At 42.9% G+C, this 528615-nt stretch overlaps 20 protein-coding genes and 1 long non-coding RNA gene across 28 annotated transcripts in view; 12 read left to right on the forward strand and 9 right to left on the reverse strand.

Annotated features, from left to right (window-relative positions):
- Positions 1–65208: 65208 nt before the first annotated feature.
- Positions 65209–72123, forward strand: LOC308125317 (neutral cholesterol ester hydrolase 1-like). Its single transcript, XM_080488970.1, has 5 exons — positions 65209–65424; positions 68153–68375; positions 69055–69124; positions 70024–70195; positions 70405–72123. The coding sequence occupies exons 1-5, from the start codon at positions 65287–65289 to the stop codon at positions 71026–71028; spliced, it is 1227 nt and encodes a 408-aa protein (XP_080345096.1). The 5' UTR covers positions 65209–65286; the 3' UTR covers positions 71029–72123.
- A 16984-nt stretch (positions 72124–89107) lies between these two features.
- Positions 89108–99045, forward strand: tnfsf10 (TNF superfamily member 10). Its single transcript, XM_080489435.1, has 6 exons — positions 89108–89321; positions 90216–90341; positions 95120–95165; positions 96206–96322; positions 97149–97399; positions 98270–99045. Exons 1-6 carry the CDS (start codon positions 89214–89216, stop codon positions 98477–98479), a joined length of 858 nt encoding a protein of 285 aa, XP_080345561.1. The 5' UTR covers positions 89108–89213; the 3' UTR covers positions 98480–99045.
- A 4763-nt stretch (positions 99046–103808) lies between these two features.
- On the reverse strand, positions 103809–114971 carry msl2b (MSL complex subunit 2b). Its single transcript, XM_080489797.1, has 3 exons — positions 113705–114971; positions 108275–109635; positions 103809–106548 (listed from the first exon to the last, which is right to left on the reverse strand). The coding sequence occupies exons 1-3, from the start codon at positions 113844–113846 to the stop codon at positions 106249–106251; spliced, it is 1803 nt and encodes a 600-aa protein (XP_080345923.1). The 5' UTR covers positions 113847–114971; the 3' UTR covers positions 103809–106248.
- A 2819-nt stretch (positions 114972–117790) lies between these two features.
- LOC308125696 (uncharacterized protein) lies at positions 117791–121051 on the forward strand. Its single transcript, XM_080489631.1, has 4 exons — positions 117791–117925; positions 118484–118607; positions 119953–120025; positions 120945–121051. The coding sequence occupies exons 1-4, from the start codon at positions 117841–117843 to the stop codon at positions 121020–121022; spliced, it is 360 nt and encodes a 119-aa protein (XP_080345757.1). The 5' UTR covers positions 117791–117840; the 3' UTR covers positions 121023–121051.
- A 1105-nt stretch (positions 121052–122156) lies between these two features.
- LOC308125299 lies at positions 122157–123975 on the forward strand. The gene is made up of 4 exons (XR_013936366.1): positions 122157–122334; positions 122621–122738; positions 122883–122955; positions 123363–123975. It is a non-coding gene; the product is annotated as an uncharacterized lncRNA (long non-coding RNA).
- Positions 123976–135420: 11445 nt separating this feature from the next.
- On the forward strand, positions 135421–137623 carry LOC308125398 (uncharacterized protein). Its single transcript, XM_080489094.1, has 4 exons — positions 135421–135923; positions 136021–136129; positions 136781–136855; positions 136961–137623. Exons 1-4 carry the CDS (start codon positions 135845–135847, stop codon positions 137262–137264), a joined length of 567 nt encoding a protein of 188 aa, XP_080345220.1. The 5' UTR covers positions 135421–135844; the 3' UTR covers positions 137265–137623.
- A 12609-nt stretch (positions 137624–150232) lies between these two features.
- On the reverse strand, positions 150233–176500 carry LOC308125521 (vasoactive intestinal polypeptide receptor 2-like). Its single transcript, XM_080489354.1, has 13 exons — positions 176091–176500; positions 173044–173149; positions 171635–171742; positions 170397–170494; positions 160982–161079; positions 160516–160654; positions 157890–158040; positions 156801–156861; positions 156250–156319; positions 153575–153666; positions 152495–152633; positions 151117–151158; positions 150233–151037 (listed from the first exon to the last, which is right to left on the reverse strand). Exons 1-13 carry the CDS (start codon positions 176148–176150, stop codon positions 150867–150869), a joined length of 1335 nt encoding a protein of 444 aa, XP_080345480.1. The 5' UTR covers positions 176151–176500; the 3' UTR covers positions 150233–150866.
- A 6183-nt stretch (positions 176501–182683) lies between these two features.
- LOC308125520 (disco-interacting protein 2 homolog C-like) lies at positions 182684–237405 on the reverse strand. Its single transcript, XM_080489353.1, has 38 exons — positions 237251–237405; positions 221609–221680; positions 220848–220952; positions 219548–219673; positions 216387–216671; positions 214924–215046; positions 214262–214408; positions 213326–213445; positions 212346–212543; positions 211603–211694; positions 210659–210769; positions 208085–208208; positions 206209–206318; positions 204868–204970; positions 204650–204714; positions 203356–203449; positions 202986–203105; positions 201520–201634; positions 201115–201254; positions 199081–199217; positions 197392–197600; positions 195336–195450; positions 194213–194414; positions 193930–194030; positions 191646–191726; positions 191279–191402; positions 191071–191192; positions 190340–190451; positions 189542–189651; positions 189273–189403; positions 188710–188878; positions 187255–187425; positions 186887–186948; positions 186485–186542; positions 184972–185046; positions 184438–184612; positions 184239–184362; positions 182684–183381 (listed from the first exon to the last, which is right to left on the reverse strand). Exons 1-38 carry the CDS (start codon positions 237327–237329, stop codon positions 183129–183131), a joined length of 4860 nt encoding a protein of 1619 aa, XP_080345479.1. The 5' UTR covers positions 237330–237405; the 3' UTR covers positions 182684–183128.
- Positions 237406–255212: 17807 nt separating this feature from the next.
- On the reverse strand, positions 255213–278370 carry LOC308125948 (gamma-aminobutyric acid receptor subunit rho-3-like). The gene is made up of 10 exons (XM_080489991.1): positions 277794–278370; positions 272593–272705; positions 263837–263904; positions 262028–262251; positions 260671–260753; positions 259849–259986; positions 258050–258202; positions 257652–257713; positions 257350–257481; positions 255213–257032 (listed from the first exon to the last, which is right to left on the reverse strand). Exons 1-10 carry the CDS (start codon positions 277934–277936, stop codon positions 256730–256732), a joined length of 1419 nt encoding a protein of 472 aa, XP_080346117.1. The 5' UTR covers positions 277937–278370; the 3' UTR covers positions 255213–256729.
- A 1772-nt stretch (positions 278371–280142) lies between these two features.
- hhla2b.1 (HERV-H LTR-associating 2b, tandem duplicate 1) lies at positions 280143–300468 on the forward strand. Of its 2 annotated transcripts, none has more exons than XM_080489869.1 (8): positions 280143–280340; positions 283709–283928; positions 293302–293637; positions 295057–295341; positions 296291–296617; positions 297858–297968; positions 299115–299174; positions 299640–300468. In XM_080489869.1, the coding sequence occupies exons 2-8, from the start codon at positions 283859–283861 to the stop codon at positions 299735–299737; spliced, it is 1287 nt and encodes a 428-aa protein (XP_080345995.1). In that variant the 5' UTR covers positions 280143–280340; positions 283709–283858; the 3' UTR covers positions 299738–300468. The 2 variants fall into 2 exon arrangements, with proteins under 2 accessions (XP_080345995.1, XP_080345996.1); XM_080489870.1 differs by lacking the exon at positions 280143–280340 and adding an exon at positions 280374–280583.
- Positions 300469–325171: 24703 nt separating this feature from the next.
- Positions 325172–337214, forward strand: LOC308125898 (uncharacterized protein). Its single transcript, XM_080489938.1, has 9 exons — positions 325172–326615; positions 327835–327920; positions 328018–328118; positions 331143–331252; positions 333419–333739; positions 334500–334763; positions 335210–335521; positions 335602–335704; positions 336769–337214. Exons 1-9 carry the CDS (start codon positions 325868–325870, stop codon positions 336845–336847), a joined length of 2124 nt encoding a protein of 707 aa, XP_080346064.1. The 5' UTR covers positions 325172–325867; the 3' UTR covers positions 336848–337214.
- Positions 337215–337915: 701 nt separating this feature from the next.
- Positions 337916–350761, forward strand: chrnd (cholinergic receptor, nicotinic, delta (muscle)). Its single transcript, XM_080489529.1, has 16 exons — positions 337916–338011; positions 339426–339596; positions 339683–339716; positions 340738–340871; positions 342213–342362; positions 344654–344799; positions 345659–345703; positions 345790–345899; positions 346125–346280; positions 346360–346469; positions 347142–347342; positions 347499–347610; positions 347819–347933; positions 348524–348734; positions 349252–349370; positions 350384–350761. The coding sequence occupies exons 5-16, from the start codon at positions 342305–342307 to the stop codon at positions 350564–350566; spliced, it is 1566 nt and encodes a 521-aa protein (XP_080345655.1). The 5' UTR covers positions 337916–338011; positions 339426–339596; positions 339683–339716; positions 340738–340871; positions 342213–342304; the 3' UTR covers positions 350567–350761.
- Positions 350762–351290: 529 nt separating this feature from the next.
- On the reverse strand, positions 351291–357909 carry LOC308125700 (protein NLRC3-like). The gene is made up of 13 exons (XM_080489636.1): positions 357826–357909; positions 357460–357609; positions 357029–357133; positions 356812–356922; positions 356597–356707; positions 356251–356462; positions 354367–356155; positions 354096–354269; positions 353804–353980; positions 353480–353653; positions 352756–352929; positions 352134–352300; positions 351291–351986 (listed from the first exon to the last, which is right to left on the reverse strand). The coding sequence occupies exons 2-12, from the start codon at positions 357570–357572 to the stop codon at positions 352144–352146; spliced, it is 3297 nt and encodes a 1098-aa protein (XP_080345762.1). The 5' UTR covers positions 357573–357609; positions 357826–357909; the 3' UTR covers positions 351291–351986; positions 352134–352143.
- Positions 357910–359457: 1548 nt separating this feature from the next.
- Positions 359458–368959, forward strand: LOC308125689 (NACHT, LRR and PYD domains-containing protein 3-like). 3 transcript variants are annotated; one of them, XM_080489619.1, is made up of 11 exons: positions 359458–359510; positions 360083–360229; positions 360611–360748; positions 361556–361687; positions 362643–364574; positions 365387–365560; positions 365753–365926; positions 366138–366308; positions 367281–367457; positions 367791–367964; positions 368698–368959. In XM_080489619.1, exons 2-11 carry the CDS (start codon positions 360099–360101, stop codon positions 368720–368722), a joined length of 3228 nt encoding a protein of 1075 aa, XP_080345745.1. In that variant the 5' UTR covers positions 359458–359510; positions 360083–360098; the 3' UTR covers positions 368723–368959. The 3 variants fall into 3 exon arrangements, with proteins under 3 accessions (XP_080345745.1, XP_080345744.1, XP_080345746.1); XM_080489618.1 differs by having other exon boundaries at positions 359459–359505; XM_080489620.1 differs by having other exon boundaries at positions 359463–359505; positions 367817–367964.
- Positions 368960–371458: 2499 nt separating this feature from the next.
- Positions 371459–434900, forward strand: LOC308125899 (dynein axonemal heavy chain 5-like; the record flags this gene model as incomplete). Its single annotated transcript, XM_080489939.1, is given in 99 exon segments — positions 371459–371567; positions 371908–372011; positions 372258–372446; positions 372691–372765; positions 372905–372994; positions 374595–374666; positions 374768–374869; positions 375020–375206; positions 375429–375594; positions 375989–376082; positions 376664–376762; positions 376842–377023; positions 377109–377228; positions 377326–377431; positions 377889–377984; positions 378207–378302; positions 378709–378882; positions 378996–379085; positions 379173–379328; positions 379824–379963; positions 380037–380188; positions 380296–380432; positions 380435–380449; positions 396792–396847; positions 397560–397647; positions 398080–398203; positions 398708–398886; positions 399380–399472; positions 399548–399651; positions 399896–399992; positions 400069–400149; positions 400499–400753; positions 400832–400981; positions 401070–401188; positions 401672–401808; positions 401944–402106; positions 402418–402529; positions 402633–402761; positions 403298–403497; positions 403688–403841; positions 403924–404034; positions 404264–404419; positions 404629–404757; positions 404941–405156; positions 405253–405399; positions 405947–406119; positions 406192–406262; positions 406339–406446; positions 406605–406792; positions 407074–407268; positions 407384–407518; positions 407946–408003; positions 408195–408326; positions 408474–408691; positions 409138–409272; positions 409737–409913; positions 410650–410739; positions 411322–411453; positions 411604–411705; positions 411785–411952; positions 412302–412508; positions 413071–413163; positions 413396–413632; positions 414438–414503; positions 415289–415429; positions 415677–415808; positions 415958–416068; positions 419078–419232; positions 419754–419875; positions 419985–420214; positions 420310–420468; positions 420623–420779; positions 421275–421420; positions 421754–421975; positions 422185–422286; positions 422840–422953; positions 424665–424832; positions 425054–425158; positions 425865–425978; positions 426049–426225; positions 426354–426548; positions 426658–426813; positions 426907–427089; positions 427336–427506; positions 428309–428560; positions 428641–428767; positions 429120–429241; positions 429312–429461; positions 429664–429828; positions 429909–430126; positions 430532–430587; positions 430821–430942; positions 431028–431178; positions 432092–432291; positions 432373–432561; positions 433047–433179; positions 433303–433511; positions 433593–433814; positions 434670–434900. Coding segments are annotated over 99 exon segments (14043 nt in total).
- An 822-nt stretch (positions 434901–435722) lies between these two features.
- Positions 435723–445610, reverse strand: cavin4b (caveolae associated protein 4b). Its single transcript, XM_080489018.1, has 2 exons — positions 444773–445610; positions 435723–438292 (listed from the first exon to the last, which is right to left on the reverse strand). Exons 1-2 carry the CDS (start codon positions 445133–445135, stop codon positions 437720–437722), a joined length of 936 nt encoding a protein of 311 aa, XP_080345144.1. The 5' UTR covers positions 445136–445610; the 3' UTR covers positions 435723–437719.
- Positions 445611–448135: 2525 nt separating this feature from the next.
- On the reverse strand, positions 448136–460681 carry LOC308125375 (tomoregulin-1-like; the record flags this gene model as incomplete). The annotated part of the gene is made up of 10 exons (XM_080489059.1): positions 448136–450301; positions 450788–450949; positions 451227–451347; positions 451456–451503; positions 452509–452657; positions 452950–453040; positions 453600–453626; positions 453775–453904; positions 454655–454764; positions 460561–460681. 10 exons carry the CDS (start codon positions 460679–460681, stop codon positions 450217–450219), a joined length of 1044 nt encoding a protein of 347 aa, XP_080345185.1. The 3' UTR covers positions 448136–450216.
- A 6837-nt stretch (positions 460682–467518) lies between these two features.
- Positions 467519–508835, forward strand: LOC308125614 (melanoma receptor tyrosine-protein kinase-like). Its single transcript, XM_080489500.1, has 27 exons — positions 467519–467761; positions 489116–489267; positions 492141–492348; positions 493733–493867; positions 493947–494015; positions 494170–494288; positions 494650–494791; positions 494958–495071; positions 495836–495962; positions 496124–496197; positions 496856–496946; positions 497394–497593; positions 497693–497822; positions 498290–498380; positions 499802–499959; positions 500196–500228; positions 501028–501172; positions 501291–501413; positions 501571–501669; positions 502180–502365; positions 503211–503366; positions 503542–503617; positions 504374–504520; positions 504631–504728; positions 506056–506199; positions 506607–506700; positions 507024–508835. The coding sequence occupies exons 1-27, from the start codon at positions 467668–467670 to the stop codon at positions 507329–507331; spliced, it is 3513 nt and encodes a 1170-aa protein (XP_080345626.1). The 5' UTR covers positions 467519–467667; the 3' UTR covers positions 507332–508835.
- On the reverse strand, positions 508736–514249 carry LOC308125615 (sialic acid-binding Ig-like lectin 13). Of its 3 annotated transcripts, XM_080489501.1 has the most exons (9): positions 514014–514184; positions 513384–513490; positions 512889–512970; positions 512271–512648; positions 511590–511904; positions 511246–511509; positions 510801–510888; positions 510690–510726; positions 508737–509384 (listed from the first exon to the last, which is right to left on the reverse strand). In XM_080489501.1, the coding sequence occupies exons 3-9, from the start codon at positions 512968–512970 to the stop codon at positions 509331–509333; spliced, it is 1218 nt and encodes a 405-aa protein (XP_080345627.1). In that variant the 5' UTR covers positions 513384–513490; positions 514014–514184; the 3' UTR covers positions 508737–509330. The 3 variants fall into 3 exon arrangements, with proteins under 3 accessions (XP_080345629.1, XP_080345627.1, XP_080345628.1); XM_080489503.1 differs by lacking the exon at positions 513384–513490 and having other exon boundaries at positions 508736–509384; positions 514014–514249; XM_080489502.1 differs by lacking the exons at positions 513384–513490; positions 514014–514184 and having other exon boundaries at positions 512889–513043.
- A 2838-nt stretch (positions 514250–517087) lies between these two features.
- Positions 517088–522770, forward strand: LOC308125968 (sialoadhesin-like). Of its 2 annotated transcripts, none has more exons than XM_080490028.1 (8): positions 517088–517216; positions 517316–517379; positions 517553–517936; positions 519905–520219; positions 520300–520563; positions 521457–521544; positions 521625–521661; positions 522389–522770. In XM_080490028.1, exons 2-8 carry the CDS (start codon positions 517331–517333, stop codon positions 522440–522442), a joined length of 1191 nt encoding a protein of 396 aa, XP_080346154.1. In that variant the 5' UTR covers positions 517088–517216; positions 517316–517330; the 3' UTR covers positions 522443–522770. The 2 variants fall into 2 exon arrangements, with proteins under 2 accessions (XP_080346154.1, XP_080346155.1); XM_080490029.1 differs by having other exon boundaries at positions 517088–517149.
- Positions 522771–524669: 1899 nt separating this feature from the next.
- The window catches only part of LOC308125962 (sialoadhesin-like), a 5766-nt gene continuing 1820 nt past the window's right edge, over positions 524670–528615 (reverse strand). For both annotated transcript variants that reach the window (XM_080490018.1, XM_080490019.1), the window contains exons 4-8: positions 527094–527408; positions 526750–527013; positions 526181–526262; positions 525967–526006; positions 524670–525849 (exon numbers count right to left, since the gene is read on the reverse strand). In XM_080490018.1, coding sequence (XP_080346144.1) covers positions 525601–525849; positions 525967–526006; positions 526181–526262; positions 526750–527013; positions 527094–527408 — 950 coding nt within the window. In that variant the 3' untranslated portion in view covers positions 524670–525600. The remainder of the gene's footprint in view (positions 525850–525966; positions 526007–526180; positions 526263–526749; positions 527014–527093; positions 527409–528615) is intronic.

The raw sequence follows: 528615 nt of genomic DNA on the forward strand, positions 1-528615 counted from the left end.
AAACTGGTTTCAGTAGTCTTTATGTTGAATTGAGCTCAGACTGAAGTTAACCATGGAGTTCCACAAAGTCCTTTGGACAGATGCTTTACACATTATACATGTTTCTTACAGGAAGCACTCCATTAAAACCCATTTTTAAAGCAGATTATACACAAATCTATGGAACCTGGCAATACTGTTCAAACTAAAAGCCTGTCTTAAAGACAACCTTGAATCAACTGTAATTTTCTTCTCCTGAAATTAAGGTTATATTTAGCCCAAAACATCCAAGAGGCAAATTATCTGAACAAATAGTAGCACTGGATGAATAACTGCTTGTCTTTAATTCAAAATGCTGCAAGTGTACTGACAGGTAACAACTCCAATAATGGATTCTCTTAATTTATTTCCGGTGATTTCTAAAACAGATTATAAAATTATTTTACTTATAAAGCTCTTAACCAGGTTCCATATCTTGAGGAGCCATGAGTCCCATGTTACCTCAACATAACAGAATGCTCAGTTCTCAAAGGTAGAATGGGAGGCTGAATTTTCAGCCATCAGGCTCCTCATTTGGAACCAGCTCCAGGCCACCTTGAAACATTTTCTAGTTCAACTGCAGATGGACCTTTTCTGCACTCTTTCCTCTCCAACACTAGGGATTCACCAACCTTCTCGCAGGCGCCGACAGTAGAAATGGAAGTTTATGGTCTGAGCCCCCCCTGCTACAATCACCTCTTTAGACTGAATTTGTGACATTTGTTGGCTTTTGCTCCAGCCTCTTCTCCCCTAACCGCAGAAAAGTCACCTTCCAGCCAGGTTCTGCAAAGAGTTTTTCCTTTCCATTATCCAAGCGTGTAGATTTAGAATCGTTTTTCCTCTGTACAAATACTGAAGAGTGTTCGGCACTATAAAAATATTTGGTGGCAGCAATGCATTAGTTGTCCAGCACTTTTTGGTCATTTAAAGGTATCAAAAATATCTATACATTTTCAATATAGCCTTTAACATTGGCGGCATTTAAATGCCAGAAAAACACAGATAATTGACCTTCAAAAGTTCATCCAGGGGGACACCAAATCAAAAAAGTTAGCATTAAGACTTCCTGTGTGAAAATTCCAGAATTTCCATGCTCTATAATTGGAAATGCACGGTAAAGTTAAGCACCCTTTTATGAGCAGATGAACGTATTCTTTGTATGAAAATGGTAGTAAGTTTCAATGTATCATACCAACAAATAAGCTGGAGTGACGAGTTACGATATGCTGGTTCACTGTGTAGTGCGACCCGACCTTGTGTAAAGTTTTGAAAATAAACCAAGTATTGATATGACAGCAGATTTATTATGATAAAGTTCAGCACAGTACTTTAATATCAATCGGCCAGGTATCTTCAATGCAGCAGTGCCTAGAACAAACAGATTGTTAATGTCACATATACATTGGAAAAAACCTGCAACTTGTATCAATTTAAGCACCTTACCTCTTCAAATTTTTAAAAACCCGGAGAATGCTGAACCCACTCAGAGAACAGAAGGTGCTGGGGCTGTTGCCATATTAGCTGTGAGCAACTGTGGCCTTTGGACTGGCTTGGGCTGGTAGCGTGTCTCACGAAGAGATGCTGGCTTTTTGACCGGGTTATGGAACAGCTGTGGACGCTGCCTTGGGAAGCCAGACACCTGTGAACGCTGCCTTGGGAAGCCGGACACCCGTATTAGTGAACGCTGAGGGAGTGGACGTTTCTGCACCCTCTTACGAGGTTGCTGTGCAAATCTGGCTGGATAGGTCGACACCCTGCGCTGCTGGAATGGGTAGCTTGATCTACGATGATACAGAGACCACGGAAGTCTTTTAACAGGTTCGCGCCGGTAGATGTTAAACCTGGGTTTCTGGGAGCTGCTGGGCCTCATAATGGGAACTTGTGAATTCTGAGGCGGTAGTGTGGGTGCCTGAGGCCGTGGCCATGTGGCAGAGGGAATCGGTGCATGCTGGGGCAGTGAAGGGGCAAAGCGGGGAGGCTCAGGACCCTGACCAGGTGTGACAGGAAGAGAGTGGGGACCCTGAATGGAAGGAAAGTGAGACGGCTGATGACCCTCACTGGATATAAAGTGGGGAGGCTTGGGGCCCTGACTTGAGGGAAAGTGGGAAGGCTTGGGAGGCCAGGGACCCTGGGGGTCCTGGCCGGAAGGAAAGCGGGGAGGCCGAGAACCCTCACGGGAAATAAAGTCAGGAGTCTTAAGACCCTGGGGATCCTGACTGGAGGGAAAGCGGGGAGGCCTAGGATCCTGACTGGAAATAAAGCGGGGAGGCCATGGACCCTGGGGATTCTGACTGGAGGGAAAGCGGGGAGGCTTCGGACCCTGGGGATCCTGACTGGAAGGAACGTGGGGAGGCTTAAGACTCTGGGGAGGCCAGGGACCCTGGGGATTTTGACTGGAGGGAAAGCGGGGAGGCTTCGGACCCTGGGGTCCCTTACTGGAGGGAAAGCGAGGAGGCTTCGGACCCTGGGGTCCCTGACTGGAGGGAAAGCGAGGAGGCTTCGGACCCTGGGGTCCCTGACTGGAGGGAAAGCGGGGAGGCTTCGGACCCTGGGGAGGCCACGGACCCTGGGGTCCCTGACTGGAGGGAAAGCGGGGAGGCTTTGGACCCTGGGGTCCCGGACTGGAAGGAACGTGAGGAGGTTTAAGACCCTGGGGATCCTGACTGGAAGGAACGTGGAGAGGCTTAAGACCCTGGGGATCCTGACTGGAAGGAACGTGGAGAGGCTTAAGACCCTGGGGATCCTGACTGGAAGGAACGTGGAGAGGCTTAAGACCCTGGGGATCCTGACTGGAAGGAACGTGGAGAGGCTTAAGACCCTGGGGATCCTGACTGGAAGGAACGTGGGGAGGCTTAAGACCCTGGGGATCCTGACTGGAAGGAACGTGGGGAGGCTTAAGACCCTGGGGATCCTGACTGGAAGGAACGTGGGGAGGCTTAAGACCCTGGGGATCCTGACTGGAAGGAACGTGGGGAGGCTTAAGACCCTGGGGATCCTGACTGGAAGGAACGTGGGGAGGCTTAAGACCCTGGGGATCCTGACTGGAGGGAACGTGGGGAGGCTTAAGACCCTGGGGATCCTGACTGGAGGGAACGTGGGGAGGCTTAAGACCCTGGGGAGGCCAGGGACCCTGGGGATCCTGACTGGAGGGAAAGCGGGGAGGCTTAAGACCCTGGGGAGGCCAGGGACCCTGGGGATCCTGACTGGAAGGAATATGGGGAGGCCAGGGACCCTGGGGATCCTGACTGGAGGGAAAGCGGGGAGGCTTAAGACCCTGGGGAGGCCAGGGACCCTGGGGATCCTGACTGGAGGGAAAGCGGGGAAGCTTTGGACCCTGGGGAGGCCAGGGACCCTGGGGATCCTGACTGGAAGGACCGTGGGGAGGCTTAAGACCCTGGGGAGGCCAGGGACCCTGAGGATCCTGACTGGAAGGAATATGGGGAGGCTTAAGACCCTGGGGAGGCCAGGGACCCTGGGGATCCTGACTGGAAGGAATGTGGGGAGGCTTAAGACCCTGGGGATGCCAGGGACCCTGGGGATCCTGACTGGAAGGAATGTGGGGAGGCTTAAGACCCTGGGGAGGCCAGGGACCCTGGGGATCCTGACTGGAAGGAATGTGGGGAGGCTTAAGACCCTGGGGAGGCCAGGGACCCTGGGGATCCGGACTGGAGGGAACGCGAGGAGGCCAGGGACCCTGAAGAGCCTGACTGGAGGGAACGCGAGGAGGTTTAGGACCCTGAGGCTTGAGACCCTGACCGGAAGTAAAGTGGCGAGACTGGGGACTGAGACCCTGACTGAAAGGGGGACCCTGAGGCTGGGGACCCTGACCAGGCTCTAGAGGGAGAGGCCAAGGACTGCGAGCAGGTGCTAGGAGACGCTGTGTACCCTTGAGCAGACCAGGGGTGGACTGGGGATGCTGTGTCCATGGACCCTGGGGCAGACCAAGAGGAAACTTGAGAGACTGATGACCCTGCAGCCATGGACCTTGAGGCAGCTGGGCCGGAAGCCGGGGCTCCTCGAGTGTGTTGTTTAGGATCTGTGGCACCTGCAGTGACTGCGACAAGAATTCTTCAGTTTGGGACATGCGAGGCTTCTGAAGTGAGGAACCAGGTAGCTGGGGCTTTTGTGGCCATTTGAGCCAATTAACAGGCTGCTGTGGCATCTGTGCTTGGGGTGAGGCCCTCGACAGCTGATTTGCCTTCTGTGAAAAGTAGTAGGAATTAGATACATTTTTACAACAGTTTCTGAATTGTAACCAACAGTGACTTGCCTCATTTGCATTGAAGTTTGAATCATCACTTCCAAATGGTCCCATATTCCACAAAGATTTATCTCCAGTGTGAAAGCTACGCAGCTTTGATTGATCGCTCGCAACGGCCACACCTTCTTCTCCATGCTTCCCAGCGGATCCAATTCTGAAGGCTATTTACACATTTTAGTTCATGCAGATAAACAATGACTCCTTGGTTTTGATCAAGCTCACCATTTGCATGATGTCTTCCAACTGCTAGTAAGGACAACAGCAGCCACCTAGGATACAGACACCTGAGTTAATGCATGCGTCACTTCCAACTTGAAAATGCTTAGTTAATTACCGTAACACCATGGCTGCAACCTCAGTCACTGCAACCTCAGTGGGGAGAGAAAAAATGCTGCTGCTCTGTTGCAGACCCTTTATGTGCTTTTCTTTGTTAAGTAATAAGACTCAGGTGTGAGTAGTTAAAAGTAGGTGTGGCTAAGTGTTGGGTATGCAGGGGAAGTCCACTGCATTGCAGGAACTTGAAGATTAAGTTGGAATGACATGTTTGAAAAACTTTATGACAAACATTTCCTTTCACTTATTTTTAACAAACTCGTCCTGTGCCTGTTAGTAATTACTGACTACCCCCCTGGTGGATTTTAACTCACGCTTATAATTTGTAACTTAACGTACTCTATAAAGCAGGATCATCTAAGCCAATAACATGTTGAAAGTATTTCTATATTTTTAAATATGTTAATATTATTATTAGGTTTGTAAAAGATTGGATATTTTCACGTCTTTATATTCCAGTAAGTAGACAATACTGTCTCACATTGAAACTGCTTTGCCATTTTATTTTTCAAAGCCACCATCCCCCAATGAGCAAAAGTGTCACTTGAAAACTGATTGCACAATTAAAAAATAAAGCACCTTGAAATGAGTCAGTGTGGAGGGATTGTTTTTAACCAGGTGTTGGGTTGAAGGTCTAATAATTATTGTATGGACGGATACGTGTTGGGTTTCATATTGACCTTTATGGGCTTGGGTCAGTACGGGTTTGCAAAACTGGACCTTTGCACGACTCTGCTGTGTTTCGGTTCACAGAGATCGAGAGCAGAGGGAATTATTATGTGACAGAGAGACGTAAAGTCACAATGAACATAACCAGAGCTGTTATATACCTGCATGTGCGTACATCTCCAAAGAGCTTAACATCCCTGATACAGAGATTGAAGACGTATGTGGTGTATTGGGCTCACTTTATGGAGAAAAGCAACTGTTGTCCCGACTGAACTCAGGGAAGCTGCTGTTTTTCATCATTATGTCATCAGCCTGAGGAAATACACCCAGACCCCCTGAATGAGAGGAAAAACCACCCAGACCCCCTGAATCAAAGAGGAAGTGGCCATCAAATGCAGGTTGATGTTTTTTTTTTTGACATGTCAACATCCGTCAGTGTAAACAAAACAGGCAAATCAGTGATAGTACAGTCCAGTGTCCTGCTGCATGTCTCACTGAAATCTCATTCACTTGTCCCACAGACTCACTCAATATGGCATGTACCTCAATATCCACAACTTCCCTTTTTTCCATTCATTACTATACACCTGGTATGTGGGATAGCGACAGTTTGGCAGCGCTCACAAACACAGTAAAGATGGCTAAAGGTGCCCACAAGCCCAAACTTTTTACACAGAAATAAAATCCTTATAATAGCAAATCTCATCTTTTGCATGCATCACGCACAGCCAATACCATTATTTATTATTTTTCATTAATCTCCAGAGAGATGATCACAGACAACCGAAGGGCCTAGGTCTGGGTCATTTGCAGACTTTAAAATGCCAGTAGATGTAAATGTGTGGTTGTGCTTCTTTGTGCCGTCTCGTTAATGGACTCGCTGGATTGGCTCTTCATCTGTCGGGAGCTTTTCAAATCATGAGAGTTATTGTAAAACAATAATGCCAGCTCGAGTATCATTCTCCTTTCCTGCAAAACCTCTACTATGTTCTGGGAAGTTGGATAAAGTTGGCATAGGATGGTTACACAGCAGTCTCTTGAAATGCTTGGAAAAAACAACATACATTCCTCACCAAAAAAGCATTGGAAATTTTGATTTAAACCATCCTATTGAAATTCTTACAGCTCCGGCTGCATGTTCAAGCTCAAGATGCACCTCCGCTCTGGTCTCAAGTCTTTCGCTTGTTGTCTTTTGATTGTCCGATCTTCAACTCCATCCATCTTCCCATCATCTTTGGCATCAGCTTACCTGGCTCTGCTGAAAAGTGGCCTCCCACAGCATGATGTTTCCTCCACCCAGCTTCAAGGTGAGCATGGTGTGTTCAGGGTGATGTATAGTGGTAGTAATCCTCCACACAGAGCATTCCGACCAAAAACTTTGTTTGGCTTCATCTGACCAGAAATCCTTTAATACATTTGGTGTGTCCTCCATAGGATTTGTGGAAAACTGCAACTGGGCTTTAAGTTGAGGTGGACACCGATATCTTAGTAGCTTTGTAGCTGTGACATATCCCATAAATTTTCAAATGATCAATTGATAAGTGCTCTGTGGGGTTTCTATTTTTTCATATCTATATATATATATCACAGCTATCAACTTTTTGATAACTTTACCCCTGAACTGTTTTTATTTTGCTCATTGTTTAGCCGTGTTCTCTAACCCCTGAGGCTTTCACAGAACACCTGTATCCATAATGAATATAATTTAGACTGTACTGTTTAGGTGACTTGTGAAGACAATAGGTTGCATTGAATTTCATTTAGAGAATGAGTACAGTAATATTTATTGATTAAACCACCTTTTGCTTTTCACTTTATAAATATCCTCCACTTTGTGTTTGTCCATCACATGATATGAAAATTGTTTATGGGTATAATGTGAAAATGTAAAAAGGTTCAAGGTGTATAAAGGCATCCCCCAGAGGTAAATATTTTGTAATATCAAATAATCCTCCAAAGTTACAGCCAACAGGTTTTTGTCAGACCCACATGGGTACCAAGAGGTCACAGGCTGAAAAAGTTTATTCGAGAACCACTTGGGTCAACTAAGGTTCCCCCTCCAGTCATTATTTTGAAACAAATGCACAGGTCAAGATTGGAGAAGTGGATCTTATGAGGGAGCACAATCAGTACCCTAAAGGTTCATTACATGGGTTCATGAAGGTAGAGAACGATGCAAGACTCTAACGCCCTCTGGTGGGCTCCAATAGTCACAGCTCCTGACCCTACTCCTGCAGCTGGGCCATCTTTCAGTTTCATTTATTCTGCCACAGCTTTTGGGCTAAGAGGGGGAAATCTTACAGGCCTTCCAAACCTCAACCACATGTGTTAAAAAAAAAAAAAATGACTGGGCATTCTTGAAATCAAATATTCACAATTGATTTGTATTACAACTGCAGGATCTCAAGGTATACATTACACAACTCAAATTAAATGTGGCACAAATTCAAATTTCTAGGCCATGTTTGGTAGTAATACCATTTACTCTTAAACCAGAACTGTGAGCATGAAAACTTTAACACAATTGCTTTTTGTCAAACCCCCCCCCCCCAATTACTAACATTTTTCTTCTGAAAACAAGCTAGTCCTACACATGTTTAAGACAACACAGGAACCGATTCAAGTTCAGATTATACCAGATCAAAACTGACTACATTTTACTCAAATATTTTTATAGTTACATAGACCATGTTGTGAAGAATCATGCCAAAGTTGAAGCACTTCAAAAAAAAAAATATATAGGATGCCAAGCAAGTCCAGAATAAGTTATTTTAATAGGTCAGCGAAGATTCTGCATCCTTTGTGTGCCTAAGACAAAGCACAAGGATTAAACTATGAACAGTGAGAATTTGAATTATATTGAATTAAAGTACATACCCTGCCCATTGCTGCTCACGACTGTTTTTACACACCCCTGATTCTGCATTCACCGGAACAAACAAATCGTTAAAAAAAAAAAAAAAAAAGGTTTTATCTGTTCAGTGATGCGTTAATAAAAACTTACCAATCTGTAGTTTGGGTGTGGATTATCTTCAAATCGGGTTGTAAAAAAAAAAAAAAAAAAAGAAAAAAAGTCAAAAATCATTTAAGTGACTGATCTGCTGGCGCTGCTTGGCCCGGTAGCGTAGTGTTTAGGGCAGCTAACTTGGCCTAACGATCTGATAGCCGGGAAGCTGGTGTCGGTTGGGGTAGCCATGCTGCTTGGGCCAGTGGATTGAGTAGCTAGGAGGCTTGGGCCGTTTGGACCGCCTGTAAAGGGGAGTGTGCGGCTGCCGCCATTTGGAAGGATGAACATAATGCTGGGGTCGCTTGGATGTGAACACATAATATGGCTGTCGCTTGGGGGGGTAGCTGGGCCGTTTCGGTTGGCAGAGAGGGTGGTCAGGCGAACACAGAGGTTTCCGGGTCACTTTCAGCCGATTAGGTTGCTTCAGCAGGCAGGTGTGCAGATGTGGTGGGCAGACATGTGGCTGAGACACTTTAGGCTCACAGGATGCCAACCCAGGTGGGCAGCTGTGCGATTCGGCGACCAGATTCTTGTTGGGATCACAATTTGGCAGGTCAGGTGAGAAACTGCGCGGTTCACCTACCGGCAGTTTCTCTGGATCACAATTCGGCAGGTCCGGTGGGCAGCCGCGTGTTTCAGCGACTGGCATTGTCTCAGGATCACAGTTTGGCAGATCTGGTGGGCAGCCGCGTAGGTTCATCTCTTGGAGCTGCCGGGGGCTGCAGATTGGCAGTTTGAATGGACACTTGTCTAGTTTAGTTGATGGGGATTTGCATGGGGGGCACCTTGGCTGTGGGCGATGTTCCTGCTGCTGAGATTTGCAACCTTCTTCCTGTGGCTGAGAAAAAGAAAAAGACACACCCCATCAGCTTCAGTCCCCTTTGCTTTTTACTGCTGCCTGGTGGCAGTCTGAATCCAGTAAGACAGCTACTTACCTCATTCTCATCCAAAGGTGACTCGCCACTACCATAAATCTCCATGTTCCATGAGGATTCATTTTTGGCATCAAAGCTAAGTGGTTCCGTTTGATTGCCCGTGACTGGCACTTTCTCATCCTCGAGTTCCTCAGCAGCAGATCGAATACTGAACGCTGTTGAAGAGACACGTTAGTCACTGTACATGACCAATAATTGTTTTGCCATTTGATCAAGCTTACCATTTGCTTGTTGTCTTCCAACAGCTAGCAAGGACAACAGCAACCATCTAGACGGCACACCCACCCAAGTTAGTTAGTATATGTTACTGTGTTTCACTGAACATCAACTTCCCTCATTACAGGACTTACCTTAAGAGAAACCCCATGGCTTTTGCCACGGTAAGCAGGGAAATCTGGCAGAAAACAGTCCTCCACTAGACCAACTCTTTATAAGCTTTCTGCTCTTACCTTTCTCATTAAATGAATGCAGGTGTGAATGGGTGGAGGTGGGTGTGGCTAAGTATTCCGGAGGTGTGGTTCAAGGCATTACAAAGACCAGAGAATGGTGTTGAAGGGTTGTGTGACTAGAGGAAAAATGTACCAATAACATTCTTGCCTCAGTTCATACAAAAAAAAATAACCAAACAAACAAAAAAAAAAACAGACCCGTGCTTACTTCATCATGATCAGATTACAGTCCGACAACCTTGCCCACAGTCACGTTGATGTAAAGTAAATGTAGAAAATCATGATGATTTCATTGAAGTGGTTTGTTCACGCCTAGGCTCACATGACCGCACTGTGTTCAGGTTCATGTCAGCTCCACCAAAGACATTCAGGCAAAATGTATTGCATTAATAAATATTCTCTCTATTCTTGCACACAAATGCTTTATTGTGACTTCGTGTTGAAGTTTGTTGCTCAGAAAAGACGAAAAATGAAAAATAAATAAACAATGACGATAAGCCATCATAAAGCTGACTTCTTAGAATAGTGAACAACAGGACATTTCACAGTAAGAAAGATGATCTATTACAAATATAACAAATATAATGTCTTGCAATTGAGGTTGAACAATTGACAGAGTTCTCAGACGAGCCTAAACACATTTTTAGAACGCAAACCATCATGAGGGGGGCGGGACACTGGAGCTGGTTCCAGCGGACATTGTGCGAAGGCAGGTGAGACCCTGGACAGGATGCAAGTCCATCACTGTACAAACACAGATAGACTCACAGTTGCACAAACATTCACATCTACAGGAAATTTAGAGTCCTAAATTTATCTCAATTGCAGGTTTTTGACTGTGGGCGGACTGTACCAGAGAAAACCCACGCATGCACAGGAAAACCTGCAAAGTCAGCCCGGAGTCGTACTTGGATTTTTGTTCAGGTGAGTTGACAGTGCTAGAACAGCCAAAAAACTGAAAATGCTCCTTTTCTATTTTAGTCTGTTCAAAACAGTATATGCAGACATATGGGATTTTATTTTATTCCAACACTATCCACAAGAGACTCATGTTCAGTTGGTGGAGCTTTTGCTTTCCATATTTTTACTTGTCATGTGGGATTAGAGAATAAATGACAGGAGACAATTTATATAGTAAATGTTTAGTATGGTAAAAAGGATGCTCTCTGCCAGGCCTCAATCCCTATTTGAACGTACCACCTGATGGGCCCCTGTTGTGGGATTTGATTTATTCCCCCCACACCTCTAAAAGTCATTTTCTAGTCCAAGTGTACCAGCCTGGTCACATTTAACTATGCCTTTTTAATGAAAAGAGCTTCAGGTACCTACTATACAGTGTATCCAGACATGATAAACTAGCAGCACATGGACCTTACATGTGCCCTTTGGAGGAACAAATATTTTGTGAAATTGTCATTTTAAGAACACTTCAACCAGGATTCAGTTACATCTAAATTACTGCATCACTGAAATATCTCAAGGTAAAAAATATAAAACTGTCATTTCTCAGAATTCGTCACATTAAGATTTGAATGTAGAATCCTAGGCTTAGAATGACTTACTGGATCTTTTCACCTGTAGTCTAACAATTTGGCAGAATACACATCGAAAAACGACACCAATTACTGTGCAATATTACTTTAGCCAAAGAATGTAAAAGAGCAGATATTTCAGGCAGAGAAAAGAGATCTCTGCAGAACTATAAATACATTTACAGTAAAACCAACCATGTTTGAGAAGCAGTGCTTAAATGTGAATTCTAGGGATGCTTCGTCAGGCTGCAGGACTGAAGCTACTTTGAAAGACAGGCAGGGAGTCAAACCACCATTGATAGTTTTTATTGGAGTCAGTACAATAGTTCAGCAGGTGGAGGGTCTCTGGTTTTTGTTCCCGAGAAAACAATTTGTTAGTCACCAACTTACAAACAAGGGCAACAAATACTTGAGAAACCAATAGGCTGCTGAAAGTGTGAACATGCTAAAAATTCAATGTTCTGCCAAGTGCGTGGCTTAGCCGCGGTTCAGTTCAGGCCACTCCAACCTTTGGAGCTGGTGGCGCCGCGCTTCAGGCCAGTGGGGTTGTCGGTGAGGAGGACGACCGTGCGGCCCAGCCGGGTAGCGCCTGCCGTCGCCGTGCTCGTGCGGCCCAGCCGGGTAGCGCCTGCCGTCGCCGTGCTCGTGCGGCCCAGCCGGGTAGCGCCTGCCGTCGCCGTGCTCGTGCGGCCCAGCCGGGTAGCGCCTGCCGTCGCCGTGCTCGTGCGGCCCAGCCGGGTAGCGCCTGCCGTCGCCGTGCTCGTGCGGCCCAGCCGGGTAGCGCCTGCCGTCGCCGTGCTCGTGCGGCCCAGCCGGGTAGCGCCTGCCGTCGCCGTGCTCGTGCGGCCCAGCCGGGTAGCGCCTGCCGTCGCCGTGCTCGTGCGGCCCAGCCGGGTAGCGCCTGCCGTCGCCGTGCTCGTGCGGCCCAGCCGGGTAGCGCCTGCCGTCGCCGTGCTCGTGCGGCCCAGCCGGGTAGCGCCTGCCGTCGCCGTGCTCGTGCGGCCCAGCCGGGTAGCGCCTGCCGTCGCCGTGCTGGTCGTGGCCATGATAGTGGGGCTCCTTATCATTTGACAAGAGCACAAAGTGGTGGTGGTAGAGATTAGGCCCCCAGTATGGTTGATTACAGTAAGGTCGATCACGTGGGCAGGGAAGCTTCTTTGTAGTGGTGGAGGGGCCGTCGGGCTTTGGAGTTGTGGTTTTGCAGAAGGGCTGATCGGGTGGGCAAGTTGGCATCATTGCCCTTGGCATCCACGCACCAGTTGCTGCTCCTAGTGGCTGATCAGAGAAACAAAACTGCACATCAGGCTCAGGTCTCATGTTACCTTGATTCAGGCTCTTAGTTGATGGCGTCTTGCAGTTACTTGCCTGGTTTACATTCATGCTTGAGTCACTTCCAGGGAGCCCGGTCCTCGATGAGGCGACACTAGCAATATAGCTACGTGGAGCTGGTGGATAACGTGCAAACTCGACTCCTTCACCTTCATGAAGGTCAGCAGGTCCAAAAGTGAAGGCTGTGAATCAAATGTTTAAGTTACAAGTTCATACAGCCACTAGAGTAAAGACATTTTTACAACCTTACCTTCTGCTTGAGGTCTCCAAACTGCCAGCAAGGACAACAGCATCCATCTGGACAAGAAGGACAAGTTACCAACAATAGAATTAAATCCAACTTTATTAGGCTGCTTCTTGACCACATACCTTACACAACACTCCATGACTTCCACCACCGTGAGCAGCAATCTCAGTCAGAACTCCAAAACAACCTGAGGTGGCGCCTTTTAAAAGCTGTCACAGTTTGCCTTGTTGATTGCACTCAGGTGGGACTAGTTAACAGCAGGTGTGGCTGAGGAGCCAACAGGAGTTGCTCAGTGTAGAAACTGGGGCCTGTACCATGAACCGTGATAAACATATCCAGGATGTCTCTTTGTTTTCTTGGTTGACTTATCCAGACGCGCAATCCAGATTAACAGTAAAACGAAGCAGGATATCAACTTGCTAGTTCAACCCAGTGTTTTTCCTTCAGAATCCGTGCATGTTCATATGAAAGGGGCGGAGATTGCAGCATCTGATCAATCACACACGTAGAATCCCTGCAGCGCAGTCTAAAGATGACTGAAAATTATTCTCTGAGAATAAAAAGGAATTAAAAACATCCACCAGGCTAAAAGAAACCCTGTTGCCGCGTCCACAGCGAGCCCATTCCTGATTTGTTAATGTGAGACTTTGTGAGATTATACGTTTTGAATTCTTCGGACATTAGAAACAGACGGCACGGCACTGTGATCACTCAATTTCACTTTATTACAGAAGAAACGTTTCAGGCAGAACTTCCTCACTGCTCTTCTTTTAGTTTATATTTTCCATCCAGTGGTTTTGAGGCTGAGTTTCCCCCGTGTGAGAGTGTTTTGTGTTGGAATGGTGATTCATCACCGCGACGACATGAGTAGATGTGCGCTCCATTAAATCATGTTTCTGAAGTTCTGTCAAGTGTGACCATTATTATTGACCTGATTATTCCAGATCATCCCTTGTGAAGCTAAACAGACTTGGAAGTCAATAACAAAAACATCCTTCAAAGACTCAGTGACAAGGGTTTAGTTTATTTAGGGTTAGTTGTTTTCACTTGAATCTTGTCTCGATTAAGAAATTATTTAAAATACTTATTTCCTGCTGTAGTATCGAGCCACCATACAGCAAACAAGAGTGCCGGCAGTGACCACTATACGTGAAGAAGTCCACTATGCAGGATCAAAACTTTGCAGAACCAAGTGCAGCTATTGTAAATGAGTGTATGAATAATCACCAAATGTATACATTTATGTCAGCGGTGGCCTATCGGCTGAGGAAGCAGACCTATGATTGGTTTTAACAACAACAAAAAAAATATATATAAATACGATTTTCTGTGACACTCGCAACACTCCATGCCATGCCACTTTCACTGGTGGACACACCTTTCTTCAACTACCCACACCTGCATCCAATTAAGTTCTAAAGAGAGAAGAGCTTACAAAAGATACCTCAGTGTCTGAGCGACATTGTTGTTGACTGCAGCCGACATTATGGGGTTGCAATTGAGGTACATTTTCACAGACGTTAAGTAATTTATGTCTGACATATAATGATCACAACCTGAAGTAATTTGTATGTTTTGTCCAGATGGTTGCTGTTATCCTTGTTAGCTGTTGGAGGACATCAAAGAAATGGTAAAGATAACTGAAAACTGTTTATTGGCTAATTCAATGAATTTGTGGGTTAAAATATTTTACTGTTTCAGTCTCCAGAATTGAAAATGTTGAAAAATACCGAGCTGTGCCAGATACAAGTAGCATGGATGCTGCCAATGATGCTTCATCTGGACCTGGTCATCTCTTTTATTATCAAGGTGTTGTTGAGGCAAGTAGCTACAAAATACTTCTGCACTTTCTCCTGTTACAAGTGTATTCTCAAGCCCAATGGCAATTGTTTGAGACCCTGCTTTATTCTTCGCAGCTAAGGATGCACCAGAATGTAACCGTACCCCAGCATGTCCCGCCAAATCACCAATATCAGCACCTCTACCATGGGCTGTCCGACAAGCATGTGCACCTTGGGCCGCAGCACCCCCACAATGGGCTTCCCGACAAGCATGTGCACCTTGGGCCCCAGCACCCCTACGATGGTCTTCCCGACAAGCATGTGCACCTTGGGCCCCAGCACCCCTACGATGGTCTTCCCGACAAGCATGTGCACCCTGGGCCCAAGTACCCCTACGATGGGCTTCCCGACAAGCATGTGCACCCTGGGCCCAAGTACCCCTACGATGGGCTTCCCGACAAGCATGTGCACCCTGGGCCCAAGTACCCCTACGATGGGCTTCCCGACAAGCATGTGCACCCTGGGCCCAAGTACCCCTACGATGGGCTTCCCGACAAGCATGTGCACCCTGGGCCCAAGTACCCCTACGATGGGCTTCCCGACAAGCATGTGCACCCTGGGCCCAAGTACCCCTACGATGGGCTTCCCGACAAGCATGTGCACCATGGGTCGCAGCACCCCTACGATGGGCTTCCCGAAAAGCATGTGCACCATGGGTCGCAGCACCCCTACGATGGGCTTCCCGAACAGCATGTGCACCATGGGTCGCAGCACCCCTACGATGGGCTTCCCGAACAGCATGTGCACCATGGGTCGCAGCACCCCTACGATGGGCTTCCCGAACAGCATGTGCACCATGGGTCGCAGCACCCCTACGATGGGCTTCCCGAACAGCATGTGCACCATGGGTCGCAGCACCCCTACGATGGCCCGTCCGACAAGCATGTGCACCATGGGTCGCAGCACCCCTACGATGGGCTTCCCGACAAGCATGTGCACCATGGGTCGCAGCACCCCTACGATGGGCTTCCCGACAAGCATGTGCACCATGGGTCGCAGCACCCCTACGATGGGCTTCCCGACAAGCATGTGCACCATGGGTCGCAGCACCCCTACGATGGGCTTCCCGACAAGCATGTGCACCATGGGTCGCAGCACCCCTACGATGGGCTTCCCGACAAGCATGTGCACCATGGGTCGCAGCACCCCTACGATGGGCTTCCCGACAAGCATGTGCACCATGGGTCGCAGCACCCCTACGATGGGCTTCCCGACAAGCATGTGCACCATGGGTCGCAGCACCCCTACGATGGGCTTCCCGACAAGCATGTGCACCATGGGTCGCAGCACCCCTACGATGGGCTTCCCGACAAGCATGTGCACCATGGGTCGCAGCACCCCTACGATGGGCTTCCCGACAAGCATGTGCACCATGGGTCGCAGCACCCCTACGATGGGCTTCCCGACAAGCATGTGCACCATGGGTCGCAGCACCCCTACGATGGGCTTCCCGACAAGCATGTGCACCATGGGTCGCAGCACCCCTACGATGGGCTTCCCGACAAGCATGTGCACCATGGGTCGCAGCACCCCTACGATGGGCTTCCCGACAAGCATGTGCACCATGGGTCGCAGCACCCCTACGATGGGCTTCCCGAAAAGCATGTGCACCATGGGCCGCAGCACCCCTACGCCGGCCCGTCCGACAAGCATGTGCACCATGGGCCGCAGCACCCCTACGCCGGCCCGTCCGACAAGCATGCGCACCATGGGCCGCAGCACCCCTACGATGGGCTTCCCGACAAGCATGCGCACCATGGGCCGCAGCACCCCTACGATGGGCTTCCCGACAAGCATGCGCACCATGGGCCACAGCACCCCTACGATGGGCTTCCCGACAAGCATGTGCAACCTGGAGTTCTGCAGCCACACCACAATGAGCTGCCTTACAAGTATGTGCATCCTAGACCTCAGCACTCCTCACACCATGGGCTGCCCCACAGCTTGTTCCATCACATGCCAGCTGAGCATAAGTACCTTGGACCCCAGTTGCCCAAGCTGCCGCCCCAGTTGCCCAAGCTGCCGCCCCAGTTGCTCAAGCTGCCTGAAATGCCGCTGCAGTTGCCCCAGCCTCTGCCGCGGGGACCTCGGTTGCTCAAGCAGTTGCCCAAGCTGCCAAAGATCATTGTCGACCGCTTCCAGCATCCAATTTTCGAGCCCAAGACTTTGCAGCTCCATGTCAAACATTCAGTTCTTCAGGCCAAGCAGCCAGTCTACTGGCAACGCATCCATCCTAGGAATCCTTGGCAGACAAAACAGTTGATTGGCTAACATCTTTTGGCGTGACACAATCTTAACATTCTTGAGATCGGTTCGGGTTAATAAGATGGGTAAGTTATTGGCACATTCTTCTAGGTGGATCGTCTGAACAGTAACAAACCTTTTCTTCAGTTGTAGCGTTTCTCGTCAAGACAAGCAATGAATAAGGTATGTACACAAAATGTGCTGCTATTTCAAATGGAATACTGAGTTGTAACTTTGAATTTTTTTTGTTTTTTGGTGCCAGATCACTGAAGAAACTGAACCTGCTGAGGAAATGTATTGACTTTTGAAATAAAATATATAATTTTGTGTTGCATGTTTTCACTTGAATCTTGTCTTGATTAAGAAGTTTTTTTTAAAAGTACTAAGTTGGCATTTGTAGGGCAAAGTTAAATCATTCTTTTCAAAGTTGCCAATTCCATTAAATATAGTGTTTTAAATCCTGTTACAACAAACACCTTAAATGATTTCTAGCTTGAAGAGCCTGTAAACTAAGGAAAGACAAATACTTGGACGTCTAAAATTAGTTCAGCTGTTTCAGCATCGACCACAATCGGTATCATTAAAGGATTCAGAGAAATCGTGGAACGTAGAGAGCAAAGGCTGAAAATCAACTGTGGCTGTGACCTTTGACACCTCAGCTGGAAGTGCTTTAAAAACCCACATTGTATAAAACCTTTCAGAAAATAGATCATCAAATAGTTCAATTCGACTTTATATAGCTGTCAATCTAAGGCACTTTTCCAGAGAAAAATCCAACAACACCACATGAGCAGGCAAAAGCGACGGAAAGGAAAAACACCCTTTTAAAAGGAAGAAACCTGCAGAACCAGAGTCGGAGGTTGCAGGTGTTCGAGGATAGTCAAAAGAGCTCGGCCTTTATTCATCAGTATCACAACCCTCCCCAAAAAGTCTTCAACAGTGGTCAAACTAAAAAGTGATGCAGAGCTTCAAATGTGATAATTGGGAACCTCATTACCAAATGTAAGTCAAATCCGATCATCTGCAGTATTATGACAATTCAATGTCCGAGAAGAGACGTTATTGTGAACTGTTAAAGGCGTTTGAAGTTCAATGCATGTATATTTCCTTTTTTGAGTCTTCATGCAAAATGAGATGCGATCAGTATTGATAAACCACAAATATTCAATCATGATCAATCAATTAAATTTGAAATTAATTTAGTCTGAATTATTTTACCACCAGCGCTTGAACCGGTGTCTTTTCACCCACTTTTTAAAGTGTGTTTACTAGAATGGAAGTTCCTGTTTCACTTTGATAACTGCAAAATTAACAAACTATAGAAACACTTAAAAAAAAAAAACGATCAAAAGATATAACATTGTTCATAAATTGAGCTGAAACTTCTGGAATAGTCTGATTTTTGCCATCTTGTGTAAAATTATAAAATCTTGTCGCTGGTGAAGAACATTTTAATGTTTTGCACATCTGCTCATGCATTTATGGTCTCTGATTTTATATAAGCAATAATATCAGATGTTAGTCCCACTGTGTGAGCCAAGTTAGAGTTAAAACACAATGTTTTCATGGAGAGTTCACACATATTCAGTAACTCCATCTATTAGGCCCCATTTCCGAATCAATGTCGCTGCTGTTTCTCAGCTCAGGAACTCATTGTACCAAGTAGCTTGAGCAACACAGCTCATTCACATATCTGAAAGATACAGTAAGTTTTTTATAGCACTTCAGGTTATTTAATGACTTGTCCTCTGTGCTTCCAGTGGAACAACGCACCAGTCAGCCAATGCTCGCCCAACATGGTGTCCAACCTGGTACTTGCTGGAATACTGAGAGTATATCGAACCCATGTGAACGCTGCTCGTTAGTTTTTCTATCTTCAAACATGGATTTAAATGTGTGCGTATGAATGGAGAGCCCGTGTACGTTTTGGTCCCTGCTTCGCCTCAAGTTCACACCGTCTCCAATTCAAAGTGAGTTCGCTTCATCCGGTTTTGGCATTGATGTGCTTTCCTCCACGCTGACTTGTGCTCGGTCTGAATCGAAGAGGTGTCTGCTTACTCAAAATGTTATGCGATGTACACTGTTTTTCTGATGTGTCTTCGGATGAAGAGAGAGGGTCAGCAACAGCAGGATGACGACCAGCCGTGCATCAAGAAACCTCTCAATGCCTACATAATCTACCTGAGGAAACACATCGTGGGAACCAACAAGGCCACGGTCCACAAAGTCCTGGGAGACGGGGTAAGAGTTGCTTCTCCTCCGAGTCACAAGTCCACCAAAATTGGTTACCAGTTTTGTGTGCTGACAGTGTTGTCATGATTCCACAGTGGGAGCAACTGTCTGACGAGCAGCAGGACAAATATTTTGTTCAGGCCCAAAGAGAGGCGAGGCTCCAGCCTCAGGGACACCCAGAGCGGTCCGCCGGTGTCGACTCTGCATGGACATTCTGCCAGAATGCAGCTCATGCATGTTCACACAGCAACAGCACAAATGATCAAACAATCTCTGCTCACGCAGTTCATGACTTTTTAGAGTTTCATCTGTTCTTGTTCAGGGCACATACGGAAAAACAAAGAAGAGGATGACACCTGGGCTCCCGGAGTCTGCAGGGGTGACCCCCGGCCTCCCAGCCTCTCCGTTCGAGGCTCTCTGCCTACCAGCCTCTCCATTTGAAACCCTCGGCCTACCAGACTCTATTCGAGGCTGTCGGCTTCCTATACTTTTCAGTTGAGGCCCCCTAACCTTCCTTGTTATGACAGCTTATTTTTGTGAGGTTTAATCCAACAAAACAGAATAAAAAACGTTTTCAAAGTTTTATACAGATGTCAGCAGGTTATATGAGTATATGAGATAGCGTGCGTGTATTCAAAAGAGGGTCATATATGTGTAATCTCACACATTCTAGTTCTTCCCGCATATTCTCCATTTTCACCCCAGAGTCCGACGGAATGTACTGTGAAGCGGTGTCTCTAAATTTGCCGAAGATGAGTTGAGTGAGTGTGCGTTTCTCAATGTAAGTCACAGAAGAGGGATTAAAGATAGACGGAGTTAATAAGAGACCAGAATATAAATCATAACGGGGATCGACATTATCCTTCAGATGAGCCCACAATAATGTTTTGGAAAGAAACAGTTCATTCGTCTTGCTTTAAACATACATATTATTGCAAGAAAGATGCAGGATGCCCCGCTCATGTTCATTTCATTGAATTTGTTGCCACCTAGTGAGGAAATGTAGTAATTACATGAGAACTAATGAAAGCAGTAGTTAATGTAAAAGTGTCTGCTAACAAATGTTTTTTCAACCTAAAGTATCAATGTAATTCCGATCTTACTCTTTTAAATCGAATTATACTTTTTATTGTACTTTTGTACATTGTAAAAGTTGGTTCCCTTTGAACCTTTTGAAGCAATTTTCTCAAAGCATTTGAGTTTATTAACCTAATAAGTCTGAAAATAATCATTGTGTGAATGCTGAAGGCAGTCACAAATTAGTGATCCAAATGTTAATTTTTTTGACTTTGTTGCCCCCGCGCTCTGTCTCCTGCAATCTTAAACCGATTTGAACCGTATAAATATCAGAAGGCGTGTGTGACCATGTAAAGCCTTTTGAAACTGCTGAAGCAGTCAAAATGTGCTATAAGTTAAGATGCATATAAATTGACGATGTAATCAAACATTTTTTATTGTTTATGGTTTCACCTCAAACTGGTGTCAGTAAAAACAGCAGATTGAATAATTTGGTCTTTTTTCTGGAATTGTGAGAGGTGGAAGGAAGCGGTCCGAGAGGCTCACAGCAATTATGTTCCTGGTCCGAGTCCATTTGTTGATGAGGCCTGCATTTTATCCTCAAGGTTTTCTGTCTTATGTTCCTTTAGCGCAAGTTAGCCCCTTTAATTTTATAACTGAATGTAATGAAGGTCAACATTTAAAATTGAACTGTTCTGAACCAGAAGTGCAAAAGGTATGATACTTAAATTTAAATTTGAACCTGCTTAGTTGTGCGTGGTTTAGCCACCGATCCTCCACAGCCAGTCATCTTCGCTCAAACCAGTGGGGATGTTGCTCCTTCACTGGGCTGGTGGAAGTTAAGTCATGTATTGTTCAAACCAGAGTTGCTTAAACAGCAAAACTAGTAAGGTTTAACAGTTGACAGACCTGTTCTGAAACCTGAAGCCTGGCGATTTCTTCTTGGGTGAATGAGACTGAGGCCTGGAGTCAAAGCATAACAGAATACGGTTTTATTTTGAGTCAGTACAATTATTCAGCAAGTGGCAAGTCTCTGGTGTTTTCGTGCCTGAGAAAACAATTGGTTAGTCACCAACTTACAAGACTCCTCTAAAATGAGGGCAACGAATACTTCAGAAACCGAGAGGCTGCAGAAAGTCTCAACCCAATTTATAAAAAGAAAGTGTTCTACAAAGTGCTTGGTTTAGCCACGATTCAGTTTAGGCCACTCCGACCTTTGGAGCTGGTGACGATGCACTTTGGGCCAGTGGGGTTGTTCGTGATGATGACCATGTGGCCCAGTCGGGTAGCGCCTGCCGTCGCCGTGCTCCTGCGGCCGTTGGGCTTTAGAGTTGTGGTTTTGCAGAAGGGCTGATCGGGTGGGCAAGTCGGCATCATTGCCCTCGGCATCCACGCACCAGGTGCTGCTCCTAGTGGCTGATCAGAGAAACAAAACTGCACATCAGGCTCAGGTCTCATGTTACCTTGATTCAGGCTCTTAGTTGATGGCGTCTTGCAGCTACTTGCCTGGTTTACATTCATGCTTGAGTCACTTCCAGGGAGCCCGGTCCTCAATGAGGCGACACTAGCAATATAGCTTCGGGGAGCTAGTGGATAAAGTACAAATGCAACTCCTTCACCTTCATGGTCAGCAGGTCCAAAAGTGAAGGCTGTGAATCAAATGTTTAAGTTACAAGTTCATACAGCCAATGGAGTAAAGACATTTTAACAACCTTACCTTCTTGGATTTTTGTTCAGGTGAGTTGACAGTGCTAGAACAGTCAAAAAACTGAAAATGCTCATTTTCTATTTTAGTCTGTTCAAAACAGTATATGCAGACATATGGGATTTTACATTTTATTCCACCACTATATCCACAAGAGACCCATGTTCAGTTGGTGCAGATTTTGCTTTCCATATTTTTACTTGTCATGTGGGATTAGCGAATAAATGTCAGGAGACAATTTATATAGTAAAAAGGATGCTCTGCCAGGCCTTGTTCCCTATTTGAATGTACCAGCTGATAGGCCCCTGTTGTGGGATTTGTTTTATTCCCCCCACACCTCTAAAAGTCATTTTCTAGTTGAAGTGTACCAGCCTGGTCACATTTGTGGTGCATACTATACCTTTTGATGAAATGGGCTTCAGGTACCTACTATACAGTGTATCCGGACATGATAAACTAGCAGCACATGGACCTTACATGTGCCCTTTGGAGCAACAACTATTTTGTGAAATTGTCATTTTAAGAACACTTCAACCAGGATTCAGTTACATCTAAATTACTGCATCACCGAAATATCTCAAGGTAAAAAATATAAAACTGTCATTTCTCAGAATTCGTCACATTAAGATTTGAATGACTTACTGGATCTTTTCACCTCTAGTCTATATAATGACGTAAAAACAATTTGGCAGGATACACATTGAAAAAACGACACCAATTAGTGTGCAATGTTACTTTAGCCAAAGAATGTAAAAGAGCAGATATTTCAGGCAGAGAAAAGAGATCTCTGCAGAACTATAAATACATTTACAGTAAAACCCAACCATGTTTGAGAAGCAGTGCTTAAATGTGAATTCTAGTGATGCTTCGTCGGGCTGCATGACTGAAAAGCTACTTTGAAAGACAGGCAGGGAGTCAAACCACCATTGATAGTTTTTATTGGAGTCAGTACAATAGTTCAGCAGGTGGAGGGTCTCTGGTTTTTGTTCCCGAGACAATTTGTTAGTCACCAACTTACAAACAAGGGCAACAAATACTTGAGAAACCAATAGGCTGCTGAAAGTGTGAACATGCTAAAAATTCAATGTTCTGCCAAGTGCGTGGCTTAGCCGCGGTTCAGTTCAGGCCACTCCAACCTTTGGAGCTGGTGGCGCCGCGCTTCAGGCCAGTGGGGTTGTCGGTGAGGAGGACGACCGTGCGGCCCAGCCGGGTAGCGCCTGCCGTCGCCGTGCTCGTGCGGCCCAGCCGGGTAGCGCCTGCCGTCGCCGTGCTCGTGCGGCCCAGCCGGGTAGCGCCTGCCGTCGCCGTGCTCGTGCGGCCCAGCCGGGTAGCGCCTGCCGTCGCCGTGCTCGTGCGGCCCAGCCGGGTAGCGCCTGCCGTCGCCGTGCTCGTGCGGCCCAGCCGGGTAGCGCCTGCCGTCGCCGTGCTCGTGCGGCCCAGCCGGGTAGCGCCTGCCGTCGCCGTGCTCGTGCGGCCCAGCCGGGTAGCGCCTGCCGTCGCCGTGCTCGTGCGGCCCAGCCGGGTAGCGCCTGCCGTCGCCGTGCTGGTCGTGGCCATGATAGTGGGGCTCCTTATCATTTGACAAGAGCACAAAGTGGTGGTGGTAGAGATTAGGCCCCCAGTATGGTTGATTACAGTAAGGTCGATCACGTGGGCAGGGAAGCTTCCTTGTAGTGGTAGAGGGGCCGTCGGGCTTTGGAGTTGTGGTTTTGCAGAAGGGCTGATCGGGTGGGCAAGTTGGCATCATTGCCCTCGGCATCCACGCACCAGTTGCTGCTCCTAGTGGCTGATCAGAGAAACAAAACTGCACATCAGGCTCAGGTCTCATGTTACCTTGATTCAGGCTCTTAGTTGATGGCGTCTTGCAGTTACTTGCCTGGTTTGCAGTCATGCTTGGGTCACTTCCAGGGAGCCCGGTCCTCGATGAGGCGACACTAGCAATAAATCTACGTGGAGCTGGTGGATAACGTGCAAACTCGACTCCTTCACCTTCATGAAGGTCAGCAGGTCCAAAAGTGAAGGCTGTGAATCAAATGTTTAAGTTACAAGTTCATACAGCCACTAGAGTAAAGACATTTTTACAACCTTACCTTCTGCTTGAGGTCTCCAAACTGCCAGCAAGGACAACAGCATCCATCTGGACAAGAAGGTCAAGTTACCAACAATAGAATTAAATCCAACTTTATTAGGCTGCTTGACCACATACCTTACACAACACTCCATGACTTCCACCACCGTGAGCAGCAATCTCAGTCAGAACTCCAAAACAACCTGAGGTGGCACCTTTTAAAAGCTGTCACAGTTTGCCTTGTTGATTGCACTCAGGTGGGACTAGTTAACAGCAGGTGTGGCTGAGGAGCCAACAGGAGTTGCTCAGTGTAGAAACTGGGGCCTGTACCATGAACCGTGATAAACATATCCAGGATGTCTCTTTGTGTTCTTGGTTGACTTATCCAGACGCGCAATCCAGATTAACAGTAAAACGAAGCAGGATATCAACTTGCTAGTTCAACCCAGTGTTTTTCCTTCAGAATCCGTGCATGTTCATATGAAAGGGGCGGAGATTGCAGCATCTGATCAATCACACACGTAGAATCCCTGCAGCGCAGTCTACAGATGACTGAAAATTATTCTCTGAGAATAAAAAAGAATTAAAAACATCCACCAGGCTAAAAGAAACCCTGTTGCCGCGTCCACAGCTAGACCAATCCTGACTTGTTAATGTGAGACTTTGTGAGATTATACAATTTGAATTCATCGGACATTATAAACAGACGGCACGGCACTGTGATCACTCAATTTCACTTTATTACAGAAGAAACGTTTCAGGCAGAACTTCCTCACATCTCTTCTTTTAGTTTATATTTTCCATCCAGTGGTTCGGAAGCTGAGGAAGCAGACCTATGATTGGTTTTAACAACAACAACAAAAAATATATATAAATACGATTTTCTGTGACACTCGCAACACTCAATGCCATGCCACTTTCACTGGTGGACACACCTTTCTTCAACTACCCACACCTGCATCCAATTAAGTTCTAAAGAGAGGAGCGCTTACAAAAGATACCTCAGTGTCTGATCGACATTGTTGTTGACTGCAGCCGACATTATGGGGTTGCAATTGAGGTACATTTTCACAGACGTTAAGTAATTTATGTCTGACATATAATGATCACAACCTGAAGTAATTTGTATGTTTTGTCCAGATGGTTGCTGTTATCCTTGTTAGCTGTTGGAGGACATCAAAGAAATGGTAAAGATAACTGAAAACTGTTTATTGGCTAATTCAATGAATTTGTGGGTTAAAATATTTTACTGTTTCAGTCTCCAGAATTGAAAATGTTGAAACATACCGAGCTGTGCCAGATACAAGTAGCATGGATGCTGCCGATGATGCTTCATCTGGACCTGGTCATCTCTTTTATTATCAAGGTGTTGTTAAGGCAAGTAGCTACAAAATACTTCTGCACTTTCTCCTGTTACAAGTGTATTCTCAAGCCCAATGGCAATTGTTTGAGACCCTGCTTTATTCTTCGCAGCCAAGGATGCACCAGAATGTAACCGTACTCCAGCATGTCCCGCCAAATCACCAATATCAGCACCTCTACCATGGGCTGTCCGACAAGCATGTTTATCTTGGGCCGCAGCACCCCTACGATGGTCTTCCCGACAAGCATGTGCACCCTGGGCCCAAGTATCCCTACGATGGGCTTCCCGACAAGCATGTGCACCATGGGTCGCAGCACCCCTACGATGGGCTTCCCGAACAGCATGTGCACCATAGGTCGCAGCACCCCTACGATGGGCTTCCCGACAAGCATGTGCACCATGGGTCGCAGCACCCCCACGATGGGCTTCCCGACAAGCATGTGCACCATGGGTCGCAGCACCCCTACGATGGGCTTCCCGACAAGCATGTGCACCATGGGTCACAGCACCCCTACGATGGGCTTCCCGACAAGCATGTGCACCATGGGTCGCAGCACCCCTACGATGGGCTTCCCGACAAGCATGTGCACCATGGGTCGCAGCACCCCTACGATGGGCTTCCCGACAAGCATGTGCACCATGGGTCGCAGCACCCCTACGATGGGCTTCCCGACAAGCATGTGCACCATGGGTCGCAGCACCCCTACGATGGGCTTCCCGACAAGCATGTGCACCATGGGTCGCAGCACCCCTACGATGGGCTTCCCGACAAGCATGTGCACCATGGGTCGCAGCACCCCTACGATGGGCTTCCCGACAAGCATGTGCACCATGGGTCGCAGCACCCCTACGATGGGCTTCCCGACAAGCATGTGCACCATGGCCCGCAGCACCCCTACGATGGGCTTCCCGACAAGCATGTGCACCATGGCCCGCAGCACCCCTACGATGGGCTTCCCGACAAGCATGTGCACCATGGCCCGCAGCACCCCTACGATGGGCTTCCCGACAAGCATGTGCACCATGGCCCGCAGCACCCCTACGATGGGCTTCCCGACAAGCATGTGCACCCTGGCCCGCAGCACCCCTACGATGGGCTTCCCGACAAGCATGTGCACCCTGGCCCGCAGCACCCCTACGATGGGCTTCCCGACAAGCATGTGCACCCTGGCCCGCAGCACCCCTACGATGGGCTTCCCGACAAGTATGTGCACCCTGGCCCGCAGCACCCCTACGATGGGCTTCCCGACAAGCATGTGCACCCTGGCCCGCAGCACCCCTACGATGGCCCGTCCGACAAGCATGTGCACCCTGGCCCGCAGCACCCCTACGATGGCCCGTCCGACAAGCATGTGCACCATGGGCCCCAGCACCCCTACGATGGCCCGTCCGACAAGCATGTGCACCATGGGCCCCAGCACCCCTACGATGGCCCGTCCGACAAGCATGTGCACCATGGGCCCCAGCACCATTATAATGGGCTTCCAGACAAGCATGTGCACCCTGGGTCGCAGCACCCCTACGATGGCCCGTCCGACAAGCATGTGCACCCTGGGTCGCAGCACCCCTACGATGGGCTTCCCGACAAGCATGTGCACCCTGGGTCGCAGCACCCCTACGATGGGCTTCCCGACAAGCATGTGCACCCTGGGTCGCAGCACCCCTACGATGGCCCGTCCGACAAGCATGCGCACCATGGGCCGCAGCACCCCTACGATGGCCCGTCCGACAAGCATGCGCACCATGGGCCGCAGCACCCCTACGATGGCCCGTCCGACAAGCATGCGCACCATGGGCCGCAGCACCCCTACGATGGCCCGTCCGACAAGCATGCGCACCATGGGCCGCAGCACCCCTACGATGGCCCGTCCGACAAGCATGCGCACCATGGGCCGCAGCACCCCTACGATGGCCCGTCCGACAAGCATGCACGCCATGGGCCGCAGCACCCCTACGATGGGCTTCCCGACAAGCATGTGCACCCTGGACTTCTGCAGCCACCACACAATGAGCTGCCTTACAAGTATGTGCATCCTAGACCTCAGCACTCCTCACACCATGGGCTGCCCCACAGCTTGTACCATTACATGCCAGCTGAGCATAAGTACCTTGGGCCCCAGTTGCCCAAGCTGTCGCCCCAGTTGCCTGAAATGCCGCTGCAGTTGCCCCAGCTGCTGCCGCGGGGACCCCGGTTGCTCAAACAGTTGCCGAAGCGGCCCAAGATCATTGTCGACCGCTTCCAGCATCCAATTTTCAAGCCCAAGACTTTGCAGCTCCATGTCAAACATTCAGTTCTTCAGGCCAAGCAGCCAGTCTACTGGCAACGCATCCATCCTAGGAATCCTTGGCAGACAAAACGGTTCATTGGCTAACATCTTTTGGAGTGACACAATCTTGACATTCTTGAGATTGGTTCGGGTTAATAAGATGGGTAAGTTATTGGCACATTCTTCTAGGTGGAATGTCTGAACAGTAACAAACCTTTTCTTCAGTTGTAGTGTTTCTCGTCAAGACAAGAGCAATGAATAAGGTATGTACACAAAATGTGCTGTTATTTCAAATGGAATACTGAGTTGTAATTTTGAATTTTTTTTTTTTTGGTGCCAGATCATTGAAGAAACTGAACCTGCTGAGGGAATGTCTTGACTTTTGAAATAAAATATATAATTTTGTATTTGTGTTGCATGGTGTTTTCACTTTAATCTTGTTTCGATAAGTTTTTTTTTTTAAAAGTACTTGTATCCTGCTGTCGTATCAAGGCACCTTAAAGCAAACAAGCGCCGCAATTTCTCCCACGAAACGGGAAGAAGTCATCTTCGCCAGTCGACAGGAGGTGTGCATTTCTTGACACTATACCGGAAACTTTACATGACATAAAGTAGCTGGATTTTAAGACTTGTATTTTTATTGCATGGTTGCGGTGGATTAGAAAGCAATTTTATACTTCTATAGTTTAATTGACTGACTTAATGACACTGCACCATATGTAAAACTGAGTTGACATTTGCAGGGCAAAGTTAAATCATTCTTTTCAAAGTTGCCAATTCCATTAAATATAGTGTTTTAAATCCTGTTACAACAAACCCATTAAATGATATCTAGCTTGAAAAGCCTGTAAACTAAGGAAAGACAAACACTTAGACATCCTCTAAAATTAGTTCAGCTGTTTCAGCATCGACAACACTCTGTATCATTAAAGGATTCAGAGAAATCGCGGAACGTAGAGAGCAAGGCTGAAAATCAACTGTGTGGCTGTGACCTTTGACACCTCAGCCAGAAGTGCTTTAAAAACCCACATTGTATAAAACACTTTGGAAAATAGATCAGCAAATTTTAGTTCGCTTTGATTTTTATATCGCTGTCAATCTAAGGCACTTTAACAGAGAAATCCAACAAAACCACATGAGCAGCCACAAGTGACGGAAAGGGAAAAACACCCTTTTATTAGGAAGAAACCTGCAGAACCAGAGTTGGAGGTTGCAGGTGTTCGAGGATAGTCAAAAGAGCTCGGCCTTTATTCAACAGTATCACAACTCTCCCCAAAAAGTCTTCAACAGTGGTCAAACTAAAAAGTGATACAGAGCTTTGAATGTGATAATTAGGAACCTCATTACCAAATGAAAGTCAAATCTGATCATCTGCAGTATTATGACAAAAATTCAATGTCAGAGACAAGAGAGATTGTGAACTGTGAAAGGTGTTTGAAGTTCAATGCATGTATATTTCCTTTTTTGAGTCTTTGTTCATGCAAAATGAGATGCGATAAGTATTGATAAACCACAAATATTCAATCATGATCAGTTGAAATTAATTTAGTTTGAATTATTTTACCACCAGTGCTTGAACTGGTGTCTTTTCACCCACCTTTTAAAGTGTATTTACTAGAATGGAAGTTCCTGTTTCACTTTAACTGCAAAATTAACAAACTATAGAAACGCTAAAAAAACAAACGATCAAAGGATATAACATTGTTTATAAATTGAGCTCAAACTTCTGGAATAGTCTGATTTTTGTCATCTTGTGTAAAATTATAAAATCTTGTCGCTGGTGAAGAACATTTTAATGTTTTGCACATCTGCTCATGCATTTATGGTCTCTGATTTTATATCAGCAATAATATGAGATGTTAGTCCCACTGTGGGAGCCAAGTTAGAGTTAAAACACAATGTTTTCATGGAGAGTTCACACATATTCAGTAACTCTCCATCTATTAGGTCCCATTTCCGAATCAAAGTCGCTGCTGTTTCTCAGCTCGGTACCAGTCAGCCAATGCTCGCCCAACATGGTGTCCAACCTGGTACTTGCTGGAATACTGAGCATATCGAACCCATGTGAACACAGCTCGTTAGTTTCTCTATCTTCAAACATGGATTTAAATGTGTGCGTATGAATGGAGAGCCCGTGTACGTTTTGGTCCCTGCTTCGCCTCAAGTTCACACCGTCTCCAATTCAAAGTGAGTTCGCTTCATCCGGTTGTGCTCGGTCTGAATGGAAGAGGTGTCTGCTTACTCAAAATGTGATGCGATGTACGCTGTTTTTCTGATGTGTCTTAGGAGGAAGAGAGAGGGTCAGCAACAGCAGGATGACCCTGCAAGAGACTCATGTTCAGTTGGCGCAGATTTTGCTTTCCATATTTTTACTTGTCATGTGGGATTAGCAAATAAATGGCAGGAGACAATTTATATAGTAAATGATTAGTATGGTGAAAAGGATGCTCTCTGCGAGGCCTCACTCCCTATTTCAATGTACCAGCTGATGGGCCCCTGTTGTGGGATTTGTTTTATTCCCCCCACACCTCTAAAAGTCATTTTCTAGTTGAAGTGTACCAGCCTGGTCACATTTGTGGTGCATACTATACCTTTTGATGAAATGGGCTTCAGGTACCTACTATACAGTGTATCCAGACATGATAAACTAGCAGCACATGGACCCCACATGTGCCCTTTGGAGGAACAAATATTTAGTGAAATTGTCATTTTAAGCACACTTCAACCAGGACTGGTTAACCACTGAAATATGTCAAGGTAAAAATATAAATCAGCTGCCATTTCTCACAATTCCTCACATTAGGATTTGAATGTAGAATGACTTACTGGATCTATTCACCTCTAGTCTATACAACAACAATTTGGCAGAATACACAACATTGAAAAACACCAATTACTGTGCAATGTTACTTTAGCCAAAGAATGTAAAAGATCAGATATTTCAAGCAGAGAAAAGAGATCTCTGCAGAACTATGAATACATTTACAGTAAAACCGACCATGTTTGAGAAGCAGTGCTTGAATGTGAATTCTAGTGATGCTTCGTCGGGCTGCATGACTGAAAAGCTACTTTGAAAGACAGGCAGGGAGTCAAACCACCATTGATAGTTTTTATTGGAGTCAGTACAATAGTTCAGCAGGTGGAGGGTCTCTGGTTTTTGTTCCCGAGAAAACAATTTGTTAGTCACCAACTTACAAACAAGGGCAACTACTACTTGAGAAACCAATAGGCTGCTGAAAGTGTGAACATGCTAAAAATTCAATGTTCTGCCAAGTGCGTGGCTTAGCCGCGGTTCAGTTCAGGCCACTCCAACCTTTGGAGCTGGTGGCGCTGCGCTTCAGGCCAGTGGGGTTGTCGGTGAGGACGACCATGTGGCCCAGTCCGGTAGCGCCTGCCGTCGCCGTGCTCGTGCGGCCCAGCCGGGTAGCGCCTGCCGTCGCCGTGCGGCCCAGTCGGGTAGCCGTGCTCCTGCGGCCCAGCCGGGTAGCGCCTGCCGTCGCTGTGCGGCCCAGTCGGGTAGCCGCGCTCCTGCGGCCCAGCCGGGTAGCGCCTGCCGTCGCCGTGCGGCCCAGTCGGGTAGCCGTGCTCGTGCGGCCCAGTCGGGTAGCCGTGCTCGTGCGGCCCAGCCGGGTAGCGCCTGCCGTCGCCGTGATGGTCGTGGCCACGATAGTGGGGCTCCTTATCATTTGACAAGAGCACAAAGTGGTGGTGGTAGAGATTAGGCCCCCAGTATGGTTGATTACAGTAAGGTCGATCACGTGGGCAGGGAAGCTTCTTTGTAGTGGTGGAGGGGCCGTCGGGCTTTGGAGTTGTGGTTTTGCAGAAGGGCTGATCGGGTGGGCAAGTTGGCATCATTGCCCTCGGCATCCACGCACCAGGTGCTGCTCCTAGTGGCTGATCAGAGAAACAAAACTGCACATCAGGCTCAGGTCTCATGTTAACTTGATTCAGGCTCTTAGTTGATGGTGTCTTGCAGCTACTTGCCTGGTTTACATTCATGCTTGAGTCACTTCCAGGGAGCCCCGTCCTCGATGAGGCGACACTAGCAATAAATCTACGTGGAGCTGGTGGATAACGTGCAAACTCGACTCCTTCACCTTCATGAAGGTCAACAGGTCCAAAAGTGAAGGCTGTGAATCAAATGTTTAAGTTACAAGTTCATACAGCCACTAGAGTAAAGACATTTTAACAACCTTACCTTCTGCTTGAGGTCTCCAAACTGCCAGCAAGGACAACAGCATCCATCTGGACAAGAAGGTCAAGTTACCAACAATAGAATTAAATCCAACTTTATTAGGCTGCTTCTTGACCACATACCTTACACAAACCTCCATGACTTCCACCACCGTGAGCAGCAATCTCAGTCAGAACTCCAAAACAACCTGAGGTGGCGCCTTTTAAAAGCTGTCACAGTTTGCCTTGTTGATTGCACTCAGGTGGGACTAGTTAACAGCAGGTGTGGCTGAGGAGCCAACAGGAGTTGCTCAATGTAGAAACTGGGGCCTGTACCATGAACCGTGATAAACATATCCAGGATGTCTCTTTGTTTTCTTGGTTGACTTATCCAGACGCGCAATCCAGATTAACAGTAATACGAAGCAGGATATCAACTTGCTAGTTCAACCCAGTGTTTTTCCTTCAGAATCCGTGCATGTTCATATGAAAGGGGCGGAGATTGCAGCATCTGATCAATCACACACGTAGAATCCCTGCAGCGCAGTCTACAGATGACTGAAAATTATTCTCTGAGAATAAAAAAGAATTAAAAACATCCACCAGGCTAAAAGAAACCCTGTTGCCGCGTCCACAGCTAGACCAATCCTGACTTGTTAATGTGAGACTTTGTGAGATTATACAATTTGAATTCATCGGACATTATAAACAGACGGCACGGCACTGTGATCACTCAATTTCACTTTATTACAGAAGAAACGTTTCAGGCAGAACTTCCTCACATCTCTTCTTTTAGTTTATATTTTCCATCCAGTGGTTCGGAAGCTGAGGAAGCAGACCTATGATTGGTTTTAACAACAACAACAAAAAATATATATAAATACGATTTTCTGTGACACTCGCAACACTCAATGCCATGCCACTTTCACTGGTGGACACACCTTTCTTCAACTACCCACACCTGCATCCAATTAAGTTCTAAAGAGAGGGGCGCTTACAAAAGATACCTCAGTGTCTGATCGACATTGTTGTTGACTGCAGCCGACATTATGGGGTTGCAATTGAGGTACATTTTCACAGACGTTAAGTAATTTGTGTCTGACATATAATGATCACAACCTGAAGTAATTTGTATGTTTTGTCCAGATGGTTGCTGTTATCCTTGTTAGCTGTTGGAGGACATCAAAGAAATGGTAAAGATAACTGAAAACTGTTTATTGGCTAATTCAATGAATTTGTGGGCTAAAATATTTTACTGTTTCAGTCTCCAGAATTGAAAATGTTGAAAAATACCGAGCTGTGCCAGATACAAGTAGCATGGATGCTGCCAATGATGCTTCATCTGGACCTGGTCATCTCTTTTATTATCAAGGTGTTGTTAAGGCAAGTAGCTACAAAATACTTCTGCACTTTCTGCACTTTTTCCTGTTACAAGTGTATTCTAAAGCCCAATGGCAACTGTTTGAGACCCTGCTTTATTCTTCGCAGCCAAGGATGCACCAGAATGTAACCGTACCCCAGCATGTCCCGTCAAATCACCAATATCAGCACCTCTACCATGGGCTTCCCGACAAGCATGTGCACCTTGGGCCGCAGCACCCCCACGATGGGCTTCCCGACAAGCATGTGCACCTTGGGCCGCCGCACCCCCACAATGGGCTTCCCGACAAGCATGTGCACCTTGGGCCGCAGCACCCCTACGATGGGCTTCCCGACAAGCATGTGCACCCTGGGCCCAAGTACCCCTACGATGGGCTTCCCGACAAGCATGTGCACCATGGGTCGCAGCACCCCCACGATGGGCTTCCCGACAAGCATGTGCACCATGGGTCGCAGCACCCCCACGATGGGCTTCCCGACAAGCATGTGCACCATGGGTCGCAGCACCCCCACGATGGGCTTCCCGACAAGCATGTGCACCATGGGTCGCAGCACCCCCACGATGGGCTTCCCGACAAGCATGTGCACCATGGGTCGCAGCACCCCCACGATGGGCTTCCCGACAAGCATGTGCACCCTGGGTCGCAGCACCCCCACGATGGGCTTCCCGACAAGCATGTGCACCCTGGGTCGCAGCACCCCCACGATGGGCTTCCCGACAAGCATGTGCACCCTGGGTCGCAGCACCCCCACGATGGGCTTCCCGACAAGCATGTGCACCCTGGGTCGCAGCACCCCCACGATGGGCTTCCCGACAAGCATGTGCACCCTGGGTCGCAGCACTCCCACGATGGGCTTCCCGACAAGCATGTGCACCCTGGGTCGCAGCACCCCTACGATGGCCCGTCCGACAAGTATGTGCACCATGGGCCGCAGCACCCCTACGATGGCCCGTCCGACAAGTATGTGCACCATGGGCCGCAGCACCCCTACGATGGCCCGTCCGACAAGTATGTGCACCATGGGCCGCAGCACCCCTACGATGGCCCGTCCGACAAGTATGTGCACCATGGGCCGCAGCACCCCTACGATGGCCCGTCCGACAAGTATGTGCACCATGGGCCGCAGCACCCCTACGATGGCCCGTCCGACAAGTATGTGCACCATGGGCCGCAGCACCCCTACGATGGCCCGTCCGACAAGTATGTGCACCATGGGCCGCAGCACCCCTACGATGGCCCGTCCGACAAGTATGTGCACCATGGGCCGCAGCACCCCTACGATGGCCCGTCCGACAAGTATGTGCACCATGGGCCGCAGCACCCCTACGATGGCCCGTCCGACAAGTATGTGCACCATGGGCCGCAGCACCCCTACGATGGCCCGTCCGACAAGTATGTGCACCATGGGCCGCAGCACCCCTACGATGGCCCGTCCGACAAGTATGTGCACCATGGGCCGCAGCACCCCTACGATGGGCTTCCCGACAAGCATGTGCACCCTGGAGTTCTGCAGCCACCCCACAATGAGCTGCCTTACAAGTATGTACATCCTAGACCGCAGCACTCCTCACACCATGGGCTGCCCCACAGCCTGTACCATCACATGCCAGCTGAGCATAAGTACCTTGGACCCCAGTTGCCCAAACTGCCGCCCCAGTTGCCCAAACTGCCGCCCCAGTTGCCCAAACTGCCGCCCCAGTTGCCCAAACTGCCGCCCCAGTTGCTCAAGCTGCCTGAAATGCCGCTGCAGTTGCCCCAGCTGCTGCCGCGGGGACCCCGGTTGCTCAAACAGTTGCCGAAGCGGCCCAAGATCATTGTCGACCGATTTCAGCATCCAATTTTCAAGCCCAAGACTTTGCAGCTCCATGTCAAACATTCAGTTCTTCAGGCCAAGCAGCCAGTCTACTGGCAACGCATCCATCCTAGGAATCCTTGGCAGACAAAACAGTTGATTGGCTAACATCTTTTGGAGTGACACAATCTTGACATTCTTGAGATTGGTTCGGGTTAATAAGATGGGTAAGTTATCGGCACATTCTTCTAGGTGGAATGTCTGAACAGTAACAAACCTTTTCTTCAGTTGTAGTGTTTCTCGTCAAGACAAGAGCAATGAATAAGGTATGTACACAAAATGTGCTGTTATTTCAAATGGAATACTGAGTTGTAATTTTGAAATTATTTTTTTTTTGGTGCCAGATCACTGAAGAAACTGAATCTGCTGAGGAAATGTATTGACTTTTGAAATAAAATATATAATTTTGTATTTGTGTTGCATGGTGTTTTCACTTGAATCTTGTTTCGATAATTTTATTTATTTTTTTTAAAAGTACTTATATCCTGCTGTTGTATCGAGGCACCTTAAAGCAACCAAGCGCCGCAATTTCTCCCACGAAACGGGAAGAAGTAATCTTCGCCTGTACACAGGAGGTGTGCATTTCCTGACACTATACTGGAAACTTTACATGACATAAAGTAGCTGGATTTTAAGAGTTGTATTTTTATTGCATGGTTGTGGTGGATTAGATAGCAATTTTATACTGCTATAGTTTAATTGACTGACTTGATGACTTTGCACCACATGTTAAACTGAGTTGGCATTTGTAGGACAAAATTAAATCATTCTTTTCAAAGTTGCCAATTCCTTTAAATATAGTGTTTTAAATCCTGTTGCAACAAACCCATTAAGTGATATCTAGCTTGAAGAACCTGTAAACTAATGAAAGACAAACACTTAGACATCCTCTAAAATTGGTTAACCTGTTTCCGCATCTACAACACTTGGTATCATTAAAGGATTCAGAGAAATCTCGGAACAGAGAGCAAGGCTGAAAGCCAACTGTGTGGCTGTGACACCTCTGCCGGAAGTGCTTTAAAAACCCACATTGTATAAAACACTTTGTAAAAAAGATCATCAAATATTAGTTAAATTTAACTTTATATAGCAGCCAATCTAAGGCACTTTTATAGAAAAAAAAAACCAACACCACACGAGCAGGCAAAAGTGATGGAAAGGGGAAAAACAACCCTCCCCAAAAAGTCTCCTACAGTGGTCAAACTAAAAAGTGATACAGAGCTTTGAATGTGACAATTGGGAACCTCATTACCAAATGTAAGTCAAATCTGATCATCTGCAATATTCTGAAAAAAATTCAATGTCAGAGAGAAAGATGTTATTGTGAACTGTTAAAGGCGTTTGAAGTTCAATGCATGTATATTTCCTTTTTTGAGTCTTTGTTCATGCAAAATTCAATTCAATTTTTTATTTGTAAAGCGCTAAATCACATCAACAAACATCTCAAAGCGCTCTTACAATGATAGAGTACAACAGGACCCAACTAAACCCTTCCAAAGCAAGCAGGTGTAACAAGCAACAGTGGCCAGGAAAAACTCCCTCGCATGGAGAGAAGTTCATAAGAACTCCCTCTTCAGGAAGAAACCGTGGGGCGGACCCTAGACTCTGGAAGGACGGCCATCCGCCTTGACCGGTTGGGGGGAGAAGTACATGGGATAGGACAGGGAGAGAGAGGAATAGAAGAGGGAGAGAGAGAGTGGCAGACAGGCCAGATAAGTACAAATACTAAGAAAAGTCTATGATGAGCGTTGGTCTGATGATGAACCAATCTCAGTCTGGAGTTTAAGGGCCGTGCCGTTGCGGTGGGGTCCCGGTGCTGTGGTGGGGTCGGGTAGTAGGACCGTCGCAACTCCACTCTGTGAGTCTTGGGTCTGATCCCCTGGATCCTGCTCTCCTCCTGTCAGGGAGAAAAAAAGACGGCGGCAGTATCTGGTGGCTACAGTAATGTTGTTACACAGAGAGAAAGAAAGACAAGAAACAGAACCTCCAAATGTAGAGTTACTCCCTTTAACGGGAGAGAAAAAATCCCCTCAGCAGTCTAGGCCTATAGCAGCTCAACTTAGTGCTCCTATTTTATTCCTAAGGAGAAGCTTTATCAAAGAGAAAGGTTTTTAGTCTACTCTTAAATAAACTAATGGTGTCGGCCTTTCGGACCGAGGCTGGTAGTTGATTCCAGAGTAAAGGAGCCATATGGCTGAAACTCCTGCCTCCTGTTTTACTTTTATGGACTTTAGGGATTACCAACAGTCCTGCATCCTCAGAGCGAAGGGCTCGTGGAGGGTGATACACTTCTAGAAGTTTCTCGATATAGGACGGAGCCTTCTGATGAAGAGTTTTATATGTGATCAGAAGGATCTTGAATTCTATTCTAGATTTAATTGGAAGCCAGTGTAAGGATGCTAAGACTGGAGAGATGTGCTCTCTTCTTCCAGTTCTGGTTAGTAATCCTGCAGCAGCGTTCTGCACTAGCTGTAAGGTCCTAACAGAGGAGTTTGGGCATCCTGACATTAGGGAGTTACAATAATCTAATCTTGAAGTCACAAAGGCATGAATAATTTTTTCTGCATCTTTGAAGGACAAGAACTTTCTAATTTTTGCAATATTCCTTAGATGGAAGAAGGCTGTCCTGGAGACATGTTTAACATGGGAAATAAAGGACAGATCCTGATAAATGAGATGCGATCAGTATTGATAAACCACAAATATTCAATCGTGATCAGTTGAAATTAAATTAGTTTGAATTATTTTACCACCAGCGCTTGAACCGGTGTCTTTTCACCCACCTTTTAAAGTGTATTTACTAGAATGGAAGTTCCTGTTTCACTTTGATAACTGCAAAATAAACAAACTATAGAAACACTAAAAAAACAAACGATCATCAAAGGATATAACATTGTTTATAAATTGAGCTCAAACTTCTGGAATAGTCTGATTTTTGTCATCTTGTGTAAAATTATAAAATCTTGTCGCTGGTGAAGAACATTTTAATGTTTTGCACATCTGCTCATGCATTTATGGTCTCTGATTTTATATCAGCAATAATATCAGATGTTAGTCCCACTGTGTGAGCCAAGTTAGAGTTAAAACACAATGTTTTCATGGAGAGTTCACACATATTCAGTAACTCTCCATCTATTAGGCCCCATTTCCGAATCAAAGTCGCTGCTGTTTCTCAGCTCAGGAACTCATTGTACCAAGCAGCTTGAGCAACACAGCTCATTCACATATCTGAAAGATACAGTAAGTTTTTTTATAGCACTTCAGGTTATTTAATGACTTGTCCTCTGTGCTTCCAGTGGAACAACGCACCAGCCAGCCAATGCTCGCCCAACATGGTGTCCAACCTGGTACTTGCTGGAATACTGAGAGTATATCGAACCCATGTGAACGCAGCTCGTTAGTTTTTCTATCTTCCAACATGGATTTAAATGTGTGCGTATGAATGGAGAGCCCGTGTACGTTTTGGTCCCTGCTTCGCCTCAAGTTCACACCGTCTCCAATTCAAAGTGAGTTCGCTTCATCCGGTTTTGGCATTGATGTGCTTTCCTCCACGCTGACTTGTGCTCGGTCTGAATCGAAGAGGTGTCTGCTTACTCAAAATGTTCTGCGATGTACACTGTTTTTCTGATGTGTCTTAGGAGGAAGAGAGAGTGTCAGCAACAGCAGGATGACGACCAGCCGCGCATCAAGAAACCTCTCAATGCCTACATAATCTACCTGAGGAAACACATCGTGGGAACCAACAGCGCCACGGTCCACAAAGTCCTGGGAGACAGGGTAAGAGTCGCTTCTCCTCCGAGTCACAAGGTCATCAAAATTGGTTACCAGTTTTGTGTGCTGACAGTGTTGTCATGATTCCACAGTGGGAGCAACTGTCTGACGAGCAGCAGGACAAATATTTTGTTCAGGCCCAAAGAGAGGCGAGGCTCCAGCCTCAGGGACACCCAGAGCGGTCCGCCGGTGTCGACTCTGCATGGACATTCTACCAGAATGCAGCTCATGCATGTTCACACAGCAACAGTACAAGTGATCAAACCATCACTGCTCACGCAGTTCATGACTTTTTAAAGTTTCATCTGTTCTTGTTCAGGGCACATACGGAAAAACAAAGAAGAGGACGACACCTGGGCTCCCGGAGTCTGCAGGAGTGCCTCCCAGCCTCTCCGTTCGAGGCTCTCTGCCTACCAGCCTCTCCATTTGAAACCCTCGGCCTACCAGACTCTATTCGAGGCTGTCGGCTTCCTATACTTTTCAGTTGAGGCCCCCTAACCTTCCTTGTTATGACAGCTTATTTTTGTGAGGTTTAATCCAACAAAACAGAATAAAAAACGTTTTCAAAGTTTTATACAGACGTCAGCAGGTTATATGAGTATATGAGATAGCGTGCGTGTATTCAAAAGAGGGTCATATATGTGTAATCTCACACATTCCAGTTCACCCGCATATTCTCCATTTTCACCCCAGAGTCCGACGGAATGTACTGTGAAGTGGTGTCTCTAAATTTGCCAAAGATGAGTTGAGTGAGTGTGCGTTTCTCAACGTAAGTCACAGAAGAGGGATTAAAGATAGACGGAGTTAAGAGACCAGAATATAAATCATAACGGGGATCGACATTATCCTTCAGATGAGCCCACAATAATGTTTTGGAAAGAAACAGTTCATTCGTCTTGCTTTAAACATACATATTATTGCAAGAAAGATGCAGGATGCCCCGCTCATGTTCATTTCATTGAATTTGTTGCCACCTAGTGAGGAAATGTAGTATTTACATGAGAACTAATGAAAGCAGTTAATGTAAAAGTGTCTAACAAATGTTTTTTCAACCTAAAGTATCAATGCAAGTCCAATCTTACTCCTTTAAATCAAATTATACTTTTGTACATTGTAAAAGTTGGTTCTCTTTGAACCTTTTGAAGCAATTTCCTCAAAGCATTTGAGTTTATTAACCTAGTAAGTCTGAAAATAAATCAGTGTGAATGCTGAAGGCATTAGTGATTAGTGGATCACACATTAGTGATCCAAATGTAAATTTTTTTGACTTTGTTGCCCCCGCACTCTGTCTCCTGCAATCTTAAACCGATTTGAACCGTATAAATATCAGAAGGCGTGTGTGACCATGTAAAGCCTTTTGAAACTGCTGAAGCAGTCAAAATGTGCTATAAGTTAAGATGCATATAAATGGAATGGAAGTTAAGTCATGTATTGTTCAAACCCGAGTTGCTTAAACAGCAAAACTAGTAAGGTTCAACAGTTGACAGACCTGTTCTGAAACCTGAAGCCTGGCAATTTCTTCTTGGGTGAATGAGACTGAGGCATGGAGTCAAAGCATAACAGAATACAGTTTTATTTTGAGTCAGTACAATTAGTCAGCAAGTGGCAAGTCTCTGGTGTTTTCGTGCCTGAGAAAACAATTGGTTAGTCACCAACTTACAAGACTCATCTAAAATGAGGGCAACGAATACTTCAGAAACCGAGAGGCTGCTGAAAGTCTCAACCCAATTTATAAAAAGAAAGTGTTCTACAAAGTGCTTGGTTTAGCCACGATTCAGTTTAGGCCACTCCGACCTTTGGAGCTGGTGACGATGCACTTTGGGCCATTGGGGTTGTTCGTGATGATGACCATGTGGCCCAGTCAGGTAGCTCCTGCCGTCGCCGTGCTCCTGCGGCCCAGTCGGGTAGCGCTCCTGCGGCCCAGTCGGGTAGCGCTCCTGCGGCCCAGTCGGGTAGCGCTCCTGCGGCCCAGTCGGGTAGCGCTCCTGCGGCCCAGTCGGGTAGCGCTCCTGCGGCCCAGTCGGGTAGCGCTCCTGCGGCCCAGTCGGGTAGCGCTCCTGCGGCCCTGTCGGGTAGCGCTCCTGCGGCCCTGTCGGGTAGCGCTCCTGCGGCCCTGTCGGGTAGCGCCTGCCGTCGCCGTGACCATGATAGTGGGGCTCCTTATCATTTGACAAGAGCACAAAGTGGTGGTGGTAGAGATTAGGCCCCCAGTATGGTTGATTACAGTAAGGTCGATCACGTGGGCAGGGAAGCTTCTTTGTAATGGTAGAGGGGCCGTCGGGCTTTGGAGTTGTGGTTTTGCAGAAGGGCTGATCGGGTGGGCAAGTTGGCATCATTGCCCTCGGCATCCACGCACCACGTGCTGCTCCTAGTGGCTGATCAGAGAAACAAAACTGCACATCAGGCTCAGGTCTCATGTTAACTTGATTCAGGCTCTTAGTTGATGGCGTCTTGCAGTTACTTGCCCGGTTTACATTCATGCGTGAGTCACTTCTAGGGAGCCCGGTCCTCGATGAGGCGACACTAGCACTATAGCTACGTGGAGCTAGTGGATAACGTACAAATGCAACTCCTTCACCTTCATGGTCAGCAGGTCCAAAAGTGAAGGCTGTGAATCAAATGTTTAAGTTACAAGTTCATACAGCCACTAGAGTAAAGACATTTTTACAACCTTACCTTCTGCTTGAGGTCTCCAAACTGCCAGCAAGGACAATAGCATCCATCTGGACAAGAAGGTCAAGTTACCAACAATAGAATTAAATCCAACATTATTAGGCTGCTTCTTGACCACATACCTTACACAACACTCCATGACTTCCACCACCGTGAGCAGCAATCTCAGTCAGAACTCCAAAACAACCTGAGGTGGCGCCTTTTAAAAGCTGTCACAGTTTGCCTTGTTGATTGCACTCAGGTGGGACTAGTTAACAGCAGGTGTGGCAGAGGAGCCAACAGGAGTTGCTCAGTGTAGAAACTGATGTATTATATTTTGGTTGCATTTGAGCAACAGTAAACCAATCATTTTCTCAGTTTTGCTCATGCCCTGCACTTTTTAGGTGTTGCCGTGTTTCATCACACCTGATTGTGAATAGTGGCTTGTTATCAGGCTTTACTGAGAGCGTCGTGACACATTTATCAGATTCAGGTTTGTTAGAGCAGAGTGTTGGAAAGAAATGTGGGAAAAGGGTCCACCAGGACCACGACTACCACCACTACTGTCAAGGAATCTGACCTGTGCAGAAGCAAAACACAATGAACACGTATTCACAGTAACTTTCCTTTGACCATTGGCATCTGCGTTTGGAAAATGGATGGATAATATAGATATGATCTTTTCTTGTTGGGAAATCAGGCAACCTGGTGTGCGAGAAGATATATATATATATACCTGTATGTATATATATATATATATATATATATATATATATATATATATATATATATATATTTAAAAACAATTATTTAGAATTGTTGTGAGAGATGGGTGGACTAGTAGTCGTGAGGCTCACAGCTTGCAGATGGGGCCTCTGTTTGGAGTTTGCATCTGCAGGTCTTCAGGCCTCTTTTCAGGATTCAAACACATGGTTGTTAAATTAAGGGGTGACTCTAAATTTTCCACAAGTGAAAGAGTACCAATCTGTCTGGGGTGTACCTGCCACTTTAACCTGTGTTTACTGAGTGAGCTGCAGGATTGTGTATGAATAAACAAAAGTGTGAATAAACGATGAGACAAAACACACAAAAAAACCCTACATGGACAAGATCAGTTTTAATGAATTATCTAGTTTAAATGGAAAAGAATGGTGTTATCACCCACCACAGGTCCATCTCTTTCATAAACTCCAATGCACTTTGGACAAGATCATTTATTTCAAACACACTGCTCCCAACACAGTTCAAATATCCACATTTGTATTTGTGTCGTATTCCCTTTTCAAACATGAGCCTTCATTAAAAACATTTCATGTATGCAAGATCATTCATCTAAATTCAGCTTTCGCTTTCTAGCATCTGTCATTTCTTGTCATTTTTCCACAGCAAAACAAAGACATGGAGTCTCCATTTTATTAAAAGATACAATTTTAGAACAAAATATAAAGAAGGCCAAAATAAACTAGCAACCTAAAGTAAACTATTGCAAAACATAAATGTAACGGGTATTACAGTTGCAGGACTTGGAAGCATTGTTTGCCTTTGAAAGTATAAGTGAAGTGGGTAGGTTAAGTCCTTCACTTATACTTTCAAGGGTAAAACCTTTGTCCAACGCTTCTGCCGCTTGAGCCTCATCATGGTGAATTCCACAACCAGAATTTGCGTGTGTGAGATTGAATGCCGTGTCGTATTCATGAGGAAGTTGAATACTCGGTTTTACTGGAATTTCATCATTGATGCAGTTCTTGCTAAATGTGCTTGGGAGACCTACATTGAGCTTGTTTCCTTTCTCATTCTCCAATTTCACAATTACATGCTAGCAACATTTTGTGTCCCCCGCCTACAGACATACAAGCCCTGGTCACGAAACAGGACTGAAAAGTGACATAAGGACTGTGACAGTAAACCATTTTACACCCCGCATAAGCAGTTTGTCTGCATTGATAAGTTTGTCCTCTTATGTTTTCACTGTTTAAGTCAAATTTTTTTATTCCTATATTATATTCTAGCCTGTATATTTCAGCTTGAGCAATTTCTATCGTTTTTTTAAATGTCGTGTGAGGTTAATGCCATTTTGGTTCTCTATTATATGAAAATGTGGAGCAGAACTGACAGAGACTTTGACTAATCCATGCCCTCTCTCTCTTTCTTCATTCCTGCAGGATATCCGATTCAACTGGAGGCTGCCCCTACTCTGAACCCGCTAAAATATTGGATGATCTGCTGATTGCTCATCTTAATGGCAGGTTTCCACAGTTGAGGCCACCCGACAGGAATTCCACCTCCTCAGGGCCCATGCCCACACTGGTAGTAAAGCCACAGCAACCAATCACTTCACAGGTGTCGTCAGATGGAAACAAACTGAACTGTCAGATTTGCGTTCTTGCTTGAGAATAATGGTTAACAAAAAATAAAAGTTGCAACGGGCAGCTTGGCTTCGTTAAGATGCACCTTTGAAACATGTTAAACTTAGGAAGTTGTGACACTTTTTTATAAAGCCTATTTACCGTTACATGGGAGTCAAACTCCGGTTACATCAGTGACTCTATAAACCCATTTACATCTCAAATACACTGGACCAGTAAGATCAAAAGAAAACCTATGAATAACACCCGTTGTGCATTCTGTGTACACAAGGATGTAGCGTCATGTAAATCTTGAAGTTGCAGTATTGAGAACAACCCACTTTCAAAGTTAATTCAATGACATTGGGGCAACTCCAACAATACCCATTGGATACAGATACCATCAAGTCAAATTCTAAAATATATATGGAGTTTGACTTCAGCCAAGGTGTCATGATTATAGCAGACCTAAGCCCATCAGATCTAGTTGGGACTACCATATGTTGGGGATTTAATAGCTTGCTCACAGAGAGGGACATTTAAAAACACATCAAGAGTGTCACAGCACACTCATCAAACCAGATATGACCCAGTAGTGAGATTATAATTAGGCTGTTAAGACTTGTTCAATACTGCTTGAGCATGCAAGCTGAAGCTTTGCAAATTGGTCCCCATGATGACACACAACTCTTAATGTGTTTGCAAGGTTACTTGGTCCATTATAGCCAAGCCTAAGTAGATTTACAATATGGTAAATTCAAGCTTTTAAAAATTACTCATCGTCATACCCCTCACCCCCACCCTATGATGAAGAGACATTAAATTAGTGGTCTTAAGGTTTATTTAAATTGTTTGACAGGTTTCAGAGTCTTCAATGGCTTAAAGCAACACAAGTTGAAAAAGTCAAGTAATCTCATTCCAGTGAGATTACCTACTCTTCACACTGGAGACGTCTTGTCCCTGAAAGAAACAGGTAAGCAAGAACACAGAAAAGACCTGATAAATAGTGGATGATCTGCAAAGTGCTAGCGACGACGATGCCACTTGTCTCCCTGAGGCCTCTCGAACCATTGGGGCCTGGGATGAGGCGGCCCCTCGGGTCGTTGGTTATTGAAGGCGTACTGCACAGGTTGGTCATCTTGACCAGGAAGCTGAGGCCAGTCAGGCTCCTCACGGTTCAATATATGGACGAAGTGATGGTGAGGAACCCAGTATGGATTATAGTAGTGGGGTTTGCAGTGAGGTTGATCAGGTGGGCAGACGGGCTTCTTTGTAGTTGTGGTTTTGCAGAAGGGCAGCTTGGGTGGGCAAATGGGCTTCTTTGCCCTCGGCATCCATGCAGCAGGAAATGCGCGTTGTGGCTGATGAACAGAAAACTACACGTCAGGCCTCATAATAACTTGGTTCAGAGTCATAACGTGTCACATCGTGTTTTGCATTACTTGCATGACTGAGTCACTCTCAGGGAGCTTGGTCCTTGGGGCAGCATCAGGAATAAAGCTATGGAGACCGGGGAAATAACCGTCAGGCTCCACACCCTCATCTTCGTCAGGCTCCACACCCTCATCTCCGTCAGGCTCCACACCCTCATCTCCGTCAGGCTCCACACCCTCATCTCCGTCAGGCTCCACACCCTCATCTCCATCAGTGTCATCCGTTCCAAAAGTGAAGGCTGCAAAGAAAAATAAACTTTAAAAGCACACAACTGTACACAGCGAATGAATGAAAATTATTTTAACAAGCTTACCATCTACTTGACACCACCAAACAGCTAACAAGGACAACAGGATCCATCTAGATCAGAACCCCAACTTAGTACATCAGCATAATAGAAACTGAAATTCATCATGAAGCAGCCACTTTGTCACATACCTTGTGGACAAAGCCATGACTCCAAGCCACTGTGATCAGTAAACCCAACTAGAACACACGGTAACTCTTTTTTAAAGGAGTCCCAGTTTGCCTTGTTAATTGGACTCAGGTGTGACTAGTTAATGGCAGAAGAGACGCAGGACCGTCATTGGACATCACTCAATCCTATCGTTCATCTTTCTTTTTAACACATTTGAGAAACTTTCAAGAAACATAGAATGGATAAGACACAGTTTTTCTAAGACCACGTTTACATGTTCCCGAGTATTTAACAAACATGCTATTTCTCTACAATTGGGCAGCGCATTTACAATTCCTGAAAACTTTAGTAGATTTATCAACAGTTTGAATTAAATCTGTAGATTTCTCAACTCACAGGTGAATATTTCAGTTGCAGATCTTCTGCCAAGCTGTCGGACTGATATCAGGGGGATTTCAGCCAAATATCAACAAGATATCAGCTTTTAGATTTAGATTTTCAGCCTTTTCTGATATTAATCTATTGTAATAATGTCCTTTTAAAACCTGATAATCTTTCTTATAACAGACTACTGCTCGTACTTTGGGTAATCTGTTGTGTTTCATGGGTTCACTGAGGTGACGTAATGATCAGAGTTTCATGGGAAATGTAATATTCAGGAGTTTGTTTTAGCTCGTTTTGTCTTGATCTTCCTTAAAGCACAGAGAAGAAACTAAATGAGGGTGTTGATGTATTTGTGGGTCATAATCTTTACAGAGGGCATGAGAGGAGCCTGATCGCTGAAAGCTCTGCCTCTCTTTCTCTTTTTAGAAAAACCTAGGAACCTCCATTAAGGTAATTGTTTCATCCTGCCCCAAAAGAGTATGAAGGCATGTGACCTCCTCAACTGACCACTGTGCTGGATCTTCCTCCTGTCGAATCGTCTCCATGCTTTCCATTTCACGATGTGACAAAATGTGCTGGTTGATGATGTCAGAGACGCAGTGTTAAGAAAATCTGATCAGCTTGGTTACACATTGTTACATATCTAACTTATTTCCACATATGAATGAGGCCAATATCTGATTTCAAAATATCTGAATGCATGCATCTTTGTCCTGCTTATTTTGTCCAAAAGCATATCAGATCTGTTCCACCTAAGAGCAAAAAATGTGAATTGGGTCACATTACACTGACAGTGTCAAATGAGACAATGAATATAAGCTACGATGTCACTTGACAGGAGAATTATAGCAAACCTAAGCACATCAATCATATCTAGTCTATACAACAGCTACCATAACATTGGGATTTAAGGGCTTGCTCAGGGAAGGGTACAGTTCAATATGAAAACATTAACAACCGTTGCTACGACAGTATTTGTTTAACTGAGTGGTTACATGTAGTGATTAGGCTTTTCTAGATTTGTTAATGTCACGCTGGACTCTAAAAACCACGATTATTGGCAAGGTTATTTACACCCGTTTGTAGAAAACCCCGGATAGTATTACTGTGTGGTATCAAGCCGAGCTTTTAATCACTGCCCAACTGAATGGTGTTCTTTCCCTCCAGCCCCACTCATGGACAAAGACAGATAAAATGAGCGGCCACAAGGTTTTATTAAATATGGCGTCGCAGGTTGAACGTCTTCAGTGTTGCAGTGCCTGAAAGCAAGAAACGGGAAATTAAAAACATGATCATAGTTTTGTAATCTCATTCCACAGAGTACCTACCATTAGCACTGGTTGACAACAATGGAGAAGCACCAAGTCTTGTACCTGAAATGAAAGAAACAGAAGTCAATTATTACTCATGTCATACAACCACAAGAGAAAACACTGGATTAGCCTGATCTGAACATGTTACATATTGAATAATCTGCTAGCGACGTCGATGCCACAGTTGCTGCCGCTCTGCCCTCTGAGGCTTGTGGAACCACTGGGGCCTCCGGCGATGCCATGTATGCCACTGGGGTTGTTGGTGATGGAAGGCGTACTGCACATGTTGAGGATCTTGATCGGGAAGCTGCGGCCAGCCAGACTCCTCATTGTTAACGACATGGAAGAAATGGAAGTGGTGATGTGGAACCCAAAACTTATTATAGTGCTTGGGTTCAGATTGAGGTTTATCAGGTGGGCAGAGAGGTTTCATTGTTGGGGTGGAGGTGCTTTGGGGCTTCATAGTGGTGGAGGTGCTTTGGGGCTTCATAGTGGTGGAGGTGCCTTGGGGCTTCATAGTGGTGGAGGTGCCTTGGGGCTTCATGGTGGTGGAGGTGCCTTGGGGCTTCATGGTGGTGGAGGGGCCATCGGGCTTCTTTGTAGTGTTGGGATGACTGCGGGGCCTCTTTGTAGTGGTGGGATGACCGTGGCGCTTCTTCGCCCTTGGCATGACTATAACAGGCACGTCTCCTTGTGGCTGAGGAGAGGAACAGAAAACTGCACATCAGGCTCAGGTCGCATGTTGGGTCAGGCTCATAGTTCACAGGATCTTGCAGCTACTTGCCTGCTTTACTTCTCCGATTGAGTTGCTCTCACTTTGCCCAGTCTCTGATGAGCCAGCATCAGAGACAGAGCTACGTGGTGCTGAAAAATAGCTTTCAACCTCCACGCCATCTTCTTCAGTGTCAGTTCCAAAATTGGAGGCTGCAAAGCAAATATTTTAAAGCAAAAAAACTGCGCACAATGAAACAAAATCATTTTAACAAGCTTACCGTCTGCTTGACACCTCCAAACAGCTAATAAGGACAACAGGATCCATCTAGGTCAGAACCCAAAGTTAGTACATCAGAAAAATACCAACTGAAATTCATTATCAAACAGCTACTTTGTCACATACCTCATGTACAAAGCCATGACTCCAATCCACTGTCACCAGCAAACTCAGTCAGAATACAACTTCTAACTGAGGCAGCTCCTTTTTAAAGCGGTCCCAGTTTGCCTCCTTATATTGGACTCAGGCGTGACTAGTTAATGGCAGAAGAGACGCAAGACCATCATTGGACACCACTATCTTAGACAAACCACTGCCATGAAGCATTAATCACTCGGTAGATGGCATTACATTTGAGATAACGAACACAGCAAAGACAAGTTTTCAAACATGAATTGGAAGAATTAGACATTGGTAAATTGACTTCACTTATATAGCACCTTTCAGCTTCGTGAGCAGCACCAAAGCACTTTCCATTGTTCATCACATTCACCCATTCACACCAGTGGAGGCTGCGACCATGCAAGGTGCTGTCACTCCAATGGGAGCAGTTTGGGGTTTTAGTGTCTTGCCTAAGGACACGTCAGCATGCGGACAGGTGGAGATGAGAATCGAAAATGCAACCTTCTGATTGGCAGATGACCGCCCTACCAACAAAACCATACCGCGGCAACATTAACAAAATTGCTTCAAGAGAACTCAGGGAATGATTCAATCCAGGCATTCAGACCTTTCTGGGCAGTGTTGACATATTCTGTGGACAAGTGTGAGTTTTCTGTGGTTTTCCTCCCACTTTCCAAACACATGCATTTGACCGAGGTGTGAATGTGAATTTGTGTGACTGTCTCTCTCTGTTTGTCCCGTTATGGATAGTTGAATTATTGAGCGTGTACCTTGGCTTCACCCACAGTCAACTGAAATCTGCTTTATCCTCCCGCAACCATCATTTTCATCATCTTGTATATAAGACCCTATCCTTCATCCTTCTTTAAAGAGGTTCAATAAAAAGTAAGAGTAAAACAACCGCTCCGAATAGACCCCCAACCTATCCCCCCCCCCCCCATCGCTTGAGTCAACCCAGTTTACGTAAACAGCCACCAGAATAACATCTGCAGTTTGTCAGATCAGAGTTTATGACTCCTCTTAACCTCATCCAATGTCAGAGCACTGTGATCGTTCCACTCTGTGTAAAGGAACTTGAATTATAAACAATTGAAGTCACTATAATAATACATTAGAATTTTAACAATAATATAACATACTGTCAGAGACAGGAACATCAGATAAACGTTAAATCACTTTTCATTCTTGTCACATTTCAGTCCATCAACATCAATATAGAATGAACACCTCCAAGTGCATCATTGTTTTTCAATCACAGTTCTAAATGGGATTTTTTTCCCTGTGTTAATTTTGAATTTTGCCTTTTTTTGTGAATTTATCAATGAACATGAAGCATACATTTCGGGACATCTTTGGCACTTTTATGTTTAGCAATTTGCTTAATTTTAACAACAAATTCCAATCAAAATAATTATTTTAATCCAGTCAAACTCTCTCACAGGTAAGGCACTACTGCCTCAGCTAAATACAAACAAGCAAGCAATTGCACTTACCTCGTATATGTTGTATTTAGATCCCGGATGAGCCCACAAACTGTTGTGGAATTTTGTGAGACAGAGCCAAAGATGAGGCGTCAGGGTTCCAACGCTGCTCAGGAGGTTTTATTTAGAATTGCAAAGGATACAAACACAAGTCAGCTGACTGAGAGCAAGGCCGTCTCTCCAAACAGAACTCCGACCGAGCTCTGCCGTTGTCTCAGTCAACCCAGTTTGCAGAGACAATAGCCGCCAGGATAACATCTGTTGTTATTCAGATCAGAGTTTATGGCTCCTCTCAACCTCATCCAATGTCAGAGCAGTGTGACCTTTCCACGGTGTCTCAAGGAGCTCGAAGTCTAAATATATTATTGAAGTCAAAATATATTGAAGTCAAACTATTCTATATCAGTGTATTGGACTATAATTCATCCGTCTTTTATACAAGTTGGATGAACTGAACAGCTGGTGTTGTGCCACTTTGTTTTATTAAGTCCAAATCCAATGTCACCACCATCAGGAAATTTGAGAGCAGCAGGATGGAGATACCCATTTTGTTTTTCAGCAGGACTTAGCAGATACCCCTTTTTTTTTTTTTTACATTAAAATTCTTTTTTTTCCTGTCTCATGTAAAGTTCTAATTTTCTGAGAAACTGGATTGGGAGTTTCCATTTGCTATAAGCCAAAATTATCAAGATTTAAGACAATAAATGCCTGAAATATATTACCATGTGTGGAACGAATCTATGCATTGAATTGAGTCACTGAAATAAATACATACCTGTACATGATCTGTTGCTTTTACATTAACACACTGATGGTGACGGCTGTCATGCAATGTGCTTACACACCCCTGAGGGCAAGCTGCGTTTCAGTGTCCACATGTCCACGGAATATGTAAACACTGCATGGAAAGTTTTGCATGCCTGGATTGAAACGGGATTAGCGAGAGTGCTGAAAACTACTGCGCTGGCCATCATGAGTGGTTCCAATCTGTCCTCGAGTTCGCTTGAAGCTATTTTGTTTATGTCTAATGATATAATGTGCCTTTTCCAATATATGCTTGAAAACTTGTCTTTTGCTGTGTTCGTTACTGAGCTCAGTCCCCCAGTGACTGCATGGGAGTGGTTTGTCTAAGATAGTGGTGTCCAATGATGTTCCTGCGCCTCTTCTGCCATTAACTAGTCACACCTGAATCCAATATATTGAGGCAAACTGGGACTGCTTTAAGATGAATCTGCCTCAGTTAGAATTTGTATTCTGACTGGGTTTAGTGATCACAGTTAATTGAATCATGGCTTTGTACACGAGGTATGTGACGAAGTAGCTGCTTGATAACGAAGTTCAGTTTCTATTATGCTGAAGTACTAACTTGGGGTTCTGATCTAGATGGATACTGTTGTCCTTGTTAGCTGTTTGGAGGTGTCAAGCAGATGGTAAGCTTGTGGAAATGATTCTCATTCATTCGCTGTGTGCAGTTGTGTGCTTTTAAAGTTTGTTTTTTTTTTTGTTTTTTTTTTCTTCGCAGCCTTCACTTTTGGAACGGATTACACTGACGGAGATGAGGGAGTGGACGTTGAAAGCTATTTTCCAGCTCCGCGGAGCTTTGTCTCTGAGACTGGGCAAAGTGAGAGCGACTCAAGCGTACATGGAAACCAGGCAAGTCGCTGCAAGACACTTGTTATGAGCCTGAACCAAGTTGACATGAGGCCTGAGCCTGATGTGCAGTTTTCTGCTCCTCTCTTCAGCTACAAGACGTGCCTCTTGATGTCATGCCAAGGGCAAAGAAGCCAATTTCCCCTTCCAAGCCGCCCTTCTGCATAACCACCACTATGAAGCCCAGTGACCAAGCCACCACTACAGAGAAGCCTGACGGCTCCTCCACCACTCAAAAGCCTGACGGAGACTGCACGACTACGAGGAAGCCTCTGTGCCCACCTGATCGACCTCGCTGTAAACCCCGCTACTATCGTCCATACTGGATTCCTCACCATCACTTCGTCTATATATTGAACCATGAGGAGCCTGACTGGCCCCAGCTTCCTGGTCAAGATGACCCAGATGTGCAGTATGGTTACCACCACAAACGACCCCAGTGGCATACGGGGCCTCACCCCAGGCCCCAGTGGTTCCACAGGCCTCAGGGGGCTGAGTGACAACGACCATGGCGTCGGCACTGTTGAGGTCTGTCCAGTGTTTTCCCTCAGTTCAGTTGTATGACATCCATAATTGAATTTTCTTTCAGGTACATATCTAGTAACCAGTGCTAATATGTACCCACTGTGGAATGAGATTACTGAACTTGCCATACGTACCATGTTCATTTATGCATTTATTTTCTTTCAGGCACTGCAACACTGAAGATGCTTGACCTGTGAAAACATTTTAATAAAATTTTATGACCACTCTTTATTAGACCTTGTTGTCCCTGAGTGTGGGTGAAGGCCGTGAACAATGTTCAGTTTACTTGTGGTTTAACTTGAATATCATTGACCATAAAGTAATGCTGTCTTGGGGTTGCTATGAAAATAACCTTGGCATTACTCATGGCTTGGTTCACTGTGATAATGTAGCTTTAGCCTAAATCAGGGGTGTCCAAACTCAATCCCGGAGGGCTGGTGTCCCCCACCCAGTCACACACAAACCCCACCTCACCTGCCTGCACAACCCCAACTGCCCAACTCAAAATACAAAGAACTGATGTAACAATGGCAGGGAACTGACGAGCCAGGAGAGAAAATGCCATCCTAAGGGGCCCACCACATCGAGAGGTGCTACAGCTATGGGGGGGCCCCGCCACAGAGGATCGCCCCGACCCAGTCAGTCAGGAGAACACACCATGGTCAGTGAACCACAGTGCAGAGCTCCCACCACCGTGGCCAGGACAACGCCCCTCAAAGGCAGACCGGACAATACTCCCAATGCGGAGAGTCCCTATGAGGAGACACTGGGGGAAAATAAGAGCTTATAAAATAAACTGAGCTAAAAAAGTGGCTACATCAGAAAGATAAGGGAAAAAAAGTAAAATTGAAAATAAATCAGCTCGTAAAATGAAATTGAGCTAAGTCAGTGGCTACATTAGAAAAATAAGTGGTAAGTAAAATAATCAACTAAATAGAGGTTTAATTAAAAAGGTGGGTCTTGAACCTGCTTTTAAAAACCCCAACAGTCTCTGCTGCCATGAAGCAGGTTGCTACACAAATGCGGGTCGTAGTGACAGAATGAGGTCTCACCATAGGTCCTGGTCCTGACACTATTGGAACCACCGTAATAAAAGTGGTCATACGGAAATGAATGAAAACTCTAAGATGCTCTCAATAGCTGTGTCTTCAGATCACCAGGGTCATGTGTCGAGACCTTCACTGATAAACTCAGAACTGTTGAACAGGAGTCATAACAAGTAAATGTTTTTATGTGAGGACTTTAACGTTGATCTTAAAAATCCAGGTGGACTGAAAGCAACTGAATCCTTCAGTGCAATGTACAGTCTGAGTCTGTTTCCAACAAAATCTAAACCAGCATGAATCTCATCACACAGTGCCACAGTAATTGACATCTTCACAAATGCAATGGAAAGAAAAAAAGAGTGATATTTTGGTGACTCACATAAATGATCACTTAACCTTTTTTCTTTTTAATCGTGTCATAGTTATCAGTGTAATATAAAGGAACTTGCCTCAGACATAAATAAGCGATAGAATTACAAAAGCCAAGAAAAACACTACTGACAAACCCTGAATGACTAAAGGATCACCAAAAGCCTGCTAGAAATTATTTATATAGATGTTTCTTCAAATCAAGGACAAAGGAGACAAAAACAAGTATAAGAAATCTAAAAATAAATTAATATGGCTACTAAGGCAGCAAAAGATAGAATACTATTATGATCTACTGAGCAAAAACAGGTTGTTTATGAGAGAGATGTGCCTATATGCACAGTGGAGCAGTGGTTAGCACTCACCACAAAAAAGGCCCTGGTTCAAATCCAGCCAGTGTAGAGTTTGCTGCCACAGTCCCTACAGACATGCACCATGGCTCCCTGAGCAAGATCCTCAGTCCCAACCATCTCCCCCCTGAGCTCTGCTGTGTGTGGCTGCCACCGATGGGCCATTTGCTCAAAATTGCCCCAAGGGGATCAATACAGTTTATAAAAAAAAGAATACTGTGAAAAGCAGATAAAATGGCATTAACACTGTGTGAGCTTGTGGCGCCAAATCATCTGATGGTGTTGATCTACTTTCAAGTTGAAATGGCAGTTACACAGTGCAGCACTCAGTTGGGGGCCGAGGGTCTTGAATGAAACCCACGCAGCCACGGGAAAAACATGCAAACTCCCAACAGAAAGACTCCGGCCCTATATAGCTAAGGCTAGACAGTATTTTGCAGTCAAAGAAATTCAAGTCGAGTTTTTAACAACTGCTCAGCTGAACATTGTCCATGCCCACCACCCCCACCCAGGGACAAAGAGACTAATTAAAGAGTGGTCATACGGTTTTATTAAAAAATGTTCACAGGTTGTGTGTCTTCAGTGTTGCTGCAGTGCCTGAAAGCAAGAAAACAGAAGTTAAAAACATGATCCTAGTTCAGTAATCTCATTCTGCAGTGAAAATACATACCGTTAGCACTGGTGCCAGATTTGGAGAAGCACCAAGTCATGTACCTGAAAGAAACACGAATCACTTATGATCGATGTCACACAATTAAACCGTGAGCTGAAACACTGGAGAGACCTGATCTGAACCTGTTAAACACGGGATGATCTGCAGAGTGCTAGCGACGGCGACGGCACGGGTCTTGCCACTCGGCCCCCCGATGCTTCTCGAACCATCGGGGCCACTGACGATGCCATGTAGGCCACTCTGGTCGGTGATGGGAACTGTGCGGCCCATATTGGTGATCTAAACCAGAATTCTGGTGCCAGCCAGGGTTGTCATGTTTAGCGAAATGGTGGAAATGATGGGAGTGGTGATGGGGAACCCAATATGGATGATACTTCTTGGGTTTACAGTGAGGTTGATGAGGTGGGCAGGGAGGCTTCTCTGTAGTCGTGGAGGGGCCGTGGGGCTTTGGAGTTGTGGTTTTGCAAAAGGGCAGCTTCGGTGGGCAAATTGGCTTCTTTGTCCTTGGCATCCATTCACCAGACGCTGCTGCTAGTAGCTGAGGAGAAGAACAGAAAACTGCACATCAGGATCAGGTCTCACGTTAACTCCATCCAGACTAATAACTAATCTTGCAGCTTCTTGCCTGGTTTACGTTCATGTTTGAGTCACTCCCATGGAGGTCTGTCCTCGATGAGGCAGCACCAAAGAAGCTCCGCGGAGCCACTGGAAAGCGTTCACGCTTCAATCCCTCACCTCCTCGATGGCCAACAGATGCAAAATTGAAGGCTGTGAAGGAAATATTTGATTACATGCAAGTGCACACAGTCAATAATTTAAAGTGATCTTAACAAACTTACCATCTGCTTGATATCTCCCAACAGCGAGCAAGGACAACAGGAGCAACCTTGACAAGAAGGTCAAGGTACTTTATACATCAATATAACTACAACCAAATAAAATAGGAAAACATACTTCCTTCCCACGTACCTCATCTGAGACCCCATGACAGCAGCCACTGTGAGCCGCAAGCTCGGCCAGAAATCACAAAAACAACTGAGACTGCTCATTTTTAAAGCGATCCCCGAGTGAGGAAGGTGTGGCTAAGGATCCAAAGATGAAAGCTAAACCAAATAATTTTTGTGTGACTGCTCGCAATTCACCAGTAAGCCAATAAAAGAAGTTGATTGTGGCAGACACCAAGAAAATGTAAGAGTAGACAATAACTGATAGAGCTGTGTATATATATAGGTTAAATTGAAATAGAAAATGAATCACTGCTAAATAAAAATATCTATGTCTATACTTCAAACATCATCCGCCTGTAGTTTTCATGTTGGGACACCAGCAGGTGCTGTTTGTCTTGTGATGAAACCACACATACATGTGCACAGAGAACAGTAAGATATAAACATCAACAATTGTATAGACGGACGGCAAATTTGGATTGCTATTACGGGTGGCTGTCAACCATAAAACTAATAAGTCCCAGGAGACTATGGACTGAGAGTCATGACACTCTGGCAGCAAACATTGTTGTTATTGTCCCTCTACTCATGCATGTGCAGAAGTGCAGTAGCGTTTCAGAAGAGTATTTCCCCCTGATTACACCTTGGAAGCCGTTTTCAAAAAGCTGAGTGTTCTGTGGTCCCGAGCACCGCTATGGTGTAAATGGACACCCAAAACACAACAAACGTGTTCCGTTTTCAGTTGACATCACTTGAAATCTTTGCCTCAATGCATTTTGGTGACAATGTTTGGGACTGCAGGCATCTTTTCAAAGCAGGTGGACTCTGCTTAAAGAAAGCGGAGGCGAAGCTCGTCAGTTCCAACATGTGCTACTTATCTGGTCATGTTGCCAAGAACAAGAAACATCACCCCTGGATCGAGACAAAACAAAATGTGCCAGAGACCTCCATTAGCAAGTATTATATCTCCCACTTCAGCTCCAACCTGATAAAAAGTAGACACTGGAAGAGGATCTTCAAGCACCACCCATTTCACCCTCCATCCTTCAGAATGGCAACACTGAGTTTTAGGTCAGTACACCATGCTCATGCACTCTTGGGACCTTTTCTCTGCCACAAGTAGTTCAAGCTGAACAGACGTTTTGACACCATAGAAGAAACTCAGTGTCTCTTTCATAGAGCTTGATACACTTGGAACAAGCAGTCAAACTTAAACCTGTAACATTTTTCTTTAAAGTTGCACTCCTGGATGTTTGTGATTTCACATGAACACCCAGGTACTTGTAGTTCTCCACTATGGAAACATATTCTTCCACATTTCTCAGTGTGTGAAGACACAGTTTTCCTTCACCATCTTCATGTTTTTGGCCACAGTTTTAGTCATCCAGTCCACGATACAGACAAGTCCTGTACTCCTCCCCATCCTTTACACACCCAACCACTACAATTTCCTGAAAACTTCTGCAAACTGAACATCCATCTACTCTCTCTGTATACAATGCATATGAAAATACCAAAATATACCTATTGTAAACTGCTAATGTCTTTTAAAAGTGTTGATATGTTCAAATGTTCTAGCTCAAAGATATATACACAGACAAAACTGTTCCGGAAAAATCTCCACATTATGTTCAAAGGATGGATCTGTGTAAATAATCAAAAAAAGAGTGGGGGGATAAAGCTAGATTAACCTCTATTGGACATATGAATTTGGCACAAATAGGGAAATTCAACTTTACTATAACACTTTAAAAGCAACTGAAACCAAAACAAAGGTCTCCACACAAATCAAAATAGGAATGAAGAAACAATGACAGAAATGTAAAGCAATTTCTTACAGGTTTAAAACCCAAAGAGTGAAAATGAGTGCAAGAGCAGTTTTAACAGTGATGCAGCCTGTCAATCGTGTAAAGGCAAGTCATTACATAGTTTGTCAAAATGATGAAAAAGGAAAAGGTCTGAGCCCTCTGAACTTTTTACACGCTCATACCTCAAGGAGCAGCAACATATAGAAGCAGTTCAGAGAAGTAAGATGGTACATACGTTAAGGATCAAATGCACTCTTATGTGCCCAGCCAGCCAGTATAGAAACAATGTCTTATGTGTTCAAGCTGAAAGATGAGCAGCCGCATGAAGACCAGCTGAATTTAAAATACATTGTGTTACAGTAATCCAGCAAAGATGGGATGAAGGCATAGATTCTAGTCTCAATATGTGCATTTGCCCATTTTTGGACTGTGGGATGAAACTCTAAGTACATGTTTAGTTCTTTGCACACAATAACCAAGCTAGGAATGGCAGCCTCTAGTGGAAGAATGTTGCCATGTCCCAACCCAACAGTTAATCTTAAGTGAACAGTTTTGCAAAATAGGTAACATTTCAGGAGATTTTCAGGTCAACTGTTGCAGATTTTTTGATGCCAAAATTTGTACAAAAGCCACAACAGCAAGACATCTCAGAATAAGTTATTTTATTTTTCACAATACAAGTCTTCAGTAGGTTGCAGCACCTAAGACAGGAGAACATGATTAAAACACTTCTTGAATTTGACATAGACTTGAGGGGAGTAGTACCTACCATGCTCATTGCTCCCTTGATGAAGGTCAAATGTAAATTCTTCAAATGGGAGAAATGCAAGGTTTTAGTTCAAAAGCTTGTCTCATCTGAAGAAATGTATGAATTATAGCTTACCTATGCAGAGCAAAAGTTACATTTTTAAAAATAGGGCTGCTTGAAAAAAAGAAAAACTACTGAAAAGGTTAGCGACTGAACTGCTTAAGGTTCTTGGAATGGTGGCTCTGCCAGTTGGCTGGTGCCTTGACCTGGGCCTGTGGAACCTTTGACTTGAAGACAGGACGCTGTATTTTGGAAACTGAAATCCAAGGCATTTCTGGTAGGTGGTCATGCTCCTGTGCCAGCTGAGGAGGCATCTCGTGAGACCGCGGCACCATGTTGGGAAGCTGGGGGGGCCTCTCGTAAGACCGGGGAGCCATGTTGGGAAGCTGGGGGGGCCTCTCGTAAGACCGGGGAGCCATGTTGGGAAGCTGGGGGGGCCTCTCGTAAGACCGGGGAGCCATGTTGGGAAGCTGAGGGGGCCCCTCATTAGACCGGGGCGCCATGTTGGGAAGCTGAGGGGGCCTCTCATTAGATCGGGGCGCCATGTTGGGAAGCTGAGGGGGCCTCTCATTAGACCGGGGTGCCATGTTGGGAAGCTGAGGGGGCCTCTCATTAGACCGCGGTGCCATGTTGGGAAGCTGAGAGGGCCTCTCTTGAGACCTGGGCATCATCTTGGAAGACTGAGGAGGCGCCTTTGGAAACTGATGCGTCGGTCTGAGGACTTGGCGAAACTGTGGATGCAACTTGGGCAACTGTGGGAATTGGGGAAAGTGCGGGAACATCTCAGATGGACAGTCAGGGTGTTGGGGAAACATAACACAGACAAGATGTTGGTGATGTGGAAAGTGCTCATGGTCAACTGGCATGAGGTTGTGTGGTAGCCCTTGGTATGGAGGTCCATGGGGATCACCTACATGTTGAGTTGGCAACATATATTGTTTGGGAGGTCCAGAATTATCTCCCACATGCTTATGTGGCAGCACAGGTTGGCGGTGGTGGTATGGTCCATGGTCATCTCCAACATGCTTATGTGGTGGCACAGTTTGGTGCTGGTATGGTTCATGGTCATCTCCCACATGCTGATGTGGCGGCACACGGTGGTGTTGGTTGTGGTGCTGGTATAGTTCATGGTCATCTTCCACATGCTTATGTGGCGGCATATGTTGGTGGTGGTGCTGGTGGGGTCCATGGTCATGTCCCACACGGTGATGCTGGTATTGATCATGTGGTGCCACCTGCATTTGGTAGCGGTGTGGTGGCATATGCTGATGCATCGTTGCATTCTGGTGCAGCACTGGCCCATGCTGGTGTGTCCATGGCTGTGGAGGGGGAGAATTATTACAGAATCCAAGAACGACCTCACAGGGATTTTAAATGTACTTACCTTACTTGCACCTTGGGATGAATAAACCAGGTGACCAGGTCCAGATGGCACACCATCAGAATCAGCGCTACTTGCATATGGCACATCTCCATATTTATCCGCAGATCTCATTCTGAGGACTAAAACATTATTTTTAGCACATGCACATTAAATAGCCAGTAAGCTGGTCTCAGTACAACATTTACCATTTGTTTGATGTCCTCCAACAGCTAGCAAAGATAACAGCAGCCACCTGGACAATGGGACAAATTACCAGTGTCCTATGTTGCCTTATTTTAAAAAAAATTTTTTTTGCAATGCCACTCATTTACAAGTTTTTCTAAACACTCACCTTAAAGAAAACCCCATGGCTTCAGCTGAAATGGTGTCAGTCGGACAGTGACTCAGACCCTCACGTTCCTTTTTGAACCTCCTCTCATCTAGTTAAGTAGACACAGGTGCAATTACTTGAAGGCAGGTGTGACTCAGTATGCAACAGAAAGGGTTTAACCCTCTGTGGTAGGAATTACAATTTCCTACCACAAGGTGTTGTGAAAGGACAATTTTATACTTTTTCACTTGCGATAAAATTCCATTTGTGACTTTATAAATGCAGCACCTAAAACCAAAATCACACTTAACAAAATCACATATATTCAACGGATATATTTGTCCAGGGATTTTGGTAAAATGAGATACAATCCCTTGCATTACTGAGCTCTAATATCCCACAATATGTGTTTTTTGAAAATCTTTGTAGACAACTAATGCATAGAAATGGACATACTGTTTCTTTATGTGTACATTGCATTTTCAGAAACGGCGTCACAGTTTTTCCTGATGTTGATGCCATGTTGCACTTGATCATGGTGGTGATATGCCACATATTCATGTGGGGCATGATCAACTACATGGTGATGTGGTGGCAGCTTCTCATGGTGGTGGTGTGGTAGTGCATCATACCAGTTGTTTGGTGGTCAGCTTCCTCACTCACAGCAGCATTATCTGGGCTTGGGAGCTTTTCTGTGTTGAGTTTGCATGTTTATTGTTTTTCTCCCCAAAGTTTTTAGCCCCTTTGACTTTTTCATTAAGTCATGTGCCTTTTTCCAAGTCATCAACTTGTCACGTTGAATAAAAATACAGCTTTGGTTTCCTCTCACAGTCCATAATATGAGGGTAATTGTTCATAAATGTCCCATAGGTGTGAACTTGTCATGTAATGAACTGGTGACCTGTCCAGGGTCTAACGTTCCTCCAAATGAAATATTCTTTATTAATCCCCTGTTGGAAATTGTCTCTGTGTTTAACCCACTTTAATCATATAACCTCAACTGCACATGCTGCCTGATCATGGAAGAAAAAAAATTACAAAAGGGAATGAATCAGTAATTGACATTCAAAGTTTAAGTGATGAAATTAATGTTTTGCAGTAAAAGTAAAAATTCATTCAATGCATATAAAACAAGAGCATTAGGTTTGAACTCTTTTTGATGTCATTTATCATGTGGAATTTGGATGAGCATATATCTTAACTTTTGATTACAGAATTTCCACCGGCAAATCTCATTAGACATTTAATACATGCTCAATTTTATCTTGTAGGCAAAAACACGACAACTACATTAAATATTGTGGGCTTGCACAGAGCTTCATGTGTCATAGAAGGCTGAATTAGTAAGCAAGTTCTTTTGCTAAGCTTTAAAAATACATTTATATTGCTTATATGTCTATATCTTTACCTATGCAATTTCCCTCCACTCAAGGACTGAGGCCTCATTCACACTGTAGGGAAATGCGACCCAATTCGGGTGGCCCATATCTGACCTGTTTTGTGGCCGTGTGAAAGCTCCAACTCTGATTTTTTTCACACCAGACCAGGCGGCCTGGGTCTGGTGTGAAAAAGGCTTGGAAAAAAAAAAAAAAAAACTGAAAAAAACCACTCATGATTGAGGCCTGGGTGTCTTTCTGCCTTTTTGCTGAGGAAAATTACAAAATAGTGTAACATCTATGCATGTTTGCTGAACCACTGAAGTGAGCTGACTCGAGCAAGAGCACTGAACATCTTTTGAGCTCAAGGAGCCGGTAGCAGCTATTAGCACTAGCGTGATGCTACTAGCACAGATAGCTGCTTTTAGCAGTAGCAGCAGAACTGCTTTTATCACAGGGCGATGAAAGTGGTTTCTGTGATATACAGTATTTATAAAAGGTACAGTTAGAGTAGCAGCAGCACAACAGTGACATTTGTTTTCCTCTCTGCAGCTGGATGGCTGTAGGAAGAATGACTCAATGAGCAAGTTAATGAAAGTGATTACTTGAGTCATTCAGTAAAGTGACTTGTGGGTTTTGAACGAGTCGCTCAAACTCGCACATTAGTGTGTGCCTGTCTGGTTGGAGAATTAAGGAGTGGCCCAGTTCTGTTCAGTAATAAAGCAGTTTTCCAGACAAGAAACTCATCCTGCTGGACACAATTGTAACACACAGTGACTGAGAAGTAACTTTAATCTAATTACTGGTTTGGAAATATTGCATTAGATAAGTCATTGAAAAAAAGTAGTCAGAGTGTAATGCATGATCAGCGTCACTGTTTGTACCACATAAGTGGGTTTGGGCCCCCCCAAAAGAAATATTTTATTGTACTGCAGTGTGAACGAGGACAAAGATCAAACCAAACACTGCACGAGTTCAGCTGGAGCAATTCTCATTCATTTAAAACACTTTTGCACTCAATAGCATCTGACCAACTTTTGCACGATGAGGCCATTGTGTAGTGTAAAGTTCCTCAGCAGGAAATAAGTATTTTAAATAACTTCTTAATCAGGACAAGATTCAAGTGAAAACACAATTTGACACATCAAATACAAAAGGACACATTTTATTTCCAAAGTAAATGCATTTCATCAGCAGGTTCCGTTTCTTCAGTGATGTAGCACCTACAACAAAAAGAAAATGCACAAAATGTTTCAGTTACTGTTCAGATGTTGTACCTGAAAGAATGTGCCAATAACTTACCCACCTTATTAACCTGAACCAATCCCACAAAAGTTAAAATTAGGTCAGGCCAAAGCATTAGCCAATTAACTGCTTTGTCTGCCGCGGATTCTTATGATGGAAGCGCCGCCAGTAGAGTGGCCGCTTGACCTGAAAAACTGGACGTTTGATATGGCGCTGCAGAGTCTTAGGCTTGAAAATTGGACGATGGAAGCGGTCAACAACGATCTTTGGTATCTTGGGCAAGTGCTTGAGCAACTGGGGCCCCTGTGGGGGCAGCTTGGGAAACTGGGGTCCAAGGTACTTCTCAACTGGCATGCGATGGTACAAACCTTGGGGCAGCCCATGATGGGAGGGGTGCTGAGGTTTAGGATGCACATAGTCATCGGGCAACTCATTGGACATCTGCGGAGCTCCAGGATGCATATAGTTGTGGGGCTGTGGAAGTCCAGGGTGCACATGCTTGTGGGGCAGACCGTGGTAGGGGGGCTGTGGAAGTCCAGGGTGCAAATGCTTTTCAGGCAGCCCGTGGTAGGGGTGCTGCGGCCCATGGTGCACATGCTTGTCGGACGGGCCATCGTAGGGGTGCTGCGGCCCATGGTGCACATGCTTGTCGGACGGGCCATCGTAGGGGTGCTGCGGCCCATGGTGCACATGCTTGTCGGACGGGCCATCGTAGGGGTGCTGCGGCCCATGGTGCACAGGCTTGTCGGACGGGCCATCGTAGGGGTGCTGCGGCCCATGGTGCACAGGCTTGTCGGACGGGCCATCGTAGGGGTGCTGCGGCCCATGGTGCACAGGCTTGTCGGACGGGCCATCGTAGGGGTGCTGCGGCCCATGGTGGACATGCTCGTCGGACGGGTCATCGTAGGGGTGCTGCGGCCCATGGTGGACATGCTCGTCGGACGGGCCATCGTAGGGGTGCTGCGGCCCATGGTGCACATGCTCGTCGGACGGGCCATCGTAGGGGTGCTGCGGCCCATAGTGCACATGCTCGTCGGACGGGCCATCGTAGGGGTGCTGCGGCCCATAGTGCACATGCTCGTCGGACGGGCCATCGTAGGGGTGCTGCGGCCCATAGTGCACATGCTCGTCGGACGGGCCATCGTAGGGGTGCTGCGGCCCATAGTGCACATGCTCGTCGGACGGGCCATCGTAGGGGTGCTGCGGCCCATAGTGCACATGCTCGTCGGACGGGCCATCGTAGGGGTGCTGCGGCCCATAGTGCACATGCTCGTCGGACGGGCCATCGTAGGGGTGCTGCGGCCCATAGTGCACATGCTCGTCGGACGGGCCATCGTAGGGGTGCTGCGGCCCATAGTGCACATGCTCGTCGGACGGGCCATCGTAGGGGTGCTGCGGCCCATAGTGCACATGCTCGTCGGACGGGCCATCGTAGGGGTGCTGCGGCCCATCGTGCACATGCTCGTCGGACGAGCCATCGTAGGGGTGCTGCGGCCCATAGTGCACATGCTTGTCGGACGGGCCATCGTAGGGGTGCTGCGGCCCATGGTGCACATGCTTGTCCGACAGCCCATGGTAGAGGTGCTGCAGCCCATCTTGCTCATACTGATGATTTGGCGGGACATGCTGGGGTACGGTTACATTCTGGTGCATCCTTGGCTGCGAAGAATAAAGCAGGGTCTCAACAATTGCCATTGGGCTTTAGAATACACTTGTAACAGGAGAAAGTGCAGAAGTATTTTGTAGCTACTTGCCTTAACAACACCTCGATAAGAATAAAAGATATGAACAGGTCCAGATGAAGCATCATCTGCAGCATCCATGCTACTTGTATCTGGCACAGCTCGGTATTTTTCAACATTTTCAATTCTGGAGACTGAAAGTGAGATATTTTAGCCCACATTCATTTAATTAGCCAATAAACAGTTTTCAGTAGATATTTACCATTTCTTTGATGTCCTCCAACAGCTAACAAGGATAACAGCAACCATCTGGACAAAACATACAAATTACATCAGGTTGTGATCATTATATGTCATTGGCATTAATTACTTAAGTTCTCTGAAGTTGTACCTCAATTGCAACCCCATAATGTCAGCTGCAGTCAACAACAAAGTCAGTCGGACAGAGACCCAGCCACTGAGGTGTCTTTTGTATGGTCCCCGCTCTTTAGGACTTAATTGGATGCAGGTGTGGGTAGTTGAAGAAAGGTGTGTCCAGTGAAAGTTCAACCACTTGTGGGGTGTGGCACTGAGTGTTGTGGCAGAAGATTTCACAACCATTTCCTTTTTGTTAATGTCAAAATTTTTATCAATGTTTTTTCAAAACCAATCATAGGTCTGCTGATACCGCTGCCATAAATCCATACATTTGGTGTTTTTTCATGCACTCATTTGCTGCACTTACATTTGCAAAGCTTTCAATCTGCTAAAAGGGAGATATCCTTTCAAATGTTGCTTATGCTCTGTAAAAGGGCCTGAAATGATTGTATCATATTTGATGCTATAGAAATAAAACTGAAATGTATTTTGGGAGGACAAGAAGTTAGCAGAAATGTGTCAGTAATGGCTTTTGTAGTCAGACAAAATAAACCAATTAGAGAAAGACTGTTTTTAGTTGTCATAACACACCTTTAAAATGTATGTATTTAAAGTAATAACATTTAATTGTCAATAAAATCTGGTTAGTGAAGAATTTCAAAACGGTAACTGGCGCTTTACTTAAAGACTACATTTCCCATGAGCGGTAAGATCGTGCAACTTTAAGCCCTTCAAAATTAGGCGAAAACACTTCCTGTCTCATCAAAAGTGCGTCACAAACGTCGCCAGTGAGTTTTATTTTGAAGTCGGAGTCCCTCCTCCGTGTCCCGGCGCTTCCTGTCGGAGACACCGACAGCTGGTGACCTGTGGCGGCGGAGCCTCATGTTGACGTTTTCCTCCGACAGGTACACTCCGCCGCGATGAGGCTCCGACTGGCCGGGGCTGCACTGCTGGCGGCGGCCGCCGCCTACTACATCTACCTGCCGCTGCCGAACGGCGTGTGCGAGCCGTGGAAGCTGATGCTGCTGGACGCGGTGTTCCGACCCACCTTGTTGGCGGTGAGAGCCGGGGGATGAGCTGATAGGGAGCCGGGGATGAATTGACAATACTCTTAATATTTATTTAATTTTGTAATATTTTTTTTTAAGTTACCAATTTTTTTCAACTAATTCAATTTACCTGTATAAGATATTAATTTTCAAGCCACATTGATATTTAAAATGTACAGCATTTACACAAAGAATGAACTAAATAGCTGGGGGAAAAAAAGGCTTGAATGATAATTAATATTCAGTCAGTATTTTAATATATACTGTATTGTGATAAAAGTTCTCAATATAACATGAGAATTGAACTTTGTCATTCAAGGTTGATTTACATTTTTTGACTTGATAGTCTTAAAGGACAACGTCATCTTATAATTGAATAATGTTTCCCATTTTATGTGATAAGATATCACCATGATATATATTTCATCATCATATAGTAATTTAATACGTTGCACATCTTTCACATTGTCATATCTAAATAATAATTTTTAGTTTTTTGATCAAATTTCTCAATATAACATGACATTTTTACTTCACAACATCACATTTGTTGTCAAATGTAACTCTTGAACATAATATTTTATTAAGTGATAAGATAAGTTTGATATGTGTAACTTATACCATGAACAAGTTTACGCTGGGAGATTTTATGTAACCGTCATAAAGCTCAAACATGATGAAATGTAATCAAATTGTCTGTTATGATAAAAAAAAGTCCTGATATACAAAAACAAATCTACTTTATATTGAGACATTTTTTCATATAGGTAATAACATTCGACTTTATATCCCAAAATGATAATTTCTTCTCATCTTATAGTGTAATAAAGTTTGATTTATTATTCATTATGAGTCAATATCACACATAACTTTCGCATGAATGCATTACATGCACATATTAACCATAACATTATGACCACCTGAGTAATAACCTTTAAAAGTGGAAACAACAGCTAAAAAGGTAATATAACATATATCTAAATTGTACCTGCGTCACTTCATAAGTCCAACCTGATATTTTGTATGTATGGCAATTTTTTGGGACGTTTTCTTTATTTCAGATAACGAGCATGTTTTTCAGCTCCAGACACATTTTATTTGATGAAACATCGGGGAAACGGCTCTTTTGATTATCTCGGTTGCAGACCCCTGATATAGATGACGGGACCCATGGTTTTCCAGCAGAATGTTATAAATCATCACACTGCTGAACTGACTCACCTGCTTCCCATAATGCACCCTGGTTTGCATGTGTTGACCCGGTTCATCCACCCGATTCATCACACCAGACCACCGTCTTCCAAGCAGCATGAACAGCTACAGCTTGTCTATATGATTGGACTACACAGGCCAACCTTTCACCACACGTCTGCATCACTGAGCCGCCTGGTCCGCCTCTTTTCCATGACCTCTGCAAACCAATAGCGCCTCACAAGAGCTGCAGGGTTCGAGTTTGAACTTCTCGAGCAAAATGATGACTTCCTGCCAGATGTATCCCTCCCACTAACTGACACCAAGCGAATCAGTGTCTCTCACTTCACCTGACAGTCGTCGGGATGTTATGGAGGTCATGTTATGTTATGGAGGTCATGCAGGAGGTCATGTTATGTTATGGAGGTCATGCAGGGGGTTATGTTGTGTTATGGAGGTCATGCAGGAGGTCATGTTGTGTTATGGAGGTCATGCAGGAGGTCATGTTATGTTATGGAGGTCATGCAGGAGGTCATGTTGTGTTATGGTGGTCATGCAGGAGGTCATGTTGTGTTATGGTGGTCATGCAGGAGGTCATGTTGTGTTATGGAGGTCATGCAGGAGGTCATGTTGTGTTATGGTGGTCATGCAGGAGGTCATGTTGTGTTATGGTGGTCATGCAGGAGGTCATGCAGAAGGTCATGTTATGTTATGGAGGTCATGCAGAAGGTCATGTAGTGTTATGGAGGTCATGCAGAAGGTCATGTTGTGTTATGGTGGTCATGCAGGAGGTCATGTTGTGTTATGGAGGTCATGCAGGAGGTCATGTTGTGTTATGGTGGTCATGCAGGAGGTCATGCAGAAGGTCATGTTGTGTTATGGTGGTCATGCAGGAGGTCATGTTGTGTTATGGTGGTCATGCAGGAGGTCATGCAGAAGGTCATGTTGTGTTATGGTGGTCATGCAGGAGGTCATGTTGTGTTATGGAGGTCATGCAGGAGGTCATGTTGTGTTATGGAGGTCATGCAGGAGGTCATGTTGTGTTATGGTGGTCATGCAGGAGGTCATGCAGAAGGTCATGTTGTGTTATGGAGGTCATGCAGGAGGTCATGTTGTGTTATGGAGGTCATGCAGGAGGTCATGCAGGAGGTCATGTTGTGTTATGGAGGTCATGCAGGAGACCCTCTCGTGAACTCACAGAAGCTCCAAGAGAAAACTTGTGAGAACATTTGAACCTCAAGCATGACTTTTTGTTTTTTTTAGTAGGTGTATGTGTGCAGGAGGTGAAACTGTTGTTGTCTTTTTAGACTCTCACACCTTCCTCTCATGTGTCAGTACAGTTCAACAGGTTCAGACACACACACACACACACACCCTGCTCACTTTGACACAAAAGAAGGTTGCTTGCATGTAGCGATAACAGGTTTTAAGTAACTTTTAAGTACAAAGAGACGTCTTGTCTTCTACCTCAGGGTTTGGGCTCGTGACCTTTCACCTGTAGGTTGACTCCCCGCCCTGCTTACAGTCACATGTTCTGTTCCTCCAGTGTGAAATTGCTCATCAGCTGGGCCTGTGCCACCGGATCCACGTGTTGAACCGGCTCGTGTACATGGTGGAAGACGTCGACGCCCGCTCCTGCGCCGCCGTGCAGGTGACCGACACCCTGCTGGGCGGCATCCCAACCCGAGTCTTTCACCCCAAGGGCGGGGGGGAGCTGAAGAGAGCGGTGCTTTATTACCACGGGGGAGGATGGGCTCTCGGCAGCATGCGTGAGTTTCACTCACCTGTTAACTTCTGCAATGTCGTTTATTTTCACTTTGATATGTGTCGAAAATTGAGAGCTGGAAAAGTGAGGCGATCTTAATAAAACTTTGAGGTTGTTTGCATCTTGTTTTTGTTTGTATTTCAGAAATCGTCCCAACCTTTTTTTTGGAATTATTTGGATTTGGGCCCTTTAAGACCTGCATTACACAGCCTGTACTTTTATGTATCACATACAATTTGTTAACATCACACAAAGCTGGAGGTTTTTGGTAGTTTGTGCTTTTCTTACCAATCGAGCTTTTCAGGTTAATTTCGGTTACATTTACTGACGGCAAAAGAAAAAAGTGGGGACAATGTGTAAAATGCAAACAGGATGCAAAAATCTATAAACCTTATTAAGTACATATGTTATTCAAAAGACTACCACTTAATTTGAAGCGTTGTCTCATTTAAAAATAGTTGGATCAGAGGCAACAAACAAGAAAATGAATTTTTATGTTTTTGGACCGACATGACAGTTTTACAAATAAAATCTAATTGTATGATTTTGTGACTTTAGCCCAGAAGTTTTCATATATTTTTATATAATGATTACTTCAAAAAAAGGAAATACTGTGTACATTTGACTGCAGAAAAATAGATTATCATTTCCCTGTTTTGACACCGAGTCTCTCCTCCTCACAGGGATGACCTCTTTCGACTACGTCTGTCGGACAATGGCTGAAGATCTGGACGCCGTCGTCATGTCCGTCAAGTACGTTTCAGATTTAAGAAAATAGCTTTCCTCAGTTTTAAACTGCACGTAATCGATGCTTACGATTGTACCAAGTTTAAAAGCAAAGGGCCGGCAGCAGTAGGCTGGTGGGGACGTTTCCTGACAGGATAATTCATTCATTGTCGGAGGAATCTTTTGAGGTCACAGTCTGTGAAATCGGCAGAATTGACCTTGGATTTGCTTCATATTTTGAGACAATGATGTCCATGCAGCGGATACTGCCCTGTAAACTTTCTGAGGTTTTTAAAACACTTACTTGTAGCAGCTTTTTAACCTTCAGTGGAGCACATGTGTTTCCCTTTCCACAAATGTAGACAGAAGAATCAGTCTGCAAGTACGTGTTCAGACTGAACAAAAAGAACAACATGTACAAGTAATGTGTCTCATGATCCTTCTAAAACAGCAGTTCATTTGTTTTATTTTGGGATGCGGCAAATTTCATACAACCAAGATGGATTTTAATTCAAGAACGTGGCTTTCGAGGCGTTTAGCATCAGGAGACATTGTTAAAATGTTTTTATTTTTTTCAAGTTTCCTAAAAATATTGAAGAATTTACTTATTTTGATTGAAGTTATCGAGCGTGTGACATTTGAACATTAGGTGGCAGCAGTGAGTCACAGCAGATCTCAGTTAATCTTCAGTGCAGCTCGTTTGAAGCTTTTTACAGTTTGATTTATGGTAATAAATATCAAAAGCTCCATCCTGTGTGAGGTTTCCTCTTCAATCTGACCCGTTTGTGCCTGGACTGAACGCAGACTGGACCAGGGCCGTCAAACATGAGGCTCGTGGACCAAAAGCACATTGAGGCAGCTGAAGCTTTGAAAAGCTGCTTCTGATTTAAAAACTGACGCTCTTGCAAACGTCTCGGCGGCTACAGTTACCGTCTGGTTCCAGAGGCGGTGTTTCCAGATCAGTACGAGGACGCGATGGCGGCGGCGAGGGCCTTCCTGTCCCAGGAGGCGTTTGAGCGCTACGGCATCGACCCGGAGAGGACGTGTGTGTCTGGGGACAGCGCGGGGGGAAACCTGGCTGCTGCCGTGTCTCAAGGGGTAAACACACACACACACACACACACACATTTAGGTCTAACACGGTGGTAACCAGATGACTGGCTGAGGCGAGGGAGGGCAATGCAGTAGGATTAAAATAATCCCATATCTGTTCAGAAACGGGCCGGATTACTGAGCGTGAGAACTCAGCATTCTTTGAGAAGTTGGGCTTTAAGCTCTGGATTGAAGCTTTGTGATTTTGTGCGCAGCTCGCCGTAGACGACACCCAGCAGGTGAAGTTCAAGATCCAGGCTCTGATCTACCCGGTGCTGCAGACGCTCGACTTCCACACGTCGTCCTACCAGCAGAACCACGGCGTGCCCATCCTCTACCGCCACATCATGATCCGCTTCTGGCTGCAGTACCTGGGCGGAGACTCCTCCCTGGAGCCCGTGCTGCTCGCCAACAACCACAGCTCCCTGGACGAGCCGGCCGTCACCGCCGCCATGCGCTCCAGGGTCAACTGGACCGCCCTGCTGCCGCCCACCGAGCGGGCGAAGCCCTTCAAGCCGCTGGTCAGAAAAACAGGGACGCCGGGCGTGGTGGGCAGGCTGCCCGCGCTCACAGACGTGAGGGCAGCGCCGCTGCTGGCGGAGTCGGAGGTCCTGAGCAGGACCCCCAAGGCGTACGTGTTGACCTGCGAGTTCGACGTGCTGAGGGACGACGGGCTGATGTACGTCAGACGCCTGCAGGACGCCGGTGTGGACGTGACCAACGACCACCTCGTGGACGGCTTCCACGGCTGCATGGTGTACTCCCGCCTGCCCATGTTGTCGAGCGTCGGCTGGAGGAGCTTGAAAAGCTACATCCGCTGGCTGGACCAGAACCTGTAGACGAGCGCGTCTGCTTGGAGCCACCAAAGAAGAAGAGCAGCCGAGGTCCAAGACCTTCGAGCTGAATGTGCAGGGAAAACCAGAAAACGTAGCTTTAACTCAGAAGATCACAGGTTTGATCCCCTGTGTGGGCGCTGCTTTGGACTGTCCAATCCTGATCCTGGAGATCCTGAAAATCTTGGTGGCCCTCCATGTTTTCCTCCTCCAACACCCCTGAATCTGATGGTGGATGTGTCTTTATGAAGCTCTGCAGAAAGTCTATTAAGAAGCTGATCAGTAGATCAGGTGTGTTGGTGCATGGCCTCGTCTGGTGGTGCGTTCAAGGAGCTGGGAAATCAGAAACTCATGATTTTTTTCCTTAATCTACAAAAATAGCATCATCGTCATCATCATCAAAAAAAAAAAAGCCCAAAACTTCCCTTTCTGTAGGAAACTTTACTTCCCGCAGCCAGCTCGTGAACGCGCCGCGAACATGACTCTCCTGGACCTGGATTGGACGTCTCTGCTTTAGAGAACCGAGATCGAAATGCACTGGATCTGTAGATCTGTGCTCCAGCTGACAGAAGATAATCTGACAGAATCATATAGTCAGTTTTTAGTCTTTTAAAGATAAAATTCACTGATTCCAGATCAGTAAATATGAACATTTGATAGTAGGTGGGATCATTCTCAGAATAGAATAATATGGGGGGAAAAAATACAATTTTATTTTTAAAATAGATAAAAATCATATTCTGTTAATTCCACAGGGTTCCCACATGTTGCCTGTTAAATTATCAGATTTTCCCAAAATATTTTCATCATATTTTGACCCCCTATTTCCAGGATTTGTTCAGCACAACACAAATTGGCCTATTTTAACACTTGGAAGCAAATAAAATCCTTTGTGTAAATATTTCACCCTAAAATCAGATTCGGTTTTATAACAAGATGACGAATACACAAAAATTCAATATTTAAAAATGTCAAACTTTTGGACATGTGCTACAAACGTCTTTCTTGAAGCTGTTCCAGTTTCACTAGTGTGAGTAAAATCAAGGAAAATTGTGTTTTCTTGTTTGATAATGTAAAACTTGCCGAACGTTTGATAGCTGTAAAACTAAAAAAAAAAACAAAATACATATGCTTGTTTTCTACGACGTTCGGAATTTTTCAATTTATCAATGTCAGACTGGCTTGTTATTCATTTTAAATCTGTATTTTACCTGCAACGTCCTGTGAAAGCATGAACACTATAAATCAAGTCAGTTTATCATAACAAACCCTTTTAGGGTTTTTTTTTTTTTTTTATAAACACAAAACTCTAAACATAACAAAATGGTTTTTTTTTTCGGTGATTATTTCCAGGCCTGGAAATTTTAAATGTTTTCCAGGATGTCACTGATTGTGGGAACCCTGCTTGTGACAAAAGTATATTTGTGTAATTCAATGCAAAGCTTTCAGACGGAGGTCGTCTGCGAACGACTTATTGTTTAATCCTTATGAACCAGCCGCTGAAAATACTGCAAATTCTATTACAGCTGCAGAGTTATCAGCTCGCTAAGTCCTATAAAAAACACTTTCAAAGAGAAATGTATAGCAGATGACCTCAAATCTGTCAGAACACTGTGAATAAACTCCACTTGACAGTACCGGAGGGATTTTTGGACGTTCTCACTGCGAAAAGAAACCTGAACCGCTGACTTTTGGCTGCAGTAAAGTACAATAATTCAGAGAGACGTCCAAGGAAGAAATGCCACAGAGCTCCGTCTGCTATTTTCATTCACTGGGACCTGCTTTTAACCGCGTACTTGGCTTCGTTTGATCATCATCTCTGGATCATTTGTCTTCAACACTATGGCACCAGAATCCCAAAATACTGGACATTAATAACGACCTCGGAGCGCAAACTGACCCACCTTTACATTATGTTACTGAAATTTCTGCTTATTGGCGCCTCAATTTTAAACTCGTACTTATATCACTAATATAACTGTTACTGTAAGTTTGGAATATAAGTTGGCCAAAGAATGCTTCATAAACTTCCCTGGTGGTAGTGTAACGGTGTTCTGTTGTCATACAGTGACATCTAGTGGCCGTAGGTGTTATTTATTGTATATTTTGATTTATAGGCGCTGAAAAAAAAAAGTGCAACTTGTATTCCGTAAAATGCGGCGAAAAGTAAGCTTTTGTGCCGTTATCTCCCGTAAAAAGCAAGTCTGTTACTATTTCACTAAACTCCTGTTTACTGGTGGAAGTAGAGAAGCTTTGCGAAGCGTGTCGCTTGTTATTAATTTATACAAGTCGTAGAGCTGTTAACTGATTTAGCATCAGTTCCAAATTTTTGAGAATTTGGGTGTATTTTTCCTTGCGTTCTCTTCTATTTTTTTTTTTTTTTTAACTTGTTTTAACTAAACTCTAAAAGAAACTTCACTAGTATTAGAATTGAAAATGTGTGTGTAGTTACATAAATGAAGTGTTGCACTTTTTGGCAGGTTTTCGAAGGGAAACGCTCCAAACCTCTTTTTATGCATCTGCAGACACTTTGGAATCTAAGTATGTGATGGACACACGTTATTTTGGTCTTTTTGAGGCATCTGTGCACACTTTCTACATAAAACGGTGGATTTATGTCCGTGTCTCCCACTGCACACGAGGAATGCGATTCCTAACCGTCATGCCACGCAGAACACTGGAAGCATTTTTTTCATTCAGCTTCTCGTCGGGTTTCTGGAAAGAATCCTTGTAGGAGTGTGTGTACTTCATGTATTGCAGCTTTGTGAAGACGCTGGCAAGAGCAGTGTCTGTCATGCTGCCTCCAGTCTGAGTTTTCTCTCTTTTTAATAATGCACTGGAACTGTGATGACACAGTGTCGATTGTGTGTCGTTGGAGAAAGTGTGCCAGAGTTCACATAATTGTGGACTATGTGTTTGAGCGTGTCCCCTCGGCCCCCCGACCTGCTGCACCGACGACCACGAGAGCTGTGAAACTCATGCGAGAATTACTGTATCACCACCGGAGTGGAGATCCCCAGTGGACTATCGGGTTCCCCCGCCTCATCCACCCCACCCCCTCCTCCGCCCTCGTGTTGGCTCACAGAGTTTAAAATGAGCTGTCAGACGGTTTTGGCTCAGAAACGCTTGAGCAGTGTGGTCACTTCATGACTTTCAAGCCCAGAAATGTTAACACTGAGATTTTCCTCTAGAATCCTACAAGTCCAGATTTGATTGCTTCAAAAGTACAATAACGTCTCGTGTAATGTGACTTTTGTGCACTGGGTGGCAGCAGTGAGTCACTGTTCCTCAGCTTTTCAGCCCTTTACCATTAGTTTTTGTGGAGAGCTTCAAATTTCTCATTCTCTTGTCAGAAACGGAAATCACTAAGAAACAAAATCACTAAGAAGCAGATGGATTAATAGTAAACAGTGATAGTTTTGCTTTGTGTCCGTATAAAGCTAACAATTCCAAGTAAAAAAATTATGATCTGGCGGGACAAATGTGCCTACAGATGCAGTATTTTCTTTTATATCTGTTCTTCTGTGATAAATAGTGATTCTATTGTATGAATAAGTGTGATAGCTCCTGTAGGGTGTATAAATACTATAAAGACCATGTTTTATTGTCTGCTGGGAAAACTTTAGTGCTTTATGAGGAGCAGTGTGTTGGTATTTTATTAGTGCTGTATTGTATTTAAATCATAAACTGGATTTTTCATTATTACTACCACATTCCAAAACGCTTTACTGTGAATGTAAGGAGCTTTTTTTTTTTTTTTTTCTTCATTGTGAGAGTTCTGTTGTGACGCTTATCTCATTCCATCCAAAGAAAGTCTGAATGCTGCTCCTTACGACGTCCGTCTGAATGTGTTCTGATCTGATTATTTAAGAGAAATGACAATAAAAGTTGGTTTAAAAAATATAAGGGTATTTCTTTCTCCAGTAAAATCTTTACTTCGTGCTTGCTTTTGCTGTTGTGTTGCGGCTTTTGCTGTTGTGTTGCGGCTTTTGCTGTTGTGTTGTGCCATTGGGCCGTCTGGGCCTTCGTACATTTGCCTGTGATGTTGTGGTAAATAGGTGTTAGGATTTTATCTATTGAGTTTCTGTACAACTTATTTATTATTATCGCTAAAATTTCTAAATATCACATCATGGAAGCCTCAGGAAGGCGCTTCTGAAAACGATAACTTTGTGTGGAATTTACCAAAATAAAAGCTAAACTAACCAATACGTGAGTAGATTCCTCTAAATAACTGAATACCCTGAATTTACTCAAATGAAGTAAATCGCTTGTCCTGGACTTGGTCGTGTGTTTTAGAAGACGTTTCTATGCTTTTAGAAATGTTTTCTACCTGAATATGAGATCATGCACAAAATAATACGACTTTAAACTTATTACGTGGAATTTGTAGAATTTAACAATGTCGGGAATTTTCCTACATTTTTTCCCATCTAAATACTTTTGATAATTTTGACTGTGTTAAAGCTTTTAAAATGATTTTTTTGCTAGAAGTTTTATTTTTAGGAACATTTTGAAATGAAGTGTCTTGATCTCGTCAATCATACACATTTTTTTTTTGATGCATTTGAAGCCAAAACATTTTCCAAACTTAAAACAAAGACGACAATGAGCGTGAAGGGGAAAAAAGAAAACTAAATAATCTAATTTCCTATGAAAGTTTCAGGAAATAATAAACTAACTGTAAATACTTTCAGACCGATATTCCGAACACTGACATCATTAACTTAATAACATACGTACACATAAATACAGTAAAATATGAAGAGAAGAAAGAGAATCTACTATATAAAAAAGTGGAAAAAAAGACCGATCTTAATGCTCGTGTGTGTAAAGCATTGCCTGGGACATAAATACAAAACTAGCCTTTTTTGAATTTCCCAAATTGTTTTATTTACTCGTTTATTCCTACATTTGTCATTTCACATCCTCCGTAGATACGTGTCCTTGTTTTATTTTCCTGGTATTTAATGAGATTGTCTTGGCTCTCACAATAAAAGTGTGACTCAGAAGGTGGCGCCAGATCTCAGCTCAGAAGCATCTGTACATCAGCTGTGAGAAATCTGCAGGGATCAAGTGTTTCTTTTATTCATGTTTTATCTCAGAGTTTTATGAACATTGTAAAGTTTTATGGGCTCTCTCTGATGTATTAACTACGGTGGCCCAGAAGGGCCAACAACACAACACAACAACAAAAAGTCGCAACACAACAACAAAAGTTCTAAAAAGTTCTCCGACTGCTGCGTTTAGCTTTTGTTATTGTGTTGTGGCTTTTATTGTTGTATTGCGACTCTTTGCGTTGTGTTGCAGCTTTTGTTGTTGTGTTGCGGCTTTTGGTGTTGTGTTGTGGCTTTTGTTGTTGTGTTGCTGCTTTTGTTGTTGTGTTGCGGCTTTTGGTGTTGTGTTGCAGCTTTTGTTGTTGTGTTGTGGCTTTTGGTGTTGTGTTGTGGCTTTTGTTGTTGTGTTGCGGCTTTTGGTGTTGTGTTGCTGCTTTTGTTGTTGTGTTGCGACTCTTTGTTGTTGTGTTGTTGCTTTTGTTGGTGTGTTGTGTTGTTGGCCCGTCCGGGCCCCCGTAATTAACACCTCTGAGATGTTTTCCAGTGTTTTTCTTCTCCTTTACGATTCTGACCTGAGCTTTTTAAATGAGCAGTCATACAAACAAATAAATCCCAATAAAAACACACAAAGTCTGTCATCCTGGTGAAGATGAGAAGGGTGATTTCTTCTCCGCACCGTAAAATCCCGATGGATTACTGGTTTCATCCTTCACTTCCTTCGTTTCTCTTGTTCATCAAGTCAAAACCTGCAGAGAGAAAAAAAAAAAAAAAAACCCCGCCAGACACCAGCAACATGCCTGCAAGGTCATGTGATCCACAGGTGAACAGACCTGACAAATGTGTGTGTGTGTGTGTGTGTGTGTGTGTGTGTGTGTGTGTGTGTGTGTGTGTGTGTGTGTGTGTGTGTGTGTGTGTGTGTGTGCACTCATTATGGAGCCTGGATGTTCACTCTGCCGTTGTTTTCCCACAACCATGTAATCCCGCCTCAGAAGGGTCGATGTCGAGCGCCAAAGTCCTCATTTCAACCTCACCGGTGATCCTCACATCTGAAGGAGGTAATGTGGCGACGAGACCAAAGAAAATCAACCACATCTGATATAGAAACGTTTGCAGCCTCTGCGTCCAGTTGGTTCGAACTGAATCAGACCAACTGAGTGGCTGTTGTCCTCTAAAGAATGGGGGAGGGGCCCAAAAACACAAAATACAACATCAACATAACTCAACATAACTGGTTTAATATTAGTCTGAGTTTATCTCTGTTGGTCTGAGCTCTGATCTGATTCTGATCAAAGCTGTTCTATGGTTGTTTAAGACGCTGCTCGAGGCTGGTCTATCCAGTCCATGATGATTTAATGCTGGTTTGGTGTTGGTCTACATCAGTCTACGTTGGTGTATGGTTGTTTATTATGTTTGTTTAAGATAATCTGTACTGTCTATGGTGGTCCATTCGGCTCCTTGTTGGTTGGATATGGTTTATAACAGGGGTGTCAGTTAGAGTTTCGAGGACACACACATCCCAATTTCATCTTGAGTGGACCGGACTGGTAAAGTAGTACCATGATAACCTTCAGATTTATAGTTACACATTTTTCTTTGTTGTAGTGCAGAGTGCATGTGATGAAAATGTCAAAAATTAGTAGTACAATCTCAACATGACGCCAGTTTTTAAGGACACTTTACTTTGATGGTTTGGCCGGATTGGACCCTCTTGCAGTCCAGTTTGGGCCCACAATCCTTATGTTGGACACTCCAGCTCTATGATGCTTTCTGCTGGTTTGTCAATGGCGGTCCATTCTGATCTCCATGCCTGCTGCTGGTCTATGCTGATTCACTGCTGGTTTAAGAGGGTTTTCTAAGTGAAATGCTGGTTTCTGCTGGTCTGATGCTTGTGGCGTTTCTTTTTTTAATGGTGATTTAAGATTCTGGTTCATGCAGGCCTCTTTTAATCTTTGCTGGTCTGTGTTGGTTTGTACCAGTCTATGTTCATCTGTGCTCGTCAACAACAACAAAAAGAGTTGCATGACAGGTTTTCTAAAATATCCTAATTAAAAGAATCCTTTGTTGACAGATTTGGGGCTCTACAGGCAGGTTGATTTAAATACTGTTTGTAGTTATATGTCACAACTATTTTACTGTCACACATAAGTTTTGTACAATATCATATTTTATCATTTAAATTTGTATTATCCACATGGACAATAACTAAGTTCTTTTCAAATAAAAAATTGTGTTTTCTCCTCAGGATATTGGATTTTCTCGCGATTTCTTCAGCTTTGAAGCTGTCGTCTGGAGGAACAAAGCGTTTTCAATGATGGATGACATGGACCATCGCCTCCACCACACTCTGGGCAGCCAGCGGGGAAGTTTTCCCAACAGCTCTGCTGCTATAAGAACAGGTACCGGAGATCACTCTGCACAATTCACTCTGCATTCACACCAACACTCATGCTGCTGCACACACTCAAGTTGTTGTTACACGTTGCACGGTTGCATGATTTGAGTTTTGTGTTGTGAATTTGAGGTTGTTTACTTCTGCCAGGATGAAAATGTTGTTAACAAGATACTTCAAAAACCCGAAGATGGATTTTGATGAAAAGAAAACTGGCAGACGAACATATAATGGGATCAGAAAGAAGTGATTCAATATCTGGTGAGATCATTTTCTGGATCCAGAAGAAAGCATTTGTCTTTAAATTTGTAGAGAAGTTGTGAATAGATTTCAATGTTTAATAATAATTACGTGCAGAAGGGGAAATGATTGCATTTTGTGAGAGATCTGGAGAACATTTTGGATAATAGATCCAGAACTAAGTTTATATGATCCAGATGTATCAGTGTGCTTGTGTACGATGGGGAGGGGGCTGAGGCTTCTTCTTGTTTTATTCACTTACATCACCCTCGATTTGTATCGTTATATAAGCCACTTGTATTATCATTTTATCGTTTTAACATGCTCCAAAATAAGACTCAATGTAACTATCCATCTTTATTAAAAAATTGTTGTATGAAGACAGGTCAGCCCTTCACTGTCGACCTGAACATGTCAACTATAATTAAATACCCATAAACGAACTCAGGTGACCCTTGATTTCTCAACGTTTCAACAGCATTCAGGACGCAGCTGTATCGTCCACACTTGATGGCTGCTTAAAAGTGACCTGATGTATCGCGAGCGGGAAGGAGCTGGGGGTCTGAAAGGGGTCCGACAGTCTCACAGTTTGCCCCCAGGGCCTAATTGTAGCCGAATCCATCCCGGCCTCGGGGGCCTAATTTGTAGACCTTTCCATGCAGCTCACAGAGGATAAAAACAGACATACGGTGCTCTACACTGGATGAAGGTGTGTGTGTGTGTGTGTGGGTGTGTGCGACCCTGCAGAGGCCTGAACCCCCCACCCCCATCCCCCACCCCCACCCCGCCGCCCCCTGGTGCTGCTCGTTAATCACCGGGTGCCGAGATGATCATTTCTAAGAAAAACAGAGCCGCCGGGAGCGAAAACAAACCGGTGAGAATGTGAAAGGAAAGCCGGAGCGGCGGGGAATTCATGAGGGAGAATGTTATCGCGGCGACTAAAGGTCATATTGTTCACTTCTTCCTGACAGAGAGAGAGAGAGGGAGAGAGAGGAGGGAGTGTGAGGCAATTTGGAGGGAGGAGGGTGAGTCTGCAGAAAAAGAGAGGGAAGGAGGACAGAGAAAGATTAGTAGGGAGGAAGAGAAAACCACAACGTGGGCCTCAAACTGCACCAGGACACATTTAACAAGTGGAGCCAAAAGCATTTGGACGTCTAAAAACCCTACATACTTATATTTTGAGCCGCATCAGCCTCCATTCCTCTGAAGAGATTACTGAGCGAGAAGATTCAGGCCCACAAAAGGTCAGATATCCTCTAAGATACCCACAAAGAGAGAGACAAATGGAACAAATGGGCGTGAAAAGATGTGAAATGATTGTTAACTGATGCAAAATGACCACAGCAAGACAAAGAAAATGAGCATTGCATGAAAAAAGAGACGACAAAGTCACGAAAATGCTTAAATAAACCAAATAAATCAAACACAATCTAACCCCAAAGAAAGTAAAACAAAAAGAAAAAATAGCTTTTGTGAAAACTTATTCAGAGAACAAAGAATTTTTTTTTACTTGGCAATTTACATAAAATGTCACTTAAAAAGTCATAAATCTACAAGGAAGATGTAAATAGATAGATAGATAGATAGATAGATAGATAGATAGATAGATAGATAGATAGATAGAAAAAAAGATGAAAAAATCCCCACAAAGAATCAACAACATGATGAGAATCACTACAAAGAGTTTAATAACGAAGGCAAAAACAACCACACAAAAAGTTCAAAAATATAATGAGAACAAAATTGTCTTAAAATATCACAAAAGAAACACAATATTTGTGTAAGAGAATAAATGAACTTGAACCATTTTGCAAAAAATTCCCACAGCTGAAGGCAAAATGACCGCAAGATGTGAGAAACAGCATCAATCATGAGAAATGAACACCAGGGCAAAAACAATTGTGCAGAAGATCTGAAAAAAAAAACTCCTTCCTGGTATAAAACGAGTGCTAATAGGTTCACAGCCACCAAACACACACATGAAATGCCCAGGGAGAGTTGTTAAAAACACAACAATGGAGTTCAGAATAAGCTTGAAGGTGAATAAAACAACTTGTAAAACTGAGAATGGGCAAAATTGGTACAAAAACAAACGGTTACAGACCTAAATAAATAAATAAACTAATTAACAAGAATACTACAGACACACAGTCGATCTGTATTTTGTTCAGTTCAGCGTTTCTTGTGGTCCTCCTGCTCCTGTTTCTAAACGTTTCAGGGGTTGTCAGGCTCGTTTGATTCCTTCTTCTTGTGTTGTTGTTTCTCAGTGGTTGTTGTTTCATACTTTTGTGGTCATTTTGCATCCGTCCAGGGTTCTGTTGTGTCTCTTATTGCACATTGACATCTTATGTGATTTGTTTTGCTCATTTGTTTCATACTTTGTGGTCTTTCTGCAGCTGTTGTTTATGTATACTGCAACCTGTTCTTTTTCATGGTGAATATGCAGTACTCACTCTTTCTGGACTTGAGTTTGTGAGTATTGATATTGCACATCTTTTTACAAGATTCTGATAATGTATAAAAGATTTATGTACTCGGTCAACTTCTCCTCCATGTTTATGTTTTGCTGTTATGACCTCTGAGATCTCCGTCATTATCATGTCAGCCACTTTATTAATGACCTGGAAAACCTTCAGAGTTTCTCCTTCATGAGAGCAGGGCAGGGCAGGGCAGGGCAGGGCAGGGTTTGAAGTTTACTTGTAATGACTCAGAGTGAAACGACAAGACAAACAAGACTCTGGCATAAATAAGAAATCAACTCTCCGGCTGGTTTTCTTTATAAATGTGCAAGAAATAAGCCTGTAAGATCGAACAGCCTCATTCGGTCTCATCCAGCTTCATGCAGTCTCATCCAGCTTCATGCAGTCTCACGCAGCTTCATGCAGTCTCATCCAGCTTCATGCAGCCTCGTGCAGCTTCATGCAGCCTCGTGCAGCTTCATGCAGTCTCATCCAGCTTCATGCAGCCTCGTGCAGCTTCATGCAGTCTCATCCAGCTTCATGCGGTCTCATCCAGCTTCATGCAGCCTCGTGCAGCTTCATGCAGTCTCATCCAGCTTCATGCAGTCTCATCCAGCTTCATGCAGCCTCGTGCAGCTTCATGCAGCCTCGTGCACCCTCATACAGTCTAATGGAGCCTCATGTAGTGTCATGCAGCTTAATGTAATGTCATGCAGCTTAATGCAGTCTCATGCAGCTGTCAGTCAGTCTCATGCAGCCTTGTGCAGTCTCATGCAGCCTCATGCAGTCTCATGCAACTTCATGCAGTCTCATGCAACTTCATGCAGTCTCATGCACCTTTATGCAGCCTCGTGCAATAAGGTTCTTTTATAGACACATTTTTTGTTGTGCTGTTCAGCTTTTTTGTTTCTAACTGTGGTTATATCTCTTGAATCAGAATATAGTTATAATGTACTGTGCATTAACAATGATAAATGTTGCAATATTATTAAAAGTTCATATTTGACATGTTGCTGACAGAAATAATTAGATTTAAATGCACAATTTGATCAGTTAGTTTTAGAATTAGAAAGAAACTGTACGTGAGCGATTAGTAACTTTATCTGAGTTTTCTATTTGTCAAACCACAAGTGAAAAAACCCTTTCATATATAGGGTGTTGAATATATAAGAAAAATGTGACGTTACTGCCACTGCTTTTTACACGAATTACTTATTAACCGATCACTGTTGTGAAATCAGTAGCTGGGTCACAGTTTAGCATCAGCAGTTATCGTGAGGACTAAAGTCAAAGTGTCTTTTTCCACATTCAAACAACAAATTTACTTATTTGCATGATGGCAAATGCACCTCAGCGGACTAATGTCTTACTGTAATGTCACTGCTTTTGGCAGTGGTTGGATTATTCTCATTAGTAATTCAGTTGCAGGTACAAGTTTTCCAATTGGCAACGTCCAACTACATCCATATTACTCAGCATCTTCCTCCAACTATAATTTTCAGCTGAACTTGAACTACTTGTTTATTTACTTACTGTTTGTGTTATCTAGGTTTATGATAGTTTATGAGAATGTGATTCATTGAAAAAAAAAAAAAACAACCCCACAGGATGCAACCCTACTGGAGAGGGTGCAGGATTCAATAAGCTTCCTACTCCTACTCATTAACTTGTTTTTAACTAATGTTCGAAATCAACTAAAGTGAACAAATGCATGAATGTGTCACAGCAACACTTCAATCATACAGCTATACGACCGTCATTAGGTCCAACTTTTAAAAGTATTTCTCCTACTTCTTGAAGAAATGATAAGTTAGTTGCACACTAATCATGTGTGTTCCTATTGTGACAATAACAGACGTGGTCAGCGTTGTGGTGCTATTTTTGGTTTGGACACAAAGACGAGGAGCTTTCTCATAACAGCAATAATTATATAGTACATTACTAAGCGTACGTGTCTTTTCAGAGGGAACAAAAGAATTGAGTCAACCACCAGCTCCATTGGTTAAAGTCTTTCTTCTCATATTGCCTTCTTACTTCGCCGCTGTCATAAATACTACAAATACCAGAGGCTGTTGGTGCAGTTTGATGTTACTGTTCCAGATCTGTTGAGTTGATAATGACAGAGAATGGACATTCAAACTGGAAAAGGACACAAAAATTAAAAAAAAAAAATAATGTTTTTTGAACTGTTATCATGTATTTATGTTGCAGCAAGTGAAATCTTTTCAGACAGGAAAATTAGGAAGGATCAGACGAAGGTGTGGAGGTTATCAGCGAGCTTCGGCTCCACAGGGTTCTGCAGGAAATGAATGGAAGTCAATGGAACAACCTGCAAAAGCGACTAAAGCTAATATGTGAGGGTGTGAATTTAAGTCCAGTGTTTGTGGGAAAAGATTATGAATAAAAACATTCACCTAATTTATGAAAACAATAGTGTGAACACTGATATGTTCTGAGGCTGGCTCCTTGTTTCTCTGGAGCGCAGGCCAAGAAAAACACACACACACACACACACACGCACAACCATGCCATCAAAAGAAAACAGGACCCAGAGCTGAACAATATCACTGATATCTGACACACACACACACACACACACACACACACACACACACACACACACACACACACACACACACACACACACACACACACACACACACACACACATGCCTCTAGAAGAGAAAGGAGGTGGGACAGCGAAGACCACCACTGCTCATGCTGGAAACCCGAGAAGTGACCAATGAGCAAACAGGAAAGTTTTGGGGACTTTCCAAAGTCTCCTAAAAATCCTTTTTTGGCTCATTTGGTCATGAATCTGTTTCTGTACATGTGTGTAGCTGTTCTGGTTTTTTTTCTCTCTTTCTCTCTCTTTTTTTTTTTTACGTGTGTGCATGTGTGTGTGTGCGTGCGTGTGTCCGCTTATTCCCTGCTTCATTTCATTTCAGGAATCAGCGTCCAGAAGGAAGCTGGAGATTGAGTAGGGTACCTCTCCCTGGAGAGGAAGAGTGAGACCCACACACACACACACACACACACACACACACACACACTGGATTCACCTGTTTTGAGGATAACAAGCTTGTCCCCATCATGCAAATGTACTTGTTATTGTAGTATTTGGTTTCACAACGGGGGTAAAAGTCTGTTTGTATCAGTTATCGTGGGGTTAAAATAAATCTCACAAAAAATGAATCTAAGTCAATGTGATGCCTTCTGAAGTGACGTGACGCACACATGTTATTATGTCCACAGGGTTTACATGCCTGTGCATGCTTCTTCAGTGTGTGAGTGTGTGTGTGTGTGTGTGCGCGCTACACAGCCAACACAAAGGGCTTCACAATGTTTTCTCTCAACAGTCTCATACTCCCGTCCTATAATAATCTATTTGCAGCTTTCCTCAGTACAAGTTTCAAAAATCGCAAGTAACATCAAGTTTTAAACAAAATGAGTTCCTCTGGGTTTTATCTTAAGGCTCGATTCATTTTTCCTCTTTAGAAATTAATCTAATAAAGTCGTTGGCTCAACATACACCTCTATGCTGATGATGTAGTCATGTATATATCTGTTCGAGTGGTAGACAGTGTTTGCAGACTTCCATTAAAGGATTTCGTGATAGTTCAAGCCAAGTGTCTAACTTATATTTGATATAGTTTTTAAAACCTCATAGCAAGTCAAGACAAGGGGCCCAAGTGTCTCCACTTGAAATTATTTACATTTTGGAGGAGCCAAGTTACCCTACTAGCAATGTTGGAGTTCTTTCTGCTCCTGATAGCTCTAGAACACATAAATCATTGACTTAGCTTCATGTCTCAGATGTTATTGTCCTGTGTTTTATTGTTGTATACATGTTTTGGTGTTGGTAGGAGAAAGTTACCGAAATATCAGATTCTTTTCTGCCCCTGATACCTGTAGAGCAGCTGTGCACCCTCAAACTTCTAATCTAACCTTGTGTGTTTGATGATCTATTACTGCATTTTATTGTGGAGGTAGGGGGAGTTTGAGGTTAAGTAAAGGTGAATTCTAAATGGCGAGTTGGGGGAATTCATAGATATGTTTTATGCAAAAAAAAATTCCAACAGTCGTTGTTGGACACATTTTTTCAAGTTTCAGTCATCTAATGAAGACAATACACTAACTTTAGGAGGAGGGGACCAAAAAATACCGACTTCTTCACAGATTTTAAGACTCAATCCTGCAGCAGAAACAACTGATTAAGTCATTTTTGAATCATGGGAGGACTTCCTGTACCAATGGCCATTAACAATAAGGTCAAAGTGTTTCAGATGGCATAGCTGGAGACAATGGAGGAAAGATGGAAGAGGAAAGACAAAGAGAGCGGGGGAGAGGAAAAACCAGGGCAAGACGGGAGTGAGAGACAAAACTCTGGAAGGCGACTGAGGCAGGAGGGAGTCGCCTTTGCGGGGGAGTCGGTTAGCTCTCCCCTTGGTTTGATTAGCAGAACTTGGCTGCCAGTCAGAAACTCACTCAGACTGCGTGTTTCAGCCTGTATCAGCCGCAAACAGGGGCTGAAACGTTGGCGCAGGCACGCCGTGTTTGACCCCTGCAGGCTCATTTCGCAGGTTGTTTTGCTCCGGGTTCAGGTCGGATAACGACTTGGAGTCGACGCCGCGTCCTCCGGATTGCTTGCGAAGCTTTTCTCCATCGCACACCGAGAGGCTGCGTTACCCCCAGCAGGCCCTGAAGGCGTAGCTGAGTGAAACCTAAGCGGCGAGCGCGTCCCCGGGGGACGGCGGGGCGTAGGAACCAGATTGAGGCCAGATGTTGCAGATGCAGGAACGAGCCAACGGGACCGAGGTCCATTTATAGGCTCAGCCCGGCGCTCTGTGCAGCAAGGTATCGATAGTAACGCCGGTCACCACTGAGGCTTTATGTGAAGTCAACGTCTCCTCAGTGCCCGGGGTTTTGAGCCTCTTCACCAACGCTTTGGAAATGCCAACGTCGATAAATAAGAGTGTTTCGCCAAAGTGGTTCAAAGTTTTTAAGCCAAGAAGGGAATTATGATTTGTTTGTTTTTTTGTTTTTTTGTGAGAAAAGCATTTGAGTCAAACTAAATCCTTATTTGAATTTGACTGGACATTATTCAAACACAGCAAAATAGTTGAAACTGATTTAAATCAGTACTTGTTTAAAAAGTAGAGGATCTATGGGAGGAAACTAGTTACGTAGGAAAGTATCATTAGTCAACAGCAACGTTTCCTGTCTAAATAAGATGCAAATAATTGTTGAGTTACTTTACCAGTTGGTCGTTAGTTGCAGTTACATCAGTTAATGGTGGAAGATGCTCTATAAACTGGATTATAGCAAGATAACATATTTTATAGATTTCTTCAGTTTTTGTTTCATTGTAGATTGAAAAACCTTTTCTTTAGCCCTTTCATCGATTGGTTTTGTCTGTTGTGATGGTAAAGTAGCTTTAATCAGTGTGAAGGGGGAATTCTAACGCCCACCCTCCTGTGTCACTGCTGGTCAGAAGCAGGTAGAAACAACAAGCTGACCTCCTCATGGTTCCTCTTTAGTGTTTATATGTTTGAATTTCAAAAATGTAATAAACTTCACAGAAAACCGATGGCGGCGACTCAGTTTTGTCTTCAAAACATGAACACAGAGTGAAAACTGAGAAACATGCAAATCCACAATGAAAAACTCTAACTGTGAATGAAAGAGCCCAGAAGCCGGCGAAGCCATTAAATCATAGCTTAGTCCCTTTTTTTTTTTTTTTCTCCCCTTGGTAGGTATTCTGCAAGATTTTTTATTTTTTTTTCAAGAAAGGTTGAAAGACACATCTGTAGACAATAAAACAACCTTAGAAAGCCTGTTAGAAACATAGAGCAGGGCTCAAATGAAGGCCACAACAGATTGTGTAAAAGTAACCAACCCAAATACTTCATTCTCACTATACTTTTTCTCGCCCTTGAGTTAGAAAATTGGACACAAATGACCAAACTCTCTCTTCTTGGAGCAAATATGTCGTGATGTTTGCAGAACATAGAATTTGTTCCAAGGTAAACAGCAGAGGCTGTGATTGGCCTTACTTTATATAAACAGCATGTGTGCAACACAATCAGACTGCTGCATTAAATCTCGGTGATAAACTGATAAAGTAACACAATCTTTGGACTCTTTATACTTCTGGCTTTGTTGTCTTTACTACATTTACACTACATCCAGTCACTTAATATATATTTTAGGGTAATAACATTGCTCATTTTAAAGTTACTCTACCAGAATGCACACAGGAAAAATGACAAATGTCGGACCCAGTTTTAGTTGTTGGGGTACATCTCTTGTACATTGTCAACACCCCGACTGCAGTAAATAGTTATTCTGCACATGTGTGAGTAGATGGACAATAACAACAATGGCAGCCTCCAGAGGGTCATGACTTCCAGTCCATATTCTCTGTGGACTTGCTAGTTTTCGAGGTGAGAGTAACTGTAATAGCAATCCAACTCGGTCGTCTGTCCACTAGAATGTCCGTGTACTCGCCATTGTTAATGTTTATAGCGTATTGTTCCCTACGTGTATGTGTGTGTGGTTTTATTACAAAAACAAACAACAGCACCCACTCGTGGCCCAATGTGAAAACAACATCATTTTCTACATTTCTGCTGTTTCCATGAAAACAGACGTCACTTTCAAAATGTTCTGTGTAAATGTGAAACGGAATAAAGACGCCAAGGTGATGCATTTTCTCTTGGAATGTCTTTGTGTAAGCTGGCCGTCGATAACAGTCTCCGAACTGGATTCTTTTGTATGAAGCTAAAAGGAAAACGCAGTGATGCGATTTGGATCAACAGTTGTGTTTCTTTCACTTTATTTAGTTAGTTAGTTAGTATTTGTTCTATTTTTACTCCTCTTCTTGTGCCTTTGTCCATTGCTGTCATCATGATAACTACAGCCTCTAGAGGTCTATATCGCTTATTCTGGCTTCAGTGGGAGCACTTTGGTCCTAATCCCCTTTTCCAATTGGCCCTGTACTCAATAAAGTTGATTAAAAATCACAAGATGATGTTTTTTCGAACAATGTACAGTCTCCAATCGTGATTTTTCCTTCACTGTTGTATGACATTAAAAAGTCGTTTCTGTGAAATAGTAAAAAAAAAAAAAAAAAACTGGCCTCCAGCTGTGTTTCTTTCATGCAGGCTTCATAGCACCTCATCACTGCACCTCAAATGTCTTCACTGACTTACTTCATCCTCCTGCGGGGCGGCAGCCGTGACCTGAACAGAACGTCACGGCTCTGTTATGCAGTCTAATAAAAGATGGGGGAATTCATCAGGATGTGAGGGAAGAATCATTAGAAAATATCTAAAGAAGAAGTTTTCATACCTGCAATCGCAGTTATAAACGAACAACTACCTGGTTGTTTCAAAAACCTCTGGAGCTCTACAGTAAATGATAATCAAACAGAGGTTAGAGACGCCTGCACCATCTGTTAGACATGTTTTATTTAAACAGCCTGACATCGTTGAAGGGTTGAAACAAGCTTCAAACGAAAGTTTATTTATGCTTTCACCCCAAAAAGACTTCGCTTATGCAACTGTGGCCACAAATCCTGAATCCACTGACGTGAAGTGCTTATTTCTGTCAAAAAGATTCAAAATGACCAGGTTGAGTTTGATGAATTCTATGTTCTCCATGTCAAAATGCGGCTGCTACATCAGAACCTCTGGTGTGGTCAGATATGTTTTTCTCACACTACAACAACGCAGTAGAGATCTGCAGCAGAGATATGGCCGCTCACAATAAACTATAGAAGTCTATATCTGTGTTTTCACAGCGCACGAATGAAACAATAATCTCTCCAGGAGAAATTCAAACACTGGAAAACTCTTGTTCTTCAGAATCTGCCCCGCCTCCTCCTCCTCCTCCTCTTCCTCCTCCTCCTGCTACTGCTCCTGCCTGCTGGGGACTGGGGAGGGTAGAAGTGAAGGAGTCCGCTCTCTGCCATTGTTCTTGCTCTGGAAGTCTGGGGCCGGGCCGGGACGGCGCTGGTCGGGTACCGGACGGCGGTCTGTCGTTATGACGGACTCCGGTCCGAAGCTGGGGGTCCTGCTGCTGGTGGCGGTGCTGCTGCAGACTCTGGTGGTCACCATCACGGTGCTGCACTTCACGACAGCTCTCAACTCGGTAAGAAAAACTCTGGAGAGGTTCGGACCGACGAACCGGAGACGCGCAGAGGGGTTTTTACGCACCGCCATGCGTTACGCACAGCGCGGTGGGAGCGAACCCTAAGGAGGATTGGGGGGGGCTTCCTGCAGCCGTGCAGTGGTTAAACTTGCTTGTTGACCTTGAACATCCCGCAGGAAATTCCCACTAAGTTGGTAGCCTGATGTACTGATGACTGATTTTGTTTTCATGCGCTTTTCTCCTGGTGCGCGTCAAGGCGCAAATAGTCCACTTCTGTCTTCTCATTATATATTTTTTTTGGCATTTTGCATTTTGCAATAAAAATTGCACATTGTATTGTTATGCAAACTCATGCATTTGTGTTTGCCTTGTTGTTGTTGTTGCGTGCTTGCACGAACAGAAACTACAGAAGACAAGGAAGTAAAGAAGAGCTCACTTTTATGATAGCTGTGATTATCTGGAAGTTTTACTGTAAGTGTGTGTGCGCGTGCGTGTGTGTTGGACTCGCTCTGCTTGTTTCTCTCACCTGGATTCAGTCCAGCACATCTCTCTCTCTCTCTCTCCCTCTCTCTCTCTCTCTCTGGCTGTTTACAGTCATTAATCATTAACCCAGATGAGATGCTTCAAGGATATGTGGGAAATGAAACCTAAACAGAAGAAGAGCAGAGAGAAGGGCTCTTCTGGCAGAGAATTCTGTTGAGTCAGGGTTTTGGAATAAACCTGACACAGTTGTTGTGGCTGTAGGCTATATATTTCAGTCTTGATAGACATTTTAAAATGCTGGCGATAAATGAAGAACTTGCCTGTTCTGACAGCAAAACAAATCATGACACTCAACAAGACAAGTGAATCTGACGGTGACAAATTTCCCCCTGGCTTTCTCCACGTCCACAGATGAAGGAGACGTTTGCCAGGAGCAGTGTTTCGTGTCTGACGGGCGCCGACCTGCAGAGCGTCACGGCTGTGAGAGGAGATCCGTGCTGGCAGGTCACCCAGCAGCTCCACCTGCTCATCGAGAAGGTACCAGAGGAGGAGGGCTTACTCACAAACACACAGAAAATACTGATCAGAGTACAGAAGTGTCGTCAAGTTTATTCATAATAAAAGTTGTTTCTTTTGGGTCGTACCTTTCCAGGGGTCACGCAGGAAATCATTGCTCCATGCACTACGAACCAGGTCCCTCAACACCTGGGGTGTCAAACACACTTTAGTTCAGGGGCCACAATTTCATATTGAGTGGGGTGGATTTGTGAAACGGAGCCATAATACAGACTTTAAAGGTTTTCTTTGTTGTGGCGCAGAGTATATACGTGATGAAAATGTCTCGCAAAACCAAACAATTACAGTCGAAAATCACTACAATCTCCACATAAAGACAATTTTAATGAAACCTTCTGGTACGAAATTCAGTGAAATGTCCAAGAATCTTCAATTATGGCAGTTGCATGATGCAGGTTTTTACAAACTCGTGACAACAAGGCTTTGAGGTCAGTGCTGGTTTCGGATGATCTCAGGATCTCAGTGTTTTGTTGTGTCCATTAGAAGATTTGTTAAAATAAAATCAGTGCTTCAGGAACACATTTCCTCCAGGATTCTTACATCTGTTACACATATTTTAATAGTAATTCTTGGTTAAATGTCATATTTCCTTATGTTTTTCATATTTATTGTTAACCGCTGTTGAGATCCATTAGAAATAAATATCTATTTTTGTGTTTGTTAGATGTCTTTAATTGGATATTTTTGGTAAGAATTTATAAATCGTCTGCAACTTGTGTTTTTTTTTATCATTTATCTTGATCTTTTTTACACCTACAATAAATTCCCATTCATGAGTATGTGTTTTAATATATTGATTAATAGATTTAAACTTCTCTAATTCATTTTTATTGACTTTTTTTTCTTTAATATTGTATATTTAAACTGATGTAAGGAAAAGGCATCCCCCTGACCCCAATTATTTCCCGATGCTCAGTGGTGCCCCCTTGTGGAAGCCCACTTTGAACACACTGATAAAATCCTTTGACACTTTTTGGACTTTTGTTCATGGTGGAGGATTGTTTGCTTTTATAATGTGTCGTTTCCGTTGAAATTGACATGCAGTGGTGCAATAAAATACTACATATCTCTCAAATAGAAGTAAAAATTTAATTTACGAGTTAAAATGTAGTGTTAAGAGGTCAAAAGTGGTCAGAAATATATAAAAAAAAAAAATTAGTTAATGATACCACACACAGACAGGACCCTTGTGGAAACCTTCTGTCTGTAATTATAAAGCATGACTTCACTGCACTGCGTCATAAAAGATCCTATCAGTGTTGTTGATCTCCGCTAATGACGGATTATTTGGCTCAGACGCTGAGATTTCTAAACTTACAGGTTTTCCCCGGCTTGGTCCGCATTAAAACTCCAGACTGCAGCAATATTCGAGCCGCGAAGAAAAACAAAACACATGTTAAAAAAGCTTCGATTTCAGTTTTATTTGAGTTTCTTTGTTAAAGTTTTGCAGCTGCGCCGTAAAAGAGGATTCAGAGTTTTGGTTTCCTCGTCTCATCGTTCTCAAATTAACTAAACTGCGAAGTGGATTCCAGTTAACTGTATCCAAAATCTATAAAATAACACAAGATTGGTTTTATTTATTCATCGTTAGTCACACACGTGTTATAATGAACTGAATGTGTAGAAAACTCCCCGCACAGCCGATCGTAGTCATTTGTTCTGTTCTGGGCTCACTGTGAATGTAGGTTGATTATAATTGAGGGGAACCCTTTAGTGGCCACAAAAACTTTCCAGAATGAAAACAGTCACCGGTGGTAAATCCAAAAACTTGTCGAGTCCGAGGTTTCTGATCAATTTTGACAGATAAAAACACACCCAATGTGAAAACGTGGTAGGTCTTACTGTGGCGGCCACACATTTTTAAATAAGAATAAACTCTGAGCGGTTTTGTCTTTTCTGCGACCACTCTAATAACGTGTTTAGAATCCGTTCAACAGTATCGTACATAACTAAGGAGTTCACAGCTTTGTTGTTGTTTTGGATCAACCCTTAAATAGCTGTTGAATTCTGATCATTCTTAAATGAAAGAACCAATGAGGGGTCTTGATCCAGAGCGTCAATATTGTTATTGATGATAATAGAGAAACAAAGAAAAACATTTGTCAAGAGAAGAAGAATAAAAACTAGACAAGGGACATTGTTTGAAATGTCTTCTGCTGTTTGGGAGGAGTCACACGATCTAAAACCTCCGTCCAACAGAGCTCCATTGTTACACACAAAAAAAAAAAAAAGCCTAATAACATCAGGGGAGTCACTGACAGTAATAAAAATGAAGCATAATGCCAACTTTATCCTTTAAACTAGACACACGGGGGGCTCGAGGTAATCATCATTATCAATATCAGGGGCTTCCTGTGAATATTAGGGAAAAAAAAAAAATGCAGAAATGATCCAAATCGCTGTCTGCAGACACACAATGAACTCCTTCATAGCCGGAGATGTGATGTGATCCTGCAAGGTTTAATCAGCACAGGAATGCATTCACCTGCACGCACGCACACACGCACACGCACACACACACACACACACACACGCCATTCATTTTTCCAAGCTATTTGCGCATATTGTTTGTTTTCCTTCCCCTGGTCCTCCTCCCATGACTTTGCTGCTTTTTAAATCCCTCCAGTCGGGCCGTTTCTGACTCTGATTAAATTTAGTCCAGAACATAAACATAATGCCGGGACAGTTTGAGCTGGAACATCGCTTCGGTGCGGTTCAGGTCCAGGTCATCCACACGTCCGTAAAATCGCTAGCATCTCCGTCTATATTCACACGTTTGAAGATGAAGGGATGTTGTAGGGTCATTTGGTCACATGTTGATTCCCAGTAGTGGAGGCTTATCGTGGCCATGAGACTTAAAGGAGGAGCTTCTCTAGTTGGTGTTTTCTGTTCTGTAAATGTATTTTGATTCTTAGCGGAGAATAACTATGATGAAGTAAAATCCACAAATATAGTCCAAGATTTTTATTTCTTCTTTCGGTTTCATTCATGTTGAACGTAAAGAGGAGGCAAACATTCTCAGTAATGCTTAGTTTCACTGGATTAGTTAGTAATGAACACATAAATGTTGAGTATTGATGTCTTGGAGTTGAAGTTGTATAAAGATGGATGATCTGGGAGGACTCTCAGTTGTGTTGATTCGTAGCAGACAGAACCCAAAGCGGACATGAAACTTAAAGGAAAAAAAAAAATAAATTAATAAAAGAAACTTAAAGGAAGGGCTTCCCGTTTGGTTTCTAGGCTCATTTTTAAAACGCATATCATCCTAGTTTTAGATTATTCTTACAAATAGTGACAACCCTGTTCTAGATTCACTCTAAAATGTATTGAGAACCAATGATGGCCATGAAATTTAAAATAAAAATAAAAAAAAGATCTCTCTGGGCTGCTGTTTGCTGCCTGTTTTCTTTCCCCTCTTGCCTCCCAGCTAAAGGTCTTTTAAATATATTCACATATTCCACATATCATTGACCTCTACAGCCTCTGCTGGCGGCCGGTGAGAAGTGCAGCCGCTCCTGGTATCCACCGCTCTTAAGATAAAACTACAGAACAGATGTTTCTCTGTGCTTTCAAATACATCTTCTGTATCTCTCTTCTCAGATGTTCTTTAAAAAAAAACAAAAAAAAAAAACCCTGTTGGTTTTCTTTTAATCTACAGTATAACTCTCAGCAGTCAAATTAAACTCGATCCAGACCTCAGTGGAGACGAGTTTCTTGGGTCGGCTGGCCGATGCCAGTTATTTGTGCGGAGGAACGGGAAACAGGTTTTTCTTTATTCACAAACTCCAACGATCACGTCAGCACCTTTTCAGGGTCGAAGTGGAAAAGCAGAGCATGTGGCAGCGCTGATAGGGATGTTTAGTCTCTTCACGGCTTTCCGCAAAGCTTTTATTTAGTCTCACGCTTGCATCCTTGGGCGAATCCACCGCTCTCGAAATCATCACAGAGCACACACACACACACACACACACACACACACACACACACACACACACACACACACACACACACACACACACACACACACACACACACACACACACACACACACACACACACACACACACACACACACACACTTGACAATTACCTTCAATTTGCTTGTTTTTGAATTGATAGAAGAAACTAGAGAAAACACCGATACGCACAGGGAAAACATGCAAACCTCCAAAAAACGAAGGTTTAAGTCGGGTCTTCCTCACTTTAAGGCAAAAGTGTGAACTGAACTCATTGAAATCTGCTCAATGTCACTTATTCATTAGTGTTTCGTTGAAGTTTTGTTCATAAAGAAACTTTTTACGGTAAAATGTAACTAAAGTAACACAGTAATATTGACATGCAGGCCCATCTCCACACGTATACCATATGTATGTATGTGTCTACACAGACATTTTCCAATCAAACATGGATAGGGTCAGTAAAAATATACTTTTATGTATTTCTAAAATACACACACACACACGTCCCCCTTGATAGTGACTGTGTGTGTCCAGGGTTTGACAGGAAGGCAATAAAAAGTATTTTGAAGGTGAGTAAATATAGTAAACTGGTCAAATCTAGAAAAGAAAAAAACCAAGATGTACACAATTAGAATAATCCGTAATTAAAATTAAAGAGCAATAGTATAAAACGACTTTTACACACATCCAGCCATCCACAAAACTTTGCGCTTTAACTTTCCGTGTGTTAAGTGCATTTAAATCTCCATTGTGACCGTTTTTCCACTGTTTCCCTTGCAGTCTTTGTCTCAGCGTTACCAGAGGCAGATTTCATCAGCAGTGAGAGGTAGGAACTCCACCGCACCGCACACACGCATATTTAAGGAAATAATGATAATAATCTATGTACAGGAAATTGATAGATTTGTCAGTTTTCTCCCACTGAAATATGTCGTTACAGACACATTTCCTGCCCCCCCCCCCCCGAATAAAATCTCCAAATAAAATACTCCCTGAGCCAAGGTGGCTTTTCTCCAGCTGAAAGTACCGTTGAATCATCTCGTCTTACTCTGTGGCTTTACTGTGGAGGTTTCAACGTTACACCGAGTCAGAGACTGACGTCTTCACAGATTTACTCATGAGAGGAAGAAATTAGATGCTATTAGAGTCTCTCGTCTGAGACGTCCGAGTCAGAATCATGGAATCATTGGACGCAAAGACAGAAAAATAAAATGTCTCTTCTCTCTTCTCTCTACACTTTAAACTGAAAGTCGACTGAAAGTTAAAACCAAAAGCATCCCGGTGTAACATTTTAGCCTCTTGATATTATCTCCGCTCTCGACCAGTAAGCAAAACGACAAGTAATAAAAGACATTTAGCTCACAATTAAAACAATCAAAAACAAAACGTCATCTATGATTGAAAAACAGAACAAACGAAGAAGAAAAATGTGAAGTATAAAGATGTTTGCACTGTCCGTCATAAACTAAAGTGTGTACTTCATTATTCGGTTTAATATGAATAAAAGATATGTGCTGTTACATAATTGGCCAGTAGAGAGCGCCAGTTTATCTGTTTATTGAAACGTTTCAATTCAGGACAAATAAGAAAGAAATAGATCATCACCTTTTCGTTGCGGTCTTATTATTGTAAATTACTTTAAAGGGTGCAAAATAAGCTGTAATGGCGCCACCTGGTGTTATAATGATGCTTAAAACGTACAGAATTTTTGAAATATGTGACTATTTCATGTGTTTATGAGGATATATTTCAGTAGAAGATATTGGATGCGTCAGTAAAAAAAGCTGTTGTGTCTTGTATTATTTAATTATGTCTCGTGTGCTGGTGAATATGATTTATTGTCTTTTTTCTTCTTCTCTGCATTAGATGAGGTTTCTCGGGTGCTGCCCTCACTTGTGATGGAGGACAGGGCTTCACCTCGCCCCAAAGTGGCGGCTCACGTAACTGGCAGCTTCGTGCCCCAAGTGGAGCGAGTGGAGGGAGGTGAGTCCCGTTCCACCCGACTGTGACGTGGGAACAGGGTTTAAAAACAGCTGAGAGGGATCAACAGGCCAAAAGGATATACTTTTTTACTGTTTTAATAAAAATTGTTTTAGCGCACCGACTTTCACCAGAAATTACTGGAATAAGATTTTTTAAATCGAACGTTTTCTCAAGTGAATACAGAAAATGTTGGTTACATTTTGGGTGTTCGGAGCCACTGAAAGCGCGACTTTTTGAAAATAGCTCCCAAGGTGGAACTTTTTGAAAATGACCCGTCTGCGTGGAAACGTGAGGAAACTGAACCTCTTTGTCTGTCCGTACGATTCTCTGGATAGCCGCCATTGTTAATGTTCATTGCGTATTGTTCTCTGTGCACGTGTGTGTGTGGGTTCATTACAAAGGCAAACAGCACCCACTAGTGGTCCTACAGGCAAACTACATCGTTTTCAGCGTTTCAGTCAGTTCCGTATAAATGGACATCGTTTTCGAAAATGTTGACACGTAAACGCAAAACTTCCTCTGAAATGAAAAATGTGTTTTCACCAGAAACGGTGTCGGGTAAACCCGGGCCTTAAACAGAAATAAATGACACATACATAAACATAAATTATACTTTCATTATATGTGTGACAAAGTAAAGCCTTTTTTCTTTTAGCTGGACCCTGATAATCGTCACACGGTCCTTTTTTTTTTGTTACTTGCAGTTACGTTTTCCAAAGTATTTGCATGCCTCCGTCACATTAATGGAGCTCGTTCGTGTGTCGTCGCGTCTTCAGTGAGACTTTGAGATCCAGTTGTACTCGGCTCACGTTTTCCCGCGCTGCAGCTCCGGCCTCGGCGAGCCGCCGCGTCCAGGGCCAGAAGATCTCCTGGTGGGAGGGGCAGAAGGGCCTGGCCTTCCTGCAGGACGTCCAGTTGGTGGACGGCGAGCTGGTGGTGCCGCGGCCGGGCCTCTACTACGTCTACGCCCAGACCTACTTCAGACACAGCCACTCGCTGGAGGAGGAGGAGGAGGAGGAAGAGGGGGAGGGGGCGGGGGAGCGGGGGAGGCCCCTGCTGCAGTACGTTTATAAAAAGGTGAGTTTTCTTTGTCTGCATCGTTTGGTTTGACCCCCTCAGCTGCTGCTCTGCGGCGGGTTCACACATTAATGAATATTTAGACTTCGGCTGGACCCGGGATCTTTTTATTGACCGCAGGCCGATGAGCCACAGGATGAGTCGGAATATTAAAACCTGATGTGAGGCCAGACAGTCAGCACATGGTGCATCAGATATATCTTTCTGCTGAGAATGAGAAAATCTGAATGGCTTAACCAGATAAAACCTCTCAAATAAATGGATAATAAAGTTCTAATTAAAAGGTTCTGAACCATTTTATTGTATTAAGCAGAAAAATCCAACTTTATATGCTTTGTTATTCTCATTTAACGATGGAAAGTAGCAAGAAAGACCTAAATCTTAGACCAAAATGTGAACCAATTCACAACCTAAGTAATCTGTATAAAGAAAATAACTGGAGTAAATGTTTAATTACTTTTAACATGGCACTAATAGTGGGAAATAGTAATTAATTGCTCAGATAAGATAACGACAAGAGGAACAGGGAAGATGTTCATTCCAGTTTTCTACAACAATAAACTATAATTCAAAGATTAATTATTAATTATGTTGAGTTAAGTACTGTAGGTCTTCAGCCATACAAGAAACCAAAAATATATGGAGAAAAAATGCAGAGGAAAATGTACAGTATAAAAGATAAATGCATAAATATATATCTATATATGTCTATCTATCTATCTATCTATCTATCTATCTATCTATCTATCTATCTATCTATCTATCTATCTATCTATCTATATCTATATGAAAGTAAATTACTCACGTTTGAGTCCGTAGACGTTAATTCGAAGCTGAAGTTTGACGCTGAAGCTGTGACTCCTCCTCCAGGTGGGCTCCTACCCGGTTCCCATCCTGCTGATGAAGACCAGCCGGACCTCCTGCTGGTCCCGCGGCTCCCAGTTCTCCCTGCACTCCGCCCACCAGGGGGGGCTCTTCCCGCTCAGCTCTGGCGACCGCCTCTTCGTCACCGTCACCAACGCCTCCGCCGTGGACATGGACGAGAAGAGCAGCTTCTTCGGGGCGTTCCTCATCAGCTAGAGGAGGAAAAACCTCCGGCTGATGTTCTCCGATAGTTTGAAAAACTACAAACCGCGGGGGAAGTCGGACAAAGAGTTTTCACATGGCGGCTCTCCGGGGCAGATTTCATCAAACTCCAGAACTTTTTTTGTGAAAGTGAGCGCCTCTTCAGATCCGACTGAGGAGAGATGACCTGCAAACATTTTTAAAAAATCCAGACGTTCCCACCTTGAAAGATGGCATAATTGTGTAATTCCAGTTTTGTGCACTGGGTGGCAGTAATGAATCACAGTTGGCACTTACCGGTTATCGAAACTCTTTTTTTGTGCTGAATGCAGGAAAAGAGGCGAAATTACTTTAAAGTCCAGTTCCAAATAACTTGAAGTAATAAAAAATGAATCACCTGAATTTTACAAAAAAACACCTCAGAAGCTAACAAGTCTTAATACCAATTTGTACCACAAGATGGAGTAGCTGAGTAGTTTTTTTTTTTCTCCTTATAATCAGATTTTTTTTCCCTCTTCAATTTGGGTTATTTACGGGAGAGCATTAGGGCCACTGAAGAAAAAAAAAAAAATCGGAGCATTAAAAAAAAAAAAAAAACCTTGCGCTTCAGAAAAAGTCGAAAATCAAAGTCTTGATTTTTTTCTTTCCACGGTGGAAAAATACGTTTTTTTACAAAGTCTGTCCATTAACATGCCAGCGCGTGTGACCGCATCCTCAAAATGTATATCAGGCGGTTTAATGAAGTGATGAAAAGACGCTTCAGGACAGAATCTGGCTCATAAACACGGTGCAGTTATCATCAGAAGAGAAGAGACAGAGCAGCCTGCTGCCTTGTTCCGTTGCGGAAGTTCGTCGAGTACGAAGGACAAAGACACGGATCCCGGCTACTTATTTAAATGTTCTTATTAATCAAGGAAATTCTGTGTAAAATCACACGTCCATAAGCAGTAAGCAACCCGATATAGTCAGAATTACGTGATTTAATGTGATTTTACATCCAAGAGCAAATGTTGAGGGATGGACAGACGTCTCTCCGTGAAAAAAAAGAAATCTCGACTTTGATTTTCGACTTTTTCTGAAGTGCCTGAAGGTTTTTTTGTTTTTTTTTAGCCTCCGAATTAATTTTTTTTCTTCAGTGGCCCTAAAACTCTTAGTTAGTTATTTGTTTATTTCTACTTTGCTCATATAATTTATTTTTGCTTATTTTCTTGCAATATATTCCGCTCAATTTATTTCTAAATATTCTTTGTTTATTTCACTAATTTGACATTTATTTAAAAAAATTCCTATGTTATGATTTTTTTGTTTAATCTTACTTTAGTTTTTTTTCCAAGGTTTATTTTAATTGATCATTATTTAATATTTTGTTGGTTTTTTTACTCATATTTTCAATTAAGATTTTTTTCTTTAGAATTGAGAATTTTCTTTCTTTTTTTTCTATTTCATCTAATCTTTCTAATTAAATATTCTCACCCAACCTTCATTATTCACTCCAAACGGAAATATTATTTTTTCCTGCTTCCCTGCAGTTCAGATATGTGCCACTAGTGGGAGCTGTTTGACCATCACTGCCACCTGCAGAAAACAAAATGTGATTATATTTTTATGACTTTTCTTCACAAAGAGCCTTTAAGAAACATTTATGTGAATCTCGCCAGTCTGGTAAATGTGAGATGAATTTCTTCAGTTTCTTTAAAGATGTAAATATTGTGCTATATTTTGTGTTCTTTATGTTTTTATACCAAAGTCTAAGACTTTTCTTTGTTGATTAAAAAAAAACATTTCCAGTCTGGCTGATTAAAGCTGTAACTTCACCAGTTTTTCTTTCTTTTCTTTTTTTTTTTTTCTTTTTTCCCGGGAGTTTGCCTCCTGCGTTGGCTCGACCCGCTGACTGTAAAAGTCTCACCGGCGCTTCGGTTTCATGTTGTGATGGATTAAGTGCAGATGTTTCTGGAAAGCTCCAGGCTGCATCCTGACAGCAGGGGAGAAAAAAAAAAAAAAAAAAAAGAAGCTCTGTGTGCTCGTCTTGTATTTCCGTGTAACCTCGTGAACTCCAGCAGATGGAAAAAAGAAGTTTTAAATGTGTCTCTTTAGTCATTTTACTGACTTTTCTGGGAGTAAAATCTCTATTTATGACTGTTTTGTGTCTTTTTGAGTTCATGTTTTTGTTGCCTTTTTTGTGCTTATTTGTAGCCATTTAGTTTCTTTTTCTGGTAGTTTAACATGTTTATGTTGTTATTTTGTTTTCTTTCTTTTTGATACATTTTGTGTCTTTTGCAGTCGTTTAACATGTTTATGTTGTTGTTTTGTTTTCTTTCTTTTTGATACATTTTGTGTCTTTTGCAGTAGTTTAACATGTTTATGTTGTTATTTTGTTTTCTTTCTTTTTGAAACATTTTGTGACTTTTGCAGTCGTTTCACCTGTTTCATTTCTCAATTTGTGCTTCTTCATGGACATTTTGCCTTCATGGCAGACAGTCTTAAATCTTTGTAGTTAGTTTTCTTCTCTGTACTTTCTTTTTGTGGTCGTTTTGTATGTTTTATCATCGTTTTGTGTCTCATTGTGGACATTTTGTGTCTTTTCTGTTCTTGTTTAATGTCTTTTCTGATACTTTTACCTGGTTTTGCAGTGAGTTTGTGTCTTTTTCTGTCAATTTTACATAATTTATAGCTGTTTTGTTGTGTCTTTGTGAACATTTAGTTTTATTTGTATTGGCCTTGCATGTTTTGGTTAATCAGTCTGCAAATTTGTAGTTTACCATTTTAGGTATTTAACTGTTCCTCTTCTCATTTGTGCTTCATTGTTGTCATTTCAAATGTATTTAGAGTCTCGTCTTTGGAGTTTGTAGTTCATTTCAACTCTCTGTAGTCATTTGGTTTCTTTTTCGGGTAGTTTAACAGGTTTTTCTGTTGTTATTTTCTTTCTTTTTCAGTTGTTTCATCTGGATTTTGTTTCTGTTCTGTTGTCATTTAATGTCTTTGTGGTCACCACACGTTTTTATATAGTTATTTTTTTCCCCCTCTTTTTGGTTATTTTATGTTTTTGTGTTAGTTTTTCTTGTTGTTTTGTCATTTTTTGTAGTTTTGTATCCTTGTCAAGGAGTATTATGTCCTTTCGTTGCTCTTTTCTGTCTTTTCATTGTCTTAGATGGTCTTCTTGTCATTTTTCTTTTCTCTTTGTGGTAGGTTCACATGTTTTATTGTCATTATTTTGTGAGGGTTTTTAATGGCAACATCACCTTAAAAACTTGCATTGATTCCACAAAAAGATCTAAATCGACAATATTTTTGTAGAAAATGTAAAGGGGAAAAAAAAAATCAGCTTTTTCTAACAGTACCTGAAGGCATCATTCCTCCATCTATCCTGTGTGAATATAACTGCTTTTCTATCAATGTCAAAACTTATTTTTTCCTGTGAGTCCAAACAAGATGTAAAACATCATAATGGAGGCTTTTTTGTTTGTTTGTTTGTTTGTTTTTTGAGGTGTATTGAACCAGGTTTGGTTTCATCCTCACATTCAGAATCACACAAGAAACACAAAACCTATTTCATCTGCAGTTTCAGCCACTGGAGCCTAAAAAATTGAGGAAAAAAACTACATTAATAAATATTGTTTTTTTGTTGTTTTTTAACAAAATGTTTGCCGGGAAGATTTAAACTAAATGTGAATGTAAATAATATGTTTTTAGATGTAAATATGTGCAATAAAGACATTGTAGTTTCAGTAATTGGTGGTTTCTGATTACTTGACTTGATGGTGTTTTTTATGTTGAAAGGTTGAAATCTGTCTTTCAGAAGGCTTTGCTGATAGAATGTAAATGTGTTTTCTCTCAAATAAGGAAATAATGTTTCGTTGTTTTGGGACCAAAATACAAACAATTTACAGGAAATCCACTAAAGACTCATTATGAAGGCTTGAAGTGGAGGATTTAGCTCTTTCTGTTGGAATTTTCACTTTTTCTTAGAAGATGTAGACATTTTTTTATTAATGTTACATGCAGGAAAAATAAAATATATGAAGCTTGGCAGAAAAGCTTGTGGTGTTTTTTTGTTTTTTGCAGGTTGCTGATGAAAAACAGAGTGGATGGGCTAGTCATCATTCATACACTGTACTTCTAACTACTTCTGTATTTATATATAGGAACATTTTCCCTATTTTGAGGTCTCACCTCCATGTTTTATTGATATACATAATTTACTCAAGTTTAACTGTTCAGAGGTCTTCCCTCCAAATGTTATTGATGTATATTATTTCCGCAAATTTTCACTATTCAGAGGTCTTCCCTCCATACATGATTTTCAATATCTTTTGCTGACGCAACATAATTCCCTCAATTTGTTTGCTGGTGTAACTTGTTTCACCTCCATCTTTTATTGACGTACTGTACTTCATTTTTCCAATCTTCACTATCAGTAGGTTTTATATATTGTATATATAAAGCCAATAATGTAATACATTTCCAATAGTCTAATACAATATGAGCTATTGTCGTGACAGCATTTAGCCAATAACGTGAAAAGTTATCACATTGTGAGTAGCGTTTTGAGAAATCCTTTCATAATGTAATAACTGTTGGCAAAATTTTTATAATATTTAAATAGGGCAGCATTTCTTGGAAATAAATGTGCTTTTATTTTTAGGTCTTGTGCGGTTTGCTCATGAAAAAATAAGTATAGTGGATGGAATTGTCATCGTAGACATTCATTTAGGATACAAACTCTCTTAAAAAAATTTTATTCAACCAGTAATGCTGTAGTAATTGTATGTAGTAAAACTAAATAATTTTACAACCATGAATCAGAGTGCTGCGTTTATGGACGTTTATGAAGACCATCCACTTTAACTATTTTTGATCAGAAAACCACACAAAGGCCTGCAAAAAAAATAATATAATCATATAGAAAATATTAAAGAAATTGCAAAACATTATGACAAGGACTCATTTCCCATTAGACTAGAGGCAAATTGTGACGTTTTTGGATTTATTACATTTAAAATGGCCAAAATTGTTCATTATTGGTTGCTCATATAGATGTGTGTATGTTGGTGTGTTAAGACTCTGCAGCTATGATCTATTATTCAATCTGAATCATGATTTTCCGTTTTAAATTCAATGCTTGAAGGATTTGATGCTGTTTTCAAAGTGTGCTCTGCCCCCTGCTGGTCAGTTGATAACACTGCAGCATGAAGTCCAAACACACCGTCTAGTGGGAACTTTTAGCAGAGCATGCAGGGAGGGTCTGAACGATGAAAAAAATAATGAAATGACAGAAAAATAAATGGAAAACAGAAGAATCACAGGAGGCACAATAGATTTTTTGATTTTGTTTCTTTTTGTGGAAATATGTTACAGTTATATTACAGGTATTTAAATGCCCAGAAGGAGAACAGAAACAAGTTCGGAGACACCAGAGAACCAACGCGAAGAAGAGTGACGGCAACTTGAAAACTCGGGAGACAGACGAAACCGCGTAGAGCCGAGCTGACGGCGCCGGCACGCGGCCCCACGGCGGGAGACGTCCAATAAATACTGCAACAAAAAGATGGACATAAAAAAAAAAAAAAAAAAAAAAACAAGACAGAAAAACACAAGGAAAAGAGGTGTGCTCTCCTTTTTCTGAGTCCTTTGTCGTAATTAGCAGCATGTGAAGCCTCCGGAAACCAAACCTGTGGAAAACAGCGTGCGCAGCCTGCCATCAACCAGAGATTTCAACACGAGCACGATGACATCATCACGACCGCTACAGACACCAAAACAAAAACGTTCATCAGCAGGTTATTGTTTCTGTTTGCCAGAAATATTAAAATAAGCTCTAATTGAAAGTACACTATGTAGGATTGTTGTAATACCGTTTTCTGTACACTTGGTGGCAGCGGTGAGTCAAAGTTCCTCAGGGTTTCAGCACTGTAAACGTTTGACACTTGTTTTGAGTCTGATAACTTTTGGCTTTTTTTTTGTTCGTATTTATTTTATACATTTGAAAGACATTTCTAAATCAATTTGTGCTCATTCTAGATCTGTTTTTATGGTAGTTTCATTAGTTTTTAAAAGTATCTTTGTGGTCATTTTGTGGAAACCCTGCAGGCTTTATAGACGGTTTCAGTTTCTGGAGTTTTTCTGTTACACATTCCTTCCTAACATGTTGTAGTATTGCAGATTTATTTTTTATGTCATTTCGTATATTAACTTTGTTGGTTTTATACCTAAATTCTGAGTCATTGTGTTTTTACTGTAATTTCAGATGTTATAGTTATTCTGTAGTTATTGCTATCTTTGTGGTTATTCTTTACCTCTGATTGCTTTCATGGATCTTTAAGTTGTTTTCCACAGTTTGAAGTTGTTTTGGATAATTTTGAGGTATTTCTTGTCATTGTATTGTCGAGGTGTAAATATTTTATGCAACATTTTTAGGTAATTTTTTGCCTTTTGAGCTTGTTTATTGCTTTCACAGTGGTTGATTGTGTCATTGCATTATTATAAATCCGTTTATTCCATTTGCGGTAATTGCACGCTTTATTGTGTCACTATATTTGTGTTAATATTGTGCACAGTTCCAGTTTTGCAGATTATGTGTTTGACTCTGGTACATTTTGTAACTTTCAGTGATTTGTTTTTTCTGCTCGTTTTTAAATATCCCGTCTTGAGGTGGAGTGACTCACGGCACCATCGTGTGGCAGAAAATGGTATTACAGGTCAGGCTGAGGCTAGCTTTGGTGGATTCCTTTGCAACATTGTGATGCGCTTACATAGTTTTTAGCTTGAAATATCCCAGCGTGGACCTTTAAAGTACATTGAAGTGAAATGTGAAGGTGGCTCAGAGGATAAACATCAAACAGGAGAATGGAGCTGGTGGTGTTAAGATTCACTTCCTGGTTAAATAGTGGTGAGATTTGTTTTATTTCTGGTGAATCGGGGGCCACATGCGACCCTCAACGACACACTGAAGACTTCAACCATTTCATAAATATTGTATTACAAATGGTATTTTTTAAGAAAACACTCAAATGTATGAACTTAAGCTTACTTGAGACGAACACAGTTATTCGTTACATTTGCTCTTAATATATTGTTCTGGTCGAGGTACTCGGTCCACCGCGGTCAACATCTCCCCGCCGCTCTGTTACCAGTGTGAAAATACTCTGGTTGAGAGCAGAAGTGCTCCCTCTCGCTCCGGCTTCCATCGGTTTTTTTATGTAACTTAAAAAACATATGATAAAACGTCTTCTTAAATGGAAACCGTTAAGTCCATGTACAAAAAAGGTCTTTTTTTATTTTTATATAAATTACACCAGTCTCTGATGATGATGATGATGATGTCATCTCCGTGCCTGCTGTTAAGTGCCGTCTCCGAAACAAACCCCTCGCTCTCGCACTCACATTCACATGCACACGCATACGCTCAACACTCCGGCGGGAGCTACACAACACGCTCTACACGTTACCTCATAGTAGAGAGAGAGAATGATTAAAAAAAACAAAACAAAAAAAAACATCTCTACCCCGACTGAAATGAAACCTCTGCACCAACAGTAACGCTACATCTCCTCTTCCTGCTTCTTCTTCTCCTCTGAATGCACGACCACGAGACGGTGCAGTTCCTGGCGCTCTCGCCGCTCACTGTAGCTGCCTTGTTCCGGCTCCGCCGCTGCAGATCTCTGCTGACTCGGCCCGGCGGACCACGCCCAGTGGGTGGAGCTGAAGGGGGGGCGGGGCTTTTGGTGGGGGAATGTGCGTGACGACTCACCAGGAGGAGGAGGACGACGAGGGGTTCGTGGGAGACCTCAACAGTCAAATCGCATCTCCAGCGAGTCGTCGAAGCCCCTATTGTCATGCCCCGCCCCCGACAGGAAGGTGGCCGTGACGGGCGCGCCCGTCGCCGTGGTGACGTTGAGGAGGGTGTTGCCGGGCGAGCTGGTGGCCGGCGTGCGGAGGGCCGCCGCTGTGATACTGGTGAGGTTGATGCCCAGAGTGAGCCGCGTCTGCTCCAGCGCTTTCTCCGGCACGGCGAAGGCCTCCAGCTTCTTCTCGCCGTTGGCCATGTACGAGTTCTGGCAGCCGCGGCAGATACAGTCCAGACAAGCCTGAACAGGGAGGAACCGGCAGAAACAAACCAAGAGCCGATCAGACTGATGTGGACAAATATCAACTACACTTTAACTCCATTTATTATCATGTGGGAAACTAGAAAAGGTGCAAATCGTGGATTCTCCAGCAGAGGGAGCTCCAGCAGCACTTCAAAAAAACTGAAACTAATAAAAAATCATAAAACTGGAAAAAAAATATTCCTCAAGAGAAATAACTGAAGAAATTAATAATTGCTACTTTTAAAATTAAAATAAAACATTTGAAAAAAAAATTATAAATCAAGTGTGACTATTATTTCCTCTGGGAAAATAATTTTTTTTTATAATTTTCTGAAATACTGAAATATTTTGAGGTTAATTTTCAGTACTTAGATATAATTATAAGGAATATATCAAAAATGATAAGAGGTTCCAATTCAATTATGGTAAAATTTTACTCTATTGAAATGTTTTGAGATGAACGTCACTGAGAAGTTTTTAAGTTTCCACTTAAAAAATTACGATTTAAAGCAACTTTTTATTGGGATGATTTTACCTTTTAGTTAAAAAGTAGGACAAACATCAGATTTTTTGGGGGGGAATCAGTTGAATATTTTGAAATTTTGTGTTCTTGATTTTCAGAAAAAAACTAAAATTAAATGAATATTCAAATATTTATTTTATTTTTTATCAACCCTATATAAGGGTCACTGTTTTGAATAAATGATAAAAAACGGAACTTTCATGTTATGTTCAATTTAGATATGTGAATCTACAAAAAAATATATATTACCATTTTTATATTTATTTATTTCCAAACATGTACAAAAAATAAAACACGAAACGAGAAACCAACAGAATTAAAAAAAATAAAAAAAATAATAACAACAATAATAATAATAATAATAATAATTGTTTAGTAAAAGTGAACTCTGGTTTATTTCAAGACTGGTAATTTTAATATTGCAGAAAATGTGTCAAAATAAAATTTTTCTTTACCATTATTCATGTTTTGCTGTTCTATTTTTTTCACTCTGTATAAAGTCTTTGAGCTTGGTTCAAAGTGCTCTATAAATACAATATAGCACAATAACTATCTGTATTATACTACTAATATTAAACTACACAGCCTATACAACAAGCATATCTTAACCCCAGTGAGTATTACAATAATAACAATACTAAACAATGTAAAAAAAAAACCTGAAAATGCACTGAAAGCGACAGCAGATCCAGGAGTCACTACACTCAAAGTGAAAAAGGATCATTTGTGAAACACCTTTGTTCAGGACAACCAATAAATCCGCATGCTGAGTCAGCTTTTCTCCAGACATAAAATGCCTCATAAAAGGAGTCTTTTGGCTAAATAAAGACATTGTTGAGGTACAAATCAGCTTTAAAGTCCTGGAGTTTTCAAATGCAGCCTTCCTGCAACATGAACTTAAAATGAACTTATATTATTTAATGAATTTGTCAAATTCCCATGTTTGAAATTTCCACTTTAATATGCAGACTGATGTTGTTGCTTCAGGTTTTCAACAGTGAGTGGCAATAAAATCAGCCGTAAATTATATATAACCATCAAATACTGCATTTTGTCTCTGAGGTTTCTTGTTTGTTTAAAGATGTTTGCGAGTTGAGGACTGAAAGCTTTTCAATGACTTTGTCAACACAAGCACAGTTCAAACAAACAGGTGGGTAAATAAGAGCAGTGTGTGTGTGTGTGTGTGTGTGTGTGTCTCACCTTCCGATTGGAGTAACAGGGGCAGCGCTGCCCCCTGCAGGTCAGCACCGACGGGTTCTGCGTGGCTCGGCCACACTTGCAGCCCTTCTTCTCGACGGGCTTCTTGTACAGTTTGGAGGAGTTGGACCGGTGACCGTGCGGGTGTGCGGGGACGCGGTCGCGGCCCTGTGTGCCGGGCTTGGGGGCCTTGGTGTACGCCCTCTTGGCGGCCCCATGCTGCTCCAGAGTCTTTTTCAGCGCCTTGTTGGAGATGATCACCGTCTTGCCCACCTTGGGGGGGCCGCCGTTAGGCACCGGGGCGAGGTGGGGGTGGGGGTGTGGGTGGGGGATGGGCGTGGGCACGGGGAACTTGGGCTCCGGCTTGGCGGTGGCGCAGGGGTTTGGTATGTGGGGGGAGCTGTTGGCACCGACGGGGGGCCCTCGCAGGAAGCTGGAGATGGGGAGGGGCTGCACCTTCTCGCTGTCGCTTTCTGAGCGAGAGCGTTTCCGGTGAAAGCGGAGTGGGACATGGGGGACGACCGTGGGGGGCTGCAGGGAGGGCTGGAGGGAGCGGGGGCTGTTCTCCGGGGGCAGGGCGGGGATGAGGCGGGAGGAGTCTGGGCCGGACGGGCAGTGCGGACCGTTGAGGTCCGACTGAGGAACAGAGGAGCGACGGTCCGACAGAGGGGTGGGCTCAGGTGTCGAGTCGGCGTCGGTCTCCAGAGTTCTGAGCACCTCCTCCACGCTCAGCAACAAAGGCCCCCCGCCGTGTTTCAGCTCGTCACCGAAAGCGGTGATGTCACAAAGTCCCGCCTCCTCGGTGCCCGTCACGCAAATGGGAACTGCCTCGGTGTAGCCCTCCTGCTTCCCGGCCCCTCCCCCCGTCTCCACGGCGATGGGCTGCAACGTGTCTGAGCTGACCAGGCCGTTACAGTCATGCAGTCCGTTAACGCTCACAGGGCTGGGCCCCTCCCCCGTGGGCTCCCTGGTGGGCGGGGCTTCATCGGGCTGACTCACCTCAGAGGTGGACGCCGCCTGTGACGGGGCCAGTGAGTCCGAGATGTCCTCCGCCTCCGCCTCCACCTCCACCTCCGGCTCGCTCTCGGCGAGGGTGAGGCCCTCGTTGAGGATGGCCTGGAGGTCTGGGGAGTCGGTGGCGGCGCTGGCTATGTGGGGGGCGAGCGGCGACTGCGTGATGTAGAGACAGAGCTTCTTGTAACAGTTGACGAGCAGCGACAGCTGCTTGTTCTCCTCGAAGCAGGAGTAGTCCTTGCACCAACTACAGGACGGCTTCAGCTGCATCCTCTGGCCTTTACAGCCTCGACAGACGTAGTGCTGACATGAGGAGTTGGTGGGAGCGATGGGGTCCTGCAGCAGGTTACCTGGACACAGGACAGAACAGGAGGCGGTCACCAACGGCAACGGCTTTATTGTAGTGGGTCATATAAGGGCAACTAATGCTGATGCTGTTCATCACTTGATCTTTTAAACAGTAAACATGAGATGTGCTGCAATAATAATATGATTCATGATGAATACAAGCAGTTTATTTTTTATTTTTTTTATTTTTTTAACTCCACATGTGTCCAGTTTTCACTGCATAGTACTTTGTTGACTTTTCTGTTCTTGGTCATTTTTCTATGATTTATGTCCTTCGGAGTTCTTCTGTGCGCACCAAGTTTATAATAAGTTAGTGCTGCCTTTTTGTTCTAAATTAGATAATTGTATAATTTTTTGTGAATTATCAGAATTAATTGCAGAATAAAACAACACAAACTCCAGTTTAATGTGTAAGAAACTGCATAAGGGGGAGACAACTACACAACATTAGACATTATACTATGGCTGATTCACGTGGGTATTTGTCATGGTTACCATTAAAGATGCACATTTTTGGGCTGAATCCCTGTCGACGTGCAGTTTGAAGCGTTTCGTGCTGTAAAGTGTGCGCACTTTGAGTTTTATTGTTCTGCGCTGGACTGTTTCTATGGAGCTGCAGGAATTTTCTTACAGGACCACGTTTGATCTTTTAGCGACTTAAAGTTCCCCATCAACCCGACGGCACTGCCAACACAGATGGTATAAATGGAGATAAGCAGAAAAGAGGAAGTAATGTCAACACAGCATATATATATCGCAAACGATTCATAGAAACTGTGGACAAACGGAAAGGAGTCCACACCCTCCATGCTCCTCTGTAATCTCCACTTATGCGCGTCACACATATCACAGGAACACGCAGCAGAACAACCTCACACTGGTGATTAACGGACAGAACTTCACAGGATCCACAAAAAGAAACTCTGTGCAACATCAACACAGGCTTGTCAGTAATAAAAAAAAAAAGAAAAACAGAGGGAAAGAAAACATGGATCCAGCGTGAAGCACCCAAGTTATGGCACAATTTACAGACGTCTGGTTCTTCCTAAGCCGATATGTTAAACCTGAGCGCTGCTTGGCAACCCGCCACATTCAATGACAGCCGCTCTTTGAGAGGAGCTTCCTTAGCAACGCCGGGCGCTACCGAGCGCAGCTGCAGGAAAAGAAAAAAAAAAGAAAAAAGAGGATGAAGGTCCATTCATAAGAAACAACCACGGCTACTCACTGTGTGCTGCCTGTCCGATCCTCCCCCGCGACTGAAGAAAGTCTATATTTAACACCACGTATGGACGGATTTCATCGATTATTTATGGAGATAGAAGTTATGTTTCAGGATGATAAATAAAACTCTCCCGATGAGTCATAAATAATCCAGAAATCCATCCACGTATGGAGAATCTGCCGACAGCAGAGCTTTTTTTCTTTTGTGTGACAGCATTTGTTATTTCTCGGTCCTCGTATATATATATAAAGATTATGTTACTTCATCTGGCGGTCCGGGGGAGTCCTTTTGTCGGTGTGATTTTCAGTAAAAATTGTAAGAAAAAAACTAAACAATTGTGACTATATATTTCATTAAAACACACAGTGTGATGGAAACTAATTGGAATAACAAAATCAGCCTCAGTACAAAACTACAAGTGTAAGAGATACAGATCAGTTGTGTCAATTTCAGTTCAGGGTCACATTCAGCCAGGTTGTATCTCGACGGGGGCCTGACCCTTAAAATAGAGCCATCGCGACCTTTGAATATAAACTAAGGTTTTTAAAAACAATTTCTTTGTTGTGGTGAGAGTATACGTGTTGAAAATGTCTGGATTTTCACAAAACTAAATAATGACTACAATCTGAACATAAAGAAAAGTTCAATACCTTCTGTGGTAAAATACAGTGAAATAAAGTAAAACTGCTAAAAATGTTTCATGATAGTTGTTTTTACAAACTCAACCTGACAACGTGGTTTTGAGGCTCGTTTGCTCGTGACGAGAGCCATCTTTCACGGCAGCGTCACAAATATCTCAGCTCAGGTCTCAGTGTTGGATGAACGCGCATGAATCCATCTATACGTGCATTTTATAATAACGAGAATAGAAGAGAAACGTTGATCTTTTCCCTAATTTAAGCTTTTAATAGAGAAATTGTTTTGATTTATTTTCACAGCTTGAAATGCGACTGCAGGAAACACTAACAGACGTTGTTTAGCAAAATATTGGAAAATGTAATCAAATCAGAAGTTGTTGTTTTTTTTTTCCCACCGAAAGAATTCTTGCTTATATGGTATAAGTGCAGATATTAGAGATAAAACAGCAATCACAAGCATTTTTTCCAATACATAGCTTCTCCAATATTTGGCTCAAATACTATAAAACAGCTTGTTTCCCTGAATTTATCCACCCTTCTTTTATTGTGACGTTTTATTTGCAACCGTGTGTCGATGAGGAAAAGGGTGAGAAATACCAGATCAGGTGCTTCAGTGTGTGTGTGTGTGTGTGTGTGTGTGTGTGTGTGTGTTTACGGCACACAGACGGGGGTGTGTCAGGAGGGGAGTAGTTCTGAGCTGAGGTGCGTTCAAGGCGCTTCGGAAATTGGAGCATTACATCTTGCAAACGCAGGTGTAACTTGAGAAAGAAAAGATACTGCTCAATGGAAAACTACTCAAAACCAGATTATATTTTGTATTAAAACTCGAAGACTAAAATTGCATGGACGAATGAAGGAGAACAGACTTTTTTTCTATATAGCATGTATCTTCTTTTATTTGTTAGCAGTTTCTTTTAATTGATTGATAACTGAACAGCTTTATGTAGGAATAGTCATCATCATATTCATCAAGTGCAAATACAAATTTGAGCAAAAACCAGTGATAACATTAATTAAGAGTTATCCTGGAGTGTTTATTAATTGATATAGGCCTCAATATTTTCTGTCCCTCGTTCATGTGCTATCACACTTACTTTTAAATGAATGGGTTTAATTTCAGCTGTGCCCCAAAAACACTTTCAAACAAATTAAACTTTAAAATTATACAACAAGTTCACCATGAGAGAGATAATCAACAATTGTGTTAACAATTAATTAATAACTTAATTTCAACTTTCGTAATCTAGATATTTTCCGGTTCATTCAATCCTTCATGGCAATAAGCTGAATATAGTTTCTTTTCATACTTGTGGCATCAACAAAAAATTCTAACTTTCAAACAGTTTTTAAATATTTTCAATAGTACAAAGCCTGAACATTTATCAACCCATTAAAATGTCTTATTTCCAACATGAGTGGACATTATGAGTGATCTTATATTTCACCCGTGTTCTAATTTTTATTCATGAAATCACAGCCTTGATTATTACAAGCGCTGAGAAAAATGTTGAAGTACTTGGAGGGAATGGAGTGATTAGTGACTCAACAGAAAATAACTTGAAAAATCAATGCATAATTCAAAGTAAAAAGCTCTGATTTAAACTCATTCTACATTTAAATATTTGGTGACCGGGATGAAATACAATATTTAGTATAGATCTCAGACTATGGGGAACACCAGTGAACTTTTATTTTTTTATGTATTTACCAACTTTAGAAAGGTAAAACACCCCATCAAGTTAATTCACAGGAAAATTTATTATGGAAATCATCCTCTATTATGTTTATGATGAGGAGTTTAGGTGGGGGCAATAAAGAAATGTAATATTAACTTTTTTACAAGCCAAAAATGGAAAAAAATAAGTTGACTTTAAAAATAGCTGTGATCCAGCCCTCTGGACAAATACATACCTCAGATGTTTTCCCACGATAATGTTAAACTGCATACCCAACAAAATCGTGAGCAAATTCAAAAGTATTTAGTATTTTTTCCATAAAATACAGAAAGAGAGGTGGTTTAAGGATCCCACTAGGTGCGATGTTGATATTTCCCACGGTACCTGAAGGCAACATTATTTAAAGGCTCGCTCCCGCTGCGTGGACAGCTGACAACCAGGCACGTTACCGAAACCTTCCCACGAAACACGCTGGTTACATACAGCCTTATTATCACACTGAATTATAGACATAAACAAAAACACCCGCACATACCGCAGACGAGGCAGGACAGGGACTGGCGGAAGAACGGCAGCAGCTTGCAGAGCTCCGCCAGGGCCCGGGGGTCTCGAGGGTCGCACTGCAGCACCGAGCGGCTCGCGGACACGTAGAGAGAGGTCGCATTCACCGGGTTCATCTCAGCTGCCTGGCCCGGGGCTCCAGGCCGGTCCGGTCCGCTAGAAGGTGCACTGACACGTCAGGAAGGGAGAGAGTCACACGGTGACACGCACGAGCCGAGATCCGCGAGGTGAAGCCGCCGCGTTTTAACAGGGGGGTCCGGCGGCTTTAAGGAGGGCATAGAGGGACACAAACGGCTTCAGATGCCCGTCGGTAAATCCCACATGTAAAGCAGTCTGTGTACGGCGGGATCCACGCTACACATCCCCGTGTCACTGCCAATCCATCCTCGGTGTGCGGTCCCAGCTGGGGCAGCAGCGCGGCGCTCGGGGAGCCTTCACTGTCCGCTCATCCGCGCCGGTTCGGCTCGTTTACACACCGTGTGCGGGTTCCGATGGGACCGAGCATCCTGCGGGGCTCCTCTCCTCCTCCGGCGGCCCTGAATGAGTGTGAAGTCCAGTCGGGCTAGCTCGCAGCGACAGCTGCCAAATTCAAATTCAAACCGGGGCTCTGGTGACAAAGTGATGCTCGACGCGATGGCGTTGCACACAGAGATCCATAGTCCACAAGCATGCTCGTCCCGGGGTTCTCACGTCCGTGCGGGGCTGGCACCGCACCGTGCGCTCCGCATCCCGCACCGGGGCTCGTGTGTCAGGCGGCTGTGCAGCCCCAGCAGGCTCGTTACGGCTGTGTTATTGTTCGCAGAGATTCATGGCGGCTCGAAAACAAAACAGGCCGCCCCGGCTCCGAACGCTCCTCCGAGGCGAGAGCAGCCGACAGTCGCACGGAGACGCGAGGGCGGGCGGGTGGAGGAGAGGCGGCGGCGGTCCAAACTGAAATTATTTCGACGCCGCGACGCTTTTGTCGGCGGGAGGAGAAATTATCCAGCGGAAGCCCCGGGCTCTGGTGACAGCGCTCGCCGCCACAGGTGCACCGAGAAGCCGGCTACAAAAGCAGGCCGCGTCCCTCTTCCCGGGATTAGCGGGGGTCTGTCGGCTCGCTGTTCGCCTCGGAGGGAAAAAGGCGGTAGACGGAGGGTTTAGTGAAAATGGTGTCGTCCTGCTGGTTTCGTTGGACCCCCGGGGTGTCTGCGGAGAGCGAAAGTGAATTATTTCCCTATTTGTGTACGTTGCTATCGTTAGCCTCCGAGCATTCCTCCGACCTGCCGTCGCTTTTTCACACACAAACAAGGGGGCGCTGTTACCGACATCTCGCGAGAAGTCAAGCGACGCGGCTCTTTCAAAATTACGTGGAGTGTCGAGAATCTTCACGAGACACACGAGCTTTGCTCGAGTAAAGACAGTGCAAGATACCTGTGTAACAATCATGAACCACAAATACTGATTATTATTATTTACTTCAGCTTTCTTTCATATTTAGATTATAATATTCTCATGTTTATGCAGTGTACTACTATATATATATATATATATATATATATATATATATATATATATATATTTCCTCTTGAAAAAATGTTTCACATATGGCCGTTTCCTCATTTTTGTATCCCATCAAATGCTGAGTGCCCCCCCCCCCCATTAAAGCCTTCATTTTGTAATTTTGACTCCAGGCCCTGAAGTACTGCCTCAAGCTGTCCATGTATCGATTATTATTATTATTATTATTAATCAGTAAACAAAAATGATTTATTAGACTGTCTCCTCTTTTCGTGGTTTAATAAGCATCACATTTTAAGTCACTGCTACATAAAAAAGATCATTAGGTATGAAAAAAATTCAGGAATGCGTGTTAAAGTGACGCTCGTCTGTCATTTGTCATGTATCTCTCATGTACAAATGTGTACCTCACATGTGAGTAATTCCTCTTTTTAGATTTAAAAGTGTCTCATGCCACTCTGACTGTTTTTGTCAGGCTAAAAATACAGAGCCGGTCAGTCAGTGGGGCTTATTCTTAGTGTGTCTCTGAGCAGGACCGTGAGTCAGGGTGGTTCCCCTCTTTGTTTGTCACACATGGTCCTCCGAAGAGGGTGGAGTTGTTCCTCATCCTGTTTAATGTAATTATCACTTGTCTTAATCAGGATTATGAAGCATGAAGAAACATTTTTACTGGGTTTTAATTGCTTGGGAGCATTAAGGTGACGCTCAAGTTGTGGTCTGAGGACAAACTAAAACATATTTCGCACAAAATAAACTGAGATCGGCTCCGTTTACAATGTTTCAAGTGAAAACGCATCATCGGTGTGCTTCCGTTCCAGAACCGGTTTGCGTTCACACGGCAAGGTTTTGAAAACAATGTCAATTTACACAGAAATGGCAGAAACTCTGAACACGATGTAGTTTTCCTGTCGGATCGCAAATGGGTGCCGTTGGTTGTTTTTGTAATGAAACCACATCCACACTGCATTTTCTGCACCACTATCGTAGAACTTATTTATCTATCTATCTATCTATCTATCTATCTATCTATCTATCCCCATTCTTTCTTACATAAGACTCCGCCCAAGCTTTAATCAAATAAATATCCAATATGCTATAAACCTTAACAATGGTGAGTACACAGACATTTGTATGGACATACGAGGTATATTTTTCTCACTGTGACTCTCGAGTCCTAGGAGAATCTGTACAGGGAGTCATGATACTCTGGAGCCAAACGTTGTTACTGTGTCCATGTACTCGTGCATGTGCAGAACAACTATTTACTGTGGCTGTGCTGCGCATCACCTGGAACAAGTAAGTGCTCGATGAATTAATCTTCTCTACAGTGACTTTCTCCTCGCTGGTGCAGGACTCGGCAGCTCGGCTCCTCGCAGGTTTGGACAGACGTCATCAATCTGAGCTTCTCTGCATCGGCTCCCTGTTCAATTTTTTTAGAAACTGATTTTAAAACGTCTGAGTCTCCATCTACATCACTGAGATGCTGAGCCCAGTATGAGCCACTGTGCAGCCTTACATCCTCGAACAGCACACTTCTGACCGCCCCAAAGTTTAAAACCAAGATTACCTTGTCCATCACAACCATTGTCTGTGGCGATAAGGCTGCATCTTTTTAACTGGCCGCGTCTTTCAAATCCCCACCGTACGCATCCTGATATTATGTATGAATTTCTACTTCTCATTTTTCTCTGTAAATGCACATTATCAAACACAGTTTCTAAGAAATGCTCTATAAATAAAGTTGATAGTTGAGCTGAACTCAATGAGTGAACCAGGCATTACACCGACACGGTGCTGACGGCTCAGCTGTTGTGTCACAGAAACATTACAATAACACAGCTTTTTGACCTTTTCCAAGACGTGAGACACCGAGCGAGACTTTCCCAAGTAACTCGTTATTTCTCAATTCCAGCAACCAGTGACGTTACTCCACTACTTTTCAAAAAAGCGGTTGCCACACTGCTTTCAACAGTGGGCATAGCTTTAGGTCAGATAAGGCAAACATAAGGTGTGAAGAGTATATTTTAAAACTTGAAACATTTTTCAAGCACAAAGAAACATTATGCTGCATCACCACCACTCCGAGCGTGTAATTAGATTCCTTTCATATGCTAAAAAAATTCAATTTTTCATAATTTACAAAGAAACTGAAAATCTTCTGTGAATGTCTTTGTCTGGAGTGTCCTTTTGTGGTTTTTTTTTTCATAGTCATGCGTGAGCTGTGTAGTTAATGTGACATTAATTGTGCATAATTCCGTGCCGTTATCTCACAGTCGGACAAATCTACCCAATAAATGATGTAATGAACCCGTTCAGTTTGCAACAGTGTGAGACAGTATTCACAGAAAACGATGAACTCCATCCATCTAAAACAGCCCTGGACATATATGGACATGATCCGTCACCTGCTGACGGTGTGTGAGTCTTTGTCCGCTGGTGCACGATTGTTTCCATTCTGGAAACGCTACATGACAACAAGAGTTCCTCTTTTTGCTTTTTTCTTGTGAGGCTGCAGGATAAAAGCTCGTCCCCTCCGTGGTTCATTCAGAATTTCAGCCTTGCAGCTTGTGACTGAACACTGAAGCCGTCCTGCAGCTGAAACACACAAACACGATGAAGATGAGGACGATGCCTTCAGTCACACGCTGGATTTTCCTGCTCGGCCTGGCTGTTGTGGTGCTGCTCTCAGTCTCAGAAGGTAAATTCAAAGTCACGATCGAATGGTGTTTTTTGTTTTTATGAGAAATGTGTGCATTCTTTTGTCCATTTTAATATAAATTCTGCCCCAAAAAATTTCCAAGATTTGCTTTTTTACAGTCTGAAATTTGCTTTACAGAACAGAAAAATGCAATCTAACGAGGTGGAATAAGTAATATTGTATGCATATATTTTTGTTTGTTTTTTTTAAATAAAAAGCACTTTATCTAATGTCAGGCAAAGGTCATGACAATCTGTTGCCTCAAGATCTTGCATTAAGATTTTGCACCACAAGATGGTGTATTGAGTAATCTCACAAGTAACTGAAATCACAGCATTTGTAGATTTTTCAACCAAAATATTCAAAAGAAAAGCTTTTGTAGGCCTTCAAAATACATAATTGTCCAGTTTTGTGCCATTTGCATCAGATATGTGCATTTTGTTCTGCCTTAAAGTTGCAATCAGTAATAACGTTAAGAAAAGTCTAATTCTGTCCTGTATATTGACATCTTTTCTTTTCTCTTTCGCCCTTCGCGTGTGCGATGGTCTGACGGTGCAGCAGAGTCGTACGTCCCATACGTAGGCTTGCCCTGCTGTCTCGGCGTCAGCGCGAGGAAAATAGTGCGAGTCAAAGATTGCTACGAACAGAAGCCGCGCAGAGGCTGCAACCACCACGCCTTCCTGTGAGTACCAATCACACAAAGTCTGTTATTCTCTAAACTCTTCTTCTCTGGAGGGATATTTTATCATTGTGACACCGTCTGCACCTGAGCTTTGTCCACTAAATATATTATACTGCTTGTTTTTCAAAAATAATTCACTGAAACAATGGGAAACCTCTTCATAACTTTTGTAAAGGCAAAATTTACAAGGCCTTACAATGCTTCTTGAATGATACTTGAGGTTCACTTAAGCGACAACAAAGTACTGTAATATTTATGGGCAAAGATGCAGAGAATTTGAATACATGCTTGAACCCTAGTTTATATGGCAACCATTAAGATACTTGAAAATAAAGAATTTCAGGTTTTGTCAAAGAATATTTAATGGAATAACTTTTGATTTAGTCTGGAAAATCACATATAATTTTTATTTATATGGAATAAAAAAAAAACATAAGTGTAAAACTGATAAAAATTACACATTTCTTAACTTATGGTTAAAAAAGAAAAACTCTAAAAAAGCAATACATATTCAAAAAAAACTTTCAGAATCACGTTTTCTGATCCTAATTACTGCTTGGTGCTAGTGTCCAGGAAAACAATGGAAAATGGAAATTTTTGAAGATATATTTGAAACAAACCCGGACGACCCAGACGGGACATGAAAAGAGGACGTTGTCTGGGCAAAAGAGGATGTTTGGTCTTTCTAGTTGTCGAAGTGTCACACCGCGCGCAGCCATCTTGAAAACAAAACTCTGGATCGGGTGTCTGCAACCTGAATGACCAAAAGAGCTCTTTTATGTGACTTTCCACCTTATCAAATTTAAAACACATTTCACTTTTAAAGTGAGACGGACACAGCTTGTGAAGTTTCATAGCTACAATAGTGCTGAAACACAAACAAAAAACTGTATCTTAGGTTGGATTTATGAAGCTTCATTTATGATTCAGGATTTCATTTCACCTGATTTTATAACAGACTTAAGCAGTTTCATCCTTCTTTTCAGCATTTCTTTTTTTTTGTAGGCAATTTTGACATCTTAGCTGTTTTGGCTCTTTTTAAGCTGTTTTGGTTATTTTCCACAATTTTTGATGTATTTGTTTTTTAGATATTCTCGTCATCTTTTTTTTTTTTTAAGCCATTTTATCACTGTTTTCCAATTTCTTGTAATTTTAGCTATTTTTCCCCCCATTCTAATTGTACACTTTTAAAACTCTCTTTTTAGTAAAGAGTTAAGAGTCCTTTTCAACGATGCCCCTGTGTCCCACAAATACACGAACAAGCAGGAGGAATTTAAAGTATGATGTGTTTCTCGTGCGGCGCTTGTTTGATTGAAAGGGGAACCAAACTACGTTGTGCTTTCAGGGTTACCAGCAGACGGGGTAAACAGTGGTGCATCGATCCCACTGCACAGTGGCTCAAAGACAAAATTGAGAAGGTAAGTTTTCTTTCAACAAAATGAGGTCTAGTTTAATAAATTATTGAAGTAGGATTTAAAAAAAAAATCTATTGAAAATGTAATAACTGCAACCATTTAATGTAATAATACATACATTGGGATGTATTTCTTGTAAATAACAGCTGGTTCAATTTGGTTATGAAAAGTAGGTATTGTGGAGGGGATAGTCATCATATTCATTCGAGGATACAAACTCTTTTCCTATTTTATTTCACTATTTAAGAGTTTCTTACATCGTCTGTTTTTTTCCATTCAGAATGACCTGAATTATTACATGATGGGCAGTTATTCGGTTATTGCTGGGTATAATGTCAGTAATCACCTAAATCTTTGCGCTTCATAATGCAAATCCAGCAAAGATCCAGCATATTGTTGCTGTTTACTTCTTCTCCTCAACATTTCACGTCACTTGTGCTTCTATAATTATCTGGCTGCTCCAGTCACATGCTGCATGACAGATTTACAGCGACACCAACCAGAACATGTGATTCAATGTTAAGATCCAATAGATTTCACAAAGTATTCAGATTAACGATGTGTTAATTAAAAACCTTCAGTGAGTTCAATTCATTCAGATAATTCAATTATTGTTCATAAGTGAGGATTATGTTTTGAATACTGTTTTACTCAACATTTAAGAAAGGATTAACACAGCTGGGAATTTCCACAATGCCACCAGATGTGTGGGTGTTTTGTTTTTTTATTATTTAATTAAAATTTCGACATAAATTGAGATTATCCAGAGACATTGTGCATTAAGAAAAACAGCTTTTATCACTACAGTGAAGGGAAAACAGCATTTTAAAGCTACATTAAGAAAATCAACCGTTTATTACAGTCCTCATAGGACAAAGGTGTTTCCTGTTCTGATTTTAAAATGCCTCTCCTCCATTCGCAGGGACTGTTGGACTGTCCCCCTGATCTGTCTTTAACAAACCACATCCACGCAGAGGACACCACCATACGCAGCCACTGAGAATGCTTTCTGCTGACTTTTAATTTATTATTTATTACAGAAATACATACTATATTTAAAATGTGAGCTATTTTTTTACAGGTTTGTTTTTCCTTCCTTCTTTTTTTTTTTTTTTTTTTTTTTAACCATTTCCGTGGCATTATTTCAATATATTTTCTGTTTTTGTCAAACTGCAGTTCGAGAAGTTGTACTTTTTGGACTTTACTTTGAAAATAAATTAAGTTTATCGGATTAAAGATTGGGCGGAGTCTTATGTATGAAAGAATGGGAAAGGATGGATGGATGGATGGATGGATGGATGGATGGATGGATGGAAGCATGGATGGATGGATGGATGGATGATAACATCATGATTTATATGATCTATAGTTGTTTCTTTCTACAACTGCAAATTCCTAAATATAACTAAACAACCTCGGTTCGTAATTATTCCCAAGTATTGAAGTTACTCAGTCCAAAGAGTGATTCACTCATTAGGTTCAGGTAAAGTCACATCAGTTAGTGAGAGGAAGATGCTCTATAATCTGGATGCTAATGCAATTTTGTTTTCATGTACTTTCTTTCAACAACAATACTATTACTTGTATTTGAATAAAGTTCACATTTACATTTTACGAGCACCCACATTTCTGTATTTAAGTTGTATTATTTTAGTATGGTGAGTCCCTCCATGTACTTTGTTGACTGTTCCTAAAATCACACATCACTTCTGCGTATTTCAATTCACATTAAAATATTTTATATATCCTGATACATACTCACTTTTATGTCCAAAAACTGATTAGCACAGTGTAATTTATAAACACCCATTGTCAAGTCTGGCAATTGAAAGCAGAGAGAAAGTAGTTTGTAATTGTATTTGACAACAATACTTTTATTTGTAATTGAATATAGTTGAAGTTTGAATTTCTGCACGTCCTCCACCTCTAGTAATCGCTTGCCAACACGCTGGTGTTACAGTTACATGTTACCTCATCATTTCCTCACCATGATGCTTGATTTTCAGCAGTTGTGTAGATCTACCGGCTTGGAATTTGAGTGAACTGTGACTTTTCTAACGTTTCTTTAAAGCGACTGTTGCTTCATCACTACAGATCGAGGCTGATAAGAGACTCACTGGTGACTGAGGCAAGCATCTTTAGATGGATACACCCTCTGTAATCACACGGGTTCCTCTTTCATCGTGACACTGCAGGGTGCTGGTCTCAAACAGCTTCGGTCTACAGTTTGAAGATGAGGATGAATCTCGCTGTCGGGTGTTGGCTCTTCCTCCAAACTCTGGTTGTTGTGGCATTTTTATCTGGATCAGAAGGTACAGTTCATTTAATATAAGTGTTTTATTTCATGGCATGGTTCGCAGTAAAGCATTTAAAATAATAAGTGGAGGAAAGCTGTTACTATCCTGCTGAAGATGTTTCAAAGAATGTGAATTCTTCATCTATAGTGAATAAAACTACGGCATATGATAAAACATATGTCGTCTAAGCTTTCATCTTCTCCTGAGGTCAGCTGCAGATTGCTTCTCCCTTGAAATTAAAATACAAAACTGACAAAACAGTGATGGGAATAACCTCAGCATGGCTGTGTGGCTCGTGCAGCCTGTCACCAGGTATCCTCCACCTGCTGCACTGAGGACAAGCTTCAGGAAGCCCGGAGAAGAATCACCCGCTGCTATGAACAGAGGAAACACTGCGGCTGCAACGTGCGCGCTTATTTGTAAGTGCAGCAGCTTGAAACAAACAGTGTTTGGTTCTCGGGTATTTGGTGGAAAACCTCATTTATGATCTTGAACGAGTTGACTCAGTCACGTGACGTGGAAAGTGCCTCTTTGTTTGGTTGAATCACTTTTCGTCTGTCTAGTGTCAAGACAAAAATGGGCGTCTGGATTTGTGTCAGACCGGCTGCCCGGTGGCTCTCCAATCTCCTGGAAGAGGTGAAAAGCAGCTCATTCACACAGTTTGGAAATCAGTTAGATAGCAAAAGAATTGTAGTAAAGCTATTGGTAGATGTTATCTATGTCCTCCGTATCTTCCATCTTCCATCAATCTATCTATCTTTTCATATCTAGTTTGCACATATTTTTTACGATTGTCTTTTTTTCAATTTTTCCCGTTGACAAATGTAAACATTTTGCGCAAACTTGACCAACATGCTGTGCGAGGAAATTATTATTAAGACCTGCAAAAATGCAGGATCGCCCGTCTGTGTTTGATCTCTCAGCTTCGTCACAGCTCACAAGGAACAACCAGCACAGTTTTATGAGTCAAGCCGCTCACTACATCGAAGTCACACTGTTTCAGAATCTAACTACTGATCCACTTTTCTCTCCCCTCCCCACAGAATAAAATCCAGTGTCCACCTGCGACCATCTCAAAGAGGTTCAGACTGAAGCTCCTGGTTGAAGACAGAGTTGAATAAAGGAAGGAAATGCATCTGCTGATAAACCGCATTTCTACGCTCCATGTTGTATTAGTTTTTCTGCGTTATTTGGCTCCACTTCATGGATTTATTTTTTTTCATTCTGGGAATAAAATCATATTAAACTGATATGAAAACGCAACAGTGGTTCCCGACCTTGGACCTGGGATCACCTTGAGGGGGCGCCAGAGATGACAACAGGCTCAGGCATTGAAATTATAATCAGATTCACACGTTGAAGAAACCAAGAATAATCCATACATGGTACAAGATATGGCATAAAGCATGCAAAATTGTACAACCCATGCTATTGTGTGAATTTTGCAGGTCATTTGCTAAACAAAACACGACAGGATCAAAACATGATTTAAGATCGACGCCGTCTGCATAAAAGTGGATATTAATCCCTTTATTTCTTTTGATTTTGTAGCTGAAAAACTCTTTACAATGTGTCCTTCATGGATTATACAGATAGTCTGTCCTTTTTGTCCTGCTTCGCTGGTGTTCAAATAAATAAGAAAAGTTGTCAAACTGCAAACCGTCTGAGAGTTTGACTGCTTCTCCAGGCTCAGACATAAGATGTTACGGGGAGTGAAACGTCCTCATACGGCGAGGCGTACACAGATGTTCCTCATGTATCATGTTACACAGATATAATCTGTGGCTGTGGCAGTGCCAGGTACGACTCCCTCAGAATACAGTAAGACATCTGTGAGGAGGCAGGTAAGTTTCCAACGTTTAGAGGCAGTGGAGGATGAGTGTGACCGCCAAGGTTTGGCTTCACCGGGACATTGGGACACGTCAGAGATCTTAGAAATGGTCCATAACCTTTCTTAGCGGTGATCTTGGTGTGCTGCAAGTTGAAAAGTTTGTGAGAAGCCGGTAAACAGGCAGAAGTGTATTATTTGCGACACCACGTCATGGTGGACCAGAGAGCGGGTCCACGGAGAAGAAAATCAGGGGGAAACTAGCGTTTATTTAACGGCATAAAACACTTAACTTGAGCTCTCAGCCTGACAATAAAACAAGAACTTCCTAATAAATCTTTATTTCACAAACAGGCTGCAGGTTTTATTTTCTCCCACATGATGGTGACAAAGCCATGAAAAACCGTCGACTCTCACCTGAGCTGAAATGTTGTTTCCCTCATGCTAAATACTATACTTCTGTTTTTTATCCGGTTTCTGTGGTGAGTTTCACTGCGTCTGAGGCTTGGAGCACTACTTCACATTAAACTTTGATTGATTTAGACCTGGAGGCTGTGAACAAAGCACTCATGTGTGTCATGAATCCCTCTTATTCCACATGTAGTTGTAGTTTGGTTGTAGTTTTTCCTCAGTTAACAAAAGATCAATTGTGCATCTTTTATATGTGTGAACTTGTAGTTACACTGGGTAAAAATGTGTAATATTTCTATTTCGTTACATCACAAATGGGAATTCAAAACGATTCTTAATTTGACTTTACGTAATGATCCTGCGCAAAATACTCCAAACTGCCGAAGAGAATTATTTTAAAAAAGTGTTATAAATACTTCTCAAAAAATAAAAACAGCGTTGAGCCCTCTTTGCCATTGAGCTCCAGCTATAAACTTCCCACACAACCCACTGTAATGAAACGTCATTCTCAGCTATATGGAGGGTGTGATATATATCTTCTTGAGAGAGACTTTTGTGGATGAGCAACTTTGATTACTGCGAGCCCCCCCCCCCAAAAAAAACGTTCACCTCCTGTAAAAGTATTCGGGAGCTAAACACTTTTAAATAAAGATATATTTAACTTACAGCCACATCTTCGACCACACAGTAATTTCAATAAGTCTCTGGCACTTGAGTGATTTGTAAGTAGCCATGATTTAAATGTTCACACATTTCCAATAACAACGTGCATAAACAGTCTTGAGGAATTACCCTCCATATATTAATAATAATTCATGTAAAATGTGACTATTCGTGCACATAACCAATGTAAATATGTCACAGTGATTCAACTGAGGATATTTATCTTGTAAAGTTCCTGTTGAGTCAATTTCAATGCCTAAAATAGTCAATATCTCATCTCGCCTAATCTTTTCTTATCTCATCTCATCTTGTCTTGTCCTGCCAAAGTATTTAAAAACAAAAACCCACAGATTTATTATGATTTGTATCATCTAGTAACAGCTTTTCATAGATCTAAATGTGTCCGAGCATCTAAATGACTCTGCAAAGGGGTAGAATTAAATAAGTCTGCACTTTTTCCTACCCCCTTTCGAACATGTATAGCTCGTGCCAAAAATTAAGAAATGTAGTGTGCTATCATTAAAGACATTTTTTTATTATCTTGTTTTATTCATTTGGATGTTTTTCTTTTTTCCTTGTTTGTTTCTTTTTCTGTTTTTCTTTTTTACATGTTCGAAATAATCATTCATCCATTCATATCTATGGCGGCCACAAAACTGATGTGATTTTATACAATTGGATTTCATTCATGAGACTCAGGGTGCATTGTATTACATGTAGGGGCAACCATTTGTAAGTTTAAAGAATGCAACTAAATTACTACAGTTTTGCTTCGTGTATAACGGCAATAAAACACTTCAAAAAAGGCAAACCCTCCATCCTCAAACTGTGTTGTGTAAAATTGCAGCCAAACAAACAGTTTCACTTCCTTTAAAGGATGTATCGTGGCGATACAAAACCCATGACAAACTGTAAGATACAGTTTCACTGCGTGATAACACTACAGACTGGAAGCAGAATTAGATCATTATAAATTCCTAACTCCTTCAAAGTGTGTACAAGTACCTATGGTTTCCGCAAAACTCCCAGAAAAGCTGTAAAACTCACTCTCTGATCTGACGTTAGGGACTTTGTTCTTAACCAAACATCTAAGTCTCAAAGTACAACGTGTAAGAGTACAAACAGCAACCAAATTAAACACAAAACCGGCCACAAAATTAACAAAGAAACTTCAGAGCTCCATAAATAAACCGTTTATCTTTGTGTAACATTTGGTAAGATCTGATGTCTCATCCCTACCATGGAAGTGTGTTAGAGAACCTATGGTGGATTAAATGGATTAAAAGCAAATCTGTAAAACTGTAAAGTTTAGTCACATAAAGTGGTGAGACTGCTGATTGCTATCAGATAAATACAGTTTATTTCATCAACGTATGGAAGAGAGCACACTGTATGGCTGCCTTGAAGCTCCTGGTTTAATATAAAGCTCTAATGTGAGAAAACACAAGAAATCCTTAAGATTCACATTAAAATGCACAAACAGCTTCACTATGTTGCTGACAATCACAGCCTAAAAAAGGCAATGAAACACAATTAGTCTCTATTAAATGCTACGTAAAGGACAAAACCAGCGCCTAAGATCGGAATGAAATGACCACTGAGAGGAAGCTGAAACGGTTTCTTTCTGCGTATTGACATTTGTCAACTCGTTAGAAGAAAAAAAAGAGAAAAGCAGCGGCAAATGTGAGAACATTAGTGCAACTTCAGCCCAATAAAAACACGAGACATAAAACTCAAACTTTACAGAAGCTTATTAAACATAATCTTGATTAGAACTTTAACTATTTGCATTTCAACTAGTTTCATCCTGAATTTGCCTTATTTACAGACTTGACAAAAATATAGGAAAACAACCTTATAAAAACAAGATGTCATAAAACTCATCGGTCAAACATTAAGAAACAGTGAATTACATTTAAAACTTACAAAGGCACTATGCTTTTCTGAGTAAAGATTGCAAAGTGACCAAGAATTGTGTCAGGTATGAAGGAATAGCTATAATTAAAGATAAAGAGAAACAAATGAAATCATCCTCTGTGCTTGGTCTGACACAACGCTGGTTATTCAGAAGTTAACGTTGACTAAGATGACAACGTATTCAATTTCCATGACATACGATAAACAAAAGGACTAAACTTCTAGTGAATCACATGACACACAGAAAGCAGGGAAGCTGAACTTGACTGCTTCTTGATTGTTTCAGGTTGCCATGTTTATGCAACATAAGTATAATGAAATTGTAAGCAATATGAACTGAAATTTAGATGATATGGAATATAGTTGATTCTACAAATGTATTTCTAAGATTAGTTTTAGGTAATTTCTTCTATTTGTGTCCATTTGAAATGAACAAGTGAACAAGTTTTCAGTTTCAGTAATAGAGACCAACACAGTCTCTACTTTTAAAATCAGCCTTGTTACCTTCCATTTTAATAAAGCTCACAATTGGTGCTGATTCAAGCCGCCTTACACACATTTTCTATGAAATCTGCTGTAGATTTAGACTGGAGGGAGTCCGACACAGAGCTTATCTCCTTTTCTCACCGTTCATCGTCACATTTCACCGCTGCATGCCACTAACTTTGTGTCTCTCCTGTAGTCTGTGCTTCTCTCTTCTCTGTCTGCACCTTCCTGCAGGATCTATGGCTGTGGAACAGAAAGTGAGATTTAACTGATATTAAAAGTGCTTTTTAAATAAATGTTCAAATTATTATTTTTTTAAATCTAGGGTTTTATATAGAATAAAAGCATTTGGTTCCACACTGAATTGAATGAGTAAAAATCTCAAAATTGACGCCTGAAGCGCCGTAGAACCTGTTAGTCCTGACCACATGCAGATATCTCAGATATCAGAATGTCACAGACAGTTTGCCTCACGACTTTGTAAGAAAGCCACAATCATTTCAACACATCCTGCCAATGCACTGATCATGAACATGTCTCTTCATGTCTGAAATAAAGGCTGTCGCTCTGAAGGAATTACTAAGACACCGAATGCCATCTCAACATTAATATCTGTGACACAGAGGCATGATTAGTTGAGGCACATGACCCAGTCATTCTTCTGAAACGCTGCTATTTGACAGTATTACTTCTCCTTTTCACCACCTCCAGCGGATGCTGAACTGGGGGGGGGAAGGAAGTTTTTAAGAAGTCTAAAGGAAGTACTGTCTAGTGAGTGGAAACCCTGACATCACACAATTTACTCCACATTAACATATTTTTAGTTCCTCAAATATTCAGAACAAATGAATACATTACAGTAAACGGATGATGGAGCACATGAAATGGCTGAAGCTATGGCAGAGCTACAGTAGTAAAGAAGAGCAGACATACAGCAGGTGGCAACTGCCAGGGTTTAATGCCCCTCTTTTTACTGGGGTCAGTTTCTGTCACTCCGTCCCGTCTGCTTTCCCCCAACAACCAACTACAAATATGAGTACTCTGTGCAGTATCGGACCCGATACCGGTATCGCTGCATCCGTCGTTAATAACCCCAATGTTGACTTGAAGATGGCGCCAATGAGGACAGGAATTGTAAAGACTCTTTATCCTAATGTGAAAATGGAGCTGCACTTTTAGTAGAACAAACCCGATCAGATGAAATTGGTTTTCCATAAATCACTGAGCATCCAATGACAACGATTTATCTGAATTATCTCAGGGCAAAGGATCATTTAGGCCCAGTCAGATTATCGTATTGTCAACTTTTACCAGAAGTCACGAGAGGTCTGGTGAACACAGGAAGAGATTTCACAACACAGAAGTCTCTTCAAGAGAATCCCTCTTTTTTTTATTTTTTTTTTTTAGTTTCGAGTTTGACCAGTTTCCTGTGTGGCCTTCGTCATCACAAGATCATGCATTTACTACAACAGCCATCACTGTATGTGAAATCACAGATCATCGTTTCTTTACTTCCTGATTGGAAGACATCCTTTCTGAGTGTCGGACTTCTCACCGCCACTCAAACGTTTACACACTTTTCTTTACATTAACTCACCATGTTTGTGTTCGACCACGTGGCGAAGTCCTGCTCAACGTGATGCATGTACTGCTTTTGTTCAGTACATGCAATACAACCCATTTTTTACCCACGAAAAAAGTATTTTCTCCCCTCTTAGATCTCGGATTCCCTGATTTAACCGATATAATTTAAGTTGAATTAAGTCCTCAATATGTTTAAATTAGATATATTTTGGTTTAGGACTGCAGGTTGAGACACAAAATGGTATTCTAGGCAGAATAGTTCTCTTTTATGACACTTTGAGGGCCAGATTACTGAATGAGAAATGATCATATGAATCATCAGAAGCAGCATCCCTATTGCAGTTCCTCATGTAGTGTTACACTCCATTACATTACGCTAGACTTCATTATGTTTCATTATGTTAAATTCCTTTTTCCTCCATGAAATACTACATTATGTACACAATAACTTAACAAGCGCACAAGAAAGCAAAATGTACACACATGATATATTAGTAAGACCTACTTTTTGTACTTCGAGGCTGTTCTGGTTCAGTTTTCACTTGTGTGTATTCAGATTAATGAATAAATCAAATTAAAGATACAAGATGAGTCTGCTTGACTAGAAATTAATAATTAGTTGTTAACTTTTAACTTGCATGTGATATGTTCATAAATCTGTAATAAGAAGTGGTTTTTTTTTCCAGAAATAAACATTGAAAAAAACAAAAAAAACAACAACCATACAGTCGACCTGTTCTCTCCAAGTCTTACAAAGGATTAAACATACAATAATTAATGTCAGACTCATGACTCATACTGTGTAAATATGTCTAAATAGATCCATTTCTACGATGAGGCTAGTCTTGGCTCAGGCGAACAGCAAACAAGCATCAAATTGTTTGTTTACGTTTTCTCTTTTCAGCCTGTTGTCAGTGACCTTCTCATTCCTAATGCATCACTCAGGAGTTAAAACTAAGTCACATGAAAGCTTTTCTCTGAGGCTCCTCGTGTAAAACAAGTCATTTACTGGTCAAAGATAAAGTTAAAATAACACGATTGTCACTGATGAGGACATTATTTTAAAATACACTGTAAAAAATGCAAACACTGTCCTCCACCAGCGTCTTGCTTGTGCAACAAAAAGTTTTTCTAAAAGAGACATGCTTTCTGGAAAAAAAAACCATTTTCCTTCCAAAATATCTTTTATTAGAGACAGGAATTCTCAGAATTTTGGCAAAATGAATTGAGAAAGTCCATTCTGTCTTTGAAGCCGAGTGAAAAATATCTTGCGTGTTGCAACAGAGAGTCAGACCTCAGCTTTAAGGAAGGAAGACTGATGTATTATTTTTAAACTTCGGCCTCAGTTCATAAATTTCCCATCATGGTATAGTCACACGCTACAGTCCATTCACTGCTCAGAGCCGTAGGTTCCCAACTTGGGGTCTATGTTCATCTTCGGGGGTCACCAGAGGTCACAGCTCACTGCGCTGAGGTTGTCATAACAAGATTTACATGAATCAATTTAACACCAGATATAATGGCAGGGTCTGAGGCTTTGCCTGCTCAATAATAAAAAAAAAAAAAGATTTTCTCGTCAGCGGGATTGATTAACATCCTGCCTGAAAGTGTGATAAATTGGACGCTCACGCATACAGAACACCGTCAGTGAAATTGCATGCAAACAGGTTATATTCAAATGAGGGCTGCGCATAAATTAGGCCGTTAATACAAGAACAATCTGCTGGACTGATTGGACGCGGTGCTGAGACCCCACAAGAACAAAAATGTGGACTTGGAAAGTTATTAAATATACCAGAGTCGCATAGGGGACTTTAATGCTTTAATACTAACATACAGTCACGAAGGACAATTTAGATGCATGCATGCTTTAGAATTGTTCCTCGAGGAGCTGGAGAAGAAATTCTTCATCTGAAGGTCAGAGGTTGAACTAAGGTCGTCTCACTACTACAGCAGCAGTGTTGTAATACAATCAGACACACAAGCAGAGAGCACTGGAGACATTCGAGTTCCTTTGGGGTGTTTTTGTTTGCCGTCTTTGTTTAGCTGCGCTGAGTAGGTAAAAAAAAATGTGTCTCCATGTATGTAGATGATGCTGCAGTAAACGTTGGTAAATGTACACTCTGTTGGAGAAGTGTTATTAAAAAGAAAATAGTGTGAAGAAACAAACTGCAGTGTTATTATCGCTGAGCTCCTCATGGGGCGAGAAGCTATGACCACAATGAGGATGTGCAATGCTCATCGTTTCAGAGGAGCTGCAGCCTTTAGGCTGTTTTCATATGTCAAGTGACAAAGTCGTGTAAACGAGACCTGAACGTCACAGGTCGCTGAATCGATCTTAGCTGGCAATGAGATACAGAAAACCACAAACACTCATGCAGGGACATTTACAGTCACCGATCAGCCAAACATAAACCCAACCGTCGGGGGAAACAAGAGTACTAAGAAAAACAACATGTACACACCGGCAGAGCATGCAAAGAAACAGAAAACTATGAAGCGTGAGTGCTTACCACTGTGTGTCCTGTAATATCCCCATACTGGAATATAACAATACATCAGTTCAATTGTTTCCTCTTGTTCTGCCGAGAAAACATTGTTCTTCTGTGAACTGTCTTTATTTATAACTGAAACAGAGTTTTCACTATTCACACTTGTTAGAGTGAAGCATTCTGTTATGTACTGAACGGAATGAGCAAAACCTCCAAATTAAATATGAAAGCTCGGCAGTATGTCTGGCACTAATAATCTGTATTCACTCTAATAAGAACATGACGGAAGCTTAAAAAGGCTGTTCTGAAGGCATGAATGACAGTTTACAGTTACAGAACAGTGGCGAGCCTCGGATTTATAACCAATAAAGAGCAGGATCAGTCAAAAGGACAACAAATAGGAGAACAAGTGAAAGTAATGTAAAGACATTTAGTAATGTAATTGCATTGACCCAGACAAGGGAGCCAGGTTCTCGTCACCGTGGGAGGAGAGAGTGTTAACCACTTCCACAGCTTTGACTGAACATGAGGTCTGGTGTCTACAAGTCTGCTTCTTACTTCTGCTTCTTACTTGTATTTGGTTTTTCCCAGAATTAATTTTTCATTTTTTCCTTTAAGACCACGCAGTCCCTCCACAGTCCGTCACCTGAGCCGAAATTTGGCGCAAAGACGTTAAAAACTCAAAACCTGCAAACACGTTCATTGCCTTTGTTTCGTTTGTGTCCCCAGGAGAGGCGATAACCACGACGCGACACCAGGCACTTCTCAGAAAGCTGCATGCAGACAGACTTCACACCTCCCGCAGAGGTGATGACAAAGACGATTTCAGTAACTTTACAGTAATACCTGGAACTGAAAAGAAATGCAGCTGCAAATTATTCACCGGCTGGCTCACAGTCTGAGCAGCCAATCCTGTTTACCCCGATCAGCATTATTAGGAGGACCAGATGGATCGGTGTTGGCTGTGGCCGTCGGGGATTTCTCCCATGTACTTTTACTTTTATTTCCCCTGAAGAGCCTGAGACATCTTAGGTTTTGTGTTTAGAACATTAAACTGAAAGTGTGCTCAGTGTGGAGCTGTTCTGCTTTTAAACTGATGCAATCCCATGTCACTTCCTGTCATTACTCTTTCCACAACGGCTGCGTGACCAACATTTCCTCCTTCCCTCTTGTGTCCAATGTTTCAGGACATGTCGACCAGCGCTTTGTTTACACGGCTGGGCACGCACATCAAAGGGGTTTAAAGAATTCAGCAACTACTTCCTAGTTATTGATTTGCCTTTCTAGTTCCTGAAATTGGGGTAACTCGTCGCTTAGAAAAGAGGCTTGTGGGTTTGTTTTTATTCCTCAGTGTGTCCGGCCTGGACAGTTGTTGTGTTGCTGTGACACATTAGTTTTTCTAGAGGTATGAAGAGGAGAAAAAAGGGTGTGCAACTCGAGTAATTTAACCTCTGTGCTGTTTGCACTCGTTTAACAGACTGCGTGAAGTGGATTTATTCAAGAGTATTTTAATACGTTTACTTTTCCAGATTCAGTTTCCAAACTGGGCGAGTCAAAGAAAAGGCCCATGGGCTTAAAACTGGCCCCTAAGAGGCTGTAATCTGGCCCCTAAGAGGCTGTAATATGGCCCCAAAGAGGCTGTAATCTGGCCCTGAAGTGGCTGTAATCTGGCCCTGGAGAGGCTGTAATCTGGCCCTGGAGAGGCTGTAATCTGGCCCTGGAGAGGCTGTAATCTGGCCCCAAAGAGGGTGTAATCTGGCCCCTAAGAGGCTGTAATCTGGTCCTGAAGAGGCTGTAATCGGGCACTTTAGAGGCTGTAATATGGCCCCTAAAAGGCTGTAATCTGGCCTGCCAAACCCACATGCAAATTGCAAAAATTTTTAATAAAATTTGTTTTAACAAATATCTAAAGAGTAGTGGACAGAAGACCACACTGAGACCTGAGATGAGATATTGGGAGGTGCTACCTCGTCGCTAGAAAACGAGAAAAAGTCTTAAAGTCATGCTGTCAGGGTGAGATTGAAAAAAATAAATAAAAGCATGCATAATATAACAGCTATAAGAGAAGTTTTATTTTTTTGTTTTTACATTTTATTGTATTTTGCACCAGAAGGATTATTTGAAAATGGATTTATGTTGAGATTGTCGTCATTTTCAGTGGTAATTGTTTGGTTTTGCGAGAATATCGACATTTTCATCACGTATATTTCGAGCCACAAATAAAGATAATTTTAACATTTAAATTTTAAAGGTTTTTGTTATGGCATATTTTAATCAGTCCAGCCCACTCAACATGACATTAGAATGTATGTGGCCCCTGAAATAAATTATGAGAGAGTTAAAGGAAACTTCATATTTCTCTAAAGATATAAAGCTGATGGGCTTCAGAAGATGCATTCAAGGCTCCATCCATCCATCCATCCATCCATCCATCCAGGAACATGCAAACTCCATGCTGAAAAGCCGCCAACTGGACTCATAACGTCCCTGTGATGGCGGGAGCACTAAATAAAAAACTAAATAAATAAATATCAAGACCCATACAACCAGACGTATTCATTGAAAAAAATAAATCATTGAAATGGTTCATCTAAAAGTGTCGCTTCACATCAGGACTGACACACTGGCTCTCCTGACTACAAACCTCTGGGCCTGTTGCCTGAAAATTACAGCTAAATCAGTTCAGAGTAACGTTGGAGCCTCGATATTTTCTAAATGAAAGAGAAAATGAATAACTTCTTCTCTCAACATCAGGTTCTTTTCATCCGATTCATTCCTGAACCTTTCTAATTTTGAATGTCTGTTATCAGATGACTGTAGAGCTCTGTGTGATGTTGCTGCTATATTACTAAACCTGGTCGATTCTGATCAATGACCCGAGGCAAGGAGTTTTAAAGCAACATGCTAAAAAATTTAAAAAAGAAAAGAAAACTCTAATGGTTTCTTATATTACATTTTTAGAAGTGCTGGATACTTTGAAATGCTCGTGTTTTTGTGCAGTATATGTAAGTAACAGGTTTCCACTATCAGGTCAACCAGTTGCTGCCTTCATTCTTTGACTCATGAGCTGTGATCAAGCTACAGATTTTTCAAAGAATTTAAAACATTTCATGTATTTATATCAAAGTTCATCAAAAGGCAGAAGCGTGAACTTCCAGGTTTTCTGGTGATTCAGAGGCATTGCGTCATCGTGTTTTCTTGAAATATTGATCATATTTCCACGAGTACTATCGCACTTTAATGGTCACTGGGATTTATTTATTTTGAAAAGACAGAACTTTGATTTTTCAGGTTTTCTGATCTCAATAATACTTGGATGTGGTACAAGTCTTACCGTAAGACATTTTACTTATTCTCACACACATTTGATGCTCCTGCTCATCTTCTACTCATGTTTTTCTTTAAACTTTATTTATAGAACATTATGGACAGATAAGTGTGAAATATTACAGTGTGAGAAAAAGAAACTTGAAGAAAACATAGTCACATCTGAATGTCAACAACCTAGCCACAAACTCACCCGCCACCCACTGCCAGGCCACACACACACACACACACACACACACACACACACACACAAAATAATTTTTTTTTAAAAAGGCGGGGGGGGGGGGGGGGGGGGGGGTGCCAAGTAGTATGAAATGATTTCACTGAGTCTCTTGGTGTAAATCAAAGTCTTTGGAGTTTGACGTTATAAAGCACCCCGTGAACCCGGTGAGAATGTGAAGGGGGAACCGTCTCAGCTGTGACATGAGCACGACCTCCGACCTCGAAGGGAGTCCCGTCGCCCACTCATACGGATACTGTAGGAAGAATATCGTGACCCAACTTTCCAATCGAAGTGGCGATAACGGCGATGATGAAAGTGTTTCCTGTTGGTTAACTCTTCGGTCACTTTGCAGAATTCCCCCTGACTCAGCGTTTCCTTCGTTAACGTGTCGTCACGAGAGAGAGGAGGAGAAACCGTTCTGAGGAGGTTGACTAACCGGAGGCGTCGCTTCTGCTTTTTCAGAACTTAAGTAGCCGAAGCCTCTGGCAGTTCTGACAGTTCACTTGCTCTCCAGACAAGCCAGGGCGAGACACACCAGCAGAGATTAAACTCCTCACGTCCAGTCGAGTCTCAAATTAATCACCGGTGTTCAAAATGGAAAACTGTGGAGGCCTCCTGAAGACTGCGCTGGTCGCCATCGTCCTGGTGGTTGTGGCTGCATCCGGATCGTCAGGTGAGACTTAAATTCATGTAGAAGAGGTGAAGCTGCCGAAGGACGCGTCATCCAATCAGTTTGAAATTAAATCATTTCTGTTTCTGTTCGTGTTCAGTGGAGAAAGCGGCGCCTTGCTGCACAGCCGTCGACAGAAACGAGATAACCGAGCCGATCGTGAAGTATTGGATCCAGAAAGCGAACGCTCCCTGTGTCAATGCCGTCATGTAAGTACAAACACTTAAACCCTCCAGAGAGCATCAAAACACGGCAAAAATAAACATTTAATCCTTTTTTTTTTTTACATTCTATTTGCATTCAACCCTGTTAAAAAAAAGGTTAAAACTGTTGTGTGTAATTTGTTTTCTTTACTAAAGAGGTCAAACAAATGATTTTCCAAAACTGAGGAGCAAAACACATTGTGTTAAAAAGTATATAAGAAGCTTCAAGCAAAAGATTTGTCATTATTTACATCAGCAGCATCTACAAATGTTTTGTTTGTTTTTTTGCCACAGTTTCCTCATTAATTTGAATTAACAGGAAGAAATTTGTAAATTAAAATAAAAAAAAAACAACTGGTTGAACTCCCTGACCTCAAACCGGTGTGTCTCAAAGACCATCTATAAAAGTACAATTATGAGGTTTATTTTCCCAAAGTTCAATCAACACAGAGTAACTTCCATTCGTGTGCATAATCAAGTTTGAGTTCTTTCATTCTCCAAACTTTTGGCTGATAAGTCCAGAAAATCCTGTGTCTTTGTCCATCTTTTTTGTTTTTTTCAAACCACAGGCCATAATTAAAACAAACGCTTTTTATTTTGTCTCCACATCACAGCAGTTCATGTTTAATATAAATGTTCTATTTGTGTTTTCTGCAGCTTTCAGACTGAGACCGAGCTCCTCTGCAAGTACCTGAAAGCTCCGTGGGTTCTCAGAAAGATTATGGAGTTCAGGTACGTTCAATGTCACTCTGCATTTACCGCGATGCTCGATTCCCTCTGTGCTTCAGTGCCTGAGAGTCTCCCCCGGACTTATTGTCTTAATGTTTTTACCCACAGGAAGGCCAAGGGTCGCACCACCACAGCGTCTCCCTCCTCCCTCCTCTCCGTCATTACATCCACCACCTACCCCTCGTCCTCCTCTTCATCCTCCTCCACCTTCACATCCTCCCCCTCTTCATCCTCCACCGTCGCCTCCCCTTCCTCATCGTCCACATTCTCCTCCTCCCCTCTTCTCTCCTCCTCCCCCTCATCATCCTCCACCCCTCTTCTCTCCTCCTCCCCCTCATCATCCTCCACCCCTCTTCTCTCCTCCTCCACCTCTGAGACTGGCGAGAGTTTCTCAGAAAGCCCGAGCGAATGAGGCAACGTCTTCCCCACCAGATCAGAGCAGCGACAAGTTTACTTAGATATATTTAAAAGATTTTCAACTTGAATATTTAGGGTTTTTTTTTAAATACATTTAGAAGTAAGTTATTTATTAGAAGCATCTTATTGACCCGTGTTGATACCAGATGAGAATATATATTTATTGTCAGGTGTATTTATCAATGTTTACACATCACCAAAGAGTGCAACGTTTCACTACATGTGCGTTTATACTGGTAAATTTTCTGAGGTGATATTTTGAGTAATGTATTTATTTTATTTTAAAGTTTTATTAGAGCCAATTTGTGCAACGTTTGAAGTATTAGTCGGAAATAAATTTTATTTTGAAATGTGATTTTGCCTGTTTTCTGGAATATTTGTCAATTTCTTATTATGGATGGATGGAGGGAGGGAGGGAGGGATGGATGGATGGGTGGGTGGGTGTAAATGTTTTCATCACTTAAGATAAAAACTCATTTGAGAGAGTTCTGGCCAGGAGGCACAAACAGAAAAGAAAGTAGAAAGTAAAAATAAAAGAAAATACAATTACAAAAACATAAAAACAAATTCACGGGAAAAAGAAAACACTGTCGTTTCCAGCAGGTTATTCTAGTGGATAACTAGTTATTCTAGTTATTCCACCCACTGTATTGGAAAGCAACCTGGTGAATGTGTGCATTTATGTAGCCGCTTGTTTCAGTCTGATTTAACTTGATCGCTCTTAAATTCACGGCCTCCTGCAACTTCAGTTTGTTTGAAGTATGTAAAGAAAAAAACACTCAAGAAAAGTACAAATGCCTGATAAAGCTTAAGTACAGTAATGAAAGTAGAAATACTTTGCTACTCACCTCCGCTGCCGTGGTTGGATTGAGCCTGAAAAATAAACACAAAATTAAATGATTCAAAATAATTCAAACAAAAATAAATGAAGGACTTGCTGAGGGTGTTAATCTATTAAATTGTTTAGCAGCTATTCTGAACAGGACCAAACCAAGATGTGATGTGAACATTTGGAAATCAAAATGGTCACAAATACATCATAATATAATTGTGGAGATGATATTAAGCTCCAAAAAAACACAAACACATTGTAGAAAAAAGACTTGATACACTTAAATTGAAAATCAAAACATATTTAAAATTCTAAATTTGTCCTCATTATATGACTAATATCATCTTTACTTGAAACAATATAATCTTCCTCAAATGGAAAGTTTTAAACTATGTGAGAGGTTCACTGATTCAAAGTTGTTTGAGGAAATCTTCCTTTAAATGTGTTTTGTTTGCAAACTAAAACAAATAAATGAACGAAAAGTACGTACGAAACACGATCTGAAGATCAGAATGTGTTTTAAGAATCTCTTTCCAAACATTTTTAGGGTTAAATACTGAACCCCTTTTATTTGCACAAGTATTTAGTGACATCTAGTGGTTAGAAGTAGCAAGACAAGACCGTGAGGCTGAAAATAATCTTTACAGGCGCATTTCAAAGAAATGTGAATACAATGGAGACAATAGTTGAAAGTTATTTCGACGTAAAATTAAGACTATAATTGATGTATTGTATAATAATAAATAATATACTTGAAAACTTGATATATATCGGATCCTATGAAATACTTTTATATTTAAACCTAATGTATGTTCCCTTCTTCAGCCCTGTCATCAAAAAGCACAGTTGCTTTAAAAGCATCAATATAAACACGTCGCTGACAGCTTGGTGGGAATTTCTTAAAATAAATGGATCTTCACTCATTCCCTGCAAACTCACACCCATCTGGAACAATCCCGACATCCTGCAAAGAAAGAAACCAATAAACTTCCCAAGATGGCAAAATAAAGGAATAAGACACTTAGAACAACTTATCTCCAATAACTCTTTTATTCCATTTAATGAGCTAATAGAAACATATGGCATCAGTCAAAACAACTATCTGGAATATCTTCAGTTTAAGTCAATAATACAAACTAAGTTCAAACTAGAACAGATTAACCTGAACTTACCTCAGACAGTGACAAATCTCCTGAAGATCTCAGCACCTAAACCTCTTTCTAAAAGTATCTCAATCCTGTCAGGTTCAAATATCTCAATATCCCTTCCCACCTTCAAATGGGAAGAAGATCTCCACATCAACAGAGACCCAACGTTTTGGTCAGAAATCTGTACAAATACATTCAAAATGAGCAAAAACCCCAATATACAGCTCATACAATACAAGCTCCTTCACAGAGTTCATTACACAGGACAAAGGATGTTCAAGATGGGGCTCACTCCCACTAACATATGTTCAAACTGCACAGGTGATCTCCCCGATACCTATTTACACGCACTTTGGCTGTGTACGCCAGTCCAAACCTTCTGGCAAAAGATTTGTGAAGATCTATCGTTATGCCTGGGCCACCCTATTCCAGTCTCACCTTCACTTTGCTTGTTAGGAGATCTCACAGAAATTAAAAGAGGAAAACATGAGTCCTGCATGCTCCTGGTTTCCCTAAGCGTCGCAAAAAAGGCGATCCTCATGAACTGGAAATCCAAAAGTAATCTGAATATAAAGTTATTTAAAAACTTACTTCTAGACCACATCACATTGGAGAGAATGTCTGCTTGTAGGAAAAATCATTTGACACAATTTGAGTCCACATGGTCTCCAATAATTAAATGGGGGGGGGGGGGGGTTGGGGGCGGGTCGTCCGGGCCCTGGGGGTGCGGGGCCTCCCCCTTTCCGGCGGGGGTGCCCGCTGCGGCGCTGGGGGTGGGTCCTCCCCCCTAAATTAGGCTGCTTGTTCAGTATGCAACTTTATCCATACAACGAATGGTTATATTTTGTGGAGATCAAATCTCCTATACCCTCTAAACCAGTGGTCCCCAACCTTTTTATCACCACGGACCGGTCAACGCTTGATCATTTTACCGCGGCCCCGGGGGGGTTGCCAGTTTGAACCGTCAGCCGAACACTCGCTGGCTCTGGTCGCTATGTTAACGTTTCCAAATCTGATACAGATACACCACAAAAACGAACATAGAGTGAAAGAAAATTTTAACTCACCATAACGCCAAATCTCGAGCAGTGGATCATCGCACAAAGAACGAGTGGGAGAAGCGTTTCGACGGTCACCATTCGACTAAAAGCAGTAACGGTAGCAGAAGAAATGAAAATTGAACATTTCCGCTGGACATCGGTGTGAACCGGCCGTTCAAAGTAAAGTTAAACTTTGGCGCTCAAGTGACTGAGACGTAACTGAGAGAATCCGGTCATTTTTCAAAATAAAAGATCGTTTAGACGCAGATGATACGTAAAACGGAAGTACTTATTTATTTCTTGTGCGGCCCGGTACCAATTGATCCACGGACCGGTACCGGTCCGCGGCCCGGGGGTTGGGGACCACTGCTCTAAACGCATCACAACAGTAACTGCATTACGAACCTCTGACGGAACCTGGACGTTGCTATTGGCTTAAAATGTTGAGTGACAGTATCATCAGCCAATCACATTTTGATGTGTTATTGACGGAACGCCCGAGGGCAAGCGGAGTTTCTCGTGCTGTTCTTGGCGTGTCATTGAAATGAGCTTGACTGATTGGCCCATGAGCAGGTGCGTGATGACGCAGTCATTATCCGCTATTCTGGACGTGATGGCGGCTAATTTAACAGCAAAATCGGATGATACGATAGTTGGCCTGCTTTGTGCAGCATTTTACAGCGGGAAACTACCAACAGTAGGACTGTCTGACAGCTAGCTGGGAGCACAACAAGCTGTTCTGCCGGCCATGTCGACTCTTCAGTTCATCTCCGGAACATGGAATAGCAGTGGTTTTAGCAGCCTCATAGAGCGAGTCATCAAAAAGGATCGCAGGACGGATTTCATCTACAAGTGATGGGTGAGTGCTAGTTTTTTTCTATCTTTCTGTCTCTGGATTGAATTGGCGTTGCTGTTGGCAGTTGGTGCCGTTTTTGATTGTAAAGTGTTGTTTCCCATACTATCCTGGCGGCTGTCAAGATTAAATAAAAAAAATAAAAAAGGTTTGGCTCTGTTCACGCATCTCCACATAGCCTCTTTCTCCGTTATTGTCATTCACACAAGCGCACATGCATGACAGTAGTGCTCGAGACTCGCATGGTCCGAACCCCCGGTCACACTTTACTCTTCACCCCTCGGGTGGAGTTATTTGAAGATACAGAGAATTTCAAAAGGGGTGTTGTGTCGATTTATTTTTTTCTCTCAATAATCAAACACCGATCATCAAACATGTGAAAACTACAGAAGAAAAACAAAATGCCTTTCTGTAGTTCCACAAACAATACACTAATAATTGTTACACATGTTACATGTACATATACACAACTAAATGATATTCTTAAATAAAATGGATAAATCAATTAAAAAAAATCCAGCTGTAGCCGTTACCACGGCAACATCAACTGTTAGGCTCACTATTTACATAATCACTGTTCACTCCTTTGATGTTAATATATCAGGAACCAGTCATCATAGTCAACGATGTCACAAAGCAGAGTCTGCATATAAAACTGCTTGAACGAGCTCCATCTGTTTATAGCGCTCCAGATTGTCTCACGGTCTGAACAGGAGTTACTTATAAACAAACCCTTTCAATTACCTTGGACAAGATATGGAGAGCACAAACGAACCAACTCGGCGCAAGCGCACCAGAGTGAGGAGACGGCGAAAGACTCACAATCCTTGTCCTGACATTGGTGAAGGGCAAGCTGTGAAAATGTCAGAGGTCCATCTGCCCCACACCAGTATGGGTGAGAAAAACAAGATGCTGGTGAATGAGAGGGAGGATTTAATGAGCCAGGTCAGAGCTCTGGAGCTCCAGACAGAACAACTGAACTCAGAGCTCCGACAGAAGGACCAGCGGCTGAGGGCCAAGGAGGTAGAGGTCCAGGCGCTTGAAAAACGTCTCCAGGAACAACAAGCAGACGCTGACAGCAAGTCGCGGGAGACGACCAACGAAATCCGTGAGCTGCAGCAGGTCTGGAGAAAACGTTGTGAAGAGTTCGAGGAGCGAGTTGCCGACTATGAGGCCAACAACAGCCTCCTCCGTGTCAATGTGAGGGACCTCACCAACGCTCTGGGCCTAAAGGAGGCAGAGACTGCAGGTCTCAAGATTGAACTCCAGGAAGTCTGTGTAGAGGCAACAACCCTCATGACTCACCTGCAGACTTCTAAGGCCGACCTGGAGAACGTGTTGGAGGAGGCATCCCATGAGAAAGCTGCCATGCAAAAACAGAACAAGCAGAGTCTCAGCCTGCTGGGTTCAGAGATCGCCACCCTAAAACAGGCTCTGCAGACCAGGGAGGCTGAGGTCAAACAACTCGAGACCCAGGCTGCTGATGAAAACAAAGTCCTTGGTGAGACTTTCACTTTTTCCCCCAAGTACATGTCCAGCAAAGTATCTGTACTTTTTACTCAAATATGACTTTCAACTACGACTAAACTGCTCCCATTGGAGAGATGGTGCCTCGCATGGCTGCAGCCTCCATTAGTGTATGAAAATGTGTGTGGGTGAATGTGATGAACCATGTAAGGCGCTATATAAGTGAAGTCCATTGACCATTTACTATTTACCTTTTCCAGTGCTAGAATGCAGCGCTCTGAAAGAGCAGCTGGAGAGCGAGACCATTGCAAAGGAGACCGCAGAGGAGCTTCTCACAAAGTCCCGACGGTCGGAGGAGGCCTGGATCGCACATGTGGGCAAATGGATGGAGGACAGGCACAAGGCAAACTTGGACATCCAGCTACTTCTGGGGAGGATCAACACATTGGGCAGGGTCGCCTCCATGACCGACAAAGAAAAGGCCAAGATCAAGAAAGTGGAGAAGAAAGCCCGAAAGGAGGAGAAAAAGAGGGAGAGACAGAAAAAGTAATACACACAGAAAGAGGTGGAAGAGCGTCAAAGTGGAAATATGGACAGAGATGGAGCTCATGGGAAAAAAAAACAAATCCCCCCATTTCTTATACTTTGAGACTTTAGTTTTCGAGTCCAGTATATGACCCTCGATCCATGTCCATATCCAGGTTTCCCATTTCCACATGAGCCTATGAATGCAGCGCAGTATTGCAGAGTACAGTGGCGTCCTGGCCAGCCAACCAGCTGGCGCCATTGTACTCAGCAATACTGCGCTGCTTTCATAGGCTTATGTGGAAATGGGAAACATGGTTTCTTTAAGTATGGATGTTAATTTTAACATCCATCTTTAAAGAAGCCATGTTTTCCATTTCCACATGAGCCTATGAATGCAGCGCAGTATTGCAGAGTACAGTGGCGTCCTGGCCAGCCAACCAGCTGGCGCCATTGTACTCGGCAATACTGCGCTGCATTCTCAGTCTTATGTGGAAATGGGAAACATGGCTTCTTTAAGCATGGATGTTAGAATTAACAATCTGTAATTTTTAACTGTTTTTCATATATTGACGCTTTTTCATTTCAAGTGTGTCAATAAAATGAACTTAAAGACCCAAAACTGAATGTTTGTGTGACTCAAGTGTTGTTGAGAACTTATTGGTAAGGTATATCCTTGAGACACACACACACACACACACACACACACACACACACACACACACACACACTCCACTCTCAGCCAATCACAGGCCCACTCACTCTTCCGGTGAGGTTCCAGTAACAGAAAAGAACAGCAACCAACAGAACATTATTTAACCTAAACACTGAAACATGAAGGAATTCAAGCAATCATGACCGATGATGGAAGCAGCGGTGTGGTGGATCAATAACCTTGTAATCCACTGGTTTCCATGGTGACAAATGTGACGTTGGTGAAAATGTTGCTCCCTAGAAGAAGTTTCTAAAAAGTTCAGCGAGCATGAAGGAGTCTTTTGTCTGCATCTGAGGAAATTTCAGACCGTTTTCAACAACATCTTGCATTTGGCAGTTTTAACACCAATCCAATAAAAAGTAAAACGACTGAGATGATTGAAATATTTTCAGGAACGGGTTCAAACAAGTATGTTAATGGAATAGTTTTGAATATAAATAAATGTGAGTTCATGACAAATGCAAATCATTGCAGACCAACCGTTTAATGAAAATACATATTTTATTTGATAGTTCTACTACTTATAATACGTGGATCTTTTTTCCAGATAAATAAATACTGTTGGTAAAATGCAGTCCTTTCAATAAATCCCCAGATAAACAACAAACATTAAAAATTTTAGGAGATTGAGAGTTCCGACATGCGCAGTGAGTAATTCGAGTGTGACGTCATCGAGTGCAATCCAACATGGCGGCACCCTGCTTGTAGTACAAACTTTTCCGTCAGACGGAAGGAAAAAACAAAACAAAACAAAATAACAAAAGGAAAAAATTAAGATCACCCACAACGCTGGAAGAAGAAACCATCGAAGATCTTCAAGCTTACTTGGACGAGTGCTACGACCGTCTCGTCATGCCGAAGACACCTCAAGCTGCGTCATCTAAAAGAAGCCGTCCGGAGAGTTCTCCACCCATGAGTTCCTCGCCGTCCAAGCAGTTCGAGGACATCCTGGACAGCATTAACACCAAGCTGTCCGGCTTCGATGCCCGGCTCGCCCTGGTCGAGGTGCTCCACCGCGAGTTTCAGGCTCTCCGGGACTCGCTGGAATTCAGCCAGCGGCAGGTGGTGGAACTGACCACTGAGAACCAGGGACTTCGGGGCGAGGTGAAGTCACTTAATAAAGGACTGACCAGGCTGACGCAGGACAACAAGAAGATGAAGGAGTCCATCCTCGATCTCCAGAGTCGGAGCATGCGGGACAACCTCGTCTTCCCGGGACTGCCTGAGCGGGCGGAAGAGGACGCCGAGACGTCGCTGCGGGACTTCATGCAGGTGAGCCTGAAGCTGCCAGCCGACACCGTGAGCAAGATGCCCTTCGCCCGCGTCCACCGCCTGGGAGCAAGACGACAGGACAACCAGCGCCCGCGGCCCATCGTCGCCAAGTTTGACCATTTGAAACAAAAAGAGCTGGTGAAGAGTCGCGGCAGGGAACTACGAGGGACGGACTACAGCGTCAACGACCAGTTCCCGAAGGAGATCCTGGACCGCCGCCGCCTGCTTTTTCCGGTAAGAAAGAAGTTAATCGCTGAGGGATCCCGAGCCGTCATCACCGTGGACAGGCTCTATGTCAACGGCCAGCTGTCCCGAGACCCCGCCGTCACTCCCTGGCTGTACTGATGGTCCTCACAAGCTGAGTATAACCACTCTAACACACACACTTCACAGGTTTACTCAGGTCCAGGTAAGTGTTTAACAGTAACTTCAGTGAACATCATGAACAACGTATATTAAAGCGAAGCTAATTAATATTACATCATTAATGTACATGATGTTTGCTATATTGCTGTAGTAATAATTATTATGGACTTGCACTGTCAGCACTGGGATATAAAAAAAAAAAAAAAAAAAAAAAAAGGCACTGCGATATTATTAAAAAAAAAAAGAAAAAGAAAAAAAGCACTCGTTACGTCACCGCTAAATGGGTTTGAATTGGTTCTTTTTCTGTTTTTGGTTTCTCACTTTTCTTTTCTATTTCCACACCCCCTCCCTTGTTTTGATAACAATACATTTCCACTGTTTTCACCACATTAAAACCTCAACATCACAATCCAACTGTCACGATATCACACACTCATATACTGACAGACACACACTCCTATGTTTGAATAGCCAGTCAGACTTAGGGATCCTAAGTACACACGCACAGATATATGCATCCACACGCACTCACACACACACACATGCGGACAGACACATACAAAGATGCACGCATGCACACAAACGCATGCACATAGTCGCGCACACATGCGGACACATATACACGCATGCACACACACACACACACACACATGCGGACACACACATACAAACACACCCGTACACGCACGCACGCACGCGGACACACACACATACAGCATTAGAGAACCCACCTAGAAGATGAGTGTAGCAAGGAACACGCTCAGGTTTGTCAACTGGAATGTACGAGGAATGGGCACGCAAATAAAAAGACAAAAAGTTTTTGAATACTTAAACAAACTACAGGCAGACATTGTCTTGTTACAAGAGACACACACACCTGCAACAGGACATCACAAATTGATATCACCACAATTCCCTCACACATACTCAGCTTGTTTTAACTCCAAGCAGAGAGGCGTAGCTATATTAATCAACAATAAAATACAATTCTCTTGTAAAGACACAATCACAGATCCAGAGGGAAGATTTATAATTCTTCACATCTCTCTGCAGAACATAGAGATGTGTATCGCAAACATCTATGGCCCAAATGTTGATGACCCCTCCTTCTATCATAATTTCTTCACCACCATCTCAACACACTCTGATAAAACACTGATAGTGGGAGGAGACCTCAACATCACCCTCAATCCACAAGTAGACATAGTTAGTAAAGCAACAAACACCCGACACTGGGAATCTACAGACATAGTCCAGCAGTACATGAGTGACTATGGTCTTTGCGACGCCTGGCGCACCTCTCATCCCACCCTTAAAGAGTACACCTTCTACTCAGCAGTGCACCAATCCTATTTGCGCTTAGATTACTTTCTGGTGAGTAAATCAGTGATTAAAGACATCCTGGACACACAGATTCACCCCATTACTATCAGTGACCATGCACCTGTCACTATGACAGTTACTAATAGAACAATCACCCCTCCTATTAGACAGTGGAGATTTAACACGTCACTGCTTAAGGATCCAGACTTCCGCACATTCTTTAAAAAACAATGGTCAATCTTTTTAGAAACAAATGACCTGCCTGGTGTCTCTCCCTGCGTCCTCTGGGAGACGGCTAAAGTTGTCATGAGAGGTAAAATCATTTCTTATTCCTCATACAAGACCAAAAGGGAAAAAATAAAGGAGAAAGAACTGGAAGATAAAATCAAATCCATGGAGACAGCTCATGCTGCCTGCAAAGACGACAGCCTATTACTGGAACTAAGAAAATTGAAAATAGAGTTAAACAAAATAATTGAACATAAAACACAATTTCAACTGCAGAGACTACGCTGGGAGAACTTTGAACATGGTAATAAATCCAGCAAACTTTTAGCCAATCAGTTAAAACGAAATAAAGAAAAATGTACGATCCCCTCAGTCCAAACTCAAAATGGTAAAATCATCTTTAACCCACAAGAAATAAACAATACCTTCAGAGAATTCTACAAAAAACTTTACTCTTCACAAATTGATCCTTCACAATCTGAAATAGAGAGCTTTCTGAGCACAGTTGACCTACCAAAATTAAAAGAAGAACAGATCCAAGGACGAGAAGCTTCCATCTCAGTTGAAGAACTGCAGGAAGCTCTCCAGCACATGCCTGATGGTAAAGCTCCAGGACCTGATGGATACCCCACTGAATTTTACAAAGAATTATGGTCTTTACTCTCACCTATTTTTTTCAGAATAATTGAGGAAATTAAAGAATCTTCAACTCTCCCCCAACATATGAACTGTGCAAATATCAGTCTTCTTCTAAAACCGGATAAAGATCCCACACTACCATCTAGCTATCGGCCGATATCACTAATCAATGTAGATCTTAAAATAATGAGTAAAACATTAGCAAGCAGACTGGAAAAAATCACACCCCACATCATACACCCAGATCAAACTGGGTTTATTAAAGGACGACACTCCACTAACAATACACGTAGATTAATTAATCTTGTAGACCACTGCCACCACAATAAACAAAAAGCCATTATCACCTCCTTAGATGCAGAAAAAGCCTTTGATAGGGTAAATTGGAAATTTCTACTTGCTACACTACGGAAATTTGGATTTAGAGAAAATTACCTCTCCTGGATAAAAATACTGTATACCTCACCCAGTGCCTGTGTTAAAACCAATGACCAAATGTCCTCAAGGTTCAATCTTGAGAGAGGCACCCGACAGGGGTGTCCACTCTCACCATCTCTCTTTGCAATCTTTATCGAACCACTAGCAGCCGGGGTTGGGGGGGCTCTCGGCCCGGGGGCCCTGCTCCGGCCTTTTCTCGGCTTGGCGGCTTGGGTCGGGGCCTGGGGCCCTGTGCCCTTTATCCTTCTCTTGTGGGCCCCTCTTGCCTGGGTGGGATTCCTCTCTGCATTCTCCGTCGGGTGCTTTTTGGGCGGGGGCGTGGCTCTCTGGGGTGGTTCGCTGGGGTCTCCCCGGGCCTGGGGGGCTTCCGTCTGCCGGGGTGGCGGTATCCGGGCCCGATGGCCTCGGACCCCGGGGTGTCGCCACGGGTCCCCCCACAGCAGTTCCGGTCCCACCCAGTGGACAAACCACACACACACACACACACACACACACACACACACACACACACACACACACACACACACACACACACACACACACACACACACACACACACACACACACACACACACACACACTTCCACTCCTCACGAAAGGTGCTTCTGAAGTTGCTTGTTCTCTGTCATCATTTGCTCAAACTTTAAAAATCATGTTCCTCTTTTGTTGTCGCCTCTTTGTTAATTCATGTTCCTGCTTCACGTTACTGTCTAGATAGAGCTGCTCAGGCTGGTTAATCTAAGAAATCATTTTACTGTCTAGATAGAGCTGCTCAGGCTGGTTTAATCCAAAAACAGTTGGAAAGTATTTGGATCAGTGTGATAACTGCAAATAATATATGTAGCACAACAAGGATATTGTATGTTATCCCCCTCCCCCCTCCCCCCTCAACCTTTTTCTCTCTTTTCTCTTCTCTCTCTCTTTGTGCGTTCCCCCCCGGTCGTGTGCGGCAGCCATGCCAACTTCTGACGGAGAAGGCAACAGGAGGAGACTCCAGGTCTCTCCCTGTTGCAAGACCAAAAACTGTTCTGACTCCGAAGGCTCTCAATCACATCATATTGTTGGCCCAAGCTGCCGAACAGGACAAGGGCAAAAATAAGGAAAAAAGAAACCTAATGTATGTTTGATATTCATTGTTTATACTTTGTACTCTAGATTCTCCGATAATAATAATAATAATAATAATAATAATAATAATAATAATAATAATAATAATAATAACAAATTACATAAAGTGCAAGTAACAAATATGCAGATGTTCTGGAAAATCCATTCCACTGTTGTTGTTTTTTTAAAACAAAGATATGGACACTAAAGTATAGAGCGATAAAGTCCCAGTTGAACGTCCAGTGTTACGGATTAACTGGCTTCCCCGTTAACTAGTGACCGACTTCCTGTAGCGCCCCCTGCTGCTGAGAAAAGCAGATGACTAAAAACTCGTCAGGAATCCGTAGCTGTCCTGGAGAACGACGTTTAACCGCATTTATAGTGAAGTTTTAAAATGTCGTACCGTTAGTGAGTCTGTGTCTCTGTTTGATGAGCACGTGTCAGAACGTGACTGTCACTCAGCCGCAGCTGCACGCCCTCAGGTAACGTCGGGGTCCTGTTACGTCACAGAAAGAGGCGGACAGGTGATTACCGCTGCACTGGAGCTGGAATCAGCCTGTGACCAGTCAGTCAGCTGCAGTTTGCAAGGCAAGCTTTATTAAAGTACAATAAAACGAGGTCAGACGGAGAGGGCATCAAAGAAAACAGAGAGTTTAAAAAAGAAACCAAAAGAAAGTCGGTTTATACAGTTCAATATACCTGCTAATTCACTCAAGACTTATTGGCTCATGATAGTTTTGTCTTTTATAAAATAGTGAATAGAATACATTCAGAATACATAAAACCTGAAGGATCGTTTATTGATGTTAAAGACATTTAGAAATTCAATTTGGGTGTAAATATTTATTAGGTTTTTATTTATGGTTGTTTGGGTGGAGAGAGAGAGAGAGAGAGAGACAGAGATCTAAATATATATAGTCAAATAGATCCAGAGAGATGGGAAGACAGGTAGATCTCAATAAATAGATCAAGATGCATATACCATAGATAGCTAGATAGAAACATTACCTCGTAGCTAAATATCTTTTATTTCCATGAAATTGATTTACAGAGCCAGTAAAAACTAAAAGAATCATCTGTAGATCTTGAGTCTAATCTCAATCTTCCTATCCTGCCACCACTTTTAACCGTAACTCCTGGACTGGTAATGAGATCTAAGAAATCCAAAGACTTCCAGGAAGCAGAGAAATATAAGTTTGTGTTCAGATATTAGTAATTTTGTCTGCCCTCCCCCCCCCCCCCCCCCCCCCCATCCCACCCCCACCCCCAACGTATAAGACAGGATTCATGAGCATCTCACACTTTCGTAACATGAGCTTCTCAGTACCAAGAAAAAAAATACACAGTAATACAGAGGAACTGTCCGATATTGAAGGGTGGAGTTATCTTGTAAAAAAAGCAAACAGATTTTTTTTGACATTTCTACAGACATAAAATCACAATCAAAGTAAATCCAGGTCACAAAAGGGTTCAAACTGCCGAGATGTCGGAACACATTCAGCAGTGGGGTCGACAAAAATCTCCAGAAGTCCTTCAGGCTGCAGCATGAAACCCCCCCCCAAAAAAACCCCAAGACGATCAATGTCTTTAAAGTCCCTCACGTCTCTCCCAAGTCTTTAATGTGTGCAGAGCATCCCAGTGCGGTCAGAGCACGGTGGTCTCGGTCTGCAGGATGGACTGGGCTCTGGAGTTCCTGGGCAACTGAGAGTTCTCCGCGCCGTTGCGGCTCATCGACATGGCGTGGGGCCTGTAGTCCCGTCCCACGTAGCGCTTCAGTGATAAACGCCTCCACATCCTCCTCAGCTCACCCTGAACCTTTTGGTTCCACACAACACAAAGCAGAGGTCAGCCGCGACGAAGACGACCCAAAGCAACTCTGGATGAGAAGGCTCACCTCGCTGTTGAGGAAACAGTAGAGGATCGCCACGATAAAACCCTGAAACACACAGAAACACAATATAAGTTTATTTGTCTCCATCGGGAGACGTCTGCTTGGGAAGAAGAGGTCAAACAATACAACTATACCTGTTGGACAGCAGGCGATCCCAGGATCTTGCCTGCTGTTTTCACCAGGCTGAAGGTTTTAAGTTAAAATTTGACTCTTATGGTATTGAAGCATTGCAACGCTGCATTTTAAAATACAGTATATTTCTCTAAATGGAGGGAAAATGCTGCAGATTTTAAATTAATATAAATTTTTTTTACAAAAAGATGTGTAAATAAACATTCTCATCTGTCTATGCATGTTCTCACTTGTCCAGGGAGGAGGTATCTCAACGTAAATGAATCAAGTCAACTGGACTTGGTTATAACCTAAGCAAAAGTTTACATTACTATTTAAAGCAAACTTTACAAACTGTTTTACCTATGTTTCAAAAAGATAAACACGTTTTGCAAAAACTTTTTTTTTGAACACATAACTTCTAATATACTGTGCACGACCACTAGAGGTCAGCAGTAATCTGACGTCTGGCTCCAGTGGGTGTAATTGTGCTCCATTAATCAATATACACACTACTCACAGAGGTGAGGCACGTTTGGCTTTCAGTTGAGATTTCTGGAAAACGCGGAAAGTTCAGTGATTTTGTATCGTGAAAGTGAAGCTATGAGCTATGAGCCTCTACATGGAGACTCATGGCGGTCCCAGAAGGTTTTCTCAGGGATTCAGGTCTTGTGAACAGCATTATGAGGAGGACGCGTTAAATACCATTTCCACTTGAACCAGGGGAGTTCTTGGTCGACACACGGATCAAACAGCTGCTGTGAATTTTGCTGTTAAAGTCAAGTTGCGCAAAAAAAGCAGTGAAACACTGAACAGTTGGACATTCGCTTTCAAAGTTTTAGAGAAGGTCACATTAAGTTCAAGTTAAAAAAAGTATGCGTGGTGTATTAATAACAGAAATGAGGAAGGTGAGTCACCATGAAGTCAGCAAACTTGACTGTGAAATTTACATTTGGCAAAACAAATACAGCAAGAGAATAACACGTTTGTTGTCGCAAACCAAATCTGCAGTCCTGCACATGAACAGTGACACACGTTGTTTTTTCTGATCTACCGTTTCCACGGTAACAGTGAATCCGTCACCTACTAAAAAGTCTATTTTCGATAAGTGATTAAACCTGTTTCAAGTATTTTTAAAGTGAACATGAGTCTAAAAATGGAACAAGCAAGCACAGCATTTTTTTTTTTTTTTTAATACATTCTTCATAAAATTGGATGAAAGCAGCGAGTGAAGAAAGTGTGGGCACGACTCCGTGGTTGAAAGCCATACCTGGAAGGACCCGAGGCCGAGGTCAAAGAAGATCTTGATTTTCTTCACGTTTTTATCAGCCGACTCCATCAGGTAGAAAAACACCACATAGTTCACCCCGAACAGCGGGATCAGCAGGAGGGTGGACTTCGCCAGACGCCTGGACCACACGCAACTTAATTACACACAGTCAAAGACATACGGCGCGTAAAAAAATGTTCGGCGTTAACAATAACAAAACGTCTATTGTGTTCGCTATTCGGTGTGCGAGATGCTGCCCGCCCGTGAGCTTCAGTAGCTACGCCACGACACGTAGACAACCAATGGAATGACACAACAGCCGCATTCAAAAAAAGACCTTAAGATAATCAACAAAAATGACTTTAATGTATAATTGAACTTCTTGCTTAGTGAACATCAGACTTTAAAATTTCATCGATAATGTCCGAAAATTAAACTGACTCAATGCTGCCACCAACTGCACAAAAGTGGCATTGCATTATTAACAGACTGTACCTTTAAATGTAGGCTCACCATTACCTGAATAACCACGACAAACCAGTGCCGGTTATAACGGCTTTATGAAATTATATTTATTCCTCATTTGTATTTTTTTTTTTCAAACGTGACGCGGCGTGTGTGTTGTTAAAGTGTAACCAGAGATTTTTATTGGTTGCAGAATAAAGACACGCCCCCCAAGTGCTGAGAGAAAGTGAAGAATTGGCAAAACATATTTATTTCCTACAGCTACATTTGAATTGATCTATTTCACTCCAGCGTTAGGAAAAATAAATCAAACGAACGTGTGAAAACAATGCTCTATATCCTTTCTCACGTTGCATGACATAATCTGCACCATCTTTTCTAACAGCAAATAAAAAACGTTTACAATCTAACTAAGCACACTGAGAGGCAGCGATTACATCTTACAGCTCGTGTGAGCCGGTGAAGTTAAAACACGTCCGGCTCATGGCGCTTTAATGTAGCCGGGACATAAGATATGCCTGCAGCAACGTATTGGAAAGCCATGTTAAATGTACAGAAATCTAATTATGATGCAGCCAGCAGGGTAAAACACGATCCCTCATTTCCTCAGTGTACCTGTACTGTGATTGGTCGTTCCCTCCGACATCAGTGCAGCGCAGCTTCTGGATCAGGATACGAATGATGCTCATGAAGAGAATGAAGTTGGTCTTATCGGAAAAAAAACAACAATAAAGTGAAAAGGCCACGTTAATGACATCAGAAATACTCATTCAAATCTGTCATGTGTATTTATGTCACATCTGTGGAGAGACTTGAATGAGCTGCGTACTGGACTGGCTCTACTCCCCCTTCAACATTGAATGGAGTTCCTCAGTGGTTTGTACCGGGACCTCTTTCATTGTCAACATATCGCCTCATCGTCATTCTATAAAATTATATTTCTAGTTGGAAAAAAAAAATCATTCAGAAGATTTGATTGACCCGCTAAAAATGTATTGCAGAAATGAAGGCAAATGCATTTTTAGGGTCTGAGCTCTGAAAGGGCGAGAACCCTATCGGAATGCAAGGAATTATTCTTATTCTACTTTCTTTTACTACGAGAACTGCTGCATTTCTCACAGACTATAAGTACGCAAACTCTCCTGAAAATTTGAACTCAGACGTCAAAGGGGCGTGGCCACGGCGCTCCACTGAAAATCTGATGGTTTACCATGAAGCAGGAAGTGTAACTCTCCTCTACTTGAAACTGAAACGTCACGTTTGATCACAGTCCGGCCTTGAACATCCATATGCCAAATGTCAATTCACAGTCATAGTCACAGATTTTTAGATGGGCTGAGGTTGTAAATTAAGCATCAATTCCTTCCAAATCTTATAATTTCACACAATATGCATGTTTAATTTAGAAAGACTTTTTTTTTTTTTTTTTAAATCAGTCTTCTAAATCCTGCATAGCAACATGCAAACAAAGAGTAAATATGCTGCTGCAACTGACCAAACACAGATCGAAGTAAAGTTCAAGATGACGGAAGAGTCTGATTAATAACCTGCTGACCAACATGTTTCGAAATGCACTTTGTCTGAAGCTTATCTTGTCTGGGAAATTTCCCAATTAGACTCTTTATCAGATGGTAGAAATAATGGAGATCCGAGGGTGAGGAAGTGCTGATAACCGAGCAGCAATAACACAACATGAAAAAGTTCTGTTCTAAATAAAACAACTGCAGCCAGGTGTCTGTACTTCTTTACTGCATCTGAGTACAATTCTTTTAGGTATGCATACTTTCGGTACTTTTACTTTTTCTTGCCTTCATTAAAAGACAAATATCTGTACTTTCTCCTCTTCCACATTCTTCAATCTTTCTCCTTCCTTGTTTTAACTCAAGTCAGAGTGAAAGGATCCAAGGATGCAGGACTCCGAGTCTCAAAGATAAATTTAATGTTTTGAACAGATTTCTGTTAAAACAATATGATATAAGTTGAATGATGATTGAACTACTGTATAACACAAAAAGTATTAACAAGTGTTACTAAGTGTTTGCTTGTGTATGTAAATATACTGTATGTGTATGTGAACCATGTGAAAAAAACCCAAACCAAGTTAATGTTTAACTTTACCTACATCTTTTTTGAATTTCTGTCCGTAAGTACATTTCAGAGCCTGTACTTTTGTTTTTTCTTATTCTTAAGTAAAGAAGCTGAAGTACCTTTTATATAAGTATACAAATGCTACTAGGCACCGTTTATATGACATTTCAAGTGAATAAGCGTTTTCATTTCAGAAAAGTTTCTGCAAAGTTTTCAAAACGACGTCCGTTTACATGAAAATGGCAGAACTGCTGAAAGCCGTGTAGTTCTCCTGTAGGGCCACTAGTGGGTGCTGTTTGTTGTTTTTATACTGAAACCACATACACATGCACAGAGAGCAATACTCTATAAACATTACGAATGGCGAGTACACGGACATTCGTATGGACAGACGACCAAGTTGAATTGTTATCAAGGCGACTGTCAAAATAAAACTACCGGGAGACCATGGACTGGGAGTCATGGCACTCTAGGGACAAACACTGTTCATATTCACGTTTGTGTGGAAGAACTATTTACTGTGGCCGTGGGGCGCAAGCGCAGCAGCAGCGTTTCAGGAAAGTTGCTTTTTCCAATATTTCAGCGGAGAAGGAGTCAGAATGTTGTGGTGTGAACGGGGCATTTATACTGAAAACGACATTTTCACTGATGCATTCTCGTGTTTTCATCCTTTCGTTTCAAGCCTAAGTTAGACAAACTGCTCCAGCGAGTATTATGAGATAAATTTCATATTCCGGTGAACTTTTCTTTTCTTTTCTTCATACGTTTTGCGTGCTGCCGCTGTTTTTCTCCTCGTCTTATTCAAAACTTGGATAAACCAAAGTGTCCTCTCAGTTCGTTCAATTTAATTGCATCGTGTTTACAGTTTTATGTCCATAAACTCTTCAAAAGTCAGTGAGTCGAAGCAGCCTGGCTTCACTGTTTGTTTCAAGCTGCAGCACGCGCACATAAAAACGCCCGTCATCCAAACCCTTTATTAGAAGTCTGACGCTGAGAAGCTTTTAGGAACATAAAACATTTGCTAAACTACAGTTTCTGTGAATTTTTATGTGATCTCATTTCCTAAAGTGATGTCATAAGAAACAGCTTGTTATTTTCTTGAGTCAACCTCCTCCCGAAATAGTTTCGGCACTTCGCTGAGAGGAGACCTGCCTCCCACTGGTTTTAATCTTCTGCCGTGAAAGATTCAAATTAAAACTCACTATGATGGAGGCCATGATGGGCCAGTTGATCAGCCGGTCGGGGACGGGGTTGTCGTTCACCTCCCAACACCTGGACAAGAGAAAATAATGACTGTGTGAACATATGAATGACTGTAAACACCTGGAATACAAATACTCTTAATGCACAGGATTAATTAAAAAAAAAAGAAAAGTTTTTAAACTGGTCTTGTACTGGAGGAAGAATATTGCAGCACTAACAATGTGTTATTTTTATTTCTCTTTTATCTAACCAGGTGAGTCATTATGAACAGATTCTTTTTGACAATGATGATCTAAAAGGAGATGGAGGAAGGGAATAATTCTATTAAGATTATCAACAGATTATAGGTACAGCTATGGAATAATAGTAAAATCAGACAAAATAGAAGAAATCCAGTCGCAGGAAGTTGTTCGGAAGCAGTAACATGCGTCAGTGAGAATTGTAGACATGTTGAATTCTGACATGGAGATTAAATTGTTCAGTTTACACACATAATTTAATCTCAATCTAAAATGTGCGCTTTCTGTTTCCTGGCACAGCAGAGACTTACCCTGTGTTCTCCAGGTGAATCCGACATATGATCCACGCCACCATGAACACAAACGGGATTCCTGAAAGTCAATGGGGGGGGGGGGGGGGGGGGGGAGTCTGTGTTTAGACTCTCCGTCAACCAGACGCTGGACATCTTCACGAGGTGCCACACAGGAAACGTGACCCCCGCATGTACATTAACCAGCTGCGGCTGCAGGGTGATGCATGGAGGGAGGAAGCGTTGGTGAAGGGCTGATGGATGGTAGAAAGGGGGGGGGGGGGTTGCATGGCAGCGGGACGAGACAGAAGGAAACATAGCGGCCGGGACGCTGTTTACTGGATGACCTTTCTCTGAAGACAGCAGTCCACTTCACCAACGTGACGCACGGCCTGCCGGTGCGTCTGAGTTTTGTGAGGAACTGAAGTGCCACCGAGCAGCGGGGGTAATTTGAAGCTGTAACTACTCACTTTAAAGTATATTTACTTCTTGTACTGTTTATTCATGGAAGAAGACAACCTCTTATTCATCATTTCTCTGAACTGTGAAGGCCGAATGTTTCCATTAGTTTAACTCTAATTGATTTCATATTGACAAATGGCTTTACGAGCATAAAGTAGTTTGCCAATAATAATAATAATATCTGCTTAGTTATAATCCTTTGCTAAGCACTTTTTGTGATGATAGGTGAGTTTCCACCGGACGTGACTCCTCTGACACATGTGCATGCACTTACAGTGACAGGAATGTTAGGTAAACAGCAACTCATTTCATTCAGTTGAAATTTCAGCCTCTTTGTACTTTGTTTTCTGGAGTAACAGTTTCTCTTGCCCCCAATTTACACCATCATGAATTAATCACATCATTTTTGTTAGTTGATCACCATAAATCACACTTTTCTTTCATAAAAACAGTGCACAGGAACAGCTCAGGCTTGCAATATGTATAAAGTGCAATAAATAATAAATGTGATATACTGAGCAGTAACATATATATTCTGTCTTTATACACTTTATCCAACTCGGGACGCACGCACACACACACACAACCTGAGATGGAACCATGAACCAGTACAGCACCACGCCACCTGAAGCACGTCCCTCCACTCACCCCAGCCGATGAGCATGTAGACGGGCAGGCGGACGGAGTAGGTGGGGATGACGAGCAGCAGCATGTGCAGGTAAAGACCTTCAACCAGCAGCCAGAAGAAGTTGGCCATGATGAAGTAGTGGAAGAAGACCAGGCTGGTCTTACAGCCCACCTGCAATGAAAAACACCAAACAGCCTGATAACACGTCTCACTTTCACCATCTGATGATAAATGATGGTTTGAAGACATTTGTACATTATTGCATCCTCTTTTCAAACCACTGAAGGTCTCCAACATAGTTCATAACTTCCTCCACAACCAATTCGACTTATCTTTTGAGGGCTCATCGTTCCAACCACTCCGTGCAATTAAACATAGAAGCATTAATGCTTCCAGCAGATCTTTCTCATGTCAACGGTCTAATACACACAAAATCATGGGTGTTATTCTCTCTAAATCGGACGCAAAACACCTGCAGATTAAAAGCTCAATCATTTAAGTGAGCATGTAATTTAGCACGTATGCAGGATCTCAGTAAATCAGACCCAGAGCTACTTGTCACACATCATCCCAACATGTGTAGAAGTAGGATCTTATGTAGAATTTATTTATATCACTCATTATTTAGGGTCCTATGCATTGACAGTGAAAAACCGTATTGAAACCGAAGGGATTTTTTATTTTTTTTTACTATCACAGTGGATTTATTCTGAGCCTATAGATCTAAAATAAAATAAAAATAAAACAAATACAATCAGTATGTTTCTGCCTGATTTCAAAAAGATAATTCAACCCTCAGATATCTGGCAACTCTTCGGTATGAGTGTGTGTTTTTTAATGTTACTCAAAAGTTCAAGTTAAAAATGTACACAAGCTGATTGGACGGTCGTACTGCTTAATGGGGGAATTTTCTAGATGTCATGAACAGATCCAAGAGGGATTGTTGTGAAGTCTAATAAACAGACGATGCAGATATTGACAGAACATAATGACAGTAACATAAGCACTGAGTTTTCGTCCACTATAACTGTTCGATGAAGGCACAGATACCAAAAATCAGACTGGGTGAGACGCCTGCTGCTCGTGTGAATTCTTGCTGGACTGACGGGACCGTGCACCAGCTTTAAGTACTTCACAATGTTTAAATTCTTACTGAGGAGACGGAGGGTTTCTGCCAATTTATTTCTGCCGATGACAACAAGCCTAAAACATCCAGCTGGACTAACCACAAAAGGAGGAACGGGTCCTGCTGCAGGCTGTGGAGGTTCCTCACAGAGGTGATTTTTCACAAAAGAGGTCAGGGAGGGGAACAAGTGTGATGTTATGATGGATAATCGTATGGATTGTACAAACGGATAATATCCGGGGTGTCATTTGCTGAGGGGGATGGTCTAACTCTATATATACCAATCTGTTTAATTACATCAAATGCAAAGGGGTATAAAATGTACCTGCTTCATAAAGATGAACATCACCAGCAGACCCGATGAAACACGTCAAATCCCCACAAGTTGGTGCTGCTGGTTGTTTCCCAACCAATTTGAATTGCTATTCTGGGTGACTCAACTTTAAAACTACCAAGTCCCAGTAGAATATGGACTGGGAGTGATGACGCTCTGGAGGCAAACGTTTTTGTTATTGTCCTTCAACTCGCACATGCGCAGAAGAACTTCTGGGCCCGGGTGGTTTACATGCACAGCAGGATCGTTTTCACTGAGTCCACAGAGACGGGGCCGAGGTGTTTTCAAAAAGTTGCGTTTTCAGTATCTCCGATCAGCGTTGTTGTGTAAACCGACACCCAAAATGCAACGGAAGTTGCTGGACGAAAAATATATATAGATATATTTTTTTTAATTTGTTTGGCAGTTTATAATAAGCAACTTATATATCTAAATATGGCGGTACATACCATCTGGGCCCACTAGATGTCCCTGTATGATGACAGAATGCTGCTGCAGTGCAATGAAAGGCACTGAAGGGCAACTAATATAGAAATGGTAAATGGTAAATGGATTTCACTTATATAGCGCCTTACAGCTGCATGAGCAGCCCCAAAGTGCTTTACATGGTTCATCACATTCACACACACATTCACACACCAATGGAGGCTGCAGCCATGCAGAACCTTCTCCAATGGGAGTAGATTGGGGTTCAGTGTCGTATCTGAAGACAGATAAAAAGCCACACTGCAGAATTTTAAGTTAAAAATATCAAATGTGCGTCAGAAAACAGAAACAGAGGCTCAGAAAAAGTTCAGAGTGAGAGAAACCTGTGATGGACTGGAGAAAAGCAGAGCAACCGCTAATGTGATGTAGAAAAGAGAGAATCGTGGACTGAACGCACAACGGCCTGAGTAGAGGAACGATTTCGCAGAAGCTGCTGGATTAGATCAGTCCAGAAGGAAGCAGTTACATGAAAAGTTTGACTTTCCTACATTATTCTCCTCTGAGTGAAGCCTCTTTACAGTCCAGGAAACCCGGGAGCTTCGCCGGCCTTCACATCACAATAAAATTATATTTGCTGCACATAAACTGTCATATTCACTCTATTTTTTTTTTATGATCATCGGTCTTTCACTTTCCCCTGCCTCCCCTGACGGATCCATCATCACTGTAAAGTAAACATAAGCGGGTGTGTTTGGGTCACCAGTGACGGTTGCGTGCTGCAGTCGGCGGCCTTGTCGTCGGGGAAGAGCAGGGCGTCTTTGATCAGCACGGCGGCGGCCCGCAGCATGAAGGAGGCAAACAAGTTGAGATGGATGTAGTTCCTCGTGCAGTGGAGCTTCCTGCGCACGCAGACACACCAACATGTGGAGAAGTGTGTTTACAGGAGGTGTCAGGGTGTGAATCCGCTGAGGGACGATGTATCTAAACACAACGGCGGCAGTCCGGCCAGCGGCTGGAGCCGGTCCAGCCCGGGGCCTCACACATTTTTATACAACAAAGCGTTATCATCCCAAGTACCCGAGTGTTTTAACAACATATAAATAGACCTGAAGACAGAGTTCATGTATCCAATTAATTTGAGGGGTTTGTCGACTCTGAAGGTTAAAAAAAAACAAAAAAGCTTTAGCCTAAAAGTACCAGAGCCCCTCGTGTGTTTGTGTGTTTACCTGAACAAACAGATGATGACAGTGCTGGTGAGCAGAGTGACCAGTGACAGGCTGTGACCCAGAGTGGACAGGACCTGCACCACCTTGTAGAAAACCAGCTGGAGACAAAACAGAGAATCATTTATTGTTGATCGAATCGGGAACAATGAGAACATCCATCAAATCCGATGATCGAATGACGTGAAGCACAGCTGCTGCTGCTGCTGCCCTCCTTGAATTATATTCCATCACCGCACGCTACAAAAACCTCTCATAGGTCTAAAGCCCCTTTTAATGGAAATCTTTATGCTTGATTCAATTCCCACTGATTGTTTGTTGATGCCGTACCAATGCACACATACAATATATTTCAATATCCTATGCACGAGTGTCACTTCATAATGCTTTATTGTCTCGTCACGTCATTATTTATTGTTCACACCTTCAGCGGGGAAACTAAGCAGCAGCCTGAAGATGGTGAGGATCCGAGCCTCATGAGGGCCAACGAGGAGCCGATCAGAAGCAGCAGATTGTTTCATCACTTGAGTGGTATTGCAACCGCACTCTCGAATGAGTTGATGTGTGATGTACAAAATCATCATACAAGGGATAAGCTTTTAATTTCAATTGTTGTGATACATGAGATATTGCAGACGGACATGCTGTTAAATGCAAAATAACTTTCCACACTGAACACCAATCAGCCACAGTTCATTTTTGCGGATGTCCTCCTCTCTGCTCCACCGACACATGAACAGTAATAGACCTCTGAAGGTCTGCTGTGCTACCCGCACCAAGACGGAAGCTGTGAAGTAGAGCTCATGGGCAAAGTCAACACCTCAAGCTGGTTGTTGTGTTCCTCAAACTATCCCCGAACCACTTCACTACTCTCACAAACTCACCGAACCAATCTTTTATCATCCCCTCTCTGGTGACCGGCGTTCTTGCAAGACAGAAGAAGTCAAAGATTTCCTGCTGCCAGCCAGGAGGACGAAGAAGAACAAGGACAACGTGAAGTTCAAGGTGCTCTGCAGAAGTTACGAAGCTGCACCAGTCCCTGCCGCCAGGTCTGGCCGTGAAGGAGCTCGAGTAAGTTTGTAGTTTGTGATGTGGAGAAAATTGTAAGAAAAATGGTAAAAAAAAAAAAAAATGAAACAAAAAAAAAACTGGTTCAGTATATGTCCAAAAGTAGTATAAGTCCATAATGAGACTGGATTGTTTGAAAACCCAAGTTACATCTTTTTTCTTTGGCAAACAACACAAAGAATAAATAAATAATCACAGAAACATTGATCCCGAAGCCAATTCCCGCTAACAGTGGGCGAAGACACATCATAAAGCTAAATGGAAGCGCCGTCTATAAGTGATCATAAAAACACACCAAAAAAACAACCCAATAAAAGATAATAAAAACAATAAAACATGAAAATCCAGAGCAAAGTCTCATGCTGGGTCAAACGCCAGGGAGTAAACATGACTTTTGAGAGCAGTTTTAAGAAAACATTGAAGCAGCGAGTGTAACGTGTAGAGTAGAGTCACTGTTGGTTTGTCAGCAGCAGCAGAAAGGGTTTGATGCCCTCTGACCTTCCTCTCAGACCTCAGTAATGTGATTACCAATGTAAAGCACGTCTGGGACTGCAAAAGCAGTTTTAAAAGCACTTTAAGATAATTTGATTTACCATTTTGTATACAGTGCCCGGGGGCACGGATCGACTGAGCGGGGTTCACAGAAGGCAATGAGACCAACATGACTTTTGTTTTCTTTTCATTATAATTTAAAAAGTTTAAATCCATCCAGGCTTTAAAGTCATTCTTCTTCAGTGGTACATATAAGTGATAGTCGTTAGCAGCAGAGGAAGGTAATAAAAAGGAAATAAAGGATGGGCCCTAGGATAGAGCCCTGTGGAACTCCATATACCAAAGAAGCAGAGGTGAATTCAGAGGAGGAGCGAACATACAAGGCAACTTAAGAGAATAATCGGTACTGAAAATTGTGCCTGTTGAATTCAGCTAAGCTCATCTCCGCCGATCCCTAATAAAAAACAATCAAATCAATACCTAATCAATACCTGAAATCTGCGTTTGAGTCAGATCTGTCTTCAAAATTGTTAACAAAATAACATTGTCAAGCTGATTCTGTGGTTTAGTTTGAAAACCAGACAGAAAAACCTCCAGGATATCATGTTCATCCAGAAAAAGACTGAACCGAACAGATCATGAACAACTTCCTCCAGAATCATATTTGTCACTAAATATGTCCAAATCTATTCAATAACTAGTCTCAAATAAGCAATACCAACTCTAAAATCTGACCAAAAACAATCTAAAACCCGTCTTAAACACGAGCAAACTAGTTTAAAATGCAGAAATCTGTCTTTCACTTGTTCAGAATTGATGTGAAATGATCCCCAGACGAAGTTGGTTAAAAGTCCCAAACTCGTCTAAGTTATAAAACGTCCATAATGAGCAAAAAAACCCTTTAACTTGTAAGAACCCGAGCCCAGAAACCCGTTTTATAACCACGGGTCTAGAATATGCTGAAACCTCACATCCCAAAGTGAGCGTCCATATTGCCCTGTCCACTCATCACTGCTCGTAACGAGGCCGAGACACAGAGAGCAGCTCGTCTGCAGCAGCTTGTTCCCACAGCGGTGATGATTCTGTGGTGAGATGATGAAGAACAGGCGCTGTGGAGCCGCCTGGTTCTCCTCTGCGGAGCTGAGAGATTCTTTCACTAGAAGATCGCGGGGTCAGGGTGAGAATGTGTCTGGTCCATCTCAAAACAGTGTGTGTGTGTGTGTGTGTGTGTGTGTGTGTGTGTGTGTGTGTGTGTGTGTGTGTGTGTGTGTGTGTGTGTGTGTGTGTGTGTGTGAAAACATCTGGGTTTTGTTTGATTTGTGTGTGTGTGTGTGTACATCTGGGTTTTATCTAATTGTGTAGGTGTCTCTGTGTGGGTGTATGAGTTTGTGTGTGTTTGTTGTGTGTCTTCGGACATTATTGTCTCCGTGTGTCTTTGTCAGTTTCTGTGTATGTTAATTTGTTTGTGTCTTTATGTGCATGTGTGAGTGTCTCTGCGGGGCGTGTGCGTTTGTAGCAAATTTGTGTGTGTGTGTGTCTGTGTATGTATGTATGTGTTTATGTGTGTGCGCCTGCCGTCCATCGCTCACGGGTCATCTGTAAACAACATTCCCCACCTCTGACGCGACAGCTGGCAATTAACGTACACACTCACACAGCTCGCGTGTACGTTAACACATGTACATTTCAAACAAAACACGTGAACACACATCACACTCACCGTCGGGCTCAAACTGAACATTAAACACACACACACACACACACATGCACACACACTCACACACGCACACACACACACACACACACACACACACACACACAAACACACACACGCAGCTGCTACTCTCGATTAAGAGACGCATGTATTTCACTTAAAGATTTCCATTTTTGGAGGCTTTTATCACATCTGCCCAGCAACGTTCCTTTAATCATTCTACTGAAAGTCCAACAGCCGAAGGTCAGTTGACACACGATTTTATAATTTCAGACGGTATTTTTGCTGGATTGAAACCAGCAGCGTTCACAAGGTTTCACTGAATCTGCATTTTAAAGAGGCCTTTTACTTTTTTCACCTCAACAATCAAACACAAAGAGGTTGTAGTGGAAAAGTTACTTAAAGCAGAAAGCAACCGAGTAACGAGCGTTTCTGATTTGCTCTTTATGAGTTAGTGGGAGGAAGATGCTCTACAACGAAAGCGCCCCTCTGTAGTGGCTCCATGAAGCTTTCACAAAATTCTTTGTCAATAAACTGTTTTTTTAATGTGCATCCCAAAAACGCTGTAATCTCGAGGCTAAAAACAGCTGGGATGAGTAAAAACTAGTGCTGTCAATCGATATATATATTTTTTTTCTTTAGTTATTATATTTTTATTTATCTTGTTTTGGTTCTTTTGAAAAACTGATTTAAAGTTTTTTCAAACAATATTATCATACCTGTTGCGTGTGTCTGTTTGAGCAGAGGTGTTATTGTTGGAATAGTGAAATAAAAGTGTATTTAACAACCTTGTGAGGTATTGACAGTTTATCTAACTGCACAGTGGACATGTATCGAAGAAATGCAAGTGAAAACTATGTATTCATAAAAATGCATTTATTGATTGTACTTAAAATGATTGTAGGGTTGATTCACTTTTAGTAGTTCTGTGTTTCCCACTGTGCCGCTAATAAACAAATATTTATTGGTCAAATGAAGAATTATTAGTAGCGACTATTCGCAGAACGATGTGAATGGAACTGGAATGAAAGACGACCAAGGACAATGAAATAGAAGATCGTTGAGAAAATTCTAAAACGTTGCTGCAAAAAGTTGCCTTGAAATTCTAAGTTAAGATAAGTTAAGATAAGATAAGATATCCCTTTATTTATCTCGCATGTGTAGAAATTTGCAGTGGTACAACAGGATAGTAAAGAGAAAGAAGCACACATAGCAGGAACTAAAAAAAAGCAGATAAAAATACAATATAATCGAAAAATATGCACACGGTGCCTATAAGTGTGGACATGTTCAGAATATGGGGGTGGATGTATTTTACATAGTAAATACGTTCTTATAGATTATTATAGTTTTCTCAACTGTTCTCTTTTAACAGTGTTGTCGTTGTCCGGAACAGAAAAACAAAAGAAACTCCTCAATGAGCATATTGCATGGAGGATTGCATTGGGTTTATTTATGCACTTAGGTATAGTTACAAAGTACAAATACTTAGTTACTTTCCACTCCATAACAGTGAGTCAAGAGCACGAAAGCTTCTTTAATAGATTTACCGATTTCGGTGTCTGAACACAGTGAAATGAATCAACACGTTTGGAGAAACGTCGTCCGTCCACACGCGCTCGCAGGCCAGATTCATAATGTCTGAAGGAAATTGTGACGACAGATTTACAGGCTGTTGTTAATGAAGTCGAACCAAACGAGAGATGCACAATCCAAACGTTCATCTGTCATGAGTCTAGTGATGAATATCCGTTCTTAAATGTTTTTATGAAGAAATGTTGTGGACTTGCCAGCGAAACACTGGCGGAGTGCAGCTGTCACCCCACCGACTAATCATCTACTGGAATAAAAATGTGTTTCAGGTTCCTTCAAGAAGCGCCAACATCCAGATTATAGAGCGACACTACAATAATAGTTATAGTAACTATAGATATATATATATATAGTAAACTATCATTGACACACGGGGGAGGCTGGACTTATTACTATTTTGTAACTATAATCAAATGGCAGTTTTCAGCAGCTTGTCCTACACTGGCCCCGCCCCTTCCTGCCACTTCCTGCCCCCCAGCGGCCCCGAGTGCAGGTTCTCACGGACACACAGCTGGACGGTGACCCCCTGCAGGGCCCTCAGGTGTGGGATTCCCACAGCGCCACGCTCAGCGGAGCTTCTCGCTCGTTTCCTGCTGAAGAGACGCAGTTTTTTTTTGTTTTTGTTTTTTTTTGTCCATCTGGAAAAGATTGTGCAGAGAACTGAGGTCAACTGTTGGCCCCTCAGCCCACATCGACCCTCCGACTCGACAACCTGCACTGGGTTGATGGGTGAAGCACTCAGATCCATCCATCCATCCATCCATCCATCCATCCATCCATCCATCCATCCATCCATCCCCATATAGGCGTGTGCAGTTTTTACACAGGATTCCTTCCTGCAGCAGGGATTCAAACGCGGTTCTTTACACTCCGGGTCAAGACAGATAAATAACTCCAATAAAAAAGTGAAGCTCTTTCGAAAACTGTCCCCAGTGACTGATATTAGCGTGTTCATGTATTTTGTTGTCGTATTTAATATACAAACAGACCAGCAGTCCTCAGCGGCGGGGTCAGGCCCCTCCCAGCCGTCACCACAGATGCAGAGCAGATGAACTAAACTTCACAAATCCTTGTTAATATGGTTTTTTTTGTTTTTTTTCCCACCATATAATCCATGAATTTCATTGCATACTGGATCATTTTGACCTTAGAACACGGAGGCCAAGGACAACATTTCCATGCTTTTCTTCAATAAAATAGTTACGACAACTCATAGTTAGTGGAAAAAGTTAAACAGTAAAATGTGCACTAAATTCACTGAATTACTTTCAGTACACAGCCTTCAGCATTAACATTTCTGAGCAACACAACTGAACTACAGTAGGTTATTTCTTTATTTTAACAACGTTTCTTAGCAATAACTCGTATATCATCACAGAGTCTGATTACATCCCTTTTAATGGTGCAATAGGAACATGCATTTGTGGGACGTGGAGCAGAGAATGTGGGTTTCGACCATCTCGTCTCTGCCAATGTTTAAGAGCTTCTTGTGCATAATCCACATTAAAAATCCCCAACATGTATCATGTGGCTACTTCATAAAATCGATCAATTGTGGTTTTTTTGTCTCCAAATATGTGAGTTTAAGTAGATTATGTCTGCAAATGCTTCCATGCTTCACAATGTCTCCTACTTGGACCCCCATACTAACCCTGGAGACGAAGACCGACTTTGTTCCTCCTTAAAATATCTTTTTTGCACACGAGAAGACTCCAACAACAATCTTAAGTTACGCTTGCATTGCCGTCGGGTATATCAGTCGTATCAGTCGCTCAGTGTGACACACGATGTCGATCAGGCACGTTCATCGGAGTTATCGCTGCTCTCACGACCCAAAACTGAAACACAAACTTGTTATCTAATCTGATGCGAATGTAGAGGATCGTCGTGAAAAGCGAGATTACAACGTCCACACGTCCGGTTCCTCTGGCTACAGAGGACGTTTCTGCGAAAACTGTGATCAAATGATGCAGGTGTCAAACGACCGCGTACAAAGCAAAAGATAAACAGTTCAGAGACGAGGAATAAAAAAAAAAAAGTGTTTAATGCTTTGAGATTAGTTCCTCCAAATAACAGTGCTTTGCCTTATTCAGTTAAGCGTTTATGTAGTTATTAATTAGTCATTAATCATATTTTCTAAATTAATTGCAAGTTATGGAATTTTTCTTTTCTGAATCATTCTTCTCTCAGGATGAATTTGCAGAGCTTGAATGCAGCGTATAAACTTAATAAATCACATTTCAGTCAGTGTCAGTTCATGTTGACGATGACGAACGATTGGTAGGAACCATTGTGTGTGTGTGTGTGTTGTTGTTGTCGGGGGAAGACAATGAGTGGAAAAACCACATAGTTAGAAGGAAATGAGGTTACAGGTCCAGCAGGAGTCTCTCAGCCACACAAGATGACGGTAATATATTTCTATATTTCTTCTTCAGCCTTCCATTCATCCACAGGGAGAACATGGCGACTCCAAACACACCAGAAACAACACTGATGTGAGCGCGAGTATAAAACAGAACGAACCTAAACCTCGTCAACGCCACATCTGTCACCATGGAAACCAATAGATCACAAGGTTATTTGATGCACCACTCCACACTGATCAGTGCCTCTTGTGAAGAATCGGAGGATGAGTGTGTGCGGCACGGTTCAACAGTTTAATGTTTCCGGATATTCCCCCGACCCTGGGTGATTCTCGCTTGTTCAGAGCTCAGTGCAAAACAGAGGATCCAGGAATGCAGCGGCCATCAGAGGCAATAACGGAGAAGACTCCGGGAGGCAACGCGGCGGTTCAAACACGAGCAGGCGGCGGCGGCGGCGGCGAGAGTCGACCACCTGCAACATCCACCGGGTCAAATCCTCAAAAATCCCACAGCTGGACGAGGAGATCCGGGGAGTTTTTTGCCTTCATCTGCTGGAGCACATCTGGGAGAGTCACAAGACCGCCGGCTGAACTCGTCCAGCTTAAGCCCGCGTCTCGCCACCGCAGACGGTCGACTTGAAGGTGGAAATATACCCTTACTGATGGCTTTTCACTTTCACTCCCCATATTTGAAGGCAAATGTCGGTACTTTCTCCTCTTTTTAACCATTAAAGCAGTCAGGAGAAGAACCGACTATATATTTTTCTGATGACTTTCACTCTCTGTATCTATACTTTCTCTTCTGTCCATCCTGATATATTGACTTTTAAAGTGGCTCCATGAACTCTTTAAATTCAACCAGTTTCTTTCTTTATCCTATTTTTTGCTTTATGAACAGAACTGATTTAAAAAATAAGTAAATAAATAAATAAAATTCACATAAAACTCTGTACTGAACTTCTATTTAGCCTGATTCATTTAACCTCACGTCTATATCTTATCTCTACCACAACCAGAGTTGCTTGCTTCAGTCTCACACCGACCCGAAATTACAAAAGAGGGAGTTTTCGTCGCACACAAAACACCCTGTGGTTTCTTTTTTGCATCTGATCAGCCGACTGTCTGGTTTGTTTGCAGCTCGCAGTGAGAAATGTGCTGAACGTGAAGCTCGTCATCCTGCACTGCATGCAGGAAGGAAACTGTCGCGGTGAAGAGATCTGCGATAGCTGTAGATTTATATTGTGGAATGACCTTAAACTATGAACATTAGAAGACTTTAGCTCATCTCGAGTGAATCAAACAAAATAAAAGTACCTTTTTAAGGGAAATTTTTCTTAATTAAAACACTTTTTTAAGAAATTTGTATAGATTTTTACAGATTTGTAATTGTTACACCCCCGAAAAAGGGACTAAATAATCACATATAAGATGTGAATGATGTTTAGACATTAATTTATTACGCTGGAACAATAACACAAAAAAAAAATTAGCTTGTAACTTAGATATCATATAAGAAAACACGCAACTCAAACGGTGAAATTACGAAAAACCACAGGAAATCAGCGGAACGTTGTTATCTCTTAAAAGACATTACATTTTTTGACTTAAGTATTAATCAAAGCTTTAGTTGTGATCCGGTGCTTTTTAAGTGTGTCTCTGTTACAGACGTCTGTTTCAATGTATAATATCGGTGTTATCTTTAAAGACGTCTTCGTTAAAATGACTTCTTTCACGTTACATTAGAAAACCGTAACTGTCCTTTAGACAACTTCAGAGCATCAGTATGTTGCATTGTTTTAGAGATTTATTTAAAAAAGGCTGAGATTTATCTTGTTTAATTTACAAAAACGTTGAAAGTCTGTAGAGCTGAAACAGTGAACGTCACACAGAAGGTAATAAGAAGTCGGGGTCGCGACCATGACGTTGGTAAACAAGCGAGATAAACCACCACTGGTTATTTTGCGTCGATATGAACTGGTGCATTCTGGGAGTTTATCACTCAGGAGAGGAAGCTTGAAGGTTTAATCTGTGATGATGTGAATCAGAAAAATGCTTAATCAACCATCAGATATGAGAAAAGTTTTAGTCCCTTTAACGTCCTAATTAGAATCAAACATCATGCACACACACACACACGCACACACAGAGTGAAAAACCTTCACCTGTGTGAGTCGCCACTCTGAGCTCACCTCTGAGGGCTCGTCTGTGTTGTCTGACCAGCAGACGGCGGTGACGTCGGGGTAAACACTGGACCAGCCGTTCTCCGTACAGTTCCTGTTGAGGTTACCTGAAACCCACAGCGAGACAAACACTTCAAACCAGGTCACCAGTAAAACTCCTGTCCCATTTAGATGTGAGTTTTATTAGCAATTTTAGCACATATATATATATATTTTTTAATTTATTGCACATTTATCCCAGGAAATGAACAGGTGTGGATGATCCACTGCTGTTTGTTCTCTTTAACCTGTAATGTTTCGTCATTGCATAGTGGCATAGATAATATAGAGCAGAAATAAAAAAGTGTTATTAGATCTTCTAAATCTCCTCTGGAACTTTCTAGATAATCAAATATGACGTGCAGTCACTATATTTTGTTATTGTTTACTTTCTGCTGGTTTTAATGGGCGTTGATCTGTGATTGGCTGCACGATCCTGTTCGTGCTTCTTTTGTTCTTTAGTCATTTCTGTTCAGTTGTGAAGCTTTTATGTGTTTTAAAATGTTGATTTTACATTCATGATATGTGTTTTTTTTTTATTTTTGGTGAGTGTGTGGCTGTTTGAGCCGTTTTGTATCGTGTTGGTTTTATCTTGTTTGGGCTTGAAACTGTCAGACCTGGCAACCTCTGATCAGTCTCAGAGCAGAGCTGTTTTAGAATAGAATAGAACACTCACACGTCACAGCAGCTCAAAGGTCAAGAAACATAAAACCAGAGTGGAAAATACAAAAAGTTTTCAAAATAAAAGCAGGGTTGTCGAGACTCGTTACATTTTATACACTAACACTGTTTATGTGTGATGAGTTCTTTACAGTAGGATAGAAAAGTGGTGCGCAGTCACTTCTATGAAGTCATGAGACAAAGGAGCAGAGACGAGTTCGGACATGAAAGCAGGAGTGAAAGTGAGACTGATGGCAGGAGGAAGCAGAGGAGACGTGAGAGAAGTGTGAGCGACGAGCAGCGATCAGCAGGATGGATGAAGCACCGACACCGAGACGAGAGTTCGGGGAGTCAGCCGGGAGGAAGGACGCCGGCCGTCAAACGTGGACACCAAACACAGAGGAGACGCTTCGATGTGATGAGATTCCAACCTCGAGATAGAAAACGCGTCACAATAAAATGCGTCCCCAACTGTGTTCATGTGTCACGATGAGGAAGGAGGCGATGGGAGGTGAAGGTGCAGGAGGAAGAGGAGCTGTACGTCTCACCGTGCTTTCCAAACAGCAGCAGGAAGGAGGCGGGGCAGGGGAGGGTCAGCACCTCGCCAGCCACCGCGCTGCGCCAGCACGAGACATTGTCCCACTCCCCGGGACATCCTGAGGACGGACACACACACACACACACACACACACACACACACACACACACACACACACACACACACACACACACACACACACACACACACACACACACACACACACAAAGCCTGAGTTCAACCGAACACGACTTCCTGTTTCTCACTGGTCTTGTGATAATTTAGGACATGAACCATAAATAAGAAACAACAACAGCTGAAGTTCCATCAGTCAGAGAGGAAGATGCTCTATCAGCTGGACGTCAGCGCTTCTTGAAAGAAACACATTTGTTGAATGACGACAACAAGAAGGAGTAAAAAGGAGTTTGGAGGAATAGTAACTGTTAATGCTCATGGTGAGCAGTGTGAGACAGCAGCTCTGCCGCACGACAGCCTGGAATAACAGGTAATCTCATTACTACCACAAGTAGTATAGTTACTCTAGATCAAGTTATTCGCTTAGTGATGATGAGGTATAGTATAGTATAGTATGGTATGGTATGGTATGGTACAGTACGGTACAGTTAGAGTACAGTATGGTATAGTATGGAATGGTACAGTGACAATACAGTACAGCACAGTACAGTATAGTAGAATATAGTATGGTACAGTACAGTATAGTACAGTACAGTACAGTACAGCATAGTATATAGTAGCACGGTACATTAGTGTGGTACGGTAGAGTACAGTACTGTACAGTACAGTACGGTATGGTACAGTTACAATACAGTACAGTAGAATATAGTATGGTACCGTACAGTACTGTACAGTACAGTTACAATACAGTACCATAGAATATAGTATGGTACAGTTACAGTACAGTACAGTAGAATATAGTATGGTACCATACAGTACTGTACAGTACAGTTACAATACAGTACCGTAGAATATAGTATGGTACAGTTACAGTACGGTACAGTATGGTACGGTACAGTTACAATACAGTACAGTAGTCTATAGTATGGTACAGTTACAGTACAGTATAGTTACAGTACAGTACAGTATAGTTGCACCCTTTACAGTTTTTGACTCTTCATTATGGTTGAAAACTGTTCCTCGGTCCTCTATGAAATAGAAGCATGAAATATTCTCATGAGGATTTTTTTTATTAAGATATATTTGTGATTCAATCATGAATAATGAATTACAGAAATTTGAAGAACTCGATTATCATTAATGAAACTACCAGAGCACTGACTTCAAGTACGATGTCCTCTAAAGTGATGGAAAAACTGTGTGTGTGTGTGTGTGTGTGTGTGTGTGTGTGTGTGTGTGTGTGTGTGTGTGTGTGTGTGTGTGTGTGTGTGTGTGTGTGTGTACCTGCGGCGGGGGCCTCCTGGGTGTGCAGCAGCAGCTCCCTCTGACAGTCCCTGTGAGCTCTCTGCATCTCCCAGTGCAGCTGGCAGTGAGGAAACCCTCCGTTAACCTGTCGGAGCCGCACGTATCAGCGTCACTATCTCCACCGCCGACAGGTGAACAATCCCTCCTGCTGCAGTCAAAAGTTCACCTGTACGCGCACTGTTTGACAAACGTGCCTCGGCCCTGCTGGACTAAAGTTCACGCCTCTGCTGTCGACTCTTTCGTGAAGCGCTCCCTTGAGTTGTGCTCAGTTTGAGGCTGCACATGTATCCTTGTGCTGTGTGAACGTTTCTAGTGGTTAATGGCTATAACATCTGAATACCAGAACAATGACTTTTCTAAGCTTTAATATTGAGTTTGGAGGAAGTCTGCAGGGAAATACATGTGTGTGTGTGTGTGTGTGTGTGTGTGTGTGTGTGTGTGTGTGTGTGTGTGTGTGTGTGTGTGTGTGTGTGTGTGTGTGTGTGTGTGTGTGTGTGTGTGTGTGTGTGTGTGTGTGTGTGTGTGTGTGTGTGTGTGTGTGTGCCTCAGTGTTGCAGACCTGTCAGCATGTTTCTACCTCGCGCCGAACCGTCCGCTTACCTTCCTCCAGCTGAGAACCTCACGACTGTTTCCTGCCCCCCCCCCCGAAAAAAAACAATCTGACCGACGAATCAAAGCAAACGGCCAATCAGAGGACAGGAATACAGAAAGCACTTGTCACATGCAAAGTGAAAGGTCGACCTGCAGCTGAGGATGAAACCATGAGAGTGATGATAAACCATGATATCATGATATGATGATCATTTTTGAGAGAAACTATGGTGCATTACTGCGAAATATGTGTTTGTATGTATTTTTATAAGCATTTTATATATCGATTTCTATTTTTGTCAAGAAGAAAAAAATAAAAAATTCAAATCCACTCATTTAAAAACAAATATTCAGTAACTTGCCTGCTTTAAATCATTCATTGTCTGTTCATTTAACATCTGAATATAAATTATTTTTCATATTACATTTTCTTGATGAACATCGTCGCCGTTTTATTTCTATTTATCATTTTTATTTTTCAATTTTATTCTTTTCTCATTTATTGTTCAATAAAGGTAAGTTCAGGTACATTAAGTTATTTCTAATATTTTCTAGTGTATTCCTAGGAATGTGTCTTGATCTGTTAAAGTGAACCCTACTTGTTGGTATTTAGATTTTCTATGTGTTGAATTAAAGAAATAAACTATTCATTCATTCATTCAATTAAATTTGATATAATTTGAGACTGAACTGCAGAGTCGGCATATTTCTGCTTCTTTTGCACCAGTTTGTCTCCACTGCTGCAGACTCTGCGGAAAACTGAACACACGAGGAAAACTTCCAGATGTACCCGAGTTTTGTTTATTTTTTTCTATATATATATAAAAAAACATCAATATTAATACCTGTTGAAAGATTTGCTCTCGTGGTTTTATCTCCACTGCCTTCAAACGAAGAAAGAAATGAGTTTGTTGGGATGTTTCTGCAGCAGGTCTCAGCACAGATCAACAGGAAGAGCAGAAATATATATTAATATATAATAAATACTGCACACGCAGGTTTTTTCTTTCCGTGGTTGCGAAAGACAAACGTTGTGAAATTCATCTTTCACATTACAAACTATGATCCTGACGCCTGCTCAGGATTTAAACTCCGGTGTTTGTCAGTCCCACGGAATAAAAATACTTTTGAATACATGATAGTATTCTAGGGAATGAACTATATACTGTCCAGACCACCATCGTAGCATCAGATTTTTTATTTTCGCTCGCGACTAAAGCAGAGACGAGCGACTGATGGCCCCGCCCCCTGATTTCAGGAAAGATTGCAGTTTTGGTGTTGGATGTGATATTATAGTATATAATATTAATAGTACTTATTAAAAGCAGAGAGATTTTCTGGGTGACGTCCAGAACCGACCGCTTCCAAGAGTTCCAGTGACCGGCGCCTCGGTCGGAGCGATTTAAGTGCTCCACCCCTGACGGTGTCTTAACAGTTTCACCAAACTCCTCGAGTAGTTTAGTAGTAGTAGTAGTAGTAGTAGTAGTAGTAGTAGTACTTTCCCTTTATAAAAACTGTTGGCGTGTTGGTGGGTCATCTCAGCTGATCACTTTATAAATCTGGTTTATTCTAGAGCATCTTCCTCCCGCTGATACCACTTTACTGTGGGTTTAAATAACTTCAGTGAGTGATTATTCACTAACTTTTAGTGAATATAATCTCTCCTTAATGTTTTTTTTTCCACCTCACGCGTGTAAAACTGCTTCTTTCACCACGTTGCACCCCAGACGGGACTTTGGGTCTCCAACCAGTCCCTGTTTCCCCCGCTTCAGAGGGTTTGTCGACCGATGACGCCACATGTCCTGCATCCAGACTGAGGATTTTTCAGTCAAATATCCACAGGAGTGTGTGCAGATGCGCTCCCATCACACACACACGCACACGCACGCGCACACACACTGTAAGACTAAGGAGGCGATGTGAAGCTGAAGATTCTATATATAGACCCAAGGAAAGAGTAAATTTAGAGGTGAACTTTAAAAATGTACCAGCGTCCCGGAACCCGGATCAATAATTCACGTTTCAGTTAAACAATGAGAAGCTTCAGCGGCGTTTGGTCGCGCAGTGGTAATCTGGTCCCAGTCTGAGATGATTTACAGCGACGGGGAGTCCAAATGGTGTCGAATAAACAACAACCGGTGGAAGGTTTACGCACGCAACAAAACGATGCGTAAATCCATTTTAAAAACATGCGCAGGAGCCCCGGAGGGGAAATAACGATACATCAACGTGGACGTGGTGATCGAGCGGGAACCTTGGGATTATTGTGATTTCTAATCCCGTGAAAAGTACGTAAAGCAGAGGAGGAGCATGTAAAGTGGACGCAAAGACACCAATCATAAAATCAAACGTTGCGAAAGAATTACAGTATGTGAACACCTTTATTATTAATAATAATAATAATAATAATAATAATAATAATAACAAAAACTGACCGTGAGGATGAGCGTGAAGCGGAGGAAGAGCAGCGCGAGCCGGTGCGTCAAGCGGGACATGGTCGCATGTCCCCCGCTGGAGGGGTTTTGACGCCACCCGGCAGGGGCTCACCTGTGCGTCATCCAGGTAACACGTGCGGCCAAAACCACGCAGGACCGCACGCGCTGAAGTCCGTGATTCCAGCGCGTAAAAAATGAAAAAACAAAACTCAAGTGTCGTTTCACGAAGTTTGTTACTAAGAAAAGTGATTTTATATTGTTGAAAAGGAGGAGGAGGAGGAGGAGGAGGAGGAGGAGGGGAAATCCTCCAGGCGCTGCGGCAACATGAAGAAGTTAAAAGTTTAGGAGGAACAGAAGGAGGTGCGCCGAGGAGTTGGTCCACTCCGTTCACCCGTTCACCGTCTGAGCGCGTCCGCGTGACCTCCTCCCGGGATATGCGCGCTCCCGTAGGCATGCGCTCTCAACAAGCGCTCAGATTAACCAAACAACAGCGACCTCATGTGGACATTAAGCTCCGTTGCAGAGTGGTGAAACATTAACACGTGGTTTCCAGTTTGTCATGATCTTGTTGATGACAACCTGATAAAAACACAAAACTTTAAAACTTTTCAAAATAAGTTTCCTGTTTTTAATCAGATGAGACGAAAATAGAGCTTTTTTTTTTTAGTATAAACTCCAAAAAGTAGGATGAGTACAATTGATAACACAGAATTATGTTTTTCTTTTCTATGAAATACTTATTTCATGCAACAAAAACAAAATTATTAAAAAGTTACACCATCTGATTCTCTTGATTCTTTTATTTTTTTTTAAGATTCAGCCTCTCACATTTGAATTGTACCTATGATAAAAAATTCCAGACCTCTCCATTCTTCAGTGGAAAAAAAGAACAACTAAAAGTGTTCAAACCACCAGGGAACGCACAGCAACTATAAATAGTTATAGTGGCTAAAATATCCAATATGCATAAAACAACTTAAGTGGGAAAATCCATGAAAAAGAAGGAAGAATCAGAAAAAAACCCTCTGAAAATGGCTTTAAAAGATGTAATATAGTATATCTAAATTTTAGCGTCACTTTATGAATTCAACCTGCAAACCTTTTTTTCTTCATTCCAGATAATTACTTTTTTAGTTTTATTTCCGGCCCCAGAAAATTCATATTTGGTGGAAAATTGCGAAGCCAACCCTTTTGGTCAAAAAGGGTTGCAGACTCCTTCTCTCTATTGTTCATCTTTATTATATTCTATTTTAAAAATCAGTGTTTTCTTTGAAATGAACTGCGCTTATATTGGACATCTCAGGGTCTCGTACTGATTTCTGCTGGATTAACCCGTTGACACAGAAACAAAACTAGAACCGGCGCTCGGTAGAGCGCAGACCTTCGCCAAAGTCACATTTGTCACCATGGAAACCAATAGATCACAAGGTTATTCGATCCACCACTCCACTCCCTCCATCATTTCTCATGGTCGTTTGAATTGCTTCATGTTATCACTGATGCACGCTTATTTTACAATAAGCCCGACCTTTGACCCCGAACCGGTAACCAATGGTGATGACGTCACTGCATCATGTGACGTATCAGAGGATAGAGAATTGAAAACTGAACATGATGGCGTTGGTTCCACATCAATCGGATTAAAACCGACCGCATTATGACGGAAATACCTTTAACTGTGACCCAATCGCTTCAAACCTTGACGACACCGTCCTTAGATAAAGACAAATCGTCCCTGAATATTAAATGTAATTTGGGTAAACAATTTTTGCAAACAGTTGGTAAAATACATGCATACAAACCAACAAATAAATAAATACACGCAGCCAAAAACCAAGACAGGAACCGTCGCTTCAACTTTGGCGGTCGAAGGTAAAAAAACCAGCCTGAGTTTTAGCCAATCAAAGCACTTTATTGCACTGTATAGTGTGACGGTGAGCCAATAGCAGGCTCTTATAAAAGTGTCATTTAATCTTTTTTATCATGTGTACAAAACAAGTCACACACACTTGTACCGTACAAAATCAACACTATTTACACACACGCACGCACACACACACACACTGCAGCCTCTCTCCAACACACAGACCAATCCTTCAGGTTTCTGATGGGATTTCCTTCATTATATCGACCTCCACCTCACTCACGCTCACACACACACACACACACACTCACACTCACACTCACACTCACACTCACACACACACACACACACAGGGACTGAAACGTGACTTCTACGCTGCTACCAACGAACCAAAACAAGCGCAAAGCAACTTCCGATATGCATAAAGTTGTTTTTTTTCTTGTAAAAATGAAGAAACGGAAAGAGAAATGAGATGCTGACACACGTGATTCACCCTCTACATGTAAACAAACCCTCTTTTTTTTTTTTCTTTCATTTTTTTTTTTTTTTTTAAAATGAGTTTCTCTGAATAGGACGTTTTCCTGCGACTCGTAGAGACTCAAACGTTTCACAGTTCACCTCGAGTCCCGGGATAAAACTTTTCATATACTTTCTTTACTCTCTACTTTAAAATCTGATATACGTTCGGGACAGTGCACATAAGCTGGTAGCTGTTGTACCAAAACCCACAGGATGTTCTTCACTGCAGATTCCAGAGGAAAACAGATAAGATGTTGGGGTTTTATATGAACATATATCAACAGATTAAAAATGCTCAGTTTGACGTGAGTGCTGTTTGGACACGATGACATCGGCTCGCCGCGGATCTCCATATATGGTCATCTGTCAGGCTGATGTCAAATTACAAGCGACGTCTGTTTACATTCATTTAGTGAGCGTTTGACAAGAGCAAGCATTCAGTCGTGTGCTCATGGGATCAGATTGTAACCGGCACACAGTGCTGAGGCTGGTGTCAAATTACAACACTCACAGCTGTATCTTGTATTTTTTTTTTGACGATTATTTTTTTTAAAGCTTCCTCACTTCACAACTCCCCGGATGTCGACAACGACAAACCGACCCGCCGTGTCCTGTGGGATGAAGCGATGAGGCTGGTGTCAAACTACGAGCACTCAATGTATTTGGATCTGTGTTTTCGGTGAAAGCAGGAAACAGCTGAAGCGATGTTACGACGATCATAAATAGAGACATTATCCATCGTGTTGGATGAAACAAGGAGGCTGGTGCCAAACTACACGCAGTCAACACTTTAGCCTGGATGTTAAGGTTTACTTTTAAATGTACCTGGATGTTGACAATGAGATAAATCTTTTTTTTTTTTTTTTTTATATATATATTAAAAGAACAGATTGGCACTTAAATAATAAAGTCATTAGAGGAGGAAGAGTTCTGATATTCCGTCTCTGCAGTGAAGAAGCGTCCCTGTGGGGATTATTGCTACAGAAGGAGCTTCTCTTTACGTAAACTTCACGTTGGGAGTTCCCGTTTCCTCCCGACGGCCTCCAGGCGGCGCTGCAGCTCACCCCACGTTTACTGGACTGGACCGCCTGCAGCTGAACTGAAGCCGAGTCGCTCTGGTTTCTGCTCTGAATTGGACCCGAGGAAGACGGTTCTCATTGTGCAGCCTCTTTGTCAACCGACAAAAGGACAAAGTTCAAGTAAAAGTCGCGAGACTGCAGCGACGCCGTCACGCTCGCCGTCTTAAATATATTTCTGCTTTATTCACACAGTGGCACGCCGCTGCTTCAGGGTCTCACCGAGAATCAAAACCTCCAGAATTCTGTTTTCTAAGTGTTGCTTTAAATCAAGGGTGTCAAACAGGATCCGACCCTGCGGTCATGTGGTGCTGATGGAGGAGCGTCGGCGTCAGAGTTTGTGAAATTGTGCCGAAAGCGTCTTTAAAAGCTCCAGGTTTTTTCATAAAATCTGTAAAAAAAAGTGCATCAAATCGCCGTCGTCGGTGTTTCGGGCTCGTTTGACGCCAGTGATTTAAAATCAACCTGAAAAACGTGTTAAAGCCACTTTAAGTAACGTCTGAAACAGAAAACCTGTTTTTAAAATCGCAATGTGAAGTTTAGAATTTTAAATTCGCCGTCAAGCAGGATGCCGCAGCGAACGTCACACTGATGAGGCTGGTGTCAAATTACAAGGAGAAAAACACCAGTTTAAGTAGCAATTCAAGACTTGAGATTAATAAACTATTATAATTCTTCAACTTTGAAGATTATCTTCAAATCTTTGAACTTTATACCGTAATATACAGTGGGGCAAAAAAGTATTTAGTCAGCCACCGATTGTGCAAGTTCTCCCACTTAAGATGATGACAGAGGTCTGTAATTTTCATCATAGGTACACTTCAACTGTGAGAGACAGAATGTGAAAAAAAAATCCAGGAATTCACATTGTAGGATTTGTAAGTAATTTATTCGTAAATTATGGTGGAAAATAAGTATTTGGTCAATAACAAAAATTCAACTCAATACTTTGGAATATAACCTTTGTTGGCAATAACAGAGGTCAAACGATTACTATAGGTCTTTACCAGGTTTGCACACAGTAGCTGGTATTTTGGCCCATTCCTCCATGCAGATCTTCTCGAGAGCAGTGATGTTTTGGGGCTGCCGCCGAGCAACACAGACTTTCAACTCCCTCCACAGATTTTCTATGGGGTTGAGGTCTGGAGACTGGCTAGGCCACTCCAGGACTTTCAAATGCTTCTTACGGAGCCACTCCTTCGTTGCCCGGGCGGTGTGTTTGGGATCATTGTCATGCTGGAAGACCCAGCCACGTTTCATCTTCAAAGCTCTCACTGATGGAAGGAGGTTTTGGCTCAAAATCTCACGATACATGGCCCCATTCATTCTTTCCTTAACACGGATCAGTCGTCCTGTCCCCTTAGCAGAAAAACAGCCCCAAAGCATGATGTTTCCACCCCCTTGCTTTACAGTAGGTATGGTGTTCTTGGGATGCAACTCAGTATTCTTCTTCCTCCAAACACGACGAGTTGTGTTTATACCAAAAAGTTCTATTTTGGTTTCATCTGACCACATGACATTCTCCCAATCCTCTGCTGTATCATCCATGTGCTCTCTGGCAAACTTCAGACGGGCCTGGACATGCACTGGCTTAAGCAGGGGGACACGTCTGGCACTGCAGGATGTGAGTCCCTGGCGGCGTAGTGTGTTACTGATGGTAACCTTTGTTACTTTGGTCCCAGCTCTCTGCAGGTCATTCACCAGGTCCCCCCGTGTGGTTCTGGGATTTTTGCTCACCGTTCTCATGATCATTTTGACCCCACGGGATGAGATCTTGCGTGGAGCCCCAGATCGAGGGAGATTATCAGTGGTCTTGTATGTCTTCCATTTTCTGATAATTGCTCCCACAGTTGATTTTTTCACACCAAGCTGCTTGCCTATTGTAGATTCACTCTTCCAAGTCTGGTGCAGGTCTACAATTCTTTTCCTGGTGTCCTTCGACAGCTCTTTGGTCGTGGCCATAGTGGAGTTTGGAGTCTGACTGTTTGAGGTTGTGGACAGGTGTCTTTTATACAGATAACGAGTTCAAAGAGGTGCCATTAATACAGGTAACGAGTGGAGGACAGAAGAGCTTCTTAAAGAAGAAGTTACAGGTCTGTGAGAGCCAGAGATCTTTCTTGTTTGAAGTGACCAAATACTTATTTTCCACCATAATTTACAAATAAATTCCTTAAAATTCCTACAATGTGAATTCCTGGATTTTTTTTTCACATTCTGTCTCTCACAGTTGAAGTGTACCTATGATGAAAATTACAGACCTCTGTCATCATTTTAAGTGGGAGAACTTGCACAATCGGTGGCTGACTAAATACTTTTTTGCCCCACTGTATCAACTCTCCTCTCGTGATTTCAATGTTATTCTCACTATTTTGTCGAACAACAATCTTATTCTTGACATTTTGATTTTGTTTCCTGAACTCTTTTGACCGTGTTCTGGAATATTTCAACTTCACACGCACCACTTCCACCACAATCTTTAACTTTTAAATATATTTTCTTTTAAACACATTTTCTTTTTGTCTTCTTCACTCATCGTGGCTCTGACACACCAACATCTGCCTGCATTGCTTTTTAAATTAGTTGATTCTTTGCGTTTCCTCCAGGAAAGATCACAATAAAGTTTCCAAACCTGTCCCCCCCCCCCCCCCCCCCAAAAAAGGAGCATTTGTACCTTTATTGTTTTACTTTGGATCCTGAAATTACACAAACGTTTGATCTTTCTCTGATATTTTCAGTTTAAAAGAGTTTAAACTCTCCAGATTAATGAATACAAAAATGCTTCTTCTTTGATCGTCTCGGGGTTAAAATCTGCTGGAAAATCGGCCTTCGATTCACAATGAAACTATAGAAAATGTCCCTGTCGCACTTTAACAGACTGATGGACACACACACACACACACACACACACACACACACACACACACACACACACACACACACACACACACACACACACAGGGTGCGGGTGGAGAGAGCTGCATATAGGGGCTACTACACCTCATTGTGTTTTAGTTACCTCTCCATATAGATTATTATGTCTATGTACAGTATTTATATTTTTACAAGAATCTGGCTGCCCCTGTTCTCGTCGAAAGAAAATCACAAATTTGGCTTTTTTTTTTTTTTTTTTTTTTGATTCGACCAGTAAAACATGATGACAGACTACAGTCTCTAGTTTTTAGTTTTTTTTTGTATTTTGTATTTTTTTTTTTGCCTCTCTCTCTTTGTTTACCTGCTAAAGCCTCTGAACGACGACACGCCGCCTCGTACACAGTGTTCCCCCGAAGGGATCTCCCAGTAACGGTCACGAGATGGAGCGAGATGATCAGAACACCAGCGAGCGGATCACGCACTCCAATCAGCCAATCAGCCGGCACGACACGACTTCAAAGAAAACGGACGAGATAAGAACACACCGCACGCAGGTTCAAAAATACAGTACATCTGGATTCTGGGGGGGAAAGAAAGGAACAACAACGGCAATATGCACAGCATACAAACGCATGCTCGCTCCCACACACACGCAGACACACACACACACACACACACACACACACACACACACACTCAGGCAGCAGGCTACATGTTGTAGGCCACGTAGATGGGGTCGAGCTGGTCTTGTAGGAAGCCGTCGCGGAGGTGCATGCGCTGTTTCTCGCCGCGGGAGTTGATGGGGATGACGCCGATGTCCGTCACCACGACCACGCCCACGATCAGGTAGTGCTCCTCCAGCACCGCCTTGGTCACCATGGGAACCAGGTCCAGGGCCTCCTGCTCCGAGCCCTCCAGCTCCACCACCACCACCAGCAGGTTGGTCCAGGGGAAGACCGCGCTGATGGCCACAGACCGGAGGAAACGTCAGTCATTAAGACAAGAAAAGCATTGAAAAATACCAGGAGGAAAAATGAAATCATTGCAATGCTATGATTGAATAAGTTAGAACAAAACAATAATAAAAAATTTTAAAAATACCATAAAGGACATAATCACTGTAATGATAGGATCAAATAAGTAATATATATTATAGTACTACTAATAATAATATCAGAAAAAATACCAAGAATAAATTATAGAACATAAGAAAAAATTACAGAAATGATAACAATGAATAAGTTAGAGCAAAATACTATTAGTATTTATTTTTTATAGAGTAATAATAATATTATTAATAGAATAATAAAAAAATCCCAAGAAGAAATTATGAAACATAAAAAAATTTAATAAAATCATGGTAATAATAATATTGAATAAGTTTAGAGCAAAAATTTATTTCAAAAACAAAATACCAAGATAAATGATAAAATGTCAAAAAAAAAGATTAAAAAAGTAATAACAATAATTACAAGATAATAAAAAATATAAAAAAATAAAACAAGAAGAAAGTAAGAAAAGGGAAGAAAATTACCGAAAAAATATGAAAACAAATATATGAATAAAAAGTTAAAGAATATAGTGAAAATGTTTATGAATTAAAATGTCTTCATTACATCTTTAAAAACAAAAAACTGTTATTATTAGCAGTAGTTTTATTAAAATATTTATTTGAAAGTAGCAAAATCAAACAAAAAAATCCAATGCCGAGTTATTCATCCATTTTCCATAGTGCTTATATTCCGTTCAGGGTTCATATAAATCATATTTAATTATTTCTAAATATAGATGGTGTTTCTCCTGGACGAGTGCACGTACCACTCCATGATGCTCTTGTGTGCGCGGATGACGGAGGTCTCGATGTCGATGGGGTGGTACCTCATCCCCCGCAGCTCCATGGCCTCCTCCAGAGCTCCCACCACGAACAGAGCGTCGTGCCTCTCTGTGGCAGCACACAAGAGTCAGAACCCTCTGCACCGGACCGGACCTCGGCGACGGCCCGGGGGACGCCACTTACCTCCGTTGGCGTCGGTGAGCTCGGTGCGGCGGAGGAAGCCCAGGTATCCCGTCCGGGCCCAGACCGTCTGCGTGTCCCCGAAGCTGAGCCGGGAGTTGAAGTGGTCCGACTGCAAAACCTCCTCCCCGTACCCGCTGTAGTACCCGCTGCCGTTATGAGCGCTGTGCACCCAGATCTGCAGGAGGACGAATATTGAGAAGGTGAAGGGAAAGTATTGAACATTTATTTAACATTTACAATCAAAAAATGTTTAAACTAAAATAATGAGCACTGAACAAACCACAGCCCAATCACTGTTGTAATACCACTTTGTACCACAAGGGGGTGCAGTGAGCCACTTTACATGTCTGCCTGCATTCAGTCCAAGAAAGAAGAAGCAGCTCATGAAGCAAATAAGAAATCTGACAACCATGAATGAACCTGCTGACTCACTGCTGCCACCCAGTGTGTAAAAGAAGTATTACTAACATCTGAAATACTCCAATACAAATGTTTGATTTTTAATCCCAATGGGATCACTGTGTGTGTGCTGACCTCTCCCAGATGTGAGTCTCCAAGCGGACCTTTCGTCTCGGGATTGGCGATGATGATACGAACTCCAGGCAGAATCTAGATGAAAATAAGACGTTGTCATAGTTACTGCATCAGAGTGTTTTTTCTTCCTGTGAGGATAAATGACTGTATTTAACACACATTTACACCTCAAACTCGCAGAGAAAGAGATTTTGTTCACTACAACCACAGTTGGTAGACTTAGCAGGTAAACCATTTTACACCACTGATCCTTGGATTAACTGATAATTGATCTTCATCAATACATAATTTCAGGAACATAAATAACTTTATATTAAAGGACTTAATGATAGAAACTGCCAAATACACAAGTACACAAATTGTTTCATTTGTAACTTAAATAAACAAAAACAAAGAACACCTTCCCCCTTTCCATCTGCCCTCTTCAGTTTGACATTAGACCAGTTTTATGCTACTTTTGGACTTTGACCTTTTTCACATGGTGGTTGAATCTTAAGGTGTTTGATGAATTTCAGAGGCAGTTTGGTTTGAAATATTTCCACGTTGTGCCGCGGCACTGCAGGTTTGGTGTTCTTTTTCCCCCTCGTCAATGAAACAGAATTTCCGCTCTGCAGCACGACAAACACAACAAGACGCACTGACCAGAGAGATATAAAAAGAAGTGACTGGGGAAACAAGAGTTTTCTTGTCTCTGATTCGTCCTCCCACATGCAGTGAGTCAGAACCAGCCGGGTTTCTGATCTGAAACGTGATGTTTTCTCTTTTTGTGTCGATGTGGGAGAAGAAGATGACGAATGAACAACTCATCCAGCACCAAGAAAAGATCCGGCAGTTCCATCTTCCACTTGTTTTTTTTTTTATTTATCATTATTTACTTCTCGGATTAGATGATTTAATCTGTTTAACATTTATTAACTCAACACAAATCAAACTCAACCAGCTTTAATCCAACGCAATTCAAACCAACTACTCAACAAAGAACTAGTCAGTCAAGCTTAAACCTACCAACTCAAACATATCAATGTGATTTAAAGGCAGAAAACAAACGCTTTTTGTAAATCACATTTATCTCCTATTAGAATCTCAGTTTTAAACGTGTTTGTTCTGAACAGATTTTCCCGTCCGGACTGGACTGAATGTGGGAGAGTTGGTTTCTGCAGGTGAAGATATTTTCCTCCTCTGCCGGCCTTCACAAGCAAATCACTTCTTTATCAAGACATTAAAATACATTTGATTGTGTGGGAAAGGAATCACTTCCCTGTGAAAACATCATTAATTGTGAGTATTGTTTCTTTTAGTGAGATAATAAAGCCAGCGTGGTTATTGTGATTCTGTGCGGACGGTTTCTTGGCTTCGTTTAGTTTGTCTGAAAACGTTTGTACACTTTTCAGAATGAAATCTATTGAAATTCCATTTTTTTATATGTTATTGACTCTTGCTTAATTTACTGATTCTGTGCTGTATTCTGCATATCTCAACACAGATTGTGTAGTTTAATGGGAGATCATCTCACCTTGCCGGACTCCATTAAGGGCAGACTGTGAGGAGAGCCTCTCTCTACTAACCGAACCCTGGAAGACACAAACACACACAGAAAACATTAATACTCACATTTTTATTACACTGTCAATCAAAGGCGTTTGATTCGAACCCAATTCTAATCAAATGTAAAAAAAAGTACACGATGATAAACAAACGTAGAAACCAAGTATGAATGTTCCTTGTTAAATAACGTGAAACGGTTTGAACATTCATATTGTGGACGTCGACGCTCAAATAAACCGAAATACAATAATGTATTCTTCACTTCAGATTTTAAAAGAAGTCTGCAGCGTGTAAATTACATTAAACTAAAATTACATAACAACAATGAACACAAATAAGTTGAAGTACTAAAATGAAAGCGTGGTGGTACCTGTCGTGTCGCAGCGCTCTCATGTCCACGTACACGGTGGTTGGATCCGGTCCTGACGTGCCCTGCAGCCAATCACAGAGCAGTGAACAAGTCTGCAGTGCAAACACACACACTCACACTTCACAGTCAACAATTAACCTTCATCACTTGTTTCTGGAGCCAAACTCGGGATTCGAACAAGGAATTTTCTGGTGGGACCGTTTACATGCTAAATAATAAGATTCATTCCCAAAAAATAACTGCGAGAGCAAAGAAATAATCCACCAAACACAAATCTGTTCTCTCAAAATGTAAACTGTGATTCAGTGTGTGTATAGCACTGAAATAGTATTACTACAAAGAGTGTGTGCGGTCTCAGCGTGTTTTACCTGCAGGCAGATGGCCAGGTTGACCCTGCAGCCGAAGGCGGTGCTGACGGAGCGCGGGTGGAGGCCAAGGTCTTTGAAGAGCTTGGAGAAGGAGTGTGTGAGAGACATCCGGGGCCGCTCCTCCGCCACCACCACACAGGCTCGCACCCGGGACAGATCCAGACCCCGAGCCTGCGACACCAACAGGAGAGAGGGGAGGTACTTTAATCTGATAGAAATTATATCAGATTGAAAGAAAAAAAAAGACACATATTCCAGCATTTGACAGACTGTGATGAGGATCACATGATGAGTACCATCATCCAACAATCTAGTGAATTATAAAGAAAAAAATGCACTTTTCACAATATATCTGATGTCTGCTGTCACTTTTAAGTGCATTGAGAAGAAAAATTGAAAATCCAATCGAAACTCGAATCCTTCTTTAAAAAAATCATAGATTTTTTTTTATTTTTTAGGCCAAATCACCCAGCCTGAGTAATATTCAGTGGACAGTTTTAAACTGAAACACATTTTTTCTTTACATTTCTTCGTATTTTTTTTAAGATGAAAACATCAAACAGGAGCCAAATGAGCCCAAAACAGAAATATTCATGCTGCGAGCTATTTCCTTGGTTAGTTCACGTTCCAGTGTTGAGAGTTGGATTATAAAAAAAGTATTTTTTTCCAGTGTTTCATGAGGAAAAGGCCACTAAAGTGAATCTCATTTCACTCTGCATTCGACCGTCCGTCTCCATGGAAATGTAAAAGACAGATAATCACTAAAATTAACTCGACAGTTTCTACCGGTGACCAATCAGAGCGAGCAGCAGCACTCAGACGTGTCCTCCAGGTCATTACAGACGAGCTGGAGGACGAACGCCTCCCGAAAGACGACAAGTGAAGCCGGTTAAAATAACAGACTCAGACTTCCACTGAGCTCAGAGGCTGTTTTTTTCACATTCAGGATGCAGGAGTTCACTTGTACCAAGAAGGAATATGTGCGCTTAATGTTTGTAGATCAGGGTTTTGTTTTGTTCAGTTGTAAAACAAGTTCAAATGGAGGTTAAAACTGGTTCAAAATATCTTGAAACGAGAAAAAAAAAAAACTGCTTTTCAATCAGTAAAGAACTTTGCTTCAAAGCAGTTTAAAAACTGAAAACTACAAACACAGAACTGAGTTTTAGACTTGTCTAAATGCCATCATAAAACCAGACAAACAAACAGTCAAATCAACTCAAAACCGGCTTCATTAAACCCGATTAGAACCAGTTCAAAATGACCTTGAAACCAATACAAACATCAACTTCATGCCAGTTTAAAAACAGCCGCAAAACTGAGCTGCTGACTAAAAACAACCTGAACATTGGTCCAAAACAGGGTGTGTGTGTGTGTGTGTGTGTGTGTGTGTGTGTGTGTGTGTGTGTGTGTGTGTGTGTGTGTGTGTGTGTGTGTGTGTGTGTGTGTGTGTGTGACCTTGAGCGCCTCGGTCTGCAGGCCCAGTCCTTTGGTGCACAGCTCCATGACGCTGTAGGAGCAGAAGGTGTCTCGCACCCTCAGCTGGCTGACGGCCAGCAGCCACAGCGCCGGGTTCGACTCCAGCTCCACCGGGGGGATCAGGATGGACTGGTGGCCCGAGTACACACTGCACCACCGCGACACACACACACACACACACACACACACACACACACACACACACACACACACACACACACACACACACACACACACACACACACACACACACACACACACACACACACACACACACACACACACACACACACACACACACACACACACACACACACACAGACAGACAGACAGCAGGACAAACAAGATCAATTTCACGGTGCTGATCATCTGCTGGGTGTGAACACGAGGATTACAGGCCGTAAAAGAAGCGTTCATACAACCATGAACAAACAGAAACACGCGTCATTGCTGCTTTGAAGTCACAAACCTTTTACCTCCTTTCCCTTTAAGTTTCACACCTGCAAGCAGGTTTCTTAAAGATATTTCTGAGTGGCACCGACCTGCAGAGACACCAGAGGACGAAGCCGAGGCCGCAGTACGGATCCAGACAGATGGCCACTTCCCTGGACGGGTACAGCTCGCACTGCAGCTTCACCGACCGGCAGAAGGCCCCCACTGCATTGTGGGACATCTGGAGGGAGCCGGGAGGGGAGACGGTTTATGTAATGCACACGAGAGACGTTTTTCATCATATTCCAGTAAGAAAACTTGTGTTTGACGAGATGAAGGAGCAGTGAGCCCGGGAGACGAGGCTGAAGTCTGAGCTGACCTGAACCCCGGCCAGCATGCCCGTGGTGGACACGCTGAAGTCCAGATAAGCCAGGCCGTCCGGGTTGGTGGGCTTATAGAGAGCTGGAGGCTTCTTCTTTGGCAGGTCGTCTGCAACACAAACGCACAAATATTTCCTTGATTATACTCCAGGGGAGCGTCTGCAGGGTCAGACCCGACCTCCAGTTCAAAGACTTTTCATCCAAACATCCTTCCATTCAACTGAACAACAAACTCTGACTTCACCAGTCTGAGACGTTTTCTTGGAGCTTCAGTGTGAAAATGGACAGTAAGTCTGATTGCTCAACTTTATTCTGCTGGTACCTTCAGGAATAATTAAAAGAAGCTAACAGAGTGTGGAGCTCCTGTTCTCATCATGTTAATATGAAAAATATTTGCACAGAGAGAAATTAATGAAATGATCCTCCTTTTTTTTTTACACATGGGTGTATTTTCAATGCTTAAGATTGCTTCATAGTCGACACAGTGGCAGTAATGATTGAATAAACACAACCGTGACAGCAACCGTCTGAAAGCCCCACACATCGTCTGACTGAGAACCAAAGATTTCAAATCCAACAGAGGAAAAGAGAAGGACTGTTAGTGGTATCATTGTTTGTGGTTATTCTTTGTTCAGTTTCTGACTTCTTCTTAAATGAACTCTCCAGACAGGGAAAGAGAACGTTCCAACTTGTGTATTTCCAAGTTTGAACGCATGATGAAATCTATCATATATCAGCTCATATCTCCTTGTTGCTGTTCAGGAGTATAATGTAAGAATCACAGAGGTGACCAGTACCAGTGTCCAGGACAGGGGGCCAGTTCCTGATGTCCACGGTGGCCATGGCCTCCTTGGAGCGCAGCAGCTTACAGATGACGGCTGTGGTCATCACGCAGGCCGAGTGGCTGACCTGCAGAGGAAGGAGGAGGAGGAGGAGGAGGAGGACGGTCACATCTCCTGCTGCCTGTTACTGCAGGTCTGGTACCTGTGAGTACCTGCCATCTGCTGGTCAGTTCTGGGTTTTCTATGTCGAGTTTTGTTGGCTTTTCTTAGTGAAACAGTCCACGCTGTCATTTTTAACACTTTTGGATTGAACTGTCATCCCGTGAGCCAAACTGAAGTTGCTGGCGGCCATTTGTTTTGACGAGCTTTACAGGGTCATCAGTTTAGTTCTTCGATTGATAGAAACAACTTTAAAAATGAGAGTTTAACTACAAAAGGTTCATCACAATGCAAAAGCCAAAAATCCAAAAGCAAAAACTACATGAGAACTGTACTTTGTGTATTTGTTTTGTTTGTATTAGTGATGTAACTTTTGCATTAGTGTTGTAGCTTCTGTATTTGTTTTGTAACTTTTGTATCAACATAGCTTTTTAATTGTGCCGTGACATTTATATTCATGCTTTAACTTTTGTATTTTAGCTTTTTTATTTGTATTGCAGCTTCTGTATTGTGCTGTAACTTGTGTGCTGGTGTTGTAACTTTTGTATTTTCGCTGTAGCTTGTGCCGACGGAATCAGGTGTCAGACCTCGACGATCATCTTGACGGTGGGCAGCGTGGTGGAGATGTTCTGGGGATGAGGCGGTCGCACCGTGATGGGCACACAGCCGGCGTACAAGCAGCCGTAAAACGCAGCGATCAGGTCGATTCCTGCGCGACAAACACACACCGACAGTTGAACAAACTCCTCCGGTCGCAGAGAGAATCTCAGACTTCAGCTGTGCAGCAGGTCTGACCTGGTGGGTAGACCAGAGCCACGTGGTCTCCCTCCTGCAGACCGCCGCGCTCCATCAACAAAGCCGCCACTCGCTCCGCCCTCTTATGCAGCTGCAGGCAGGTGAGGGAGTTGGACACCGCCCCCTGCAGGAGACAAAAGATATGACATGCTAAAACCATGTGAGCTGCGGTTTAATGTCCGTACTTGAGGATGAAACACACATTGACACGATGATTCTTAATGTGTGCATAAACAGAAGCAAAGTCAGTGAAATGTTAATGTTTTTTAGCAGAAATGTATGCAAAAATCACATCTGTGATGAAACCAGAGAATTTTGGTGTAGTGTATTCGTGGTGGAAGGTGTGTGGTTGTGTGTGTTTTGTTACCCGGGAGCTGAGCAGTGTGTACAGGACGTGGTCCGGGGTGGTCTGAGCTCTCCACTGCAAAACTTCAGACAGGAACAGGAACTGCAAAAACACACAAAAAAACATGTTCATTGAATTTTAACTATTTAAAATGACATTTTCTTCATATTTGCTAACGACCACAGTTCTTTCTGTTGCTTCCAGCTCACAATAGCACAGTGATGACAGTCAGAGAATGTATGATTAAATAGTCGTGAATAACACTGACATGTGGAAAGTAATGGAATGTAAGCATTGCTGTGTTTTGGCTTTTCTTAATTTCCGTCAGTGACGCTGAATGATGCTTTTACATATGACCTGTGAGCTAAAAACCTGCTGTGAGAAGACCAAAGTGTAAAAAATGATGAAGAGAACAGCCAAATTTACTGTCTGAGTAAAAGTAACTGCTGTTTCTCATGCATTTACTGCGGGCGTAGAGTTTCAGTCAATTGTCTGGTTAATTTACAACCTGTTCAGGTTTTTGCCAAAATTAAGACTTTTCCAAAACATGAGGCATTTTAACAAAAGAAAAAGTTGAAATAGGATTTGTCAAAATAAACTTTCATTCAAAGGTTATTAAACACAAATTTAAAAACCATATATATAGAAATATAAGTCATGTTTCATGTGAAGTCTTTGCAAATAACTCACGACAATGTAGCCCAGTAGTAATAAACAATGTGTAGGATGTGGTAAAATATAAATTAGAACATTGTGCAATAATCTTGTAAGAATTGTGGGCTGCTTTAATAATATTAAAGCAAGAAATTGTAAAATAATGTGTGATTTTAATCTCCAAGTATTTCACTGGTGTCTCATAAAGCGTTAAAGATCACGTTCTCTGCTCTACTGTGCTTTCTGGGGACGCTTCACGGTGAAAATCCTGTTGAAATGCGTCATTTTACACGTCCTGCTATTCAATCACTCAAACATCAGCATTTAATCTAAAAGTGCAGCACAGACAGAAGACATAAAAATCTCATACGGCCAGACTGCGGCGCGTGTGTGAGTACGTCTGCAGCTCCTCTCCGCGCTAACTCACTGCTCGCTGCTGATGGTGCACGATTGTTTTTTTTTTTTTTTTTTACTGCAGAGAGCATTGAAGCAGCACAATCGATAGCACAGACGGTGAAACTTCAGAGCAGGTGAAATGAAAGCGGCTGATCTTATTAAACTACACGCTTACCAGATGCTTTCACAGAAACGTGTGATTCCTCACGACTCAAACTATGATTTAATTTGCACACTGTGATGGCCAATCAATACACGTTTCTCAAAAAGATCTTTTCTATCAGCCGATTAGGAAAATAGCTTTTCGTCATCAGTATGTCGTGATGAAGTGTGGAATGAAGAGACAAAGGGTTAAAATGATAGGATGAAAAGATCGATATTTGTGAGACTGAGATTAGAATTTTTAAACATAGAATTAAAAAGGATAAATGGTCAAAATGATTCTATGAAAAATGAAAATGCTGAGAATGAAAGTGGAAATGAGAAAAAAGATGAGAGTAAAAGGAGACATGTAACAAACAAGGGTCAAAATGTTCCGATTTCGGTTTGAATTGTTGAGAAAGTTTGACTCATAAAGTGAAAACGTTGACAATTTAGTTCACAATGTTGACATTTTAACTTGAATTTTTGAAAATCGATGTTAATTTTATTTTGACTTTTTTTTTTTAAATGTTTAAAATTAATGTACAATCAAAGATCAAAATAATCACGATAGAGGCAGAAATTCTGAGAGTAAAACTCAAAACATTCACATTTGATGTGGAAACATTGAAAATGAGAATTGAAATGTTGACACATCGGTTTACAGTAGAGCCAAGGTTAAAATGAGGAGATTGTAAAAGGATTTAAAACATCTAAATCCACAGAATAATTGTTCAAATATCAAGAAAAATGTCAAAGAAATATTTGATTAAAGGAGAAATCTTGAAAATATATGTTGAGAATAAAGTAAAAAGATACCGTAAGCCTAACATTGTCAAATAATGCCAATAAATGAGAAGATTTGTCAGCGTGTTGAGAATCAAAACCAAAATGTTGAGAATAAAATCTTATATGTTGACATTATAACTTGAAATACTAAAGTTGGAAATACTGAAGATAAAGCAGGATAAAGGTGTAAAACCTGCTGAAACAGCTGAAATGATGAGAATAAAATATGAAGAAAGACAATTTAAAGGTGAAATATGGAGATTTTAAACAAGAATATAGGATATAAAGTTGAGAGTATAATGAGAAGGTTTTTTTTATTTTTTACCTGGTCGTTGTCGTCGGTCTGTCCCAGGTCTCTGCCGCTGGCCTGAGCGATCCTCTTCCCTGACACCAGATTCCCCACCATCACAGAGGCAGGTCCAATCTCTGCAGCACAGAGCAGCGCGTCAGCAACACACACACACACACACACACACACACACACACACACACACACACACACACACACACACACACACACACACACACACACACACACACACACACACACACACACACACACACACACACACACACACACACACACACACACACACACACACACACACCTGGCTGTTTCTGCCGGGGTTTGGGCAGGTTGGTGACGCAGGTGTGGGGGCACATGAGCACGTTGCAGGGGTGCAGCCCCCCCTCCAGGTACAGCTGCTTGATCTCTGACAGGTGGATTCCCCCCAGGGGGGTCTTGGGGAGGGTGTTGGCCGGGACCAGAGCCAGGCAGAAGACCCCCACCCCGTGGATGCTGTCGATGGCCTGAGAGGAGAGGTGACAGAGGAGGTCAGAGGCGTCTCTTCTTCTTCGCTTTCTCTCCATCGGGGGCTCAAAAGGAGCAAAAGTGAACATGACGTCTCCTTTGTTGTATTCTGAAGCAGCAGCAGGTTACAAACAAGTTACCAGCGAGTGTTGCCATGGAAACCTGCTGCAGAGTCTGCAGAGCACAAAACATGACGCAACACATCGGGACGAGGAGGCAACTTACAGCACAAGAGCAAGAGGAACAGGAGGAAGAGGAGGAGGAGAAACTGGAGGAGGAGCAGGGACGGAAAGAGCAGGGGAAACAGTAGGAGGAGAAAAAGGAGGTGGAGAATGAGGAGGGGAGAAGAGCAGCAGGAGGAGGAGGAGAAAAAGGCGCAAGATGAGTAGAAGCAAAGCAATCATGGGGAGTAGAAGGAGGAGAAAAATCAGCAGGACTATTAGAGGGAGGAGGAGGATCAGGTTTAGCAGCAAGATGAGGAAGAAGATGAAAATAATGATGAAGGGGAGGGCAAGGAGGACCAATAAGAGGAGGAAGAGGAGCAGGACTAAATGGGGAGGAATTGGAGAAGGACCACAACAAATAAGACAAACAGGAAGAGGAGGAAAAAACATTTAGAAAGTCAGAGAAGAAAAAGGGGAGGAGCAAGAGGAAGAGCAAGATTGACATCAGAAGAGGAGGAAGAGGAAGAGGAGAGGAGGAAGAGGAGGACAATGCAGATGGGTCGAGGGGTAAGAGAGGCAATGGGAGGAGGATCAGGGGTGAAACAAGATGAGTTAGATGATGAGGTGAATGAAGAGGAGGAGGAGCAGGACAAACAGGAGGAGGAGGAGGAGGAGGAGGAGCAGGACAAACAGGAGGAGGATGAGGAGGAGGAGGACGAGGATGAGGACGAGAACGAGGACGAGGAGGAGCACTACCTGCAGCACGCGGCTCATCCACTGGAAGCTGTCTTCCTCGGTGGAGTCTGGTCTCTGCTCGGCCACCACCACGATCCTCTCGTCCCTCAGCACAGTCACTGAGAACACAGCTATCCTGCAGGAGGAGGAGGAGGAGGAGGAGGAGGAGGAGGAGGAAGAGGAAGAGGAAGAGGAAGAGGAGGAGGACACAATGTTCAGAGCCAATCAGGTGTTGATCCGAAAATGTAAAGTGGAATAATTTCGAAATTAATCTCTCTTTATCATTCCTCCTGTACCACCAGTTTGATCACAAATGGGTCCAAACGTCTCCAAAACCTGCTCTTCTGGTCTGTTCCTGCTCTGCGGGAGGTCAAGCTCCGTCACTCACTCACACACTCACACACTCACTCACTCACTCACTCACTCACTCACTCACTCACTCACTCACTCACTCACTCACACACTCACACACAAATGAATGACGGAGTCTCAGTGACACTCCAGTCACACTGCCCGTTGGGGCAAAAGCAGCGCCACATGACAGCCAAACAGCAGCAGAAGATCAGCAGCCAGAGGAGCGGTGAACCTGCAGCTAAAGCTTCATGTCACGGTCATTTTTCTTCTTCCTACAGCTGCCTGCTCTTTAAAGTGGAACTTGAATAGCTCCTGAAAAAAAAATCAAAAAATGTCACTGGAGCCTGTCGAGTAAAAGATGAATTTCCTCCTCAGCGGCCGTGGACACAATTAAACTTCAGCGTGCTACTGTTCCTGGATTCACCCACTGTTGCTCTACTTTATTAGATTTATTATGTGCTGCGGAGGCGCTCGTTTATCAGCGGGGCGGTGGACGTGCCAGAGCGGGACGTACGGCTGAGTTTCAACTGCTCTCTGGGAATGATGCGAGAAACGATTCATTTGACTCCCAGCGTGGCCTCAGCCGGCTCCCCTGGGTGGGCTCGTCCACTCCTGACTTTCATATCACTGTGGGTTTTTCCTTTCCTGCTACCTCACAAAAGTATCCGAGTATCGGGGCAAAGCTATTTTGCTGAATATTCATCTCCAGAGATAACAACGGATCTGAACTTCTACTTCTGAAACTAGATCACCAGTGGGAGTCCTGGACCTCAGGTGAGGATTCACTCTTCCAAATGACCCTTACAGAGCATAGGGGGATATTTCGGGTCATCCTTCTCTTGAAGCAAAGGTTATGACCCATTAGGGTAAGGTTTGTATGGCAAATCTGGCAACATCAGTGGAAACAAAGAGGCACATTAGGGCTAAACTGGCAACACACTTCTGGTATAAACTGCCAGCTGGAGCCTCTTTTGGGCAAAAATTGACCAAGTAAATCTGGAAAATCCAGAGGAGAACAGGTGCCACATCAGAGACAAACTGCCCCGACATTGGGGCAAAACCAACTTCATTTTAATGCAAATCTACTACCACTTCAGGGCAAAACAGGCACCACATTAGGGAAAAACTGGTGCCTCATGAGAGCAATTACACAAACTACTTTCGGGGAAAACTTTATGGCAACACAGGGACACTCTGCCTCAAAGTTTGCCCGACTTCCGGGTAAAACTGAGGCCTCTTTGGGGAAAAAGAGAACCCTTTGGGGCAAAACTGTGGCACTTTTGGGGCAAAACTGGCATACGTCAGTGATAAACAGGCAATATTTAAGGGCAAAACAAATCAGTTCAGGGTGGATCTGCAACTGCAGGCAAGACAGCTGCCGCGTCAGGGCAAAAGTGGTGTCAGTTTAGAGCAAACGTTTGAATTGAGGGTAAAACAGCAATTCATAAATGAACTAAGTTTCCTTTTTCAAAATATCCTTGCTGTTGGTGTTAATACCCCAAAGGGTAAACCTTTAAATACTTCATAATGCCCCCGATAGAGAAACATCCGACATTCACTTTGCTCTTAACTGTGGACACAACAGATCAGTAGCTTAAATATGGCGTAAAATGTGTTATTGCTCTGATGTCGTTCAAGGATTATAGCTTCAGGACGAAAGTTTATATTTCATATTCTGTAAAGACTAAAAGTATTTGTATTTCAAAGCATTGTGGTCACTCACCTGCCCCTGTACACAAACTTCATGGGCTCCACCGCCAGCGCCGTGGCCACGATATCGTCGGCGTTGTGCCTCCGCCCGCTCACCATGATGAGGCCGTCCATCTTGCCGGTGATGAAGACGAGGCCGCCGGGCCCGATAAAGCCCAGCAGGCCGGTCCGCACGAAGGCGTACTCGCTGATCAGACCTCCGCTGGCGCTCACCGGGTAAACCTGCAGCCGCAAAGACACAGAAGCGGGCGCCGCATCGGCCAAATGTCACGGAACCTTCAGGCCTGGACTTTGATATGGATAATGTCACTGCCGCAGGGTTTAATCAAGCACATGTGATGTTAAAGGAGAACATGCAGTGCCCCCCCACGGTTGGTTTAATGAAGAGTTACGCAATAGTTGCACAACTTCAAACAAGATAAGCGCATTTATTTTTCACACAAATCTAAAAATAAAGGTCAGAAAAAAGTGTCTGTAGCCGATTAGATATCATCTTGGACCCGATTTCATTCTTTCAACTAACAAAAGGTCACTTTTCTTCAAAGAAATATGAGCTGCTGAATCAAGCAAAAAATATTTTAAAAGACAAATGAGAAGTTTTCAGTAAGTTACTGGGAATGAGTAATTGTTTTTTGTTTTTTTAATTCAGAGGTACCTTAATATATACAGTAACTAGTTACTCTTCTGTATCATTGTACTGTTGCTAATTTACAGATTAAGTCCCATTAATCCATTTATCTGTTTGTCTTTCTTCTCTGCTCTTGTTTCCAGACATGGAATACCATACATACCCTGACATCTATAATTTCGTCTTTCTGTCCCACCCTGTCATCTTATTTCCTTCTTTATCTTTTTCGCTCCTGAATTGTCTAACGTTACGAATGTCTTGTCTTAGTTTTATTCAGCCCGTCTTATTTTTATTATTTCTTTATCTTGTTTGATCTTATTTCCCCTTAACTTGTCTTGTCATGTCTTTTCTTGTTTGTCTTTTTTGATATGATCTTGCCCTGTAACAACTTGTCTACCCATGTCTTGTTTAACAACATCTTCTCTGATCTTATTTTGTTGTATCCTATATTATCTTGTTCTGTTCTACTTTATCTTCTCTTTTCATACTTTATATTTGTATGACCCACCTTTGTCGTACCTCATCGTCTGTTTCCTGACCTAAACTTGTCATATCTTAATTTGTCGTCTTTTCACTCCTCTTGACTTACTTTAGCATGCCCTACCTTGTTTTTCTTTTTTAATATTCTCCTCTCCTAACTTGTCTGTAGAAGTGGGAATCGAAAACGATTTCCGATTTAAACCCGGTTGCCATTGTTACCATCCAAACATCTCGGGTGTTCATCGATTCCTCGAGCGATTGTTCGCGCTCGTTCAGACTGTTTTCAGCGTCGCACGATGTGACATCACAAGCTGAAACTCACACTCCACAGCAACAAGAAGCATTGTGGAATAAACGTCATCAAAGATAAGGCTGCAATTTGATTGTTCCGTTTGTAATCAGTGTAAAGTCATTACACATTGTATAGAAGTTCTCAGTGCCTGAACATTTAGACTCTCGAAAACTACTTCTTTTTTTTTTCCACTGTCTTGTCTTAATTTATGTTTCCTGATGTTATTGTATTAGTTTGTATGAACACGTATTGGATAATCTGTGCCCGGGTTTGTGTATTTGTGCATTTTCCAGCCGTCTCACCTCGAATGTGTTCTTGGTCATGCCCGTCAGGCCGTAGTAGGACGTGCCGGTGGCGATGGAGCAGACGCAGAATTCCCCGATCTCATCCGTCTGACAGAGCTGAGGGACGCCCTCCGGTTTCACCACACACACCAGGCCTGAGTGGACCACACACACACACACACACACAAACACACGGAAATCAAGATCCACTCCTTAATTCTGCTTGCACAAGTCACTCAGTGTTGCATCATTAGAAATATCTTCAAGAGGAGGAACCGATGAGTCCAACAGCAACGTTATCCAAATTCACTTGCTTATCTAACGTTGTCATTAGAGCATGAAGTCGGTTGTTTTGACCCAAATGTAATGTAACTGGGTTAAAAACATTTAAAGGAGGAGAAAGGCTTCATTACACCCCTAACTACTATAAAACTGTGAACGAAGTGGAACATATAAATAAGCACTTGCAGGGGTTTAAAGGGCGTTTTGCAGTGATTCACCAAACAAATCACATCACCTCTGTATTCCTCGATTTTATGTCTCACCTTGAAGCTTTTCAATAAAAAATTCAGGCGGATACTAAAGATAATTCCCCAGGTTCAAATGCACCCGGATGGAGCTGACAGATTAATTATGCTGCTCAGTAATTGAGTTTTCTTGGCAGTGGTGGAGCAGCAGGGTGCAGTTCCGGCTGTGAACACTAGGTGGTGTGAGTTGACAGCAGCAGGAGAGCTCTGGCTGTGTGATGGTGATGTTTGATTAACTGCTGCAGCACCTGCAGAGTCCTCACTGCCTTCTTCATGGATTAAAAAACCAGACGTGTCTCAATCTCAACAAGCGCATGATGGATCAAATATATTTCTTCAGCAGAAAAATAAAAATACACCGTCTTATTCAACGTGTTTACCTTCATAAATATGGGATATTGGGCATGTTTAATAGATTGTTGAAAATACTGGAGCACTTTATGCTCAAAGATTAATATGAATCGTGTAATGTCATTTACTGCCTCAAAAAACATTTGCATTGTTTATTCATTGTTTATGTATCAGCCTTCAGAAGGGATGTTGCTGCTCTTCAGCTGGCTTCCCATGTCTTCATTAAAAGATATTTTCTGTGTTGTACCCCTTCTTATGGCTCGTCATCTTTTCTGAATCTCTGCTGTTGATCTCGTTTTTCCTACAGCTTCGACTTTGTCACCGACTATCTCCCATGTTGCATTTTTCTTCTCTTTTTCTTGCCAAATTCAGAATTATTTGCAGATGATTCCAACTCCATGCCGTCACGTTTAATTTTGTACTTGAGGAGGCTCAGCGCTCCGTCCAATCACTGGAAGGCAATGTCAAGCAAAAAATGCTTACAAAAACACGAATGCACCTCAATCAGTCATGCTCTGAAATATGGACGTTAGCTGTGGTGACATGAGTTAGTGGGAGGAAGATGCTCCATAATGTGGACGTGGATCTGGATAACACTAACGCTAACTGCAGCCTCAGTCAGCAGGACAGCGGTAGGCAGCAGCTTAACATGACAAATCTATTGATTGATTATCTGAACAGCTGCAGTTGGATGAATGATGAGAAACGTGTAGAGACGCGCAGTGTAATAAATCCAAAGTAACCACAGTTCGCGAGCACGCTGACAAGCGCCGAGCCGGGTCTCTGTGAAACTATGTGAAGCTGCAGATGCAGCTGATGCCTCACAGTGTGTTCATCACCCTGTCACAGCGCCACGCTGTTTTCACACTGTCGTTCAGAACATCATCGCACAAATATGGTGCACAGCTGCTTTAGTTTGAATACACACATCGGAACACATCCAGCACAGAATCACGAGGGATTTCAAGGCTCAGAGAGAGAATTTTAGATTTGCACATTAAAAAAAAACAATCAGAAACTTTGTAGAATCTGGATCAGACAGGGACACTGCGCAGTGTGTCGGACATTCACTTTGAATGAATATTTAAACATCCGTTACCTCCTTTGTCTGTCCCTTCTCATTGCAAAATATTGAAATGAAGGTTGCCGTTACTATTTTACAACTCAGACTTACCTCCAGGTGTGACGGTGCCCACGTCCTGCACGGTGAGCACCGACAGCCGCTCCTCCGTGTCCACTCGGACCACCCCATACGTCAGACCCTGCATGGACAGGACGCCTCGGCCCGGGGGCTGGCTGCTGTCCTCCACCGGCCTGTACACACACACACACACACACACACACACACACACACACACACACACACACACACACACACACACACACACACACACACACACACACACACACACACACACACACACCTCTGTCACGTAAAAAATCTTTATTTTCCAGGTGAAACTGTAAATTTGCTCTTTATTTACACCACTTTAATCTTCTGATATTTTCTACACGTTAAACAAGGAAGTTAATAAATTCTCCTCCTCGTGTGTGTGTGTGTGTGTGTGTGTGTTTTCACCTCCTAATGGCCACCGTCAGAGCCTCGGGGGAGCTGGCGCAGGGGCAGATGACCTCGGCTCGCAGGCCTTTGGTCTGAAAGACGTTGAGGAAGGCGTCGCAGGAGGAGATGGACCCTGGAGATCATGAGACATTGTATGACAGAAGCATTTCAACAATCATGATGGAGTGTCAAGTGAGAACAAAAGCAGTCAAAGGGAAAAATTTACTCTAGTATGCGACCACAAATCTAAAAAAAAAAGTCTGAATGGTGTGTTTGAATGCAATCATTTTCAAATCTCAGAAAGATAAACAAAAAAACCAAACAAAAAAACACAATCGCAAGAAAAATTTGATGCATTTTGATTTTGGTGGCAGTGACACATTTCAAAAAGGTTTCCTTTTACAATAAAATATACAAAAAAAACAGGAAAACAGAGACTCATTATGAAAATATCAATGATCAAGTTGGAGTCAACGACACTGAATAGAAATATGATGTTAACTTGTTCAAACGTGTGTCCACGGGGGCGGAATTGACCGACTCAGGCTTCCAATCTGCCCTGTTGGATGTTTTCAATATTAGCAACTGCTTTTTCTCATACAGCCTTTGGATTAGCAGATACAATAACACCCTGATCCAGAACTGCAGCAGGGAAAGCTAACTCGGTTTCTGGTTGTTATATTACATTAATGTTAAATCCATACTTGGATGCTGAAAGCCCCCAGCAGAAGTCGTGCAGCCTGAGAAATGAAAGTCTTAAAGGAAACAGGAAGCATTCAGACTCAGTTTCTTAAAAAGAAACATGGTGCTGTTCAGATAGTTTCAATAAAAAAAGCTTTAAATGTCATCATTTAGAGAATTTGCACTACAACTTAAGAGTTGTTGGCATTTAAAAGTTATTATATCGTCATATTTTAGGCTTCTTACTTAGTTTAACACTGCTGCTTTAAAACATATTCAAACTGATTGCTCTCTGAAATGCTGTAATATGTAAAACCTCTGGCTGTATTGAGAATAAAATTAAACAAAAGAACACAATACTGAGATACAGCAGCAACATTATTTTCTATATATGAATTCAACGAGTGACAAATTACTTTTGATGTGAGACTCTATGATCACAAGGTTGTTGTTTTTTTAAAGTTGTTTGATGCAGAAACAAAAACTTGTGTTTGTTTTGGATCAAACAACGAGCAGCATGAAGCTAATGAGCTAAAACATGCAGAGCATCAGTCTGGAAGAGGAAATTAAGTCTTCCCGTCATATTTGACTCTCGTTTCCACTCCAGCGAGGCTGAAAAACCATTTATTGGACTAAATGTGCAGCCGGACACGTCCTGCTCTATTCTTGTGAAGTGACCCACTTTCCTGAGATCCCCGGAGACTTTTATCTGTTTCCCAACGCGCCTCATCTCAAACACACCCCGCCAAAACCCCCCGTTTGGCTAAACGCCACGTTCGCCGAGGGGACGGGCGTGACCTTACAGGGGTTCGATCCGTCGGCCACCAGCAGCATGCGCAGCGAGCTCAGGTTGATGTCCTTCTGGTCTTTGTGGGCCACCAGAGCCCAGTGCATGTCTCTGGACTTCACGCAGGCCACCTTGGCTGCGCACACACACACACACACACACACACACACACACACACACACACACACACACACACACACACACACACACACACACACACACACACACACACACACACACACACACACACACACACACACACACACACACACACACACACACACACACACACACACACACACACACACACAGAGGGAGGAGATGTGTATTTAATGGGTCCTGGCGGACGGGTGTGAGCGGACAGGCCGGTGCAGCGTGTGTCTGACCTTTGTACTGGCAGACTTTCTGGATCCACGACAGAGGGTTGACCTTCATCAGCGAGTAGGGCACGCTGATCACATGCATCATGTTCATCACACTCTGCACACGCACACACACACACGAGGAGAAGACGTGACAATCAGTGTGATTATGATAGTAACTTACAAGCAGCTGGGAACCAGAATTTTAAAGTTCACTACATCCTGTTGCTGTAAAAATGTTTCAGGTGACAAAACACTTCCTTTCATTTCTTTCATCATATTTACATTACTGTCTGAATAATGTAACTTCATACAGTGAAGTATAATAGTATAATATAGTGTTGTATGTTGAATAAATTTACAATCTCAGAGCTGCTTTTTAACTTCCCCAAAACGTCCCACAATCCTCTGCTAAAACAGATTTGTACTGTATATATTACATAACAGCTGTTTCAGATACATTAGTCCTAAAATCTCCAAAATCCAAACCATTCGCTGGTATTCACACTAATATTACTGCATATACTGCTATCGAGCAATTTTAGATTGCAGCAGCCCAAAATTCTCCCATGATCCTTTGCTATTTACATTTATACGCAACATATATCAATATAGAGATGTACTGTAATAAAAGTAATGTCCCATAATCCTTTACTATTCATGGATTATATAATGTATACAGTACGATAAAATTTAAAATGTCCCACAATTCTTTGCTGTTGTCAGTACACTAGATGGCAGCCATTACATTCTACAGGTGCTGTCATTTATATTTATAGTACTGTACACACTGTAGAGCTATTCTCTACTGTAATACTCTGTGATGTTCCTTTTTTTTTATTTTGCTAATAGCCCAACAAATTCCCACAGTTAACCCTCAATATAGCAGCTTTCCACTGTAATAGCCTCAAGTTCTCCCATGATCCTTTGCTACTTTCCACAATGTATAATTCTGTAACGTGGTTCAGTACTGGTGTAGTTAAAAAAACTTCCCATCATTCTTTGCTCCATTATTAGACCAGCTTTTTCACTGCAGGATTACACAATGTTCCCTTAATCCTCTGCTATTTCAGACTAATAATTTGTAAAGACTAAATCAGATCAGATTTCTACTGTAGTAACTACATGACATCTATCATCTACTAACATTTACAGTAATATACTGTGTACACTACAGTGGAGCTGCTACCTCCCGCTGTATTTCAAAACTTTCCCATAGGTCATTTGCTACATGGAATAAAATACTGAATATAGTCAGTATGTTTTGTAGTAGAAGTAATGATGAGAACAAATAAAGGTCATGACCTCCAGCACTCACCGTCAGGATGCCGTGCCACAGCCCCACGTCCTTCTTAAAGTCCAAGACGTTCACAATGGTCTCAGCTGCAGGGGAAGAAATGAACTCACAGAATGAGCTGTGTGTGTGTGTGTGTGTGTGTGTGTGTGTGTGTGTGTGTGTGTGTGTGTGTGTGTGTGTGTGTGTGTGTGTGTGTGTGTGTGTGTGTGTGTGTGTGTGTGTGTGTGTGCTGTACCTACCCTCGGTGTAGCTGCAGGACTGGGTGAGGGCCTGGCAGTGTGTGAGCAGAGCGATCCTGGTCACAGTGACTCCCAGCACGCTGCCGTCCTTACAGGTTTTGTACTGCGAGGAAAACAACAGATGGGAGGTTGAACTCAGAGGAGAGGCAGACTTCCACTGAGATTCTCACTCTTTTTTTTTTTTTTTTTTTTTAATACCTGTCAGTCAACAGGAGACACAGGAGTGTCTGTCAACAGGAGAGCTCTGTTGTTGAGTGTCTCCTGCTAAATCTGACAGTTTATCTAACACTATTGTCATTTTTGTTGATAAATTAGCAGATTTTATAATTACATACCTGCAGAATTGAATCTGTGCCTGCACCTTACAGTGTGTATCACCAATGTGACTGAAGCTACCACGTGTTTTCACACAATTTATAACAAGAGAAATGGCAATAACCACAAAAAAAAAAAAAAAAAAAAACCCACATCAACCACGTTGTAAAAGGACCAAATGTTTTGATTTGAGGTACGACAGTAAAATGTTTCTAGTTTAATCATTTTAATTAATGAGTCACAAGCAGATTTTGTTTAGACTGCTGACTAAAATGATACGATAATAACACATAAATACCAATAAACAAAAGTTTCCCCCAAAATGTAGAGCGGCAAAATCCAATCACGTTCACAAAACGTTAAAAGATTTCTTTGCAGCCTCAACATTCATGTATTCATGTTTTTACCAATACACCCTCGCAGCATGACTAACGGTAATGCTACGTAAATAGCAATAAGTAGCATCAGCGCGCCTCGGATCTCCTGGTTCAGGTCTCTGTGTCGTGTTCTGTACACTACTCTGACTAGAACAGTGTGATCGCTCATACGTGAATTTAGAAACAGGAGTTACTTCCATTGAAAAGCTAAAGTTGTCTGTAATCTGTTTGAACTGGAACCTCTTGCGGGCCGGCTTTGGGTCACGAAGCACACGTTTGACACCACTAGTCTAGTCTGTTAAATAATCCACATAAATCTTATTTTTGATGTTCGCTTTCTAATTCAATAAACATTTCAGAACATGTTTGCTTGAACAAAATCCAAAGACTGTAACCAAAGTTACAAGCCAAAGTTGGGCTGTTATAACATTTTAATTTAGGTAATTTTACAGCCTTGTTTATACGTCTGTTTATTTTAAACAAGTGGAATTATTTAATCATTCTAATTTGACAAAAAGGTAAATTGTGTGTGTGTGTGTGTGTGTGTGTGTGTGTGTGTGTGTGTGTATGTGTGTGTGTGTGTGTGTGTGTGTGTGTGTGTGTGTGTGTGTGTGTGTGTGTGTGTGTGTGTGTGTGTGTGTTGGCTCACCTCGATGTACGCAGTGTCATTGTTGGCGTCTTTGATGTGGGGGAACCAGTCTCTGGGAGGTTTGGAGAGGTGCTTTGACTCGGTAACAAACCACAGCAGTTTGGGCCAACCTGCAGGGAGACGGGGTGGAGGACAGAGCAGAGACATGACGGGACTCATACCTGCCGAAATTCACATTTCAACATAAGCCGTCCTTATTCCTCAACTCCAAAGCTTTAAACGAGAATCTGTACCGGCGCTTAAACATTTCAAACACAAACCTGATCTCGCCCTCACAGACAGAAGTGAAAGAATTTCATTATTACGGCACGTTTTTTTTTTTTTTTTTAAACAAAAATAGAAAATCAAGCTGGTTAAAGCCTCCAGACTTCAGATTTACTTTATAAACAGGTTGCTTCTAATCACAGATGATGATTTCATAAGGTTATTGAATGCAAAAAAAGTAAAAGAATCCAATAGCTGTACAACACAAACAAATTTGCTTTGTTAATGACTAATTTCACCAATTTTTAAGGCAAACATTTTTCAAATATTTGCCCCAATATGGTAAATTACGGGTTTTCTTTGACTTTGTGAATAGAAGCTGAGCTGCTAAATTATGTGAATATGTAAAATAAAACTGCATTTCACTGAAGTTAATCAGGAAAAAAACAACAACTGCTTTTTGAGTTATTAAAACAGGCAAACAACTTGTTGCTCACCTGAGTTGAGGATTTTTCCTGAATAGCAGTCCACTAACTTCAAACTCAGAAAGTTGTAATAAATTCAGTAGTTTTAAAGCAAAAAAAAGCTAAGTTAACTAACACGCTTTAGATATTTCAGGTGAAATATTTTAGACTTTTAGCCTAAAAACACAACCACACTTGTGATTTCATTTTAAACCGTAAATATTAAACACCTCATAATTTAATATTTAATGAAAACACATGTTTTTGCACAAAACATAACAAACACAGAAAGATTCAGTTGATTCATCTCGATAAAAAGGATGAAATTTAAGTTTCAGCACCTAAAAATAGATAAAATGTGTTTTTCAAAGCAGCCAACTGATCATTTCAGCACATTTTTGTACAATAAAAATAATAATATGTAAGTTCTATTCTTTAAACACATTAAAACATGATTCTCAGACATATATATTTAATTTAAAAAAAAAAGCATTTATCAGCAAAGCTTTTAAGAACATGCAAAAGTATTTTAAAATGTAATACATTGAGGTGATCTTTAAGCGCGGCAAAAAATGAAAATGTTTTATAATTGGCTTTGCAATCTGGTGTGTGAGAATTTCAGCAATTGTTTTTTCAGATATATTTGAAAACAAAACCAAAACATAACCACAATTGTTCCTTGAAGCATTTTTTTTTTGAGAAGTATTTAAAAAAAAACACAAAAAAAAACGGATTTTCACCTCCAAACACACACAGAAGTAACTTTACAGCAACAATGTGAAACTTGCACTTGTTTTTGAAGCACTAAAAAGGAGGATAATGCTCCTTTTAGTGCCAACAAAATAGTTTTCAAAGCAGATATGAAATAATTGCAGGAGGTTTTTAAGCAAGAAAATAAATAAATATATGAAACAAGGTTCTAAACAAAGATATAAAAAGTATCTGATGGTTTTAGGAGTTTTTTGTGCAAAAAAGAAGGTAAACAAAAAACAATTGATCCATTTGAGTCCGTTTTCAATCAGAAAATAGAAATATTCACATTTCAGCCACCACAATAACACAATCTGCACATGTTTGTTGGATTTCTGCCACAGTGAAAGTCAATTTGATGGTGGATGCAGTCGTTTTGAATGAAAAGCGTCCCCTGGTCTGCAGAGCAGCCCTTCCCCCCCCTACGTCAGACCATGACTGATGACGTTCCCGCTCACCTTTGAACTGTGGGATCTCCCCTGTTGCGCTCTTGGGAAGACCCTTATGGCAGGCATCACTGGTCAGCGCCACGGTAACGCCACAGCTGCCCAGCAGAAAGCCGATCTGCTGGCTGCCGGCATCCTAAAAAAAAAAATAAAAATGGAGAAAGGCAATTTGAGAAGGGGAGTTTTTGTCGTTTGCAGCCCTGGTGATGTTTGCTGCACCGCTGCTGCACACAGCTCAAACTCAAATTTTATGGAAAATCCTGCAGCAGGAATGCAGAGCAGGAGGAGCAGGAGGAGCAGGAGGAGGAGGAGGGAAGGGGTTCAAGGAAAGCAACCGACGTGCAGCAAAAGGCATTTTCTGCGGCAGCGAGTAATCACCGTGTAGCCGTGCCAAGCCTACAGCGACCTCAGTGCTGCACTGAGAAAGCAGCTGTGTCTGCATGAGGGTCCACACACAGGCCGCTCAGACAACAACACGGATTACTGCTGCAGCACAAACCTCCACACCGAGGACAGCACGACTCCGTGCCTTCATGTTTTCTTACAAACACTTGTTGACATCACCAGAGTGCCACTCACATATAAACCCAACTCATCTCTATCGGGCCACAGCGGTGAAATAATAAGACAATGACTTAGAAATAACGTATTTTGTTTCAATGCAGTAGAGTTTTAGTACATCCTTAAAATGTTTTCTGCACAAAATCGAACGGTGCAACCTGAAATCCTCACTGTTTTCAGATTTACTGCTTTTTCAGTCTTTTCCTGCAGCCTTCAATGTGCACCCTCGCAGTATGGGCCGATCTAATTCTGCTGTGATCAGTTCATTTCCAGATCATTATTTTAGGTGATACAATAAAGAAAACACTTTCTGAGAGCAGTTTTTGATGGGTTATAAGTCAGTTTTCTCATTGTATATCCAGAACCACCCTCTGCTCTTGTTGTCTGGTTTTAACGAATCTTGGTCATTTAAACACTACATGAAGGTTATCGTCTGGGTTTTGGTTGTGGGTTCAAGTCCAGTCCTGCAGTGTGGAGTTTTGCATGATCTCCCGGTGTGTGAGTGGGGTTTTTTTCTCCAAGCATTTTGGTTTCCTCGACCATTTAAAAACATATTTGAGGTTAACTTGTGGCTCGAAATGTCCTGGATCTGTCAAAAAAAAAAACAAAAAAAAAAAAAACCTGCAAATGACCAATTTCCCATTATGAACTAATCAACCATTTAAAGAATTGTAGTTAGGTTACTAGGAAGAGGAGAAATAAATAGCTGGCCAAAAAAAACCATGAGTCACAGCTGTATTTTAATGGAAATGTATGGATTTTGCTTTGCTGATTGTTAGAACTGTAGTAAGGACGCACGCAGCATCGTTGTTTTCGCAGATGTAAAATCTTTAAGCATGACTACATTTGTGATCAATGGCATCTGCAAGCACACTTGCACCCAACTGAACTACCTTCTGTGTGCAGAGCTGGTGAAGCAGTGCAGGCTGGCTTACCTGTGTATCTGCATACACAGAATCAGAGATTCGAAATCGCAAAATTCCTTTAATCTTTGACGATTTAAATCATAGTTTTCTGCATTCTAACGAATGCTGTCTCAAGATCGATCGGAGCCGACTGAATCAATGGACGGTTTAACTTCCCTCTGCCTTAAACATTGATTGACATGAGAAGTGCTCCAGTGATGTCGAACTGTTGCTGAGAGATTTAAAGGAGGAGATGAGACGGCGAGGTGTCTTTAAAGAGTCGTGGATCACCAGGTGAAACACAGCCGTGTTGCACTGAGGGAGGATTAACGTGACCAAAGAAACACTGGACAAAATTAAGCTGCCTGACCTGCAGGACACAAACTAATCCTGTGGCTTCAGGGTCACATTTACAGAGAAATAACAGACTTTACAGGTGCAGATAAAAAAAATTTTAAAAAGCAATTCTTCATTTATAACGCAGAATAAATAAAGAAAAAGCTGGACTGAAAAAAATGTAATTTGTTGTTATGAGATATCAGACTGGATGCTTTCTTATTTATGTGTCAGCTTTGATTATCAAAACTGTATTAGTGAAATAACATGTTAACAAGCCGGTAAAATAAATAAAAGCTGTACAAAAAACAACATATTATATTACTTATAGGTAAAAAAAAAAAAAAAAAAAAAAAGCAGATTATTGTGACTTTTTGTATTTGTTCATCCATAAATCAGGTTGACAGCGCTGGAGAAAACCCAGACATGCTTAGAGAGACCATGCAAACTCCACACAGTCACTTGATTGAATCCACTCAAAATACACATTTTCATTTAGTTCACTGGGAATATTTTCGTCTGAAAAGCATGAGTTAAATGCGCAGACTGCGAGGAAGCAGCACTAACGTCAGTGTATCGCTCAGATTGATTCCAACTTCCTAGTTTCCTCTGACACTTTTCTGTTTTGGTCAATTTCTTTCACTTCTTTTCTGTTGTCTTAGTATCTTTATTCTTGAGTGTTTGTCAGAGGGAAATCTTCCGATTAAAATGATGAGGCGCCATCATCCGAGTCGTGCGTCCAGTGTACGGCTCTGCACATATTAACGTCATGCGGAGCGGGTACCTTGCGGCTCAGCGGCACCTCGATGGGAACGGGGACCACCTCGGCCAGCAGACAGCCGTAGAAGGCCACCATGAAGGCCACGGGGTCATTGTTGGGGAACACCAAGGCCACCTAAAGGACAGAGAGAGAATGATTAAAAATAAAAAATAGTTGTTTTTTTCAGTGGTTTCGTTTGTTTGGCCAAGTAATTTGTAATGAGTCAGAAGAAAGGTGCTGACTCATCAGTTGGAGAAAGAAAACACTGGTAGAGATTTGCGGCACTGCAGCATTTATTTACAACTGCAGTTGAAACATGTTCCGTCTCTGTACTGTTGAAACCACCACGTGCTCACTCTCTTGAAAAGAAACATTTTAATTAAAAAAAGCTGCACGACTCTTAGACCTCACTCTTTATATCTCTAGAACAGCTGCGAACACTTCAGTCTCTCGCCCTGTTAGTTTAGCATAAGATTGAAGCTTCCTAACCCTTTAACATTATTTGTGTCGATATTTGGATGCTCTGTGGTGCAACGTGTCTGTAAAGGTAAGTACTACATTAAGTGAGCCTTCAGTGGTAGCTTCAGTCAGTCATTACACTGACTCAATACACCATCTGGTGGTACGAAGAGGTACTGCAAGGCCGGATTAAGTGGTGATGGCTGTTCGTTCGATAGCGTTGGAGGTTATTTCTTCTGGACAATTCATGAATTTCTTCACATTCTGTTGATTATTTGGAGCGAAATAGTCGTAATAGCTAATTTGATGTAAAATAGTCGATTTATGTGAATCAAATTCTTACTGATACAAAAATCTACACAAACATGCAGTTTTCAGGTCTAACACATGAAAGTCTTGCTGAATCATCACAGACCACCAGCCCACACAAACAAAGCAGCCGGAGTGAAAGGAGCTAAAATAAAGACGGTGAAAAGATGCAGTGCGATGCATGTGGGAGGGTGACTCACCCGATCGCCCGGTCGCACCATGGGCTCCTGTTTGCTGCCCAGTTTGTGGAGGATGTTGTAGGCAAGCTTGATGCTGCGAGACCACAGCTTCCCTGCAGGGAGCGGGACACAGGATACGAGGGTGAGAGAGAGTGAGAGAGTGAGAGAGAGAGCGAGAGAGAGAGAGGCTGAGATCATACTGAGGGTATGAGTGAGTGCGTGTGTTCTTGGGATTTCTATTTCGAGGACATAAAGTCAATAAATGAGAAAAAAAAAAACGAGGAAAAAAAAAAAAAACGGTCTAAAGTGGTGACATTTAAGGGTTTTCAGCCGTCAGGAGAGGCAGTGATCGACGTCTGGAGAGTAGATGGATTATACTTAAAAGCAAGCGCGGCCTAATGCACAGTTGGTGGACAGGTGCAAAGGCGAGAAGAGGTATGAAACCAAGGAGTGGGGATTAGATTCCTGCACTCAGAGTTTATTGAAAACACACAAGGTTCTGGCGTCAAGACCGGTGATGAAAACCTGCTGTCTGAAACAAAGCGCTGACGGCATTGAAGTTTTACATGATTTAATCTCCCATCAACACTTCATCTGATGAAGAATCATCCAGAATCCTTTACAGGGACATTTTAATCCAAAGGTTTTGTTTTTCTATGCTTCAAGACCTTGAAGTTTATTTTTCATAGTTATGCAATGAACATGGTCAAATTTCTGCCCTCGAGCAGTGGTGTGAAATCGGTACTTTTCAGTGAGCGGAGTACCGTATGTGAGCACGTAGAGGGGCTTCCCCGCCGTGTCCAAGCTGGTGAGGCAGGGGGCTTTGGGTGAGATTGTTCCCCAGCGTTGGAGCGCCGCCTCCAGGGACGGGGGCCAGTTGGTGACCACGCCGAGCGCCTCTCCTCGCACGGGCATCATCTCCGCACCCTCCGGCCGCGGCTGGTTCGGATCTGGCTGCTGGACTGGAGACGGAAAGACTCATTACTCATTAACATCAGCAGCGTGCGAAAAGAAAAAAAACAAAAAAAAACTGTTTGCTTGTTTGGAAACATTGAGCCAAAAAAAAGGTGTGGCAGCTGAGGAGAAGCCGTAATCACACTTCAAATGCGCCAGAATTAATTAGGAATACCTGTTAATAACAGAGATGCACTGAGGGGAAGAGTGCAAAAACTACATTAGTAGCTTTGGAATGATGTTCGCGCTGCACAAACCGTGAAACTGTCAGAAAACAGGAATCCAGACAAGGGATGCACAATAAAAGTTTTAGTCATATGAATATTGACGCGATACTAGTAACTGATATCTTCCTGCTTTTCATCACAGATACTGTGACTGAGAACGATAACGTGCAGCTTCTTCAGACCGATACCATTAACTTCTTGCTCCCAATACAGATACAGATAACGGTGACTTCCTGCTTTTTGTGCCCAACACCAATTTCTCATTACCCAATCAGCTAATCATAATTGACAACTTCCTGCTTCTCATGACTGATACAGATAACGATAAGTTCCTTTTCTCTCCTGACCGATAGTTACTGATAACCAATGCCTTCCTGCTACTTAGGACCGACACTGTAACTGATAATTGATAACCTCTTGTTTTTCATCGCCAATATATGGATAATAAGTAACTTCCTGTTTCTCCTGGCCGATACGGACAACTTCCTGTTTGGATGTTTTCACTCGTTCTGAGTTGAATTGCTGATGCGGATCATTTGAAAGCAGAGAGGTTGGTTTCTAACCCTCGAGAAGCTCGTCGAAGTCGTCCACGAAGAACTCTCGAAGTGGAGGTCTGCGCGGCTGCTTCAGCGTGTTCACCAGCTGCTGGATCTTCGCCGACACGCGGCTGCTGACGGGGACGCCTGAAAGACAAGAGAGAGACGGACAGTCGGTCAAAACCTCAGAAGTCACAGATATGAGATGAGATTAGGGCGGTACGGTGAAGACGTGGTGAGAACCGATTATCATTGCAGTTTCTACAATTTACCTTATTTGGATAGAACTTTTCAAAAACAGTAACAAAGAAATTTACAGACTATAAACACCAAAAAGTAAGAATTCTTTAAAAAGATATCTTCAATGTCATTTATTTTGTTATTTATTCTCCTCAATCGGTCATCCATATCTAGATATTTCCTTTATTTTTACGCTTCTCATTTTAATTTCGATTCCTACTCTTAAGAGATTTATGTTTGACACCCCTGCCCTAGACATTTTGGCTAAAACTTTTTACATTTTTTTCCTTCATATTTCATCTTTATCGTCACCACTTAGATCTTCACTCTACACATCCGGGATTCATTTTCAATAATTTATCTTTTCCATCCAGAGATTTAAAAGCAACAATTCACTTAAATGATGAAAAAGAAAGATATTTTGTTTTCCAATAAGTCAACCCACTCTATTTTCTAAATTGTACAGTGTTATTTGGGAGTATGGTTCTCATTTCTGTGTTTCTATCAGTGTGAGTGTGAGATGTGCAGAAAAAGCTGCTCTGTCAGCGAACTTTAAGTCATAAAAAGAAGAGTCGGTGTATCCAGGGGACTGACATCAACACAAACGGTGTAATTGGCCAGCTCTCCGAGGCGCTGGTCCAATTTGAGCGCACTTTCTGATTAAAGAGACGCTATTTTTACTCTGCCGGTCTCCGGTGGAGGCGACGGTGACTGCGCTCTTACCGTCGCCGGTCTCCATGCGCTCCGCGTTGCCATACTTCTGCGTGTTCCTGGCGATGGTTCCCATGTTGGCCATGTGGTGGCGCTCCGTGTGGGAGTGGGACGAGTCCGACGAGTATCCCGTCACGTCCGGAGGCGCCGAGTGGTTCTCTGAGGAGGAGGAGGAGGCGGGATGGCGGAGGTCAGGGGTCAAGTTTAAGACGCGTTTCGGCGGTCAAAAAGAATAAATGAAAAATCGAACATGAAACCTGCATTTTCAAACCTAAATTTTTAGTCTGATATTTTGAACTTATTATTATTTGATTTTTTCCCCCCATTCATTTAAAGTTGATATTCAAAGTCACTAAAAACTTTTTATATTTCAATAAGGACATTCAATATAATTCAGATTTATCATCACAGCAGAAACATATTCACTTTTACAGATAAAATTAAAAAGTTCAAAGAAGAAATGAACAGCCATTTTGGGGGATTTTTGGAAACAAAAATCAAAACTACTTTGTCTTAATTCGCTTTACTTGACATATCCTACTGAAATGTACTGTTATAAACACATGAAATAGTTTTTTCTTTAATGCATCCAACATTACGATGAAACGTGGCTTTTATCGCACTGTGGAAAAGTGACTTTGCCGCTTCACTTCTGAGGTAAAACTTGGACTTACCGTCGGACTCCAGCGGAGGAGGCCACAGCATGTCGGAGCCAAACTCGCAGGACCGTCGCAGAGATCCGCCGTTCTCCGCCACGCTCAGCGCTCCCTTCCTCTTCAGAGAGAGGTGTCCGATACCTGGAGGCGATGACACACGGCAGCCTTAACATAATCAGGAGTCGTAACTGCGAATGTTTGAGTAATACAAGAAAAATACTGAAAACAACACATCAGTTTGTGAGATCCTGCGGAGAACGTTCTAGGCATCAGACACAAAACAAAGTACATGAATAGTATTCAGTGTGACAACCTGTCAGTTCTTGAACAGTTTGTGAACTCAAGCTGACTCCTTGACACTGAGATCATTTCTCTGTGTGGGACATACCATCATATCCATGACTCCTATTTCTCCTGTATATCCTAAAATAGGACTTAATAACACTGGTGGTATGACTGCCATCATTGTACTCTGCTGCAGAGTGAATCTGGAACCAATCAAGAGCTTTCTTGTCGAAATTTCAACATGAGTTAGATCTTGTTGATATTTCATGAATAGTATCTTTTCTTCCAGACAGACCGAAAAACTTTGCATAATACTGCATATTTCATATATTATCATAATACATCAAAGGGAGAAGAAAAAGTGTGCATGCAGTTGCTCCCTTTAACTGGGGTCGCAACTTGCACTGTACACTTCACTGCATTTTCAGACTTAACATCAGAATAACTCACAAGTGTTATGAATAACTAAATCATAATAAATTATCCACAGATTATATTCAATCTTACTAATATATTTTTCATGAAATAATAAGATTAATTGTGGCTTCGATTTATCCTACTTTGACTAAAGAAAACAAGAAGAGCGTTTAATAAATTAATAAATGTGTCTTATGTTTTTTATAATTAGCACACACAAACTACAGGAGGATAATACAATAGATTAGGCCAAAAAAAATGAATGGCTACATATTGAAATAATAATAATAATAAAAAATTATATTACCGTACCCAACATTTTTTCCTTTAGTTGGACTTTTCTGCAAGTCCCACTATAATTTCTTTTATTTTCTATCAAACCTGAATGCAGTTTCTTTAAATATAAATTATTGAAGAATGGAATATCTTTTAAATCTATATTTTTAGTTTGAAATATTATTGTTTTTATTATAAAAACTATTATGATTTTTTTCTTTAACTGCTCCTAGAATATCTTGAATATAAAAAAATGTCACTTTGATTTTTTTTAAACCAATTGTCACACTTAAAGGAGGAAATTTGTTTTTTAAAGATTTGCAATGTATTTTAAGGTTTGTTATATTTTACAAAACTACCAGACCAAACTTAATAACTGTAATTGAGAAGAAATAAACTTTGGCTCCAGTGAAAATAAAGATTTTTTTTCTTCTTTTCTTTAAGGTTTAAAATGAGTCCTGGTGATCGGACTTATAAATCCACGCCGCTGTACGCCAACTCACCGTGGTGCGACTGCGACAGGTGGTGCGACTGGCCCAGGTGTGTGTGTGCCAGGTGTGTGTGCGCCAGGTGTGAGATGTGCGTGTGCGCCAGGGAGTCGGCCAGCCGCCCGGCGTTCCCACTGCCGCCGCTCTGCGTGGACGAGGACGAGGAGGAGGTGGAGCCCAGGTGGGCGGGGCCTAGCTGCGGGGGGCGACTCATCCAGTGCTCCATGCCCGACATGTCGTCGCCCGGCCCCGCCTCCTCCTCTGAGCCCGACGAGGAGTCTGAGCACAGGGGGGACAGGCCTGGTGAGAGTCAGTGGCCGCCATTATTCGTCAATACAAAGCATTGAAGACAACAGAGTTTGTTTGTTGACAGATTAAAAAAACAACATTCATCACCAGCTTCATTTAAAAATCATTTAACACACATTTGTCTCTGGATGTACAATATTAGATTAGAACATGCGATGTGTGATGATTTACCATAAATACAAACACTGAAGGAGATTGTGTTCATGTATTTGCGCTTCCTAACAACAGTGCTCTTTCTCTTGTCCCTAATTTACATTCCAATCACATGTGCAGTTTCCACCAGCAGCCTTTCAGGAGAGGGGCAGTTTGCTGCCTTCGCCATTTTTTATTTTCCCTTGAGTTTTCCAAAATTTGGAATTTGCTTAATTTTGCGAATTTATGACATTTCAGTCTTTTGTAATGGAACTTTTCTTGCATGTGGATTATTGTTTTACATCCCGTTATACTGAGTAGCTGTAATGTTCAGGGTAAGCGGTTCCTGTGTTGTTTACATTCTGTTGTATTTGTAAATGTTGTTTCTCTTTCTTTTTGTAGTTGGTGTGACGAGCCGCAGGTGAGAAACAGGAAAACATTTTCCCTCTCCGAGAGGGGATTTGTATCTTGCTCCTATGTTTCAGGACTAGAGGCACTGAGCAGTTCCCCTCTGGCTCGACTTTCCCAGTTTTATCAGCACCTTCGGGATGAAGTGGGAATCCGACTGTGTGAGACAGACCGTCACTGACTTCACTGTTGGACCTCATTAAGAATGGTGTGGCTGAATGTGATGAGATTCCTGCCTCCAGTTTCTAAAGCCTTCCTCTGAGAGCTTGTGTGGGAGTTTCCATTCAGGAAGGTTTATGGTGTATGAGATTGTTATAGCAGCACTATGTCTGGTGCAGGCACGTGTATATTAGTCTGTGTATAATGATAGTTGTGTTTTCTACAATAACCAAAAATTTTATTGTTTTTTACCGCAGTGCCAGATAGATTGATCTTAATCAGATTTTCTTTTTCAGGGTGGATTTTAGTCTCCTGCCATAACGGTGGGATTTTGTTGCCCATGGTTTAGACTGACAGGCGGAGTTTTGGCCTGTACTTAGCTTTAAAGCAAGGGTTTCAAACCTGTGGCCAACTGGAGAGTCCAGATCGGCCCACAAGACGAGTATATTTAATAGACCACTGGGGACGCATTGGGATATAGTTTATCTTCTTCCCATTTTAGTTTGAATTATGTGGTGAATCAGTTCAGGTGATTACTATTCTTTAGAAATGAATCTACATTAAAGATCATTTCTAGTTATTCTGACCATAATATGAACTAGCCGACTATGTTTTTGAGTTCCAGCTACATGTGGCCGAATGTTTCATGCCTATGAAGATGTCAACTGTATAATTAAAACCAACTGTGATCTCTAATGTGTAAAGCACATGGTGAACTGAGCCGTAATATTGTTGAAGTTGCAGTTCTTTTATTAAAATTTCCGGTTTGTCATGTGTTGTAAAAGGATAGTTCATTAAATGTGAACTTCTTAATGATATATTAATGGATTATTGCACTAAAATAGAAACAGAGCTTTTGAGTTCTAGTTGTCGTTTATATATTATAATAATATAATGTATTGGTCCTGCACACTTGAGATCAAATTACGCTGGATGTGGCCCCTGAAGTAAAATGAGCCTTCAAGTTAGGCATCAGAGAGGACAAAAGTGAGCCTGCGAGTCAAGGCTGAGGGCAAAACAGTTACGACATATGCACAGATCTCTGAAGAAAAACAACAAAAAAACTGTGTAACTCTAAGTACACACATATGTTAATATTCACACACGCGGAACTCTGTAAGTCATTGTGCTTTGACAATAGGCTCATGTTAGTGCTCATGCACGATCCCTCCTCAGAGGTTCAATACGAGCCAGGGTCCACATCTGATTATCACTAACAGATGTGAGGTTTTCAGTTCAATTCAAGTCTGTAACACAATATTTCAAAGAAAGCCCTGCGAGCATGACTCAGCCTTTTCTCCGCTGAAGTTTCATGACCTTTGAGAGGCTGAGGCAACAAGCAAACCGGAGCTTCACAGACAAAAATGTCAATAATTAGTCAGCTCACGTAGTAACAGAAACAAGAAGCAATTTAGTTAGAGCTGGCTTCAGGCTGCACTTCGCAGAAGAGACTGAATTTACCCCTTTTGAACGAGTTAATCATGTAAAACCTGGAGGATCGGGGCACGCTAAACTCCAGCGTGACGAGAAAGCTTCCATTTCAGGAGCAACACCAGCGTCTCAGGATTCGGTGAGACGGCAGGTTTTCTCAAAGGTCAAAAGGCAAATTACAGGCGCGAAAACCTATTACATTTCCTTCATTAAAATTCAATCAGCATCCAAAATTATGCCATCAACTCTGATTACGTTCAATCTGACGGGCTCAGATTCGAGTTAAAGGTCAAAGCCGTGTTCCTGTTTCAGCCATGCTCGTGTCATTTTTCAGACTGTGTAAGAAAATACTGAAAAACCTGCAAAGATTCCGCATTTCTTCAATAATCTTTGATTGTACAGTAGCCGTGCGGGACTGACTTTCACTGTAAGTCAGTCAGTGGGTTTGCACGCCTCAGAAATGTGCAAAATGTGCAGTTTGGGGGGGGTGGGGGGGATTTTATTGCGTTTTTTTTGGTGAGATGAGCAGTTTCCGTCAGACAGACTTGGCATGGCCATATAATCCTGTCTGGGCACATGCGGACTCCCCTGAGGTCATATTTTAAGCTTAGTGGTACCCAGCTCAGATGAGATAACCATGAGTGTGTGTGTATGTGTGTGTATGTGTGTGTGTGTGTGTGTGTGTGTGTGTGTGTGTGTGTGTGTGTGTGTGTGTGTGTGTGTGTGTGTGTCATCACCTGGAGGCGTGTATGCATCCATGGAGGTCTGCACCACCAGGGAGCGTCTTTTGGAGGGCATGGGCACCGCCACCTTCCTCTCAACATGCCGCGCCAACACGGCCTGCACCGCCTCGGTGTGGACGTCTGAGGACAGCGGGGAGGGAGGGGAGACGTGAAGGAGGGAAAAGAAGTGCTCACTTTCAAGGTTGCAGAGTGTCTCGTCAGTTTGGGTGTGTTTGTGAGGCCGTCACTGTTTTACCTTCAAGGCTGTACAGAATTAAAAAACAGTCAGCGTTTATCCCCCTTATGTCTTTGTATATTCTCCATAAATTAGATTTTGTTCAACATCACATTTGGATTTTATCATTAAGAATTAAAAATTTTTTTTATGAATTCCCCCAAAAAGTTTAATTTAAAGATTTTTTCAAATATATTTGGAGAGACTTTAATCATTTTTTTAAACAAAATCTAAATTTATTGCCCTAATGTTTTATTATTATTATTTATATGCATTTCTAGTCTTTAATTTTTTTTTATAAAATTATAGACACTTTTCTTGAAAACATAATTCCTCGAAGTTTTTTATTTTTTTTGACTCAATTCTGGATTGCAGTCTCAGAAATATTGTTTATTTATTCTGTCTAACATAATTATTATCATTATTAGGATAATTTCTCTCTATTTCTTAGGACTTGCAAAAGAGAGATGAGTATTCTGTCAGATTTCTTTTTATTTTATTTTAAATAGCAAGTCATTTCCTCAAATAAGTTACCACCTAATCATTTTACAAAGATGCTATGAATAGATACATTTTTTATGCATGTTTATTCTGAAATAAAATGTTTTTCCTTAACTATACAAGATTTATTGTCAAAAATGTTAATTCTTTTTATTTTCTCACTTTTTACTTAGTCGCAATATTTTATTATAAAGGTTCAGCTGATTTAATTCCAGACTTCATTATTACATATTGTTTTGTTTGCATTCTCTCTGTGTTTATGTGTAAGTGTGCTTGAATAGCTATATTCATGGGGGATTTAAGCTGTATAGCCATTTAGTGGGGACCACAATTGAAGAAATACGTTTTAAATTATGCTGGAAGTCATTATAAAGATATATTTTTAAGCTTATCTTCTAAATATGGACAGTACCCGCCCCTGCATCATCAATACCGCCCTTTTTTGTCAAATAAATAACCTTGTATTTTTCAAAACCTGTAGATGTTTTAGAAAGTAAAGTCCCGACAAACACCATCGACCTGTGTGTGTGTGTGTGTGTGTGTGTGTGTGTGTGTGTGTGTGTGTGTGTGTGTGGTTACCTGATCGGTAGCGTTCGTCTCTGGTGCCGGACGTCCTCCGCCGGTGGAAACGGGCCGCAGAGGGCGGACCGAGTGGGGCCCTGTGGGACATAGGCCCCTCCATACCTAAAGAGGCGAGCAGACAAGCAGGCGGACACACACACAGATATATATATATATATATATAAACACACACACGCACACACAAACACACATTTGCACGTATGCGTTTGACAGAAGCCGTAGATGTAGCGCCAAGAAAAGGGAACACAAACATGGAGATGATTGGATTCGGCAGAAAAATCAGATTTTTCTGGTTTAATAAACACAAAATAACAGGAAAGTAAGAGGAAATAAAATCATAAAATGTGGTAACTGTATCTCTTCTATCCGACAGAACATCTCTCAGCATCCTGTGACCCATTACTGCTAAAGCCTGTAATAAACGATGAGGATAAACCGGATTGTGTGATGGATGTTTGCAGCAAGGAAGCCTGTAGGGCCCTGTGCGTATATATATATATATGTGTGTATGTGTGTGTGTGTAGGCAGTGGCTGTAACGCGCTCAGATACAGAGGAGCAGGCCCAAGCTGAGCTCTGGGGAGCCCTAACCTACATTCACTAATGGCGGCGGTGGCGGCTAAGCACTGAATCGATGGCATGGAGTTCAGTATCATCGCCGCTGTATCTGCTATGACGCCCGATCGATGCTCAGGTAGTGCTGCGGGAGTAACTGAACTGACTCGAGGTGTGTGGAGGGGGTCAGAGGCTGCTAAATTACCTCCAGCATGTGGCACATATGCCCTGATCAGCTTGGATCTCTTCTTCTCATAACCCTTCTGAGTGATGTCCCCTGTGAACAAATAGAGATGGATAAGAGAGTGAGAGAGCCAGTGACGGGCTGTCTGGGCCGATCTATCTTATTTAATTTTTGGGGGGGTAATTTATTCATAAAACTCATTTACGAGTAAAGTTTTTGGTTTTTTTTTTGGTCTCTTTAAGATAGATCGTGGCCTTGTGTCGCCCAGCCTCTTCATGTCTCTCCCAGTCTTTTAATATCCGTGTTGGACTGTTAATTAAAGATAAGAATGTAAAACATAAATAAAACAACACAACATGAATAATGGGATGAATAATGAAGGAAAAGGAGAGTGAAAACAACAAGAAAATGTGGGACGAAGCTGAGCCAGATGTTTCCACTAGCTTTTCAAGGTCGGATTGTGTGTGTGTGTGGTGTGTGTGTTTGTGTTGCTTGTTGTTTGCTGCGGCATTAGTTGTGTTTTCAAGTTTTTGTACGACACGTTACAGCAGACCTGGGCATTGTTCAGCCGCATGCAGCCCTCTGGTCGTCTCTGACCGGCCCGCGAGAGGTCAGTGAGATTTTAGAAAGAAAAAAAAAAAAGATACCGTGTGTGGTGAAATAAACACAACTGTTGTGATTCTGCAGGTTGTAGCTTTTTATCTCTCGATGTAGGAATCATGCTTGTGAGCGTACTTTAACCCAGCTCCACTGCTCTGACCAGCAGCTGTTACCTCCCACAGATGAGGGCTCACAGTACATGAAGCAAAACCATTTAACATAATGCTCATTTCTTTAGAATTGACTTCATCTGATGGTTCGGCTCTAAACAGCAGTCCTCGTGTATCATGTGGCTCCTTTAATTTCCCACCTCTGCTTTACAGATGACACCATTTTCTACAAAAACCCAAAGTCTTCCATATTCTTTTTTAACATTGACAGAAAAAAAGAAGCTCTTTAATTCACCCTGACAACACAACCAGCGAGCAAATCATCCAAAAAGCTCCCAAACCACCTACAAGATCGATGCAGCCTCTGTTAGAATGTTTTATGGTGTTTCTACGTACTGTACTTTAAGGACTACAAGTTTCACCTGAGTATAAGTCAACTTCTACTCTGGGAAATACGGTAAAAACACCACTCATCCATTGTACAATATCGAGCCACGCAAGCTTTTACCCCTCAGGAAACACCAGTTCATGTCACGGAAAGCAAAACATGCCTAGAAATCTGATGCCATCACGCAAAAATCTGCTGGTAAATGTTTAATCGTGGTAACGGGAGTACTGAATGTTGGAGTTTTCCATCAAGCAGGAGGTGACGTTACCTGTGGGAAATGCCGGGATGACACTTGGGTGAGTCCATGCTGGAGGAAAGTGCCGGCACAAACTTAAGCATGCATGAAATTCTTCTCTCAGCTCCTTGCCTAGAGAACCGGTAGCGGTGGCGTGAGGCAGCACTTTGCTTTCAAGGTGAATGTCAATTGGCTCCATTATGTATTTACAAAAGCCACTTCTGAAGTACATGAACCAGAAAATGAAAGAATTCAAAGAATACGCGTGGCTCCTTTGGTCCAGTTGCAGAACGGTTGTGAGATGGGCTTACAAAGACCATCAGCAGCTTTCTGATGCCAATATCGCATTTTTAAAAGATATAAAGGAGTCAAGTTTTGAAATCATACCCTGAAAAATCACCCATAGAACGGACGTTTTAAAACCAATACACTCCACACAGAGGAGGCTCAAACTCTTGTTCTGCTTAAAACCAGTGAAAAAACAAGAAGATGTCACTGTGTGACGCTACAGCCCCAAAGAAAACGGTTTAACTGACGACACAAGCTGAATGCCTCCAAAACGATAAAGCCACACAGAATGTAAACGGACTGTAAAAAGTGAAAAAAGGCAAACACAACATTAAGAACAGTCACGCTGTTAAACCAAACAAAACAGTCTAACATAGGGTTGATGTTAGGACTTCAGGTAGTATGCAGCCCTCTCTCAAATGGAAAACAGGATTGGTTGAAGCTGGACTGGGTTTATGGTCAGGATACTGACCCAAAGGAGGCGGGGCTTGACTCATTACTATTGGTTACCATTCAACAAAACCCAAAAAAAAAAAAAAGTATGGATTTCCAAACTCCAATACAACTGGACAGCAGCAGGAAGCTTTTTCCGTCTTTGAGTTGCAGAAATATCCCATTGAAGCCAAACACAGGTGAGCGAGCTAATAAAAAAAAGCAACGGGTGCTTTTCTTAGGCGCCGTTTACGCGACAACATTTCAAGTGAAAACTCATCGTTTTTCCCATTTTCCTTTCAGAGAAGTTTCGCATTTACAAGACAACATTTTGAAAACGACGTCCGTTTACCCAGAAACATCAGAAACGCTGAAAACGATGTCCGTGATGAAATCACACACACACATGCAGGCAGAGAACAAAACGCTATGAACATTAAAAAACGTGAGCACACAGACATTTGCATGGACAATCGTCCAAGTTGGATTGTTATTCCGGGTGACTCTCAAGTCCAAACATGCCAAGTTCCAGGAGAATACGGGAGTCATGACACTCTTTGCTGTTATCTACTCACACGTGTGCAGAAGAACTATTCACTAGGGTCATCTCTAAGAAACTACTTTCAAATCACAAAGGTGCTGAAGTACTCCTAAAAGTTAAGGTCAAATCCTCAGAAAAAAAAACTTATAGAAGAAAAAACAAACTTGTTTTGATAACACACACGTTGCACTGCAAGTAGAAATCTTGAAAAATACATTTATTCAAACCTACTTTTCAGATTTTGCTGAAACCGAACACAGGTGGGGGAACAGATTTACAAAAACATGAGCCTCCAAAGGAAAATATAGAGACAGTCTCCCAGGTAACAAGGGCAGAAGAACCACTGCAGTATTAAATGCTATAAAAAAAAAACCACATAAAAACAGCGTCTTTGTGAACATGTCACACTGCGCAGCCATTTTGAAATCGGAAACTTGGAGCCGACACAGCCAGAGAGCCCCATAGTCATCCGCAAGAGAGCTCTAGCGCCCCCTTTCAAAAGGGATTGAAGGCTCAAGAGCATAAATTACAGTTTTAACACATCCCCACATGTGTGATGCAGAAATAAATCTTTAAAAACGCCTCACACACACACACACACACACACACATTCAAGGTTTAATGTGTAGCGTTGCTAATTCTGTTGATTTGCTGTGGGCAGTGGAGATCTGTGGAGTCCACAAGCAGGAGGTGACACTTTGAGAAAACTGTGTTTTTAGAGAATAAGATGTGTCATAACTGGTTTCTATGCTTCGATGCGGAGCTGTTATTGTGCCCTCCAGTCACGATCGCCAACAACAACACACACACACATACACGCGCACACGGAGCAAAAAGCAATCTGTGTGCAGACAGCTGAGTTCATGCTTTGGCAAACGGCGGAGCGGTGAGTCCTCACTCAGGTGTAATAATGTTGCTTCTTTCAGATGAGAGAGCAGCTTCAGATAAAGCAGAAGAGAATTAGGAACTCAAACAGAGTATGGAGGCTGCTTATCCGTCCGCAGGCCAACATTTGTCACTGTTACGGTGGGAATACGCTGGACCCCCTCGGCGTCCGATGGATGTAAATCTACGCCGAGTTGAAGGATAAATACATGCGGTGTGTTTCTCGTTGTCAAAACAGTAAAAAAAAAAAAAAGAAGAAGAAGACAAAAACCAGCTGCGGTTTCATGTCTGACTCCTGTGTGGCTCACTGGTGACATGATCTGTCATTACATCTGACACGCTGCTTTTTATTTTGACTCAATCCACCTGAAGCCAACCTGCAGCAGCGGATTAATACGCCTCTGAAAGTAGTCCACTAAATTCACATCTTTCTCCTGCGGGGAGTCAAAGTATCAAAAATAAAAAAAAACTGCACATTGGACCTATTTACTACATTACACTAGAGATTCTAAAACAAATACAAATAATAGATTAGATTAAGATAATAAGATTTTAAATGAATCGAAACACTGAGGTAGATGAAGTAACGTCTTATTGCTTTGTTTGTTCTGTGCGTCTGACTTCTGCCGTGTGGTAAACGACCCTTAAGTTTAAATACATCAATCACACATTTACTGCAAATTAATTTTGATTAACAATTCTATATTTGAAATGTATTGCAATTAAAGGCATAATTTAAAATGAAAGAGTGGAAGATAATAATCCTGCTTGCTGCTCCAGATCTGCTCCTCAGTACATTCACTTCATTGGATTATCACGTTTGTCCTGACATACATGCACGGGAGCGTAATCTGCTGATTGTTGAAATCATCTCCTCCATGACAGTAGGTGGTGATATCCACGCTTTCTTCTCCTCAGTGTCCGGTCATTTCGTGTGTTCTACGATGTCACAGACAACAACAACAGTCGTCGCGAGCGAGAAATGTAAAATCATTAAATGTCTCCTCTCTTTGGGATCCTGACGTACATTTTTACACGAGGCGGGTGAGAATCTGAGGCGGAGCTTTGAACGCATGTGAAGAACATCCCGTCCTGTTCACGCTATTAAAACTGTGTTTGAGGATCTCCAGCTGACCTGAGCGCCGTCACCTGTGTGAAGGCGGCGGGATTCTAACACGTGGACCACATGAACTGCCTTTGTGTGCAGACGTGTTCTCGAGCGACGCCTTTTCTTCTCTGATCGACCGCCGCATATCAACATCCCTGTTCTTCTTCTCTCCTCTCTTTCTCTCACACACACACACACACACACACACACACACACACACACACACACACACACACACACACACACACACACACACACACACACACACACACACACACACACACACACACACACACACACACACACACACACACACACACACACACACACACACACACACACACACACACACACACACACACACACACACGGCCCGTTGGGAGACGCCATCTTCCACTTGCAGCGCAGCAGAGCAGGGAGGGAGTTGCCTAGCAACGGCTCTCTCTTCAAGAAGGCCTTAGACGGCCATCTTGGATTTGGAGCATCAGATGTGAGAAGTGGGCTAATGATACCTGCCAGGGCGTGTGTGTGTGTGTGTGTGTGTGTGTGTGTGTGTGTGTGTGTGTGTGTGAGATACCAGCTTGTATTGGCAGCCTCGTTACATTCCCCCTTCTTTTCGCTCCCGCTCTTCCCTCTCCTGCTCTCATATCCTCCTCCTCCCCCTCCCCCTCCTCCTCCTCCTCTTCCTCCCTCGTCCTCCTCCTCCTCCTCAACACCGGGCTGGTTCAACGTAGCACAGAGCTGATTGAGAATCGACACCTGCACGTTATAACTTTCATGAGATTTCTGCACAAACCGGAGATATGAAGCAGCTTTAAACTTACATTTTTTTCCTTAATGATAGTTTGCAACTTCCGGTTTTTTATTTGACCACAAATCATCTGAATGTTGCCAACATGATGAACTAAAATAATATAAACACACACACACACACACACACACACACACACACACACACACACACACACACACAAAAACTGAAGCAAATATAAAAAGTCAAATTCTCTCAAAAATTCATCTGAAAAGTGGAATAATGAAGCGTCAATAAAAGATCTTTTTATTTAATCTTCAATTTTAAAAGTAGAGGAATTTACATATTAATATTAAACTATAAACAGTGTTTAAATAACTTTGTTATAACATTAGAAATAAACAATATCATTATCATCTAAAATGTATTAAGTTTTTAGTTTATTCAATTGCAATAAAAACAAGCAAAAGAGCAGTAAAATAAAGAAATATATAAAAAAGACTGATGTATACACTATGTTTTGATAAATTCACAAAAAAATATGTTAAAAGTAATTAAAAATTCCTAATAATTTAATTTAATCAAATAATTTAAATGAACAGTACAGGAAAAAATTTGATCAATTTAATTGAAATAGAAATGTAATTATTTAAGGTAAAAATGTTGATAAAACAATGAATATTATTTTTAGAGTTTAATTCAAACACTATATCAAAATGTGAAATAGAGAATTAAACACCAGACATTTAAATATGTAAACAGAATTGAATAAATATTAAAATAAAAAGGATTTAAATCAAATAAACAGTATGAATTTGAATTGAAAGTAAACTAAACATAATGAGAAACTACTTTTATACATGTAAAAATCAAAACAAAATGAATGACAATTTTTAGTTTTCTTCAGCTTGAAGCAACTTTTAATTTATAAATAATGCCCAAAACCCAAATATGATCGCAGAAAAGAAAAAGATTACGACATATTTTAGGATGTACTTGAAGAATCAATTCTTTCCACAAATATTTGTCAAAACCCTCAAAAATGAGCAGCATCTCCGGGTGTGGATGTGGTTGGTGTTTGGTGCTCTGAACAGTTTGTTCCAGCTTGTTTGACGAGGAGAAGAAGAATCATGTGACATTAAAAAACACTGAAAATCCCCCGGCTGCTGTCATTAATCCATTTTATGAGTCATCTGGAGGGTTTCCATCAACATTTCTCACCACCAGATTTTGGCCTCAACCTGCACTTTTGTCACTTCAACAGCAGTTAGTCATTTCCTACATTTCCCAGAATGCCCTGCAGCTCTGACTCACTGCGCTGCTTTTATAAAAAGATTCAGGAGAAGCCGCTCCTTGTCTCCAAGCGAAGATAAACTCTGAAATTATCACCTGCCGAAAATAAAAAAAACACTTTGACCACAAACTTTAAAAACTGTTGTGGTATTTGCGAAGAATTTTAGCACAAATCTGGTCATTTATTTATTCTTTTTCGAGGTGAAGCCCCACTGTGACCCCCTCTTCACCTATTTTAATAACATCATGAGACTCTTTAAGTGAAGCGAGCCACATCCAACAGTCCACAGATGTGAGTGGGTGGTGTGTTTAAGTTACAGAAACATTACAAAAATGGAGCTCGCTGCATAAGATTCATAATTTGGGTTAAACTGAAGCCTTAAGACTGCAAAAAAAACCTGGAACGCCACTGAAACACGAAAGAAGAGTTTCGTCTTTCTAAATGACGGTTGCGAACTGCGGAAAAGGCGAGTATCAAGACATGATCTAGTGCACGGCGCTGCCCGCTGACAGCTGCCATCCAGATGCGGCGAGCAGCACATCTGTCTGCAGGACCCTCCCCTGCTGCCGCTCATCCTCAGCGTGCAGCGTTCAGATCATCTCCCCTCGTCGCTGTGCCGCTCTCTTTCTTATCGCATCATCATAAACAGCCAGTCCACCCACAAAGCCACCATGGTAACCAAATCTACCTCCAGCAGGCACACACACACACAGACACACACACACACACACGTGCACGCACGCAGACACAAGGAGGGCTGAAGCATGCGTCATGCTTTGGGGACCTTGGGCTGTCACACTCACATGCAGGGACCCGTGTGGGCGGCCGAGCGTCCTCTGGACCCACGACTGGAGGGGCCACATGGACAAACAACTACACACACACACATGAAAGCACACACATGCATAGGTGCAGTATCTGTATTAAACAATATGTATATGGATTTTATATAGTATATGCACACACACATATGCTTGCAAATATATGTAAAGTGATTCAAATGCATAGATACTGAACATATGCATGTGTATGAGCACATATACGTGCAGCGTGTGTGCACAGTCACTCTCAGTGTATTAGCTGCACACATGCATGCGTGCAGAGACTCCACATTTGCATGTACACTAGCGTGCATGCATACGTGGAGTATCCGCACACGGTCGGGTTCGCAGCCAAATGTCAAGTTCACAGTGGTGTGGAAAACTGAAATGCGGGGCGTCCTGTCGGAGCAGTGGGTCAGGATGCCACGAATCAAAATACAGTGAAACATGAAGAAAATGTCAGCTCAAGCTGACAACGTCAGGCCTGTTTATCAGGGAAAGGCTGCAAACTCCGGTAAGCTCGGAAGAAATAGAAATGTGCAACACTTCTGTTTAAAAATGTGTTTGAATGACTATTCAAACCTGTTAGGCTGTTAATTCTCACTTCCAGCTCAGCACATGCAGCTTTTCCATCAACATTTAGCTCTGAAACTACTTTAAAAATATGTAAAATACTGTTGTTCGTTCGCCATAAACTAAATTAGTCTCTTGAGGGTTTCATAACTGCAACCAAATCAATGGTAATACAATGATGACTGTGTTTTTATTACCTGCAGAAACCTTACAGGTGCTGCATTTTTCAATTAATCCAACCTGGCTAAACAGTGAAAATGGTTCAAAAACACAAATGTGATGGGGTTATTTCTCTTTGTGGAGCTAAAGTGAGGAAACGCACGCCGTCAATAAGTGGCCTTAAGTGTTCATCAATTAGCAGGATTAGACTCAATTTTCAGTCTGATCCACGGAGTGTTTCCAGCAGCAGTGACACCTCTCCCCTCCTCTACGCCGCTCTTCACTTGCAGATAATTAAAAGGTTAAACTGTCAGCACGCGAGCTGGGGGAAAAAAGGAGAGTCCTCTCACTGTGCTACTCACAAACCCAGGAGGAAATCAGTTTTTACCTTCAGCTGTGATGGTGACACCTTTGGAGAGGCGTTCAAAGACAGTTGTAAACATGGGATATCTGGCTTTTTAATCATTTTGGAGAAGCATTAAAGGCCAGTTGTAAAACCCAGTTATTTGTGATTGAGACAATTTTGGAGAGGCGTTCAGGGACCACTGGGGATTTTCATAATGTTTGCTGGTATTTCGACCAGTCCTTAAACACCTCGCTATTCATGATTTTTACAGTTTTTGGAGAGGCATTTAATGACAATTCTGGATAATGGTTATCTAGATAATGGTTATCTAAAACTTTACAGACAGTTCTAGAAAATGGCTATCGAGAACTTTACGGACAGTTCTAGAAAATGGCTATCGAGAACTTTACGGACAGTTCTAGATAATGTGATTTTGGAGAGGTTGTTAAAAAAAAGTTCTCAACCTTGGTTTAGATTATTTAGGTTTTCAGTGATAAGATTTTGTGGGGAGGCGTTCAGGAACAGCGGGCCATCAGTTGTTTGCAGTTTGGAAAAGTTTAAAATGTTGTAAATTAAATGTAAAACTGCAGAAAAGTAGGCTCACTGGCTTAAACTCTGCCAGTAAAGGAGTAATTAAATTGTGCCAGATATGTCAGCAAAAAACTACTTATTAGTTATTAAGGTTTGCTCCAAAATGCTCCTTTAAATGAAGACATCCATCACCTATCAAATCTAATCCATTCGAAGGCAGTGTACACCCTGGACAGCAACCCTTATTGATGAAGCTGTTGAGATTTGACGCCTTCAAATCAAGATTAAACACTATTTCTCAAGAAATTAATGTGATTCAATTTAAAAACATCTCATTTTCATTTAAGAAAAAAAAAAAAAGAATAAAAACCTTTCAGGAAACAAATATAAAAGCAGAGACAGCTTTAGCCTTGACAAATGTTTGTTTTCCTGAGCCACATTTAAAATGAACTCAATCACTGGACCCTGTAATTCTCCATCTGGGCGCCTCCACATGAGGCCTTCACGTACACCCTGGTTTTAAAAGAACTCAAAGGCCCATACATGATGACTGTGCGAATAAACTAACAAATCTGCTTGACTTTGTGAGTTAACGGTTCAGAAATCAGAAGCTGACTAATTTTATACGAACAGCTGAATTTAGAGCAAACCAAACACCCAATGATGACTATGAGTCAGCTCTTTTGTTGTATTCATTCAATTGTGATTAACTTCTTCCACTTGAGTCGACTTCAGCGACGCCTCCTTCACGTCACGCCTACATGGAAGTCAACATAAACATCTTTTAATATCTTGACTGTTCACTAGTGGATCAAAGCGCAGCGTTTCAGTGGATCGGCTCTTTGATCCGGCGCTGTCGGCGTCGCCGTCCGTGAGCAGTCAAATTACACAACACGCCCACAGCGCCGGCCCACAGTCTATCTGTGCTCGCCGTGAGGCTCGGCTTGGCATGTGATGGAGACACACACGTCATTTCCAACAGGCTGCGACAGCAAATGAGTGACAGTCGCTCTGTTCTGGTAACACACCGACGCACCGCTCGCCGAGCTGTCACCCGGTTTGTATAAAACAGGAAGCACGTGCGGCTTTTCTTCAGTCACATTTAGCTACATCCAAAAAACAAAAACACCTCAAAGCCCTGCACTGAATTTTTTAATTAGGTTTGTTAATCAGTTTTGTTTTCAGAAGTTACTTTCTAAATATCCAAAATCACACGTCTGAGAACTTTACCCTCTTTTATTGGATTAAATGAAGTAAAATATGCATGTTTTGACTTGAAACGTTGAAGCATTGCATCGTCGAGCTTTAAGAAAGTGTTTTAATGCCTTGTAAGGTAATTACCTGCCTGTTATAATCAAGCACAATGAAGGCACTATAAGAGTCGCCATAGTTGTGTGGAAGCTAGAATCAGGCTCAAGCAAAGGATAACAACAGTCATTTTCAATCCAACATAGAGTAGAGTTAATTAACAGCCAATGGCTATCACATGCATTGACCAACAGCAGCATATATAATGATACATTAGTTCCCATGACCACTGGCAAATACCAACATGAGTCAAGAAAACCACCATTGACTTGGAATGAGTGTTACCTAGTCATCTCGGAGTACAGGGAGTACAGGGAATACAACCAACAACCGTCAATGATCCTGTCAGTCCCAAAGAGGAATTGAAAAAAAAATAAAAAATCGAGAGTCAAGATAGTTATCTCTCAATTTGATTCGAGCAAATGTTTCCAAGAGTCAAAATAGCTATCTGTCAGTTTCAGTTTGTCACAAGCAAAGACAAATAAGAAACAAGAGAGTTTGCAACCTGTCTGGACAAGAAAGAGGCAAAGGCCAACAAAAGAAGATATCTTCCTGTTTTGACGAAACGTATTGAAAAGTAAGAGTCGAGAGAGTTGAATTCAGACAGTACTCTTGTATAACCTGGCAGTTTTGGAGAGGCCGGGTTAAAATCCAATCAAGGTCAAGATAGTAATCGGAAAGGCAAGCAGTTTAGCGCGAGCCTGTTTAGGCTTGCATTACCAGTTTAAACCACAAGATGGTGTAGTGAGTCACTAAAATACAGGCGGAGGAACATATATCCTAGATTGGCTGATGTTCTCGACTGTCTATGCAATAAGCAGGTAAACAATGTGTACCTGTGAAAGCCTCACTCAGGATTAACTTGATACTACAATAACTTATCTGCTACCACTAAACACCAATTGAAGCTCGGTGTTTTAAAACATTTACTTGATGACATAAAATAAAAAACTGAGTGCTAAACAGCAGCTCGTAAAAAAACCAAAAAAAAACAGCTGTTCTATCACAGTTTTTCAAGCTGAACATTCAACGGTCATTAATATCACTGGCAAATCTTCCCCAGCGATACTAAAGCTACGCTCTGCACTCAGCCACTCCATACATTCATGCATTAGGCTTAATCAACATAGTGTAAATAAACATTGATTATTTATGATTGTCCCTTGTAGTAGCTGTGATTTATTTATTTATTTATATTTTTTGCAGTGAGGCACTGCAGACACAAGAGAGAGGCGAGGCTGACCTGAAATGCACTGCTTCAGGCCATAGACGCACACTGCCATTGTTGTTTTATGTATGCACAGAGAGAATCTAGGGCTGCAACGCTAATGAGGAACATCCAGAAACAGAGACAGTTCATGCTTGGTTATACACTAAAGCCAGAATTATTGCGGAAAAATGCACATTTATGGGCTAAAACTGCTGAAAATATAGTTCTGAAGTTGCATTCATACATGGTGAGCAAGTTTCAATCCACAATAGGCAAAGGCCAACGAAAGTCAAGATAGTAATCTTTCTTGACCCCATGAGAAATAAATGTGAGAACTTAGGCAACGTTTACGGGACGATGTTTCAATTGAAAACATATTAATTTGGTGTTTTTGTTTCAGGACTTAGAGCTGTTGGTTGTTTTTGCAATGAAATCACACACACATGCACACATAGACATTAACAATGGTGAGTACACAGACCTTTGTATGGACAGAAGACAAAATTTGGGCTTTGCCCTATTTTTGGCAAGACAACATTCACAAAGGGTCCCTGAACACGACCAAAAACTCCTGCAACGACCTACAGCTTCACAAGTAGGTGTTCATGGTTCCCTCAGAGTCTGCAGGACGTCTCAATCCGTTTTATTGTGGCGTCCTAAAGCTCCTGGTTTGACTGCCTTGCTTTCAGAATTTTCTCCCAACTAGATCGAGGACAGCTCGCTCAGTCCTGTGCGCAAGTGGCTCTGCATAAAAAGCTCTGGTCAAAGGCCGGAGCAGCGGCGCATTAGTGCCTCCAGGTCACAGCAGCGCAGCCGAGATGATGCGATTCAGCGGCAGAGAGGCTTATCTGCCAGAGCTCAACTGATTGCTGAGTTTATCTAATAAACAGGTGGAGCGCCGGATCGTCTTCTCAAAGACAGCAAATAAAAGTTTCATCCCGCAGCTCTACCCATCAAATCTGACAGGAAATTGTAGCCCGGGGCTCGTCACTGCGCTTCTTAATAACGGTGACGGCTTCATGTCCTCAAACCGGGTTTGTTTGGAAGCAGAGGACTTTGTGGGTTGAATAAACTTTGTTAATCCTTCAGAGTGCTCATTTCATTTCCCTGCCAGCAGTTGAGTTTTACAAAGAAGCTCTCCTTTTTGTGCAACTGAAGAAGGTTTGAGCTCCTTGAGTGGAGTGATTTTACTATATTCAACAGAACGTGATTACCACGTTGCTATTTTTCACAAATTCACTTCACAAGAACTTCTGCTGTTGATGTTCCAACAATAATCTCTTTTGGTGATGGCTTGTGTGTGTGTGTGTGTGTGTGTGTGTGTGTGTGTGTGTGTGTGTGTGTGTGTGTGTGTGTGTGTGTGTGTGTGTGTGTGTGTGTGTGTGTGTGTGTGTGTGTGTGTGTGTGTGTGTGTGTGTGTGTGTGTTTAGAGATCCAAAGGCCAACAAGAGTCAAGATAGATAGTTCAATCAGATTCAATGAGGAATCGCCCAAATAAAGACGCGATGAATATCTACCAGATTCAACAAGCCATTGGTAAAGGCCAACCAGAATCAAGATTGTGAGCTATCAGATTTAATCAGCCCGTTGAAGCCCCCCCCCCCCCCCCCCCCCCCCCCCCAAAAAAACAACACAAAACCATCATCTACCAGATTAAGTGAGACACAGAAGAATAAAAAACGGTCTCAGCCAGCCAGAAGCAAAGTCAGTGTAGAGAGGCCCTGTTAAAGACCAACAAAGGTCCCAAAAAAAATCACCAGACTGTCCTCTACCAGACTCAACAGACCCAGGTAAAGCCCAAATAAAGATGACATGAATATGGACCAGTACTTTCATCCAGCCAGAGGTAAGAGCAAAAAGAGTCCTAATAGTCCTCAGTCATCATTTATCAGGTACAGATAAGGGCCAACGAAAGACAAGATGGTTATCTACCAGTTTCAACCAGGAGAATTGTAAAGGAAACACGAAGCGAGGGTCTTTTAAGGTGGAACTTTCTGAAAATAAGGCCGTTAAAAGATAACAGTCGTGATTTTGTTTTGCATTGACGTCTAAAAGCATTGACCTGTATGTTGAATCATAAACACATCAGAGCCTCGAGCACTAACCTCTCAACATACTTCTAATATTCAGACAGAAATTTAGATGAGTAAGCTGGGAACGAAAGACTCATTACTGCCACCTAACACACAAAATTGGGATTGCTCAGATTGTACGTACTGTAGCTTTAAGGCCAAGAGGGAAACAGCAGCTACACTTCAGTTTGGGACTGTGGAACAAGTACATGTGGGGTACTTTTGCATTAAAAGTGACATTAAAAAGAAAATGTGTTTGTATTGCCATATAAATTAAAGGGCAAATCAATCAACAGCTGACTTGACTTATCATCTAAATTAATGTAAAAATGGGAAACATCCCGTTTTAAGCCTCTAAAAGATTCCACCCATTTAATGCCGTTATCTGCTTCACACCACGTCGTCCCTTTGTCACGGCCACACACATGAAAACCCGACGCTCTCCCACAGGTGAGACGCGTCCATCAGGGGTCCTGTCAGACTTCATCCAGCTGTGATCCACGGATAACCCTGCCAGTCCCACACACACACACACACACACACACACACACACACACACACACACACACACACACACACACACACACACACACACACACACACCTCAGCGTCTGCAGCCCGGCTGTCACGCTGTCCATCATGTCTCTTCCTCCTGCCGCCTCCATCATTAATAACATCTGCCAGCAGCAGGTTCTGCTCTGATAAACACTCTCGGCTGGATTAGGAGCTCCAGTCGGCCTGCAGCTGCCACAGTTTTACCTCAGTGTGTGAGTGTGTGTGTGTGTGTGTGTGTTTGCGCCTGTGTCACTGCAGTGGGATAAAACAGGCTTTTATGAATGACGAGGCTGATGAGGGAAACACAATCCAGTTTAGAGGTTTCAAAGGCCACTGCCGGCCTCTGCAGCTTCCTGATGGCCGGCGCTGGTGAACGTGACCCTTTTTCTTTCTGCTAAATTATTCAGCGCTCGCAAACCAGAATTTATTTACACCCCGAAACATCCCGGAGAGGCTGTGACACGCAGCACCATCACTGCAGGTGCATCCTCCAGCCGCACAGCATCTCCCTGCTGCACAGGCCCGGCGCAGACGACTGCAGTCGCTCCAATCTGAGCCTCCACGGGCTCGTCTCAGGCAACAGGGTGGCTCGCATCCAGCACCTGATCCGCACAATGTCGGCCGGTATGAATTAAATATGCCACCTCCATTATATAAGGCGGGAGATGCCGTGTGAGGCGGGCCGGGGGAGCCTGGGTGGGTTTGCTGTGATTGAATGGTCCACTGATAGACAGAGAGGGAGTGTTTGTTGTATCTGTGTGAAAAGGAGGGAAGGAGGGGGTGAAAAAATACTCCCAAGCATCCTCCTCATCCACCTCCTCCTCCTCTTCCTCAGCTGCTCTGCAGGCCTGAAAACACAGTGACAGAGAAAGGGGGGGGGGGGGGGGGGGGGGGGGCAGGAAATGTGGGCATCAAAAGCCCCCTAACTGCCCCTCACGTGCAGCTCTGTCACGCAGCGTTGCATCGCAATGCTATGATTAAACCAAACGCACACACACTAACACGCCAACACGCCGCGCGTGCACAGGTAGGCTCGGCTGGTTATGTCAACGTCTCAAGGTCAAACAGCGGCTCGCGGGTTCGGACCCGGATCGCGCGCCCGGTCCGGACCGTTTGTTTATTTTAACGGGGACGCTGCGGCGGGCGGAGACAAAGAGCGGCGGCGGCGGCGGCGGCCGCGTCCCGCAGCGGGCTGCCCCGCTCTGCCCTCATCCTCTGTCAGCTCCACTCAGCTGCCCAGGCCGGCTGACAAACATCTGGATGGGAGGAGCGGGAGGGGGGAGGAGGGAGGAGGGGGGAGCCGCAGGAATGAACGCTTAGATTCCGTTAGTAGAAGACTCCCGGTGTGGATGGTGATGGTGATGAGATAACGTGATAACGAGGGGAAAGAGGGGGAATTAGAAGAGAAGGAGAAGGAGGAGAGGAGGCTTCTCCTCCGTTTTCCGCGAATCCTTACCCTCTGACAGCTCCAGCTCCAGCTCCGCCAGCCGGGCTCGGATCTCCAGCGGGATCGGCGACGCCTCTCGGTCCGCCATTCGGCCGGCTCGCCCCGCAGAAAACACCCTCTCAGTCCCCGGTTCTACCGCTGCTGCCTCCCGCTGCGACCACCGCCGCCGCCTCCTCCTCCCTCCTCCGCCTCCTCCTCCGAAAGGGAGAGCTTCTCCTCGGCGGCCCCTCCTCGGCGGAGGCGCGGAAAGACTGCGAGGCGTCGAGGGGGAGAACAAAGAGGAGAAATCTGGCTGCGGCTCTTCTTAACGGGGGCCCGCCATGGCGCCCGCGGCTCCTCGGTTCGGTGAAGACCCCGGTGGCTCGGTCCGCTCTCGACGCTGCCGTTGCGGTGGTTGTGGTGGCGGTAGTGGTGGTGGTGATGATGATGATGATGATGAGGAGCCTTTTGCAGCTTCTTGCCACTGGTGTCACGTGACGCTACGGAGGAAGGAGGAGGAGGAAGAGGAGAGGCAGTACCAGTCATCACCGGGAGAGGGCGCAGCGTGAAACCACACCTTTATATTAGATATGACTGGAGCGTGGAGAGAGGAAGTCGTTTAAATAAAATAAACATAAATAATTTAGGTTGAATTATGATTTTTTTTATTCTGTTTTCAGGGTCCTTTTTTTATTTCACATGTAAATTGGAGGATACTGCAGTACCAGTCATTACTAAAAGGGGGCGCAATGAGCAACCACACGTAGAGTATATAGTCAATCTGACTGGAGCCTTAAAAGAAAAAGGATATTAAAATTATATAAACAACATATATTTACTGTAATAGGAATATTTTTGTCCGAATGCAAATAGAGGGAGGATGCTGTACCAGTTATTACATCAAGGGGACACCAGAACATCAGTAGAGTATGTACATATCAAATCTGACGGGTACCTTTGCAGACACAATAGTTATCCTCAAATATAATAATTATTATAATGATAATTATTTCACGTTATTTTCTGTTGGGGGCAGATTGTCTGATTGTCATATGTCTTACTTCCACCACCATCAATCGGAATCTAAAAAAAGCTAAAAAAAAACCTTTAATTATTCCAAACCACAGACGTTTAGTTTTTACGGCAACATCATTATGCAAAGAATGCCTGGGGTAAAAAAAATGGGGTAAAAAGTGGATTTGTGCTGGGAAATTGTAAACTTAAAATTTGAATCTTTTTGGGAAAGATCACATGACAACAAGAAACAGCAAACATATCATTTTTCTCAACATTAATTTCTATATAGTAAGAAGGCTGCATTGTGTTTTAAATGTATTTACATCTGTTTAAAATGTATAATTATGCTTTCAAGAAGCAGATATAACTGACAACAGAGCTTTATACATTATTAAACCCAATATATTTTATTTAGTGAGGCTACCGCTACACTGCATCTGTAAATACACATTTAACTGATCAACATTTGGTTATCGATATATATATATAATTTTCTTTTTCCAGATCATCTTCCTCTTCAAGTCAGGACATCACTGTATGCTTCATTCGTTCCTCTATGTGTGGAAACTGTCCCAACAGTTATGATTAATAATGAAGGTCAAGCAGTCTTTAATTAAGCACAGTTTGACTGATCAGGCCTAATATGACGATGACACATAAGTGAGCATCTATTTGCCCATCTAACACAGAGGATTTCATTAGTATTCTTTATCTCATTAATTAAGCCTGAAGGAATCAAATCATCCTCGATGTAAAGTGAGGGAGAGTTAGGGTGGAACTCATCTACCACCTGCTGGTGAGGAGGAAGAACTACAACACAGCTTTTAAATGACAGGACACTCGACGTTTTCATTTAATCATATTTACCACACACATACACTCAACGTAAATAAACAGACTGACAGTTTGACTTCAAAGGCACGTCTTTATTATTTGTTCAATATTATGTACATCTGTACAAAGAGACATGTGCCACAAACACGCCGGCCTCACATTGAAAATTTTGGATGTCAAACCAAAGAACAAAAAGGAACAAAGAAAGACTGGCCTAAACACAAACAACTCCAGCTCGTTGTGCTCGTTTATGGACTCTCCATAACTTCACGCACACATGAGACTCAGAGGTTTACACACTAAATAACTCCTGCTTTAACATCAGTAAAAATGCAACATAAAATACTCATGAAATGAAAAAAAAAGAAAATCATGCATAAATGAATGACTTGAAAGTAAACGTTTCCAAAGCAATTTGATTCCCGGACTGGTGAGATCATATCAAGAGTTTGATGCTGTTGAAAGCACCTAGAAATAACTGTGTTGCATGTAGTGCTATACAAATAAAGTTTAATAGAATTTGGTGTGTGTGTGTGTGTGTGTGTGTGTGTGTGTGTGTGTGTGTGTGTGTGTGTGTGCTACAATCATGTCAGAACATCACGTACAGATATAAAATATTCAACAAACACTAACAAGGAAATAAAAGGCCAGTGCCATTAAATGAGGGTAAATGAAAAGGAAAAGTGTTTAAGAACAAATCTGAACAGCCTATAAAGTAATAAACTGAAGTAAATCAGCAGGTTGACAGTGATATAAAGGCTGAGGAGTTGTTTTCTACACCCTGAGAGGTTTAATGGCCCTGAAAGCAGAGAGCAGTCACAGCGCCCCTTACAGCTGACTTTTTCACCTCCACACTTCTTATGGTGGATTTACAAGCTGTATAAATGTACTTCATGTAACCGAGCCTCACTCTCTTCCTCACAGTCAAACCTGCAGCCTGCGTCTGCTCTCAGTGGAATACAGCAAGTACATGTTCAGCTTATCAGACACTCGGCAGAGTCTCCGTCTTCATCCGATCAGATCAACGTGGCAGCAGCAGAGGGGGCGTGGCCTGGATAGGTGGGGGCGGGCTCTTTCTTGGAGGGGTCGTGGTCGGCCAGCGACACCTTTTCACTGGACGAGACCCCCAGGCAGATCTGAGCGTAGCTCAGCTTCGAGGACTGCGGACCAATCAGAGAACAGGACAGAGTGACTTTACTTTTAGCTGGTTCATTTTCCTGTAGCAGGACGAGCAGGACCAGAACCTGGACAACAACCAGGATCAGGTTTAAAGATCGCTGCTTTATGTCAAGTGCTCGCCGCCATGCATACAAGAAACTATTTGTGTTGGAGTTTGTGAGACTGATTGGACCTGGCTCATGTTTCTGTTTTTTTTGAGTTGAATGTAATCGTGTATGGATCCAGTGGAGTAATTATATGACTTTTTTCTGACATCCCCTACATGCTGATCATTCTGATTCACTGCAATATGTCGGCTCTGCAGCGCAAACTAGTGGCAGGAGGCTGCATAACAGTTGAAAAATGTTCTCCATGATTGAAACGCTGATTAATATCTCTGACAAGCGAGCAGTTAATGTTTAATAGTTTAACTGACTAATTTGACAAGTGTGACAGAAGAAGTGACGAGAACTTAATCACCATTTCGACTGGCTGTAAAACTGGGCCAGAGTTTCAAACTACATCTACACACCATCTCCAGAGCTTTAAGCTCATATAAACATTACAGTTTTTTTCAAAATGAGTTTCTGAATTTGCTTTAAATAGACTTCAAATGTGTCCTTAGTTGTTTTTTTTTTTACCACATTCGAAGGAGCAATGAGCTATTTTACTGTTTCAATGAAAATGTGTTAGTAATAATAATGAATAAAGAATTGAGATCACCAGACGCAGGACCAGAATAAACTTGCTAAAACAGTCTTACTGTGTGCGGCTCGTTGGCGTGCTTGACTGCTTTGGCCTCTCCGGTATTCTCTGCAGTCCCAGTCACATTCCTGCAGGAACAAACACAACTATCTCAACACGCACAGCTGCCGCTGTGGCCACACATGAAATGTTTCAGGAGTCAAGTGAGCGGGAGGGAAGTCAGTGGAGAGGCACGTGCAGCGGCTGCAGATTATGAATCATAGTAGGGGCGGCAGTGAGCGAGAAAAGAAACCTTGAGGAATGTAAAGATGGAGCATTAAGTGGAACGGCCACATCGCTGCAGCATCATCCAGCTGCTGCCTCAGAGATACTCACTGCGGAGGGAGCGGCTCCGGCTCCGGCTGAGGCTCGGCTGCCTGAGCTGGCAGGGTCTCGCTTTTTACCGGAACCTGTCGGGATTAAAGACCGTTCAAACGTCAGTGCACGTGTTCACTGTGTGAGTTACTGTGCACAGTCTGAAGACTCCGAGGACACTCGGCGAGCCTCGTCGGCATCAGGTGAACGCTGACAGAGACACTTGTTACCTTTCTGCTGCTGCTCGCTGCAGGAGGTGAAAGTGATCCCACTGGCTTTGCAGAAGGAGCAAGAGGGGGGAAGCTGCTGAGGCCAAACTCCAGAGGAGGAGACGGCTGACGAGGAGGAAGCTGGCTCGGTTTACTCTACACCATCAGAAACACACACAGTTTAATTTATGGTTTCATTCTATCACCAGTAGCACAAAAGGCCTCAAGTATTCAAACATGACAATAAGCACTTGTACAGCAGCTAAAACATCACGGTGAAGCCAAACGTACCTGACTGTATTGTCTTCCAGAGGAACTCAGATTCTTCCTCTGGCTGAGGTTTCCTCTCCTTCGGAGCAGAAACAAACACAGAAGCTTTGAGAAGGCGAGATTTATGCCTCTGCTACGCAGCATCACTCAGCCTGTCGGTGTCAGGGCAGAGGGGATCATACATCCACAATCCCATCTATTGAAAAGCTGAAGGACCTTCCTCTCAAAGCACAGTCACTGATATTACCTGTCAAATTCTTCTCATAGTTTCTTGTCTGGAGACACATTTTAATTCATTTCTGCATAATAAACTGGTCTGCATCAGTACAAACAAACTCTGCTATATTTGTCCAACTGGTTTGTTTAGACTCACTGTCAATCAAACCTGGAGGTCACCCCAGACTGTGGTTCAGTTCATTTGTGAGACAGAAGCTGAGCAGATACATCACAGGATTGAGTGACGGTGGAAATTCAGTAGCGTTCGAGGGAAAGCTGCTCCTTACTTTGAAACGTAATCTGATGTAAACCGTTTGGACAGTTTGTGATTCATTTCTACAGGAGCTCTGGGACGTCAGAATAAACAAACACATATGGAGCAGTGAGGTGCAGCTCCAGTTGGAATCAGTCTATCCAATGTGGTTTCATGTCTGAAGATCAGGAGAATTGTTTCCTAAAATATCCATCACACGGGTTCCTCGGGCTACACACTTCATGTAATCAGTCAATGCTGATTTTTTTTGCTTTTACAGGTAAAAGTCCCTGAAGCACTGGTTACTATTGGAGTTTCCATGTTCAAGGTTATTTTCTGGTTTTATCCCCCAGTACTAAATGTTTTTGTAGTTAATGTGAGTGTGTGTCTCTCTGTGTTTGTCCTGTGCTGGACTGCCAACCTGTCCAGACATAACCCAGATCCATTATAGTCCGTTGTGATCAGCTCAAGCACCACTCGACCTTATTAAAGCATTGCATAAGATTGATGGATGGATGACCGATGTACAAAATCTGAATTCGTTTCCATCCATGAACTACACAAATAAACAGGATGAAGAGTGAACAGAGGACAGCTGACGGCACAAACATTTTCAGACCAAAACATCTCACTGCCACGTTTGCTGATCACAGGCTTGGTGATTACAGTCTGTGCAGCAGTGAGTGACGGAGGCGGTGAGGCTGCAGGATGAAGCTCCTGCCATCAAGCACCACTGATGCAATCAAAGGAAAACGATGACACTCAGAACAGCTGTCGCTCCAAATACTGAAACCTATTTTTGTGTCTTCCGTCAGCAAAAGTTAAAAATGTTTAAATGTTCAGTGTGATGGCAGCTTAACAACGGAGATGAAACAAAGTGCTTCCTTCAATATTTCTGCGATGAAACATTAAAAAACTATTCAAGCGCTTTTTTTGTGTGTGAGTTCACATTCTCACAGGAACCCTACCCTGTCTTATTATTGTAGACGTCTATGTATAGTAATGTTTCCATCAGGTGTCTGCTGTTAGCACATAACAGCAAGAGGTTGCCAGGTATGAGTCCAAGCTACAGTCGTACGTCAGTGTGGAGTTTGCATGTTCTCCCTGTGCATGCATGGGTCTTCTCCAGGTCGTCTAGTGCTTTAGGTTAATTATTGACTAGAATCTGCCTCTCCGTGTTTGTTCTGTGACGGATTGCTGACCTGCCTTCACCCAAAGTCCAACTGGAATCAGATCCAGAGATCCAGACAGTAGTAAAGATGATGGATGGATCTTTTCATTTCATTATTTTTACTTTCTTTCTTCTGAAGTACCTTAAAATGCATTTCAAGTATGGTAGGGGGCTACATCAGTAAAACAAAGAGTGAAATTTATCAAGAAGTTGATTTCTGACTTTAAGATGTCTCATATTTAACGCTTTCTGCTACCAGCCGCCAGGAGGCGCTGTGTTTTGGTCTTGTTTCAGGGCTCTTTCATACAACTGATGGATTAAAATGCTGAATGTGTGACAGTTGTGATGTTACCTTCCCCGGTCAGGTAGGGAAGCTGTGGGCTGCCTGTTGCCCTCTGTCCTGCCGCTATGGCCTTGGCGGTGTGCGATGCCTCGCCCCCGTGCTCGTCCCCGCTTCGCCGGGGAGGCGGGGCACTCCGCTGACAGTGGATCTGATGACTGTGAGTCACTGTGTTGGGATTGCCGGCAGTCGGAGCTGGACCACCTCGAGCCTCTCCTGGAAGAGTTCAATCAAACATTGGTGTGATCATCCACAGACTGACGGTACACGAACACAACACATGGCAGAGCAACAGGAAGTTACCTCTGCTTGTGCTGATTGGGTGGTTGGAAGCTGGAAGCTCCCGAGAATCCGTTCATGGCCTCAGGCATCAGTAATGGAGGCTGCTGGGAAAGAAACGACATCAGCTTAATGACCTGAAAACACACAGCTGCTGCTCACACATTCAAAAACATGAAAAAACCAACAGCAAAAGAGAGATAGAGAGAGAGAGAGAGAGAGAGCAAGAGAGAGAGAGAGAGAGAGAGAGAGAGAGAGAGAGAGAGAGAGAGAGAGAGAGAGAGAGAGAGAGAGGGACAGGGACAGAGACAGTCCGTTGGATGTTGCCTTTTCAGAATGGAACAAATAAAAAAAATCACATGGGTCATGTTCATACTGAAACTGAGACATTAATCCAAATACTGAAACAGACCTTTGACAAATTTCAGATGAATAGATTACAAGAAAATTAGCAGCATCCCAGTAACGTGCAGACGGATCAGCGGCTCCGTCATCAGTTCAGTGTGATGTTTGTGGGATTGTCAACACAGTCGACTCACTCAGTGACAGTGTTTCCAAGACAAAAGCCAAACATGTATAATGATGTTTTGACAACATAACCCTTGAAAAATGACAGGTCGGTTCACTCTGTTCCCCATGCTGATTAAACACGTCCACAGTTTGGATTGATGGGTTGTCTGGTGAACACAATCAACACTCGGGTCTCACCGTGGCACAGTTCTCGTGTCCGGTGGTCGCTGAGGTCCACGCCTCATTGGGGAGACTGTAGAGCTGCTGTGAGTTCAGGGCGGGGTAGGACTGCTGGTAGGTGGCGGGGAAATAGGATCCGTACTGGCTGCTCCACTGGTTCACTGGAGCCGGTGTGTACTCGTTCTTCGGGGGGTAGGAAGCGACTGCCATGGGTTTGGCCTTTATCCTCACCATGATGGGTTTTTCCTTAAACGTTCGCACGTCTTCTCTCAGGTACCTGTAGGCCTGGAAGGACACACACCCAAAGTAAGTGACAATTTCTAGTGTCTTCATTCAAATTGTGCCAAGTTAAAGCAATAGTCTAATCCTATCTCGTCAGCTTTCATAATTTTTCATGGTTTTACCTGTTGTGCGTCAGCCTCTGATTCGAATGTGATGAACCAGTTATCGTTGCTCACAAACTCAGAGCTCAGAATCTTTGGAAGGTTCTCCCCTTCAAAGAGGGCTTCCACTTCCTTCACAAAACAAAGAAAAAATACTCTCAGAGTGCTTTCACACCAGGCTCCTCCAGAAAATCTGTTTGATCGGGTAGATGATGCAAAAAAACTCACACACACAACAAAAAAGGAAACAATTTCAGAACGTCATGCGACCATGTATCGGTCAGTGCTGCACCTTGTCATTACTCCACCTATGCTCACGACACACTTTCCTCACTTTTTCTTAGTTTTCCTCAGATTCCTCAGGCTAATGCAGTTTTTTTTCTACTAAGAATGTGCAACACACTCTACGTTGGTTCACTTCCTGTATTTGTGGTGGATGAGCTTCACCACACGCACAAACCACTTGAAGCGGACTAAACGGTGCTGGTGTGAAAGCAGCCTCACAGAATTCACTTCCTCTGTTTATCTTCGTCAACACTTCAATTTAAAATTTTCATCAGGCTGTAGGACTCTTGCCTCTTGAGGTGTGGTGCTGGGAACCTCGCGCAGGATCAAAACGCAGCGGTTCTGTTTGGACCGGACTTTCTGCTCACAGGGGGCCATATGGACCGAGGGTATGGCTGCAGAGAGCGGAGAATGTTTCAGAACAACAATAAAATACATTCATCACATTAAACTTGTCAGTCTGTGGGTTTTGGCTCAACCAATGAGAGCCTCCCGAGTCAAAACACAGAACTATTTCTAATGTGGCAGCTCCACAAAACAGTCCAGTCGTCCATCCTCTATACAGCTTTGTCATACTCAGGGTCACAGGTAGAAGGTCTATGTTACTCTGGACGAAGGCAGGTTACAACCTGTTCAGGTAACCAGTCCATCAAGGCAAACACACACACAGACACACACACACACACACCTTTTAGAGTGTCGCAGATGAGGCTCAGGTCTGTGGTGACGCTCTTGATCTTGTCCAAATTGGCCAGAGTGGCGATGGGGATGTACTGCTCACTGTCCATCTGGGACTGCAGGTACAGGTCGCTGCCCAGGTGCTCCCTGAGGAGAGGCAGAGGAAGACTGAGGCATGTCGGATGTGGAGAGTAAAACATGTTCAGTCAAACATGTTGAGTTAAAAGCCAGAAGGACGAAGGAAAATGTTGATATTTATACACGTAAATATGAGATATCTACATGATGTTGTTGAGTCTCTCACAGGCACAAAGACACTCTTTTATAGTGAATGTGTGCTTTCGGAAATTCTTGAATTCTTGGTGGCAGAGATGCAACAAGGAGCTGTAAACATTCTTTATTGATATGATGAGATTACACACAGTTTAACATCAATGATGTAACTGCCCCATTCCACCCAAAGAAGCTCTTCTGGACCGAGAGCTGGTGACTGTGGAAGTCACTGGAGAACAGTGAACTCCTCATCAGGCTTAAAAAAAATAGTTTGAGATGATCCCGTCTTTATGAGCTGGTGTGTTATCCTGCTGATGGTATCAATCAGAAGATGGTAGACTGTGGTCATAAAGGGATGGACACGGTCAGAAACAATACTCAGGTAGGAGTTTAAACAGTTCATTTGAAACTGAAAGAGCTTAGATGTGCCAAGTAAATCTCATTCACACCTTTACGGCAGCAGCTGAACCGCTGATTACAAGGCAGGATGGATCCAACCGTGAATGGTATGTACATCAAATTCTGAATGTGACGGCAGAAATGAGACTCATTAGACCTTCAAGGTTTGTCTCATCTTCTATTGTCCAGTTTTGTTGCGCCTGTGTGAACTGGAGCCTCTATTTCCTGCTGACAGCAGAGATACCCAGTGTGGTATTTTTTTTTCTGCTGTGGACCACTTCAGCTTCAAGCTTCATCCTGTTGGAAAAGCTAACAGATGCTCTTCTGCAGACTTTGGCTGTAAAGAATTGCTGTTCATAGGAAGAAGCTCTGAACACTGTAGATGGCCGTGTGTGAGAATCCAAGTATATCAGCAGTTTATCAAATACCACTAACGTTCAAAGCCACTTAAATCCCATCTCTTCATCATTTTCATGCTCGAGTTACACTTCAGCAGCTCATCTTCACCATGTCTGAATACCCTAACCTACCCTAACCTAACCTACACCTAACCCTATTGGCGAGTTGCATTAGGAACTAGTTGAACAGGTGTACCTAATAAAGTGTCAGGTGTGTGACTACAGATTATCAATCTTGGCTAATAGAAGACAACTGAAAGAACCAAGAGCAACAGCCGCTATGTATACGGTTATTACCTGGTCAGGCAGGTCTCCAAGAGTGTGTACAGCACTTGTTTGAGTTCATCTGTCAGCACAGAGAGAAAAACACTTTTAACCACAGATGATGTGATTTTAAAAAGAATCAGAAATTAATCAGATTCATACCTGCGGCAGGAGGGTCGCTGCACGCTCCATCAACTAGAGGGGCTTCAGTGGATTCTGTCTGGCATTGTGATGCACTGGGATCTAAGAGGCCCATGTCGTAGAGTTTGAACTCGGGTACGTATCCTGACAAAGGAAACAGATGTTAATAAAATGGCATGCACTAAGCATGTGTGTGTGTGAAGTGAAGTGAAGTGAAGGGACTATCAGCGTACCTTCCTGGCTGCTCAGCTGCTCGGGGAGCGGCAGCCATGGCTGCTTGAGCTGTGAGTAGGCGGGGTCAGGGATGATAAAGTTGGGGTTGGTCCATACCTCAGCATTGGGGTTAAGGCTGGGGGCAGCGGCAGGTTCCTGAAAACAGACCACACACCATACACAACAACCGTAAACGCTAATAGAAATAGCCCCACTTTAAAGGAGAGGCAACACTAAGTTGTTATGGTTATATTACAGTCAAATCTTTGTTTTGTCAGAACTCATTATTCCCATAAATCGGTCCCAAAAAAATGTAGGATGTAGGCTGTTGAGGCAGCAAAACAACAACAACAAAAAAAAAACATTTGCATATAATCACTCCACTGGAACAATGCATGGAAGTCGGCGTCACACGGCCTGTCTCAACTGAACATTTGCGAAGCTTTGAAGGCGTCAGGAAGTTATTAGAATATGGTGAGTCCGACCACAAGGTGCAGGGACGCTACATGCTAAGCTCCAGTGTGCTGCACGATGTGAAAGTGGAAAAAGAAAACAATGAAGAGACAATATGAAAACAGTGTTGTGGTTTCTGATTTGACCATAAAGACTCAACAAAGATTAGGAAGTCGTCCTTATCAACAACCTTGTACATTACTCGGCTTGTGTGATAGAATATTACATTGCCTCTGTAGCTGTTTTGTGCATAAACTACAGTGAAACAGCTTTGAGAAAATTCAATCTCATATATATTTTTCTTTTTGAGAAATTTGTTCTGGGATTTAGAAATGTCCTTCAAAAGTCCACTTTGTACTTTCATACTTACATACTTTCATATGTATTTTAAAGGCTGCAGCTTTTGACATTCAACCAATGAAACAAACTGGTATTTCTACTTTTACACTTCATTCTGAGGTCCCTCCCCCTTGTGTATGATGACTTGAACAGATTCAGGAACATCTTTACTTGTTTGTTCGACTCAGATCCACCGTCCCACCTGTTGAGTGCAGTCCATGTGCCAGTCCCACACACACGATCCCTGAGGCATCACCGTGCTGTAGGGGTACGCTCCCAGCAGAGCCATGGAGGGCTGCAGCTCTGAGACGGAGGCGGGGATCTCCTCTGCATCGCTCTCCTCTTTGCTGTCGTCCCTCTCTGACTCGGCCACGCCCTGAGCCCACCCCTCGCAGTTCTCCTCCAGACCCAGCTTGATCCAGTGGTGGGGGTAGAGACGACACGCGGTGGAGTCTGCGTCCTCTCCTAGCAGCTCCGACACCATCTCCCTCATCCCTCCCTCCTTCTCCCCGTCTCCCTCCTCTGTAGCAGCCGGCAGCTCGCGGCCCAGAAAGTGGATCTCGTAGGATGGAGTGGAGGCGTAAACGTCGATCTGTTCGGGGTCCACTGATATCAGGGTGGAACCATCTTGGCAGTCCAAAACTGAGAAGTCAGGAGGAATCAGAAAAGAGTTGTTGACATCGACACTCTGTAATGGCGCCTCAGTTGCTGCAATGTCTGGAGATGCTGATTGAATTTGGCTGTCCGCCGCAGGCTGCTCCAATAGTGATGTGTGCTGCTCCGTCTCATTAGATTCTTCAAAGTTACTTTCTTTTAACACATTTTGAGGTTGAAGTGAAGTGTCTGCTGTGGCAGAGGGAGATATTTCTAGTGGTTGAGAGGTTGGCTGTGAACGGTCTGCGGGGTCATCTTGAACTGGAATCAGAGCGAGCTGATCTGTAGCCGTCTTCTCTTCTGCTTCTTCAGGCGTAACAAGTATTACTTTCTGTGGTGGATTTGTCTCATCAGGCGTTTCAGACTCAGATGTGCCTTCAGAGAGCGATGAGCAGGATGGAGAGGAGGGGGGAGTGACAAAGGCTGTGACAGCGAGCACACGGTGAGCAGGAGGACGTGTGGGACTGGAATCCTGGATGATGCTCGGATTTACGACCACATGGTCATCACAGGACTCAGGCAGCACGTCACATGTTTCATCCGCTGATTCTCCGTAAGAAAAAACTTGACAGGTTTCAGGTGGGAAAACTGGAGCATCTTCCCTTCCAACAGGCTGGTTCTGATGGTTCATTTCTGCTGGTGGTTCTTCAACAAACTGTTTGTCGTCCTCACTCATGAGGGCTTGCTGAGAGGCTTCAGCTGATTCAGTTTCCACACCAGAGCCATGGACCAGTTTGTCACAAACAAACAGTGACTGAGGGAATGGCTGCTCCTGATCTGTGGGCTTCGTGGAGCTAAACTCAAATGTTGGATCATCCGACTCAACACTGAACTCCTGCGGGTGAAACATGATTTTGGCTGGATCCGAGAGAGGCGTTGACTGTTTGTGGCAGGAGTGAGCGACGACTTCAGTTGGCAGCGAGGACACAGTGGAGATGGTGGAGATTGAGGACACCTGTGTGAGATCGGTGTCTGCTGTGCCACTGCAGACGCTCACAGGGTTGGCGTCACTCTGTCCTCCAGGCACAAGCAGAGCATCGTCCTCCCTGTGGAGCTGTGACAAACCAGAGCCACTCGGTTCAATGGGTTCAGGATCTGATTCTGAACCCGACACGTCCTGATCTGCTCTCCGATCAGACTGATGCAGCTGATTGAGGCCAGAATCCACATCCTGATCTTTCTCCTGGAGGTCCACCGCTCTTCTTTGCTCAGCTTCCTCAGCATCCCAGCAGTCCTCCAAATACACAACATCTTCCTTTGAACACCCCACGTTCCCATGTGTACTAGTCACACACACACTGCACTGATCTGCAGGGACGGGCTCTTCTGACGTCTCCACTGTGGCACCCTCTGAACACTGCTCCTCCACACGTGCACTTTTCTCTCTGTGTGATTTCACTGAGATTAAAACGTCACGACCGCTATCAGATCTGTCCCGGGTTTCAACCACTTCACACCGAGCGCCATCTCCAGCGGACTCCTGAGGCTCCTCACAGGCCAGGGACTCAGACCTGGGCTCCAGTGGTGGTGCTTGTGTGGCAGGATGCTTTGAGGTGGTCTGCTCTGCTCCGAGTAAATTCTCGGTGGGTTTCTGTGAGCGTTCGACAACATGATGCCACGTGGAGGCGACTTGCTCATCGTGTGTCCGACTGGCCACGCGAGACTCCAGGAACTGTGCGTGGTTACAGACTGTAGCCGTCTCTGCGTGCGATTGGCTGGAGGCCGGAGACTCGGCGGTGCGACGTGCAGCAGCTGTTACCGCTTCGGCTCCTTGCGCCGGCTGTGCGGCTCCAGCTGTTTGAGACGGAGCGTGCTCGTGGTCATGTTCAAGGTCGTCTGCGTCAATCGAGCAAATGCTGTAGAAAGCTTGGGTCCTTGTTTCTGAAACTTGACAGAGCGTCGTCGTGACGACGCAGGCCTCCTCGCCATCCTCCTCCTTGTACTGCGCTCTGGTCGAACCCTGCTGTGTGACACTGACCGGATCACGTGATGCCTTGCTCGTTTTGACTTTGGGAGTGGACTGTGGCCCGGCAGGAGCCGACCAACTTTCCTCTGGCGTGAGGCTCCTCTGCTCCTCCGCAGGCTGATTAAACCATAAGGCCCTGAGTGTGGCGTTATCTATAATCCTCTGTTTGACCGGACTCCGACTGGACACCTCCATGTAGGGAGGTGTCCCACAGCTGGGCTCGGCAGCGGGCGTCACAACTGCCACTTTGTCTGAGTTTGTCTGTGAGTTTGTGATAATAATAGCCTCCTTCTCCTGGTCAGTGCTCACTGTTTTGAGAACCTGCGTGCGGCTGTCCACGCCGGCCACGGCCACCTCCGTCCAAACTTTGTCATCCAGTTCTGGGCAGATTGGCTCAGCTGGTGGAGGTTTCTTTGGGGCCGGTCCGCCCGGCACACACTTGTCTTCCTCCTCCTCCTCCTCGAGGCACACATGTTGAGCCACAGCAGCGGCGTGCTGCCTGACCCGCTCTGTCACATCATTCTGCCCATCGTGGTGCGGAGGCTGTAACAGACCGCTCCTCTCAGTCTGCAGGCCGAGGTTGAGCTCCTTACTAAAGCAGCACCCCATCTTCTCCGGCCTAGAGTGGGAATAAAACTAGAGACTGCGACGGCCACGCGCAGCAAGAGCCGACACAACACGAGACAGAAGCGTGAGCAGCTCCTCACGCTGCCTCAGCCACATGGAGAAAGAGGAACGACCCCCTCCTCACCTTCCCTCCCCGTTAACCCCCCCCCCCCCCCCCCACCCCGAAATAGCAAATGTGAAGGAGCTCACATGTTCCTGCCACTCAGCAGTGGGCTGCTCCCTGCTTCATGTGTGTGGACGTATGTGGGAGCCCTAGTTAGGCTACAGTTTGAGAGGGGGTCATCACATGGCTCGGAGGCGTCCAATCAGAGAGCGGGGCTGTGGCAGCATCCGCCCCTCCCACCATTCACTGCTCCTCTCCTTCTCTCACATACAACAGGTTTGTCCTCGCTACTCGACTTCCCCCTCCAAAGCCTCCGCCCCGTGTCTCCTTTCAAGGCCACTGCCACCCCCCCACGACCCTAAACTCCAGACATGTGGCTCTGGGTCAGGCCTCAACAATAACCCGCAGTAAAAACTGAAAACAATGATCTGAGAACAGTTTAAGGTTGATTTAACCAGTCAGATCTCAGGGCTTCCTGATAAACTTTGGACCGTTCACAAAGAAGACAAGTTCTAGTACGACGATTATCTCTTGATGATTCTTGTCAAAGCAGCAGTATTATAAACTCATCCTAACAAGGTGGAGAACCTTAAATATAGAAAACACTTATGAGAATTAAAGCTGTTTTGTTTTTTTTATCAAATAAAAATTATTTCGTATCCCTAGAGCGAGCTCACATACTACTGGGTGGACCTATAGTTCAAGAATCAACACTTTTGTGTTGAAGAATCAACACTATTTTCGATTGAACCATTTGTTGTGGTTTACTTCTGTCATTTAAAGGTTATTCATACCAAGCAGCAACATTTTTTTTTAAATAATTAGTAATACATGAAAGATATTTTGAGTAACAATGCATATTCTGAAGGATATCTGCATATTTTTGAACATTTCTGAAAACGACTAATAGAATGTGGCTTTCACCCGGAAGAAAAATAAATAAAGTTTTGACACTGAAACAATTTCACATGATTTGATCTGTGACAATATCCAGAAATGTTCTGGCTTAGTCAGGATGCTATTTTACATTTAAAAAAATGTGTCTTTTCATGTTAAACACTTGATGTTGGTTATTGAAGTCACAATACAGCTTTTTGAACTTTCTCTGTGTCTTTGCAACAAACCACATGGAAATTGGTTGTAAATTCAGTAAGTTAGGATCATTTCAATCCTAAAAAGAAGTGACGTGAAAAAAAAAGGTGTGGTTTGCAGCCCCCTGGTCGACTGTGTGAGGTAATTTACTTAAAGTACATAAAATGTTTTCATTGTTAATTTTTGCAATAGAGTTTAATATTAGTACAAGAAATATACACAGATACATATTGCTATCAACACATATCAATACTGTCAATGCAGGGTAGTTATAATAGCAGTCTAATCAAAATATTTTGGTAATTGGCTAAAGAATATTTTAAAACGAGATTATTCAATAAGTGTCTGATGATCAAGGATTTAATGAGGTGAATCTTTAAAGAATAAGTTGATGTGGAAGTGTGTGTGTGTGTGTGTGTGTGTGTGTGTGTGTGTGTGTGTGTGTGTGTGTGTAGTACCTGCTGGCAGGGCTCTTCGAGCGTTAACTGCGACTGTAGATCAGCCGGGTGGAACGGATCCTGCTGTGACGTCATGTGACTCTGCTGGACGGGTCCAGTGCTGCTGTGGTCGACGGTCACCGAGGAGACTGGAGGAGGCGGCGGGCGCAGAGAAGGAAATGACTCCCAACAGCAGCTGGCATGATGACAACACTGTCACTTAGTGCGGGCTGCTAGTGCAAAGTGCTGCAGAGCAAACTGGACTTGGTGTGTTTACAGTACACACACACACTCACACAAATCTCACTCATCACTATCATGTCTTCACAATACTTTTCACTTACCTCTCCATTCCACTTCCCTCTGTTTGTGTTTTATTCTAAATTAGGAATTAACATATATATTTGTAATGTTCCCTGACAAGGGTGTCGACTGCAACTGCTGATATTATAATGTGAAACTAATAAAAGATAGTTTTCATGACTTTGTGATCATTTTTATTTATTTTTTGTCACTTCTTATCTCTTTCCCTTCAATTCAGTTACACTTGATTGTTCTTGTCTTCATGTTTTGTCTATTTATAGTCATTTTACAGGTCGTTGTGCTCATTTTGCACCCCTGCACATCTTTTCTCTCCTTGTGGTCACTTGTTGTCTCTTTCTATGCATTTAGATTGTCATCGTTGCTTAGGGGGGGGCTTCATTCGGAAACGGTTTGCCGTTAACGTCCCAAAATCTCATTGATTGGTCCTTGGATTATGACAAATAATCCTTGAAGATTTAATGCAATTTGGTCAAATAGTTTTTGAGAAAAGTTAGTAACATTCATACTTATATATATATATATATATATACATACCACTAACTGGCTCTCGGTTGTGTGCATACATTCGCCAACGCCACACTTGTCACCATGGAAAGGCAAGATTATTTGTTCCACCGCACCATTCCATCACTTCATGTTGCTGCCATGTTCAGGCTGAGAGTGGAGGAAGGGGGCGGAGGAGCGGGGATAGCAGGGTGCTAACGCCTTTAGCCGTCCGCCTAAACGGCCTAACGGCAGCGTTGGGCGGCTCAGCGCGGAGCTCCAGCGCCTCTACGAGGGAGTACATCATCTTACCTCCCCAGGATGTGTTGGCTCCCCGAATTTAATGGGCTGGTCCTTGGATGATAAACAAATCATCCCTGAACCGTTCATGCAACTCGGCTTACTAGTTCTTGTTTTTTTGCGAAAAGTTGATTAAAAAAACCCAAAACCAAACAATTTACATACATACATACAAACCAATAAATACATGCGGACTAAAACATAATCTTTGGCGAAGGTAATCAGGGACTCACTGCTCCTTGTCTCCATCGCCTAATCCCGACCTCTCAAGAAACATGATCCGCGAACACACGAGAAGGGACTTTCAGCCAATCACCGAGCAGGTCCGGCCACCGGCGCGTGAGAAGGCGGGCAAAGGACGCTGATTTGTCAGTCACTCATATTGTTGCTCAGTTATTATTATTATTATTATTATTGCTCTATTCTTTTCCTCTTTTTATGGTAATTTCTGTCTACGTGTATTAATGTCCAATTAATTATTTTGCACCATTCATTGCCGTAGTACATCTTTTTGTTGATTTTAATTCTCCTTTACCATCAAAATGTCGTTTATTTGGTCTTCTTGTGTCTCGTTGCAGCCTCTTATGTTGTTTTGCATCTTTTTTGTGCTCGTTTTTATCTCAAATTGCCGTCGTAATTTGTTGGTTTTGGAAACAGACATTCAGTAGAGATTCTCTTCAGATTGCAATAATAATCATCAGATTTGTAGATTTATTTCTCGTGGTTCATGGAGAGAACAACATATCCACATCTGTTTGAGTGATTTCAGGAGTTACAGAACATATAGTAAAGATTACCTTTTCATATTCAGAATCCTAATTTCATAAGAAAGCCATGAACTAAAATGAGCTTCTTCCTCGAAGTGCCCTCGGTGTCCCCTCCACTGTTTACATCCGCCTCGCTGCTGTGAGGAAGGTGGGGAAAGATGAAGATGGAGCTTCTGAGAATAATATGATATAATAAATGTAACAAACACATTGAATGAAACATTGCAAAACAATTTTACAAACACGGTCACTTCATCCAGTAAAATGACATCACAATAGAGCTCAAATAGTAAATTAATTGATATTTCACAACGCTCCACTTATAAAGATGACATTTCTTTTCTAGTGATATATACTTTCAGCTTAATTTGACACATCATGTCATGTGCTTGAGGTGTCTTTAAATTTTTATGAGGTTTTTCAAGGCTTTTCAAGGCTTCTTTTTTGCCGTTCTCTGAATGAATTTTTAAATTTTTGCATCCCTTTATTCATTCTTATTTAAAATTCTCCACATTGATGCATTTATTCCTTCATTTATTTCTGCATTCATAAAGTCTAAAAGCCGTTTGTAGTTTTCTTCCCAATCTGTTTTGTTTTCTGGAACAAAAAGGCTATTTCTGTGTTTTTACTTTTTAATTTCATTTAGCTAAATATTACATTTATACATTCATCAATGTATTTCCTCATTCATTTACTTTCCCACCCATCTTCTATCCCGCTTATCCAGTTCAGGGTCTCTGGGTGCCGGAGCCGAACCTTTTCATAGTTTAGTCATTTTCTCAGGGATTTCATGATGCAGCCGTTTAATTTTACACATTTGTTCATTCATTATTTCCTTCACCTGTAGAAATCTTCATACAGTGATTATTATTTACTTTCTCTACATGTTTTAACCACATTAATTTATTCATGTATTCATTTCATATATATTTAGTAGATTAACATTTTTCTTCACTTTTTTGTAATAATTACTCGACTCAATTGCTTTACAGTTATAATGCTCCCAATATCATTCCAAGGTCAGAATTATAATTGTGAAAATACAGGAATAGCCTTTTTTATTACCAGTATTGATTATATTTGTGTGTTGCCATTTATTTTTATCATCAATGCCATTTTTCATTCTATATATATTTCTTTGTCTCTTCAGTGGTTCTTCTGTGTCTGTCAGTAGTCTTTTTTTTAATTTTTTTTCCCGGCTGCTCGTAGGTTTTTCAACAAATCAACATGCAGCACAAATGTGCTTTGAGTGTGAGAGGTAGAAAATAAAGATTGGAGTCCATGCGTGTCCTTCGAGACGTTCAGCTGCTCGCCTGTGAGACAGATTGTTACTCAGTCACAGAGCTCAGAAGAGCCGGTCCAGTGAGGGGACCCGTCCACGTGGCTCCCTGCCTTCGGCCCCCGCGCTGGTTTAGTTGTTTGCGTGGCGCCGGATCAGGAGTACAGGCTCCAGTAGATGGTGTTGAAGAGCAGGTAGGACAGTGGGAAGGCCAGCCGAGAGTACGAGTCGATCATGTAGCTGTTGCTGACCAGCAGGTCCACGTTCTCGCGCACCGACCGCTGCCGCCGCAGGCGCGTCCCCTCCGAGGGGCGGAGGTCTGGGCCCTGGGCGGGTGTGGTCAGAGGCTCGGTGGTCAAGGTGGGCGCCATCGAATTGAAGGGGGTCAGCTCGATCTCGTTGTCGTGGAAGCAGCCGTCAAAGGCCATCGCCTGGCTGGCGTTGAAAGTGGACGGGATCTGAAGAGGGAAAGAGAGTATTCAGAGGCAGAGGACGAAGCTCTGTTTATCTGTGCATATTTCGATATACTCTCTCCATCCATCCATCCATCCATCCATCCATCCATCCATCCATCCATCCATCCATCCATTCATCCATTCATCCATCCATCCATCCATCCATCCATCCATCCATCTCGAGTCTCTTCAGACAATCAGATTTGATAGCTCAGTTTGTCCACTAGATGGCGTCAGTATCAAGCAGCTGCGCGTTCTGCTGTTTCTGATGGAGTGGATTTCCCCTCAGGTTCAGTCTGCAGCAATAATCTGTTTCTGACCTTCCCCCTCTTCATCTTCCTCATTTCCTCCAGCGTGGTGCAGTAGTTCACGGCTGCATACTCGATCACAGACAGGAAGACAAACAGGAAGCTGGTCCACAGGTAGATATCCACCGCCTTCACATACGACACCTGGACAACAGAGTCACATTTAACCACGTTTTCTGTTAGTTTTCTCTCTTCACTCTGTAGTTCAGCCCTGATTTACACGTGCAGTAACTCTCCACCCAGAGTATTGCTGAAATATATAACCCAGCGTTATTCTTTATCCCTTATTATCATTATTATTGTTAATCTCTGACCTGTGGCATGGAGGACGACACTCCTGTTATGATGGTGGACATGGTGAGCACTGTGGTCATACCTGCAAACACAGCAACATTAATTACTTGGTTTTACTTCATTTTCCTGTCAGAATCCCCCCCCCCCCTTTTCTTAGAGTTTCACATTTTGAAGGCTGTTTTTGTTTTTTTTCTTTCAGTGATAGCAGAGTGCCAATATTTAGTGTTTATTTTTCAACTGATCAGCACTGACTAGAACAGTAGAGAACAAACTAATGAAAGATTGGATGGAAGTACGTGCATGTGAATGACAGACTATAAATAAATAAATAAAGCCCCCCGGCTAGATCAGTTGCTAGATCAGCATTCTCTTCTTTGTAGCGTTGGCAGGGTGAGGTGAGGCGAGTGCCCGGGTTTACCCAGAGACACTCGGGCAGGAACAGCCCGGCGGTCGATCCAGAAAGAGACCCAGGAGAGGACGACCATCAGCATGGTGGGAAAGTAGGTCTGCAGCATGAAGAAGAAGATGTGCCGCCGCAGGATGAAGTTAATGAAGAGACGATTGTACCAACCTGAGGCAGTGAAAGAAACAGACTCTGAACAAGGCTCTTCTACAAGTACCACACCGCAGAGAGTTTTCCCGGGATATCTGAATAGTTTCAATTCTGTGTGTGTTTGAAAGTTCAAATGCAAAAAACTCTTCAGATTTGTTGCATTTCTTACTGGAATATTGTAAAAGATTGAGTCCATGCTGTTTGAGTACCGTGGTACGACTCCCTAAAATCAATGGGCGTGTGCTGGAAAACCCAAGTCATGTTTTGTTGTTAAAGCACAGTTTCTCAAAGTTTATTGATTATATTTTCTTTACTTAGTAACGCACTACTCTCATATGACCACCGTTTTCAGGACGGGTCTCTTGTCTGTGAAGCCGCTTTATCATTAAACGGAACCGGGCCGCTCCTTGGTTCTCCTCCAAACTGACAATCAATCAATCAATCAATCAATCAAAAACTTAATTTGACCCCGGGGGCAATTAAATGGTAGCTAAGAGCAGACGATAATGCCACAACAGACAACAACTACATCAAAGGGGTAAATAAATACCAATAATTGTAAAAATCTGACAATAAAACAGCGAGTCAGATATAAATACAACAAAGAACGAAGGTCGAAGGTTAAATCTGTATGAACATGGTGCAGGAGGCAGGGATGTTGAGACGATGGGGGGTGTTGTCGGCAGCTGCTGAAAGTAACTAAAAAGTAACTTGTAATCTACCTTTCAAAAACAAGTAATCAGTAACCACGTTACTTTTTAAAGGGGTAACTAGTAATCAGTAATCAGATTACCTTTTTAAGGTAACCGTGGCAGGAGAAATGATGGGAAAAAAAGGATATTTTACCAAAACAATACCTCAACGTTTAGCATGAAAATATAATCACGTATAATATGACTGTCATCGATCGAGTCACTGAGACAGTTTCAGTCCCGGCAGGACTCTGAAGCTGTCAAACAGTGAAAACAGAGCTGCCGTTTTTAATCTGGAAATTCTTGCCTATTTAACAAGCAGAATTTATTTTACGTAGGGAATGTCGGTGAGAAAGATGATTTGTTATTACAGGGGTCGCCACAGCAACCAGCATCATAGTTTTACCGCTGGATGACCTTCCCGTAGCAACCCGGAATCCTGAACGGACCATGAAATATTATCTAATCTCCATCCAAGTCAACATTCAAACACAATGTGGTTAGACTCATACGAGGCAATCGATAGTAATACATTTTTGGGCCACATTTAGAAAACCCTTATGTGGTTTACTTTGTCTGTTGGGGAAAATGAGCCAAAGGCAGATGTAGGTAAATTCAGCAGAGCTTGGAAATGTTGTTTATTTGGCTGTATAGAACGCGTGTTCAGTCATATCTCCTCTAACTTGATTGCAAAACAAATTTAGTTGTATTTACACATCCACCGGTTTTCTGTCTCCAGATGTGAACCATTGGGGTCTGGGCAGGTTACACCCTGTACGGTTCACTCAACGCTGTGGCCAATCCAGAGTCATCATCCAACATAACACGGGATAGATTGTCTTCAGATTGTAGGACAGGGAGAACATGCAAACTCAATACAGAATGTCCAATGCAGCTCTGATTCTCCTTAGGGTTAGGGTTTTTTTTGAGGGGTTAACATCGGGTTATGCCGAAGGTGAAGCAGGAACACACCGGTGCTGCTGTAGAAAGCGAGGCCGCTGGAGGCGTGGAAATGCTCGATGAAGAATTGCGACAAGACGATCTCGTCTGTACGGAGGGAGTCGTTCCCGTTCTTCCAGTAAAGCATCAGGTCGTTCTCATTGTAGGCATCTGAGAAAGAGACAAGGAGGCGGTGGAGACAAGAGGACGAGCTCAGTGTCACAGAGGACAAACACAGTTCATGTGACATAGACAGGAGTGAAATGTGCTACTTGATTACAGTTCCGAGTTACCACTTTTAAAAACTACTGCAGTGATGTTACTTGTAACAGTTAACCAAGTAACTAGTTATTAGTATTTTATGTAATGGTCTACCTCAGTCACTTGATTATGGTCACTTAGCTGTATTATTGTAACGACACATCAGTCCATGGGAGGAAGATGCTCTATAATCTGCATGTTAGTGCTTCTTAAAGGAAACAGATTTATGAACTAATGACAACGACAAGTAGCGACAAAACAGCCGAGATAAACGACCAACATGGATATAGCTCTTAGAAAGGGAAGCGACGTTCTAGTTAAGCATGCCAATGCTCACCACTGCTCACCACGGCTCCTGTGCATGCAGGTTAATGCTACTCGGAGTGGAACGTCATGCTGCTGTCTCAGTTAGGTCTTTCTCTGTCATATTGAGTTGAACATTTAATGAAGGCAAACCCATAAAGAATCGTCTAAGTAAGTTACTTATGGTTTTCTGTATTTCATTTGTGACCATGTCACTATATTGCATCATTCTTTCCTTCTTTGGCTCTGGTGTCACGGCATGATGTGTGTGTGTGTGTGTGTCTCTCTTACAGCTCTCCAGCTCCAGCGAACAGTTCTGTGTGTCCAGCGGGAAGCTGCTGAAGTCCATCGAGCAGAGCGCCGTCACCGTGACCCTGAAACACACACACACACACACACACACACACACACACACACACACACACACACACACACACACACACACACACACACACACACACACACACACACACACACACACACACACACAGACCTAAGACTTTCAACACGCTGTCATCTTGCTCATATATATCACCATAAAGACTGCAGAAACCGTTCACCGTGTCCTGGAAAGACCTCTGAGGAAACCAAAGCACGTCTCCCTCCCTGTTTTTTTTTTTTTTCTTTTCTCATTCGTTCAATTTCAGGTGCATTTTTATTGGCAAGACAAGTGTAATCCCCTTCTGGAGCCAGAGCAAAGTGAAGGAAATCAGAGGATAAACTGTGAAAACAGAAGTCATTCGGTGGATTCGAAATGTCTGAAGTTACATTGTTTTGTCAGGATTTAGAGCAGAAAAACGGAATATTGTACTGCAATTCAGTGTGACCCGCCACATTATATGATGCAGGATACATTTGATCTGCCACATGTTGACATCAAGTCCAAACTTAGAGGAACCAAAAACCAAATGTCCGTGTTAAGATGTTGCAATGTGTAAGAAATTACACACAAAGAAATGATGAATTTGTTGGTGTAAATAAGCTGCATAAATTGCTATTTGGGTTATCTGATCCGTATATATTGGAAATATGCTTGCCATTGGGTGTATATTTTTCTGTGTCTGTTACTAAATATATTGCTGCTATTTCAACATATATATTCTGTATATAGGAGTAGGTATGTTGGTGTTATTTTTATTTATTTAATCAGTATATATTGGTAAATATATACATTTTGGTGTATTTTACCTTCTCATACTGCTAACAGTATTAATGTTTTTGTGTATTTGATTTGTATGAAATGGTGAAATGTTGCATTCATTTTAATTTAATTGTAGATATTGGTGGATGTGCGATGTTTTCTGTCAATTCTGACAGACATTTGTAACACTTCCATGAAGCAGGCCACTGTACCATCGAGCTTCAAGCAGGCCACCATCATACCAGTGCCAAAAAAGTCCTGAATAACCAGCCTAAATGACTATTGCCCCGTAGCACGGACTCCCATAATGATGATGTGTTTTGGGGGACCTGGCAACACAACTGCGTTGCCAGGTTCCCCACAAAACCACATCGTAAAGTATGCAGACGATACTACGGTGGTGGGCCTGATCCAGAACGATGACGACAGGGCCGACAGAGAAGAGGTGCTTCATCCGGCTGACTGGTGCGGGAGGAACAATCTTCAAAATGATCTGATGAGCCCCACCTGACGCTGTAGAGGATGTTCCCGTCGGGGTAAACCCGCAGCATGATGTTCTCCATGGTGGTGTCGTGGATGAAGGAGCGTTTGGAGTGGACGAAGAAGACGTCGGGGACCCAGATCTTCTTCACCAGCCGGGAGTCGAACGTCCTGCTCTGGTTGGTTCGAGACGGGAACGACAGCCGCTCGTCCTTCCAGTAGTGACGCAGGTACAGAGTCATGGTGAAGTCCTGCAGGACTCAAACACACACAGACATTTTACCATCAAGGGTTTGAATCTCAGGTCTCAGGCTTAATTGCCAAATAAATCTGTTTCTTCTGAGAATCGGTAGCATCCAGAATATAGTAACTCTATCCTTAGTATTTGTGGTACTAATTAGCAGTCAGAGAGACGGGGAAGGAAACTAGAGCCTGGGGAAAACGAGGGACTCAGGACCCAAAAGGTGAGGAAGCTTGGGACTCGGGACACAGAAACAAGTGAACTGAGGAACCAAGACCCAGAAAAAGTATTGTTAATTGTATAATTGAAAACGTGAGGTGAGACGCACAGGGGCATCACATATACAGTTCACGAAGAAGGGGACCTGGCATCTTTATATACAGTATACAAAGTAGGTTTATTCTCGTCTAATCAGTAAAACCTCAATGACCACTTGTATCACTTCAATAAACAATACTGTTGTTCCCTTCTTCTTAACCAAAATAAATTTAGATTTGATCAGAGGTTGTTTTCTCCTTTCCAGCTCCGTTTCCCACTCTGTTGTGGTTTTTGACTCTTCGCTGTGTGGATATGTCTCCGAATAACCTAAATCAATCATTTGATGACTGAAACGGGTTGGGGCAGTACTCTACGTGCACGAGCACATCGCCGCAGCCTGAGGAAGAACCACATTCACATTCCCACCGATCCACTTCAGGCCGCCTTGACAACAACGTCCTCCACACCATCTGTCACTCGGTGGACGCTCTTCAGTTTCTTTAAGCGGCAGGCCGAGTTTAAAGCGACGCACTTCAGAGGTCACGAACCACACAAGTGAACCGGTGAGAGGAGACCTCAGAGCAGCCTCAGCTCTTACTTTCATTTTCTTGAAGAGTGATTGAAACCAAAGTTATTGAAATCTCTCAGAATTACAGTTTATTCCTATAGTTTCAATAATGTAAAAAAAAAAAAAAAAGGGATTTTTTGGGGTTTTTTGTAGAGCTAAACCGTTTCACATTCCTTTTTTTTTTTTAATAGAAATGCTTGAGAGTTCCGGTCGCTGACAGCGGACAGCAGTTGTAAGAGGGAGAAGAAGCTGGTGGCCTGACCTGGCAGCTGCAGGGCGACTGGTTTCGGTTATTGGTGAAAAAAATGGCTAAAAGGGGAAGCTCTCCGCCGCTTTGAAAACACCTATTAACCTTTTATGTTTTCTTTTGAATTCTGCTATGAAATGTGCAACCTGAATAAGGAAATGAAAATGCAGTTTGAATGGACTATTATTAATTTCATTTATGAGTCAGTTTATGCAGTTATATCCGTGACATGAAAACTGTCAAATGTCAAAGTGAATTTTGGTCACTATTTGCGGGAGTATCTTTTCGAAAATTAAATCCGAATCGTCATTTTCATTTTCATCAAGTCACAGAATAAGCAGCCTTGTCAAAGAAAATGAAAATGCAGTTTGGATGATTGATTATTATTTTTCATTTATGACAAAAAAAAAAAAAATGCAGTTTAATCTGAAAATGAAAAAGCATTTCTGTTAATACATTTCAAACTGATTTTTGAGCCACATTCGCTTCCATAGATTAAAGAGTGACGTGGTCATTCCTCACCATGTTGACCTCAGAGATACTGTCGATGCTCTCCACCTGCACGTCGATGCCCACGGGGATGGCCGAACCTGAAACGACAACGCGGGGCCTCGTCACACTTCAAAACATTGACTCCAACTCTGAAATTTGAATCGGCATCAGATGAGAGAAAGTATGCTGACCATCTCAACAGCCTCCAAGAACAATTTACATTGTTGTTTTAGGTCAGCGTTCACAGGCCTTCGAGAGATATGAAGCGGGGAAAGAGCACGTTACTTCAGTAACTCGTCTCCTGTGCTTGATTTGATTCGTCGAACCCGTTCACATGAAAATGATCTCAAACCTTCTTCTGATCTTTGCAGTGTTCAAATCTCACTAATTGTAGTTAGTATTTTCTACACTTAACAAAGATCGTATCGGAAGCATTTTGTGATTATCTAGCAGTCTGTGATGTTGCAGTATACAAACAGTGTTGTTCATGAGAAAAACCTCTCTTTCCATTTTGAAGCCCAGTTTCAGTAAAACAATCAACATACCTGAGTTTGATTAATTTCAGATAAGCTGCATTTTCTCAGTTTACATGGACATAAAAAGTGGAATGTCTTTAAAACTTGCACTCCGGAAGCTCTTTACAGTAACAACCCACACCTTTGTCACGTAAAGGAAAATCAGGAGTGAAAACAAAGTTTACCGTTGTCACTTGGAAACACTGAATCGGCACCCCAACAGGAAAAGCTGTGTGTCCATGTTTTTTCATAGTTTTGTGCACAAATCAAAAAACGTTGTTGTATATGTGAAATTGTGGGAAATAAATAAATGAAATGAAGTGAAATCTGTGAATCCGTGTATGTCTTTCTGTTTTCTTTGCGCTCTGATGGATCCTCACCTGTCCAGGTGTATCCGTCTTGAATCTTTAAATAAACCTGGACCAGTTCCAACGTTCACAACCCTGAACTAGGGTTACAGCATTGTAGGAGATTGATGGCTTGTTTTGTTTTACAGATCCACAACCGTGACTCCAGAAGTCTCATTAGTGAGTCTCATTAGTGAGTCTTAATTCCGTACGGCTTCAAGATGTAGAAAAAGCGAATGTTTGTATCTATTTGGAATCAATTCGTCACAAAAGAAAAAAGAGACATGATTTGTGTATCTAATTCTAGCCCATTCGATCAGATCTATTTCTTTAATCCCATCATCTCTTCTGGCCCACAAACCTCATTTTGGTTTGTGACATCCTGTGTCTTCGCCACCGGCTCGCCGCAGCTGGCAGCATCTGTCGTGCGGCGCCCGCTCTCCTCCAGTCGCCTCATTAGCAGATTAAGCTCGTTTCGCCACTAAAACCTGAGCAACCCGATTTGTTCACATAAGCAAAGCAGAGAACAACACAAACCGCCTCCCAAATAACAGAATCCTCAAAAGCAAACGAGCGTAACTCAAGGCTGCTCAATTTACACGATCCACCGCGCCGATTCCACACGGCAATCACGAGCGGAGAAAGTTTGGGACGGAGTTTATTTCGTGGAGCCCACATCTAACTTTAGTAATGTTTCGTGGTCTTGTTCCTCTTTGCAAATTTCCTCGGCTAAGTTTAGGCTTTATCCTCCGCTGTGGCCGGCAAGGGGAAGAAAAAGCCTCATTCCTGCGACGACCACAAGCATCAACAATGACTTCACCGCTGTGTCGGAGGGACAAAAGCTCCCATCTGACTGGATAGGAAGGTGAAAGTTAAAGAGTGAGAGGAATGCTTGGTCTGAACTGACGACGTCTGCTTCAAGAACAGGTGAAATATGAACAAATGGGAACGATTCGTTTTCTAAACCGCTTCATAAATGCACCTGACCCCAGCTGACTGTGATCTTTACACCTGGACAGGTCAACAGTCCATCACAGGACAAACACAGACAGAAAGTCACGTTCAAGCATACAGGACATTAAGGCGCTTTCTTGAGTTTCCCTCAGAAGCGTTTGGAAGCTCTGAAGCCAGAACTTTTTGGAAACAACTTCCATCGTGCAAAGTTTTTGAAACGCATTGCTCTCCGTCTCCCTGTAAGTAGGAGAGACGCAACTTTTCTAAAACGCTGCAGTGCTGCAAATGTGCACATCGGGTCACTGTCAGGAGTTTTTCTTTCTTTTGTGCGAGTTGCTGGTCAAAACTGACAATGGAAGATTGAGGGTGTTTGTGCTGCTCACTTTCTAGAATTTAACAGAACTTCTCCAATAAAGTGAACACTTAACTACACCATCATCTGCATACATAGAGACTTCTTTTTTCTTTTTTTACATAATGCATATAATGGGTGGCTTGAACGTTTACATCGTACTGGTCACTGAGTGCAAGTGTGTCCAGTTATACCCTGCGTAAACATTTAACACAATCCTGAACTAACTCAGTCCTTCACTCAATGGCAACAATAAAGAGAAGTAAGTCAGCTTGGTTTCTGAGAGGCGTCTGCTTGTTGGTTGATTATCTCTGCTGTTTTGTTGCTGCGTCTTCTTGTTGCTCTTGGTTCAATAAATCTTCCTTGAAGAAGGGCTGACGTCCAGATTTTAGAGCGTCTTCCTCCCACTAACTTCAGCTGAACTTAAGTCATTATTTGACTGACCCACACTCACACTGTTTGACCATTATGGAGACAAAACACGCTGAGGAAGGACATTATATGCAAGAATAGCTTTACGAGTGACTAGTTACTTTTTTTATTTGGATTCATCGGTGTAATGATTTGAATACATTCTTAAAGATGTACTAGTAACTGTAAGTTGGTACACATTTTCAGGCACTGATTCACCACTGGTTCCAAACAATGCTTTGTTTGTTTTCCTCCCTCACGGTTTGAGTTTTACAGTATGGACTGTTTTGGAGAATTTTTAGAAATACTGGACTCAGTAAAGTTTTTGTTTACTACAAAACTGAAAGGCAGATTTCATGAGAGCGCACATGCTCTTTTGCTTCAGATTTGTAACTCACTGAAACCATGTCTGCCGGTCCAGCGTACATAAACACCCCGTCGCACACATGTGGGTTTGTTTGTGACCTCCGTCTGGACGTGGTTTACTGGCCCACATTCCCCTTTTCGCCCTAAAGGAAGGAACAATCTTCCACTCCAAGGTGTCTGTGTGGGTTTTGTGTGCGTGAAGTGTGTTAATTCCTCATGAATGTTAGCAGCCAGCGGCTCAGTAAAGACTTTATTTAGTGTAGTTCCTCTGACAGTCCGAGCCATAAAGCTCCAGCCAGGGTCCGGCTTTTGTCCCTGACTGACTCGTTAAAACCACCAGCGGTGCAGACTCAACATTTAATGTCACCATGGCAACGAGAGCGGCCGGTGGGAAAAAACCTGAGACAGAAGGTCAGTCTCTCTCCTCCTGTCCTCCTCACTGCTCCACTTTTCCCACGTCACGCCCAGTCAGGCTTCTTTATGGACACGTGCAGAAGCCGTTCAGCTTGAAGTCTGTCTCAGAGGGTTCGATGTCAAATGCTGGGTGGTACGGCTCCGGGAGGCCAGAAGTCTATGGGCCCGGGCATCACTCTACCATTGATTTCCCTTCATTTATGTTACTGCTACAGCCAGTTACTGCTGATTGGGCTTCGATATGTGAACTCCCAGTCACTGTTGCTGGTCATAGCTTGACTCCCAGCTCTGCTACAAGACCAATGAACTGAGCCAGAATCCAGCTCAGCTTGTTTCACAAAGCTCCAGAGATCGCCTCAGGTGGTCCCACTGCTTCAGTGGAGTCATTATTAAAGGTGTTTTATAACTGAAAGTCCACAGCGCTGATAATTCTGTCAGAAATAGGATTATTTCTCCTTGCAAGGCTTCAAAATGCAGCAGAAGTTGCCTGATTCTGTTTCTGGTTTTTAAATCCTCCGTGTGGGTGAAGCTACAACATCTCAGTTATTGAGCTGCTGTAGATTTAACTTGATAACACATGTAAATCTCTCCTGAAGCAGCTTTAAGGTCATGATGTTTTTTTTGTCCCAAATGTTCGCTCAAATAATGAGTGGTTTAATCCCTTAAGGCCAGCGGAGCCACAAACAGATCAATTCATGCAGCCAAAACGAGTCAGTGGATTTTCAAAGCTAGAAAATACACACATAGTGTGTATCACGGGTATTTGATGAAAAGTTGGCAAAACTCCCAGATATTTCATGTCTTTTATCTTGAAGTTTTCTCAAAAAGTTCTTCCAAAAGGTTCTTTTTTTTTTACATTTGATCCACATTTGTTCTACAATCTCATGTGATTATTGCAGAAATATAGGTTTATTTGGATGCACTTAGGTGTGTTTGATAAAGGACATACACTGTGACTTGCACTAGTTTTATGAGCACAGTTCATATAATCAAATATTGTGTTTAAATTCTCACTGAACTCTTATCCAGACTAGTTAAATGTGCAACAATTCCTGCAGCTTTAACCCTTCACTGTGCACTCACTGACATATGTGGAAATGGAAAAAAAATTTTTTCTTATTGCAGAATAGTTCTTATGGGTTCTTTTTGTATTTTTTTGCTATGGGGACTTTTTAAAGTAATTGAAAAAGCAAAACATCAAATCTTCTTATTTCATGTCTCTGATGAATGCATTTTTGGATCCATTTGAAATGCTGGCCTTAAACATAGCACTTTATATAAAAAACTACTGCAACTACTTGTCACAGAATACATTTTCCCCCCATATTACTACATTGCATTGCAGGACAATGGTGTTTAATAATATATAGCCACTTTTTTGAAGGGATAAAACTAATTTAGGGAATGAGAAATGGGGAAATATCTGATTTGTTTCAGTTTTACATCACTTTCCAAGAGATTTGGCTGCATTGCATGAATTTGTTTGTCTATATTACACTTAAAAGTCTTGAAGAGTTTGAACCGTAACTTAAGAGTAACATTTTTTTTAAATCTCCATATATTTCAGTGAGGTCCCAGGTCACAGGAGGACATGTCGACGCGGCGAAACATGGTCAGCGAAGGGTTAAAGGTGGCAGGAAGTTCTTGTGGGGCCTTTGGCTGTGGGAGGGGGCAGGTGGGTGGCGGGTGGGTGGGGTGTTAAGAGGTGCGGCTTTCAAACAGGGTCACAGTACAGCATCCATACTGATCCAGAGCAGCCATGCGTAATGCGGGCAGCTGTAATGGAATGAATGCTGGCAGCAGATTGAGTGACGTTTTTAGCCTTTGTTTTCCAAACCTTGAAAATAGCGCAACAAATCTGTGGGTTTCCTCACATTTACAGTCAGTCCTATGTGCTTTGCATCAGAGCTAACCTTCAAGGAAACCTCACAGAATGTATTTTCCCTCTGAATCATCGCCGACGTCACTCAAATCTGTCAGAGACTCAAAGGAGTCCAGTTCACTGTCGCTGTCTCTACCCGGAAAAACCAACAGAGCTTGAATTAAAGTGAGTTTCTCTAGTTACTCTTCCAAGTATATCACAAAGAAACTATTTATATAGCATTTTCATGCAGGCGAGTGCAATTCAAACTACTTCACTTGCATTCATACGGTTGTAATAATTTATGATGATTGTCAAGATTAAGAAAAATGGAAGTGGTTTGAGAAACACCTTCAAGTAGACAACCAAATAAGATCAAATTAAAAAACAAAATTTGAAACAGAAATATGAGATTTAGATAGTAAAATGAGAAAAGCTGACATCAAAAAAGAAATAAAACTGAAATGAAGATACAGAGAGTATTTACTTTAGGCCCTGTTTAGGCGGCAATGTTTTTGCATTTTCATGAAAGAAAGGTTTTGCGTTTACACTGCAAAGTTCACACAGAAATGGCAGATACACTGAAAAAAAATGTAGTCAGCTTATCAGGCCGTGAGTCGGCGCTGTTGGTAGAGTTTGTAATGAAACCACACACACACACACACGCACGCAGAGAACAACACGCTATAAACGGCGAGTCCAGAGGCATTGGTATGGACAGACGAGGGAAGTTCGACTGCTATTAGTCACTGTCAACTACAAAACTACCAAGTCCCAGGAGAACATGGACTGGAAGTCATGACCCTCTGGAGGCAAATGTTGTTGTTGTCCATCTACTCGTGCATGTGGAAAAAAACTATTGCCTACACTCTTGGTGCGCAAGCACAGCAGTAGCATTCAGAACGTTGCATTTTCTCTCGTTTTCACAGAGCTGGAGTTGGAGTATGTTTGTCCACTTCTGGAGCTGTTTACAAAAAGTTGCATTTTCAGTGGCTCCAGGCACCAAAACACCCACAATGCAACGAAGGTTTTCGGTTGTCGTGTGAAACAGGGCCTCAGTGAGCTTGTCACTTTTGTCACACATAACATTATTCATGTTCAGCATTCGTGAAGCACACCTCTGGTAAACAGGAGCTTAGCTGAAAAATAGCTATAATCGTAAGTCATTTGTTTTCATTTGCGACAGCCAAACGTCAAAAGGCAGGATCGAATGAGAAACATGTTTGAAGGGAAGCTCAGCTGAGTGGTAAACATATTAGTCCACACCGGCTCCGCTCTGTGTGAGCGAACCTGAGTTCACAAGACGTTTCCTCGACTGCACGGGTAAGGACACATACGCGAGTAATGCACCCAAACCTGTTTCCTTTTTTTTTTTTTAATTTTCTTTATTTTATGGAGGCAATAAATTTGCAAGTCAAAACTGACATTTGTCACCTGAAACTGGGCCGAGTGAGGTTGAGCGTGAGGCTCTGCAGCCAAAACACACAGCTGATTATCCAGCACAATCCAAAGCCAGCTGGTAAACGAGTTACGAGCAGCTGGCATCGTGGTGGGAAAAGGTTCAATGTGAAGCTTAAACCTTTCCAGGGGGTTAACTACGATTTATAGGTTAAAGGTTGACCTGGATGTATGACTGCTGCATGTGCAAGAAATTACAAGAGTACAGAGTATTTCTGGAGGGTGGAATGACCCTGAAGGCATCTGAGGAGGAGGAAGAGGTGGAGGAGGAGGAGGAGGGTAGGTTTTGATTCTCCAGACGTCTTGCGTCACAACACACACAACAAGCTATATGCTTATCTACGGACGGGAGGAAACTGCAGAGATTTCCCTCGCTGTGAAATTATAGTGAGTGGAAATGCCGCACGGCAGCGGGGCAGACAGTGGTGGCTTTGTTGTCCCCACCCTGAACGACAGGCAGGACCACAGAGACGCCGCCCGTCCGAGGAAGGACAATCAGTGGCAGCAACGAGGCTGCGCGCCAGAGGAATGTGCAAAAAAATCCACTCAAAAGGCTCCATGTTGAAGGTTTCCAGGTAAAATAAATGACCCCGGCGCATGTGAAAGTGTTCAAAGGCTCATGTGACGCTATCAACTGAAGGCCTGCATTCACCATAAAGACATGACTGATGGCAACTTTCAAAGAGAAGAAGAGTTGAGTTTCGTCAAGGTAAAGTTGGGAACAATGAGAGGAAGAGACGGCTGCCGGCAGAAGAAAGACGGCATTGTCCTCCATTCAAAAACGTCTTACTGGTTGTTTACATTTTCATGAAGAGCCGCCGCGTGTGAGTTGACAAATACGACATGAGTGAATATCCGTGAATAAAAGCCTCTTAAAAAAAAAAAAAAAAAAAAAAAAAGGCTCGGGAGAAGCCTATAATGACTAGATATATGTATCGTTCAGTCAGTCTATTCATATTCATACACACACAATACATACTGTATATAATATGAAAATTTCAAGGCGTTTGTAACAATGTGAATTCGTGAAATAACACCAAAAGCACTCTTTTTCGTGCTCTCATTGGGATGTCTTACTGTAAAAATACTGTTTCATAGAATTATTAAGCCTCTTTTATATGTGATCATCATCAAGTGGCTTACCCAAGTGAAAATGTACGAGTGTTAGATAGCGATGGTGATTTCTGATCTGGATCTGCCTTAATGTGGCCACGCAAAGCAGATAATGAACCGTTATTATCGATCACATTAAGAGGTTTCTACTTGGAACATTGATATCATTTTAATCCCCAGTTCACGTCATGCAAACATCTGCCGCTCTGCCTCGTGCGTCTCACGACTGTATTGTGATGATCTTTACTGCAGACCCCAGATAGTTTCCCACCCCTCCATCTGCTCCAGACCTGGAATAATAATCCAGATTAATGCACACGAATCCCTCCAACTCAAACAGTAACTTGCTCCACTCATTATTTTTGCAGAGCACACATAGAGACACACAATCACATTTGAGTGGGCACACAGAGTTCTACTGTATGCCAAATGCGTGCACACGCACGCACGCGCGCACACACGCACACACGCACACACGCACACACACAGCCTCACAATGGTGTAATCTGGGTCAGAGATGGTGATCTTTTTTTTTGATAGACACATCCGTTGTCTGGGTGACCCAGTGCCCATCATCACATCGCTATAGCGACATCATCAGCGTGGGACGAGGAGCGATTTTAGATTGTGCATGAGTGGATTAAATAATGTGGAGCTGGCGGGGGGGGGGGGGGGTGGGGGGGTTGTCTCGAAACATGTTTGTATGTTTGTGTGTCAGTATGAGTCTTTACATTGACTCTAGTAAAGCCTGATGAGAAATATGTCATTTTTTTAGCCTTGAATGTCACATTATACTCGTATTCCACTTGTAATCCTTTTGTTTGACATTTGGCTGACGCTGTCCCGGTCTCTGTCGTCCATTTGCGTCAGTCATATTTAGCTTTTTTTCATAATCATGCCTGTGTGTTTGTTCTTATCTAGTTCATTTGTAATGTGTTTAACAACCTCTGTGTGTGTGTGTGTGTGTGTGTGTGTGTGTTTGTTTGGTGTCGGACCTCCAAAGCCCGGCCTCATGGCGAAGTCGTGTTCCTCGATTCTCAGCAGCTGTTCACTTTTTATCAGCAGTGTTTTGGTGCTGTCCTGCCTCTTCAGCTTGTAGTCGATGCGTCTGTGGAAACACAACACACACTGCATTCATGAAAATCTGCTTTTTAAAAGCAATAATGGAATGAGCTTAAAATACGTTTTTCACTTTGTTATCGACTGGGGTTAAGGTGATGACTAACTAGTTATATTAAGGCTGTTATTACGGGGTTTGATTAGACTGTTTGTGATTTTCTATCACCTTCACTGCCCCCCACCCACCCCCCTCCTCCTCCTCCTCCCGAAACCATAACTTTAATCAAAGGCTCAGCAGCTCCATGAACAAATAACACACGTGCACTCATGCACACGTGTGTGTGTTTGTGTGTATGTGCAAAGCATTTTGGTATTGTGGAACAAACAGTCTGTCATTACTGTTGCCAGACTGATTGAAGCAGCTGTAGCGTGATCTAAACAGTATACTGTATATATGAAAGTTTTACATGTGAGCGTGTTCTTTCTTCACCCAGTAAAGTCAGAAATATAAATCTGAATAACACGTGAAATGAAAGTAAAGTTTAGCACTATAGTTTTGGCTTTGTTTTGAAATATTATCATGCACAACCCCCCAAAAAAAGACATCAAATACAAACATAGGCTCGAAATAATATGAAGTCACTAACCAAAAAAACCAACATTAAAAGGTCCACCAAGAGACAAAATCTTTTGAAACACAGACAAAAGAAAAAAAATACAAATAAACTTCCCACAGAGAAACAAAATGATTTGAATAAGACATCAAAACCAAATGACCAGAAATGGGTTGGACGCAACCTCAAAGGAAAATAGACAAACGATCACAAAACTACAGCGATGTCACACCAAAAGACCTTCAACAACAAGAAATGACAACCAGACCCAACTTGACCGCAAGGAGGCACAAAATGACTCAAATAAAACATGGAAACACTTCAAAAAGTCACAAAATGAACACAGTCACTTTAAAATCATTAAATAAAGTATATACATGCTATATACAAAATCTGGACACAAAAGACATACAAGTTAAACTGAAAACACAAAATTAATGAAATTAATGTAAACAAATACAAAAGTACCAAGAATAGAAACAAAAATGAAGGAAAAGACGCAGACCTTCTACAGCTTGTTGTGGGAGAATCTGAACTAAAGGAAGCTGTATTCTTAGAATGATGATGATAATGATGATGATGATGATGATGATGATGATGATGATGATGATGATGATGATGATGATGATGATGATGATGATGATGTGGTTGTTGTGTAGGAGATTGTGGATTTCATGCCCCTCTTACTTCTTATACACACAATAAACAGTTTGTGTTTCAAACAAACTGTAAACTACATGCGACTGTGAGTCAAGCAGGGAAACCCACAAGGACCAGTGGGCAGGAGGGGTAAGTACAATGTGTGTGTGTTTACAGACACACTTTTTTAGTCTGCCCCATTGAACACACACACACACACACACACACACACACACACACACACACACACACACACACACACACACACACACACACACACACACACACACACACACACACACACACACCAATGTTCAGTCGCTCCTCGCAGACACGTTCGCGGGTCTGGTATTGTGTGGAGGTCACCAAATAATTTGAGCCAAATCCCATTCCCATAATCCCTTAAATTAACCTTGAACCACACACGTCACAATCTCCCCAAACAATCCCAATTTATGACTAATCTCCATCCTCGGGCTAATTTCATTAACTCGAACCAACACGGGGAACAGACTGTACGTCCAGCACGCTGCTGAGGTCCACAAGTCACAAAAAAAAAACAACAGCCGAGAGTCAACAGCAACAGGACAACGTCCCAGAGACCAGCGGGCGGACGAGTCGCACCTCCAGACTGAATCTCGACTATTTTGCTCGTTATGACATTTAGCACATCACATTAGTTTGAGCAATACAAAATTTTATTGAGCCACTAAATCACCACAAGGAAGACGGCAAAGAATCGTGAAGTTGGATGGCATTTATTGTTTTGTTATTTTATATTCACTTTTTTTTTATTTTGTGTTTGTTGTTGTTTTGAATCTTATATTGTTATTTTGAATGTTTTTGTTTTGAATGTTTTTGTCATATTGAGTCTTTTGTTGCTGTTTTGAAGTGTTTTGTTTGTTTTAATTTTTTATTTATTTTTTGTCGTTTTGCATCTGTTTGTTGTAAACTTGCTTCTTGTTGTTTCTAATGCATCGGCGGTCATTCCGCCTCTGTTTTGTCGAAATCTGTTGTTTTGCACCTGTTATTCTATCTCGCCTCCTTATTGTTGTATGTTCTCTGTTTTTGTTTATCCTTTTGATTTGTTCAAATCTTTTTTTTATTTTTTATTTTATTGTTGTTTTCTTGCTCTTTGTTGCCATTTTGTATCTTTTTGTTGTCACTTTGTGTCTCTGTATGTATTTTGTATCTATTTGTTTCTGTTGTGTATTTTTTTGTGACCAAGCAAAAGTTTACTTCTCTCACCACCACTACTGCTTTCGAATAGAATAGAATAGAATAGAATAGAATAGAATAGAATAGAATAGAGCTTACATGCTCTGCGGACTGGAAACCTAACAAGCGTGGGGACGTTCAGCAGCAGCAGCAGCGGCAGAGTTTTAGTTTTTCATCTGCTTTGGCTCATGTCATCAATATGAGTGCATCCACCTGTCTTCAATAAACACTTTATCTAAGTAAGTTTGTGGAGCAAACGCTCAAGGTCACACCCACACTTCCATCACAGGACACAGACACAATCCCTCCCGCAGTAAAAAGGTAAATGAACTGTATTTGTACAGTTTGGACCAGGTGCTGGACTTCCACTGAGAGAAACTTGTTATTGCTCGCATCTGAAGCTGCACTCTGCCTCATCTCTGTGCATCTGCTGCTAATGCCTGTTGTTTCTGCTTCTCGGTTCACAGAGATCCGCTGCCATTCAAACCAGCTGTGACTTTGTGGATCAAGGTTATATTGTTATGGTGCCGGTGGAACACGCACATGTCAGCCGTGAGCCATGCAGAGCGTTTGCGTTTGGAGTCAAGCCAGGGTTGAGTTATCAGCTGGCAGAGGGGACAATACAATCTGACGTACACAGAGACCGACAGACTTCAGATAGTCATCAGAAATATTACAAAATGATCATGCTGTTCTATTTCTGCAGCAATTTCTCACAATAAAAATGAATTGCCAAACAACCTGTTCCCTGATTAGACCAGGCGCCTGCAAACTTTATGATTGACTGAATTAATAAATAAATACAATTATAAATCATCTTGTCACTGTGCACACAGACTTTTCTATGATAGAAATTAGCTTCTCATCCTCAATGATGCTAAAATAAGGACAAAGATGAGCATGTACAGATATGTCAAATATGCAATTGTCAAAAATAAACGTTATGTACAATTAGAATTTTTATAAAAAAAAAAAAGAATAAGAATAAAGATAATGTGCATCATAACAGTATATACATTAAAAATGATCAAAATGAATAACATGACTCAGTGTAAAATCTGATTTTTAACTGGCGCCACAAAACACATTTAACCTTTAACATCAGGCTGACGCAGCTTCTAAAGTTTCTTGAAAACAACCTCAATTAGTATTTAAACTGAAATGAGTGTTTTGGCTCATTTTATCATCAGATATATTTCAGATAAAGAGGTACAGTGAAAACATCAAAGGCTCACTGTTAATGTATGGGGCCCAGCTCAACCGTGTGGGTTAATTACAGGTAATTACACTAATTAACACACATGTTAATGTGTTCAATGTACTTTCATTGCAACATTTCAGGCACTGGGAAAGGCATAATATCAATGTGTGTGTGTGTGTGTGTGTGTGTGTGTGTGTGTGTGTGTGTGTGTGTGTGTGTGTGTGTGTGTGTGTGTGTGTGTGTGTGTGTGTGTGTGTGTGTGTGTGTGTGTGTGTGTGTGTGTGTGAGGCCCAAAGGTCATTCACACTGGGAAGTTCCAGGAACCGTGGCATGTCCCTTTCGTCATGTAATCAGAAGTAATAAATGTGTGGAGGTGAATTTCTGCTCAGCGCAGGTTTTTTATCTAAAACTGGGAAGTGAGAGTAACAAAGCCCTGAGAAACTTCACTGGAAGTGAAATACCACAAACCTCAGACATCCCTTCCTGCTGTCAATCTCATTCAGTCTCACCTTTTTTTATTTCCTCCCACTTCATCACACAAAGGCACCGATACACACACAGACGCGTGAAAGCCGAACTAATAACATACATAATGAGTCCAACAGTTTTTACACAAATCAGCATGTTTTCCTTCGTAAATGTGGAATATGTGTCCCAGTTCGCACTAAATACTGGGAAGACCGTATGCTAATAGACTGTTTTACAAAATGCAATGTGAGTCACAGAGTCTTGACTTGAACACAATTAAATTAAAATGCAGTTTTACACAAAAAAAAATGCCAAAATTTGCTTCCAATGTTATTTGTGCAGTTTATTTGCAAAGAAAAGTCATTAAACATTTCAATTTGCAAACTACTGTAACGTACAACCAACTTTCTCAGTGAATTTCAATTATTTAATTCTTTTAAATTGTTGGTCATTCCCAAATATCCCTTAAGGTGTAAATAAAGTGTTTAAAAAAGGTGTTTTGACAAATCTACTGGTATTTCTGTAATGTACAAAATGGAATTATTTGCGAAAACAAGCGGATTGCAATGTTTTGTGTGCAATTTTCTTCAAATAAAATATTAGACAAAAGTTAAAAATATGCACTCAACCTTTGGCAAAAAGCTTTAAAAATTTGTTAAATACTCAAAAAGGAGAATAACGAGGTGCAACTGTGAACTATGGACGTCTCTCGAAAAAGAAATCATGCATGAACTCAGGTGTATTGAAGTGCTTCTGTTGTTAGGTGTGCAGCAAGTTTTTAAAATGTGCTCAAGAAATAAAGTACAAGAGCATCTGAGAAACAAACATGCACAGCAATAAGTACACTGAAATGCATCGAATGCTGAATTTGCAGCTTTTTGTAAATAAGTAGACCAATAAAAAAAAAAACTGAAATGCCTGCACAGACAGCTCATTATGTGCACTCACAGTCTCTCCAAGCCACAAGCCTGTGTGTGTGTGTGTGTGTGTGTCTCACCCTCCAAACTTGAACTTGCTGTTCTCCCCGAGAAACACCTCCTTGTGCCTCCTTCGCCCTGAGTTGCGACCGCCGGTTACCATGGAGACGAAGCTGGCCAGAGCCAGAGCCAGAGCCGTGCAGGTCAGCAGGTCCGCCTTCATGTTTCACAGGTTTCCCTGCCAGGAGCGACACGTCTCCAGCATCCCGGCCCTGCTCCGCTCCGGGTGGCTCCACTGCGACCCTCCGGCTGCTCCTCCTGCTGGCTAAAGACGGAGACCGTGGTCAAACATCCCACAGAATGTGCGACACTTCCATGCATGAATCCCTGCGGCACACGTCCGTGCAGCTGCACACCGCGGAAGCCTCCAGGAACCTCCTGCTCTCCATCCGCTCCTCCGTCACCTCCGCCGTCTCTGTGGCGCTGTGGATCTCTCTATCTCTGATTAAAATCGATATGAATCTATTCCTCGCGGCGATAGAGGAATGACACTAATTCCACCCTAATCCTCTTATCCACAGCCACAGCAATCTTTCCCTAACCTACAAACAGTCACAGTCACAGTCACAGTCACACGCACACGTCCACATTCATACGAACACACCCCTGCACACACACACACACACACACACACACACACACACACACACACACACACACACACACACACACACACACACACACACACACACACACACACACACACACACACACACACATCAGTAATCAGATTTTCTCAGTGGGACAATGAAAAATCAGGCACCTGGTGTGATTATATGAGTTTTGTGCACACCTACCGTGTGTGTGTGTGTGTGTGTGTGTGCAGGGGTGTGTTCGTATGAATGTGGACGTGTGTCTTTGTTTGCAGATGGATGGAAAATGAATTGCGCCTCAAAGAACAAAAGGTCGTCAAGATCGACCCCGAAGTCTTTAATCCCAACTGGAGCGTCAAATACAGCCTCACCTCACACCTTCCGCAGTCCACGCCTCGGCAAGATGTAATCACACACACATGCCCACGCACACACACGCGCAGGCAAAACCAGACACGGTGCTGCAGTGGTTGGCACGGTCGCCTCACAGCAGGTTTACCAGTGTTTGATTTCCTGTGCGGAGTTTGCATCTTCTCCCCGTACCAGGGTGAGATCGTCATTCATTTTGATTTTAGGCTCCAACTCCCTGCGACACTGACTTGAATGAAGCGGTTACCGAAGACAGATGAGTGGAGAAGGAGGCTGGTGTCAAAGTTGTTTGTCTTTGTCTTCCTCATCTTCTTCCTCGTTTTTATTTTCTGCTTCATTTCGGTCTTTTTCTTCTACTTCTTTTTCTTCTCCACTGATTTCCTTTTGGTGTGATGGATTTCTATGACCCCCATCGTAAGTCAGTGAGTCAAAAAGGTTGTTGTGACGACTAATAGGGAGGCTGGAGTACAATTACAAGCTGATAGTGTTGCTGTCAATGGGGACACTTGATGTTCTCATGAAGCTCCAGCTCGCTGCCACCTCATCTCAAATGAAAGAGTTGTTTTCATTCTGCTGGCGCTCTTCACCTCCGTCTTCTTCTGCTTGTATGTGGGGGATTTCTTTTTGGTGTGACTGGGTCTGGACTCCCACCTGTGACTAATCTGCCTGATAAGATTAACTGGAATTCAAGTATCGACGACGGTTGGGAAAGATGAATAAGGAGGCTGGAGTAAAATTACAAGAATTCCCTGATAGCATAGCTGTAGATGATTAGTATCATTATAGAGGTTGTGGATGGATGGATGGATGGATGGATGGATGGATGGATGGATGGATGGATGGATGGAAGATGGATGGATGGATGGATGGAGTCAGAAAACTTCATGTGAGTCTGAACGCTGCTTGTCATTACCAGACTTCCTCAACAGCGTCATCCTTATCAAGGGATTACCTTAATTATGCAATAAGAGATAAATAGGTAACATAAAAACTCGCTCTCTTCTCGCCTTCCAGCACAGTTAACCCCCGAGCGCCCGGAGTTTACCCCTGAAAGAGACAACACTAGAGAGAAACAGAAGTATTTTATCGAGCTGGTGACGTGATAAACTGAGGCCATGTTTGACTGCACGTGTGTGTGTTTGTGTTTGTGTGTGTGTGTGTGTGTGTGTGTGTGTGTGTGTGCGGCTGCCAGCTGTTTCGCATAGCACGCGGTACACACTCACAGAAAGAACTCTGCACTTTTAAAACGACCCCCTCTGACATTTCATGGCACAGCAGAGGAGACGCTGAGGGTCCTTCATGTATATGTGTGGGACATTGCCAATCACACCAAACTCCACCCAGTCAGAGGGTGTGTGTGTGTGTGTGTGTGTGTGTGTGTGTGTGTGTGTGTGTGTGTGTGTGTGTGTGTGTGTGTGTGTGTGTGTGCCTGGTGCCTGGTGCCTGGTGAAATGTGTGCATGAGTGTGCTGCCTTTTCTCTAAATAACCTGTTGATCCAGTCAGGCTGACACTCGGTCTCTGGAGGCAGCGAGCTCAGCTCCTCTTCTGCCTCCACGCTCCTTCCTCTTTCTGTGGGATTTCATCTGAGCTGCAGCTGAGTCACTGTAAGTCCACGTTTTTTCTCTCTCTCTGTCTCTATGTGTGTGTATATCTGTGTGTGTGTGTGTGTATGTGTGTGTGTGTGTGTGTGTGTGTGTGCGTGTGTGTGTGTGTGCGTCTAACCCGGCACACTTCCCAGCACTGACTTCAGCTCTGTGGCTGCTCCACGTGAGACTAATCAGGCTATGAAAAGTTGACTTTTTGTGGTTATAAAGGGAGGTTTTTCCTGCAGATGCCCAGAAACTGCTGTAAGTATTTAGCGTTTGCTTTTCTTTTCCATTTCTTTTTTTTTAACCGCAACTTTTCCTATTCAAACACTTCGAAAGGAGAATCCAGAAGCCTGTGACAGAGATTCAAATCATCACTTTCAAGGCTCAGAGGATTATTGATTTTTGTCCCCCTGCTGCTGGTTATGTTCATTTAAGGACTTTAAGAAGCTGACGTTATCATTTATGGATGGTATCAAGTTGAAATCCATGAATCTGAATGGCTGGTGGTTTCCAGTGGTGCAGTTTGAGGATGAATCAATGCACCTGAGGTCACATGAGGTCTGTAATATGCTGTGCTGTCATTTTTAGTATACGTTTGAGTATTGAAATACCTTATTTTAAAGTTATTATTGGTATTTATTGTATTGTCTGTCTGAATTTTGTCACTGCTCACTGTATTCGGTACACTTGAGAGACTTAATGTGGTCCATCTCTGCCATCCTTTCTGCATTAGTGTTTTTCCCCATTAAAAGACATGAGAAGAGCAGCGTATCATGACCACGGCTCCATATGATACTAAAAATTTCTGTACAGTGAAATTACATTTCTCTGATGGTTTGAACATCTAACCAGTGAGTATATTTATTATACATCAAAGGTAATGTTGAAAACCTTCACTTTTCATTTGTTTTTGTATGAATAACGTCATGCTGATACACAGGAATAAAACTAAAGTTAATGACACAAAAGCCTGTATACATTTAAAGTTACACCCAGATCACACAAAGTCTAGAATATGTCATAAAGGGCTTTTAAAATATACTTTTTAAAATGAATTTCATGTTGAATTTTTTGAATACATCCACATTTTTGCCCTGGTCACTTTATTCATGATCCATCTGTGTCTTGAAGTCGACATTTATATAAGGCATTACGTCCAGTTTCGGACATCATGGGAGAGGTTGTAGTTTGTTGTGGTGTGGAGCTGGACTACAGTCTATAAAAGCTGATCTCTAACATTTCCCCCACTCTCCGTAAGATACATCACCACTGTTATTAAACATACAGTGAAATAACCCCCCTGACTGTCTCAGTCCTGATGCATGTTTCCATCAATAACTGCTTTAACTGATTGGCACATTATATGTATTTTATTAATTTTCCAACTCATTCAGCAGATTCCTCATGCTGGTGTCTCATCTGGTTTACATCCAGTCTCTGTAATTTGACACCAGCCTCACTGTTTTGTTGGTATGCTGCAGCTTAAGGAATATATCACAGTCTTTTAGATATAATGTGCAAAAATATTATCGAAATCCTGTGGGGGGGGGGGGGGGGGGGTTTCTTGGGTTTATTATGTATAAAATGGAAATTCTTTATTATTGTCCCACAATATATAGAACTACTTATAAAAGGTAAATAAAATAACAGCTTCAATCCACTTGAAGTGGGAAAATTCACAGAAAACGAGAGTCGTGACTGCATTAGTCTTATTCTTAATATTAAAACTATCATAGTTCATAGTTATAGCCTTGTCTGCTCATCGTATTTTAAAATATAAACTTGATTTGCTGGTCACTTTATTAGGTACACTTCCACCATGTAAGGGGATCCATCTGTGCCGTCCCTTCAGCATTAGTCACAGTATTTTTGCCCCATTCCATTTATAGACAAGTGAGGGGAAAACTGCAAAGAAACGTCTATGTATCACGCAGCTCAAGATAACTGCAAATGCAAACTTAAAAGATAAATTTGTAGGAGAACCTGTCAGGTAAGCTTGAATAACTATTTCCTGTGTGATTATGTGGTAATAACCATGTGGATACGACAAAAGAGAATGAAGTCATCCACTTATTTAAACTGATGGTTTCCTTTAACTGATATTTCGACTTTTTTCAGATGTAAGTTGAGCAAAATCACTTAAACCTTACTCACACGCTTTCCCGCGGTCTTTCCAAAGCGAGAATTTAACCTTTGACCCGTCAGAGTTCTTCCATAATGACCCCCCTGCAGCAGTGGGGTGACATACTGATCGTGGAGGGTCATGACCTGCATGTTTCAGACGTATCTGTGCTCAAACGCACCCAGATTAGCTCCCTGAAAACTTGAGCTGAAATCAAGAGTACTGAAAGCTGAGGCTGGTGTCAAATTACAAGCACTTCACTATATGTGAAGGGCACACCAGGCTTTTCTAACCATGTTTTATTTTCTTCTTTCCCCCACTGAGGAGATTACACACCAGAAACGTTCCTGGAATTAATCACTGTATATATATATATATATATTGCACACATTCTTGTGACATGTCAGGGTTATTTGCAGTTCAAATATAATTTATGACAAGAAATTTATTGGTTTTTTTCTGCTGTATGCGAAAACAAAAGCCACCTGTCCACTCCTCGCAGCCAAACGAACAAACCCGTTTTCTTTGCGGGCCAAAAGGAAAAAAGTTGTGAAGTCATTAAGGGTGTGCTGCCTCCATTGTTGGTGCACTTTTCTTCCGTTACAAACACAAATCACTGGAAACAATCGAAGAGCTGCAGCCTTGTTCTGCAGCCTTGTTCTGCAGCCAAGAGATGGGCACGAGCATGAAATATGAGAAAATAAAGTTTCTTTTAGAGTGTATGAGACTCAAAGAGGGGATTGTCTTCAACATAAACACACTCAGACTTGGACAATGACACCTGCCGCAGGACATCCCTGCACTCGAGGGGAATTTCATCATCCGCCTCATCATAAAACTCACTGTCTTCCTCCTCCGTGAGTCTTTGATGTGCAGCACAAAGTTCACCTGTGTTTGTTTTGGAGATTGGAGATAAAGTGGATATTGGCTTTTCCCCTGCAGATGCCTCCTCTTCCCTTTCTTGTCATAACCACTTGGGGAGATAAAAAGACGTTGTCGATATAGAGGACGAGATGAAGGAATGACGGAGTAGAAAAATAGAGGGGTTCAAGGCTTTCGGGGCAGTTTCATTTCAGGTCTTTTATTTTTTGGGGATGAATGGGACCAAATCCTCTCCAGTCATCAAAGGCTCAAAGCTCAGAAAGCTGCACACGTTCTGTCACGTTTCACACTCTCCCTCTTCCACATCTCTGGGTTTGTGCGTCTCTAATTATGCTTTTTCTCTTCCCCTTGTGTCTGTGTGTGACGCCAAACCACCCAGAGAGATCCAAGGGCAGACAGACGTCCTCCCAGAAGAAGGGGAAAAAGAAGAGTGGAAACCCTCGTCTGGAGTCGGCGCAGACGGACGGAGCATGGACTGAAGGCCTCCGGATCCCCGCAGTATTTACATGCCTGCAGCTGAAAGGAAATCATGTCAGCGATATACACCTGGCTCGGTTTCCTGCTGTGGATCAGCTTCGCCACACAGGACAAAACGCCAGGTAAGACACAAGCGCCTCTTTGTCCGGCTGCCTCAACTGATCCGGGATTAAAAGACTGAAAGGTTCGTTGTCCCCCCCCCCCCAGAAACCAGTCTGTGCTTCTTACAGTCTAAAAACGTCCAAATCAAAGTGTACAGGCGTGGTTTAAAATGTTATTACGGTCATTTGTAAAATGCAGTGCTAATCGTGGACTTTAGAAAGTCTATGTCCAGAGATGAAGGAGTTTGGCTCCTGTTTAAAGAGCCTGACTCTTTAAATCAGAGTTTGGCCCTGGCTCTAGTTCCAATAGTTTGGGGATAATTTTCGGGTTTGATTTAAAGAGTTAAGGTCTAGTTTAAAGAGTCTGAGTCTGGTAGCGTTGCGTCTTCATAAATGGCGAATATCAGGTTTGTTTCCCAGATTGTATAAGAAAAAAAAGCAGGAGTTTATCCAATAAATTAATATACAATGTGATTTACTACGTCTTGAAAACGGTTTTGTTGTTCCGGATTGCTTTTTCACGGGTTTTAAAAGAAGGTGCAAGCCGGCTCAGCCTTCAGCAGAGATGCTACCGACTCTGATGACGCTCTTTAGCAAATTCTATTGCAGGATATTCACTTTGTTGCACATCAGATTTTGACTTTAGTCCTCTCCTATATTGCATTTACCCTCCAAATTCCAATAGAATTGCTGCAACACTCTAACATATTCAATCACTTTATCAAGTCCAACAACTTCCTCCACCAATACGTCCAAGTCCACGTTGTTCTGCCTACGAGGCCTCAGAGCTCCAATCAATCGCTCCGTAGTGATCGCACTCGATTGACCACGGAAGCAATGCATTGTCCGATAGACTGTGTAAACACACCTACTGGACACAAACACTTCATTTGAAAACTCATGTCACGACTCATGGTGTTATTCTTTCGCAGCAAAACACACACAAGCTGAAAGCACAATCTGTTTTCAATCACCGGCTCGTCTCCTCACGTCACATCTGGAGTCATCAAGACTCTCGGAAACAAGATCCAAAGAAGCAAAAAAAAAATTCTAGAGAATTCTTCAAACACGACTAATAAAACACGTCTCACTGGACTCATCAAACTGCACCTGGATAGTATAAAACAGAGCTCGACCGTCTTCAGACTGCAATCCTTTACCAACCCAGACTATTGAGGTACATGAGCTCTTCAAACTGAAACCTGAAATCTTTAAAACAGACTCTTTAAAAAGAAAAGTTAATTTCTCTAATATTGCGCTCAAAACGGCGACACAAAAGCTTCAGCATTGTCTGAACCGCATTGTTGAAGGGTTGATCCTGCAACGGTTTGTTGTGACAGCGAGTTGTCCCACATTAGGACATATTAGTGAAGTATTTCCTCTTAGTAAAACTCTGACGTCAGAAGCGTCCTCGGGATGGAAAAACTGTTGAGTCGCAGAGAGTGAAAGAAAAAAAGAAAGAAGGTGCACATCATTCCTGACAGCCGAGATAACGTGTGATTAACTGCTCATATCTTTAGAGTTTTGCCCATATATGAATGGCCTCGGCTGTAAACCGGGTGGAAACTGAGTGCAGGGGTGAGTGTGTGAAAGGCCGGTCCCACAGTCGGACAAAAGAGCTCACCTTTCAGTCCCCATCAAAGTTGCCAAAATTTAGGTCACGTCAACGAGGAAGAAAGAAAACACATCGGGGGCAAATTACTAAAGGTTTCCGCAAAGCAAAAGGCTTCTCCTTATTATTATTCTTGTTATGTTGAGCGACGGCTTGTGTGACGTCTAAAATATGTTACACTTGAGTTTTTCCTGTTAGAACTGTGAGGAGCTTCACAAACTGCAACTGTAAGCTTGTTTTTAATATAACCCGTGTTGAATCTTCACAGTCCTGATATAGTTAACCAATTTATTGGAAAGTGTTCTTCGGGTGTGAAGCCGATACCGACTTCAAAACAATGAAACGCTCACAGCTTTTCTCCAGATGCCAGGACCTGAAAACCATAGAGGACATTTATTTTATGTTGTGAACACTCCGCTCTTTGTTTTCATGCTCACTTTGAAGCCCAGCAGGATTGGAATTCAAATTAACAGCACATTACTTGAATCCCTGACCTTGTGATTAGTGGTTGAGCCGCTTGTTATTCAAATCACAGTTTATACCTCCAGAGCAGTAATTTGAGTCTGTGCACACTTTAGTCTGTGCTGATCTCTTGGTCCATCCGATCGCTAACTCACTCGCGCACACTGTACCTGGAAGCAGGTGCTCTTTCCAGCTTTTGATATCTCTCGAACATCTGCGAGCACTAATGTACGCAGCACAAGAGACAAGTTTTACTCTCCTCTTTCCCTGCCTTGAGAAAAGCTGTGAACCGTTAAACCTCTGGATTTATTGTCTTCTATTTGAAAGCTTGAAGCAGTTCAGTATAATATTGTAACCCCTTTTGATATATTCTCCACTACAAACTAGGAAATAAAGCAACAAAATCCATCCATCCATCCATCCATCCGAGAGACCATGAGAGGATATTGAGCCTAACGTGCTCCCGTTGCAACAATTCCTTTAAAGGCAGATGACTATGTTTTACTGGGAAACTCTATGACAAATAATTCCTGGTCAAAGCATCTGGTTTTGTAATAAGCACTATAAACTGCCGCAGTCAGCACCCCCTGGGGAAATCATTCAGATTTTCACATAATTTGAAGCCCAACATCTGATCCATTTGGACCAGTTACTATTAATAAATGATGATTCAAATAATGGGAACCTGGTATAGGAGTGACAGGTGGAACCTGCGTTATTTAAACTGTTGACATTTAGGCCCCTGCTCGTCTCTTTGTGGTTTTGAAGGTCAGGCTGAGCCCAGCAGAGGATTGAAAAGGACAGCTGGCTATACTGAAAGTGTTGATCTCACAATGTTGTGAATGTACATTTGATTGCATGCATCTCGGGCATTACAATCTCACAAGCAGGGTCACCAATCAACCCCAAAGGCATGTTTTCTGAACTGTGGGGGGACAGCAAAGTACCTGGGGAAAACCCACATGCACGCATGCACAGGGAGAACATGCAAGCTCCACACAGGACAGATCAGCCTGGACAATTTTACTGTGAGGGGAGAGCGCGAACCACCACAGCACCACTTCATTTTCAAGACATTTCTGAATTCCAAATTCCAAACTTGTCTCCTGTGATGTGTGTGTGTGTGTGTGTGTGTGTGTGTGTGTGTGTGTGTGTGTGTGTGTGTGTGTGTGTGTGTGTGTGTGTGTTCACCACAGCAGTGTAATTTGGTGTAAGTAGCAGTAAATAGCAGGTTGTGCTGCAGTTACTGGTGAATAAAAGATGATGCCTAAAATCATAAAGCGAGTCCTGTGATTTGCTCCCTGAAAGATTAGGCCTCCCCTGTGTTTCTGAAGTTAATAAGCGGGAAAATAATGTTTGTCGACGACAAACCCTCCTGAAGACCTACAGCCGTGCTTTCACTCCTGAAACCTCCGAGCTGTTCAGGAGAAACTCTGCCGTCTTCTCAGGGTCCGACACCAGTTTCAACTTTCTTAGCATTCTGACTCAATCATCGGGAAAGTGACTGACTGTACAATCGCAGCTGCTGCACAATTTAGTCTGCGCTGATCTGGGACTGTTCTCTCTGCTACGGCTGCTACGGGTTCACTCTTTCATGCAAATGCACACATGACAGGATCCAAGTTACTCTAATAACACTCTGCGTCCTCTTCTCCTCATCTTAGGCTCCATACACGACAGAGTTTTCAAGGTGAAAGTGGAAAACCTTCATTGCTTTCATGGTGTGCGGTGCTCGAAGCCACTGAAAACGCGACTTTTTGAAAACGGTTCCCAAGGAGGAACTTCTTGAAAAAAATCTGACTCCGTCACCGTGGGAAAGGGAGAAAGAGCAACGGTTTGAAAATGTTCCGTCTCCATGGAAACGGAGGGAAAACTGCAACGTTTTCCAAAACACCGCTACTCTGCATGCGCACCACATGGACAATAACAACAACGGCGGCCTCCAGAGTCTCATGACTCCCAGTCCAGGTTCTACTGGGATTTGGTAGTTTTATAGTTGACAGTCACCGTAATAACAATCCAACATGGACGTCCGTCAATCAGAAAGTCGTTGCGCTCCCATTGTCAATGTTTACAGTGTATTGTTCTCTGCGTGTATGTGTGTGGGGGTTTCATTACAAAAACAAACAGCACCCACTAGGGGCCCTACAGGAGAACTACATCATTTCCAGCATTTTTGGCCCTTTTTCTGAGTGAATGGACATCGTTCTTAATACATTGCCATGGAGACACAACTTTTCTGACACAAAAAAACGTAAAAACAATGGATTCCCACGCAAACTCTTTTGTTCCATGTTTGTAGAATAACAGAGAACAGTTTAAAAGAACGATGCCACCAAGACAAAACAATGAAATGGAGGTTCTGATCTAAAGTAATTTTACAGTATCTCCACTGCTACTATGTCATCTCCTTCATTTCTCTGGAAAAGCTGTGAGCACTTAACATTGTTGAATTCTGTCAGCAAACTACAGCTCAGTGCATCGTTGTGGCCTCTTGGTATTTTCTCTACTGTTAACTAGGAAATGCAGCAAGAAGGTACCAAGTAACATTTATATTCTAAGTTAAGTAGGATGCTGTAATTTCAGCCAGTGGAGTTAAAAAATGTACTAAACGTTAACATTGCATCAAGATCACACTTTAGCTTGTGCTGGTTCCTTTCAACTCGATACTAGTGCAGCCATGCAATGGCTCTCTCAAACTGCTGAGCAAGTGCACAAATCACAGGGAGCCCATTACTTTTGTCATGCTCTCTTTTCTGCTCCTTCTAGCTCTCGAAACGATGTGAACTCATAACGATATGACATTCAAACTCTGGACAATAGAAACACGCAAAATCCATTTCACAAGTTGCTCACTTTGAACCAATGCCAGCCTGGAAAACCTGGAGAATTATGCGTTTCTTATCTTTCACTGCGAAGTAAAGCATCAGCTGTTTTGTTTTCTGATGCAACGTGCTGCAGTCGTGTTACATCGTCTCCGTGCAACAGACAGAAACAGCTGCTGAAAACAAAGCTCACAAGAGCTGAGGCGCACTTCCAGGTCAGGATAAATCAAACAAACAGCTTCTTCTACACAAAATAAACCTTAAGGTTTAGCTACTGGCTACTTTTTTGGAGAAACCAGTTCAAGGTTGAGTTAGTGGCGGTGCTCAGACATATTTATTGTTCCTGTTAATCCACTCTCCTTTGTGTTGCACTAACAAAGAGGTCAAGTGTTTGTATTATCAGATCTTTATTATGTGTGAGATCAGTGTCGGATAGTGAGTGAGTTCATTCCTCAGTAGAGTCCACACGGCTCACCATTTAGCTTCTTAAATCATACCCTGAGTCTTGTGTTTTGATTTCTACTGGCTGAGTTAGCCCTGAAGCTAAAATCAACATCAAATTTGAAGAGAAAAACAAAGTCTCCTCATGTCTCTTGGCGAATATCGTACTTGTTTTCTGATTATCTTCAACCTTATGCTATAAAAAAAATAAAAATACAACTGCTATTGTGTTAATTGAACACAACTGTTTATTAGTAAACTAAATGGTTTTACTCTTATTTCCTCCTTATCTCAAACACAATACACTCGTTTTTAATCCACTGAGATATCTGAGTAACAATACAATTGATCATGATTATTTTCAGAAAATCAATCAATAATAACTTTTAAACATTTCAAGGTTTGCACAGCATTAGATTATGTATAAGCGTTAATGTGTGACATAGGCCACATATGATTAGGTTTGTAAAGGTTACAATAAGTCTTAAACTGGGTAGTTCAAGCACACAACAATCATCTTACATGTGGTTAATTTCAATCAGAGTTAAACTACAACATTCAAACGCCACCGTGTCCAAATAGATTCTGAGTAGTTAAGTCCAGTTGTTGTTTTTCTTTCCCCCGGCCTTGACTCGTTCCACTTATGACACATCTCACAAATAATTTTCATCTATCTGCTTCCTCATCTGTTACTGTGCCTGACTAAGCCTCGCCGGGTGTTGGTGCTATCAGATGAAGCCATGTGTGAGGTCGGGGTAGCACACTTTGTCAGACACATCAAAGAAAAACGTCTCTGCTCGGCTCCACCGCATGAAACGTCACATGTGTGAGGTGGGGGAAGACCGATACCAGCGTATCAGCGTCGGTCGGCAGGTGTGAGTCAGGATCCTGTCAGGGCTGCCGTTTACAAGAAAAACGAGCATGAGAGCAAGTGTGTGTGAGGCGACCGAATCCGTCATAACACCGTCAGCTGGGAGGGCGGAGGGACTGAATGAAAGGAGCACTCAAGTGAAAAAAAGTCTATTAATCCCCTCAGTCGTTCTCCACCGGCCAAACCAGTTAACTGTCACACACGTCTGCTAAATCACTTCTGAATAACACACACACACACTTTGGCACGGAAGGTCCAACTCCAGTTTAGACTGCGGTGTCCTCTCACGGCCGTCCTGACTCAACCTGTTGACGGATCTACCTGTGGCTGTGGAGGCGTGTGAAATCCAAACATTTGTGATCAGGTTGTGTCCCAAGGCGTGTTTCTGATCACTGAAGGCTTGCTGTTGAGTTGACTTGATTTACTACTTTCGTACTTTCGTCAACAAATGCATCATGAAGAGGAAAAAAAACATCTAGAAGTCACATTTATTTCTCATGCCCTGACGTAACGACACCATTGATGATCCTGGTCTTAACAGCTGCTGTTCCAGGAACCTTCTGTGAAAACCTGTTTTCTGAAACACATTTGATAGTTTTTACTTTGAATTCTGCTCTTGAGATTTTTCTTTTTGAAGACCTTTAGCAAACAGAGTAGAGATGGAGGTTCGTCTGTGGTACTGGTGTTCTGTTGACATACAGATGGTATGAACTGGAATGTGTTGATATACTGGGTAGAACTCACTTCTTACTAGAAGTCAGTACATGTCAGAAAAAAGAAAGCAAGCGTACTTTATTGATCCATTAATCAACTCCCCTGCTTCGTTTCCTGACGGCTGAGACACGAGAGGAGATCGGCAACATCAACTTCCCTTGAGCGCCAGGCTCATCGCTGACTCAGCAGGATGATGGAGAGCAGCGAGTGAGAGTAGAAACCAAAGTATGCTGCAAGAGAGTGAAAGAATCAGTAAATACATAGTTCTCGCTGTAGTTGCTGCAGTTTTCATGATTCGCTTCCAAATGTTGTGTCAGCAGGCTCATCTATGAGCCTCTTTCCATTACGATCGTCACGAGGCGGTGGAAAAGTAGAAAAGGACCGTTTCTGCAGCAGACTGCTGAACACAAGAGCTATAATCAGTTTCAGACCTGAAGAAGACCGTAAAGCCTCCCGGACTTGCTTTGAATAGAGTTTGGGGTGAACACGTGTTAAAGACCTCGGCTGAGTCACGTGTTTAATGGAAGATGAGCTCTGTTTTAAACAGCAGAGGAGGAAAGACGGAGACGTTAAGCGCCGTCTTTATGCAGGCTGCACACTTTTTGCTGAAGACAATAAATCCTGTATTTTCAATATGGTCCATTTACATACCTTTTATTGTTTTTTTTTTTAATACATCAGGGGTGTCAAACATGTGGCCTGTGTGCCAAGATTGAACCCTAAAAGGGTTCAAGGAAATTTCATGAAAAGAAAATTGTATTATTTTAGGTTTTTCTTCAATTAAACAGCCATTTCTCATGTGTCCAGCACAAATTCACATTTGCTTGTTTGTTTTAGCAGACACAACACAACATGGAGACCTTAGCGTAAAAAGCCAATTATAGCAAAATGCTCCAGAGAAAGATAACTTCCTTTTTACAAACAAACAAACAAACAAACAAACAAACAAACAAACAAACCATGAGGTTGAGTTTGTGAAAACATGCACGCAGGAGGCTGCAGAAATCCTGAACTGACAAACTTCCACTGGGACAGTTCCTGCTGATTATTGTTTCACAAAACAGGACATTTATTCACCAGTAAGGACAACTGAAACTGTTCTTTTAGTACCACTTTACTGTGTGTAAGTAGCAAAAGGTAAACGTAGAAGGGCCAAGTTCATCAGTAAAACAATCCTTCCTGCTGCAGACATCCCTAGAAAACCTTCAAACTGAGTTTGTCTGTATAACATTGTAGATTGTTGTGAATAAGTCAAACTGTATCAGAGTTCTTTTGGAATTTTATGAGACAGAGCTAAAGATGAGCAGTCAAGGTTTTGACGTACTCAGGAGGTTTTATTTAGAATTGCAAAGGATACAAATTCAAGTCAATTGAATCAGAGCAAGGCCGTCGCTCCGACCACAACTCCAACCTCTGCCGTTGTCTCAGTCATCACAGTTTATATGGACAACAACCACCAGAATAACATCTGTAGTTTTAAAGATCGGAATTTATGACTCCTCTCAACCCTCAGCCAATATCAAAGCAGTGAGATCCTACAACAGCATGAAGTCTAAATATGACACTGAAGTCAAAATATATTGAAGTCAAAATATATTGAAGTCAAAATACTCCATATCAAGTGTTAAACTTGTAAAGTGACCGTGTGAGCTTATGTGGACATTCCACAGAGTTCTGATGCATTGCTCTGCTAACTGACAACACAACAGCGTCTATTCTCCTCCTCATATCTCTAGAAAAGCTGGCAACATGCAGATTATGACCAAATGAGCTCAGTGTAGCTTTATAGCCTGTAAATAGTTTCTCAACTCAGAAAGGAGATATTGTTAGCGCATAAAACCTGTAATCTGATCTCTTTAGTCTCTCAGTCAGTGGCTCAATCCCATGATGCTCATAAGTGCACATGATCACGTGTAACGTATTTCTACCAGGAAATTCAACAGTGAAAAATGTTTCGGCGGTGATGAGTAAACCTGCGTGATTCCGCACTGACAAGCCTGGACCGGATATTGCTCACACCATGTCATCATGAGAAAGCTATTAATTTATCAACACTGTTCTTTTTCAAGGAACTTGGTCGATCCTTGTGCAGAAACTAGATCGTGAATGCTTGTCGTCACTTGTATTTCCCCAGAATCATTGATTCGTGTCCAGTTTAGATGAATAATTCACCTCAGGGATGAAAAGTGGGAAATTCCAAAACTTCAGTGATGAAATGAGTCTGGTCCCTTAAATGAGAACCACATTTAATTCAACAGCTATTTGTATGATAACAATCGTTGCTGGATCTTATTGAGCATCACGTTGTTCAAATATCACCTATTTACAGTGTTGATAAGAAACCCACTGACCAGTAGGAAATGGAATGTTTTTTTACCTCTTCAGAAAGTTCAGTCGTGCAAATAAAAGAAATATGATACTTAAACCAGCTGCTAATCCCGTCTTCCTCCCCGACTCTTTGCCTTCCAGACGTCACAGTGACCTGCGTGGTGTCAGGAGAGTGCGTGCTGCCCTGCAGCTTCCAGCCCGGCAGCCAGGAGACCATCGAGTGGTTCAAGCAGGACGAGGTGATCTATAAGTTTGAGCGCAGCTCCGACGACGACGACGACGACGACGACAACAGCGAGGAGCACTTCAAGCTGGAGCAGCTTGCCGGACGCGCCTCCGTCTTCCCACACCTTATCTCCCGCGGCAACGCCACCCTCATCCTGCGGAGGAGCGCCCTGAAGGACAGAGGCACCTACAGGTGCCAGGTGCGAACGTCGACGGGCGAACACAACGCAAAAGTCATCGTCAAGGTGGAAGGTGGGCTTATATTCACACGGCAAATGAATAGATTTTATCAAGACCCCTCCCATTGGGGGATAAATCAAGCAGCAACTGATGTTGGACGCAGAAAAATGGACAGTTGTGAAAAGATGTGAACCGGTGGCAGGGTGATGGATGGCTGAGGGAAATTGGGGAGTGAAGGCATGAGGTCCGAACCAACCGTCAGGCCGATGAAGCTGCCGCAGAAGTTAATTCTGGTTCTGATGGAAAACTGTCAGAAAACACAGAGCAGCGGTTTGTTGAGTGAAGAAACCAGGTTGTCCATGCTGACCTCAGTCCACCACCAGGAGGTACCAACAATGGTCATCAGGGTTCCTGTGACCGAGTGCATGTGAGGTTTCTTCCATCTCCTAAATCCATCATAGAATATCCAATTCTGACTGGGGAAAATCTGTTTATCAAGTCATCTTCCTACGAGCCGAACCAGTGGAGCCGCGGGAAGCTTTAGACAAAGATCTGACCTTTCGTCCTCCACCAGTGTGGATGCGACGTTGACATTTCGCTCCGAAGTTGTACATCATGAACAAACTTTCATGGAAGTAATATTCAACGCAACATGAAACAAAAATAACCAGTTTCCGGTGTTGACATGACCTTTAAATTCTCCAGTCCCAACCCACTTGGGCATCGGTGGGGTGTGCGGGACAAATAATCTCTGATTAATAGAGGCCCAACCTCAACATTTCCAAGACTTAAAGGATCTGCTGATAACATATTGATCGAGGAAACACAGCACACCTTCAGAGTCAATAATTAACCCGAAGAGGTGCAGTTCCACCTCTGCCAGGTGGAACTGCACCTCTTTTCCCATAATGTCTCATAACATCCTTCAAATTTAATTCACTATCGCTCTTCTCCACTGTTTAGTTGAACATATCTAATATTGTTCAATAACTCTTGTTAGCTCATATACTCATGTACAGTTTATCTTAAGCAGTTTTGCAGTTTCAGTGGGAGCTGTCTCACTTTAGTCATGCACCTTGTATGACGACAATAAAGTCATTCATTCATTGGTTTTTGACATGAAGCATCACCGACTGGCACATGACAGTTATTGGGCAGCTCTTCTTTTCTCAGCCATTATTGTGTTCAGAGTTGAGTTGGAACCAGCTAACATGTAAAAAAAAACCGAACTCTTATCGCACCGAGAGCTTTAAATTAAAAACAAAACAGCAGAGCTCTCATGTTATCTGCATAAGAACGATACGATATGAAAGAATGCCAGGCTATATCAGTCACTGACATTTACAGTCTGTCATGAGCGGCCTCTGGGTAATGTGTGTGTGTGTGTGTGTGTGTGTGTGTGTGTGTGTGTGTGTGTGTGTGTGTGTGTGTGTGTGTGTGTGTGTGTGTGTGTGTGTGTGTGTGTGTGTGTGTGTGTGTGTGTGTGTGCAGCACCTATCCGGGGCCTGTTTCTGGAGCTCTCCAGGCTGAGCGGATACGAGGAGATGAAGTGCATCGTCCGGGACGTCTTCCCGGCACCTCGGGTGACCTGGACGACCGAGCCGCCCACGTTCGAGAGCCTCCGGCCGGTCACGCGCATGCTGGCCGATAAGATGGGCCTGTACACGGTGGACAGCCGCCTGAAGACGCTGGAGGGGCGGCCCGACCTCATCTACATCTGCAAAGTCACCACTTTGTATGGGAGTCAGGCCTGGACCGCGTCACTCAGGGAGAGAGGTACCGACACACTGCGACGTCAAAACACAAGAAGCACCTGTGAGTCAAAAAGCTGCTGCAGTTCTGGATGCAGCAAGTAGAATGTAAAGCACATGAAAAGATAATGCTAAAACTTTGAAACTATGAGCCAGGAGAAAAGTCAGGATCAATAATCCACTTTAGAACTGAAATACTTGGAAATACAGAAAAGTCCCTTTTACATTTAAAGTCATTTCAGAAATTGGAATCGATAAGTATAACAAACTGTTAAATCTTTTCTAGATTAATCACAGACTCAAAATCCATTGAAGATCCTTAGAAAATGCAGTTTCTAAAATGTCAAATCTTAAATTGTGCTTTTCTCAAATGTAAACTCTATTAAACGGAGTAATTGAATTATTAATCCATCTACTCTTTTCTAAAAATGGTTTGATTTGAATCAAAGCTCCATTAAAAAACTGTTTCTAAGGTGAAAATTATGTATTTTATTTGTGGAAATGCAACAAGTCACCTGTATTGAACACTAATACCAGGTTTATTGAGCATTAAGGATAAAGGACAATTATGGAAACATGTTAATTTCTCCAGTTTACAAATGGAATTAATAATTTACACCACAGAAATGTGTTTTACAGGATCTTTGATTCAGATTTTACTTTTTTTTAGATAAACAGACACTCAAACAAAGTTTCTAATAAGTCAAATCTTTATTATATTAATGAAAAACTTTTCTTTTTCACTCTGACTTTAATCATAGGAGAAAAATCAGATGAGTTTCCCCTCCATCTTCAAAATTTCCTTGAAAGAAAACTCCAAATTATGCTTGAAGTTTCAGAAGAATTTGCTGTAAAATTTGGTAGTTTGGCTCTAATGAGCTCAGAAAACAGAGTGAACATCTAGAAAAGACTCGAGTTTCACCTAGAAGTGTGTTTCTGAACGGGTCCTTATTCCTCCATTTGTTCTCTGGCAGAAATAAAAGGAACTCAGGGCCGAGACCTGAACATCCCCTGCAGCGCCCCCACCTACCTGAGCAGCCCGTCGCTCCACTGGAGCTTCTCCAACGGCGAGGACTCCTCCCACATCCTCTCCTACGACAGCCACTCGGGCCACAGCGTCTCCACGCCGCCGTGGGACTCCCACGTGGAACTGGACGGCTTCAGGGTCCCGTTCGGCGACGGTTCCTTGCGCCTGATGGACCCCAGGCACTCGGAGCACACGGGGAGCTACACCTGCGTGTTCTCCATGGCGCACAGCACGCACACCGAACGCAACGCCGTCACCATCGACGGACCTGCCGGTGAGGCCTCGGGCACAGCAGGGTCACACACCAGATCCACGACCAAAGACAGAAGCTTATAACACGGTTTAATTTTCACGAAGACCAAAGAGGATCAACGGGCACTGAAAGTTTAGGCAGGGATTACAGTTACTAGTTTAGATTCATTCAAAAGGGGCGTTTTCCGAAGTTACATCGGCTAGTGAGAGGAAGATGCTCTAAGACAGGGGTGGGCATTCCTGGTCCTCAAGGGCTGCAGTCCTACACGGTTTCTATGTGTCCTCCCACCAAGACAGCTGACAGCAATTAATGGCTCCTTATCAAGCTTTGTGCAGAGCGTCATCATGACAACTCAGGTGTGTTTGAGCAGGGAAAACATGGAAAACATGCAGGACTGCGGCCCTCGAGGCCCACCCCTGCTCTAAGATGTGTAATTGGTCAAATAGATTTGAAAAAAGAGACATATTTCCTTTAGGTAAACAACATTTAATTTAGATTTTTAATATCCCGACATTGCAATTGTTACATTTTAGAAGAGGGTTTTGAATGTAAAGAGGAAAAACATGAAAGTGACGCAGAAGGCTTGAGACTGATGTTTGAATGAAGTTCAATACTGACATTTAAATCTCTATGGAAGAGGTAATTATATTACTTCGTGCAATCAGGTTTCAAGATACAATCACTTTCGGAGCTCCTCTTTTTTCCTTTCCGTTTCTGTCGTTACTGAATATGTTTTGGTTTTTTTTACCTGGACTGACCGGGGCACAAAACAACCGGACAGACAGTAACTGTATCGCTGATATAAATGTCCATAAATAGTTCAGGAGTTACAATTTTGGGAAGATAAAATTGTACAAAAATGACTCCATGGGACACATTTCTTGGGAGACGTTGAATGATCTTGAAAAGTGTAAACATTGATGTTCACATGTTGTGCCTCCACCAAAACACTTTGAAACAAGATGATGTGCAATAATGCACTTTATTACCATATTAGAAGGTCTCTGCTGTGGCGTTTTCTCCCATCATTTTGCACGTTAATCTCATGTTGCTCCTGCTGCTCTAGTTATTCTTGTATCTTAATGTCTGAGACTCTGGCCTGCCAACAGACTGAAGAAGGAAACAATCTCTCGCTATAATTATGCATATCGAAATGAATTTCTTCACTAATGAAGGAACCCACCTTACAAGATATATCTAAATATGGTGTATTGTTTGAAAATAACCATGTTGCTGTGACCGTGTGTTTTACCCGGTGCAGGCCAGCGAGGTAAATCCGCAGGAGGTCCGTCCCACTGGTGGATCCTCGGTCTGGTGATCGCTCTGATGGTTCTGGCTCTGGCAGGAACGCTGGCCTACATGAAGCTGAAAGGTAAAGAAGGACTCGTGAAGACAAACTCCGATAAACAGAAGATCGCCTGAGAGCGCCGAGGACCAAACACACTCGCACACCAGTGAAACGACACGGAAAACGTCGGCTAAAGGGTCAAGCCGTGCTTTCTTGAACGTTTCGCGGCCGCCATAGGTTCTCTTGTTCACCAGGATTTGCAAAGCAGCGGTGTTGAAGATGTAAACCCAGGTCATCGACCCCCCCCCCCCCCCCCCCCCCCCCCATCAGGAGCCACTCGGGGGGTTTCACTGTCTCATCAGAGAACATTTCTGGATGGAGAAACCCAAACCTCGTGATTAGAGAACCACCGGGGAGAGAAGCCTGTATCAACTCCATAGCATTAAGCTTCTTTAATGCTCAAATATACTTTCAGAAAGGGAGAAAAGGACAAAACAGCAAAAAGCTCCTCGGGGTAAATTAGATATTATATATGAGCTTAGAAAGTCACATTTTGACATTAAGTTGAGCTGAGCGCCAAATATGCAGTAATGGCACCACCTGGAGTTATAAAATATAACATTACAAATAATATTTCATGAACGTATTTCTCCACATGCGAGATAAATAAAGGGATATCGTATCTTATCTTATCTTATAAGAGGGGGCAGGTGTAAAATTACCAGGCCTTTTTTTACTTTAGTTTATCATTTTGTTCTTTGTTTTTTTTAATGTGAATCATTTGAACTGTTTTTTTTAATTTTGCTATGACAATATAAGATGCTGCTATAAATCTGAGAGTTTTAATTCTAATTCAAACTGGACACAGCTTTGTTGTTAGAAGTTCTGATGTGAAGAGAAACACGCCGTTACAAAACATGAAGAAACAAACATTCACACTCTGATTTTAAAAACAGTTTTCTATGAAATAAAATCCCAGTAAAACCGTCTGAATCTCACAGTGACTGTTCTGTGTATCCTATTTAATACAAGCCAATGCAGACCGGACTTTTCCTTTAGATTCACACACACACACACGCCCAAACCAGTCGCTCCGGTTACTCCTGGTACCACAAACTGATTTCAGGCGGCAGGAGAGAGCGGGTGTCGACTGGAGATGTTTTTGTCTGCAGATATTTAGCAGCTTCAGATTTACAGTTCCAGGTGTGTAATTCTCTCCTCTGTCTGCAGGAAGAAACCTGAAGAGCCGCAGCGACCCCGAGGAAACCACGGAGCTGCACCTGGTCAAGGGTGAGAGAGAAACGCTGACGAATCACTTGTACTAATCCAGTCTGGACAGCAGGGGGAGCCAGAGAACAACACAATAGTTCACATATGTGCGCCAATTTACAAGTATAAATGTTAATATAATATGAAGTTAATAAGAATGAATTACTATGCATGAAAACATATAGACGCGAAAATACATAGAGCGTGCATAAAGTATATATGAAAAAAGTTAATAGGACAATTCGTTAAATTAGTAAACTAGATAGATAGATAGATAGATAGATAGATAGATAGATAGATAGATAGATAGATAGATAGATAGATAGATAGATAGATAGATAGATAGATAGATAGATAGATAGATAGATAGATAGATAGATAGATAGAAAAAATTGTAAAAATATACTGTGTTAGTTTTACTTTGCAACAAGAGTGAAAACCAAAGCTGCTTCCTTTCCTCCTCTGATCTCCTCCATCATGTTTCAGACACAGCAGCAGACAGCGGCCTGACCGACAGCAGTCCTCTGACCGCCGGCGGCACTAACGGACAATCAGCCGTCCAGAGCGGCGCCCAGCTGACCTGAGAATCAGCAGAACCAAGCAGGAACTAACAAAACACTAACCTAAACAAACACGCATACGGCCACACACTGACGAGGACCTCCAGGAGACACGGAAAGAGCATCTCGGTGGAAACCTTTACCTGTTACAGCATCTGTGGACGTTCTCTGGTCTGTGATGAAACCCTGGCGAAGGTCTATGAGACTGCATGTGCTGACGTTACTGCAACGTATTGATGAGGGGTTCATCAGCCCTGACTGTGCAGCAGTGAGCCGGGGGAGGGGGGGGGGGTTTATTATGAATCTACAAAACAGCAGAGACTTTCTGGGAAGTCCAGGAAGCAACGTTTCACCCAGAGGAGGAACCAGAGTCCGGATTATGTTGTAGGAACTTTGTGTTTGCACTTTCTGAAGCCCCGGGGGCTTTTTGGGGGGGGCAAGACGATATAAAGCACACCTGAGAAACTGCTGGTATTTTCAAGGTTCCTGCTTTTATATGTTGTGGGAGCGGGCATGGCTGAAAAAGTGTTTAGCTTCACTGTAATGCTTTAGAGAAACAAGAGTGAAGGAAGGCGTCCACTGCTTTTCTGAGAGGCAAACTGGGAGGGGACCCCATAAAAACAGAGGTTGGGAACTGTGAGAGAGGCATAAAGCAAAGTGTTTTCAGATTTGGACCAAAGCAGTAAAAAAAAAAAAAGAGAGAGAGAGAACATCACAAAATGGTCAAATTCACCCAATATTCAGGCCTTTTTAAACATATTTATAAAACCAAATTATTTAAAGCTACAGTATGTGTGATTTGAATAATTCCCGTTTCCTGAAAACACAGAGACCCAGGGTGACTCACTGCACCATCATGTGGTACAACGTGGTATTACAAGACCGATCAGGCCGTGGTTCGCTTTGGTAATTTTCTTTTAGAAACAGACGGCTCATTTTAAAGGCCGGACCTCTCCTATTGAAATTCAAAACAGTCAACCTGTGAAATTCCTTCCTTTAAAAGATTAATTCTTCTTTAAAGCCCCATGCGACCTGATTGCAGCCATTCTGAGCTGACAAAAGTCTGTTACTTGTCATCGTCGACAATAGCGCACATTAAAAGAAGACTTTAATGCCAGAGCAAAGCTTATAGCCCTAATGATTTAGCAACTGATTAGGGAATAAGTAAGTTAAGTTTCAGTGTGCTTGCTCCTTGTTACTAATGTAATGGAATCAGCTGGACTGTTGCAGAGCTGCTGTCTCTCGGTCAAAGCTAATGATGAGCTGCTCTGTTAGAATGTGTCATAGCAACAACACAGTAATACGCAATTCACTAAACTCCTGTTTACTGGAGGAGGGAACTCATCAATCTTTACTTTTATGCTTTTGAAGGCGTGACTTTCAGTAACTTGCACATCGGTGCTTGTTACTTACCGTTTTTACTCGAATTAATAAAGTAAGAGACGTCATACAATCAGCACGTGCACTTATACCTTGGAGTTCGATAAATACAGTAAACATGCAGGATTCATTCACACAATTCAAACATTTGTGTTTATGGCAATATATTCTGGCATTAGAGGACTTTCATTGCATTTTTATTTTTGCAAACAATAATTGGTCATAGAAAAAAACAAACGTAAACAGAGTCTCTCTTTGATTATTTCATTATTTTCAGGTGAGGGTGCTCTCTGTTCTCCTGAGGCTGAGCTCTGTTCAGCTCTCGGACACCTCGGGCGGAATGCCAGACAATGAACTGGTTTTAAAGCTCAATGAATTTACAGACGTGTCCACAAGGTTGGCGTCCCTCTGGCAATGATACCGTCCATGCCTTTCTGGAGTCATTACATTTGAACCAGCTGTTGAATCCTCGTCTCTGCTCCACGCTTTATGAATTATACTTGACCACTTTCACGTAACGTGTCATAATTGTTGTAATATTATAAAAAAAAAAGAAAAAAAAGACTAATCACTGAACTGTGCGCTTGAGTTTTCACTGTTCAGTTTGAGATATTTGGGAAAACCAAGATTTGAGTTCCTGTACGCAGGGTAGGAGAGCGAGAACAGAGCAGAGAGAATTCATGCCCTGACTGTAAAGCCTATCCGTGTACTTAAAGGCAAGAAAACCTGGTTTTTCAGACAAAAGGACACGCATGCAGTCAGAGTAAAGTGAGTCTCCTCCTGAGTCACGACAGATTCACTCAAGGACGCACAAGCATATCTTCAGTTTCAGTATGACCGGTCATGACCCATTCCAATGGAATTGAAGTGTGGAATGTTTGTTACACTTCCTGTTGTCACCGTCATAGTTCTGTTAAACGCCCAGCAGATTACCTGCCGTGTCAAGTTTAGTTTTACCTGCTTGACTGTCCTTGATCAGCTGAGTGTGGGAATAAAAATGGCAATAAAAAAGGGTAAAACGTCTCATTGGCTGAGGATCATTTTTGTGCACTAAATATAATGTCCGTGTATAATGTTCGCTTTACTTTGTTTCTTATTTTTCACGAGTCAAGACCATATCTAATGTAATCCTCACACTGAAAGTGACCTTTGAATCTGTGACCCATCCACATTTGACAAGTTTCACAGTAACAAACAACACCGGTTCAAATCACCAGAAACTGACCTTTGACCCCCCCGCTAATCGCTGTTATCACTTTGATGACATCACAGTGAGGAAATACACAGACCAATGACCAGTGCCATAACTAGTGAAGAAACTCCAGAAACTCCACTACTTTTGAAAATAAAAAGTGACTGAAAAAGAGGTTGCTCCAAATAACAACTTAAGATTTAAGTCCTTAATCTGGAGCGCAGGAGCTCAGCAGCGGTCATTACGAAACACAAGTAATTCTCAGAGGTTCTTGTAACAAGAACAAATGAAAGGTGGTACAATGAGTGGAATATTACATGTTTGGAAGGGTTGGTGAGAATTTTGCAACCTTATTTTTCCCCCAACAATGGTGAGGACGCCAGTGTTGGCACAGACCGGGATTTTCACAATAAGGTGAAATCAACCACAGATTTGCTTCAAGTAGCAGAAATACCTCAATATACTTTGGAATCTTCTCCACTCGGCTTTGCCCTGAGAACACACAGGATATTAAAGATTCAGCTGGGGGTTTACGGTTGGTTTTGCGATTTAATTAAAGCACTGTAAGGTTGTTGTTGTTTTTTTTTTACAGTAACAGTTGTAGTAGGGAAATAGTAGTAATCACAATAGTTTTAGTACTAGTAATAGTAATAGTGGCAGTAGTTTTGATATTATCATGGTTGTATGAACATTCACGTTATATTTGCAGTTGTTTTTCTCATATCATGTTAACAATGCTTTAATAAAGTTAATAAAGTTGATATATGTGCCCTGTTGTCTTATTCTTTTCCAGTTTTATGGATTAAATACTGGAGTTTTAAAGTTTTCTTTCTAAAACATTTTAATAGCTAATTTAGCTGGCTTCAGCAGCTTGCAAGGCAGTCGTAATAATAAGCAGTAAAAACAATATTGCACAAGTGGTCAAGCACGTGAAAAAAAATGTGTTCAAAATATTTATATTTACTTTCATTATTTTATTTTATTCTATTTATTTATTTATTTTTTCTTCGCCCTTGTCCTGTTCGGCAGCTTGGGCCAACAATATGATGTGATTGAGAGCCTTCGGAGTCAGAACAGTTTTTGGTCTTGCAACAGGGAGAGACCTGGAGTCTCCTCCTGTTGCCTTCTCCGTCAGAAGTTGGCATGGCTGCCGTACACGACCGGGGGGGAACGCACAAAGAGAGAGACGAAGACGAGGTTGTCCCGCATGCTCCGACTCTGGAGATCGAGGATGGACTCCTTCATCTTCTTGTTGTCCTGCGTCAGCCCGGTCAGTCCTTTATTAAGTGACTTCACCTCGTCCCGAAGTCCCTGGTTCTCAGTGGTCAGTTCCACCACCTGCCGCTGGCTGAATTCCAGCGAGTCCCGGAGAGCCTGAAACTCGCGGTGGAGCACCTCGACCAGGGCGAGCCGGGCATCGAAGCTGGACAGCTTGGTGTTAATGCTGTCCAGGATGTCCTCGAACTGCTTGGACGGCGAGGAACTCATGGGTGGAGAACTCTCCGGACGGCTTCTTTTAGATGACGCAGCTTGAGGTGTCTTCGGCATGACGAGACGGTCGTAGCACTCGTCCAAGTAAGCTTGAAGATCTTCGATGGTTTCTTCTTCCAGCGTTGTGGGTGATCTTAATTTTTTCCTTTTGTTATTTTGTTTTGTTTTTTCCTTCCGTCTGACGGAAAAGTTTGTACTACAAGCAGGGTGCCGCCATGTTGGATTGCACTCGATGACGTCACACTCGAATTACTCACTGCGCATGTCGGAACTCTCAATCTCCTAAAATTTTTAATGTTTGTTGTTTATCTGGGGATTTATTGAAAGGACTGCATTTTACCAACAGTATTTATTTATCTGGAAAAAAGATCCACGTATTATAAGTAGTAGAACTATCAAATAAAATATGTATTTTCATTAAACGGTTGGTCTGCAATGATTTGCATTTGTCATGAACTCACATTTATTTATATTCAAAACTATTCCATTAACATACTTGTTTGAACCCGTTCCTGAAAATATTTCAATCATCTCAGTCGTTTTACTTTTTATTGGATTGGTGTTAAAACTGCCAAATGCAAGATGTTGTTGAAAACGGTCTGAAATTTCCTCAGATGCAGACAAAAGACTCCTTCATGCTCGCTGAACTTTTTAGAAACTTCTTCTAGGGAGCAACATTTTCACCAACGTCACATTTGTCACCATGGAAACCAGTGGATTACAAGGTTATTGATCCACCACACCGCTGCTTCCATCATCGGTCATGATTGCTTGAATTCCTTCATGTTTCAGTGTTTAGGTTAAATAATGTTCTGTTGGTTGCTGTTCTTTTCTGTTACTGGAACCTCACCGGAAGAGTGAGTGGGCCTGTGATTGGCTGAGAGCGGAGTGTGTGTGTGTGTGTGTGTGTGTGTGTGTGTGTGTGTGTGTGTGTGTGTGTCTCAAGGATATACCTTACCCATAAGTTCTCAACAACACTTGAGTCACACAAACATTCAGTTTTGGGTCTTTAAGTTCATTTTATTGACACACTTGAAATGAAAAAGCGTCAATATATGAAAAACAGTTAAATATTACAGATTGTTAATTCTAACATCCATGCTTAAAGAAGCCATGTTTCCCATTTCCACATAAGACTGTGAATGCAGCGCAGTATTGCCGAGTACAATGGCGCCAGCTGGTTGGCTGGCCAGGACGCCACTGTACTCAGCAATACTGCGCTGCATTCACAGTCTTATGTGGAAATGGAAAACATGGTTTCTTTAAATATGGATGTTAAAATTAACATCCATACTGTTTGGAAATGGAAAACATGGCTTCTTTAAATATGGATGTTAAAATTAACATCCATACTTAAAGAAACCATGTTTCCCATTTCCACATAAGCCTATGAAAGCAGCGCAGTATTGCTGAGTACAATGGCGCCAGCTGGTTGGCTGGCCAGGACGCCACTGTACTCTGCAATACTGCGCTGCATTCATAGGCTCATGTGGAAATGGGAAACCTGGATATGGACATGGATCGAGGGTCATATACTGGACTCGAAAACTAAAGTCTCAAAGTATAAGAAATGGAGGGATTTGGTTTTTTCCCCCATGGGCTCCATCTCTGTCCATATTTCCACTTTTTGACGCTCTTCCACCTCTTTCTGTGTGTATTACTTTTTCTGTCTCTCCCTCTTTTTCTCCTCCTTTCGGGCTTTCTTCTCCACTTTCTTGATCTTGGCCTTTTCTTTGTCGGTCATGGAGGCGACCCTGCCCAATGTGTTGATCCGCCCCAGAAGTAGCTGGATGTCCAAGTTTGCCTTGTGCCTGTCCTCCATCCATTCGCCCACATGTGCGATCCAGGCCTCCTCCGACCGTCGGGACTTTGTGAGAAGCTCCTCTGCGGTCTCCTTTGCAATGGTCTCGCTCTCCAGCTGCTCTTTCAGAGCGCTGCATTCTAGCACTGGAAAAGGTAGATAGTAAATGGTCAATGGACTTCACTTATATAGCGCCTTACATGGTTCATCACATTCACCCACACACATTTTCATACACTAATGGAGGCTGCAGCCATGCGAGGCACCGTCTCTCCAATGGGAGCAGTTTAGTCGTAGTTGAAAGTCATATTTGAGTAAAACGTACAGATACTTTGCTGGACATGTACTTGGGGGAAAAAGTGAAAGTCTCACCAAGGACTTTGTTTTCATCAGCAGCCTGGGTCTCGAGTTGTTTGACCTCAGCCTCCCTGGTCTGCAGAGCCTGTTTTAGGGTGGCGATCTCTGAACCCAGCAGGCTGAGATTCTGCTTGTTCTGTTTTTGCATGGCAGCTTTCTCATGGGATGCCTCCTCCAACACGTTCTCCAGGTCGGCCTTAGAAGTCTGCAGGTGAGTCATGAGGGTTGTTGCCTCTACACAGACTTCCTGGAGTTCCATCTTGAGACCTGCAGTCTCTGCCTCCTTTAGGCCCAGAGCGTTGGTGAGGTCCCTCACATTGACACGGAGGAGGCTGTTGTTGGCCTCATAGTCGGCAACTCGCTCCTCGAACTCTTCACAACGTTTTCTCCAGACCTGCTGCAGCTCACGGATTTCGTTGGTCGTCTCCCGCGACTTCCTCTCAGCGTCTGCTTGTTGTTCCTGGAGACGTTTTTCAAGCGCCTGGACCTCTACCTCCTTGGCCCTCAGTCGCTGGTCCTTCTGTCGGAGCTCCGAGTTCAGTTGTTCTGTCTGGAGCTCCAGAGCTCTGACCTGGCTCATTAAATCCTCCCTCTCATTCACCAGCATCTTGTTTTTCTCATCCATACTGGTGTGGGGCAGATGGACCTCTGACATTTTCACAGCTTGCCCTTCACCAATGTCAGGACAAGGATTGTGAGTCTTTCGCCGTCTCCTCACTCTGGTGCGCTTGCGCCGAGTTGGTTCTTTTGTGCTCTCCATATCTTGTCCAAGGTAATTGAAAGGGTTTGTTTATAAGTAACTCCTGTTCAGACCGTGAGACAATCTGGAGCGCTTTAAACCGATGGAGCTCGTTCAAGCAGTTTTATATGCAGACTCTGCTTTGTGACATCGTTGACTATGATGACTGGTTCCTGATATATTAACATCAAAGGAGTGAACAGTGATTATGTAAATAGTGAGCCTAACAGTTGATGTTGCCGTGGTAACGGCTACAGCTGGATTTTTTTTTTTACATTGATTAATGCATTTTATTTAAGAATATCATTTAGTTGTGTATATGTAGATGTAACATGTGTAACAATTATTAGTGTATTGTTTGTAGAACTACAGAAAGGCATTTCGTTTTTCTTCTGTAGTTTTCACATGTTTGATGATCGGTGTTTGATTATTGAGAGAAAAAAATAAATCGACACAACACCCCTTTTGAAATTCTCTGTATCTTCAAATAACTCCACCGGAGGGGTGAAGAGTAAAGTGTGACCGGGGGTTCGGACCATGCGAGTCTCGCGCACTACGTCATGCATGTGCGCTTGTGTGAATGACAATAACGGAGAAAGAGGCTATGTGGAGATGCGTGAACAGAGCAAAACCTTTTTTTTTTTTTATTTAATCTTGACAGCCGCCAGGATAGTATGGGAAACAACACTTTACAATCAAAAACGGCACCAACTACCAACAGCAACGCCAATCCAATCCAGAGACAGAAAGATAGAAAAAAACTAGCACTCACCCATCACTTGTAGATGAAATCCGTCCTGCGATCCTTTTTGATGACTCGCTCTATGAGGCTGCTAAAACCACTGCTATTCCATGTTCCGGAGCTGAACTGAAGAGTCGACATGGCCGGCAGAACAGCTTGTTGTGCTCCCAGCTAGCTGTCAGACAGTCCTACCGTTGGTAGTTTCCCGCTGTAAAATGCTGCACAAAGCTTTTGGATCTTCCTCTACTCACAATTTCAATTTCTTCTACAAACAGGCGCCTTGAAAAAGGTCTCCGAACCAGGTCGGCTATCATATCATCCGATTTTGCTCTTAAATTAGCCGCCATCACGTCCAGAATAGCGGATAATGACTGCGTCATCACGCACCTGCTCATGGGCCAATCAGTCAAGCTCATTTCAATGACACGCCAAGAACAGCACGAGAAACTCCGCTTGCCCTCGGGCGTTCCGTCAATAACACATCAAAATGTGATTGGCCGATGATACTGTCACTCAACATTTTAAGCCAATAGCAACGTCCAGCTTCCGTCAGAGGTTCGCAATGCAGTTACTGTTGTGATGCGTTTAGAGGGCATAGGAGATTTGAGCTCCACAAAATATAACCATTCGTTGTATGGATAAAGTTGCATACTGAACAAGCAGCCTAGTTTATTCCAGACACAAATTTCAGAATCACTTTTATATCATAAAAAAAAAGAAAAAATATTTTGGACAGGACAGGACTACACTGATAACAGCGGTACATATTTGGATTAGATCTACATGGAGAGCTACATGACACAGTTTCCCTCGATCATCAATATACAGCAGCTTGCAAGGCAGTCGTAATAATAAGCAGTAAAAATAATATTGCACAAGTGGTCAAGCACGTGAAAAAAAATGTGTTCAAAATATTTATATTTACTTTCATTATTTTATTTTATTTTATTTTATTTATTTTTCTCTCGCCCTTGTCCTGTTCGGCAGCTTGGGCCAACAATATGATGTGATTGAGAGCCTTCGGAGTCAGAACAGTTTTTGGTCTTGCAACAAGGAGAGACCTGGAGTCTCCTCCTGTTGCCTTCTCAGTCAGAAGTTGGCATGGCTGCCGCACACGACCGGGGGGGAACGCACAAAGAGAGAGAGAAGAGAAAAGAGAGAAGAAAGTTGAGGGGGGAGGGGGGAAGGGGATAACATACAACATCTTTGTTGTGCCACATATATTATTTGCAGTTATCACACTGATCCAAATACTTTCCAACTGTTTTTGGATTAAACCAGTCTGAGCAACTCTATCTAGACAGTAAAATGATTTCTTAGATTAACCAGCCTGAGCAGCTCTATCTAGACAGTAAAATGATTTCTTAGATTAACCAGCCTGAGCAGCTCTATCTAGACAGTAACGTGAAGCAGGAACATGAATTAACAAAGAGGTGACAACAAAAGAGGAACATGATTTTTAAAGTTTGAGCAAATGATGACAGAGAACAAGCAACTTCAGAAGCACCTTTCGTGAGGAGTGGAAGTGTGTGTGTGTGTGTGTGTGTGTGTGTGTGGCTTGTCCACTGGGTGTGACCGGAACTTCTGTGGGGGGACCCGTGGCGACACCCCGGGGTCAAAGGCCATCGGGCCCGGATATAGCCACCCCGGCAGACGGAAGCCCCCCAGGCCCGGGGAGACCCCAGCGAACCACCCCAGAGAGCCACGCCACCGCCCAAAAAGCACCCGACGGAGAATGCAGAGAGGAATCCCCCCCAGGCAAGAGGGGCCCACAAGAGAAGGATAAAGGGCACAGGGCCCCAGGCCCCGACCCAAGCCGCCAAGCCGAGAAAAGGCCGGAGCAGGGCCCCCGGGCCGAGCGGGCCGAGAGCCCCCCCAACCCGGCAAAGCAGAGACGGCCCCAGCCACCGTGCCCCGGACCAGCCCCGCCCCCAGACCCAGGAAAGCGAAGGCCGGCGCAGGCCCCGGTCGGAGGACAGTCAACTCTACACCCCCAGGAGCCTCATATCCCACCCGCCCCATGATCCTCCCCCCCGGTCTTGATTGAAAAACCCAACCCCTGACCCACCCCCCACAGACACCCACCCCTGACGCAGACGCAGACGCAGACGCAGACGCACACACACACACACCCACACACACACACACACACACACACACACTCGGGACGGGGGGAGTGATGACTCTCACCCCCCCAGGCCGCCGGCCGGGCCCCCACCCGGCCACCGCGGTATCCCAACCTCCACCAATCCAACAGCAAATGGAGAAGGAGCACCGCGCCCCAGCCCCCCCACGAGCGCCACGCTCGAGGGAACGCGCCCCCCGCATTCCAGCCGCACTCACCCCGGGCCGGGGTGGGACCCCAGCGGGAGGTGCTGGGGGGAGCCACGTCTCCCGCCCTTCCCCTGCCCTATATGTGTGTTGGATGTATGTAAGGGTGTGTCTTTGTGCTTTGAAAAGGTGGATGCAATGTGTGTGTCTATGGTGCGGTTTAAAATTGGGGGGTAGCGGGGCCCGGGCGTTCTACCGCTGACAAGCGGCAGAACCCCGAAAGCGGCTTACCCCCTCAAGACCCTGCGTGACTAAGTGTGGTTAAAATTGTGGGTGGTGCAAAGTCGGGGGAGGACCCAGACCGCAGTTAAGTAGCCTGGACCCCCCACCTAGGCACCGCCCCACTGTTCCCTATTGTGGAGTAATATAAGGTGAGGTAAGGCAGGGAGGGTTCTGAGGGAGGGGGTCCCCCCGTCGCTAGGACCTTGGCCCAGCTGGACCCCCTGCGCTGCCCCACCCCACCCCCGAGCGGCCGGCCTAGGACCCGGGGAGCCACACCCCCCCCCCAACAAGGCGCCGTAATGGGACCCGGGCAGGGAGCCCCCACCCCACCCAACGGCCAGACAGCAGAGTCTGAGACCCGCAGGGCCCAGTGCGAGCCCAGCCGGAGGCCAGTGGTCAGGGCACCCCCCCTCATTCGCCCACACAGCCCCACCCCCCAACACACACACACACACACACACACACACACACACACACACACACACACACACACACACACCCATATATCAGGCCCTGGAGGTCACTCTCAGTCAACCGTCCATCCAGAACCCGGAGCCCCCCCGTCCCCCGCTCCCCCCAATCCGGGAACGAGGCAGACCCGGAGCACGGCAGCAGGGGCCAACCCGCCCCACCAGGGGAGGGGGCCAGAGGGAGGACCCACCCCCAGCGCCGCAGCGGGCACCCCCACCGGAAAGGGGGAGGCCCCGCACCCCCAGGGCCCGGACGACCCGCCCCCAACCCCCCCCAGCCGACAGCCCAGCCGGGGCCCGAAGCCCAGCCCCCCCACCACACCCCAGCGGGCCTAACCCCGGCCCAGAGCAGAGCCCCCCCCACACCCCCGCCCAGGACTCCCCAGGCCAGGCCGCAGCCCCCCAGCATAGACGCTAGGACCCCCCCGAGCCCACAGAGCCACCAACCACCAAAGCCACGACGCCCCAACCACTGACGGTCCCCAGAGCCCCGGGGTGGAGCCACCACCCCCCCACAGGGCTACATGGTGTATTTAATTATTGGAGACCATGTGGACTCAAATTGTGTCAAATGATTTTTCCTACAAGCAGACATTCTCTCCAATGTGATGTGGTCTAGAAGTAAGTTTTTAACTTTATATTCAGATTACTTTTGGATTTCCAGTTCATGAGGATCGCCTTTTTTGCGATGCTTAGGGAAACCAGGAGCATGCAGGACTCATTTTTTTCACTTTTAATTTCTGAGATCTCCTAACAAGCAAAGTGAAGGTGAGACTAGAATAGGGTGGCCCAGGCATAACGATAGATCTTCACAAATCTTTTGCCAGAACGTTTGGACTGGCGTACACAGCCAAAGTGCGTGTAAATAGGTATCGGGGAGATCACCTGTGCAGTTTGAACATATGTTAGTGGGAGTGAGCCCCATCTTGAACATCCTTTGTCCTGTGTAATGAACTCTATGAAGGACCTTGTATTGTATGAGCTGTATATTGGGGTTTTTGCTCATTTTGAATGTATTTGTACAGATTTCTGACCAAAACGTTGGGTCTCTGTTGATGTTGAGATCTTCTTCCCATTTGAAGGTGGGAAGGGATATTGAGATATTTGAACCTGACAGGATTGAGATAATTTTAGAAAGAGGTTTAGGTGCTGAGATCTTCAGGAGATTTGTCACTGTCTGAGGTAAGTTCAGGTTAATCTGTTCTAGTTTGAACTTAGTTTGTATTATTGACTTAAGCTGAAGATATTCCAGATAGTTGTTTTGACTGATGCCATATGTTTCTATTAGCTCATTAAATGGAATAAAAGAGTTATTGGAGATAAGTTGTTCTAAGTGTCTTATTCCTTTATTTTGCCATCTTGGGAAGTTTATTGGTTTCTTTCTTTGCAGGATGTCGGGATTGTTCCAGATGGGTGTGAGTTTGCAGGGAATGAGTGAAGATCCATTCATTTTAAGAAATTCCCACCAAGCTGTCAGCGATGTGTTTATATTGATGCTTTTAAAGCAACTGTGCTTTTTGATGACAGGACTGAAGAAGGGAAGATCTCTGACTTGGAGATCTTCACAGAATGTTTTTTTAACGTCTAGCCAGCCTTCATCTAAGGGTTTCTGATTGATCCATTTTACAACATAAAGTAGTTTATTGGCCAGATAATAATTGTAAAAATGTGGGAGTTCTAAGCCACCTTGGTCCTTGGTGTTCTGTAGTGTTTTTAAACTTATACGTGATGGTTTATTTTTCCATAAGAATTTTGAGACATGAGAATCAAGAGTGTTAAACCAGGTTTTTGGTGGTTTTGCTGGGATCATTGAGAAGATGTTGTTAATTTTAGGCAAGACCATCATTTTGATTGTTGCTACTCTCCCCATAAGTGAAATTGGGAGTGTCCTCCATCGAGTGAGGTCCTCCTCTATTGCTTTAATGAGGGGGGTGTAGTTTAAGTGTACCAAGTCTGAGAGTTTGGCTGAGACATTAATGCCGAGATATTTGATGTTCCCTGGTTTTAGTGGGGTGTTCGGTGTGTGCTGAAATGTAGAGTTGATAGGCAAGACGACTGATTTGTTCCAATTTATAGAATATTCTGAGATTGAGGAGAATCTGTCTATTAACCCTATTGTTTCTGGAAGAGAGGTCTGTGCGTTTTGCAGGAAAATTAGCACATCATCTGCATAGAGACATATTTTATGTGTTACATTTGCTGTTCGTATTCCTTTTACGTTATTGTTCTGTCTGATGGCTGCTGCTAGTGGTTCGATAAAGATTGCAAAGAGAGATGGTGAGAGTGGACACCCCTGTCGGGTGCCTCTCTCAAAATTGAACCTTGAGGACATTTGGTCATTGGTTTTAACACAGGCACTGGGTGAGGTGGACAGTATTTTTATCCAGGAGAGGTAATTTTCTCTAAATCCAAATTTCCGTAGTGTAGCAAGTAGAAATTTCCAATTTACCCTATCAAAGGCTTTTTCTGCATCTAAGGAGGTGATAATGGCTTTTTGTTTATTGTGGTGGCAGTGGTCTATAAGATTAATTAATCTACGTGTATTGTTAGTGGAGTGTCGTCCTTTAATAAACCCAGTTTGATCTGGGTGTATGATGTGGGGTGTGATTTTTTCCAGTCTGCTTGCTAATGTTTTACTCATTATTTTAAGATCTACATTGATTAGTGATATCGGCCGATAGCTAGATGGTAGTGTGGGATCTTTATCCGGTTTTAGAAGAAGACTGATATTTGCACAGTTCATATGTTGGGGGAGAGTTGAAGATTCTTTAATTTCCTCAATTATTCTGAAAAAAATAGGTGAGAGTAAAGACCATAATTCTTTGTAAAATTCAGTGGGGTATCCATCAGGTCCTGGAGCTTTACCATCATTATTAATTGCTTGCTTTTTACTTCCTTTAATGCCTCCTTGCAGTACAAAGTGAAAACTTGTATGCTGCAAATAACCCTGGTTATTACGTGTATTAACTTGTCCACAAAGGTATTTAAATGTATTTAAATATTGTCTGTCTGCAAAGACAAACTCAGAGTAGTTTGTTTGTTTGTGTTTTGTTGTCCCTTTTAGAAGCCGGTAGCAGAACTGCGGCTGGTGGAATATTAACTGTTTTAGACCTTTATCCCTCCTGGGCCAACAGTCCTCCTGCAGTGTGATGCAATGCAGGCATTTATGTTTATCACAGGTTAAAAATATCCAACCAGACCTGATGGGCAAGTCCCGCACACTCTCCGTCTATTACTCTGTCGCAATAGTCCAGTAGTGGCCACAAATGTTTATCGGAAGGATGTGTCTGGGAATTTCTCCAGTGGTTTTGGTGTCCCTGAGCTTTCTGTGTGCTCTCACACGAGGAGGTGAGTGAGGATTTTACATTTTCTACTTTACATTGACTTCACACAGAGGGTGACTCAGCCGTTTCTCTTTCACCCAGAGAACCTTAAGGTACTCATTGGAAGTATTGGTTTTTTTAAGGACACACTGTAGCCACTATCTCAGTACAATTACTTACTTAAAACATGATTGTAAGGTGCCAAACAGACCAGAAAACAGAAACATGACATTTTAGGACCAAAAAGACTTTGGTCAAGTTGTTAAGTTTACTGTCAACAATTTAGAAAAATGATCATGTGTCTTTTTAAATGGTCAGAAAAGTATGTTTTTATAGACTCTGTGGTAAAATTGTCCTGTACATTGGTCCTGGTGTAAAACTATTGCAATATTTAACCTGTAAACTTGGTACCATGGTACTTTCAGTTTCTCGTTACGGGAAATGTTGAAACCACCCATGACAATAATCAGGCCTAAAGCGATGGGAAGAAAATGGAGAAAAACAATTGGAATTTAACTTTGTCAAAACAGTAAGATATAATATACAATGAAGCCATTTCATGTTTTTCTGGGCTTCTTTTATTTTTTGGTTGGGATTATAGAACAATTCTTTGTTTTTTTTACTTAAAACTTGAGTTCATCAACCAAGATGTCCAATATTCTTTGACTTACAGAGTAACACCCATCGTGTGTTCTGAAATGTTCTTTGGTGTAACTATAACACATTATGTGGTCGATGAGGACTCGCTTGGTCTCCAATGCCTTCACTTCTATTGAGGGACATGTCCTAATGCCACATGACACCCCCCCCCCCGACCAAAATAAACACAACTATATGCAGTATATTCCTAATAATATACTTTACCGTTTTCGTAAAAAGCAATCAGATTACAGTAACGCGTTTCTGCCCAGTGATTATGTCTATGCATGTACTTGCTTATCTTGATACGTCTGGTGCATGATTGGAATACATCACAGTGAAATACCTTTTTTATTTCTCCCGTTACTTTTCCAGCATCAGTCAATTAAACTGAACACGAAGACATCCCGGTTCCACTACGAACAAATGAATTATGTTGAATTCGATAAATTCCATAAAGTTGTAATCTACAGTTGAACTCACTTGTTACTTTGTTGCTTTACTTCTTAAATCAAAACGGGGTAATTTTCTTTGATATTACCACAGGCACTGACTGAAGAAAAAGTACATTAGAGTACTTTAGGGATCAGCTCAGCACATCAACAGATCAAAGTGTGGCGCAAAACATATAAAGTGTTGCTGAATAAAATAACGCAACTGAAAGTGAAAGTTGTCTCAGATTTGTTGAGACACAGTGGCAGCCTTTCCATCTTCTGAGTCAGGGGACTAAAGACGTTATCTTGAAGGCGACGTCTCACTATGGAGGCTGAAGCTGGAATAGTTATTAAGATTTAAATATGCTCGTTATTGAATAAAACCTAAGGAGATTGCTGATTTTGCTCCTTATGACTGGAATAAGTAACGAAATATGTTTTTATGTAACTTCAGTCGGAGATAAGCGGACTGATCTCATCAGCTTAGTTTCTGTTGTCATGGAATCGCCTCGTTAAAACAATACAAGGCGTTGTTTTACAACTACGATAAACAATTAAATAATAAAATGTGTTACCGTCATCTTGGCCTGACAGGGTTATATGATGACATTAAAAAATAAATATTTTCCACTATGGTTAATTTTTAAAAGTGAGCTGAACATACTTACATACATTTTTGTTTAACCCCCATGTAAAGGGGTAAGAAGTAACTATTACTACTAGTTCTACCTGTTATTAACATAAGCTTCTCACTCTCTCGATATCCAGATGACACACATAAATACATTACTCCTCCGTCCATGCTTGAAGATATTTAGCCTTATGTGATCCCTGATGTTAACAAGAATAATGGTTTTATTTATATCATATGATTTGCATTAAATGTTTATCACGTTTTATTTTGATGGGTTTACAGGCTTTACCTTGATGGATGTGTGTTTGCTGTTTTCTACAGATACTCCGATCAGCTGCGATTTAAAGGAGAGCTGCATCTTACCGTGCCGTTTCCAGGCCAGTGACGAAGAAGTCATCCACTGGATCCAGGAGAAGCCAGTATCGGCCTCAGCTCACTCCTACTATTACAAAAAGAACCAGCTCACGCTCCAGAACCAGCGCTTTAAGGGCCGGACGTCCCTGTTTCTGGACCAGCTCGCCAAAGGAAACGCCTCACTTCGACTGGATGAGGTGGAGGTTCAGGACAAGGGCAGATACAAGTGCTACACCAGCACCATTGCTGGACACGACCAGTCATACGTACAGCTCAGTGTGGACGGTAAGAGAAACACCGTCGTTTGTCTTTTACATTTGAAGGCATCTTCTCAATGGGGGAGCTTTCACGCAGAAACTCTACGTCAGCAGAGGTTCTGGTTGCTGTCGCTTTCACTTCATGCACCAGGTAAATACAAAACGAAAGCCTATAAAGCAACACCACAGAGTGGAAGAAAGAAAACTATCACACAATACGCTCATCAAAATCCTATTATTACGACTGATACATAAGTCAACATAGCGCAAATTACTTAATCTGTGATTCCTCTTATTCAACAATCTACCCCGAGACTTTTGTCTCACGCTGAGTATACCACTGCTGTACTATACAACCTGCAAGTACAAAACACAGTTTTCCCTATGAAACTACATGCATGGACACGATCTGTCATCATTGCTGATGGAATGTTCAATTGTCCGTAACGTACTCAGGAAAAGAAGAAATCCTATCTCGTCTGAGTGGAGACTCTCGGAGCCTCTTCCGAAAAACTGTAAAGAATATACAACACTGTGTGAAACAGGACAAGCTTCATTCCTCAGAGGTGTGCCGGGACAGCTGACAGGAGATCATTGTCATTTCTAAACCCAGAAATGTACTGTGGACTACATAAAAACCTTTTACACTTCAGAGTTTCTGTTTTTACCACATTTCTATACAACTCATAAATCAGTTAATTTGGACAGAAAGAGCTTTATTGTTAAGAAGTGAAATGTGTTGCAGGATTGTCGGATTGTTCATAAAAACTATCCATGCAAAGAGTTAGCTCAGAAAGAGAAAGGTGAAGGAAGTAAAACCTGATTGTTGACCAACATGTTGAAGGAGCTTAAAGACAAAGTGGTGGTCAATATGATCAGCTCAGTTCATCCTCTCAGAAATAAAAAAAAAAAAAAACACAACATCTGTCTTTAAACCTGCAGAGTCATGATTTTGTGAACTTCTAAAAACAACTTATGTTAAAGCAGGAGACGCAACAGAAGGCGATCAATCACTCAGGACACTGAGTGATCGATGCACAGAGCAGATTGACGCGTGTCTGTCAGACAAACATTTACGTTACTCCACTCAATTGCTGCACTTACTTTTCGCCCATTTTGGAAAATGTTGATGGTGATACGCTCGTATCAGAAATTGCAATGCCGCTTCACATTCATGGAGGATAAATACTCAAACATTTGGAAATGTGCCACTTCCTTGGCTGCATTATTTGGCCACACTCACTTGTGTGGGTCAGCCTTTTCCCACATGAAGATTATCAAGTCCCAGTACCACTGTGGTATTATGCCTTACAAGTTCATGCAGTTATTCAGGAGTTAGTCAGCCTTAAAGGACATAGAAATAACTTTTTGTTTATCTAAATGATGGAAAATCATCGTCATACCGGATAATACGAGCACAAGCCCATGATTAACTCTTTCATCAAGGTTGAAGTCCGACTTCTTAAGTTATACATTGTCAACTCTAATCTCATTCATTCAACCTGTGATTGTTACTCACCATGGTTCCCAATGACACAAACCCCTTCGGGACAAGACAGAACTAATAGGTACAATTGTTATTGAAAAAGGTTCTTTTAATTTAATCAATTATTCAATTTTTGTAGTTGTACAGTGGCATTTCCATATGGTTGATATTGTCGTGGTAAAATTATATCTTGGCCTTATACTCGTTATATTTTATCATCATAGGCCTTGTACTCGTTATACTTTGTAGGCTTCATATTTTCCTGGCTTCAGACGAGGGAAGACTCCCTCACTCCCTGGTCCAGCTGAATTTCAACGAACAAAGATTCCTTCTTCCAGCAACAGCCTTATCTGTGTGATAACTATGAACTCCAAGGTGAGCCACTTGTTGTGGCCAAACTCTCTGTGGTTCTATTGTACTACTCACCCCTCCTTTCCCTGCTGTTCTTATTAGGACCCGCAGACACAACCTGGGTCACACTTGATCTTGCAGACCGCTGATTGCACTCTGTAGGATTCTGTGGCTTGAGGCCTCAATAAAATACACTTGACTGAGAAACCCTGCTTTAACAGTTTATTCCAAACAGAATATCCACAACAAATACAATCAAAGAATAAAATTTAGATTTTTTTTTTCCCCAACATTTGAAATGTTTCAGTTTCATGTTATATGTGTAAAACATTGTCAGTTATTAATTTGTGAAAAATTATGACCTTTGGCAAAAAAATATATATTTATGTTTTTATTCACTATTTTTGTTGTTGTTTAGTGTGGAACAAACCTAACAAATGTGGAAGCTTCACCGTTTTTAGTTTGATGTCTGATAACAGGAGATTTAGCTGAGGTAAAGAAGCTCGCATGTTAATATGGCCCATACAAATAAATGAGGAGTCAATGATGAAGAGACGAAGAAGACGAGAGGTGGCTTACGGGTTTACTTCTTTTTGTTTTTGCAGCTCCGGTCCATGAAGTCAATATTGACAGGAAAGGAAACACGGTCACCTGCAGCTCGGAGGGGATCTACCCTGAACCTAAACTCACCTGGTCCACTGAACCTCCATCGGCCACTGATGATCAGGACACCACAGTCCATCTGAGTGGACAGGCGCTCTACAAAATCAACAGTTCTTTTAATGTTTCCGACGACAACCTAAATGTCACCTGCACGGTCCAAACTCGCAAAAGCAAGAGGAAAACCACTCTGACAAAAAGTGAGTATTCCAAGAAGCTCTGGGGTCAATTAGAAAGTTTAACAAATGTCAGCGACATTTAAGTCCGTGTATTTACATATTTTCATCAAAACATAACAGCCGACCTCGAATGTGTGTCACCCACCTTCATGTGGGACGAATCTGAGACACCACAAATGCAGAAATGAGTTACAAGAATTATGAGGAGAGATAAACTGACGCTGAGAGAAAAAAAAACAAAGAAAGTCTATGGAGCGATCAGCGCCAGTCCTTGTGCATTAGTGCACAAAAACATTGTTCATTTAGAAAAGTCCATTATGTTATATGAGCAATGGTTCTTTTTAGCTGAAGGGCAAAATTATTGATACCCCTGAAAGTATCTCAACAGAAATGTCCTTTTCTGATGCTGCCCATTGTTTTTTACTTCCTGCTCATCTTTGTCCTCCAGTCATTTTAAGACATTTCAACTTTTTTGGTTGATCAAATGTTAAAATATGATATTTTTTTTAAATAGCATCTTTCCAGAAGAGCATAAATAGATGAAGAGTTTTGATTATTGTCTAATGTTTAATTATGTATTTATTGTATTTCTTGGCCTACAAAATAGAGTACCGAGACAGAAAAGTATAGAAAGACATTTTGAGAAGTTGCGAATGATAATGTTTTACTAAAAAGTTTTTAAAAAATCCTTTAATGGAGTTGGAAAACTCTATTTTCCAAGTACTTCAGTTCACAAAGAACTGGCAGCGGATAATACATGTTTATTGATTCAGAATCATTTAAAATGGCTATGATTTCATCGTGGCTTCAATCCCAATTGTTCATGTTTCTTTCTGTGTCCTCTGATTTCAGCCGCTATCCAGGATTCATCAAATGAAACCAAACTTTCCTGCACACTGCCGGCTGCACCCTGGACTAACCTCGTCTGGAGGTTCGACCAAAATGAGGAAATCCTGAGCCAGGATTCAAATAAGGAGGCTGTGGTCTCAAGCAAGTGGGAGAAGCATTTTGTTGCTCTATCAGCATCAGGAAGCCTCGAACTAAAGGACTTAACTTCGGACGAGGGAGGACGATATACCTGTGAAGCGAGCAACTCCGAGGAGACGCTAAGATCTGACACACATCTGACAGTAAAGGAAACCCAAGGTAAGACACTTTCTCTTTGCATTAGGGTCATTAGTGTTAAAGATAATGCTTGTAGATAACAGGGACATTATGTCTGTGTGAAGCACCCAGATGGTGGCAGAAGTACCCGCATTATTTCATTCATGAAGGATTTCAGATACTTGTATGACTAACGAGAGGTTAGAGGAACTCCAGGAGGTAGGAGGGGTCGGGGTGCTGGCGGATCCCGTCTATTAGTGAGCTGCAGGTGTTGGTGGAGTAAAAATGTGGGGGAGAATTCACTGATAAAATCCTTGTTTGGTTTGGGTGGGCGGAAGGCCAGTTTTCTGCTGAGTCATGGACCGAAAAGACGTACACTCTCTGGTACGGTCACAGACGAGCCCTTCCAGGTCTCACGGTAGATTATAGCGAGGCTTTCCCAGCTCACGGTGCTTCAAGGCCGAAGGGTGTAAACAAACCCATGTGCATTGGCATGGGTAAAAAGTCACCAGGTTGTTGCAACGTCTCTGTTAAACAGAAAAAAAAAAAAATCAAACGTACATTCGAGGCGGAGGTCAAAGAGGAGTCGCCCGACGCCCGTCAGAGAGTGGACGTTCATGAGCCCGGTGTTGACAACAAACTGGCAGAACCCCTGAACCGCCCTTACTGAGGTTAAAACAAGGAAGAAGCCACTTTGAAGAAAGTTAAAAACAAAGTGCAGACAAATGAAAAGTCAGATTTATCAAGTAAATACGGATATTTTCAAAATCCACTGAAGTCCAGCAACAAAGTATTTGTAATTAATTAACTGCCACCTCTGGTCCACTGTAGAGGTTTCATTTCCTCTGAGGTTGTTGTTTAAATTCAGAATGAATGAACCGATAGAGCAAAACTTTAATGTGCAATGTTTTAAAGAATCTATCCTGGAGATTAATCTGTCTGATTTTGTGTTTCAGAAAATTCAGGGGGCAATACAGGAGTAATAGTTGGTGTGGTGGTGTTCGGAGTTTTATTAATAATTCTGCTTCTCGCAGTCTTTTTTTGGCACAGAAGGTAAATGTTTTCCTGAAATATTTCCATTTAATTAGTGATATGACTGTAATTAAATAACTTATCTTACTATTGCATTAATCAGACATCAATGGCACTGTAATGGATTTCGCTTAGTAGTAATGTAAAGTGTATGATTCTTTCACAGAAATTGTGTGTCTACTCAATAGTGATTTAAGAAGATCACAAGGTGGAAATTGTGCTTAAGTAAAGAATATTCATAAGGAGTACAGTTACCACATGGAGGAGTACCTAAGATTTGTTCCATCCATCCAAATAAATATGTGAATGTTAATGAACACAGTTCATCTCAGGTGCAAATAGTACTGAAGATATGTACTCTAGTACAGCTACTGTTGCTTTCCTTAATGTTTGACTGATATGTTTAAAAGTGTAATTTAATTGTTTTGTTTTCCTCGTCTTCCCCAGAAGAGCAAACACAACAGACAATGATCACGTGCTATGAGTCAGAACAGAAGAGATGTGTTCAACAACATCTCGGAAAGTTAAGACTTTGGAGTTTACGTGACGTGAGAGTGTCAGGACAACGAGGACAACGAGGACAACGAGGACGTGGAGACACTGCGGTTTATATGAAGAATGACGGGAGACTGAGGAGCTGACTGTCGGTGCTAATGACACTGCAATCCAAGAAGATTGAAGGATTTCTGTATTGAACTTTCTGAGAAGTATTTAAACTTTAAGCAAATAAAAATGGACGCCAGTGAGCTGAAGGCCGCTACGAGGGACAGACTCGTCTTTAAAGAGCGGCAGAGCTGCTGCCGGTACATGTATTACCACCACTAACACTACAAGAATACATCCAAGCGACCTATAACCGAAGTGACTTTCTCCAGAAACGCTGGAGTTGTATTTAGGTATTGTTTGGAAGTGCTACTTTTCAGTAACCTGAACAAACAGTTACAGGAGAAGTTTCTCTCTCTATCTTATCGGGAGCGCCTCGGTGGAGCCGACAGACTCTGGGAAATCAGGAGGAAACTATGCGGCTTCGAGGTCACGAAGCTGATAAAAACCTGTGAGACCATGAGAGGAGGACATGGGGGGGGGGGGGGGGGGGGGGTGTTCATGCTGCGATGAACTATAAAAGTGTTGAATGTATGTCAGCCAAAATATTCAAGTGATCTTACAGAACTGAAATAAAAGAACATTGAAAGCAGAAGTTCTGCTGTTTAGATTGGGTGTATTCTTTAAATTGATTGTAATTGAAAAATGTGTTTTTTTTTATAAAAAAATGTTATTTAAAATCTAAGGGAACAGGACAAATTGTGCAATAAAGTCGATTCAGTGTGCAGCGTTTGGATAGTTGAATTAATGAGGCAGCGATGGTACATAAAATCCTTATAAAACTTCCGACCCACTGGTACTTTTATTATCAGCAGGAGCCGCTTGATGAAAAAGTTTCCGTTTGTAAAATGTGCCATTTAGTCTTTATAAATCCACAGCACTTTGTACGAATGAAGGATTTTGTTCATTTATATTTGGAAATAAATGTATTTATTTAATCCACTGGGGTTCTCCTTTCTGTACATCACATTGTCAGTTTCCAGAAATCTTGTGTCACATATAATTCAGCTTACAACCGAATACAAAACCAGGAAGTTCAGTTATTTTTGTGTGAAGTTGTGTGGGGCATTTTATTCATAAAGGGACACTACCATTTTATTAAACCTTTTTTTTTTTTTTTTTGTCTGCCAAAGTCAATTTCATACACTTTTATGATATTATCAAATATGCACCCTGCTGAAAATATGATTAAGAAAAATTTGTACTTTTTCCAACTGACAACTTAAAGTTGTCATTTATCATTTTTGTTAATACTTTTCAAAGCTTTTTCAGCCTTTGAAAGCTTATTCCAATTTTCCTAACTGTGTGTTCTCAGCTGGAATCGAACCTGGGACGCCACCGTTGAAACTTTTACTCACAGAAAGTCTTCCTCTTCCTCTTCTTCGGCTTGTTGCAGACAAGAGACGGGATTCAGGTGCAGCAGGTTCGAGCGCAGGTAAACTCGTGACGCTGCTCCTTTGCTTTGGCGTTTAAATATGACTTTCGTGGTGACACACGCACACACACACACACACACACACACACACACACACACACACACACACACACACACACACACACACGCACACACACACACACGGGACACGCTCGGTCGAGGGCCACGTGACTGCAACACAATCAGAAACACCTGTGGTCGATTAAGGTGAGTTTTCATTGAGTTTTTCTTTCAAACATTTATTTATTTATATATATATATATATATATATATATTTTATTTTTTTTTGGGGGGGGGGGGGGGGGGTACGGGGGACAACTTACGGTAAACAGATTTAAAAACAAAATATTACAAAAGAGATGATTGGCACATCCGGCCAATCAGCAATCAGAACTGATTCAGACACTCCGAAATGTAATTAATTAACTTCATTAATCCAAATAAATAGAATATATTGACTGATTTGTCAAGTTATTTTTATTTCATTCATTTGATATATATATATATATATATATAAAAATTTCAGTTCATAAATTCTTTATCAAACTTAAATTACTTCATTCATTTATTTTTGAACTGAATAAATTGGAATTTTTTAATATATAATTTTATAAACGTCTTTTAAATTTTTTTATTTGGTTTAAATTCAATTATTTCCTGTTTGATTGCTTTATTTAATTTGATCTGATGCTTTAATCAATTCAAACATCGTGATTTGTTTCAGCTGTGGATCATGCTCAAGAAACACTTTTTTAAAACATCTTTTCTCCCTTTGGTTTTAGAAATCATCTGTGTATGTTGTTTCTTTTTATAATATGTTTTGTTTTGTTTTTTAATTGTATTCATTTTATTCTTTAGCTCGTGGCCTCTATATTTATTCTGCATTTTCAATGCACTGTGGAGTGGAGTGTATAACTTTGTAATAACAATAACAATAGTTATCAATTCTTTTAGCTTTTAGTTTTAAGTGTTTCTAACCCTAATTTAGTTTCTTACTTTTGTTGGTTTTTCTTAATTTAAGTAAAAGCAAGGAGCAGTTTCTCATTTATTTATTGATTTATTGATTTAACGAAGCTAATTCGACAACATCCGAGCAGAAAGTAAAACCTTGTCAGCCCCAAAGTGGGTTCCAAATCCCCGGTCTAGAAACACTCCGATGGAGCAGAAATTGAATGAGTTGTCAGCTGTTTTGTTTTTCATTGTGCCTGAATGGAAGGCTGTGGACCCCCTCCACAGTGTCTGATTAAACAAGACATGACAGTGAAGACTTTACACTAGAGGCCACACCTCCTCTTGCTCACATACTAAAGCAGCAGCAGAGGTTTTCTCAGGTCTGGTCGAGAGTAAACAAAGTTTTATATAATTGCCTTTTTCTTAAACACATGGCAGTCTAAGTTTGAGAAGTTGGGATCCACCAGCCGATGCCTCTGTTGGCTAATTTGCCGCATCTAGCGAGAGACTAAAATACATCCTTGTAGAAACTAACATTTATCTTTTGGTTAGAATAGAAACTATGACGGACGATTTACAAGCATTGTTATTTCTGTTACACCCAACTATTCCAAACACTTCTCTGATGACGGATTCATCATTTGATTGCCGCTGAAGTTGTTTGAGGCAGCATACCAGTCTGATCGGCTATAATATGCGACTGACTCTCCCTCGTCTGCCCAGTGTTTGAGAAGCGGAGCCGGGACGAGTCGAATGCAGGAGGACGATGACTCGGATGGGACGCCTGGTGTTTCTGGAGGTCCTGACTCTCCTGTGGACCCTGTCGAGGGGAGGTGAGCGGGGGCGTTTCCAGCCCGTACGATCCTTTGACCTCAGGTGTTGTTTAAAGCGCCGTGCTGTCATGACGCCGCTTCAGGGGAGTGGAGGGAAAAAAACAAAAAACCTCCGAGACACACCTCACCGGCATGTACACAGAAACAACTTCTTCTTTTCTTTCAGGCCTGCGCCTGTTTATGTAATGTTCATGTTCTGGATGTATTGTGCAAATTCTGAATTGTTTTCAGAAAGAGAATTTATGAAAAGGCTTCACGGATTCACACTGAAGGACTTCGACAGGCTTTGAGTGAAGTTAAAGAGACTCCATGGTGACATTAGGTGATAAATACATGTTTTCCTTTTCACTTTGCAAGAAACTGAACCAGCAACAGAGGTGTGATCGCTGAAAGTTGGATTTTACAGAATGTGTTGGCGGATTTGATCAAAAGAAAACAACAAAGAGCCTGTAAACGTAAAACAACTGGTGAAAATGTTTCTTTATTATCAGCGAGGCAACTTTGTCAAGCATCTTTAACTTTATAAATCATCTCTTTGTCCGGTTTATGTTCTAAACTCTGGAGATTTGTCATTTTATGTTTAACTCAAAACATTTACTTGTTCCAGATTGTACTCACATAGATGATTAACCTCTCAATTTAGTAAAGAATTATACACTTTTTTCCAAACAAGGAAAACTCTTAAAGCAAAAATTCAAAAATGAGCTCTGTGAGTTCAATCTCTGTGTTATTTGAACTTCCTTAAGTCGCGAAACTTTCAAAACCGTTATCTGGAGGCAGGTCATTGTGGTTCTGAACTGTTTTATTTAGACCTGAACGCATTTTGAGAAATAACTGCTTGTTTTGTACTAATCTGTACTTGTACTATACAGTGGCCTCCTGCCATGAAGAGCAGTAATTGAATAATTAATTGAATGCTGGACACCTTATGTATTCTACAACTTTTCAAATTAAAGCCCTGTTCACACGACTTCAGAAAAGATTTGAATTGACACGGCAACTTTTTGAGTTTCTCGTCAGCATGCCGGGCCGCGAGTCGGTGCTGTTGGTTGTTTTTGTAATGAAACCACGCAACGTGGTGTAAACGGAGCCCGAGAGACATTCTGAAAGGCCCTTTGCAGTCAATCGAATTTGCATATCTTCTAAATCAATCCATGTACAACTCATCAAGTCCTGCGGGGTTTGTTGTCTCGCTTCCAGACACGGACGTCCTCTGTGTTTTCATGGAAACCTGCATGTTGCCGTGCAGCTTCCGCGGTGGCTCGGACGTCATTATTCACTGGACTCAGATGAAAAAAAGACAAAGCTTCGTCCACGCGTATTACATCAACCAAAACGTGCTGACGCACCAGGACCAGCGCTTCGCGGGACGCACGTCTCTGTTTGAGGAGCAGCTCTCCGGGGGAAACGCCTCGCTCCTGCTCAGGGAGGTGCAGATCCAGGACCAGGGCAGGTACAAGTGCTTCACCGACGTCTTCCACATCAACGAGAACTCATTCGTCAACGTGAAGGTGGACGGTGGGTCCGACACGGCCATCAGTGTTTCTAGTGATCTTTATTTCCAGATCGCAGCAAGGATTCAATCGTCAGTTTCTTGTGCAGCTCCGGTCCGTGACGTCCACATCCAGCAGGAGGGAGAGCGGATCACCTGCAGCTCAGAGGGAATCTACCCGGAGCCCAACCTCACCTGGACCGCCAGCCCCTCGTCCATCGCGAAACTGAAGAGCACCACCATCGTCCAGCTGAGCCGGCAGCAGCAGCTCTACAACATCAGCAGCTCTGTGGCGCTCTCACACAGCGACACCGGCCTGGTCTACAACTGCACCGTCAGCAGCGCCAGCGGGGAAAAGACGGCGTCTCTGTCAAGCCAAGTGAAATCTAGTGAACAACGGTATCGAAGTGGTAAATGGATTTTACACAAGTACCACATTATATCACAACATTTGTGCAGCTCGACATGTTGTGGCCTCAGGATGAGTTTCATGGGACCGACTTCGCCATAAATAGACATTTAGAACACAAAACCAGACAGTGTACGCAGTTTTAATCAGCATGCTTACCTGATGGGATCTAATTTTCTGCTACCGGAGCACACTCAGTGAAAGGTCACTGACTAAAGCCCCGTTTAGACGACAACATTTCAATGTGAAAATGGAAAAGGTTTCGTAGCGTTTTGGGTGTCTGTTTCCATAACAACACTCCTCGGCGTCACGGAAAACCTATCCATAGCCTAACGGGGGAAATGCAACTTTTCTGAAACGCTGCCACTGCACATGCACGCCACACCTCTAGTAAAGAGTTTCTTCTGCACATGTACGAGTAGAAGGGCGACAACGGCAACGTTTGCCTCCAGAGTGTCATGACTCCCCCAGTCCATATTCTTCTGGGACTTGGACGTTCTATAGTTGACAGTCAAGCGAAATAGCAATCCGACTTTGTCATCCGCCTGTGTGAATGTCCGTGTACTCTCCATTATGAGTGTTAATGTGTTTATTGTTTCTGCGCGCATGTGTGTGTGTGTGTGTGGTGTGATTACACAAACGACATCGTTTTTGGTGTTTCGACCATTTCAGTAAACGTTGTATAAACGGGAAACTGTTGTGAAATGAAAACCAAAAACAATGCATTTTCACTCGAAACATTGTCCTGTATATGGGGGTTTAATTTAATATTTTTTTATTTTAAACTTAAATTAACAATGCGCAACAAAGACATTATCTCTGATTGAACACCAGACTTCTTTGAATGTGAAATATTACCTAAAATATTGAATCGAGAAAAAGCATATGATGTTCAGGTGAAATAGTAATTGCAAGAAATGATTATAGTAAGATTTTTAATTTTCTGAATGATAATTTGTTACAAGCCTTATAATGTGGATAACTTCTAAGGTCTAACAAACAAATATAAGTTACACATTCAAATACAAACAAAATCCCAAAAACTGAAAACTGAAATGATTAGTTAAATGCCTCTTCTTCAAAAAAGGGAATATCTTTTTACATCGCTGTTCCGATTAATGGAAACATCACTAAAATCCCACGCAAAAAAAAAACAATCTTTTAAATTTCACATGTGCGTGAAAGTGTGTTTTCTCTGTGTGTGTTTGTGTGCGTTGCAGGAACAGCAATAGGACAGGTGGTTGGAGTTGTTTTGGTGACGGTGTCGATGGGCCTGGTGCCGTGTTTCTACCATAAATGCAAAAAGGTAAATCCACACGCCGATTGGAAACGCGGAGCCGCTGGCCTGCGGTGACCTCTCTGAGTAACTCTGTGTGTGCAGGCGCGTTGTTCTGGTGGGACAGAAGTCGTGTGAAAAAAACACCTGCATCTGCACAGCTGGAGATTCACCCGCGTCTGCACAGGAGGGCGGGACGACCACCCAGTCGCACCGCGACGCACCGATGTGACGCGCTACTTCAGGAACGCAGACTTCTTTACATGCTGAGGCATCTGCAGGGAAGACGAGGAAGAATCTTCACGTACAATATTAGTGATAAGTTATATTTGAAGGCGCCTTTCTCAGGCACTCAGGGACACCGTGCAGTTACAACAGAGTATTAAAAACTGTATTATTAAAACAAGACACAGGGTGATTGGCATCAGAGGGAATATACAGTTTTGGGCTGGTGGGGGGGGGGGGGGGGGGGGGGGGGGATTAGATGCGTGGAGACAATTGATGTTTTCTAACTGGAAGTAGGTAGATTGTTATTGATTGAAAAGACGGAGTGCTGTCGAGGAAGGCACCCAGACTCTTAACCTATGTTCAGGGAGTTTCGGGTGACCCAGGTTATTATTTCAGAAATGCAATCAGTGAGGGGGCCGAGTGGGAGGGTGGATGAGGGTTTACTGTTGAGGTAGAGCTGCGTGTCATCCTCAGAATGGTGGAAATGTATGTTAAAGGGGAAGGTGGCAAATGATGAAGAGGAGGAGCCCCCAGGACAGAGCCCTGGGGCACACCTGTGGTGGCGGAGAAAGGGATGGATTTAGGATTTAAGTTGAGTGAACTGAGGAAAGAAGTTAACCTGAACTCTAATGGAACGTGGGTGATGCCAATGGAAGACAGTATGATAATAGATTAATATTATAGATGATATGCTCTTAAAGTTAGTAAGATTCATATACACATATGAATACAAAATCATAATGAAAAAATTTATAATAACATAAACCGATAAAAAACACAAAAACCATATATAAGAGAAATATATGCTGTAAATACACAAAATCTATCAATAAAATCAGTATAGAGCAATGAATCAAATATCACTAATTAGATATTTTTAATAGTAATGTTACCAATAACCATCATCATTATAATAATATTAGAAAAGAATATACAGTTTAATTAAGAATACATTAGGAACATACCTTCATGAGAACCAAAACGTGCTCTCATGGTACAACTTTCCACGGCTTCATGAAAAGTACAATAACTATTTAAATACACTCAATACTATATGCAAATATAAATGTAACCACATGAAATAGGCATGAGATAAAAATGTTGAACTATAAATGCGGACAGAAATGCATAGACTTTGTTAAATATTATGAAATATTAAAAGAAAAAAATATACAAGTTAATTGATCAGCACCATAATTGTGCCCATATATATTATGTAGTTTCAAGATAAAATCCTAAATCTATACTTCAGTTGACTGAGGACTGTGTGTTTTAGAGCCAGATCCTGAACCACAGTTGAAATTAATATACTGTTTGCACTTTAATGTTATTAATGTTATCATGAGATTCCTCCTCTACCTCATCTCTCAGAAAATAAAAATGTAAATAAGACGTTTTGTTTTTTTTAACAAAATCCAGACTAGTGAAGTTTAATAAATACATTTTTCCAAAAGCAGCTCAGTGCCCACACTTGTTTGCAGCCCCCCCGAGATCATTTCCAGAACGAAAAAGGTCTTTGAAAAAAAAAAATTGGAACCCAAAATCTATCGCAATTATCTTTGAAAAAACGGAAAACTAAATACACCTTTTTATGACGAAAATCATAAAATGCCTTTTGAATCAATAAGCTTAATTTATAGATCATTTCTTATTTCTGTTGTAATTTGGCCCTCTGGTAGTGAGGAAGACATTTTTGTGGCCTTCATCATATTTAAAGTTATTTCCTGATGAAAAGATCTCAGGGATTTTCTGAGTTCTGGGAACACTGGGCTGAAATACACCACGCATGTCGGAATGGATTTGTAATTCTTTTTTTACTATGAGATTTATTTGGATTGTCTGTCTGTTGCACTGTAAAACAAAATGTACATAAATATTAATTCACTTTGGCGTGTGTCAGTCCTTTAATAAACCTATGGACTGTGAAGCTGATTGGTCGGTCGTCCTGCAGGCCGCTGCAATGATCAGTATGTGGTTGAAAACCTCTATTTATCCCCTTTTTTGTCAGTTAAAACTTCTGAATATCGTAAAGGGTCGAGGAGTTGATGTGAGAATTGAATCGGTTGAAACGTTGAGCATCCAAACATCAGCCGCAGGTCAAACATTTGCCTATATTGTCTGTAAAATGAAGGGAAATGGTGCACATCACATTCATGTTGATCCACAGTCAGTTTGAATTTGTCAACAAGCTCATCTTAGAGGCTTTCACAGGTCAGAAAAAATAAGGGAAAACATGTTTAACAATGTTCTAAAAAACACTACTGGATTTTTAACTTTGTTGTTGGAATATTTTTAATAAAGCATGTTTATTTTTACATATGAAAGTTGCCATTGTATTATTGGGGAAATATAACTCGAGAGAGAGAGAAATGGCTAGACAAATAAACAGATTGAACAATCAAACAACGGATTAATTAAAGGCCAAGTGAACAAATGACCAATCGAGTTAAGAAAGGAATGAATCGATTACTTTACTATCACCTGGTCGGTTGGCAAGTGACTGGACAGGTGACCAAATTAACTACAGGACAGTTATCAACTCACATCGTATTGTTTACCTGTGGTGTTCTTCAATAACGAGGCGAGGCACGCGTTTCACCACTTATTATTCTGACATCTGGGAGCAACATAGACAACGTGATACGAGGGTGTTAACGAGCTGCCTCCGTTAATGACATGCGCAGTAGGCACACAAAAGCTAACTACGGCAAGTCTACAAGGTCAAACTTAATGCACATATAAACAGTATTAATACACCACATTACCGAAGCAAAAAAAAAACAAAAAAAAAACGCAAAACACACACAGCAAATTAAGTGATCGGTTGACGACTGAATGAATGAATGATATTCTGATAGTGGGCAACCGAACGAACGATAAAAATCAAACGACTGAGTGACAAATAATAAATAACGTAATGGAAATGCATGACGCATGATGACAAGGTCAGTTTTTAAGCCTGTTTTTACCATGGGTGTGCATCACTGCTGAACATACCTGAGATTCTTGAATATTAAATGTCAGTACGCTGTACGCGGTACGATGCAGGAGCAGACCCGCTCTGTCCATGGCTTTGATCGCAGCACGCGCCGTGGTGCTTCTGGCTGTACTGGACTGGACTCCAGCCGCAGCAGGTGAGTGAATCGTTTTGTGTTGTAAGATTCCAAAGGCTGTTTAGAAATGACGTTATGGTATTTTAACCTGTGGAAACATAAAAAAACAACAACCAGGAAGTAAAAACCAAAGAACAGCAACAAGAGAGGTTTTCTGTTTGTGGTTTTCGTTGACTTGTCCGTCGAAGTACATGAACATATGTGAGTTCGGTTTCTATCATTTATAGCCTACGCACCAAATCAAAACGTGAAAAGCAGGAGGTCGAAGCCCAGCCCGGCTTCCTCCAAAGCAGCAAACCCCGAAAGTCTCTTGATCGCTTAATATTGTACACTTTAGCTGCATAACGGGACTAAAGCATAGACATATACGCTAGACGCCGCGCAGCCTGTCTCCGCCCACCGCTCCGATACGTCAGAGCGGCCGCCATCTTGTGAGGGGCAAGTCTGACCTGTCAGCCTAAAGAAGTCTATGTGACAGTGATGTGTTTTCTGAAGAAAACCACGCAAATATACATTTACGTGACTGTGAAGAATCATTGCTTTAATTTTTAATTTATTAAATAAAAAAATATTTCATTTATTTATTTATTTATTTAATGTAGCATACTTATAGAAAGTATTGAGAGGAAATGGAAGAAGTTTGCAGACGGGACATTGGGACCGCTGCACTCTCCTTTTAGAGCAGCAACATGATGGAGCCCATGACAAAAATATGCAAAAGTGTTTATTTACACACAATGTGACATTTATGTACAATGAACATGTACATTAGGGCACAAGTTATAACGTTTTTGTGGAACAAATTTAGATTTTTTTAAACATATTTACACACAATAACATATTTACCGATTATGCTTTCATTTATTTTTACATATTTACCTTTAATATTCCATAGGAAATAATTGTTAGATATTTACCTATTACATATGTATTTATTGTTACACATTTATCTATTATTACATATTATATGACATATTCTCTTTCAGCTCTTCATTTATTAGATTTTTCGCTCTCAGTTCCTCCAGAAGACAACACACTGTGCTCTTTGCCCTCCGTTCTCCATCTTTTCATTCCTCCTCTCTCTTCTCAGACTCTCCACCTCGGCCATGGCTTCACTGAGTCTGGCTGTCAAAGCATCAGGACATGTGGGCAGTGCATAGGAGTGGTCCTAGTGAGAATAAAAAAGATTTACATGTTCAGAGTCCTGTGTTATCACATTAATTCATTGCTTGTGCAACGTGCAATCAATTGATCTGCTATCCTAATCAATATATATAATAATAATGTTTGTGTACATGTCAGTATGTCTAAAAGGGGTGACGTGTGACATGTTGCTCAGCTGTTTGAGCACAGCCAGACAGTACTTCCGACTGGGATCAGGCTGAGGTTCTCCTGCTGTAACAGGCGGGGAACAGTACACTGACTGGTTCTGAGCAACTAACAGTTAATGTTATATAAGCTAAACACAACGGTATCGTTGCTGAACTCCTGACAAATGCCCCTCCCAAGATGGCGGACGCACTGACGTGTGTTCCTGCCAGTCGGTGAGGCGTCTAGTGTGTATATGTCTCTGGACGAAAGGACCAAAACAAAACCAGGAAGTCACTATATGCAACATATCTTTTTTACTGGTTTAAAAAAAATGCATCAGAAACAGTGTTGGCTGTGTTTGGTATCTATCATTTATTCTATTGAATTTAAGGCAATATATTTTTTGTTTGACCAAAATTGGACTAATTTTGCATTCTTTTGAGAATAAATGATTATAGCAGACAACAGGACCAGAAGTAGACTGAATCTGTCTGGATAGATTTTAGCCTTTTCACAGTGGAAGAAGGAGGGAAAGCCTCCAATCCCAACAATTGAAATGATTTAACTTTGGGGCTTCGTTATGAACATTATTTTCAGTCAATCCCAAGCTGACCGCCCGTATTTTCATAAAGAAATAAATAAAAAGGTTTTCAATTGAAATGAAGTATAAGATCACTCGTTCCACTAATTCTCGTCTGAAAAGACATTTATGAGAAATAATAACTCTCAGTAACTCTGCAGTTATTAGTCAAATTTAGTCAATACCTGGATAAATATATTTAGATAAACAGTAAATACTGTTTATTTTTAACATTATTTACATGGATTCAGATGAGATTTTCCTTAAACTGACCTGTGCTGGTACTTGTCTTCCAGGTGGTGATGAGACCTGCGATTTCAACACCAGCTGCATCTTACCGTGCAGCATGGAGGTTGACAATGCAGATGTAATTCACTGGCATCACATCTGGCAGGGGCAGAAACTGATTGTCCACAGCTACTATGAGAGAGAGGACCACCTGGAGAACCAGAACCAGCGCTACAAAAACAGGACGTCCCTGGTTGAGGACCAAACCACCAAAAGAAGAACCTCGCTTCAGCTGATGAGGGTGCAGATTCAAGACGAGGGCACTTATGAGTGTTACACGAGCAACAGCGGAAAATTCCTCGGATTCGAAGTCGTTTTGCGTGTAAATGGTAGGAGCAACACTGATGTATTAACAACAGCACTAGAGCATCTATTTACACTCCCCACAAAGATTCTGGGATATTGGGCTTTCAGGTGAATTCAAGGATGAATCTCAACTTTACAGGTGAACTTAATGTGACCTTCTCTAAACGTTTGAATGCAAACGTCCAACTGTTTTTGTACAACTTCCTGTTCATAACAAGGAGCTTAAGAGCAAAACTCAACAGGTGTTTGATCCATGAATCGACACTTGATCAACAGTACCTCGCCATTGAAGGCTTTAAGCAGGTGTTCTCATTCAGGAGTGTCCACTGAGCTTCAAATGTCATCAGCGGGTTGAACAGAGACACTGGAAGAGGGACTAGAAGAGTAACAGAAAGACATAGAAGTGGACGTTGTTCATCCACTTCTACTGTATGTGTGTCCGGTCAATACAGAAAAATTCTACACTTTGTGAACGGTACAGTGGCACAGTGCAGTGATCTACTTTTACATTATATCTTTAACGGTTTCTACTATTCTAGGTTGATATTCTATATTATGTTGGGAGGCAGCTGTTTCAATAACTAAAAGCCATCAACCAATATATGAATCCAGAGTGCATTTGGAAGCGGAGCAGATTTCAAACAACTGCTCAGTTGTCTAGAAGTTTGATTCAAAACACAAAAATAAAAAATCTATAAGAAGTCCAGAATTTCCTGTTTATATCTATTTGTAATAGGACAGTCCCAAAACCATCTGCTGACTACCGGACTATTATTATCTCAGCTCCTGTGGACAGTGTCAGCATTCGCCGTGAAGGAAGAGGCACCACCTGCAGCTCTGAGGGGATCTATCCCCAACCTCAACTCACCTGGTCCACTGAGCCTCCGTCAAACGTCACCCTTCAGGATGAGCCCACGGTGCTGGCAACTGAAGATCGGCTTTACAACATCACTAGTTCTCTGACACTTTCACACAGTGATGAAAATCTGAGCTACAGCTGTAACATCAGCACTCGCAGTAACTGGAAGAAAGTCACTCCGAGGCAGTGTAAGTACAACGATCCTGGGAAACTGAAGGGATTTTTCTAAGTTGGCAGCTTTCCCTCATAATTTCTAATGAAAACATGTTTCCCGGAGGCAGCGGCCAAGAGCCCAAACATGCCCCATGCTCACAAGAAGAGTGCAAAAAGTAAATATGCTGAATATTAAACCACAGTTTGGTTCAATCTGATGCACACTCGTCTATGCCAAATGCTTGAACCTGCTTAATAGGACCGTTTGTATAAACAACGACATTAAACATTAAATTCAGGAGAAATATGAGGCACTTCTCTTTCTGCAGCTTTAATTGAACTAACTAATCACACACATCCGGATTCTTTTAGATACTTAAATGTGGAGGATTTTCTCCATTTAATTGACTTATTTTACGTCCTTCAACAAGAGTATATTTGGCCTCTTTTGTGTTTTTTTTTTTTCTCACAATCATTTCAGATTTATGCAACGAGACCCACATTGAAATCCCCTGCCGCGCCTCCAACACGTCTTTACGAGACTTCAGCCTCATCTGGCGATTCAATCACAGGGAGATTATTGTGACCCGGACCCTTCCCAACGTCACCTGCAACGTCTCAGATCAATGGAAGCAACACGTCAAGGAAGTGTCACAACCAGGGAACCTCATTCTGCAGAACCTCACGTCAAACCAGGGGGGAACATACACCTGTGAGCTCCGTCAGGCTGGGAATGGACTGATAACTGAAAACAAGATACTTATAACTCAAACTGCCCCCAGACAGAGTGAAGGTAAGAGACTTTTTTTTTTTTCGATTAATCATCTCGATGTGCTTGTATTTAACCGGCTTCTGTTTATTCTTTTTTTTCAGCGAGCGCTTTGGCGTTAGTTCTAGGAATTGTTCTTCCAGTAGTTATCATTGGTTTTATTGCAGCGGTTGGGGTTGTACTCTGGCAAAGAAGACGTAATACAGAGTAAGTATATCCTCTGTAATGAATCAAAAAAGTGCTACTGCATTTTTAAATACCACTCAAGACTTTATTATGGGATTTAATCAGAATAGGATCAGATTTCCTAATTTTTTCAGACAGACCATAGTGGAGTAAGTTCATTAACTTCACAGGCAGTGACGAAGGTTCAGCCATCATGCAGTATGTCGTACTTCTCTCTATAAAACCTTTAACTCTCAGGACCAGTCTATACTGGGTTAACAAATCAGTACATCTAATTTTTCTCCACTTTTTAAATGTTTTCAAACAGCCGACCTGAATATAAGCCAGCATTGTTTGAAATATCTGAGTTTTTTTTTAACTTGTAACTTCATTCAGCTTTCCATATTATACATTAACTACCTTAACTGACAAATTGGCAGTGGGTAGGTAACTCAAATATGAGATGAATTTTAAAAAGACAAAATGTATTTTTGTGTCTATGAACTGAAGTCACATCCGTTACGAGGAGGAAGATGCTCTATATTCTGGATCTCAGTTCTTCTGGAAATCTTAATGTTACTTGTTACAAATGTGCTCGACTTATTTTTGGAGTGACAACGAGTGTTTAGAGGTGTAGTGACTTTAAAAACATTACCCTCTGTCCACTGCCACAGCTAACAGTGGCAGCGGCTCGGATGCTGTTTTAAAATCTGACAAAAAGGTTTGAGTACTTACACTTAAGTAATTTTAACCAAGTCACTAATAATATTGTAGTAAGAGTCACTACCGTGTCACTGACAGAGGTCTCTTCTTAACATGGTGACTTTTCCTATGATAGGTAGAGAAAGGTATGCAGGGTATTATAATAGGTATATAAATAACATTATGCGGATTCCAAAAATACAAAAACACCATATTATTGGATGTCGTTTCCTGTCTACTTCCAAATTTACGCTTGAAAACAAGGGAAATCCCATTTTAAAAGAGGAGCCACATCTGCCATCACATGACTCATGATGAGTCTCTACTTAAAAAGATTGAACTTTTTTGTGTTTCTCATCGAATAAACTAACAACTCTAATCATTCTTTATTCTTCAACCAACAGTGCTTCTCGTGTGCGTTACAGCAATCAACCATCAGAGCCTGAAAACTCCTCCAGCCCCGAGGCGACCACTTTCATCTAAGCAGGATGAGTCCATTGAGCCAGCAAAATCATGGAGCTTGTGACCTGGGATATCAATATGTGAGGAAAACAAGCTGAAGCCGGGGAACAGCATGCGACCTCTTTGTTTTGGGGACTGTCTGCATGCTACCCTCTTCCATCCATAGGCTCCGATGTCCTGTTGGGGGGACGATACCGTCCTCAGGGTCTAGTGATGTTATCAAAGCAGCTTAACACTGCAGCTATTTCAACCCAAGTTTGTGTCATGGTGCTAAAAACAACAAGAAAAAAAAGCTACAGAAGCCCTGAAAATAACATCTATTCCGCCTGCTTCTTTTCACTGGTTCAAAGTGAACACACGAAACAAATAAAGTTTACTATTTATACCTATTTTGTATTCGATTGAATTTTTAAAAAAAAATGTTCCCCCTTGTTCAAACAATAATATGATTGAGAGCCTTCCGGTGTCAGAACAGTTTTTGCTCCTACAACAGGAAGAGACTTGGAGTCTCCTCCTGTTGCTGCATTTACTGGAAGCTGGCATGGCTGCCGAACACTACCGGGGGGGGGACGCTCAAAGAGAGAGAGAAGAGAGAGAGAGAGAAGATTGAGGATGTTATATTAAATATTTACCATTAACGAACCAATCCAAACACTCTCCAGCCATTGTTAGATTGAAGGAACATGAGCACTGAGCAGCTCTGTATAGCTGTTAACCTGATTTTTGAGCAGGTACATAAATTAGCAAAGTAGCAACAACAAATACAGAAGTACATGATTTTGACGGTTAAATAAATGATGGTAGAAAAGAAACTTTATTGAGGAGGAGTGTGTGTGTGTGTGTGTGTGTGTGTGTGTGTGTGTGTGTGTGTGTGTGTGTGTGTGTGTGTGTGTGTGTGTGTGTGTGTGTGTGTGTGTGTGTGTGTGTGTAAGAAGCAGCTACAGGCACCAAGGAGTTAATGCTCTCCTGTGTGCGTCTATGTGGCGGTTATTAAAATGACTGTTGGGATAAAGGCCTCAGGCATTCACGCCCACACACATCCGACCTGAATGAACTGAGTCGCGCAGCCTGTGTGTTTCCTGTGCCGCCAGTCAGAGCTGCTCACGGCCCAGAGGAGCATGGCGGCGATGTGGAGCGTCGCTCTGCTGGAGATCCTCACGTTTCTGTGGACTCTCTCCAGAGCTGGTGAGTGTTTAAACGTCAGGATCTACGTCAGACAGAGAGAGGAAAATACAAGAGAACAGAATACGTAGATGTAAATAGATAAATATATATTCTACACGTGGAAACACAAGACACCCAGATGGGGGAAATACACGCAGAAGCAGTAATATTTAGAATATTTATGGTATTCAGAAGTACTAAGACTGGTTTTCATACAGACGTATTCAGTTGCTGCTGTTGAACAGTATGGGTATGAATCACCTGTGGTTGTGCCACTGAAGGAGCTGGGTGAAGCTCTGCAGTGTCGTGGAGGGGGTGAGAGGTGTTGTTCAGGATGAATTACAAATTCTCACCCATCTTCTCGATGGTCTGAAACAGGGTCTCCAGGACAGAACTGGCCTTCACAGCCAGTCTGTCCCGTCTCTGACTGTAGCAGAGAAGTACCAGCAGGCCACTGCATAGAAGACGGCTGACGCCACCACACTGTCACAAACTGTACAGGGCGTCTGTGTTGGTGGTCCAGGTTTTTTTGTTTAGGTGATTAGGTATTTGTAGGACTCCACTGTCTCTGTGTCCAAACCAGAGGCGGCTGGCCAATAGAGCGCTGCTCTCCCTGGGATCAAGAAGGATTTTTTTTTTTTGAAATAAAATATATTAATATACTATAATTCTATCGCTGCTGGCTCGGTGATTGGCTTAAAGTCCGTAAACGTGCGTGTTTCTACGAGATGTTGAGAGTCAGATTATCAACTCTGTTACATCTCTTCTAATTGAAAAAGGAAAAGTTTGTCTGAAAAGCTGCAGGTCAGGATCAACTTTCGCCATCGTAGTTATTTTTAAACGCACACAAACAGAAATGCTTTCAGAATTTTGCTAACGTGTCCAGGTTTGTTAATGTATATAAACGTTTAGATAGGCTCACATTTATTAATGACTTATAATCTAAGAGCTTAAAAAAAAAAAGCACAGTTTATTTTGCACTTCTTTTTTGAGGTTTGAAAGATGGATTGATGTGTCGTTTGAAAATATACCTGATATACCTTTTGTTTTCCCAAAACTCAGACTAACGGTCATTTCCAGTAAACCAGCCCCAAAACATTCATTTTCTAAAAGGGGCTCATGGAGCATCAGCTTGTATTTGTTTACAAGTACGTTAATAAAAGAGTCTTAATACGTGCTCTCTATTCACTCGCTGTTTAAAAGTACAGCAATGTTTCATCACTCCTGCTTGGAGCTCCAACTTGTCCTGGTCTGGCCCTGGGCTGACATTCATCCATATCATCAATATCAGCTACTTGAAACTCACTCAGACTCTAATGAGCTGGAGACTCTCTTTTACTGCGACCCACCCCTCAACTCTGCAGCCAGTAGAACTCCAAGTCTCAGGGATGTTATTCAATAATTACTTTGAATAATTTGTGTTGCATTATTTCAGACGTCATCAGCGAGTCAAACGCCACCACGATCGCGCCTTTCACCACGCTGAACGCTACCGCTCCCACTGTGGAGGGTTCAACCAGCGTGGGCGCCATCATCGGGAGGGTGGCCGTCGGGTTGTGTGTGGCGGGAGCAATCGGTGTCATACTGTACCTCATGAAGAAGAAATGTGAGACGTGCTTCACTCTCCTTTTAAAAATACTCTTTTTGTTCCACTTGCAATGACGACGTAAACGTATGGGTTTGATTTCTCAGGTCCGAGAGGATCCAGTGGTGGTGAACATCAACCGTGAGTACATCTAAAAAAACAAACAAAACAAAAAAACCCAGTCACAACATCACTTTAAATACGGCTGAATGAGACGTTGTTCCCACTCATTCACGTAGTACCACTGTTTACCACAAGATGGTGTCGTGAGCCCCCGTGTTGAACGAGGTCACAATCAATCATTCGAGAATCAGAACATTTCCTGATTTCCTTCTCCTGGATTGAGAGTGTTCAAATTAATGTTTCTACTTTGCAAACTATTATTTTATGGGTGTAGTTTTCCATAAATGACAAAGCATGGTTCAGATCTTAACACCACATACGAAGCCACTAACATCAACAGGTTGTTCAGAGACATAAAACTTGAAATTCTTGATTCTTATTCTAGTATTTAATGAGGTTGAACATCTTTGAAACCATATTGTTGACGATCAGAGTTCTATGCCCCGCCCCGGTAGATCATTGGTTTAGGCTCAGTGTTTAAGCTCCAGCGGGAGGAGGTGGAGACAGCCGGGGTTTTGTCGGGCGAGTGCGAGAAGAACTGGGTCACCTCCAACCAGTCACTCCGCACAGAGCAGGGAAAGGAAAACAGAGAGACAATTAACAAAGGCCGAAACAGAACTTAAGTATATAGGCGTGCGTGTGTGTTGTGTAAGCTTTATAACACTTTGTACACAGTGTTTTATCCCTGCGTGAGTCTCTACAATCAAGCTTTTTTAAATTACTTTTATTACTTTTTTTTTTTTTCTTATTCATTTACCACTTTGTTTATGTATGATGTGTAAGATTTCTTACATTTCGGCCCTGTTCACACGACAATGTTTTTATTAAAAACATATTAAACGCATCGTTTTTGCGTCTACCTTTTCAGAAAAGTTTCGCGTTCACACCGCAATGCTCTGAAAACAAAATGGCAGAACTGCTGAAAATCATCACATCGCTCGCCCAGTATTGGTTAATTTGTCACTTACATGCGTTCAAATGTAATGAATTAAACACGGACCTCCGTTCAAAAAGCTGTTCCGTTCACTTCTGTTCACAGAGTCGTAGACCGTCGGCGTGTGAATGGAGAATCTCGTCCTTTGAACGGAGCCGCCGTGTCCAACGCCGTCCCCGCCTCGCCTCAGCTACACAAAGACCCCCGACCGGACTGGGACCACACTGTGCAGTCCTGAGGTCTGACTTCCGTTACAGTATTGTGTTGTATGGAAAACGTTGACAGACCGGAGAGTTCAATGAAAGTGACCCACAGAGGGCTCGGTGATGATTACATGTGTGCGCGTAGCAAAGTGAAGTCGAACCAGGATGAAAAAGAGGACAAATGGACGGCGAATAAACTGGCTCAGGAGATTTGATCAATAAATAAAGCTTCATTTGAATAAATCATTTTGTCACATGTTGAGACAAACCCATGGCTTTAGTAGAACTGCTGGTGTTTCATTTTTAATGCTGATTTCTTCTTCTTGGTACTTGACAGCTCTTTTGGAGTTTCCTCGGTGCTTCTTTCTCCCTTTGGGATATAAAATAAATTTGTTGTTTCTTAGTGGTGTCGTACTAAATGATCTACAACCAGGGCAATGGGGACCTTTAATAAAATCTAGTGCTGATAAGAAGAAGGCCAATTCCTCTTTTTACAATGATCATATGGGAAGAAAATGTGTTTTAGCCCAACTTGTTTTTGTGAAGAGATGATTTTATTTTAATTTTTTTTCTTAACAGTTCAACTCTGCTGAGGTTACATACAGTTTTATCCATAATCTCCACAGTCTCTTCCTACCTCACTGGTTTCCAAGACAAGCCTGTGTCACATTCAGACCGTTACGATATTGACTATCTAAGCTGGACTAATCGATACGGTACATTTCATACCTCATGAATTGTGTCGTAAGCTGTGAACTTTCATAACTTTCATCCAACATTCCATCAGTTTCTAGTAGGAAGTGTCGGTTTAAAAGCATTCAGATTATGTATTTCACTCAAAAGTAGAACCTTTCCCACCTGCCAGATTATCTTGTGTTTTGTGTTCCAAGCGAATTGGAGAGCTGCTTACATTTCAGGGATTATCGGATTTGAATGAAATGTCACTAAAACACTTTAAGGGAGAAAAAAAGTTGCCTTAATAAAGTATAAAGTAAAGAAATCTTCACTTTAACATTTACTCTGGGCTCATGGATTTTAAAACTTATTTTAAAACTGAGTTTTATCGATTGTACATCTTTGATTTGATTTTTTATTTTGTCTTTTGAATAAAAAAATAAAGTGAAATATTTACAGAAGATGTGGACGACTTAATTCAACCATAAAGTTATCGTGCAGTGTTTTATCTGAAGAGAGTATTCCTCAGTGAAATGTTTTTGTACGTTTGCATACTTTCCAACCGAACGGTGTCAGATTGTAAAGTGTTGATTCCTGCTCTGTGTTGATGTGTGAAGGTATCTGACCCTCGTCCCGCCTCCTCCCTGCTTCCCGCGCCGGCTGCTCCTTCTGTTTTCTATTTTCTGCCCTCTGTTTCTGCAGCTGCCTCCCGTCACTCAGCCGGTGGCTCGGCCCGCTGGCTGGCAGAAGGTCACTGGGCTCCGGGACTCAGGGTCCGTCCCCAGCAGTCGGCCATGGAGCTCCCTCGGACGGCGCTGTGCTCCGTCTTCCTGCTCGCTCTGCTCTCAGCCGGTAAGTTTGTGGAAGCCTGACCAGTTTTTCTTGTGCTGCAAAGTTGAGCTTGTCTGTGAAGTCAATCGTCATATGTTTTAGATGAGATTCCCACGAAGGCCTATAGTCACTGTTTTGGTGTCGTAGCAGCCTGTGTTGTGGTTCTAGTTGTAAATATCTCAGTCATTGATGATTTAAGACTGAAAGTGTTTAGATTTTTCTATGAATATCTTTTCTAATGGCCTGTGAAATGAGATTCAAACTCTGAAACGCCTCATTTGTGTCTAAAGTCACTTGTTTATTATCAGATAAAAGACCCCTGTTTGCTCATCTGTCAAAATGACAATAATAAAAAATGTTTAGTTGACAGCTAAATCAAATATTGCTTTGTTGTTTTTTCAGAGAATAACAAACAAACACCAGAAACTGTTGTCTTGAAACGTTAACTTATCTATAAGACTAAACTGAAACATAATGTGAATCACAGTGTGTTCCATTTTTTTTTATTAGTGTTGACAAATCAATTTCGAACAAATATTGAATATGTAAGATTTGTTACTCCGAATTATAAAAAGAGGGGCGAGCTGGTTTCAGTGATGATTTCAATTAGTTTAAAGAATAGGACTTCAAATAAAAGAGTAATAAGTAAAATAACTGAGGAGTTTTTCATAATATTACTACACAAATCTTGACATCATAATTTTTTAGTAAAAATGTAAGTGATAACTAATACGGACAAAATAAGTAGGAGTAACCAACACATCACAGACAATGTGAGATCTTTTCCTGTTGTGATGAGAATCAAGCAGACACTACATTTATTTTTTAAAACATGCATGCCATAAGTTTAGTAGGATAAAGAAATCCTACATTTTAGTAAACAACACATTGTCGTGTAGGACTGTAATATTCAGTAGTGTACCTTTAAGTAAGACTAACACCTACTCACACATTTATTTCACGTGAATTGGTGAAATATGAGTAATTTTGGACAGTTTTAACCCACTTCGTAAGAAATTTGTTCAACTGGAATGAAATGGTGAATCTGATAACATCAGATTTTTAAAGTCTTAAATTTTATAAATGCCCCAAGTAAGAATCACAAAACCCTCTTTGGCCAACTCAACTGGTTTGTTGATGTGAGTTTTAATCAGTAAAAACCAGAAAGCTGAAGTATATGTCTGTATACCTCATCTAAATTCATTGAAGTCCGCTTCACACTCATCTAGCAAGCTCTGGTTTAGGGTTAAAGGGAGCTACACCTCATAATGCAAAACTAACTTCCAGGCAAAACTCTATGGATTTAGGTCAGGTAAATTAAGAATTACACGAATTAAATCTCCTTGTATTATCACTTTTTTTTAATTAAAATATGTATATTCGTATATTTATGTAGTAATACTAGATTAAAATACAAAATTTTATATTTGGAAACGTTGTAAATACATAAATGGAAATAAAGTCACACAGCACACCCGCATTACCTCAGACGACCACTAGGGGAAGACAGCTCTCACTTTGAATTGCATATTTCACATATTTTAGTGTACTTCCTGTACAAGGTGAGGCTACATGCTTGTGTTGATTATGAAATTGGGCTTTGTACTTCTAAAATTTGCTTTCAAATGGAAAACAAGTCAATATGATAAGATCAGACAACAAAAAACAAGTTTATTATTTGACTTTGTATGAGTTCCAGTGTGTGTGTGTGTGTGTGTGTGTGTGTGTGTGTGTGTGTGTGTGTGTGTGGAGCAGCTGCCACGCAGTGAAATTCGATCAGACTCTGCCTCTCTGATCCAGTTGGTTTGTATGCATGCCAAAGAGTGCTTTGTTTACGCCATAATAAGATGATTAAAACGGTTCTAGTCTTGGGAATTAAAAATCAGAAGTAGTTGAAGTCAACCTTGAAGCGAGTCATTTGTGAAGGAGGTATAGACATTTCATATTCATGAATTATACAATACATGGAGAATAAGCAAACTGGCCCAAAATCACTCACATCTCACCCTCTCTACTTGGGCTGCTGCACATTTTGCAAAATCAACATGTGGAATGTACATGTAGTAAAAGACTTCGATGCTCTGCAATTTCAAAATGCCACTATTCTATTTATGGAAAAAGAAGTGTTGAAAGTTTTGTATGGCCCAGTAATAGCTCGGAGCAAGGGAAAGAGCACTGTTATTTTTCAGAATTTTTCAGAATTTTTCATAACTAAACTGGATTGTTTACTTGATAAAACAATAAAAATGAAAAGAAAAAAAACATTGTTTTTGAACATGAATGTGACTTTGGTGAATGTGTGTGTGTGTTAGAGTGCTGGGGCCGCAACGAGGAGGAGCGTCTCATCAACTACCTCTTCAAAGAGAAAGGGTATAAGAAAGACCTGCGGCCCGTCGAGAGGCAGCAGGATGTCGTCGATGTTTACCTCGCTCTCACTCTCTCCAACCTTGTCTCCCTGGTAGGAAGCTTGTTTTTTGGTTTTTTTGGGGGGCGGATTATGAAAACATAATCAAACCTAATCCAAATACTGTAGCGAAATTTACTAAATGTTCTGTAGTTCCAGTTTGGACCACTAGGTGGTGGGTTGAGTCATATTAGGTTTATTGGACAAGGATGTAGAAAGCAACATGTGCCAACACAACAAAAGAATTCCTGAAATTTTTTGTTTTCACAAAATAATTAAATATATTTCCAAATAGACACGGTGAAGAGTGAGTCACTGCTGCCAATTCAAGGACAAATCCTGTGTAACTTATAAAATTGTCTTTGAGTCATTTTTATGGGACAAAAAAAAAGACAAAATCAGAAGTCAACTTCTAGGAATCACAGGTGAAATCTATAAATATATCGAGACCTCTGCCTCTGTCATGCATCCATAAGCAAAGATAAAGATCTCTCGGTGTGGCAGTCTAGGGTAACCCTACTCTAGTACGTTTCCTTCTTTTTCGGACTCCCACAAAGTTTTTCTTCTGCATTTCACCTCGGGTACAATCCCTCCACTTATTTAGCAGTTGTGCCGGTGTAGCGGTGATCGTCGCACCATATTCCGTTGGATTCTGACGGGTTGGCGAGAAGCTTTGCGGGTAGGAAGTCAGTTTTGCGAGGATACTTGTGACACTGTCAGAAAATAGTAGGCTGTCGGTAGTTACACAAACGTGACTGTCTGCGATCTTCTCTCATTGTACGGCACATGACATCAGGTATCGTCACGATCGCCCATCCTCCAAAATCTCCATTAACTGCAAAACAACAGTCAGGATTCAAAAACAGTAAACAGTCCACCTCTAAGTTTTGTATTTGTTTTGCATCTCCTGCAGAAAGAAGTCGACGAGACGCTGCTGACCAACGTGTGGATAGAACACGTACGTAAAAGTTGGTCCTTTTTCTCACATTTGACCTTGAAATGTGTTTGCATGTGTTTGCACTCCTGACATGTGCCTTTGAGCAGATGTGGTACGACTACCGATTATCGTGGAACTCGTCGGAGTTCGACGGCATCGACGTCCTTCGCCTGCCGTCCAAGATGCTGTGGCTGCCAGAGATCGTGCTGGAAAACAAGTGAGTGAGCAACATGACGGCGTTGAACACGCGGCGTTGAACACGCGGCGAAATGACGCCGTGGCATCGTTTCTCCCTCGCTCAGTAATGACGCTGTGGCATCGTTTCTCCCTCGCTCAGTAATGACGCTGTGGCATCGTTTCTCCCTCGCTCAGTAATGACGCTGTGGCATCGTTTCTCTCTCGCTCAGTAATGACGCTGTGGCATCGTTTCTCTCTCGCTCAGTAATGACGCCCAGTTCGAAGTGGCCTACTACTGCAATGTGCTGGTGTACGAGGACGGCCTCTGCTCCTGGCTGCCCCCGGCCATATTCCGCTCCTCCTGCTCCATCAACGTCAACTACTTCCCCTTCGACTGGCAGAACTGCACGCTCAAATTCGTGTAGGCCACAATCACACTCTGCGTCCTGAACTGTGCTTTTCACACTTTTGACTGACGAGGTTTTTCGTTTCTTTGGCAGCTCCCTGTCCTACAACGCCAAGGAGGTCAGAATCCTGCTAAAGACAGAAGAGGATGAGCAGGAGAAATGGACGGTGGAGTGGATTGTTATCGACCCCGCGAGCTTCACAGGTGACTGCTGCCACTTTTCTCTACGGTGACACAGAAGAGTCGCCTCAAGACAAAAACCACAAGGCAAATACAAAAAGCTGCAGCAAAACGCAAAGGTTATAATACAAATACAAAAACTACAAGACATATAGGACTTATGACACGAAAAGAAATGGTACAACACATCCAAAGGTGATGACAAATACAAAAGTTACAATGATAATAGAAATGTAAAAAAAATACAACAGCTTCAACACAGATACAGAAGTTCAAGAAGCAAATGCAAAAGAAGCACCACAAATATTTGTGTCATTACTACTGTTTGTATTGTGGAACTTTGTCTCTTAGTTTTGTTGACGCCTTTAAGTTAAGTCAACAATTTGTTGTTGGAAAATGTGTTTTTAATTGTAACTTTTAGATTTATATTGTAACTTTTGGATTTGTCGTGTAGCTTTTGCATTTGTGGCTTTTGTGCATTACACTGTTGGCCCTGAGGTCTGGAAAAACACACTTTTAACTTCACATTGCGTCAGTGCCAATCCCCGACGTTACTACCTAACCTGGAGAACTTTCGGAAGTACGCGAGGAAAACAAGTTCTTTTCCGTTTTGAATCTTCGACTGTCCTCAGCGGGAAACATACGTAAGTTCTCCGTTTTGAAGATCTAAACCTCTGATACGTTTCCGGTCCACAGAAAACGGAGAGTGGGAGATCATCCACCGGCCGGCCAAGAGAAACACCTACAAACACATTCCCATGGAGAGCAACAAGCACCAGGACATCACCTTCTACCTGGTCATCAAACGCAAGCCTCTCTTCTACATCGTCAACATCATCATCCCCTGCATCCTCATCTCCTTTCTGGCCGCGCTCGTCTACTACCTGCCTGCAGACAGTCAGTGCACATTTACTCCTTTAAGTATCTGGATGGAATTTGATAATTTTGGGATTATTTCTGATTGCTTAGTTGAGTATTTGTTGCCTGGTTATTTTGCTCTGTTATCATATGTCATCCTCTAAGCAGGACTGGAACTGTCTTGTTTGTGTGCAGGTGGTGAGAAGATGACGCTGTCCATCTCGGTGTTGCTGGCTCAGTCTGTCTTCCTGCTTCTGATCTCTCAAAGACTGCCGGAGACTTCCATGTCTGTTCCTCTTATTGTCAAGTACGTAACAGTCAAACACTCACATGCGCACTCCCATAACCACTTTGGAGGAAAAGAAAGTACAAACAGTACGACTGTCTTTTGGTCTTTAAGCCGGGGAAGTTCAGCTGAGGGGAATTTCTGCCATCAATCACAGTCTAAATAGACAAAATCCCAGAAGGAATAGATGAACACCGTCCTACCATCAGTGTGAACATGTGTGTTTCAGGTACTTGATGTTCATCATGGTTCTGGTCACTGTGGTGGTGCTGAACTGTGTGGTCGTCCTCAACCTGCACTTCAGGACGCCGAGCACACACGTCATGTCCGACTGGACCAAGAGGGTAACACACACACACACACACACACACACACACACACACAATTTGTCATGGAAACATCTGATCTGTTGGTATAATCCAGCTCTCATTAGTCTGTTTACATTATTTCACACAAGCCAAGAAGCAGACTGGTAGTTTTACAGAGAAAGATTTAAAAAAAAAAGTGGGACAATTTCTAACACCTAACTGTTAAGTAAATAAAAATGTATGTAAAATTACTAGCCATAGTTACAATATATCATGGTAGAAGTGCTCGGCCTTGTATTTTGTGGCCCTCACAATGATCAGTTGCCTGTCAACTGGCCCTGGTGGTCATTGGTGGTATTGCAGGTAGTTGGTGTCACTGCAAAAATAGACAAGTATATATTTCGATCAAAAGCTGATTATCCAGGGTGATTAAAAACCCTTCCTGAGATTGTCTGTAAAAACATCACTTTTCCCAGAGGGCGCCAGAGAGCTTTGAGTCAGGTGCAACAGCAGGAATAATCTGGAAGTCTTGAGACCTTTTCCCGTTTGGTTCGTCCACTCAAACCTCTAATAATTCAAACCTTGGATCCGTTCTTCATTTGGACCTTGTTTCTGCCCCTGCTCAGATTTTCCTCGAGCGCTTGCCTCGGATCCTTCGCATGTCTCGTCCCGAGGAGGCGGAGCCGCTCTGGGATGGAGCGTTGCCACGGCGATCCAGCTCAGTGGGCTACATCGCCGCGGCGGATGAGTATTACAGCGTGAAGTCCCGCAGCGAGCTGATGTTCGAGAAGCAGTCGGTGAGACACGGGCTGAACGCGCGGCCCACTCACGCTGCAGGTTGGTTTAGGACAAATTTCTTATTAGGTTTTCTGTGAAATGTTGCACAACACTTGATTTAATCAAGCATAGCTTCATCATATGCAGAGAATAGTATTCAAGTTATTTCAAGAGAATAGTAGTAAAAACTACATGAGTAATTTAAGAAGATTAAAATAGATTAAAGGAAAGCCAAAATGGGAGGGAGATTCTGAAACTGTCCATAAAAATGACAACCCAATAAAGTTGGGAAGCGGGTGAGCTTTTGTCTGAACTTAAGGATTAATTAAAAGTCTGTTGCCAGAGGACGTCAGGGGTTCAAAACCACTGAGACATTTAAAATGACCTAAAGCACATGGGGACATAAGAGAAGTCCAAATTTAATGTAATTTCTTGTATGTAACTAATGATTCTGTCAGTCCCTCAGTTACAATGCTGGTGTGTGTGTGTGTGTGTGTGTGTGTGTGTGTGTGTGTGTGTGTGTGTGTGTGTGTGTGTGTGTGTGTGTGTGTGTGTGTGTGTGTGTGTGTGTGTGTAGTGGTGAAGCCTCAGGACGACGGCGGCGTGACAGACCAGCTGTATGCAGAGATGAAGCCGGCGGTGGACGGAGCGAACTACATCATCAAGCACATGCGCAGCAAGAACGACTACAACGAGGTGAGACGGAGGGACGAGAACCAGGACTTCCTGTCCGGTAACAGCTCATGAAGGTGGGGGTGAAAACACCAAGGAATCACCATATTATGCCAGAAGAGCAGAAATGTTCTCTTTCTGCCACTACTCTAGAGGAGGACATGCACCTTGACCGTTCTCCTGGCAGGACGCGCTGTTGGATTGAGGTGGAGAGAACATGTTGTATTTTGCCCCAAAACTTGACTGAATTAAATTGGAAATCATTAAATTGCTCTGAAACATGGTCGACCTGTCGAACCCACTCAGTCCACAAACCACACCCTCGGTATCGAAAGGCCACACTCAACTCACCTGAGCCTCAACGACTATGTCATGTAACTCCTTCTCTTTCACGCCATCATCATCCTCTAACAAAACGTAATGATAACCCTGATGTCTGTTTACATCCGCCCTAAAGAGAGGAACTGAATTAACTTGTTGGACGAGGAATATTTCCATCAGGGGACATTGTTACGGATATATTCCAGACATTTTACAATGTTCACAGATTCTACAATCATACGATGTCGCCACATGTGTCTCTAATGGTAAAAGCCTGCCACTTCTCAGAACACGGTATTTGTGCAGCATTTTTTCATAAACTTCATCATATAGTTTTTATTCTAATAACACTTCCTTAGCAGTGAGGTGTCAGAATTCTCCGGGCTGCATCGCTGATCACTCAACAATGAACATAAAACAATCTACTATTCATTTGTAAGCCTCAGCGTTGCATCGTGACTTTTACGCTTATGGAAAAAGTGCAAACCCCTACTGGACAAATGAGGAACAAACAGTAAAATATAAGGTTTTCTTACGATTCAGCACCGATACTGGTCCGCAGGCCGCACGTTTGACACCCTTGCCGTGTCCCTTGCTGAATCATTATACACATTGTAAAGTGGTTTGAAGTCACAAAACAACAAAAACATTTTGAAAGAAGAGAGACAAGTCGGTGATCACGTCTGGTAACTTGACTGTGGCTTCTGTCCCCACAGGAGAAGGATAACTGGAGCGGGATCGCCCGTACCGTGGACCGGCTCTGCCTCTTCCTGGTCACTCCGGTGATGATACTCGGCACCATCATCATCTTCCTGATGGGAATCTGCAACCACCCTCCACACCTGCCCTTCAATGGAGACCCACACGACTACATGGAGGAGTCCAAACGCCTGCTGTAACACCACACAACACACACCTATATTGTGTTCCCAGTCAGAGGCTTGTGTAATCCTTGTCGTGTTTAATTATTGACGTTTCCAAGTTCAAACTGCAGCTGTGTGTCTTTTATTAGCATGTAGTGAGTAGGTAGACCAGAAAATAACTGTTGTAATTAAAGTTTGTGTGTTTTGAATAAACATTTTCATTCACACCCGATCTTCTTGTTTCCTTTATTGTGATTTTTTTATTTATTGTGAAAAGAGAGAAGAGGAGAGGTGAGGAGAGGAGAAAAAAAAAGCAGATTCCAAACTGTGCTATTGGGGAGCACAGTGTGTAATTAGGAGAAAAAAACACTGCAGCAAATTTAAAGCATCAACACAGATTACAACATATCTCCAAGACAAAGCAAATGTGTGTGTGTGTGTGTGTGGGGGGGGGGGGGGGGGGGGGGGGGTCATCCGCTGGGTTAGGTTGGTGGGAGCGCACAGCCTCTCGTAGGTGCACAGCTCACCTTCTCCAGCTGGGGGGAGGAGGGGAAGGGAGGGGGCCAACAGAGGCCGTGAAGCAGTACAGTAGATTATCTCTGCAGTGTTACTGTTACACATATGTTTGTATTATTATTATTGTTAATATTTATTTAGATGCTAATAATTTTTCTTATTACTTCTGTTAATCTATTGAAACTCAAAGTACATATCAACATAAGATGAAAATAGGTGATCATAAAATTTTTTTAAGTTATTTAAGGGGTTAAATATTTCCTATTCCAATCCTCTATTTCCTATCTTCTAATATTTCATAAACATTTCCTTCACTATTTTTTTTTTCTCTTCAAAATTAATATTATTATTGTTGTTGTTGTTATTTATTTGTTAAACTGCAAAGTGAAATAATGACGCTGTATTGCTCTGCCCTACCTCCTCATAAAGATATATTAGAAAAAAACAAAATAACATGGAAACAAAATGGACTTTCTGCATTTTGGCAAAATTGAATATTATCAATCAGTGATGTTTGCTCTTTCATCACGTGCTCCACATCTTTTGAAAAGGGCGGTGCTCTTCTAATGGGAACTATTGAGGTTTTTCACCCACGTGACAAAGTAATGAATCGTTGAGCTGCCATTTTGGACGTCCGCGATATAGAGGTAAACACAATTAATCAGGAGTAAACACAATCACAAAACAGCAGTTAGCAGGAGGGATAAAAACATTTTTAAGTGTGTTAAATGTCAGCAAGCCACACAGTAACGCTGATGATTATACCTAAAGTGTGACTGTTGAGCGTGTGTTTACAGTCAGGGGACGTCCAAAAATGGCGAATGTGATTTCACTCATGTTTAAAATGTCACGTCTGAAATCAATGAATAAAAAAGAAAAAGGTTTTGTGGAGTGACACGGCGACACTCTGCCCTTCACCGTGAGCATGCCGTCTCTCCATCTGTAAAGGAGAAGAAAAAACAACAAAGGTGAGTTTTCAGTAACTCACTTTATCAGTTGTCACCGACGAGCAGCTTCACAGGAAACAGTTACTCTTTAATGAAAGTTCTAGAACGAAAAAGAGACTCAACCCCCAAGTTCAACTGACCTCCGACACTTCAGTTTGTCGTGTGGATGAGATCGAGCAGCTGCTCCACGTCTGAACCCTGCAGGTAGTTCTCATTCAGGTCCAGATGCATCATATAGGCGTGGTTGGACCCCAGAGCCGACTGCAGAGACGCACAGCTGCTTTCTGACAAACTGCAGGCCTTCATCCTACAAGAAGAAAAAAAAAAGCTAGTAATTCATAACAACTCCACATAATTCTGTCTTTTTGTTCTGTCCAGAGCTGAAGAAGTAAATAACAAGCATGTTTAGAAAAAGTCGAGTCCGAACAGCCAACAAGATTTGAAGTGAGGAAGAGGAGTCATCCTGCCGCTGAGCGACATGGAGTGACTTCAGCTGTTGAAGTGTGCAGGTCTGCCTTCAGTGCAAACTCCTGCTGATTTTTACAGTAAAAATCCTCAAGTTTCCACATACAACAAACATTTCAGACCTATTTAGAGGAAGAAAAATCACACTCCCTCCATGGAGACGCTGCTCGGTGAAAATAATTCTGTAAACATCAATATCACATGACTCCACGTGAGTCGTAAAACAAGACAAAGAACGACAGTACCGCTGTGGTTTAATGTTTGGCATCATTGTCATCTAAAGCACAGTGAACCCACCTGAGAGTCTCCAGCCTGCAGAGTGGACTCTGCAGGAAACCACACAGCGTTTCCACTCCTGATTCCAGCAGCTGGTTGCGACTCAGGTCCAGATGTTTCAGATGGGACGGGTTGGACTTGAGAGATGAGACCAGAGAAGCACAGCTGGTCTCTGACAAACTGCAGTTCCTTAGTCTGGATGAAGAATGAAAGTTGAAGATGAGTCGGACGAAACTATTTCATTCGGTGTAAATCTGCTGGCCTTGGTGACGCCGCTGCTTGATTACAGCGAAATCGTCACATGACTGCATGAATGTAATTATGAATACAAGCTTTGAACTTGACTTGCTAAAGGAGGAACAGGCGGAAGCGGAGCATGAGGACAATGATAGCCGACGACGTGGGTGATCTGATGGAGGAAGAGGCTGAGAACACTAGAGCCTGTTTACAAAACTGTTTGTAGCCAGGAAACATCTGGAAAGTTTAGCAGCGCTGCATTGTTCTGTAGCTTTATTTAAAAAAATAAAAAAAAAAAATAAAAAAAAATACCAGCTGTTTAATATCAGTTTAGTTTTTTATCCACTTCTTTATCAGTGAATTTAAATAAGATTTGATCTGCAAATTTCAAATATGAACCTTGCATTGGAAACTTTGTCTTACGATCAGTCGGGTCTTCAAACCAATATGGTAGCGTCGATCATTTTTAACTTTGACGTCATAGTCATCAAAAACACAGTGAACTGACCGCAGAGTCTCCATCCTGCAGTGTGGACTCTGCAGAAAGACACACAACCGCTTCACTCCTGAATCCTGGAGCTGGTTGTGACTCAGGTCCAGATGTTCCAGATGGGAGGGGTTGGACATCAGAGCGGAGGCCAGAGACGAACAGCTGATCTCTGACAAGCTGCAGTGCTTCAATCTGAATGAAGAAAAAAAACCAACATGATGATCATGTATGTGAAATGACCAGCAGCTCTTGATTAATAATCTTTACTCTCCATGACTTCAGCGGCTTTGTGCTCCTGTTAACGAAGATCATCACTTTAAGGCGTTCGGCCAGTGAACCGACCTGAGAGTCTCCAGTCTGCAGAGTGGACTCTGCAGGAACCCAAACAGCGTTTCCACCCCCGAGTCCTGCAGCTCCGTGTTGTGACTCAGGTCCAGATGTTCCAGATGGGAGGGGTTGGACGTCAGCGCGGAGGCCAGAGACGAACAGCTGATGCCAGACAAACTGCAGTGCTTCAGTCTGAGTGGAAGAATAAAAGACGAGTGTTCAGGAGACGCAGTTCCAGAAGCTGACCGCGACACCTTTTCTTATTTTTACTTGGCATGTTTGATCTAAACAGTGAACGGGAACTCACATCAGAGCCTCAAGTCTGCAGTTTGAACTCTCCAGGCCGGCACACAGCAGCGTCACTGTAGAATCTTGCAGCTTGTTGAAACTCAGATCGAGATCAGTGAGGTGGGAGGGGCTGGACTTCAGAGCCAAGGCCACAACTTGACAGTGAATCTCTGCAAGTCCACACTCAGTAATTCTGCCAGAACACACACAGCATACCACACAACGTCAGCAAGAGCTGACACAGCATTTCTATTTCATCAAAAGAAGACTGATAAGACATGTGGACTCACCGAGCCTTCCTGCAGTTCCTCACAGCTGGAATCAGCCTCAATCGACCCTCCAATGACGTGTTATACTTCTTCAGGTCCAGCTCATCCAGAACCTCCTCTGACATCTGCAGCATGTGTGCCAGCGCTGAGCAGTGGATGTCAGAGAGTTCTTTCTGCAATCTGTTCTCTGACTTCAGGAACTCCTGGATCTCCTGGTGCACTGAGAGGTCCCTCATCTCCATCAGACAGTGGAAGATGTTGATGCTCCTGTCAGGTGACATTTTGGACGTTTCCATCTCTTTCAGGTTCTTGATGATCTTTCGGACGGTTTCCGGACTCTTTTCTGTCCGACCCAGCAGATCTCCTAAAAGTCTCTGGTTGGACTCCAAAGTGAGGCCGTGAAGGAAGCAGACAAACAGGTCCAGGTGACCGTGATAACTTTCCAGAGATTTCTTTAAAACTTTCATGATGAACTCATCCACAGATGAGTAGGAGATTCTTTCCCCCAGGAACTTCTCGAGCACGTCCGTCTTCTTGGTGGAGTAACAGTTGAACATGTAGACGGCAGCCAGGAACTCCTGAATGCTCAGATGAACGAAGGAGTAGATTGGTTTCTGGAAGATCACACACTCTCTTTTGAAGATCTCTGTGAAAACTCCAGAGCACACCGAGGCCTCAGTCACATCCAGACCACACTGCTCCAGGTCTTCTTGGTAGAACATGATGATTCCTTTCTCCAGATGTTCAAAGGCCAGCTTCCCCAGATTCAGAAGAACCTTCCTGTCAGCCTCACTCAGCTCCTCTGGACCTGACTCAGGTCCCTGATGGTACTTCTTCTTCTTCCTTTTTGTCTGAACCAGCACAAAGTGGGAGTACATGTCAGTCAGGGTCTGGGGCAGCTGTCCTCTCTGCTCTGTGGTCAACATGTGCTCCAGAACTGTGGCGGCGATCCAGCAGAAGACTGGGATTCCACACATGATGTAGAGAGTCCTGGATGTCTGGATGTGGGAGATGATTCTGCTGCTCAGATCTTCATCGCTCAGCCTCCTCCTGAAGTACTCCTCCTTCTGGGCATCGGTGAAGCCTCGCACTTCTGTCCATCTGTCCACACAGGTAGGGGGGATCAGACTGGCTGCTGCAGGTCTGGAAGTGATCCAGATCAGGGCTGAAGGAAGCAGATTCCCCAGGATGAGGTTTGTGAGAAGCACGTCGATCGATGCCTTCTGTGTGACGTCAGAAACAATCAGCCCGCTATTGAAGTCCAGAGAAATTCTGCTTTCATCCAGACCGTCAACGATGAACAACAGCCTGCAGACAGCCAGCTCCTCTGCCGTCACCTTCTGTAACGTCGGATGGAAAACTTGAAGCAGCTTGAGAAAACTGTACTGCTGCTCTCTGACCAGGTTCATCTCTCTGAAGGAGAGCACCACCAGCACACTGACGTCCTGGTTCTCCAGGCCCTCGGCCCAGTCCAGAGTGAACTTGTGCACCGAGAAGGTCTTCCCAATGCCGGCGACGCCGTTGGTCAGAACCACTCGGATGCGTCTCTGCTGCTCGGCTGAGGCTTTGAAGATGTCCTGACACCTGATGGCAGTGTCATGGTGCTTCTCCATCTTGGAGGCCATCTCCAGCTGCCTCAGCTCCGGTTCCTTCTGAAGCTCCTCACTCTGTCCCTCTGTGATGTGGAGCTCAGTGTAGATCCTATTGAGGAGGGTTCCTCCTCCGGGTTCATCACTTCCTTCAGTCACACGTTCACATCTGCTCCTCAGACTCTCCTTGTGTTCATCTAGAGCCTTCTGCAGACCGGCTGCTGCTCAAAGACAAACAACAACATTCAAAATAAACACTGAGAACAATATTTCCATGTCTGAATAACACAAGTCCATCAGCAGACACATGTCTCACTCGGTACAGAGCAGCTCTGCTGTCCAGATCTTTTTTCACACTGAGGACAGGGAGAGGCTCCTGATGAAGAACACTGGTCCTGAAATGATTCGAAGCACCCTCTGCAGAACTGGTGTCCACAGGTGCTGGAGACTGGATCCTTCAGAAGCTCCTGACAAAAACCACAACGGGACTGCTGCTCCTTCTCACCAACAGCGCTCCTCCTCCTTATCCTGTGGACAAAAATCCAGAACAAACTTTAACGCTGGCACTGGTTGAGCTTTACTGCATATATTGGCAGCTGTATATTCATTTCCAGTGTGACCAGCAGATGTTGGGAATGATGAATAATGAAAACGGCTCTTACTTGGTGTTTGAGGGATCAGGTTCATTGCTGAACATGGGAGGTTGACCTAAAGACCGGTCACTTCTCAAAGACAGACAGCTGGATGATGCACTCGTCTTACGCTGCTGATCTCTGAAAAAACAAACAGATCGTCAAAGTTCCTACGTTATGCTGTTGGCTATTGAAAACAATCTTACATGACCATATGACTGTAAGTTTAACCATATAAACCTTACTTTGTGTTTGAGGGTTCAGGTTCATTGCTGAACATGGGAGGTTGACCTAAAGACCGGTCACTTCTCGAAGACAGACAGCTGGATGATGCACTCGTCTTACGCTGCTGATCTCTGAAAAAACAAACACATCGTCAAAGTTCCTACGTTATGCTGTTGGCTCGTGAAAACAATCTTACATGACCATATGACTGTGTGACTGTAACCGTATAAACCTTACTTTGTGTTTGAGGGTTCAGGTTCATTGCTGAACATGGGAGGCTGACCTAAAGACCGCTCACTTCTCAAAGACACACAGCTGGATGATGAAAACGTGTCTTTGTGTCTGTGGAAGCAGAAAAATAAATAAAAAACTGCCACTGTTGTTCATTAGCAATGCTGTTGTTGAAAAAAAAAAAAAACAAGCAGCTTTAGTCACATGGAGCAAGCTGGAGCTCAGCATGTTTTGAGTTGAAGCCAGAGATGAACTCAGTCTGGAGGCACAAAGGTTGTGCAACACTGCCCCCCAGAGGCCGTCTTGGCTTATTGATATTTGTTTTTACTTTCACTTGCGCTTGTTGTGAAACACTTGTGAGTGTTTAACTGCACTGTTTCAATTTTAAATAGTTTGAGTAAACAAAAACAACAAATCACCATAAAATAGTCTTTTACCTTGTGTGTGAGAATCCACGTTCAACACGGAAGCCAGGTGGACAATCCTCCCACCAATCACTGTCCACAGATGAAGTCTCTGCTTTGTCCTCTCGGTCATCTTTCTCACTCATCTTCAGTCAGTCTGGGGGGAAAGATCACCAGCCTGGACTGTGAACACAGGACAGAAGAATCATTAAACATGTCTCGTGTTCAGGAGACACACCCTGCTCAGATGGACAGGAAGAATGACGCACTTCCAAAAACTACACTCTTAACGCCAAACAACATCCTTTAAACTCAACTCATGATTGCTGTATACCGTCCACAGAGATAACAGATCACCACATTTAAATGGCAACATAAGTATATCGGACTAACACTGACCTCACTGGCCCACGGGTTGGGACACGAGCTGAGCTGCTGATGAAAGTGATCGTGTACTTTCACTTTCACGTTCATGATATCTGTTTCATAATTACTGACGTCATACTGGAAATATTAACCCTGGACGCAACAAATACGTCTGAATGTCTTTTAACATTTCGAGACAGGTTTGATAAATGTAAGGACGTCATCGTTCCATATTATTTATGAAATATCGAAATATTTTTTTTTTTAAATTAGAATATAATCATTTATCTAAAAATATATATTTTCTGTATCTTAATCAATAAGACATTACTGCCATGATTTAGTATAATTATATAAAATCATGACAACAATACCTGTTGTCATTATATAGTATGTTTTTAAATTTTTAAATGTACTAAATATGTATTGTGACAAGTCTGGAATAACATAAACACAGCTTAAACATGACAGATTATTGTGGCTCATCACGAATAATTTAAAAAAATACTTAAGTAGTTAAAAGATTTAATAAACTGTCAAAGTAAGAGCACTGATATTTGAAGGAACAAATCTAAATGTATAAAGACATTGACATCATCCATAAATCATGTCATTATAACGGTAGACAGCATTATTGCATGTTGGCTTGGTATTGTGCTGGTCGAGGTCTCAGTAAAGGCACGATTTTATAAGTGGGATTATTTATTTTATTCTTCTATCAATTCATTTTTAATTTGATTTTTGTTATTTAATTTGTAGAACAACAAATCTTATCAAGGAGACACATGAAAACTGAGCAATATACTATTGAGGGTGAGACATAAGTTGACTTCAGTTTTGTTCAAAAAGAAAATTATCTCTTGATAAAATACGTTTCTGTCATTATTTTTATAAATTACTGTTGCTCGAGATCACTTTTTACTCAGTCTTTCCCAGTCTGGTAATCACAATACATTTTTTTCCCTACATTTCAAGTTCAGTAAATCAGTAAATTACAACTGTACTTTTTCATTACCTTTTTTCCCATATGTGAATCAGCACATTTGCAGAGTGACAAGTGTTTGCTTTGCTAACCAAGGTGTCAGACATCATGTAGCGACGAATAATGTATTGAGGCTATGTATTTATCAGTTGTTGTATGAAAATTTAACATAATTAAAATTTGGTTCATCTGAAGAAAAACAAATATGATTGAAATTATAACTCATATATAGAATACTTATATAAACTGATTTTGTATATGTTGTTTATATTGCTCTTTGAAATATGTTTCTGTTGGTTGGTCATTTGTGGGCGGAAAAACTATACATGGAGGGCAGGATGCACAGGTGGAGTAATTTTGTTGTTTGCAGTCAGGGAGAGTGTCACAACAAACATTTATTTTTATCGTGCTAAAGAGAAATTATTAATCGTAATATTATTAAATTGCCAATATTAAATTACAAATATTACATGCATTTTTCATTTGAGGCAGGATTTCCCAGAGGGCCGGGAAAGCAACTTCAAAGGGCCACGTATCCCCAGCTCTGAGCGCCATGTCTATGGTGAGATGCCCCATCCAAAATGGCCGTGACGCTGGCTCACTCTCCTACACGGACTGTGGCGTCTCAGCTCGGGCGTGATCTCGAGAGTGTTGTTTTCTGAAGTCTCGCTGCTTTTGTCTCGCGAGATTTGGCAAAAAGGAGACAAGAACTGGACAAGTCCGGAGGGAGGGTAAGGCAAGTCTTATCTCAACTTTATTGTTTTATGTGTCCCTTGACAACACTTGGGAACACCGTAGCCTGTCTAGTTTATGGTTTTAGATTCGATATTTCCTCCACGATAAGTGAAAACCAGCGGAAGTGAGCGGTGCGTAGGCGGACGTGTGACTCGACGCCCAGTTCTGGTTTATAGAAGGTTTATTGCCACTCCTCTCACCCAGAGGTCTGCAGCCTGCATGGCCAAAAGACACAGTTTTGTGACTTTCCACCAAATCAAATTTACCTGGAGCCTGCAGAACACGTTTGACCTTTAAAGTAAGGCTAATGCGGCTTCCAAAGTTTCGTTTATACCGATATTTATGAGGATTCGATTCCAATTTAGAATGGTAAACGATTCATTACATCTTCAGCTGTGTTTGCACCTGAAGGTTTTCAACCTTTTTGACATGTTAGAATATAATAGAATAATATAGCAACATTAATTGAAAACATGGATAGACGGAACAATTAGTTTTTAACATTTTCTGACAGGAATTTGTTATTAGTTTTATTTCTATAATATATTATTCTTTGATTTCTTCCCCTCTCAGACTAACTGGAGTCCAGATGAGTGTTTCTATGGATGAGGAGGAGGATGGAGCGGACTTTGCAGGATCTGACCTTCTGTCTTTGAGGAGCGACTGGTCCAAAGAAAGACCGCCGTTCTTTAACGGTGATCCTAAACCCTCAGACACAAGGTGAGAGAAGTGATCATAAAACTATTGTATTTATGTAAAGAAATCAAATTGAAATACATTATAAATACATTTTCTTAAAGCGAACTCACTCATTTTTGTACACTACCAGTCAAAAGGTTTTGAACACCCCAACTTTTCCAGTTTATTGAAGTCGTTGGAGTCCACTGAATAGCTTGAACTGGTACAAAGGTAAGTGTTGTATGGCCAGAGGTTTAAAAAACCCGACAGCAAGATAATGACCCGAACAGAAGTCCAGGCTGTGCCAGAAACGAGTGTCTTCAGCTGTTATATCTGCCAAAGGAGGCTACTCTGTTAAATCCAAAGTTTAGAATGTATTTTGGTTTATAAATTGATTTTAAATGTCACTGTTTCCCCTCTCAGACTGACTGATGTCCAGGAGATGAGTGTTTCTATGGATGAAGAGGAGGACGCAGGATCGGACCTTCTGTCTCTGAGGAGCGACTGGTCCAAAGAGAGGCCTCCGTACTTTAGCGGAGACCCTAAACCCTCAGACACAAGGTGAGAGATGTGATGAGCACATTTGATTACTCTCCCAGCAATGCTGAGTTTGTCTTTGTTTATGCTTGATTTTCTCTGCATTGGACCAAGTACTGTATACCACCGGGGAAACAGGTCTGAAACAGTAAGTGAGTCTAACGGAAAATAGATGTCTGCTCATCTTCGTCTTGTCTTTTCAATGTCAGCAAACCTAATGTGATAAAGTTTGATTTCCACGATGTCGTGAAAGTTTCCCTAACAGACATACAGCTGGAGATCAACTGGAGAAAAGTGGCGCAATGATAACATTCAAGCTGCTGGAAAACACACAGCCAGAGCTGTTATTCAGCCGGAGCCACAGAAAGTCTCAAAAGAACTCAACATCCCTGATACTGACGGGGCTGCTGGAGGACAGACATGTAACGGGACCCTCTACGGAGAATAGCAACTGTGGTCCAACCTGGACTCGGACGTCACTGACCAGCTGCTGTCTTTACAGCCTTATGTCATCATTCCGAGGACAAAAGACCCAGACCTCCCGAGAGGAAGTGACAATCAAACGCTTTCTTTGTTTTTGACGGGTCAAAATCCATTAGTGTGTTAAGAAAAAGTGGACAGATCGGTGATAGTGCGGTCCAGTGGGGATGAAAAGAGTGGGTCTCTATCATGCTGCATGTCTCACTGACAATGAAATAATAAAAACAAATATTATTATTGCTTTTTTATTTTTACATTTTCTTACTTTGATTTGCTTTTGGCACTGAACTCCTGCAGTCGTTCAAGCTGACTGTGATCGTTCCTTCTGAATGTCGCCGTTTCTCCTCTCAGACTGACTGGAGTCCAGGAGAGGCATGCTGGTCTGGATGAAGAGGAGGATTCTGACCTTCTGTCTCTGAGGAGCGACTGGTCCAAAGAGAGACCGCCGTTCTTTAGCGCTGACCCTCAACCCTCAGACACAAGGTGAGAGAAGCCATGAGAAAACTGTTCATTTCATTACTTTTCCAGTCTTGTTGTATTTCCTGTTGCTGATGCTCGGTTCTCTCCGCAAATTTGTTTTGAAATTGTTAATTATTTACAGTAGCTGTATTCGCGAATAAGCCATAACATTAGAACCACTGGCAGCAAACTGGTTCAGGGTCCCCAGATGAAAGCTGAAGTGTAAGACAAACTCGTTCCTACCATTGGCCATCAAGCTCCTGGGCCGAAAGTGCATTCTATCACAAGCTGCGTACTGTATTACACTCATCTGCTGACCGCACAACATATCAGCTCCACACGTCAACGTATTGGGCCAATCGGATGGAGCCCTGCTGCACTACACTACACTACACTACACTACACTACAACAAAGTGCAGCATACTGCTTTCGGCTGCCACATTTACTACACTGTCACCTGCATGAGTGGAAGGCGGTTCTCAGTGCACATGAGTGCATGGTTACATCATCAACATGTTACTGACAGTGAAGCTTTTTCCAAACTGATCGAGCGAAAATGAAGCCTTGTGCAGGTGATTGACATTGTTCGGTTATCCAGTAATATTCAGTCTCTGCACTTCCTGTTGCACATCATCATCACCACTGCCATCCAAACAATTGACATGCAGCATTGAAAACCGTTCTACGCATTCTGGCTCAGCACCTGCAACTGACTTCTCATTCCCCCTCTGATCACACAGTGACTGAACAGTAGTAAACAGTAGACCTTTATTATAAGACGACAGCGCTTTTTTAGAAATATTTCCAGCGACCAAAGAAGAATCAACATCTGCTCATGGCTTTTAGACTCTTAGCTAAATTGTTCTGCTATAAAATAAACTCGCTAAATATGAATTTGGTGACAAACAATGGCCAACACTGTCAATCAATCCTATTGAATTCTGAACTTCTGACTGTTGTGAATAACCGTTTTGACAGAAAGAAGAAGAGGAGCGTTGTTGCTGACGAGGAACGGCTGTCCTTCTGTACTTGGCATCAGGATGTTCTGAAGGATCCAGTCTATAGTGGTCTGCAGAAGGTTCTAGATGAACACAAGGAGAGTCTGAGGAGCAGATGTGAACGTGTGACTGAAGGAAGTGATGAACCCGGAGGAGGAACCCTCCTCAACAGGATCTACACTGAGCTCCACATCACAGAGGGACAGAGTGAGGAGCTTCAGAAGGAACCGGAGCTGAGGCAGCTGGAGATGGCCTCCAAGATGGAGAAGCACCATGACACTGCCATCAGGTGTCAGGACATCTTCAAAGCCTCAGCCGAGCAGCAGAGACGCATCCGAGTGGTTCTGACCAACGGCGTCGCCGGCAGTGGAAAAACCTTCTCGGTGCACAAGTTCACTCTGGACTGGGCCGAGGGCCTGGAGAACCAGGACGTCAGTGTGCTGGTGGTGCTCTCCTTCAGAGAGCTGAACCTGGTCAGAGAGCAGCAGTACAGTTTTCTCAAGCTGCTCCAAGTTTTCCATCCGACGTTACAGAAGGTGACGGCAGAGGAGCTGGCTGTCTGCAGGCTGTTGTTCATCGTTGACGGTCTGGATGAAAGCAGAATTTCTCTGGACTTCAATAGCGGGCTGATTGTTTCTGACGTCACACAGAAGTCATCGATCGACGTGCTTCTCACAAACCTCATCCTGGGGAATCTGCTTCCTTCAGCCCTGATCTGGATCACTTCCAGACCTGCAGCAGCCAGTCTGATCCCCCCTACCTGTGTGGACAGATGGACAGAAGTGCGAGGCTTCACCGATGCCCAGAAGGAGGAGTACTTCAGGAGGAGGCTGAGCGATGAAGATCTGAGCAGCAGAATCATCTCCCACATCCAGACATCCAGGACTCTCTACATCATGTGTGGAATCCCAGTCTTCTGCTGGATCACCGCCACAGTTCTGGAGCACATGTTGACCACAGAGCAGAGAGGACAGCTGCCCCAGACCCTGACTGACATGTACTCCCACTTTGTGCTGGTTCAGACAAAAAGGAAGAAGAAGAAGTACCATCAGGGACCTGAGTCAGGTCCAGAGGAGCTGAGTGAGGCTGACAGGAAGGTTCTTCTGAATCTGGCGAAGCTGGCCTTTGAACATCTGGAGAAAGGAATCATCATGTTCTACCAAGAAGACCTGGAGCAGTGTGGTCTGGATGTGACTGAGGCCTCGGTGTGCTCTGGAGTTTTCACAGAGATCTTCAGAATAGAGTGTGTGATCTTCCAGAAACCAATCTACTCCTTCGTTCATCTGAGCATTCAGGAGTTCCTGGCTGCCGTCTACATGTTCAACTGTTACTCCACCAAGAAGACGGACGTGCTCGAGAAGTTCCTGGGGGACGACTGGGAAACCTGCAGATTCATGGATCTGTGTGAATTCATGATGAAAGTCACGAAGAAATGTCACCGGAGTGAAACTGGTCACCTGGACCTGTTCGTTCGATTCCTCCATGGCCTCACTTTGGAATGCAACCGGGAAATCTTAGGAGACCTGCTTGGTCGGATAGAAATCAGTCCACTATACATCAATGGAATCATCGACAACCTGAAGAAGATGAAAATGTATAAAAACTCTGTATTCAGAAGTCGAGTGATAGGCCTCGATCTGAAGAAGATGAATATGACTCCTGACAGGAGCATCAACATCTTCCACTGTCTGATGGAGATGAGGGACCTCTCAGTGCACCAGGAGATCCAGGAGTTCCTGAAGTCAGAGAACAGATTGGAGAAGGAACTCTCTGAGATCCACTGCTCAGCGCTGGCACACATGCTGCAGATGTCAGAGGAGGTTCTGGATGAGCTGGACCTGAAGAAGTATAACACGTCATTGGAGGGTCGATTGAGGCTGATTCCAGCTGTGAGGAACTGCAGGAAGGCTCGGTGAGTCCACATGTCACCATTAACCATCTTGATCAATGTAGATCAGTGACCTACATCTTTAAATTCACCCATTTATTCATATTAGTTTCAGGTGTAGTTTCATAAAAGGAAAATGGTTGCATTATGTATCTAATAATATCTCAGAAGGACAAGTATATTATCCCTCCTGTAACATCAAAAACAGCCCAACTTTCGGAACCTTGAGGCCATTGAATCACCAATTACCAATCACGTAATAGTTAGCATAGCGTGGTTACTAGCGCGTTAGTAACAAAAGTATTGGTGGGGTTAGGGGTGCACAGTATCCGATATGTGCTGACACCCAATATTTTTAAAACAAAATATTGCTGATACCAATATATTCTGGAGTCAAATAACGTGTCCACAGGATCCCTCAGTTTCCCGATTCCCAGTCATTGCCTATGGGAAACGCACCGCGGTGCATGCTGGGTGCAGTGAATTTCAAGCTGCATTGCCTTGCGTCGCCCGGGAGATGCCCCCCACCTCATTTGCATGAAGTTTAATCCTGCCAGCTTTATGCACCTGATTGGACAAGCGTGTCGTCTGGGGGTGCTGTCCAATCAGGTGCAGCACTCCAAGCAGTGTTAGATGCTACGTGCTAAAGAGTCTCGGGACTCAGACGTGGGGCATTCTTCGTTTAGTGTTTGTCTGCAGATACTGATATCATCCCTACCATATCATGTTATTCCTAACACGGCCCACAATTAAAACAAAGTTGATGAGACTTTCAGTGTTTGTACTCGATGTGCCTCCATGCCTTCATAACGGCTGATTTGATTCCTCATCCCCAGACTGAGTGCCTGTGGGCTGACAGAGGCCCACTGCGAAATCGTGGTTTCAGCGCTCAAGTCCAACCCGTCACATCTGACCGAGCTCGCGTTGCGGATGGCCGACCAACAGGTGACGGGGGTGCAGATTCTGAGTGCTGGATTGAGGAGTCCACACTGTAAACTGGAGACTTTAAGGTCAGTTCATGGATGGATGCTGCGACAGGTTCGGACTGTCGTGGGTTAAATTGTAAAATTTCACTTGTATATACTAATAGTTGGATCATTTGTGAACAGTGTTAAACACTTTGAGAATGTTAAAGACAGTGAAAATGCACAATATGTGTCATCCATTTACAGTTTATTCTCCGTCTTTTACTCTGTACTCAGATTTGAACGCAGCAATCTGGCAAAAGGCACCTTAGTGTTTCTGCTCTCCGCCATCCAGTCCAACCCCTCCCATCTGAAACATCTGGACCTGAGATACACCATAATGGGGGAGGCAGCTATGAAGCAGCTCTGTGAATTTCTGGAGAGCCAACACTGCAAACTGGAGACTCTGGGGTGCGTTCACTGACTTGTACTGGATTCTCCCATCTTTAATCCACACTTCAATCTCTTTAATGTTCAATAAAACATTTGATTTAAAACATGGGTGCTACCCATTCACAGTGTTCTTAACCGTATTTACTTTCTCTGATAAGAGCTCATTCAAACTTGAACACCTCCGATTGATGTGAAACAATGTCATCAGCGTCTTTTCTATATTCCTCAGATTGAAGCACTGCTGCAGAGTGGAGCTCAGCTGTTCTCTGTACTCGGCTCTGAAGTCCAAACCCGCCCTCCTGAAACACCTCAGCCTGAGTAGCAACTACATATACGATTCAGGGCTGCAGCAACTGTGTGGGTTTCTGGGGAGTCCACAGTGCAGACTGGAGAGCCTCAGGTCAGCTCTAATAAGGCCAAACTACCCTTTCTTTAAGCAGCTCATGCTCATCACAGCTAATGTGTTTACAGGCCAATACTTGCGTTCAGTAAAACATTTGTAATGTTGACCACCTGTTTAATACTGTTTAGGTCGACTTATTTCTGCCCGACATACGACAGTCTTTGTGCTATACATTTGGTGGTAAATACAAACACACAGTTACGTTAATGTCTTTGTGCTCAGAGGTTTGTTCATGCACATGACGGTGCTCTTTTTCATTCCCCTGATTTACGGCAGTTGTAATTGGGCCTCTCGTCATTTTTTGTGCCTCACATCAACATTGAGGACACGGTGTCTTTACTCGCTGCCTGTTAAATCCCACCTACGAACACTAGAAGTCATCAGAATGTGTTCAGGACCATTTATGCTCCCTTTACTTGTGTGAATTGGTACATGCGATTCAAATTTTGCCATGCGTCTCTTACAGTAAACAGTACATCCACTAGAGGGCAGTGCAATTTAGAGTACAGTAGTGCAATGGAGATGAGTCCTCTCTTTTCTCTTTTTAAAAGCTTCCAGGCGAGGTAATGGTGTCGGTGTGCTTGTGTCCATGCGTAGTTTTTTGAAGATCTTCCATTTCTGTTGTCTTCTTTGTTTCTTTTGCTGCTCGCACATGAGCTGGACTACACAACACTGCCCCCGCAGGCTAACAGTGATACTACTCCACATGCTACACAACTGTCAGCTCCCACAATATGTACTGAATGATTACACATGTAATGAACGCAGAAATTGCGCTGTGTGTATTCGTATTAAGTATTAAGCATAAATATGACCATTTTTATAGTACTGACATGTTTACATATTTCAGAGTTTCAGGTTGCACCTCTTGGTGTTGAGCATTTAAGTTTTCTAAAGTTGAACCTTCTGAACGATCTTCAGCGGTAGGAACTCTCTGTGAACCCTCATCTTCTGTTTTTTTTTTCCCAGACTTGGAAGTAGCTGGTTGACAAGTGATGCCTGTTATTCCCTGGCGTCGACTCTGAAGTCCATCCCGTCGTCTCTGAAGCATCTGAAACTGAATGGAAACCACAAAATCGTGGATTTGGGAGTGCAGCACCTGTGTGGCTATCTGGAGAGTCCACTCTGCAGACTGGAGACTCTGAAGTCAGTCACTGTGTCTTAGTTGTGTGTGTAGGCGTAAAGACAGACGTTGGAGGTCTGGAGACTGATACCTGATTAAGCTGCTGCTATTTCTGATCCCCAGTACCTCACGCCTAACATTTGCTCTTGTGCACAGCTCAGAAACCTTGCTACCAATTTACAACAATCTTTTCTCTTCTTTGCATCTACAAAAGCTAAATTTTCCTTTTTTTTTTTAAATTTGTGGATCCTGAACATTCTCCAGCGCTTATAAATAAATCTAACACTGAATGATTTCATGCTACAACAATGCCCTCTATACTTATCATTGTCTTCTTGCTCTTGTTTTGTTTTCAGTCTGCACTATTGCGGTTTGTCCTCAGACAGCTGTGGTTTCCTGGTCTCTGCTCTGAAATCCAACCCCTCCCATCTGAAACATCTGGACTTGACAGCCAACAAGCTGCAGGAGTCAGACGTGCAGCCACTGCTTGAGCTTGTGGAGAATCCAGCCTACAGTCTGCAGACCGTGAGGTCAGTAGCAGTTGGGAATGCACTGATTCTTGTTAACCAGCCAACCACAAGAGCCACAGGCTCATTTTTATGTCATTATGCCCAGTCCTGATTGCTTTATCCACCTTGGACACAAGATAAATGCCACTCCTTTCATTCCAAGTTTTCCCCTGTACATGAAAGCTACTAGAACAACAGCTCCAGTCCATCTTTAGGAGTACGTTATATTGTTTGTCACCTCCAAATCAGAGGACGGCAACATCATGCAGTCAACCTTACCGTTACACCCTAGTTTATATAATCCCCGGTGCACGATGCAGAAGCTAATACATTTATAAAGCTGCTGTATTTGCTGTACTAGCCTCCACACTTTTGAATTAATGAATTGCAACTTGTTTCAAATATAGCGGACAGCCTCCTGTGTAGACCCCGGTACAATTCACAGTTCATTTGGTGATTTTTAGCTTAAAGTCTCAAAACTCAATGTGCTGGAGTCCAGCGGATCCAACACCGGCTTCTCGTGAGTCAGTCAGAGGGTGTTGGAGCCGATATTCACTTAGTTTACACCTTAGCTCTGATAATCTAGAGCTTTCAGTCCCTGTTATGTGAGGAAGTGTGCAGGGAGAACATGCATGCTGCGCTGAAAGGCCCCAAGCCTGGACTAAATTGTAGGTTTATATATGTTTTAGTCCATTCGGTGAGTCTCTGACTGAACGGCTGTTTTGATCTCCTTTGTCCTCTCTTCTCTCCTCAGCTGGAAGGCACGCGACACTGTGTGATCTCAGACGGGATTCTGTCTCTCCTGAAGATACGCGGGGACGTTCAGTGGGAGGAGGCGGGTGTTTTTAAATGGAGAATACATCACTAAAGACCAGTTAATGAACCTTTATTGATAGAGCACTTTTCATTCCATACTATGCAACACAAAGTTCCCCTAAATATAAAAAAAATCCGTCCCTACCTACTCAACCCCCCCCCCCCCCCCCAATGTGAGAAAAACACATAAAAAAAGAAACGACTGAGCACCGAGCTCGAAAACATGACTGCAATGAAGAGAATACAGCGTATTAAAAAGTTAAAACAATAAGAAATAGTTTTTAGTTGCCCAAAAGACAAAGAAAAAAACAACTTAGATTAGTAAAAGTGGACATTAAGCAGAAGCCTTATTAAAAAGGTGACATTAAAAAATGTCCGTGCTCTCTGCTGCCCTCATCTCTGGTAGAATGTTCTGTAAACGTGGGGCATAATGATGGAAAGCTGGCTCACCCTGAGTTTTTGTCTTTGTAATAACTAACAGGCTGATTAAAAGTAGCTCAGTCAAACACAGTTTTCTGACTTGTCCAGATGGATTTACATTTAACAGAAGTCTCACTCTTATTCTCAGGATCCATGATAAAAACTTCAGTCTTGTCACGTAAAAAGTCCTCTTCCATTCAGAATTTGTTAAGAAATGTCACCAGGAGGCATATCAATATACAGTACAACTGTGGAAGTGGATGCCAGGTCTCCTGGTGACATTACCAATGTATAAGTTAAAAAGCAAAGGACCAGGATTGAGCCCAGGGGCACTAAACATTTAATTTCACAGACTTCTGAAACCCAGTGCTTCAACATGTTTAAAATAAGGTCGTGATCCAGTATATCAAAGGCTGCTTTTAGTTGAAGATCATCTGCATTCCATCCAATATTGAAACAAGCAAATAGGTTTACACCGACTTATGTAATCATGGTCTTTATCGATTACTGTTACCTCTGTTATTTAGCCATTTTATTGTCTTGTTTACTTTTTTCTTCATGACTATATATATATATGTGTGTGTGTGTGTGTATATATATATATATATATCCCTTTGCTTTCTGAAAAAATAAAGACAAACATCAGTCAACCTCTCTGGTATCTTTGATATCTCATCAATCATGGAAGATCCATGACAATAACTTGGTTTCTGATGAAGGACAGATCGTCTTAGAAACTGCACAAAATCCATGTGACCAGTGAAACGCAGCGACACAGTACACACAAATGGAAAAATCCCTCGACTCAGGATTTTGAGGTCCTCTGCAGTTTGGTGAGTTTGGTGGGCCGCTGGGAACCATGAATCCAGGAGAGGTAAGGTAACACGGGATCAGCTCTGAGTTCCCTGTTTGCAGTGGTAATATATCGGACGACAGAAGAGGTCTGGCATGAATCATGATGTTTGCAGATGACATTGACCTGTGGAGAGCAGGTGGAATAGAAACTGGAGGGGAGAGGAATGAACTTCTGTACAGACGAGACAGAAAAAGGAGTAACAGTTCAAGTACCCGGAGATGGAGTCCTGAGTTAACGCAGGAGGACAAGTTCAGACGTAGTGGGCCTGTGCTGAAGAGAAATCCAAGATACATGAGAAACTGTTGGGAGATGAAGACGATTCTTAAAGCGGCATTTTCTGTTAACATCCTCTCTTAATAAAGTGATTTCTTTTTTTTTAACATTACAATAAACTTTCATCCATCCATCTTTCAGTCACATCTTACATTGTTGTATTTCATTGAGTGTAAAATCTTCGTATTACTTGGTTTTTTATTTACAATTTACAAACTTTTTAAAGTTCTGAATAACTTACAAATTTGTACATTGCAGTTGTTTCATTTCCTTACAAATGCTCTTTTCTCCAGTATCAACAAACAATATAAATTTGCAATTAAAAATATATATATTTAACTTTTTCAGAATAAATTAGATACATTAAAATATTTAAACCAACTTTAAACGATAAAAAGTTTTTTTTTTTTAATATATTTTGAAATAAAACGAACTTGATTTGATATCGGCTTCATCTTAAGGATGGACACATGTTCCATCTGTTTAACCTTCTATTCATCATTCAACTGGTTTGTGGGGCAGTTTCATTCCTGTTCAGGAATAAAATAAATAAAGAAAAATTTGTTTTTTTGAAAAGTGTCTGATTACAGTCTTACAAGAGTACATTTATTACCTCCATCTGACAAGACCAAAGTTTTGCGATGTGTTTGGATTAAGACACACAGAAGAGGCAGCAATGTTGTGCTTTCAGTTGCTCAGTCATTAACACACACACACACTCCGCTTCATGTCTCCATAGCAACGGTGAAACTCTTTGCACAGCCTGTTCACTTCCTGGTTTCCTGTTCCTCTGCATGCTGTGAGTTTGTGTTTCAGCAGCAGCTCCTCGGACCTGATCAGCACCGGTGAGTCGTCGCCACTCAGGCCTGCAGCAATCGGTTTAGGTTTGGATTATAGCTGTGATGTCATTCTTAGCGAGAGCGGGCGCCTGTTTTCATAAAGAAAAGCTTGTAAACCAACATTTAATGTGACCCTCCCTGCAGCAAACAGCAGTTTGAGATTATCAGGCGAACATAGTGAAGGATTGAGACGCTGCGGAGGGGTGGTGGAGACCAAAGATGGAGCGAAAAGAGTGATGATTCATCTAATGTCACATGGCGCCTGACAGAAGAATGATGCTGTTGATTTGTACCAATATGTTGTAACTCAGATGGCAGATCCAGACTCTCAGACTCCAGAACCGGAGGAACAAGCCCCAGTGGACCCCCGAGCTGGAGACTCTGGCGCTCCGTCCTCAGGCTTGGAGCTCCAGGCTGGAGGTCAGGCTCCACTGTCTGCCACAGAAACCGACCTCCATCCCGGGCTGGAGAGCCATGCTGGTCCTGGAGGAGAAGAAGAAGAAGAGGAGGAGGAGGAGAAGGAGGGAGGAGATGTGACGACGGTATCTCGCCCCAGACCACCTCAGGTCCCCCCTCAGAGAGGTACAGGCTACGAAGCCAGAATCAGTTAAACAGTATAGATCTCTGCATGCATACCAATAATACTATTTATAGTGAAATAGTTTAATAATATTTAGAATAAGGATTTAAGTAAACAAGTTCCACACACAGTCTTTCACAAAGTCTCGACATTTTTGTTCTGTCCCCTCATATTATCCAGACGTCTTGGGCAGAGGGCGCCGGCGAATCGGAGGCCAGAACCTGAGATCTACGAATCGCATGACGTCTCCGGTGGCTGCTCCGTCTCCAACCGCCGGCACCGCAGTAAGTGAACCTTCAGCAGGAGGTGAACCTTCAGCAGGAGGTGAACCTTCAGCAGGAGGTGAACCTTCAGCAGGAGGTGAACCTTCAGCAGTAAGTGCTGTGATTAAACCCTGTTCAACTTTAATGTCATTAAAAAAAAAAAAAAGAGGCAGAAATCGGTGAAGATTAAACTCCAAATCATGAAGTGAATCTTCCACCAAGTCAGTGTGAATCTCTAGAAGCTTCTGGCGGCTGTTTTCTCTGCAGCCGTCCGGGAGGAGGACGGTGCTGCTGTCCAACGAGGCGAGGAGGGAGATAGTCAAACAGGCGCGAGCCGTGAAGGACGAGAGGCGGGCGACTCTGGACGCCCGACATAAGTACCTGATCGCCCGGCTGGCTGACGGCAGCAGCCTGGGAGAGCCGGAGGTGGAAGACGCCCTGATCTCTGATGACAAAGTAACTCAAGATGAAGCTTTTGCATTTGTCTACTCAATTTCTATTTGTGTATTCACGTTTTGATTGTTTTTTTTGCATTTAATTGACCCTTCCTGACCACCATACAGCAGCCTTTACAAATGATTAATTCTGGGTGTTTTTTTTAATTATCAGTGTCATCTCGCATCTTGCTGACAAAACTGTTCATCCCTTCTTTATGGAAATCATTTTCCCTCTTTGAATATTTCACATCTGATTCCTCCAGTTCGGCCTGATCGATGATTTCTTCGTTGCGAACGGCTCCAAGAAGCTGATTTTCTTCTATCAGAACGTCAAACAGGTGACTTCACTTGTTCAAACAAAAAAATGGCTTCCTGCTCTTTTCAATGCCTTACACCTCTTTCTCTCTCTCTCTCTCTCTCTCTCTCTCTCTCTCTCTCTCTCTCTCTCTCTCTCTCTCTCTCTCTCTCTCTCTCCAGAATTTGCCGCCCAGTCACTCCTCCTTCTCGGACGTGGCGAGCTCAGCCGTGGCTCAGAGGAAACTCTTCCTCACCACAGGAACCTCAGAGGTAGATTGCACTTGCTTCATCACACTTCATTAGATGGTGACTGAGTACACACCAGGAGAGTGTTTTTACACAAGCACCTGTATTACCACTGTACTAACAGTGAGTTCCCACCAGATTTCCTGTGTTGACAGCAGCTCCCCGACTCCACAAACGGTAAACGGCCAATAAAAGTCAAACGGTTTTGAGTCAAAAGAAAATGCGTCGATGCTTTTGGGAGAATTTGCTTCCCAAGATGGGATCGGATTGAACAGAAGACGTGACCTTTGTACGATGGTTTATGAAAGCGAATCCGTCGGCTTGTATTCAGTCTGAGATCAGAACAACCAGGCTGAACCTCTTACTGCTCACCATTGTTCAGCTTCACAGGGGAGAATGAGTCTGTGTTCGGTTTCTATGGATGAAAATCCCGTTTGCAAGGTGATTGGAAGCTTTTCCAACAAACAGCTCATTGTGTGACTCAGAGCTGGTTAGTGACGATACAATGTGAATGCAACTCTGATTTTTTTCTTTTCTTTTTTTAAATCATTTGTGCCTTTTCAGAGCAATGTGAGGGTTCTCTTCTGTGAAGCAGAAGAGTGCAGAATAAACGGCATTCTACCTTTATGGCTTTATGGAATTCAATTAAATTTATTTACAAATGCAAGCGAGAATTTACACTAAATGGTTCAAACGTTCAAAGGGTGTTCAAATTATACAGTGGACATAAACATAATCTACATGTTAGAATATACACAAATTTACATTAAACATACAAATAAACATCTGTCAATATAATATAAGCCTACATGCGCACACATGTCACCATCCCTGAACCTTACTGGACTTTCTCCTTCTCCTTTCTGGGCTTTAGAAACACAGTTTCTTGTATTGTCTTTTGTGATTCACATGTTTGGAATTAAATAAATACATAAATAAATGTTTGGACACTGCTATGCTAGTTTCATTTATGTATTTTATTCATATAGAAGCTTTACGTTGTCTGTAATTTAACCATATTGGTGAATTTAATAATAATAAATTGTGGTTGGGTGTGATACAGATGTACAACTTTATCTAAGCATTGTCATTTTTAGTAGTAATGTTAAAGGGTATAATGTAGTTTTCTAGTCATTTCCAGAATGTGAGTCGTGTTCCAGGTACAACGATGACATATGAAGTGTATCAGGAGTGCATTACGAACACAGTCACAGGTCTTTTAAGACGTCATGATCCTTCCTAATATTTCTCAATTTGTTAACTTTTCCTGCTTCAGACTGCAGATTGTTGCCAGGGAGACTTTCCCTGAAGGCGTTGATGTTTTAATTAGCGGTTGGGAAGCAAAACACAGGTCTGGGTTAATCATTTAAGATGCTGCAGCATTAATTTACAAGTATCTGCATCTGAATCTGCACATTTACTGGCACTTTGCATTTTTTGTTCTGCGCTGATCCCTGAGTACCGAGTACTCTCGAAGCTACGATACTTCAGTCACACACTCACAGTTTAAATGACACACAGCCGAGTCACTATAACGACACTTTTATTAACCCTTTCTGCCCCTGATATAACTGTGTTATCAGTGCATACATTCTCCCGAGCTCACTCTGTTTGTGTTTTCCAGGCTTTAGTGGGGAAGTGTTTGTTCTTCCTGAGAACCACAGAAAAAGCCATAACCACCGCCAACGTGCAGCAGGTCAGTAACTTCTGAATTCTTTGGTTCAGTCTGACGATGTGGGTCTTGGGGGATTTGGGTGACGTCGCTCGTATGTGTGCGCTTGTTGTTTCACCTCCCAGGAGGTGAACTTCGGCATGTTGGACAGCAGCGACGGCGGCTTTCTGAACAGCCTGGAAAGTCTGCTGGCTCACGTCATGTTACCGGCGCTCAGGTCACAGCAGGTACCGTCCCCTCAGATCACCGTTGGGTTTATCGGTTTCGGGCCTGGGAAAGGTTGAAGTCTGTAACAGCTGAAGGGAGGAAGATGCCGTGCAATCCGGATGTTAAGTTAACAGTGATGCTGACTTCCGGATCCTGGACTCTGTGTGCAGACGTGGGGGTGTGTGCAGGAGGGCGTTTCCTGTCCACACGTCCAGTCCTTCCTGTCGTCGGTGGACCAGTTCGTCGGTAACTTGGGTTCAATCAGAGTCAGCATGGAGAGAAAGTTCCAGCTGCAGCACGTGGAGCTGCCCGACGCCATCGGACAGCTGAGCACACCTGCAGATTACACTGCTGCGGGTAAACAACCATTATAGTAAATAATAAACTCAGAAAAATGCGATTTGAGAATGTTTTTTTCAACATCAAGTTGAACTTATGATGGAAACATTGGCAGTTTCTTTGTGGCTTTACTTCCTCGTTAATAGTATTAATTAATAGTAATTTTCTCACAGAACAGTTTACAGCTGTTCAACAGATGTGAAAAGTATACTTGGGTTCTATTATCATTTTACCCCTCAGCCAATAACAGCGAGCTGGTGGAGCACCTGGAGGGCGTGGTCTCCCTGTGGACCAATCAGATCAAGACGGCGCTGACTGAGAGCGAGCAGCTGAGGAAGGAGGCCGATGATGTGGGGCCGTCCGCTGAGCTGGAGCACTGGAAGAGGCGCATGGTCACATTCAACAGGTGGATCATCACTCACTCATCGTCCTTCGTCTATTAGATTTATATCAGCTCTCCATTCGCTGAGTTTAATTTACATTTTATTTAATCAGGCCTGTTTGTCACAGTTTGCCTCAGCTGCATGTTAAGATCTCAGTTGGTCTTACGGATGATCAGGTTTAAAGTTTACATGAAAGTGTGTGACTTTCTTTTTTTTTTTTTTTTTTCTTAGATAATATTCACTCTGGCAAAATGGCTTCATAAACAAACCCTCAATATAATTCAATTCTGTCTCATCAGAACTATGTTTTCTTCACCCAACTGTTATTATTAAATATAAGTTCATCTTTTCAAGACTTATTTGACTCCATGTTTTTTTCTTTTTTAATCAGAGTTTGACTCCTGTTGTGTTTTTCAGTCTGATGGAGGAAGTGAAGCGTCCCCATGTGAAAAGGACTCTGGGAGTTCTGCAGGTCGCCAAGTCTCGGACCCTCCGCGCCTGGAGGGAGCTGGTCAGCAACATCTTTTGAAACCACCGCATTGCACTTTGAAACCTAGAATATACCGTATTTTATAAATAATCAACATGTAAACGTATTTGGAAAACAACATGTTTATAACTCGACCACAAGCTATCTTGTTACAAATGTGCACAGATCATTCTCTTCGGCCAAAACTTCCCAAGTGATGATTTTTAATGATCCTATAAGTGTTTGCAGACAATGGTTTTTTAAAGTATTCACAATAAATTGCTGCATCATGGATAACATTGCTCGGATATATACCAGTAATGGCTGTTTTCTGATGTTTTTTTTTTTTTTTTTAATATGTGATTGAATGCAGTGGTTTTCAGAATTGTCCACTGACAGTGGATTTCAGAAATGTTTATAGAGAGTGACTTTGAAAGTATCCCCAGCGTCCTGAGAATGTCGAGTCTTATTTTGAAGTAGTTATTTTGAGTCCTTTACTGAAGTGTTCAATCATTCATTCAGCTTGCAGTTCCATTTTTCCACAATGTTCCAGGTTTTGTGGAACTGGACTGTGAAGTCAATTTTAGTTTCATGTGTTTTCACTGACGTTTTGATCCTGTAAGGACGGAGACATCACGGTTGTGGCGAACGAGGCGAAGGACAACGTGCAGTATCTTTACACTTTGGAGAAGTTCTTTGGACCTCTGGGAAAATGCACGCCGGTAAAACATTTATTTTTCTTTTAAATGGTTTTGTTGACTGGCTGACTGTTTGAGACGTCGAGCTTTAAATTCCCAACAGACGGGCATGCTGGAACACATTCCCAGTCTGATGACCAGTGTCCGGATGATCCACACCGTCTCGCAGTACTACAACACCTCTGAGAGGATGACCTCCCTGCTCCTCAAGGTCACCAACCAGATGATCACCACCTGCAGGCGCTACCTGTCACAGGGGGTCGCTCGCATCTGGGACCACAGCCGGTACTCAAAAACACAGAAGAAACCTCATTCAGACCAGAGTCTCGATTGTAAGAGGGAAAAAATAAAAAATGGGTGTGTATTTCAGGCCGATTCTGCTGCAGCGAATCTTGGAGTGCTGTAACCTGAACGCGGAATATCAGAAGAGCTTTCAGAGAGTTCGAGATAAACTGAGAGAAAAACCTGAAAACAGACAGTTTGACTTCAGGTAACCGGCCACAGCAGCTCATCCTCTTAATACTCAGATCATCTGCAAGTTAGCATCAAAACAAACACTTTATGTCTTCACGTTTTCTCTTTTTTAGTGAAAACTACATCTTTGGGAAGTTCGACGCTTTCTGCAGGCGTCTGGAGAAGATTGCCGACATGACGTCTACGCTGGAGGATCTGGACGCGCTGCAGAACATGAAGGTCTGTTAAATCAAAGCTAAGATAGTGGAGGTGCGATGGAATAGAAAGAATTCAACATCCCAAATGTCAACAACTTGCATGTGAAAATGCATAATCAGAGTGAGTGAGCATCTAATGCCAACTGGTGAAAAGGTATAATCAAGTTTGCCGTTTTAGTGCTGCTGTGTTAAAGGTGACGATCACAGCAGGTTAACGGTCAAAAGGAAGAAGTGATTTGGGGAATTAGCAGCTCAAATGTTGATGGATAGAAAGGGACGATCATGTTCGCCACTGTAATGCAAAGGTGTGAGAATAAATGATCACAAGTTCTTCGGTCGAATGCTAACGTCTTAGCTGAACGATGAAGGGGATTTGGTGTGAAAATCAAAGTGAAATAGCAGCTTTTATTTCTAATGTGTCAGAATGGACGATCGAACATTAAGGACCTCTGGTGATAACATGTCTGACTCGTTCCCAGGTGGAGGGTGTGGAGAAGATCTTTGTCCGCTACCAGACCATCGTTTCCACAACTAAATCAAAGACCTACGACATCCTGGACCATCGCAAACTGGAGGTCACATGGAATGTTATGTTGCATAAAAATCCTGTACAAAAATGAAAATTCTCTGCTTCGCAGAGAAAAGAGGGAACAATCAGGAAATGACTGTTGTTGTAAAGAAAAGTCAAAATTGTAATTGTTTCACCTGAAATACAGTCAGATAAATTGAACAACTCGTAGTGCAGAAAACACAATAGTTCTGATTGTCTGCAGGCTGACGTGAACTCTGTGTTTCAGTTTGACAGCGACTACGCAGACTTCCAGCTCCAGGTTGAGGGTTTGTTCCAGGCACTTCGCTCTCTGCTGGACTTCTGGTTCTCTCAGTCGTTCTCCGTGAGTCACGTCTAAGTCCGTCTGCACCAGAATCAAACTGAGTCTCATATTCAGGTCAAATCTGAACCTGAGATCAAATCAGATTTTTCCAGGGCAAGAGCTTAAGAAGCAATGAGAGATGAAATGTTTATTCATTTGAGTTGGGTTGCTGTTTTGATGTGATCATGCATGTGTCTGATCAATTGTCAGTCATTGGTTCTTTGCTTGATTGTTTTTCGGTTTGTCCTTCTTTCATCCGTCAGCGCAGGCTTTCATCTTTTCCAGTCGCTTGTTCATTCAGATCTTTTCCCTCTCAGCAGATCATTCACAAATGCATCATTTCTTTATCTTTATCAGTTGGTCTCTATTCTTTCGTTCATCCGTTCGTCGACTGACACCCAGACCTCCGTCGGTGTTTATGTTTCAGACGGAGAGGTTGCTGGAGCTGATACTCGTGTTTGAGTCTGGTCCAGCGGCTCGTCTGGATCTGAAGCAGCACTACCTGCTGCTGCTGCAGCGCTACAGCAAAGAGCTGGAGCTGCTGAGAAAGACTTACCAGAAACAGAGAGAAAGGCCACCGATCGGACGCAACCTGCCCCCGGTACAAACAGCTCAATCACTCAATGTTCAAGAAAGGGTGTTATTGAAAGCTAATAAAATACCACTATCCAGAAGAACACAAAACGAATGATTATTGTTGTGAGTGTGTCATAGGTGGCAGGCAGGGTGCTGTGGAGCCGTCAGCTCTTCAGGAAGGTTGAAGCTCCCATGTTGGTCCTGAAGAAAAAGCTTGATGCTCTGAAGGTCCAATCTCTTGATTTACCTCCCCAATTATGTGAAAGTCTCTTATTGGTTGGATTGAATTCATTTTGACGGTTTGTATCTGCTCAGGGACCGGAAATGACCAAAGTGATCCACAGCTATAACAAGATGGCCATGGTGTTGCTTCAGTACGAGCTGCTGCACCTGCAGGCCTGGAGTCAGGCCGCAAAGAGCGTCCCGCAGTGCCTGAGCGCCGCCCTGCTGGTCCGACATGAGAACAACAAGGTACCAGACAGACGAAAAGAGTGCAAACATAAGAGTTCAAAAGTGCAAACAACTTTTTATACCTTCAAACATTTGGAATTTCCCAATTTTTTGACACTTGAAATCGCCTCGATAAGTTAATGACCCAAAACATTTCAGGACATCTGAACATGACCTTTGAGGTCGTAAAGGTCTTAAGTATCATTGAAGAATTGAAAATCCAACAAGGACTTCAAAACCTTTAAGAACCTTCCGAAATGTTCAAAAATATTGAATGACTTCCAAAGACATTCGAGGATCTTCAATGACTTTTTTGAAAGATCCTTTTTTAAAAACCATCAGGACTTTTAAGGACCTTCGAGGACCTTTGGTTGCATCTAAACTATTGAAGACATTTAAGAACTTCAGTAACCATCAAGGACTTTACTGGTGGTCCACTCGTCTGCTTGGACCTCCTCTTTTTTTCAGATGTCTGTGAGAAAGAAGTTTATTTTCGAGGATCTGTATGTTTTCCAGGAGCTCTTTGTGAATCTGGATCCAGTAGTGCTGGAAGTCCTGCAGGAAGCCCGCTGGATGGCCAAACTGGGGGAGACGGTGCCGAATGTGGTCCAGAAGATGACCTCAAGAGAGACTCACCTCAAGGCTTTGAACAGACGGTGAGAGCAGCTGCCTTTACCGTCACTCGGTGTGTGTTTACCAGTCGATGTTGACTCTCCTCTGCTGGTCCAGGTTGTCGGAGCTCCTCCAGGACTTCAGCGCGGTGGTATCCAGGATCCCGCCCCTCCTCCTCCCTCTCATGCAGCCTTTCATCAGCAGTGTGGAGCTGGCGCTCTCCCCTGGACTCACCAGTCTGTCCTGGACGGCTCTCAACACTGACGGATGTACGGATGGCTGCACAAAAACACAGTTTAGAGTTTATTTCTTCTTGTATGATATGACATGAAGCCTAAAATGAATGAATGAAGCATCCACCTTGTGTTTTCCACAGTCATAGACTCTGTCTATGCAGCTTTGGGGGAACTGGACCAGGTGAACAAAGTGGTCACCGACCTGTTGGACTGTCGCATCGGCCGGCTGCTCCAGGCCACGTCGTCCTGTTGTCTCCTGGTCCTTCCAGAGGACTCACCGATGTTGGGGTCAGCGTGTGATCAGAATATGCAAATTACCCTAGTGGTAGGCTACCGGAAGGTTCTACCCTGTCAGAGGTAATTTACATATAAACGAATCGCCAAACAGAAGTAAATTGTTATTTACGGGTTGACAATTACTGATCACTAGCGGTAGGCCACCAAAGTAATGGATTACTGGAGTAATAGATTACTAAGGTAATGTACCAAGTGTAAGTTATGCAAAGCTATAAAGGTTGATTGGAGTAAATAGTCAGTTATCGGCCAACAGCTTTGAGCTAAAAAGGGTCGCCTGACGGGAGGAACCTCCACGGGGTCCAATCGCGAAGGCGGTCCACCAGTGGCACGACCGGTCAACAGGCGTGACGGGTCACTCCTTTGTTGACAACTGCGGGTCAGTGGCGTGACCTACCGAAGCGCCTGTGGACCCACAGGAGGCGACTCGCTGGAGTAACCGGGGAAAAGCTCAAGCTGCGAAGGCGTCACAAATGGCTATTGACCTATCAATGAACAACGGTACTTGATTACGAGTGATGATTAAATTACGGAGAGCAACCTATGATTCAAGTTATCAATGAAACAAACCTGCGATTCGTAAGTCAATAACTGAGGGGAGGCTGAATTACTTCGGTGGAGTGGACCACCGAAGGTGATCTGCAAGTAATTTAGAATGGATTGTTAATCAAACAAGTTTGGTTATTTATCTAATAACAATCGGGAGTAATCAAGGAGGAGTTGGAATTAATTAAGTAAAGTCGGGGTTTACTAATTAAATACAATGAGTTATTTGAATGAGCTAAACCATTGAAATTGAATTAAATGCAGTTAGGATTATTAATTGGATAAACTTGCGCTTTATGAATTAATAATACTGGATAATTGGATGCTGAGATGCACGAAAACCACTTAAAAATGATTAAAAGCACTCTTGAGTATTAATTGAATAAATTGACTAATTTATTAATTAATAAAGCATACAAATTATCTATCTGCAACAAAAATAAATGAACAATAGCTTAGAGACAATTCAAGTTGTGATTAGGTTAACTGGGTAACAGATCAATCAATAATAGTGCGGGTAATTAACCACCGAAAATGCGATGAAACACTTAAAATTATTTAAAAGCAATGCGGGTTATTCCCGTGGAAAACCTGCATTCATTCGCCAACGCCTCCTAGGTGTGTTAAATTACCCAAAGCGTTAAAATCATTGAAATTGATTTAAACCATTCAAACTATTAATCAATTGAATATTACCGTTACTTAATCAAAGTCGGGGCACCAGCTGAAGTTAGGGTCTTAAACGAAACATCAGTCTTAAAAAAGAAAGTTCAATTAAAATGTTTAAATTATTATTTCTGATTGAAATGATAATCGCAATTTAACTGAAGCAGGAAAGGAAGGCTGTAAATCCGAGCACTGACTGTTACAACCAGCAGTTGTCGCTGAAAAGCACACAAAAACCACCAAGAATCGTTCAATTCAACTATTAAGTGTTTATTAACAAACGTCTATTCCTAAATCATCAATCTATGAATCACATCTAATCAATAAACATCAAGCAAGATCTCATAAAACAACACAATACAAAACAAAGCCAGCTAATAAAGTGTGTGTGTGTGTGTGTGAGTGTGTGTGTGTGTGTGTGTGTGTGTTCGAGTGTGGGGGAGCGATGTGTGTGAGTGGGTGTGTGTGTGTTCGAGTGTGGGGAGCGATGTGTGTGTGTGTGTGTGCGGGTTTGTGGAGCGAAAGGGGCGTGACTTGGTGAGAGGGTAATGACCACGAACGTCCACCAGAGGGAGGTAGACGTCGGCGGTCCGGTGTAATCACCCGATCTGGCCACTAGGTGCGCGTCGGCGCGCGGGGCAGTTGTGATGACTTAATGCAACCACCAGATGGCGGTACGAGCGGTTGCAATTACCCACGCGACTACCAGAGGGCGCCAAACGGCTCGGCGACCCGGCGAGGAAATCGATGTGATTACCCACCCGGTCACCAGAGGCGCTCGGCGTGCTCTGCCTGGGATAGCGTGACGTCACTGAGCTCCGCACGGGCCGTAGCCGTCGGGAGCGCGCCGGATTCCTTGTGGCCGAGAAATCCGAGCCGCAGTGAACTACACACGGTCCCAGGGACGCACTGAAAGGAGGCGCTTGGAGGCAGCGGCGGCCGTACCGTGCGCTGGTTAGTGAACAGGGAAACAGAGGAGAAGAGGAGAGAGAGAGAGGAGAGAGGAGGGGGTGTCTGACTGTGTACACTGACGCGACCGCCTCAGCTTACACGTACAGAGTCCAAAAACGGCTGTTCAGGCAGATATGGACTCTGGGAGCAGAAGCGTGAGCTGAGGATGAGGAGGCTCGCGCGTGCGTGCGATGATTCGCGTGGATGGCCGTCCACGCGTAGACACAAAAGTACTCAGAAACAGGGATCGGCGTCCCAAAGTTACAAGTACCAACAATAAACACACAGCAATAATAATATCACGTTATTCTAATTCCTGCCCAGACTCTAAGCCTTACTTGGTTGGACGAGGGGGAAACGTGCTTCCGTGGCCAGGTGAAATCCGTCGATTTGTGGCCGCGGGCGGTTCTCTGGCGTCCCAGAAAATAGAGACCTGACGTGGACTACGGAGGGGAAACCCGTAGTGTGATCCGAGGGGCGATCAGCAGCTTCTTGCGATGAGGGGGGGAGTGAAAAAGCGATGCTCAGGTCGGTCTGCAGACGAGCGTGCGGTTGCAGCGCGCGCTCGGGGTCCGGAGGATGCAAACAAAAAAAAGAAGAAAAAAAGAAGGGGAAACCAAAAATAAAGGGAATTCCCGCTTTTCTTGAGCTCGTCCAGCGAGGTGAAGAAAATTCAGGCCCGGTCCAGGTGCGTTAACACGAGGCGCTTTGTCTCCTTACGAAAAGGTGCGTCTGGGTTGACGCGATTTCGTTTTGGAAGAGGCTGGATCTCTTCCCGGGCCTGAATTTATACCGTTATGATGTCTTCCGGGCTCCCCGCGGCGTTGGCCGTGGTTCAGCCAATCCACGTGGGGTTGGCTTGCGCGTCACCGGGCCGGTGACCCGGTGATGACGGGATTTTGGGTCCCCCTGCCGTCGAGCTGCAGTGCCGCAGCTAGAGGAGGGGGGACCCGGGGGCCCCCCAGGGGGGGGTCATGTGATCAATGGCGAATTTTCCAGGGTTGAGCACATGGTTTCTTTGTTCTCAAAGAAACGTGGCTCACCCCCCTCCTCGCCCCCCCCCCCCTTCCTCATGAGGGTGAGTGAACAAAGGATTTTGGCTCCAACATCCCCCCTTTGTTCCGAAGAGTGGGATGCAGGTCACAGTCTTTGGAGCAAACCTGGGCCGAACAATCCATAGAATCTGTGAACGTCCCCATGTCCTGTGAAACATACTGTCCTTCTCTGTCCACCAGTTCACATGTGAGGTTATTTCCTGAGCAGGCTGGGCTAGTCTGGGCAGGCTAAGGCTAGTCTGGGCAGACTTACTATTTCTATTCTAACTATCTAAGCACACATACATTTCATTTCTTAAGGGTCGTCACCAGTGAACATGAAAGAGGTAGGAAAGGGACAGGAGAGTGAGAAATAGGAAGGGAACGGGTGGTTAGGAAAAGGGTTAGTAGGCCGTGCCTTCACCTCTTGGTTGGGTGAGGGCTGGCCTATTGTGTGTTTGTGGATGGGCCCACAAAACGTGGCGAGACCAGGGTCAGGGAATCCAGTCGGGCCTGTAGTTTCTGGATGTACTTGTACATCGCGTACGCCACTACGGCCGTGATGATCCAGCCACTGAGCAACATTCCGAGCGCTGCCATGCTGATGGGATGGTCTTGGTATGGGTGTCCACCTGCCCGCCTAGGGAAAGTGGCTGAGAGCCCTGTGGGCTTTAAATTGAATTTAATCAATTTGGTTCCCTCAGCCAGAAGCTGGCTTTGGAGGGTGGCATCAATTGTGAAATTGTGCCCGACGAATGCATCCATCATCTCAATCTCCACCTCGTGTCGGTCGGCATCGAGATGATGGAGGATTATGTCGTCAATGTGTACTGTAGCCCCTGGTGGGACATTGAGGAATATTGTTTGATTGGGCAGGGTGAGCTTGGTGGCTATATCATGGCGGTCGTAGGACATGGTCGCTTCAGAATGAGGTGTGTTGACGAGCCATCGACTACCTGCTCTCTCTACTCTGGTCTCGGTTCCTTCATCTTTGATGGACAAACTACCTTGACATTTCTGCTCCGGGGCGTCTGCCCTCAGCCCACATAGATAGTTGGTGACATCTCTAATGAAAGGGTTGCTGGGACAGATCCAGTGAATGTCTTTGGTGTTTGTGCACATGCTGAGATTGGGGACCAGGTAGAGTGAGGGGTTGTCGTCGTGGTAGGCGAGTGTGGGTGGCGTTCGGAGGTGTACGTGTGTGTTACCCTCCCAGAATCCCACATTCAATACGGTTTTTAAACGGTACACATTCTGCTTTTCAATGATTGGTAGGTTTAGGATAAATCCTAACTCTAGGTTCTGTGGGTTCACAGAGATCGGAATAGCACTGCCGAGACTATATGCCAGATGTACCTGTGAAGGTTGTACAACAGTGGTGGTAGTGGTCTTGAGAATCTGTTCAACCAGTGTTAGTGGAACTAAGTACGTGGGGATCTTCCCGGTACTGAGGCTACTCACGGAGGAACTGACTTCTCTAAGGAGATCTTGCATAAGATCCCTGACTATTCGCACATACGTTATGTCCTCACTGACGATACTTGACAAGGTTGTTAAGGCATGCAAGGTGTTATTGATTAAAGCAGAATGCAAGTTTACAGTGAGTATGGTTCCCTGAACCGTTTTGGTCAAGCCTTGTAACTGTTCACTCTGTATTAGGAGTCTCTGTTGGATTTCCGGCATTTCTTCTTCGAGTTCCCCGACATGTCTCTGAAGGGCCTTCAGGCTGACCGAGTTGGCTGCGGAGAGGCCAATCGAGAACAGCGAGCCGATGCCTGCTGCTGCGGAGAGCAGTGCACCGAGGAACCGCTTGGGTCGCTTACCGTCGCTGAGGTCTTTCTCAGTGACCATGAATTTGTCCAACTGTTCAAGCATGTGAACCGTTGCCTGTTTCGCATGCTCGATGGTGTCGGTGGTCTGGATTCCGCTTAGCCTTCCCTCAGTCAGCTGGGGGGGCTTGCGGATGTGGTTGCGGTATACATCCCAGGGGTCTAGGCGCACGTAGAACCTCTGGGTGTATAAGCCGCACCGGGTGATGAGAAGTCCAGGCGACCCCTGAAGGATGATGCCCGTTGGGGGGCCTGGTTCAACTATCACCATGGATGAGGTGACTCGGAGGCTGAGCAGGATGCCAAAAATCCAAGGGAGATCCATCCTGGAACAGATGAAGCGGAGAGATGTGATCACTATTGGGGAGTGGATGGTGGTAGCAGGGTTAGTGCATGCAGGGTGTTATTTGCATGCAAGTTGCCAGGCCCTACTAGTGAGCTTGTTATTGGTCTTGGCCGAGAAGTTCTCCCCCCTCGCTTGGAGGGGTTTCAACCTCTCGGCCCGGGAGACTGAATGGCTTGAATGGTTTGATCTGATTTGCATGGACCCATTTGTATACCGGGGGTTGTCTTGGCTTTGGGATCCTGATCCGGTAAGCCACCGGTGACAGTTTCCCCACGATTTCAAACGGGCCCGACCACCTCGGGAGGAACTTCCTTGAGGTCCCTGCGGGATGAGCATATTTGAAGTAGAACACCTTGTCGCCCACCTGGTACTCCTTTGGGGATGCAGCGCGATCATAGTAGGCCTTTGCCCCCTGAGCGCTGGCTTCCAAGTTTCCTTGGGCCCAGGAGAAGGTGGTTTTAAGGTGTTCCCGCAAATCGGTCACGTATTGATGTGCAGTGTAGGCTGTGGCCACACTGACATCTTCGGGGTGGTACAACAAGTGGAGTGGAAGGGTCATTTCCCTGCCGGTCATCATCTCAAAGGGAGTGACTCCTGTGGAGCGGTGCGGGGTGGACCGAATGGCCATGAGCACCAGGGGGAGTTTCACGTCCCAATCCTTACCATTGCTGCTGACATACTTCCTGAGCATGTGCGTGATGGTACGGTTGGCCCGTTCAACTTGACCAGATGACTGGGGGTGGTATGCCAGATGGAATTTTACCTCCACTCCTAAGATGTGGTACAGGTTTGTCATGACTTGGGACGTGAAGTGAGTACCTCTGTCGGAGTCGATGGAAAGGGGAAGTCCCCAGCGGCTGAACACGTGGTTCAGAAGGAGCACAGCGGTCGTGGTGGCTGTGTCGTTGGGTGCTGGGAGGCACTCGACCCACTTGGTGAAGGAGCAAGTGACTGTGAGGAGGTATTTGTTACCTCTGGCGGACTTGGGGACAGGTCCGACCCAGTCTACTTGCAGGTGCGACCACGGGAAAGTGACCCCCCTCCTTTGGAGTGGGGCTCGGTTCAGTGGTTGTGACGGTTGGAACTGGCAGCAAACTAGGCAGCTCTGGACGTATAGTTTGGTGTCATGGGCCATGGTGGGCCAGTATGCCACCTGCTGGAGGGTTTGGAGGGTTGCGTGGGAGCCGCGGTGGCCACCCACCGGTAAATCATGTGCGTGTGCTAACATGATTCCCCTGTGGTCGGTGGGAACCACCCAACGGGTGGGACCCTGGCCTTTAGTGTGAACCAACAAGCCCTTCTCTAGCGTCAGGTGTGGCAGCTCGCGGAAGAAGGCTTTCAGTTCGGTTGGGCTGCCCGCTGGAGCTTGTGGGGTCCCGTCCGTGTACAGGTCCTCCACCAGCTGTCGGACAATCACGAGCACGGGGTCTTGTTCCTGCATCGCGATCAGGTCTGCATCACTTGGCTCGCGTCCGAGGTGAAGTGTCTGTGCGTCAGCGTCGGCACCCTCTTGCCTCTCTCGCGCTTGCCTGCGGGTGATAGCGTTGACCCCACACGGTTGAGGAGGGAGCCACTCGTGTCGGAATTCCCAAGGCCTACCCTGTTCTGCCCCCAGCTTGGCTAAGCGATCAGCCTCATCATTCCCAGCTTTGTCGGGTCCTTCAACTTGGGAATGACCCTTGACCTTTTTCCAGTACACAGTCATTCCCTTGTCAGTGACGAGCTGGTCACATGTCAAAAACAGCTCGGCGTGTTTGACGTCTTTGTTCCGGGCATTCTTCATGCCATTCGCTTTCCACGTGGGGAAGTGCGAAATGAAGCTATGGCGGGCATAGTTCGAATCAGAACAAATCACCAGTTGTCTGATGGATTGCCCAGCTGCTTGCTGGAGGGCGATGACCACTGCTGCGATTTCGGCGTACTGACTGGTTTTCGGACCCAGCTGGAAGTGATCAGGCACCTCGCTTCTGCCGACCCAAACAATGCCCACGCCTGCCCTCATTTGGCTGTCGTGGTGGAAAGAGCAACCATCGACATAGACTTTCGGCATGCCGTCACAGATGTTTTCATCATGGTAATGATGATTGGAAGGGAGGGTCTGTGTCTTGACTTGGAGAGGTTGGATGTTGGACTGTCCCTCACAGTCACAATGTTGGCACGCAGCCAGACCTTGGCCCAAAGCCATTTTGTGGTTTTGTGCGTATTTAACCTCGATGTCATAACCTTGGAGTGCCATCATCCAGGCCGCGATGCGGCTGTTGGACACGCGTCCTTCCCTGAGACGTTGGCTGTTCAGGAAAGAGACTGGTTGATGGCAGGTTTCGATTGTCACCTTCTGACCCCCAATGTAGCTGCGGAAGTGCTCCACAGCCCAGACGGTGGCGAGGAGAGATTTCTCACAGTCGGAGAACTTAATCTCTACACTGCTAAGAGGTCGGCTGGCGTAGGCCACGACTCTCTTGTCTGTGTCGTACTTCTGTGCCAGAGCCGCGCTCAGGCATTGAGCAGAGAACCCTGCCTCAAGGAGGAACTCTTTGTCCTTATCTGGGTACGCCAGACAGGGTGCCACGCAGAGTTTCTCCTTCATGAGGCGGAAGGATTGTTCTTGGGGGGCTCCCCACTCAAAGGCCTTGTCTTTGCGGAGGAGTTCTGTGAGGGGTCTGGCAATGTCCGCATAATCCTCGATGAATTGACGGGAGTAGTTGCAGACCCCAAGAAAGCTCCTCAGTTCTGACACATTAGTTGGGGCTTTGATGTCTTGGATGGCGCGAATCCTCCCCGCTTGGGGTTCGATTCCGTCAGCGCCAACTGTTAACCCCACGTATTCAACCCTGGTACGGCACCACTGACCTTTGCGAAGTGCCAGTTTGGCGCCTGCCGCCAGGAGCTGGTTCAAGACGTGTCTTATCTCGGCTAAATGCTCCTCAAAGGTGCAGCTTCTCATGAGGATGTCATCCACATAGATGAGGTTGCCTCGGGCGGCGGCGTCACTCATCGCTTTGTGGAGGAAGATGTTGAACTCAGATGGTGAGTTTGAGTAGCCGAATGGGCACCGGTTCCAGGTGTACTGGCGGTTGCCAAAGGAAAAAGCAAGTTTGTACTGGTCAGATGGATCCACTTTCATGGTCCAAAATCCATTTGCCACGTCGACTGTGGAAAAGAAACGAGCACCTTTTACTTTGGCCAGCTCCTGATCCAGGTGGATCATGGGCCAGCGAGAAAGAGGAACCTGTTTGTTCAGCGGGCGATAGTCGATGGTAAGCCGCCATTTACCAGTGGGTTTTAATACTGGCCAGATTGGCGAGTTGTACGTCGAGTTGCACTCTCGGATAATGTTCTTCTCTCGCAGTTTGTCAAGGATCTCCTGGATGGATTCATAGGCAGCCAGCGGGATTCTGTACTGGCGTACGAAGGATGGTGGCGCCATTGGGTCGGTAGGAATGCGCACTAGGTGAAGGTCTGTAACCCCACAATCATGTGCATCCCTAGCAAAGATCGCTTGAAATTCGCGGAAAACATTTCTGAGTGCTTCTCGTTGTTCCCGTGTCGTGAGAGCATCTGCTTTTTCAAGTTGCTGCTCAATCTCTGACTCAAAACCAGAGTACGGTTCCTCCGGTGCAGACCCTGGCTGCCCACCGGGGTTCTCAGCACTTTCTGGTTGAGTCGCCAGCGCGTACACTATCATGTCACCTTCGGTGCTGAGGGTTGAACCACAGATTGCCTCCTGTGCGAGGGCTTCGTGACGAGCAATGGTGATCATGCGGGTGGGGAACGTGTACAACACCTTGTCGAGTGTCTCGTCCCTGATGAGGGATGGAGGTAGGTCGCCAATGACGGGCACCCTGAGCTCGAAGTCGTGAAATGAGCTGTCGACCAAGACGCCTAGTGGTTTTCCCGCATTCACCTGAACCGGATTGTGGGTCAGGTTCTGGACTAGCAGGTAGGCTGAGCGGTTGGTTAGCTCTAGAAGGGGTGTGCCACAAATTGTCAGGCAAAGGTCAGAAAAGCACGGTAAGGGTTGAAAGAATGCTTGTGGGCCAAGCATCCTCTGCCCCTTGAGCAGTGCGAGACGGATTGGGAACCCGGCTGTCCGTGCTGGAATTGTGGCTTCCAACTCACTAGCAGCGTGACACGCCTGCGGGATCGTCTGACCGGATGCCATTTGCTCCGGCTCGGTCGTCAGATGCTGCGTGTCCGCGCTCGCCAGTGACCACAAAACCTGGTTCACGGCGTCCAGCTGGACTCCAAGCCTGACAAGGAGATCCGCTCCTATGTGACAAGGAGGGCGGAGCTGCGGGACGACACTCATATAGTGCATGGCTTTCTTCTGCCCTATCTGCACGGAGAGGGCACATACACCAGTTGCTTTGATTAGTGTCTGCGGCGACCCTGCAGCAAGCAGGCGATGGCTGTGCTGCACTTGGACAAGGAGTGCGTTGTGTTGGCACAGATCCTTTAGAAGATCGGCATCAATGGCAGATTTCTCTGACCACAGAGCCAAGAGTGTCTCTGGGACCAAGGTCCCATTCAGGTGTACCCCCCCCACGATGTGGGGATTGTATAGTGGAGATCCATCGTTCGCCAGTGCGCATAGGAATGATGGATGCTCTCTCAGAGACTGATAGCTCCTAGACTGCCGCGACTGCTGGCCGTCAGGGAGCATGACAAGAGGGGCGTTTGAGCCAGATTCTTTGGAAGGCGTACACATGGGATTAGAACTTCTGGACTCGATGGCAGCGTTCATGCTGTCAGAAGAGGGAGGGTCCATGTCTGGACCGATTCGAGTCGGGTTGCGTACTTGGGCCCAAAGGTACCCGCGACGGCAATCGATCAGTGGGGCTAATCGGTTAAGGAGATCTTGGCCAATGAGTAATGGTTCTGTGTCCAGCGTGGTGACATAGATGGGATGCACCAAAGACATCTCTTGGAAAGTGACATCCACCCAGACGCGTTGGGTGATGGGTGAAGTGTCCTGAGTGAAGCTTCTGATGTTAATGCTGCAAGCTTCGACCTGCAGTGGCTTTCCAAGAGACAGCAGAGCTCTCGCAAGCTCGGCGAAGGTGGCTGAACACATTAGGCTTATTTCGGACCCGGAATCTAACAGCGCGAGGGCGTTTACACATCCTCCCACCACCACGGATGTGTAGATGCGGTTGGCGTTCTCTCGGTGCACGAGATTGCCTAAGAAAGTCAGGAACGGCAAATCGGTGGACTGGGAAGCTGTCGTTCTTGAACGTTCTCCCGCCTCACCTGTTTCTCCCCCCCACCCGACAAGGTAAACCTTGTTTGTGGTGGGTCGGGGCCGCCGCTCTAGTCAGGAGGGAGGGGGCCTACGTCCCCGTCCCCTTGAGGGGGGGTGGCGCCCCCTTTGGTTGGACAGGTCCAAGTTCTGTACAGCCTCTTTGATGCAGGTTTGAACCCACTGCTGTAGCTCAGTCTTTAACTGGTCAGCTCTGTAGCGACCGTGGTCCCTTTCCGAACCTTTCATTTTCCACTTTGAATTCGGGTCGGGCCCTTTCTTCGGTTGGAAGTTTTGTTCTGACCTGGCCCATTTTCCACCCTTTTGATTCGGTGGAATACCCTTCTGGCTCTGTTGTCCCCCCTTTTGATTTGGTTGTGCGCCTTTCTGCTCAGACGGAGAGGGTGTACCAGACCCTCCTCCAGCATTCGTTCTGGGTGTCGGCAACTCATCGCCCTCAAGCCTCAAATCCGTGTTTTCCCTTGGCTCCATTTCCAGGACCCTCTGGTCAATGTCAGGCTTCTTACCCGGGCATTGACGCAATTCCCACACCATCTGCGCGTGCTGGCGCAGTTCCTTCATGGTGGGTTTGGCGGTCCTGCAAAATAGAGCCACATCGAACCTCCCACTGTCGTGGAGGTTGTTGACAAACAGAGACTTGAAGGCGTGATCTTCCTCCAACCCCGGTGCATTGCGGCCTTGGAAGTAGGCCACTCGTAGGCGCCTGTAATACTCCTTTGGAGGTTCAGACTTCCGTTGGGTGATCGCGAATGCACCAAACGTTGCCGAAGCAGGGTCATTGTACAATGAATACTCTTCCCGGAGAGCCTGGCAGAGGGTGGAGTACCGGTCTCGGGTGTCTGGCGGCAGGGATTCCATGAAAACATGGACTGTTCTGGACGTTGTTTTCCAGAGAAGCTTTAGCTTCTCCCGCATGGAAGGACGTGCGATGTCGAGGAGGCAGCGTTCAACCTCACGGAGGTAGTCCTCGATACTCGCGTCCTTGTTGCTCGGGTCAAAGCGTTCGATGTCCTTTGCGAGGGATTCGAGCTGGCGGGTCCGGACATCCCACCCCCTCACGGGACTGGGGCCGTCAGAGTCCTCTGACGACAGTTCCCCGTGGACTGCTGTCTGACGCGGGTCGGGGCCGCTAGGGCCATACAAGGGAGGTCTACTGGGGTGTAGAGGCACCCTCCTGGACCCCTGCTCCCGACTGCTAGCGTCGCGTGGGGGCTGCAGATGGGAAGGAGTGGCGGAGTCGTCGAAGCGCACCGTGCTGCGGCTGCGCGTGGGCTGAAAAGAATCACCATCTAAGCTATATGAGGCGTCATACCTCTGCGTTGTGGCGCATGAGGAGTCGATAGTGCCAGACCTCTCTGGCGAAGCCAGATTACGACGACCCCAATTAGGGTCACGTTGCGCACCTAGGGTGGCAGTGTAAAGCTGGTGTCGGAGATTTTCTTCCCTCTCCATGCCCATCGCGATTAGCGACTGAGCTTCTTCTAGGTTTTCCTTTAACTCCTGGATCTGAGGCTCACTCTCTAGTGTGCACTCATCGACCTTCGTCTCCTTATGAGGAGGCAGAGCCCGTTGCTTCTCGGGCTCTGAAGGCTGATCCTCGTCCTTGGAGGCGTCCAGCTCCTGTCGGAGGCGAGCGTTGTCCTTGGATAGCCTCTGGTTGTCCAGACGCAGCCGATCCGTACGCTCCTCCGCCTCCTTTGACTGTAGCTCTGCTCTACGCTGGTAGAGCAGGCTGATCTGGCCCAGGACGTCCGGCACTGTACGTGCCGGCTTGTCCCCTGGGTTGTTGACAAAACTTACCAGCTCTCGGATCTTTTCTTCGCAAATCTCAACGCTGTAGCGTTCGAGATTTGCTTTCTCCTCCAAGGAGAGACGGACGAGGTGGGACACCACGTCTCGTATGGCCGGCTCAGTTAGCACCGGCGGAGCCTCGGCTCCCTGTGCCCGGGAACTCTTACCCTCCATTGAGTGGTTGAGATTTACGCCCGAAGTCAACAACGTTAGCTGTGGTTAACGGCAAATTAGCTTTGCTACTGCACAGGTAACGGCTGTACCTGTGTCTTACAAACCTCTCGGTTTCGTTAATTGCTCGAGCTGCACCCTATCCAAGTTAGTCAGATGCGTCTAACACCTTGGCGAGCAATATTGTTAGTGTCTATTAATCGTAGTCAGAAATCTTAACACAGCGTGTTAATCATGCGTAGAATGCAGGGAAAGCAAGGCACTAACCACTTCACAACTGATTTCACACCACAAGTGACTTTGTTCGACAGTGCTGAAAAAGTGTATCTTGAAAACCAATTCTGGGAGAATAAAGTTAACGGCTACACCTTAAGTGAACGATTCAGGATTATTTTGTGCAGTTATTCGTAACAATGCTGGTTTACAACAGCCTCACACGGGGCACCATTATGTTGGGGTCAGCGTGTGATCAGAATATGCAAATTACCCTAGTGGTAGGCTACCGGAAGGTTCTACCCTGTCAGAGGTAATTTACATATAAACGAATCGCCAAACAGAAGTAAATTGTTATTTACGGGTTGACAATTACTGATCACTAGCGGTAGGCCACCAAAGTAATGGATTACTGGAGTAATAGATTACTAAGGTAATGTACCAAGTGTAAGTTATGCAAAGCTATAAAGGTTGATTGGAGTAAATAGTCAGTTATCGGCCAACAGCTTTGAGCTAAAAAGGGTCGCCTGACGGGAGGAACCTCCACGGGGTCCAATCGCGAAGGCGGTCCACCAGTGGCACGACCGGTCAACAGGCGTGACGGGTCACTCCTTTGTTGACAACTGCGGGTCAGTGGCGTGACCTACCGAAGCGCCTGTGGACCCACAGGAGGCGACTCGCTGGAGTAACCGGGGAAAAGCTCAAGCTGCGAAGGCGTCACAAATGGCTATTGACCTATCAATGAACAACGGTACTTGATTACGAGTGATGATTAAATTACGGAGAGCAACCTATGATTCAAGTTATCAATGAAACAAACCTGCGATTCGTAAGTCAATAACTGAGGGGAGGCTGAATTACTTCGGTGGAGTGGACCACCGAAGGTGATCTGCAAGTAATTTAGAATGGATTGTTAATCAAACAAGTTTGGTTATTTATCTAATAACAATCGGGAGTAATCAAGGAGGAGTTGGAATTAATTAAGTAAAGTCGGGGTTTACTAATTAAATACAATGAGTTATTTGAATGAGCTAAACCATTGAAATTGAATTAAATGCAGTTAGGATTATTAATTGGATAAACTTGCGCTTTATGAATTAATAATACTGGATAATTGGATGCTGAGATGCACGAAAACCACTTAAAAATGATTAAAAGCACTCTTGAGTATTAATTGAATAAATTGACTAATTTATTAATTAATAAAGCATACAAATTATCTATCTGCAACAAAAATAAATGAACAATAGCTTAGAGACAATTCAAGTTGTGATTAGGTTAACTGGGTAACAGATCAATCAATAATAGTGCGGGTAATTAACCACCGAAAATGCGATGAAACACTTAAAATTATTTAAAAGCAATGCGGGTTATTCCCGTGGAAAACCTGCATTCATTCGCCAACGCCTCCTAGGTGTGTTAAATTACCCAAAGCGTTAAAATCATTGAAATTGATTTAAACCATTCAAACTATTAATCAATTGAATATTACCGTTACTTAATCAAAGTCGGGGCACCAGCTGAAGTTAGGGTCTTAAACGAAACATCAGTCTTAAAAAAGAAAGTTCAATTAAAATGTTTAAATTATTATTTCTGATTGAAATGATAATCGCAATTTAACTGAAGCAGGAAAGGAAGGCTGTAAATCCGAGCACTGACTGTTACAACCAGCAGTTGTCGCTGAAAAGCACACAAAAACCACCAAGAATCGTTCAATTCAACTATTAAGTGTTTATTAACAAACGTCTATTCCTAAATCATCAATCTATGAATCACATCTAATCAATAAACATCAAGCAAGATCTCATAAAACAACACAATACAAAACAAAGCCAGCTAATAAAGTGTGTGTGTGTGTGTGTGAGTGTGTGTGTGTGTGTGTGTGTGTGTTCGAGTGTGGGGGAGCGATGTGTGTGAGTGGGTGTGTGTGTGTTCGAGTGTGGGGAGCGATGTGTGTGTGTGTGTGTGCGGGTTTGTGGAGCGAAAGGGGCGTGACTTGGTGAGAGGGTAATGACCACGAACGTCCACCAGAGGGAGGTAGACGTCGGCGGTCCGGTGTAATCACCCGATCTGGCCACTAGGTGCGCGTCGGCGCGCGGGGCAGTTGTGATGACTTAATGCAACCACCAGATGGCGGTACGAGCGGTTGCAATTACCCACGCGACTACCAGAGGGCGCCAAACGGCTCGGCGACCCGGCGAGGAAATCGATGTGATTACCCACCCGGTCACCAGAGGCGCTCGGCGTGCTCTGCCTGGGATAGCGTGACGTCACTGAGCTCCGCACGGGCCGTAGCCGTCGGGAGCGCGCCGGATTCCTTGTGGCCGAGAAATCCGAGCCGCAGTGAACTACACACGGTCCCAGGGACGCACTGAAAGGAGGCGCTTGGAGGCAGCGGCGGCCGTACCGTGCGCTGGTTAGTGAACAGGGAAACAGAGGAGAAGAGGAGAGAGAGAGAGGAGAGAGGAGGGGGTGTCTGACTGTGTACACTGACGCGACCGCCTCAGCTTACACGTACAGAGTCCAAAAACGGCTGTTCAGGCAGATATGGACTCTGGGAGCAGAAGCGTGAGCTGAGGATGAGGAGGCTCGCGCGTGCGTGCGATGATTCGCGTGGATGGCCGTCCACGCGTAGACACAAAAGTACTCAGAAACAGGGATCGGCGTCCCAAAGTTACAAGTACCAACAATAAACACACAGCAATAATAATATCACGTTATTCTAATTCCTGCCCAGACTCTAAGCCTTACTTGGTTGGACGAGGGGGAAACGTGCTTCCGTGGCCAGGTGAAATCCGTCGATTTGTGGCCGCGGGCGGTTCTCTGGCGTCCCAGAAAATAGAGACCTGACGTGGACTACGGAGGGGAAACCCGTAGTGTGATCCGAGGGGCGATCAGCAGCTTCTTGCGATGAGGGGGGGAGTGAAAAAGCGATGCTCAGGTCGGTCTGCAGACGAGCGTGCGGTTGCAGCGCGCGCTCGGGGTCCGGAGGATGCAAACAAAAAAAAGAAGAAAAAAAGAAGGGGAAACCAAAAATAAAGGGAATTCCCGCTTTTCTTGAGCTCGTCCAGCGAGGTGAAGAAAATTCAGGCCCGGTCCAGGTGCGTTAACACGAGGCGCTTTGTCTCCTTACGAAAAGGTGCGTCTGGGTTGACGCGATTTCGTTTTGGAAGAGGCTGGATCTCTTCCCGGGCCTGAATTTATACCGTTATGATGTCTTCCGGGCTCCCCGCGGCGTTGGCCGTGGTTCAGCCAATCCACGTGGGGTTGGCTTGCGCGTCACCGGGCCGGTGACCCGGTGATGACGGGATTTTGGGTCCCCCTGCCGTCGAGCTGCAGTGCCGCAGCTAGAGGAGGGGGGACCCGGGGGCCCCCCAGGGGGGGGTCATGTGATCAATGGCGAATTTTCCAGGGTTGAGCACATGGTTTCTTTGTTCTCAAAGAAACGTGGCTCACCCCCCTCCTCGCCCCCCCCCCCTTCCTCATGAGGGTGAGTGAACAAAGGATTTTGGCTCCAACACCGATGTCCCCTCAGGAGCTCTTGCTGCAGACCGACAGCTCGGTCCAAGCCGCCACTGTCTCCCTGAAGTGGTGAGATCGATCACAATCAGACCAGATCAGATCTTTTGGCGCTACCTCTTGGGGGCTCTACTCATGAGAGATACGAATATCATCGTGGAGAAAAAGAAAACCTCGTAAATCTGAATGTCATTGCATTTTTTGGGATCTAGGTGGCTTTGACTATTAATACGTGCTGAAGGCGTGAGTTAGATGCACAAAGGCTTTGGCCAGAACATGGCATTTTTTTGCTGATTTATAGATGCTAAATAAACAGTACGTTACAGATAATAATGAAAGTGAAACAGTTTAAAGCATACAGTATTAGACACGGATTAAAACGCAAAAATTAAATGATCTTCAGTTGAGTTGTCCTTGTTGGATGTACTTTGAGTTAAACTGGAGCAGATGTGTAGGGTCACGTTTGACTGTGTTGGGTTTCACTGATCTTGATCCTTTTACTTCCATCCCGTTGCTGATGACAGGATTTGACACACCATAATCTCACTTTAATTTTCTCCTCGTATGAAGAGCCGAAAATATAGTCACTGTAGTAACTTGGCTCCTGTGCTGTACACATTAACCTAACCATGCTGACAGGGAGTGAGCAGAGATGGTAGTGTGAGACGTAGCCAGTTATCAGTACAGACTAAAGAGTGCTTTAAGAGATGATATAGTGATGGTTAATGTTCAGTTTTTGCTCCATTTTCTTAAATGACTCTTGTGCTGTTGTTGATATGTCCAGGCAGAGTCAGCAGGTGGAGAAATACACGTTCGAGCTGATCGAGGAGTTGAAGAGGAAGATGAAAACAACGGAGACCGTTAATCTGGAGGTGATGGAAGTTAAAATGCCCAATCTGAGTAGGCTGTGACAAATTACAATCAAATTACAATCTGAATTCCTGAAGTCGTTTCCAAAGAGTCCTGAAACTGTTTTTCTTCTTTTTGTTGCTCAATAGTCGCAGTTGCCGACGTCGCAAACAATTCTTGAACTCGTCTCGATTTATTTCCCCCCGATTAGAAAGTGCAAGAAAAATTTTTTTTCGCTTGTTGAGCTTTTATGATCTTCATGTTGCGTCACAGTTAACAAAATGATCGCTGCACTGTGGAGAGAATTCTCGATTATTTCACAAGACAGTTGTTCGATCGTTGTATGAAATCTTTTAAAAAAGACAGTCGCAAACGTCCAAATTTTGTAATTTTCTCTTTCTAATTTTAAACATATGTAGGCAAAAATCTGAATCTCTCCTCCTGCTCCTCCTCAGGGGTCTTTCCAGTGTCTCCATCCAGACTCCAAGCAAAAGACTCGCTGTCAGTCTTGTCTTCCGTGTCGCTTCTACAACCTGATCGGTCAGCTGTGTCATCGCAACACGGAAGCTATGGTTAAAGGTCAGTTTTCTGTCTTTTTCTTTTCTGTCTGCCCCTGCTGGCAGCAGACTGCCACTACAGGAAAGATGTTTCCAGGTCATCCAGAATTCAGTTTTCTTCCTCCTAAACATCTTTGAAGGAATCATTTTCTAAATTTTTAATATTATAAAATTTCAAACTCGACTTTACTAGGAGAGAGCTTCAATTATCTTAATCTAAGTCAGTCCTCCCAACAGCAACTAGACAGAAGTCCCATTGTAATCCATGTTTGTATTAGTGTGTATCCAGTCTGTCCATCATTGGCCTCAGCTCAGCTGATGTTGATGTGACAGAATTACGGCACATTTTGTTTACATGGATATTAACTGCAACTTCAAGAAGGAGTTTCTACTTGTGTACTCTCCCAGTGCGACTTGCCTACTCTTCATCCTTCTTGTCTTTTGTGCCATCATGTGAGGTATAATTAAAGGAAAGAACTGGAACAAAGACTTTTTTAGACATGGTTTTATCTTTTTCCTCTCACAGCCACTAAATCCTCTCTGGACGCCCTGAGGAGACGACTTCATGTCAACAAGCATCAGCTGCCCTCCTCTTCCTCGTCCTCCCACAGCAGCAACCTATCAGATCCTCCTGCTCTCTTCAAGGCCTCAATCCAGCTCGCCATCCCAAACATCGTCCTCAGACCCGGTCTGGAGGACATCCAGGTTCTTATCCTACTCAGTCTGCTAGTGTAACTGCTGTTGTGGGAAGAAGAGCATTTCTCTGAAGAACTTTGAATTCAGTCATGTTCTGCAGTTTTCTAAGGTTATTTTGAAGTTTGTGTGCACTGATTGACATAATTACCACTGATAGGGGACACAAATACCTGCCATTCATATTGATGCAGCGTGATACATTAATTCTAGGACTTTTCAAAGAGCTGCAGATCAGAACCAGTTACGTTCTGATCAGCCATAACATTGTTATGCAACAACTGAGTTGAACCATCTTTATTTACATTGTTCAGCTTCAGTTATAAGTGGTAAACGTAAGAAAATGGAAGGATGGTGGGGAGTGAAGGCTGTCTCTCGTCATTCAATCTACCAGACAATCTGAAACTTCTGCAGATGTTAATGCAGGTTCTGAAACTGTCAGGATTCACATTGCAGCATTGAGATTGATAAGATTGTTACTGAGTCTCTAATGTCTGCGTTTCAGAGCATCGTGAATAAGATGGTGAATTCTGTGTTGTCTGCCACTAAAGACGTCCCCCTGTGGAACTTCGCTCATCTGCAGTACAAACAACTGCAGGTACATTCGTCTTCCTGTGGGGTCCCATGATGGCCAGCAGCCAATCACACTCTTGCGCTGTTACCTCTCTCTCAGGTGGAGCAGGCGGCGGTTCGTGATGCAGGCGATGATGTCCCAGTGAAACCGCTGGTGCTGCGTCCTCTGGACCGACAGCTGGCCGAACACAAGAACGTCACCAAGTCAGTCCGTGCGAACCCTCACTCTCTCATCTGTGAATACATGAATGAAAGAAACATCTGTAACCAACCGAGTCAGCGTTACTTAAACACATATAAAGCTGATCCATTAACCAAGCTTGAGTTTTCTCTGTTCGGTTTGATGTTTCATCATTATGAACTCAGACTGCAGATTATGGAGACACAACAGTGGCTTTTTTTTGAGAAGAGGTAAGTTTGAGCCCTGACCGTTTGTGTGTCGGAGCAGGTTGGTGATCCAGCTCGGCTCCATCGTGTCGTCAATGAAATCTCAGGCTGTCGACACTCTGAACCAACTCGCTCACTTCTCTGCTCTGTGGAACCAGGTCTGCGGGAACCTCTTGTTGTTGTTTTTGTTGTTGTTGTTGTTGTGGAGCTGCTCCAACATGTGGATGTGTTTAGGATCCAGAGGAGCAGGTTCAGGCCTTCCTGCAGTCCGACCCGTCACTGACCGAGTTCAACGCTCAGATCTCTTTTTACTCTGTAAGCCATCTTTAATTAACTTCTACTTCAGATCTGCATAATAACCTGTTCACCCATGTTCTGGCAGTTTGTAGTGTATTTAGTGGCTTTTATTTAGTAAAACGTGTGTTTACACTGTGGCTACATTAATTCAATCTTAGTCTGTAATTGTCTCATTCTGTTACATTAAACTTTCCTACAATGAAAGATGACAGGCCAAAGCTAATGTGGGATTAACCGGATTTTCTGGACAAAACTGTTAAAAAAATACATAAAAAAGAAAAAAAACATTTAACTTGCATTTGTTTTTTATGCAACTGTTGTGTCTGTTTGGCCTATTTTACCCATGATGCTTTGCTGTCCCTTGCAGAAACTGGAGGAGCAGATTTCGGAGCTGCCGGCCTATTACACAGTGGGTTCCATCATGTTTGAAACCCATGAGCTGAAACTGTCACTCACTCAAGAGTGTCGTGTCTGGAAACGAGCGTTCGGCGCCGCGCTGAACCGCCGTGCCTCCGCCGACATGAACGACATCCTGACGTTCATGGATGGGCTGACGAAGCGTCTGCAGCGTCCAATCACAGACCTGGAAGATGTTAGAGGAGCCATGGCAGCACTCAGAGAGGTCAGTCTTTCACACATTTACTAAATTCATCCATTTGTCCACTTCTTCACTCATTCACCATGCCGTTTGTTATTTGAGGTCCGGGAGGCGGAGGTTCGTATTGACGCCACCATCGGTCCGGTGGAAGAATCCTTCGCCCTCCTCAACAAACACGAGCTGGTCTTCACCGATGGGAACGCCGAGCGTGTCGACGGCCTGTCGTACGGATGGAAAAATCTCAGTGCTCTGGTAAGACCAGCCAAACCTGTGGCGCGCCAACGCCACTGCAGGAGGTCACCAGTTGTGAGACGCCGTCTGTGTTCTGCTCTGGTTTCAGGTGGTACAGAACCAGAACACGCTGGTGAAGATTCAGCCCGTCATGAAGGCCGACCTGCTGGCCGCTGTGCAGAGCTTCCAGACTCATGTCCAGAGCTTCTACACCAACTACGACCTCAGGTATTCACTGGGCACAGACAGAAGAACCAAAGCCATATAGGCAGCGGAAATGTCTGCATCCTTGTTTATCAGACTATAAATATTGAGGAGGTTTATGGAGCTTTTTTACGTGGTAAACAGGTTCATTTAGACAACAGTGGAAAGGAGACATAAGCCAATCCAAAACATGACAAATGTTTGAGTCTTCCATTTAATCAAAACACACCAATGGAGATGAATGATGAGGGGTAACATATGATATAGCGAGTAGTCGTCCACTGAGATACACTCTGCACCGCAGACCACACTCTTAAAGGCTCTGAAGCTTTCAAAAGTTCTGCTTCCAGGAAATTTTGGGGGGTAAAACAAAATATTTCCGAATGACATTCAGCCCAATTTTTGTTGAAGTTGAAGTGGTTCACAAAGAGTTCCTCTGATGGTTCCTTGTACTTTGGGTGAAGTCTGGTTTAGGGTGCATGAAATCCCCCTTGTGTGTGTCTCTAGAGGTCCTGGTGTGGAGGGCGTGGTTCCAGCTGAAGCGAGCGAGCGGCTGCAGAGTTTTCAGGCTGAGTTTGATCAGCTGTGGAGGAACTACACCACCTACTCCGGAGGGGAGGAGCTGTTCGGACTTCCTGTTAACGGTATGACCGAATGATCCCCCTTCACTGTGGACCATGTCTTAATGAATAACATCCATGCAGTGATGAGTTTGTGTTGGGTCGTCTCTTTTTGCTCAAATCTGCCACTTTGACCTGGAACGACCGTCCTTCCTGCAGAATATCCGGAGCTGCAGAGGATCAAGCGGGAGCTGTCTCTGCTCTCGAAGCTCTACAGCCTCTATAACTCCGTCATTGACAGCGTGACAGGGTACTACGACATCCTGTGGGCTGATCTCAACATTGAGAAGATCAATACGGAGCTGCAGGACTTCCAGAACAGGTAGAACACAGACAGGATAGACATAGAGAAAAGGATGCTGAGGATGAAGCTAGAAGGCAAATGAGCAGGTTCATGGATACAATGAGGGAAAGGTTATTGTCTCCTTATACAGAATGAAGAATTAGAGACCCAATACTGAACCCTCGCGGACACCACAAGCAATGTCTAAGCACGAGGAAGTGTAGTTTCCCTATTTTACACTCTTGCCTCCTCTTTTTTGAATATCTTTTCACACAGTGTAAAACTATCCCCCGATCTCATATTGTTTAGACAGACTTATTGTAGCTTGAATTTTTATTTTGTGTCTTCAGGATCAGGAAGCTCCCGAAGGCACTGAAAGAGTGGCAGGCATTCAGAGATCTGAAGAAGACCATTGATGACTTCACAGAAACCTGTCCTCTCCTTTACATGATGGCCAACAAGGTACCAAACAATAAACAGTTTAATGCATGTTTGCACTGGTTTGAATGTGCATTTTTTTGTATAACAATGCTCCAAAACGCCCGTAACATCCTGTCTCCCTCAGGCCATGTTGAACAGACACTGGACTCGTCTCAGTGACTTGACAGGTCACAGCTTTCAGGTGGAATCAGACAGTTTCTCCCTCAGAAACATCATGGAGGCTCCTCTGCTGAAGTACAAAGAAGACATTGAGGTACTCGTCTTGGAAACACCCAAACATCTCTCATTGTGTGCATATACTAGACATATTAAGCCACGGTTCAGGTCATTCTTTCTTTCCTTTTCTAAATCCTTTCATTGACTTTGGGTGCAAAATTAGTCCCACAGCTTTGAGACGAGTTATAACAAATTGCATTTCTACCTGCAAGATAGTAGCTTTGACTTTTCCTTTTGTTTCTTCACACTGTGTCCATGAGAATCAAACAAAACCCGTGCAAAATGTTCCTAAAAACTGATTAGAAATGAGGAGTCTGAGATCGTTGGTATACAGTACTTTGCAGTAGAATTACCATCACTGCTAAGTAAAACGTTTTTGGAGGGTTTCTAATTAAAACATGATCCGCCAGAGAGAAATCTTGAACGGTTAGAACTACTATGTATACCTGCAAAACAATACCCCAGGACTCTTTTAGTTGGCTGTAATTTTCAATATTAGACAAAAAAAAGACATCAAAGAAACTTCTTTTACCTCTCAATGTCTCAGAAGGAGCTCTGGTTTGATTGTTTCAGGATGTTTGCATCAGTGCGGTGAAGGAGCGCGACATCGAGGCCAAGCTGAAGGACGTGGTGGGCGAGTGGAGCGGACAGACGCTCAGCTTCTCCTCCTTCAGGAACCGAGGGGAGCTGCTGCTGAGAGGAGCCGAGACTGCCGAGAAGATCTCCGCCATGGAGGACAGCCTGATGGTGCTGACGTCACTGCTGAGCAACAGGTGAGGAGGAGAGGAAGGAAGAAAAGCAAGTAAAGCCAGGGAACACAGAGAGGAAGAACAAGGAGGAAATAAATAAAAGCTGGAAGAAGGGCTTGAAAGGAAGGAAACAAAAGCAAAGTAAAGAGAAGGAGGGATACTTAACAAAAATGAAAAATAAAGAAAAGCTGTGTCGTTGGTCCTCGTCCTGCAGGTACAACGCTCCGTTCAAACCCTCCATCCAGCTGTGGGTGCAGAAACTGTCCAACACCTCCGAGATCATCGAGAAGTGGCTGTCGGTGCAGAACCTGTGGATCTACCTGGAGGCCGTGTTCGTGGGCGGAGACATCGCCAAGCAGCTGCCGCAGGTCGATGACCGCTGAACGCAGCTGACCGTTTCTGCTTCTCTTTTCTTTTACACGTCATATAAACTCCACTTCTCTCCTGCAGGAGGCCAAACGTTTCCAGAACATCGACAAGTCGTGGCAGAGGATCATGCAACGAGCGCACGAGATTCCCAACGTGGTGCAGTGCTGCGTGGGAGACGAGACGCTCAGCCAGGTGCTGCTCAAAACATCTGACATATAAAGATGAAACAAGACAAGTTTGGACTTTTGATATTTAAACAGGCTGATTTTGAAATAAGTTCAACGTGTCAGCATAAATAACATCTGTATAATTGTGGCACCATTTTAAAGTCTGTCTTCTATGCCATAAAAATGTTTTTTGTCTTTTTTATTAGCTGTTACAACTGTAGAATAGATAGTTTGTTCTGTTTGTGCTCCTGCAGCTGCTGCCTCACCTGCTGGAGCAGCTGGAGCTCTGTCAGAAGTCTCTTTCTGGTTACCTGGAGAAGAAACGTCTGGTGTTCCCTCGTTTCTTCTTCGTGTCCGACCCCGCGCTGCTGGAGATCCTGGGCCAGGCCTCAGACTCACACACCATACAGGTAACTGGAGTGTGTGTGTGTGTGTGTGTGTGTGTGTGTGTGTGTGTGTGTGTGTGTGTGTGTGTGAGAGCTCCTAGTACTGTACGTAGTTGAGGTTAACTGAAAATACTAAAATAAAGTATTTTAAAAGTGTGTTCTTTGTTCCTGTTTTGCTGTTGTTTCCTGTTTGTGTTGCCTGATAAAATATTCAAACTCTCTCCGTCTGTCAGGCTCATCTTCTCAGCCTGTTTGACAACGTCAACCGAGTCATTTTCAATGAGAAAGTTTACGACCAGATGATCAGTTTTCAATCTCAGGAAGGAGAAACTGTGGAGCTCAGTCAGCCAGTCATGGCACAGGTACACACACTGATGACTTTTACCCTCATTCGGGACTTAATTTCTAACAATAAAGTTGGAAATTTATAGATTTTTTAAAATGATATAACAAATCGGGACAGTTGCCTAAGGTATTAGAATAGCATGTAAGAAAAACTCTCCATCATCAGTACTGAACTGGTTGGAGCTTGTCCTGTCTTTCAGGGGAACGTGGAGGTGTGGTTAGGTCAGCTTCTGGCTGGGGTGAGGCAGACCCTCCACTCCATCATCCGTCAGGCCTACATGGCCATCAGCGACCTCGGCCTGAAGCTGTTGGAGTTCCAGTCGGCCTTTCCTGCTCAGGTCGGCCTGCTGGGAATCCAGATGATCTGGACCAGAGATGCGGAGGAAGCCTTGGTCCTCAGCAAGTCTGACAAGAAGGTGCTGCTATTCGGAAAAACCCAGGAACATAACAGGAAGTGTCGACAGATGGTGTTGAGGTCCACCATTCACCGCTTCTGTTTCGGTGGCCGACAGATCATGCAGACGACGAATCAGAAGTTCCTGGATCTCCTCAACGAGCTGATTGACATGACGACCAGAGAGCTGAGCCGGAACGAGAGGACCAAGTATGAGACGCTCATCACAATCCATGTCCACCAGAGGGACATCTTTGACGACCTGGTGGGTGGACATAAGGACCGGAGACGGCTATCATTATTGTTTTATTCATATCACATTGATCCTTTTACAATATTAATCTATGAAATAAGACTAAAAAGATTATTGACTATTAAATGATTCCGTCTTCGTCTTCCGCCTGATGGCTCCTCTCTGCTCTCTCACATATCACCACTGTGAAGTCTACACTCCATCTACTCTCACTTTGCTGCTCTGTGTCCTTACTTCCTGTCAATATTGACAACCTATTTGCTGTTTTGCAGTGAAGTCATATCTCCACTGCATCCTGTCTGCTCTGCACCTACTTTATGTCTCCACTGTGACTTCACCACTCTGTGTTTTTTGTTTGGAAGAGTCACACAAAGAGCAGGATTGAACCTGCAGCATATTAATTGAGTAAATTATCCCAAAGTAATCCAACAACGTACAGATAAATACAGTACAGATATTCTAACCCCAAGGACCTTGAACTTCAGCTTTCAGTACTCATTATCTAAGAGGCATATTGATCAGTGTCATTTGCAATACTTTCTCACATCATCGCTGTCAGGTGCGTCTCAATGTGCGATCAGCTTCCGACTTCGAGTGGCAGAAGCAGTCGAGGTTTTACTTCCTGGAAGATACGGACAGATGCGTCATCCAGATCACAGACGTGGAGTTCATCTACTGTAATGAGTACCTGGGCTGCACTGACAGACTGGTCATCACACCGCTGACAGACAGGTAGGTAAACAACTTGTCAGAATGATGCCTTCACTGCCCAATTGGAGCTGAAGATGTTGAACATCTGTCCAGGTGTTACATCACCCTGTCTCAGGCTCTGGGGATGAGTATGGGTGGAGCCCCGGCCGGTCCTGCAGGAACAGGTAACGTGTTTGGTGTGAGATTGAAGAGGCAGTTCAGTCAAAATGTGGTTATCTTGACTTCAAAGCTTGTTTCCAGGTAAAACGGAGACCACTAAAGACATGGGCCGCTGTCTCGGGAAGTATGTGGTCGTGTTCAATTGTTCGGACCAGATGGACTACAGAGGACTTGGACGCATTTATAAAGGTCGGATATGCCAACTACTGCATTCCTATTATGTTATTCCTATCAGCCTTCACAGTATTCCCACACCCAGGTGTTTACACACACAGTTTTAAAGACCCTTACTGTGTTTAGTTCACTGTACCACAGCAGCATCACTCTTGACTTTATACTTTCTGCAGGTCTGGCTCAGTCTGGCGCCTGGGGCTGCTTTGATGAATTTAATCGCATCGAGCTGCCGGTGCTCTCTGTTGCCGCCCAGCAGATTTACATTGTGCTGCAGTGCAAGAAAAACAAGAAGAAGCAGTTCATCTTCACCGATGGGGACATGGTTGACATGGACCCCGAGTTTGGAATCTTCCTCACCATGGTACCTGAACTCTGACCCCATGAAGCACCATTAAGTTACTGCTGTTGGAATTTAAACAGCAATTAATACATCAGTTTAAACACCTTGAAACAAGAGTTCTAGAACTGCACAAAAGGTTTTGGATAAGGATTTCCTTAAAAGCCTCCAGTTTGACAGACCTTCAGCTGAACTAAACAATAAGCAGAATGGGAGAGTTGATTGATGTGTTTCCCAGCCGAAGGTCTGGAGTCGATGTACAGTAGAAACCATCACACCTCACCCCAGTCTCCTCACCCCTCCAGAACCCCGGGTACGCCGGCCGTCAGGAGCTTCCCGAGAACCTGAAGATTCAGTTCCGCACAGTGGCCATGATGGTCCCGGACCGGGCCATCATCATGAGAGTTAAACTGGCCAGTGCCGGTTTCCGTGACAACCAGGTCCTCAGCAGGAAGTTCTACACGCTCTATAAACTATGTGAGGAGCAGCTTTCCAAACAGGCGAGTGGACAAAAAAGCAGTAACACTGCCGATACCAAATACTCTGTGTGTGTATCAAAGTCCTGTATTCAGCTTCTTCTCAACAGTAATTCTCTCTGTTGTGTCTTCACTTCAGGTCCATTATGATTTTGGTTTGAGGAACATTTTGTCCGTCTTGAGGACGCTGGGAGCTGTGAAGAGATCGAACCCATCTGAACCAGAGAAGACGGTGGTGATGAGAGTCCTGAGAGACATGAACCTCTCAAAACTGGTGTGTTTGTTCATTCTCAGCACAGTTCTGAGGTTGGGCACAATACTAAATTACATAATATATAATTAGAAGTTACTGTAATGCAACTACTTTTAACTCGTATCATATCAGTAACTATTTTGCTCAACACTGATTATGTTGGCCTGGCAAAGAAAAACAACTGTTACCATCAACATCCAGCTGTTGTTGAAGTTACTATTTCACTAAACTCCTGTTTACTGGAGAAAAAGCGCCTTTTTAATCCTAAATTGTCACAGTCCTCCTCACAGCAACTGTCAAATAGAAACACAAGTTGCCTCATCAAGTAACTAGTTACTTTTGATTTTCAGCTAATCGCTCGACAACCTCCTCAAGGAGAACCAGTGATGAATACAGATTTATTTGGTCACCGCAGTGAGAAATGTTTATTGTCTGTTTCTTTGTGCAGGTGGACGAGGATGAGCCACTTTTCATGAGTCTGATCAATGATCTGTTTCCTGGGATTGGTATGTTTATCTCTCACGACAACCTTATTTAAAACCATGTTATTCAGAACCTTCTTCTAATCTTTTTAAACTATCAGTAGAGACAATCACATAAATGCCTTCAGGATATTGAGTCTGAGGTCTTTGGCCTACCAGATCTTATCACTGTGTGGATTTATATGAACGATCTAAAGTCCGGTGTCCTTCCACAGTTCTGGATAAAGCCGGGTATCCAGACTTGGAGGCGTCCATCTTCAGTCAGGCTCAGCAGGCCGGCCTCATTCCTCACCCGCCTTGGATCCTCAAACTGGTTCAACTGTACGAGACACAGAGAGTCCGACATGGTAAGACCTGTATAGACGGAGCAGGAGCTGTTGTTGTCTTTAATCTATTGAGAAAACAAAAAGTTAGTGGATAGTTTCGAGCAGCAACCTCAAACTGCTTTCAGTCAATTCTGTTATTCTAAAAAATAAAAGTGTCTGCTCATGCAGGCATGATGACGTTGGGTCCCAGTGGTTCAGGGAAGACGGCCTGCATCCACACGCTGATGAAGGCCATGACGGAGTGTGGGTCGCCCCACCGGGAGATGAGGATGAACCCCAAAGCCATCACCGCCTCGCAGATGTTTGGCACGCTGGACGTCACCACCAATGACTGGACGGACGGCATCTTCTCCACACTGTGGAGGAAAACGCTCAAGGCCAAGAAGGTGCACAGACATGCAATAAACAATCCCATTGCTTTATAATCTTTATTTATTTCAAAATAACTAAAAGAAACATTGTTTTCCCTTTATATCTGAATTATATTGAGGCTACCTGGATTAATTCAGATTTTAGGGCTGTATAATTGTATAAACATTTACCATAAGTGAATTTACTACCCTATTCCCAAGGTTATTTTAATGGTTTATTGGATCTTCAACCATTATGACTAAAAGAGACATACAGTATTTTCCCCACATCTCACCAAATACCATTCTGCTGGAGCCACAAAATATGTCACGTTATATAACCTTCAAAATTAAGACAATATAACTTTGATTACCAAAACCGTAGCTTAGGCACTTTGAGCAGCTTTGCCCTAATCCTGCGGACCGGATTTGGCTCTTGTACCACGTATTTGACAAAGTTTCTGTGTGTATCTGTTTGTCAGGGGGAATTCATCTGGATCGTGCTGGACGGCCCAGTAGACGCCATCTGGATCGAGAACCTGAACTCTGTTTTAGACGACAATAAAACTCTGACACTGGCGAACGGAGACCGGATCCCTATGGCACCGTGCTGCAAGGTACCACACTAAGTGGAGCTGTTTTCAACCAATCAGAACACAAAGCTCCTAACCAGAGGTGGTATAACTAATTGAATTGAACGTGTGAGCGAATAAACACATTAACATATCAGAATATCTAAGAGGACACACTCGCTCCGTGCAGCGCTTTTCCTTCACGTATGACGAAGCCTGTTGGACCCTATCGGAGCAGTTTTGTGCCTCAAGACAACAAACTGAGGAAGTTTAGTTCTTTCAGTGAGACATGCAGCATGATAGAGACCCAGTTTTCATTCCCACTGGACCGCACCATCACTGATCAGTTGCTCTCTGAAAAAAGGCTTTTGATCATCATTTCTCTGATTCAGGGCGTCTGGATGTTTTTCCCTCAGATTGATAACACGATGCTGTAAAGATAGCAGCTGCTCATGAACAATAAGAGACGATGTAAATTGAAGTCCAGGATTCTTCATTCTGCCCCTCAGATTGTCTTTGAGCCCCACAACATCGACAACGCCTCCCCGGCCACAGTGTCCAGGAACGGGATGGTGTTCATGAGCTCCTCGGTGCTCAGCTGGAGCCCCGTCCTGCAGGCCTGGCTCCAGAAACTCCCCGAACAGCAGGCCCACGCCCTCACACGCTGCTTCGACAGCTGCTACCAGGTCAGAGGACGACTGGTTGGCACTCTCGCGTCACACTGAAAAAATCCCTGGTTTGAGTCCAACTCTTCCGTGAAGAGTTTTCATGTTCTCCCACAGTCCGGAGACGTGTTTGAGGTTAATGATTGACTCCAAGGGCCTGATTTACTAAGATCCTGTTAAAGCATTCTAAATTGCACGCTCACACAAGTGGATTGTTCTTTCATTTTGTGTGCATTATGCAGGCGAGTGACCAAGAATAAAACTTAGAAAAACACACCCGATATTCTAAGTTTATGTTGCATAGTAAGGGTGTGTTATTTTGCGATTCCGTTACATAGGATCTTCAGTGCCTTCTATCAGTAAAACAGCTTCCACAGGCGTGTGCACAAACCTTCAGTAGATCAGGTCTTTAATGTAGGTGTGAGTGTAACACTTTACTTTGTTCCGTTACCTGCTTGTGTTAATATTTAAAGGCATTAGATTAATCCCTTTAATTCACTGCTGTAATCAGCAATCAGACACAGCTGGAGAAAAGATGGTGAAGAAAGTCCAGCATTCAGCTGCTAAATAGGCAGAATAGGCCTTTGGGATGTGTTGGAGACCGAAAACAGAGCAAAATTAGTCTTTACTGTACTTCAGATCTTTTAACTCAACACGTCAAAAGTATGTTTACAGCTTGTTTCCTCTTTTTTCACGCAAACAACCAGACAGAATGAAGAGTTTCTAATGTGGTTTATTAAATTGAAATATTTTGCAGGATTTGCTGGACTTTGTCTCCACTGCCCTGTCCCCGAAGATGCAGGTGCTGGAGTGTATGTACATCAGACAGACTATTGACCTACTGCAGGTAAGAGGCGCCAACAAAACACAGTGAATACTCAAGTAAACTTTTGTAAATACTTGATTTAGCAATATTTATGTGAGCGTCTGCAAAGTGGTGTCATCTTTCATTCATTTTTTTTTTTCCCCCCAACTCGGGGCCTAGTAAAAAGTTATTGTGCACAAAGATGAAATACCCTAAAAATTACACAAAACAAGAGTTTGTATAAATATGGAATATCGAACATGTCTCCCAAATCATGCAAAATACTGTCAGCTTATGCAGTTAGATTAACGTACAACTTCAACATAAACCAAGATATTTCCTCAGCAGGCTGTCCATGACTTCTATTTGGAGATACGATATTTTCTGTGTCATATTTATGTTTCTTGTCTGCAATGATCTGATGTGTTTATTAACTTCCTGAATTGGCATGTACGATTCCAAATTCACGTTTGGCCTAAAGCCTAACCTCATTCCAATCATCATGTTTGTGTGTGATGTCACTCCTTGTCTTTTTTCTCAGTAAATCCCCAGAAAGTCACACACAAACCAATCGTGGGATCCATTTTTGCACCCTTGACTAGATATCGTCTCCGGTGTTTTCAGGGTTTGCTGCCAACGGAGGAGAAGCAGGGTTGTCATGGCGACGTGGGTCGACTGTTTGTGTTTGCCGTCATGTGGTCGCTGGGCGCTCTACTGGAGCTGGACGACAGAGCGAAGATGGAGGCCTTCCTGAAGGTGAGCCGCCATTCAAAACCACCAGTTCTCTCCCTCCGGCGCCACCTTCAGCTCTCACTTGTTTTTTTGCACTGGTGCTCACGTTGATGACGTAAAATAGTTCCTTGTCATTTTACTACCTTCTCCTTATGTTTGCACCATTCTTCTCAGGCTCACAGCTCGTCTCTGGACCTGCCGCACACTCAGGATGATCAGACCATCTTCGAGTTCACCGTCAGTGAGCAGGGCGAGTGGGAGCACTGGTCCAAAAAGGTCCGTAACACCCCGACTCCGCTCCCTCTCACACGTCTGTGATACCAAAATCATGATGTCCCTCAATGTCCTGATCCAGGTCCCAGAGTACATCTACCCCAAAGACCAGATCCCAGACTACTCGTCCATCCTGGTCCCCAACGTGGACAACGTGAGGACGGACTTCCTGATGCAGACCATCGTGAAGCAGAGGAAGGCGGTGCTGCTGATCGGGGAGCAGGGAACCGCCAAGACCGTCATGATTAAAGTGAGGCCAAGAACATGAGATCAATAGAGGTGACGAGAGCTGTTGGAAGGTGGCGGGCCATGTTAAGAAGGCTTTATTGTCAAGACGTGAAGTTTAAAATACTACATTGAATAAATGAGTGGATGATTAATGATGATTGGTAAATTTAAAGCGACGAGATGCAGTTAAGATGCTAAGAAAGTGTGTAGGGTATTGCATTTATAAGCGAGTTCGGCAAAGAAAAAACGGTTTTGTATGAATGCTGCTGCCCTCTCTTATTTGGTGGTGTAACTGCAAGATGGTGCACAGACATCATGGAAAATATGACTATGCAGGAGCAAATATTAGAACTGCGTGTGCGTTGCTGCAGGGATACACCGGTAAACTGGACCCGGAGCGCCACCTCAGCAAGACAGTGAACTTCTCCTCGGCCACGCTGCCTGGCATGTTCCAGAGGACTGTCGAGAGCTACATCGACAAACGAATGGGCGCAACCTACGGGCCACCGGCCGGACGTAGAATGACTGTCTTCGTAGACGACATTAACATGCCCGTCATCAACGAATGGGGAGATCAGGTGATGCTCTCTGATCAGCTCTCGGACTGAGAAGAAACTTGATTTGTCGCAAAACTTTATTCTGACCTTGTGTGTAATTGAACCCAAAATGTTATTCAAGTGAAGTATTTAAGAAACAACTCTCCTTGGGCAATGTACAAGATATTCAAAGAAAAACTTTAAAAAGGTAAAAATAGCAATAGGTCCATCATTGTGTATGAGTGTGTCAGAGAAAGAGAGAGAGGATAATATATACAAGTTATAACAGTAATATTTAAAAATAATAAAGTACCAGGGATCTAACTGGCAGGAATACTAAAACAGAACATTTTCTCTTATGAAATGTCAAAAACTGTAATCCAAATTTAATTGTGGCAAAGGGCCAGTTCGCAAAGATGGATTTTTTTCACCGTTGTGTTAATTTATCTATTACATATTAGTGGAACAGCAGCACTCTTAAAGTATTTTGTAGTCAAAATCAAGTTTTTTTTCTTAAGATTTCCTGATATGATCTATATTTAGGTGTATTTCTTCCACCAGTCAGATTATGTGTCCTCTTGTCCCCGCCCCCTCCTCCACTCAGATAACCAATGAGATTGTGCGTCAGCTGATGGAGCAGGGGGGTTTCTACAGTTTGGATCGACCAGGAGAGTTCATCACCGTAGTGGACGTTCAGGTGACTGTCTTTATTCGTTTATCTCAAGTGCCAGGCCCTGTGGCAACAATCCATCCACACTTTGTCCATCTGAACTTCAGTAATCCTAACTACATCATTAATTTCATAATCAGTAAATTAATGAGGCTCCTCCTCTGTTAGATGGTTATTTCAATAGTAGCTGGAAATAGCAGTTGGCTTGTTAAGTACGCATCTATGAATTAATTCTCCTCTGATCATCCCCCGTAACCAGCTGGTGGCGGCCATGATCCACCCCGGCGGCGGTCGGAACGACATCCCGCAGCGTCTGAAGAGGCAGTTCTCCATCTTCAACTGCACGCTGCCCTCCAACTCCTCCATCGATAAGGTCTTCGGCACCGTGGCTCAGGGCTACTTCTGCCCGGAGAGAGGCTTCCCCCCCGAGGTGGTCCGCCTGGCCGCCGCCCTCGTGCCCACCACCAGGAGGGTGTGGCAGGCCGTGAAGGCCAAGGTAACATCCCAATGAGATCATTGACATGGAACTGATTATAGATGTTATTTTACTCAACTACAGAGTAAATTTAAATAACAAAATACAAATACTCACATTACAGTAATAAATCAGTATTTTGGGGTAGTTTTTATTCAGGTACTTTACTGCGAATCACACCATGTCATCTACTTTTGTGTTTTCTATTTAATATTAATGGGGGGAATTTACAAATGATCATAAATACTCTTATTACTGTGATCACATAATCTCCAGGAATCGTATTGATACATTTCTATCTGTACAATGTATTCTACTTTTAATATAATGAGTGGAAACAAGTTGTGAATATATTACTGTAAATGAAGTCGTTAACAAGAAAAAAACCTAAAACGTTCATCTCTGTATTTTGGGATACCTACACTTTTATATTCATTCAAGTATAACATTTAGCTCAAATTTAATAGTTTTTATTATCTTAATTTACGCAATGTAACAGACGTACTCGAGTAAATATCTTCACTTTTCTTTCAACCTGTAGAAATCAGTCAAATGTTAAAATCCATGATAAAAAAAAATAGTTGATTTGATTACAGTTTGTATTTACGTCTTTTTAAAGTTGAGATTAGAGAGACGAGAGAAGCTCAGAATATTAAAGGAGTTTTGTCTAAACCTGCAGCAGCCCTGCTCAGAAACTGGCTAAACATATCAAATAGTTTGAAGCCTGACTTCAACAGTAGAGACTGTATTAGAACCGGGAGATGATCTCGACAGAATAGAGCTCATGCCTTTAGTTTAGATTGTTTTCCTCTTTGTTGTTCCTCAGATGTTACCGTCACCAGCAAAGTTTCACTACATCTTCAACCTGAGGGACCTCAGCAGAATCTGGCAGGTAAATCAAACAAGTTTAAAGGACTTTTTCTCAAGTATTTCCCTTTCTGAATTTGCTAAATCTAATTATTATTTTTTTTTATCAGAATACTGTTTTCCACCGTATCAGTCTGTGGCTGTAAGTCATTAATAAAGCTTATTGTCAGTAAATGGAATTTATCCACACCTGAAATCACAAAGTAGAAAATAATGGATAATGAATCTAAAAATTTTGGGGGGGAAACTGCAGATACATGTATATTTGATAAAATCCCATTCCATCAAGTGTCCTTGAGCAAACCACTGAACCCCAAATTGGTTCCAATGGATTGCCAGTGACGCCTTGCATGGTGCGTGAATGTGATTAATAATGTAAAGCCTTTGGGACTGCTCACACAGATGAAAAGCGCTATATAAGTGAAGTCCATTTACCATTTATGTGATAAATAGTAACACCATGCCTCCCTCAATCATATGTTACTTCTGTGGACACAGGCCAATGTTCAGACGGCTAAATGGGACTGAACGGTCCTCATCGATTACAGATACTAACCATTCATTGCGTTATAATAGAATATAAATACTTTATTAATCCCAGAAATTCTTTGTAGCATTGATCCACACTGAAAGAACACACAAATAGAATAGAGCTATGCTACGTTGTTCAAGTTAGACCAGAGAAAGGGTCCACAGCCTTTCTTAGATGAAATCTGTAGCGGCTCCATGAACAAAAGGCTGAGCGCTATTTCTGTTAGTCACAGAGTGTGTTTGTTTCGCTCACAGCTGCTGGGTTGTTTGTTGTTTCAGGGGATCCTGACTGTGAAGTCTGAGGTGTGTCAGAGCTCCGAGCTCCTCTCGGCTCTCTTCCATCACGAGTGCTGCAGAGTGATCGCCGACCGGTTCATCGACAGCAGCGACAGACAAACGTTCAGCAGCATCATGGAGAAGGTGTTTTTCTGCCTACTGAATTAATCAATATTATTGTAATCTGACAGCGTCAACATCAGGAATACACTGTTAAGTGTCATAATGGGAAAAAGAAACGCAACTGAAATGTCAACTCTTTTCCTTTTAGAGGGAAAAACTTGTGTAGATACAGTATTGTCAAATAACACTTCAACATTTAGAAGTAAAAAAAATATACATCAAAAGACCTGTATTGGCTTTTCGTTGATGAACCTTCCTCGTGACTCAGATCACGGTGGAGGATCATGGGAAAGCTCTGACTGAGCATGCTCAGTGGGACAGCTGCTTCGTGGACTTCCTGCGAGAAGCTCCAGAGGCGACGGGAGACGAGCCGGAGGACATTGAGCCGGAGGCTCCAAAGGTCACCAGAACAGACCCAACGCACCACTGCTAACTATGTTTCATTGACTTTGCTTCAATTTGAAAATACTCCACTAACAATCACGAGTCAGTATATCAATACTAGGATGAAAATCTCATTTGTGTGAAAAGTGTTAACTTGATTGGCAGGTGTACGAGCCAATCCCGTCACTGGACGCTCTGGCGGAGCGACTGACGGTGTTCCAGCAGCAGTACAACGAGGCCATGAGGGGCGGAGCCATGGATCTGGTCTTCTTCAAGGTGACTTCAGCGCTCATTCAATTTCCCATCAGAATCTCGTAATACCAACGCAAAGAAAAGACGAGATAAAGTCACTCAATGCACCACCTGGTGATATAGTGTGGTATTACAAAACAAGGCTAGCTGCTTGTGTAGCACTTGTGTCACTCACCATAGGCAACTAAGCTATTGGACCAGTTCTCGGTTCGAATGGAGTGGGGAACAGAAAACACACCAGAGATCGCTTGTGAAAGAACAAAGCCGGCAGTTTACTTTAGAACAAAATATATACAACACTAGGGTTGTTCGATATACCAGTGCTGTATTGATATCGCGGTACTGACGCCTTTAAAAAGATACTATACTGGGTCCGGCCGGTACCTTTTTTCCAAGAGGTGTGAAAAAAACATCCGTGCTCGACCCGAGATCCGCAACTGAATAAGCGCTTCATTCTCGACCTTATTTACCAACAACATTCCTGGACACAACTTCAAAATAAAAGTCAAAACAACTTATTTTCAAAACGATCTTCCCCCAACCGAGCTTGTACTTAGAAAAGAATACCGGATGCGCGTGCGTAAATGGCATGGCATTTGCGTCCATGTGAGAGTGAGCATGTGTAACTAACTCAAACGACCCGAGGAAACTCCGTAAAAAGAAATACAAACGGAGCAGCAGGGAGCAGGAGTCTGGCGAAAGAGTGGAGTAAAAGAGAGAGAGAGAGAGAGAGAAGGGAAACTGCTGCTGTTACATCCACAAGGCCGGTACTGTGTTCTCTCTTGATTTGGAAAAGTATTGACAAACATGGTGGTATCGATACCAAAATGTTGGTATCGTGACACCACTATACAACACAGAATAACAATCACAATATGAAATAACCCTTTTATGTACAAGATTTTGAATGAGAATTTACAAATTGAGTTTCTCCAATTTCTAAATTAGGTTTGGTTGGGATCTATTTATATTTTAACTTCTATATTTAGAAATAGATGCTAATTATGTCTTTGTTTTGATGGGACCGGTCCAATTACAAAGGATTTGCAATCGTTAAAATTTGTCGAGTTCAGTCTTTTCCTTAATTTTCTATTGGCGAAATTGAAGATAAATACTTTTGAAGACACGTTTTAGACTTCTCTGCTCTAGTTTTACCTCCTGATTAAATGTGCAGACCACAATTAATGCGATTCACAACAATCAAAATTTAAAAAAACTTATTTCCAGAAGAAACGTGTAGTTTTGCAGATATCCTTTTTAATCAGTTCAGTTCTATGTCTTCCTTCACTCCACTCAGCTCCGTGAGTGAAGGAAATCTCAGTCCTACCACGAGAGGGATGTTGCAGTAACAATCTGTTGAGGGATCCAGCATTGGTGTTGTCCTTGATGGGGGAATCCTCAGGTCGCCGTTCAAGTGCGCTGCCACCTCGTGCTGCAGCACATGCAGCCGTCTGCAGCCACAACGAGGTCCAGACGTTCTCCCGGGCGGGACAAAAAAAAAACAACCTGGCCTGCACGACGGGCCGCACAAAAAAAATAAAAAATACAATAAATACTTAAAAAAATATATATATATTTCAACTGAATCGACACAAAAGCAAACCATCATTAATTTAATGACAGGCTAACAAAATGGCGCCGGAGCGTCTTCCCCGCTCGGCACACACACACTCGTTGAGCTAATTAATAAAGAAAACAACAACATGCGACTCACCAAAAGCGTGTCGCTGAGACTCTTCCCTCCAGGAAGAGTGAAGAGACGACCCACAACTTGGAAGTCGAGTTACAAATCTTTTTTCTCCGTTTTCACCCGTTTTCCGCTGTGCTTCTCTACCGCTGCTGCTCCACTCGTGAGCACGGAAGAAGTTTTTCTCAAAGCGGAAGTAGAAATAAAATTTAAAAATATATAAATATATTATTAAATTAATTATTTTTAATGTTACTCACTGTAAAATAAATAAATGAAAACTGTTGGGACTTAAGTAATTTCAAAGAATATTTTTTTTAATCCAAATTATTCAATGAGATGTTTCCACTTTTTAACCTGGGTTACACTTGTCTTGATAACTCCAGTAGATTTACCTGCAAAGTCATCTTGATTTTGTTGTTTTTGACAAAATATGTTACATGCTGAACCTGTATGGAACCTTGGAATTTGACACCGTTCTCATTTGTCCTAATACCTGTTCCTGTGGCTGGAGATAACAGCACATTGAGGAATCTGTTGTTTGAACATTTATCTGTTTAAATATATTTTGCACCAATATTTAAAATTCTGATGACCTTGACCCCCTTTATTGGATGAGTGACCATATCTGGGAACTTTACAAGGAGGAATTACTTGCACAGTTCCTGTAAACTACTTTTAACATATTAAAGAAAGTTCCAGAGTTTAAACTCCTTCATGTTAAAAAGCCTTAGTCTAAAACCTCATTATCTATATTCTAGCTGTTCTCTCTGACTGCCCTCTTTAATAAAACCATTGCTATGTTCGACAGGCGAGTGTCAAGCACTTGTAATTTGACTCCAGCCTCAATTCTCTGCTCATGACATGATTTAAAATAATATTACTTTGGACATTTTAAAACCTAATAAAACTAAGTTTATTTTACATGTTTTCAAGTCAATATTCATAAATCTAGTTGGGCTTATTGATAAAAACCATTGAAAAGCACACTCTGTCCGCTTTTATTTGTTTTATTGACCACTTTTAAACAGTTTTAAGTGTTTTTTTATGGTATTTGTTACGATAAGAGCTCCACAGTTCAAAACCTTAAAAGCCCACTTTCCTTTGATCGGGCATTATGTAATTTGACACCGGCCTCAATTTTGTGTGTTTTAATATTCAAATCTCTGGCTACATTCCACACAAACAAACACATGGAAAGGCACATGTCCTCTGCAGAAAAGGTTTGAAGTGAGGACAGTGAATACGATTAATGCAGCAGCCAGACATTGTTCTCTAAAATCAAGTAGAAGTCACTGATACTTGCCAATCTCTACTGACTGCTGCTCCCTGTGCTCCTTTGAAAGGACGCCATGACCCACCTGATGAGGATCTCGCGGATCCTGAGGACGCCGCAGGGGAACGCTCTGCTGGTCGGGGTCGGCGGGTCAGGAAAGCAAAGTCTGACCAGGCTGGCGTCGTTTATCGCCGGATCCCAGACGTTCCAGATCACACTGACCAGGTCTGCACGCACACACACACACACACACACACACACACACACACACACACACACACACACACACACACACACACACACACACACACACACACACACACACACACACACACACACACACACACACACACACACACACATAACGGGGTGTGTTCATTCAAGCAAACTTGTCCAATGTGAGATTGTAAAACAGTCCCGTTGAACCTTCATCACTTCTTCTATGTATACTTTCTAGTAAGTATTTATTACTATACTATTAGTATCACTAGTGCATAAAACTAATTTAAAATCAAAAAGCCTGGGACGAGTGCAAAGCTCTCTCGAAACTATGAAACTTGTCCAATATTAACACTGAATATGAGACCAGTTCAAAACTCACCTCGACGATTTCAACGGCAGCAAAAAACTCAACTAAAATTGAAAGACAACTTGAAACCAGTAGAAGAAACCAGTTCAGAATCAGACTCTAAGCTCACTGTAAACTCAAAAACCGCCGCCGTTTTTACTCGTTTTCTGCCCCGCAGGTCGTACAGCAGCAGTAACCTCCTGGAGGATCTAAAGGCTTTGTATCGTATCGCCGGCCAGCAGGGAAAAGGAGTCACCTTCCTTTTCACGGACAACGACATCAAAGAAGAAGCTTTCCTCGGTAAAATCAGCTGCTGTGAAGCCATGAGAGTTAATCCAAAGCAGTAAAAAAAAAAAAAAAAACTCCTCGCGTCCAGTTTCCTTCATCTGAGCCGTCCTCTGTCCTGCAGAATACATGAACAACGTCCTGGCGAGCGGAGAAGTCTCCAACCTGTTTGCTCGTGACGAGCTGGATGACATCACTCAGGATCTGATTCCCGTCATGAAGCGTCAGCAGCCCCGCCGACCCCCGACCCCCGAGAACCTCTACGACTTCTTCCTGTCCAGAGTGCGGAGCAACCTCCACGTCGTCCTCTGCTTCTCGCCAGTCGGGGAGAAGTTTCGGACTCGAGCCCTGAAGGTGAGACCGCAGACGCTCCGCACTGTTACGATGAGACGCAACCAGGAAAAAACGCCATCAACAACCTTGTGATGTTTGACCTTTGACCTCAACAGTTCCCCGGTCTGATCTCGGGCTGCACCGTGGACTGGTTCCAGCGCTGGCCTCGGGACGCCCTCATCGCCGTGTCCCACCACTTCCTGTCTCAGTACGAGGACCTCCGCTGCCCCGACGACGTCAAGCGGAGCGTGATGGTTACCATGGGAACATTCCAGGTAGCGCTAACGCAGCGGTGTGTGTGTGTGTGTGTGTGTGTGTGTGTGTGTGTGTGTGTGTGTGTGTGTGTGTGTGTGTGTGTGTGTGTGTGTGTGTGTGTGTGTGTGTGTGTTTCCATCTCGACACTAAACATGTGATCGGTTTTCCCTTCAGGATCTGGTGGCGGAGAAGTGCGCCGAGTATTTCGAGCGTTTCCGCCGTCAGACGTTCGTGACGCCCAAATCCTACCTGTCCTTCATCGACGGCTACAAGATCATCTACAGCGAGAAGATCGCACACGTGGGCATGCTGGCCGAACGCATGAAGACAGGTCAGACGTGAAGGAGCTCGTACAGACGGTGGAGTAAATGAGGCTTCACAGGGAAAGATGAGACACAACAGAGGTTCTAATGCCAATAATGAAACTCCATTCTCACCGTGGCTAAAGTGGCCAAAATCTGTATTGTTATTAATTGTTTGGATGGATAGAATATATAGAATATGTAGAATTGTAAGATAGTCATTCTCCCTAATAGGAAGGATGTGACAGTGGCTGGTGCTTCTCTTTACAGACTGAAAATTATAAAACTTTCTTCAGATACTGTTGATGGAGTTCGTGAGGTTTTGTTTTGACCATTCTGTTGGCGCTGTATTGTAACACTTACACTTGAAGCCCCCCACGTTAGAATCTCACCCCTCCTCGCTCCGTCTCCACGTCCACAAGCACGTCCTCTACAGCGGCAGCAGTCTCTGCTCCTCAAAAGTCTGAGTCTGAAACCGCAGATGTTTGGCTGTCTTCACTGGAGTTCTTTCACGGTTTGCTCAGGTCTGTGTAAGCTGATGGAGGCAGAGCAGTCGGTTTCACAGCTGTCGGAGGAGCTGGTGGTGAAGGAGAAGGAGCTCGCCGTCGCCTCCCAGAAGGCGAACGAAGTCCTAAAGGAGGTCACCGCCAAAGCTCAGGCTGCAGAAAAGGTTGGACACAAAGAAACATTGAGTGACTGATTCCTCCTGCTGTTTTTTTTTCCAAATATACTTTAAAATTAAATAAGTATATTATATACACAGTAATGTAAGGTATCTCACTGTTATATAAATGTATTGCGGTCGAGTGGTCCCAATTTGTAAATATGGTATATTGTATTTAAAAAAGTTAACTGTTCATGACCTGCTTGGTAGATATGCTGCAGCTCGAATACTGAAGTTACGTTTCAGCAGTGTCTTTTTAGTTATTACAGAGAAGTATAAGTTAGTGTTTCAAGCCTAATAGCAGAAATGAACAGTTTTATTGGCTTCTCTCTGTTTCAGGTGAAGCAGCAGGTGCAGAAAGTGAAGGATAAAGCTCAGCTCATCGTGGATGAGATAGAAGCTGATAAAACGGTAGCGGAGTCCAAACTGGAAGCTGCGAAGCCGGCCCTGGAGGCCGCCGAGGCCGCTCTGCAGGTGAGGCACACAAATCCATCGTCTCCTTCCAAACTGCACTCTGCTGCCACCAGCAGGGGGCGTGACACTCACACTCACAGATCCTGGATTATGTGGATGAACTAGTAAGTATTCAAACAAAATCGTAAATGCACCATCAAGTCTCATTAAAAGACTCCTTACTTCAAAATGAAAGCAATTCATTGACTGTAAACATAATAAACAAAATTATCCCAGATTACGTATCAGTCTGAAACAAAGTATTGTAACTAACAATACGATGCGTTTATCTTATCTTATCTTTTCTGTGCCTGCAGACCATTAAACCGTCCGACATCGCCACTGTGAGGAAGCTGCAGAAGCCTCCACATCTCATCATGAGGATCATGGACGCCGTGCTGCTGCTCTTCCAGAGGAAGGTCAACAGTTTAAATTGAATCTACTCATTAGAAGGATTAGTGCCTTCAAATGGAGCCTTGAATTATGACGTGTTTGATGCAGTTGAACACTTTTTCAGGCAAAGAAAAAGACAATATGAAGATAAGATGAGATGAGATCCGGCAGGTTATTGTGACCTAGGATTAAATGAGACTAGATACAATCATTTGAGGTGAGTTAGGATAAGACAATATGAGATGAGATGTGATGAGATGAGATGAAATAAAAGGAGTCAAAATGAAAATGGAATAAATTAGGGTAGGATGACTTGAGATCAAATCAGATAATAAACTGTCAACATAGATCACATAGAATGTGGTAAAAAGACACAAAATGAGATTAGAGAAGATAAGATAGGATGATGTAAGGTGACATGAGACCACAGAATGTGACTGAAAGTAAATCGCACATGGAACAGTGACGACCTCTTAGTCACTTCAGCACACCTCTAACTTAGAATATTCTTTGCTAAATGTGATGTTTGTATTGGATTTCCTCAGATTTTTTTTCTTTTGTCTTTCTTATTTCTCTTAGATCGACCCGATGGCCGCCGACCCTGAACGACCTTGTCCGCGACCTTCATGGGCAGAAGCCATGAAGCTGATGCAGAACTCAGGCTTCCTCAACATGCTGCTCAGTTTCAGCAAGGTAACAAACACAAAACCATCTTCTCAGCTCTTTATTTGGCCCGTTCTCCAAATCTCCCACTAGAGGGGGACAGTATGACAGCTCTAGAACTTTTATGCATTTAAATCTAGTGTGAAGAGCGTTTGAGCTTATTTTTAAATGTGAATTTCTATTATTTATCTCTGAGCTAAAGGCACTGGTGTATATTTAACTCTTCAGGTTGGTGATATTGTAATGTAATTTAATTTAGAGTGGATTTTTTTTAGCTGAAAGCAGCTGTCATCTTCATAGCAATGAAGTATCCATCCATTCATCCTAACACATGCACGCACTTTTGAACATCCAAAGGACGATCCGAAAAAGGGAGTTTAGAGAAGCTAAATAGAGCCTGACATATTTACGATTCAAAACTTGAACTGCGTAATGATTAAATCATTGCATCTATTGGTTGTGTGTTAAGATAACTTGGTGAATGAGTTGGAAAATGTGAGGAAGAAATTTAAATGATCAGGTCCGATGAAGCATCGTATGTTTTTTTTTTGATGACTGGACAATGTGCTCACAGTCGAGGTCTCAAATTCAACCTTACAGAAACACACCTCTGTGTGTGGAGGGAAACTCCCTTCTCATCTTTTCCCTCTGCAGCCGTCACCTGCTCCCTCGCTGCTGTCTGCATGTGTGTTTCATACCTGCTAAGCTGCGGATTAGGGGAGCTGGATCTGTTCGCCTGGAAAAAACCCTGAACTCTGAGAGCGTGTCAGCAGATCTGTGTGTGTGTGTGTGTGTGTGTGTGTGTGTGTGTGTGTGTGTGTGTGTGTGTGTGTGTGTGTGTGTGTGTGTGTGTGTGTGTGTGTGTGTGTGTGTGTGTGTGTGTGTGTGTGTGTGTGTGTGTGTGTGTGTGTGTGTGTGTGTGTGTGTGCGAGTCCAGCTTTATAAATGTGGCGTCGATAAGATGTCTCATAAATATCTCAGTGTGCATCGCATCACTGTGCCTCTTGTTGACTCCTAAAATCAGAGCCAAAAGGTCTCGGCATGACAGATTAGAGCAGAGACAGACCAGGACCTCACAGCTCATCTGGGGCCCGTCTTAGATCACAGCTTCAAAACTACAGCAGCCAAAAGGACAAGTGTCCATAGGAGCCAATTCAGTCTTAAGGGTTTCTGGGTTTCATGTCTCTGTAACATTAAAGTTGGAGCTGCAAACCCATCCCATTACTGGAACACATCATCAGCGTATTTAGAGTCGCACTGCGACAAACCGGAGACATTTTACCGCAGTAGGTACGAGTTCTCAGGCCCCGCCCACTTCTGCCCTCGGCCAATCACTGTAAAACACATCTGGCATCATTTCAGGTGGTCCAGCAAGTTGGAAATGTGACATTCTTCTCTGTTCATCATTGCCAGGTAGAGGGAAGATGCTCTAAAATCTGGATGTTAGCTGAAGTCGCATTAGTGGGAGGAAGATGCTCTATAATTGGGCTGTTAGCACTTTTTGAAAAATAAACCAAACTGATTTATGAATTAAAAGCTCTCTTTCATTTTAGTATTCACGGCCAAACATGTTGATAAAAATTTAATTATTAGCATAGGTCGTATAGGTCAATATGTAATTTGACAATACTCGTGAAAATCCAGCAGAAAAAACTAATTGACTCATTGTCTGGGGTCTGCAGCAATAGTCTGGCCTATTGTTATAAACTTCTAGATGATCTGATGCATGTTTGGACTGCAGGACTCCATCACTGGGGAGGTGGTGGAGCTGCTCGCTCCGTACCTGGACATGGACGACTACAACCTGGAGTCGGCTAAGAGGATCTGCGGTAACGTGGCGGGGCTCTGCTCCTGGACTCAGGCCATGGTCGACTTCTATGGCATCAATAAGGAGGTGCTGCCTCTGAAGGTACGCTGAGTTCAGTCATACACTGGATGATGAGCTGGTGAAATTCTTGTGGGTGCCGGAGGCAAAAGTCAAGAAGACTGTATGTGTGTATGTGTGTGTGTGTGTGTGTGTGTGTGTGTGTGTGTGTGTGTGTGTGTGTGTGTGTGTGTGTGTGTGTGTGTGTGTGTGTGTGTGTGTGTGTGTGTGTGTGTGTGTGTGTGTGTGTGTGTGTGTGCCTGTAGGCTAACCTGGCTCTGCAGGAGGTCCGTCTGGTCGTCGCTCAGGCTGAACTTGCTAAAGCTCAAGAACAACTGGACGCTAAACAGCAGGAGCTGGACGCTGTGCAGGTAAACATACAGATTTCATAAAGAGTCCATTTTTATCACGACTACTGGCCCCAGAATTCACCATTGCAAACTCTTTGATACAAGGCAGCTAGTGTCCAGCCAAAAGGTATAAAAGTGACCTGTTACTGAAACTCCAAAGTTACACTGAGCTGCTTTGGCTATTCTCCATCGGAAGAAAACTAAATCAGAGCTTCACAGCTGTTCAAGAGATATAAAAACATAAAACTGGATGTTGGAACCTTCCTCCTGTGCACATTGGATTAACCATACATGCCAGTGAATGGCTGTGGTGGTATAGAGAGTGGCGAGGGATCAGTGCAGACTAAAGAGATGCAAAGTTGCACTGAATAAATGCAGGAGCTCCTCAAGTCATTAACCAAATCCCATGATTCACATTGGGTCAGCTGAGTCAGGAAATGTTAGGATTGGCTTTGAACCAGGAGAAGAATATGAAGCTTTTGCGCTGAAGAAAAAAAAGGCATACTTTATTAAAAAAAGAATTAAAAAAACCCACCCCAGACTGTACTAAGGAGATATTTACAACATTTTCAAGATTATCAGACTTGTGTTATGCCATCATTTGCTTTTGAGGCACAGAAAATGTATTATTCAATGTGTAAAAGAAAGTATTTTAGCAGAAGAGGATCTTCCTGCTGTATCAAAGCCTTCAGGTACATCGTGTCAGGTTTACATATTGTAACTTCAGGCGCTGTACGACGCTGCCATGAAAGAGAAGCAGGACCTGGAAGACGACGCCCAGGCCTGCCGCCGCAAGATGTCCAACGCCACGGCCCTGATCGATGGGCTTGGAGGAGAGAAGGTCAGATTTAATCTTTTTTGTTTGCATGGAGTCATCCGCAGTCTCTCTGATGGTCGGGTTTGTCATCCAGGTTCGTTGGACTGAAAGCAGTGCCGGCTTCCAGACTCAGATCAAACACCTGGTGGGAGACGTCCTCCTGTCCACGGGCTTCCTGTCCTACGCCGGGCCCTTCAACCAGGAGTATCGCAGCCTGCTGCTGCAGCTGTGGAAGAAAGAGATGGAGGAGAAACTCATCCCATTCAGTCCTGTAAGACGCCACAGCTCAGTTCAGATCATCCACTTTTGTTTTAACTTCGAATGATACACATGACACAGACTCGGATTTATATTGTCTGACTTATCCACTGAAACCAAACCTCCTCCCTCTCGCTGCAGGATCTGAATGTGATCGGCCTGCTGGTGGACAGCGCCACGGTGAGTGAGTGGAACCTGCAGGGTTTACCCAGCGACGACCTGTCCATCCAGAATGGCATCGTGGTGACGAAGGCTTCACGTTACCCACTGCTCATCGACCCCCAGGGCCAAGGCAAGACCTGGATCCAGAACCGAGAGAGAGACCAGCAGCTCCAGGTGAGTTCTCAACCTCCATTCGAACAGAGGTGCTAAATGCTCAGTGGCTTTTCTGACACATGGACAGATGGAGTGCATTCCTGGATTCTGATCTTCTTTTGCCTCTCAGGTGACATCTTTAAATCATAAGTATTTTCGGTCCCACCTGGAGGACAGTCTGTCTCTGGGGCGCCCCCTGCTGCTGGAGGATGTAGGGGAGGAGTTGGACCCTGTCCTGGACAACATCCTGGACAAAAACTACATCAAGTCTGGATCGACTTACAAGGCAAAACCTAAAACTATTCTTCTTCTTTTGGCGTAAAACGAAAGAAATTCTGACACAATCCGGTTACAGAAGCTTCATCTCCTCCTCATTCAGGTGAAGGTTGGCGATAAAGAGGTGGACGTGATGAAGGGCTTCACCCTTTACATCACCACTAAGCTTGCCAACCCGGCGTACAGCCCCGAGGTCAGTGCCAGGACCGCCGTGGTGGACTTCACCGTCACGCAGCGAGGTCTGGAGGACCAACTGCTGGGACGAGTCATTCTGCTGGAGAAACAGGTCAGCAAGAGAGTCAACGACTAACGTGTGCAATTTCCTGGAAATTTGTACTTGATTCCAGCTCCTAATTACATCCTAAAATGATGCAAGGGATTTCTCCCTCAGGTGGTCCTGTCTAAATAATGTACACATAGTTCTATTATTATAGAAACAAAGTGACAAGACCTCACCCTTTGTCATTGAGTGTTTGAGCACTTTCATGGTTAATCCCTTCCAAATCCTGGTCCTCGCTTTGGGTGGTACCAGGAGCTGGAGGCAGAGAGAGTGACGCTCCTGGAGGAGGTGACGTCCAACAAGAGGAAGATGCAGGAGCTGGAGGACAGTCTTCTCTTCAGGCTGACCAGCACCGAGGGCTCCCTGGTGGAGGACCAGTCTCTGATCGAGGTCCTGAGGGTCACCAAGACCACCGCTCACGAGGTACAGCTTTCTGCCAGGCTCTGACTGTTAAACCCATTTTATAATAGTTGTAAAAGTACGAGTTTTGACCGTTCTGTGAGAAATACAGGCTCAAAAATGTTTGTGAACCATCCAGTCTGCCTAAATAGAAATGTATATTTTATAGCATTATCTTGCTCAAGCATGTAGGCCTTTCTTGAATGGGACAATTTTCTGGGTTGGAGCAGATGTTTCTCCTTAAACTCCTGTGAATGTTGGTTTTCCAGATGTGTGAGCTGCCTTAGTCATTGGCTTGCATATACCTCCATACATTCAGAAATATTGTCAACAGCCCAGACTTCTCTGATTTCCTCTGCCACGCCCCCTGTTCAAACAAATATTTCAAGTGTTGATTTTCTATCTTCCCCGCATTCCTTTTTAAATTAATTTTTGTTTGTAGAATACAGGAGCGTGTTTTTCTGTGGCTTTGACTTACTTTCTTCACAGGACAGTGATCTCTTTGAGGTGTTCCGGAGCCCATGCAGAAATCTCCTGTCAAGAATTCTGCCTGTTCTTAATATCAGCTTCCAATCCTGACGCTTGTCTAGATTCTCTGAATAGTTCAATGATAGTCTGACTTGCAGAGGATTGGGTCCTCAAAGTCTTCGGTTTGAGTGTCACTTATCAGATACACAGTTCTGCTGTAAATACAATATGGAATTACTAGATTAACTAATAACTTCATCTTATTTTCATATTGTCCCACCTTTTGTAGAATTAGGGTCCATAACTGTGGGCTTCTCTGTCACTAAACGCAGGAACTACAGCTCTCTTTGTCTTCCAGGTGAGCGAGAAGCTGTCGGTTGCCGCTGAGACGGAGGTGAAGATCAACCACGCCAGAGAGGAGTACCGTCCGGTGGCCACCAGGGGAAGCATCCTCTACTTCTTGATCGTGGAGATGTCTCTGGTGAACGTCATGTACCAGACGTCGCTGCGACAGTTCCTGGGGCTTTTCGACTCGTCCATGCAGAACTCGGCCAAGTCGCAGCTCACGTCCAAACGCATCAGCAACATCATCGCCTTCCTCACCTACCAGGTGCTGCTTTAGTTTATAAGATCCGACCTCCTTCAGGAGTGAACAGGCGCTCTGAGTATCTGGTTGATTTCCTCCTGCAGGTGTTCTGCTACACGGCCCGAGGTCTCTACGAGGAGCACAAGCTGCTGTTCACGCTGCTCTTAGGGCTGAAGATCGACCTGCAGGCCGGCAACATCTCGCACTCCGAGGTGCTCACCTTCGTCAAAGGTTGCTCACCCATTCGTCATTTGTCTGTCTCCAATTCATTCCTGTCCTCTTCTCTACTCCTTCACCCTAACCTACCAAACCCCAATTACTTACACCAAAATCCTTTCTCTCCCTCAATCCACCTTCATCATTTCCACTCTGCTCCATCTTTATTCATCCTCTATCCTCCTTTGTCTTGCTTTGTCTTTTAGTCTTCCATTAACCTCATTTCTACCTCATCCTCTCCTCTCTTTTATTCTCTTCGTTTGTCCATTCTTATTGTCTTCCTTGATTTAATTACCTTCATATGTCTTTATCAATCATCTTGAATATCTAAGGTGTACTCTCTCTCTCTCTCCTTCTCTCGTGGTAGGCGGCGCCTCTTTGGATCTGAACTCGGTGGAGTCCAAGCCGCGGCGCTGGATCCTGGATCAGACCTGGCTGAACCTGGTGCAGCTGTCGGCTCTGCCTCCGTTCTCCCAGATCCTCACGCAGGTAAATAAGATTCAAGCGAACCGAGCTTAGAACCTTCAGGAACACAGGATTCACCTTTCCATGTGTCCAGGTGAACCAGAACGAGAAAACCTGGAGGTCCTGGTTTGACCACCCGGCACCGGAAGACGCCCCACTGCCTGATGGGTACGAAGAGAAGCTGGACACCTTCCGGAAACTTCTGCTCATTCGCAGCTGGTGTCCAGACCGAACTATTGCTCAGGTAGGCAGATCTTTGTGTTTGTTATTTGACAGCATTAATACAAGTCAGTATAAATAGAAAAATGGGAATTCAGTGAGGAAAAAATAGGCTTACAGTCACACGCTGAGCCCTAACAGTTAGTTAATCTTTTTTCACCTTGAACAGTAATGACTCCTGAAAAATGTTCAAGTAAATCATGTATGTCTGTATGTCTACTGAGCAGGCGCGACGCTACATCTCAGAGTCTCTGGGGCAACAGTATAGTGAAGGTTTGGTTTTGGACTTGGACGCCATGCTGGCTGAGAGTGACAGCAGGACCCCAATGGTCTGTCTGCTCTCGATGGGCTCCGACCCGACGGAGAACATCGAGAGGTTGGCTCGGAGCAAAGTGAGTGCATGCAGTGAATGTCAGTTCAGTTTTTAATCCATCCAACAGGTGGTATAGCAGTAAAGCTTGTTTTCACGCAGGGGGTGCCGTGTCGTCCCATCTCCATGGGCCAGGGCCAAGAGGTGCACGCGCGCCGGCTGTTGGCCAACAGCATGACGGACGGCGGTTGGCTCCTCCTCCAGAACTGCCACCTGGGGCTGAACTTCTTGGACGAGCTGCTGGACACCGTCACTACGGCAACGGAGGAGAGCGTGCACAAAGGTTTCCGAGTGTGGCTGACCACCGACGTGCACCCAAGGTACCCGATGCTGTATAGTGAGGCCTGAAGCCTGTTCTATTTCACTAAACTCCTGTTTACTTAAGTGCTGAGCTGAGCTTTACCATCATTAAATCAGCATTAGCGTTACTTTCAAAGAGCTGTCTGCTGCTTCTGACCCAACTGTTAGCTTTACTGTTTTTATTGTTATTATTTTATTATATTAACTGTCACTACCGCTACTGGGAATATTATATTGCAATATAAAGTAACAAGCTACAATTACTACAGTTTTAGTTTACCCATCGCTCATTACTCAATTATTTGATTGTACATGAAAACTATATATATATATATATATATATATATATATATATATATATATATATATATATATAGTGACAGAGAAAGAGAGAGAGAGAGATGTTTGTTTGTGTTTTTGTCCAGATTTCCCATCACGTTCCTTCAGTCCTCCATCAAGTTCACTAATGAACCTCCTCTGGGTAGGAGACAGCTTCACTTCATTAGCATCAGTCTTTAATTCCTCCTCCTCCTCCTAACATCATGATTAGTTTGTTTTTACTCATTTAATTCAACTGTTTCTTCTCTGGAAAATGATTTATCGTCTATTGTCTGACTCTGTGGCTAAATAATGTGTTGATGGATTCAGTGTCTTTCCGCTCTTCTCTGTTGTTGGTTTGTTTTTCTTCACCTTTAACTCGTCCATCTTCATCAGGGATGAAAGCAGGTCTGAAGAGGACGTTCAGCGGCGTCACACAGGATCAGTTCGAGATCAGTAACCTGGCTCAGTGGAAACCGCTGCTGTACGCCGTGGCCTTCCTTCACACCACAGTGCAGGTCTCTGTCAACTCCCATCTGTTCAGACCTTAAAGGCTACTGCCATTCCTTTATTTCACTCCTCCTCCTTCTGTTCCACCTTCAGGAGCGCCGTAAGTTCGGTCCGCTCGGCTGGAACATCCCCTACGAGTTCAACCAGGCGGATTTCACCTCCAGCATGCAGTTTGTCCAGAACCACCTGGACGACCTGGACGCCAAGAGAGGAGTGAACTGGAGCTGCCTGCGCTACATGCTGGGTCAGACCTGCCATCATGGCTGCACACAGGCTTTAAAGCACCAGGGAGACGTCTCACCCTCCTTTTTATCTATCTGTGGACTTGAATTTTGAATCCAGCTTTTAACTAAAGATGAAAACTTGATGAGTGAGAGTGTATATCTGCAGATCCTCCAAGTAGATAATGCTACCAATAAACAGAGGTGCAATGTAGTAAAGCTCAACATGTCAATCTACCCTCTGCCAATCGATAATACTGCTGAAATGTTGGCAGCTGTGCACAGCAGCAGTGGTTGGTTATTTGGGTGAAGGAGGCGGAGAAAACCACCCCCAATTTGGTTATGTCCATTTTAGTTAGTAACTGTTTCTGATGTAATTTAATTCAAGTATTCTATGTTGGACCTCAAATTTTGACTTTGTGACAAATAATCCCCTAAATAGTGTTCTTCCTTTGTTTATTTTTCACTCAAAATTCATATTTATTCACTGTAACACTCCAAACTGTTTGTACCTTTCTCTACAAACAACTGTGATTCCACATTTTTGGCTCAGTACTTCTTGGTGAAACCGAACCAACATGGACGCGATATCATTTCCAGAAGATTGTTCCCAGTGAACAGAGTCAAAAACACCTAAATCCATCATTGGTGTATGAATGATGTCACACATGGTCTTATTGTTATTAAACTGCCCCCAAAACAGATAAGACTGCACGATAAGTTTACATCAAAGTGCATTTTAGCACGTTTTGCCGATCTTAGTATACAACGTGAAACACCATAAATCTATGGAGCTTTTTATGAAGGCAGATCCTTTTTTGACATCAATCCAATAATGTTCATGATGAACTCATCAACTTGTTGATAACTGAAACAAAAGAGTGAAAAAATGCGAGAAAAAGTTTTTATGGATCTTTATTCTTCATCTGGGTTCAGGTGAGGTCCAGTATGGCGGCCGGGTGACAGACGACTTGGACAAACGTCTCCTCAACACCTTCACTCATGTGTGGTTCAGTGAGAACACCTTCAGCGACAAGTTCTGCTTCTACAAAGGCTACAGCATCCCGGCCAAGGCCAAGACCGTCCAGGAGGTCCTGCAGCACGTGGAGGCGCTGCCGCTGGTCGACACGCCCGAGGTCGGAAACGCGCTCACAGCTTGAGCTTGATTCGGTTTCTGAGCACATAAAACTCTTGATAAGTCATTTACATCTCTACAGGTTTTTGGACTGCACCCCAACGCTGACATCACCTACCAGACCAACCTGGCCAATGAGACGCTGAGCACCATCATCAACATCCAGCCCAAGGACAGTGGAGGCGGGGCCGGAGAGACCAGGGAGGCCAGCGTTCAGCGGCTCGCCAGTGAGATGCTGGAGAAGCTGCCGCCAGACTATGTGCCGCATGAAGTGAGAGCGCAACAATAGTTTACAGCGTTTTCTCACAGTTTTTTCAAGAGCTGATGCCCAGCAACCAACAGATACCCCCACGCAGCAGTGCGTTGTTCTTACAAGTCTTTTATTGGTTTTAATTACGCTCAGACAACATGGCGATTTCACTTTTTGCACAAGGCTCTAATAAAGGCCAACAAAAGACAAGATGGTTATCTGCCAGTTTCAACCAGGCTCCAACAAAGTCCATTCGGACCAAAGACAGATAGTAAGGTTCAACAAGGGATAGGATAGTTTTCTGTGCGTTTCGATCAGTGGCCAACAATAGACAAAACAGCCAGCCACCAGTTTAGAGTAGGAATCAATGAAAAGTCCGAATCAAATCAAATAGTCAGAAATGAGTCCAAATAACAGCAAGAAAACTTTCAGAATATCAAATCACTGAAAGTATTTCTACTGAGATTCAAAAAGACATCAGAAACCAGCCTGAACATCTTTTAAAGGTCAAAGGTCAGCTGCAGAAGATGGGCCCACTTCAGCCAATGAACATCTTCCTCCGACAAGAAGTGGACCGCATGCAGCGCGTCATCAGCATCGTACGGAGCACGCTCACCGACCTCAAACTGGCCATCGACGGTCAGTAGGAGTGCACACACACACACACACACACACACACACACACACACACACACACACACACACACACACGGATCCAGACTCATCCCACAGAGCGTCTTTCTTTTTTCCATTTTTCTTCAGGCACCATCATCATGTCGGAGGACCTGCGCGACGCCCTGGACTGCATGTTCGATGCCCGGATCCCTCGCCTGTGGCTGCGGCTCAGCTGGCCGTCGGCCACGTTGGGCTTCTGGTTCAGCGAGTTGTTGGAGAGGAACCAGCAGCTCAGCGTCTGGATCAGTGCCGGCCGCCCCAATCAGTTCTGGCTCACCGGCTTCTTCAACCCGCAGGTCGGCTCAGAGGCGAGCTGAACAAAGTCTTGTATTAAGTGACATTTTTTAGATTGTTTCTTTTTGGTGTTTTTCTGTCAGGGCTTTTTAACCGCCATGCGTCAGGAAACCACCCGCTCCAACCTGTCTAAAGGCTGGGCGCTGGACACTGTCGCCCTGAGCAACGACGTCACCAAGATGATGAGGGAAGACGTCTCAGCCCCGCCCCCTGAAGATGTGGGCGGAGTCTACATCTATGGCCTCTTCCTGGACGGTGCCGGATGGGACAGGCGAGGAGCTCGACTCACTGAGGCCCCACCAAAGGTCAGTAGACCCCCCCCCCAAAAAAACATGAAAAACTCAACTTTAAACTTTATATGTACTTGAAATAATGAAAATAGGTCAGTATTTAATAATTTTAAAAAAAAAGTGTAATATTTAGTATTTCTATGATCGAATACTAGATATTTATATTGTTAAATACATTTATTGATAGAAAAAATTCAAATCAATAACTGAGTTTTTATAAAATGCTCCTCATTCAACAATTAAATATACTATGATTCAACGAATGATGAATAATGGTATAGTTTTCATATTTTTAAACTATGTGAACTACTGTGAAATAAATGAAAGCCAATATGTAAATCAATATGAATAATTAAAGAGAAAATATTTCTTGGAAATTATTTCATTATTAATGTAATTTCAGTGATTTTTTAATTAGTAGTAAAACTGCAAAAAAACAGCAGCTGTGAAACATATGAAATACACGAAACTTGAAGTAAAGACAAACTAAAATGTAAATGATTAATAATAAATAAATCAGTTTGTGTAATTTTACAATAGAAATCAATAAGAGTACAGCAGCCAAGTTTCAGTTAAAAAAAATATACAAATAACTTCTATCCTTGAAAGATACTAACACATTTTTCATATGAATGTTTTCATCTTTCTATATTTTACATTATTGATATTGAAGAAATCAATATATAAAAAGTGTCACATTAAATGTGCTGATATCATTAATCAAATAATAGTATTCAGTAGTTTATAAAGAAAATGTAAATTGTGAAATCAATAAGAAGTCAAAATGAGGGAAAAAATGAAAAAACAAAAAATTAAATTAGATATGGTGAATAGAGAACAGGAATAAAAGTCTGTCTGTGGTGGGCTCAGGTGCTCTTCACTCCTCTCCCGGTGGTCCATGTGTACGCCGTCAGCTCGGCCGGGGTGGGCGACAGTAAGCGGCCCGGCGGCGGCGGAGCGCTCAGCCTGTACTCCTGTCCGGTTTACAAGAAGCCGCGGCGCACCGACCTGAACTTCATCTTCTCGCTGCAGCTGCGCAGCGTCCAGCCGGCTGAACACTGGACGCTGAGGGGGGCCGCGCTGCTCTGTGACTGCAAGTAACCCCACCACCACCAACAACTTATTAGAGGGGGAACTCATCTAAATATCTTATTCATTCAAATCCCGGATGTTATCCAAAATTATTTCACTTTTTCACTTTATTTCACTTTATTTTTTCAAATAATATCATCCAGTGTTCAGAAATTCGGCCCCGTTTACTCGAAAACATTTTCAAGTGAAAATGGAAAACTTTCATTGCACTTTGAGGGTCCGTTTACACGACAAGGGTTCCAAGAGTCACTAAAAATGCAGCTTTTTGAAAACACTCCGACACCATTGCCATAGAAGCGGGGTAAAACACAATTTTTGTTAAACACTGCTACTGCACACCACAGTAGTAGTAAATTGTTCTTGTGTTCCTGTGCGAGGAGATGGACAATAACAACAATGGCAGCCTGCAGAGTGTCATGACTCCCTGTCCATATTCTCCTGGGACTTGGTAGTTCTATAGTATAGCAATCCATCTTGGTCGTCTGTCCATACAAAAGACCAAGTACTTGCCATTGTTAATGTTTAGAGCGTATTGTTCTCTGTACGCATGTGTGGTGTTTTAAAAACAAATAAAAAAACAACAAATAAAAACCAAAGCCACTAGAGAACTCGATTGGTTTCTTAGCATTTCAGCTATTTCTAAGTGAATGGACATCGTTTTCAAAACACTGCCATGTAAACGCAAAAGTTTTCTAGTACAAAAATGCAAAGACAGTACATTTTCACTTGAAACGTTGTCGTGCAAACGGGGCTTTAGTGCATGAAGGGGCTCACTAACAGAATTTGCTAATTCAGGAAGTAGAGTTATGTTTGAAAAGCTCAACGCCACTTGCGATTGGTCAAATCTTTAATGTGAAAAATCATGTTTTATTTTGCTTCCTCAGACTGTTAGCTTCTAATCTTATATATTACCTGTTAGACTGGTATCTTTTTACTTCTATTGACACCCTATGTTATATTTGAACTTGTCTGTCAATAAAGAGCTGAATCACAGATTATAATTCAACATCTTTTTACATTTCCAGTGAATGGATTAATGTGTTAGCGTTGAAATAATCGACTAATAAAGACATCTAAAGCTGTTGCTTTCTTGACTGTATTTAATTAAAGAGCCAACTTCACTTTGGTTACACAAAGGATTCAAGTAAAGTTTATTTCCTCAAAATGACAAACACAAACTACTTTTGTGTGAAAAAAGCCATGCAATCACTCACTAACAAGAGCTAAAATAATAAAATTAAAAAAAAAAAAAAAGCCAGAAAATACCTCAAAAAAACCTGAGTGGAGAGATTTCCACAGTCAGAGTGATTTTCACCATCACACTGCCTGAGTGTTGTGAACCTGTAAAACAGACTAATTTAAGAAAAAAGACAAAACTAGATTTCTGTGTGTTAAATTTGACATTTCTGGACCATATGTAACAAAGAATTGTGAAGATGTTGAGGATTTAGTGCCCTGAGCTAAACTTTCTGTTTGAGGGCCATCTTCCCTTTCTTCTCCACAAATTCTGTTAAACAATACCATCACACACACATTTCAAAAGATATCAGAGTTGATCTAATTTGTTACATATTCTGGTTATCATATTTTATTTTAACCTGCACTGAAGTACTTCCGGCATGTAATGGGTATTATTTATGCACTAAGATTGAAGGCCTTTTCTCTGGTTGTGTGCCTGAATGTAATTCTTGTTTCGTAATTTTTTTTTCTCACACTGATCATAAACACAAAACAGAAAAACTTCAATCTTGCTGTCACATTACTGAAAAACTCACAAAGCTGTGCAATAATTATGGGCGGTGTACACAATTCCCACAATTCACTCGAATTCTCTTCATTCTTCTGACCAATCAGTGACATTTGAAGCTCCAGGTGGGTTGAAGAACTGCAAAGCTGCTTTCTCTTTCCATCCTGCTCATCAAGCCCACAGTTAGCTTTAGCATAAGCCTCATCGGGTGTTATTTCCGGTGGAAAACGGCTATATTCAATTTATATTATTTCCCAAAATTCCTGCTTACAGGGGTTGAGATGTCGCACCTCATTGACCCTGAACTTCCTCAGTCCTTCTGATGTGTCCCACTATTACTTGTATTAGCCAACTACTAGCGTTAGCCTGCATTCACAGCAATGTGAGCTTTATTAAGACGGGACACACTGAGACAGAACTTTAAAAGAAACCCAGCTGGAACTTTCCCGTGAAGTTTGTTAGTTTTTGTCTGCATTAACTTGTAAAGTAACTTCAACTAGAAAACACAAACTGAAGATGTTCGTGGGTTTCCTTCTTATCGGGGTCCTTCAATGTGACGGTCATGGATCCGTGCTTGATCGTTAGCTTGTCTCAGACAGTTTCCTCCAAACACAAAGTCCATTTCGATCGCCCAATCTTCAGCCACTTCTCTGACATAAACCCTTTTGTTATTTCACCTTTCTTCTTTTTCCCAGCATTTTTACAGAAACCAAACATACTTTAAACCCGTCACACCCAATGCATGCAAACGTGTGAACAGCAGCGGTAAGAGGTGAGAAGCTTTGTAGAGACGTTCTGAACTCTGTTCATCTGTCAGTGTTTATTGAACACAAAACAAGAAAAAAGACTTCACATATAAATATGTGATTGATAAGTGTTCAGGACCGTACGTGTCTGTTAGAAATACGAAGGATCTTAGGAATCTTGAGGTTGTTATCATCTTGATGTTGAGTCAGATTGGATCTTGTCATTGGCTCCACATGGTAGCTCCAACTCGGACCCTTCCTTCCTTCTCTCCTTCGCCCTGTGTGGTCTCAGAAGTCCAAAGAAACCAGCCCAGGTTTCATTTCTCTCTGCTGATTTACGATAACTGCTTCATGTCGTATATCGGCACCTCGGACTCCTCCACCTTGCCCTCGTCGCCGGCTGCCCTGGCGGCGAGCGGGCTGCTCTTGCGGCCCTTCGGAGGAGGTACGGGCATACCTCCCTCGGCGCCACCCTCTGCTCCTTCCTGGCCCTCCGCCACAGTCCTCTCTTTCTTCAGGTTGAGCTTGGCCGGGACACTCTTGGAGATGGTCTCCTTCAGCCTCTCGCCCGACTGCTTCAGCCTCTCGCCGGACTGGCGGATCTTCTCACGTCTCTCGGCCGTCACGATGCGTTCCCCGAACTTGTTGACCTTGGAGCCCAGGTTTTCACGGGTCTTGCTCATGTTCTCCTTGGAGAAGGTGGCCTTGAAGCTCTCGATGCGTGTCAGCCCCGACTTCTTCATGCGACCGGCCGCCGAGGAGTCCGCCTCCTCCACCACCATGTACTCCTCGTCCGACTCTGGAGGGAGCTCAAACTTATCCGGCTCCACATCGGCCCGGGCTCCGGCGCCACTGCTGGACTCTGCTGGCTCGTTTCCTGGTGCGACGGACTTCACCTCCTGGTCACCCTGTGAGAGAACAGAGCGTCAACTGGATAACAGTTTTAAACAACAAATTGTTACCATGTTAACCACTGAACTGATAAGATCTGGTGCAAACTTGTAAAAAGTATGGATACTACTGATGATGCAGAGTCAGGAACTTCTGAAAGTGGGATCAATACAGAGGAAGAAGAATTGAAATAGTACAATGAACTTTGGTCTCTGCAGGTAACCCAACTATCCAGGATGAACCCTGCCTTTCTCAGTTGTTAATTGGCTCCAGTGCCCCTATGCTAGATAATTTCAAATGTCAGAATGTTTTGGACCACATATGGTCACATAGCCTATGGAAGAGTTTAAAAAAATTATTGCGAATTCAAATGGTGGCACGAGCTGTCAAAATGTTGTCTTTGTTCACCATTAAAGAGATATCTGTTTCGTCCTGAGTGTGGACATGAAAAACCATCCTGAATTTATACGATCAAAAACACTTTGAGCTGAAAAAACTTCAAGGCCTTTCCTTTTGATTGAGTCGATAAAGTTTGATTGTGACGTCAGATTTAAACGTGTCTCGAGTCGAATTGTGTCGTGCAGACTTTGGTGCGCAGGCCTTGATCCTCCCTTCCAGAAATAACATGCAGCACCTGTTTCTGCAGCTCAGCGCTCTGCTGCAGGAAGCTAAACATATCAGCGAACAGCGGCGGCGTACCCAGCGAAGCTGGATCACTTTCAGCTTCGGGCTGCATCGTGGCGTGACGTGCCTGCGAGTCCACGGTCGGGTTACACTCGGCACAAAACCGAGCAGAAATGTAGAGACTGACTCGGATCTTTGCAGACGTAACTCGCTCAGACAGGGTTTGACCCTGATCGGATGCACCCTCATGCTGTAACATATAAACCCGTACAACCTGCAGACTTGAAGCAAGCCACAAGCAGGGTGAATCCAACTGAAGACCGCGATTTCAAACCCTCTTGATTCTGTTCTAGCAAGCAAAACCTAAGTTTAGCATTGCTGCTTTTTTCGTGAACTATATTGATGTCATTTGCAAGACCGGAAACAGCATCATGTAAACCTTCTGTAATCTTTAAAGTACCTAGAAAAAGATTCTGAACCGATCAATCCAACAAGAACTCGATAGCAGTTTCTGGGTCAATCCAAACCTGCTAGCTAACTAGCGTGTGGCATGCTAATAGCAGCGTCAGGATCCTTGAGTACATGCATCATCGGCACTTTATGACAGACCAAAGACCGGCTGACATTTTCACAGCTTTAACAGATTACGTAATGTCGTAACTGAGCGACTCCGCAGAAGCAGCAGCATGTAGCAGGGTATGCTAACAAGTTGAAGCCAGGCAAAGGTCAAGTCTCACACTTTAACATGTTTTATCTGAACACACATCTCCGACACTGAGATCTTACGGTTTTTGTTCGTGAGAGAAGTTATTTTATGGTGTTATATGTTCAAAGACAAGAAGTGTTTCACAAAGTAGGAAAAGGTGTAAGAACGGAAAGACAAAAAGTGATTAGAAACAACACAAGTACAGATATTTATATAGAGCGACATGACAAGGTCAGTCTTCAGCTGTTTATAGATCTGCTTTGAGTCATCAACATAGAAATGAGGGCAGCTTGTTCCACAAAACTACATGAACCTGGTGAGTAAATAGCCCACTCCAATATGCTGATTCACATCCTTTATGGAGAATTGAGGGGCACAAAATCATAATCTGGCTTCTGTGTTTCGTTTTTTTTTTAATACAAATTTTCTACACAGAAATATGTCCTGATTTAGCACATGTGCACTTGAGAGTCTACAGCGTATATGAGCACATAGAAATAATACATATAAATGAATGTAACTCCTCATTCCAGTGCATTTCAGAACATTTCTAAGGGTAGATAAAAATCTAATTAACAGCTTTTCTAGAGGTATGAAGATGATAACTTAAGTCGTTATTAGAGTGTCTTGACTCCTGGGTTTTTATATAAATGCTTTTCACAGCAGTGAAAAATTGTCAATAGTGTTCGGCTCATTACTGTCAACATCTTTTCCACGGATTTAAAAAAACTAGAAAAGGGTGTGTTAATTCTGAATTTCGAATGCCTTTGCTCATGCGCAATACAAAAATTGCTTGGCTGATGCATTAGAAAATGACTGTCAGAATAGAGAGTAACCAGTGAACAGTACAGACTAAAGTGGGGATAAATGTACAAATTGTGATGTAGTTGCTTGCAAATAAATGCTGCAGCTGGTTGAATTCTGAATTTTGCTTCATGACTCAGGTGTGTGGTGAGGAGATTTAATGATGTTTGAGTCATTCCTGAAACTCTTTAGTTTATTGAAACAGTCTCAAAGAAATGAAGAGTCAGTGGCCTGACGAGACGACTCCCATTTCCTGCGTCGAAGCCTGACATCACAGCAGGTAGCAGAACAAATTCTAACCCGCGTCCAGGAGAATTTCCTTGGCTAATCCAAGGGGAAAGAGAGCTTGGAAGGGAGAGAGCAGACAGCTATATTAGGAGATGGTGGAGGTTCAGACTCAGAATAACCTGGTCTGTCAGCGCTCAGCTGGCTCAGTCACTTACAGTACAGCAGCAGCACAGCCAACGCAACACACTTCTATCACTTTTATTAGTGAGGTATAGAACAGAAATCGCTGCACCAACGAAACATGTTTTCATTCTGGTTGGCTCGATGCATTTATAAAGGCAGACACATTATAAAAGCCTCTTTTTTTTTTTTAAAGTTCGACAATGAGACATCTACAGTTTTTTTTCATTCTCCACCTTCTGCGTCAAATGCAGAGAAACTTTTAAAGTTACTTGAATTATTACTGCAAATAAATTGCAGTGTGCCTGCAATCGCGGCTACTTTGGATTCAGGATTATGTTAATGCTGCCAACAGTGGGATATCATTTATGTTGCTGTCATAAAGCATGAGTTAGTTCAGGATTAATGACGTACTCCTCAAGTAAACTACAGTTTAGTGGAATGATAAACTTCAACACATCAGACAACGATAATGCCAAAGGTAACACATCGCTTGGTGAGTTTTTTATTGTAGATTAAGGCTCCCGTTTACATACAATTGGGCATTTTATTGTGTCTAGAGTGTCACTTTCCATGACAATGGCTCCCAAGGTGGAACTTTTTAAAAACATTCCGACTTTATCTCTGTGTAAACGGGTAAAAATGCAATTCTTTTTGAATGGCCGCAGTAAATAATTCTTCTGCACATGCGCAAGTAGATAGACAATAACAACAATGGCGGCCTCCAGAGTGTCACGACTCCTCGTCTTATTTCCAGACTTTTGGTAGTTTTATAGTTGAGTGTCACCGTAATAACAATCCAACTTTGTTGTTTGTCTGCACGAACGTCCATGTGCTCGCCATTTATAGGGTGCACAGAGAACAGCGCCAACTGGTGGCCTGGCATGCATTGTTTTCAGCGTTTCAGTGTAAACACAAATCATTTTCAAAACGGTGAAGTGTAAACGCAAAATTTTTCTAACACAAACATGCGCAAACGATGCGTTTCACGTGAAACGTGGTTGTGTGGGTTAATTTAAAAACTTATTCACCCATGAACTTCAGCCGGAGTTTATTCAGATAGTGGTTGGAAGATGCTCTATAATCCGGATGTTAGCACTTCTTGGAAACAATGGATTTATTCACCAAGGACAGCTGGTAAAAGCGGGAACAACTTCAGCTTTAATATGGTTTTCCTTCTCCAGACAGATGAAGCTAACACAGGCTGATGCTCAAGCTATGAGCGAGCAGGGGCTCAGCCACCTTGGTTCACCTTATACAAAAGTACAAATAAGAAGCTACTACATTACTGTTGAACACAGTAACTGTAAGTGAGTTACTCATTTGCTTACCAGTTACAAGCAGTCAAAAGTAGTTTAAGAGACCAGCTCTTTACAAACAAAAGGCTAAGCTGTTTTCACACACAACAAAAACGACAAGCCCATATCGAGTTTCTCCACATCTTCTGTGGATTAAAGGACTCAACTGAAACGACTTTTTCTTTCTGGGTGAAAGTTTCTGCTCAACTGGCTTTAGCCATGTGGTACATTCTTTCAACATGTTGACGTTGATCAAGGCTAAAATAACCAGGTCACCATCGTGTTGGCAGCTGCCAAGTGTGAAGGCCAAAGAAGTAAAATGAAGCTGCATGTGTGTGTGTGTGTGTTACTATTTCAACCCTCCTAACCAACATTTGTTGTCTAATACTAACGTTGAAAGAATGTGAAACAACAAAACTAGGTGGTTGTCGTCTCTTCAAGTCAGACTTAAAACTCAATAAGTGTGATAAGAGAGCTGCAGAAGTCAGTCTTAATACCAAATATTCGAGTATCTATAATCTTAATTAGTTTAACTCCACAAGAAATTAGACCATGCACAGAATTAGTTCATACTGTGGTAAACCATAGTACATACCATAGTATACTATAGTAGTACCATGATACGTCAGTACAGAAAAGGTTTTTAAACAGTGTGTCAGGTTTCCCCATTAACAGTGCTGTGATATTTCTGATTGTACAATCATATCTTAGTCAAAACTATATTGGTCTTGATGGTAACATAATCTATAGTAAAGTAGTTTAATATTACCATAGTATCTTTTGAAGTACCATACTGTATGCGTTGGTACTTCTGACATCATTGTCGTGTTTATAACGGTATTTAAGGTGCATGATATTTGGTAAACATGCGGTAATGATATGATGTGGCGTGAATCGTAAGTCATTAAGTTTTTGGTTTAGATGCTTTGAATTTAGTTTTTTCAAATAACAGTGCTCTTTCTCTTTTCCCTAATTTAAACCAGCTGTAACTGGGCCTAGTATTTTCTTTTTCTTTGCATTTTCTATCACATGTGCATCTGCAGTTTCCACCAGCAGCATTTCCGAAGAGAAGTTTGCTGACTTTACAGTTTTTGATAATTTGTCCTTTCTTTATGTGCTTCTAAGTGTTCCTGACTTTTGCCATGTGCTCTAGATATTATTTAAAAATATATATATTTTTTAAATAATTTTATCTCATAATTCTTGGGACTTATTTGCAGTTTTTATTATACCATGTTCAAACATGGTCAGAAACATTTATTCAATTATATATATATTTTTTAAAGCCACCAAGGCTATGTAGTGTCTTCCGAAAGATTTCCTTTTTTGTGGAAAGCCTAATGTTTTGGTCCAATAACAGCCCAACTTTGTCAAAGTCTTTGCAGATCTTACACATCAAAATGCAAAACTTCTAATCTGTGTTTGTGTATGATTTAGAGTGTTTCTTAAACAGTAAAATTTTACCTGGACGGCGGGAGCATCACGCAGACTATTTCAAACCTCGACCAACTCCATGAACCAGCCTTGTCCATCTTTTGTAGCCATCAAATCAGACTTCATACTCTTGGTCGGCTAAATGGTTTTAGGATTTGAGCTTCTCTTGGGTTTGCAGGTTCATTTGATTTGCCTTTTTAAGATCAGGTGTGAGGATTCTCTGATGCATTCCTATTCAGGTCTGCAACTGAGGAGCACTCAGCGCATGCTTGGTCCAGGATGGTTAATCATGGAATTATTGAACTTTATAAAGGTTTCTTATGCACAAAACAGGTCCTGAAAGATGCATACGCCACTTCCCATGCAAAGTTTGTGGTATAGAAAAATAAAATTTGCAGGGGGATGTGCTTACTGGTCAACTTTGGACCTTTTGCACACACATTTTAAAGACGGGAGAAACTGGCGGTGCAGATGGTGAGGTGGATCATTTGTGTAGTTGGGTGCTGCCTGGCCCATGATGTCACTCTCCTCCGGCCTCCACCTTCAGATCAGACTCTTCTTCTCCACCTCTGCAGTCACTGATCTCCCTGTGGCTCTCACACTATTTACAGCGGTGACGACATGCTGCCGATCACTTGTTTTTTCTTTTATTAGTGATTCCACGATTGTGACGCAACATTAGATCATTTTCCTGACTTCCACCTCCTCCATGATGATTTCGCTCCTCACCGTAAAATTCCTTTTCCTCGTCTTTTCTAGCAGGATTTAGCGTCAAATGCCATCGATCAGCAGGTTTATTGAGATGCAAAAATGTTGACGAGGCACTTTGCATTGACCATTTATGGTAGAAAGTGGGCGTGTTGAGGGCGGGATCTGAACTGCGCGAACCATACAGGTGGACTGGGATCTATAAAAGGAAAGTGCGTGCAGAAAAGTACGCATGGTCTTAAAGATCCAAATTCTTTTGGCGCTCGCCATTTTCAGGTTTTGGGCGCACGTACATTTTTAGTAGGAATCATACACAACATAGCAGTACACTGCTCCTCTCTTCTCATATTTCAACAAGTCAGAGAACCAATCACTAATTTATTGCCTCAATTCCAAGAAATGTTCTTTCAGTTATACTTCTACAGTCTTCTGGTCTTAAGTGGCCTGACCCTGATACAAGATGACGATACCGCCAAAGGATTCATTTTCAAATTCTTTCAGCATAGTGAACTTACCTGATAAATGACGACTCTGAACTTGTTCTTGGCGAGGAGGTCCCCCTGGGTGGCCTCCACCTTCTTGACCCTGACGTTCTGGTTCTCCACTCGCACCCTGACATCCTTGATGTGGCGGCTGACCTTGCGCGTCTTCTCCAGCAGCCGGTCGACGGTGGAACTGGTGTTGGCGTGGTCGCTGGTCAGCTTGACGATATCCCCCTGGATGTTTTTCACCGTGCTCTCCAGCTCCAGCTGTCGCTCCTCCATGCGCTGCTGCGTGGCCTGGACGGTGTCCATGAGGCCCGCCACGCGGTCCAGCAGAGCCATGATGCCGCCTGCGTCGTCTCCGCCGCCCGCCGACATGCCGTGTTTATCTGTCATACTTTTGCTGGCCGGTTTCGCGTCTCAGTTGCGTGGTTGTGTTGTCGATCGACTGCTTTAACACGGCGATCCCAACGTCAAAGGGAACAAGGGGACGAGGATGAGGATGAGGAGGGCGGTCGAAGAGGAGACACCAAATCCTGAAAGATCTGCTTCAGTTGAAGGTGAAATCTTGAAAATTTCAAGGAAAATTCAAGGTCAAGGGTAAAAATACGAAAAGAAAAAGAAGTGAGACATTTAGGAGATTTGCAGAAAGAGGACGGGGTCTGAAAAGTAGAAGGAGAAAGGAGGACAGAAGGACCGGACCAACCCTACGACTGGAGGTTGACCCTGACACTGTTGAGATCAACTGATAGACTCCTCCCTGCTGGGCGACGGAGGGAGGGATGACAGGAGTCAAAACTGGGGAGGTATGGAGGGGGGAAGGGGAGGCTAAATAGAGACGGGGCTACATGAAGATGGGAGCTTTGAGAGCAAGGCTCATCAATAATCTTCAACAATATGAAGGTGAATTTTTAAACCATGATCAGACAGTAAAGGAACTCAAGCGGGGCTTTCAGTCAAACCGATCTTTTTCTGACGGGGGTTTAACAGGTCAACTTTGATCCCCGAAGGTCCTGAGAAACACTGAAGTTCCCACAGATAAGAGGATTTTAACGTGGAAATGGATACCACAGGCAGTTAACGAGCAAGTTGGATAAAGAGTGACATGCACACCCCAGCATCTCTCTGTGTTCTGCGCTGCTAAAAATACAGTGACGGTAAAGTGACTCCCTGGGCTTCTTTGGGAGACGAGTGTATTAAAAGGAATGGAAACCCCCTCCCATCTAGTCCTCCATCCTCCATCTATCAACCATCACCTTTTCACTTGTTCTGTCCTAATCCCTCCCTCCAGGTTTAGACTCTTCTGGCCTCCGAATGAACGGGTTGGTTTCCAAAAAGCTTTCTCAAACTCGGAACACTTGTCGTCCCCGTCATCTTTGTTGGTCACTGGAGCCAAGTGGTCCAAGTTTGGGGGACGGGGTGGAGTCTGGAGCAGGAGGTGCAAACTGCACAGCCGACCAAGTTTAAATCAAAGCAAACAGGCCTAAAGATCAACCTAATACCTTTTATTTAAACTCATAATGTGCTATGCTATTAAAGGATTTGGTTTAAAATAAGAGAAATGAGGGATTACAGTCGGGAGTCATCGCATCAGTTACTGGATGTTCGCTGACGTTACATCAATTAGTGGGAGGAAGATGCTCTATAATCTGGGCGTTAACATTTTGAAAGAAACAGATTTCGTAAGTATTAATGGCAGAGAAGAAACTATGAAAAAACTATGAACTTTCAAACATGCTAATGCTAATCACAGCTCTTAGAAATATAGGTTATTGCCAATTTTACAGCGAAGCCCCTTAAATGTTTTGTCGTGTTTCCTCCAGTAAACAGGAACTCAGTGAAATGGTCTAAGAGCGTTAGATAACAGGCTTGGATAACGCCAATGCTAATAGTGAACACAACCGAGAGACAGCGGCTCTGCAACTCGACAACTATTTCCGCGTAATTCTTTCATTTTGATCCATTTTGAACACAACTACCCAAAATCAAAGTGACTGCTAATAATTCCAAATGCTTCAATGGCAACACTGCACAACCCCCATACACACATATCTATTAAAAACATCTCCAAATGATCATTGCAACGTTTCCAAAACCGGTTTAACAGGTTGAGTAAAAGGATTATCAGTGGCTTTGAATAGTACCGGCCTGGTTGGACGGCTGAAGGAAGGAAGGAAGGAAGGAAGGAAGAAGGTGTGAGGACGTGGAGAGAATGAGTGGAGGTGAGAATGGAGGGATGGAGTCAGATGAAGAGAAGAGGGGACTCCCCACCATCTAAACCCCTCCACCAGCTGCTGCCTATAATTATCCTGCCGTCACCGCTATATTTATCCCCACCTCGGCTTCAGCAGCCACTTTTCACCTTCCTTCACTCCGGCGGGTGGCTGGAGTCCAGAACTTCACACGCTCATGTCAGGTTCACTTTCCTTGTAATGAAAGTAGTGTTTTACTGTATAGAATACTATAGTACTGTTAAAAATACCATGATACACAGTGTTACACTGTCAAACATGTTGCAAGATGCATATTGAAAAAGACTGACTGAACTGAACTCTGATTTGCACTTGGCATTACTCTGCAAGTTCAAAATGACTGCAGTTTAAGCATGCAACAAATGGAAGATTATTCACAAGCGCACAATAATAAAAAGAAATCCAGATTATTTCTATCCAAGAGGACACTGACAAGTGAAAATTGACCAAAAGCAATAATGTCAATGTCTTTTTTTTCCAAAATACTCACTTTTTCCATGTAAATTGAAAGTTGAGAAGTAAATGTTTCCCATTTTACAGATCATTTTAAAACTCAGTACAACTAAATACCTCAACGATTTATTCAGAATTAAAGTGATTTGAGATCAGACCTGGAGACATGATCCTTTGAGGGCTGAGCTCTCTGAACATTATTGCCTCTAGTGACCTCTGGCGACTTGCTGAGGAACTCCAATGTCTCTCCACTCACTGATGCTGTTCTCTGGACTCTTGCTTCATGGTTCTGTAATTTCTCATCTGGTGTGGTGTGAATTAAAGTTTACCCACAGCTGCAGCTCCGTAGATTATATTGCGTTGCTCCTCAAAAGAAAATGTTGTATCTGCAAAAACTTATGAGAAGCTTAATTAGTCTGGTGGAGTTACTCAGTGATGAAATACCTGCAAACACAAAGAGGCATTCCAGTGGGCACTGGCTGTACAGGCTCATTTTCTCAACAGAAACACGTCAGCATGTCTGAAGCTTGGCCTCCCATTCTCCCATTCTCCATCTAGATCATGATCATGACCTGTCCAGTGTGTACTCTAACGAGAAAGAGCCTCTCATGGGCTTCAAACGTTGACCCTGAAGGCCAAAGCACATCGAATCTGAAGCCAGCGTGAGAGAAAACATGAAGCCACACAAGGACACGGTGGTTCAAACATCATAATTTAATTCTAGTTCATCTACAGCACAGTCTAAACAACAACTTCACTGGTTCATGCATTATGCAACATCTACAGTAAAACCTGCCGGATCCCTTCAGGCGCCGCTCGGACGAAAAGTTACCGAGAAAGAAAACCCCTCAACCTGATCCGATTGTCGCGACGTGTGAAGGGACCTCGGCCTCAGCTTATCGATCTACTCCTTCTACCACGAGAAAACATCCAACACGGACAATTCGTACCATCGTCACAAATTAGACTTTTTAAAAAAAAAAAAAAAAAAAAAGAAGAAAGAACCGCACAAAGTCATTTAAATTATCAGTTTGTCAAAAAACACACACAAAACCCCCATTGGAGTCCATTTCCGGAATGGCGTCATCTGAAAATTAGGCAATAAAATAATTTTAACAACATCCTGTACATGTTAGTTTGTACCATTATTATTCTTTCAAGCAGTAGAAAAAACAGCATTTTGGTTCTTGGGGTGCGTCCCACCATAACAAATACAAAACATTTCAAATAAACTAGCTTAATGTCATCGACCCTGTGAGACGCGACAAAAATAACAAAACCAGCGGAGAGCCAACATAACAACACAAAAGAGGAATTCAGTGGTCCCTGATAATCCTGTAGTCCCAGTGCAAAGCGCCCCCTGGACAATTAAGGCGTTATGACACATTTGTGGCAGTTAATCAAACACGTGAAAGAAAAGAGGAGAAAACGCTTCATGTTCAACCTTCAAAACGGTCATAAAAACCAAACAAATGTCTAGAAAAGTCCCGAAATGTAAAAGTTATCTGAATCTCATGAAGTAGTTAAATTCCTGCACGTGACACTGCTGAATACTTTCAGCTGCATTTTAAATACCGCAGCATGGAGCGCCGAAGGTAGTCCATAGTGTGTAATAGTCTCAGTCAAAGAGGAATCTACGGAACGCGCTGACCAACTTGCCACAACCAGATCAGCCTGGTAATACCACTTTGTACCACAAGATGGTGGAGTGAGTCACTCTAAGAATAAAAGAAGATGTGACAACAAGAATTTCGAAGTCTTTTGGTAAAAACTAATAAAAAATGCTGAAAAACAATGACTCACTGCTGCCACCCAGTGTGCAAATATGACATAACCTGAACCATGTGTACTGTACCTTTAACATCCACTATTTGACTTTAAAGTTAAGTGGCTTAGATTCAACAACTTAGCTTCAATTAAAAGATATATTTATCAAAATACAGACATAAAAAAACAAAGAAAAAACCCAACAGGATGTTATTTTTGCTCAGAATTCACAACAGATTTCATATAAGAAGTTTCATCTACTTTATCAAGAATTTAATGATATTTATTCACATTTTCTTACATCTGTTAACTGGAATACCATTAAATTTTCACAATTTGCTGAAAAAAATAACCCTGAATAACTTTAACTGACTAAACTAACCATCAAGCAAGATTTTTCTGTCCCATCTACTTTTTTTTTAACCTATAATGTTAAGAAAATATTAAAAACTCATGATTTTATAGGTATTTAAATGCCCACAGGAAGTATTCAGCAGCATTATCATCGTTTCAAATGGCTAGAAATGCGACGTGTGATGGAAAACTAAAGAAAAAGCATAGAAGCTGATAAAACTGCCAGCGTGCGTCCCACAGGATGAACACAAAAAGACACAATCTGAGTTTTCCCACTTGTGGACGGTCCAGAGTGACGATACAATCAGATAAATAAGGTTTTCGTCTGTTGTCAGAGGATCCACAGTGTTTCAGAGTCTGAGAGGACGGGCAGCAGCGCGACAAACCGGACCCCTGGAAAACAAAAAAGGCGTCTGCACCGAAGGCGTATAAACAAGAGGGTGGAGGGGAAAGAAGCAGAATAATAAGGCCCCTTAAGAAGAAATCCAAAAACAAATAGCTTAAGGAAAAAAAAAAGAAAAAAGAAAAGGGCAGGAAAACCAAGAGGCACCAAAAAGTGGAGATATAAAAACCGCAGTCTGTTCGTGTGGTACGAAAAATCGGACTTGGTTGGATTTTTATAAAAACATGAGAAAACGAGGGTGAGAGCAGCTACATCATCCTGGAGGACGTTCCTGACGGGAAGTGGCCGAGGTGCTGCTTCTGTCTGCGGCCGCGCTTCGTTTTGTTGCATCTCCTGCAGGACGAAAGCAAAACTGCACGTTAACGGCCAATGTGATCAAATACAATTATTTCTATAGATGGACTGTAACTGTTAAAATCTACAGCAGCAACTCCTCTGCGCTGAAAGAGTGTGTGTGTGACTAAAGTAACTTTCCTTCTGTCCTGTGTGCATTTCCTTGAACGTGTGAAGTAGAGAGTAGCCAGGGATCAGAGCAGACTAAAGTGTGTTGTAAGAAATCTAAAGTGACGATAAATGTATAGTTTCAGCTGCAGTTAGTGGGAAATAAATGCAGCAGTGCCTCAAATACAGAATTTTGAAGGATATCTAAAGCCCACTGTCCTTCACTCACTAATGAATAATACTTTTAGGCAGAAGAAGGAACAATCGAAACCAACGAGACCGTCTGACCTTCGGTCTATGTGTACGGTGCTGCCAGTATATACGTGTGTGTGTGTGTTGTGGAGGCAGACGTGGTTGCATGCGGCTGTGAGCACCTACCTGGTGAAGCACATGACGACGGCCACGATGACGGCGATCTGCACGGCTCCGATGATGGCGGCGATGAGGACGTAGTGCAGCTTCTGACCGCTGGGCACCACGTACAGGATGTTAAAGTCCAGCAGCTGGTCGCACTGAGGACCGCCGTAAGCCGCCTCACACCTGGCGCACACACACACACACACACACACACACACACACACACACACACACACACACACACACACACACACACACACACACACACACACACACACACACACACACACACACACACACACACACACACACACACACACACACATACACACACACACACACACACACACACACACTTAGCACTCCAGATTCCCCAAGAGGCATTGTTGCTGATTTCAAAGGATCATCACCAACATAGTTTGACACTAATAAACATCACAGAACGTCTGTGGACTCTTACCTGCAGGTGGGCAGGTTGTGTCTCATCTCACACTGGCCGTGTTCACAGAACTGGGAATAGTCCTCAGGGCAGGGGGCGGGGCTATCAGCAAAGCCCTCCCCCTCACCAGGTTTAGACACGGCTGGAAGCAGAAAAAAAAAGATGGTTTTATGGTTGGCTGAGAGAGAGAGAGAGAGAGAGAGAGAGAGAGAGAGAGAGAGAGAGAGAGAGAGAGAGAGAGACGCCTCACCGTAAATGTCTGGTTTGTTCTTCATGCTGTCGTCCTTCCTGCTTTTGTCTGGAAGCACAGACGAAATGTGTTTGTTCACTTTGTTTTAAAAAGAGGATTGTTGGACCTTCAGCATCATCACATTTGTCTACATGTTGAAAAATCAACCAAACTAATTCAGTCCAAGACACAGTTCAGAATAAACCTCAAGCCCAGTCTGAAAACACACAGAAAATCATCTCCGGTTCAATTCGATATGAGCTGAAATATGTGCAAAACTGTAAAGTGAAGCATTAAATTAGTCCCCACCCAAAAAAAGAAGCTAAAATCCAGTGAAACCCAGTTTGAAAAATCGTATAAAAACTAGTTGATAAACAGGCAAAGTCTGAATTGTGTCCAAAAGTTTGAAATTACTCCACTTCAACACCAAACAAAACCCAGTCTGTACCGCAGCCCAAAAGCTGAAGACCACTCCAGTCCACTTCACTTTGAAAACCGGCTGAAAATCAAACTTCTAAAGTCCGTCTGAAGCGAGTCTGTGAAGCACACGACATTCAAACCAACTGCTACCAATAAGTACTCTCATGTGTACCAGGGATTTTTATTTTTTTTGTCTGCGCTTCTCCTTTGAAATGAAAAGTGTGGACTCCTGTCGACCCTGACGAAGAGACGGCTTTGTGAATAAATTAGAACAGAATCCAGAGAATGTGGAGAAGCAGAGGATGGAACAAACATGGAGGAGATGATAAAACGGAGAGCCGGAGGTCGTCGTGTTAAAATGCGACCAGCTGGAGGTTCAGCCAGCCGTGTTAATCCAACACCCCCTCCGTGTGTGTGAGGCCTTTAAAAGGTTGTTTCGGGGTTACAGTCGGGGATTGAATCCGCCACCGAGGGTCCTCACAACGCCACAGAAACAGGCGTGTGCTCAGATTGGGGTCACGTCGTCATTCAATATGGATGAACTGAAAAAACCTTCTTCTACCTCTTCCCCTCCACACTCTTCTGTCTTTACCTCCTCCTGCTTTATGCTCCACATCTCCACCCCCCCCCCCCCCACCCCCCCAGTCCGGTTACCTTGGCATCGCCCCACGTGTTTGATGTCGATCTTGAGCTGCTTGAGGCAGGACGCCTCCCGGACGTGGCACGGCGTGTCGTAGGTGACGCCGTCACTCCCGCACACCGGGTTGTCGTTGTGACCGTTACACACGATGTTGCACATGCAGCTGGACACACACACAAAAAAACAAACAAAACAACAGTCACCACGCACATAACTAACAACATCCTGCATGTGTGCCGACGTGTGACGTCGTCGATATCAAGGACATGCTTGTTGAAGACAGATTTGACATTGATGACTTAAGACTGTGTTTTGATACGCAGCTGAGGCTCTGTGACGTTTCCATGGTAACACAAAACTGAACAGTAAGAAAACAAAAACAAAAAAAAACAAACCATCTCTGGACACAAAGTGAAAAGACGTCCAAAGGACTGCTGAGACACAGAGAAACTCACAGCATGTCCTCAGAGTCTTCGTCGCACTCGGCTCCAAACTTGCAGTTTCCACATTTGGAGGTTTTCTTTCCGCGACCGGAGCCTTCATCATCTGTAGAAAGCATCAGTCGGAACGTCAGCCAGAACATCCTCAACATGTCAATAAATAACACATATATATATGACAACCCGGGGGCGACACAGATTTTATTTTGAAGGGTTAATATACTACAACAACACTAATCACTCTGACATCAATAATATACTTTGTTACTAAATGCAGCAGTGTTGCAGAAAATACTGTTCTATGAATTCCTGCAGTACACTGTGACGTCCACCGACATCATGGGACATTATCATAATCTATAACCCAGATGTCCGCAACTTTACAGTCACATGCAGGGACTGGTATGAGATACTCTCTGGCCTATGAATGTGCCATTATCACCAGCAAGATTAAGAAAAAAAGTTACTCTTCAGTACAATGCAGGATCTAAATAATTGGGCTGTGAGCTCAAGGTGGAAAAATTATGTGTTCAATAATAAACAGGAAAATTTACTTGTCCAGCGCACCTGAGAAAAGTTTGTTTCGGTTACCGGGATACTGATTATACTGGTGCCTCAGACAACATGGATGAATAAACACCTTCTATGTTAAGAAGCGTACCTACCTCCGTCTCCTGATCCTGAACCAGCGTCTGGAAACCAAAGGGAGAGGTTCATGTGTCAGCAGGACTGAGGCTGAAACCGTTCCGTTTACTGTGCGTTTCATTTCACTGATCGCTGCCTTTGCGTATCTCGACCCTAAGAAGCAGCAACTGAACCACTTGTGTGTGAATGAGTTACCGTGGTAACAGGGTCCCTCGGACGCGAGGCTGATGGCTCTCTGCTTCTTGCAGGCGGCTCTTCTCAGGAAACACTCATTCTGGTACGTGTCTCCATTTGACCCACACACGGGGATATACTTCTTATGGCACTGAAAGGCAGCAAACACCAACGAGACATTAATAATGGTGGCAGGGAAAATGACACACAAAAAAAGACCTAACAAGTCAACCACACAGGCACTAAAGTGTCTCCAAAGACCAAGATAATCACAAGAGGACACAAGTGCAACATTCACAATATGACATACACACAATAACACCAAACAATCACAAAAGGGAAGAACACATCAACAAAAACACACGACCAGAACACACTACACAGTCAAAAAAACAATAAACAACTAGACAAATAAACAAAAACTCACAGAAACAGAAAATATCCACAAATAGGCACAAACAGATCCGACAGATCACACATTTTAAAGGAAAATCTAAAAACAACCATAGAAAGACAACAAAAATACAAAACAATTACAAACAGACAAAAAGTTAATAACCCACCACACACACACACACACACACACACACACACACACACACACACACACACACACACACACACACACACACACACACACACACACACACACACACACACACACACACACACACACACACACACACACACACACACACACACATAATAACAACGATGAAAAGGAACAATCAAACACAAAACGCCCACAAAGGGCAGAAAATAACTGCAAAAGACAAAATACTGACAAAAAGACTCCAAACAACAGACTTAAGTCAAAACAACCAAAACACAAAAAGAACAAGAAAGAACAAACACTTAAGGTGTGTGTGTGTGTGTGTGTGTGTGTCTGTGTGTGACTCACATGAAACTGGCAGACACACTTGATATCGGCTCCGTTCTCTCGGCAGGTTCCTCCAAAGCGACACGTCCCGGCATCGCACACGCGCAGGTCGCTCTTCTTTTCCGACAGATCTGAAAACAAACACGAAAAACAAAAACAAATTCATTTCTGAGGTCCGTTTTGTTTTCATTAAATCCGCCCGTTTGAAGCTTCGACTGCTCTTATAGAGACTAACAAGCAAGCTAGCATGCTAAAAACTATAATGAAGCACATTTATTTCTTTTCTTTTTACAATTTTAGATCATTTAAGATACTTTTAAGATGGATTCACTCAAAAAAAACAACAATTTAGGACAAAAAATCAGGAGCCAGTCGATTGAATTGTCGATTTGGCTGCAATGAATGAATGAAGTCAAGATTACCACACACACACACACACACACACACACACACACACACACACACACACACACACACACACACACACACACACACACACACACACACACACACACACACACACACACACACACACACACACACACACACACACACACACTGTATTATCCAGGGTAGTGATTTCCTGATGGCAGCTGATTGGCCAGCGGCCTGCAGGCCAGCTAATTAGGGTTTGTAATTACAGGGGCCGTGACCCCGCCTCCTCTGTAATTAGTAAATACCTTCGTGTGCTGAGCCAGCCGCATCGACCTGCTGACACACACACACACACACACACACACACACACACACACACACACACACACACACACACACACACACACACCTGGTTGCTATAGTAACTACCAGGCTTGTTTACAGAGCGAGTCCGGTCTGCGGGGACATGGGGGGGGGGGGGAGGCTCTGCGGAGAGCTTCACAAGTAAACCTGACATCAATAAGACGCAACCTGCACGCAGCTGTTTGGCAAGTGTGAGCAGACGCACAAACTAAATACGGACACGAACCTCCAGTCTACTAATGCTCAACCTTCACGCCACAAAACACACAAAGTGACCGCAGAGACACACTGACATGAAACAACAAACGAACGGAGCAATCGCAGAAACTGAACTGATTGCCGAACGTGTGAGTACTTATAAAACTGTTATCGTGCGTCTCTCTTGAAAACCCAAAACACTGACGGTGCTGCGATGCTTCAAGACGAACTGAGCTGAGGCCCTGATTCCACTCAACTGCAGCACGACACTTGGTTTGAGTGGCAGTTGAGTTAATGCTCACAAGTCAGGCCAGAAACGGCACCTAATGAAATAAAAAAATTATTTTTAAGTTATTCTAAGATCACTAAATATTCAAATTAGTACTCTGTATGGGCAAAATTGAGCTACTCATATTCTGTAAGTGAGTAGAATCAGTGTAGAAAACAACCAGAAATTAAACTAAAAATGGCCTTGATGTAAAAATGATGTCAAAATTACCAAAATGCACAAAAAACAAGCAACAGAGACATAAAACGATAACGATGCTTCACAAACGATTCAAGAGTGTCTCGATTGAGAAAACAAACAAACACTTGATACCCATAAAGTGCTTTAAGTTAGTCAGCGTCCAAAATTGAAGAATAAAACTAAAACTATATCAGATCAGTTAGAGCAGAGTACCATCTATGGTCAAGTCATCAGCCAGATAATTATATTTAGAGTAATACATAGTTTATAATTAGAATTTTATTCAACTATTTCTTTTCGACTATTTCTGATGACGGCAAATCTACAAAACACAGGAAAAAAATGACTCTCACATAAAACAAAAAAAACAAAACCCTGTTTAAACGCTGAAACTGTAACTAAGTTAAAGTGTGTCACCGAGATGCGAACTGCTTTTCAGACGCCGATTAAAACTTTGCGACGCCGACGAGTCGGTGAACCGCGAAGACGTCGGCTTCACCCGAGCGATAGAAAGGGAAACGCTGCGTTCGAGACAACGACCGCCACGGCGGCGAGGACGCAGCAGCAGCAGAGTCAGGTCTGATGAAGGCAGCGAGGGACGACGCATTAAATAAAGGATCGTCACAGGAGAGCGACCATCACATTTAGCATAAAAGCAACGGAAACCATGTTCATGTACATCAAGAGTATTTAGAGAGTATCAGTCAGCTCAGACTGAAGTGTGCTGCAGTTAGTGTAACTTTTATTCTTAAAACAAGCTCAGATTTAAGGATCCACACAGACGTCAGGAGCTCAAAAACAAAGTGTGACGACATTTATTGCTTCCTAGAGGTGTGAAGTGTCTCTGCAGCTCGAACTGTATATTCACTGTAACTTTACATCCAGTATCAACGAGGAAGTAAAGCAGCAGAGTCGCAAAAACCTTTCCATATCCAAGTGTTTCTATCTAATCAGTATTTCAAGTATGAAAGGACAATCGGAGCGTGATGAGGTTCACATGTTGGTTGGAATCCCCTTCCAGAGTTGGAAAGTCCTCTCCTGCAGCATTATAAGAAGTGAGCAGAGCAGTGATCTGTGCTGAGGGAGAGTCAGACTCCAAAGGTCAGCGAGCGAAGCCCGTCAACCACGAGCTGAAGCGAAGGAGCACTCTGATCCTCCGAGGACGAGCCGACTCTGCTCACGCTCCGACGACTTCATCATCTCCCTACTTCTGATAGCGCTTCTCCTCGTCCTCGGCGTTCTGCCTCCTCGACACGGAGCGGCCAGGAACACGTTAATATGGAATGTCAGTAGTGTTGTTCCGATACCAATTTTGTGTCCCGATACCGATACCCGGGTGCATAGTATCGGCCGATACCGATACTTGCCGATTCCGATACCTGCCGATACCGATACTTGCCGATACCGATACTTGCCTATACTACAGTGTTAAAAAAAGATATGGCCTGTTTTTCTTCCAATTCTTAAGAACTGCATACTCACTTGGTTGTATAAATAAATTGCTATCATGGCTTCATCTGGCACTGCTTAAACCGTTCTGAAACAGGAAAAAAACACCAACACAGTAAATGTAGGACACCTTTTTTTCTTTCCTACCTGGTATGGGTGGAACTGAAAAAAGAATAAAATCTTCTTAAACCTGAGTTTTAACTCACAAATGGCCAAAAGAAAATAGTGCAATATCCATGTACCGGTAAATACATGTAAAACAGTAGTGCCACCGCAGTTAAATTTAAATTAAAATAACAAATGATGTAGATATGAGGCTTTCCTTGGCATGCACTGAATACGTCACCATACATGGATCAGGGCAGCAGTGGGTGAGAGTCGGGAGAGAGAAAAACAAAGGCGCTGCGTATCGACGAGTTAATAGTTCGTACCTGCCGATACCGATACCAGCTTTTAGTGTGGTATCGGCCCCCTCCCGATACTGGTGTCGGTATCGGCACAACACTAAATGTCAGGAATTATGAAATAATCCCTGGGAGCTGGGGAGTTTCTATTCGTTGTGAATTTGTCATTTCATGCAGGAAATGAGTAAAGTTTGTGGTTTCATGAGGAACGTACATTAAAGAAACCACTGCTGGGGGTGGTGAGCAGACTATCAGAACCAGACTTGTGCAGGAATCAAACTCCAACCCCCCCCCCCAAACAGGATCCGTCCACCCCCGAGACGTCACGACAAACTACTCTTTGTCGGATCAACACCCAGCACGTGTCTCAGAAAACACAAACTCACTTCGGCTTTGTTTCAGCCGACTGCTGCAGAGCGCAGAGAGCGAGAGAGAGAGAGAGCGAGAGAGAGAGAGAGAGAGAGCGAGAGAGCGAGATGAAGGAGGGCAGAGCGGTGCGTCGTCCCAGGAGAACATCTGTGAGCGACGCTGAAGTGAGTTGAAAGGAAAAAGTTCAGAGCCTCTGGAAATAGAAATCAAACACATTTGCGCCTTCAGATCCCCCCAAAAAAAACACAAAGCCACAAAAAACTTATTTTAGCCGCCACATCTGGAGGTTTAGAAGTAGAATGTGAAAAGTTCAGGCGGCGTGGCGCGGCAGCGGGTTAGCACTGCCACCTCACAGCAAGAACACACCAGTTTGATTTCGGATGGCGGTTCGCCTGTGCAGGTTCCATGTTTTACCTGATCTTGAAGTGGAAGTTTCAGTTAAGACGTCTTTTCATATCAGAAGTTTGTTTGAACCGTGATTAGGTCGGCGGCACGGTGCGGCAGTGGTTAAGCACTGCCGCCTCATTGCAAGAATACCAAAGTTTGATTCTTTGTCCGTGTTCTCGCTGCTCTGATCGGATCATTCAATGGTCAAATCGTCACTTCTTTACACGCCAGAGTCTTTATCTTGTCAGATTCAGCATTATTCTGCTTTTATGAGGCTGCGATATCCTCATCGAGGTGGAACAGTGGTTCGCACTGTCGCCTCACATCAGGAATTGAACCGCTGTTTTACTTTTTATCGCTTTCAAAGTTTGGAATAAATCTGTGAAAAGTTGAGGCCGGCAGCACAGTGGAGCAGTGGTTAGCACTGTCATCTTAAAGTTCCAATGTTACGTTTAGAATAATGGTCCTTTCTTTGGACTGCTCGAGTCAGTGGCATGGTGGAGCAGTGGTTAGCACTGTGGCCATACAAGGAGCAGGGCTTGATTCCGGCTTTAAGGTTTCTCTGCGTTCTCCCTTCTCAAAATCCATAAGAGCTGATTAAAAACCGTGACTCTCACCAAAGAGCAACGCACGTGATCAGTGGTTAGCATTGCTGTCTCACATCATGAATGCTCGAGTTCAATTCTGGGCTTTGTGTGTCGTTTGCATCGTCTTCCTGTGTCTCTGGGTTTTTGGAAAATAAAATCCACTCATATCAACATTAGGACAGTGGTTTGCACTGCTATTGTACATCCAGGAGAGCAGGTTTGAATCCGGCTTTATCTTTAGCAGGTAGAGCGGTCAACTCCCAATTGGAAGGTTGCAGGTTCGATTCCCATCTCCACATGCCAAAGTGTGCTTGAGCAAGACACTGAATCCAAAACTGCTCTCATTGGAGTGACAGCGCCTTGCATGGCCACAGCCGTGTGAATGGGTGAGTGTGATGAACGATGTGAAGCGCTTTGGGGCTGCTCATGCAGCTTTAACCTTAATGTCTGGGTTCGATTCCGGCTTTCTTCTTACAGGTTTTAAGGTTGACTCCAGCATTGCAGTCGATTAAATGCCTGATTCTAACCAAAATACATCCCGGGCGTGTAGTGGTGAGCTTGTCGTTTACAGTAAGAAGAAACAGGTTTGATTCCGGGCACTTTGAAAGGTTTGCATGTTCTCCCTGAAGCGACACGCAAACGCCGAACAGAAAGGGTTTGCCAGTGAAAAACCACTGCTTCACCGTGCCAACGACAGGACCAGCGCTCAGCCAAGTGACATCTGTCAGCATATCAACCTCTCTGGAGAACATGTCTGATACACTAATAACGCCTCCGCTTCCTGGTTATTTAAAGGGCCAGTTCACAGAAACGAACAGGAAAAGTTGCCCTGAGGTGGCCAGTGACTGATTCTGCCCCTGAGGCCCACAGCAGTAGTACTCAGAGTAACTCAAAGTAACTCGGAGTAACACAGATGTCACATATGCTGAGCAGCTCCACATATGTTCCTGCACACAATTCCAGCCTCAGCCTCGCCTGCTTCACCTCCCTGTAATTAACCCTTAAAATAGAGCCTGGTTAGAAGTGAGGAGTGGTCATGGGTGTGTACACACACACACACACACACACACACACACACACACACACACACACACACACACACACACACACACACTAGAAACATCTGTTCTTCCCACATCAGGGTCTCACAGGTGTTATCAACTTCCTGTTGCCATGACTGGACGTCAGATCGCCTCCATCCATCTGGATCACGTGGTGCGATACGTGCACGTCCAGGTGACCTTTGACCTGCACGCACCTGCAGCTTCTACACACACACACACAGACCTTTCTCCAGGACACAGGACGAGCTGGAGTGCATCTCACCTGGGCAGTCGGCGGCCTTCCCGGGGCCGCAGTCCGAGCCTCCGCTGCGGGGGAAGGAGCTCCGGGCGGCGGGGAGAGCCAGCAGGAGCAGCAGGCAGGAGAACCGGCACGCTGGAGCCATAATGGAGGAGGGAGGGAGGGAGGGAGGGATGAAGAGGGGGGTCGAGGTACTGGAAGGTCAGATGGATGGTGGGATAATGGAGGAGATTTAAAGGGGGCTGATCTGTGTGTAGAGGATGAAAAGCCAAAAAGAAGACAAAGGAGGAAGAAAAGGGTTTTCCAGGAGTCCTCCTCAGTATGAATCCACCCCGGAGAAGAAGAAAGGAGAAACTGATTCAATGTTGCAGCCAATTAAAATGCGTAAATCCTGCGCTGCTCCATGTGTTTGTTGGTCCACAAACTCCTTCCAGCGGCTCTCAGGAGAAAAGCTCCATGGTGGAGGACCAGGAACAAATAGGCTGGAAAACACGCGGAGAAAGCCGGGAGGAGGGCTGTGAGGACGAAGCCCGGGATAACAAAGCAAAGCGAAGGGCCTGGGGCTTCAGCGCACCGACCCCCCTCCCCACACCTCCACCGCCACCCCCTTAAAGCAGCCTGCTCACAGCCCGGACGGAGCCTCCATCCCCCAGCCCCCGCTGCTCCTGCTCCTGCCCCCGCTGCCAACGAGCTCCCCGACCGGCCGGGAACAACCGCGGAGTGCCGCGGACACGAAGATCCAGGTTAAGAGGTCCGGAGCGGCTTTCTGCTGCAGCCAGGCCGGGGCGGAGCGACTGTGCGCCGGGAAAGGTGGACGGCTGCGGTCCGTCTGTAGGACCAGGACTTTTTATTTTTTGTCCTCCTGCTCCTTCTTCTCTTCTTCTTCTTCTCCTCTGAATCACATCAACAAAGGCCCAGACCACGTGACCCACCCGAGACCACTCCCACACACACACACACACGCACACACACACACACACACCCCTGTATGCATTGCAGTTGACCTAATCTTAATCTCACTATCCCATTTACACACATTGTCCTCACAAATATTCAACTGACCTGCACACGTGAGGTAAATAAAAACAAGAGCTGGGGCTGAAGGGGAACTCTCACACTCTGCAGGTGTCCGCACACATGTTGACCTGATGGTGGCGCTACAGGTTCGCACTGTCACAGTTTACCGAAGGGTTAACACCAGGGGCCTTCTAGCATTAGAGGATTAGTTTTGGAGCTTCAATGTGAATAAACAAGGTGATTACCTGGTGATAACACCTATTTATAACATTTATCCATCAATTTCCTAAGAATAAAGGTGGATTTCATGATTAGGACCAGTGATTTTCAAAGTTTGAGGAGGCCATCGCTTTCCCCCAGAGCTCGAGTCACAGTGCATTCCCCTCAGCTTCGTGTAGTGGTTAGTGTTCCTTCCTTACAGTGAGAAAATCCCAAGTTCGAGTGTGTATGGTGTTTGCATGTTCTTCCTAACGTGTGCTTATAATTAAATGCCACAGTCCAAAAACAGGAGTTTGGGTTTATCGATGACTTTAAGTCAGACGTGAGTGTGTGTGTGTGTGTGTGTGTGGTAGTTTAGATCTTGTTGTTGTTCACCCAAAGTCAGCTGGGACTCTGAATGTGATAAAACAGTATAGATAACAGCTTCTTTTATTTTTTTGTGAAAGGCTCATTGTTGCTGAAGAAATGCCTCCCATCCTGCTGCCATTAGACTGCTTGACACTGATATTCAGTCACTATCTTGTTTTGGATTTTTTTTTGCACTTTCTTGAGTGCCTTCAGTATTTTAGAAATGTGATTTGTTTCAGTGCATTTTTACCACTTCTTATGCAATTACCATGTTTTAAAAAGGTATCTTGTGTTTCTTCTTGTTTGCTCATTTGTTGTTGTTGGGTTTTTTTTTTTTAGCTCTGTTGCTGTAACAACAGTATGAAGTATCTAGAGTTTATATGGATGTTGGAATCAACTGGCAATTGAAAGCAAGACTCTTCAGGTTAGACATTCACACAGCCTCATCCTCATAATTATCCACAACCTGAGGCATTTAACATTCTTGACATCCACCAGTGTGTGAAGCTGAACCAACTGGGTAGTCCTTTGAATAAAGAGTCCCGGTGAATGCGTTAAAAACGAACAAAAATGTATTATTGAAGACCATTTCTTTTTTTTCTTTATCTAAATAACACCTCACTAAAGACAAACACAGAGAACAGTCACAACTTTGTTCTGGTGTCGAGAACCATCAGAGCTCCTCCACATATCTCCACACTGAACACAAATATGTTCACGCCTTAGCAGCATACACGAGGCTGTGTGCATATAAAAGGTCAAAACGTGAAGCTAAATATAATATTCAAAGTTACAATGACAGTAATTCCTAAACAAATGGCATAGTCAGTTGTTACTGGTATCGAGTAAGTACAGTGTTAGATTCCAACCCCTGGAAAGTGAATATTGTAAAGTGGATGTAGTTTAGTTTAGTTTAGTTTAGTTTGGTTTAAAACCATCTTTAAAATGAACATTAAAATAAACGTTAAAATTTAAATTTTACAAGAAAAATAACCACGCAGTGATTGAAAAGAGAAAGAAAAACAACAAAAATAAACATAAATGTAATGTATTCCAGTTTGGAGAGGAACTGAATTGCTAAACAGATAAATAATAGTGTCCATAAAAACCACAAGAGGCGTGATAAGCAGCTTGTCACCGACAGCCTGCAGCCAGCAGAGGGCGCTCTCATTCTGCATCAAGGACAGGCGAAAGTATGGACCTGAAAATATTAGGAAATTCAACATTTCATTTTTGAAAAATAACAATAAAAAAAATAACAAGTTGTTGTTTCTTTTGTCAAATCTTGCATTCATTAAATGTTATGCCACCATGCTGCCACATCCCGAACACCAGTGTTCCTCAATTTCAGGTCCGAGGCCCATTCGAGTCCAGTCTGGAGCAGAGCCGAGATAAAAACCACGACAAGGTGGTTAATAACCCTTAATAGAACGCAAACAAAACATCTGAACTGCCTTTACTGTTGACTTTTGTAACTTTTAATGAGTACAAACTAAAACTACCATGGCACATTCTAAAGCTGCCGATCTCTAATCATTCTAGAACTCGTGACAAAACTCTATATTCTAAAACTCTTGAAGTATTCCACAACTCATTAGACTTTCTAGAACTTAGAGGTCTTGAAAGTCTTGAAACATACTAAAACTGTGGGAAAAATTCTAGAACACTTGAGAATTCTTGGATCTCCAACACATTCTTGAACCTTTAATGAAACTCAGGAACGGTGGACGCTTTTAAAAACTCTAAAACGGTTGAAACATCCTAGAACTCTTGAGGACTTTCTAGGACTTGGGCACGTCTTTGAAGTGTCACACCTTCTAGAAGCGTCATCCTCCAGAACACTTTTAGAATTCCGATCCATTATAGAACGGTCACAGATGTATTCTGGTGCTGCCAGTAAAGCAGTGTGAGTTCTGACCCGATATGCCGACACCAGGAGCAGGAGTGAGAATCCTCTTCTCGTTTTGAAAAAGAACCATTGACTAAAATCCAGAAACCTGATCGCTCCTGCTGCTTCCAGTTGATATTCTTGTGTATCATGTGAATAATTTAAATCCTTGTTTTCACTGCTGGTTACAGTCGTCACACTTAAAGTCTCCGCTGCCTAAAAGCTTTCAAATATTGTCCTTTAATTTTTTAACATCCTTTTATTTTATCCAATTTATCGTGGATGTTTTGTTTGTGTCTTCGTCTTGTTTTGTTGTTTTTTTGTTTCTTTTTTTAATCTCTGCTGTTTACTTTTGTGTGCGTATAAATCCGCCGTATGAATCATGTTAATATCAAAGGAAACACAAAGAAAACAAACACCTCTTTTGATTTGTTCATTATTTTCTGGACAAAGGGCAGATTTTCTCTGAGCGCGAGGTCAGAGTGTCGCCCCAGGACATTTTCACTTTAAATGTCGGTTGGATATTGATTTTTTACAAAAACACACACACACACACACACACACACACACACACACACACACACACACACACACACACACACACACACACACACACACACACACACACACACACACACACACGTACGTTAAATTCCGGTGTTTTCCTTTAAGCCATCTGGGCTAATTAGTTAACTCTCCTCTCTACTCCTTCACTCCCCGTCTCTGCTCCTCTTCCTTTGTTTTCCTCATCCTCATCCGCTTCCTCCTCTTCCTCCTCTTCCTCTCTCCGGGTTTTGAGGTTAAACTCTCCTTGAACTGAATGACTGTTGACTTTGTTTACTTCAGATGAATGTCAATAACTTCAGGTCAACCCTGAGAGGTCGGCGATGTTTATAGTTTTTTTTTTTTTTACAACAACACTACTTTGATATTTTCTTCTTACCGCTGAGAAGATATTCCCCTCTTCCTCTTTACTCCTGGGTTTTATCATGTATTCTTAGCATTACACCTGGTTGTGTGCATTATACAGTTCAGAGGTTTTCAAAAATTGTTTTGCAGTTTAAACATTTTCTAATGTTTCTGTCCACAAATACCAGAAAACAAAAAAACACAGAAAGAAGTGAAGCACTCTGTTCCACCCCCAATCTATCATAAACAACAAGCTCTCCATCTGTAAACTCTGCTTAAATATTAATACACTATGAGACTCCACAATGCAATTTGTATGCCAGAATGCTTGATGCCACCGTTTCACCACTTTTCCTTTCTTTTACTTTCCTTCATCACATTTCCTATCATCACCCCAAAACCTCCATTATTCCCCACTGAAAGCTCTCAGTCCATTAACCTGATTCCACCTGCAAACACGGAGGGAGGGAAGCAACAGAGCGCGAGAGAAACAAAGACGTTACACTACTTCTTTACCGAAGTCAAACCTGATCAGTGTGTTCAATGACTACATTTTAAATGCCCATATAAGACAAAACGTGTAGAAAAATACGACAACTTGCCCGACGCAGTGCAAGAATAGCAACTAAAATCTATTACTTCTCTCCTGATCTCTCATGCGGCCCCACGGGAAAATATATTCTTCCATTTCCAAAGAGAGAGGCAAGCAGCTCGGCAACACTTGAACCATTTGGGTAGAAAACAGAAAAGCGGAGGTCCAAACTGTTAATTGTGGTATAAAAACACACTTTTCTAAGTGAATTGATTGCAAGTGTCATCAAACTAAATAAATAAATTGATATTCACAACAGTTGCAGACTAAATGAAGAGACCAGATATTTGTGTGTTTTCTCTTCTCCCAAAAAGTTTACATATCAAAAATATATTCGATTAACGTGAGCATATTGAGTTTCTCATGGTTACTTCTAATACATGCTGTTCAGATAACAGGATTAAAAGGGATTCAGTCGAGTTAATCTGAACAGGTGGAACTACGTGACATGATTAAATGACCTTAACTCAACAAATTTGCTTTTTTTTTTTAATCACATGTACACATGGATTTGAAAAGCTGTTCACATTAATGTCTTACAATGTGTTGTGTTGTTTGGCCTCACTGGACTTCACATGTGACCCACATGGAGCTGAGCTGAGGCGTTTCTGCCCGGCGACACGCTGTCAAACTCCGTTTCTCACTAAACAGCCACAAAACCCATTAGCAGGCTTTTTCTTGTGTTTACGGCCTCCGCAGATGCTTTGTTGGCAAGAATTGAGCAGACACACACACACATAAGAGCTGGTATTAATTATGAATGCAAAAAAATATTGCATGTTGGGTGAAATCAGTGACCCAATGATGTGAAAACAAATGTTTTCTAAATGTGCAAAGCTGGCACAGACATACTGCAGCCCAACGGATGTGCAGCTGTACAAAATATTGACTCGGGAGGGGATTAATACTTCTGAACACTAGTTACCTGTTTGTAAATCAAATTGAAAACCATGTTGGATTTTTCTTCCACTTCACGTTGTGTTGGCTTATAAATTATATTTACATTTGTGGTTGTAATGAAACAAAATGTGCAACAGTTCAGGGGGTATAATATCCCTTCAAACCACTGTAATTCATCTGTAATAAGTAAACGCACCTCAAACAACATTTAAGAGCCTCATAAACTAAACACACATTTTCTTATGAACTTTGCTGTGTTGTATTTTTTATCATTGCTGTATGTTTTAAGGGAAAACGGATCAAATCTCTATCTCAGATGTAACAATTGAAAAAAATAAATAGCTTTGCGCCCATCGGACACCAGGGGGCGTCCGAGAGAGAAACCCACGAACTCGGTGGATTAAAAAAAATTATTGTAATAAAAAAAGTTTTGATTATTGAATATTTAAATATGAAACTCATCTTCTAGTTATTTTCCACTTCATTTCGATGAATAAAGTTTGGATGAATAAAGTTAGTGCAACAGTTTTACAACTCCAAATCTAAAATTATCAATTAAACAAGTGAACATCTCAGCTTTTCTTTTGAAAAGTTCTTGTATTTTTCGAGTTTTAATAAACTAACATGAGCTTGTGATTAAAACAAAAGATGCAAAATGAATCAATCTGCAAAAAAAATCGAAACGAGAGGAAAAATAACAGAAGAGAGGAAGGGATTGAGATGCGACAATCTACGTTAGATTAACGTACAAATATCCTCCTCTGTCACTTAATTCCTAATCTCACTTGGACACATTAAATCGCTATGTTTGCTCTATTTTTCTTCTTCTTGTTGCTCTTTTTACCTTGTTTACTGTTCTGCTGTGTTGCACCATTCTCATCTGAACAAATGTCTCATATTGCGCAAACTTGGAAATAAATCCCTTTTCTGATTCTGAGATGAAGGGTTGTTTGGAGAAGAATTGATTATTTTATCCCACGTTTGCTTTATTTGGGAACATGGTGAAGGTCTGTTCTGCAAAGAGACCAACCAGTTTGACAGCAGAGAGAGAGAGAGAGAGAGAGAGAGAGAGAGAGAGAGAGAGAGAGAGAGAGAGAGAGAGAGAGAGAGAGAGAGAGAGAGAGAGAGAGAGGTGTGCACTGCTTCACTCCTGCGCTCGGATCATTCCAGCTCGACTCCCGCCGCGGCGCATGGAGGAGCCGCGCACCGCACGCACCGCACGCACACCGGCCCGGACTGTAACCAGACCCCCGCAGACATGAAGGCTTTCCCCGGAGGATGTGGAGGAGTTTCCCCGCTGTTGCTGCTGCTGCTGCTCGGCCGCTGCTGGAGCACCAGCCCCGGGAGGACAGGTAGGACTGCGGCCGCCCCGGGCTGAGCGCTCCGGGTCGGGGAGGGACGCACCCGGTGTCCGCGCCTCACCTTCAAAACTTCACTTTCACCACATTCCAGTCGATTAATCGATCACTCTCAGTAGATTAGAGGACAAACGGGTTATTCATTTTCCAACATCCCCCCACTAATAAGTTTTCTTCTCTATTTTCTTTGTGGGAAACTTTTTCTTTCATGATATGAAAACGTCATTATATCATCTCCACAGGCTTCAAATCTGCATTTTTCTGTCGGTTTGATACACATCTTCTGATTTTAGACTGCATGCATCATCAGAAAATCCCTCTGAATAAATCAATTCCATTTTGACATATTTCTCTGATCTGTTAAAAAAAATCATAAAAAAATGAAAATCTCGATTGCGTCACCCCAAAAGTTTTATACGCGTTTTTAAAATTGTGGATATAGAAATATTTGGCAAAATTTGGGCAGATTGTGCTCTGTTCACCAACAGAGGCTTTACTTTCACTTCAATCTTACCACATATTGTTAATTTAGCCTGTAAATATCACAGGAAATGACCTGAACACGACTTTAATCTATAACATTTTAAATTGTCATAGATGTAATGATCCCATTATTTAAATAGTAATCACTATAAATGCAAAAATGTGTGAATAAATCTCCCAAACTGACAATAAAATGAATTTTCATTGTGAAAAAACTAAACAAAATTGTCTTGAATTGCGGAAACTTTCAGGTTAAAAACACTTAAATATCCAAACTAGATGCTTCACTTTCATCTGAACTTATTTTTCTGTTTGATTTCACCACATTTTCTTATTTGGGAGTGTGAATATTCCAAAGTATATGAAATATCTGTAAATCCTTTAAGATAAGACCTCAGTCAGACAGATTTGTATCTTCCAGTGCTGTAATAAGACAAATAGGAATATTTCAGAAAAAACTAAAAGAGAAGATGCAAACTGATTTTCTCCTTTAAACCACAAAAAGTTTCAGGAAGCTCTAATATGTAAGACATAAAAAACACATGTGACTTCACTTATCATTTATGATTATTTACTATTTATTATTTACTTATTTATTCACATTTTGACTTGTTTTAGAATGACTACATCCCTGAAAACACAAAAATACAGAAAATTTTAAAAAGCTTTAATAAATAAATGACCTTGTATTGTTTTGATTGTACCAGTCTCTGTAATGAATTACAGGAAAAAAGATCAAGTTTCTAGATAACTCCTTAATAAGATTATAAAAAATATCTTTTGCTTATCGAGTGTCTCTTAAGTTGAACGTTTTATAGTAAAAAAAAAAAACTTAAACTGTAAATTCTTCTGAATACAATCCAAATGACCACTTACAATGAAACATTAAACTCGGACTTAATAAACTGTATTAAGACAATTTAGGTCCCATATATACAGGAGCTTTATCGCCATTCATACATACACACCATAGGCGGATAGAAGATCACATTTTTTCCTTCAAAAGGCTCAACTCAGGCTTTTAAGAAGTGTGTTAAAAAAACAAGAACAATAAAAGTATAAAAACACACAATTAAAGCAGTGAGTAAAGTGCCGACGATGCACACGGTTATGGTTACTGCACGGGATTATTTTCATGTGAAAACGGAAAACCTGTGTTGCAAATGGTGCTCCGTCGCCAGCGAAAACCCAACCTTTTGAAAATGGCTCCCCAAGTGGAACTTTTTGAAAACGCTCCGACTCGCCGCTCCGTGGAAACGACTTTTCTGAAGTGCTGCTAGTGCGCATGCGCACCGCGGCCGCCGGGAATCGTTTTGCACACGCACGAGTACATGGACGATAACAATGTTTGCTTCCATACGAGTGTCTGTTTACTAACCATCGTTAATGCATCGTTTTCAAAGCGTCTCGAAGGAAAACGATGCAGAAACAATGTTGAGACATTTTGTGTAAGCACGGCCTGAATTAAAAAAGAAAAGTTCCTGCACAGGTCTTTATTGAACCATTTCATTGTGGGTATTTTAATTTCAGTTTGTAAAATGTGAAAATGTTCAGTTTTTTTAAGTTTTCCATCACAAAATAAAGAATGTTGCTCAGCTTTTCCACCATTTTCTAACATTTAATGCCCATACAGCTCAAAAAGAATCAATAGATTATTCACTCATAAATAGAATTGTTAGGTGCAGTTTGTGCGAGTTAGATGTTTCACATGTGAGCTAAAGTTTTAGATGAAGTGTTTGATTTGTATTATAGTGATTAAAGGCGGGAGGTTTGGGAGATTTACACTGAGCTATGACGGTAAAGGAGGTGGAAACATATCAGTTCAAACCCATTTAACATTATATCAGGATTTAAAATGAAATATAAATTCTCTGCAACCTGAACCGTATGTTTTTATTAATATAACATGAGTTATGTCATTATTTGAGGGAGTTAAGCGTAATATCTAAGGGAAAGTCTGTAACAAATGAAATCTCCACCGTTAGACTATTGAATATATTTTGACGTCATTGTACTCACCTCCGCAGACTCAGCAGAGTACAGATTTCAAAGGATCTCTGTGTAGTTTTAATTATTTTTTTCCAATTAAACCTTCATTTCCTCCATTTGTTTGTTTTGCATCCAAGCCAAAGCTGAAAGTTTGTTTGTCCTCGACCCGGACGGGAAGACGTTTTCTCCTGGTGGAGCGCCGTTTCCCTCGTGTTGTTCTCACGTCCTTCACCTCTGCATATCTCTAGAAAAGCTGTGAGCACACTGAGCTCGTACCTTCCGGAGAGAAGATAACAAATAATGAGAAAAACACGAGTAATCAATTACTTGTTGATGAACATTCTGACAACTGGTGATGTTCAAGTAACTAAAGAAAGTTCCACAATGTTTTTTGTAAGAAGATACAGCTGAATACGATTAGAAGTAATTAGTTACTTAGGAAAGTAACTCTGGCGTTGCTCAATCTGGTCTTCGTAATGAGCACATACCTGTGTTGATGCTCTATATCTGAAGTGTCATCAGTTAACAGGAAGTTTCAGGCCCATTGTAACTCCAGTAAGTGTAATTGGGTTGATTGTGTTATTGTGCTCATCTTTTATGACACCCTCTTTTCCCCCGTCTTCATATTTAAAAAAAAAAAAAAAGAAGCTGCGAGCACTTTGACTTCCTTCCCACTTAAAATTGCTTTTCAGTGTAACTTTATAGCAACAAATGAACCTGGCAGAGTTTCTGCTTTACCTCCGAAGCTCAGAACGTAAAGCAATGACTCAACCTTGAGCTAAATTAACACGATTTTAAATGTTCCGTGTGTTTGTAGTAATTTTATTATATGAGAAGAAGTCGTGTTCAGGTTTTTTCTCGGTAGACAAGAGAAGATGTCTTGTCTTATTAGCTTCCGGTCTTACGCGATAAAGAAAACATGAAATCTTCCTGGGAGAGAACCTTGAAACAACAGGGTTTTTTTTTGTATTTCTCTATCAAGAGGAGTAACTAAAACAATCAATCTGCTGGTCTAAACTATGGGCAGATTAAAAAAAAAAACAATAATTGTTACCATGAAAAAGGTAGAATCTAACTTCACATGAAGGAATATGGAAAACTGATGTTCGTGATGCTCCTCATTCAGGTTGGAGGATCTCCAAGAGATCAACCTTTGGATAAAAACGGCTTTGTCTTTACTCCACTTTGCATGTTTGATCTGTGTTTTACAAATCCACCATCTCTTTTGAGCATTCGCAGTTATTGATCCCGTTGAAACATCACAATGAGAACCATGTACGTTTAATCCAGAAACGCTGCAGGAGGACTCCCACAGGGAGGAGGAACCCCCCAGAGGATCCCCCAGGCTTGGTGGAGCAGCTCCGCACGCTGATTAAGAGTCTGTAGACGGTTTCAGATCAGATTATTTGGGAGTGCTGGATAAATTGTGGGGCCGGACGGCGGCGGAGTAATGAGCACTCTGGCCTCTAATGTTGGGCTTGGCGGCGTTTCTGTGTGCTGCGGTTTCCTCCCACCGTCCGAAAACATGTGTCTGAGGTTAGATGATGACTTTAAATGTCCTGCATGAGTTCTAGCTGGGATTAAATCATTTTTGCAATTTTAAATCTAACAAAGGCATTAATATATTAAGTTGCTCGTAATGAAATAAAATTGTTTAAAAAAAAAAAAATCATAATTGAGTAAGAGTGTTGCATAGTACCTATTCCAAATCCATGAATAATTACAACCATGTCATCCACTACATTTATTTTAATGAGCAAACGGCACAAAAACTGTTAAAAAAAAAAAATTATTTCCAAGAAATGTTTATGTATTATTACATTATAGGCTGTTAAAACATCTTAAATGTGTTACGATAACCTATTTAATAAACTAATCATGGACAAAAAGCTGTTTGGATGTTGGTTTGAGTATTTTATTACATTACTGGCCATTATTACATTGTCGGTTGCTTGAATGACGGGTCATTTTTGATTAGGCTGATGTAACTTCAGATTATAGAGCATCTTCCTGCCACTGACTGATGTAACTGAACTCAGTGAGTGAATCAATCATTAAACTTTAATCAGTTGCAAATATTCAACACTTTCCCACAACCCTGGGGGAGAAAATCTGGCTGAGCTGTTTTGGCTGAAATCTACTTGAGATATTAAGAGCAGAAAAGACTCTTACTCTCTTAAATCGAAGAAGAAATCAACCAACGCTATAGTCCGAACACCTAATATTTCCCTCCAACTACCTGATGTAACTGAAGCTGGACGTCGAGCTCAAGGTGGTTTCCAGGACATAATCATACCTGTGCTGCCTGAACACCAAAAACATCACCAGCAATGGAACGCTTGCTTCATACTAAGTGAGGTTTCCTGAACAGAAATCGATCAGTAATCCACAAAAAGCCATTTTCCTCCATGTTCACATCAGTTGATATGTATTGTTTAATCCTGTAAGCATTGTCTGAGACATTTTCATTTCTTGTGTTATTGCACCCTCATAGGAAGCTGTTTAAACCTTTTATTTATTTTTTTTGCTCTGTGGGAAATAAAAACAGAGTAACTGGCAGACCAATTGTTTTCATTTCTTTGACGACAAGAGTTTAACCCATTAAGACCTGCAGCGACATGTATGTGGTTCACCCGTTAGAGCCGGTTGAGCCTGAGCGTGCTATTGTGATAGCATCTTTTGTGAAAGCAGCGTTCAGGGGAAGATGCTTGCAGTTACCCGCAGTTCCATAGAAGAACAGAAACACTCGGTTACATGTACGCAAGATGTTATCGCACACCTTTAGAGAAAAGTGTCAGGATCTGTCCGTTCCTCAGCACGCTGCGACAACAGTGCCCGTTCAGACAAAACGGGCTTGCAAAGCATCATGGGAACTTTGAGTGATGAGCAGTTTGGGATGTTTGAGTGTGTGTCAGTGACGCTTGAGTTTTGTGTCCCGAAAGAGCGAGAGAGTAAATAAGTGAGTGACCGATGAGAAGAAAACGCTGAGCTCGACTCTTCAGATGGTTGTGTGTGTGTGTGTGTGTGTGTGTGTGTGTGTGTGTGTGTGTGTGTGTGTGTTAAGTGAAAACAGCTGAGTGCACTCGATCTCTGGGACTTTGTCTCTAAGATTTGATTACATGAAGAATTTGTTGGAGTCTCATTGTGTTTGTGTGTTGTGTTGTTTTGTGCTGCAGACAGCCTGCGGATCCTGGTCGCTTGTTAAATCAAGTCCAATTCGTTCCCATTGGTATGAATACAAACACACACTGTCAATCACTCCATTGTGATGTTCCAGTTTATAAACAGTTGTTGAGTTTAGGGGAATAAAAGTTTAAAATAATTATTGGAAACATTCTGGGATCGACGGCGGTGCTCAGTAGGTGTTCCTGAGGACTTTCTGAATTGGTTGCATATTTTATTTGAGTGGCTCTAAAAGGTCCTTCAGTGTTGTTTTGTCCTTTGCAGAAGGTTGAGAGATCTGAAAGGTCAAGGAAGTCCTTAAATATTTAAGGTTTCAGCGGCACCTAAATGATCTGAAGTGTTTTTTTTTTAATGATGTTTTAAGGTCCAGGTTCTCCTCAAGAAGCTTCACGTGCTCTAAAGGTTCTAAAGGAGGATTAAAGACACGTTTGAGGAGGTTTGTTGGTGGCTTCCCAATAAGTTCAGCATCCTCAAAGATTGTCTTGGCGTGCTGTAGGAGAAGAAAGGTTGACAGCGGGTCCTTACAAGGGTCCTGCTTCCTCCTTGAGCGATCCTTGAGGAGCTCAGCAAGGCCCTTGAAGGAGTTGTTGGTATTTTCATGGTGATTAATTTAAAGGGTTCATGTCAGACGAGTTAAAAGAGGTTGTAAAGGTATTTTAAGGGGATTAAAGCGATTATATGTGACCTGCAGGACTCTTCTGACAACTATAATAAGTTCTTGATGTGGAAAGAAACAACTGAGAGGTTCTTCAGTTGGTTGTAAAATTCACTAGAGTGACTGGAAATGTCCTTGAATGTTATTTGGAGTTCATAGAAATCCCAGAGGAGGCTGAGAGGTCTGAAGGGTCAAGGACATGGTTAGGTATTTTATTGCTTCAAGGGTTCCTGAAAGATCTCAGGTGTCATTGGTTCTTCTTCAGATGCTCTCTGAGAGGTTGCAGCGCTTCAAAAGGACATGCTTGTGGAGGTTATTGACGTTTCTGACGGATAAAGAATACGTTCAAGTTGTCGAGCTTTAAGAGAATTTCAAGACAGGTTCTTAAAAGCGCCCCCGCTTGAGTGACCCTTGAATCTGTTGTTGGTATCCTGAGAGGGATTTCAATTAGATTTCAAGAGGTTGCAGAGGTATATTAGGATATGGTGTACACCCTCGAGGTCTCTGACACCCATAACAGGTTCTTGAGGAGGTTCCAAAAAGCTCTGAGGGGAGAAACAACTTCAAATGTTTCAGATTTTATTTCAGTGGCTAGAAATGTCCTTGACAAGGTTTCTGTCTCCTGAGAAGCCAAATGTTGGAGTTCTCATGGGTAAACAAAATATTTTCCATATCTTGTGTGGAGTTTTTAGAAACTCTAGAGGACGTAGTTGGAGAGTTCCTGGGATTGGTTGAGCGTTGAAGGTTTCAGATGGACCCAAAGATAATTATCCTGCTTCTCTATAAGAAGCTTTGCATGCTCTCTGACAGGCCGAAGAATTTCAACAGGAAGTTGGGGACAAATCTTTAAAAGATTTAAATGTTTTGGGGTTGGCTAAATTATCATTTAGGAATCTTCAAAGAGATCGATTCTAAAGGTTGTAGCAGCCTCTCTGACAAGGTTTTCACTGTGATCCTCACTAGTAGATCCTTGACGAGTAGGAAATGTCCTTGAAAGCGTTGTTGACATCTTGAGCGTGCACCTTAAAGAAATGCTTAAGTTTTAAGAAAGACCAGAAATACTTCCAATCCCGGCTGGTTGATTTTTATGCAAACAAGCCTGACATTCCTTTGGAGACAGCGCAGGTTGTTTTAGACGCCCTGAACTACTCTTTGTGTGTACGTCATAGGACGTTGTGGATGTTTAAAGAGAGAAACCTTTGCAGGGTCTTTGAAATGGTTCCATATATCCTTTAGCGCACTGTAAATGTAATTCGTAATCAATTAAACAGAGCACTTGCAGTGTCTTTAAAACACTCCATATCTTGAGATTTGCAGTCTAAAGAGATTTCATAAGAGATTGTCCAAGTTTGGACTGAAAACTATGTGACAAATCTATTTTCATTGCAATATCAACACGCAAAAATACATTACAGAAGACATGCTCTGCAGATTTAGAATGAAATATGAAAAATAATTACAATTAGTTTTAATCAAAGAGACTATTTATAATGTTTTTATTACGAGTTATTTTGAATAATAATTCACAATTAAAATCGAATCTCATCTTTTCAATCATTTGTATTTATAACAAATCACATTGTTAGAGCTCATATTGTGCAACAAGAGTCTACATCCTGGAAATTCTGATTATCAGACATTTTCATCATTATGCATCGTTTCCAAGGTCCTTGAAGTTTAGTGATTGTTCCATAAGAAACTATTGTAGAACTATGACTTGTCGAGAACATCACAGATGAGAAAGAGAGGAAGTTCAAGTCAATTTCCTTTGAATATGGAGAGAGGTTTAAATTAAACTGTATTGGTCACAGAGCATATTGATGCACCTTTGTGCAGTATTCGGCTATTCAAATCCTGGATTAAATTAAAGGGAACCACGTTTGCTGAGATGTACCTCAGAGGTTTTACTGAGCTGAGGCGCCAACAGACGGAGGAAGAGTTTGATTCTCTGTTCAGATGTTGTGTTTCAAGCTTCAGCTGCAGCAAACGAAGAAACTCGGTGATTGTTGTGACGGCTGAAAGATTCAAGGCTCCAAACAAATCCCCTGTGTGTGTGTGTGTGTGTGTGTGTGTGTGTGTGTGTGTGTGTGTGTGTGTGTGTGTGTGTGTGTGTGTGTGTGTGTGTGTGTGTGTGTGTGTGTGTGTGTGTGTGTGTGTGTGTGTGTGTGTGTGTGTGTGTGTGTGTGTGTGTGTGTGTGTGTGTGTGTGTGTGTGATTCACCCTCGTTCCCATTGACTTTTTGAAGGACCTTGGCCAACCGCGTGTTTGTGTGTGTTTCTTTGGAAGCAGCTAACTGAAACTCAACACCGACAATGAAGAACAGGCTGGAGTCCCGTGGTAACCATGACGACCGCGTTAGCACACCGAGTGAAAAACTACGATAACAATCAAACTGATTGAAAATGCACATAAGCCGATGTGTGTCAGTGCCGCCTGGTCTCAGGAGTTTGGTTCACAGGAGACGAGACTGTTTGTTAATCTGAAGCTGAAACAAAAGGCCAATTTGTGTTTTTAGCATTTTGGTTTATTTCCTCTGTTTTTGTGTTGGGCTGGTTGTTGTATTTTTTTGTTACATTCTTTAGTTATGCTTCATTGTTATGCACTTTTATTTACTAATTCGTTTGACTTTCTAAGGTTACTTCTGCCTTTTTTCTAGTTCTACATTTGTTTCTCGTTGTTTTGTGTGTGTGTTTTGTTGTTTGTTTGTTTGTTTTATAGCAATTTTTAAGTTGGAGTTGTAACTACAAGAAGCTGTTCTGTGAGTATTTGTTGCGGAGTAGTAAATTAGGTTGTTGTTCTGAGTTGTTGTGCCACATGTATGCAGTGATCTGCAAACCTCTAATGGTTGTTCTTTGTTTGTGGACCTTTGAGGTAATAGTCACTACACACCAGTACACATCTGCTATGAGTCACAAGAACTACAAGCGGAACTCAAGAGATATTAAATTTCTCATTCTCTGATTTGTGTTTTGGCTCAGCTGCAGAGAGCGATCAGATATGAGAGTAACATGTTGACAGGACTCGGTTCAGTCTCTCGTGATGAGAAGTTGAACTTCAGTGTGGAGGTGAGCGAACGACCTGTGAGCTGGAGCGGCCCCCTGAGCGGGGACAGTGAGCAGCCGTCAGATGAAACCTTGTCGCTGCAGCTTGTGGGATTTTCGGAGCAGGAATGTGAAGAATGTCAATAATGGAGCTCAGAAACTGTGCGCAGGATTATACAGGCCGTACGGCCTACCTGCTCGCCGACTCGCTCTTTCTCTCTGGACCGCAACACGGAAACTCTGCGTCTGACGCCGGGGGAATGAAAGCACGTTTAACCCACTTCTCACCCTCTCATACCAAACCACTCTCACTGGGTAGATCCCTGGAGGTCAGGGTTCATGCCGAGCTGCATCTGGATCTCATTTATCTGTTTTCACACCTGTAACTTGCACAAATCCACTCTGGCCTGGAAGCCGTTTTAAAAGTTAAGCTTATTTATTATTGGTTATTTATGATTTGAACCTATTTTTTGTTTAGTTACTTTGGTGTACAAATACATTGGCATTTGGAATTTAAAGCCACTAAACCAGCTTTGCGGTGTTCCACAGAGCTCCAATTTTGAGCCACTGCATTTTTTTAACAAGACAAAATGAGTTTCTGTTATTTTACTGATGATACTTTCTTATATTTTGCTGTTTTAATCTTTTGTGACATTTGGTGCTAATAATTTTGTGACTGTTTTCACTGCAGACAGTCAGTGTTTTCAAACCTTAGACCTTATCACGGTTCTATGGTGATTATGATTAGATTTGAGCAATTTCAAATAGTTGTGGTGAGTAATTGTTGCTTATTTAAGTCCTGCAGTTATATTCTAGTTACTCTGCTGATGAATACTTTTGCACTGACATGAGTGGCACTGCTCCCGTCGTGTTCCACCTCCTTCCAATTACTGTAGTTATAGCATAAAAAAAAATATATATATTTTTTTGTAATTTAATATCACAGCCTGCAGCTGACATTTACTTTTACACTTTATAGTAGCTTTTTAATAGTTATGTTTAGGTTTTAACAGTTTATACTATTTATGGAGCGTTACTAATGATTATTGAAGCTCAGAAGGTTTAGTTAAAGGACCATGCTGCAGAAAGCTAGGCCTCAGTATTTTTAACTTTATTTGAACTTTTAAACTTTATTTTTAACTTTCTGCTATTACGCTGATGATGCTCTGCTATGTTCTACAGTTGCAATCAGTTAATCTTATTAAGTTTGTCACAATTGTTCCAACTGACGGCTGAAAGCGGCGGTTTTTAAATCATTAAAGCAGTTTTAGTTATAGGCCAACCTACACCTTTGGACTTCAGATGACGCTTTCTCAAGTAACTAGTTGCATTTTGTACAGCTACTGGTAAAGTAAGAAGAAGTAAGAAGTTATTGCAGTTAGTTGCTGATCTTAAGTACATTGCAAAAACCACCCTTTTATTCCACCTCCCTTAGAATGTACAGACGTCTGTTGAGAGTAATTCACCTTCGACTGATATTATAGACAAATTAAAACATGCTCACCTGTCAGGATAATTTTCATTGCTGAAATCAGACATTGGTCTCATGTACGCTGATCAGCAGTATATTATTCCAGCTGGAAGAAAAATCATATCTATGGAAACATCAAGATCTGTTGAGTTCATTGATAATTAATAATAATCACTTATTACACTGATTTCTGATGCAGAACCTTGTGTCAGGTTGCATGTAACCTTCAACGGTCTCTCAGAAAGGATCGAGCCCTTAAACTCAACTAATCCGGGTTTGTATCCAGAGAGACGTCAACTAGATGACAGTAGCATTAACATTCAGCCGTTTCAAAAGAAGGAACTTTTCTCTTCCCTGTGGAATTTTCCCTCAACGGCAACAAGAGTGAGAGTGCAGCAGCTTGATACCGACAGACAAGCACAGTCTCGCTCTGAGCTGCGAAAACTGCTGCAGGCAGGACACACACCAATATCCACAAAAAACTCTTGTGCGCGGACACACACACACACACACACACACACACACACACACACACACACACATACGAGCTGACACACGTGGACCGACAAACACATACACACGTACAGTGCTGATTTAGCGAGAACATGTTTATTTGGGATTCGGCTTTCCTTCGGTTTCCTGAAAAAGAAAACAACACAAGTTTGAACTGATAAATAAAGGGTCATGAATCCAGAAATAAACAAAACATGTTATTACACCCCCCCCCCCCCCCCGCTGCACGCGCTCTTCATTCACTCGCTGCATGCACGCTCGGTAAACGTAGCCAAGCGTTCGGGAGTCATTTCCCACACCTGCCTGCGGGACTTCCTATAGAACACAAATCGGCGGGCTGTTCGGGTTAATTGGAAACTTCTGCCGGTTGCACGTGGTTGCACGATTACGTGGTGGAGCCGGTTCACATGCAAAGTTTACCAACCGGTTTGACAGACGGGACGCCCTCTCACCGCCCAGCTGCACACTTGGTGGGATTTTTCTCAGCTGAGCTCCAAGTTGCTGAGATTGTGTTTACCGGGATGACCGATCCTCAGCTGGTTGAGACATTCCCGAGGACAGTGTGTGTGTGTGTGTGTGTGTGTGTGTGTGTGTGTGTGTGTGTGTGTGTGTGTGTGTGTGTGTGTGTGTGTGTGTGTGTGTGTGTGTGTGTGTGTGTGTGTGTGTCTTTCTTTGTGATATACAGGGCCACTGTGTCCATGTTTACCTCAGGACAACATCATGGCTGCCTCCTCTCGGCCTCAGCTTCATTTCCAGACGTATTCATACAGAAAACAAACCAGGATGAGCTCATTGTACAACCAGAGTCTCCATACTCATCCCAGTTCAAACACTCAGTCATGATAATAGACAGTGAATGCGTCGGTTTAGTGTCACTGCATTTTTAATTAACGTAAGTGAGCACATCACAGATTAATGTGGGTTTAGTTCTTCTGAAAGCAAGTGAACACATCACAGTTCAATGGCACTTTATTACTTGTTTAATCACTTTTAACTTATTTATCATTTCTATGTAAGTTTATTCACGACAAAAATAAGCGATTTAAAGTAATGACAGTAAATGAGTGCATCACAGTTTGCATCATGCATCAGTACATATGTAAGCAAACACATCGCAGACATTAAAAAATGTAAAGCAAGTGAATGCCCCACAGTTTGAAAACATAACCGTACATTACAAGGTAAATGATCACAGTTCAATGTTAGTACTTAATACATCACCGTTTAAATGTTAAGAAAAAGGATAATGTGTCAAAAGTAAACAAATGCATCACTTTAATTATGGTTAGAATTTATGCGTTATACCTTAGATGCTTCACAGCACAATGTACATGAAGGTCATTGAATACATCTCACTTTCAATTAACTTCAAAAGTTAAAGAAGCTGGTGATCACAGTTGAAATACTCTCTAGTATTTATGAAACTCACGTCACGATTCGAATACCTTCTAGGGTCTGTAAAAGTCATTGAACGCAGCACTGTGTAAATACAGTTTATTCAGTGGCTGCAGCCTCACGCTGCGGGGCAGATGGTCACATGGTTTCCCCTCCTGCAGTTCAGAAACATCAATAAAAACACTTAATGAGTTGAAACGTTTCATTGAGCGGTTTCAGAGTGCGGCGATATGATGCTGCCATCGATTGGATTTTCTCCAGTGAGAGCTGGAATTCCTGCTGCACAGCGGCGCTGCAGGCAAGGTGACGGCAGGTTGAACACTGACCCCATCAATAGTTTTCAGTGCAAAGCTTTTATGAGTTCATATCTTTATTGTTTTGTCCATTAGTGACCTTAAAATGCTGACAATAGATGTTGGGCAGTTTGAGTATGTTGAAGAATGGAAAGAACTAATTGGACTAAGCTGAACACTGCTCTCCTCCGTGACATTTTACCTCTATTTCTAATCTTTCTCCCTTTAAAATATCCTCCATTCAAACCTATTTGTCATTCAGCTGTTTATATCAGAGGAATCCATCAAACTGTAGTACAAGCTTCAGACTTTATGTACATATTTCTAATTATTCCTGTTTACATAAGCCCATTACTGGTAACATTCATCCATTCAATATTATAGTTTAAATGTAAGTACAATTATTTTGTTTAATCAACTTATTTAGTCTTTCTGTTACTTTTTTATTTACTTATTTTCAAACTAAATTGAACTGTGTTGTGTTTTATCTTAATATTTTCTATTCTTTTTCAACTGTATTTCTTTTACTTAGATATGATTATTGTTAATTAGTTTTACCCATCTACTGCCAATTTAATGTTGTCTTATTTGTTTTAAATGTAATTTAAGATAATTATGTTCTGTTTTCACATTCTAATGGTATTATTTATAAAATTTTGTCTTTTTTGATGTTAATTAGAATTAATTTAGATGTCTTTAATTCTTTTATTGTCATAATGTCGTTTAATTTTTTGCGTTTTTTGATTTTCTGTGTAGAGTTTACATATTCTTCCTCTATGTTCGTGGGTTTCGTCCCACAGTCCAAAAACATGCATGTGAGGTTAAGTGGTGACCCTAAAATGCTTTTAGTTTTGAATGTGAGTGTGTGTGGTTGTCCGTCTCTTTGTGTTTGTCCTGTGATGGACTGGCGACCCGCCCACAGTTAAGCAGGATTGACTCCAGCACACTGGATGAAGCAGTATGAAAGACGGATGGATGGATGTATGCTTAATAATGCAGTTTTACTTCGACTCTGCCAGTTTTAGATTATCAACTCAACATGTTTCTTTTGATCTTATATCCTCCTGTCACCTTATCATCATCATCATCATCAGGAGCCATTATCAAACTATCAGACCACCTCTTCCTCTTGCTTATCGGCTCTGTCGATTTTACACCCACATCGATTCCAATGTGTAAAGACACACTCGCCTTTTGGTGAGCATTACAATGACATGGCGATTTGTTGCCATGGTGACAACAACAAACATGTGTTTCATTGCTGATGAGTGCCAAACCTGTGTGATGACGATGAAGGAAAACATTGTAACGTAAGCTTTGTTGGCTTCAGTATTTGAAACAGAATCATACTTCCTGGTTCCAGTCGGGCCCGACGGGACACTGACTGACAGAAACCGATGAGAGAGGTTGAGTCCTGTTGAAATCTGCTGAGTCACACACTGCTTGTCTCCGCTCCTTTGTGTCTTGTTCCTGTAGTTAAGGGTCAGACCCGAGCCTCGGGTCTGTGTCGCTATAATGAGAGTCCATCGGTTTTACTGTTCAGGCAGCTGATTGGACGCCCCGGTCTGTCAACAAGTGGACAAACCAGCTCAGTGTGGAGGGACAACGTGTGGACTGACTGACAGCGAAACACTGAGGGCGGTGTGAAAGAGCAGCCAGCAACTCCTCACTCATTAGAGATAATTCAATACTGACACACACAGTGTGTGTGTGTGTGTGTGTGTGTGTTATCCCCCCCTCTATCCCTGGTTGTGAAACAGATAATCAGCCGTGATTGGCTGCTGCTCTGATTGCGATCTGGACGGATTCCAGGAAAGTTCATCTTCCCTGTTAGCGGCTAACAGCTAAGAGCAGTAAAATAAATTTAAAGTGAGGCGACTCACATTTCAGTTCTCTATTTCTCTCTTTCATTGGATGTTTTATGATTAGTTATGGATAAAATAAAGCAACTACAAAAGCACATTTTCAACACCTTTATTCCAATATTATTATGAATCCGGTCTGGCAGCTGTGGTAATGAACCCACAGGGAACTGAACTTGACTTTGCAGATTCACTGATTTGCTTCTTTTACTATCAGGAACCTTGGCATAGTTTTTCTATTCAGGCAATTTAGAGCCACCAGTTAACGTCCTGATAACACCTGATTTTGGAGTGAAAAAGAAAACTGTACACAGAAATTCATATTGACAGGATCTCTCATTGTGAGGCAACAAACCACTTGTAGAGTTTCCATCTAAACTTGTATATTTCGGTTTTCCACTTGAAAGGGAGTTTTGAAAGTGGTTTTGCATGCGTGTTCTCAATGCCAAAAGTCAAAGTCCTTTACCTGAGGCCGTGCGTGTCGCGTCTCTTTATTGTCAGAAAAATGTCAAAACAAAATATCTGTGGATTCAACGTTCATTCCCGAGAATTCCATGCTGATTTTACGTTCATTCACCACTCTGGTCGTCGCATTTCCCACTCACAGTGCTGACTCAACAGAAAACCACCGGGATCAGAACTGATTTCCTCCCCACGCTTCGTACCTGCTGCACTTCAGCTGAGACTCACCTGTATGGACGGTATTCTGTCATGACTCCCAGTGCTCACAACCCAAATCATTCAATGGACTTTACCAACACCAAAAGCTCACCGTCCCAACTTTTAAGAGTCACTCCAGGCGTCGCAAAGAAAAAACAGATTTTTCATAGATCGTGAGAAGACCTCTGGCTGAAGTTTGGGTTTGGGGGCCTTTTTGTGTGAGTTTTTCTTCAGATACTCCCGTTTCCTTCCACCTTAAAAAAATTAGTTTATGGCGAACTGGTGACTACAAAATGTGAGTGTGTGTGACTGCCTGCCTCTGTGTGTGTATGTGTGTGTGTGTGTGTGTGTCCCGCCAAGGTCTAACTCAGGACGACCTGAGTTGGATATATCCATATAGACTCAGAGGATGGATGGAACCTTAATAAATACAGAGCGGTTTTGATCATCCTCTACATATTCGGGGCCTTTTCTAATTCAAAGGATTTATTTTATATCCGTGATTATGTGCTAAACTTTGTTGTGAACGGGCGACATTGACTTGAAAAGATAAAAGAAAAGTCTTAAAGTTTTACTTTTACAGCCTCTTTACATTGAACAAAGTATTCAGACACTCGTCGAGTTGCTCGAAGTCCAATAGCATGACAAGATTCCCATACAACGTTCAGCGTGCCGCAACTTGAAAAGTATGCTGCCATAGGCTGAAGATTATTTACAAGTTACTGCTGAAAAGTTCAAACAGTTCACATGGAAACTTAAAAAAGTAATAATTTGTCAGATTTTGAACAGCTTGTTGACGTCGCAGTAATTGAGAGTCTAAAGAAGATACATGGGCGTAGTTATTAACTGGAATTACAGATAATTCCTAAAACCCGAGGCTTTGATTTGTGGAGTGATCGATGGTGTAGTTTGTGATTGCAGCAGGCGGCCAAGCTGTTCAGTGAGGTTTTAAACACTACCTGGATGTGATCAGATCAGCGGAAGACAGAAAACAGATGAAGACAACCTTGTAAACGATCCACCAAACGACCATGGCCTTATGTATGTTTTTAAAGTCGATGTTGATGCAGGTGGGAAGTGTCTTCTGGTCCGATCCAGCGACTGTAGCTCAAACTGGAATATTTTCTGACAGAAATGTGTCAGAGAGCAGCACAGTTAAGTAGATTTCACATAGAGAATGTAAAAAAAAAAAGAAGAAGAAGGAAGTGGAAAAGGGAACTCATGTAAAAGGTCTCCTGCAGCAGCAGACGAGTTGTTGGGCTTCGTCCCTGCCCCCCCCCCGTGTTTGTCAAACCTTGAAAACAGTTCAAACTCCATAACTGAGACACATTTCCAGTCAGAAAACTTTGTCTGTCGCACACAAACAAAAACAGACCTTCTCGGAAAATGAGTGTTTACCTGTATTTTTCATTTATACCCTAACACATTTCAGTAACCAGAGCCACGTGCGACTAAAGACTCTTAAAAAGAAAAAAGTTTGAACGATAAGACCCGTGGTCATTTTTAGTAGTTTAAAGAGAACTAATGAACCTGGGTGGGAGAAACTTGACGATTTAAGTTCCTCTAATGTAAAGATTTGCAGTTTTTTGCGCGTTCACAGTTTTCAAGGTAAATACTTGTCGACCTGTGCTTTACGTTCTCGTGTCGTATGACTGTCAGACCCCCACTGAACAGAAAATGTACCACGGAAATCTTATATTTTCCAATAACTGTGTGCTAAAACGGTTTGATCAGCTAATTATTTTCATAAAAACGTGTGTTATCTTTGTCTGAGCCAAGATGGACGTAACAGATAACGCTCTCCACACTTGTCGGTCTTTGTGTCTCATTGAAACTCTTATTAGAAACATTGAAAGTGAATCATTAACCTTGACTTGTGTTTGCAGGTGCCGCATAAAACAAGCGTATAACTATCTTGACTCTTGTTTGCCTTTGCTTTTATCTCATTAAACGATCGACAATCATATTGACTCTTGTTGCACACTACATGTGTTTAATTGAAACCTGTCGGCCGTCGCCTGCTTCCTATTGAAACTGACGGGCAGCCATCTTGACTTGTTTTGTCATCCCGGCTCTGAGTCGAAGTGAAATGATACTAACCCTTTCTCAGCTCTTTCTCAGATTGTTCTGTCCTCATTCAAAACCTCTTTATAACTACCTTGACTCCTGTTGGCAGTTATCTTTGTCTGTCAGGAGCTGTTGAATAGTGATCTTGACTTCGTTTAAGCCTTTGCCTGTGCCTTTTTGATTTTGATAGACTGTCTTATTGATTCTTGTTGGACTTCCCTCTTGTTGGCTGCTTCCCATTGAAACGGTCAGATAATCAATCTTGTTAGCCTTTACCTGTGTCTGAAGCCTTTAAGCGTATCTGACTGCAACTTGTCTATAGCTGTGTTAAGCTCTTGTTGATCTTTCTGTACGAGAAGAAAAAGCACACAGAGAGAACATGCAAGCCCCACACTTATAGGCCCCGGCCTGGATTCAGAACTGGGCTGTCTTGTTATTAAGCAACAGCGCGAACCACTTCACCAACAAAATTCTGTTAATTCCTCATTACAGATCCAGGGCTTGAGTTATTATCTGCTTTAATCCAAATACAGAATGTCCCAACTTTTATGGAAATGAGGTTGTGAAATATTGCAAAAGCAGTTCTGTGATACGTTCAGGCTTCCAAAGAACATGGGCATGTATTGCGTAACACACACACACACACACACACACACACACACACACACACACACACACACACACACACACACACACACACACACACACACACACACACACACACACACACGCACACACAGCTCCATTCATGTGCAGTGTGCCATTTGCCAGCTGAAGATGACAGATCAGACCAGTTCCTGTACAAACATCTGTGTGTGTGTGTGTGTGTCTGTGTGTGTGCTTGCGTGCGTGTGTGAGATTAGATCGACGACTCATCTTGTCAGCACTCAAACACTCAACCCACATTTACACATTCTTCTTACTCAGCCATCATCATTACGATCTCGATGTTCGCATTAACGGTGTTTATGTTGCTACGGCTCATTGGTGTCACAATTTAGCTGATCGTATTTACCTTTAATGAGTTGCAGATCCACACAAAGCTGCAGCATCCACTCTGACATGATGCTAAAAGGCTTAATAAAAAATAATGAAAAACATTTAGAGCCCAGTTGCAGCGAGATTCTGTACAATAGCGGGCCTATGATCGAGCCTTGGGGAATTCCACATTGAATTCTGTACAGCTTCGTCATTTAATCCACTTTAAAAAACAATAATCGGGACACTTTTCTGCGTATCTATGACACTGAAAACAGGAGCTGCTCAATGATGCTTCCTTACATGCAGTTTGTGTGAACAGCTATTAACCAAAAGTACTTACGGTAATACCTACTACTGTTTACACTCCAGAGTCTCCACATCTCCACAAATCAATCTGGATTGAGCGACACGTCAAACTTTTTAACAGGCGGTTATTTTTTGTCGCATTTCTGCTCTTGGCCCCTCAGCTGCAGAGCTAAAAGGGTTAAATGGAGGAGAAAGTAGTAAGAATGGAGGAATGTTGGGATACGGAGGAAGGATGGAACATCCAGGGAGGGATTGTGAGTAAATGTGTGGGCGAGGACGGACGGCAGGGGAGGAAGACAGGGCCTTCAGGGATGAATGAGTGGGAGGAGGCCGGATGGACGTACAGAAACGCCGAGGGAGAGTTTTATGGGCTTTAATAGGTGTGAAAATGAATATCGCCAGTTTGTTTTGACATGTCACGGCGGTTGTTTATGACATACAGTCTCAATGTGTGTCCGTCCAGATGTGGAACGCTCCCTCCCGAGGCTCCAGCGAACTGGCTTCCCCCGACACGTGTGCCCTCGAGCCAATCGCAGCACGGAGAGAAGCAGCTGTGTTGACTTTGTGACATCGCAGTGGGGAAGCTGGCCAATACCGTCGCAGTCACGGGAACAGAGAAAGCAGCTTTCCTTGTATTCCACCTTCGCGTTTCAACTGCGTCCTGTGTAGCTTGTCCATCGTCTATTACAGAGTCCACCTCAGAGGACAGATTGGGGACAGATTGGGTTCTCAATGAGGCAGCTTGGGTGAGAAAAACAGGACAGGACTGTAAGAGAGCGAAATTTCAATGACATGGGTACTTTGGTTTTTTGGGTGTGAACTGTTGGGAGACTTGCAGAACCACTGTCTCCCTCACTGAGCCCACCGTCAGCATTAGCATTATCCAAAGCCATTGTTCCCAGTGAAGAGCAGGTCTGTTACCATATCGCAAAATCCTGTTTACTGGAGGAGGAGTATTAATCGTTAGTCCCATTCTCAGATCCTCTGACAGCAACTTGAATTACTGGCTTTACACAGTATCCATAATTGGCTTTGGCTGCCTTCTCTCTCTCAGAGCTCCCTGTGTCCGCATGTTGGTGGATTGATTATCTCTGCTGTTCTGTTGCTACTTATTTCTGTTGTCATTAGATCATTTCTTTTAACAGGCACTAAAATACAGATTATAGAGCATCTTCCTCCTACTGACTGATGTAATAAAATCTGACATCTAGATTATAGAGCATCTTTCTCCCACTCGGTGATGTCGTTTTTTCTGAACTCAATGATTGAATCTACTTCCTTTTTATTTACATTGACGAGTACTTCATCCAGACGTAACCAGTAACTGTGACTAAGAGCTAATTTGCAGTAACTCGCACAAAAAAACCTGAAAACACGCCGTCTCTGCACAACTGCACCTTTTACATTATTAAAGCTTCCATAATAGTTACTTCCTCAAGTAATTAGTTCCTGCCCATTCACAGTAAAGAAAGTAACTCCAACAGATAGCAAAGAAGCCTTGTTTAACTACAATCAGTACTAATTGACAATTCATTGAGAGTTCAGTCTCGGAAAAACAGCAGTTGTCACCAAATCTGTGTTTCGCTCTTCTGCGTCAGAGACCTCCCTGCTCGTCTCTCTCTCACACTGAGCCTGTACGACTTCATTCCTCTCTCACGGGCCCTGCAGCTGCTGATGAGCTCGTCCACGTCATCGCTCGTTGTTTTTTTTCTTTCCTCACAGTTTAAAGTGTTGTCACGCCCGCCTGCGCTGCCCAGGGTTACTTTAAATACTCTGCGCGACACAATGATTGTTATGTGAAAACACGGCTGTGTTCAAACTACCTGAACTACACCTGGCTGGACGTTACCGTGGAAACTCTTCCAACACTGGTGGGAACCAGTTAGTACGTTAACCCTTGACTAGCCAACCACCAACCGAATTTAATTTGAGAGCAGATCTGATTCCACTGTCCTGTTGATAGTATCATTCAGGTGCTTAACTGGCCCACATGGTTGTGTAGTGGTTCGCTCTTTTGTCTCGCATTCTGAATCTCCCTGCTTTGATTGAATGTAATTTGATGCGTAAGCTCAGGGAGATGACGCAAACTCTTCAAAGAAACGCCTCAGCTTGGGCTCTTCTTCCTCTGTGGTAACTGTCCTAAACGCAACACCACAGTTTGACTGATTTTACTCAACACGTGGTGTGTTTGCATGCCCTCTGGGAACACAACATTGATTTAGAGCGGATTTCAGAGTAAGTCTGCAGCCGATAAATGTCACTATCCATTGCCAACAGGTCTTTTTAAATCAATACGGTTGCTTTTGCTTCAGCATTCAAACACTCACTCATAAATAGTCTGATTGCAGCCGAGAGGTCGTTGCTCGTTATGGAGTTCAGAGTCCTGCTGGACGGCGTCCAGCTCGGTCCCTTCACCAGTTTGATTCATGAGCGCCTCTCTGTGTTTCAGTGTGCCAGGGGATGAGCAACCAGCTGAACTTGTTGGGTACTCGTGAGAATCACTATGACAACATGCTGAGGATGTACACCAACTGCTCCATCGTCCTGGAGAACCTGGAGGTCACCTACACCCTGGAGCACCAGGACCTGTCCTTCCTCCAGGTCTGTCCAAAACACTTCCTTTCTGTCTTGTAACCTCTTTTATTTTTTTTTTTTCATACAATGCAATTATGTTCATTAGTCACATAGAGGTGGGGTAGTATGGCCCACTTCCACCTCATAATTAGAACAGGTAGGTTGTAGTTACACACATGTACAAAGTTCAGATGATACACACTGTAATAAGATTCCTATTAAAACGTTATTGATTTATTTTTATGAAATGTAACTGAAATATGTACATTAGCCTCTGGTTTCCATGGTAACAATATTTAAGATCTGGGTAATGAGAGCTCTCATACTGTTGCATCACAGTTTTCAGCCTTGGCATCGGGCGGAGTTAGAATACCGACGCAATGTTCTATATCACACAACGTACATGCTCGCTTTTTTATTTTTTTATTTTTTTATTTTGTCTCAGATTCAAAGCTACATGTACCAACATCAGTGCTAATTCAAAATGCTAATTAAAACAAAAACAAACCTTTTCTCATAAACAGTAAAACCTCTGATGTAGAGACGCCCTAAACTGCCAGGGCAGGTGTCCCCTGAAGACAGGTGTCCTCTTTTTGGAGAGACGTGTCACAAGGACAAATTGTAGGACCAGTTGATATTGAACAAACCAAACACCAAATATGTTATGGTTATTAAAACGCAAATAACTGAACCAATACAAAGATATATACAGTATATACAAAGAATTTACTTCAGGGACCACATACAGTCCATTTTAATCTTGAGTGGATCAGACTAGTTAAATATTGCAATAATAACCTTTAAATTTACACTTTAAAGTTTTTCTTTGTTGTGGCCACATTGTATGTAATGAAATTGTCCATATTTTTGGAAGATCAAACAGTTAGTACTGAAAATTATTACAAGCTCAACATAAAGTAAATTTTAATGAAACATTCTGGTGCAAAATACAATGAAAAACCTTTAATAATTCCTATATAACCTCCTTGCTTGGTTGGTTAGGGTGTCTGCTCTTACCCGGTCCACTCCTCAGAGGTTCTACTGCATCTCTTTATAGCACTTGTTATAATTCCTATGGCCCCTAGGGGGCAACATAAGTCTTTCTGGTCATAGCTTTCTTCAATCCCAAATCTATGTGACTGATAAAAGCGAATTGTCACTCAATTGGACTGAGAACTTTGAAATCACTCACCAAGTCAAAGCAACAAAGAATTTCATGCAGAAAGTGATGTACTTTATACTTTATTGCAGTATTTTCCACCTTTTACCAAGGGAGCTGAGGCTTTTCTTGTTCTGAAGTTGTTCAAACTAGATTCAGGGAAAACACTCTGGTTTATTTGGAAGGTTTTTGTATGTTAATGAGCAAGTTTCCACAACTGTTTGTCTTCACTGTAATGTTTAAGATGATCAGGAATTCAGAAAGAGGGCCCACACCCTCTGTAAAAGGTAGTGTTCTTTCTCTGACACGTTTTTAAGACGTCCACTGTTTGGGATTTATTTCTTTAAACTTGTATCCATTTAAAAATCCCTATATAGACTTTTCATTCTCCAGTGCTAAAGTTCTTGCGGCAGTGCTCCCACATTGCTCCTGTCATGATCAATCCAGCCACTAGAGGGTGTTTTTCACAAATATATAATTTAGAGTCTCTCGAATGGCTGATTTACTCTCTCTAGTTTGTCAGCTTGGCACATGTTACCTGTGGTATTAAAAGCTGTCTAAACATTGAGGAGCTGTTTAGTTACATGTGTCACAATAGAGATTCTGTGAAACTGCGAGTCAGGTCGCAGAACCTGACGGAAAATGTTGCAGCACCTGTTATCTGGTCACGATTGAGCGGTGAGTCAAACGACTGTGAGTTACTCGCTGTTACATTTTTTTCACCCGCGGCGATTTAAGTTTGGAAAACTGTTTGCACTCTGTGATGCATTCAAGGACCCTGTGTATGAGATTGAGCTGCTTCAGGGCCATTTGCCAGTTTTAATTTCCACGAGTTTTTGGTTTAATATTTAGTGTTGTGGGATGATTTCGTCATGAAGCGCTGAAGCCAATCCCAGCTAACAATGGGTGAAGGCAGGGTGGATTCACCATGAAGTCACCATTCAATCACAGAACAAACACACGAAATAAAGACACACACATTTACATCTGCAGACAATTTATAGTCGCCAATCGGTTTTAAGTCTATGTTTTTAGTCTGGAAACCTACAACCTCCTGTGTTTCTCACTGCATCACCATGAGGCCAAGCATTGTTTCAATTGATGCTGTGTAGATCGAAATGAACGGAAAAAAGCTGAATACACCAACATTGACGAGAAAATAATGTTTTCGCAGACTAATATTTTAATAGATATGTATATATAATATAAAGGTTTGTGTGTAGTTGAGTTAAACGCACTGTTTGTCTATACTTATAAAAACAAATTAGTGCAATAAACTAAAACTTTTTAAATGTGTACAAGCCTGATCACTGACCACTGTGGGTGACGGAGTCTATAAGAAACGCTGAAACAGACAAATAATAAAAAAAACTTGAATTTACCCTTTGGGCAAGGATTATTCTGTTGTGTTTGGTAATTTGTTATTTTATACTTTAATGGTTGAGTACTTCTCTATTTGTTTTCTAGTATCTCGTTGTATCAATCTTTTAATTAATTTACATTCATTAATTGCATTTGTTTCATTATTAAAAGACAATTTTATCACAATTCTTTCTTTATTCGTCACTCTGTATAATGATCGTTTTAACTCCTATTTAATAATAATTTTGTGTGTGTGTGTGTGTGTGTGTGTGTGAGTGTGTGTGTGTGTGTGTGAAAAGTGAAGTTTCTTTCCAGAGCTCAAACACCGTTTGGTTTTTGGGGATTCGTTGATTCAGCCTGTGTCTCTTTGCTTCTTCAGTCCATCCAAGAAGTCGGCGGCCACGTTCTGATCGCCATGAACGAGGCGGCCGTGATCCCTCTGTTCAACCTGCGGCTCATCCGTGGACAGAACCTCTACGAGGGCCAGTACGCTCTGCTGGTGATGTCCAACTACAACAGGAACCCGTCGTCCGCCACTCTGAACTACACCAGCGGGCTGCGGGAGCTGCAGCTCAGCAGTCTGAGCGGTACGTCCGCAAACATCAGGAATCCAGCAGAGGCGCTGAGGAATGAGCTGATTAAACTCAGTTCAGGTTACTGCAGCCAAAGAGGGTTAAACCAGCTATTTAACTCATTACGTGGCTGTGCAGACCTGAGGTATCATAATTGTTAGTGTGGTAATAGGTTAGGCACATTGTCTTTGTCTATACTTGATCAAATATGGTTTCTCATGCAGAAAATTTGAGTTTACTGATGCTGTCAGCTTCGCCTTGTTGGGGAGCTTTAAACGTCAGCAATTAAAGCACAGAGTTGTTACGGGACAAGTCATGAAAAAACTAATTTAGTAGAGATGAACATGCATTTTCTTCTGGACCAGAGCTCATTCAGTTGTTTTGTGAGGTGGCCAGTTCACAAAACTGAGGCCAATTTAGGGCTCAAAACCTCAGTAGAGATTAAAAAAAAAAAAGAAAAAAAAAAAGACATGTCTTTACAGTCATATACTTAAGGAGTCATATCTTGTAGCTTGTTAAAGTTAAACTCCTGTGTCGAAAAGAACAACGAAACAATTCAGAGCTGAGAGCGAAAACATGGATGAGTTTGATTGATAACAAAATGCGTCGGCTCACGGGCCCTCAAATGTCTAGTCTGGTCCTATTTGCACAATAAAGGAGATCTGAAAAAGGACAAAGCCGCATGAAGAAGTGTGTCCCGGCGGCTCAATATGGGTTAGATAATTCAAAGTCCTGAGTCCAAAATAAGGAACCTTTTTTCTCCAGTTTGTGCTCACTGTGAAGCACAAATTAACCGTTTCATTGTGTCTCAAGACTCTAATTAGCGGCTCATTGTTTTTGTGCCTCGTTGACTTTACGAGCCACCGAGGAGCGGCTGACTGTCTCGTTTAATCGCTCGCCGGCTGAGCTTGGCCGCGGGCCGCTCAGGGTGGAGTCGGTACGTCATTTCAAAAGCCTTCAGTCAACAACAAGCTGCGCTCTGGCAGCAGGACGCGGACCACACCTGAGCGGTGTGCGGCCAGTGACGCTGACGTTTCAGCTGAGCCGCACGGCGCACAGTCATTAAAACCTGCTTCGTTGGAATACGTGTAGCCACTTGAACTTTGACAGATGACGTGTGATGTGATTTGATAATGGTTTCACTGCAGAAAAGAAATTCACCATACTTATATTTTCTACTTAGATTTTTTTGACTTTTTTAGTCTTTAATTTTTACCATGATACTTCGTTCCCTTAAATATGAGATGGTATATCCCAACTCCCTAAACAAGTAAGACCATGCTGAGTCACATAGTCAGCTTTTTTAATTCCAACCATATTTTTAGTTCTTATAATTGGCTGACCTCCAGTGTGACCGATCCAAGTTTGAAAGTTCTCATTTGTCATCGTGTCCTTACAGAAATTCTTAAAGGCGGCGTGAAGATCACCCGCAATCCTTTGCTCTGCAACATGGAGAGCATCCAGTGGAGGGACATCCTGGACAAAGACAGCAGTCCCAGAACGTTTTTCATCAGCGACTCCTACCCACGGGAATGTACGCAGAGTGTTGTGAAGTCTGTGCTGTGCTGTGAATCCCAGAGACGTTCAGTGACGCCCACTGTGCTCGCTTGCAGGTCAGAAGTGCGACAGCGGCTGTGTGAACGGCTCGTGTTGGGCGCCGGGACCGGATCACTGCCAGAAATGTAAACACAATTATGTAGGGAAACTGAAATCAGTGACACACGTGCGAAACTTGAACCCGCCTTTTCCAACCCACCCACCCTGTCTACGTACGGTATCTTATCCATGTGATAAGTTACAATCACACGAAACAAAGTGATGGCCTGTCTCTTCCAGTCACTCGGCTGCTGTGTGCGGAGCAGTGCAGTAAAAGATGCCGAGGTCCCAAACCCATCGACTGCTGCAACGAACACTGTGCTGCAGGATGCACCGGACCGCGGGCCACCGACTGTCTGGTCAGTGTGCAGCCTGTGACGGGACTTTGAACTCGTTGAACAAATTGAACCTTAAGATCGCATTTTGAGGACGAGACTGTGGGCGTGAAATCATGAACCAACTGTTAGTGGTGAGAGTTTAGAGAGGAGAGTCGAGGAGCAAGATATTTCTTGTTCTTACGTTGTCTGTTCTAAAGCTTTTACGTGACCGAGATATGCGACGTCTTTGTAATGTTTACGACCAGCAAGACAATGTCGCGTTTATCCTTGGACTTGATCATAGAAACTAGATTTCATTGATAAAGTTATAGACTTATTGATATGTGATCAGTCTCAAAGGGCTTTACATTACTGATGATAATGAGTGTCCTCTCTCCTCCAGGCCTGCAGGGCTTTTAACGACAACGGGACCTGTAAGGACGCTTGTCCTCCCCTGAAGCTCTACGACCCCAAAACCCACGAGGTGGTCAACAACCCCAACGCCAAGTTCACCTTCGGGGCGACCTGCGTCAAAGCCTGCCCACGTAAGACGCTCAAAGCTCGCACCATCTGCGGAGTGATTACTAATATTTTAAAATCTCTTAACAAAAACCTCTTCATAAGGATGTTTGATACCTTCGATTCTTGAGTTTACTCTCAGTGAAAACAACGAAAGGAGCCAATATTCAATATTCTGCTTCGTGCCTGTAGATAACTACGTGGTGACCGACGGGTCGTGCGTCCGGACCTGCAGCGCCGGGATGTACGAGGTGGAGGAAAAAGGAGTCCAACAGTGTAAAGTTTGTGACGGACCCTGCACCAAAAGTAAAAAGCACACAGAGCAGCTTGCTTAACCACCTGTCATTTTTTATCAGTCCTATGGGTATGAGGTAGTATGGGGAACTCTAGATTAATAGTGCCATCTCGTTAACAATAAGTTAACGTAATAAGTAATAAGTAATAAGTAACTGAGCACTTCACTAAAATTAGGACGGGAGTTAAAGTGAGCTGGTTAGTTTTTGCTGTAAATAAAAACATCCGAAGAGTCTCTGTCTGTCCTGCTCACTGAGCTAAATGTTACCTGCTGCTGATGTCCTCTTGCTTACTATTTCACTTAACTCTTGTTTACTGGAGATGGAGTTCCTCATTAATCCTGAACTACCTCACTCCTCCCAGCAGCAACTGGGAACGGCAGCTGTTCCACAACAAACGTCTTCCCGTCATTAGTTCACGAGTCTGTTTTTCTCAAGAAGCCCCGACATTCAATTTATAGAGCATCTTCCTCCAATAGCGTCCAAATTATAGAGCATCTTCCTTTCATTAACCAAACATAATGAGTTAGACGGATACACACATCTCAGCAATACCACAACTAGTAAAGTGACTAGTAACCGATTTTAAGCACTTGCACAACACTGTCCATATTACATCACACATTACTAACCAGGTACTATATCCCTGTACATTTTGTATAAGATAATATAAATTAAGACAAAACAGCCTATATTATCCACTGTATACAACAGATAGGAAGAAACATGAACCACAGATTACTAACCTGGATGATTCTGGTTTTTTGTTGCCTCCAGGCTGCGAAGGCCTCGGCGTCGGTTCTCTCGTCAACACAATCGCCGTCAACGCCTCCAACATCGAGTCGTTCCGGAGCTGCACCAAAATCATCGGTGACGTTGTGGTCATCGAGACCTCCTTCACCGGGTAGGACCGCCTCAGGGAATGGATTCATATTAAACAATCGGCCGTACTTACAAGCCCGTCGTAGGAAACAGAGCATCTTTACATTCGTGCTCAGATTTGGTTTTGGATTAGCCTCGGCACTCACGTATGAGATTGAGGTTTGCTCTGACTGGCTGTTTCAGCGACCGGCACGATAACATCCCTCCCATGGACCCCGAGAAGCTGGAGTACTTCAGGACAGTGAAGGAAATCACAGGTGAGTCAGCAGAGCTGCAACGTTGTCCTCCAGCACGGTGAAACAAAGATTGTGTTGATATGTCTGCTAACCGTCCCGTTGAAACATTTCTGGTTCACATATGATTGGTTCTGATGCTCTGCTATAATTGGGACCTTCTTCTGAACTAGATTGTAAATATATTAAGAATTATTTTTTTACGAATGCATGTTTTGCAAAAACTTTGCAACTCCAGCTGAAATGAGGGTGGAAATGTTACTTGTTGCTTTACTGCCTATTTAACAGTGCTGTCATTTTCAGTCGGAACCAACATTTAGAACTTTCCTAGTGATGTCTGGAGCAGAAAAGAGTTTAAATGGCAATAGAAAAAAATGTAATGACACGCGTCTGAAGCCATAACCTTCAGTTTAACATGTAAAATGAATAAATACTTATCTTTATGCACCAGTTGTCAGGAAGACAGTGGCACTTGTCTTCTCAGAGCAACCTACAAAGCGTGAAGCACATTGATTAGTATTGATTAGTAGTCACAACTGTAATCTTAGTTTTGACTACATTAAAAAAATATATAAACCCTCTTACTTCTAATGAGAAAGCTTGTGCATGCTCCATCCTCACACATGTCGGCTGGTTGCTGTTGCAGATGGTTTTGGTGAACTCAGTGTTTTGTGCCGGTCAGGTTTCCTGCTGATCCAGTCGTGGCCGAAGAACAGGACGTCTCTGTCAGTGTTCGAGAACCTGCAGATCATCCGGGGAAGAACGACATATGCGTGAGTTCAGAAATGTGTGACCACAAGGAGCAGAAATAATCTGTGATGGTTTTTACTGTATTTTTCAGAGTTTAAGCCACATTTTGTTTTAATTGTTTGGCTGGTCACGTTGCATATATTAAGAAGTGACATATATCAAAATACCACAGAAAAACCTCTGTTACGCCCATATTTGACTGACAGAGCATCAAAAAATAAAAAGCTACACAACAGAATTTAAACAAAAAATGCAGCAGGAAGAGTTTGGATTGTGTGAGAAACGTGTGAGGAACGAGAAAAACAGAGACACTGGGTGCGTCCTAATAGGCCCTCCTATCTCCAGCTCACTGTTCGTCTGATGAAGAAAAGAAAGATGGCTAAAAGCACGATGACCCGAGCTGTGTGACGCAGCTTTGGAGTATCTCAGACGGTCACATTAACTTGAGGATTGATTCGTGTCGTCTCCAGGCAGCACAGTCTGGCGGTGGTGAAGGTGAAGCACCTCCGCTCGCTCGGCCTGCGCTCTCTGAAGGAGGTGAGCGCCGGGAAGATGATGCTGAAGGACAACCTCGAGCTGTGCTACATCCAGTCCAACCAGTGGACCCGCCTCTTCAGGTCCAAGGACCAAATCATCACCATGCGCAACAACGCTCTGCCCGCCACCTGCGGTGAGTGCTCCAGTGAAGCTCGCATCCAGACTGAAGGATTGTGGGTAAAAAAAACTAAAACAAACATTAGACGATGGCGTTTCTTCGTGTGTCACACAGAGCAGCAGAATCGAACCTGTGACGAGGAGTGCTCGGGCGGCTGCTGGGGTCCCGGGCCCACCATGTGTATGTCCTGTCTCCACTTTGACCGCATGGGGCGCTGCGTAGTGCACTGCAACCTGCTGCAGGGGTGAGACCCACACACTTCCACTGATCCACAGGCGGCGAAATGGACCAAACCATTGGGAGCCAATTTGGGGGATGATAGAGTTTTTTTATAGTGACTAATGAGTCAGTGTGTATATATATATATATATGATTGTTTCTCGTCAAGTGCAATCCCAATGTTTAAAAGTTGGGAAGTAATGTTGAAACAAATTGAAAAGAGAATGCGATAATTTGCTAAATTTCATAGTTATATTCTTATTTGAACATGAAGAACCCAGAAGTTGTTCCAGTTGTTAGACGCAGTTTGTCTTCACATCTCTACATCGCCTCTGAAACATTCCCTTTACATCCAGTCATGTTCTTCATGTTTTCTCCATTAAACTAACTCGTTGTCAACTTATTTCTGAGGTGTGCCCGTTACTTTGTGAGCCTTTTGTTGCCACTGTTCCAACTTTTTTGAAATGTGTCGCTTGTTTGAAATGCCTGCAGGGAACCCAGAGAGGTGGAGATAAACGGCAACTGTGTGGAGTGTCACCCGGAGTGTCTGCTGATGAGCGAGACCCCGACGTGCCTCGGGCCGGTCAGTCCACATGAACATCCATCATCTCTGCAGAAGCAACACATGAGGACTTTTTTTTTTTTTTTTAAATGCCACATTCTGTCCTATTCTTTCACAGTTTTCACAGCACGTTTTTTTTGCTTTTTAACGATTTTAATGACTTGTAAATAGCGTTACTATGGTAGTTCTTTTTAATGCTGCACAATCTTTTGATTTATCCGATTGTTATAACCCGAGGGAGCCACATTGTTTTCCAACTTACAATGTTGTGATGAATGGAATTCCACAATCCGGCTACTCCAAGTGAATTATTTGAGCCTTGAAGGCAGTTCGAGTTTTGGAGAGATATTGCACAATATTAGTCATATGCAGTTTCTTATAAATGCAGTAAACCAGTTCAAATGTGCTATAGTGACACCAACTGGATTTAAAAACATACCAAACACACAGGATTAATGAAGACTAAAGCAGCAGCAAATAATCCGTTGTAATATTTGAATTTATTCTCAGAAAGACTTTGCACACCGTTGTGTTGTTTTTACATCTTGACCTTTCCGGGGAAGTGATATTATTACAAATTAGAATTCTTATGAATTTTGACAGAAAGCAAAAGGAAAGCAGTTTAAATTCTGGAGAGAAGCAGCCTCAGTCCTGGGAATATGCGGTTATGTCGCCACCCAGTGGTAAAACCAGGAATAAACACAGTATTGATGACGGCACAGAATACTTTAAACATTTACTTGTTTAAACATTTCTTACTGATTAATGTGAGCAAAGAAACACATTATAAAACATTTAGTGTATATGTAATAAAATATGTTGAAAAGTACAAGACAATAAATTGAATAAATGCATCAAACTTCTAAATGTTTCTAGATGTAAATTTCTGTATGAGGTCATAAATTCTTGTTGATGCAATCAATTCACTAAGTGTTTTGTATTTCATGTTATTTACAAGAAATAATCTCATCTAAACTACACTAGCAAATGTAGAGATTGTGCCTAAGTCTCATTATCAACACCATTACTACAGCCTCGGTCTGTATTATTGTTTTTTTAAATACTTGAGTGTACTCTTCCCTTGGTACTTTGTCCTCTGGTTGATTGATCACAAAACATTCATTCCAGCACAAAGTATGCATATGTTTGCACGTGGAAGTGGAGAATAAATGGGCCTTCATTGGGAAAAATGTGGGAAGAAATAAACACAAAAAAGTGGTAATTTGACGACTGAATCAAAGCACATGTGCAGCTTATTGTTATCGGGCTTTTTTATTTTTAACTGGCTTCAGAAACTGAAGGTTTCTGGCTAAGTTCTGTCGAAGTTTGGGAGTAAAATCTGAAAGCTGAAGCTGGAAAGGTTAACAGCTTGACAACTGCCTCTGGGTGAATTTAAACTGCTAAAGACTGACCTGCTCCTCCTCCTCCTCCTCCACCGGCAGGGTCCAGACCAATGTTCCCAGTGCGCCCACTTCAAAGATGGCCCCCACTGCGTGGCACGCTGCCCACACGGCGTGCAAGGAGACGGAGACACGCTAATCTGGAAATACCCAGACGGGACGGGCCAGTGCCAGTCCTGCCACCAGAACTGCACCCAGGGGTGAGGCTTGTGTGAGCGGTGGTTCTGGAAAGGTTCCTTCCTGTTAAGAATCAGTTTTTTCTTCCCACCGTCTCAGGCAGAACTGTTGGGTCATTCTCTGTAAACGTGTCTTGAAATAACTGCTTCATTTGGCTCAATATGAATTGAATTGAATTGAATTGAATTGAATTTGCATCAATCAGAGCGCCTGAAGTGAGAATGTCTTACTTGAAGTTGCCGTGTGTCTGTGTCTGCAGGTGTTCAGGTCCTGGCCTCTCTGGATGCTCGGGGTAAAACTACACCCTCACACACACTCAGCTGCACAGTCCGTTTATTCGTTCAGCTTCAAAGAAGGTTAATGGCAACAATCATATAAGCATCATGCATTAAAACACAATTTTATTTGCATCTAAACAACAGCTGGAACAGTATTCAACTCTACTGCGTTCAAGTAAGAGTGACAGTTAATTGGAAAGTTTATCGGTTTTTGTTGAATTTTGGTCAACTCGTCTCAACGGTACAACCAAGAACTCTAGTTGTACACTAGTTAGTGAAAATTTGGTGTAAAGCTAAAATATAAATGGGAATCAATAGTAATAATATTAACATGCACTCGGTCAAATATCTAGATGACAAATTATTCACTCATCCATTCAAACTTTTAACAACATTTTGTTTTCTGTATTCTAAATCTGAATGATAGTCAATGTGGAATTCTATATTTAAACAGGTAGCTGGAATTCTCGGTGCAATTTAACAAAACAAAAATGGTTGTAAATGTTAAACTGAAACTTTTGAATGTATGACTCATGGCAAACATAACTGGAGTTCAACATATGAGAATATAATAATACATGTAGGCATAAACCAATAAGATGGCAGGTTGGTGTAAAGTTTAGTGGGAATCTGTTGGTTGTGATCAGCTCCAGTGTCCCAAGTTGGATAAGTTGGTATTAAAAAGGGACGAACGGATAAATAGAATCGACTTAAGAAATATTAAAATGGAACTTGATGGAAACGTGTCTTCACGGCACACTTGAACTGTCGGGCGTCTCGGTATCTGAAACTCTTAATTGTGTGTTCTCACAGTGCTGCAGCACACTCCACGCTGGCGGTCGGCGTGGTCGGCGCGCTCCTGGCCGTTGTCATCCTGTCGTTGGTCATCATTGTGTTGCTACGGCGACGACAAATCAAGAGGAAGAGGACCCTGCGCCGCCTCCTCCAGGAGAGAGAGGTATTATTTTTGTCTCAGCATTTGGTGAAACACCCGGTGGAAAAACAGTGTTGTTATTGTTATTGTCATCATGGTTTGTGTCTTCCTCGATCTAAATGTGTAAATGTGTGTGTTGCAGCTGGTGGAGCCACTGACTCCAAGTGGTCAGGCTCCCAATCAGGCGCTGCTGAGGATCCTGAAGGAGATGGAGTTTAAGAAGGTCAGGGTGCTCGGCTCCGGGGCCTTTGGGACCGTCTACAAGGTAGGACAGACTGTGGTGGAGCGGGAAAAAATAATGCGAGAGTTACTTTCTCAAGTACCATTGTCACAAAGGCTTTTTTTTTTAACTAGTAACTGTAATCAAGTACTGTCAGAATGACTTTGAGTTAGAGGGATATTCACTGCATGTTTGTTTCAAGGGTCTGTGGATCCCTGAAGGGGAGAATGTGAAGATCCCAGTCGCCATCAAAGTTCTCAGAGAAGCCACGTCACCCAAAGCCAACAAAGAAATCCTGGACGTAAGGAAACTTTCACGTTCTCCTTCTCCGTCTCACTATTCCCTCGAGAACCAGGAGAAAACCCACTCACACAGGGAGAACATGCAAACTCCACACAGAAAGCGGATGCATCCTTTGCTGGAAAGAACATGCCCCCCCCCCCCCCCCCCCCCCCCCCCCCCCCCCCCCCCCCCCGACACCTACTCTTTTATTCTCTTTAACCGGGAAGTTTTACTCCCAGAGATCTTCAATGTGTCTAACCAGAAGAAAGGAGATGTGTATTTCAGCCCTCCAAATGTGAGAAACATGATTAATTCAAAGCATTGGAGGATACTGAAAGCTTGAAATCACAGATTAAAAGGAGCTTGTTATGCTGAGAAAAGTGAATCCCGAGCGTGTTTCTAACCTTGCCACGAAAACCGAACACGCTTAAGATCAGTGGCAGATTAAATCCCACACATTGCAGCGGCGTTATTTATCTAATTGTGTAGATTTAACCTTACTTCCTACATTTATTGGTTGATTGTGCAGGAGGCGTACGTGATGGCGAGCGTGGATCACCCCCACGTGTGCCGGCTGCTGGGGATCTGCCTGACGTCCTCGGTGCAGCTGGTGACCCAGCTGATGCCGTACGGCTGCCTGCTGGACTACGTCCGGCACCACCGGCACCACGTGGGCACCCAGTGGCTGCTCAACTGGTGCGTGCAGATCGCCAAGGTGAGAAAATCTCCCTCCGTCTGTGCGCCCGAGGCAACGGCCCCGCCACCTGCATCTCAATTTAAGCCTGATGAGGCCATTAGCCGAAACACAGTTGGGCACATTAATCTGTCCAGTTTGTTTTAAGTCTCATTTGGTGGGTGGGAAAACCTCAAACAAGGTCAGCGTTAAGCTGCTAGTGAGCACGTCAGAGCTGCTTATTTATTCTCAATGGTTTGACATCAAAAAACAAAAAGAGAAAAACAGGACTTGTTAGTACCTCTGCCTCACTGCAGGGGGCAGTGCTGAGCAACATTCTTTAAGGTCAATCTATGCTTACACTGTAGTCTAAACAGTGTGGTGTTTTGTTTGTTTCTATCAACAAAGTATGACAATTCAAACAAATATTGTTAAAGTGACTTTGTGTTTTCATCTGTATATTTCAATTCATTCCGGATAAATAATTACAAATATCACAGAAACAGAAAAAAAAAAAAATGACACGATACAAGGCAAAACTGGATTTTTAATTTAAAAAAGAATACCACATTTAAAATCATTGTTGTTGATATTTGAAAAAATTAGGTGACCTGACTGTGTGTCATTATGAAGAACCAAGGTAGAAAAACAACAGCAACTTGAAGACACATAGGTTAAAAACAATTCACATCATGTATTTACTAAAGGGGTTATATCATACAGCTTTTCAACACTTTCACTGGGTCTCATTGGTCCATAACTGTTGAATATTCTTAGGGAGACTCAAGAAGGGAATACAACCAGTGTGTGTGTGTATGTGTGTGTGTGTGTGTGTGTGTGTGTGTGTGTGTGTGTGTGTGTGTGTGTGTGTGTGTGTGTGTGTGCAGGGGATGAACTACCTGGAAGAGCGTCATCTGGTGCATCGAGATCTGGCGGCGAGAAACGTTCTCTTAAAAAACCCCAACCACGTAAAAATCACGGACTTTGGCTTGGCCAAGCTGCTGACAGCCGACGAGAAGGAATACCACGCCGACGGAGGAAAGGTGAGTGTCTGATTTGATGACTTATATGATGTTATCCATTAAAACAAACAAACACAAACATGTCAAAACCTACTTTACTCTTCAGGAAATGTTTGAAACTTGATCTTTCCATGGGCCACTCTGATGTTACTTTGGGTCTTTCAACACTGTCTCTGTCTCTTTCTGCTCTGCACAGGTTCCCATTAAGTGGATGGCGCTGGAGTCCATCCTGCAGTGGACCTACACTCATCAGAGCGACGTCTGGAGCTACGGTGAGCCGACATTTGACCCTTTGGTAACAAACAAAGGACTGCTTCTGCAGTGACTCCATTTGAACTCTTTTGTCGCCTGAGTTGGTTTGGGAAACAGCGCATATAACTACTTTAAAAGCTTGCACAATGACAATCCTGTAAATATGTTTTCATTGTCCCGTCATACTGAGATTTGTTGTTAAAAATGCTTGGAATGTCACTATTTCTTATCCAAACAAGGTAAAACCAGTTTTTGAAATCGGTAATGAAGCAGATGGTGAAAAAGTTTTAAATCAGCTGGGATGTCTAAAAAAAAAAAAAGAAAGGACATTTCAAAATTTGATTTGTTTTAGTCTACACTTTAAAGCTTCCTCTCTTTTGACATTGAAATAAAGTTATTCAGTTCTCGTGTATATATTTTTTCTCCTTTTGAAAATGAGAAACACTTCGATAATGAGAAAATATCGTGTTGTTACGATGTTCTTCTAAACGCCCGTGAGCTTTTCAGTCAGAAGGCAACAGGCTCAAAGATTTCAGTTTTCGCAGCTTTTCTAGAGGTAGAAAGGAAATAAAAATGTACTGCTTCCTTTTGTACATTCTGTCAAAAAGAGCCAAATTGAGCTTCACTGTGTAACATTGTGGCCTCTCGATATTTTCTCCACTGTCGGCGAGAAAGTAACATGAAACACTTGAAGTTGGACTGGAGAGTCGCTGCCTTACACCGTTCAATCAGACGCCACCTACAACTCAAAACAGCGTCGTCTCGATGGTCCACAGGTGTGACGGTGTGGGAGCTGATGACGTTCGGCTCCAAGCCGTACGACGGCATCCCGGCCAGCGAGATCGCCTTGGTGCTGGAGAGAGGAGAGCGGCTGCCTCAGCCTCCCATCTGCACCATCGACGTCTACATGATCATGGTCAAATGTAAGAGGCAATGACCAGCAGGTGGCGACGGAGGGTCTCCAGCTTCTCACAAGCTTGTGGCGTATGATTTCTCATGAATGCAGCTGATTCTGTCACTCTCTCTGCTGCAGGCTGGATGATCGACCCCTCCAGTCGCCCTCAGTTCAGAGAGCTGATTGGGGAATTCTCTCGAATGGCCAGCGACCCGTCCAGATACCTGGTTATACAGGTATACCGATCAGTTATCCCAGTCTGAACTGTGATGAAGTGAGGAAAACAGAAACAGATTAAAGTTTTAGTGTAACAATTAGTGCTGTCAATCGATTATTAAAAAACAAAAACAAATTAATTGCGCAATTTTCTGTAATTAATTGCGATTAATCTCATTGCTTTTCTACTGAAGACCGAAGCTTGTAATGGATATTTATTCAGGGAAAACCACAGAATTAGTGTCGACTCAACACACACAGATTATATTCAAATTCAAAGACTATTTTTATAACGTCTTTTTAGTTTTGCTTGATTGCTGTTTCTCTCCAAAATTAGCAAAATAATAAAAACATAAATTAATAAACATCTAACTTAAGTCTGGGTTCTATCAGAGTTCAGGTCCACCACGTTGTGAACTTATGACATGAACAAAGTGGCAATAATGTACTGTGATACACACACGCACGCACGCACGCACGCACGCACGCACGCACGCACGCACGCACGCACGCACGCACGCACGCACACACACACACACACACACACAGTATAGAGAAAGAAGAGAAATTAATATTTTACCTGCAAGTCTTTCCTCCAGCTTTAGCAGTTTGGTGGCTACTGGTCAGCCAACATGGCAACCTGCTGTTTTGGTCGTTAAATTCGGATTTACGAAGTGTATTAATGAATTTCACTTAACAATTTAAAGTGAAACTTTCTGCCTTAATATTATTCCACTCTGAATCGTGCTGCACTGTCGTCACGGTGCTGCGCCCATAAGTAAGGGAGTAAAAAAAAAAATGATATAACTGAAGTAAACAAAACTGCGTTAATTCCGTAAACATTTTTTTTCACGAGTTAAACATTTCAAATCAATTAATTAAAGTAGGGTGTTATTTTTGACGGCACTAGTAACAATACCTCTTAACATTCCTGCCATGCTTGGAATTCACCATCTACATCATTTCTCTGCTGTGTACAGTGTGCCTTCAGCTTGAACATCATCTCAGAGGAGAGAAAGAAATCACAAGCAGCCAAATCTGGTGAATAGGTGGACGACCATAAAACTGTAGTGTTTTCAGTGCAATCCCAGTGGACCTGTTGTCCTGATGAAACAGCCAGTTACTGTCTCAAAACAGTTCAGTTTTTATTTTGCACCAAATGTTTTCATGAATACGTCTCAGGACACCACAGTACAGCTCTGCATTCACAATAGGCGCAGTTCCACCGCACTTTCTGTGCATTTATATTGCTTTCTAAATCCAAGAGTACTGATACGATTTAGTTGTAATCCCAGTAACACCTGTGTACTGACAATAAAACCTCTTGTGTCCGTTGTCTCGTGGCAGGGAGACCTGCCCAGTCCGTCCGACAGCAGGTTTTACTCCCGCCTGCTGAGCACCGAGGACACGGACGGCATGGTCGACGCCGAAGAATATCTGCTGGCTTACAAAGGCCTGAATAACAACGACAACCGGCCCTGCCGCGCCACGGTACAAAAACTCACCTGTTACAGTCTCCTGCTGTGTTTAACAACTAGTTCTTACTGAGAATAGATCACTGTGAAGAAGCTCATTTTCCTTTTGAAACATGAGTTTATGGCGCAAACATGTTAAGACAGGCCCAATTGGATTTGCTTCATATTTTATATGAATAAAGTAATTTCACCAAAAAATAAGTGTCCACATTTTTAAATTGCTTCCTCTCAAGTGGATTACACAGAGAAGAGGAATCTCAAAATCACTGAATCAGGTGAACTTGACTTGGATTGGATTTTTAGTGAGGTTCATTGTGGCCTCTCGATATCCTCTCTAATTATGAGGAAGTTAAGTCGGAAAGTAACAAGGAATATTGTGCACAAACGCATTTCACATTTATCTGCCTTTTGTCTTTTTGTCAGAACGGTCATCCGGTGCGTCAGAACAGCACCACCATGCGATACATCACCGACCCGACTCATGGCGCGCTGGATAAAGAAGACATCGAGGGCCACGGTATCCCTCACCACTACCTCCACATTTTCAATGAGTCAAATAAAAATCTGAAATATTTAAGTCACAGAGCGTGATCATGTTTGACAAACCAACAAAAAAGAGAACTATGACAAAAGAAAACACACTAAAACTCCTTTATCATTAGACTTAAATGCTCTTCAACCTTTTATTCTTTATTTCCTTAAATTTCCTTTAATATGTTTTTTATATTTTCTTTCAACCTGAGGCCTTAATTATTGTAAATAAACTTTAAAAAAAGCCTGAAACTTTTTTCATTATACACAATTTGACCTTTTAAATGATCTCATTTGTTCCTATTTCAGAGTACATGAACCAGAGTATGAGTGAAACCAGTCAGAACAGCGGGCTATCGGAGGTTTTGAATCCAAACTACGAGGACTTGAGTCAGGGCTGGGGCGTCACCAAGCACCCCACCCAGCCTGAATACCTGAACAACGGCCAGAAATTGCTCCCCCTGGTGGCCAGCGACTGCCTGGACAACCCCGACTACCAGGAGGACTTTCTCCCGCATACGGCGGCAGCTTTGAACGGGAACGGCCTGTTCCTGCCGGCGGCGGAGAACCTGGAGTACCTGGGAATGAGCGCGGCGCTGCATGCTCCTGTCCGCTAGGGGGCAGCAAAATCCAGGATGCAAACAGGATTGAACTGATTTTCTAGCATCTGGATTTATTTCAAACTGTTCGGGGACAAAATCAAACCCACAACTGAGAAAGACTCCATGTTAATGGCACAATGAACTCGAGGGACGGGGTCCCAAATGTCTGCCAACAACTTCACCGAAGTTTTTTTTAAAATTGTCACCGTGTTTGTATCTTCCTCCGTCAGCATTAATATTTCACCCCACGTTACTGCTACCGACTCTGTACAGGCACGGGGAAACAAAATTGAGGCTTCAATCCATAAACAAACCAAACATTAGACTGGTTCTCTTCAAGGGAACATGGTCTCATTTGAAAAAAAACCCCAACCCTATTACACACAAACTGTGAAATGATCTCATGACTCCACTGCGCTTCGAAGCATCACTGACCTGGTCTCTTTAGCATCAGGAATACCTGAAAGACGCTCCAAGTAAAGAGCATCTCTGTTATTGATTTCAGTCCTGTTTACCAGAGGAGTTATCCAGCTATCAGTTATGTTGAACCAACACCAACATGTCTGACTGTAACATCAGCATGAGCTCTATCCACAATGGCTGCCGTGCATTAGCATTACTGCAAACACAAAACATGCAAAAAAAATATCAAGCTTGGTCTTCCCAAAGGCCTAATTCTCATTATGTCTCATTTATAGTATAAAAAAAAATTTATAAATTGGAGAACTCTGTCGTGCTCACTGACTCGACTCTTAGCATTAGCATAGCCAGGCCGTTGCTTCCAACGAGAGCAGCTCTGTCACTATCTTACTTAACCAGCGCCTCTTTATCCCTGAACCAACGCAAACATGTCCGACCGTACACAAGATCGGCACAAGCCTCTGTCCACAGCATTAGCAGTGTAGCCAACACAAAAGAAAACTTCCTCCCTGTACAGAGTGTCAAGTTTTAATAAAATGTCCTAACACTGTTTCTTTACCACTGGATGTACGGAAGAATCTAACAATCTCAATGAAAAGTGGTGAACTGAAGGAGCAGTAAGTCCCGTGAGGCACAGAGACGATTCCGGCAGAGTTTACAAACTGCCGGTCTCCTAATGCTTCACCGTTGGACGTCTGGAGCTCCTGTTGCTCACGCTGAACCTTGGAGCTCACCTGCTGGCTGATGAACCACCTGTTGATCACTGTCCAACCAGCCTTCTGGTTGTTTTCCCAAATGTAGCAGCTTCTGTGTTTAGTTTTTTTCAGGAAGTGTAAATAGTTGCTGAATGTCTGACTACACTTGACAAGAATGAGCCAAACCTTGTTTATCACTGTCAATGTCACTTTTAACTCTGAATGCTTGTTTGTCACTGATGTTGGGAGCTGAGTGTGTCTTCAGTTTCTTCTTATCGTATGTATAAAACAAAACAAAGATCGTCCAAGTTTAAAACGTTTCCTGTTATTTCTGTTATAAGGTGTTATGTACAGTATAAGGCGTGTATCTGCCACAATATATACAGCCAGTCGCTGATGGATTCAACACTTCTCATCTTCTCCCTGTGGCTTATTTTCTTCACACCAGGAATTTAAACCCTTAATCCGTAATGTAAACACTTTCTTGGTTTCGGCTGGGGTTTTTTCCCCTCAATCTTTTACAATGTGATTACTGCATGAATTCCATTATTACACATTTTAATACAAAGAAAAACATTTCTCTTGATCAAACATTGATACAATAACCAGAACAAACAGCAAAAAAAGCGAGGGTATGCGTTGGTCATAAAATGAACACAAAATGGAAAAAGTGGTTCAAATGCAAAAATAAAATTAAATCAAATTAAAAATAAATTATTAAACTGCCATTGATGTGTATGTTCATCTTCTACGGAGCTGATCATGTCTACAACACTGGATGACGCCAAGAGCCACACAAGCAACAGGTTTCACTTCTGAAAAAATGTTAAAATAATAAAATGATCAAATAAACCACGTCACTGATGATGGTTTAATCATCTTCATCTTCTCCTTGTGGCTCAAGACGCTTGACTTTCAATCACCATGTTGACATAGTCTGCTCCTTGTGAGTCCTGTGTGGCAACGAAACAACACAGAGAGCCTTCAGAAGTGACACATATGCTGGACAGAGTCTTCCCCCAATCTGAAGAGTCCTTCAGTTCAACGATAAGAAAAAAAGGAATCAAATTCATCTCCAATGCAGTCATCGTCCATGAATCTTCATGCTGAATGGAAAACTGAGAACAAACACTTCACAAACCGTCGACCTGTCTCACCTCTACCACAGTAGATATTAGACAGTAAATATATATAATAAAAAAATAATTCATTGACAAACACAACTCACTCAGAGGAAACCAGTCTGGATTCAGGACAAACCGATTCAATCAAGGAAATCACAAAATTATAAGAGGTAAAACACAACATCATCGGAATTTTCTTTGACCTGAAGAAAGCTTTTGACACTATAAATCACAACATTCTATTCAATAAACTGGAACGTTATGGCATCAGGGCAAAGTGTTGGATGGGCTGAGGAGTTATTTAACAAGCAGAAAACAGTTTGTGAAGAGTAGCGATTGTTGTTCTGGTAGTTTGGACATAACATGCGGCGTCCCCCAGGGGTCAGTGTTGGGCCCCAAGTTATTCATTCTTTATATTAATGATATATGAAAGATGTCAGACATATTAAAGATAGTGCTATTTGCTGGTCAATACAGAATTGAAAAAAAAATGTAATGTTTGGTTTAACGGAAATAAATTCTCTTTAAATTTGAATAAAACAAAATTGATACTGATTCCTACATACTGTATAGTTCTAAATGTGGTTATGTGTATAGATATTTCTGTGCATGTAAATTGTGGATATAGATCTTTTGAAATAATTTTTGTCTGGTTGATATTGTCAAAAGTCAAATGTTAATGAAGACCAAGTAGAGATTTGTTTTAGCTATTATAATAGAATAAATGTATCTAATTATTTGTGATATTTAGAATACTATCCCTCTTAATCATGAATATACTTTATTATATTCATTATATATAATCAATTATTTAAAAAACCATTTGTAATTTACTTAAGGCTTTTCACCAGATAGTCTTAATAGAACTGTTTTAACATGTTTAAATTAATTGATTATTAAATTATTGGAAGATATATATATAATATACTGTATTGTTTATGTAGAAGGGGTGGGATTTAATAAGTTACACTTTGTCTTACTCCTTTTCGGAAAAGCAACCTGAATATATTGTTCTGCTGTACTTAGTTAAAATTTCTTTGATTAAATATCTTTGGCTGATTGTTGAGCACTGTTGACATTAGTATATGGCATTTGAGTATTACAACATTATAACATTGAGCACAGCTTGTTTACCTTCACTGGCTTGTGGCGAAGTCTCCATCTGAACCAGCTGTAAGAAAAACAAAACAAAACATGTGAACATGTTGAACTTTTGAGAATGACCAATGTGAACGTTTGTCTCACCACTTGAAGATGGTGATTGAACTGCAGAGAGCTACGACTCCCACAATCTTCAGGGTAAAGAGGACTCCGAGTCCAAACCTCTGATCATCTGCAGAGAGAGACGTCGTGTCACAGTTTTCTGGATTCAACAGTTCATGACACATAAGCACAGGGAGAACATGCCAGCTCCACATAGACACTCCTGGCCAGGAAGCAAACCTTGTTGTTCTTGCAGTGAGAAGATAGACCCAACCACTACTCCACTGTTGTCTTTTACAGGTCTATAGCATCCTTACATATTAGTAATCTGACAGCTCATGTATAGACTTTTATGTCATTGAATTTTACAAATTTACAATTTCATCCTGTCTGGTGTTGCAGTGAATGGAATTAGATTTAAGTGTGCATGTTAACTAAATAGAAAGACATGAGTTCCTGTACAGTCGTATATAAACACATTGATTACCTGTCGTTGGAACAGTGAGACGAAGCCGTTCTGAAGTCTGATTTCCCAGAACGTTTTCAGCCACACAGTAATAAACTCCTCCTTCGGTCACATTAAAGCTGTAAAAGTCTCCTTCAGACACTTTGACGCCTCCATGGTCGCTGGTCTTGAACCAGGTGTAGCTGACAGCAGGTCTGGCTCTGCTGGAGCAGGTCAGGTTCACCCAGCTCCCTGCTGACACCAAACCTGATGGACTGATGGAGGCTGACGTGTCTTTAGGAGCATCTGAGGGAGAGAAATACGTCTCGTATTAACTTTAATCATCAGAAACATCTGAACTCTGATGTGCTGACAGGATCACTTACAAGAAACACTGAGAGTTAACTCTGCCACTGCTGTTTTCACACGTTCTCCTCCATCAACAGGATACACAGCAGAGCAGCTGAGGTTGAATCCATCATGTCGGTCTGACAGAGTGACGTTCTGCTGGATCTTAGTGGTGACGGTTCGCTCTGTGTTTTCCTCTGTTTGGCTGTGAGCGTCTTGTTGGAGGCTCCAGGTGAGTCGAGGAGGGGAGAGTGGACAGGGAGTGGGAGCTGAGCAGGTGATGGTGACAGACTCCGTCTCCTTCAGGTCAGTCAGGTTACCTGAGACTTCTAATGTGGGCCTCGGAGGAGAATCTGCACCAAACACACATTTTACACCAACGAAACCAATGAGACTTAGTGTTGACATGAAGGTGGTCGCTGTTCAAACCACCAAGCGACTACAAATCTCCAACTCTTGCTGTAATTCAGAGCAATTTAAAAGCACTTTGTGACTTTGGAAACCGGTGACAGTGTAATTACTCTAATAACACATTTGCTTGTTAATTGTTCTTCAGTTTTAATCATTCTATTTGAACATGTTTATAAAATAACCAGATGTAATCATTCACATGAAACTTTGCTTCTTCGTTCATCTCGGGACCCTGAGATATCTTTACCCAACATGATATCTCCGTCTACAAGAGTTTTTAAACTCTAGAATAATAAAAACATTCTTACCTGTAACGTTGATGTCAACAGGACTACAAGCAGCTGTTGCTCTAAATCCAGAGTTGATGATCCTGAAGTAGTATTTGTGTGTGTAAAGTGTGGTTAAATTAAAAAACTCAGTGGTGCAGTTTTTCTCCCGCAGGTTTCCTGTAATATTCATCGGATACTTGTTATCTGCCTTTTCACTTTTGTAAAGCACATAGTCAGGGTTGTTAAACCTAAATGGGTGATCTCTGAGCCACATTGCAGAAGTTCTTCCTGTGCTGTTAAAGCGCGGTTCATCGGTAAAGGTACATGGGATTCTTAAACAAGATCCACTCAGTGCCTCCATCTTCTGTGGTGTAGTAATTCTAATATCTGATATGTATGTACAAGCATCCAAAGCACCTGTAGAATGAAAACGTACTTCAGCCACAATGTGATGTTCACTTTTCACTGACGTGCAACAAGCAGATGACGAGCTCCCCCCCCCCCCCCCCCCCCCCCCCCGCAAAAACAATTACTGACCAAAGCCACATGCACTGAAGGAAACAATCACAAATAATGACACAATCAGCATTCCAGACACACGAGCCCTGATGTTGTGAAGACGCTTCTAAAGTGGAGCTGTTGATGATTCGAGCTCACCACAGAGAAAGAGGAGACTCAGAAACATGTCGACGGTCTTCATGTTCACACACAGAGCCTGCATGACGCTCAGCACCAGCATCTGCAAACACACAACATGTTATTTCCTCCTCACACTCACTTCTGTCACAAGGCAATAAATGATAAAGTCTGCAGGTCTGAACACAACAACATATTATACGATACAGAGCAGAGTTTTAAAAGTGTGAAGCAGATCTCCGATCGGAGAGAACAGAGAGGAACATGTACCGTCTGATCTTTTAATATTGTTTTTAAAAGTTGTTGGTAAAACTATCAGTATGGAGAAGTATACAAAAGAATGTATTGTAAGTGTAACGGAAACATAAAAATATTAAAATCTCAAACAAATTTGTCTCATTAATCAAATTAATTTTGAAAAATCTGCAGAAAGGGTGGATCATTTTCCTCCTTAAATTAAACATCAAGTTGAATTCTTTTAATAAACTAACAAATAAATTGGTCCTCTCTTCTTACCAGACACGTGACTCGACCTATACAAACACTTTCTTCATATCTCACAGAGTGACGTGCCTCGGGCCAGGAGTTTGACTTTGCCAGAGACAACAACCAGGTGCTTTAGTCTATTTAAAAAGATTAGGTGGTTTACTAACACTTCAGGTTTCAGATTGCTCTTCTTCAGAAGGAGCTTTCAGCTGTTTTGAAGGCAGAAGGGAAGAAACCCGTCTGAAGAGAGCAAGGCACATCGTTTAAAAGCTCAACCTCAGAGGATTGACAAAACCTCTTTCAGAAGCAGAGTGGGAATTGAGTGTAAATGCAGGGGGTTGGATTTACTTGGGAGAAGAAATAAACCCCTAAATGATTGAATATCATACTATTTACTTGGTTGTGCAGATCATGAAACAGTAAGATTAAGTGTCATAATGACAATAAAAAACCTTTAAGTCAAAACAAAACTTTGCGCTGCTCATACAAACGTTAAAGCAGTTTTCTCACTTCTTTACTGTAATATTCACCAAATTAACAACCTAACATGAAATATTATTAAGGTACACATTTATTCGTCTGGTTTAATAAAAGTCAAATATTTTACAACTTTCTGCATTAACATGTCTCGAAGTGGCATGGATAAATATAACGTCTTACCAGACACGCTCGCAGCAGTCTTGTGTTTTACACACCAGCCCAAAACTTCTCTTTTCTCAGGTGTCGTTTCTTCCCTTTTTCGTAGACTTGTCAGCTTAGAGCACTTTCATGCTCCAAAAAGTTCCAACTAAATGCAGCACAACCTGTCGTTTTGACAAGCAGCATCGTCTTTTGAATTCATCACAGATGTTTAACAGAACAGGATGCACATATCTTTTCATCGTCAGTGTTTTCCTGACCACATGCATGTCCCAACAAGCATCGTCACACTGGTGACATAAGTGCAAATGCAAGCTGCTGAGCTTCCTCTGTCTTTATTTAAACTATAACAAGTTTTTTCATAGAACAAATTCAATAGATTAACAGAGATTTGTTCTTTACAGAATGAAGTTTGCTCCTTTTGTAGTTTGATCAGATATTCAATAAGAGAAATATATTAGACAATGAGCCCTCAAATTGTTTATCGGAGTGCAAATAGCTGAATTGTATTTTCACAGTTTTGTTTTACCTGGCTATTGGTCAAAGACAGATTCCACAAGGCTTAAAGTATTTCCTCTTCTTCTTGTACTTCATTTTCATTTCAAAGGGAAATTATCTGCCGCTCTACAATTATTTAGCAGCTACAATTTGTTTTTAGACAAAAGGATTGTCTTCAACAATAAAACCAAATGTTTCCAACACGTTTGACTTTGATGTCGTCTGCAACTTCATCTGCAGTCTGGATGTAACACATCAAATAAATGTATTTAGAAATGTAAAGAAAGCAGAATTGTCTCCTTTAATGCATTGAGGTTTATTTTCTTGTTCTTTTATCTGATGCGATCATGATAAAAAATATCCTTTCTTCTGCTTTTATCTCATTTAAATTGCACGCTCCACTGCGCATCAGAAAAAGCATTGCCAACAAGAGCCTCTTCCTCTTCCTATCATCACCCATCGTGAGCGCTGGTAAATTATGCAGCATGAAAATGGCCCAGTTGTTCTGTAAATACATGGTTATTCTGCTTTGCATGACTTCGTCGTGTTCCGCATGTCTGTGTGTGTGTGCGCGCGCACGCGCGCGCACACACACACACACACACACACACACACGCGCGCACACACACACACACACACACACACACACACACACACACACACACACACACACACACACACACACACGTCCACAGAATTCAGGATGTCCTTACAATACAGTGGTGAACCCTTTACTGGACAGTCGCAAAGCAGATTAGAGTGGAAAGTCTGAATCGTACGTACTATTTGAAGGGTAATTCAACGGTCACATTTTCTACAAGTCACAAAGGTTGAATGCAACGGAATTTTGTGCCATTCATTTTCTGTTTGAAAAGATGTCAAACTGACCAAAATAAAAACTTGTTTAGTTTTTTTTAAATGTGTAAAAAAGTGTTCAAATGGATATACTTCACTCTCACAGCCATGAAATTGTGTTATTACGTCGTAATCAGTAATACTGTCCTACAATGTGACGTGTCAAGGGTTTCTAAACATGCTCCTAATTTCTGTTGTGTTGCTTGTTTACCTGTTGAAGGCATTAATCCGGGTTTGTTTTGCATCATACCTGGGAGTAAGAGGTGTTAGTTCAGAGCAAAGGGACAAAACACGTCAGTCTTCCCCTGAATAAACGAGAAGTTCAGAAGTGACAACAGAAGAAAACAGAAGATAACAGAAGATAACAGAAGATAACAGAAGATAACAGAAGTGTCGTGCTGCTTCATTCCCTGTACACATTTTGCAAATCCGACTCTAACAGATCCTGTTTCAGTGAGAAATATGGTGAAAATGGCATCACTTGCCTGACAGAGGGTTTAAAATGACATTTACAAGGGAGGGATTGAGAAAGTACAGATTTGATCCTTCCGTGAGTGAGTTAATGAGCGCTGGCTCGGTCGAAGGGCGACTGTTGAAAATTAGTTCTGCAAAAAACAGCTGAGGGACACTGAATGGTCACCTTATCTATGTTAAACAGTAAACCGATAGCTCGGTATTCATCAGAGGCTTTGTAAAAAGCACATTGAATACACATTTTTTCCAAATTTCTTGATCTCTCAAAAGAAAGAGGCAAACCTGTAGTTGTATTTTTTTGTTTGTTTGTTTGTTTTGTTTTGGGTATTTCCTGAGTGGACTGGTCAATCTGAGGAGATAGAATAGTTGTCGTATGTGACCCCTCATCTGAACTGTGGTTACATCTCCACAAAAGTTAAATAAACAGACTTTAGGGAAAGAAATAACTTGCTTCTTTATTCAAGCTGTAATCAGGAACATTTACATGTCTGTCTCACTTTTGGAGAAAAAACAGAGGAAAGCAGAAGTTGTATTATAAATAAGTAGATACTTCATCATAGATCCACCAATTAGATCTGTACTTATCTTGAACTGACATGCTCGCTCACGTCCACACAGACACATTTTTTAAAAAAGCTTGTAAAATAGTTATTAATATTTATATATTTAATATTAATATAGATTTGTTTAGAGGTTTTTTTATACTTACAAGTTCACTTGATAGTAAATAATCGGGGGTCTGATACTCAACCTAGAGGGATCTTGTGTGTGTGTGTGTGTGTGTGTGTGTGTGTGTGTGTGTGTGTGTGTGTGTGTGTATGTGTGTGTGTGTGTGTGTGTGTGTGTGTGTGTGTGTGTGTGTGTGTGTGTGTGTGTGTGTGTGTGTGTGTGTGTGTGTGTGTGTGTGCGTGCGTGCGTTTATTAGAATTTGGGTATTAAAGCAAAATATTCTCTAATTATCATCCAAAAACTTCTTCATTGTAACAACAACTAATAATCTAACAAGTTACTGAAAATAAAAATACATCTGCTGAAACATCTCTGATATATTTATACTCGGTGTATCTTTAACTTACTTACATATGTGCAATTCACGAAGATGATCTTTGCATATCACTTGTTACCAGCTTGGTGAGAGTAACATGTAAAGCATCTGTAACAAAGTCATTCAGGCTGTTCAAAAGAAACGTAGAAGACGAAATTGACTTTCCCACAAAGAGGAAGGGTGAGTCAACAAGCTTTTATGTTTCAACACTGACAGAGGAAGCAGTTCACTTCAGTGTGAATTCAGATTGCATGATCTGCTCTTTCTCTCCGCTCTCCTCTTTTGGTAAGAGAATGATTCAGTGATTTTACGCTTCAGATCGACGGGAAACTTAGAAATCAACTGTTGTCATGTGGGTTCACATTTAGTTGAAGATGATGTTTTGTGGAATTATTCTAAACTGTTTATGATGTGTGTCAGTGATGCAGTGTTACAATATGATTTCTTACAGGTTGTGAGTTTGAAGATGTCTGTGATGATCACGACTACGTTATTGAGTTTCCTCTTGATTTCAAGTGAGTGTTTCATTTTAATCTTTGACCTTCTGACAGACCAGTGCAGACAGAAACATTCAGAAAAGACCAGTAACCAACATGTGGCTGCTGAAATTCAACTTTTTGTGTAATGAATTTTCTTTTCATTGAGATTTTTCACCTGTTTAATGGTAATTCTGGATTTGATTTCACAGGCCCTTTGGCTGCTTGTCCCAAGGACACAAACCTCATCATCACTGCACCGGAAACGATGAAAGCACTGAGTGGATCTTGTCTGATAATCCCATGTAATTTCAGTTCGAGAGTAGAAAATGATTTTGACATCAGCAGAGAAATCTTTGGAGTGTGGCTTAAAACTGATAACAGCTTTGGCAACAATCCAGACAATGTGATTTTCAACAGTAGTCAGCAGAAGAACACGTACCCAATGACAATCGCTGGAGACCTGAAGGACAAAAACTGCACCACAGTTTTTTCTAATTTAACCAAAGATTACTCAGACTTATATTACTTTAGAATAATTAACTGGCCATTCAGGGCAACAGCTGTATGTGAACCTCTTCGTATCAAAATTGAAGGTGAGTTTTTCTTCTTCTTAATGTCCTTGATGTCTTAATAAAATGTAAAATTAGCTGGAAATGATTGTGTTAATCAACATTTGTGGAAAAAATATTGCAGAAATTGTGCAATTCTATATTCACTGTTAATTTTATGTGTTCATTTAGTACTAACTGTTACCTGGGGAAGGTACAGTGGTGCAGTGGTTTGCACTTTACCCTGAATGGTTGGTGTTTGTTACATTCGCCTAGAATTATCATTTTAGTCTGCATGTTGAATGTGGTAATGACCCGAGCTGCCAACTCTTCACTGCTGCTTTTTTTTGAAGCAGCACTTTATAACCTTATAGTTTATAATTCAAGAATTATTCCTTGATTTATCTCAGGAAGAGAGATGATTGGACACTCGAAACAAGTACAACTTTATTGGAGTATTTAATATTTCCTAGCAAAACTTTTTGATTTTAAACTTTTGAAATAAGAATGACACATTTTTTTGGGTTTGTTTAATAAATAAAACAGCTATTAACAATATTATTTTCAAGTGAAACACGGAATTATCAGCATTCAACCGAGGCAATGCTTACCCAAGGACACATTTTACATAATGAATGCAAGACAGCTGCAAAAAGCTGCAGTTTACCTTTTAGGCCACTAGATGGTGGTGTTTTTTTCACGATCCAACTCCAGTTGAACTTCAAATGAAAACATGTGAGCACATTTTAGACGTCTCTCCTGTTGGTGTGGGTCCACCAGAAACTACAGAAACTAGCACAAGTATGCACTACGTCTTTCCTTAAACTTTATGGGAGAAGCGCAGTTCGAATCAAAAGTAATCAACACAGTGGAATTCCCCTTTGTCATTGTTCACGATTTACAGGGACATGTGCGAGCACCCCATGCATCAGAAATGTTTGACCTAACTTTTTTGACTAGTTTCCTCGGACAAACACAAAAGATCAGACGCATATCAAGGCACGATCGAACACACAAACAAGGGCTTCTCAGCTCGTTCCTTTTATGCACGGTCGAGGGTCCTCTTTCCTTCACAGATGCGGCCTATTTTTCCTTTTTACCACTACACCATTTGTGCGGAAATAACCGTGTCCTACTAGGGCATGTTTGGAAGGCCCCTCCTTTCGTTATTTCACTCCCATGGCAATTCTAACGGTGTCCCCTCTTTGGGCTATTTTGGGCCTCTTCCAGCATCTACAGTGGACACAGTTATAATCGCCCATGGTTGCTATCCATTTTTTAAAAACATTTATGAGCTTAATACATTGCTTTGGTATAATACGCATGCAGAGTATGTTTGCTTACACAGGTTTTCTTAATACAGTCCAAGAGATAATAAAGAAAATTATTCAACAGCTCCTCCCCTGGACATAACTGGTCCTTGATCTTCATTTAGTGAAAAATATGCTTCCTTCACATGATTTTATCAACCATTACATATCAGTCATGATATGCAAATGGAATGAATGCAAACGGGGGAAAATGTCAGAAAAAGACAGAAAACCAACTTCGGTCTCCAGTGGCGGCGTGGCGGTGGAGAAAAAAACATAAGAAAAGGTGCGCACGTCACCACCTGCCTGCCTCCCACACCGACGCAGCAGCGCGAGCGCGCACGCGATGCCGCCCGGGTCCGAAGCTCAGTGTCCACTGTCTGCCGAGCCACTCCGTCACACCCACCATATCTGTTTGTGACCTAAAACTTGATTTTAAAAAGGTGATTCTTGTAAAGAATGGTGCTATGTTTGGTATTTCTAGAAGAGTAAATGAGTATATATTACAGGAATCATTATGTGAGAACAAGAAAGCTGCGGGTATTAAAAGTAACTTCTTGTGTAGCCCTGTTCTTAAAAGCGTGTTGTAACTGTTACTGGTTGTTCATTTGAAGTTATGTGTGCAGCTCTGAGTCCCATTGATTCTTAACATTGGGTCAACAAATCCTGACTTATAATTTACAATCTTATTGTGAAACTGCAGATTCTCCTCCGAGGCCCACATTAGAAGTCTCAGGTAACCTGAATGACCTGAAGGAGAAGGACTCTGTCACCATCACCTGCTCAGCTCCCACTCCCTGTCCACTCTCCCCTCCTCGACTCACCTGGAGCCTCCAACAAGACGCTCACAGCCAAACAGAGGAAAACGCAGAGCGAACCGTCACCACTAAGATCCAGCAGAACGTCACTCTGTCAGACCGACATGATGGATTCAACCTCAGCTGCTCTGCTGTGTATCCTGTTGATGGAGGAGAACGTGTGAAAACAGCAGTGGCAGAGTTAACTCTCAGTGTTTCTTGTAAGCGATCCTGTCAGCACATCAGAGTTCAGATGTTTCTGATGATTAAAGTTAATACGAGACGTATTTCTCTCCCTCAGATGCTCCTAAAGACACGTCAGCCTCCATCAGTCCATCAGGTTTGGTGTCAGCAGGGAGCTGGGTGAACCTGACCTGCTCCAGCAGAGCCAGACCTGCTGTCAGCTACACCTGGTTCAAGACCAGCGACCGTGGAGGCGTCAAAGTGTCTGAAGGAGACTTTTACAGCTTTAATGTGACCGAAGGAGGAGTTTATTACTGTGTGGCTGAAAACGTTCTGGGAAGTCAGACTTCAGAACGGCTTCGTCTCACTGTTCCAACGACAGGTAATGACAGCCAGTTGCTATATTACAAAATCCACTTAAATGAGTATTATCTGCTACGCCGATTCTTGTGAATGTCAAAGGTAATGACAGCCGGTTGCAACGTTAAAAAAACCAAGTATAAGGGTGTTATCACAACAGATACAGCAAATTTTTACTGTGTTGCTAAAAATACTCATCAGAAGTCATTATGGATTAATGTGAAAAATGAAGGTAAACTATAATCATCATCATCATCATCATCATCATCATCAAGATCAGGGTTCCCCAATTCCGGGCCTGGAGGGCCGGTGTCCTGCATGTTTCAGGTTTCTCAGTTGCGATAAGGGCCTCGTTACTTGTTTTTATTTCCAAGCTTGACGATGACATCAACATGGGATTAAGGCGTGCTGAAGCTGGGAGAGAGCTAAAACGTGCAGGACACCGGCCCTCGAGGCCCTGAACCCGAACCCTGATCTAGATAGTCCTTTAACTCAGTCCTGCTTATATATTTTTGCGTTTTCTCTTGACAAATCTATTTTGACAGCCATCACATGACCATCGATAGAAATCTGAGAAGAAAAGTGACCCACTCTGTTTTCTACTGTCGTCTTACCTTTTTAAAAACACAAAATACTTCTTTAGTATTGAGAATGAATCAATCAGGTTGACCTGCTTCTGATGTTCTTCTTCTAAAACTGAAAGGCACCACTTTTTTACATTTTCATATTAATATCATTAATGAACACGGTTATCCAAGTTAACTGGTGAAAAGTCTGCTGTGAAGTTACCTTCACTACCAAGTTAAACGTGCAGGATTATCCGTTGAAGCAGTTTGTGATCAGATTGCTTTTACTTTACGTTACTGTTGAATCCTGCAAAGACAGAAAACTGTGACACGACGTCTCTCTCTGCAGATGATCAGAGGTTTGGACTCGGAGTCCTCGTTACCCTGAAGATTGTGGGAGTCGTAGCGCTCTGCAGTTCAATCACCATCTTCGAGTGGTGAGACAAACGTTCACATTGGTCATTATTAAAAGTTACAGTTCAACATGTTCACATGTTTTGTTTTGTTTTTCTTGCAGCTGGTTCAGATGGAGACTTCGCCACAAGCCAGTGAAGGTAAACAAGCTGTGCCCAATGTTATAATGTTGTAATACTCAAATGTAGAAAAATAATGCTTCAATTTGAAAAAGGCAGTTTTTATTTAGTGTGAGTCATACGGTTTTTATTCTTTAGCTTTGCACCTTGTACAATTAAAATGCTTCTCATTCAGAAGAAAAATACTTAAAATCAAATTTACCTTCAGGTCAGGGAACACTGTAGCCATCAGGGTTGGGAAGAACATGTCATTAATTAATAAGTTACAGTAATGACATTACTTGTGAAAGTAAGAGAACAACGCAGTGACAATCGTTGAAGTTTTCATGAGTTTCTCATACATAATTTTTTTTTTTACAGTAAATTAAAGGCTAGGGAGCAGCAGAGCATTGGCCGGAGCCGCTTTCATGCTACTGTTTCACTAAACTCCTGTTTAGTTTGTCATTAATCCTGAAATAAGTCAGTCCAGCTGACAGCAACAGGACAGACTGTCAGGATCAACATTAGCGTGTCTCTACTGTGACTGTGACTCTACAAGCAGTCTGAAGATGGAGGACAACATTTCAGTGTTTTATTGCTTTATTGCGGCAACTCTGCCTTCTGTGTGTGTGTGTGTGTGTGTGTGTGTGTGTGTGTGTGTGTGTGTGTGTGTGTGTGTGTGTGTGTGTGTGTGATATATCAGAAGGAAGACCAGAGTAAACATGGCAGCAGAGCTCTGAAGACTCTGTGTTGTTTCATTTCCACACAGGACTCTCAAGAGGCAGTCTATGTGAACTCGGTGACGGAGACTCAAGCGTCCTGATGGAGACGTTAAATCCATCATCAGTGACGTGATTTATTCTTCCTAACAACGTCTCACTGCATGTTTGTCATTTCAGTAGTGAAGTCATGTTTGTGTGGATCACATCCAGTGTTGCAGAGATGAACTGGTACTAATATGTAGAGGATAAACTGTTAAACTAGTTTCATCTACATTTATTATTTAAAGTAATTTTTCCATATTTTTGAGCAATACATATCCTTGCTGTTTTGCTGTATGTTTTTGTTGTTGTATTCATGTTTGCTCAAGAAAAGTGTTTTTCTTCGTAGTAAATCACAGTAAATTATAAAAGATGAAACAATAACAACCGAAACCAAGGAAGTGTTTTCATTACCAACTGAGGGTTTAATCTCCCACTTGTTCAAAACTGGGTTATTTTAACCACTGGTTAAGCCCTAACGGCCAGTTAAATCCTTAATCCGCTGTTTGCTCACCGACCGTTAAATATGCGTTGTTGAAAACAACGCATATTTAGTTAGTCGTCCCGTTAGTTAACGTCGCCGTCAAAGTTAACAGTGAGGTTAACGTCACTGTTTAGCGTCCCTGATGCTTCTCCGCCCACTTTCTTAGTCTCCGATCTTCCACATTGTGTCTTAAGCATTTCCGCTTACCGAAAACTACGTTGTGGCGGACGGCAGCGCAGTGTTTTTTATCTCGTCTATAAAACGACCATAGAACATGACAAACTACGCTGCTGCCAGGATATCAAAGTGGAACATGAAAACTGAGCTGGATGATCGACGCCATCATGTTGCCTCATCTTTTTTTAAATTTGAACCCGAGAGGACGACATAGAAAGTGGACTGTACGTAGCCCCGGAGTGGCCATAGAGAAAAAATAATAATTAATTAATGAAGCGAGGGAACAAGATAATTTAATCTCTGGCCGCGAGATTCTTTACTCGTGGTAATGAATTAATTACCTCAAGAAATACTGTAGTGATGGTGGACTGTCACACAGTCCGCTGCCAAGGATGTAGAATTTAGAACCACTTTTCCATTGTCGATTTTCCCCGCTTTTCATTGTAATATAATTGTAACTCACTTCAATTCCAGGTCTTGCATCACGTCTGCATGAGGCTGCATTGCTCCGCTTTGAGACGCTCCACAGCACTTCTTTACAATGAAGCCAGACTTTTAATTCATCTTGAACTACTAAACAAACTAAATACGACTGTAAATGAAAGCTTGGATTTCTTTCGCCATGAAATGAGCCTTTTAATGACGCTTCATGTGAAAGAGAACTTTTGTTTATGATCAGCATGTCTTTACGTAGGTTGCTATTGGAAACGGCTGCAGAGCAGCGTTCTATCATTCTACACCTCCATTCCTCCATGTCGAAGCATTTGATTCAGACACGTCCAGAAATAAAGTGAAAGGAGCAGAAATTCACTATGTAATGATGACATGTTGAAAAATAGGCCCCAGCCTCATTTATCTGTGGTAAAGAGGGGAGACGTGAGTTTAACATGTCTGTATTTCATGCTTTAGTTAGAAAACACCAATATCTAATGTGGCCTGCATTATTTGATCTCAAAGCACCAGAACAGCAAATATGACAGGATGGAGGCGACATTGGTGAAAAAATATAATACGAGGGCAGGAGATAGTAACTCGGTGTCTCAAGTTATTAATTTGAGGTTACTAATTATCTCATTCCCGCGTGTTAATATTTTTTTTCTCTACGGCCACTCCGGGGCTCCGTAGAGGCGTAACTCTTCATTAGAGTATTGACTTATATCAAAGTTAAATTCACGGTCCACCCTATCCTTCCTTTGTGGAACTGGCGTCATGAATGCAGCGCTGCCAGTGAACGTCATGGTGAGAGTTACACCCGGTTAAAGTCAACCGAGTTTTGAACAACAAGATGACGGTGCTGTTAAAGTTAACGGTCGGTTTAATGTATTTAACGGCTGGTTAAAAGATAAGCCAGTTTTGAACAACCGGGCCCTGGTGTGAAGAAAGTTGATGATGAAGATATGAACTTATTCAGCTTGACATTATAGAACCATTTCCTGTTAACCTATGGAGTCACAGACCACAGCAACAAGTGCCAAAAGTGAGCTAGTACTCTCTACACAACACAACTTTTAGTCCTACTGTTGTTTTTATAATATTTTTTTATCATCCTTTAATGAATCTGATCTTCTACTGGTTGTCATCTATGTTCCTGGATGTTTGTATTTTCTTCGCTTGTTAAAGACACAAGAGGCCCAGAAAGCATTTTATTATAAATCAGCGGGCAAAATGTTGTCTTTTAAAAAAAAAACATTGCATTGTGGTTTTGCCTTGAACTTTAAAGCATGACAGCAGTTGAACATCAACATTCAGTATGGACCCAGAGACTGACCCCCTGAGTCGAGCCATCCTTAGCCCTATAGAACGGAAACATTTCAGCATATAGGCTCCAGGAATGATTCATGGAAATTCTGAACCGTCCGCGCCAAAGAAAAGAACTACTTACTTTCAAAAATCCACCTTCAGCTCTGAAGAAACACATTGAGGTAAGCAGAGCTCTTGCTATGCAGAGTTATTTTGTCGGGTTTATTCATGTTAGCCGAGGTTATATTATTATTTTTTAGTGATACTTTAACTGAAATGAGCTGTGATTTCACACTCTAGTTCATAATTCTGTAGATTATATGTTACTTAACAGGGTGACACAGCTGCATACTATGTTTTTTTTAATTGAATTATTGGCCTGGATATTAAGAGACAACCCATCGTGACAGTACTTTCACTTTTAATACTTAAAATACATTGAAAAGTAAGTACTTATTTACTTTTTCTCAGGTAGTATTGTCAATGTAGTACTTTAACTTTTCTTTAAGTGCATATTTTGCTGGTTGTCTGTACTTTTACTTGAGTACTGAGCTTCAGTACTTGGTCCACCACTGCCTCAGTGTGAATAAATGTTACCGCCACGAGCTTTAATAGTTTCACTGTAACTCTGAATCGTCCTCATAGAGGTGAAGACAAGGGACGGACAAGTTTGAATAATGTAAGGAGGACAAAGTACAGGCATTTGTTTTCAAATGTAGGGCGAGAAACTAAAAAGACATCAGAAAATTGAATACTCAAGTAAATTACACATGTTTGATCAATGTTTTTTTTCCACCACTTCTTTTAGTTTTTTAAACGTCACTCTTTCTTTACTTGAGCGTAGAGTTCCTGGGGGTCCTCGGCGGTCTGACGTGAGCGGTCAGACACGTTGCCCTCCGGGTTGTTGATGTTGATCTCTGCGTACACCGCTGCCTGAGACTGGTTTCTTTCCTGAACCTGGCCGGCTCGCCAATGGGAGAAATCGATCTCACCGTAGTGGATGTTTTCTTCCACTTCTCCTGGGTGACTTGCTGGGTCTTCACCGACCATCTCTTCACCCGTCTGACTCTAAAAATGAACCAACCGGGACGGTTTGGAACGAGCGACAGGATCGACGGAATTTATCAAAGACATTTGAACTCGAGTGTTCTGATGTGGCGACAGCGAGGCTCAGTGTTTCCTTACCTGCGGCTGCTGTCCTTTCCGACACATCGACTTTAACCACCTGAAAGACAAAATAGGAAGTTTCACTATGATTTTCATGAAGGAAGGTCAAACAACGGGCCACAAACCTTACGTCACAGATGCAGGGAAGTGGACTGGACAGGAATATATGTGTGTGCAGCTAAAACGTGTGTAGAGCTAAGTGATGCTGGCTGCCTTGATGTTTGCTGCTCACCAAACATAGATGATCAAGCAGATGAGTCCGATGATCCCAATGATAATTCCAAGAACTAACTCCCATTGAAAGGAGCTCCCGCCTGATGGAAAAAAAATGATAATAATTTAGTTCACATTCATGGTCTAAACAATAAAAATAAAAAAAGATATTGACAAGACAAGAAAACCGTGATATATGCTCATGTGTGTCCCATTTTCATTGTTTCCTTTCTTGTAGCCGATACAGTGATTGGTTAGAGGTTAGATAAGCTGGCGTGTGTGTGCTGGTTTGATTTCTACTGCCAATGAGCTTTGGGACCTTGAGTGACGCCCTTAACCTCTAACTGGGGAGTGACAAGACAGATTCCTACTCCATCCCAAGGCAAACGCTGATTAATAAGTACTTGTACAATCACCAATGAATCTATTTAGCCTTTTAAGGTTGTCTAAGCAACAAAAAACATGATATGGAATTAGATTTAAGTTTGCCTATCAGCTAAGTCACAAGACATCAGTTTCTGTACAGTCAAACCTATAATCATTACTCCCACAGACGGAGCATTAAGTAAAGAAAATGGCTGTCATTACCTGTCGTTGGAACAGTGAGACGAAGCTGTTCTGAAGTCTGATTTCCCAGAACGTTTTCAGCCACACAGTAATAAACTCCTCCTTCGGTCACATTAAAGCTGTAAAAGTCTCCTTCAGACACTTTGACGCCTCCACGGTCGCTGGTCTTGAACCAGGTGTAGCTGACAGCAGGTCTGGCTCTGCTGGAGCAGGTCAGGTTCACCCAGCTCCCTGCTGACACCAAACCTGATGGACTGATGGAGGCTGACGTGTCTTTAGGAGCATCTGAGGGAGAGAAATACGTCTCATATTAACTTTATTCATCAGAAACATCTGAACTCTGATGTGCTGACAGGATCACTTACAAGAAACACTGAGAGTTAACTCTGCCACTGCTGTTTTCACACGTTCTCCTCCATCAACAGGATACACAGCAGAGCAGCTGAGGTTGAATCCATCATGTCGATCTGACAGAGTGACGTTCTGCTGGATCTTAGTGGTGACGGTTCGCTCTGTGTTTTCCTCTGTTTGGCTGTGAGCGTCTTGTTGGAGGCTCCAGGTGAGTCGAGGAGGGGAGAGTGGACAGGGAGTGGGAGCTGAGCAGGTGATGGTGACAGACTCCGTCTCCTTCAGGTCATTCAGGTTACCTGAGACTTCTAATGTGGGCCTCGGAGGAGAATCTGCAGTTTCACAATAAGATTGTAAATTATAAGTCAGGATTTGTTGACCCAATGTTAAGAATCAATGGGACTCAGAGCTGCGCACATAACTTCAAATGAACAACCAGTAACAGTTACAACACGCCTTTAAGAACAGGGCTACACAAGAAGTTACTTTTACAAGAATCACCTTTTTAAAATCAAGTTTTAGGTCACAAACAGATATGGTGGGTGTGACGGAGTGGCTCGGCAGACAGTGGACACTGAGCTTCGGACCCGGGCGGCATCGCGTGCGCGCTCGCGCTGCTGCGTCGGTGTGGGAGGCAGGTAGGCGGTGACGTGCGCACCTTTTCTTCATTTCCCCGCAACCCGGTCTGCAGCGAGTCAGCCAATCAGTGCACACTTGACTGGCGCGCTCTCAAACACGCACACACACACACACACACACACACACACACACACACACACACACACACACACACACACACACACACACACACACACACACACACATACACACACACACACACACACACACACACACACACACACACACACACACACTCACACACACACACACACACACACCATCGCCCACTCCTCCGCTGCTCACACGAACTTTTGACGGGCCAAACCGATGAATATACGCACTTCCGGCGTTAAATAGTGCATCCGTGCGTCAGGTGTTCCATGTTATTCCGTGTTATTTTGTCCTTTGTGTTAGTAATGTGTTTGACAGTTCGATGATGTGTCGCGACCTGTACTTGTGATGACTGATATGTAATGGTTGATAAAATCATGTGAAGGAAGCATATTTTTCACTAACTGAAGATCAAGGACCAGTTGCGTCCAGGGAAGGAGCTTAGGGAATAAAAGGGAACCATTTTGGTTTGGATGGAGCTTTTTGCAGGGCAGTTCCAAGGGAGGTAACGTTTGAAGAGAGAGATCCAGAAACGTTTTCTGTATTGTAAATTGTCCCCCTCATTTATTTATTTATTTTGTCTTTGCACAGTAAATATCTGCACTTGGGAGGCTGGTGAATATAAATGGTAAAAAGACATATTGATTGACTGTGCCATCATTTTTTGGGATTTTTTTCTTGTGTTGGAAAAAAGAACCCACTACAGTGGTGCATAAAAGTACAAAATGTCAAAGCAAACTAGATATCATTGTACCAAAAGCCCACAAGTGAGCAGGTAGGGTGCATTAAGTTTGAACCTAACAAAGC

This window comes from Lipophrys pholis (genome assembly GCF_963383615.2).
Source record: "Lipophrys pholis genome assembly, chromosome: 20".
Classification (NCBI taxonomy): Eukaryota; Metazoa; Chordata; class Actinopteri; order Blenniiformes; family Blenniidae; genus Lipophrys; species Lipophrys pholis.

Bases quoted from the DNA above. Each gene is read 5' to 3' on its own strand.
- hhla2b.1 (XM_080489869.1), top strand. From the start codon at position 283,859: ATGTCAGCGATATACACCTGGCTCGGTTTCCTGCTGTGGATCAGCTTC. The intron at 283,929-293,301 runs GTAAGACACAAG...TTTGCCTTCCAG, and splicing joins CACACAGGACAAAACGCCAG to ACGTCACAGTGACCTGCGTG. The intron at 296,618-297,857 runs GTGAGGCCTCGG...TACCCGGTGCAG, and splicing joins CACCATCGACGGACCTGCCG to GCCAGCGAGGTAAATCCGCA.
- LOC308125398 (XM_080489094.1), top strand. From the start codon at position 135,845: ATGGAAAACTGTGGAGGCCTCCTGAAGACTGCGCTGGTCGCCATCGTC. The intron at 136,130-136,780 runs GTAAGTACAAAC...TGTTTTCTGCAG, and splicing joins CCCTGTGTCAATGCCGTCAT to CTTTCAGACTGAGACCGAGC. The intron at 136,856-136,960 runs GTACGTTCAATG...TTTTACCCACAG, and splicing joins AGAAAGATTATGGAGTTCAG to GAAGGCCAAGGGTCGCACCA.
- LOC308125614 (XM_080489500.1), top strand. From the start codon at position 467,668: ATGAAGGCTTTCCCCGGAGGATGTGGAGGAGTTTCCCCGCTGTTGCTG. The intron at 499,960-500,195 runs GTGAGGCTTGTG...CTGTGTCTGCAG, and splicing joins CACCAGAACTGCACCCAGGG to GTGTTCAGGTCCTGGCCTCT. The intron at 501,414-501,570 runs GTAGGACAGACT...GTTTGTTTCAAG, and splicing joins CCTTTGGGACCGTCTACAAG to GGTCTGTGGATCCCTGAAGG.
- LOC308125521 (XM_080489354.1), bottom strand. From the start codon at position 176,150: ATGTCCCGCTTGACGCACCGGCTCGCGCTGCTCTTCCTCCGCTTCACG. The intron at 158,041-160,515 runs GTGACCCAAACA...TTTTCATTGCAG, and splicing joins GCAGCACGCAACCGTCACTG to GTGGGCTGTAAGACCAGCCT. The intron at 151,038-151,116 runs GTGAGCCTTCTC...TGGAACCAAAAG, and splicing joins ACTGTTTCCTCAACAGCGAG to GTTCAGGGTGAGCTGAGGAG.
- tnfsf10 (XM_080489435.1), top strand. From the start codon at position 89,214: ATGACGGACTCCGGTCCGAAGCTGGGGGTCCTGCTGCTGGTGGCGGTG. The intron at 90,342-95,119 runs GTACCAGAGGAG...TTTCCCTTGCAG, and splicing joins TCCACCTGCTCATCGAGAAG to TCTTTGTCTCAGCGTTACCA. The intron at 96,323-97,148 runs GTGAGTCCCGTT...CCCGCGCTGCAG, and splicing joins AGTGGAGCGAGTGGAGGGAG to CTCCGGCCTCGGCGAGCCGC.
- chrnd (XM_080489529.1), top strand. From the start codon at position 342,305: ATGGAGCTCCCTCGGACGGCGCTGTGCTCCGTCTTCCTGCTCGCTCTG. The intron at 345,900-346,124 runs GTGAGTGAGCAA...TCTCTCGCTCAG, and splicing joins GAGATCGTGCTGGAAAACAA to TAATGACGCCCAGTTCGAAG. The intron at 347,611-347,818 runs GTACGTAACAGT...TGTGTGTTTCAG, and splicing joins TCTGTTCCTCTTATTGTCAA to GTACTTGATGTTCATCATGG.
- LOC308125948 (XM_080489991.1), bottom strand. From the start codon at position 277,936: ATGAAGGCGGACCTGCTGACCTGCACGGCTCTGGCTCTGGCTCTGGCC. The intron at 260,754-262,027 runs GTGGGGCTCATC...TGTGTGTTTCAG, and splicing joins AACATCCTCTACAGCGTCAG to GGTCACGGTGACGGCGCTCT. The intron at 257,714-258,049 runs GTAAACCCGGGC...CTGTGTTTGCAG, and splicing joins TCCTGCCCGAGTGTCTCTGG to GTATGACCACAGTGCTCACC.
- LOC308125898 (XM_080489938.1), top strand. From the start codon at position 325,868: ATGTACAACTCATCAAGTCCTGCGGGGTTTGTTGTCTCGCTTCCAGAC. The intron at 331,253-333,418 runs GTGAGTGAATCG...CTTGTCTTCCAG, and splicing joins CTGGACTCCAGCCGCAGCAG to GTGGTGATGAGACCTGCGAT. The intron at 335,522-335,601 runs GTAAGAGACTTT...CTTTTTTTTCAG, and splicing joins TGCCCCCAGACAGAGTGAAG to CGAGCGCTTTGGCGTTAGTT.
- msl2b (XM_080489797.1), bottom strand. From the start codon at position 113,846: ATGAACCCGGTGAATGCGACCTCTCTCTACGTGTCCGCGAGCCGCTCG. The intron at 109,636-113,704 runs GTATGTGCGGGT...TCCTGTGTCCAG, and splicing joins CCTGTCCTGCCTCGTCTGCG to GTAACCTGCTGCAGGACCCC. The intron at 106,549-108,274 runs GTGAGACACACA...CTCCCTGTTCAG, and splicing joins CCTGTTACTCCAATCGGAAG to GCTTGTCTGGACTGTATCTG.
- LOC308125615 (XM_080489503.1), bottom strand. From the start codon at position 512,970: ATGCTGGTGCTGAGCGTCATGCAGGCTCTGTGTGTGAACATGAAGACC. The intron at 512,649-512,888 runs GTGAGCTCGAAT...TTCATTCTACAG, and splicing joins GAGTCTCCTCTTTCTCTGTG to GTGCTTTGGATGCTTGTACA. The intron at 509,385-510,689 runs GTAAACAAGCTG...GTTGCCACACAG, and splicing joins TTCGCCACAAGCCAGTGAAG to GACTCACAAGGAGCAGACTA.
- LOC308125317 (XM_080488970.1), top strand. From the start codon at position 65,287: ATGAGGCTCCGACTGGCCGGGGCTGCACTGCTGGCGGCGGCCGCCGCC. The intron at 65,425-68,152 runs GTGAGAGCCGGG...CTGTTCCTCCAG, and splicing joins TCCGACCCACCTTGTTGGCG to TGTGAAATTGCTCATCAGCT. The intron at 69,125-70,023 runs GTACGTTTCAGA...CGGCGGCTACAG, and splicing joins GCCGTCGTCATGTCCGTCAA to TTACCGTCTGGTTCCAGAGG.
- cavin4b (XM_080489018.1), bottom strand. From the start codon at position 445,135: ATGACAGATAAACACGGCATGTCGGCGGGCGGCGGAGACGACGCAGGC. The intron at 438,293-444,772 runs GTAAGTTCACTA...GTTCTCTCACAG, and splicing joins TCAGAGTCGTCATTTATCAG to GGTGACCAGGAGGTGAAGTC.
- LOC308125968 (XM_080490028.1), top strand. From the start codon at position 517,331: ATGTCTGTGATGATCACGACTACGTTATTGAGTTTCCTCTTGATTTCA. The intron at 517,937-519,904 runs GTGAGTTTTTCT...GTGAAACTGCAG, and splicing joins TCTTCGTATCAAAATTGAAG to ATTCTCCTCCGAGGCCCACA. The intron at 520,220-520,299 runs GTAAGCGATCCT...TCTCTCCCTCAG, and splicing joins GTTAACTCTCAGTGTTTCTT to ATGCTCCTAAAGACACGTCA.
- LOC308125520 (XM_080489353.1), bottom strand. From the start codon at position 237,329: ATGGCGGACCGAGAGGCGTCGCCGATCCCGCTGGAGATCCGAGCCCGG. The intron at 203,450-204,649 runs GTGAGTGCTGGA...GTGCGTGTGCAG, and splicing joins TGTGGCACGGCATCCTGACG to AGTGTGATGAACATGATGCA. The intron at 201,635-202,985 runs GTAAGGTCACGC...CATGATCTCCAG, and splicing joins GGCCGACGGATCGAACCCCT to GGTCCATCTCCTCCTGCGAC.
- LOC308125689 (XM_080489619.1), top strand. From the start codon at position 360,099: ATGAGTGTTTCTATGGATGAGGAGGAGGATGGAGCGGACTTTGCAGGA. The intron at 360,749-361,555 runs GTGAGAGATGTG...TTCTCCTCTCAG, and splicing joins CCTAAACCCTCAGACACAAG to ACTGACTGGAGTCCAGGAGA. The intron at 367,965-368,697 runs GTCAGTAGCAGT...TTCTCTCCTCAG, and splicing joins TACAGTCTGCAGACCGTGAG to CTGGAAGGCACGCGACACTG.
- LOC308125700 (XM_080489636.1), bottom strand. From the start codon at position 357,572: ATGAGTGAGAAAGATGACCGAGAGGACAAAGCAGAGACTTCATCTGTG. The intron at 356,923-357,028 runs GTAAGGTTTATA...TTGTTTTTTCAG, and splicing joins CCTGAACCCTCAAACACAAA to AGATCAGCAGCGTAAGACGA. The intron at 356,463-356,596 runs GTAAGAGCCGTT...TTTTGTCCACAG, and splicing joins CCTGATCCCTCAAACACCAA to GATAAGGAGGAGGAGCGCTG.
- LOC308125696 (XM_080489631.1), top strand. From the start codon at position 117,841: ATGAAGATGAGGACGATGCCTTCAGTCACACGCTGGATTTTCCTGCTC. The intron at 117,926-118,483 runs GTAAATTCAAAG...CTGACGGTGCAG, and splicing joins GCTGCTCTCAGTCTCAGAAG to CAGAGTCGTACGTCCCATAC. The intron at 120,026-120,944 runs GTAAGTTTTCTT...CTCCATTCGCAG, and splicing joins TCAAAGACAAAATTGAGAAG to GGACTGTTGGACTGTCCCCC.